Source organism: Stenella coeruleoalba (assembly GCF_951394435.1).
Source record: "Stenella coeruleoalba genome assembly, chromosome: 18".
In the NCBI taxonomy this organism is placed as follows: Eukaryota; Metazoa; Chordata; class Mammalia; order Artiodactyla; family Delphinidae; genus Stenella; species Stenella coeruleoalba.
In genome coordinates this window covers 71,617,875-72,194,590 of record NC_137164.1, presented here as the reverse complement: position 1 = coordinate 72,194,590, position 576,716 = coordinate 71,617,875, and the positions used below count along the sequence as shown (strand labels likewise).

The 576,716-nt window shown below is 38.0% G+C and overlaps 1 protein-coding gene and 1 long non-coding RNA gene across 4 annotated transcripts; both read left to right on the top strand.

Moving 5' to 3' along the window:
* The first annotated feature begins 29,599 nt into the window (after positions 1–29,599).
* On the top strand, positions 29,600–86,740 carry LOC307176808. The gene is made up of 6 exons (XR_013824897.1): positions 29,600–29,682; positions 65,043–65,115; positions 66,369–66,520; positions 66,805–67,090; positions 72,414–72,488; positions 86,496–86,740. It is a non-coding gene; the product is annotated as an uncharacterized lncRNA (long non-coding RNA).
* A 16,365-nt stretch (positions 86,741–103,105) lies between these two features.
* LOC307176648 (uncharacterized protein) lies at positions 103,106–555,775 on the top strand. 3 transcript variants are annotated; one of them, XM_079902988.1, is made up of 6 exons: positions 202,841–203,146; positions 204,738–204,832; positions 220,590–220,707; positions 226,241–226,324; positions 493,944–494,015; positions 555,371–555,775. In XM_079902988.1, the coding sequence occupies exons 1-6, from the start codon at positions 203,111–203,113 to the stop codon at positions 555,401–555,403; spliced, it is 438 nt and encodes a 145-aa protein (XP_079759114.1). In that variant the 5' UTR covers positions 202,841–203,110; the 3' UTR covers positions 555,404–555,775. The 3 variants fall into 3 exon arrangements, 2 of the variants coding, with proteins under 2 accessions (XP_079759114.1, XP_079759115.1); XM_079902989.1 differs by lacking the exons at positions 226,241–226,324; positions 493,944–494,015; positions 555,371–555,775 and adding an exon at positions 220,837–221,691; XR_013824856.1 differs by lacking the exons at positions 202,841–203,146; positions 204,738–204,832; positions 220,590–220,707; positions 493,944–494,015; positions 555,371–555,775 and adding exons at positions 103,106–104,143; positions 127,042–127,229 and having other exon boundaries at positions 226,241–226,734.
* The last annotated feature ends 20,941 nt before the right edge of the window (positions 555,776–576,716 follow it).

The window sequence follows — 576,716 nt, the reverse complement described above, 5'->3', positions numbered from 1 at the left end:
GATTAGCAGACAGAATTATTCTGCTGTTCTGGACACACGGAGGTTTTTGGTTGAGTTCCTGAGAAATGGCATTTCCTCTTTGGGCAATGTCCTTCTGCACGTTCCCTGTCACTAGCCTTCCTGTGTGGGCGGACATAATGATGGAATCTAGGGTCGGCTTAGTGGGGATTTACAACCTTTCTCCCCAGCTCACTGTCTATACACAAATAACTTCACCTCTCGAGACCTCGACCTTCTCATCTGTAAAATGGGAAGACTGAGGGAGCACGTGCATACCTGCTGGGTGCATAGTAGGACAACTGCACAGGGCAGCCAGCTTCTTCCTCCTCTGTGTTCCCACATATACTCTGTTCTCACCTCTCTTCCTGTTGTCATTTTTACCTGTGTGCGAGATTGTCCCTTCGCTCAGACAGAGAACCCTTTGAAAGCTGGAAACTCGTCTTATGCCTTCACCCCTCCCAGAACACAGCACACCACCTTCTACAAAGTGCATCCACAGTGCGTTTATTTTTTTATGACTATGTGGATTTGTTTTAATTAGTATACGTCTATAAAGTGTTAGACATTTTGCCCAGAGAATGTCAGCCCCATGCAAAAGGCTACAGATCTTATCTGACGTAGAATAAAACTGATGAATTCCTAATTCAACAGCCTAAAAATCTACTTTGAGATTGCGTAGAATACTTAAATAATTTCCGATTCAGCTGAAAAAGTCATCGTGTTCGGCGTGGCTGTGAAAATTTAAAAATGGATCTTTCTAGGCTTGAAAATTGGTCAACTGTTCTATAGCAGCACTGTCCAATAGAATCATAATATGAGCCATAATAACAAGCCACAAATATAATTTAAATTTTTCTGGTAGCCACATGAAAAACATACATACCGGTGAAATTAATTTGAATATATTTTGTGTAACCCAATCCATCCAGAGTAGAATTTTAGCATATGATTAATATAGAACTATTACTGCTATATTTTACATTCTTTGTTCATACTAACTCCCTAATTGCCTGAAGATTTATCCCCTGCGTCTTCCTGGTGGCACACGAGGAGGCTGTTCAGAGGACCCCTTGCTGGTGAAACTCACAGAGGCAGTGGCGTTACAGCCCCTGTGACGGCTGTTTCCTGGGAGCTGCTGATTCTGGCAGATTAGATGAAGTGATGCTTAGGCATGTGCCTGTTCTTGATGGATGCGTCCGGGTGCAAGTCCCAATTCGTGCTATTTGGCATCTGTGCAGACAGGCAGCAGATTTCTGGCTAAACTAAACCAAATCCTGTGGTCCCAGCTCAGTTTCATTGCCTGGGGTAGACATGACCCTAAGCTATGCTTTTCTACGTAGCTAAATTTATGTTCATACTTTTCAGTGCAAAGCAAAGTTAATTATCATACTAAGTGAAGCAAGCCTGACAGAGAAAGACAAATAGCATATGATATCACATTTATATGTGGAATCTGAAAAAAAAAAAAAGATACAAATGAACTTATTTACAAAAGAGAAATAGATCCACAGACATAGAAAACAAACTTATGGTTACCAAAGGGGAAGTGGAGGGAGGGATAAGTTAGGAGGGTGACATTAACATATATACACTACTAGATATAAAATAGATAAACAACAAGGACCTACTCCTACTGTGTAGCACAGGGAACTGTACTCAATATTTTGTAATAACGTATAAGGGTAAATAATCTGAAAAAATATATATATGTATGTATAGCTGAATCACTTTGCTGTACACCAGAAACTAACACAACATTGTAAATCAACTATACTTCAATAAAAAATAAATATATTAAACAATAAAAATAAACATTAAAAAAAAGAAAGGGAAAAAATAGCAAGACGTGGGTCATGGTTTTTGCTGAGAAAACCAGATACTGGTGATTTAATTTACCTGTTTATTCACAAACACCTTATCAGTTACCCATAATGGGATTATTTTCTTATTTGGCTGTTTTGTTTTCCTTTAAAAACCATATCCATGAAAGGTATGCAGCTGCTGTTTACAAATTTAAAAAATGAATAATGGAAGCTTTCATATATTCTATTCTGCAGACTTTGAAAACCCATTTTGCTCTTGGTAGCTGTTTGGAAGGTTTTTATGGGCTGACAGCCAAGCCTAGACCTGGATTTTCTGGGAAAGCAAAGGAGCGATGAAAAAGGCCCCTTGCAGTTCCCGCCGTCTGTGATTCTTTGACTCAGAGATAAACCTTTTGCGATATGATGACGTCCTAACGTGCGAAGTGCAAGTGGCTTTAGAACACCATAAAGAGAAAATATCCAGCTGCAATTTATTACTGTCAGGTCAATTAAATAGGATCCGAGTATCATCATCTTGTTTATATCTACCATGGATCATTGGAGATGAAAAAAATGTCTTTGTGGTCTCAGCTCCTGTTTCCTCCTTTCAGAGAAAGAGCTGTAGAGACCTATAAATAATTGTTGGAATACGTTTCAGCAGCAGCTTCTCCACATAGGCAAGCGATTACATTTAAATCGGTTAATACCCTATTGTTAATGGTCTGCCTTTTATATAGAAAGACATTCAGGAAGAGGATTGGATCACTACATAAATAGCATGACTTGGTCTTGGCTTTGTCCTGTGAAGTTCCTGCCAAAGACGATTGGAGTCTTCATGTTTGTTCAATAGGTAAAAAAAGCTTTTGCTTGTCACAAACGGTGTCTCATTTATTTATCGAGATCCTTTTCCTTCTGTTTCTCTGCATCCTGTTCTAAAAATATAAGCATATGGACGCTGACAGTCCTGGTTTCTGCCCTGTCAGGGTTCTGTTTATGCCACTTGTTTCCTTTAAAGAAAATTACCTGCCTTCAATCTGACATCTCTTGAGACTACTTTTACAATCAAAATATAGTGTTTAGATGGCCAAGTGATTAAACAGATAAACCAGAATAATAGCTGCAGTCTTTAGAACTTGACATATTTTTCTGGTACTTCAGGAGAAGTGTTTGGAGGCCGTAATTTGAAAACAAATCCAAATATGGATGAAGAATAATTTGAAAGAAATGTGGAGCACAGATTCCAAGTGTCTTTCAAAATTTTAACCCATTAGTTTTCAATTCTCAATTGCTACCTGTAAAAACAGGGCTTGTCATCATGAGGAAAAGTCCTTGAGATGGTGCCTGACACTGTGGTTTTATCTTTGTTCTATTAACTTTATAATTTCAGAGTTCTCTTGCCTCAAGATGAGTGTCAGAACTCTGAATCCCTATTGAGATGGCTGATTTTTTTTTTTTTTTTAGGACCAACGCCAACCCAGGGCAGTTGTCCTTAATACCACTTATGGACAATTTTGACAATTCTTCCGTTTCCACTTTGGCCCAAGTCCTTATTCCTACTCCATTTGCTTCCCCCATCTCCCAAACTTGTGTGCAACATTTCCGTTTAAGTCCTCATTATGGACCCTCTAATTCCCTTCAGTGGCTGAGTTAGAACTGAGTGGGAAGGCAAAATCCAAAACAAAACAAAACAAATAGAATTTGAAGATGGTAGACAGACCACGTGGTTCCAAGAAGCTCCTCCCAAACCAGACTGCAATGTGCTGCTGTTCCGATCGTTAGTGTGTCCTTTTGTGACAAAACTCCTGCCAAATGCCACCTTGAAAAGTCTCCGAGCTGCTACGTGTAGCCCGGGGTACCGCTGTAGGGGGAGGGGACGCTTACGAATGGACGTAGGGGTTGGTTCTGCTTGTACCTGTGTCCCTTGGACATGACATTTTAATTATCCATGCCACTGTCCGATTGGGACAACTATATTTCCTCTCCCTCTTTTCCAGAACTCTTAAGGGGTCAGGTGAGCAAGTGAATATGAGAATGCTGTGTAGACAGGAAAAAGTTACTGGGATGAAGGTGCTCACTCTGTGGACATTAGTTTGGGTATGTGTTTTGAGGCTGATGATTTCCTATTTTTGTTAGTGCCACCTTCCGTCCTTTCCTTCCAGAAACTTCTACTGCCCTTCTCTTGCTCAAAGGACACCCCCTGTGACAGGCTATAGTCAATCCTTTTCGTAAACCTTGTGGCAGGATAGAGTAGAAGCTTGGAAGGGGCACCAAGCTTCATCCACGGCAGCTTGAGGAATTCAGTGCAGAGACTTTCTTGCTCTTTCTACCACCAGTGTTTGAAATATGGCACATAATTAAAGTAAAGAAAATAAAATGTGACATGTGCTGAAAGTGACTCACTGTATACTATGTGTACATGTTAGTATTTTACATGTAGTTATCTCTTACTTCAAGGTAACAGAATTACTCTAGTAATAAGGACTCAAATTAATTTGATTTTGGAAATCTAAAGATTTGAAATAGAATATTGAAGATCGTACCTCTTGGGGAATTAAGATTTCATATTTCCAACTATTCTTGTCTCAAATCGTTTGTGTTTAATAGGTTCTAGCTACTTATATTCAAATCATACTATCAACCGTTTGAGCCCTGAAATTAATTACAGTCAACATTTTAATTTTTATATTTATTTCAGATGTGGAGAACACTTTTTTTTATTAGATCAACTGGATCATTTAAATTTTTTTTTAAAAGGTCTGTCCTTTAACCAGTATTTACTGTGAGTCTATTCAGTGCCAAGCAGCGTGCTAAGTTTTGAGAATAAAATAATAAGAAAGACGCAGCCCATACATGTCAACATTGTAAGTCTAGAAAGTAAACGAATACGAGATAAGTAATTATTATGTTACTGGTTGCATGAAAGAGTTCTTAATAAATGTTATAAGAGCCTCGACGAGACAACACCCTTTCTGCTATGAATGGAAGATGGCCAGCTTTGAAAGAGGAGGCAGCTTTGGGGTGACCCCGAAAGAAAGGCAAGAGTTCATCACTGGTGGAAGAGAGAGAGAGAGAAGTGTAGATGGAGGGAATGATATCGAAGATGGGATAACAGACATGTAGGCTTTGGGAAGATTATTTTGTTGTAGTAGGTAGGGAGTTTTGAAAGGGGAAAAAACTGGTAGAAAAAAAGACTGGTTAAGTAGGAGATAATTAGGAAAGTTTGGGTGAGTATTATGAGGTCAAACGTAGGACAGCGGCAAGGTACATAAAGAATAGGGCACAGATCCAGATTCCTTAGAAGCCGACTTCACAGAAGTAGGCTATAAATAGGATTTGTCATCAGGGTGTAAGGCAGGGAGGGCAATGTGTATGATAGTGAAGTAAAGGGAAGTGTGTAGTGGTGCTGATGGGTGAATGATAATGCTGTTATCTGAAAGATGGAGCATAGGATGAAAAGCAAGTTTGGGAAAAATACAATTTTCTATGATCCTGCTATGCAAAGAGGGACCCCTGACCCAGCAGCATCAGGGTTAGGGTTAGGAAGGCGGGCTCTCGGGCCCCACCCCAGACCTACTGAATCAGAATCTGTTTGATAACATCCCTAAATGAATTCCATGCACGTGGAAGTGTGGCCCAGGAGCATCCTCTACAAGACGGACTGAATTTCAGACATCTGCGTATTGTAAAACAGTGGCTACGAAACCAGCTTCTTACAAACAGTGGAATATGAGGCCCGAACACGATTGTTCCAGGAATTAAAGATGTCAAAATATTATTTTAAAATGAAATTGTCTGCAAAATTCAGGCAAAATTGGAGCCTAGCCTTAGAAGTTCTGGACTTTGAGGAATTTATAAACTCTGTTTTAAAAGGAGATGCCTGAATTAATCAGCCATCAGCCCAATTAATTATGGGCTTCTTGGCCTTCTCACTCACAGGTAAATTTCAGGTGCTCACATAGTAAATAGAAAGGGATAGGCTCTGCAGTGTTTTCTAAACACCGAGGGTTTCGTTTGGCACGGCTGTGTTGAAAGCACTTATATTCTGAGCTCTGTCTTTGGCTTGAAGAAACTCCATTTCAAAAGCATTGTTTAGAATCATGACTTTGACTTTTACGTTTGGACTCAAAATGGCTGCAGGAGAATTTTCTGGTTGTCATTTTTTGGGTTATTGTGTCTTTTCAGTCTTTCGTTACAATAACATGCAATGTAAAGCAGTGACAAACCACAAAAGATGTTTTACAATAACGTACAATGTAAAGCAATGACAGAGTCACAAAAGATGTTTTACATTAACAGTCGTACTTCACCTATTTGGCAAAGTTTGATTTTATCAAGCCATTCCCCCCACCCCCGTTCTATCCAATTCCATCAGCATTGCCAGCCCTGGAAATGAATCCCTTTATTAAACTAAACCAGGCAAAGCCAATCAGGGCCAGCCATATGCCAACTGGTTACAATAGCTGATTCTAATGATGAAATATAACCCAGTGTTAAAGTCAGACCCAAAACAAACAAACAAATTCCTCCAGATTGTATGCCACATGGGCTCACTGGATATTCAGGATGAATTTTCTAATGGATGGAATCAGATTAAGTATGAGCATTACTTTCAAGAACCATGTAATTTCTGTTCTCTGAAAATAATTCTGAAATATGCTCCAATATCTTTGGAGTCTCCCAGATTCCTGAGCTTGGCCTCTTTACAGTAGTTAATTATATTTATTGTAATGATGTGATGTTTGGAACTCTACTTGGTCTTGACACTTGTGGGTTTGATCCAGGCAAAAATCTATGACCACAGGAACCATATTAGCCTGGCTCAGAACCCCCATATTTTACAAAGTAATTCAGCACTCTCCCCTCTCCCTAAAAAGCCTTCAAGATAATAATCTATTTTTTAAATATGTAACATTTGAAAGCACTTTCCTGTCTCCCTAGATTAACAAAAATGGAAAATGTTTTCCATTCTGAAAATATGTGATGTAGACTAGGGATTGACTTTCAGTCTAGGCAATCATTTTTCTGCAAAAATAAACATACCATCACATAAATTTTAAAATATATACATATATTATATATATATATATCTATAATATATTATAGATATATATGTTAAGATATATTTTTCCTGAAAATTTTGTGGAACTTTAAATGTTATGATGCCATTCACATTCATTCATTTATACATAGCATTCATTTATAAATGAATGTACATTTTGGGGATTCTGTTCAAGGATATGGCTGGCTCAAAGCATTTTGCCTGCTTTGTCATGCTGTTAGGTTAAAATGGATATGTTTTGAAATATGAATCAAAATACGATTTGCCTGAACCAAGACTTGGTCTCTTGAGGCCTAACTGCTCCTCCTGTGGACGTCAGGGACTGGCAGAAAGCACAAAAAGATAAGCTGTTCAGATCCAGTTTACGGAACTGGAAAGCCATGTACCTCCCTCCTTCTCCATAGACAGCTCTTAGTAATCGGTCCCTTTAGCCTGGCCTCAGGAGAATTTGTGCACACGGTGAAAGCATGTTACCACCTGGTCTTGTCCTGAGCCACCGAGAAGGCTTGGCTTTGAGGTGTGGGTCCGTAACAGGCTGGTCTTGTAAAGAGTTCTAAAAAATCCACAAAAACCACCCCTGATGGTGTTTGGCCATCATACTTTTTACTTGCCTTAGTCATATTCTTAAGTGTAATGCCCTCTTTGCTTTAGACGTGTAAGCCATGTACCAATATTTGCAAGTACCAGAAACAATATCCTATCACCTTTTTGGTGTCACCAGGTTGTCTTCTGAGCCGTAATTCGTGAATTGGACTTAAATATTCTGGTTATGTTAGATTTAGCTAACATACGTATACACAACTTCATGCATCTAGAAATAATGGCACATCAAGAGGGTTAACAACAAAAATAGAATTCATTAATATTTTTCATATACTCTAAAAATCTTTCAGGTCCTTCAGTTTAAATCTCTCTCCTGATCCCAGACTCATCAGACTAGCCACTTTCTTGATATGTATTCTCAAATGTCTCATAAGCATTGGATCCATCGTGTCCAAACTAACTCCTGATTGTCCCCCAGACCTGCTTATACCCAGTCTTCCTGTTCTCACTGTAAGGCACTATAATCCATCCATTGGTCAAGCCAGAAATCTAGGAGTCATCTTTGAAGTCTGTGTCCCTCATCTGCACATCTGGTGCCCAATCCGCTCCAAGTTTTACTGTTTCTTTCTCCAAGATGTTTGTCAAGCCCATCAGATTGTCCATGGCGGCCACCTCTGCAGTCCTTTCCCCTGGACCCCTGCAGTGGCCTCTTTCCCCACTGCCACTCTTGCTTCCAACCAAATTAGTCCCTTCACAGCATCTAGAGATTATTTTAAAATGTCACCTGTGTCATGTTTCTCCTTTATATGAGGGCTCTTATTCACTTAGAATAAAATCCTAACCACTCGCCAGGAGCTGCAAGGCTGTGGCCAATACCTATCTCACCAGCATCAACTCAGACCACTCTCCAACTTGCTCAACAACTTCTGCCATGGTGGGTTGTGGGTTGAATTGTGCCCACTCCTCAAAAATAAGGCCTAACTCTTGGAACCAGTAAATGTGACCTTATATAAAAAGAGACACGTTGTGGACATCCAGTTAAGATGTCAGGGCTGGTCCAGTCTGACTGATGTCCTTATAAGAGGAGAGGCTGGTCATGAGAAGACACAGACTCACAGGGAGAACACCAAGTGATGACCAGAGCACAGATGGGCGAGATGCAGCTGCACATCAGGGAAGCCAAGGATGGAAGGGCACCATAGGAAGCCAGCAAGAGGCAAGGAGGATTCTACCCAGAGTCTCAGGGGGCGTGGCTTTGGTGATGCCTTGAATTCCGACTTCTAGTCTCCAGAACGGTGAGAGGATATATTTCTGTTGTTCTAAGCCCCCAAGTCAGTGGGACTTTATTCCGTCAGCCCTAAGAAACTAATCCACGTCCTTTCTCTTTTCCAGACACGCGAGGTCCTTTTCTATCACAGAGCTTCCATACGTGTGGTTCCCACTGCCCACAATATTCTTTCCCGAGACCCAAGGTTAACGGGGATCCTTCAGGAGCTGGCTCTGTACCTGCTGCACCTCCCGGACCTTGTCCCCGACCACTTCCTCGTACGACTCTCCCTGGTTTCCTCTTGCTCAACATTGAGCTTGGGCTCCAACATCACTTCCTTAAGAGCTTCCCAGACTGTCCCAATCCACTCACTCCCAGATTCCATCACATCGCCTTGTTTTATTTTTCCAAATAACCTCCACACTACAGTTACTTGGTTTTTATCAGTCATCTCCTCACTCCACATACACACATATGTAAGAGACTTAACTACGTATATAATTAAAAATAACTTTTCCAGTCCCTAGAATAGTGACGGGCAGTAGTAAGTATTCAATAAATCACTGATCAAGGGGTGGCTGAATGAGTGAATGAATACTGATTATATCCTCCTGGGTTTCTTTTAAGTCTTGCATACAATGGCCAGTGGGTTTTTTTTTTTTTAATCACTGGAAATGAATTATTAAAGCATTTTTCTTTTCTTAAAGGAACTTTGCAATTGAAAAAGCCATCTTAAAAAATCAGTTGTTTCCACAATGAGTTACTGTAACACAATACCCAGCAGAAAAGGATAAATCAGGGAATTTACATTCTGACATTATACTTCAACAACGGAAGCACCTTGTTTTGTTAATCAAGATTTCTCACACCTTTGATGAATGATAACTTTCTAGAGTGAATGGAGTACTTACCAGCACGTTCAGGGTCTCACTGAGTTTGCCTGGATAAGTGTTTCCTGGTTTTGTTTTTAGCCAGAAACAAGCGGTAAGAAAATGCCGTCTCCTGCTAATTATGGATCTCGCTTATTTTAGTACAAACTTAAAATCCCTGGATGTTTTTACAAGTGGGATTCCTGAATATTTCTAGGCTTCAAAGAGTTTAGTTTAGCTCAAATAGCAGGAAAAATATGAGGTCATGGGTCTTCTTAGCTAAATTGTCCCATGCATCAAACATGCTTATCGCATAGTAATACTGGGTTTTTTTGTTTGTTTGTTTTTTTGGTGAATCTTCGTATGGTAACACACTAGCACTGAGGGAGTAAAAAATTGATTAATAAAAGGAAACAAATTGAGTACAATATTTTTATACTTGGTTTGCAATATGTCAGTGTCGATGAGCGTATTATACCTAGGATTTTATTTTCTGCTCAAATGTGTTATGGGATATTTAGCAGTTGTATTTACAAATATTGGGAGAAAAACACTAAAATTCCATAAATATTCAGAAGTGTTAAGACAAAGATTACATATATATATATATATATGTATCTCCCCCCATAGGGCCTAGTTAAAGGCTAAAAGTCCACATAGCTGAGCTTAAGCTTTTGCTTGAGAATCTGTGGTCAGCTGAAGTCTAACTGTCCCAGTTATGAGCTGAGATTTTATTTGTCTATCAGTACCTTGCTGTTCTGGGTGGATCTCAAACGGGCTGCACAGATGCGGTTGAGAAAGAGTGAACGATGCTCGGCCAGGCTGAGTGTGTTTTACCATGTAGAGACCGTGGTGTGGTGAATAGAACGTGGCGTGTTTCAAGCCCAGCACTTCTTGGTGGTCGTGGGCATTCCTGGGAGAGGTGCTTTCTGCGGATTCTGTAATGAGCAGGTGGAATTTCCTGGGTGCGGGTCACTGCTTGACGCCCACTGGCAGGCACCTTGGACAGAGCTTTTCTAGGCTGGTTGAGCTCAAGAGCGATCACGTTGGCCAAGTGCATCTCCGAACGTTCATAGGGCCATTTCTGTTTGGGGATCAGGCTGTCTTAAGAAAGAGGGGAACTGTGTTTTGCATCTTTCTTTAGAAGACTGGTAACTCATCCCAAATGCGCAAGGCAGCTGCCAGGACCACTGAGGAAGCATTGCAGGGGCGGCACACTTTTCTCTGCAGCTCCCTGTGGTCCAAGGACCAGGAGTTGATGGGGAAACTTCAAAAGCAAGAGAAAACACAATACACCTGTGCATAGAAATCCAGGAAGGACACACGTGCTTCATTACTAGGTGCCTTAGGGCCAAATAGGATCCAGGCCTCCACCACCTGTTCGTACATCTCTCCTTCCTCCCCCTCCCCCTCCCCCATCAGCTATGTTTTTTCCTTGTGAAATTGGAACAAGGGGGAAAAATAGACCAAAGAGAAGAGTAAGTATGAGGCTTGTGGCTCCTAGGCTGTCATTCTCTCACAGACTTTCTTTTCCAAATCTTTTTTCCTTTGAAGTTATCAGCCCAGGTTTGCATGTTGCCTTCTTAAGTCTATTATCCTAAGAAGTATCATCGATAATCTATAACCTTTTATTCTTAGCGTGATTGTCCAAAGGGATGGTAGTTCTTCAGACATATTTAATGCTCTTATTTTTTCTGGAGTACTAGAAGAAAATAAGATCTGATTGATCTTACTAGTTCAAACAGTGCCACATCAAATTCATGATAATTTTGCCATTCAAAGGCGAAGCGATTTGGACAAAACTTTAGCCAATAGATTTCCAGGCAGAATTTCCCTAAGAAAATTCCTGGATCCAAGTAACATTGCAAACCTGGCCCCAGAACCTTGCCTACAATAAGTCTAGGGTCCTCTCTCCTGAAGATAATAATAACGGGCCTTTTTGAGGAATTGGGACACTTTGTGTATTTATGTGGAGATAAGCATTTTCAGTAGTTAATCTTATTCCTGACTTGGCTGGGGGAAATTTAACAAATTACATAGAAGAATTATCTCTATCTAGTAGTACTCCAATGTAGCACTCACAAAATTGTTGGAAATATTACAGAAGACTTGGCCACAATAGAAATCCACATTCTTATAATAATATATTTTTTTAATTGGATAATTACCCCACTTCTGGTCCCAATTCTATAACTCTGACTCCACTCTCTTTTCCCAGCATCGTGCAGCAGAAAACCTTCCTGTGGGGCTGCTAATTTATGAGGTGACCCAGCTCCTCTGGGGCAACACCTCCAAAAAGGGGCCACTGTGTAACCAGAGCCCATGCTTGCATCCTCAGACACATCCATCGCTTCTCCCAGACTTCTCTTTCCCTTCTGGAGTGTTCTCTTAACAAACTTTCATCAAACAGAAAACAGAAACAGGACCCGCTATATCCATCACAGAAATATGAGGTCTTCAGAGATGGTAGCAAGTTCTCATTTGCTAGAAATCGAAGTGAGTAACATTTTCTTTTAAATGATGTGAAAACTCTCTTTTTTCCCCCACTGCAGGGTTACATTTGTCACACATGTAAATTCTATTCTTAGTCCCCAGTGCAATCCATTCATTATTTTCGAGACCCCAAGTTTTCTAGTAAGTATTAGAAAACCACATCACAGAGGGTTTGTGAGGCCTGCGTTTTGCATATGGGTCTTTGATTTGTCTGACAGCTGTGGAGGAACCCACAGCCAGACGAAGCTCCGGGGAGCCCACATGTGTGGGGAGAAAGGCTGCATTCAAAGGTGAGGGTTAGCTTACATGCAATTTCCCCCCCCCCCCGATTTTCCCCCTTTCTACTGGAATAATACACCGTAACTGGGGAGGAAGCACTGTCCACCCGGCAGATCCTCTAGTGGGGGAGAGGAGACGCAGTTTGGGTCCCAGTTCTGCTGTTTCTCGTCACTGTCATCTGCGATGACAAAGTTCCCAAACTTCTCTGGGTCTCAGTTGCACCCTCTCCAGAGTCTAGAGGTTTCAGGCATGAGAATTCCTAACGTGTATTTGAACGCATCTGCAAGGTGATGTGGGAGGATAAGACATCCTTCCAGAGAATGAGGTTGTCTTTGGGGTCGTTTGGATGTATTTGGCTGCTTCAGACTTATGCACACGGTAGTTATTAGGTTGCCTCTTTACCAATAACATTCTAGCAGATTGAACATGGAGAGAGAAAAGAGTGAGAGCAAGGCTACCGAGCCCCTACTAAGGGCTGCCTGTTTCTTGACTCATTAGATTGTCAGGACAATTTTGAGAAATAGATGCTCATTGTTTTTAGAGATGAGAAAAGGGAGGCTCAAATAAGCTTGTTACCTTGCCCACACATCACAGATCTGGTATAGTCCATGGGTTTTGAACCCAGATTCCCCTCTTTTCCCAGCTCCATGCCAGGCTTTGCCAGCCATCAGGAAGCTGTCCTGGGGATGAGCTCCTTGCTCCTGGCCCTCCCTTCCCAAACTCCGTTCAGGTGACTACATCCTGCTGCTCCATGAACTTGGTGATGGAGTAATCCCCCATCGGCTCTCAGCCTCCCATGTGTGTGTTGGGGGCTCCCCTGACTCTGACCCCAGGGCCTGGTGTCCACAGCCAGCAGCCACAGCCTGGGGCCCGAGGTTAGCCGGGGGAGACGGGTTGAGGGGGGAGCCATCCACGTGAACCAAGCCGACAGTCTGAGACAGCAGTGCTCGTGACGACCCTGTCCCCTCATCCAGTCAGACCTCAACAGTGGATCTGAACCCAGATTTGCCCTCTTTTCCTGCTGCCATGGCTCCCAGCCCAGCTCTCTGCCCCTTAATTCAGGGTGCACCAAGCGGACAGTTTGCTTTAATCAAACAAGGTAAACGGGCATGAAAATACCAAGGTGTCCTGCCCAGGAGGCGGGTGGCCATGAATTTTTGGTCTGGCAGAGATCCCCTGGTTTCCCACTTTTTCCCTTTCCCTTCCTGAGAGGTCAGGTTTTTTTTCTATTTGTGGGAAGCATGTTTGATCATTTGAGAATGTGCTTTGCCTCACGCCTTGAAAGATGAAGCCGCTGTGGTGATATGGAAACAAAAGCCTCATTCCAGGGTCCAGCTTCCTCCAGGATGACCTTCATGGTGTCTCCTGTGAGCTGCCGCACCAAAATGACCCAGGAAAGAAGCAGCCCAGGGAGAGGGTAATGTTTTCCCTTAAACCATCTAACTGGGTCTAACCATCTTATTGGTTCATACTTTCTGAGAAACAACAATTCAAATTCACTGATGATTCTTCAACACAGTCCAATTCCAGCACACGTTAGTGAGAGGCTAATCTGGAATCAGGAATTTGCCCCAATAAATATCCATAACAGAGCAGTAAGTATTAAAGGTGACTCTTGGGGCTTCCCTGGTGGCGCAGTGGTTGAGAGTCCGCCTGCCGATGCAGGGGACGCAGCTTTGTGCCCCGGTCCGGGAAGATCCCACTGGGCCCATGAGCCATGGCCGCTGAGCCTGTGCGTCCGGAGCCTGTGCTCCGCAACGGGAGAGGCCACAACAGTGAGAGGCCCGCGTACCGCAAAAAAAAAAAAAAAAGGTGACTCTTAACTGAAGGAAGAAATGACTCAGAAAAACATCTTGAAAATGATTACTACTTGGATTTCATTAACAAGAATTCTGACTGTCCTCAGAGGCCAATCAGTGCCCTGCCTAGGCACCTGTGAAGTTTCCCAATTTTGACAACTTTTCCGCCATATAAAGATATTGAGACAAGAAGTAGGAGTGGCCTCCCTTCCTCATAACAGGATGTGAATTTACCTTACTCCTAGTTAAGCCAATAACAGCACCATGTAAAATTAGTAGCATTTTTAAAATTAACAAATTAACTATGCATGACTCCATGTTTTTAACTATGAACAATCCCATTGTAATTCAAAGGATCTCAGATAATTAGATTTAATAGAATCTGGTGAATACTCAGTCGCTTTCTAATTCATTGTATTTGGTAGCAATTTTGTGGGCAATTACATGTATTGCGGCTTGGGATGCCTGAAAAATCCAAGTATGTTTTTGGGATCGGAGCAGAATTAACATAAAGTAATTAAATGGCATGAATAAATATGCAAAGAGATGATCAGTCATTAGGGAAGAGAGCCATGGAAGAAAAGCAAAACAGGCAAATGAGAAGGATGGCCAGGTGGCTAAGGCAGGTAGAAGGGAGAGATCAAGGAGGTCAGGCTACGAGGTAACAATTCCAGTGAATCCTCCGAGGTCACCTCTTCGCAGTGTGGTGTCAAAGTAGTGAGAATAAGTTTAAATTCTGAACTGAAATAAATGGGAAGCATTCTCTTTTTTAATGGCAGCTTCCTAACTAGGCTGTTGACCTCCACAGGTTTTTTGAGGCTGTTCCATGCACCATCCACTGCATTCAGGTCACTAGTTTTCAAGTTTCTTTAGTCTAAAAGGGACATCCTGCCATTCGCCAAACAGGAAAACCCTCAGGAGGGACTAGAAGGGAGACATTAGCTTTGATGAGAAACTGATGATGGTGTAGCTCACAGGAGATGACTCATTCTTATTAGTTAAAAAAAAATAAGTAAAGATGCTGTGTGCCAAGCATCAGCACTGCCCATCATCAGCTTGCGGAACACAGATCTGAGACTGTAGTTTGAAAAATCACTCACGTAGAATCTGGTGTGAGTGGGTTTGTGCTTAGTTTATTCTTAAACAGTTCCAGCCCATTTTGTTCCTTGTACTCAGTTCCTCTCTCTATCCCGTGAGTGTTCATTTTTTAAGACACATTTCCCAGATTTCAGAGCATCACACTGTGACAAATTTCCCCCAATCTTCTTTAAACCTGTATTCTTTTCACTTAATATTTTTCTTCAATTCGATTTGCTTTTTAAAGTGCATGTCTTTTATAAGAAACTGCTATAAATGAAAACTCAGTATCATGCTTCATTAATGGGAGAAAACCTTAAGTGTTAGGGTAACGCAAGTGGTGTTATTAAACTTTAAAATAGGAGCAGTAAGCAAGACAACACGGGGAATAACTGGTCTAACTCATTTTCAGTAAGGTGTATTCTTGGGGAATTGGCTGGCTTGGAGAGTAGCAAGCGGCCTGTGGAAAATGAGGGTAACAGGCCAGGAAGGGTCTGGAAGAGAGTAGTTTAGGTGGAAAAATCTGGATCCTCTCACAACTCTGAATAGTTGAAGGGGCTTTACCACCAGCTGCCATATTAAACCCACTGCCCGGAATTTTTCTAGTACGACAGGACAGCCAATAGTGGAATAAAAAGCTATTTAAAGGGAAGAATGTGGGAAAACATCACATAGTTGAAATAGCCAAACCAAGACCAAAAATTCTTACCACCGAAGTCCGTTTCTAAAAAAGTACTAAAGTTTTCTTCCTGGAGATTTTACTCAAAAAGTTGTCAAAAAAATAGTTCATTGTTTGTTTTTTTAAATATATCTTTATTGGAGTATAACTGCTTCACAATACTGCGCTAGCCTCTGTCACACAACAAAGTGAATCAGCCGTATACATATATACAACCCCATATCCCCTCCCTCTTGCGTCTCCCTACCACCCTCCCTATCCCCCCACTCTAGGTCGTCGCAAAGCACGGAGCTGACCTCCCTGTGCTATGCTGCTGCTTCCCACTAGCTAACTATCTCACTAAGGTAAATAGCATTTCACAATAATATCTGTGAAATCATACTGGATTATGCTAGTTATAGATAAATGTGTGAAGATGAAAGTCATGTTAGAAAGTTTGTACCCCATCTCTTACAATGTGTAGTACCCTGTCCAGGAAGCCCCATATGGATGGACATTCGTATTCGGACCCGTTGCCTGTTTTTAATCACTCTTCTCCCTTCTGACACATTCTATGGCAATTCTTCCTCGTCCGGTGAACTCTCATCAAAGACCTGCCCCTCTGTCCTCTGAGGGTAGAGGATGGTATTTTACCAGCCTGTTTGAAACTGAGCTCTCTTCAGTGGTTGCATCCCTTGAGGAGTATAAGAATCCAGCAGAGACTCAAATCACTGGATTAACTACCTATGCAAGTCATCTGGGAAAAAACTATGTATGCACTGGGAATAAAAGTGTGCGTCCATCTTCCTTCCTTTTAGAGCAAACACTTGGATATCAAGTCTGGGGGAATTGGAGAGAAAATGGTTTCACAGTGAAATAAACCAGTCACAGAAAGACAAACACTGTATGATTCCATTTACAAGAGATATCTAAAATAGTCAAATTCATAGAAACAAAAAGTAAAATGATGGTTGCCAGGGCCTGGGGTGAGAGGGAAATGAAGTGATGTTTAATGGGGATAGAGTTCCAGTTTTGCAAGATGAGAAAGTTCTGTATTCTGATTACACAACAATGTGAATATACTTAACACTAACAAATTGTACATATAAAATTGGTTAAGGTGGTACATTGGATGCTGTGTGTGTTTTACCACAATTAAAAAAAAATCTTTACCATATAAGGACACCCGATCATTCCTGATTAGGATCAAAATGTGATTTTGTTTTTACCTATTGAAATAAAAATGTTACATCAATTAAAAATAAAAATAACAAGGACGACTATACCGATCACACAGGGTAAAGAAACAAATGGAATAACCGTGTCTGGGTTCTACTTAGCTAAATAAAAATGCTTGATCACTATTATGCTGATCTCTTTTTATTGTTTGTTTATTTCCCCCGTAGTACTTAGTTTAATTTTCCCATTTCTTGCATTTAAAAAACTTGAATCCTTGAAAGTATATGTTGCTTTTTGTTGTTGGTATTATTATTGCCCAAGGGAGGAACAGGCAATAAATAGCGCATTGGCTTCTACTTGTGGATGGTGGGACCCAGACCATCCCAGCTTGCTAAAAATAACACTGAGGGGAACACAAGATTTGTGCTTGTAAAAACACGCATGTGAAGTTCCCTCGCTGACTGGCATTAAGCTAAACCACGTATAACCTGTCAGATGAGACAGAGGGAAGGCAGCTGAACAAGAATATTTCAACAAACCATAAATCTTATCTTAATTGGAAATTTAAAGTACTTGAAGCAAGGGAGGAGTGACAGAAAAAGAAGTAAAACTAATATAATAAAGCTGAAGTCAACCCTGGTCACCGGCAAAGACACTAGCGTTTTCAAGGGAAACGCTTCTGGATAATATTTCCTGGAAGCCAGATGGGAAGTTAGATTAGCTCTTTTCTCTCCAAAATAACTTGTGTTTTTGTCATTATAATGTAACATTTACAGAAATGCAACAATATGCTGGCCTTCTGTTAGGCAGGGCCCTGTAAGAAATGGTTGTATTCAGTGTGAGACAAGGATGATCACAGGAGAAGCCCAAGTCCGGGACCACATAAAAGGTCAGGGACAGAAATTAGTACAGGAAGGGACAAGAGAGAAGAAAACTACAGATTAAAGCCAAGTGAGCAACAAAACTTATCTAAAACTACAGTCATAAATGATTTTTTTTAGTGATAGCAAAATTGGAGCGTGTTACAATAACACTTCATTAACATAAGAACTTCCTACGTGAATTTCCAGATAACTGAGGTTTATACCATTGCTAGGTCAGTTTTCAACCCAGCAATTTTTGCTGGATCTGACCAAGAATGCTTGGTATATTTCTCTTACCTTCCTAAAAGAGAGGATTGATCATATTTTGGTCCTTCATTGGCAATTCAGAGGAAACGCTATCAGCATGTGTTATCATTATCATGAGTGCCAAATGCATTATGAAATATGGGTACTTTCGAGAGTGAAAGGGGAACTTTCAGTAACTGAGCCAGAACTTGGGTGGAAACAGCTCTGTCCCAGGAAGATTGGGGGTGTGGTCACCGCACAATTCTAGGCTGACACAGTTTTCTGCATGCAGTTTTTTTTTTTTTTGGATTAATTTTTATTGGAGTATAGTTGACTTACAATGTTGTGTTAGTTTCTTCTATACAGCAAAGTGAATCGGTTATACATACACATGTCTTCACTCTTTTTTGATTCTTTTCTCATATAGGTCATTACAGAGCACTGAGTAGAGTTCCCTGTGCTATACAGTAGGTTCTTATTAGTCATGTATTTTATATATAGTAATGTGTATATGTCAATCCCAGTCTCCCAATTTATCACCCCCCTTCCCCTCGGTAACCGTAAGTTTTTTTTCTACATCTGTGACTTTGTTTCTGTTTTGTAAATAAGTTCATTTGTATCATTTTTTTTAGATTCCACACATAAGTGATGTCATAGAATATTTGTCTTTCTCTGTCTGACTTACTTCACTCAGGATAATCTCTAGGTCCATCCATGTTGCTGCAAATGGCATTATTTCATTCCTTGTTATGGCTGAGTAATATTCCATTGTATGTATGTACCAAATCTTCTTTACCCATTCCTCTGTTGATGGATATTTAGGTTGCTTCTGCACACAGTTTTGTTTTTCAGCATCTTCTGCCCCTGAGAAACGGGGTGGTCACTTGGCTACAATCTGACAGGACTCACATTCCCAGTTTCCTCTGTTTCACAGCTTCAAATTGTGGGCACTCAAATGGGAAATCAGATTGCCAAGCTAGTTTAGAAATGTGCGTTCAAGAAGGAGCACATGGGCTTCCCTGGTGGCACAGTGGTTGAGAGCCCACCTGCCAATGCAGGGGACACGGGTTCGTGCCCCAGTCCGGGAAGATCCCACATGCCGCGGAGCGGCTAGGCCCATGAACCATGGCCACTGAGCCTGCGCGTCTGGAGCCTGTGCTCCAGAACGGGAGAGGCCACAACAGTGAGAGGCCCACGTACCACAAAAAAAAAAAAAGAAGGAGCACATGTCTCAGAGTCAGAGAGGAAACATAGTATATATGACCCTATTATATGAATTGAATCAGGTATTTTCTCTCAGGACTAGAATCCAGGGGAGTGAATACAGGTCTGGGGTTAAGTAGGAGTGGGTGTTAAGTAAAACTCTGTTTCTGAAATCAGGTGAAAAATCAGGCATCTTTCTTTCTATAAAATACGTTTTGTTTTGTTAAAGTCTTTCTTGTTCTCTGTGATTTATCATAAAAATAAGGGAAGCTGTTGCTGGCCTCTCTCCTGGAGAATTTCAGTGGCCTCAGGGATGGGTACAAGCTGGCAGTAGCCTTTGGTCAACGTTTACACTGCCTCACTGCAGTGTCTGTCTGAATAAGTGGGAATAATGGCAGAGAGATAACTGCCAAGATATGCCCCATGCTTACGAGATGCCAGACGCTCTCCCAAGCACATGCATCAGCACGCATGATCCAATATTTTACATGGAATAGTGTCATTTTAAAACCCAGGTTATATCAATGAATTCTAATAATACTATAAATAATGCTGTAGTGAACATTGGTCCCAGGCAGGAGATAGAGGGGATCCCAGTGGAATCTCCAGGTAGCTGGAAAGCCTGGAACTGAAACATTCTGGAAGCAATAGTGCTTCTTGAAAAGCAAGTCTTCCTTTTCAAAAAGTGCCCGTCCCTGATGAGAATGTCAGGATTCAAACATCCTGAGTAAATCTTGTCTCTGTCATCAGTGTTTCAGGGACAAAGAACAAGAATTCAACCCCTTAAGATGTTTATCATCAATTATTTTGACTTTACTACCTCTATCTGTGGGTTATTAAGATAGGCACTTAATCATCCCTGTGATCATGTGTTAGGCAGGTGTTGGCAAGAGCCAGCTGGCCTCACACCTGCTCTTTAAAAGCAAGACAGGAGTAAATGAATTCGGCAGACTGTGTACTCATCTCTCCATTACTTTACATTACAGAAAGACATTTACTTTACGTTTATATGAGAAATGGTTCTGTGATTTCAATTCTCTTTCTTACAAAAATCTGACTTTAGGAACTCATGTCTCGGTTACCATAGAGAGAGAGAGCAGCAATTTTGCCATTCAGTAAACAATCACTTTTTAAGAAAATTGGGTGGATCAGTAGAAAATTCTTCCCAGAACCCAAGGCTAAAATGTCTTTAGGTCAATAACACATAGTATATCACATCACACAGTGCTCAACTCCTATTTCTCAGATAAACCCACCACAGCACAAGGGGATGTCAAAGGCACAGCAGAGCCCAGGCAATTCTGGCAGCTAATCAGTCAGCCGAGATAAGTGGTTACTTAATAAATATAATCCTTGCCCCCTTGGAGCTTTCAATCCAAACAGAAATGAAAGACTTAGCACAGACATAGAAAACAAACTTATGGGAGATTTTGAAGATGGCGGAGTAGAAGGACGTGTGCTCACTCCCACTTGTGAGAGCACCAGAATCACAACTAACTGCTGAACAATCATCGACAGAAACACACTACAATGGAACTCTCCAAAAAAGATACCCCACATCCAAAGACAATGGAGAATCTGCAATGAGATAGTAGGAGGGGTGCAATCACAATAAAATCAAATCCCATAACTGCTGGGTGGGTGACTCACAGACTGAAGAACACTTATGTCACAGAAGTCCACCCGCTGGAATGAAGGTTCTGAGCCCCACATCAGGCTTCCCAACCTGGGGGTCTGGCAATGGAGGAGGAATTCCTAGAGAATCAGACTTTGAAGACTACTGGGATTTGATTGCAGGACTTTGACAGGACTGGAGGAAACAGAGACTCCGCTCTTGGAGGAAACACACAAAGTAGTGTGAGCATTGGGACCCAGGGGAAGGAGCAGTGATGCCATAGGATCTGAACCAGACCTACCTGCTAGTGTTGGAGGGTCTCCTGAGGAGGCGGGGGTGGCTGTGGCTCTCCATGGGGATGAAGTCACGGGAAGCAGAAGCTCTAGTAAGTACTCCTTGGCGTGAGCCCTCCCAGAGTCCACCATTAGCCCCACCAAAGAGCCTGTAGGCTCAGTGCTGGATCACCTCAGGCCAAAAGACCAACCAGGAGGGAACCCAGCCCCACCTATCAGCAGACAAGAAGACTAAAGTTTTTCTGGGCTCTGCCCATGAGAGCAACACGCAGCTTTATGCACCACCAGTCCCTCCCATCAGGAAACTTGCACAGCCTCTTAGATAGCCTCATCCACCAGGGGGCAGAAGGCAGAAGCAAGAAGAACTACAATCCTGCAGCCTGTGGAACAAAAATCACATTCACAGAAAGATAGACAAGATGAAAAGGCAGAGGGCTATGTACCAGATGAAGGAACAAGATAAAACCCCAGAAAAACAATTAAATGAAGTGGAGGTAGGCAACCTTCCAGAAAAAGAATTCAGAATAATGATAGTGAAGATGATCCAGGACCTCGGAAAAAGAATGGAGGCAAAGATCGAGAAGATGCAAGAAATGTTTAACAAAGACCTAGAAGAATTTAAAGAGCAAAAACCTAGATGAATTAATGAACAAACAAGCAGAGATGAACAATACAATAACTGAAATGAAAAATACACTCGAAGGAATCAATAGCAGAATAACTGAGGCAGAAGAACAGATAAGTGACCTGGAAGACAGAATGGTAGAATTCACTGCTGTGGAACAGAATAAAAGAAAAAGAATGAAAAAAATGAAGACAGCCTAAGAGACCTCTGGGACATTAAACACAACAACATTCACATTATAAGGGTACCAGAAGGAGAAGAGAGAGAGAAAGGACCCAAGAAAATATTTGAAGAGATTATAGTCAAAAACTTCCCTAACATGAGAAAGGAAATAACCACCCAAGTCCACGAAGCACAGAGAGTCCAAGGCACGATAAACCCAAGGAGAAACACACTGAGACACATAGTAATCAAATTGATAAAAATTAGAGACAAAGAAAAATTATTGAAAACAACAAGAGAAAAATAACAAATAACATACAATGGAGCTCCCATAAGGTTAACAGCTGATTTCTCAGCAGAAACTCTACAAGCCAGAAGGGAGTAGCACGATACATTTAAAGTGATGACAGAGAAGAACATGCAACCAAGATTACTCTATCTGGCAAGGATCTCATTCCGATTTAATGGAGAAATCAAAAACTTTACAGACAAGCAAAAGGTAAGAGAATTCAGCACCACCAAAGCAGCTCTACAATAAATGCTAAAGGAAATACTCTAAGTGGGAAACACAAGAGAAGGAAGGACCTACAAAAACAAACCCACAATGGTAAAACCTACAAATGGTAATAGGAACATACATATCGATAATTACCTTACACGTGAATGGATTAAATGGTCCAACCAAAAGATACAGGCTCACTGAATGGATACAAAAACACATCAATATATATGCTGTCGACAAGACACCCACTTCAGACCTAGGGACACATACAGACTGAAAGTGAGGGGATGGAGAAAGATATTCTAGCAAATGGAAATCAAAAGAAAGCTGGAGTAGCAATACTCATATCAGATAAAATGAACTTTAAAATAAAGAATATTACAAGAGGGCTTCCCTGGTGGCGCAGTGGTTGGGAGTCCGCCTGCTGATGCAGGGGACATGGGTTCATGCCCCGGTCTGGGAAGATCCCACATGCCGCGGAGCGGCTGGACCCATGAGCCATGGCCGCTGGGCCTGCGCATCCAGAGCCTGTGCTCCGCAATGGGAGAGGCTACAACAGTGAGAGGCCCACATACCGCAAAAAAAAAAAAAAAAAAAAAAAAGAACATTACAAGAGACAAGGAAGAACACTACATAATGATCAAGAGATCAATCCAAGAAGAACATACAACAATTATAAATATATGTGCATCCAACATAAGAGCACCTCAATATATAGGGCAACCGCTAACAGCTATAAAGAGGAAATAGACAGTAACACAATAATAGTGGGGGACTTTAACACCTCACTTACACCAATGGACAGATCATCCAAACAGAAAATTAATAAGGAAACACAAGCTTTAAATGACACAATAGACCAGATAGATTTAATTGATATTTATAGGACATTCCATCTACAAAGAGCAGATTACACTTTCTTCTCAAGTGCACATAGAACATTCTCCAGGATAGATCGCATCTTGGATCACAAATCAAGCCTTGGTAAATTTAAGAAAATTGAAATCATATCAAGCATCTTTTCCAACCACAATGCTATGAGATTAGAAATTAATTAGAGGGAAAAAAACGTAAAAAACACGAACACATGGAGGCTAAACAATATGTTACTAAATAACCAAGAGATCACTGAAGAAATCAAAGAGGAAATCAAAAAATACCTAGAGACAAATTACACCAAAAACATGATGATCCAAAATCTATGGGATGCCGCAAAAGCAGTTCTAAGAGGGAAGTTTATAGCAATACAAGCCTACCTCAAGAAACAAGAAAAATCTCAAATAAGCAATCTAGCCTTACACCTAAAGGAACTAGAGAAAGAAGAACAAACAAAACCCAAAGTTAGTAGAAGGAAAGAAATCATAAAGATCAGAGCAGAAATAAATGAAATAGAAGCAAAGAAAACAATAGCAAAGATCAATAAAACTAAAAGCTGGTTCTTTGAGAAGATAAACAAAATTGATAAACCTTTAGCCAGATTCATCAAGAAAAAGAGGGAGAGGACTCAAATCAATAAAATTAGAAATGAAGAAGGAGAAGTTACATTGAACACTGCAGAAATGCAGAGCATCCTAAGAGACTACTACAAGCAACACTATGCCAATGAAATGGACAACCCGGAAGAAATGGACAAATTCTTAGAAAGGTATAACCTTCCAAGACTGAACCAGGAAGAAATGGAAAATATAAACATACCAATCACAAGTAATGAAATTGAAGTTGTGATTAAAAACCTTCCAACAAACAAAAGTCCAGGACCTGATGGCATCACAGGTGAATTCTATCAAACATTTAGAGAAGAGCTAACACCCATCCTTCTCAGACTCTTCCAAAACATTGCAGAGGAAGGAACCCTCCCAAATTCATTTTACGACGTCACCATCACCCTGACACCAAAACCAGACAAAGATAGTACAAAAAAAGAAAATTACAGACCAATATCACTGATGAATATAGATGTATAAATCCTCAACAAAATACCAGCAAACAGAATCCAACTACACATTAAAAGGATCATACACCATGATCAAGTGGGATTCATCCCAGGGATGCAAGGATTCTTCAATATATGCAAATCAATCAATTTGATACACCATATTAACAAATTGAAGAATAAAAACTATATGATCATCTCAATAGATGCAGAAAAAGGTTTGGACAAAATTCAACAACGATTTATGATAAAAACTCTCCAGAAAGTGGGCATAGAGTGATGCTACCTAAACATAATAAAGGCTATATACAACAAACCCACAGCAAACATCCTTCTCGATGGTGAAAAACTGAAAGCATTTCCTGTAAGATCAGGAACAAGACACGGACGTCCACTCTTGCCTCTGTTATTCAACATAGGTTTGGAAGTCCTAGCCATGGCAATCAGAGAAGAAAAAAAAAAAAAAGGAATACAAATTGGAAAAGAAGAAGTAAAGCTGTCACTGTTTGCAGATGACATGATACTATACATAGATAATCCTAAAGATGTCACCAGAAAACTACTAGAGCTAAATCAATCTGGTAAAGTTTCAGGATACAGAATTAATGCACAGAAATCTCTTGCATTCCAATACACTAACAATGAAAAATCAGAAAGGGAAATTAAAGAAACAATCCCATTCACCGTTGCAACTACAAGAATAAAATACCTAGGAATAAACCTACCTAAGGAGGTAAAAGACCTGTACTCAGAGAACTGTAAGACACTGATGAAAGAAATCAAAGATGACACAAACAGATGGAGAGATATACCATGTTCTTGGATTGGAAGAATCAATATTGTGAAAATGACTATACTACCCAAAGCAATCTACAGATTCAGTGCAATCCCTGTCAAATTACCAGCGGCATTTTATACAGAACCAGAACAAAAAATATTAAAATTTGTATGGAGACACAGAAGATATCAAATAGCCAAAGCAGTATTGAGGGAAAAAAACAGAGCTGAGGAATCAGACTCCCTGACTTCAGACTATACTACAAAGCTACAGTAATCAAGACAATATGGTACTGGCACAAAAGCAGAAATATAGATTAATGGAATAGGATAGAATGCTCAGAGATAAACCCACACACCTATGGTCAACTAATTTATGACAAAGGAGACAAGTGTACACAATGGAGAAAAGATAGTCTCTTCAGTAAGTGGTGCTGAGAAAACTGGACAGCTGCATGTAAAAGAATGAAATTAGAACACTCCCTAACACCATACACAAAAACTCAAAATGGATTACAGCCCTAAATGTAAGACCAGACACTATAAAACTCTTAGAGGGAAACATAGGAAGAACACTCTTTCACGTTAATCACAGCAAGATCTTTTTTGATCTACCTCCTAGAGTAGTGGAAATAAAAACAAAAATAAACAAATGGGACCTAGTGAAACTTAAAAAGCTTTTGCAAAGCAAAGGAAACTATTATCAATATGAAAAGACAACCTTCAGAATGGGGGAAAATATTTGCAAGTGAATCAACGGACAAAAGATTAATCTCCAAAATATATAAACAGCTCATGCAGGTCAATATTAAAAAAGCAAACAACACAATCAAAAAATGGGCAGAAGGACTTTCCTGGTGGCGCAGTGGTTAAGAATCCGCCTGCCAATGCAGGAGACACGGGTTCCAGCCCTCGTCCGGGAAGATCCCATATGCCGCGGAGCAACTAAGCCCGTGTGCCACAACTACTGAGCCTGCGTGCTGCAACTACTGAAGCCCGTGCGCCTAGAGCCCGTGCTATGCAACAAGAGAAGCAACCGCAATGAGAAGCCCACACACTGCAACGAAGAGTAGCCCCCGCTCGCCGCAACTAGAGAAAGCCCGTGCACAGCAATGAAGACCCAACACAGCCAAAAAATTAATTAATTAATAATAGATTTATTAAAAAAAACTGGGCAGAAGACCTAAATAGACATTTCTCCAGAGAAGACCTATAAATGGCCAAGAAGCACATGAAAAGCTGCTCAATACCTCTAATTATTAGAGAAATGCAAATCAAAACTCCAATGAGGTATCACCTCACACCAGTTGGAATGGGCATCATCAGAAAATCTACAAACAATAAATGCTGGAGAGGGTGTGGAGAAAAGGGAGCCCTCTTGCACTGTTGGTGGGAATGTAAATTGATACAGCCACTATGGAGAACTGTATGGAGGTTCCTTAAAAAACTAAAAATAGAACTACCATACGATGCAGCAATCCCACTAGTGGGCATATACCCAGAGAAAACCATAATTCAAAAAGACACATGCACCCCAATGTTCATTGCAGCACTATTTACAATAGCCAGGTCATGGAAGCAAGCTAAATGCCCATCGACAGATGACTGGATAAAGAAGAAGTGGTACATATATACAATGGAATATTACTCAGCCATAAAAAGGAACGAAATTGGGTCATTTGTAGAGACATGGATGGATCTAGAAACTGTCATACACAGTGAAGTAAGTCAGAAAGAGAAAAACAAATATCGTACACTAACGCATATATGCGGAACCTAGAAAAATGGTACAGATGAACTGGTTTGCAGGGCAGATATAGAGACACAGATGTAGAAAACAAACGTATGGACACAAAGGGGGAAAGTGGCAGGGGAGTGGTGGTGGTGGTGGGATGAATTGGGAAATCGGGATTGACATGTATACACCAATATGTATAAAATAGATCACTAATAAGAACCTGCTGTATGAAAAATAAATAAAATAAAATTCAAAAATTAAAAAAAAAAGAAAGTGAAAACAAACTTATGGTTACCAAAGGGGAAGCGAGGAAAGGGATAAATTAGGAGTTTGGGATTAACATATACACACTATTGTATATAAAATAAACAACAAGGACCTATTGTATAGCACAGGGAACTATACTCAGTATTTTTTAAATAACCTATAAGGGAAAAGAATCTGAAAAAGAATATATATATAACTGAATCACTGTGCTGTACACCTGAAACTAACACAACATTGTAAATCAACTATATTCCAAAAAAAAAAAGAAAATATATAAATAAATAAAAACAGAGTAAGCTGGTTGGGGAATGTAGACACTTTTAAGATGACTGTACATCCTGGAGTCGAGGCCACTGAATGAAGAAACAAATGATTATTTTAGACCAAAGAGAGTAGCTTTCATTTGGGGTTTTGTAGGAGTGAATTCTCCCACTCCCAAGCATGAGTCATTTCTTTGTGCAAAACGACCTGGGAGTTGCCATCTGAGCTCTCCATGGGAATGCGTTCCAGGGCAGAAGAAATGGACCTGCCCAAGTTCTTTGAAGCAGAAAGGAGTGCACTTTATGACCATGGGAAAGAGGGAGGGAGGGAGGGAGGGAGTAGGGAGGAAGGATAGGTAGAACATGAAGGGGGAGCAGCAGGTTTCAGGGATGCTTTTTGTCATTTAGTGATGTTTTTGCATCACAATAACAGCTTTACTCAGATTGCAATACCCGTTTTTTTTTGAAGCCATTTTTAAAACTTGAAATATAGTTAACTTACAATGTTGTGTTAGCTTCAGGTGTACAGTAAAGTGACTCAGATATATGTATATATGTATATAAATACATATATAAAAGTATATATTCTTTTTCAGATTCTTTTCTATTATAGGTTATTACAAGACACTGAATATAGTTCCCTGTGTTACACAGTAGGTCCTTGTTTTTTATCTCTTTTACACATAGTATTGTGTATCTATTAGTCCCAAACTCCTAACTTATCTTCCCCAGCGTCGCCACCACCCTGGCTGCCACTGTCTCCTCTGGTAGCCATAAGTTTGTCTTCTATGTCTGTGAATCTATTTCTGTTTTGTAAATAAGTTCATTTATATCATGTTTTTAGATTCCACATATAAGTGATGTCGTATGATTTGTCTTTCTCTCTCTGACCTGCTTCACTGAATATGATAATCTCTAGGTCCATTTATGTTGCTTCAAATGACATTATTTCATCCTCTTTAATATTACTCTTTAAGTAATATTCCATTGTATATATACACCACGTCTTCTTTATCCATTCATCTGTCGATGGACATTTAGGTTGCTTCCATGTCTTGGCTATGTAAATAGTGCTGCAATACACACACACACACACACACACACACACACACACACACACATGTTCTTATTATACAATCTTTCATGTATTTCAAAGAATAAGCTAAAAGGCCATCATCTCTGAAAAAAGCAAGCAGAGGCAAAAACTGGTGTGCAGGGGTAGAGAATAGAAAATGAAGAGAAAAACATCAAACTTCTAAGCAGCAGTCCACACAGCAGATCTAGGGAAGTCACTGAAATGAATGACACTTCCTTCTTTTATTTATCTCTTCATAATTCAGTTATCCATTCACTCACTTTAATAAACATTTATCTATTATCTATTCTATGCCAAGGGATCTGACAATTTCCAGTAAGACGAAGAAGGTTGAAATCCTTCCGGTAGGGGAGAAATACACCCAAATAAATAACTATAATGTAATATGGTAAATATAACAGGGGAAGGAACAAAATGTTTTGAAAACAGAAGACAGAATTAATCATTTCATCTGTAGACTAGATGAAAGCTTTCCAGAGCTGATGCCAGAGGGCATAGAAGGGTAATTAGGAGCTTTCCAGCCCTAGAAAAGGGGATAGTATAGGGTTAAAAGTGTCCATGTGCCAGATAGCCGGGGTTGGAAACTAAGCCCTGCTTCCTACTAGTACTGTGACCTTGTGGAATCTACTTAATTTTTCTGTCTCCGTGTTTCCATTTGTGAGAAAAGGAGATAATTCTAGTAGGTACTCCAGAGGGTTATTGTCTAAATTAAGAAAGACAGTAAGTCAAGGACTGAGCACAGTGTTTGATAAACAACATACAATAATATCATTAAAAAGGAACTCCAGGTACAGAACTTGGCTCATTGAAAAGCAAGTGCATGGAAGCTCATGATGTATTTGAGAGCCCCTGGAACTTAAGGGCATGGGGTGCTCAGGTAGAAGCAGGGGCTGGAGCTCTCTAATTCCCCCACCCCACCCCTACCCGCCCCTCCCCTCAGATGGGATATTCTGAGTCTTAGCTTTCCCCTGGGTCACAGTGTGTATTTACATCTAGATGTGCTGCTGTCAGATGCTTGGAGCAATGATGATCTGGTCCAGCACCGCCCTCAGCATCCTAAGGATCCTGGGTGAGGAGGTGAGTGAGGCAGAGGAAGCAGAGTACTTGCAACGGCAAGTTAGAGATGTGAGGAAAGAGCCACAGGTGAGGTATCCTGGAGGTCAAGATGGGCCAAGCAGAGCTTCGTTGTATGAATAAATATCAAAAAATGTATCTTTTATAAGACCCAGCTTGAAACTACAAACTTTGCATCTCTTGAGTACTACTTGGGATGAGAAAAAAGTAAGAGATTATTCACTTTTCTAGAAAGGCTATGCTTCAGAAACCAGCAGTCAAATCTCAGCTCCTCCTTCTAACAATGGGCTACCTTGTTACTTAATTTTAGGGCCCAAGTTTCCTCCTGAGTGAGATCAGGGTGACAAGAGCCATCCCACAGGACTGAGTGTTAAAGGAGGTCACTGGTGAGAACTAACACAGAGCCCAGAACACAGTCGGCACAGAGCACACATGTGTTTCCTTCCTTCCACGTTTCTCCATGACCTCCAACTACCTTTGACATAATACAGAATTTAAAGTTTACATCAATCTCCCACCTCAGTCTGAAGTACTCACTGACTCGAAAACATACGGTAAAGGCCATAGTATTGAGGATTTGCAAGATCCCATCTGTGGCACTGGGAGATGTATTAGGGAGGTCAGGGCAGAATTCGGGTCTCCTGAGGACTCTGGTGTCCCTATGACCAGATGTCCCCATGATACGGAGCTTCCAGGATGTGCTGATATCTTGGTTTGTGTAGTCATTTGTTGACTAGGGATGTTCAGATTTTTTAAACTCTCTTATTCTTATATTTGAGTTATAAAATATTAACAATACTGTGAGAACTACCAGTAAATGAGTATTTAATATGTTCTACATGTTACACTAAGCTCCTTACTCAAGTCATATTGCTTAGTCTTTGCAAAAAAATCACGAGATTAGTAATACCTTCCACCATCCACATTTACACAGGCGAAAGCTTAGATTTTGAGAGAGTGTCAAGTCAGTATTTCAAGGTCACACAGCTAAAAGGTGGCAGGAGAAAGAAGGAAGACCAGGCTCTCTGACTCCCAGACGGGGGCTCTTGTCTCTCCCTGTCTGCCTGTCCTAACACAAGATTCGGGAAGCATACAGTGCTCTGAGAAACTGCATGGATAAAACTAGATCCCTAATTTATTCCCATAATTTGGTTCCAGTGGCCTCCTTCATGGGTGAGCATGATTCTTCTATTACATGGTGGAGGCCATGACAGCGAGTTTCTCCAGCTTTTCATTTCCAAGTTGCTGCCGTTGATTTGCCGTTATGAGAGAGCTCCTTAATTTTCTAGGATGTTGTTTTTCCTATTTTCTCTAGCTTATGATACTCAGGGAAAGGACACTTAAGAGTCTCCCAAATTAGATTTGATATCTATCTACTCCGCAGAGTTTATGTGAAACTTAAATGAGCTTATGCGCGTAAGGTACCGTTTCAGTGTTAAGACATCACACAAATGGAAAAATAATATGATGTTGATTACAGAGAGTACATCGTATGTCAGCACTTCTTATGTTCCCCAAAGTAAATCAATAAGATAGTAATAATGATAGCTAACAGTTGTTGAGAGCTAACAAGGTACGCTATGGGCTAGGCTAAGCGCTTGACGTGGATTATTTCTAATATTTTCCAAACAGCCGTGTGAGATGAGTAGGATAAAAATCTCCATGTCACAGACGGAGAAACTGGGCTCTGAGGGCTTAGAAAATTGCCATGATCAGCTGGATGGGAACACTGGAGGTATGACACAGGATGGCTTTTTAGCCTCTATCCATCTATTCGTTCTACACCTGGTTTGTCAGGTGGTTTGTTTTGCTTAATAAACAGAAACCGAACTTTGCAAGTCAGATTTTTAGGATTGCATTTTCTAATGTGATATTCCATGTTTCCAGCTTCATTCTAGGAGGATAAGTTTTTTAGATTAGTTCACATATACATTTGTTCTAAGCCCTGGTGGACTTCTCTTCCTTTCTTCTTGTGAGCAGACATCCCTCAACCCAGCCCAGTGTGTTAGGGGCACAAACGTATGATTGGCAATAGTTGCTAACATCTCCTGACAGAGCGAGAGCTCTCAGACAGGTACTGTCCTGGAGTGGAATGTATGTCTGAAATATATCACTCTGAATGAGAAAGAAAAGTAACCGTTTGCTGAAATCTAGCTGCTCTCAACTCAGATCTGGACAGATTAAATGCAGTTAATACCATGTTCTTTGGACAACCATAGTCTTTGTATCAGAAATCTGCAGGAATATGATCCAGTGACTACTCTTTTGTGGCAGTTTTTGGTGGGCAAAGTCATATTTTATATGTAAATGTATACTCTGTTTTTGATATTTAATGGTAATGATTTCTTCATGTTTTAAACAGTCATCTTACAGCATGTTTAAAAACTACAAAGTAATATACATTTAAAAAATCTCTAGTGTCAGAAGGTGTGTTTCTGACCCATTCAAAGCTTTATAGCTAAGATTTGGGGACTTATGTCTAGAGATACAGTGAAAGCCAATTGTTGCATCCCAAGCTTCTGAAGCAGATGTTCTCTGGGCAAACTCATCAGAAGAGTACAGCTCCTGTGTCTTCTAGGCTTAAAATCCTTTGTAAATGCACTGTTAGCTACAAACCATCAGAGAGATTTTTCCCTGAAGGTAAAAGCCTGGTCCTTCACTTTACCAGTGAGGAAGAAAACACAGTGTCTGCACATGGACAATTTTTATAAAGAAGTCTATCTCAGATTATACTTCATGTTCAATTGTTGCTACACAAGCCAAAGAAGATCTACATTATCTTTTAAATCTCAACCTAACACTAATCGGCCTTCTGGAAATGTCCAGAGAGAAGGTCCTGGAAGGGTGCCCATATGCATGAGCATGTAGTGGAGGAGAGGGCTTTGTGGAAAGTGGCTGGCACAGATGTTAAAACAATATGTAAGGGCTTCCCTGGTGGCGCAGTGGTTGAGAGTCCGCCTGCCGATGCAGGGGACGCGGGTTCATGCCCCGGTCCGGGAAGATCCCACGTGCCGCGGAGCGGCTGGGCCCGTGAGCCATGGCCGCTGAGCCTGTGCGCCCGGATCCTGTGCCCCGCAATGGGAGAGGCCGCAACAGTGAGAGGCCCGCGTACTGCAAAAAAACCAAAAAACAATATGTAATATTATAGGTTCAGGACTGATGATGTCTGATGTCTAGGCATCTTCCACCAAAATTTCCAAGGTATCTCACAATTCCAATTGTCATGATGTCTTGGTGTTTAAAATGGCACCAAACTAAATTTTTCATCTTAGCAGTTCTTAGCTGTGATTTACATTTTGCATGAATCTACATTTTAGTCTTAAACCAGAAATTACCGGACTTTCGGAAGGAGGGGTATTTATGCTTAATAATGACGTTAATGAGTTACCTATGTAACTGTGAGAGCCCCAGGTGTCAGCCTGTTCCATCCCACTGACCCATCACAGGTCTTAGGCACTTTCATGCTCAGATATCAGTCCTACTTGAAACCAGAGATTGCAGCACAAGTGCGAGGAGGTGGGCTTAGGACAATGAACTGTTGTCCGTTAAGGACCTACTCTACATCAGGCATTATGCTGCACAGCACACTACCTCGATGAGTTCCCAGCAATTTGGATACCATCTGCTACATTATAAGAAGAAGCAATTGACTGAGAGAAGCAAGGTAATACACGAAGGAAACAGTGACTAGAAAGTAGCAGAGCTGGGGGGCAATTTTCTGTTAGCCTGAGCGTCCATGTGATGCCTTCTGCTTCTCTACCTTTATTCTTCTGCTGGTGTTCCTATTATCCAAGCCCTCCTCACTACGTGTTTAGATACTGCTTAGGAATCTCTCATCCCGTTTCTCCCAGAACTCTTGTTCTCCAGTGTCTGACTCTGCTTCCTGACCCTCCATTTATTGGTTGAGCCTCTGTCATGACTCGTTTCCTGGGCCTGGCCCTGCCTCTCCAGTCCTGGGGTGCCCACCCAACCTCCCCTGGACTTACTCAAATTCCTGTGATGCTGTGTCTGGCCTGCCGTGCGAAGGCTTGGCCCACCTAGTTTGAGATCGAATGGTATTCTACTAAGAACTTGTGTGCATGTGTGTCTGAAGGAGAAAGAGGAAGAAGAGTAAACATCACACAAGGACAGACTCTTTCTGAGCAAACTTTCCTGAGAACCTGAACATGGCCTCAATGGGCCTCCTGGGCATCCACGTGAACCTTGGGGTCTAATGCACACCCTTTGGGGCACACATATCTGATGGTCTCCTGCCCAAGTATTGTGGTTGCTCTCATGAACCAGATTGGGCCAACATTGCCTTCGGGGCTGGACAAGGCTGAACCTGCAGGTAGAAGGCAAGTCTTGCTGGCAATGGGAAGAGATGAGGCTGACAGAGCCTGGCCTAATGCTCAGGCCTCCAAACACGTCCCAGACCTGGACGCCTCCCAGCCTTCATTCTTCAACTGCTGCTCAAATCTCAGCAGGATAGGATAACCAAGAGCTCATCAGTTCTGTTAACCCTTCACTTTTGCTCCAATTACTGGCAATATTTATCAAATGATATGTCTGGATTAAGTTAGAATTTAAGAAGAATCTTCTATTGCTTTTTCCACGCTGATGTGTACTGGAGCATTTTGAACTGCTACAGGCATTCTTCAGCCATTAGTGCTAACAGTTGCTGTGTAATAGTTCTTGAAACTATTGCTTGAGGAGTGCTCCTTGGAATGATCTTATTCATAATGATGAAGGCCATAAATTCTGAGGAATGTGAGACAATCAAATTCCTCACCTGTCTGTGACTATGGAAACTAACTGCTATGTTCAGGTAGGGCCTGGAGTTCAAAGAAAATCAGCCCTGCAGCTTTTGTTGTTTTATTTGCATGACTTAATGCTGAACCAACCCCCTGTGCTTAGTGAGGTTCAAAATAAGGTCTAAATAATCATTTCCGTCTCAGGCTTCCTGCTTTCCCAGTGACACCCTGTTTATTCCAGTTTGGGTCAATACCAGAAGCAGAGTTGTCATAAAGCCTGAGGGAAGGTTTCTGGTTCTTAGGGATCAGAGAAGGTCATAGGGATGGGAGGGGATTGCAGAAGGGATTGTGATACAAGTCAATTTTCCGGAAAGATAAAGAGACTGATGAACAAAGGAGACCGAAGGAAAAAGAGACACAGAGAGAAGAAAACCCAGATTTATGCAATTTCTCGAGCCATCCTATGCTCATGCACGAACTTACTATCTCCCTGGAGCTTCATGTGTCTGGTACAAACACTGAATGTCAAGGGCATGCTCCTGCTTTCTCCTATTCGTCCTCCTCTAATCTCCAAATCAATTCCTCATTGCTTTATATTCAGGAACCATGGAAAATATATTCTCTCCCTGTGGTTCAAAATTCCTTAAGACTTAACCTATGCCGTTTATGTATAATAGCAATTATTCAGAAAAGTAATATTCTGTGTCAACACAAAAGGAAGGAAAATAAGTTAATTTCCTTAAATAATAAATATAAAATGCTTCAGGACATCCGTCAACCTTCCCTTTCTTCTCAGGCCATGTTAGATCCTGTTAACACTGGCAAATTACCTAAGGCCCTAAGTGAAATGAACGGATCTTTAGCTATATTTTTGCAAAATCTGTTATAGTTTTTAGACATTATATTTTGAAACCCTAGGGTCAGATACTGATAGTTTATAATGCAGCTATGCATAGTTTTGATGGCATTCTCCAAAGGTTTCCATTTTCACTGGAACAAAAGTCATTCTGAATTGTGGGGAGAAACTTACATTTAAATCCAATCCAACTGAATCATTTCACATGATTCTGCTGTTGAAAGCTGTGCTAAAAAGCCCATGATTCCATACAGCGGAAGTTTATTTAGCACATATTATGATAAGTCATTCATTGCAGTAGCCAATTCTGCAGGAATAGGAAAATGCTGAAGATGTAGTGTGGACCTCAGAGTCCAGAGTTCATCAAAGAACATGGTGAGGAAGGAGTTAATTATAGATCAAGGCAGGCATGACCAGGTACCCAAGGAAGGCTTCAAGTTCAGAGGAGGAAGCATCTTTGTGTCTCACCAACTGCAATCCACAGACTTTCTAATGTTGTCACTGTGTAGCTCATGTTTACTGAACACATGCCTGGACCAGGCTCTTTCCTGAATATCGTCTCATTTAGTCTCTATGCAATTTCTTTCCATTTCTATTCTCATCTCACAGATGAGAAAACTGAGGCTCAGAAAGGTTTCCTGACTTCCTGAAAGGTGGCCAGTGTAGCAACCAGCTGGTCCAGACCTCTGCCACCTGCCCTTAGAGGTGGTCATGTGACAAGATGACCTGGGTGATAAGCATTTGAAAAGTTACATATTTATCCTCTGGTTTTCATCATGTCTTTAAGCTGATTATATTTTTTGAATGGTATCTAGTTGCTCCAAATAACTTACCCAAAGAGATATTCAGTCAATGATTTGTTATAGTAACTCCACCGTATTTATCTGCGTCAGTAAAGGTCCTTTGAATGTCTAATCATCACATTTATTTCACTGTTTTCCTTTGCTGATTTTCATTTTTTGATTAATAAAGAATTTTGAGAATTTAGGTAGTTTTTCAATAACAATACAAACCAAAGAAATAGTATTATAATACTTATTTAGATAATTTAAATGTTATTCAAATCTCTACTAATTGAAATGTTATAAAAATATCTGGACAACTTAAATTTTATTAAAAATAAATAATCGAAAACATATTTCTATATACACTAAAGTCTCTGTATTTTTTTTTTACAAGTGAAGTCAGTGTTATCTGTGCACTGTTTTCTCAAACAGTCTGGAAAGTCTAGGGTATCTGAATCAGAAGATCAGGTACTAGTTTGAGCTCTGGTCCTGACTTACCTGAGGTTGATGTCAAAAACTTGGTCTCTGTATACGGGTGCTGAATTGAATCTCAGAGACAGAGTTTTGGGAGAAGTAGAAAAGAGTAGCTTTATTGCTTTCCCAGGTAAAAGGGGCCACAGTTGGCTCCTGCCCTCAAAAACTGTGTGTCCCAACCAGGGAGGATTTGGTGAGGAGTTTTTTATAAAGAGCTTAAAGATATTGTTATGTGTATCCCTTGACCCAGGACCCTGCCCCAAGGCTGCACTATTGTTTCTTAGCTGCTCCTCCCTTGTCTCTTCATCCCTTCCCTTCTCTGATTAGCAACTGTTCGAATCTGCCCTTTGGGACTCAGACAAAGTCATGGAGGCTTGAATCTGCTCCCTACAGGAAACAGGAGACAGAAAGGCTTCCGTGCCCAGGAGCACCACAGGGTCCTGCTCAGTTTCAAGGTCACTACACACATTTTGCTAATCCTGATGGAAGCACATGTGAGACTCATCCTGAGTATTGTGATGAAGGGAAGATAAGATGATGTGTAAGAAAGGGCTTGAGGACAGCCGAACTCTTTCTAAATATCAATGTCCATAATCCACCTTGCTGAACAGCCATCTCTTATGTGCTATCATTCTGTTCCCTCTTCCATCACAGCCACTGGGTGCCTGATGGATGCCTGTCAGACCTCCTGACCATGCTGATTGTCCTGGACGTCTAATGAACCAGATACTTGTGTCTGCCAGTCCTTTTGTGCACATTGTATTCAGCATCTGGATTGCTGGTACTGTGCCAATCGTAATGAAGTTGTCTTGTTGTTTTCTAAATACGTTTGGACACCTAAGGGCATCATGACTGAGCTGGGGTGTACGATAATGATAAAATGTGGCACGGGCTCCACGGGCTGTAGCTTGAGTCAGTTTGACGTGACCTGATGAGATTTCTTGACGTATAATCTCTTCCTTTTAGAAAAGAGCCTTTTGGCATTGACTCAAGAATTATACATCCACGAAACACCATTAATTTGTATGGCATGACTCACGTTGAATGAAAACAACTTTGTATTCAAGAATCATGCATTCCCAGTTGATTAATTGCCCTGGTAAATGTTGGGGTGGATTATTGGTTAGTCACACACTTTTTTTGTTCCCAGGATGAAGGCAGGTGTGCTACTCTGGTTCACTGTATAATTTTTCATGCCTGAATCTGCCTAGTCTGCTTCTGCCATTTTCATACACTCTTCATTAAGCTCTGTCTAAACACTTAACTGTCTAAGTGTGTTATTATAAAGCAAGACTATCCACAAATATTTCAAAACTGATTTAGTTAGTGTCTCTGCATATCATTGCTTGAAAAAACCACAATCCAATTCCCTTTAGTTTACAAAAATGGAAGGGGAGACACTGAGAGACTAAGAAAGTCACCCAAGGTCAGAGCCTGTGGTATCCAATGAAATTGGTCCCTTAGTGAGGGAAGATTGGGGCATTGGAGACCAAAAGAAAATAACAGATTTATGTCTCTTACCGACATATAATAAACCCAAATTTATAGGAAGAAAAGTTCCAATTCTTGAAGAAAGCTGTTTTTGTTATATTTTGTTGAACAATTAATATAAATAAAAATGGAAACCTTAAAATATTATTTGAATTCATGTCCAAAATGATTTTAAAACTTAACTCAAGATTTTAGAATTCATTCCAAAAATCCCTTCTGTTTCTCTTTAAAAATAATTAGTATGTTAAAATTACTTAAAAGTGTTTAAGACCACCTTTAGTAATAAAATAATTTATCATTATTCCATTTTGAACAGGTAATTCTGCTTTACAGACATTGCTAAAAGTGTCATAAAATAGAGGACCGAAGCAAAAGGAGGAATCAATTATAGAGTTTATCAGGAGAAAAATAGCAGATTTGGATCATTTAATTTTTAATATATATTCATATATTTATCCCTACAGAAAGATATTTTTGGTACCAATTATTCTGAGCTATGGTATCTCCAATTATTTCAAAGAAAAGGCATCATCAAAATAATTCATTAGCACAGGGAACTCTACCTAATGCACTGTGATAACCTAAATAGGAGGAAAGTCTGATATCTCTATGTGTATGATTCATTTTGTTGTGCAGTGGAGGCTAACACAAAATTGTAAAGTAACCATACTCCAATGAAAATTAAAAATAAATAAATAAATAAAATTAAAATATTACAATGCAAAAAAATTATTAAATGAAATTCATTTTAATTCTATATTAACCCTAAAATATACATAGTACATAGCACATGACCCTCCGAGTTGATGGAGGGAATGGCTAGCAGTGGCATAACCTCCAAACCAGCATAGCCCAGAGAGACTCTGAGTTCCAAATAGTCTAGAAGTTATTTCTTATTCTATAAAAAAGTTGTTTTTAAAATACATTTTGAAAATACCTGATCGATGCCAAAAACATCAATCAAAATGCCAAGTGATCAGCTTTCAAGCAATCCACGTTAATTTTTCTTTTTTTGGTTGTTTGTTTTTTTAATATTGAGCTGCATGAGCTGTTCATATATTTTGGAGATTAATCCTTTGTCTGTTGATTCACTTACAAATATTTTCTCCCATTCTGAGGGTTCTTATCGTCTTGTTTATAGTTTCCTTTGCTGTGCAAAAGTTTTTTAGTTTCATTTAGGTCTCATTTGTTTATTTTGTTTTTATTTTCATTACTCTAGGAGGTGCGTCAAAAAAGATCTTGCTGTGATTTCTGTCAAAGAGTGTTCTTCCTATGTTTTCCTCTAAGAGTTTGATAGTGTCTGGTCTTATGTTTAGGTCTTTAATCCATTTTGAGTTTATTTTTGTATATGGTATTAGGGAGTGTTCTAATTTCATTCTTTTATATGTAGCTGTCCAGTTTTCCCAGAACCACTTATTGAAGAGGCTGTCTTTTCTCCATTGTATATTCTTGCCTCCTTTGTTGTAGATTAGTTGACCATGGGTGAGTGGGTTTACCTCTGGGCTTTCTATCCTGTTCCATTGATCTATATTTCTGTTTTTGTGCCAGTACCATACTGTCTTGATTACTGTAGCTTTGTAGTGTAGCCTGAAGCTAGGGACTCTGATTCCTCCAGCTCCGTTTATTTTCCCTCAAGATTGCTTTGGCTATTCGGGGTCTTTTGTGTCTCCATACAAATTTTAAGAATTTTTGTTCTAGTTCTGTAAAAAATGCCATTGGTAATTTGATAGGAATTGCATTGAATCTGTAGATTGCTTTGGGTAGTATAGTCATTTTCACAATATTGATTCTTCCAATCCAAGAACATGGTATATCTCTCCATCTGTTTGTGTCATCTTTGATTTTTTTCATCAGTGTCTTACAGTTTTCTGAGTACAAGTCTTTTACCTCCTTAGGTAGGTTTATTCCAAGGTATTTTATTCTTGTAGTTGCAGTGGTGAATGGGATTGTTTCCTTAATTTCCCTTTCTGATTTTTCATTGTTAGTGTATAGGAATGCAAGAGATTTCTTTGCATTAATTCTGTATCCTGAGACTTTACCAGATTGATTTAGCTCTAGTAGTTTTCTGGTGACATCTTTAGGATTATCTATGTATAGTATCACGTCATCTGCAAACAGTGACAGTTTTACCTCTTCTTTTCCAATTTGTATTCCTTTTATTTTTTTCTTCTCTGATTGCCATGGCTAGGACTTCCAAACCTATGTTGAATAATAGAGGCAAGAGTGGACGTCCTTGTCTTGTTCCTGATCTTAGAGGAAATGCTTTCAGTTTTCACCATTGAGAAGAATGTTTGCTGTGGATTTGTTGTATATGACCTTTATTATGTTGATGTAGCATCACTCTATGCTGACTTTCTGGAGAGTTTTTATCATAAATGGGTGTTGAATTTTGTCAAAAGCTTCCATTGAGATGATCATATGGTTTTTATTCTCCAATTTGTTAGTATGGTGTATCAAATTGATTGATTTGTGTATATTGAAGAATCCTTGCATCACTGGGATAAATCCCACTTGATCCTGGTGTATGATCCTTTTAATGTATTGTTGGATTCTGTTTGCTAGTATTTTGTTGAGGATTTTTGCACCTATATTCATCAGTGATATTGGTCTGTAATTTTCTTTTTTGTAGTATTTTTGCCTGGTTTTGGTATCAGGGTGATGTGGCCTCGTAGAATGAGTTTGGGAGTGTTCCTTCCTCTGCAATTTTTTGGAAGAGTCTGAGAAGGATGGGTGTTAGTTCTTCTCTAAATGTTTGCTAGAATTCACCTGTGATGCCATCTTGTCCTGGACTTTTGTTTGTTCGAAGATTTTTAATCACAGTTTCAATTTCATTACTTGTGACTGGTGTGTTCATATTTTCCATTTCTTCCTGCTTCAGTCTTGGAAGTTTATACCTTTCTAAGAATTTGTCCATTTCTTCCAGGTTGTCCATTTCATTGGCATAGTGTTGCTTGTAGTAGTCTCTTAGGCTGCTTTGTATTTCTGCGGTGTCCATTGTAACTTCTCCTTTTTCATTTCTAATTTTATTGATTTGAGTCCTCTCCCTCTTTTTCTTTTTCTTTCTTTTTTTTTTTTTGCGGTACGCGGGCCTCTCACTGTTGTGGCTTCTCCCGTTGCGGAGCACAGGCTCTGGACACGCAGGCTCAGTGGCCATGGCTCATGGGCCTAGCCGCTCCACGGCATGTGGGATCTTCCCAGACCGGGGCACGAACCCATGTGTCCTGCATCGGCAGGCAGACTCTCAACCACTGCGCCACCAGGGAAGCCTTATTCTGTATCCTTTTTCTGGAAGGTTGCCTATCTCCACTTCATTTAGTTGTTTTTGTGGGGTTTTATCTTGTTCCTTCATCTGGTACATAGTCCTCTGCCTTTTCCTTTTGTCTATCTTTCTTTGAATGTGGTTTTTGCTCCACAGGCCTGAGGATTGTAGTTCTTCTTGCTTCTGCTGTCTGCCCTTTGGTGGATAAGGCTATTTAATCCATGTTAATTTTATATTACGTGGATAAAGGGGACAGCATGTATAAGCTACAACGCAGGCTGCTATGGGTTGAATTGTGTCCCCCAAAGGGATATGTAGATGCCCCAACCCCCAGTACCTGTGAATACGACCTTATTTGGAAATAGGGTGTTGGCAGGTATTATCAAGTTACGATTAGGGTGGACCCTAAGTCAACATGATTGGTGTCCTTATAAGAAGAGAAGAGACACAGACACACAGGGAAAAAGCCATGTGATGACAGAGGCAGAGGCTGGAGTGATGGATTTGCAAGTCAAGGGATGCTGAGGACTGAAGGCCACCACCAGAAGTTAGGAGGAGGCAAAGGGAGGGTCTACCCAGAGTTGCAGGGGGAGCATGGCACTTCTGACATCTTGATTTCAAATGTCTATCCTCCAGAATTATAAGAGAATATATTCCTGTTACTTTATGCCTCCCAATTTGTGGTAGTTTGTTACAGCAGCCCTAGGAAACCAATACAGATTTTGATTTTTTAAAAATATATATACAAAATATGGTAACCATCTCAGAATACATAGAAAAATGTTACATAAACTTCTGACAATAGCAACATAAGTGAGGATCCACTTGTATGATTAGTTCTTCTATCTCAGTAGAATTCTTAGTGCTATATTCAATTTAGTAAGTGTTTGTCTCTCTGTTGGAAATTGGCTTATTTCTCTAGCCTTCAGGTTAATTTAAACTTCAGTTCTTCAAAATTTCAGATTTGAAAGTTTTGCCTGTTGCCACAACACTCCTAACATGGGTCCTCCGTGTCTACTCAATAGTTTATGCATTAAACACCCTAAATTTTCCAGTTTCCAGGATGGCTGTTTCTCCTGAAGCTACTTGCTAATGTGGATATCCTATTTTCTCGATGAACCAATCTAAAGAGAACAATGACCTCAGCATTACATATTGTTCTGGATTGAACTTGTCCCCCAAAGAGGTATATTGAAGTAGTAACCCCCAGGACTTCAGAATGTGATTGTATTTGAAAATGGGATCTTTGTACCCATACTCAAGATAAAATGAGATCATTAAGGTGGACCCTAATGCAATATGACTTGTGTCCTTATAAGAAGAGACACAGGAAGGACACCATGTGACAGTGGAGGTGGAGAGAGATTGGAGTGATCCAGATGCAAGTCAAGGAACACCAAGGGTTGCTGGCAACCACCAGAAGCTAAGAGAGGAGGCATGGGACAGATTCTTCCCTAAAGCCTTCTTAGAGAACATGGCCCTGCCAACACTTCTGGCCTTTAGAACTGTGAGAAAATACACTTCTTTTGTCTTAAAACACCCAGTTTATGGTGCTTGGAATGGCAATCTTAGAAAACTAATACACATATGAAGTATAATAAGTCTTTGACTGTAACTCTTTTATAAGAAAATATGAGAAGTAAATTATGAAAGTCCTTGACCTTTCTATTTCCAAAAGCATTATCTTAAACATTAATTTTCTAAAAGATACAGAAAATGCCATTTTCAAGTGGTTAGTTCATAGAAAGTTGAACAATAATCATTGACCTATCTGGGCCATCAAAATGTGAGGAGTGTGAAGTTTTAGAATTTTATGGTCACAGGTGACAAGCAAGGATGTGTAAGTCATTGGTCCTTACCAATGTGCCTGCAAAAAAGGGACCAGATATTCACTGGTGCTCTGCTCATTGTCTCAACAAGATACTTTGAACAATATCATTTAGATGAAACAGTTATGAACGTGGAAAGCAAAATTATTTTTTTCAAAACAATTCAACATTATTCTTAGAAACGTTAAATTTAAGTGACTTGTGCCATTCACTATGTTTCCATATTGCTGAACTGTTTTCTACAGCCCAAGTCTGGCCAAAAGAGTCAACTTTTCCTCCTAGAGAGCTCTGTCCTATGGCATGTGGCTCACATCTCCTTGACGTGCCTTCTTACCCTCTAGAGTCTGCCTTTTTGGTTCAAGGCATAGATTACTTGTCATCTGAATAGTCTGTCTGAAGAGGCCCAAAGGATTCTGAATTTAGGATCTCTTCTGTGTAACTAGTCTTCCCATCCATTAAAAAATGGTGACTGTAGCTAGTGCTCCCTTTAGGTCATGAGTTCCATTAAGGAGAATGAATAGAGCATTTATTTTTTTATCTCCAGCACTCAGGACTGCATTGGGTACATATTTGACAGTGATATCAAAGTTAGGTCCAATGAATGCATCCATTCTAATAAGTACAGGTAAGTGAAGGGATGCTGAGAGATTTTAAAAAGGCTACTTGTTCTTCCTTTATTTCTGCTTCCCTTCTTTCCTTGCCTAATTCCCTACTTTCTTGATCAAACAGTTGCCACAATGCTTGCTGAATCCTAAGAATTAGCATTATTGATTGAGTTTTGATCTATTGACATATTAATCAATTGATCAATCAGTAAAACTTGGTTAAGGATACTTTCTTAATCCTGCACAGAAAATTTGATCATGAGGTATATATTCAAAAGTAGCAGAGACTTGTGTCAACAAGTTTGGATAGACTCATTAAGCATTTCCTAAATTTGTCATTTTCATGGATTATGGCAAAATGAAGACCACTATGTCTATTTTATAGAAGAAATCAAGAAGAGGCTCGTAATACAAAATAATAATGATAGTTTAACATTTTTTTCTCAACTAAAAAAATACTTTTTTACTGTTAACTTATTTTTACCGGCGTTTTTTGGTTTTGTTTTTTGTTTTTCCCTATGTGAATGGGTGTGTTATCAAAAATACTAAGCAAGTGAGAATGAAATTGAAATGAAATTTAGGACACAAAGTGTAGATGCAAATTGGCCGTTCTTTGTTAGAAGAGGGAATTTGATCTATTTCTAGTTTTTCAGAAGGCATTAATTTCTTGGTTTTGCTACATCAAGTGTAAAGAGATTACCTTAAGAAGCTCTCTTAACAAGGGCAGAATAATGTATCTTTGTGAAGAGTTAAGAGCATATATCCTAAATCATAAAAAGTAACCAGGGGATGATATTTGCTGAAGAATTAAATTATTCCATGAAGAAGATGGGGGTAGAAGAAAATTCTTTCTCTATTTTTCATACGTATTTGATTCTTTTTTAAGTGTTAGCACTTTAGATGGGTGATTCTCTTTCTCTCTCTCTCTTTTTCTCCCTTCCTTCCTTCCTCCCTCCCTTCCTCCCTTTCTCTTTCTCTCTCTCAGATTTTTTGTTTTCATTCTGTGACCCTTTCAGGGATGCTATCAACATCTGAGCCCCTGAGTGTGTCAAAAAAATCCCTAAAAGGGTATATGACTTGAGCTTAACCTTTGAGGGATCAAACGTTTAAAAACAAATTGGTTTTGTTTACATTTATGTAGTTGACCAATAGTTGAGGTCAGCCTGAAGACAAAGGCAAGCAAGAAAGGCATGGAAGGGGATTCAGAAGCAGTTTGGAAAACTAACAAATCAATAAGTTAAGGAGACGTTAGAAGTGAGTTGAAAAGAGTTTTTACCTGCTTGGAACTTCGGTTGATGATGATCACTCATCCAGAGGAGAACTGAGAGCTGGGTATGGGCTCAATGGGAGAAGATTCAGGGATGGACCAGGGATGTCTGCCATCGATGGACATGTAAAGGAGTTTGATATGCTTCCTCTACTTTTAGAGCCCTATATTAGTGTAAAGATGGATGAACATGGCACAGAATATGCCAAGAAATACAAAGGTGGAAGGCCCAGAGAGTTGGAACTCAGCTTGAGTGACTTACCCTGGGGAGGTCTTCTTCAAAGAAATTCAGTGTGAGTTTAGGCAATTGCACTTGTTTAGGTAAACTTGAAACCGGAATGAGAGTGTAGGATTCATATTTTAAGGAAAAGGAGAAGGCGAATGAAAGAAAGTCACCTTTATTAAATGAACTTTTGTGTGTGTAGCAGACACTAGGCTGGGTGCCCTAGATGCATAAGTTACTCACTTTTCAAAAAGCAGAGTTGGTATTTTTTCTCTGCAGATGAAGGCATTGAGTCTCCAAGAGGCTGAGGAGTTTCCTCCATAACATACAACCATCTGAGTTGATATAACTCTGAGCCATTTTTTCTCCCAAACTGTTCTTAGTTTTTCTGTTTTTGCTTCACTTCTCTTCTGCCCCTCTGAGTGTGACTCTCTCCTAGGAGAGAGGCTAAGATCTTACTTTTAATTCTACTTCCTTCTCATCCTCAAGAAAGCGTATTTGAACCCATGCAAATGAAATGATAACACCATTTTTTTTCTTTTTCTTTTTCTTTAACATCTTTATTGGAGTATAATTGTTTTACAGTGGTGTGTTAGTTTCTGCTTTATAACAAAGTGAATCAGCTATACATATACATATACATATAACCCCGTATCTCTTCCCTCTTGTGTCTCCCTCCCACCCTCCCTAGCCCACCCCTCTAGGTGGTCACAAAGCACCGAGCTGATCTCCCTGTGCTATGCGGCTGCTTCCCACTAGCTATCTATTTTACGTTTGGTAGTGTATATATGTCCATGCCACTCTCTCACTTCGCCCCAGCTTAACCTTCCCCTCCCCGTGTCCTCAAGTCCATTCTCTACATCTGCGTCTTTATTCCTGTCCTGCCCCTAGGTTCTTCGGATAACACCATTTTTAAAAGGTAATCTTGCCTCTATTCTAATAAAAATCTCAGCTATCATTTGCTGGGTTCTTACTCAACAAGGCCACGCAAAGAACTAAGTGTCTTAAAAGTGTTGCCTCTTTTAATCTTCTCACCAGGCCAATATGGTACCAAAGCTACCTTAGAAGTTAGGAAGACTGAAAAGCAATGTTTAAATCCAAATTTCTAATTTCCAAGTACTGGTCTTCACCACTGCTCAATACTACTGAACATAGGAAACACATATGTACTGAAATACAGGGTGACAGTGACCAGGCACTTCATAAGTATTAAGAAATATCTGCTGTATACATGAATAAATAAGTGAAAATATTTACCAAAAAATGTCACAGTCAACCTTTGATACTGTAATGTTCATGCTAATACAATATTTACAATAGTTCTGACAACTAATGCTCAACCCACAAATGTGTCCCAAAACTGTAGGTGAGAGCATGTCCTTTGGTCAGTTTGCTTTCTTTTCGTGGTACATGCCTGTACTTTACTCTCCGAGAAAAAGAAAGCTGGAACCAGAGAAAGCAGGAGAAATGGCCAAAAGATATCATGTACATTACGGGTCATGCTTGAAATTGTTTACGAACTGGTAGAATTCTGGCTGTGTTTCGGTGGAATGGCACAAAAAATAATGTGCTCTGTGCCTGAGAGAACTCATTTCCATATGAGAGGGAAGGACAACTAAGCAAAAAGTTCCATTCTGTTTTGTCAAATGTTCTAACAGAGGGTATTGCTGAGTACATTGGGGTGCCAGAATGGTCTAAAGCCATCTCATGAGAGGAGGCTCAGTGACACAAAACAGCAACCAGAACCGGATCAAGGTGAAAACTTGACTTCTGTAGAGGATTGCCAGGTTTAGCAAATAAAAATACAGGCTGCCCAGCTAAACTTGAATATCACATAAACAAAGAATCATTCTTTAGTATCAATGTAAGTATACTTCAACATCACATGAGACATACTTAACCTAAAAAAGAATCCATGGTTTATCTGAAACTTAAATTTAACTGCATTCTCTATTTTATCTATCGACACCACTTACAGGTAAACTAGAAGCCAGTTAAATTTTTATCTGGCTTTATCTGGCATTATCCGTTCTATAGAATTGATAATGATTTTCATATCTAATTTATACTCTGAGGGCCTCACCTTTAATCATCTTTTAATTTTTAAAAAATTACTGTGTGTGCTCTTATAGCAAGAGTCTGCTACAGGTTTGTGGAAATATAGAGGGAGAGTTGTATAAAATATATCCTCAATTGAGAAGCAAGGCTTCCTTAATATTTAAAAATACTAAAACTTATCCTCAGCTGAAAGCTAAAAGATCTGATTTACCAAGACATTATTGTATATCATCACTTCAGTGAAGCACCGGGGAGAGTTACAACTGAATGAATTCCAGGTTCTTTTCCATCCCAGAGACTGAGGCAGTGACAATTAAAAAGCAGTTGGAGGTACAATCTCTTACTCACTTTCAAGAATATTGCCTGCATCAGAAATAGAGACACAGATGTAGAGAACAAACATATGGACACCAAGGGGAGAAAGTGGTGGGGCAGGGTGGTGGTGGGATGAATTGGGAGATTGGGATTGACATGTATACACTGGTATGTATAAAATGGATAACTAATAAGAACCTGCTGTATAAAAAAATAAATAAAATAAAATTCAAATATTTTTTAAAAAAAAAAGAATATTGCCCACATGCCTCTTCGAAGAGGCCTGGGTTCATAATTTTCCCTCTGAAGTTTTATCTCGCCTCCTGTTTCACGAAGGCTTCTTCTACAGATGGAATAACTATATAGTTAATAATGGTTAGGTGATCTGCCTGAGATGACACCTTGAATCACACCTTGAAAGCTGTCACCAGAGTCCACAGGTTTCAGTGTTCAGTCCCTGCCTTGTTCAGAGGCCGACTTAACCCGCCTTTAAAACTCATGTCCCTGATGACTGAAGACAATAGCCATCATCAGTGACTGAAGAGACACAAAAGCCTAGACCTGGAGCCCTAAATCAGGATGTAGATGTAGCTGGGAGTGTTAACACGGTGCTGTGCCAGAATGTTCCCTGACAGCCTCCTGAAGACTCAGTTGCCCTAGAAAGATACAAATCCACCTCTTCCTGAGACAACACACCAATCCTAGTCTTTAGCAGCCAAATGAAAGAAAAAGGACCTGGCATTTTTAGAATCCTCTACTGGAAGATAAATGTTTACTTGGAAAATTGACTTTTTTAATACCCACTTGCCTATCGTCTCTACCTTCAAGAGAAATTTCAAGTTGGATGGGCTAATATGAATAAACTTTAAAAGTAAATACAGGCTTTTAGTAATTTTCAGGGGTTTTTTCTGGGTCAGTTTGTTTCTCTCACTGCAGAGCTGGTGGAGGAAAAAATCCTCATGCTTCTTTTTTATGTGTGTGCCCCTCATTTTCTTCCCCAGGAAATAAACTGCACAAGACTGTCAGTCCTTACTTTTAAATAATTTTAGAAGAACAATTTCTGGCATTTTATCCTATACAGGTACCTTCAGCATATAATCTAGGAGTCTTTTATTTTTTTTTCTCTGTAGTAAAAAGGTTACCATTGTTTTACCATGTACTTGTCTCTGTCATAGCTTCCAGAAAGAATCCATTCCAGGCCACAGGGACAGATCACCTGCCTATTTTCCTCACCTCTCAGTAGGATCACTTTTGTTGGCAGAATAAACAAATCACTATTTTAAAGGCCTCCCTCTGGCTTTGCCTTCTGAGATCACCCATGAGAATTTTATACCAGTCAGTCTGCAGTGCAAACGGTTATGTGTGCTAGTGTTAATTAGAAGAAGGAAAAGAAGTAAAAAACCAGTACAGTATATTCCTTTTCCATACGTTACATGGATTTTCCTCTGTATTTATTGTTTATGTCCTACAATTATCATTACTTGTGTTTAGTATTATAATACGTTGAGTAGCAATGGAATACTTGGGAATACATCATCTTCCAACTCAGATGGTATGTTTTCTGTCAATCTGGGACTCTGTCTTTCTGCTTTATCATAATAAAGAGGCTTATATATCAGAATTTTATAATTTCTACATTTTCAACTGCACTATGAGTATTTATGGAAAAAAATAAAGTTGGCTTTCTTTTTTAATGCAGTGAATTAGATACTTTATTTTTCTCAAAGGGAAACAAAAAATAATAAGAAAACATAACAAGAAAAAAATAATAGGAATATAATAATAATAAGAAGAAAGAATATGAAGAAAACAAAAATAATAGATGCCCAGTGAAATACTCTTATTTCTTTTTTCCCTTTTAAAAATGGGTTTCTCTCAGATTACATAACAGAATAAATTATATAACCAAGTACTTTTATTTCTCATATGTTAATAATTGAGGGCTCAATGAAACTAGGAAGAATACTCATAGAATCTGTAAGATCCAAAAGCACTTAATATTTAGAAATGTGATGCTAAATGTTCCGTTTGTTATGTTAATATTTAAATGAGTCAAGAGTTTCTGGCTTTTGAAAGTTTCATAGAGTATCTTTTGATCTTGATGAAGTCTGCCAAATAATTCTCCATGCTTCCTTAAGAACCAATTCATATATTGTGTTTTTATTCAAAAAGCCTTTATATTGCAGTTAGGACTTTGGATCGATTTTGCCAAGAGCTATGTGTCAAAGATCAACTCTTTTATTAGTCTGATGTGAATAAAGGTTATAATTATAATCAAATGTGACTGATTTATGTGTGTGACTTTTCATTAATTTAAAATAGTCTTTGGATTTCATGTAACATCTTCAGTGTGATTTTGAAATATAAGAGGAGTCTGTTGAAAGCTGACAGAGAAAATTACATTCTTTTCTCAACCACATTTATACCTATTGGAGTTCTGAAAAACAGTAAGTCAGTCTTAGAGAGTGAATAATGTTCAGAATGTCCAGAACCATAAAACTCCAGAATTCACTCACCCAAAGTAGTATACAAAAATTACCCACTAAAGTCTAGTTTGGTTGCTTCTTTGAAAGTCCGTATCTATTTCAAGGTGAGAAAGCGAAAATACATAAATAATAAAACTAAAAATGTTCACATTAAATCAATAGCATTTCATTAACTTATGCTGCATTAAAATGAAAATAACACAGAGTCAAGTAATAGTAAGAGAATGATCAGAACCAAAGACTTTAGCTTTGTAAAGCTACTACAATTAACTCCAATCAGAGCTTCCTAGTAGCCAGAGTAAATATAGAACATCAGAAGTTTTATGGCTCTCCTTTTCTAGTAAAAGAAAGCATATTAATCAGTCAGTAGAGGCAACTTTTTGTCAAATCTGAGTTTTCCCACATCTCATTTTTATGCAATATTGAATGCCATGGGGAAGGTCTTCAAAGGCAGTTTTACCAAAAAGAAAAAAAAATGCAGGGGTGTTCCACCTATGGCTATATCTTATAGTTATCTTTTATAAAAGCTGCTAGCAGATATTGTGTGGTTTCATGAAGGCGTGACTGGTATGTTATCTGCTAACCTGTCATCACCTGAAAGAGTGATTGACATCCTTAAGTACCTGTGAAGCGTAGCCTCTGTCTGTAACCACTGATGAGAACACAGGCTCTGAATCAGACCACCTGCATTTAATGCCAACTCTGCTCCTTAGTGGCTGTGTGACCCAGGGCAAGGGCAAGGTACTAACCAGTATCTCTGTACAGGGAATAAATTGTGTAGAGCATGTCTGATGCATATTAAGTGCATTAAGACAAGCGAGACATTATTAGTTTTATCTGTTAGTATATTATTATCAACATGTCCTTTCAAAACCAGAGATATTCTGTGTCTTCAAAAGTATTCTAGTAAAGAAGAACCTGTGACCAAGTAGACAGCCCTCTTTCTTCTTTCCCTCCCTCTTCCCTCCCAAAATCACAACGTTTTGAACACTCGTGTTCTATTGCTCAAAGATATTGCGAAAAAAGATTTTCACTGGGAAACCAGCATTTATAATGCTCATCACGTCTTAAGCTGCTCTTCCAATGGAATGCAGAATATACCTAAAAGGAGAAGAAACTGTATTTAAGTACACAGTGGTGTACTTTTTAAGTGCAAAATAGAATATTCACAGTGGTAGGCAGTGGTGAAGAATAAAGAGCTCTTTGTAGCAAGGTCCATTGTGTCACCAGCTAAGAGGCCAAATGACAGCCATAACAAAGTCTGGGATTATAACGTGTCACTTCTCTCATTCCTATTTGCCCAGAGGTGTCCTTGGGTTTGGCTCTTCACTTAGATCATGGAAATCCTGGGGCCAGAACCAAATCCCTCTGCCTGTTCTCACTCACATCACTAAAATCAGCTTACAGTCCATTTCTTACAATCCATTTGCCCAAGCTATAAAAAATTATTTTAGGCAAAATGCTCAACCTCTTTGGACATCAGTGAGCTCGCCTGCACTTGAGGTTAAAATACCTGGTCCCTCTGACTCACAGGTGTGCTATGTTGATCAAGTAAGACCCACAACACTGACAGTGGATTGACCTTATGATTGAACAATGGGATACAGTGGGGACATCTCTGCTCACCCACTCAGACTGGTTACTAGCTGGGTGAGATTGCTCACTTAAGTCCTCTGAGAATAAGCTTTATTCTTTGTGACATGTTGGCATCCGTATCCATCCCACAGAGTTATGCTGTTATATTCAGATTCTTTCAGCATACATTTATTGAACGCTTATTATGTGCAAGGTACGGATTTATATGCTTAAATAATGATCTACTGTATTAGAAATTGAAATTGAAGAATATATCAGCAGCAGCAGCATTGTAGCAGCTAATATTGCTCTGCAAGTATAGTGTATATATCACTGTACCTCCATTTTCACATGGATTGTCTCATTCTGTCCTCACAACAGTTCTACCTATATCACAGCACTGATATCACCATTTTACAGATGGAGAACTCCAGGCTCCAAGAACTTAAGGAATGTGCATATTTTCACACAGAAATGGTTTGCCTTAGTTGCTATGAAATTTTGCCGTGATTATTAACAAAACCGTTCCTCATATCCACAGTTTACTAGAAAGGGTTTGGGGCTTCCCAGAGGCCAATGAATGTAGACAGGGATATCTAGGCACGTGGATCTCACTCCTGTTTTATATAACTATGTGAAGAGATGGGAGAGGCTAATGACTTTTAGTCCCAGTTGTGTTATACAAGATTCAAGATGCCAGCAAGGGCTAGAGATCTGCGCTGAAGACTTCATATCTCATTACGCAGATCCTAAGTCATTCTGTCTCTTAGCGTTGCCATTATTCTTCTGGTCTGTACTGCAGACTGTGTGTGTTGTACGTGAAGGTGTGTGCGTTACTGTCTGGTTTGGCCAATGATGTCTCAGGGCCCTGATGCCTCCTTCCCAAAAGTTTCGGTTTTCTCTTTATGGAAGCCTGTACTGACTGCAGCATTTGGATTTGCAGCTTCATCGCTGTTTCAGGGCTTGCTACTTAGTTAACTGTTGGTGGACCATCTGGGCTGTTCAGAGTTTTGCATGGCATTTTCTCTAACTCACCTTGGAATCTTACGTTTGGACACATTGGTCTGGTTATGAACAAAGTTCTTTGGTAAACAGCAAGATCTATGCATGAACCGTTAGAGAATTGTAGGGAAAAGATAACCACGTTTGATTAGTTTTAGTTTAGGATCAGGAAAGCTAAAAATGTATACGTTAGTCTAACTTGGACTTACCTGTTTGTCATGTAAGCTTTTCACACGAATTTTGGAGAACAGTACCGTGTTCAGCACCCCTCACCTCGTATTGCTTTGTGATTCAGGCTTCCTGCTTTAATTGTGTTCAACTTCAAGTTCTGGCTATTGAACAAAATAAGATATGGGTGCATGTTGCAAATACCTTAACCACGTTTCCAATATTAGAACAGAGATGTTCACGGAAAACATATTGCTTCGTATATATTTTCCTTAAATTGGTTGAGTGATGTATTCCATTTACACACCGAGGGTTCTTTGTAACGTAAGTCATATCCAAGTCGGCCTGCTATTGACATCTCTGTGTGGAGGATATACGTAGTGCATTTCCTTATGAATAAGTCTTCAGTCTGTTAGTGCAGTGAGCTAGTAATTGTGATTTAACTGTTTCAAACAGACACACATATAACAAATTAAAAACAAATATATATGTGTGTACACACACACATACACGCACACACACATTATGTGTTCCAGATTACTTTAAGATACACTGGAGGGTCATGTCTGTTTGTATGAGTGGGCTTAGGAAATTCTAAGCAAGAAATAATATAAATCTTTATTTTTCCTCTGCAAACACTCTTGGATATACTACTGTATAAGCAATTTGTTTCTTAATTTCTTGGAGCCGGTAAGTTTAGGAAATTCTTTTTAATAAACATAGACCATGATATTTGCTTTTTTCTTTTGGAGAAAACTATAAACTCAATCTGTAAAATGTAAGTAGTTTAATTTAAAATGACTCAAACATATTTGATTAGGTGTTGAAACATTTTTAAAGACAAACAGTAACACAGAACATGATCATGTATGTAGAAAATTAATATTCAAAATTCTATATCATTTTTGTCACTGTTTTCAAAAAACAAGACTTCTGTTCTTTGTCTTACTTCCTCTAGTCTTATACTATGTAACTCTGAAAGTCATTGAGAATATAAATATTGTTACGGTAATAATCCAAACGGTAACATACGTGAACATACTTAACTGTAATGCATCACTCCGAACAAGTTCCCGGTCAGCTGAACAAAAGGACAATTGAAAAAAGAACAATAGGATGGCAAAGATGATAATGACGATAACAGTGATGTGATAAAACCAACAACAGAAATAATGAGGTATCATCCTAAAATAAATTTGGTCCTTAGGAAATTGCTATGTGACCCTAAAAAAGCTATTATCTGAAAGGTTTTCCTTTTTTAAAAAAAGATGAAAGCAGTATATTTTTTTTCTTTTCTAAGTCCATTTAGCATGCTTCACCTTTGACCTGACAGGACTTCTAGGTTTTAATAAGTACGTAGCCAATCAGCCTCAGTTCTGACTAGTTACAACAGAAGTTTTTGATCCGTGTGATAAAGGGCAGATTGCTTCCCTGGCTGCTTTGGAGAGCTTTTTGGTTCAAACTCCCTCCAACGTATACACATGTTTATAGTCCTAGTCCTTTTATTTATTTATTTATAATTTATTTTATTTTATTTTTGCGGTACGCGGGCCTCTCACTGCTGTGGCCCCTCCCGTTGCGGAGCACAGGCTCCGGACACGCAGCCTCAGCGGCCGTGGCTCACGGGCCCAGCCGCTCCGCGGCATGTGGGATCTTCCCGGACTGGGGCATGAACCCGCGTCCCCTGCATCGGCAGGTGGACTCTCAACCACTGCGCCACCAGGGAAGCCCTATTGTCAGTGGTTTTTCCAAACAAATTTTCATCAATTTTCCCTAAGCTGTCTCTAAGCTTCTTATAATTTTAAAAGTATAATTTAAAATAATCTTGGAATTCTAAACTTTATGTTACAGAAGAGACTTGTTATACTGAGGTTCTAAGGGAGAAATATACTGAAAAAACTATGCAATATCTTCTTATAGTGAACATGGGGGCATTTCTTTAAGTAGTATCACCAAAAGCCAACATTGTTTAGTCTTTTTTTTCTTATCAGATAGTTTTCAAAAGATAAATTTAAAATAATGGGAAATATTTAAACTGTTTGGAGTTTTACTTTTCTTGGTTTTCCTTTCCCTTATTAAACCATCCCTTAAAAAAAAAAAGTTTGGGGCTTCCCTGGTGGCGCAGTGGTTGAGAGTCTGCCTGCCGATGCAGGGAACAAGGGTTCGTGCCCCAGTCCGGGAAGATCCCACATGCCGCGGAGCGGCTGGGCCTGTGAGCCATGGCCACTGAGCCTGCGCGTCCGGAGCCTGTGCTCCGCAATGGGAGAAGCCACAACAGTGAGAGGCCCGCGTACCGCAAAAAAACAAAACAAACAAAACAAACAAACAAACAAAAAAAGTTTTTTTTTTAAATTTACTTAAATTGTTGGGGAAAGAAGAATTGAAAGAATGTTAGACATCTTAGAAAAGGAAATTTCAGAGTTTACATTCTCTGAGATGGACACTAAAGGAAAGGAAGACACAGGACAGTGGAGTCATCGAGGACTCTGCACTCAGGGTCACTCAGACCCGGATTTGAATTCTGGCTCTTCCGCTTATTCGTTGGATGCCCTTGGGTCATCGAATTAACTTCTGAGTTCCTTGATCCTTAAATGACAGAAAATATAGTTACTTATCCCACAGAGATGTCATGGGATTCTTTGTGTTACTGGGTTTGCATTGTTTTGATTATCTCTTATGCATCACGTAAACTCTCCATTGTTCTTGGTGGCTCAACATCATGACTCGAGGTGACAAATAAATAGAGGATGATTTCTTGATAGGATGAACAATAGAGCTTGTGGCGAAATTATTAAAGCAATGACCTGATCTCATTCAGTAACTTCTAGAGAGGTGCCCCAAAGGAGAGAATCAGACATTAAGCAGCTGTTATCCATTGGCCCCAAGTTGATTTGTGGAAGAAGTGGTAAGGATGGAGAATGAATCTCTTAATGTTCCAGGTAGGACTATTGTTATATTGTGTAAATTTCCTTATTATTGAAAACGATATCTATGGTCAATTGTAAAGCTCCCTGTGTTAACAGAAGAAAATTCCGGATGTAGGGGAATGATCGTGGTCAGCATCCAACCTCTAGGAGGAATGAGGGTCCAACGTAATGCCTAAGGAGAAGCATTTTAATGAGTCAAAGCTAAGAACACTGATGGCTGCAGAGCTAAAAAGTGAGAACTGAAAATGAGGAATGAAGAGAAATCAAAAGCTTTTTGCTCACATAGTAGGCCGACTCTTAGTTCTTCTTTCTGGATCTTTTCTTATCCTCTTGGTTCCTTATTTTGAATTGCATTGTTATGCTCTCGTGTCCCTTGGAAATCCATATGTATGGTGAACTGAAATGATGACAGTCTCCTCACTCTGAGAGTTGCTTCCTAATATTTTTCCCACTCCTCAGCAGAAGGATAAGTGGATCCCAAGGTAACAGTCAGAAGGATAGATCTCTGAGGCTTACTCTTTTTGTGCCGACTTTAGTTCGTCGGGGGTTGCTATTTTGACACTAGAAATGCTTCTCCAGCTGAGCTGTCAATATGTGACATAGTTGTCAATGTCCTCAAAGCCATGTCATCGACATGCTACATCTTCCTTGAACATTTGGAGGTGGGAAAAACCATTTATAGCAAAATTGAATATGGGCACATTAGAGTAGAATATTGGAAATTCACATACATTTTTAGGATGAAAACAAGGCTTCAAGAAAATGTTTTATGTTCAGTGTGATGCATTAGGACCTGACTCTGGCTAGTGGTGATGGTGATGGTATGGGGGTGGTCATGGAGGGGAGATGAAGGAAATGCTTGAAAGTCAATGTCACATATTAATAAATAGCACATATTTGTCTATAGTATGTATGGCTTTTAAACTATTTCTATTAGGCACCCAAGTCACTGTCATTGCCAATTCAGAAATATTCATCCTGGTCACCATCAACATGACTAGAAATCATGTATGCAGTGGCAGTGATGCTTTGCAAGTCATAGAAAAAATAGAAAGGTTTTTTATTTTAATGATTCTTTTGATGCTTAATTTTAAGATTTTAAAAAAGAAATTCGGGGTTGGTTGCTTTATCTTGGCTAGAGAACAAGTTTCAATCAAATATTTCTTTTAGAAGACCTGTAAAGGTACGTACAAAAGTATGTGTGTTTGTATAACTAGAAGTTTTTTCTAAGAAAATCAGTTTTTTCTCTTTTGTAGTGCATTCTGACATGGAGTTGTAGCACATTAATGGATGTCTAGGACTAATAACTAATGGAATTACAGTGTTTAGAACAATTAATTGTTCACATAGTAGACACACAGCTGTTTGGACTTTTGTGTTTGTTTTCATCTACTGATACTTCTCCAAGAAAATGTTCATGAAACTTGTGGAAATGGAAAGTTAGGAGAACGTCATTAGACAAACAGATGCCTGAATTGCATTGCTCTACTCTTGCAATTTTTATAAAGCCATAAATGTTTACACATGTGTAAGGTACAGGAAATTCCCCAAAGGTCAAGAATTTGTTTAGGCTGATCTAATTGGTTTACTGGCTTGGCTACAGAGCTTTGGAAAGGCACATGTGGAACATCTTAATGATAACTCTTTTTTGAAGTCTCAAGTAAAATGGAGGCAGTAGTAGTAAGTGAATCTGACTAGTGCCCCTCTAAAGCTAAACAACCACAAACATTGTTATTCTTTAAGAATACTGTGTAGGTGAAGAATTGATATGTGCCTCTTACAACTAAATATCTCCTTTTAGGCTTTTTTCACATCTTTTATCACATTAATTGCCACCTAAGGACGCCTGAGCCTCCTTTTCTCCTCTGCCTTCCACAAAGCACCATTTTCATCACGTCAAGCCTTAGCCCTAGAACCTCCAGGTATGGGATCTTCCCTAATAGATGTAAGATCTCTGAATTTACATAGAACTGTACAGTTCAATCATGAATTTCTTTTTTTAATTTATTTTTTTGAAATCTAGTTGATTTACAATGTTGTGTTACTTTCTGCTGTACAGCAAAGTGATTCAGTTATACATGCATTCTTTTTCATATTCTTTACCATTATAGTTTATCACAGGATACTGAATACAGTTCCCTGTGCTCTATAGTAGGACCTTGTTGTTTATCCATCCTATATATAATAGTTTGCATCTGCTAATGCCAAACTCCCAATTCATCCCCCCTACTCCCTTCTCCTCCTCTGCAACCACAAGTCTGTTCTCTGTGTCTGTGAGTCTGTTTCCATTTTGTAGTTAAGTTCATTTGTGTCATAGTTTAGATTCCACATATACATGATATCATATGGTATTTATCTTTCTCTTTCTGACTTACTTCACTTAGTATGATAATCTCTACGTCCATCCATGTTGTTGCAAGTGGCATCATTGTATTCTTTTTTATGGCTGAGTAGTATTCCGTTGTGTGTAAATGTACCACATTTTCTTTAAATCATGGATTTCTTGTAACTGACAAACCGTAATGAACTAAATGAGTATGACTTCAAACAAAGCAATGAGTATCACTACTAATGAAAGTATAACCTTGAGCCTGTTAAGTGGATTGGCTAAAAGTTCTTATTTGATAGTGAGTGTGGACTTTAGCTTTCTATATATTCATTATAATCCTTCATTGTATTGATATGTATGTACTGTGCCTATTACAAACAGTTGCTAAAATATCTGACTTCTTGGAGGCTATAGGATTTTTTAAGTTGTTAATATTTGCAATGTAAATTAGAGAAGCATAAAATTAAAACATGGCAATGCTTTTAGTTCTCTAAAATTTTAAAAAATAACTTTTGTTTTTTTAGCTTCGGAGGTTGGTTTCCTAAGATTTATACCATGTTTTACCTTTTATTCCAGTGAATATAAGAGATGGAATAAATGTAAAGGAGTTATTCAGATGAGTAGAAATGTTGACTTAAAATCATTTATTTCGCATTTATATAGTAGTAGTTTAGCCTGAATGTGATATACAAAGTTCTTTAGAATAACCCAAATACAGTAAAAATTAGAAAGTGCAAATTGGAGATGGGACTGTCATCTTCACAGCTCCTGTTTTTCAAGAAAAAAATGCATGTAAGTTGAAAACTAGTTATAGTTTGATGCATTCATTTATCACCATCATAACAGACATAGACATACATTCGGTCATTTGCAGCTGTGGGATGAAAGATTTATTCAGTAACTTTAAAAATACCTTACAAATCCATTAGTGACTCAGCTAAGATGTCTACAAATGCACATACTTAAACAGGTTTCAGCTTGTATCAGGTGCTGTGTTATTCAGCGTTTACAAATTCAGTGTTCATGCTCTGCTCTGTAGGTGTGAAAGGTTTAGTTGATATTTTTAGTTCAACTGGCCAGTGTGTATCCTCTTCACAGTTCTTCTACAGAGGAGTTTTTAAAAATGTAAACACATTTTAGTTGTTTACCATTTGAGGAGTGCATATATATATATAGGTATATATATATTCAAATATGCACACTAGAGAGTATACAGTGTGCTATATTTTTGTCAGTATTGGAAATATTTATAGACAGAGCAGAAAGCATAACAAATAAAATTAAATAACACCCACTGTTATAGAAACTTGATAAGAATCAGGTCTTTCCAATTTGGTTTACAACTGTATCCCCACGAACTAAAAAAAAGGCCTGTCACACAGTAGGTGCTTAAGAGTTATTTGTTGGATCAAGAAAAAAAAAAAGGCATACCATCCTCCTCCTTATAAAATGGTAAGGGCTGTTCTTAGTGCTGGCACCTGATTACCCCTTGCCCAGGGACCCCAATATGGCTGGGTTGAATTCTGGTACCAGTGCTTATACTAGCTCCATGATTATGGGCAGGATACTTACACTTTTTAAGCCCAAGTGATCTCATTTATAAAATCACCATGATGCACTTACTCTTAGGATGCTGAGTTAAATGAGTAACAGATGTATTGATAGATTATTTAGGATACTGCTTGAAATAAAATAGACACTCAATAAGTTATCACTCCTTTATTTCCGTGGGTACCACATGGCGATGCCATACCCAGGTCTGTTATCTTTGTTCCGGTTTAAGTATCTCCGATAGTTGGATACATTCTGCTTTGCTTTGATCTGGTCTGTGATGACTCTGGAAAGTGATCTAATAAACTAGCACCCAATTAAAGTATCAGTAACAGACAATAGATTAGTACTTAAAGACTGATGAGTTAGTTTTAAAGGGATTTCTTGAAGTTTTAAAAGTCTCAACTCAATAGAAGAAAGATATAATGATAAATTTTTAGATATAGTGTCAAGAAAATGAGCAAGGTCATTTTAGCTAGGAGTATGACTTTCCAAATGACCTAATCTCATTTGATATAACTACCTGTGCCCAATATCAAGCTGGTGATTAGAATGAGCATTCTCAGATTTTCTGGGATGAAAAGCTAATATTTTTTCTCACTTAAGTCTTGAAAATGAGCTTGAGGCATGTAAGTGTCTGATAGATAAGGCAGTAGATTCATAGTGCCGTACGGGCAGGCTTCTCTCTCTTTGGAATCTCAGCACATCATGGAGAAAGGGAACACGAGAAACAAATATATGACTATGATACCCAGTTGTGGACAATTCTAGTTATGACTTTGAGAGTTGCTGGTCGATTATAGTGACTAGTTGGGAAAACCTGGTAATATCAGAATGTGACTTTTCCCTGGATTCGCTCTCTGGTCCTTAAATACCAGATCCTCTGTGGAGCAGGTCAAGGATTTCCAAGGGATGTTGATAAGATGTGAGAATTCAGTTGGAAGAGATGCAACATTGCTTTTCAAAGATAACAATGACATCAATTCATAAGTTGTTCCCATGCAGAGAATTTCAGAATCTGTACATTGTACATCTTGGCTAATGACTGACCATGACTACATAAAACTTATGTTAATAATGATGAGATTTGAATAATAAGACCATCCATTTCACAGAGTTATTTTGCATATCAATTAAGCTAATTAAATTAAATCACACTGACCACAAAGTCTCCACCCCAGTCCGTCTCAATCTTAAAAGCATTACGTGATTCAGTTCCAAGTTCTATTGTGTAAGAAGGGATTTATGTCAAGATCTTAACTTGCTGCATGAAGCTGGAGGAAGCCTTTTCTGGCATCTGGGCACCTCAGTGAATCTCCTATTCATAAGGACTGAGATCTCAGAAGGGATGATAGAAGGAGGGTTATGTTAGTGGTGTAAAAATGATCAACAGCCCCCAGAAATCACCAACTGTGTGTTCCCACTCAGTACTTCAATGTATATTGACTGCCCACATTGTCTGAGATTCTCAGAAGGGCCTGAGAGCATAAAGATGAACAAGAAAAGCATCATTCTCTTCAAGACACTGTACAGTTTTGGGGAAAAATTCCTATTTAAAAAGTGTTGTAAGGGGCTTCCCTGGTGGCACAGTGGTTAAGAATCCACCTGCCAATGCAGGGGACACGGGTTCGAGTCCTGGTCCGGGAAGATCCCACATGCTGCGGAGCAACTAAGCCTGTGCACCACAACTACTGAGCTTTCGCTCTAGAGCTCGCAAGCCACAACTACTGAGCCCGTGTGCCACAACTACTGAAGCTCGCGTACCTAGAGCCCATGATCTTCAACAAGAGAAGCCACCGCAGTGAGAAGCCCGTGCACCGCAACAAAGAGTAGCCCCCACTCACTGCAACTAGAGAAAGCCCGTGCGCAGCAATGAAAACCCAATGCAGCCAAAAATAAATAAATAAATTTTAAAAACAGAAAAGCATTAAATAAATATATATACATTCTTTTATATATATATATATATATATATATATATATATATATATTCTTTTAAAAGTGTTGTAGAGCTATACAAAGGGAATACATAGAATACTTTTTGAGAACCCAGCAGAGAATATTGGCTTCTGCTCAGGAAAGGGGGTAGTGTCAAGAGATGCTTCAAGGTTTCAAAAAAGATGAGTAGGTATTTTTACAAAAAACTAAGAAATAATGAGTTTACAGGCATTTGATCTATTCAGGAAGATTCACGTAATGTGGTATTGTTATCATTTGGATCTGTTAGAGGACAGTGACAAAGAACGGGGCTGGAAAGACGGCCAAGGCTTAGACATTTGATCTTGCGTGCTAAGCTGAGGAGTTAGGCTTACAGTACTCTAAATCACAAAGAAAATTAAAGAATTTCAGGCAGAAGAAAATATGATCATATGGTTGGATTTGGATTTTATAAGGATCACCTTCAGTGATAGGAAAGCAAGCATGTAGGTCAGCAAGACAGGAGGCAGGAGAAATAGTTGAAGTGTGCTGCATCCATTTGGTCCAGAAGTGATGGGATTTGAATCAAAGCAGGAGGATGTAATATGGAAGAGGCCACTGGGAATTATAGTCTTTTGGGTAGGAATCAGTGTGTGCAGCTAAAATGCAGGGTTTTGTTAAAGGAGGAAGGAGAAAAGGAATATTGGGACAGGCAAGTAGAGTTCTCTGCCATTGTCAACAAGAAGCAGTCAATGACATCGAACAATTTTCCGTCACCTTCTCCCACAGCTCTGGCCTCTCCTAAGCTGATGGTCTGGCGCAATGTGACAACATTTACGTTGGAGCGCTACACGATGGTAATTCCAGTGTTTTTAAACTTGAGGTTTGAAAGTTTGTCTTGGCAGATTTCCCTGGGTTTCGGATTGGTTTGTTTGGCTAGAAAGTGGCATATTCAGACAGGCTTAAATCCCAATCATGGCAAACACAATCTTAGGCTTTTCAGATTCTATAGTTCAACATACCAGTGGTCCGAGGTAGACAGCCTTGGATTACACGTGCGACGTGCTGGCACGATGAGGGGTTAGGTCATGAATCCAGCTTCCTTGGCTGCCTGGGGAGAGGAATAGGAAGAAAACTGTGTCTGGATTCTGGAAACTCGGGGCAGCCTTGACTCTGACACTCACTCTTTTTTATCTCCTCAGGGAAAACACATCAAATGTCAGTTTTTGGATAAACTGGAAAACAGTCCCACTTTAGACAAACTTCGTATAAAACGTCACCTATCATTTCTTTCTCAGTTTTATCTTTCTTGCTAGAAAACGTTTATATGCAAAGCATATTTCTCTTTTGTGTCTTTAACCTCCGCTTATCTTCTTGTCTTGAGTAAAACAGCCTTGTTGATCATTTAAGATCTATTTTCTGGGTATTTATATGTGTATGGAATTACTGGCTTAAATAAAACGATTACTGGCATTTGATAGTTTAATGAACCTTTATTTTTCCTGGAACCGAGCACCTCAATGTTGCAAGGGAAATGATTATAAATGTTTCATTAAAAGAAAATCCGGTAAATCAAACACAATCGAGAATTAAGAGAAGTGCATATGGCTTAGTGCACTGGTGGTACGTCATGTCTTTCAGCAGAAAGAGATCTATTATAAAAGAAGTACCCAGCAGTTGTCACCTTGACAACTCTTTGGTCCAGGGATGTCTCCATCTGATATATGGACACCTATTCGCTAAGCTATGCTTGTTGCTGACCTTGTACAACTCGTTCAGAAGCTGGAAATAAGATTGGTCATCTCGTTTCACTGGGTGGTGAGGAGTAAATAAAACAATGTATATAAAAGCACACTGGATGTTTAAAGTAAAATACAAATGTTTATTCTTCTTCTTCTCATCACAGGAGACAGATTTTCCATTAGTTAGAAGGGCTCTAAAGAGGCTTCAGGAAGCTGTTTCTTGAGGCCTAGTTGGCCATATACACATAGAATTTGGGGGTTTGACTCTTAGATAATACAAATGGTTAACCTTGCTTCAATTGCTCAAGGAAAGACATCCATCTCCCTGAGGGGACTGGGTAATGACACTATACAACATCCTTGTAGACGGCTCTAGTGAGAAATATTAAACTTAGAACAAACATGGAAAATTACCTATTGCAGTATAAGATAGTTGCTTTAAAAATGGTCATGAAGGATGTTGATCCAACCAAGAATGGCAAGAAAAATACATGGGAGCTGCCTATATATTTATATATATAATATATATACACACACACATAATTTATAAATATTTATACTTAAATATAAATATATACTTATAAATACATGTATATGTATATATATAATCCTTTGTGGCAGAGAAAAAAAGAAAAAGAGTAGCATTTAACAAATAAAATAACCATAGACTACAGATGTGATCTATGCACAGAACAGTGTTTGTGTTGGGGCCATTTAATTATGCTTTCAATGCTAGAAGGTATGGTATTCATTGACAGATGATTTAATATCCACACACAAACTGTAACCGTTAGATTATTCTAATCAATCCTCTGAAAAGATACCAAGTTATTTTTTCCCCAAAAGTTTTTCACATACTCTGTAGGTGCAATTTGAGTATAAGTTGCATTTTTCTCCAGGAGTAATAGGGTTTTTTTTTTTGGGAAAATATCCCAGGAAATATGCTGATTTCTTCATAAATATTATCTCACTTTGTTCTCCAGAAGGAACACTTAAAGTAGGTATTATTCTCAGGGCCAGCTGAGTCCCAGACAGTTAACTATCTATCCTCAAGTCACATGGTCAGTAAATACAGCGCCAGAACTGACCAGTAGGTCCGTCTGATAGCAAAACTCCTTTTACTCTTAGGCAATTTACCAGACTGAGGCTAGTGGATCGTTATGGTCTCGGAGAAGGACTTTCAAACTATCTGTGGAGAAGTGCCAAGTATTGTTTTCATATTTTAAAATTTTCAGCCCATGGAGAACTAATATTTTTGTAAAATACAATATAATGTCACAGCAGTGTTCAACTGCTATAAAGTTCCTAAATACTTTCATTGCAGTTCTATCATAAAACTGTCCACAAACTGGTTTTAATCTCCTTTCAAGAGAGATTAAATTCCAGTTTGGGACTTCTTAGCTCTCACTTTCTAAAAGTTTCTGATGTTACTGAATTCAAGTTGCAGAAAGTTTCCTCCAGGAATTTGATTCTTTTCACCCTTTGCAACAACTGATACAGAATGTCTAAAATAATTTGGGAGCACCAGAAAGTTTTATTACCTGTGCTCCAAAAACAGCTCAGCCAAATAAATTCTCTCAGTTATATTAGCTTTTTAGATTGCAATTATAAAACAGGGTAGTTTATAAAAATATATCCCTTTTTACCTAGATATGTTTTTCATCATTATCCAAAATGTTATGGGCTGGTTTTAGGGTTTATGGTATTATTTACAATGGGAGTAAGAATTCAGTATATTATGCTGTGGTTCTGTTTCTTTCTTTATCCTTAGAATTCCCTTCTCCTTCAGATAATTTGATGAAAGTCTGAAGTTTGGTAAGATTCGCCTTCGTATGGTGTGGAAAGTAAGTACTGGACAGCTCCTTAGATACATCTACTAATATTTCTAGAAAGTCTCAATTTAAGTGAGTCCAGACCACACTCTCTGGGTTTCTATTTTGAGTCGGATCAGTATTTTTAAAAAACAGAAATTGTGCTGTGCTCTTTAACAAATATGTTGGCTAAGAGAAGGTTATCATTTATCTATCGGAATCAGAGATGGCAACCTTACACGACCACAGGAGGCACGTAGTAATTTAAATGAGTGCAGGCTTCTGGTTTAAAACAAAAGATCCTGGTGCGGCTTTGGCTGAGTGGAAAACACTTACTCCATACGAAGGCATTCGCGTTCAACATTGTAAAGCCCTCTATGAGGCCAAGAAAACAGGCATCTCGGCAGATTTGGTTAACGGCATTTCTATTCTCATCCTTTGTATATTATCAGCAGCATGAATTTTCAAAGCTTTAAAATAAATAAAAATGAATTCTAGACCATTCAGTTTCATCTAATATAAAAATGCTTTTAATTTCCTGATTTACAAGCTGCTTATAAGAGTTTCCCACACACTAGTAAAATCCTCCCAGTTTTGAGGATCATACTGATGAAAAGGGAGAAAATGCAAAAATAAGAAGCAGAATGGGAAAGGCATTTCGGACTAAGTCTCAGAGGCAGGACCGAGCAGCCCCTGGTCCAGCGAGGCAGAGATGTTGGTTTTGTGTCGGGTGGGGTAGGGTGTGATAGCTGGGCAGGGGTTGACGTGGGAGGGTGGAACCCAGTTGAAGAAGTGCTTCTACTCAGGGTTAAGATTTAATGAATTCTTACTCTGTGCCAAGCACGGTGCCCGACACTTTCCACGGAGTATATCATTTGTTACTTAGAACCACTTTATGAACTAGTGACTCTCAAGTTCTCATGAGATGAACTGTGTTCTCACTAGGGATGTTCAGGTATATTTAGATTCTTTTGTACATCTTTATTTACCATATTTACATGCATAATTCATAACTTCTTGTAGCAAATATTGAGGACGGAAGAGATTTTATACATTTTAAACATTCTTATTTACCCAGATAATGACTTACTTTGTGTTTGTCCCTCGAGTATCCTGCAGGTAAGGGTCATGTTTCCATTCTCTTTGGAGCCCATGAGAACGTAAGCTTCATGAGGGCAGGAGTTTTCCTGTCTAGGTCACTGATGTATCCTCATGTCTAGGGCAGCATCTGCCTCATGCTAGGATCTCAAGGGTTATGTGAGTGAATAAATTGTTCTCATTTACAGGTGAGGAATGGAAAGATTTAGTAACCCGATTAGTGTCACGTGGCCCAAACAATCTGAAGAAAAGCCACTGCTCTTAACAATAATCTTAATCTGTGTGCAGTGAGGACCCATGAATCAGAATAATTATTATACTTGTGCGAGTCTGGACTCAGGTAGGTGATCCTGGCAACAGTGAGAATAGATGGTCCTAAGGAGGATTCAAGGTGTGGGGGGCATGGAGGCCAGGATTCAGCATCTTTAATAAGAGAAGTTGGGGGATTAGAGAGATGCTCTCCAGGGCAAATGGGGAATGGGAGATAAGAGAAGGATAGTCACAGGCGACTTTAAATGTTCTAGGACTGGAGACTGAATCTCTTCACGGGAGTGTCCAGCAATTTCTTCCTCATCCCTGACCAAAGACCAGTTCCCTGTTTGACTGTATTACCCTCTGTAACAGGGATGCCAACTAAGAAAGGAGCAAAAGAAGGATACCATCACGTGGCCACCGCATCCAGCTGAGGCAAGCCTGGGAATTCCAGAACTTACCAGAGCCCAAACCTCCTCATGTTTAGTCTGAAGTCCTGGCAAGAAAAAAGAAGACGTGCAAAGGGTCCTTCTCAGGGCTGTGAAGAGCAGTGGCCCTGACTCACCATCCCAGTGCCGCTTGGATAGCACATCTAGGTCTGGCACTCGGAAGTTTATCCCAACTACACACATTCGCTCTGCCTGTGAAGGCTGTGAAGGTTAGTCTGTGTGATCTTAGTGTCTGCGTTTTCATCTTGTCTGTTCTAGAACATATCCTCTTTCATTTTCTTAGAAGCTGTTTTAGTGCTATTCTCTTATAATGCATGTTGGATATATGTTTGAATTTTGAGCAGATCATAAGCAATTAGAAAAGACCATATATTCTATTAATATATGTATACATGTATGTGTATATATGTATACATATATACATATAGGATCTTTTATAATTTGTGGTGCAGTCATCGTATGCTGTATGTGCTCAAATGTTGATACAGCAATAACAGCTTAATTGAATGAACCCCTTCCTTCAAGTCAGTGATGATAGATAGATAACTTACGATACATACATAGATGGACAGGTAGATGATACAGCCTGGCCTGACCTTTCCCAGGGAATGATTCATACCTGCTGGAAAATTACCTACCTTTGAGGAGGTGAATTGTCTATTTTTAAGGCAGAAAGGTATCATTGACCAAAGAAGGTTACTTTATTCTTTTTTCTTGAAAAAAAAAATGTGTCTTCTAAGTGTGGGCAGTTTATTTCCAAGGATTAGTTTTCTCAGTAGGAGTACTACACATGCAGTAAACATCTATTAGTGGGTAGAGGACGCTAGACAAGAGAGTTTCAACTTTCAGAGCCTACGTTCTGAAACATACTTTAACCTATTTGAAATTCACCAGAGAATCTCATACAGAATAATAAATATTCAGGAGTCAAACTAATAGTGTAACAGGACTCTAGAAAATCTTCCTGTCTCCCTCTGACAATTTTCTTTTGCTGAAGTACTGATTTAGTGTTAGAGTCAGAGCTCTGTGTTACATTGGAATACAATACATAATGAACCTTCATGCCAGTTGTAGCCTTTATCACAAACACTTTCTGGAGATTGAATTGCAGAAGAATTAATTTTAGAGATAATATAAGCTTGAAAGTGTGGTTGTTTGCTAAAAACAATATAATTCTAAGCTCAGTGATTCTTTATGCCCATTAACGATTTCAGAATTATTTACTAGGGCATCTCAAGTTCACAGAAAGTTTTCAAAGCACAGAAACTGTTTACCACACTGTTATCTCCGAAGCAATAGAAATGAAAGCAAAAAGGAAATGCTTCCACCACCTTCATTAAGAAGTTTATTGAACTGCTTATTTCAACAGCAGGATATAAACAGAGAAAACAGCCCTTAGAAATAAATATTAAAAGCTCATACTCATAGACCTATAGGAGAGAACAGAGAGCTAACAACCTTTGATATAGCTTGGGAGACTCTTCCTCAGCTGGAAATGCACCAAAGGAAATCTTCCCAAGAAAAAATTTTTTTTTCTGAGAAAGAAAGGGAAATTCCCTAAAAGCCTATTAAAATACCCAGTGTGAAGTAATAGAAAAAATTAAAGGGTGCATCATAAAATAATCCAGCCTACGAAATCAGCAGGTTATAACAGAAAAGGAAAAATACCACCTCAGTGATGCTAATAAAATGAGAAGGGAAATTAAACACTATAAATAAGATTTCTCACAGCCTTTAAAAAGAAAATGTTTCAAAGGCAATCATTTTCTGAGGCTTAACTGTTTAAAATAATTCCTCTTTCGATGAAATTCTATCATTCTGCAGCTCGGTCTGGCTTGGGGTCTTGACCCCTGGGTGCTGAACATGGTGGAAAGACCAGGACTTTGCAAGCAAATGAAATCAGATTCAGTCCTTGGTCCTGCTTCATGTTACAGGACCTTAGACTGTTTACTTACTCTCCACGGTCTCAGATTAATCATCTGTAAATTAAGTGATCCTGTTTTGGCTGTGGTAGAGAGCATGGGTTGTAGAACTGGACCAACCTGAGTTGTAATCTGCCATTACAACCTATGGGCAAGCAAGTCACCTCTTAGAGAAGTCTGTGTTTCCTAATCTGTGAGAAGGATACTAAGATGCATCTCTCACAATTGCCAAGGTTGAGTAAGCCGACAGGAAGTGTTTGGTTTAGCACCTGGGACACAGTAAGTGCTCAATAAATCAGGCCAACATGAGGTTGGTGCTGGGGGTAAAGAAGATTAAGTGATATGCCTTATACAAGGCTCTTGAAATCAGGCAAATGCTGAGGAAATAGGAATTCTCTTCTCCTGTCCTACTATTTTTGTCCAAGACATAAAGTCCTTAATGGCAAAGGCCAGTGGTTATTATAGTGCCTGTTACATATAAATAATTAGTTAATATCTGCTTAATTAATGACTGATTGAAACACACACACACACACACACACACACACACACGTATAGTGCCTAGGTGGGTATGATTCATTCTTGTGTAAAAATGAATCATTCTTGGGTCTGTCACCTCATGTGAATCACCAGTGCCGAAAGCACAGCCTTCCTGTGAGGTAGACACCACTAGCATAGTTTTCGTCATTTTTCAAAAATGGTTAGGATTCAGAAGAATTAACTTGCACTAGGTAACATGGCTGGTTAGTAGATCCAGGGCACCTGTCACTTAATTAGGCCTGCTTTCTGTGATCACACACACACACACTGGGGTGTTCTAGAATCTTGTACAGAGAAGTCGTTGCTCACATGTAAGAAGCAAGCCTCTGGTTAGGAACACACCAGGACTCCCTCAGAAAGATAGTTCTGGGAAAATCCACAACAACGTTGACAGTTTGGCAGCCCTCTTTTGAGGAGATCCCAGAGTTCCACTGGCCTCAGTCAGATTCGGAATATGTTCTCCAGAGACAGAACTAAGCATAATTCTGATCACTGTGCACAAAAGCTGAGTCTTTTGATACCAGAAGAGCACAAAACTTAGTGGGCTTGGGTGCACCTTTAATCAGAGTTCAGGACCAAGTTTTGCATCCAGCTTCTAAAAGACTGCAATGTTATGGGGCCAAAAAATGGACTGGAAAAGAGTAGACAGGACGTGAAACAGGAATGCGTCTATTTACTGAGAAGGTAATGCTTCTGTTTACTGAAACTGAACCCAGAAGACCAGAAGACTCTGGGACAAGAATGCCCTCCTGTCCCCCCACCTCTGCTTATGAAACTTGTTCTTTTTATGTGACGTCAGTTTGCAAAATTCCTGGCTCCTGACTTCCCCTTCCCTTCCTGTCTTAAGCTCTGTGGATTAACATAACTGACAGTCAGAGCTGGGCAACCAGGGACCACAGGTGTCTCTTGCTTGTAAACAGAAAGTTAAGGTGGTTTTATTGTTTATATGGAGTGACTGAGCAGATCACTGGGTGGATTAAGTAGAAACCTCTTCTTCCTGGGAAAGGTCGGACTCATGCAAATAGGAAGGGTTCTTTCAAGCCTGTTCCCACTGCCTGAAAAACACCACATCTGCCTGCCCTCCCTGTCCTAAGACACAGGTCATCTCCCCACTTTATTAACAATAATTAATTAATGGTGTTATGGTGGCTACCTTTCTGATGTTCTTAAAATGGAAACACTCAAGAGGGGGAACAGGGCAAAAAGATCTGGGATGTAGACACAGGTGAGAAAAAGCTTTAATTTGGAAACAGGCAATTATGGCCCCAAATAAATGGTACCATCTAAAGTCCTGGGAACGTTTTGCAGTTTCTTTGAGATACATTCCTTGAATCAGTAGTATAATTATTCTGAACCTGGAGATGACAGAAATCTGCTTAAGGAAACAGAAAAATTGAGAATACCTTTCCAGACTCAAGCAGTAATGCAGCTGCCTTTGGAGTGGTTTGTGGCATCATGGAAGGAAGGTGTGCTTGACTGAGATTCAGGTCTTGTTTAAAACAGGTTTTCATCTGATGATCAGCTCTGTGGCTTTGGAGAGTTTTTCAGCTTCTCTTGTTTCCCTGGTAGGGTTGTTTATTTTGCAACACGTATGCCGTAGCTCATGGTGAGCGTTCAGTAAATGGAAGCTCTCCTTCTACTAAGACATCCTCTCTGATGAGTCATTCCTCCTGACAGCATCATTATTTTGCACAGCAGAATGAGATGTATCCAGAATGTTTGTTTCATCTGACTTTTTATACCCAGTTGTGTAGTCAGCAAAGGGCACGGTTATGATAGAACCTTTTGTTACTCTGAGCAAATTAGTCATGAATTGTGACGGCCAGTCCTCAAGGAATCGTCTTGCTGTGCTTAGTTCTACTTCTGTCATATAGGATCTGCTCTTTCCTGATCAGTGTAGACAAAGATAATTTAGGAAACTTGCTTAATCATTTTGTCAGTGTGCCTTGATCCAATGAACTGGTGAACTGCCTGGTGTGAACATGAGATGGCCTGCAGACAGTGATGCCAGTTATTCTAATGAAAACCTGAAAAAGTGAATTAACAATAGCCATGTTAGTAATGCAAAGTGTAAACAGCTAAGCATTAGTGTGTGAAGGTGAGCACGGTGCCTAGAGCAATTGTTATAGAATAAAGCACGCTTTTATGCCAGTAGATTGATGAGGAAGAGAAAGAACAATTCTCTTGGAAATGAACGAATGCTATGGATGAAAAACAGAGGACGTGAAAGTAGGTGCTCAGAACTCTCAGCGTGACCTTGCACGTTGGTGGAAGGCAGAATTCCGCAGACTCTGTGGGGCTAACGCAGACTGCCTGTCCGAGAATAGCAAGACACTGGTGAAGCAAACACGCTGAGATCAAAGGACACCCGGTGATCAAATAAGGAGGACTTTTGTTCGTGTCTGCCTTCCTGGGGCTGGGGATTGTAAACAAAGACAGTGGCCTTCACAAAAGCAGTCCTGTGCACCAGGATTTTCAGGCCCTGAGTAAAAGAGTCCTCTGGAATCGAAACTTCTCAGGGGTATTACATCAAAAAACTATCACTAAAATCCCTTCTCACTGTCTTTCTGTCCTACCAGTCTACTCTGAAAAGGAAATTATGAATTCTGTGTGTGAAAGAGTTGTCTGGGTGAATGTAGAAGAAAATAAAAATCAGTAATTTTGATTCAGTGAGTCAGGACATGTCTCTGGAACCTGCATTTTCATAAACATTGCAAGTGGCAGTGATGCAGGCTGTGTGTGGACCACACGTATAAACACAACTATTCTGTGATACTTACTGTGTAGTTTGCTTCTCCAGCCTCAAAGTCTGGCCTCCCTGAACTGGCAATTCCAGCCTTGTGTTGTCTTCCGGAAGCTGTATTCTCAATTCTCTGCTTTCTGCCAGCCTTCTGCAACTCGATTATGCTTTTGGTTCTGATCACACCTGGGAAACAAAGCTGATACTCCAGAAAAAAGTTTGGTGTTTTCCTTCATGGTGTGTAGATAAGACAAGAATAGGAAATTTAGAAAGTAATCAGGGTTTTTTTGGTTGTTGTTGTTTACTTCCTGTCTTCCATTCTGTTTATAGAGGCAATGATATGAAAATGTCTATCAGAATATATGGAAGTAGTTCAGGAAGAAGAGAGACATCCAGAGGATACAGGTGAGCTGGGGAGGGCAGGGACAATGGGGAAATTATACATATTTGGAAATAGTGGATGGAGGCCAATTGGCCTGAATTGATTCTTTTATAAATTCACAGGTAGATCACTAAGCTGGATTCCAGATTTCCCCTCCTGTAGGCAACTTTAATGGACTTCTAACTATCCCTAAAGTTTCCATGGGTCGTTATCAAAGAGAGGAACATTCGTTTTACTTAGCTTTTTTTTTTTTTTTAACTTTTCTCTGTCCTTCTGCCTGCATGGGGAGGGGACTCCCATGTCCCACTGGTGGGGGTGGGAGGGCAGGCAGTCCCCCCTACCCCCTTGAACATCGTGAACCTGTTTGGGCCTTAATGTCTATGTTTTTCATAAGACGGGGACTGTTTAAATATTATCTCATGTTTCTTTGATTTATGTAGCCCAAATCGTTATCTTTTCTTGATTGTAAAGACTGATATATAATTGTGGGTAATAATTTTATCATAAAACTTTGCTATATTTTTTTAAATTTAGTAACCATGTTTTCAAGCATTTAGTGTTTAACTAATGTAAGGTAAATTTACTATACTGACTGATTTTAAACTACTTATCCTTTCCACCAATACTGGTAGAAATTAGGACATTTAGGCTGCAAAGACCCTTATTGTGAATTCTTCCCTTTGCCCAAGTTTCTGTAGCCCCGAAGTTCTTCCTAGTGGCTTCATGCTGCCTCTGGGCCTTAAAGTCTGACACTGGGTGAGATTACAAGGCATTATCCTTTATCTATATCCTTACCCTTCCCATACTCCAAATTAAGTCAGTTTTTCAGTATTCCTAATCCATTGCCCAACTATTAACTAACTGTGCCTGGATGTAGAACGTGATAATTCTGAACGCTACATGCTTATATAACCATAATAGAATGCCTGCTATTCCTCTTAGGTCTGTTTTCATTTTGACAGAGAGCTCATAAAGACTAAGAATGCTTAAAACCAACATAGCTTTCTCTCATACAATGAGATTTCAGAAATTATAAATAGCCAGGGTAGTGGTAAAGTTCATATCACACCATGAAGACATCCACGTTGCTTGCTGCTGTACAGAGTTCCATACACAACTGCAAATATATTAGCCTATGTGTGAATCAATGTACCAATGTCAATTAAATATGTACTTGGAGTAGTTTTTGGCTCAAGCATTCTCTTCATTTTTCTTTGAGATATTTCAAAAATAATATTTTCTGTTTCTATTTTACAATAACACTGACATTGATGACAGGGGTCTAGAATGATCTGTGTGGTATTTGATTTGAGTTGAAGACATCATCAATATGAACTCACATTAGGTTAATATAGATCACTCGGCTAAATACAGAAATACATGTTGATATATATATATATATACACAGATTAATACACACGTGTATTTTCTTGCTCTGTCAGCTGAGAGGGACCAGAAGCAATGACACCCCAGTACGGTGAGCACACCCAGAACCCAGATCTCGATCTCTAATTCCATTCTCTAATGAAAGCATCCAGGGCTCCTTGGAGCAATGGCTGCTTCCAGGACTTGGGCAGGAAAAAAAATGATCCTGGATCATCTTGAAATGTCAGAAGGCATGGAAATGCTCAGATGGAAAAAAAAAATCCACCTTGATGGGGGTATGGCAAAGGGACATAGGAGCCAACTGGAAGAACCAAATGGACAATGCTGGAATAATTTGAACAACAATATGGAATAATATTAGGTTATAACTCAAGGTATAAAATAAATATCTAGGTCCATCCATGTTGTTGCAAAAGGCATTGTTTCATTCTTTTTTTTGTTTTGTTTTGTTTTGCGGTACGCGGGCCTCTCACTGCTGTGGCCTCTCCCGTTGCGGAGCACAGGCTCCGGACGCGCAGGCTCAGCGGCCATGGCTCACGGGCCCAGCTGCTCCGCGGCATGTGGGATCTTCCCAGACCGGGGCACGGACCCATGTCCCCTGCATCGGCAGGCGGACTCTCAACCGCTGTGCCACCAGGGAAGCCCCCTATTTCATTCTTTTTAATGGCTGAATAATATTCCTGTTGTATATATGTCCCGCAACTTCTTTATCCATTCCTCTGTTGGACATTTAGGCTGCTTCCATGTCTTGGCTATTGTAAACAGTGCTGCAGTGACCATTGAGGCCCATGTATCCTTATAATACAAACGAACTTATTTACAAAACAGAAACAGACTCACAGACTTAGAGAATGAAATTATGGTTACTGGGGCTGGGGTGGGGGTGGTGGGAGTGGGGACAGTCGGGGGAGGGATAATTAGGGAGTTTGGGTTTGACATGTGCACACTGCTATACTTAAAATAAGTAACCAACAAGGAAAAATAAAATAAAATCAACATCTAGGAGTCCACACTGGTATAAATAAATGATTGAAAAAGTCAATACATGAGGAAGGAGAGACAGATTGCCAGTGCAGAATAATTCCACAGATTGTGTGTAGACACCCGTCAAGGTGGGGCAGAGCTCCCACTCCTCTGTATGGGCTGCTCATAGTGGCTTCCTTGCAGAGTGTACACAACGGAAAGGGGTTATAAAAGAGTAACTTTACAGTCAAGAAACCTGACAAACACAATCTCACCCAGGTGATCAAGGTCAACACCAACCGTGGCAAGTGGTACGTCACGTTAATAGGTCCTCTTGATACGATGTGATAAAAATCGCATACTAGCTCTGTCCTCTCCCACCTGAAAACACAGAACCCCAGTCTGGTTATGAAAAAAAAAATCAGACCAATCTTAACTGTGGAACATTCTACAAAATGTATGACTAGTACTCATCAAAACAGTTGGCACTAAAAAAAGAGAAAATCTGAGAGACTGCCACAGTCAAGAGAAGTCTAAGGAGATGTGTTGACTAAAGGCAAAGTGGTATCCCAGATAGGATCCCAGAATAGAAAAAGGACATTAAGTAAAAACTAAGGACATCAGAACAAAATATGGGCTTTAGTTTAAAGTGATGTGGCAGTATTTATTCATTAATTGTAATAAATGTATTAGATTAATAGAACATGTTAATAACAGGAGAAACTGGGTGTGGGGCATATGGGAATGCTGTCCTATCTTCTCAATCTCTCTGTAAATTTAAAAAATAAAGTTTATTTTAAAATGGAAAATATATTCTATAAAATTTTACAGTGGAAAGAAAGAATAGCATTTTAGCCCATTCCGCCTAAACCATGAATAGGAAATGTGAACTCCCATTCATCCATCATTTTTAACTTTTAAAAATTTCAAGAGAGCATTTTAAATGTGATATATTTTCTTTTCCCCTCTTTAGTATGGTGCTAGTGTTTCAATAGGGAGGCATTAAATTACCATCACATTAGACAATTTACTTTCACAGACTCTTTCCTCCAAATATATGTTTTGATTTTTTTTTCCTATCTGACACTTCCCTGTAGTTTTTCTCCCTCAATTCTTTTGTTATCAACTTTTAAAGCCAAAATTTGAGTCCCTCAGCAGTATACATAATAATTTAAGCTTCACCAGTTACGTGTGGATTGAAATGTTATCTTCTAGTTACACAGAGATAATTTAAGCAACACAAATTATGTTAGCTCATTTAGGAGAAAAAGCATGATCTCTCTATAAACCACGAGGTTTGAGATATATCAGTACAATGTAGAAGGTTAATCTTGCTATATTAGTCTAGTTTACTAAAACTCACTCTGTGTAGGTAGTGGAGATATTGCTTTTAAGGGAGACAATAAAAATGTTTTTAATAAACTAAACTTATTACACACATTTAATGATTCTACTCTCCAGTGTACATTTTTATATTATAAATGTTTTTCTATTAAAAAGCACAAGATTGAATTGTTTTTAACGTAGAATTAAGGAAACATAAGAATCTATTTTTAGAAAAATGTACATTTTATTTTGCTATAAAATGTACGTTATACATACAGAATTAAAGCACTGTGCGTCTTTTTTTCTTTTTAATGTACTAAGAGCTGGAGAGGACGTTATGATTATTTGCTGATTATTCCCAGATTCCAATATCTGGTCTTAAACTCTGACTCTAGTGCCTGAAGGCACTTCTCTTTAGGCATCTCACTATCACTGCTGACTCAGGGCTTTTGCACCCAATCCAACCTGCTTTCTCATTTCTATTAAGAGTACCGTTCCTCTCATCTCCTTATTCATGATTCCTTTCTCCCATTTGGAAGGCCGCACATTCATCACTGATACCTTGACACCTGAGCTTTGTGTTGCATGTTTGCCGAGACCTCGTTTATCCTTCTTGTGTTATTCTTTAAAGTCTCAGGCCTCAGTAACTTGGAATCAGAACTAATTTGGCGGGGGGTCTTTTAAAATGTATTTGAGATCTAGATAACTTACCACTACGGATCATCCATCTTTAACTTCTAAGATGCCACTGGTTGTTCTATCCAAATAGCTAATGAAGGAGGAACATGAGCGACAAGACTGGAAGGGATTTAGGTTTAGGGAGTCAGGCTTGATGTCACATTGCTTTTGCTGACAGTCCTTTGGCTGGAACTCAATCCCTTGGCCGCAGCTAACTACAAGGGACCCTGAAGCAGAAAGACTTGCTGTGTATCCGGTAGCAGAAAGAAACTTGGGTTTGAATGAGCAAAGAGTGGTCTCTGTCATAGTGAGCATGTCTCTACCCTCTAAAGTTCACTAAATTAAATAAAAATTCGGTGAACACACAGGGTTTTTTTCCCTGTCTCAACATTTTAAAGTATCCAGACGCTTAAGGGTTAATATCCGATGACTCAGAATTTTTCTGTCTTCGCCAGCATGAGGGTGCTGTACAGCCCTGTGCTGAATTCGCATGTCTGTTATTCTCCACGACTGGAAATTGGATTCTCAACTCCTTTTGACTAAAATTACTTCCTATAAAAAGATCTGGGAATTCCCACAAGTACAGCTCAGTCAGAATCTTTATTTAGTCTCTTTAAAATGGAAAACAATTTGGAAAATAAAAATTTTTAGGATGAAACACTATGCATAGAGATTGTAATTAAAATACACATATGAAAAACAAGCAAAAAAAAATAAAAAAGCATTAGTCTTCTTGGAAAATCCAGGAGGAGAAATATGCATAATTCAAATGTCCTTGTCATCACTGTTAATTGTTCTTACGACATTTGCAAGCTTCTATATTACCCATATACGTCTAAGAACCAACAGTGCTATTGTGAGTCACATTACTTCTTAACAATCATGAGAGACCATTTGCTAGGATTTCTCGGCATCTTCACATTCTGCTGACCCCCCACCTCTCTTTCCCATCTCTGCTTTTTCTTCTTTCTCTTCTTTCTCCCTACCCATAGGCAAATTTCTTTTCCTACATTCTTGCATTCAGCAATCCTATCTCATTCCTTATCTTCAACTGTTTCAGCTATTGATCCGTTTCTGACCCGCCATCTTAGATGTCCTTCCATGACCTAAAACTAAAAATGTTCAATATCACGCATGCTCTTAACCACCTCTCCTTTATTAACCCAACGCATGTACCCTAGCTTTTGAAATCTGAGTTGTTTTTGACAACTTTCTTTCCCTGTAATTAATCACCAGTCAAATGTAATGCTGTTAGTTCCATCTTTGCTATTCCTCATGGTTTACTTATACTGCCTTATTATCTCCTGCTTGGACAAGTGGTACAGCCTCTCATCACATTCTAATCTCTAAATCTCACTCACATCCATAGTTCACATTTTTTTTTGCAAAATTAACCTAAATCGTAGGTCTAATAGCGTCATTCCTATATTCAACAACCTACAGTAGCTTCTCATTATTCAAATGGCATAAAAATCCAATCATTTTTATATAACACACGAACTCCATTAAAATTTTGCCCCAAAGTTTACTCTTAAAGTAAGTCTTTACTTTTACTTAATTCTTTTACTTGTGCTTTTTTCTTGAACTGTTATTAAACTTTGACATCTATCCTTAAGGAACACGATTATGTGCTACCCTACACGACTGTTTGGATATATCTAGAACAGGTATACTATATTCAGGGCAAAAATTTGGGTGTGCAAATTTCCATAAGCTCATCTTTTCAAACTCACCTTTATTTTGATCTTATTTCCCTTATGGAAGAAATTTTATGTAGTTAATTAGGGACTGTCTAAATCTAATCCCATTTCCTCCCAGGGAATGATCTACAATTCTAGAGATTTTGGTTTTGGAGTTTTATTTGGTTTTGCTTTTGTTTTTCTTTCTTTTTTTTTTAATAATAACAGTATAAGGGTGTGAATGTCTGATCTTTGTTGTCTGGTCCACACTGGCATCCTCATCAATTGCGTGGTCCTGTCTGATCCTTTTGAGCACCCACTAAGATTATTTTGATCTCATAAGCAGTCTGACCCATGGCCCACACGGTCACTGGCAAGCACATTGCCTAAGTTTCGATATCCCTCCCCTTGACACAATTTCTCGTGATGCGGGAAAGGGGGTCAGGAAGAGGAGCAAAATTCAACTCAAAAACTCAAAGACATCATCACAGCCTCCCCTCAGCTCCCCAGCCCAGAGAAGGGAAACTGACCCCTATTCATTGGATCTTTTTTTTTTCCATCTGTATCCAATTGCATACACATTATGCTGGGAGTCCTTTCCTATCAACAGGCCATGATTTCAAAACTTTCTTTTACATGGTGCTTGACATTAACTCTTTTTCTTGCTGTATCATTCCTCTCCTGAGCTAGTTGCCTTATAAGCCTAAAGTATTAGGTAAAATGGGTTGGAGGAGCAGAGGAGAGGCCAAAAATATTGTAAGTATAAACACCCAGGTTAACAGTTCCAAATAATCTTCTTGGAAGGAAGGATGTAATAGATATAGGTCCAGATAATGTATATATAAACATAGAGTCTCTCTGATACTCAAAGACCCTGGTACTAGACCTTACAGGTTTCAGATGTGGGTTGAATTAATGAAAAATATAAAACATATCTTTCTACATATAATGGAACTTTTAACCAAGTTGGTTCAAGCAATCATAAAACTGAGTTAATTGAGTAGTTGCTTGGGTATTCTATTTTTATTTGATAAATAAAGTGGTCACTAAAATATTATGTTTCAAACATTGGTAGGAGTTTGTCATTTAATTTGTTTCATTCACTTGTAAATGTTCACAACCTATCAGTAAGTGATGAAATTTCTCTAGCATAGGTATAAAATGAAAGCTTTCAAAGTACTATTTTTCTCAGTGCCAGATATTAAAGGCTTAAATGGCCAATTCTAAGGATAGTTGAACATTGTGTATTGTTTTACAAATACTTTATGTAACATGTAAAAAATGGCATTTATTAGCTCTCTGGTTATTTTTCTTTGTGATTGTGAACAATGTAGTCCAGGAAGGGAAGAAAGGGATTGAATTTGAAAGCTGAAAAGGCTACAAATAATTAACTTGAAAAAAATGGCCACTGGGAAGAAGGAGAGAAACAAAAGAATGAAATTAAACATTGATAGAGTGAGAGGTATAAAGTACATTCAGAAAATAAAAGATTCGCATTTCCTCTTTTATAGGTTATTTAGTCTTAGAAGTCTAAAAACACCATTTTTAAATTAAGAAAAAAGTCAAGAGTTGTGACTGTAATCTCAGATGAGACTGAAATTTATGATAAGGATATTTGATTTCTTAGTGGTCAGCATTAGGAATTAATTAAAAGTTTTGTAAAAATAAGTGACATAAGTTACTTTTTAATCTATTGTATCCATTCACTGGGTAGATAATTACTGAGCGTCCAGTATGATCTTGATTCAGTGATAATTACTGAACCAACCTTAAAATTATACAGTAGAAAAAGCATAGCATTCAGGTCAAATTACTAAATCCTTTTCATCTGCTGTTTTATCATTTGTAAAAGGGGCTGATGATGAGAACGATAAAAAGCGTCTCACTCAGATAAACCACAATGGAAAAGACTATGAAAAAGAATATATATGTATAACTGAATCACTTTGCTGTACAGCAGAAATTAACACAACATTGTAAACCAACTATATTTCAATAACATTTTTTTAAAAGTCTCACTCATACACTTGATGCGTAAAACTTCAAGCTAACGCAGATAAAAGTGCTTTGTAAACTGCTAATAAAAATAAAATGTAATATACTTCACATTTCAGTCTAAGATTTTTTCCCCTTCCATTTCAAATTTTGCAAGGTTGAAAATACCTAGAGAAAGAGGGAAATGTGTAGGGTGTGTTCATGTGAATTCTTATTTGACTCAGGTCTTACCATTTCCACCCACCAGGTTCATTGAAGTCATTTTCATTTCCTTTATTTCTGAAGTCTCTGATGCTATTTGATACCCATCTGCATTGAGTTGAATTGCACTTAGAAAATTATTTCTCTATGCAACTCCAAGAGAGCCTGGTATCACATGAGTCAGGTATTACTGTAAGGCATTGTGACTCAAAAGAGAAAGCTGCCTATTATGTCAATTACATTTATGGGAAGCAAGGGAACCCAGTTTCCCATCCCTCTTGTGAATTCGTTCAGCAAATTAAATTATGGGCAGGCAGACTTGTTTAATTAATGGAGTGCATTGCAACTTGGAATTGTAGCGTCTCTCCACAGAGAAATCAGCGTATCACAGTCCCAGACATGTTTTCTACTTGGCCTTTCATCATGGATGGCTATTCATAGCCCTCAATTTTCGAGAGAAGAGAACCTCACTATTGTTGTGTTTATATAAAACACCAGCGACCTCTGAGTCTAGCATCGTACATTGTGCTTAGATGCCTAATAAATATGTTTGCTTAGAATAAAATACTCTATAAAGATTGTAGAGCATGCTCACTGTACAAATTCTTTTCCCAGTAATTGTGACCGACAAATAACTATGATGCTTTTATATGTCACTGACACTGGAAACGTTTGTAACTTCTTACTCTATGTTGTATGATCAAAGCTGAGCGGATTAACACAAATAATATGAACGACTCTGAAATATTTCTGTTGCTAAGTGTACAGAAGTTGAAATTAGTAAATGTTTACTGAGCTTGTGTTTTACGCAAAGCACTTTCTTGGGCATCTTGGTTTACAAAGTTGTAAAGACTTAACCTTGGCAACTAAGAGAGACTGAAATATAAACATAAATTCCCGCATATCTACTTGATTATTACCTTAACAGGGATGTTTTCAATATGCCACAGAAATACAGGTCCAAAAGCAATTATATCTGTCAGAGGAAGTGGTGGACTTGTAGAGATAAGGACCAGAAAACATCTACAGTACAAATGCTATCCCAGCTAAGAGAATAGCTTAAGCCATGGAAGTGTAAGAAATGAATCCCTGGCTTCCCTGGTGGCGCAGTGGTTGAGAGTCTGCCTGCCGATGCAGGGGACGCGGGTTCGCGCCCCAGTCCGGGAAGATCCCACGTGCCGCGGAGCAGCAGTGAGCCATGGCTGCTGAGCCTGCGCGTCTGGAGCCTGTGCTCCGCAACGGGAGAGGCCACAACAGTGAGAGGCCCGCGTACCGCAAAAAAAAAAAAAAAAAAAAATATCATTTCTGAGAAAACTAAGCAGTTTAGTTTGGACTGTGATTAGAAATGGAGCCTCAAAGGGAGACTGAAATAGCCCGAAGGCTATGCTTAGGAATTCGAATATTTGTGCCAAAAGTATCTATTAAGATGTTTTAAAGGAGAGTGACAAGATCATACCTGTTTGAAAAACTCTAATTTGAAAAGACACATGTACCCCAATGTTCATAGCATCACTATGCACAATAGCCAAGATATGGAAGCAACCTAAATGTCCGTTGACAGATGAACGGATAAAGAAGGTGTGGTGTATATATACAATGGAATACCTACTCAGCCACAAAAAAGAATGAAATAATACCATTTGTAGCAACATGGATAGACCTAGAGATTATCATACTAAGCGAAGTACATCATACAGAGAAAGGCAAATATCATATGATATCACTTACATGTGGAATCTAAAAAAAAGTGATACAAATTAACTTATTTACAAAAAAGAAATAGACTCACAGACATAGAAAACAAATTTATGGTTACCAAAGGGGAAAGGTAGGGGGAGGGATAAATTAAGAGTTCGGATTAACAGATACACACTACTATATATAAAATAGATAACTAGCAAGGTCCTACTGTATAGCACAGGGAACTATATTCAATATCTTGTAATAACCTATGATAGAAAAGAATATGAAAAAGTTATATATTTAACTGAATCACTTTGCTATTCACTTGAAACTAACACAATATTCTAAGTCAACTATATTTCAATACAAATTTGAAAAATTTTTTTTAAAAGATTATACCTGCTTTTATGAAATCAGTGATCTCACCTGGACGGAGAATATGGGAGGAAGAAGAAGAAGAAGAATCTCTGCAGGGCAGTAGATGAGCACAGGAGTTACGTGCAGTGTCCTGGGGAAGGATGTGGAAGCCTGGATGGTGGCCGTGTGTGTGGAGGGGACAGAGCAGCAGGGGACACCTGTTGGTTGTCACTGGCATCCATTGTCCATCCTTCTAGGTAACAGGACCTGTCTTTGGACAGACCACCTCTTCCTCCACGGTCACCCATATGGTTTGAGGAAGTTGACTCTGTCCTTTCTCCAACTGGAGGAGCAAGTGATGAAGAACAAGCCAATGTGCATGTTTTCCTTGTCAAGATACTAAGGGATCAGGAGTAGATACGTGCAATCAGAATGAATCCCAAGACATACTAAGAATTTACACACACAGTACATCTTAAACGTTTTTTACATCTTCACGTTTCTTCAGCATTATTTCCACTTACTCACATGAATTCCATTATAGTACTATACCACAATTCATTTAATCCATCCCCTGATTGTGGCCGTTCAGCGATTTCTCGTATTTTTTTTCTGTTATAAACAATGAACATCCTTATAGAAAGTGTATAATTATGTTCTTAGGATAAATTTTTAGACTGGGTTTATTACAGGATCAAAGTGGGGTATCTAATTGCCTTTTATAGGAAAGCAAAAGTTCCAGATTATCTAACTCTGACAGAGCTCACATCCTGTAGTTAACAGCAGCTGACTTATAATTGGATCCATGCAAGTAATGTTTTTATAAACCTTAAACTTATTTACAAGACTAGGGTCTGAAGTGGCTTCTCCTCTCTACACTGTTTGAGAAAGATAAGGCTCAACCAGATGTGAACCACTGATGGCCACTCAGGAGCTTTTAAGAACGGAGTCCAGTCATTAGGAAGCAAATTTAGGGCAGAAAAATTCTCTTTGTCTTCCCCATCCCCATCTGTTAATGTAAAAATCCTATTGATCTATCTTTCAAAAGACAACTAAGTCTGCCATTCACAAAAACTTCTTTATCTAGAAGTAACCTCAGTAATCTCTCCTTTTTTTCCACTTTCTTTGTTTTCACTTCCTTAACACTTTTTTTTTTTCTACAACCATCTCCTCACCCCCATCCTCAAACTTTTGCTTGGAAAATATGGTCACTTCACACACGAGTTCTCCATGCCCCCATCTCCCTCGTAGTCCTCGACCAAGACATTGTTTTTTCACCTATGACTCTCTCTCAACTGACCCTATTTTCTGTGAAATAGCAGCAGTTAAGAGATGACCTCTCCTTGCCACTGTGCTGGCACAATGGAGAAAGGGTATCATTCATGTGTTTAATGAACACTTCAGTCCTTGGATGCCCAGTTTCTGTGCTTTCTGAGTCTGCCTTACTACAAAAGAAAGAACAAAGAAAGAAAGAAAGAGAGAGAGAGAGAGGGAGGGAGGGAGGGAGGGAGGGAGGAAGGAAGGAAGGAAGGAAGGAAGGAAGGAAGGGAAGGGGGCAGTGGTGGCACAGTCTATAGTCCAGCGGTGGCAGTGGTCGGTGGGGTAGGGCTTACAACCTCCACGCACAACTTCAGTTGTTTCTGTGTGTGACCTTAATTTTTGTGATAGCTCACCGTCTTTCTGAACCTGGGTCCTCCAATCTGGTTGTCCAGCTTCCCTGTTGATTCTCTGAGTTGCCTGTAAGCCTATGATTCATTTCTTTCTGTTTCTGTTAGCCAAGTCCATTTCTTTTGTTCCAGACAGTAGCCTTGATTGACAAAGGGTTGGCCCTGTGTGACCAGAATGTCAGGCTTGTGTAATTTAGATTATTTGGGAATAACTAGACCTAAGTTCAAAGACTTGATAGACCAAGAAACTGCAGAGGAATTTTTATGACACATCTCATAGACTGAAAATGAATGATGGCTAGATTTCTGAAAAATTGGAGCTACAGAGTAACATATTTATTATCATTTTGAATCTAACTGTGCCTGATGAATCATCTGTTCTGACAAAATAATGTTACAATCTTAGACTAATCAAGTGTCTTATAAAACAAAGTACAGTTGTAGCATTTTTTTAACCCCATCTCATCAGAAATTATTCAATGTGCGTCTTTACATCATACAATTTTTAAGTACTATCCCTTGCTTGAATATATTTCCCATGAATTAGAACTTTGTTTGATTTAGTTCCCTTTTCATATTTCTTCAGAAACTTTACCATCTCAGAATCTCAATTACTTCCCATGGACATCTGGATCAGGCAAATTATTGTATCTTTCTCATCCAATACATGAGCAAGTGTCCATAAAAAATAACATCTGCTGTCTGGTTAATTGCACTAGTATCTGGGAAAATATGAAATAATTTTATGTTTTGTAAGTAGTGTAACGCAAATAGGAATCTGGAATCATCTTTCCCATCATCCTCTTCTGATTGTCTATTTATAGCCCAAAGTGATTGAAGAACAAACTTTGGTATGATTGTTACTGATAGAACTTTTTATGAAAATAATTATCTCACTATTTCACTTTCTGTTTACTTTCTTCTTCAAATGTCAACTATCAGCATTTGGCAGAGAGAATGATCTCACTCAGAAGATGGATTTTCTCAAAGTTCAACAGATTTTTCTGAGAAGAAAAAAACATAATGAGTTGGAATTTATGATAAAATTGTAACAAAACGTAAATATAAAGTGATTTTCTGAAGATAATGATTAAACTAGTTTCTCTCAGTTGCTTTAGCTTCAGCCATAGTTATGTGGGCTACAAACAAATACTTAAAAATTAAAGTAATTATTTTTTGATGAAAGGCTGTTTCCTGCAAGCAGGAAGGTAAATAGGAGGAATGGTTCTGAGTAGAGCTTAGCTTTTACTCTCTAAGTGGAAATTCTACATGAAACAATATCAATGCTGGTTTCAAATCACTAAACTAAATGCTCTGTTACCAGAAAGTGATGAAATCACCATTGCATTGCTCAGACATCTTGGATTCTGCAGAGCTATTCAGGGTTGCTAAAGGAGGTAAGACAGAGGTGAAAGGAAAAAGTTGCTTTTTAAACTGGCAGGTATACTGGAGTGTTATAAAGGATTTCATCTGTCTTCTCCTCTTCAAATAAAATTTGAAAATTACTGCCTTCAAAGTTGGCATACAATTCCTAAAAAGAAAACTACCTTTAATTAAATTTCATCTTAAAAGAGTGAAGTATTTGCTATGCCATATTTAGGGAGTTCTGTGACTTACAATCAACCCAGAGAGTGATAGGGTCTTAGGGCAATAAAGTCGATCCACAAAACAAGGTTTCTGAAGTATAGAGTTTCAGGCAAATAGAGCATTTAGCCTGTTCAATTCACTCTAAATTAGAGCTCATTACTCTTCATAATACATTTGATTGCTCTCAAATTCTCAGTAGATGTACCATGAGAGGAGCAGTGCTATTACTTTTGATCAGCAACCAAAGCTTCCTTGGGGTAAGTCAGAGACGTCCCTCATCTCTAGGCACTAGGAAGAGTCACAACAGGAGAGCTCTCAGAAGCTGCTGAGCTCAAAAGAACTCAGAAAAAGTGCAGGAGAAGCAAATGATCAGAAGCAAACAGACGACAAACACAATTTAATTCCTGGAGTCATCACTCTTTGAAAGATCAGTACTTAAGCTAAGAGGATCAATTACTCACATCTCTCTTTTTCTCAAAGGTTCCTTCTTTTGTGTTCACTAAAACAGGGCACAGACCTCCTCCATCCCAAGAATATGGAGAATCAACTGCAAAGACATTTAATTATTTTCCATATTTGGGCGGGCCCGGCCGGATAGCTCTGCTGGAGCCCACTTTCCCTTGCTACAGTCCAACAGAAGTTGAGGAGAAATATGGAAAGGAGTGTCAGGTATGAGTGCTGATATTAATCTATCTCCAATATATAGATATAAAATTAGTATACAAAATATCAATAGTATATATACACACATATATAATCAGTATATAAAATATCAATATTATATATATACACATAATCAGTATACAAAATATCAATAGTATATATATGTACACACATATATAATCAGTATATGAAATATCAATATTATATATACACATATAATCAGTATATAAAATATCAATATATATGTACACATATATAATCAGCATACAAAATATGAGTATTATATACACATATATAGTCAGTATATGAAATACCAATATTATATATACACATGCATAATCAGTATACAAAATATCGATAGTGTATATATACATATATAAGCAGTATATAAAATATCAGCATAATATATACACATACAATCGGTATACAATATATTAATAGTATATATATACACATATATAATCAGTATATAAAATATCAATATTATATACACACATATATAATCAGTATATAAAACATCAATATTATATATATATGTGTGTATACACACACACACACACACACACACACACACACACACACACACAGTGAAAATCCCTTGGGTCTTCCTTTAGCTTTTCCTCTTTAATGGCAGTACTTTGCATCTCCTCAGGCTACCTATGCTGAATTTCGTGCAGAAGATATGCAAAGGAATAACTAATGTTTGCTCCTGTGAGAAAGTTAGGTGGAATAATTATATATTTTGAAATATTTTTTATTTTTTTTACATCTTTATTGGAATATAATTGCTTTACAATGGTGTGTTAGTTTCTGCTGTATAACAAAGTGAATCAGTTATACATATACATATGTCCCCATATCTCTTCCCTGTTGCGTCTCCCTCCCTCCCCCCTCCCTATCCCACCCCTCTAGGTGGTCACAAAGCACCGAGCTGATCTCCCTGTGCTATGCAGCTGCTTCCCACTAGCTATCTATTTTACATTTGGGAGTGTATATATGTCCATGCCACTCTCTCACTTCGTCCCAGTTTACCCTTCCTCCTCCCCGTGTCCTCAAGTCCAGTCTCTACATCTGCGTCTTTATTCCTGTCCTGCCCCTAGGTGCTTCAGAACCATTTTTTTTTTAGTCTGGATATATATATGTTAGCATATGGTGTTTGCTTTCCTCTTTCTGACTGACTTCACTCTGTATGACTGACTCTTGGAAATATAATTCCTGTGTGCCGACTACAGCCATGAGACAGGTCCCTGTCCTTATGAAATTATAGACCCATTATGTTTCATGATAGACTGTGTTAAGCCTCAGACAGATGTTCTCTGCTTTTACGTATTTTTTCTTACTCATTCAACCAAAGTTACCCTCATCCTCAAGAGAAGTTTTCTAGAAACCACAGAGGTTCCTGCAGAAGTGGGTTATCTCCCACCTGGTTAGCTGCAGGGCAACACCCTACCTCACACACCATGTCAACTGCTGACCCAGCTGGTGGCCCCAGATCTTCCTCAGAGAAACCTTGGGCTTCACCTCTTATTGGACGCTAGACCCTCACTCATTTATTTCTTTGCCTGACAAACTAAAGTCTAACCGGTATATTCTGGGTTTCCTCCTATTGCTCTTGAACTCTGATCTTCCGTTGATCCCCACCACCAAATTTTGCCTCCAAGTTTTTAGGATATCTGTTTCCTTTCTGAATCTACACAATCACTCAATTTTTTAAAAAAATTTATTTTGTATTGGAGTATAGTTGATTTACAAAGTTGTGTTAGTTTCAGACGCACAGCAAAAGTGAGTCAGTTATACATATACATGTATCTTTCCTTTTCCAGATTCTTTTCCCATTTAGGTTATTAGAGAGTATTGAGCAGAGTTCCCTGTTCTATTCAGTAGGTCCTTGTTGATTACCTATTTTATTTTATTTTACATTTATTTATTTAGTTTTGGCTGCATTGGGTCTTCGTTGCTGCGCGCGAGCTTTCTCTAGTTGCGGCGAGTGGGGGCAACTCTTCATTGCGGTGTGTGGGCTTCTCATTGCAGTGGCTTCTCTTGTTGCGGAGCACGGGCTCTAGGAGCATGGGCTTCAGTAGTTGCGGCACGTGGGCTCAAGGTTGTGGCTCACGGGCTCTGTAGTTGTGGCTCGCGGGCTCTAGAGCGCAGACTCAGTAGTTGTGGCGCACGGGCTTAGTTGCTCCATGGCATTGTGTCTGCAATGTGTCTCCTGCATTGGCAGGTGGATTCTTAATCACTGGTGCCACCAGTGGTTACCTATTACCAATTACCTATTTTATATATAGAAATGTGTATATGTTAATCCCCAATTTTTTACAATTCTGCCATACAGTTATCAAACCTCATCTCCTCATCACTGATTGTACATCTTTACTCGGGACGCAAGTACCTTAAAAGAAGCTTTTCAACCTTCTTCTCCTAATTAAGGCTCATGATGCCTGGTTTGTTCTATGACTTTGGGGAAACGGTATTTTTACCACATTCTCCACTCAGGAAGACTTCCCTTTGTTCACGACAGTTTTGTTGCTGTTGATCCAGCTATTAACTTGGAGCTCAGGGCTGCTGGGAAATTCCTGCCTGAACCTGTTTGATTAATGAAACAAGAGGCCTCTACACTCAGTTTCCTCGGTTTCTTTGCTTAGCCAGTTTCCCCATATGCCTTGGAACTGCTCTTCCCCTTGAAATTGACACTTAGAGTCCCTGAGACCAGTGTACGTAATCAAAACGGAGACAGCAAAATAGATCAGCCATGGTCAAGACTCTTTTCATGCCTGTTTTTTTTTTTTTTTAAGATGTTGGGGGTAGGAGTTTATTAGTTAATTAATTTATTTTTGCTGTGTTGGGTCTTTGTTTCTGTGTGAGGGCTTTCTCTAGTTGTGGCAAGCGGGGGCCACTCTTCATCGCGGCGCACGGGCCTCTCACTATCGCGGCCTCTCTTGTTGCGGAGCACAGGCTCCAGACGCGCAGGCTCAGTAGTTGTGGCTCACAGGCCTAGTTGCTCTGCGGCATGTGGGATCCTCCAAGACCAGGGCTCGAACCCGTGTGCCCTGCATTAGCAGGCAGATTCTCAACCACTGCACCATCAGGGAAGCCCTTTTCATGCCTGTTGTCTTCACAAAGCCGCGAACAAGGCTACTTACAAAGTTGGTACATATGCTAGTCTCTGTTTGGCATCACCCATTAGTAAATCAAACGTGTCACATGTATTTATTAAAGCAGATCTAATTGTCCCCATTGGGTCCCACAGTGTACAGCCAAACACATTTTTGAGTTTATGCAATGGGAAGACAAGAATTAGCAAATATAAAAGAATATTATAGTGTGAAATACAATATAAATATTTATGAAAAAATTGGGAGGACTGAAAGATCCCAGAAGATTCTTATGGAAAAGTAGAAAATGAAGCTGAGGTTTTTAAAGAAATGTTCTTGATTTCTTATAATATGGTGGAGATATTGCTCTGATAGGTGCAGATCTTTGCTGTGTGCTTTTCCTAGAGCTGCATGGATCTGTTTGAACACCCTCACTAATGTTATCCCAAGGCAGATGTCCTTTGTGATTCGATGATAACCAACTTTACAAAAGCTCTGGGAAAGTAGGAATATCATGGGAAAGTGTGCCTGCGATTCTCTCCCTTGAGAAATTTCTATTGATCTTCCAGAGGCCTTGGTTCTTTACAAGTAGGGTATATGAGAATTCTTTGAAAACCTGGTAAAGTTCAGATGCACAACACCACTACATATACTCTGATTTAGTGTGTCTTGGGTGGGTGTGGAAGTCAATACTATTACCAAATATCTGAGGTGATTCTGGTACTGGGGGTCCGTGGGCTGCTTGGATAAACGCCATCCTAGTACAGCCAAAGTTCTAATCACTACGTTCATTCATTGTTTGTCATGTGCTTATTCTAGACATTCCCATCTGGCAAGTAATCTTGTCATATTATGGTTAACTGTGCATGTCCACCCTGCTTAGGTCAGTTCTCCCCATTCATGTAATAGAGGGATGGGGCAATATTCTCTAAGGAATGTCCCATACACCCTGGTGCCAGAGAGTTTGGGGAATGTTCTGAGAACAACAGGAGTTTCGCAAATAATGGGTTAGATAAAGCAAAACTGGCTCCTTGCTTTTAGATGGCCTCAGCATATGAATAAAAACACAGTTATAGATTATTAAGAACCTCCAGTAGGAAGTTATTATATGTAGTTCTTCCCAAATGTATTTGAGCACAGAAAGATACATTTTTTGAAAGTCATCCTACAGAGAACATAAGCTCGGACATGCTGCCAGAAAATGAAGACGCTGAGACCGGGAAGGCACTGTTGATGTCTCTCCTTTTACCCCATTCATGTTGCATCTGTTTATTATAAAGAGTCATCAGCTCTATCATAAAAAGGCTGCCATGGGCCCTGCAGGAGTACAGCTGGTGACAGAGGATGCATGTAAAGGACCAGAGAGGAAATAGTTTACTCTTTAAGGGAAGCCAAAGCCAGAGGTAAATGAGTGGGTGTGACTGTTTCCAATTAAATTTTATTTAGGATGCCAGACCACATATGGTCTGGGGGTCGTACTTTGCTGCCCCCTGGTCTAGAGCTGGACAGCCAACATCCAGAGAAAACTGCTTTCTTTTCACCTTCTTCATAGTGTTTGTTTCCCCTCTGGAAAAATGAAAATAGGGAATCAGCTTGCTTTATCTCAGATTTTTATTGCAGACATGTTAGCGAACAAATCATTTATTCATTCATCCCCACCAATTAGTTGAGCATCCGCTATGTGCCGGGCACACTGATGTTTTCTTCCCATTTGATGCTGGCTAATAATTCTTACTGAATTGTAGAAATTTTATGGCCTTTTACTTGATGCCTTGCTTCTCTGTTTGGGATAATGATAGATCCTTTAAAGTGAGATTTGTATTAGGGATTTTAGCAGCTGCTACACTAACTCCTTATCTTCTGTTTACAGCTAGTTCTCAGTTCTTTGTAACTTGAACATAGGAAAGAGACTATTCTTAAACTAAGTGGAGAGTTTACACTTGTCAATTGTTCCTTTCTTTTATTAATTTTGGGCCAATATTTTTGTGATTTTTTTCTCATAGTTACCTACATACACTACCTCACTCTGATTTTAAGAAGAAAATATCTGATACTTTCTAACATCCTTTATAACACCTTACATAGGGTTAGTCCATAGTAGATCTTCAGTAAGTATTTGTTGAATGGATTAGTGTTATATTATTTCAATTGATCTATAGGCTACTTTGATAAGCATAACATGTTCTCATTTCTAAAGTGGTGTATTTATTCCATATTTATTTTGATTTAGTTCATTTTGCAAAGGATATGGGGTGGAAGGAAGGCTGTGAAATGTTCTCTTGGAAGATCAAGAATAGACGTAAAGTAATATATTGATTTTTTTCATTGAATCTCTACTAATGTGGATAAAAGTCATTTACTATCATTAACTACTCAGAGGGAAATGAGAACTAAAGAAGTAAAAATTGGGTGTATTAAGGTAAGAAAAGTAATGATTTGGAAGATACAGAAAAGTGAATTCCATTTCAGTGTAAAGAATTTCTGTGCCTCTATCTGAAAATCCTTGCCATGGAGGTGTTCTTGGTATGATATGATGTCGGTTGAACTTGATATGATAAAGATTGAATTTGGTTTTCTGTTGACCTCTTGGGCAAGCATTTTGTTTTCTGAAAATAAAGTGAAATCTATTTACACCTTAATGAAGGTAAGGTTCAATCTCTATATTTCACTTGAGGGAAACAGTGCATACGTACAGTTTAAAATGAATTGTTAAGAGGGAAACATATAAAAGAACAGAAGTGATCTTTGTTGTTACAGAAAAGTACATACATAGGTTGATGGTCACATTCTATTGTAAGAACGCAGCCATCTACACTTTTGCACTCAGGTTCTCTCCTTAGTTTTCTCTTAGGAGATGAATGTCAAGTCCATCTTTCATAAATCTCACCTGAGGTTGGGTTTAAGCAGGATTTATTCTTTGTGAAGTGAACATTTTTCATGGGTTTAAGAATAAAGCCTTAATTTCCTTTTTAGATTTCCACCAGTCATTTGGCAGAAACAACATATTCTCATAATTATATTTATATCTCTGCATTTCCTAAGTGGTATTTATTACATTTCCTTCTCAGGATAGGATTTTTTTCCCTCAAAATTATTCAAACAATAGGTCAAAAGCTAGGAACAATGAAAAAGCCACGCTCAGCACAATTTCCTACAACAATGCTTTACTTCTCACGAGCTCCTTGTTGCAGTCACCAAGGAGGATCTAAGCATAGGGTAGCCGTTTCCTGTAGCTTTTTTGTAACTGTCTTGCTTTAGAATTAAGGGTGATTGTACCATAGTCCCCAACGACACCTTGAATAAAGTTCAATGTGGACATAGTGTTTTAAAATCAGTTTAAAAATAAAGTTTAGGATACTTCATTTCTTTCATTGTTCTAAAATGTGTACATTCCCCCAGATGGTCCCCAATTTGAGTGTCTACTCAATGTGGCTTACTCCACCTGAGAGCACCGGGGAGTAGATGAGCTCTCATGCACGTTTATACGTACAAACTTTAGAAGGCGATTTGGCGAATTCATCCAACGATAAGACATGCGTACCTTTTTGCTTTTTTGCGTACACCTCTAGGAATTTATCTTACTGAAACTTAAACACAAGTGGCAACCTATATGTATAAGGAGAGTCATTAAAACATTTCAATAACAAAAACTGGATATGGGCTGTCTTCATTAGTAGTAAGGGGGTTAAATAAATGATGGTGTATCAAGGGAAGATAAGGAAAAGTGGTCCCAATAGAACATTAAGTGGAAAAAGCAATTTAATAGAAAAAAGTATGGGTTGCAAACTCAAAATGCTCCCAGAGGCCAGACAAGTAACATTAGGCCAGGTGTGACCTAGGACAGCTGACCCTGGGCAGGTGGGAGAGTAGGAGGTAGTGTGAACAGAATGCAGCATCCTCCCAGTGTCTGCTCATTATTGCCATAATGGAGGAACCAATACTCCATTTATCAGGTATTTAGATTTTTTCAAGAGATGGTGGATTAGATTTAGGTGCTAATGTATACTTCTATGTGTGTTTAATGTTTCTGTTTCATTTAAATGCATTTAAAATACAGTGTTAGCCAAGCAGAGTGCATGTGTAGGCAAACCTTGGTGCGGCTACAACGTTACCCCTGTCGTCTAGACACTGACACGTTAAGTTGTACCTTGAATCCTGATAATGCTACCTTATTAAAGTCAGTTTGGAATGACTTGATTGAATGGCATTGTACTTTATACATTTCTATGTTGTTAAATCTCGTTTCACTATGTGTACACTACATACTTTCTTTTTTTTAATTTTTAAATTAATTTTTATTGGAGTATAGTTGCTTTACAATGTTGTGTTAGTTTCTTGCTGTACAGCAAAGTGAATCAGCTATACGCCTACGTGTATCCCTTCTTTTTTGGATTTCCTTCCCATTAAGGTCACCACAGAGTACTGAGTAGAGCTCCCTGTGTTATACAGTAGGTTCTCATTAGTTATCTGTTTTATACATAGTGGTGTATATATGTCAGTCCCTGTCTCCCAATTCATCCCACCCCCTCTTCCCCCCTTGGTAACCATAAGTTTTTTCTCTACATCTGTGACTCTATTTCTGCTTTGCAAATAAGTTCATCTCTACCATTTTTCTAGAACTATATATTTTCAGTGATCATGCCTGGGTGGGGATGGTGGAGGAGGGACATCCCTTTAGGTTCATGGTTTGAGGGGAAAACCCAATTGTGAGTACACACACCATCCCTATCTCTGTGATTGGGGCAATTTACTCTAAATTTCTGGAGCTCAATTTCTTCATCAGTAAAAAGCTTGCCTTACATGTTGGTTAGATTTATGTAAGATGATATTTACAAATGCCCTGTAAATAGCCCTTGTTTTTTCTTTTTAATTAATTTTGACTGGCATATAGTTGATTTACAATGTTGTATTAGTTTCTGCTGTACAGCAAAGTGAATTAGTTATACGTATACATATATCCACTCTTTTTTAGATTCTTTTCCCATTTAGGCCATTACAGAGTATTGAGTAGAGTTCCCTGTGCTATACATTAGGTTCTTATTAGTTAAGTATTTTATATATAATAGTATGTGTTATGTCAATCCCAATCTCCCAATTTATCCCTCTCCCTCTTTCCGCTTGGTAACCATAAATTGTTTTCTACATCTGTGGCTCTATTTCTGTTTTGTAACTAGGTTCATTTGTACCATTTTTTTTTTAGATTCCACATATAAGCAATATCATATGATATTTGTCTTTCTCTGTATGACTTACTTCACTAAGTATGACCGTTTCTAGGTCCATCCATGTCGCTGCAAATCATAACCCTTGTTTTGTCATTGTTCATTCCTTCCCTATGTCTATTGTACAACCGAACTAAAATGGAGCCACTTATGTCAGGACAGGTGGAGACAGTCAATGCAGGAGCATAAGGGAAACCTAACCTCACTGTACAGGAACGTCCAGCTCTTCTCAGAAACAGCAGAGGACACCAGCCAATCCCTAAATGCCAAATCTCTTCATGCCATCCCTGGAGTTCTTTATTCACCTGACTTAGCTACCCTGGCCAAAGTAAGAAAGAAAACCACCAGGCAACCATTCAGCTGCAAAAGCCAAATAACTTCCAAATTTATCCCATAAAAATCCCTCACTCTGTGAGCAAGACAGAATTCACTGCTCCTGTACCCTCGAGTTTCCCAGATTAGCAGGTCAAACTCTTGCCACAAACTCATCTCTGCCTTGTTTTATTTCGTGCTCAGAGTTTGGTTTTTGACATCATCAGCTCCACCATCCTTTGGGCATGCCAAGAAGCAAGTGAAGTTGAAGACTGTTCTAAATCTAGACTTTTGAAGTGTGCTTCTTATTCACCTGGCAATGAAGTACCAAGATGTGGCTACCTTTAAGAAGGATTTGTCTACATTAAGGATTAAGTAATTCCATAATTGTTTTCTTAGTAGAACTAGGGATTAAGAGGGTATCACTCTTCATCTGCTCTTTCAGTAATTCATTTCGGTGATCATTTGCTCTTTTCAGACTTTAAGAGTTAACCTTTAGTTTTAATAGTGGGTAAAAAGCAATGGAGTGCATATCATTCAAAATGTTTAAAATGTCAGTCATAGCCTTTGTCGTTTATTTTTCTTTCCTCATTAGAGAATCTGGTTCCATTAAACACTTCAACATTTAAGTGAGCTATCCAAATCAGAAAGAAAAAAGGGAAGATGGAAGTCTCCTGGTATAAGGGAGAAAAACTGACTTTGAATACAGACACTCAAATTAAGGACTGCATAGAGAACTTACTATTACCTTCCTACTACTGCTTTAACCCAGAAACATCTCCCTGTGGATGTTAATTCCTAAAACATCAGCAATATTCAATTCAAGGGAAAAGAATAGCATGAATATTGTTCTTTTCAAGAAACCCAGGACAAAGTTAGAGGAAGGAAGAAACACACACACACACACACACACACACACACACACACACACACACACTCAGCCTCAAAACCAAAAACAAACAAAAAGATTGAATACAATTATTAACCAGGTAGTCTAAAAAGAGCCAGTGAAATTCTAACAATGTGATGTTAAATTATTGCATATATTATATTACAGGATATATCTAGTGCTTGAACCAGACGATCTGTACTTCTCCACACGCAAAGTATCAGCTGTTCATTCACACTTAACCATGTTTTTGTGAAAGTTGCAAAATAGTGAAATTTTTCTCTGTCCCTTTAAAAGCACCTCAGCCCTCCAGGTAAGCCTCCTGCAAACAAACAAACAAACAAAAAAACAAAAACCACCACCAACAAAAATTGTGGTACGGTCCACCTGGGACCCTCCAGGTTTCTCTGCTCAGCCTCAGTGAGGCGCTTCAATACAGTAGCCACTAGGCACATGCGACTATTTCCATTTAATTTAATCAGGCCAGCCTTTTGGAATTAGTGCCACCACTTCTGGACCTCACTCCTACCTCCATTGTAGGAGTTTACTTATGCTGAGCTATGTTTCCTCAAAGCCCCATCGTCAGACATCATGCTTCAATCATAGTGAAAAGAGCAAGCCTTTGAAAGCAGAGCATCTTGGGATTAGATCCCAAACCCACCACGTGGTGGGTATGTGGTCCAAAGAGGCAAGACCCTTAATTGCTGTGACATCCAGTGTCCTGACCTGAAAAAGTGGTGTAATAATTCCTGGGTGGCTTGCAAGATAATTGTAAGTGTTAGAAAAAATACACATAAAAAGTGTCTGACACATAGTAGTTTCTCAGTATAGAGTGGGTATTATTATGATTGTTGTTTTAATATTATTTAATTAGCTTAAATCACATTCAAGTTCCCTCCTGGAAAAATATTGTCATTTAAAACACTATATAAATGTGTTTTAAAATGCCAGCTGCTAAGTATTTAGGGCCTGGTAAGCTATTAACTTATAAGCATGGCAGAGGTTCATTAGGTTCAGACAGTAGTTTGAGGTAGTCCGAAGAGATGGAAGTTTAAGAAAAGGAAAAAGTCAGAGGAAAGGGCTGTGAGCTCTTTACATCATCTTCAAAATGACAAAAACCGTAACAACTAACATGTAGTAGGCATTTTGCACCAGGCATCACTCTAACTGCTTTGTGACATTATTTAACCATCCTAGAAATCCTATATCATGGTTTCCATTATTGTACCCATTTCATGGATGAAAAAACTGAGGCAGAGTGAGGTTTATTTATTTATGTATGATGTTGAAAAAGAAGAGCTAAAGTCCTTAATCTCATGAAACTTACATTACATTTGGACATAATGACAACAAACACAAACAACAACAACAAAAATATGTATACATATAATGTTTGGAGAAGGTAAGTACAAGAAAGGAAAAGAAAGCAGAATAAAAACTCAGAGTGGAGATGATTCTACCAGAGGTAGGTTGGCTGGTGAATAGCAGCCCTTCTACTAAGGTGACAGTTGAGTGAAAAGACAGCTGGTTCTGTATGACACACAACGGCTCCATTATACATTTGGCCAAACCTGTAGATCGTACACAAAGAGTGAACCTAAATGTACACTGTGGACTTTAGGTACTTTAGGTGATAATGATGTGTCCGTGTAGGTTCATCTATTGTAACAAATGTACCATCTGGTGGGGATGTTGCTAGTGGAGGATGTTGTATGAAATGGGGCAGGGAACATATGTGAAATTTCTGTATTTTCCACTTAATTTGTTGTGAACCTAAAACTGCTCTAAAAAATAAAGTCTATTGTTTTTTTTTTTAAATGAAGATAACTGGCAGCCTTGTGGACTTTAAACCTTAGGTGAGAAAAGGCAGAAGCAGAAAGACGTGTTAGGAAATTATAGCAATTGTCTAGGTGAGAAATCATGGTGCCTTTTGTCAGACAGTAGGTGTGGAGGTTCTAAGAAGCATTAGATTATGGACCTATTTTGAAGATAGAGCTGATGGTATATTTTCTTAGTAGATGGAGCAAGTTGTATAAGAGGAAGTGAAGCATCTAAATTACTTTAAGGTTTTTGGCCTGAGCGCCCCGAAGAATTGAGATGCTGTATTTTAAGAGGGGGGACTTTGGGGGAGGATCAATTTTGGGAACGAAGATGAAGAGCTTAGTTTGGGGCGTAGGTTTGAGATATGGCACGTTTGAGAAGTTAAGCCCGCAAGCCCTGTGTCCCAGTCCGTCTCCTCTTTGCAGTGCTCAGTGTATGTTTTCAGGTCTAGTAGGCTCAATGTTTAGTGGTTGGAAGGAAAAGACTCCGTGACTGGGTCGATCTCATTTACTGCTCTTTCCCCAACACCTAACATAATGTCTGGCATGCATTCGAAGAAATAAAATGATATTGAAGATGATTCTTTAATTCATAGATTTTTTTCTTTTCAGTAATGGTTTATTACAGGATATTGAATATCCCTTGCTATACTTTAGGACCTTGTAGTTTCTCTATTTTATATATAGTAGTTTGTGTTTCTCTATTTTACATATAGTAGTTTGTGTCTGCTGATGCGACACTCCTAATTTACCCCTTCCCCCATTCCCTTTTCCCTTTGGTAACCATAAGTTTGTTTTATTTATTTATTTTTAAATTTTATTTATTTTATATTTTTATACAGCAGCTTCTAATTAGTTATCTATTTTACACATATTAGTGTATATATGTCAACCCCAATCTCCTAATTCATCCCACCACCACCCTCTCACCCACTGCTTTCCCCCCTTGGTGTCCATACGTTAGCATAAGTCTGTTTTCTATGTCTGTGAGTCAGTTTCTGTTTTGTAAATACATTCATTTGTGTCATGTTTTAGATTCTACATGTAAGTGATATCATATGGTATTTGTCTTTCTCTTTCTGACTTACTTCACTTAGTATGTGAGTCTCTAGGTCCATCCACGTTGCTGCAAATGGCATTATTTCATTCTTTTTTACGGTTGAGTACTATTCCATTGTATATATATATGTATATATACCACATCTTCTTTATCCATTCATCTGTCGATGGACATTTAGGTTGATTCCATGTCTTGGCTATAGTAAATAGTGCTTGATTCATAGATTTTCTTTTTAACCCTGCGCTGCAGATACATATAGGAAATTTCTGTTAATATTAGGGAATCAAGACAGGTAATGCATGCCTTTATTTTTAATTAATGCAGAAGTCTGAGAATATGATTCTTACTAAAGAGAATTAGAACTTTCTTCAAGGACAAAATGAATAAAAATTGTGTATATTTTGACACACAGTTAAGGTGGGGCATGGGAGAAATTATTTTAGTTTGTGTGGGTTTCTTAGTTTAAAAAGAGAAGTTAAATTAGAGATAAACTGGAAAGATTTAATCATTTGTTAGAGAAAAGTGTTTAAAAGAAAAAGAAGTCTAAGAAGTAAATCCATGCAGCAAATTATATGTTAAATAGTAGAGATTTTTCAACAAAGATAATGAAAAACTACTCTTATTATAAAGAGAGCAAACAGAAATAGGTAAACAAAACAAGTATTAGGTAAATCACAAAGCGCCAATCAGCAGGCTCAGCGCAAACAATTGTCTAATGCCCTGAACTGTGCAGGTGGGCCCAGCGAGAAGGGCTTTCACAGGTAAACCCAGCTGCCTCGAGTAGGCCAGGCCCTCTGTGGGCCCAGCCGCTGGCTTCCGACAGGCCAGCAAAAGTGATTCCAGTCTCTTTGGACAAAGTCAGAACACCCAAGATTTAACTGCTGGAACATGAGCCAGGAAATCCGAATCCAGAAAAAAAAAAGAATAAGAAACTTAATTCCACTGGGCATTAGATGAGGCTTCTGGGAGATAATGTGTATAAGACGTCACTGTCCATACCTGGGCTTTGACAACAAGGCATTTTGTTATGTGAATGGACCAGATTTGATCCACGGCTGAGAGCTGAAATAGGCATAACTCAAAAGAAGACAGTGTAATTGATAAATGATTATTTTAAAAGTTTAATATCACTATTAATCAAAGAAAAGCAAAATAAAATATCCATTCGCTCATTCATCCATTCATTCCTTAAATACATATTTTTGAAAGTCTTCTATTTGCAGGCACTGGGAATAAATAAAGAGACAAAAATCCCTGCCTTCATAAAGCCCATATTTTTGTGGGGGTAATGAAAATTATACAAAATAAATCATATGTCATTCGATGTTAGTGTGAAATGCAAGAGAAAAAAAGGAAGGGATCATCGTGGACGGAAGGGCGGCAGGAGTAGCAAGTGTAAGACACAAAGAGAAGGCAAAGGCGACGTAGGAGCAGAGCCCTGTGATCGTATTTGATTGTATAACGTTGGTGGAAAATGCAACAAACACTGGGCTTTGTGCCTGACTGTCTGTGTATGAGTTCATCCCCTACTCGGTACTGTGTTGTAGTTTCCTTATTTGCAAATTAGGGGTAGTGGTGATGCCAGCCCTTGGACTGTTGTGAGGATTAGGTGAAACAATAAAGAAAAACGATTCATGATGACTCATGCAGCAAGCACACAAGGTTAGCTTCCATCCTATCTGTTAGTCAGTTACTGCAGGAAGATCTTTTTGAAGGCAATGTTCAATGCTGATGAGGATAGGACAATATATCTTGGTAAGGATAGGGCACAGCTGATACAATTACGGGGAATGTGTTTTAGTTAGCATGCTTTCAGGTTCATGCAACTTAAACATACAGACCTTTATAAAAACACCCGACAGGGACTCTGGAGTTAGGGCAGGTGTGAGGGCTGGTTTAGTTGGAGGATCAGTGATGCGCCACAGTGTGGGTCTCTCCATTGCTCCTTTTTGCAATGGTGTTTTCTTCTCTGGAGGCTTGTAGCATGACAGTGACCCTGTATCCAGGTGTGACACTGTCTGAAATGAGGCTCTTCAATACAATAGCCACTAGGCACATGCGACTATTTCCATTTAATTTAATCAAATTAAATACAATTTAAACTTCATTGTGTATATTGCTGATAGAATTATAAAAGAATTATGATTATTTTTTAAAGTTTTCTCTGTCATCTGTCCCCCTACTTTTTTCTGTTTTATTAATTTTTTTCTGATTTATGCTATTTTTGCACAGAAATAATCATTAAGAAATACACACCCACACACATATGTACGTATGTATTACATACAGCTAGCTAGCTAGGTATATATACACACACACACACACACACACACACACACACACACACACACCCTATTGAAATATGTCTTCTTGGCTTATATAATATAGAAAAATTATTCTTAATATGCAGAGAAAAAATTGTGTATTTAATATGATTGCAACTGAAAAAAATAGAGGCATAGAATAAAATTGGAATGGAATATATAGAAATTTTGACAGACAGTGATATATTGTTAGGAAAATTATAGGTGAAAATTTTTTCCCTTTCTAGGTTTTATCAATTATATATAATTTGTATCCTGGAAGTTTAAAAAAAGTATTTTTTAAACAAATGAGGGAGAAACAAATGCATATTTCAGAAATACTGTGGTTTACAAATCTGGGCTCATATGCAACTATTTTACAATAGGCTCATGTCAGTTCTTTTAGCATGAAAAGAAAAGCAGGGAAGGGTATTACTCCCTTAAATGTTGAACATACCTTGTCAATTATTTTACATGTTATAAAAACATTGGATAGACCATTTTATAATTAAAGACTTAATATGTTATAAAACAATTATTCTTACTTGCAGTTTTGCATTTTAGCGAGGTACAGATTTAATCTGAGTTTTTCAAACTGATGTCAGTCGAAGTCTGTAGCTAGCTAGGAAGTGCCTTTGACCTGCAGGAGGGGCCAGTCAGGGCACTGGAGAGAGAAAGAGGGGTTTTGAGACTCTGACCACTCACTTTACTCAGAGAAGCTGCACTTTGATTTGCTGTCCTTTACACTGAATTGCTGTGTAAATTTTTATTTACAAGAAAATCATGTCTCAATAATGCAAGAAATCACTGCTTTAAATAGTGGAAATGTTGTCCAATGATCCCATTTCTGTCCTGCAGGAGAGCAGTTGAGAGAAATATTAGAAGGAACTCTCCGTTTCCCTACATTCAGAGCTGTACACAACTTTTTCTGTTTGCATACAACCTAAGCCTTCCACCTCTAGTTACTGGATGTACTAACTACTATCACAGGGCAATCTGCCCCTTAGAACCCAGTGCTGAAGATGCCAGGAAGGACTGCACCTGTTCTGGCTCTTTTCAATGACCACGTACAGTGTGGGTGTTCCCTATTGCAGGCATGTGGGATATACAAAGGAAGAATAAAGCATGACTCTTGCAATGAAATAGCTACCCTTGAATCAGAGTGAGGGTGGAAGATATAGGGTGATATAAAATTAGTTGGGATGTTTTAAATGCATGCAATAGAAATCAAAATCTAAACAATAAAGAACTTTATAAATATCTAACAAAGAATCACAATTAAGGTAGCTGTCAGGCTGGTTTATTTTGAGGATCAATGATGCACCAGGATGTGTTTTTTTTCCATTGCTGCTTTTTGCCATCCGTAGTGTTGTCTTTATTTGCAGGCTTGTAGTGTGTCAGTGACCTTATATCCAGGCATGACACTGTCCAGAGCTAAGTTCTTCAATATGGTAGCCACAAGCCACATGCAACTATTTAGTTGATCAAAATTAAATAAAATTCAAAGTTCAGTTCCTCAGTGGCCACATTTCAAAGCTCAAGAGCCACATGTGGCTAGTAGCCATCATGTTGGACAGATATGGAACGCCTGCATCTTTCCTGGGAGTTCTATTGGATAGCACGGAATTTAGCAAAAATGACAATGATCCTCCTGCGGTTCTTTCTTAAGAGGCAGGATACCTTCCTGTAAGCATGCAAGTAATCTTACCCACATGCTTCTTTGACCAGAATTGATTCCCATATTCATTTGGATCAAAACCCTGACAAGGCCATGGGATTACTACTGGACCCGTCAACGAACCGCAGACGGAGGATTGAGACAGCATCCCTCCATTCCTGAGTTCGTTTTTCCGGGAAAAGCCTCCAGAAATAGGCAGTGACGGTCTCCTGGGATAAATTCTAGACACCTTGCAGCTGATGGGAGGAAAAATTGGCCCAGAGGACGTGCAGTGGAAATCCGTGCCTGGGTCGCTGTGGCCTTGGACCTCAGCAGACGTTGCTCTCGAGCAGAGAGTCTCAGGGTATTCAGCCCCCGGAAAAGTAGAGCTTCGCCGCCTGCGCCTGCGCAGTTCACTCGCCCGTTCTGGCCGCGGCAGGCCTCGCCCCTCCCCGAGGCTCCCTAGCCACCTGGCCAGCCCCTGAGAAGCATCCCTGCACTGGGACCTGGAGTGCTGTGGTGGGGGCGGTGTCCACGAAGATTGGGGCTTGCAGGACTCCTTACGGACAAGTCTGCGATGAGGGGCGTCTGGCACCTGGGGCACCGGGACGTTCCTCATGCCAGGACGCCCCTAACTCCCGAGATCTCGCGAGATTCCACGAGGTTACTCCCCTAACTCCCGAGATCTCGCGAGATTCCACGACGTTTGGTTTTCTCTGGAGAGTCGGGGCTCCAGCGCCTGAGGCCTGGTTCAGTTAGCCCCAGGGCCTTCCCTGTCGGCCGGCGCGTCGCAGCGCATCCGCTCCTTTCCCTCTGCAGGACCCCCACTTGCTCGCTCCACACACGCCCAAAGCCGCGAAGCGAACCGCCGCTGCGGCGCCCTGTTTGCTTTCCTGAGAAACCCCACGCTCCACCCGTCCGGCCCGGGTCCTGGCCTCGGCCTTGAGCATCTCGCGCTGCTGGGAAGAATGGGCAGAGTGAACACGGATGCAGGGACAAGACGGGGCCCTGATCCCAATGGACTCTGTTAAGAAGTTGGGGCGCTGGGGGCCAAGCAGAAGCGGCTGGACAACGGTGCCCCTCGGTGCTGATTGAACTCCAGGGAAGGCAGATCCCAGCAGTCTAGGACTGTCAGGTGAGATTTTAATCAAGAAGTTTGATTTGAGCAGAATTTGAAGTTAGAAAATTAGGGCTTAGATCTCTCGAGAGTGAGTGGAAGGATATTTGAAGCACGCTTTCTACTTTTTAAGATCTATTCTATATTTAGTTCTTTGTCGTACATCTACTCCAGTTTTCTAATTAGAATGAAAAGTATGACTGAATTTGAAGACAAGGCATAAATGAATTCTTAACTGGGGACAGTGGCCTTTTAGAATGGATGTTCTGTTGAAGAGGAGCTGGGCGGGACCCTGGAGTGTCTGCGAGGAAGGTCATAGGGTTTTTTTTTTTTTTTTTTTGCGGTACGCGGGCCTCTCACTGTTGTGGCCTCTCCCGTTGCGGAGCACAGGCTCCGGACGCGCGGGCTCAGCGGCCATGGCTCACGGGCCCAGCCGCTCCGCGGCACGTGGGATCTTCCCGGACCAGGGCACGAACCCGTGTCCCCTGCATCGGCAGGCGGACTCTCAACCACTGCACCGCCTGGGAAGCCCCATAGACAGATTTTACATCTGAGTCTGTTTGAAAACACTGATGATAATGATAAACATTGGACTCGTCCTTTTGAGGTATGCTTTTCAATCGAAGCTTCCTTTCAGAATCTCACTATAGAGCCTTTTCTTTGTTTATTTTTATCTTTTTAATTATTTTTTAAACTTTTTATTTTATATTGGAGTGCAGTTGATTAACAGTGTTTTGATAGTTTCAGGTGTACAGCACAATGAATCAGTTATACCTATATCTGTTCTCTTTCAAATTCTTTTCCCATTTAGGTTGTTACATAATATACTGTCGCCCAGAGTAATGGAAATAAAAACAAAAATAAACAAATAGAGCTTTTTTAAAATAAACATTTTTAGATGACTAGAAAACAAGTCATGAATATTATTATCAGGTTTTACAAAGAGTTCTATTGCTATGTCACTATGTCCAAATAGGCCTGTTGCTTAAGAAAAAAAAAAAAATCTTCCTTCGCTTCCCATTGCTTTCAGAGTCAAGGTGATGTTCCTTGGAATTGCATCAAGGCCCTCCAGTATCCACCCCATCTGCCTCTTCAGTCTTGTTTCTAGCTCCTCCTTTTTCTGTTCTCTGCAGTGAAACTGTAACACATGCAGCTTCTGGAATGGAAGCGCCCCCATTCTTCTTTGCCTAACTCATTGCTGTACCTTTTTAAGACCTAACCCTGGCTTAGTGTCCTCTGGGAAGTTGTGGCATTGCTATCCTTGTTATTCAATATCTAGTTTTCCTGTAAGTTCTCTTTCTCAAAGAAGAACTTTCCTTTGTTATGTTGTTGAATTCAGGCACCACAAGATCATGTGACTTTGACCAAGAACTTGTGGGTGGGCGTGATGTATGTCACTTCCCAGCACGAGCTTAAAGAAGCAGTTTGTGTGTCTGAGATGCTGTTCCTCGTTTCCAGCGCCAGGGTTGCAGGCAGAGTTCCAGACAGCAGCTGCTCAATCAGCCTTTCCTATCTGATTACCACATGGAACAGAGCCCCCAGGCCCCATTGATGGACATTAGTATGAACAAGAAATGAACTCTATTAAATCACTGTCATTTGGGGCTGCTTTGTTACCTCAGTGTAACCTAGTCCATCTTGACCGGTAGAAAAGTATTCCCAGACTCCCCTGGTCTAGGTTTCGTTTCATAGAGTATCAAACTTTACCAGTGTCTTAAGCCAGGGCTCAGCAAACTTTTTCTGTAAAGGGCTAGATGGTAAACATTTTGGACTTTGTGCGCCATGCTGTCTCTGTTACAGCTACTTAACTCCATGTGGCACGAAAGCAGCCATAGATGAAATGTAAAGGGATGAGTGGGATTGTGCGCCAATAAAACTTTATTTATATGAACAGGCGCTGGGTTGGATTTGGTCCTCAGGCTGTAGTTTGTTGACTGCTGTTTGAATTCATGAGTCTGAAATCAGTAGCAGGAGTCCTTTGGTTTGTATTTTAAGGATCAATTAAATTTTTCTTCTCATGTCTCTATCTCGTTTTACATACTGATCTGAATTTGGGGCTATGATTTTTAGTAAGAAAGTCAGGATAGATTTGAACTCAAGAGTATAAGCGTTTGTGAAATCATACTTGGGGTTTGGAGAGAGCATTTGAAAAATTAATTCCTAATGAGTAATGAAAGAAATGGCATATATAAGCTTGATTTGAAAAGATAAACAGTCTATTAATTATTTTACCTGCCACTTCTAAATAACTGCTATTAGGAAGAGCCATATGAAATTGCTCTTCTATAGAGAAATATTGACAATATCAGATGATATAACCTACTACTAATAATTACACACTTGGATTTTTTAAATTATAGTTTCTCTATGCAAGAACCTAGAGCAACACCAGTTTCTGAGGCAATAGGTAACCTGGTTCATGACTAACCCACACTGGTGTATACATGATTTTCCTGCATCCGTGAACTTTAGTGCCAATGTCCTAAAATCTCTAAGAGAAATTAAGCTAGTTCTATTAAAAAAACAAAAACAAAAAAACAAGCACACTCTATGTGCTCAGCTCTCTCTTTCTGGTTTGTTTTCACAAGAATGTGTTTTTGTGAAGGAACTGTCCGTAGGTACCATGCAGGTGAAAGCTTTCATCCTTTAGTGAGAGTGATGAAAGAAGCGTCTCGAGAGGTTACCAGTGCTACGGCAGGAGGGGGAAACAGGGTGCATTCATACATTCTCTGCACATTTTTTCAGCCAAAGGGACTATTTCCTTTTTGGTGATTTCTAAAAATAAAAGTTAAAAAAAAATGGTGAGGCATCTCTGCCATCACAGAAAATTGCAACTCAGGACATAATAAAATACAATATAGCTCGTATTTTCTGTGGGGCGGAATGTTTATGCCATGTTGCTTTCCCAGGGTATTTATAGATATCCTGAGAATGACTAATTGTTCTCCAAAATTATATTTTTAGTTGCCTTCTCTCCATCCACAGCTCTAGGAAATGTTAGCCTGAAAAAATTGAGCCCTGTTGGTGGACTTCCATCTGTTGTTACTGGTTTCATTACAAAAAACCAGTGCATCTCTAGAAGAAATTTTTTTAGAAAGAAGTCATTTCAGCTCCATGTCAATTGATAGCTTTACAAGTTACCCGTCATAGTTTATTTTATGTGAGATATACCCTTTCAGAAAAAAAAAAATCTCTTGATCTTACAGAAACTGTGCTAGGATATTATATGTATGAGAAGACTCTAAGAAAACAAACCTATGGACTGAAGCTAATGAATTATCTATGGGTTCAAGTTCAGATTTCCTAGGTTTACTTAAGAAGATGAATATATTCAGAGAAATAAATGCCATTACTATTTCTTTGTCTGTTAACAAATGACATTAGCAATAGATTTTATTTTATAAGACATGCACATTGCTTTACCTGGGGTAGCTCAGGAAATATTAATAGTCAGAAATAATGTAAATTCCAGTAATATATTTATGAAATATATTGATGCTGTCAGTCTTTATTTATTATACTGTGCCATGAAGTCTAGACAGAATAATAGTGCATTCTTTGTAGAGGCAAGCGTTTCAAAAATCATTGAATTTGCTGTAATGCCAGGCCCTGGGTCTCATTCATGAATTTTTTACAGTTGGTTTTACATTCCATCTGTAGAGAAAAATAGTTAGCAGCACTTTTTTCCCAATTCAACTAGAACTTTGCCTTTGGTGTGAACAAGTAACCTTTAATTTGACCATATTGAGCTGCGTCTTCTTCCCTCTTGCCTATTCCACACAATCCAATTTCTCATGCAAATGTCAACAATTTCAGATATTTCCCTCCTAAGAAGAATTTCATAATGATACAGCTTGTGTCATTATACAAACATCCATTTTAAAAATTCTAATTCGTTACAGATCCTCTTTTAGCCCCTGAATAAAAGCAGTACCTCTAACCCTGAAGTTTTATTGTTCATTAGCTTAAATTTGACCTGCTTTTCTTTTTCAACCTAAAAGCCATAGCTAAATAACCTAAATGTAAGGAAGAACAGAGCTCACTCTTGACAAATCTAAAAGGACCAACTGACAGAGAATGAGGAATCTATTAAATCTTCAAAGATCTAGTTTTCTGCAGCCCGACCTCCTTTGCTCCAGGCGCCTCTGCATATTCAGCATCAAGCACGCATCGTTCCTCTTAGGGCTGCTTCCTCTCCCGTTCCTCCTGAAATGCAGCGTGACGTTTGCTATCGCCATCCCTGCAACTCATTCAATACACACTAGCCCGCAACAGAAGAATCTGTCTTTAAATTATGGACTCTCCAATAGTTTAAACATGTTTATTTTCCCTCCACCTTGCTCTTGGTCTTGTCCACAGGAAATTGATTTTTTACCTGACAGCCATCCATTTATTAAAAAAAGGGTGCTTTGTACAAACTTCTTTATCTTCTTTGCCGATGGTCTTGTTTTCTTTGTGCTCTGTTTCTGCCCTGATAGTTTTCTGCATGATAAGAAGCTTACCTGCCAAAAGGCGATAGACTAGAATAGACTGAGTTCCAAGTCCTGGCAGGTACTCTATTTCAGGTGATTTTCTTTATCATGCTAACTTTCCCAAAGAAAAGACACGGTAGATGTCCATTAAATGGAATTATTTTGAAGTGTGCTTGTTCTCCTATACAATGAGAACTTCAGCCCTCCGTCTCTGGGCAGAGGAAATAACTCTCCATAAAGAAAAGCCCTGTGTTTTGCTGGTAATGTGTGCTCTTGAGGCCGCCTGGCTGCTTTGAATCCTGTCTCCATAAGTTACTAGTTTTGGGCTTTGAGCAGGATATTTAATTTCTCTGTCCTCACTTCTCAGCCGCAAAACAGAGAGGTAAGTATTACCTTCTTGGTAGTATTGTTGTGAGGATTAAATAAGTTAATATGAGTGAAAGGCTTAGTTCGGTGCCTGTCATGTAGAAAACACTCCATTAATGACGGCCATTCTCATCTTTGCGTCAGCACTCCCAAGAATCATTTAACATTTATTCAGTCTTGGATGTTTTGCCCATGTGACTGATGCGATGGCATTTTCATTGTATTAACCATTATTTAAGATGACGCTGAGGGTACGCAACTGTCCAGTGATGTTATTATAGACGCTGAGCGACGCCCAAGAAAAGTCTGAGCGACGTTGTTCAATAATGTGGAAGAACCTTTGCAGTCAGTTGAAACACCGGGAACTAAACAACCCTGCTCCTTCTGGGGCTGTTTTCCTGGCAAGGCATGTGGTATAGTGCATCTGGTTCACCCACGTGTGGGGGTTCCGACCCTTATCTATAAAGTTAAATATAAATGTGAACAGGAGAATATAAAATAACATAAAGCTGTTTTAATTGTGTGTGCGTGTGTGTGTGTGTGATGACAGTATTATGACAAGAAATGAAAAGTTTCTTTTATTCCGTTAGGCCTTCACTTACAGAAATGGGAAAATAAACATTCATAGATTTCATTGAATGTTAGAGAGCATTTAATATTAGAAAGATTTACAGAAGCAAAGGATGTCGTCTTATAAAAAGTACGGGCATCATGTTTTGAGACATGAGACTCTAGAAAGGAACATACTTAAGTGCTGATGCTGGAGCAAGGGAGCTGTGGGTGATGGTCTCTGCCCCTCCCCTGCCTCACTCTGCCGCCTTCCCACCCACTTTCACGCAACCCTGTACCCTCTGCACACCGAGAACCTCTTAAATCCTTCCCCACGGATTCCTCTCTAGGATGCACCTCCACCATCTTGAGCGTGGATGACTGCTGCAGTCTCCCCGCTGGTGTGCAGTTGTATGCTTCTCGCCTGCGTCTGGACCAGAGACGTCTTTTAAAGGCTATAGTTGGAGCGTGACCCTCACAAGGTCTTAAGCCCATTGCACACCCAGCGAAGTCCTCAGTCCTCAGCTTGGCTGTGGGCCCCTCCCTGACCCAGCCCCGCCTCCTCGTCAGCCATCCCCCGGTCCCTCCTCCTCACTCCGCTCTCTAAGCCACATTGGCTTTCTTTAAGCGGGATATGGCCCACTCTCCACAACGCTGACTGGTTAACTCCTTCCTGCCTTAAATCTCGGCCTGTTCCCCGCTCACTGCTGCTGGCCTTTCCTCCATCCATTCGCCCTCCCTGCACACATGCCTGCTGCTGGGCGTCAGACCAAGCCGTGCTTCTTGAAATGTTCACCTCACATAGGACTGCTGGTTCCCATTCTCCCCGTTAGAATGTGAGCCCAGAGCTCAGAGCAGGCAGCACACCTGTCTTACTGCAAAGCCAGCCCCAGATTCAGCAGAGGATCGGACTCATAATTTTTAATGCTTATTGAATGAATAAACAAAGAAATTTAGAGAAAGCCTAGGTTATTTCCTAATACCCAATTACTATATTATGAAATGGCACGTGGAACTAGTTTCAGTTAGGGCCTGGATAACGCAAGACCTACTCAGTTAAGTGAAAGTTTGAAACATCTTCAATTTGGAGGAGAATAGAATGGAATTGTGGAAAACATTGTCACCACGGCTGGAATGCTGGGTTCAAATCCCATCTGCACCACTTGGATGTGTCCTTGGGTTAACTGTTGACTTCTCTGTATTGCCTCCGTTTCTTCATCTGTCAGATAGTTGCAGGAATAAAGTAGTAGAAGTGTGCAAACCACTTAGAACGGTGCTTCATAGTAAGCATAGTAAGCCTAATGCTCAGAGACACCATCATCTACCAGGAAACTGGCTCCTTTTGTCCTTTCTTAAACTGGCTGTTTCTCTAACTTGCCCTTTTACAAACTAAAATGTTAAGTTGTATAGAACTCTAAAGTTGTACAAGGTGGAAAAAAAAAAAGCCCCGTGTCCTTTCCTCTGCGTAAGTACAAGATTGGTCTGAACATTTTGGACGTTAGGGTCTGTGTCCACACAACTCAGATGCCCTCCAGCCAAGTCAGCTGGACCGAAGGAATTTATATTGGTTTCATGAGCCAGGGTGTCCACACACCATGGGTTTTTCCTTCTCCCTCCTCTCGACTCACTGAGCAGGGTAGAGACAGGCTCTCAGGCACTTCCCAACTGACACGGCAGATTTCCCATCAGGGCAGCAGTCGGTAACCAGTCGAAGAGAGAAACCAAACCTTCTGTTAGGATGCTTGATAAGCTGCCAGTAGCTGAGAAGTCTTTGCTTTTGCCCAAACAGGAATGTCTATGTACCCCTGTCTTCATACGTTTTGGTGACAAATTCCTATTCTACCATATTAAGAGCTCCAAATAATTTTTCTTGGGTAGTTGACAGGAGCTTGACAAAAAATCACACTGAGTTTCGGGTTCTGGGTTTTCTAAAGAACATGCCTTCATCAAGACCTTCAATATGTTTCAAAAATTAATCAAATGGAATTATTAATTTTTCCTCTTTTACCCACCACAGACTGCTTTACAGAGGAGTTAATCCATTGGTATGCTACCAAAGGGAAGACATATTTTCCCAGGTAAATTTGCTCTTAAGAAATAATCAGGCTGCTTTGGATGAATTTTGAAGTCTCTATATTTCAAAGAAATAGCATTTAAAGTACAAAATTATAATTGGCTATTTCTGTCAAACTGAAAAAGACCCTATCCCTTTCGGTAATTAATTTTAGATATATAGTGATTCTAAAATTTTTCATCTTTTAAATTAGCTCATATTAGCACATTTTGGTCAATGAGTTTATTTTTCTTTTTGTTCTCCAAGATGCATTAAGTAAGAGAAAAAAGCTTTTAAACAGACTTAATTAACAGCCAGAAATGACGTGATTTATTTTCATGAATTGTACATATGTCTGTAGTTCTTCCCGTGCCATATTTTGAATACATTAAAGATATTTTTTATATTATGATGTTCTATAAAATTATCCCCAACAGCTCTGGGGAAAATAGCTATTATATCCTTAGGAAGATAAAATGATTCTCATTCCTCTGGGAGTTTAACTTTGAAGAGCTTTATAAGCTATAGGGTATGGGGGCTAAAACCATTTTCCTTTATTTTCTTTTGTGTTTCTTATTAGGCACCATAAAAATGCAGAGAAGAGCAGACATGGGAAGTAATAAAAGTAAAAATGTTTCTCTTCCCTGTACTTCAAATGTATACTGACCCATTTTGTCTTAACTAATCTGGGGAAAACCATTTTTTATATACACATATATATAAAACCATTGTATATATTCAATATATATAGTATAGATATTTAACATACTTTTAATATTTATACATATAATATTTATATATTTAATTTACATATGTGATTTTTGTTAAGCTTCTGTCAACTTTCCAAGAAAAATTATTTTGAGCTCTTAATCTGGTGCTATGGAAATTTATCACAGAGGTGTATGAGAAAATAGGTGTGCATAGACATTTTTGTTAGGCAAAATGTATAAACATATATATACATATATATATATGCAAGCATATTAGATCTAGTAATATATATGTACTTTTAGGATTGCTATATTGGAGGCTAATAAAAGTCTTGCTATTTCCCTGGATTACTGCTACACACATTTTAAAACCAAACAAAGTAGATTTACTAGTGATGACATTTTAAAACAGGAACATTTAGGTGATTGGGAAAGTGAACTGATTCGGTGACTCAGCTATTACCATGGCAACTCCAGGGTTCACAAGGCATCTCTTGGAGTAATCATTGGGTGCTCTCAGGCAAAGCCTGGATGATTTAGTCCTCCTTTTCTCAGGGGATGTTAAATGGAACCTATTAATAAACTGAAAAATGGGGAGACTTAGATACAATGTTCTGATAAGGTTCAGTATCCCCAAGAGCAGATATCATTAATGGTGTATCCAGCCTTAATCTCCCATGAATAGATGGACTTGTTTCAGGTAGAGTGGAGGCTTGTTTCTCCCTCATTTCTGGAATGGTATAATGTTAGCCTTGCCAAAAGTGAAGGAGGATTATTGGTTCCTTTAACCAGTTTTCCAACTCATTTCTTGTTCATAACTTTACTAATAAAAGTAAGTATACTCCCCTACCCACCCACGCAAAATATTCCCATATTAGAAGGCGCAAGCGATAAGCACTAATGTCTCCTTTGGAAGAAGAGGGTAGAGACACACACACACACACACACACACACACACACACACACACACACACACACACACACACACACACAAAACCAAGATGCTTTGGTAATGCTTCTCTGTCATTTTAGTGAACAAGGGCCATAATGACAAATGTTTTCTTTATTTATAAATTTGGACACTTTGCTTAAGGAGAATAAAATAAGCTCTTAATCTTTCCCCCTATTTTTTTTATTGAAGTATAGTTGATTTACAATATTATATTAGTTTCAGGTGTACAGCATGGTGATTCAGTATTTTCGTAGATTATACTGCATTAAAAATTAAAACAAAATAATGGCTTTAATTTCCTGTTCTGTACAATATATCCTTGTTGCTTATCTATTGTAGACATACTAGTTTGTATTTCTTAATCACATAACCCTATCTTGCCCTTCCCCACCTTCTCTCACCCCACTGGTAACCACAAGTTGCTTTTCTATATCTGTGAGTCTGTTTCTATTTTGTATATACATTTGTTTATTTTATTTCTTAGATTCCACATGTAAGTGATCTCATACTGTGTTTGTATTTCTCTCTCTGATTTATTTCACTTAGCCTAGTGCTCTCTAGGTCCATCCGTGTTGTTGTAAATGGCAGAATTTCATCCTTTCGTATGGCAGAATGTACAGACTCGTACTTAGTAGGTCACGGGAGCCTGTAGGACTACCTTTTGACTGCTTCCATTTTCTAACTGAAATAAGAATCAGTGAAATCAATGCAGAGTGAAAATGGAGAAGGAGGTTTCAGAAGTTTGAGGAGAGAAGAAAAGGTATGAAATAGAAACGTGAGAGAGAAAGAGTGAAAGCACTAGAAGACAGTGCAGTTATGGTTTTCAGGCAGTATTTAGGACTCCTTTAGGGTTAGTGACGGTGAACTTAAGGAGAGACGTATCAGCATGAACGTTTGTTTCTCTCCAGTCGTGGTTAGTTCCATAAGTGGTTGTACGTGTATAATAATGGGGGAGGCAGAGAGTGAATAAAATGCAGTCCAAAATGTGGTTTGACAAGTACAGTGAGTCCCCTACATACGAATGAGTTCCATTCCGAGAGCGCGTTCATAAATCCAATTTGTTTGTAAGTCCGACAAAGTCAGCCCAGGTACCCGACTAACACAATCGGCCATATGGCACTGTACTGTAATAGGTTTGTAATACTTTTCACACTAATAATATAAAAAAAACACAAAAAATAAAGAAAACATCTTTAATCTTACAGTACAGTACCTTGAAAAGCACAGTGGTACCGTCCAACAGCTGGCATCCAGGGGCTGGCATCGAGGGAACAGGCAAGAGTTACTGACTGGAGGAGGGAGAGGAGGTGGGAGATGGTAGAGTTAGGGATCGTCAGCAACAGGAGACGGAGGGCGAGCTGCGATGTCGCTCACGCCTGACGCTGATGGCACAGGTTCTGGTTCCTTGTTGGAGTCAATTCCGTCTGCCCTCTTCAAAAAACGATCCAGTGATGTTAGGGTAGTAGCTCTTTTTTTCTCATCATAGAGGACACGGTAGCATGTATAAGGATGAGCGACATCTACCGTCTTTTCACATCACTCCACTCTCAATTATTTTCACTTTTGTTTCCATCGTTATCGCTTGGTTCTTCTTAGCAGTACCAGCTACATCACTGCTGCTTTTACGCTTGCTTCCGGACATCCTGGGCTTGAAATAAAGATACTGTACTACTGTACTCTATACAGTGCCGCACAGTAAAGTACACAAAAGCACAACCACTTGTGGAGGATGCACGCACGTGACAATGTACGCCAGACACACGAGCTAACTTCCGTGACTGGACATGCGAATGCACGTTTGCGTCTTCGAAAGTTCGCAACTTGAAGGTTCATATGTAAGGGACTTACTTGTAACTGCAGTGGAGTGAGAGGAGGATAGAGGTTGAGGACACATGGAAGGGAGTGATCATATCCACGGGCCATGGAAATTATTTGAAGGAAAGGAAGAGAGATGTAGAGAGTATAAATATAGAAAAATTAATGAGGTCAAAGGGAACCAGTAGGTGGTGTTTGAAGAGAAGGATCTCTGATCCTTGGTCATGACCAGGTCTGTGAAATGGCCATGGGAGGAATGATGAGTTGCATGAGGACAAACTCATTGGAGGAAAGGATTCTCAAGAACTGAGTGGCCAGGTTATTGGAAGGGTCATCTGTACAAGTATTAAGAGCACTAACAATAATGGCTGGAGGAGAGGGACCCGATAGTAAATGACAACAACAAGATGTAGGAGAAAGAGTCTAGCACCATATTCCAGGCTGGACTTGTAGGGGCGGAAATTGTCTGTCTGGGAGTGAGGGTGAGCAGCTAGCAGTCCTGTCCCTCCCCCAGGCTCAAGTGTGTGCCCACGGGAGGAGGACAGGGGACATGGAGAGGGCAGCAGAGAGCGCGGGCTCTGGGCTTCTCTTCTCACCAAGTGCTTCATTCCCTCTGCGATCCTTAGTTCAAGGTCATGGAGGATAAACAGTGAAAGGCATTGTGCATTTTTTTTTTTTTTAGGATAAAATACATCATATTACAATCCTGCAGTTTCTACCCAATTAGTATTTGGCCAATACGATACTGCCTGGCTCAAAAATAATTCTGTGAAAGGCTGTGTATGAAACAATGGTTCTGCCCCCTTTCCTCCTCCCTTTGTGCTCCTGGTGGGTCTTCTGTGCAGCATGTTTGCCTGGGCTAACCTTTGAACAGCAGCTAGGCCTAGGCAAGGCTGTGACCCCATTGCTTTCCAAAATGCTAAAACTGTTGAGCATGAAGAAATCACATTTAATTTGACTTCTTTCTTCAGTAGTGAACCACACTAAGCCAGAACCCAAATAAACGTTTAATTGGAATTGTTTTTCATAGAATTCTCTTAGCAGGAAGAGGTAATTATGACTTCACCCAACACACACACACACACACACACACACACACACACACACACACACACACACACACACACACACACACACACACACACACACTATACCGCACACACACACACATACACTCATATAAAATATTTAAATAATAAAAAGAAACAAAGAAAAATAGGGGCTTTAATTATATACCTTTGAGTCTACTGTGTGGTAGAATGAATCTTGAATTCTGGAATGCAAGTTCAGAAACTTAATCTTCAAAGAAAAATTAAAGTGTAATCACTAAATTTTAGTTCTTTTATCAGGAAAGTGTACGAATTGAAACAAGTAAGTAAAGAAGGAAACAAACAAAAAAGTTGAGCTTTATTAGACCATAGTCTCCCCCAACATTCTGTTTCTTTAGCATTACTGTGTTTTTTTTTCCTTTTTTAAAAATAATTTATTTTATTTATTTATTTTTGGCTGTGTTGGGTCTTCATTGCTGCTCTAGTTGCGGTGAGCGGGGGCTACTCTTCGTTGCGGTGCGTGGGCTTCTCATTGCGGTGGCTTCTCTTGTTGCGGAGCATGGGCTCTAGGCACATGGGCTTCAGTAGTTGTGGCACGTGGGCTCAGTAGTTGTGGCGCACGGGCTTAGTTGCTTCACGACATGTGGGATCTTCCCAGACCAGGGCTGGAACCTGTGTCCCCTGCATTGGCAGACGGATTCTTGACCACTGCGCCACCAGGGAAACCCCAGCATTACTGTGTTTTGATTCAGGGTGTTGCATAGAAAACACAGAAGTTAAACTATGACAAAATTTAATGAAGGCTATTGCACTGAAGGCTGTCTCCCTTTCTTCTCATATATTTGAAATTCTTTGCAGAATTACAGCTTGTATCAGGAAACAGAATACCTGTCCTGGTCTAGACATGTAGGAAAAATGTGAATATTTACTCAGTAGTCCTTGACTGACAAAAGAAGTATCTAAGTGGAAGGTCAAGCGTTTGTGTACGTGGTGAAGATGGAAACTTAGATCGTATGATATAGAAGTTAAGCAGTTTGCAGCTTGGACCCTAGCGTAGTATATTCTTCCCTACACGCAGGCTGCACTGAATGTGAACTAGGCACTCCTCCAGCAGGAAGTGATCAAGAAAATATGCCTGGTCACTATATGCTTATCTAGCATGTGTCCTTTGCTCCTCTTTTTTTTTTTTTTTTGCGGTACGCGGGCCTCTCACTGCTGTGGCCTCTCCCGTCGCGGAGCACAGGCTCTGGACGCACGGGCTCAGCGGCCATGGCTCACGGGCCCAGCTGCTCTGCGGCATGTGGGATCTTCCTGCACTGGGGCACGAACCCGTGTCCCCTGCATCGGCAGGCGGACTCAACCACTGTGCCACCAGGGAAGCCCCCCTTTGCTCCTCTTAATTGTAGCTCAGGTGAACAAACCTCAAACCCAGATAAGTCTTTTGTTGTTTCCCTGGTCTCACTTGCAAAGCAAATTAAATACACGTGCATACCTTTTGCATATGCTAGTAGGTTTTGAACATTTTGCTGGCGACTGTCTGATGACTGTTTCAGGTATCCTCAAAGAGTATGATGATGGTGATTCTCCCCTCATGGCTCTGAACAAAGACATTCTGTCTATGGAATGAGGTTGGAGAATAAATGTCAAGATGCTTTCTCTTTTATGGCAGACAGAAATTGGATTTTAGTTTTCTTCTTTACACCTTATTCTCTATCTAATAAAATTAGTGATATAAACACATTGAAACACTGGATGCAATTCATTTACATACTTTGTTATGACCCTACCTCACAGGATTTCATTAATACTCCCACGCAGTTGTCATTGGGCACTCGTCCTTGGCAGATCTGTAATAACAGGCTTTTACCATATTTGATTCGTAAACATGGAATTTTTGTCCTGTACTTATGCTGTTGACTTCTATGTTAGACCATAAGCAGTAATTGCTAGGACTGCTCCTTTCGGTTAGCTCTTATAATCACTCATTGGAACTATGGTGATAGTTATAAGTAATAAGGACCACATAGCATTTCCTGGTGTAAAACAACAGAGTCACTTAAGTGTTTTAACATAGATGTGAACCCTTTCAGCCTACTCAGTTTCATTGAAATGTTAATAATGGCCTTTTCTCATAATAGCTTTTCTTACATCATCCCTTTTGTCTTTCATGCAAACAAACCAAGGTCCAGACACCATGGTATTTTCAGACAGCTCTGAAAGAGTTTCCCAGCAAAACTGCATGCGGTAGAATTCTGCTTGTGACAGAAAGTATTTAAAGTCTCAGGGAAAATCTTACAGTGCTTAATTCTAGTATAAGCACAAAAAAATCTTGGTATTTTATTATCAGTTAAAACAATTCATATCAACAGAAAAGAATCTCATTTCCCACCTTTGTCGCTTAATTTATCATAAAGGAGCAAAAAGAAGTCAAACTACTGAAGCTAATCCCCTCCAGGAAGACATTGTTTTATTGGGTGATTTTCCAAGGAATCCTTGGAAATATGCGATCCTAAAAATCTATGACCTAAGTCTGTTAAACAGAATGGGCATTCCTGAAGTTAATTCCAAATTTGCTAATAAATAGATGCATATTTGTCAATAATTTCAAATTCCCAGATCATTAACTGTATTTAATATCCTTAAAGGAGAACAAATAAACAGTGTTTCTCCATTAGCTGCTTATATGTTTTTGCTTATGTGAATATTTTAGAGGACAAAAGAAAGATTGTGCAGAGAAAATTTTTTTTGATGAAATTTTCCCCCATCACTGCCAACAGACTGATCTCTTTTTTATGTTCATTTATTTGGCAAAACGCTGATTTAACCGTTGCCAATTTTTTTTCATGAAGAGCTACAAGATAAAGCTATTCTTTAGTTTTCTCATTTGCAGATGGCATCTCCTGGGTCCTTAGCAAGGCACTGCAATGAATTTCACAGGCACCTGCCATTATTAGTTTACTGTGGTCCTTAAAATGAAGCAGCCTTCAAAGTTGTAAATATTTTTATCCAAATGTGATGCAGATTCATTATCTAATTGAAACAGTGGTGAAATATTTAACTACAAAAGAAAATACCATGGTTTCAGACATGGTGTTATCTATATAATAGTCTATTTAATCAGTGATGGAAGAAAAATACAACCTGTATAAGAAAGAGCTTTTCAAAGGATAATGGTATAAGAAGGATTAACAGGAAGTGTATTTACTCTCTTGCTTCAAAAAACTAAGAGAGTGGACAAAATGCATAAAACAATGCTTTGCAAGACACTTTGCTTCAGGGAAAAAAGGACAGTGATCCCTAAGAGATCAGCAATAAATAATATGAGTGCTACAATCCAGGTCATGGCATATGCAGAGGGAACCCAGTCAGAATCCCGTGGAATTCTTGAGTTGGGGAGAAGAAGATCAAGGTATGTTGACTTTTCAGGACAATGTTCTAGAGAGATGAGAAAGTAGACTGTAATAAATTAACATTGTGTATTAAAAACACTAAGGTAACCCATTGAAGTCATATAAAGTGTCTTATCTATTAATAATTAATAAAAGAAATAGAAAGTCAGTGAGGACATAGAAGACCTGAACAATCAAATTAACCTAATTGACACACATAGAACATTCCTCTTAACACCTGCAGAATTCATATTATTCTCAAATTCACATGTAATGTTTACAAAGATAGACCATATTCAGGACAATAATACAAGTCTTAATACATTTAACATAATTCACTTCATGTAAGATATATTCGCTGATGAATATAAAACTAAACTAGAAATAAAAAACAGGAAAATCTCTGGAAATGTCCCAATTATTTGGAAAGTAAGTAACATACTTCTAAATAATCCATGTGTCAAATGAGAAACCAAAATGAAAATTAGAAAATATTTTGAACAAAATAAAAATGCAGCATATCAGAGTAAGTGGGATGCTACTAAAGCAGTACTTCAGGTGGAATATGTAGTACCTGACCTCCATATTGGGGAAAAAAAGGCTTCAAATCAGTGATTTGACTTTCCAACTTAAGAAACTAGAAAAAAGATACACAAATTAATCACAAAGTAAATAGAAGAAAGTAGTAATCAATACAATAGAAAGTAAAACACAATAGAGAAGACCAATGAGCTAAAGCTGGTTCTTTGAGAAGATCAATAAAATTGATAACTCTCGAGACAGAATGATCTGGAAAAATGTGGTAGAACCAAATTACCAAGTAACGGGAGAGGTGACATCACTATATATACCATAGATGTTAAGAGATAAAAAAGAAAGTTATGAACGACTGCATGCCAAGAAACTTAGCAAACAGTGGATAGATTCCTTGAAAAACACAAAGTACCAATACACTCAAAAAAAGTGCTTTATAGTGTAGTTAAAAACCATTCCACAAAGAAAAATTTCAGCCTCAGTGGCTTCACAAGTGATTTCTACCACATATTTAAAGAATAAATTCTGTTCAAACTTTTATGTTCATTCTGTCCAAACTTTTCCAGAAAGTTTAAAAGGTGGAAACACTCCCCGACATGTTCTATGAGAACAGCTTCATTGTGATATCATAACCAAAGATATTTCCAGAAAAGAAAACAAGAATCATATTACTTAAAGGGAAAGATGCAAACTTCTAAACAAAATTTTAGCAAATCAAACACAACAATATTCAAAACAAGTAATACACAGTGAAGAAGAGGCATTTATCCTAGAATTAAAGTTCAGTTCAGTTTAATATTTGAAAGTTAACAAATGCAGTTTTGCATATTAATAAATATGAATATATTCCTGATAAATACTCTTATCAAAGTTAGAATAGAATTGTCTTGATCTGATAAATGTCATCAAAAACAAGCAAACAAAAACAAACCTACAGTTAACATAAAGCTCTAGTCCGTGAAATCAGGAAAGAAAAAAAATCGAGATTAGAAAATTATAACTCTTTATTTATCAAAATTCCAGGCTATTTTTTGGTAGAAGTTGATAAATGTTCTAAAATAAATATGGAAATGCAAAGGATCTAAAATAGTCAAAATAACTTGGATAAAGAAGAACAAAGATGGAGAACTAACACTATCTGATTGTAAGACTTGTTACAAAGCTGTAGTAATGAAGGTACTGATGTATTGGCATAAAGACAAATAGATCAAGGGACCAGAATGAATGTTCCAGAAATAGACCCTTACACATACTGACAACTCATGTTTTACAAAGCTTCATAAACAATTGAGTGGAGAAAGGATTGTCTTTTAAACAAACAATGTTGAAATAATTGGGTATCCACATGTTAAAAAAAATGATCTCTGATCAATACCTTGCCCCATAAAAAATATGAACTCAAAAATCGTCATAAACTTCAAAGTGAAACCAAGAACTATAAAACTTCTAGAAAAAATGCTTTGTAATTTTGGGTTATATGCAGATGGCTTAGAAATTACACCAAAAGAATGCTCAAAAAAAATAAATTGGTAAATTGGAATTCATCAAAATGAAAACTTCTGCTCTTCAAAAGATATTAGGCAGAAGAAAAGAAACCAAAGTTTAGGAGAAAATATTTACCAATTAATTTATCTAATAAAGAACTTATATCCAAAATAAATAAAGAACTCTAAAAAATGAAAAAAAAACCCAATTAAAAATTGGCAAATGATTTGAACATACACTCTACTAAAGAATATATATGGGCAGCGATAAGCACATTAAAAGATACTCAAAATGGTAGTTGCAGTGGGATACAGCTGTACACCTATTTGAATAGGTAAATTTCAATACACTGGCCATGGAAGTTTTGATCCAGGATGTGGAGGAAAATAGAACTCTCATACACTGCTGGTATGAATATAAAGTCATGCAGTTATTTTAGAGACTAGGTTGCCAATTGCTTAAAATTCTAGGTATTTCCCTGTAGGAAAATATATGTACATACATACAAAGACTTGTACAGAATTGTTCACAGCAGTTCTTTTTGTAATAGCCCAAGTTTGGAATCATCACAAGTGTTCATCCACAGATGAATAGATACACAAACTATGGTATATCCATGCAACGAAGTATTACTAAGTAATAAAAATGAATAAATTGTTGATACAGGCAACAATGTGGATGAATCTCAAAATAATCATTCTGAATGAAAGAAGCCAGACCAAAAACGAATGTGCTCTTTGATTCTATTTCTATAAAGTCTTAGGAAATGCAAACTAATATTAGAGAAAGAAACATATCAATGGTCGTCTTGAGATAAAGGAGTCAGGGTCAAAAAGGTATAGGAAGGAAGGTTTAAATGGGGCATGAGGAAACTTTTAGGGGTTATGAAATGTTCATTATCTTGATGGGAATGATAATTTTAAGGGATATAAAATGTCAAAATTTATTAAATGGTGCACTTTAAACATGTGAAATTTATTGTATATCAGTTATTCCTTAATAAAACAGTTAACTAATTTTAAGTACTTTGATCACAATTTTTGGGCTTCATAAATATGGATTCATAAACAATTACCAGAATTATGGCTTAAACATCTCATTTTAGCATGTGATGTGATAAAAAGAGAAAATGCTAATTGCTGCAAAATGTGTGCCAGTGGAAAATTTGTAATTTTTTTTTACATAACCACACTTAAGGTTTACCCATAAAATATTTGGTCTAAGAGTAGTAACAAAATGCTCTTTTAAAGACCTTTAATCATTCATTCACTTACGCACACACCAAATTATGTACTTGCTGTCTAAAAGGATGTATGTGAAGACATTATATATCATGTTTGAAAAAAATATCACACAAAATTTTGCCTTCATGCCCTCATCTAGAAAAGGGGCCACAAGATAAGGACACTTAACTACATTATTTCAGTAATTAAGTTGAATGATTTTTGTAAAATACGTCAACACGGAGCTTGATACACAGCACGTACTCAGTAATAGTAGCACATCATTAATAAAGGAGAGAGAGTGATAAGTCATATGAAAAGGATGAATAAAATATCATGGGAATTTAAAGAGGTAAAAAGTAACAGATTTTTAACTCTCCCTTCACATATCTCCCTGTCTGTCTGTCTGTCTCTCCTTTCTGGACAGCCCCCTCCCTAGCCCCCATGTGTAGGAGGAGTGTGTTGGGGTGAATGTAGTGTCCCATCTGCTCCATGACTGGGGTAACTTTGAGAGCTGATGGAAGGCTGCCCTGCAGCATAAGGCTACAAGTCACATGAAGATGAAGCTGGATAAATGGATGAGAAGAGGAAAAAACTGTTTAGGTCTGAATTCCATATTTTTCCTTAAATATTATTGATTTCGCCCTCCTCTTCAACGTAACCTTTGTTAATAAAGGCAGAGAATGAATTGAAAATGAAGAAATTGGCAGTTTTATAGAATACACCAGAAAATGGATATTTGGAACTTAATTATAGATGATGAGAGAGCCACCTGCTCTTAAAAAAAAAAAGGAAAACAAAACAAAAAAACAAATGGGTCACTTAAAAAGTTCCCCAGACCAGGTTTTCTCCTGGCCTCCACACCTTTCTTTTCTCAGTGTACTCCCTCCTCTCACCTTGCCAACCCCGATTCATGATACAGGCCATCACCTGTAAACTAAGTTACAGGGAAAGATTCACATTACTCCGGGAGTTTGGCTCAGGAGTTTGGATAGGGTGTAAAGTTGTATTTTTTTGCTAGTAAGTGTTTCTAGGCCTGCTACTGTGTACAAAGCACTCTCTGGGCCCCAGATGGGAAGTGAAAAATACTGTAAAACAGTCCCCCGACAAAGGAGACTGCATTACCCCAGTATGGAGGAGGGAGACAACAGAACTACATTCTTGAAAGGAGTAACATGCAGGGGAGGACGAAGGAGGTGCTGAGTAGGGAAGGTGCTTAGCTCAAGGCTCGGCAGCTCATGACTGCGGAAATTCCTCTTGCGTCTCTCGAGATGCCCTTTCTAAATTTCATATGTTTAAAGTATACAGATAGAGGCACTGTGAGGTACTTGAGAGATGGTGTTTCATGCTTGTTACTTTTTTAGAACGCTCTTTGAAAAGGTTCAGTGTTTGAAAGTGTTAGCAAGTGTTAAACAATGATTGCATATATTTAATGAATCTCTCTGCATTGTTCAGTGATGTGAATAGGCCCTGCGTCCAGTGGATAGAAGATCCCATCCACGTTGTGGGACATGGATGTAGGTACCGAGAGGGGGCCTAGTTGAAGGGCCATCTGAACACGCTTCCTCCCACTTCCTTACTTTTGACTTCTGAGATGAAAACAAGGTGCCCAGATTGTATTTCCTCTCCCATTGGCTGATTCCATCACTGTCTTTTCAATTGAAGTTTCCTGCGTTTTTAAAATCGTATCATTGGTCTTCAATTTTATAATGCTCTCTTTGGCCAAATACACACAGCCAAATGTAAAGCAAAGGAGAGCACTGAGTGGTAAAGCAAAGGAGAGCACTGATACACTCCGTTCAAGTTCATCCACATGTTCACCAGAGTGATATTTCATAGACTTCAGTGCTGTCATGTCACTCTCCCATTTAAAGCGCCCTGTCACACCCCGTCACAAAGCCTAACTCCTTAGCACGGCTGGGTACATCTTTACCTCCCGACCTTTCTGGCCTTTCCCATAGCCTTCACTGTGGCACCAGTGGCACCCATACTGCATTCCTAACACTTCCAGAAACGCACCAGGCTCACCCCGCCTTTGCTCAGGCAGATGCCTCACTCGGCGCGCTTTTACCTCCTTCGTCCCTCTGGCTCACCCCGCATGCCTTCAGGACACGCCCCCTTCTAGTGTCAGCAAATCCTGAGCCCTCCTTCCCGCCACGATGAGCCCAGTGCTCCTCTGTGCTCCCTTTTCACAGTGTACTTACAAAGTAACACCTTATATTGGCATCTGTGCTGGCACACAGCACACACTCAGTGTTTATTGGATTGAAGTAAAGTACAGTTAGCCCTTGAACATTGCAGGGGCTAGGCGGGCTGACCTTCCGTGCAGTCAGAAATCCGCATATAACTTAGAGTAGGCCCTTTGTAAATGCAGTTCCTCCTTATCTGCAGTTCTGCATCTGCAGATTCAACCAACCTGGGATCCTGTAGTACTGTAGTATTTACTACTGAAAAAAATCTGCGTGTAAGTGGACCCAAGCAGTTCAAGTCTGTGTTGTTCAAGAATCAAGTGTAAATACTGTCTTAGATAATCAAGTACAAAGCATAGTTTTTAAAACCTAAATAATTCAGTACGATCATCTGTATCAGAAATTGTGGTTAAAAAAAAAAATCCTCTCTGAAAAGGCTGACAAAATTGGTAACCTCCAGTATGCAGTTTAAGTAGACACCATAAAATGAAAAGGCAATCTGTGTATGTTCAAAAATTCTTCCGGCTTATCAGAGAGGCATGATTTCTTTCAAAGACCCCAGTGGAAAAGGATGTATATCCAGATGCTCTGAGAATACCCTCGCAAGTCCAGGGCAATTCATCCTCTATAAAAAGGGATCGTACAACCATGATGTTGAGGGGAGTACCAGCATCACGTTGCCTCAGTGCTAACCTGTGCCCTTAGTCAATTTGTCTAGGCTTTCCCTCCAATTTTTAAAATTGTGATAAAATATACATAATGTAAAAGTTACTATCTTTTAATAATTTTTAAATGTACAGCTCAGTGGTTTTAAGTACATTCATTTTGTTGTTCAACCATCACTACCATCCATCTCCAGAACTCTTTTCATCTTGCAAAATACTCTGTACCCATTAAACAACGACCCCTCATTTCCCTTCCTCCTTGGCCCCTGGAGACCACCGTTCTACTCTTTGTCTCTATGACTTTGATGACTCTGAGTACCTCATGTAAATGGAGTCATACAGTGTTTGTCTTTTTTTTTTTTAATTCAAGTATAATTTACAATGTTGTGTTAGTTTCAAGTGTACAGCAAAGTGATTCCGTTATACATATATATTGCTCTTCAGATTCTTTTCCATGTAGGTTATTACAAGATACCGAGTATAGTTCCCTGTGCTATACAGTAGGTCCTTGTTTAGTATTTGTCTTGTTTTGACCAGCTTATTTTACTTAGCAAAATATCCTCAAGGTTCAGCCAAGTGGCAGCATATTTCAGAATTTCCTTCCTTTTTAAGGCTGAATAATATTCCACTGTATGCATATATCACATTTTGCTTATCCATTTATCCATCAGTGGACACTTGGGTGGCTTCCACATTTTAGCTGTTGTGAATAATGCTGCTGTGCACACGGATGTGCAAACAATCTAGCCTTTTCAAACCACAGATTCCACACTGTAAAGTGAGAGGAATAATAACACATAAAACATTAAATGATCTATGTAGAGAAATTAGCACAGCTCTGGCACATGATATGATGTTTAAGTAAAATGTTAACTCTTTATCAAAGTGTTGGCTCTGCACTATTTAGCAATGTATACCTTTCCTAGACCCCCAGGAACTGAATATTAAATATCAGATAGACAAATCCAGTATCAACAGTGTATAGTGAGAGCCAACTGTGAGGTCACACCTATGTGTTCGCTCAACTGAAATACGTTTTGTTTTTTTTTAACCTTAATTTTTAGAGTTGTGTCTTTGTATTTTATCCTGTGGAGCCATAATAGGCCAAGTGGTGAAGCGGTCTGGAGAATTATGACTTCCCACATCTGGCCCTTTACAGATCTGATCATTTGAGTGCTTGACATCATCTATCTTTCCACTTATCTGTCCTTACAATAATAAAATGTGGGATTAAAGTGGCTCTTATCTGTAGTGGGAGAGTGGATATATTTTATACATCAGTTCTTTAAAGGGGAAAGTCTTTCAGAGCTTCAGAAAATATCACTGAAGAGTTAGATGAGTGTTTGGGAAGAACATTTCTGAGTATTACCTGTTAAGATCACAGTTCTACTGCTTTAGAGGAATTATAATTTTCATTGCAGCATCTATTAAAACCACTTTCACCTGACAGTAATTTTTCTTGTAGTTACAGGTGATTATTAGAATGAAGGGAAGAAAGGAAGACATGAAGGGGACATGGGACTGTTTACCAAGAGTATCTTCACAGACAGAAGGAGACAAGAAGTGCTGAGAACCTTAGTGTCTACAGAGCATAAATCATTTCCGAGGTGTAAGAATCCGGCTGCGACCTCCCAGAAGCCTGCTTGTTCACGTGTGAGTACTCAACGTGATTTCACTTTATACCCGTATTTCTTTATTAGATAATTTTATTTCACATCTAACCTTAGATTTTATTCACACCCTGGGATATATAGCTGTTTTTTATATTATCATTTATGTCATCGAGGGTGGAGAGAGATTTCTTTTTATTTTTATATTATGTTTAAAAAACTGTAGCTACAATTATCGAGCACTTCTAAATGGCAGATAGCACAGGCCACTTAATTTTATATGTCACTGTTAAGTGTCCTCATGACAAACATTTGAATCTGTTTATATGTGGAAGAGAGATTTGAAATTATGCAAATTATGCAACTTTTCCAAAGTTCCTCTAATATCTATAAAAGAGGTAAAATTAATTGCAGATCTATCTTCAAAGCCTATGCTTTTCCCCACCACACAACACTGAACATTCATGGGCGTGGAAATTCCCTATACCTCTTAAATAAACATCTAAACTTCACTTTTAAAGAACTTACATTCTAGATCCGTCATAGACCAAATGACCAAACATAGTCAGAGGTGTTTGTATGTTTGTTTTGGTCTCAGAAGAATCTTGAAACTTTCCTAGAGCCTTGAGTGTCTAATGGTGAGATCTGGAGGCTGCATGAATGGCGGTATCGAGTGAGCAAGGAAGGAAGAGTAGGAACAAGATTGACACCAAATAACTTGTTTGTCTTCTGAGGCCTAAAGAGGAAGGGAGCTTCCTCCAGACATTCAGGTAGCTGGTCCTTCATAACTGCTTACGGAGTTTTGTGTCTTCATGTCATGAGCTAAGTTACATTTTGAAGAAATGCTGTATCGGCAGCAAGTATTTCTAATACTAGGAGATTGTCACAGTTTCTGAAATTTTGTCAAGTGTCATTTTAACCAACCAAATCATCCTCTTTCCATGCATTTGTCTAAAATGAAATTTATTGCACAAAATAAATACAGCACAGCTTCATTTGTAGTCATTAATGTTTGATAGGCAGTTACTGTAATCCATTAATAACCTAAAATCTCATTTAGCCACTTGTTTGAGCTCTCTCATTTGTGAATATTTTTAAAAAGCACTTCCAGAAACAATAAACTTAATACCTTTCCCCCGTCTTTGTGGAAGTACTGATACTGAAATAGGTAAAGCTAGATGGCAGCTTGTGGCTAGAAGCACCATGTAGGTACAGTGTGCAACCTGGATAAACAGCCTCTCAATTTCTAGAATTAGCTGTAAAAATCTATTGTTGGCTCCAGTTATGTTAGGCCAAAAATCCTTAATTTTCTTAGCAAGTCGTATGTGTTTGATGGACTGATTTTTGGCAGGGACCCTAGAATTTCGGTTGACAGTGTTTTCTGAGTAACTCAGTATGGACTAGAGAAACCATAGTAAACCGCAGCACGAAAACCTGGAAGGCAGCCTCTGATTTACATTGTCTGCATGTGACCTACTGTAATGAAGAGATGGAAATCATAAAATGAGCTTTTATCTAATGGTTTAAAACTTGGTTATGAAAAGTGTTGCCGATGACAAAGGAAATGTTACCTCGTGCTGGTGGCTGGGAGACTTACGGGCACCTGAGTGACCCACAGCTGAATGAACAGTTGGCAACTGAAACCCGTCTTGTCAGTGTCAGGCATAGTCCATCTTCCCGATTTGCCAGAGAAAATACAGCCACACTTTGCTTACAGTGTCTGGTGTCAGAAGGACCACGCTTTTGGCTCCCATCCCTTTAGGACCGTGGAGAGAAAGCCAAGGCGTACACTCAGTGTGCCCACCCCATCAGCTGTGGGACAGAAGGAGATGGAGAATGCTGTCCATTATGAATCATTGCTTTCAAGTGTTCAGAGGCCAAAATTGGACAAAGTGTTTTTTAAATATAATTATATAAAGCAGAAGAAGGAAAATAAGTCAAAATTATGCCTCCCCATACTTCATTTTTGAACGTGTGGAGATCGGAAGGAGAATCCATTTCCTTCATTTCTTAAGCTTAGGGTTGAGACATGTAAGAGATAATCTCTTTTAATAAATTATCCTCAAGACTCATTTACTCAAAAAAGGAAAGCAACTCAAGATACACTGTAAGCAAAACAGCTCGTAAGTACTGCTATAAATAAGATTAAATGAGGATAAAGATGAAAAGGGGTAGGGAATACCAAAGAAAAATAAAATAGAATTTTCCAGAGCTTACAAATACAAACAGTCACATCAAAAAGAGTTCACCGAAGACCTAGCATGTTGAATGTAAAGACTTATACTTAAAACCAACTCTTGAAATCACAGAAAATAACCTCAAAGAAAAATATGGTCAACTACAAAAAATAGGAGTCAGATTTCCATCAAAAATTCTTCCTAGAAGAGGAGGACACTTTCCCTCTCTGGCATTCTTCCCACAAATCCATAACCCAAGTCTAATCATGAGAAAACATCAGCCAAGGCAAAAATGAGGTATGTTTTACCAAATACCTGACCAGTACTCTTTGAAATGTGAAGGCCAAGGAAAAAGAAGGACTGAAGAACTGTCTCAGATTGGAGGAGTCTATGAAGACATGAAGACTAAATGCATGTGGTGCAGTGGGTAGACTCCTCGAACACAATAAAGGGCACCAGTGGGACAGCTAGCAAAATCCAGATAAAGTCTGTGTTCCAGTTAGTAGTATTGTACCAGCATTCTTAGTTGTGACAAATGAAACACTGTTATGTAAGATGATAACATTAGGGCACACTGAGGAAAGGTATAGAAGAGCATCAGGACCCTGACGAGGGCAGCACCACACGGGAGGGGCACCGAGCCTAGGCTGCAGGAATCAAGAAGAGCTTTCCACAGGAAGTCTTGTCCACGCTGAAACCTGGAGGCTGCCTAGTCTGGGAAAAGGACATGGCAGTAGAGAGGATTGCAGTCAAAAGAAACAAAAAGTTGAGAAGGCCCACAAGTAAAAGAAAACATTCTGTGTTCAAGGTCCTGAAAGTAATGAACATTAATAGGAGTAAAAACAGCTCTAGGCATGGGGAAGCGCTGGTGAGAAATGTGATTTGAGAAGAAAGGGCTGTGTCATGGGGTAACATATATTTCTTAAGTTTTGAATCTATTCTAAGACTGATAACAAAGTGGTTAAGCAGGAGATCCACAGTTATGATACCACTCTTATAAAGATGACTTTGAATGCAGTGTGGGGAATGGTTGGAATTGAGAAAGAATGAAGGCAGAGAGAAGAGGAGTTACTATAACAAGAAGTCGTTTGGCCTAGATTAGAATAGGGCCAGTAAGAAAGGGGAGAAGTGAATGGATACGAAGGGCCTTTAGAGGGAAGCATAGGTAAGACTTAGTGATTGTGTGAACTTGGGGAACCAGGAAGATGCAAGAGTAAAAAAGAGTATCCAGTTTCTGACTTGAGTCACTTCGTAGGTAGAGGTGCCAGTCTCTTCTCTCAGCACAGGTGGTGTTGGGAAGTGGAGGGCAGAAAAGCTGATGACTCCAGTGGTCCAGTTGTTGATATCTAAGAGATGCAGGGTGAGATATAGGGCAGGGAGTTGGGTATGTGATTTCAAGCTCAGAATGGAGACTTGGGCCAGAGACATTTTGGGGTAGCATCTGATAACAATTAGTGATTGAGGTCATGGCAGTCAGTGTTACCTCAGTGTTCTTTTGAGGGTCGGTCGTATCAATCCACAGCTATCTGATGTCTTTTTTTAATGGGATAAAACAAATAGTAATTCAGAAGTTTCTATAGAGAAAGGTCAGCTACTCATCCCTTCCCTTTCATTCACAAATCAAACAATAAATACCTACTAAGGTGTTTGGGAAAACATAGGTGAAAAAATTCAAGGTGGCTACATATACAAACTAGTTAAGAATTCTCCAAAATGGGAATGTAATGTGTTCTAGCAGAATGTGGAGAAACACAGATAAGGTAAACCTAGGCAAAAATACTCAATTTGGTTGTCATTTCATACTGAGACAGAATTTGCACAGTATAAACTATATTGTTACAAATTTAGATGCTTTTGGAGTGGGTCTTCTCTATAGCTACACCTATACTGAGGTTGTATTTAACCTACTGTTCTGCAGCATTTGGCTTACAAAAGTGTTCAGACTGCCAACAGGAAACACCATAAGCCTGAGGAGAATCTGGCTCAGTAATTGCTCTGCTGCCTGAAATGTGCTGGTTGGGGTCTGTGTGCAGTGATGTGAACCGGGGAGCCTGGGGTGGGGTCTGGGCAGGAGTGGTCTTCTGTGATGCACATTTGCTTATCCGTCTTTGGATGAAGAAAGCTTTGAGCAGTACTCTTTAAGTTTGAAAGTCTTATCTTTTGGGACCTAAGGATATATTTATTTGACATATCAAATCTAATCTTCTAGAATGTTATTAACCTGAGGTTATTTCCGGGATCATATGATATCCGTTGAATAAGAATATCTCTGATATTATATACTAAGTGAAATAGCCAGAAAACTGTCTTTGCTTTGACTCACTACCAATTAATTCCACCTTTATTCAAGGGGTTTAGGGATGAAAAGGGCCAGTAAAGCAATGAGCAGGATCAAAGTGTAAGAGCAAGTTAAGTCCACGTGGCTTTGAGAGTTAGGTAATGCCAAGTATTAACGCGATGAGAGCAGAATGAAGTCAGCCCAGGAGGCAGCATGTGAAGGAGAGCCTGACAGGAGAGGAAGGAGCTGCTTGAGTAGGCAGGTCGGAGGATTCAGGAAAGGTGTGTGGGAGGAGTTGAGGGAAATGGAGGGCTGGCGTCAGTGGACGCGGGAATGAGACTGGGAAGATGAAGACTGACTTGTGAATAGAGTGAATTTCAAGTTATACTGTGGTAGGAGAAAAAGTTAAAAGCATTAAAACATGTTGGTGGCTCCTGAATTACATTCATGCTTAGTAATCCGATGTAGGAAATAACGGGAGATGCTCTAGGTTTTGCGTCTGTTTCAGGGAAAGGGCTAGGGAGATAATGAAATGAAAATGCTAAACAATACAGATGAAGGGGCTGGTTTTCTTCTTCAAAGGAAGCAACAGTGAAACTGCTAAGAGAGATAAGGTTTGAGTTGTTATAACCTAAATTAAGTCTGTGGTGATAAACCATTTTCATACAGAAGGATACGAAATTATTTCCCAGCCAAGAAAAGTTTTTAATAAAATAACATGCATAAAAACATATAATAAAGTTACTACTGTGTTTATTTTCAATGTGACAGTTTTTAACTACACAGAGTCAGAACAACCTCAGCTGAGGGCAGGCTTGCTCAGGTAAGTAAGAGAGGATTTAATTTGGAGAGTAGGATCTAGGAGGCATTGCCAAGGTATTGAGGGAGACTGGTGAGCTTTGGAAGCCAGAGTGGTTTTGGCACAAGAATTGTGTGATAATGTAAATGCGGAATTGTGGAATGATGGTAATCAGTTATGAAGTGAAAGCCATAAGAGTGGAGAGAAATGCTTCAAAAAAATCATTTTTTAAGGAAAAAACATGAACAAGTTGCCATGAGATTATGGGGGAAAAAAAAGGTTGGTAAAGAATGATGACTCCAGAATGTACTGCAAGGACAGTGACACCATACCAGGGACAGAAATGAATTATTTTAAAGGGAAGCCAGTTTTTGAAGAAAAATGATGAGTTAAGAATTTGAACACATTGAGTTTAAGGTGACAGTCAATTAATCAAGGGGATTTTTATTTGGACAGGTAGACTGGTGGGGAAGGAATACCAGAAATAAAAGTAAAGTCATGGGTCCATTTACTGAGTGAATTAGCACATAGAGTAAAATATGGGGGTCTCATATTTGGGAGCAGAAAGACTAATGAAATCAGTAAGGAAAGTTAGAAAGAGTGAGACAAGGTGAACTGAGAAACTTGAGATCCACGGAAGCCAAGGTAGGTGAGATTTGTAGGAGGCAAACATCATTCAGCAATTGGAACTTTCGCAGAGGTCCAAAGATGATGCTGACCAAGAGGAGGTCCATGGCCTGGCGCTCAGGTGGACATCAGTCATCTAGGAGCAACTGAAGGAGATAATGAATTGGGACAACAGAAACCAAGATAGCTGGGGGCTAAAAAAACAAGCAGCAGCTAAGGCTTATACTTCTGAGAAGGAGTTTTTGGAAAAGCTTCCTCTACATTTCTATTTTAGGCCAGAAATCTTTGAGGACATGCTAGAAAGAAAAATGGATTTCTTTAGAAAGATGATTAAATGAGGTGGTTGACATTTTTGGCAAAGAAAGGTTTAGCTTTAGAAGACCAAAAAAAGTTAACAGCAATATTTAGACCCAAAATAGTGTGGCATGAAATGTTTGTCAAATTCCTGCTGAATTTGAAGAGAGACTCCAAATTAAAGTTTTGTTTTTTTGTTTGTGTTTGCAATAGGTTGTGTTCACAGTATTCTTAAAGCTAAAATGTATGTCACTGGAATAATATTGATTATTTTATTATTGAATATTTAACACAAAACTGATGAGATGATCATCACCAATGGCACCACTAGGAAAAGTGGTGCTAAAAAACAAAATTAAACTGGGCAGATTTGAAGATCTTCTTGCCTTTATTGAATGATTCATGAATTAGGCATCATCCCATTAGCAAACAAAGTAGCTCCAGAGATCTGTACAAAATGGAAGACTTTTATAGGCAGAAGGAGGTGAGGCAAGGAAGTTACTCTTGCAAAGAGTGGGTTATTTTAGGCAAGGTCACCTTCCTTTGGGGAAGGCAGGGGTCTATCAGGCAGATTATCTTGCTAGTGCTGACCAGGTAATTCCAGATTAACTGGTTGAAGGTTACATTCCTGGAAGAGGCTGAAACTGCAATCAGTTTAGGTACTAAGTCTTGGTTTGCTGACATGGGTCTTAGCACAAGTGACTCCATTTTGGACTTATTTTCTTTTTTTAACAATGGTATAGTTCCAGTTTAAACTCAAAACTTTTCAAAGTAGGATGAAGTGAGTACCTTCTATGAGGTAGACATAGAGTGGTGTTGCAGATATCAACAAATAAAATGAGAAAAAAGTTGGTTTTAGGTTACACAGTTTATTACTGACACAGTCATACCACTGAGGTATTGCAGATTTGGTTCCAGACCACCTCAATAAAGTGAATATTGCAATAAAGCCAGTCACACAAATGTTTTGATTTCCCAGGGCACATAAATGTTATGTTTGCGCTATACTGTACTCTGTTAAGTGTTCAATAGCATTATGTCTAATGTCTATTACATTCCTTAATTGAAAAATACTTTATTGCTAAAATATGCTAACGATCATCTGAGCCTTCAGCAAGTCATAGTAGTAATGTCGAAGATCACTTATCACAGATCACCATAAAAAATATAATGATATTGAAAATGTTTGAAATATTTCAGGAATCACCAAAATAGGACACAGGACTACAAAGTGAGCAAATGCCATTGGAAAAATGGCACCAATAGACTTGCTTGAAGCAGAGTAGCCACAAACCTTCAATTTTTTAAAAATGCTGTAATATCTGTGAAGTGAAATTAAGCAAGGTGCAATAAAACGAGGTATGCCTGTATTTCTTATGTACATTCAAGGAGGGCTAGAGAATTATATTCCCCACCATATCATAAAGTGATCCCAGTTCAAACCCTGTATATAGCAGAAGCTGCCCAAGAACCACTATCAAAAAGGTGCAGGGAGTATATCCAGTGTCCCACTGGACTGTCTGCCTTCCTTCTCCTGCCTCCCTCTACTTCCTTCTCTCTGCCCATCATCTTCTCCAACCTCCCCCAGTTCTGAGGGCTCACTCCCTTGAGGTTTGCCTCAGAGGCATCTGTTCATAAGATCACGCCCTGTTTCTCAGAGCAACAGAGGGAAGCCATTTGGAGAAAGGACAGTGAACCTCAGGCCTTTTCCTTGCTTGCTAATCCCCAGCCAACGGGCACGGTGGGGACACATAAGGAATCCCTCAGAACTCGGGAGCGCAGGTGTACTCGAGGCCAGAGAGAGAACTGTCACCATACCAGCCATTAGGCATGACACCGCTGTCCTAGGTTCTTCCAAACTCTTGTTTGAAGTTACAAATGGCTACTTGCAGCGCTCTAATCAGCTCTGTGGATTTTATTCATGTCCTAGACAGTTACCGAACTGTGTGAATGGCTATTTTGGAGAAAACAAAGAAAGACTTACTCAGAAAATCCAGAAAGGGAAATTCCATTGTACTTTGATTTTTCCTTTTTGGAAAAGACAGAGGAGTTACCTTTGCCCAGGCGGGGTGGCTCTTGGGAAGTCAGACTTTATCCATATAATAGCCCACTGTATTGATCACCAATATGCACAGGTTATCATGCTTTTACTCAAGAACTATGCTAATACGTGTTTTTCCATTGGAGTGACTTTTAAACCCCACAGCGTTCCTTATTATATATTTGTTAAGGAAACTCCAGTGTGATTTAAAGGGCCACCATGAATCACTGGGGAAAAGGAATTGCTTGTAAGACATGTGGATATCTTTTGAAATACCATTTCTTCCATAGAATTCAGTGCTTCTCTGCTGTCTTGAAAAGATGATTTCCCCTCAGATGGGTGAAGTAGTTATATATATATTGTATACAAAGTAAATAAATTCAACAAAATAGATGTAAGGAATCCAACAACTTAAAACATTACTTCTTTATTCTGTTTGCTCACAGAGAGAGTGTTCCCAGGATTATATGATAAGAAAACACTTTATTAAGTGTATTCTATGTACTGGATAATTTGTAGAACCCTGCAATTATTGTCCAGGTTTTATTAAACACAGTCTTTATCCTATTCAGTGCCAAATCCTAAGGTTTTTTTTAAGCCACTCTTGTGCTGTCTGAGGTCTGATCCCCATTAGTGTGTCATATATACAGATGTGTGTAAACATGTGTGCATACATACACTGACACACATCTTGCGCGTTTGTAATTTTTTTTTTTACCCAGTCGCTTCATAAAAGATTAAAATGGAAGATTAGACCCCATTCAGAATTTCACAATGCCACAATAATAAATCAGTCCTCATCATTTGAAGAACATTTCAGAACTATGAGGTGGGACAAAAGCTGATTTGAGATTCATACCGTTGTATACCTACTCTTAAAAAAAAAAACAAGCAATTTACACATCTGCAAATCTTAGGAAATGGCTGAGAGAATTTGCATTTGCATGATTTGGGCACATGAAGCCATTTTAGTGCACAAATTCCTTCCTTTCATCTCTAAAGGGTGTCGAAAGGATACAAACATATTTTTTGCAGATGATGGGGATTATTGACTGGCATAAATAGCAACTCACGCTAATGCTTCAGGAATTTTTTTTTTAATTGAGTGAAGATGGCATATGGAAAATATATGTAGGAAAAACCATATTTTATGAGAGCTGATGATATGGAGTGGGGTATACTATTTTTTTGTGTGTACTGTAAATGACATTAATGTTTTAGGTTGATCTTTGTTGCCCATGTAATGTGTATAGCCTTGGAGGAGACATTTATTCTCAAAGCTGATAAAATAAATAATAAGTAAGAAAACTTGGAAATTGTTCACTAGACCTTCACAGTCTACATTAAGTGGGATGAACTAAAAGGTAAATATGGGTTTTTACTTACTAAGGGAAACTGTTAGAAATTTGTTTGATTTTTACAGTGCTATGCAGTGTATTCTAAAATAATCCCAATCCGATTTTCTGTTAAAGGACTACATTAGTCAAGGCATTGTAAATAGTTTCCCTGAGAGTGAAACTTTTGCACCATAATTCAGACAATCCAAGAACTGTAAGCAATAAACTGAAGTGCAAAGTCCATGAGCTAAAAAGGTCTTGGTGTTCATTGGGTTCAGTCACTCTTTTACACGTGGAAAGTGAGCACCAGGGCGTCCCAGTGGGTAATGGAAGCTTATACATTATGATTGTGACAAAGCCGTGGCTAAATCAGGTAGTTGAAATTCTTTTGAGCCACCATTTACTGGTCTTTCCACCGCATATGATATACTGTCTCTTTAAGAAGATAAAGTAAAGCTTTGAACCATTGGCAATCTGTAATACAGGCATATCTCATTTTATTGCGCTTCACAGATATTGCATTTTTTTACAAATTAAAGGTTTGTGCAACCCTGCATCTAGGAAGTCTATCAGGGCTATTTTCCAGTAGCGTTTGCTCACTTTGTGGTTCTGTGTCACGTTTTGCTAATTCTTGCACTATTTCAGACATTATTATTATTATATTTGCTGTGGCGATATTTGATCAGTGATCTTTGATGTTATTACTACAACTTGCTGAAGGCTCAGATGACGGTTAGCATGTTTTAGCAATAAACTATTTTCGAATTAAGGTATGTTCTCTGCTTTTTTAGACATAATGCTATTGTACACTTAATATTTACAGTATAGTGTAAAAATAACTTTCATACGCGCTGGGAAGCCAAAAAATTCATGTGACTCGCTTTATTACCGTATTTGCTTTATTGTGATGGTCTGGAACCAAACCTGCAGTATCTCAGAGGTATGTCGTGCCCAGGTTCTTGGTCTTGAGGGCTATTTACCCCAGGGAGCATCTCAGACATAGAGACTAATCTTGGATGCAGCAAGTGGGATTGAATGGTAAATGGTATAAATATTGATAGTTCAGCTTATACAAATGCAAGAAAGTCTGTTGTGATCAAAAAAAGTTTGTCATTTTAACATGTTGAGTCTAGTTTAATTGGCTCTGTGAATGGCAGGAAATTCAGAAATGCTAAATCTGTTATATGTTTTTTGCCTATTGGTTAACTATAGTAAATCAAATTGTCAGACTGAAAAGTCTCATGAAGGTAAGGGACAGGTTCAGATGGTTTTAGTTTCCTGCCCCAGGACTTGCACATTGCCTAGTGCATAATGAACTTTATCATTCTCTCCCCGCTTCTCTCTTTCTCTCATACATATAGTTGGCTCTCCATATCTGCGGATATGGAGGGCCGACTGCACTATGCCATTATATAGGGTTTTATATAAAGGACTTGAGCATCCGTGGATCTTGATATTCACAGGGTTCCTGGAACCAGTCTCCCTTGGATACCAAGGGACTACTGTATACACACACACACATATATATGCACATATATATACATATACACATATATACACATGTACATACACATATACACAATGAATAAATAATTAAATGTATGTGTAAGTGACTAAATGGAAAACGTTTTTAGTTGTGCCTTAGGGCTATAGTGAAACCCAGGGAATTGCACAGATTTGTCTGAAAGCCCTGTAATTGAGTTAAATTCTTGAAGTAAAATTCCAGATCTCCTACAACCCAATCATTTCACTCTAAGGTATTTATACAGCAGAAATGTGTAAATATGTGCACCATAAGACACGCACAGAATGTTCATGCAGCATTACTTGGAATAGCCCAAAGTTGGTAACAGTCCAAATGTTCATTAACAAGAGAATGGATTAGTTGTAATATATCTATAGATGGGTATTCTATAAGGCAATAAAAATGAATGAATTATTGTTGTACCCAACAATATGGATGAAACTCAGAACTTCTTGAGGGGGTCAAACCAGAAACAAAAGATTGCACTTTATATAACAACATTTATTTAGACTCAACTACAAGCTTAACTATACTGTGATGGTAGAAGTCAGATAGGAATTTTCCTTTAGGGATTAGTGTCACCAGGAGAAGGTCTGGGGGAAATTTATAGGGTGATAGTGATACCTTGTTTCCTGATTTGGGTGTAGTTACACTGATGGGTTTACTTTGAAAAATTCATCAGGCTGATTGTATGCTTTCTGTATGTTCACATAAAAAATTCAGGGTCATCCATTTCGTGGTTGTGTGATACAAGCTACTTTTCTTCTCTGTTCCTCAATTTCCTCATCTGAAAAATGAGACAGTAATGCTGCCGTGACAAAATTTGTTGTCGTAATCATTTCTGAGTGTAGAGCTCAGTAATGTTAACTGTATTCACGTTGTATAACAGATGTCCAGAACTTTTTCAACTCTTAAAACTGAGACTCAACACCCATTCAACCACTGCTTCCCATTCCCCCTTCCCCTCAGATCCAGGAAAATACCATTATGCTTTCTGTTTCCTTGAGCTCACTTACTTCAGATTCCTCCTAGAAGTGAAATCAAGATTTTTGTTTTATTTTTTAACTAAGACCAAGATTCTGCCATTTCACATCAACCCATATTGTTAACTTCTGTGATATTTTTTAGCATTTTCAAGTATTGGTTTACAAAATGTTAGATAAATCTAAGGGTTCTTGTGCTGTGCTGGATTTCTGATGGAAATCTGGATAATTGGCTGACATCTCATGTCAAGGAGGACTCCATGTTCTTCCCCACCTGTCCTTTTGGTGTCTCTTTCAGAAACCCAGTGCTGGGTAGATATATCACAGGCTTGACTCGTTTCTGGTGTGGGGAGGATTAAACCAGAAGAAAGAATCCATTGGACACCCCTCTAGTGCCTTTACTCCCCCAGAGTCTCTTTACTGCTTTTCCTGATCTCTCAACTGAGAACAATGGCATTTAAACAATTTTAGCAGCAGAAGCTCCTTTTACCTGAAGCAGAAGTTGTACGCATAATCACATTATCACACAATTTAAAACATATCAAAACAATATCTTATTAGTATTTTTATAAATTCAAATTTATAAAATTTACTTATTTCAAAGTCAGTCAATATAAATAGCGATTAATTTCAGTGCATTTTAATGGGCTGGAATTTGGTTTATAACTCATTTTGGGATTACATGGTCTATTTAATTATACTTTTAAGAGTATGGCTTATACATAAAAAATGTTAAATAAAAATTTGAAGACACCTTAAGAGCAGTTGTGAAAAGAGTACTTGTGAACCTTTAGAAATAACAGACACATTTTAAAGGCAGAGGAGTTTATTTATGTTAAGAAAAGGGCGGTACAGCTAAAGAAGTAGGAAAGAGCTTAGTGGGTACAGGGAACTGTATGCAACTGTTGGGTCATTGGTGAATCTAGGTTTCTCAATTGAAAACCTGGCTGGATAGTCACATGTATATAGGTTGTGGTGGAAATCATAGGAATGGATAAATCATCCAGGGGGTATGTGTTACAGCTTCCTGTCCTCAGTTTGCCCCTCAGAGCTGCCCTTGTTACTGTGCTCTGGACCCCAGAACACGGACCCAAGTGGACTGTGTCAATGGGCTCTGTTGCCCTCTGATTTCTGCTGAATTGATCAGTGGGAGACATTGAGAGAAAATTGGGAGATAGAAAGACAGTGAAAACATATCTGTCCTGAGCTCCTTCCCTACCGGGTCAGTGAGGCACAGAAGGTTGAGTATGATTCTCTGTCAGAGACCACAGCTCCAGCAGGTGGGCCTCTTCGTACAGCTCCCTCTGGGGAGCCTCGTGACTTCTCACTCCTTGATTTCCTTCAGGCCTCGGGATGATGAAGTCTCCCAACTGTTACCAGCCCTACAGTTCTGAACTACCCTCTGTTGATTTCCCAAAACCTACCTATCCCTTTGTGGATAGTACCTTTACTAAACTCTCCTTAGTAATTAAAAAGCCATGGCAGTGTGCCGTCTGTTTATGCCATGCCCCTGGTTGATGTGGTAGCATAAGGAAAGCTGTGGCCTGAGGATGGAACGAAGGGGAAGGATGACCTTCAAAGGATGAGTGAAAGAACAGCTCAGGAAAGAGGTGGAGAGGGAGGCAAGAGTAGGGAGGGAGACCAGGGACGCTAATGGGGGGAGTCAGAGGGGCCAGAGGGTTTAAATGTAAGGAAAGGAAAACGTCCGTTATATTGAAAGGTCATGAAATGTTTCTTCCTCAGAAGTTTTGTGCTCTGCTGACAGCAAAAAAACAGATGACAGGGGACCAGGGCATGAATGCAGCTGAAGAAGTGAAGACTAGTTATTTGACAAATTGATGACAGGAGGAAGAAAGTGTATGGAATTTATTAAAGAGAAGACTTAGAGTTAATCAATTTGTTGATATTGTTGAATACTTTCAGTGAAGACTAGCTATGCTCCATCTCCCATTTTCATGACAGAATACTACAATAACATCATTAAGAGTCTCTGTAGGTGTGTGTGCAATGTACATAATTTGTGCTCTCAAGGTTTAGATTTTTGTTAGTCATTCAAGGAAGAACACCAAAGTGTTAAATCTTGATTTAGAAAGTGAGCAAAGACATAAAAAGATAAAACACGGAAGATGTACAAATAAAATCCAGTCTATCCTACCTATTTGGAAGTGATTCCTGGATTAAGTCAGAGTGTCAGAGAGCTGAATATCTAGACATCGTTTCGTGCCCTTCCTCTCCCCTTTCCCAGAAAATGTTTCGCCAAGTTGGACTTTGCAGTGATATTGCTTTATCTGGAAGGGTATTTAAGAAATCAACACAAGATATTGTTAAAGACGATAGTCATTATATCACAGAGTGTCTTTAGTGGAGTGAATCTGAAAATTGTTTCCTTTAGTACTTATAGCAGCCTCTTACATTTCACATCAGCAGGCTTGCTTTTTACCCAGAGACTGTGCTCTTGGTAACTGCTTGTATTTTCCAGTTCCCCTCTGCTGCCAGAAGTTGAGAGTTGACCTTGAAACTTCTTGTTAGGAAAAGCAATGACTTCACAGGCAAATTTCATGGATTAACGTTGCTACTGGTTTCTTACTTTTTAAACTTTATTTCACTTGCCTCTTTTGTCTGATTTTTTAAGACGTATTTTATTTTACTTCTTTATCCGTAAAGCAAACTAAGTTTTTTTCTACTTATAGGAAAAGACTGAATTTAAAGGCATAAACAAATAAAAATAAGAATAATGAAAAGGCAAGAAGACTGTAAAGTAGTAGATGCTCCTCGTTTGGCTTTGTGTTTTGATACGTGTGCCGTTGCTACCGCACCTGTTTCCCTGTGATTACTTTGCAATCAGTCACAACTTCAGTCACACCTCAGGCCGCATTTGGGTATCACCAAGTGAAGCAGAGAACTGACAATTTCCTTGATTTAACTGCATCAGTTGAAACAGTCAAACTTGATAATTCAGCCTGCTAGTTTAATTTTGTCTGTGTTGATGAAATTAACTGACCTGTTGCCAAATTCCTCTCCCTTCTTTCTTTCTTTGCTTTAGAGAATTCCAAAAGAAAGAAAGAAGGAAAGAAAAAAGGAGGAAAGGAGGGAGAGGAAATATGGCTCTTCTGTTCAGCTTACAGATACCATTTAAGATCTGGGCAAAAAAGGAGTATAGAGTCATTTGAAGCTTTATAGATTTTTTATTACAAACTATGGGCATAGGCTACTTAACTGAATGGCCACCATGATATGGCACAAGTGGATAAGACTATAGACTCTGGGAACTTGTGTGTGTGTGTGTGTGTGTGTGTGTGTGTGTGTGATCCATTGGTTTTTCATACATATTTGCTTTAACTAAAGAACATATATAAAGTCATATAACATGGATACAATTAATCCAGTTTGAAGGGAGATAACACTAATGTTAAGGTAGGCATGAGAGGGTTTCTGAGTTGGACAGGGACCCAGCAGCCTGGCAGAGTCATAGAATGTAGTCATCAGCTATAGGCATATATTCCACTGACAGGAAAGACACTGCCAGTGAAAGATTTTGAAATGGGAAAAACAAAACAAAAAAAGTCCAAAAGAGCTTCCTATCTATTTCAGGGTAACCGTTCAGGTTATCTGTTTTAACTGTTTTTGAACTAGGTAGAAATTCATAAAGTGTGAATAACCAACAGTTGTTAAAGTGACACCTGTCCATGGAAACGCAAATGAATTATCATTCCTGGATGTCTCCACTCCCTGCACCCCACACACACCTCCACGGAAAAGCCAGTTTTGCATCTATTTGTAAATTTATCTCAGCATTTCTGACTTCCCTGTGTAGGGGAGGAAAAATAATTTTTCCTCTTCTCTTTTAGGTTTTTGACTGAGATACCCCTGAAATAAAGGCAGATTAACAAGAGAAAAACAAATAGACATTTAGCAACATATATACCTCCTATATACATGCAAGAGACCCCGGAAAACTACGATCTCCAGCTAAAGGCAAGGGAAGAATGCTGGGGGTTGGGGGGCATTTTTGGGGGGTTACCAGGGAGGGCACAGTAAACAGGGTATGGTTTCTTTGCAGAGCTAAGTCATTGCCTTCTACATTGAGAAGAGGTTTTATCCATTTAGTCATCCTTCTCTTCCTGGTACAGAGAGGGAGACACTCTTAAAAATGGAGAGTTCCCTTATACATGAAAATGTCTCTTACAAAAGGGCAACTTCTACTCCATTTTCAGAGTTTCTCCTGTCTCTACAGCCTCTTGAATATGATCAATATGCCAAAGAGACGTATGTTAGGGCGGCAAATTCTGCTTCCTTTCGTGTGTGTGTGTGTGTGTGTGTGTGTGTGTGTGTGTATGTGTATGTTATGTTGAATTCCACTTTGAACCGATTGTACCATCATACTAGTTCCCTAATTAAATGGAAGGTTAAATAAAATATAAAATATTTGGTGGGTTCTTTTGATATGTGTATAAGTTTCATGATATTATCTTTTTTTAAAAATTATTTTTTAACACCTATACACTTTCTTTTCAATAATGGCCCTCTTTGTACTTCTTAAATATTATGTTTAAGGGGATTTAATAACATTACAGCAGAGAGTTATTTTAACTGTTATTTTATATGTATCTATGTTTTTTAGTTAAGAGCAACTTATTGTGAATAATCAATGGCCCCAATTATATGTACAGTAGTATCTCCTTAACCAGTGGGGGTTATGTTCCAAGACTTCACATGGATACCTGAAACCACAGATAGTACCTGTCGACTTAAAGAAAAACACACAACATAAGAGTAGTGAGTTTAGGTTTTATTCAAGGTCTTGATGAAGACTATAGCCCGGGAGTAGTTTCCTCAGAGCTGAGTGGCTGCTCCTGGTCTGTCGTCCTCAGCAAGACTCACAACTCACAACCCTTGTGTTGTGTGTTGTCAGTATACCGAACCCTATAAGTACTATATTTTTTCCTATACTAATGGGCAGGTAGCGTATACAGTGTGGATACACCGAAAAAAGGGATAATTCATGTCCTGGGCAAAATGGAGAGGAGCAGAAAGCATGGTGCGAGATTTCATCACACTACTCAGAAGGGTGCACAATTTAAAACTTATGAATTGTTTATTTCTGGAATTCTCCGTTTAAAATATTTGGACTGCAGTTGATATCAGGTAACTGAAACTGCAGAAAGAGAAACTGTGAATAAGGAGGGGGGGTACTTTGTGTGTGTGTGTGTGTGTGTGTGTGTGTGTGTGTGTGTGTGTGTTTGTGTGTGTGTATCTGTATGTAACAGATACATATATATACACATATATGTATCTGCTATGAAATAATGCCTTAAAAATTCAGCATTCGATGGCAATAGATGGCCTTTTCATCACTCATATTCTATGAACCAGTGGCATTAAGGAAACTTTAAAAACTGAAGATAAGTGGTGACTTACAGTGCTGAAGAGAGCTTCCTTAAGGCAGAAAAAACCTGGACAGGAGAGTGTGGCTAGATGAAAACAGAACTTCAGTGAAACAATTAATTTTTCCTTTACTAGTGTCAGTATGCAAATACTAAGCTTTCTTGGGTAATTGTTGGAAATTTCCTTGAGGAATGGCTGTCTTAGTTTAATCAAATGATATACAGTACATTTTAAACTAAAATATATTTATATTTATGCTTGAGATTATTAGAACATAATTGTATAAGAATTTATGTACTGCATCCCCAGAATCGATATTCAACCATACTAAAAAGGATGCAGAAACATGTGTTATTTATTCCATTGTTTGAGTGCCTGACTAAGGAATACCCATCAGCAAGTCAGATAAGTGTTTAACAACAGTCCTATTGTTGGTGTCTAGTTTTTATTTGTTCTTATATTAACAGATAATTTCTATAATGTTGATCCAGTCAGTTTCAGGGTCTACATGACAAGGCTTTGTGTGGCCTGCAAAGTAAAGTTACTGTTGTTTTAACTGAATTAGTTGCTTTCCATGAATTAAAAATGACAGATGATTTTACATAAAAACCTGGATTTCCAGCCTCTCTTTAAAGATTGTAAAATTTCCCAACACTAGTCCACATCCTCCCATGGTGATGCTGTGTACAGAGGCTATCTTTCTAAGACTGGGCATGTCCCTCTGCTTCCCTGCTCCCTGTGGCCTCCTGGACTCTGAGATGGACCATATAGCATTTCCAGTTATCACCTACTTACGCTTTTATTTTTCCTAAAGTTAGGAAAAAGAGTGAGATATTTCTTTATCCATGTCACTGTTAAAAGTGAAAAAAATGAAAAATAAAAAAAGACTCCTGGGCATAGAAAAGATGCACTATGCAAAGTTTCATGAACTAATAAAGAAATTTCAATAGAATTGTTCTTGAATCTAGTAAAATTAGTGATGCTACAGTGAAACGCTTTAAGACATGTTGGCAATGATGAATCTATGACTCTCCTCCTTTGTTGATATGGACCCTGCCTGTCCCCTGAGGCCGCTGAGTTTGCAATTCCTAGTGGAGGACAATACTCCTGGTCTCTGTGCTGAGACTTCTTCTATTAGTTTAATTTCATTTGAATTTTTAATGAATCATTAGTTTATTTTCATCAGGTTAAAATCTGATTTTTAAAAATTAAAAATATGTTTTATTATTAGTCTTCTTGGGCTGTCAGAACACAATATCACAGACAGGGTGACTTAACATAAGTTGATTTTCTCACAGTTATGGAAGTTAGAAGTCCTACATCAAGGTGCCCCAGATTCAGTTCCTGGGAGGATTTCTTTCCTGCCTTGTGGACAGCCACCTTCTTCTCTGTGCACCTTGACCTTTACTTATTTATTTTTTGTGTGTGCTCAAGGGAGAGAGAGAGCAAGTGCTCAGTGTCTTTTCTTACAAGGGCACTAACCCCCTCATGGAGGCCCCACCCTCATGACTCCATCTCACCTTAATTACCCCCCAAATGCTTCATCTCCAAACACCACCACATTGTGCAGTAATGTTGGGGCTAGGCTTCAGCATATGAACTGTGGGCGGACACAGACGTTCAGTCCATATACATTAAAATTTAATGCATTCAGAATGTGTGAATAAAGTCTTGTTTTTCTTATCTAGAGTGGATTATTATTTCCTTATATTTTAGTATATTTATTTAAATTAAATAGGCTTGGATTGCTTCTGTCTTGCTTGCCTCACCACAGATATTCCAGCTTCTATACAGAACCAGGGCAGAATATGTAAATACCAAACTACCACAAGATTTTTATCTAGCATAATAAACGGTAAGTGGTTAGAACCTGCTCCACTTTGTTCTTTTCTTTAGCATCAAGTTAATTAAACGTATTTCAGTAAATTCTGCTGCTGTTCTCCAAGAAATGGAAATAGTTTAAACTGTGCTGTACCTTCAAAAAGTATTTTTTCTTGATTTGATTTATTGAATTCAAAGTTGAATGATTAACCAGACTTTTTTTACATGCTTAAAGTTCCAGATAACTTTTCATAGAATCAGAGTACAAATACAGGGATGATTTTAATATAAATGCCCAAGAAATTTCTAAGTAGCCACTATGACATTTTTCACGCTCTTTCAACCAAAGTCACCTTGAATACCTCCCAGAACAGGACCTCAGTAACTCTCAGACAGTTCATTTCATTAATGCATATTTGTGGTTGTTAGAAAATTATTTTTATATCCATTTGAATCAGTTGATCCAAGTTCTGCCCACTAAAACAACCCAAATCCAGTATATTCCATCTCTACGTAATAGCCCTTTACATCTTTAAAAGCAATTATTATGGTTCCTTGAGTTCCTGTTTCTCCCTGTTTTCCCCTCAGGCTGTCTGCCTTTCCAGACTCTCTCCTGGGGCTTCCCCTGACTTTGGTCCACCACCTTTTACAGAAGCCTGTGCACTGTTGTGTAGATTCTTCCCATTGAGGTCTGTTCAGGCCAGCCTACACTGGAGCTAAGGCTTCTTCTGATGTGGACTTTGCCATTGTCTCCTGTCATAAAAAGGAGATTCCATTATTGGTCTTTCAAGGTATATTTCTAGGTGCTGAGCCAGAGCTCCCTGATTCTGTATTTTAAATTGGTTTTCGAAGTTAAATTGAGAACTTTCAAATTTTATACTTTTTAGAGTCAAAAAGAACCTTGAAATCATCTGGAGATTAGAATTAATATTCCAGTTTCACTGCAAAATACTTATGTGACTTTGGACAGGTTACTTAACTTCCCGGAGCCTCTCTTTTCTCTTCTGTAATCTGGGAATAGTAATATTATCTCCCCCTACCTTACACCACTTTTGTGGGAATCAAGTAAAGAATACCTATTGTTGAAAAGGATACAAAACACAAGATCTCCCCGGTTTATGCATGTATTCCTTGATCCTATATTTCCATTCCACTACTGCGGTATCCTCGTCTCCATGAAAACCAGACTTCCCAAAAAAGCTGTTGGGTGGTTTCTTCTAACATCAACCAATTCTCTGACACCAACTGGGTGTCTAAGAATTCAGTTCAATTCTGACACGAACAATCCAGAGTTAGAGAAGACCTCACAGTACAAGGGCTCAGGCCCACAAGACTGCCCCCACTTTAGATGCTGGGTGCAAAAGCGGTGCCCAGGCTACCCACACTTCTGCCCGGCCAACTACAAATTTGGGGTTTTCATGGTTTCCCTTCAGGTTTTATTTTGCTAGAGCGACGCATAGAACTCAGGAAAACACTATACTTAGCAATTTTCAGTTTATTTTAAAGGATGCAAGTCAGGAACAGCCAAATGGAAGAGATGCAAAGGAGAGTGTATTGGAGGGAGGAGTGACTAAGAGCTTCCATGCCTTCTAGGACTGAGGCAGGAGATAGCTGGGCCCCCCAGGGTGAGCAGCTGGAGTTCATTCCCTGTGGACCAATCCTCCAGGATGAAAATAGCAGGACAATTGAGAGAAGAGGCTGGGCCCTGCCCAGAGAAGAGATAAAAGACCACATATTTCTCATTCTCGAAGTCAAGGAGAACTTCCCCACTAAAAAGCTCCTTGGAGGTCACAAGGAGAGTGATACTAAGCTACCCATAGGCCTCTTCACTGGAATCCATCTTGGCTGAGAGATGCACACATGGGAGGACCATGGGAGGACCCTGAGCTATACCAAATACGGATTCAGAACCAGGCAAAGCAAAATGATTGGCCAGAGAAAACCCGGAAGAAATGCCCCATAAAAGTAATTCAAACTACCACGAGTGCACGACTCTCTCTGAGCCACACGTACTGTACTCTTTTTCCTCCTACGAAACTCTTTACTTGTTTCACTACTCTCCGTCTCTGTGGGGATTCTTTTCTGCAAAGCTGTAGGGCCAGGGCCTTGTCACTGACCACTGGTCTAGTGACTAGGATTCGGCACTCTTACTGCCACAACCGGACCTCAGTCTCTGGCGGGAACTAAAACCCTGCTTCAAGCAGCTGCAGGCCGAGGCCACCTGAGATCAGGAGGAATGTGCCACCTTCCTGACACATCAGTGTGTTCACTGACCCAGAAGCTCTCTGAATCTTTTTGTTCAAGAGAGTCTTTAGAACTCAGTATTCCTTTATAATCCAATAACATCCAGGGAGGGGAGAGAGGCTTGAAATTGGGTTATAGAAACTCTTGAATAAAGAGTTCTATTCCCCCCGCCCCCATCACCTCATTAGCATAAACCCAGGTGTGGTAGAAAGGGGCTTATAATAAATAACAAAAGGCACTCCTATCTTTCAGGAAATCACAAGAATTTTAGGAGCTCTGAGCAAGGAACTGGGGACAAAGACCGAATATAGTTTTTATTATACCACAGCTGTCAGTACCTGTTTCCAGCATTTTCTTTTACTCACTCAGCTGACATAATCTCCCTCTGTCCCTTCACTCCACTAAAACAGCTCTGTATTTTTCTCTTCTCATCCTACATAACCTCTCAGGAGCATTAAGAGCAGTTAAGCCTTCATCTTTCTTGAAAGCACTCCCTCTCTTTGGAGACATTAATATCACAATTGCCTTGTTTTCCTGCTACAGTTCTGACTATTCCTGATTTGTCTCCTTGGAGACGTATTAATGAGGGAAGAAATAAGATGTTACAACTGGTTCCAATGAGAATTTGACGTCCAGAGATATATATCCCCCAGGGGACACGATGCTGTTGTACTACCGTGAACAGTAATTATTTGCACGCCCATGGAAGGAAACATTTGCATTACTATTAATTTTTTACAACTTGAGTTCTTTCTATACAGAATTGTAAAACAACCGAAGATGTGCACTCTTAAAGAATCAGACAGTCACCCAGAGGTTCTGCTGGACCAACTCTCACTGAAAGGACACCCAGCAATCCTGCTGCCCATTTCCTGACAATTGCCCTATCTGTGATGAAATTAATCTCCAAAGATAATTCTTGATCACAGAAAGACAAGTCTCATTATATTTGACCTGATTATTTACATAGGAGCAACAGAATTTAAATTTGCCATATGGGCATCCTTGAGTTTGCTTTGTAGATATAAATCAGTGAATTACTAAGCTACTGCTGAGGCCAGGAAATAAAGTTATATCTGGGAGTTTTCACTAAGAATCTTGGATTGGGCTTTTAAAAGCCTCTGTTTGTGGGCTTCCCTGGTGGCACAGTGGTTGAGAGTCCACCTGCCGATGCGGGGGACCTGGGTTCGTGCCCCGGTCTGGGAGGATCCCACATGCCATGGAGCGGCTAGGCCCGTGAGCCATGGCCGCTGAGCCTGCGCGTCCGGAGCCTGTGCTCCGCAACGGGAGACACAGCAGTGAGAGGCCCGCGTACCGCAAAAAAAAAAAAAAAAAGCCTCTATTTGCTATTCCAAAGCCAGAAAACCAGCCTTAAGATACCCTTTTTACCAGACTTCACTTGTACAGTATTTTCTATACATTTGGGTAAATACCTCAAATTGGCTAAGGTTTGTGATGGGCCAGCAAGTGATCCTTGTTACCACCTGAGGCATGGACACTGTAAGCTAGGTACCTGGATGGATTTTTCAGGGAAGGCTTTGGGCTTGGGCTCCGCACATAATGTCGGCCTTGTTACTTAATAGCGGGCTTGTCAGGCCTGATTAAATGAGAATCATTTTCAAATATGGCTCTCCAAGTCAAGTCTTCGTTGCACAATGTGTCCATTTATATCCTATAAAGAGGAAGCCGCATTCTTAGAGAGTCTATGCAAATATCTATACAGCACTTCCATAAATCATTAGGAGACTTAATAAAGTTTCTGACTTCTGGGGAGTCAGTGAGAATCAGACCTCTGAAAAATGTTTCACCTTCAGAAGCAGAGTTATGAAATTAAGGGTTAAATTTCCTTCAAAAGAGTCGTTATATATCTTTTAGAACATTAAAAAATATTAACAATTTCCCCAAATCTTCCATTTCTCTTACCAGTTCACACCCATGTAATTAATTCATGTTCTGCAGGATCTTGCTTTCATGAAGGAAGTTTACTTCCAGATTATCAAGTGGCCTGCAAAGCCTGACTGTGTTTATGGATACTCTCTCAGAATTGTTAGGTAATGTCATTTCAGAAGTCTGTATACAAGAGGCCATTCTGGAGGTTATCAGTAGTTAAAAATCCTTGCTGCAGACATTTCCACCAGGCTTTCGGACTGTTTTTCTTTATAAAGAAAACTCTGGTGTAAGGCTTATATCAATCTTATAATAAGCATCAGTGTAAAAAGAAGGTACCTATAGCTGGTAAAGAGTGAATGGCTGTGGGTATTTTATTGCAATAGCCGATCATCTCAGAATGGAGCACAGAGGAATTCTCTATTGGGGTATACTACGCAACCGTTTCATCAGGGTTTGGTAATGTAGCCTCTGAGCTAAGAATATATCCTGGATAGCCAGAACTTTGACAGATCTCCAGGGCCTTCCCATAAGTTGTATAATTTCTGAAATATTTATATTAATAATTACTGTGAGCTGAATTATGTCCCTCCCCCATTCATACGTTGAAGGCCTAATCCTCAATGTGACTGTATTTGGCGGTGAGAGAGGGAATTGCCAAGAGGGAATTCATGAATTTTCTTTCCAAACATCTTTCACTCCTCTTCTAGTATTTCCTGCTTCTGGTAATGGTTCCACCTTCTGTAGAATTATTTATGTCAGAAATCGAAGACTAATACTGAATGCCTTCTCTCCCTACACATTCGCCTGTCATCATAATCACTTTATTACCAAGCTCTGTTGGTTTCACTTTCTAAATATCCCTCACCTCTGTCTCCTTCACCTTAATCACCTTCACCAATATTCTTGTACCACCATCACCATTTCCCTAGACCAGATCCCACAGATGGTGGCATTGGCCTTGCTTCTGCCCATTGCTTCCACTACCTTAGGCATCCTCTTAGCCACCAAATTATTTCACATATATCAGTCAGAGTGATATTTGCCAAATGCAAATCTGGTCATTTATTGCACTACTGAAAGCCTATAATGATTTCCCATTGTTCTTAGTATAAAGATCCAAGCTCTGTGCCTGGCCTGCATGGCTCTGTTATTCTACTGCTGTTCACCCTTCTCTCCTCTTCAGTGTTATTGTGAACCAGGTCCCCCTTCACTTTCTGGTGCAGGCTACACTAATTACACGTCTTTCAGCTTCTTCCCACCGTGGTATCTTAGATGTGCTACTTTCTTTCCCTCCGTGTTTTTTTCTAACTCTCCCATCTTTCTTGGTTCATACCTGTAGTCATCAAAGTTCATCTCATTTACTACTTTTTCAGGGCTCTTTTTCTTGACTTAAAAACCAGTGTAATCTTACACTGATGTTTGTGATTATTTGAGTGTTTTCCCTCCCATTGCACTGTAAGTTTCAGGAGGGCAGGGCCATGTTTATTTCTGTTTATCATTATGTTTCCTAGAGCATAGTGTGTAGTTGGCACACACTTTGGGGTGGTGAATATATATTTACTAAGGGAATGAATGAATACATTGCTATTATGTAATCTATTTCAAAGACAGATTCTATCTCCTACTCTACTAAATAAATTTATTACTTCCAAATTTGATGTACACCTGTTACGTTGTTCTGATTCCAATAAAAATGTATTAAACGATATGAAGCTTCCTGTTGCACATCACAAGAAGGCCAGAGGTAGAGAAGATGCAGCTGTTCAGCCTCTGAATCAGAGTAGATGGGGGTCACAAATGAAAGTCCATCTCTCAGTCACTCACCAGCTGTGTGAGCATAGTTCTATATTTACAGATTACTGTGACTATCTTTTCAACTCAGTCTTAGTAAGAACATAGGGATGATAATATCACCTTTCACACGGAGCTTCTTTGAGAATTACTGAATGAATTCATTCAAGTAATTATTTGAGTACTGTTCAAGCACTTCAGTAGTACCTATTGTTCCAAGTTCCTTTAGTATCTTGGATTTTATTCATTTAGAGTGTTAACCATTTAAAAGACATCACTGACTTTTCCTATTGCCTTACTTATCTCATCAGTTAGGACTAGGTTCACCTGCTGGAAACACGAGATACTACTGCTGTTTATCTTGTGCTGCAAGAAGTTCAGGGATAGGCAGTCAGAGTCAATGACAGCGAGAAACCAGACCCTCATGACTTCCTGCCGTAGCTGTGGCATCCTAAGCAGGAAAACCAAGACAGACAGGAAGTAGCCGCGGTAGACTTTGGCTTACACAAAGGGGAGGGGAAATCAAGTTTTTAGCTTTCACAGACTCTCCAGTAGAGGCAGACAAGGCAGCAGGAAAGGAAAGAGGAGTTGGGTCCATCAGGTCAGAGTGCTTGCCACATATATCCGGGTGCAGGAATTTTCTTTTTCCTGGAGGTGAGGGCCATGCTGGCCATTCAGTGGTGTGTATCACCAGCTCATCTCTGGGAGGTGTGGGAACTTCACTTTGCCTCAGTTGTTATTCATATACCATTGCAAATGGCCATCTTGAAGATTTTGTGAAATGCGCATCACTCCCTTTCTGTACAGGGTCAGACCTTCCGAGTGATTGAGCCACACACTTAAGGACAGACAGCGACCAGTTCAGAGCTGATATGAAGTAAGCATTTTCAAGAAAGAGAAACACTTCTCGTTCTTGGGCTCAGGCAACTCTTTACTTATTTTTTGAATTCCGAAACAGCGATTTGAAAAGAGAAAAATATTTTCTTTTCTGAAGGCTGCCAAGAATAAAAGCTATTCTTATTTGTTAAAATAAGGAGAGGTAATAAGTTAAAATAAGAATACTCTGATCTTATCCTCAAGCCCAGCTGCCTTTAGGAAAACATTTCAAGTGAAGGGAAGTTCAGTTATTTTTGCCGTCATTGCCTTTTTGTAGGTTCTAGTTGTCTTTCAAGTTTTATCGCTAACAGAATTTACTGTTGCAAGGGAACTTTTGAAATCTATTACTGAACACTTAGGAGACTCTTAGGTCATTTGGCATTCTTACAAGGGAATTGCTTTGTGGATTTAAACCATTCTGGGGTGCAGGTTCTTTCATTCTATCAGTTATACACATAAGGTTGCATGAAGATCACCATATACTATTTTCAGAGGAAAATGCAGACCATGGTAATTTAGTAACTACAATGTTGTATGGACTGACAGCTTTCACTTTCCTCACTTTTCCTACCTCAACACTTTGCTTTCTGAAGCTGTGATACTCCATTCAAAAAAATCACTATTGGGCTTCCCTGGTGGCGCAGTGGTTGGGAGTCCGCCTGCCGATGCAGGGGACACGGGTTCATGCTCCGGTCCGGGAGAATCCCACGTGCCACAGAGCGGCTGGGCCCGTGAGCCATGGCCGCTGAGCCTGCGCATCCGGAGCCTGTGCTGTACAACGGGAGAGGCCACGACGGTGAGAGGCCCGCATACCACACACACACAAAAAAATCACTATTTTTAGGTAATAAGCCAATATTATTGAAGGCTTATTGAAGGACAGACTCTATATAAACATCTGAATAACTGGGACAACAAAATCCAAAATATTTATTATGAAGCAGAATTGTTGTGTTTGACTCCATACGCTGCTGCTAATAACCCAGAATCGTTTGGTCAATGCAGATACTCCTTTAGGGCTCAATATTTCTTATAAACTCAGATTAAATGTCTTTGACTAACCCCATAAGAGTAGAAGAATGAGAAGAGATTACTAAAAATAATCCCATTCTTTGGTCTCTTTTCTGAATAATTTTCCCCTTTCACAGTTATACCACTTCTGAATTTTTATCTATATTCTGATTTTAATAAAAAGAAATGCTTAAGTTTGGAGTAGACAGTAGGGCATCATTATCACAGATGCATGCTATCAACAAGGCTTCCCACCACCTGTGTTAACAGTGGTTGCCTGGTTGATGTACTGTTTGTCACGTGTCCCCACCATTACTGTTTTCCTTGTTTCCATTCTGTATGCTTTTGGAAGGAAATCACTAAAGCTTAAGGAGTGGAGAGTTTTGCTTCCTATCCTTGGGAACAAAATATCAACGTAAGTATTCGGATTTCATCTGAATGAGATATGTAGCTATTCTCCGCAGTTTGTTTACTTACTTAATCATTTACTTATATTAATATGGTTCATGAATATTTATTTTAATCTTTGGGTTAAAAGTCCAGTCCTACTTTATTTTTGCTCAGATTGTTCTGGCTTTGACCTTTGGTACTATTTGGCCCTTTCATTTGGCCACTGTGACTCTTTGACATTGGCATGGATTTGGGGGATGCACTTACTGCCTGACATTTTAAGGTGTTCCATGCTCACGTTGTATATTACCTAAGCCAGCCTTGGGGTTAGCCATTTCTCCAAGGTTGTGACAAATGCATAGTGTCATAAACCTGCCATTACAGTAGCATACAGTGTCATACAAAGTAGTCTCACTGCCCCCTCCCCCAAATAACTGTGTACTTCACCTGTTCAACTCTCCTCTTCCTAGACCCCCTGGCAACCGCTGACCTGTTACTATCTCTATAGTGTTGTTCTTCCCATAATGCCATAAAAATAGAATCGCATAGTATGTAGCCTTTTCAGACTGACTTCTTTCACTCAGTATATTAATTTCAGATTCACCCATATCTTTGTGTGTGTTAATAGCTCATTCCTTTTATTTTCTTTTTTTTTTGTCACTGACAGTATCCATTGCATGGATGTACCACTGTTTATTTTTCCATTTACCTATTGAAAGACATCTCAATTCTTTCACATTTTGAGTGATTGTGAATAAAGCTGTATATGCATTTGTTTGCTGGTTTTCGTGGGGACATGATTTTTCAAATAAGTTGGTTAAATACCTCATAGCACGATTGCTGTAGTGTATGCTAAGACTATCTTTTGCTTTGTAAGAAACAGCCAACCTGTTTTCCAAAGCAGGTGTACCATTTTGAATTCTCATTAGCAACACATGAGAGTTCTTACTCCATATTCTTGTCAGAGATTAATATTTTCAGGTTTTGTGGGGCTTTTTGTTTTAGACATTTAATAGATATGTAGTAGTATCTCTTTTAGTTTGCATTTCCTAATGACAAATGATATTGGATATTTTTTGTATGCTTATGTTAAGTCTGTATGTCTTCTGTGGTGAGATGTCTGTCCAGATCTTATGCCCATGTTTTAGTTGTGTTGTTTGTTTTCTTTTTGGTTAAGTTTGAATTGCTTATCTCTATGTAATGTAAAATTCACAGAGGAAGAGAATTAGCAAATATAAATAATAATTATTACAGTTCTAATGACAGTTGTGAATGTGCCCAACAAAAAGTGATGTCAGTAATTCGGAGGCAAGTTTTTATCTAGACAGCATGGACATTCCCATTTTACTTTTTTTTCCCAATGAAGCCCAGTATGAAGTCTTTGGAAACCAGGAAAAACACTTCCTGTCAACCCCTGAGCTATTCTTATTCTTGCTTTTAGAGTGGAATCTAAAAGCAGCTGGGACCAGTGGAGGAGATATTTGAGAAAAACAGGAGTCAGTTGTTGGCCACATTGGACAGAGGACACAGGCACACACATACACATACTGAAGTGATTAGCACCTTAGCTGAGCTCACATAAGGGGGCAAGGAACAGCATGGAGACAGTGGGGCAGGGGCAAACCACTACTTACTCTGCCATGGGTATTTCTCTTCCATTTGGCCCGAAATGTCAATGCAAGAAGCATTGCTAAAACACATATATTTCCACATAGAATCTGTCCTCAGTCACACATGCTATGGTACAGTAAGGATGACTGACGTTAAGATGAGAACACATGGAGCCAGTCTTTAAAGCCTGCATGCCATGGGAACATATGTATATGTATAACTGATTCACTTTGTTATAAAGCAGAAACTAACACACCATTGTAAAGCAATTATACTCCAATAAAGATGTTAAAAAAAAGAAAAAGCCTGCATGCCATGTACTGTTCTCCCCTTGAAGTTTCATGAAGGCTGTCCTGGGCATTTTTCTGCCTTTGCGTCCATTTTAGCAGTTGGAAAGAAGGAGCATCAAAACATGTACTCATGGGGCAAGAATGACTGTGGGGGGGGGGAATGGGGGACCATGTTAAAATAAAGCAATATAATTTAATGATTTAATAACCATAATGAAATTTGCTTTACATCTCGTAATTTTCATGTGTATATGATTTACCATATTATATTCATAGCTATGCCATTCAATCCTAATCATTTTGTTTTTAGACCAACATAGAAACCATAAAGACAAACGCAAATAATGTAAAATCTAATAATTCTATAGCAATAGAGTTACTAACTAGAGCTACTCTAACTTAGTTACCCTTTTAAAGTGATCAGACTATTGCCATTATAAATCCGTTATAAATTATATATTGACAAAGTTTTTCTTCTTTATACACTGTATATAAAGTATATTTGAAGACACTGCCAAGACTTAACTCCATGAATATTTCATGGATTCTGTTGCATAAGAGAATTCTTTCCCTCTTCTCCCTGTTAACCATGAAATGTTGTGTCAAGCTGGCGGCTTGTGCTCTGAAGCAGTGGTAGAGAACATCTGCAAAATGGCAAATGCCTCCTGTTACTGAGAGCAGTGATTACAAAGTTACTTTTATATCTGGGTTATTTGTGTTCAGAGCAAAATAAAGGACTGGTGTATAGTTTGTCAAAAGAAGGTGTGATCAGAGGAGCTAGTAGTAAGTTTAAATCCAGCTTTTGCTTTTAGTGGCTGTATTAGTTATCTGTTGCTGCATTACAAATAATCTTGAACGTTCGAGTTTCTTAAAACAGCCAGTATTTGTCATCTCTTACCGATTCAGTGGGTCAGGAGTTTGGGGATGGCTTAGTTCGGTGATTCTGGCCTGGAGTCCTTCAGGTTGCAGTCGAGCTGTGAGCCAGGGCTGCAGGCATCTGAAGCCTTGACTGGATGAGACCATTGGCTTCCCCAGTACCCCATTTGCAAGGTTTCTGGTAGGAGGAATCTGTTCCTCACTGGCAGCTTGAATATCTGCATACCTGACAGCTGGCTTCTCCCAGAGTGAGTGATCCAAGTGAGAGAGATCAAGAAAGAAACCACACATCATCACTTCTACATATTCCATTCATTGGAAGCCGGTCACCAAGGTGAGCTGACGCTCCAGGGCAGGAGAATTAAGCTCCATCATTTGACATGAGGAGAGACAAAGAATGTGCGGGCATATTTGAAACCACTGCAGGAGCTATATGATCTTGAGCAATATCACCTCTCTGAATATCAGTTTCCTTCACAAATGAAAATAATGCCATCCCCCTAGGAGAAGTTTTGAGGTTGTTAAATAAGATGGTGCATGTGGTGTGTCTGTAAGATGCTGACTGCTGTATGAATGTGACATGTGAGCAGATAACAGTATCAGTGCCGGTCAGCGCTGTTCGTCACGGACCTGACATGTGCTGAGCACACCAGGGTAATGACCTCCACGGTGCGCAGAGAGTAGCACTGTGTGTAGAGAGCAGTCATTTTATAAGGGAAACTTAATTTCCAAGGAATGGGGCACAGTAAAGGAAATTAGACTTGTTTCCCATTTCGTCAGTGGCTTGATCAAGTATACGTTGTTGTTGGCCTTCCCACTTGACCCGGTGCTGGAGACAGGCAGGCAGGGCTAGGCGGGAGCAACGCAGGCAAGACCAAGGGCCTTTGGGGACCCGCCCTGTCTCTCCCTGCAGTCGTCCTTGTCGGGTCCTTGTGACCTTGCCTCTGCTCCTCTTGCGGCAGTGGGCCTGCATTCCAAGCGGACAGAGGAGGCCCTCTGCTTTTTTTTCTAACTTTTATTTTGAAAGAACTTTAGACTTACAGAAAAGTTGTAAAAATAGTAGATACTTCCCATATACCCCCTTCCCAGCTACACTTGTTGTTAACATCATCCTTAACAGTGGTAAATTTATTGAAATCAGGAAATTAGTGTTTATTGTAAACCAGTTGCTACTAGTTACATTGGAACTAATTAACAGCTATTACCATTAACTCAAAGTACTGTTATTTATTCGTAATATGGTAATACTAGTAATATAAAGTAATGTAACAAAGAATATAAAATATAGTAATATAGGATCTTAATTGTAATACTCTTTGTGTTTTTAGTTAATAACTACTAAGTTACAGACCTTTTTAAAATTTTACCCGTTTTACCACTAATGTCCTTTGCCTGGCTCTGCTTTCCACAGTGCATTTATTCATCACGTTTTCTCTGTTTTCTCCAGTCTATGCCAGTCCCTAATTTTTTCCTTGTTTTTTGTGACCTGGAAAATTGAAGAGTACAGTTTTGGAGTCTACAATTATTTGCTAGAATGCCCCTCAGTTTGGGTTTGCCTGATGTTTTCACATGATTAGATTGAAGTTATGTATTTTTGAAAAAATACTGCAGAGGTGACATTGTGTTTTTGTTGTCACGTGGCATCAGGGGTACATGAGATGTAAACCTGGATTATTTGGTTTTGATGGTGTCTGCCAGCTTCACATAATATGTAACCCCTGATACCATGTGATGAGAAAAGCACAATTATTTTTGACTTAGTAATTTATAAGTGTCTTCTGGAAAGATATTTTAAGGCCATGGAAACATCTGTTTTTCATCATACATTTTGCCCACTACTTTTAGCATCAATAGATAGCTTTTGCCTGCAACAAGTATTTCTGTAGTATTGGTTTAATTTGATGACTTCTCTAGGTACAGATAAATGAATGAATGAGAAACCCCAGAAATTACAGAAATGAAATTCATAGCTTAATACTGAAATGTGAATGCCTACATGGCAAAAAAAAAAAAAAAAAAAAAAAAAAGTTGGGGGAATTTGGTTTCACCAAGGGAAGCAAAGGAAGAGTGAATAGTTTGAATTTCTGATCCTAGGACAGTATTCTTGAACCTTCTTCTAAGTATGAAAACAATGAAATATATTTACAACAGGAAGAAGTAGATAGACTTGCAAAATCCGAAGATACCAAAACAATGTAGCTAAATTCTCAGGTCCAGGTCCAGGTCCAGCAGACCTACCAAAAATGAAAGAGTTGCTAAAGGCATGTAGTTTTCAACCTGGGCAGAAAGGTGGAGAAGAGGAGTGGGTATTTGTGGTGGCTAGGCTACAACAGGGAGCAGAGGAGGCTGTGATTCTTTATCCCTTCTGAATCACCCTCACATTGTTTAAAAAAGTCAGATGATTGGGGCTTTGCTTTCTTTTTGGCCAGTGAATTGAAGTGGAGAAAAGGGGTGTGCAAATGAAGACTGTGTGACGGCTGTCAGAGTTGGTAAATCCACTCTGGACACCAAGGTGGAGTTTTTAGATTGGCTGTCTGTGCAGAAATGGGTCAGCATTTGAGAAACAACCCGGCAGCGTCAACAAAGAGTGGTTAAACACACTGATCTGGAAGTCAGAAGGGTGTGTGTTGCGGAGGGCCGGTGGTATTAATTCTACATGGATTAACCACGGTTATTTCCTGAAACAGAAAAGATGTGACACAGTGTGTGACCCAGAGTCCTTTCTTGAATAAACTCTAGAGCAGGCATTTATCATTTTCTTTGAGCTCTCTCACCAGTGAGCCTAAATAAATAGCTTCTGAATGGATCACAGAATCCAGTTCTGCCCTTAGGTCTCAGGAGAGGGGGATGTACCCTGGACCCCATGTTGCAGAGGGCCCGCTCTGACCCTCCCGTCGACAATCATTTCATCCTCTGCCACAGAGCAAGGAGGCCATGCCCACAGGCCCCCAGGGGGCCATGCCCACAATCAGCCTGTGCCCACTTCAACATGTGCTCCCAGAGTTTTCTGCTCACAGAGTCTAGAGCTCATTTGCAAGAGCAAGGAGCCCTCTTGTGTGGATTTCTCATCTTGAGGTCAGACCACACGGTCACCAGTCAGTGCCTCCGAGGGGATAACGGTGGGACCGAGTTGCATACATGTGATCATAGAGCCCCCAAGGTGAGGGAGAAGCCAGGGTAGGAAGAGCAGAGAATCGGCTTCATGTGCACGGAGGTGGGTAGCACAGGGAAGGAGGCTGCCCTGTCTATACCACCACATTCCAGATGGGAGAGAGAAATCGACCACACCTAAACCCAAATTATACCAAAAGTTCCATTTATCAAGATAAAAGATGAGGGTATAACTCACTTACTTAACATATTGTTTCCTTGTTTTTCTAATACTCTATTTTTTGAACAGTAAGATATACATTAAATATATATGAAATGTACATAAAATTGAACATTTCATAATTTTTAAGTGTACTATTCAGTAGCATTAGGTGATTTCACAGTCACCACTATCTATTTCCAGAACTTTTCCATCTTCCTGAAGAAGTATTCTTATAGCATTGAACACTTACTCCCAGCTCTCTGCTACCCCCTGGTAAACTATTTTTTATGACCTTAGGAATTTTCCTATTCGAGGTACCTCACATAAGTGGAATCATACAATATTTTTCCCTTTGTGTCTGGCTCCTTTCACCTTTCACAGTGTGTCCCAGGTTCATCCATGTTGCAGCATGTATCAGAGCTCCATTCTTTTTCGGCTGAGTGACGTTCCACTGTACAGATCTACCACATTGTCGCCTATCCGTTCATCTGTTGATGGACACTTGGGTTGTTTCTCCATTTTGGCTATTGTGATTAATGCTGCTATGAACATTGTTGTACAAGTATCTTTCTGAGTCTTTGTTTTTAATTCTTTTGGGGTATATACTTAGGAGTGGAATTGCTGGATCATATGGCAGTGGTATGTTGAACATTTTGAGGAACTGCCAAACTTGTTTCCTTGGTTTTAACTTATGTTCTTTGCACATATGGTGTGTGGACCTCCATGGTAGCCCTGGGCCCTACAGATATTAAGAGTAGGGCCTTATGGGTCTATAGATACAGTCTGTCCATCCTTATAAACATTGTTCTCTTACCTCTTTCTCCTATGCTTCTTACATCACAAAAATGAGAAATCTGGGTTTCCGTCAGTGTTCAAGCTTGGAAACTTTTGTGTCATATGAAAAAAAAGAATCCAAGTCAAGCTGTTTTGTGATATTTTAGATCTGGCTTAAACCAGGAAGTAATAGGAATATAAAAAGAAAACTTGATCTTCCGAGATTTTCTGCACTACAGTACCTTGGATAAAAGTTAAGCCTTTAAAAATCTTGAGGTTCATCTATCAATGCCACTGATTTAAAAAATAATATTCTACTGCTAGCTTCTTTCAAAAGTAAAGAACTCATTTCCCTTCCAAGGCTTTGTAGAAATTCTTTGTCTTAAATAATATAGCTTAAAAAATGTGTCTTTTAACACTGAAGGATATCAGAAAGAAACGTGAAGAACGAAGAAAAGCAGAAATTAAAGGAAAAATGAGCGCTATGCTCGCAGGGAGACCCAACTCATACCGTTTGGGTCCAGCCAGAGCTTTTCAAATCTTTTGAAGCTCGTACAGTATTCTGATCCCTAACAACCCATATTCTTGAAAAATTAACCAGGAAACTAGCATGAGAGAAAAGTCTTTCTGTTTGACTTTGGGAACAGAGACCAGGCTTGCTGCCCTCAGGGAAGGCTTTTAATCAGACTATCTCTTCATCCTAGCTTTTGACCTTTCCTAACATTCAATTGTTTTTTCACACTGGTCCTGAAAGAGCCTTGGCTCTAAGAAAAGAAGGATGGGTGTCTTCATCTTGCTTAGCATGGTTTATGTCAAGATTTTGCCCTTGCAAAAGCCCCCATGTGTGCTGGTGACAGACAGCAATGGTGATTTGAAAGTAGTTTCTGCTCTTGTTAAACTTTTATTTCAGGCTAACTGGAGACACATCCTATCACTGCCATGAAGATGTCTACTCACGTTTTTCTCTAACAAGTTTCCTTCCTCATTTCTAGTAACGACACCATGCATTTTCCACCCCCCACGTAATCTTTCTGTCCTCCTCATATGTCTGAGAATATCAAGTGGTATTTTCCTAGGACTGTACTGACTTAGCAGCAAATTAGCCTGTTTTTCACATACTGAAAGCCACAGTGATGAGCCTTAAAAAATTCTGCATAGTATCCACAGGTAAGCATTAGAACCCGGAAGCCTTCCCACCCCTCTTACTCCTGGGAGCCTCACCTTGCTCTTTTCCTGTGGTCACGTAGCAGCATTGATATGTACGTGTGATCAATCCATTAGTAAATCTTTTATTCTCACCTGACTTTAAGGATCTTGAATGTAGGGCAGTAATCAATTTAAACGTTTTAAGCCATCTTGCTTCTGATGTTATTCTACCCCTTGGCATTCAATGTATTTTGTTGGTGACTCCATAAGAGAAGTTGTGGGCAGTGGAAAGAAGGCGGGTTACAGAGGTTCAAATTATAGCCACTGACGAACTCTGAGAACTAGGGCAGTTGTGTATTAGATCTGTCTTTCCAGTGCATCTATTTTAGAAATAACCAATGAAACAAAAACAAATATCAATAATTGTTCCAAGATATGGAATGTAAAGTGTGATGCCTAAGAAACTGACAGAACTGAGAAATGAAGAAATTTCAGGGCTTCCCTGGTGGCGCAGTGGTTGAGAGTCCGCCTGCCGATGCAGGGGACACGGGTTCGGGCCCCGGTCCGGAAAGATCCCACGTGCCGTGGAGCGGCTGGGTCCGTGAGCCATGGCCGCTGAGCCTGCACGTCCGGAGCCTGTGCTCCGCAGTGGGAGAGGCCACAACAGTGAGAGTCCCGCGTACCGCAAAAAAAAAAAAAAAAAAAAAGAAATTTCAGAGAATCACATGCCTAAAAGCAGAAATTATATGTTATAGAGCAGACACGACATCAGTTAGTTTGAAAAACTCTGCAACCGAAGGGAACAAAGGGACCATTTATTGTTTTCTAATATAGCACACATTTTAGGAAATGGTTCTGTTCTCAAACTTAAACTTTGTTTCCCATACATTTTTATGTATCAATTTTATCAATTCAGTGATATTTGTATAAACATTTATTGATCTCCTACTGTGTTCCAGGAACTTGTTATTGATGTAGCTCGTATTCATATAAAACAAGTTAACAAGGAGATCTAATGCACACACACACACATCCTCCTCTGTTACTCATTGTATAGAACTAAGTAGAATCTTCAAGTCTGATATGGCTAACAAATAATCTAAATTTCTAACACAAAACGACCTTTCAGAGAAAGCATCATTGAGATGTAGAATAATTTACAGATCATTTGGGACATTCTGAAAATTGCGACTTCATTCTAATAGAAGAAGCTGTTGGCCTTGGGTAATTTTCAAACAGGTTGTCTCCTTTTCCCCATTGTGAGCTCCCATGTTTTATGCAACAAATGCATTATGAATTGCAGCCCTGCTCCTTGCAGAAAAGCGAATTTATAAAAGGCATACATTTTATATCCTATTCACCTTTCTCACCTAGATCACACCGCTGCTGTTTTCTCTCACCTTTTCTGGACCCACACCTGGTCTTCCACCACTTTTTTCTTCATCTCATAAAACTTTCCACCTCCTAACCTGCCACTGAAGCTTAGAGTCTGGCTTTGCACCTGAATGACCTTTTCTTCCTATTTTGAAGACATTGCTTAACAATTTTAAAAGTCAACTCTCTTTGCCTTACACTCTATTTCTTCAGTCTCTTTTTAAAAATACTCTTTAATAAAATAGTTATAGTCAACATTGTGAGTATTCATTATACTGATCTTTTTCTTACTTAGTCCTTGAACTAAATCATGGGTGGTTAGCTTTGAAAATGACGTATAATACGACATTTTTGACACTATTCCTGGCACTATGCCAGATATAAGTATAATCCATGAACAGAGTGCAAGTTCTAGATCATGCGATTTTATGAATTTGACTGTCATCATGGTATTTATACTTAATAAATGTTATAATAAATGTTTATACTTAATAAATAAATAAATAAATGTTACTCCTCTTTCTGAAATACACATGTGTGCACACACATTCTATACATGGCAGCATAGGATGAAGATAAAGCAAATAGAGAAGTTACAGGTATTGCAGTGACTAAATATACAAAATATATTATTGACCTGATTTGTTAATCAACTCGTGGTTAATAAGATGGTTGAAAAGACCAATTACGAGGGCCACAGCCAATTCAGCGGAAGTATGTGGTCATGCTTAAACCCTCATCAGGGGAAAATGGTTAGCCAAGAACTGCAGATGTGTTAGAACCCAAGCTTGTTCAATTGTTTAAGTCACTGAGGCAAAGTCGATGTGGCGTCTGAGATGTCTGCTGATGGTCTTACTTCTCTTTCCCTTGGGAAGGTTGGTCTGGCCTCACAGTAGAGGAAATCAAGTAGGTTTTCTGAGATTTACTTTTGGACAAGATAGAGTTTTCTAGGAAGATGCAAATTAATCTTTAGAATTCGAGTTAAAGGAATCTAAAAATGCTTATATATACTGTGATTTTACCACTTTGCCACTGTGGGGTGCATGCCATGGGATTTTGTAAGTAGTTCTAAAAATCGTGTCTTGTTGGACAGTACCCAGAGCAACCACATGCACAGTGAATCACGCTCACATGGTAGCTTTTCTATATAGAAACATGGATATAAAAATGGTTTTATATCCATGTTTATATCTCTATCTTTAGCTAAAAGAGAAGATCCACACATTGATAAAGATGTATAAAAGCACTAATGTTTGGTGGTTTCTGTTACGATACTGTGAGTTAAACAAAACACATGCAAAACAAAATATTTTTGTTAAGGTACTAAGCATGCATGGGGAGAACATTGTGGTGCCTAGGAGGATCTCTGAGAATAGAAACAATTATTTTTTTGTTAGGGACCATGTATTTAGGTACAGATCATTACCATTGTTTTGTTTAATATTTATTCAGTGAATGGTACATGCTAACTCTGTGGGCAATTAAAATTCATAATTATAATATGAGATACTCCTGCTTCACTTAGATTTTTATTATAAACGTGGTAAGCATTGGATATATTTCATGTAACTTGCAGGCTCAGGGAACATCTGTTATAAAAAGTTTTTCCTGCAGAAAACATTTATCAACGTCCTACCTTATCTCTAGTTATCCTTGGTTATTAAGTGTTGTAGTAATCATAAAATTTAAACCGTTTTAATTTACATTTTTGCTGTTCTAAGTTTGAGGAAATTATATTTTAGAATGCTTATAATTATTTCACTATATACTTTACAGAAATAGTAAATAGCATGGTGTGTGATTTCAGAATGAGACATTAGAATTTCTTCAATACCTGGAAGGTAATAGACTCTGCTACTTTGGGTGTATTGTTTCATATGTGGGTTAATTAACAAGTAGCATGGACGTGCCTATCATTTGATAATCCGGTTATTGTAGACCGCATGCCTCCGTGATGCCACCTCCTTTATTAGTCAGGATGTGCTGTTATACTGGAGTCACGTGACCTCACATCTTAACAACTTATAATGGAGGTTTATTTCTCACTTAGTTTACGTCTTCATCACCAGTTGGATTAAGCTCTGCCTGACATCACCTTCACTCCAGGACGCAAGCCAGCTGAAGGTCTTCTCTTTAGAAAACTACTGATGATCAAAGAGAAAAGGAGCATGGTGGATACATTTGTGCTGTCTCTCGAAAGCCCTCCTTGGAGGGGACACATCACTTCTGCTCACATTCCATGGACAAAATGAGTGACGTGCTAAGCCTGATGATAATGGTGTCAGAGCAGGGAGAACAGTAATAGTGTGAACAATACTACCATCTACCAACACATCATAGAATGATATTAGAGTCATTGATTCTCATTATTCCTTATATTTGTTTTGTTTATATATATTTTTCAGAATCTAATATAAACTAAAAAACAGAAAACAAAGAACAAACATTCCAGACAAATTGTTTTCTCATGTCCAAAATCAATGTCCTAAATTACACTCACTTTAATCAGAGTATTAAAAAAATCAGAGAGCTGAGGTTTTAATGGACTAGTAATTTTTGCCTAATTATTTGCTATAATTGTTTTATTTATTTATTTTATTATAACTTTTAAAAACATTTATTTATTTTATTTATTTATTTTTGGCTGCGTTGGGTCTTCTTTGCTGCGCGCAGGCTTTCTCTAGTTGCGGTGAGTGGGGGCTACTCTTCGTTGTGGTGCGCGGGCTTCTCATTGCGGTGGCTTCTCTTTTTGGGGAGTATGGGCTTCAGGAGTTGTGGCTCACGGGCTCTGGAGCACAGGCTCAGTAGTTGTGGCGCACTGGCTTAGTTGCTCCACGGCATGTGGGATCTTCCTGGACCGGGGCTCGAACCCGTGTCTCCTGCATTGGCAGGCGGATTCTTAACCACTGTGCCACCAGGGAAGCCCTATAATTGTTTTATATTGATCATATTATCTAGAAGGAGAAAGCCTCCTCAGACCTTGTAAAATACACACACACGCACACACACAGGCACACACACATGCACACACAGCAGCAACATTAGAGAAGTTGCCGTGACTTATACATTTTTCTTAGCGAGTTATGTTCCGATATGCAGGTAGGGGAAAACCAGTGAACTGCCATAATTATGCTGGTAGCTTCTCTGACAGTTTCTTATTATATTCTGGCCATAGCCTTTGCAGAGCAATTATCTCATCAAATATCTGTGTAGTGGTGCCTCTCCTAGAAGAGAAAAATAATCTATCCTACTGATTATAGTTCACTAAAATGTCCTTAAAAATGAGTGATTTTGGACTTTTCTGGGAGAAAGACTTTGTTGGAAGTGGTTGAACTCCCTAATACTCTTTAAGATGTTAGAAAACAGTTTTAACCTCCCAAGATAACAGAATTTAGCTGAGAGTCATCCTACTGTTGAAAGCCCAAGATATTTTTGTGGTATAGTTATGAATATTGGAGTTATTAAGTAATATTAGTTCAAGTATTTTTCCTCTAGCAGTCTCATTTTAGTAGGCCTAACATTTTTTTGTGGAATCATATGTAAATATACAGTTTTAATCAGAGGATTTAACGTGATATATATTTAATGGTTCTAGTTTTACAGGTATAACAGAAGAGGTTTATTCCATCATTTCCAGAGTCATCAGTTTCTTTATCAGGCTTTGAGAATTTATTTTTCCTTTTTTTAGGCTTTCTAAAATATCTGATAACCAAAACACAAAGGGTTATCATTATATGTGTGATGTGGTTTACTCTATGTAATGTATCACATACAATATCTTCTTCCAGCTGAAGGTAATTATTTTTTTTAAAGCAACTAAGGAAAAAGAAATAGGGTTGCATTGACATAAATAGACAGTAGTGAATTCAGAATGCATAGTAGATGTTCAAATTAAAGCACATGTTTCCATGCTCAATTACCTAATTTGTAATTGCAACTATTCATTGCACTTGATTCTTCTCTTCAACTTCTTTCTTTCCCTCCCCCAACTTCTCCCTCTCAGTTTTTGTGTGACAGCTTAATAATAAACTCAGAATGCTTAGCTGTTTCCTCCCCAAGTCACCCCACCTTTCAAGGCCCAGGTTCAAGAATACATGCTATAAAGATACTTTCAATAGGAAATTAAAATCTTTGTAACCTCATATTTCTCCTTGAAGGTTTTAGATGTGAATGACTGTGTCAGCCTTAAGCAGAACATAATTTTTGTGCTCAGAGACAGGTGAGAGATGAATAATGTGTGTGTTTGTGCATGTGTGTGAGACAGAGATGGAGAGAGAGAGAGAGACAGAGACAGACAGAGACAGAGGGACAGAGAGAGAGACAGAGACAGACAGAGACAGAGAGACAGACAGAGACAGAGAGAGAGAGAGACAGACAGAGAGACAGGTAGAGAGAGGGAGAGAGGGAGAGATTTACAGAGACAGAGAGAGAGCACCCTACTGCTAGCATTGATGAGATGTTGTGCAGAGAGGAGGTATAAAGAATAAGAAAAATATAGGGAGAGTGGTCCTGGAGAAATAATAAATCCTTGCTCAGAAATGATTATTGAAAGCTAATACCATTTAGTACTTAAAATCACAATGATCACATTAAAGATATATTCAAACACTTTTCAAAAAGTATATTGACTGCTGTGGAGCATGGGAGTGTTAAATATTACTACTATTTTCAGCATTCAAGCTGGTGACTGAACTCAAGCACATGTTGGTCCACTTAATAGTGTCCCGCAGGTCCCTGAGGCTCTGTTCACTCTTGCTTAATCTTTTTATTTCTGTTTCTCAGACACACTAATTTCCATTGTTTTATCCTCGAGTTCACTGATTCCTTCTTCTGCCTGCTCACATCTTCCTTTGACTCCCTCTACTGAATGTTTCACTTCAGTTATCGTACTTTTCAGTTCCAGAACTTATTTTTGGTTTCTTTTTAGATTTTCCTTTTACTGATGTTTTCATTTTGTTCATTCATCATTTTCTTGACTTTCTCCACATCTTCCTTTAGTTTTTAAAGCATCTTTAAGACAGTTTTAAAAGATTTTGTCTAGTAGATCCACCATCAGAGCTTTTTCAGGGACAGTTTATGTTGGTTTATTTTTTTCCTTGGAATTGGCCATACTTTCCCGTTTCTTTGTATGCCTTGTGATTTTTGTTGTTTTTGTTGAAAACTGGACATTTGAATCTAATAATGTCATAACTCTGCAAATCATATTCTCCCCCTTCCCTGGGGTTTGCTGTTTTTATTTTTTTGTTTTTTGTTTTTGTTTTCTGATTGTTGTAGGCTGTCTCTGTGCTGAGTATCATCCTGAGGTGTAAACTTAGGTTCTTCTGAGGCCTTTCCTGGGCCTGTGCCTTCTCCTGAACATGCATAGCGATGTTCTAATTTCCCTGTTCAGATCTCCCTCACCTTACAGTGGGGTCACATCCTGGTAAACCCATCCTAAGTTGAAAATATCTTAAGTCAAAAATGCATTCAAGGCTTCCCTGGTGGCGCAGTGGTTGAGAGTCCGCCTGCTGATGCAGGGGACGTGGGTTCGTGCCCCGGTCCGGGAGGGTCCCGCATGCCGCAGAGCGGCTGGGCCTGTGGGCCATGCCCGCTGGGCCTGCGTGTCTGGAGCCTGTGCTCCACGGCGGAAAAGGCCACAGCAGTGAGGGGCCCGTGTACCGCAAAAAAAAAAAAAAAAAAAAAAAAAGCATTCAACACACCTAACTTACTGAACATCATAGCTTAGTCCATCCAGCCTACCTTACATGTCTCAGAATGCTTTCATTAGCCTACAGGTGGGCAAAATTATCTAACACATTTGTAGTAAAGTATTGAGTATCTCATGTAATTTATTGAATACTGTACTGAAAGTGAAAAATAGAATGGTTGTCTCTGTACAGCATGCTTGAAAGTGTATCAGTTGTTCACCTTGTGATCGCGTGGCAGACTGGGAGTTGTGGCTCACTGCTGCTGCCCAGCATCGTGAGAGAGGATCAGACTGAATATCTTTAGCTCAGGAAAGGTCAAAATTCAAAATTCAAAGTACAGTTTTGGATGCGTATTGCTTTCCCACCATCATGGAGTTGAAAAATCATAGGTTGAACCATCCTAAGTCAGGGACCGGCTGTATGTACAGTTGCTTTTGAATGCCCTGGTCTTCAATGACCTGTTTCCAAAAGGGAACAAGGAAAGAACTGAAGGAGGGTGAGGGGGAAGTATGTTGACTCCAGCCAGAGGGAAGGTGGGGGAGGTGTGACAACCGTGACTGCTGCCTCTTGGACTTCAATTCTGTGATCAGAAGGAGCAATCATCATCAGAGCACAGGTCCTCAATATTGGGTGGACAGGGTCCTTTTTTGCCCCCTCCCCCCCACCTTTTGCAGGCTGTGTGCAAGCTGCTCTAGGAAGATACGCACAACTGTGTGCCATGAGCTGAGGGGTGGAGGATGGGATGTTTTTGTTGTGCTAAGAACCTATAGTGACTGAAGTTAACCACAATTCACTGTCCAAGCCTCCCCCTGGTTGCAAGCCTTCAGTAGATTGCAGAGCTCCAAAACAGTTACAGCAGGCAGAGTCTACCAGTGCAACTGTTGTCTGTGCAGGGTGACAGATTTCTAGTACTTCCTACTGCATACCTTCCCCAAATCCTTTCTCCTCAAATGTTTTATATCATGATATCTAAGACTGTTGCCCAATAATCTATATTTAAACAATTTCCGTAGGTGATTCTTTGCTGCTCTGTTTGCCAGCCAGAGATCGTATTTAAGTATTCTCTATCCTCCATGTAGAATGAGGCACCGTGAACATGTTTGCCTCTGAGTGCAGGTACCACATAATTCATTTTCTGAACCAGAGCAAAACTGAGAGTAAAAGGAGATGGTATTAATAGTTTTTCTGCAATAAAAGAGGTACAGTGGGACTGTTTAAGGCAATTGTTTGAGGAGCATTTAGATAAAAGTGTGCTCTGGGAAATTTCTTTAAGGGATGTCCCTAATATTCTTTGATGAGTTTTTGCATCAAAATCTTGACTTTCACAGTGAGGTGACATCCACAAAGTCAAGTTATTCATATGTAACAATCCGAAGGCATTTCTTTGTTAAGGATTTTATGTAGATCACAGAAGAATAACTTTACACGTATTGAATCCATACTATGTCATATGAGTTGCAAACGGTTTACTACTTTGTTTTTATATATACAATGTATGTGGTATATAATGGGTTTCTGATGCCACCTTCCAGTTCCTGCTTCTCACTGGACTGGAGAAGTCTCTCACCAGGGCGTAGTGTCTTCTCACCTCATCCAAGTTCTGTTGTTTCTCTTCTGTGAGCTACTTACTATTCTTGTTCCATGTCATCCTGCAGGGGACTGATCTCTTCCTTGTGTTAGAATCAGTATTATTATTTTCAGACAATCTTGGTTTTTCCATTGGCAAATGCTCAAATAAAACTTTAAAACCAAGTCTTTATAATTCTATTGCCACCTTTGCTTCTTCTGGTAAAATACAGTTACTACAGGGCAGTTGTGCAGTGGGATGGGTGTGTGTGTGTGTGTGTGTGTGTGTGTGTGTGTGTGTGTGTGTGTGTGAAAAAATGGCATTTTAAATACTTTTTGGAGAAAAGCAACCAGTCTGGATTGAACTGAAAACTAAAGTGGCTTTCCACTTGGAAAATATTTAGATGTTATTGCAATTCTTATATAAGAGCATTAACCCCTTACCCTAAGTGAAGCACCTCAGGGGATGTCGTGATCTATATAATGTTTATGGAGGAAATATTCGGTCTCGGAAAACGGGTACAGCAGGAACTTGGGAAAGGAAGGACCACAAATGTCCAGCTGGGTGTCAGCAGGGGAAGTAGTTAGGTTCCTGGGTCCCTGGACTCTTGTCATGGATTTCATTGTCCAAACAATATAAATAGCCATAAATAAGTGTAGTCAGAGCTCTGTGAAGTGTGACTGTTCTGTTTGAATTCGTCTTGTAAACAGTACACCCCAAGTAGATTTGCTAACAAATCAATGTTGTAACTATCAGCCTACAAATTATCTAAACTTTGGTATTCTACTTTTCCCTCAGTTAGTAGAAACTAGGCATTAGTGCATTCTTGCCCCAAATCTAGTTTTGTCTGCTGTGTCTGCTATAGCCTTTCTTGTTTTTAGGCTATTCCTGGTACACCTTCTCTATTTCATTTTAGTAGAAGGGCTGAGAACCCCTTTGTGGTCCTAAAGTTGCAGCAGACTGGCTGCTGTCCAGTGCCTCCCGTGGGTGCTCAGCATCACGGAGGGGCTGTTTGCTGAGGCCCAGGTGGATATCTGTGGTCCTTCCTTTCCCAAGTCCTTGCAGCACCAAGTTTTCTGAGAGTGAATGTTTCCTCCATAAATTTGATAGTGATCCTGGTGTCCCCTGGGGGTGCTTCATTTAAGGTAAGATGCTTAATGCTCTACGACTTGCAATAACATCAAAATATTTTCCAAACGGAAAGCCTCTTTAGCTTTCAGTTCAATCCAGACTGGTTGCTCTTCTCCACAAAGCATGGTCCTGAGTAAGTGTCATCTGTCACCTCAGCAAAAGTTAATGAGCCCTTGTCTTCCATGGAAGAGGAAGTGACTTCAGTATTGCAACTGGTCTCACTGTCAGATGCCTCAGATGTGAGTTCTTCAACTGTCAGATGCCTCAGATGTGAGTTCTTCATTACTGTGACATTTTAAAATCACCTTTCTCGCTTTATAAACATCTATTAATAGCTGTAAAGCTTTTGTATTTTGGCTGATTAAATGCCAAAACTCCATGTGCTTGCTTCTGCTTTGATGAGCTACTATATGTTGTGTTTAACAGTGGAAAAGAGATTGCACTGGACAAATATAGAAAGACATACTTGCACTAACGTGAAAGAAAAAGAAAAAGATGTGTCTAACAACAGACAGCACCTGCGTGAACACACCAAAATTCTGGCTGCCATCCAGAACATGTACTTTAGCAATATGACGTCAAAGATGTGGATGTTTCACCTGCTTTCCATTTTATTATGTTGGTTTTGTTTAGATGTAGCTTTTGACCATTTCTACATAATTTTAACAAAACAGATCTAACTGCAAAAAAAAAAAAAATCCTAAAATCAATTTGCCATGATGTATTTTAAAGCTTATGTCACCCCTGATGACAGCGTACTTTTGTAGTTCTGTCTTGAGAGAGACAGCAAGGAGATCTGGGATCTACCGCCAAGTGTGTGCTGTGTGCTCTCCGGCTGGTCATTTAGCCTCTGAGTTCTAATTTTCCCCTTAGCTCTAATACCTGCTGTTTTCCAAAGCTATCACCAAGCAGAACGTGGAGCTTGGCATCTTCTGTTCTGATAGAAGAGCTTATTTCCATGTAATCTTGCCTGCGAAAATGAATTAGCACAGCTTCAAACAACTCTTTTACAGAAACTCAGCCTTTGGGTTTAGGGCTATGTATAAAGAAATGGAATTCAGATAATAAATGTAAAATTAAACTTACAAAAATTATCCTCAAGTAATTCAAAGGTACCAAAGGTTCAAGTATATAAAATATCTCTTTAATCTTCATGACGAAGACAAGCAAAATGGCCCTGAGTGGTGATGTCACATCCAAGCCTGGATTTCCATGAAGCTAAACATTGTGGTGAAAACTCGGAAAGGCTTATTTCTTGATATCATTCTTCTGTATTCCATATAATTAAATGCATATTTTATTCCAATGATTATCCATGTACAACTATAACTTTAGAACGGCTGGCTCTTGTGTTTTCTTTTTTTCTCAATTGAATCAATTTTCCTTTTCCTTGGTGGAGAAAGTTTTTAAATATAATGGAAGCAAGTGGTATTCATTTAGAGGGTTTAATGAAAAGTGGGGAAATATAGATAATACGATCTCATAACATCAAGGTAATTCTTTTCTGTATTGTATTAGACCTTTTAGGCCAAGTGAGGCTGAGCATTCATTAGTGTAAAGGACCTAAAGGAATAAGCAAAGACACTAAGGTCAAGACATAGCAATGCATCAGTTTGGTTTTTTTTGTTTTTAATAGTGGAACCACTGTGGAGGGTTTACTGCACAGGGTTGCATTTCCTTTTCGTTTGATATGCATACAATCTCACTAGGAATAGAAAGAAAGACAAAAGTAGAAGGAAAAAGAAGGGAAAGAGTGAAGGAAGGAAGGAAGGAAGGGAGGAAGGAGAAAGAAAGAGAGAAAGAATCTTTCATCAAAGAGAGATCGTTTGATGGTTAAAGATCACGCTGAAGTCGTTTTATATTGAGCTTGGTCCTGATCTATAGCTCTTGCCAGTTACCTGTTGAAAATATGTCTGTTTTCTTGGCTGTTACTCTCAAGTGTAGAAACCCAACTTCTGCTGTACAGACATGCAGACATATAGGTGGACATACTATGCTTATTTCCATAAAGTTAGTAGGTGACAAAGCTCTTTTCTGTGTGCATCATTGCTTAGATGTTTTATTTGAAATTCTGTTCACAGTCATATGTGTGCATTAAACGGGTACAGCAATGTATGCATTAAATTAGCTCCAGTGATGTCCACATTCATCAGTGTGTGACTGTAACTCTTTTTTACCCCTGAGGTACATGATGTTGGAGACAAGGAGAGCCAACACTGTAAAGCTATGAGGAAGTTTTTATCAGGACCCAGAAAATTTTTTTAAATCCACATCCCTTTCACCTTCTCAGTTTCAGTAATCCTGGAAGAGAACAGAATCAAACCTTGTGTTTTAATTCGAAGTTTTCAGTGCTATGGCCTTGAGGAGCAAAAATGAGAAAGAAATTCTGTGGGTGTGTGTGAAAGAAAAGAGGACCAAGGTTGCTTCCTTTGTGAACAGAATTTATATTGTCTAAGAGTAAATAACAAACTTGAGATTAGATTTGTAATATGGAACCAAATGAATTAAAAGGGAAGTATAGTATTTTAAATTAGAGATATTAAATCAATGCCTCATGTAATATGACCTGGTGAATAGTAAAACAGAATATGTAAGAGAATAAAAAGCACTAGAAATGATAATTCTTAACTAATTGAAACATTTGCACTCAGACTTGTCATGTGCCATCATTTAAATATTATTCAAGACTAAGGTATAAGCAAGTACTTTTCATTTCTAAGGGTCTCGGCAAAGCAGGGCAGCTTGCTAATAAATGAATTGGCTGGCCTTCTAAATGTCTTTACGTATAACTACAATTATAATTGTCCCATCACCATGCTGTGAATTATTAAAAAAATATTGGCGTTTTGCTATATATTTTAATTATCTTTAAATCATTTCTCATAGTGGGAATAATATTATAGTAATTAAACTTTTGTTAAGCAAATTTTCAATCTGGGCTAAGTTTTAAAATCAATGCTCGTTTCAGTTAACATATAACTTTAATTTTTTTTTCTTCTTTGAAATCAATGTTCACATGATTCCTTATAGATAAAAGTGATCTATTCCTGAAATAAGAATGAACAGTCTGTAATTTTAATATCAACTAAGTTATTTTAATGCCTTTATGGATATGTATTTTAACTTGAACTACGTAGACAGAGATATATAGACATATCTACATATAGAGCCATGCACTTTGAAAAAAAAAGAATCCATCCCCAAAGACCCATAGAAATATATATCCCATATGTGTAAAGTACATTAAAACTGCCTGATCGAAAAGATATACTGTATTTGTAGATCTACTTATATTTCTGTGTCTGCCAAATTTTCACATCTTGTTGTTGCTATTTGTTTAACAAGACTAAAAGGAAATTTAAAATATTTAGAACATCATCTTTAGGATTCGTTTGGAACGCTATAAAAGGCATGAAAATATTGATCTTGGACTTCTGCATAGGTCTGAGGGGCTTTAAATTTACGTACTTGAAGTTTACTGCCTTGTAGGAGACAATACATTAACTCTTTTTTAAAAAACATTATGAAGCTATTTTATTTTACTATTTTTTTAGTTTTTGGCCACACTCCATAGCATGTGGGATCTTTGTTCCCTGACCAGGGATCGAACCTGCACCTCCTGCCTTGGAAGGCAGAGTCTTAACCACTGGACCGCCGGGGAAGTCCCAGTACATTGACTCTTACACCAGCACCATTTCTATGAGGTTTTGCTGACAAAGTGACAACATGCCTCTTTGCCGCACTACTGACGGGGTGCTGGGGAGGTGGCCTACCCTGACTCATCCAAAAATGTTTCCCCAGTTGCCATTGGACTTATGAGTTTCTAGTATCTTTGTAAAAAATTCCCTTCTAGAATTAATTTGTTCAGGGTTGATTATGTTGCATGAAACTAAGTAACTCTGAGTGCTGCAACAGGGTGCTGTCTGCATCATGGCAAACGCACTATGTGAGCGAGGGGCGCGTCCTCCCACCCTGCACCAGCACCCTCATTAACTAAGGATGGCACACTTTTCCAGTGAGAGCAGGCGTAAGCTCGGGATCCGTCTCAGCCCAGGGCTCCAGGAAGCATTACACATTAAACTGCATTCGCTCAGGAAAGAAAACTATTTTGCCTGACTGCCAGATAGAGCTCATTTTCTTTTGTCTCTCACCAAAGGTTCTTTTTAAAATGAAATTGTTGTCAACTAATGGATATAAAGGTAACTATTGTGGTGATAGCTTTAAGATTCGTATTTTGTGACACCCCCCCCCCCCCATAGAAAAAGACAATAAGATAAAGAGAAAACTTAAATGGTCAAAAGCAAAATGAGCATGTCAACGAGTGAGACCAGGAAGAAAGGGCCAAGGTAGGCAGAGCTGAAGGGTGTGGAAGGAGACAAAAGCAGTGGTGCGGCTGTCTCCTCTGGGTACTGGAACAGAAGTACCACGTCCAAGGTGAGTGGCCAGGGACAGTTTCACTGCTTAAAATAGTAAACTGGGTTTGGGCTACCCAGTTTGAGAAAGGATGCTGGAAAAATGATGTGCTGTCGGCTGTTGCCTGGGACTAAGGCTTAGGTAGTGAGGTTTATGTTGGGAAGAGGAGGGAGCCAGGAAGGGACCAAGTTGTCTGTTGGATGTGCTGCAGGACCTGAGATCCCAACATCCCGGTGAAAAGGGGGCACGGTTCTAAGACACAGTTCTGGAATAGGGACCTCAGGATGGGCAGAATGGAGGCAAAAGCAAAACTGTGAGACCCGTATCTCTAATGAGACAGAGTAGGATTTTGGGAAAAGGAGAAAGAGTGAAGATGAACCTACTCCAAATAGAATAAAGATAATAGAACAAGTAGATAAAAGGATTTTAAATATGTTAAACATCCTTAAAACAAAAACGAAAGACGTAACAGAATTAGTTTCCGTTCCTGCTGTCGCAAAGTATCACAAACGTAGTGTCTTGAAACAACACAGATGTATTATCTTACAGTAGGTTAGAAGTCCAGCATGGGTCTCTCTGGGCCAGAATCAAGGTGTCAGCAGAGCTGCTTTCCTCCTGGAGGCTCTAGGCAGGGGCGGGGGCGGTGTGTGTGTGTGTGTGTGTGTGTGTGGATTTGTTATCTTTCCTTCTCCAGCTGCTAGAGGACGCCTGATTTCTGTGGCTCAGGGCTCTTCTCTCCATTTAAAAGAGCATCACTCCAGCCTCTGCTTCTGTCATTAGATTAGTAATTAGTAATGTCATCATTACTCTTTGTCTCCCATATTTCCGCCTCCTTTATAAGGATTCTTGAAATTACTTTTGATCCACCTACGTAATCCAGGACAGTCTTCCCGTCTCAAGATCCTTAACTTAATCACATCCACAAAGTTCCTTTGGCCATACAAGGTAACATATTTACGGGGTCCTGGGAGTAGGGCATGCACATCTTTGGGTAGTGTGTCGGGGGATATTGATTTGTTTACCACAGCATCCATATAGAGGAAAAAAGATTAGGAAATAAGCAGATACAGAGATAAATTTGTGGCTACAGGAAAAAATAGACATAGTAGAAATGAAAGGTGTATCATTGTCATACAAATACTTGATAGATATTTTCTAGACTGGACACAGGTGTGAAAGAATTCACCCCAAATGACAATTACTTGCACGTGTGCACACACACAGACTGTGTATAAAAGAGCAATTCAGAGACAAAGAGGGTAGATTGAGAGACTCAAACATATGGCCAAAATAGGAGGAGAAAGAGAATAAAGGCGCGATTTGAAAAAAAAGTGGGGAATGTGCCACAATTGAAGAAAAACATGAACCTTCAGATTGAATATGCAGGCCTAGTACTGAGAAAAGGAAATGAAAATAAATCCACACAAAGGCCCAGGATAATGAAATTGCAGAACATCAAAATATATATTCTGAAAAACTGCAAGAGAGAAAAACCCTGTGCAGAATAAAATAACAATTAGACTTCTCTTCTGCACCCCAATTTGAAGAAATAGAGAGAAACACCTGTGACTCCAGAATTCTATACTCAGATAAAACATCACTTAAGGCTAAGGTGGGGGACAAGATAAATATAGTGTGTCCTGCAGCCTGATTTTTTTCATCTGGGTTCACTTTTCTTTTGCAAAGGTATACTGTTTAGTATTTCTTCCAGTAATATTCAACTCTTTGTACATCTGAATATTTCTGTTTCTCTGGTAACTAATCTGAGGTACAGCAGGAGTGAAGACATTAAGAACAGAAATGAGGATGGGGTCTGGCCATGAGACAAGAGGAGTCCCCAGCCCTCTTTGCCGTGGAGTACTTTTTTTTTTTTTTACCATATGAACACTTGATAATTTATTTAACCATTCGCCTATTTTGTTTGCTTTTAAAACATCTTTATTGGAGTACAATTGCTTTACAATGGTATGTTAGTTTCTCCTTTATAACAAAATGAATCAGTTATACATATGTCCCCATATCTCCTCCCTCTTGCGTCTCCCTCACACCCTCCCTATCCCACCCCTCTAGGTGGTCACAAAGCACCGAGCTGATCTCCCTGTGCTGTGCGGCTGCTTCCCACTAGCTATCTGTTTTACATTTGGTAGTGTATACATGTCCATGCCACTCTCTCACTTCGTCCCAGCTTACCCTTCCCCTTCCCCGTGTCCTCAAGTCCATTCTCTACGTCTTCGTCTTTATTCCTGTCCTGCCCCTAGGTTCTTCAGAACCACTTTTTTTTTTTTATATTCCATACATATGTGTTAGCATACGGTATTTGTTTTTCTCTTTATGACTGACTTCACTGTGTATGACAGATTCTGGGTCCATCCACCTCACTACAAATAACTCAATTTCATTGCTTTTTATGGCTGAGTAATATTCCACTGTATATATGTGCCACATCTTCTTTATCCATTCGTCCATCCATGGACACTTAGGTTGCTTCCATGTCCTGGTTATTGTAAATAGAGCTGCAATGAACATTGTGGCACATGACTCTTTTTGAATTATGGTTTTCTCACGGTATATGCCCAGTAGTGGGATTGCTGAGTTGAATGGTAGTTCTATTTTTAGTTTTTTGAGGAACCTCCTTACTGTTCTCCATAGTGGCTGTATCAATTTACGTTCCCACCAACAGTGCAAGAGAGTTCCCTTTTCTCCACACCTTCTCCAGCATTTATTGTTTGTAGATTTTTTGATGATGGCCATTCTGACTGGTGTGAGGTGATACCTCATTGTAGTTTTGATTTGCATTTCTCTAATGATTAGTGATATTGAGCATCCTTACATGTGTTTATTGGCAATCTGTATATCTTCTTTGGAGAAATGTCTGTTTAGGTCTTTGAGCATTTTATTGGCTTGTTTGTTTTTTTGATATTGACCTGCATGAGCTGCTTGTAAATTTTGGAGATTAATCCTTTATCAGTTGCTTCGTTTGCAAATATTTTCTCCCATTCTGAGGGCTGTCTTTTCATCTTGTGTATGGTTTCCTTTGCTGTGCAAAAGGTTTGAAGTTTCATTAGGTCCCATTTGTTTACTTTTGTTTTTATTTCCATTTCTCTAGGAGGTGGGTCAAAAAGGATCTTGCTGTGATTTATGTCATAGAGTGTTCTGCCTATGTTTTCCTCTAAGAGTTTGATAGTGTCTGGCCTTACATTTAGGTCTTTAATCCATTTTGAGTTTATTTTTGTGTATGGTATTAGGGAGTGTTCTAATTTCATTCTTTTACATGTAGCTGTCCACTCTTCCCAGCACCAGTTATTGAAGAGGCTGTCTTTTCTCCATTGTATATTCTTGCTTCCTTTATCAAAAATAAGGTGACCATATGTGCATGGGTTTATCTCTGGGCTTTCTATCCTGTTCAATTGATCTATATGTCTGTTTTTGTGCCGGTAGCATACTATCTTGATTACTGTAGCTTTGTAGTATAGTCTGAAGCCAGGGAGTCTGATTCCTCCAGCTCTGTTTTTCTTTCTCCAGATTGCTTTGGCTATTCAGGGTCTTTTGTGTTTCCATACAAACTGTGAAATTTTTTGTTCTAGTTCTGTGAAAAATGCCATTGGTAGTTTGATAAGGATTGCATTGAATCTGTAGATTGCTTTGGGTACTATAGTCATTTTCATAATGTTAATTCTTCCAATCCAAGAACATGGTATATCTCTCCATCTGTTTGTATCATCTTTAATTTCTTTCATCAGTGTGTTATAGTTTTCTGCATACAGGTCTTTTGTCTACTTAGGTAGGTTTATTCCTAGATATTTTATTCTTTTTGTTGCAGTGGTAAATGGGAGTGTTTCCTTAATTGCTCTTTCAGAGTTTTCATCATTAGTGAATAGGAATGCCAGAGATTTCTGTGCATTCATTTTGTATCCTGCTACTTTACCAAATTCATTGATTAGGTCTAGTAGTTTTCTGGTAGCATCTTTAGGATTCTCTATGTATAGTATCATGTCATCTGCAAACAGTGACAACTTTACTTCTTCTTTTCCAATTTGGATTCCTTTTATTTCTTTTTCTTCTCTGATTGCTGTGGCTGAAACTTCCGAAACTATGTTGAATAATAGTGGTGAGAGTGGGCAACCTTGTCTTGCTCCTGATCTTAGTGAAAATGGTTTCAGTTTTTCACCATTAAGAACAATGTTGGCTGTGGGTTTGTCATACATGGCCTTTATTATGTTGAGGTAAGTTCCCTCTATGCCTACTTTCTGGAGGGTTGTTATCATAAATTGGTGTTGAATTTTGTCAAAAGCTTCTCCTGCATCTATTGAGAGTATCATATGGTTTTTATCCTTCAATTTGTTAATATGGTGTAACACATTGATTGATTTGCATATATTGCAGAATCCTTGCATTCCTGGGATAAATCCCACTCGATCGTGGTGTATGATCCTTTTAATGTGTTGTTGGATTCTGTTTGCTAGTATTTTCTTGAGGATTTTTGCATCTATGTTCATCAGTGATATTGGTCTGTAGTTTTCTTTCTTTGTGACATCTTTGTCTGGTTTTGGTATCAGGATGATGGTGGCCTCGTAGAATGAGTTTGGGAGTTTTCCTCCCTCTGCTATATTTTGGAAGAGTTTGAGAAGGATGGCTGTTAGCTCTTCACTAAATGTTTGGTAAAATTCGCCTGTGAAGCCATCTGGTCTTGGGCTTTTGTTTGTTAGAATATTTTTAATCACAGTTTCCATTTCATTGTGATTGGTCTGTTTATGTTTTCTGTTTCTTTGTGGTTCAGTCTCGGAAAGTTGTGCTTTTCTAAGAATGTGTCCATTTCTTCCAGGTTGCCCATTTTATTGGCATAGAGTTGCTTGTAGTAATCTCTCATGATCCTTTGTATTTCTGCAGTGTCAGTTGTTACTTCTCCTTTTTCATTTCTAATTCTATTGATTTGAGTCTTCTCCCTTTTTTTCCTGATGAGTCTGGCTAATGGTTTATCAATTTTGTTTATCTTCTCAAAGAACCAGCTTTTAGTTTTATTGATCTTTGCTATCGTTCCCTTAATTTCTTTTTCATTTATTTCTGATCTGATCTTTGAGATTTCTTTCCTTCTGCTAACTTTGGGTGTTTTTTGTTCTTCTTTCTCTAATTGCTTTAGGTGTAAGGTTAGGTTGTTTATTTGAGATGTTTGTTGTTTCTTGAGGTAAGATTGTATTGCTATACACTTCCCTCTTCAAACTGATTTTGCTGCATCTCATAGGTTTTGGGTTGTCGTGTTTTCTATGTCATTTGTTTCTAGGTATTTTTTGATTTCCTCTTTGATTTCTTCAGTGATCTCTTGGTGTTTTCGTAGTGTATTGTTTAGCCTTCATGTGTCTGTATTTTTTACATTTTTTTCCCCTGTAATTGATATCTAGTCTCATAGCATTGTGTTCGGAAGAGATAGTTGATAGGATTTCATTTTTCTTAAATTTACCAAGGCTTGATTTGTGACCCAAGATATGATCTATCCTGGAGAATGTTCCATGAGCACTTGAGAAGAAAGTGTATTCTGTTGTTTTTGGATGGAATGTCCTATAAATATCAATTAAGTCCATCTTGTTTAATGTGTCATTTAAAGCTTGTGTTTCCTTATTTATTTTCATTTTGGAATATCTGTCCATTGGTGAAAGTCGGGTGTGAACGTCCCCTACTATGATTGTGTTTCTGTCCATTTCTCCTTTTATGGCTGCTAGCATTTGCCTTATGCATTGAGGTGCTCCTTTGTTGGGTGCATAAATATTTACAATTGTTATACCTTCTTTTGGATTGATCCCTTGATCATTATGTAGTGTCCTCTTTGTCTCTTGTAATAATCTTTATTTTGAAGTCTATTTTGTCTGGTATGAGAATTGCTACTCCAGCTTTCTTTTGATTTCCATTTGCGTGGAATGTCTTTTTCTATCCCCTCACTTTCAGTCTGTATGTGTCCCTAGGTCTGAAGTGGGTCTCTTGTTGACAGCATATATATGGGTCTTGTTTTTGTATCCATTCAGCCAGTTGATGTCTTTTGGTTGGAGCATTTAATCCATTTACATTTAAGGTAATTATTGATATGTATATTCCTATTACCATTTTCTTAATTGTTTTGGGTTTGTTTATTGTAGGTCTTTTCTTTCTCTTGTGTTTCCTACCTAGGGAAGTTCCTTTAGCATTTGTTGTAAAGCTGGTTTGGTGGTGCTGAATTCTCTTAGTTTTTGCTTGTCTGTAAAGGTTTTAGTTTCTCCATCGAATTTGAATGAGATCCTTGCTGGGTAGAGTAATCTTGGTTGTAGGATTTTCCCTTACATCACTTTAAATATGTCCTGCCGCTCCCTTCTGGCTTGCAGAGTTTCTGCTGAAAGATCAGCAGTTAACCTTATGGGGATTCCCTTGTATGTTATTTGTTGTTTTTCCCTTTCTGCTTTTAATATTTTTTCTTTGTATTTAATTTTTGATAGTTTGATTAATGTGTCTTGGCATGTTTCTCCTTGGATTTATCTTGTATGGGACTCTCTCTGCTTCCTGGACTTGATTAACTATTTCCTTTCCCATATTAGGGAAGGTTTCAACTATAATCTCTTCAAATATTTTCTCCATCCCTTTCTTTATCTCTTCTTCTTCTGGGACCCCTGTAATTCTGGTGTGTTTAATGTTGTCGTAGAGGTCTCTGAGACTGTCCTCAATTCTTTTCATTCTTTTTTTCTTTATTCTGCTCTGTGGTAGTTATTTCCAATATTTTATCTTCCAGGTCACTTATCTGTTCTTCTGCCTTAGTTATTGTGTTATTGTTTCCTTCCAGAGAATTTTTAATTTCATTTATTGTGTTGTTCATCATTGTTTGTTTGCTCTTTAGTTCTTCTAGTTCCTTGTTAAACATTTCTTGTATTTTCTTCATTCTACTTCCAAGATTTTGGATCATCTTTACTGTAAGTTCTCTGAATTCCTTTTTAGGTAGACTGCCTATTTCCTTTTCATTAGTTTGGTTTGGTGGATTTTTACCTTGCTCCTTCTTCTGCTGTGTATTTCTCTGTCTTCTTATTTTGCTTAACTTACTGTGTTTGGGGTCTCCTTTTCACAGGCTGCAGGTTCGTAGTTCCCATTGTTTTTGGTGTCTGCCCCCAGTGACTAAGGTTGGTTCAGTGGGTTGTGTAGGCTTCCTGGTGGAGGGGACTGGTGCCTGTGTTTTGGAGGATCAGGCTGGATCTTGTCTTTCTGGTGGGCAGGACCGCATCTGATGCTGGGTTTTGGGGTGTCTGTGACCTTATTATGATTTTAGGCAGCCTCTCTGCTAATGGGTGGGGTTGTTTTCCTGTCTAGCTGGTTGTTTGGCATAGGGTGTCCAGCACTGGAGCTTGCTGGTCATTGAGTGGAGTTGGGTCTTGGAGTTGAGATGGAGACCTCTGGGAGAGCTTTCACTGTTAATATTACATGGAGCTGGGATGTCTCTGTTGGACCAATGTCCTGAACTCGGTCTCCCATGTCAGAGCCACAGGCCTGACACCCGGCTGGAGCACCAGGACCCTGTCAGCCACATGGCTACAAGGCTTGTCTTGGGTGAGTGCAAGACGAGCAGATCTCGGCATCTGCTGTGGAGTTCTTGACTTGACCAGAGGATTTGAGACCCTGTGAGCTCTCTTGACCAATGAGACTAGATTTACATGAACCAAAGGAAGTGTGTTGTGTTAAATAACAAGGTCATAGTCTCAGGAACTTCCATTTTACAGGAATGAGTTTATTATGGAGTGTTTTGTTAAAGGAAGGTCATTGTCAGACAGGCTAAAAAAAATAATTGGTAAACAACCTGATTTCTTTAGCTTGAAAGTACTTTTGAAGCCCCTGTTGTTCTTCGTTGAAGTAAAACACTTTCCATGTTATTAGGGAGATAACAATAGAGAAGTTTCCTTTGGATCAGAATCAGGGACTTTCACGTATTCTGCTGTCTATCTGGATGTTCATTATTTATCCAAGTTAGTGTCTTTTATAAATTATGTACACATATTAAACTGCCAAGTAGTTTTACACTTAGGAGCCAACTCTAATCATTGTGGAGCCTTGGTTTTGGAAAGATATTTTGCATAATCAGAAGGCAAGGTCTAATGGAGTCTGGGGTCAAGTACAGGTATCTGTTGTCAATGAACTGGAATGCAAAGGATGGTCACAGGGCTCTTGTGCATTTGTGGCCCATACAGTAGATCGCTGATAAGTGTTTAACAATAGGCTGTCATTGCTTTTGGGCAGGGCCTGATTACAGCATTTGCTAATTCCTCTTGTGTAAATATTCCTACTGTGGCTGATTTACAGTTACTCTCATGACATCATTCAGTTCTGAGAACAAATGGTTGTTGCTAATGGGTGTGAACTGGCTCTAACACATCACTGAGCTGGTGACTTAGTTCTTAAACTACGAATCTGCAGTAGTAACCTGTTGGTCACCCACAGGTTAATCCTAGGTAAGCAAAGTATGGAGATAGGAATCTGAATTTAGGTAACATTTTTTATATATTATGAAGAGGGTTTGAAGAAGTCTGTGCTTTTATCTTGGAGGGGAGGCACCTGAAGGATGAAATGGTCCAAGTGTTCATGCATGGGTTTTTTTTTTCTTTTTTTTTTGACAGCATATAATTTCCAGTTGCTTTCCATCCCTAAGGATCAAACCCAGATAAGCACAGTCTGAAGCATTCCCCTTTCTCAGTGTGCATTGCTTTGAAAAAGATTTCAGAAAAAAAAATTTTTTAGAAAAAAACCTTTTTTATTGGTTGTCAGTTGACCCAGTTTTTACACTTTAAATCCTGCTTAACCCTTTATAGTATATGAAGGATTAGGCAGTAAGTAGCGAAGGTCCAAGGAGAAAATTTTTGAGGCCAAATAATTCAACAGAGTTTGGAAATATAGAAAGGCTAGGGTTATTTTACTCAGTCACTCGAGCTAGGTACTTCATTTCTTTCCTGCTCCCTGACATGGAATTCATCACGCTGCTGTATGAATTCTAACTCTAGAAGTCCTCGTGAATTTTCCCTAGCCCTTCCTCTGAAATCACTGGCCAGTTCAAGCTAGTCTCTTGTGGTATTGTATTCTGTTTTTATTTCAATTGAATAAGCAGGATAGAGAATTGCTGGCCATATGTATTAAATTTATTCACCAATCTGACAATTTTCCCCCAAATAACATTCTATCTTAAACTATACCTCTTGGGGGAGGGGGATACTTTTTAAGTCAATCCATGATGTTAGCAAAACGTATGATTGAATAACTTCTGCACATGTTTCTATTGGTCAAATCTGAAAGATTATACAATTTTTAAGAGGTTACCAAATACCATTGCCATGGAAATTCTTGTGTTGCAATATTCATCAGTTTAATTGTCCTAAATCCTTTACATAGAATGCAGATATTATTTTCTATGAAAAAAAGCATGAGATTTTACATAAAACTTCTCAATTTTTCTATAAATTTTTTCTTCTCTAAATCTTGAAAATAACTTAGACTCATCAAACCTTTAGGGAAATCCCTAGTGAGAAAAATGAAATTTGTAGTTCATGGACAAGGTTGAAGAGGAAAACATCTGTTCAACTTAAAACATTTTATCTCAAATAATAAATTAGTTCACAAATGATGATGGATTAAGTAACTGCATTAATTTTTTATTGATTCATTTATTAACCCAACTATTTCAGGACATTACTTTGTGTGAAGTGTATGTGTGAGAGGTGTAGTGAGAAAGAAAACTAACATTTGATAATCTCCTAATATGTGCTGCTGTGTTTCATATTATATTTAAACAAATATTTCAAACAGATACTACCCCCCTTTTTAGAATGAGGAAACTGAAGCTCAAATAATTTGGTTATAGGATTTAAGTGTGTCACAGAACTCAAGTGTGGAGTAACAACAATCTATATCCAATTCTTACTAGCTTCAGAAATCTTTATTCTTTCTCTGGTTCCATGTAGCTTCCTGCAGGGAAGTGTAATATGAAGATACAGCACATAGTTCCTGCTTTCAAAATTTTAGTCTAGATAAAGAAAAAAGACATGCCCAATTACCAATATTGCTTAAAAGCAATGTTTTATTTAAAATATGGTTAAAAATAAGTAAGCAGAAATGAAAGTAAATGTGCCTTTAGAGCTCAAAAATAAACTGTAAGCTAGAGAGTTTCAGAGATTCAGTTTTATTTACTTATTGAATATAATGAAATAGCCAGTATCCCATCTGTCCATCTATCCATCCATCCATCCGTCCATCAATCCATCCATCCATCCGTTGATCCACCTTTCCACGCATCCTACCATCCATTCTTTCAACCAGCATTCACACATCAGTAACTATTTTTTAAGGAAGAAGATGAATTTATTCAGATTTGTATATGAATAGAGGTATTCTGAGATTAAATGTGGATAGTTGTAATTTTGTTATTACTTCTTTCCAAATGTATGCAAATCATATATTCATAAAAATTGGACTAATAAAGATAATAAAATCTATGAAAAGAGGCATATTTTAAGGCGGATTTAGATCTACTACTACTACTAAGCACACACAACTAGAAGAAAAAAGTTTGCTTTAAAATATTAACTTAAAATAAGGGAGGGATTGGATCAGCTGGACAAGAAAATTATCAGTTTTGCTGCAATAACATACAATGCCAAAACCTCAAAGACTTGAAAGCACAAAAATAATTCCGTTTCACACATTATCCACTTGGGTTCCGGAGATGTACCAAGGGAACCAGGTGTCTTCTGCATGTTGGCTCAGATGATCAGGATGTTGTACTCTGTGGCGCCTCCGTCTGAACACAGTACTTTAGGGTCCAAGGAGAGGAAACCTGAGTGATCAAAATTTGGCTCTGAAATGCCTCCTCTTAGAGATGGCACACACCACTGACGTTTCATTGGCCAAAAAACATTACTATACATGGTCATGCCTCATGTGAGTTAGAGAAGGCAAAGAAGTCAATTTTATCATCTGTCCAGGAGATATTGATGAGCATTAGTAATGTCCACTATGACAAGAAAATGTGGCATAAATGTTAATATTTATTTTACCCAAAGAGATATTCACCAAGATAAAAAAATATTTAAGACATAAAAATATTTACCAGGAGAAAAACGTAAACCTGGGAGTGAAATTCTGAGTAGCATTAATTTTTCATCTTTTCTTAAGCTAACATTACTGTATTTCCCAAGACAAACACTCCATTTCATTCAATGTCTTGGAGAACAGGAAAGGAAGCACTATATTACACATGTGTGTACATGTATGTATGTAGGTACACATATACATGTATGTGGATTGTCTATATACTAATGCATGTACTATTGCTATGCCAGTGCATATTTATTATAGTTGTTTTTTTTTTTTTTTTTTTGCGGTACATGGGCCTCTCACTGTCGTGGCCTCTCCCATTGCGGAGCACAGGCTCCGGACGCGCAGGCTCAGCGGCCATGGCTCACGGGCCCAGCCGCTCCGCGGCATGTGGGATCTTCCCGGACCGGGGCACGAACCCGTGTCTCCTGCATCGGCAGGCGGACTCTCAACCACTGCGCCACCAGGGAAGCCCTATTATAGTTTTGTCTCTAACTCATAGTGAGAGTTTTTGTAATCAGTTGTTAATATCATGTATTTTTTTAAAGCACTAAATTCTCTTGGTTTTTTCTTTGAAATAAAAATAGAATAGGAAGATTTTTACTGTTGACAATTGTGCCCTCAAGTGTTAACGTTATTCACAAGTGTTTAAAGGACTAATTAGCTTCATTTCATTCCATCCTACCTGTACTATAATTATAACATGACCTTTGTTCTATTTATACATACAAGTAGTATATTCTAATAGGATTTTTTGTGAAGAAGAAACACTTGGTAATAGCCTAATTTCCCAACAGTATTATACAATAGATCATAAATGACCTTACATTGGAGAAAAAATTAAATGAAAGACACCTGCATTAGAGATCAGTTTCCTAATGTTCAGTTTAAATTCATCACGCTGAGCTATCCAAGGACACCTTTCTTGTCCTATCATTTGATGGAAATGATTTCCATGTGTTTTGCGATTCAACTCCATTCTGCCTTAGATAATGCAGTGACATCAAACATTTCAACTGGCTGACTATGCCTTGGAAAACTGGCTTTTTATTGTCAGAGTACTGGAAGTTGTAAATAAGAAGAGGAATACATTTGGGGCAAGAATAGTAGCACTCACATTTCAGAGTGATTTGCATTTCAGTGTTTACAAATATGACATCAAATATTAGTAGTTTTATTTCATTTAATATCAGAGAGATTCTAAAAATGTGATATTGACAACCTTAATTCTGAATTTCTCTGTTTTTGTCAGTTTAATCCAGATCTTTGCTATGCAGTTCTGAACACTGCCATGCTTCTCACTTGTAAACAAGAAACACTTGGTTAAATACTTACATAAAGCTCTGACAACTTGACCGTAGCTTTGTATGTACTCTTTGGGTAAACCTTAAATATCATGCTTGTAATTGTCAAGAGGCAACTTATTGTCCCTTTATCAGTTCCATTAAATAGCATATTAATAGGAAGTTAATTAAGATGAATATTAATAAAATTTCAATTTTCTAATCAGTGTCTTAAAAGATAATATTTTCAGTTTTGTTTTTCATTTGGTGTCAGTCACACCTGGGTTCCATGAGCAGCTGTTTGGAGGATATTTTGAGATTCATCTTTCTTTGACACACCTCAATTTGTACTGGAATCATGAATGCATGATCTGAAATTGTGACCCTTGAAGTGAAGTCCTGGGGAAACTTGGAGGTATTTCTCACTGTTTTATTGCCCCAACTCCAGTTTTTGGCAGCACACTTACACTGGGTGAAGTCTCAGCGTTGCTCAGAGAGATTTCTCGGGGTTCTCCCAAACTTTGGCTTCAAGTGGGCTCTGTGAGCCTCAGTGGGGATTTTTTTCAGATCTCATACCTTGCCTCCAAACCTGGGTATGTTCTTTGCATGCACTCAGTGAGAGCCCCATTTGGAAAGAAAGTGGAGGTGGATACAGATTCTTCTTTGTCTGGGCTTCTTCAGGAATTTGAACCACCACACCAAACCTCATGGACCTTTAAAACTTTGTGGATAATTTGGCCTGTTTCCTCACACCCCCTCCCCTGGTGAGTCCATCCTTCTCCCTTCACTCCACTTAGGATGCAGGCAGCAGTCAGTCCTTCTCTTACAGGGAAGACTCACCACTTTCTGGATTTTAGTTCACTTAGTGTTTTTTTTGGCATCCTCAGTTCTTTAAGAGTTTTTTGTTCATTTGTTTTGTGTTTCTCTTTGTTTTTAAGTTATCTATCTTGTTCACAATTGTAGGTCTTTTACAGATTTCTAATTCCTAACCAGAAGTGAAATCTAGTCATTTTTTATCGATATTTACAACGTGGTCCACTTGCTATTTGTAGCACTTATGTATGAATCCAGTGTGAAAAGAGCCAGAAAAAAAAATGTTAATGATAAGTATTATTCTATGTTAAGAACTGTCTTGCCTTTACCACCTATGCTGTGCGGTTCATCGAATCTTCTCATGCCTGGTGCCTTCTCATCACATGAGGGCTTTGTCTTCCAGGAATGCCATCTATATAAATAAGCTTTTTGAAAAGCTTGATCTGCTGTCTCAAGACATGTGTAAATGCTAGTTTAAGATACAACTGAGAGTCTCCTTGCCTTATTCTTTCCACAATTCCTCACCCACACAGCAGATTTCAGAAACTGTCTTGACAAATTTGTACCTCAATCTATCTAATTATCAGGGAGTTTATATTGGGATGAATTTCCAAATCTTGTTTGATTTTGCCCAGGAGAGTAGATTTGGCTAGTCTGTGTGTTTCATGGAGAGGACAGGCAGATGCATGGCCAATGAAACAAGGAAAGGCCCAAAGAAAGGAGTAATATATATATTACTATATATATATAATATATATATTCTATATGTATGTATAGATATATACATATGTAGATATATACATATATATCTATATAGATATATACATATACATCTATATCTATATATATACATATATAGATATATACATATACATCTATATCTATATATATACATATACATATATATCTATATGTATATATTTCCCCTTTTTATATATATATATATATATATATATATATTTCCCTTTATATATATATAAAGGGAAAATTCAGAATGAGGAGATGTAAAAATAATGAATAGTGTTCATGTAGAATGGGGATGACCAAGAGTAACTGTTTGAGCCAATCTGTGCAGTGACAGAAAAACCCAGACTGGAAACCACTGAGCAAAATTAGTGGTAGAAGTAGACAAATATAGAAAAATGTGAACAAATACGTGTATTTCCAAACTAGAAATCTCTTAGTATTTCCAACCAGCTCTAGTAACCTTTCCTTTTCATGTTAAAGCAGAGATATAAGAAAACTGTCTCTGTCCTACCGCCATGCACTGCAGGAAGCCAGAGTCTCTGCCCAAATCTGCGCTGCCTCACCTCCCACCAGGATGCCTGCCACTGGCCCAGATGGCCACTTCCTGTTCCTGCTACTTAGATATGGGCCTCATCCCTCGGAATTCTTTTCTTCATTGTATTGTCTGGGCTCACCTCAGCCTCAGAAAATATCTCACTAGCTGTCTATTTCTGAGCATCCCTCCCTCTTTCCTTCTTTCTCTCTGTAGCCAGCACCATTTCTCTAGCAAATCCATTGACTTTATCCAGGCTTTACCAGACTGTATCTCTACCATAAACAAGTATGACTGTAAGTCCCTTTTGTCTAACAAAAAGAGGAGCTCTGTTTCTAAAAGGATTCCAATCTTCCTTTTAAATTGATCAGTTCAAGCTACTTCCAGCTTTTTAAAATAGCTGTCTTTTTTCAATTTCACTAAATTACTAATACAATAAAATGTTTTAAATGATATACATTTATTGACATATTTAACCCCCCCAAACACCATTTAAAATAGGTACATTTACTTTTATTTCATGCTTAGAGATAAGCAAAGAGATCCAAAAAGGCAAATTACTGGCCCAAAGTCATGTGTGTAATAAAAGTCTGACTCCTGAGCCTACACTCTTGACCACTTTCCTCTAAATCGTGAATGAATCATGAAGCAGGCAGTGGGGTGCCATTCTCCTCAAGAAATGGCAGAACATACAGTTCATTCAGTGCTTAACAGTAGCTTATGTTTTTCCCTAAACATTGACTATTGCAAATGCTGGAGACAGTATGCGAGACTAAAAGAAATTTGTAAATTTGTGTTTTACACAATGTGAAAAAGTTTCAATTTCTTAAAATTTGATCAACTGTAAAAATGCCTCTCTCTTCAAAATGCACGTTCTTGTAATGAAACTCCCACCACGCTCCCTGTTTTGGGAAAACAATCAAAATGATACAATAACAGCCAAATATAAAATTATTATTTTACCAAAGAATTTGGTGATGAAATGATATCCACTAATTTTTAAGTAATTAGCTTTTCTGTGTTTTGTGAGGCAATCTTAAACAGTCAGTGTGCATGTAGGTATATTTAAAACAAATATCAATTCTGATTTGATCTGTGATGACTAGATCGTGGAACTGTCTGCATTTTTTCAAATAGCTAGATGAAGGCACGATACTTCTTATATTTTTATAGCTTTATTGTTAAAACTATCTGTATCAGTGAAGAAAGCTTTCAGTTACAGGGAAAAGGAAACCTGATTCACAGTGTTTTTAAAAAATGAGGATCTGTGTTTTCCTGGATGTAGGCAGATTTTGGCATTTTATTAGTGACAAGGATGTCAAAACCATTGTATCTTATTTTCTTGTCCTTGCCCATGGAACTGAAATGCAAAGGCTGCTGATGCTTTAAACTTCATGTCCACATTCAGAACAAGGAAAAGAGGGCAGGAGAAAAGGTCATAGGTTCTGCTTCATCTGGAAAGCAAACAACCTTCCTAGAAACCCTCTTGACTATCATCCATTTGTATGTCATTTGCATCTTTTTTGGCAGAAACTGGGTCATTTGCCCACATCCAAGTGAAAGAGGCTTGGAAAGTGGGAACATTAGAAGCGTCTTTGGCTGGGTCAGTGCTCTCCATCTGCTGAGTGGGCGGGGGGATTGATACTGGGTGGAGAATAAGCAGTTGTTGCCATTCTGAATTGCATTACCTGATTCTGGAACTTTACTGTGAAAAGGTATTTGATATTCAGTAGTTTTACTGGTAATTCAACCATATATATAAAATTTAAAGAATCATATACTTAAATGATAAATATCAACTTAATATCTATAGTAATTAAAAAAAAATTTGATGGTAATATTGACTATCCTTTTAAGTCTTCTGTTAATGTTGTTGTATCTTTATCAATTTAAGAAAAAGTACTGGTCTCATTTATTTTCCAACCGCAAATAGAAGTATCATGTTACAGTGAAATCATCAACGTTCTTTTCTGGAGACACCCCCCATCCACCCATGCATATTCAGGAATGGGAATAGTGTTGACATCCATGGAACTTAGAACAAATACCAATGCCAATCACATCTCAAATATAAACACGTTTCAAATTTATGTGGATTTTAAACAATCTGTTTTTTTTGGCTTGTAGAAAAATTACCAAATAGCATATTGCATTAAGAACAAAATGTTCTTTAATCAGGATCAAATTACACTCTTATAGTAGTAGCACATAATTATATAGATAGAATATTAAAAATTTTAAGCATATTCTTTAGACAAAATATCCAAAGACGCCAATGTTTTCTTTATTAAAAAGTTATTTTCCAGTTCACTGAATCAATGTAAATATTAAGATTTTGGTTTTATTAAGATTAGCTCTAAATTTTTTACTTCTGTATGCAAAGCATAGAAGAAATTGTAACTACATCTTGGTTTGATGTTTGAAAAGTCTGGCATAATTTTTAAGCAACTTTCCATCTGGCTGGTACAGTAAGCAAATGGAATTAGAAAAGATTTGGTCTCTGTTTCTTGACATGAATGTTTATGATTGGTATGATTTCTTTGGTTTGCTTTTATTTATTACCGCTTTTACTGTTTTTGGTATAGCCGTGTGGATATGCATAAAGGGTGGCGTTTCTATCATACTATGGCTTAGCAAATAAAATAGAAAAACGTGTATTTTGGACCTACTGTCGTTGCCTAATCAACAGCGGCCCTTTTCCTTCCTGGGACTCTCCTCCACGTAACCACATGTTTATGGAAGATGACGTTATCCCCAGACCATGGGCAAATCCCTGCTACCCGAAGCTGGTCAGGATCATCGCAGTGGACTAGATAGTGCACACCTAGTTCTGACCAGTGAGAGGTGCAGGCACCTTGCTGGAGGACTCCCTAGAAAAGGTTTCTTTTGGCAAATAGAAGAACAGGGCAGGAAACAGTCCCTTTTCTTCTGCCTGCCAGAGTCACGTGTGCACAGAATGGCTGCAGCTTCTGGAGCCCATTGAGGGCAGGGGGAGAGCCAACCACTGCAGATGGAGAGTGAAGACAGGCAGCCCCTGGACTCTGCGACCCAGGGAGTCTTAGTGACAAGACAGGACATGTTTGCCTCGTTTCTAAATTGTTTTCTATTATTTATAGCTCAGTGCATCCCGCCCAATATAATTGGCCATACTTACATATTCTGAAATCAATATGTCCATTTAAATGAAATTTAGGGTTTTTTATACAGTGGTTACAATAGAGTGTCTCAAGCAGTATTGTGTGTGTATGTCTGTATTATATTCTTAAGTACTACTTGGAAGAATTTTTTTAAGTCTGGCTTTTAATGGTTACCTTACATCCTGACTATTTGATATTTTTTAGGATCAAATAATGTCACCATAAATATACATATAACATATTATATATATATATATTTTTTGTCCATGTGGATATATGGACCTTACTTTGTCCATAAGATGTAAATGTTAAATTATATATTTCTTTTGATATTTTGTAATAGATGTTTTTTGAGTTGTTAAACATAAAAAATAATATTATAAATAATCAACTTCCTACAGGCTTCATAGATATTCTTAGTTATTTGGTTGTTGTCATGTTGTTTCATACCTCATAATAACCACTATTATATGATTATTAATGGTTTTTACCAATTATTCTCTTTTTTCTAGATGTTGGTGAAGCATCTCTACCAACATATTAGTACAATTTCTAGATAATTGACTCTTATTTTCACATATTTCTAAAATAAAATTTCTGAAAACCTCAAGCACAAAGACTTTAAAAAATATGAATTGATATAATTTTACCTAATGTGGAAGATTGGGAGAGGAGTGACTTTAATATCATATTTTAATGTCTAAGTTAATACCTCTGAAATTAATAAAATTAGTACAATTCATAACACATGGTCAGTCTTACGCTACATAGTCATAGTAATATGAGAGCACATTAAAGTCATTTCTGGTGGATCCCAGCTGCAACCATAGACTCTTGGGTACCTTTTTTTTTTTTTTTGCGGTACGCGAGTCTCTCACCGCTGTGGCCTCTCCCATTGCGGAGCACAGGCTCTGGACGTGCAGCCTCAGCAGCCATGGCTCACGGGCCCAGCCGCTCCGCGGCATGTGGGATCTTCCCGGACCGAGACACGAGCCCGTGTCCCCTGCATCGGCAGGCGGACTCTCAACCACTGCGCCACCAGGGAAGCCCCTTGGGTACCTTTTAACAAAAGAAATAATGAGCGTCAACCCAGGGATTTGTGGTTCTAGCTAAATCACCATGTTCCCTGGGGATTCTTTTGAAGAATTCATCGAGCTGTAACTTGTCTTAAAGAAAGACTAGACTAACGCAGAGAAAGACAGAAACAGAAAAGAAATACAGGTGCCCTCTTCCCTGATGGAGTAAAGGATTCTCCTCGTCCTGGAGTAGAGGCTGCTCAGGAAAGTAAGCGAACTGCATTTTCTGGCTGCTTTTGTGCTTGGTTTTGACATACCCTTGGTGTCAGGAAATTTTCCCCTCAAAGCTTTAATCCCTCATGTTCAAATTTAAGCACATTTCCTCATCTGTAATCAGTGCGGAGACACAGCAGATGGTCACCATCTTCTATACACTAAACCTTCAAGCTTTTTGTTCAGAATAAATGATCCTACTTCAGACTCATAAAATTAGATGGGACCTTGAAGTCATCCCGTCCTTCCTCTGCCTTTAGACAAGACTACCCTTTAGCCATCCCAAACAGATGAGCAAATTCATCCTATTTTTAAAAGAGATCAAGAGAATCTAATCAAAAGCTTCCAACAGTCACACATTCCTCTGATGAAAACCCCTTACTTTCAGGAAATCAGTATCATTATCATCAAATAGCATTTTCTAAACACCCACATGTGCAAAATATGTTTGTATAATCAGACCCTAAAGAGGGCCCAAGAGGCCTAGAAGAAGGGTTGAAGAAGACTGCAAAGGTGCGGAATCCCTGTTAGGCTCTTTTCAAGGTGGTGGGGGAATCTAGCTATGGCCATAAACAGACCTACAGCAAACCCATCAAAGCACATTATTTTTAAGGGACATTCCAGAAACCCCAGAGGATTTTTATGTTTTTATTTAGGAAAATTGCCTTATAATTAAAGAATACATCCATTTGAAACAAATCTGTATTAATTTAAAGTCATAGCATTTGCAACACACGTAATATTGAATCAATTGCCTCTCTTACAAAGGAGGTGGGGAGGGAACTGTCTCTAAAATCTTTGAGTCCTTTTCTCCCATTTTTGGCTTTTCTTTCATGCCCCTGAAGAGCCAGAGCTCAAAAAGGCTGCCCTCGGACTTCCCTAGTGGAGCAATAGTTAAGAATCCGCCTGCTAATGCAGGGGACATGGGTTCGAGCCCTGGTCCCAGAAGATCCCACATGCCGCGGAGCAACTAAGCCCGTGCGCCACAACTACTGAGCCTGTGCGCTAGAGCCCGCGAGTCACAACTACTGAAGCCCATGCGCCTAGAGCCCGTGCTCCACAGCAAGAGAAGCCACCGCAATGAGAAGCCCGTGCACCGCAGGGAGGAGTAGCCCCCAATCGCCACAACTAGAGAAAGCCCGCATGCAGCAACGAAGACCCAACACAGCCAAAAATAAAAATAAATAAGTGAATAAATTTATTAAAGAAAAAGAAGGCTGCCCTCAGAATTTTAATACTCCCCACCCAAGGCTGGAACGTCTCTATGTCCTTCAACTTCCCTTCCAGTTGAGGAATTCCCATTCTCTGAGAGTTACTGATGGCTACTACATTTTAACTGAACCAAGCAACTTACTTGGCGGTTGCCTTCTCTTACTATAAACTCATTTGATTAATGGACAAATGGCTGACTCATATCCGCCGGTCAGATGGGCTGGCTGCTGAGGCGGGGTGGTTCTTAACCAGCGTGGCCGTCCATGCCCACCCCGCCCTCAGTCATTCTGCCAGGGAGTGAGGCACGTGGCCTGGAACCAGACAGCAGCCCTCTTTTCCTCCCTCACCTTTGTAGGTTTCTCAGCTACACCCACCGCTCACCTTTGTGAGAAGCTCCGTTTCAGTGTGTAAGGAGTCACAGTACTCCGAGTTCAGGAACTGGCCAAGTGCCTCCAGGTCCTTGAACGGGGCCCTGATAGGATGTGCGCTGCACTGCAACAGGCTTCAGAACATTTGCTGTACTAGCGCAGGGGTTATCTCGATCACTGTTGCTGCTTGGTTTGGATTTATGCCCCTTTACCGTTCAGCAGCCAATTCAGTACCTCGTTGTAAAGTCTCCAGACTGTGGGTAGCAGGTACTGTGTTGTAAGCCTTTACCATAAACATAAAATATACTTACAGAATATACAACACTATTGATAGATCATTCTTTTTATTTTATTTTATAATAGATATGTCTATGCTGTTCCCTAAACGTATTCAAGGCTTAACATTTTCACTACCAATGAATAAAATGCCTAAATCTTTTAGGGAAATGGCATACTTCCTTATTAACATTATTGAATGTCTCTTATGTTTGAAAGAAAAGGAAATAACACTGGGTGCTTTCATAAGTTATCACATTTATGTCTTCTAATTGCATTTCAGGGTAAGAATATTTTTTCTCTTTCTCTCTCTTTTTATTTTTAAACAGAAACTAAGCCTAAGAGAGGATTTCATTATAAAAAAAACTGATTCCAAATACAGACACCTCTAGTCCTAAAGTGTGTGTATGTGCAATCATGTAATTAATTTGATCTAAGAATCAACTAACCTAAATAAATGCTAGGTTTCTAGAATTTATCAAAAAAAAAAAAAAACCTTGAAGATTGACTCTTGCTTATTTCCCAATTGCAATATGCAGGATAGATATTTTCATTTCAGGATAAATGAAATCAGTGCATTCTCTGTATTTGATCTTGTATTTACTACACAAAGGATATCCTTTCATATAATATAATTCTATAAGAACAGTATAGTATATATTCTAGATATTTTCATTAATCAATATTACTGATTATTATGAATCACTCTTCAGATTAGGCTTTGGTCCCACAAACCTGAAGTACATTGGGAAACGCAGAATTAATTCCTTTCAACTCAGTTCAGGCTCTACAACTTCATGATTAAGCAATTTGGAAAAGATGATAGGAAATAGAAATCTTTCCCTTCTAAAGGAACTGGTGATTTCATGGGTATAGTTGCCCCAGTGAATTGTGTAATCTGTGAAAATACAGGGAGTTCTCATCTTTGAGAATAAATGGATTGAGTGAATTCAGTTATCTCTATTATCATTCAGTTTGCATATCAATTTTATTATGTGCAAAAAAGTAATGGATGTGCCCCTTAAAACAGCTTCACGAATTAAAAACCAACCACACTTGTGTCTTCTTTTTGTGGAAATTTATCTAAGTATGTTAGGTGATTTTACTCCTCATCCATTTTTTGATATTTTGTCCCATCCTGTTAATGATCTTAAATGGCTCCTGAAGTATAAATATAAGGAGAAGATTAGGTCATTGTAAATTCAGGTGACTTCCACAGTTGACGGTAGAATGAAACTTGCCTCACTCACTGTCAGTCCTGTTCATCAGCGTGCTACCTTTCCAGGTCTGCAGAGGCTAGAGAGGTGATCACTCCTGTTTCATTTTTATGTGCATTTATTTTGGTTCTCAGTTTAATCAGCAGCTGGGGCTGAAACCATCCTTGGAACAGATTGGATGATTGGATTCTTTTATAAGTAAAATAATTCTGAAAATAGAGCCCTATGGATTTCTTAGATGCTTCTTAAATATTTGTGGTCAGCCAGTGTAAGTAACACAGAGAATTTGTGGTCAGCCAGCATAATCTTCCTTTGCAAGCAGTGTGTGCTATTCTTGTACTTACACCAACAAAACTGTCTCTGGATCACTGACATTTTTACTTAGGAAGAGTCTCAGGCATTTCAGAGTCTTAGTCCACTTAGCTTGTTTCAGCTGTGGTCTTAAAAGCCTCCTTTGCTCCCTTTACCATCACCTCTTTCTTGTAAAAGCTGGATTTGAGCAAGATACCTTTAATTAATCAAATCCACAAGGCAGTCAGAACATTGCTTCTCTTGCACTGAAAAGGAAAAGACTGATCTCACAAGCAGATGAAAATGACATATGTGACTCTGTTTCTCTGAGTGGGCTCCGGCACGCGCTTAATCTTGAGTTTTCCCATTTTGAGAGACTTTTTGCCAAGTCAGCTCTCAGGCAATTCATGGAAGATGTTGTTATGAAACTACATCAAACACTATTCTAATTCTTGACAGGTTATTCTATACAGTTGCACATACCTGGCCTTCAAGATAGGGTAAACTAAAACTCACTGAAGAAGAATAGAAAGACTATTATTACAATCCTTGAGGAGTTCAAAAATCAATAATTCTGCAGAAGGAGAATAGGCCATTTATCATTGCTCTGTCTTTTTGATGTCAAGGGAAAAAATTGCTCTTAAAATCTCAGCTGATATTAGTAGCTTTAGAATTTACAAAGCACTTGTTTATTCCATATTCCAGTGAATTCTCACAGTGTCTTTGCAGTCAGTATTAATATTGCACATTGTAATTGACCCATTTGAAAGCTGAGACATTGGGGGTCAGAGAATGTATGTCATTTTCCCAAGGTCATGCAGCTGATAAGTGATGATTCTAGGATTCCATTTCTAAAAGATTGAGACTCAAATCTATTTTTCCATCCCATTGCAATGTATGTTTTATTAACAGGATGTCTAATTATGAATTTGAGAATAATCTTTATTTAAATTACTATACTCAGAATATATTTTGCATATTTCTAAAAGTGATTTGTAAATACTATTTTATTTGAGAAAAATGAAGAGTAAAATGAATATTTTTATTTGCTCACTAGAAACAAATACAGACCCTCTGGGTGCACACTTTTCCAAAGATCCTGTCATTTAAACTATAATATCATTCCAGATTATTTGAGATTAGGTAAATTTACTGAGATGAGGCCAGTATACATTAGGGTTCTCAATCTTGGCACTATTAACTTCTCTGCTGAATAAGTCTTTGTTGCAGGAGGCTGTCCTGTGCATTGTAGGATTTGGCCATCCCTGCCTTCTACTTGCTAGATGCTAAGAGCACTCCCAGTTGTGATAATTCCAAATATCTCGAGACATTGCCAACTCACCCCCACTTTAGAATCACTGGTCAGCCTTAATTTAACTGCTAGGACACTTGCTCTGTTTTCCTGTTACATTGGATAATGGGAAAGAGTTGTAAACTAGCTGAGGCGTGAATCTTTTCGTATTAGTGTTACAGTGGGTACATTAGCATGCTGCATAATTCCCTAACCTAATTCTATCTGTGAGGTCAGCCAAAACTAACAAAATCTCAGGCATGTCTTTGGATCTTCCTTTGACTCCTCTTTTCTGAAGTGAAGATCTTTAGCTTATTTTGTTTTTTCCCCAGAATATCCCTATTGGGAGACAATTGGACCCTCACACTTTCATACATCTTGCAAGTCAGGCACTGACTGCCCTTTTGTTCCGGACTATATTTTCGTGGATGTTTGCAGAGCAAACAGTTTTAGAAAAGAGAGATTATGTCTCTTTGTGGAGCAAAAGGTAGACATGTTTACTTCTCATTGTAAACATCCAGATTCCCTGAGCTCAGGATCCTCTCTGTCCTGTGAGTGCTGCTTTCATCTGATCCTCTTTGTGTTGTCCTGTGAGAATTGGCACTGGGGGACCAGCACAGTGTTGATACTGTGGCTACTGCTGTTGCTGGGAGTGATAACTGTCCTTCATCTCAGAGCCAGGAGACTGAATCTCCTACCAGCATCCATAGAACTATGGCAGCCTAAATTTTAATACTGCAAATAAGACAGTTCTTCAACCCTTCACATTCTTGGGAATCTATCCTTTGACATGGATGGGCAGTTAAAGGCTGGTTATTTCTCAGAATGTTTTTGCATATATCACTTTGGTGGACTCATTGATGATACCACATGAAATGTCTTTTTTGCATCTATTGAATGGGCATTCTTAAAAATATTGTCCACTGTATCACATACATTTTCCTTTCTATATAAGCATATTGTCGTTACAAAGGAGAAGCTGTTCTTTGCCTAAACAACAGTTGTAATTCATCTATGGACGTCACAAAGGTATGATTTACTGCATTTTCATCCTTGCTACATCTTTTAGAAAATGAACGCCTCCTTTCTCTGTCGAACTCTAGTAGCTGCATAGTATCATTTGGTAGTAATGTTCGGTGTTAATCTTACCAGTGACTTATTTTTCTACTTTTAAATAATTGGACACCTGGGGAAATAAAATTTAAAAAAATAAGCCAACCTCTTAAAAAGTTCACATAACAAGTCACCTTGGAACAGATTTTTATTATTAATTGGGAAAAAAAGAATCACTTGAGTGGTCCTCCTTGTATGGCTGTCCCCCAACAAGGGGATCACAAGATCTTTTGTCTTTTTCCTTGGGCTTCTGAGTTAGGAGGTAACTTATTTGCACAAAGATCCTAGGGATCCTCTGGGAGAAAAATGATTGTGATTCGATCACAAAGTTTGAGAAAGTTATGGAATGGACTGACGTAGGACTTGGCAAAGTATTCCAAGAGTATGACCCAGGAGCTTCAGGAAAACTCACCAGGAGCGTAAGAAGAGCCTGGCTGGACACTTGTTTTCAGCATCTGACGTTCCTTAGGAGAGGCTAATTCTGGTCCACGGTGTTGCAGAATCTAGCAAGTCTGAGCACCAGTCACTCTGGCGTGATAATCTTCTTGGAGGGATGACAGATAAGCATTTGAATGTAAATTTTATTTTATTTTATGTTTTTTTACAAAAAAATATTTATTTATTTGGCTGCACCGGGTCTTAGTTGCCGTACGTGGGATCTTTAGTTGTGGCACGCGGGATCTAGTTCCCTGACCAGGGATCAAACCTGGGCTTCCTGCATTGGGAGCTCGCAGTCTTAACCACTGGACCGCCAGGAAAGTCCCCTTGAATATAAATTTTAAACGTTTTAATCATGAAACCTGAGTATGTGACAACTCTTAGCCTGTGGGACCAGAAAGGCTGAGTGACTTTCACACTGTGTCTGGCAGCCTCAGAAGGCACAGTTCTAGCAGCTGAAGATGAAAAATTCTACTCCTTCTCTCTCTCTCACTTTAGGATGTATGATTACCATAGAATGAGTTGACCCTGGGGTTCTTGGACATCGTGGGCCTTTGTTCATTTGATTTTTTGATTGATTGAGGGGAAGTGGTAATAATATCAAGTAGGGAAAATAAGTGGATTAAGGTTTGCTATTAATAATATAAAAGGGATGTGATTATCAAGAGTGCTACACTGTTTTAAAAATTTCTACCCTATTCTCTTAGCTCTTTATCTCATTCTTGCATGTGAGATAGCTACTTTAGGCTTTTCTAGATCAGGTTAGTTTATTAAGTTAATGCATCTACTTTAGGCTTTTGTAGATCAGGTTAGTTTATTAAGTTAATCATCTACTCTGTATTGATCCATATTAATGGATCAATTTATTTTTTAATCTTTGGAATGGCATTAAGGATTTTGGTTGGCAGATCTGGCCAGTGCAGGAATATATATTATCTCTAGTCTAAAGATAGACTGTTATCTTTCATGACTACATTGTTACCTGATTGTGGTATCTGGAAAAAATCATAATCGTAGTAACTGATATCTTTTCAGAATGGATTCTTCTGTAGAAGCACATCCGTAGACCTTGATCTCAGAGTTGGATAATACTTCTAAAACACAGTGCAGAAATATTGTCAGTATTGGCAGTTGTTAATGATCCCTACTGTTATGAAACAACTAAATAAAATAAAGAATGAAAAATGACTCCATTTAATTGGTACTTCTGGGAAATTCAGGTAGGTGTTGAAGTCATTTTAGGTCCTGGGCAAGTTACCAGATGGTATAATCTATATCTTTTTTCATTTCTGTAAGCCTGAAATATATGGTATTTTAACTGCTTTCTCTATGTATTGCATTCAATCAGGAAATAGTCTCTTGGCTTGGTGTTTGAGAAGGCAGTACAAAAAGCATTCTGGTTTGAGTGCTGTGATGTTGTTGATCACCATCTATCTGTGACACTAAGCTAAAAGATTCTGAGGAATATACAGATAAATGGTCATTTCAATGAATGTAACATTTTCTGAGAAACTTTTAAGTTTTCTTTGATTTTCACTAATTGCTTTTCTGTGTCACATAACTATTTTATCAGCGCTAAGCTGATGAATACTTATATTTATAGTGAATTTTTGGTAATAGACAACTTAAACTAGTTTTAAATGACCTTTGTAAATCTACTTCTATAAATGACAGCACTAACAGTAAAAATAAAACAAAACAAAACAAAGCAGAACTAAAAAGAGTTCTTAGTGTTTGGATCTGACCCAAAATGACTATTAAAGTTGTAAATTTTCCCATTAAACTGATAATAATGTAAGCAGTTCTATCGGTGGAAATGCTGACATACTTCTGAGTAATCACATCCTTTCCAAGTGGCCTTTGATATGTTGATTCTACCTTTTACAAGCCTGAGTATATTTTTGATTTTGAGGAATGTGTTGATAGATGGTGCTGAATTGGAGGCCTACCCAAATCTAACGGGATTCTTTGCTGCTTCTAGCTATTACAGTATTTTTCTATTGAATAGATTTTGCTTGCCTAAAATAAACTTTCTCAGTAGAGGTACAACCTGAGTGAATTCTCTTTTTCCAGACACAGTGATGGTCATAGGGCTGTACCCTCCGTTTCGTTTGATGTCCTTTATGACCATTCAGACTTGGCATTCAGTACGTAATGGAGGACAGTAGGGCCAGAGCAGTTTGCCTTGGTACACATTGGAGCTGGTGGCTGAGCCCCACTCTCTGTAAGAGCAGGAGCCTCCTGTTAAAGTAATAACTCCTGCCCTCCCAGTTGTACTTCTGTTCGTGAGACTCATCTAAGTTTGATGATATGGTTATAATGACGGCTGCCTGGTGTCTCCATTGTAAAGATACATTTTTGGGGCAAATAATAGGTGATATAAGTTGTGGCTTTGTGAATGTCCTTTAATCCCAAGAACTTTCATCCAGTGGTTTTTAGCACCTAATGGTTTGTCCTTGCCAAAACAAGACATTATTGTGGCTTGCAAAATGGTATTATTTCTAATTTTGTCATATCCTTCATATTTATTAGCTGGCATCCTTCTGTAAAAATTTCCTTTCTATTTAAAAAATATATTTTTTATGTTTTTAAGTTATATACTTAAAGCATTTAAATATTTTAAAAATCTGGAAAATTTTAAAGAAATATACTAATTTCTATGAATATAATGTTTTGATAAATATAGACAAAATGCATATTACATGAACTCATAAAAGTCTTTTCAATTTATAAAAATATATATGTATATTTGTTTCCTTTCAAGTAGGTTTTGTTAAAAGTAGAAAGAAGTAAAATCTCCTGTGCCTTGAGTTTCAGCTTTCTGTTCATGCTAAGAAATGCACGGCTACAGAAATGAATTCTTCATTCATTCAGCCAACGTTTCTTGAGGAGCTGCTATCATCAAGGTGTGATGTTAGCTATAAATTATGTTTTTACCTCCACTTATGAAATAGGAATTTCTTAAATGCATTTTTTTACTTTCTGCATATAATGATACAAATGAACTTACTTACAAAACAGAAACAGACTCACAGATTTAGAGAACGAACTTATGGTTCCAGTGGGGAAGGGTGAGGGGAGGGATAGATTGGAAGTTTGGGATTGACATGTACACACTGCTATATTTAAAATAGATAACCAAGAAGGACCTACTGTATAGCACAGGGAACTCTGCTCAGTATTCTGTAATAACCTAAATGGGAAAAGAATTTGGAAAAGGATAGATCCTTGTATATGTATAACTGAATCACATTGCTGTACACCTGAAACTGACACAACATTATTAATCAACAATACTCCAATGTAAGATAAAAATTTTTTAAAGTACATTTATAATATTATATGTACATACATATATGTATACACATATATGATTTAGATATATGATTATATATACATATTATATAATATGTATATATGATTTCCTCAATAATTCATATGGGCCGATGGTCAATAAACACACAATTCTCCTGGTCACAACTGACCATGTCAAGTTTATTTATTACAATACATATTTTATTAATAGAATTTAAATGAAGTCTTAACATCAAAAACTCAGAAACTCTCATGGAGATCCAGATGATTAAATACAATACATAATATGCCTAAAAGGCTGCTTTTGTTCTTGCTGTTGTTGAGGACTGACCATTTCCGTGGAAAACTTTCTTATCATAAAAGCTCAAAATGTAATTTTAACTAACAAAATGTAAAGGTAGTTGTCCCCATTCTGCAGTCTAGTACCTTCTTTCCATTAGACTCACATGGCAGAAGCTTCTTGAAAGACCACTCTAAATATAGAAAAGTACATCATCTGCTATTCAGTTATCTTGTTAACTTGCTTGTGCTTAGCATTTGAGTAGCTCTTGAATGAATTACAATAATTTACATAGCCTAATCTAATAAAGGGTATTTATAGCGTGTGTAACAATGAAGATATATTCTTTGAGGACTTTTACAGATATATAAACACTTGTTTAGTAAAATTCGCATTAAATGTAGCAGATGGAGAAAGCCCAGATTCTGGAGTGAGAGACACATGGCCTTAATTTTCACTCCACAATTTATTAACTCTATGATTTGGTCATGTTGCTGAATTTCTCTGAACATTGGTTTTCTCATCCATAAAGAGGAGGTGGTAATGCATAACAAATATTTTGACAGGCTGCTAAAATCTGGAGATGATGTGTGTAAAGAGCCTGACACATAGTAGGTGTATGAGTCAGGTTTCTCCAGAGAAGTAGAATCAGTAGGGTGTGTGGGGCTGGCAGGTCTGAATGCTGTAGGGCAGGCAACAGGCTGGAGAGCCAGGAAGACTTGGTGTCACAGCTGAAGTCTGAAGGCATATGGAGGCAGAATTCCCTCTTCCTTGGGGGATGTCAGTCTTTTTCTCTTGGTCCTCAGATGGTGGGATGAGGCCCATCTATGTTGTGGAAGGTAATCTGCTTTATCAGAGTCTACTGATTTAGATGTCATCTCATCTTAAAAAAACACCTTCATAGCAGTATCTGGACTGGTATGTTCGATCGGCTTTCTGGGGATGGTGCTTTAGCCAAAATGACACCTAAAATAAACCGTCACAATAGGTGTTCATTGAAAGGTACCTACACTTGTTAAAACACCATAGAATTCTATATATAAGACCTGAGGTCTCTCTCTGGAGAACCTCAGCCCCCTGGCCACTCTCCACTTCTTCCTGGCCGTTGCTTGGATAGTGGCTCCTACTGGCTCCTCTTACTTTCTGTCTCGCTCTTGTTTCCTTGATGTTTCCATGTGAATAGCACGGTTTAGGCCAAGGGTGCTGCTGGCTCTCAGTGTCCCAATGCCACTGCACCAATAAGGCAAGTGATACCTGATCCCATACACAAGATGGGAAGACACCTCTTCTCCATTCTTTGTGTTCTACTTTACCACCTGTGCCCTAAAATAGCACTTTTCATCTGCCAGAGACCCATAAAAACCTATCACAAAAATAGCCACTTCAACTCCTAATTTGGCCTTGCTCTCAGTTGGTGCCCAAAACAGTCCCTGAAAGAAAGGACAGTGATTGCTGGCCCAATCACGTCCATTACTGCTGTATCTCCCAGGTGCATCAAACTCCTTTCTCTGTTTTCAAACAATCCTCCCCTCTTCCAACAAAGACCAAGTCAACACAGGGCATCATTCTTCCTCTGAATCCATCAGGACATGCAAATTGCTTTAGAGATGAACGGTCCCAGTTTCCCCCAACCAAATTCAAGTTGAGCTCAGTTGATGCACTCTTAAAAATAATTATTTTATTTTACAAATGCCCTGTAAACTGAGAGTTAAGTACTGGCATTATAATTCACTTGAAAGATGATTTTGAGGTGCAAAGCAAATAGGCCTGAATATCTATACCCTTTAATTACAGAATACACATTTTCTCCAAACATTATCTCCTCCCACTCAGGAAAACAGCTGAGTATCTTTGTTTTCCCCCCATCAGATGTTTTTATTATCATGTTCAAGGCTTTTGATTAAGTTGGCATTGTAGGAAACCCTTTTCTATTTTCTTTCATGTTTTTCTTGACAAGTCTGAATCAGTAATTCTGGCTGGTATTACAGGCTCATGTTTTTGGGTACATTCGTTTATCGTGGAATGAGTCACTTTGCTGTTTTTGTTTCCATATTATTCTGAAAGGCACCCACAGAAACATTACAAGAATGCAGAGTCGCAGCAGATACATTCTTATGCTGGGTCTGCACTTTGTCTCCACAGTTAATCTAGCCGACACAGCATCATCTTTGAACAATAGAAGGTAATGGCCAGGGATAAAATCATGGGCTTGGAGAAAACCACATTTGCCACCCTGAATGTTCACCCCACGTTTAATCTGAAGACAGATATTCTAAAGAAGTTATTTTTTATGGCGTCTGTCCTGGGCTCCCAATAGTGAAATTTTTTTACCTGGTATTTCTTTGTTTTTTATTTGCTTTTACTATTTCCTTAATTTTAAATTCTAAGCCCCTGGGTGTTTTGTTTATAAAAAGAAGTCTCAATTTTCCACTTTCTTTATGCTTTCTTAACCATTTTCACTTTTGCTAAGAGGAAAGGAGAATATATACAATATTTTTGCATGAAAGGAGACTCTTTTATGGCATTATATCAAAAATATAAAACGAAAATTAATTATCAGTATACCAAATGTAAATTGATGAATGAGATTTATTCACCTGAATATATTTGTATAAGTAAACTCATGGGAAGCAGAAATTAGATGTCATTTCTGACTCAGGTTCCTTGATTTAAATGGTAACAGAGGATCTGTTATCTGGAAAGGCTACAGGTTTTCATAGGGAAATGCAGGAGCCATTCCAAATGCTTAAGGCAGCAGCACAATTCTTTTAAATCACATTTTTCTTGGAAACCTACATATAAACAAAAGCATAAAAAGGGAGTTCTCTTATTCAAAGAGTGGGAAGAGGGTAGTGTGTGTCAGATCTCACCTCATTAGCCTCCTTCCAAATTCTGAGATACCACAGGCCCCCGGCACTGGCTCCCACCCAGGAGTTCAGATTGAAAACCCTGCACTAGAAGCATCCTGGCATTTAAATCATGAATGCAAACGTGTAGAGAAAATGATACAGCCATTTATCTCTCCCCTGTTACCTACGCCAAGTCCTGGAGGGTGGTCTCTAAATCAATTCCTTCAGGTCTTTGGAAGGGTCTCTGTACAGATTCTCCTGTGAGTGCCTTCTAGCCAGTGCCTGGAGGTGAGCTGGCTATGGTAAAATACTGACTTGAGCTTGCTAGTACCATGTGCTCATATTCCCAAGATAGTCTCCATGCTGGGAGGGAGGACAGATTTTCCTCTCTTTGTCTGCATTTAAAAAAAAAGTGTCAATGATCAAGTCTAGATTCATTCCAACTTCAGTTATTTCCTGACACTTCGTGGATACTCAAACACTTAATAACAGCATTGAGGACCCTTCCCTCAAAATTGTTGACGTTTGCCTTATAAGGGTGGTAGAAGTGAGAGTGTATATTTTTAATTCTGAAGGAAGTCTTTATGTATCCATAGGAAATACCGTGCTTTATCCTATTTTCTCACTCTGTATGTATTTGAGTAAAGACCACTTAAAAGTTTCCTCACATCAATAGAGATCACTGAGCTAGAGATTGCTTGTTGAAAAATTTATGGGCATAATGTATCTTCAAAAGAGTGATATGTTTTTTATTTTTGTGGCATAACATAAATGGATTCATAGAAATAGATCTGTCTGCTAATGAACCACAATGATTAAAAATTTAAGAAATGTTGAGTTTCTCCTCGCTGGAAGTCTGTAATGACCTAATGGGCCATGGGTCACTGATATCAATGAGGAGATTGCCATTCAAGGTCCCTGCCAAATTAATGATTGTATGGAAAACCTGGCTTACTTATCAGAAAGGGTACAAAGCAATAGACTTACTTACTGGGAGTCAAAATTTTGATAATTTTTTGTATAGTATTTTGTTGTAAATTTGGTACATTAACCCTTATTATTGGAGCTGACAAATTAAATTGAAGTCTGTATTATGGAATGTCATGAACTAAAAACTTGCATCTGTATCAAACAATTGCAAAAAAGTAGAGTGCCAAAATTTGATGATCTCATGTAAAATTGAAATGCTACAGATGAATCCTCATGGTGATTTAAGTTTTGTCACACACACACAGACATATACACAGAACAAAACTTTCTTCCACGATATTAAAAAAAAAACTTGGTTTGGAAAAATCTAAGTATTTGGCACTGATTTAAATGTACAGATTTCCCAGTGTACTTTATGTTTAGTACCTTAGCATAATATTGATTTTAATAGATGCTCCATTTCTTACTGATGTAAATATATTTAAGCGATAATACATCTATTTAGAATCAATTTTCATTAATGAGGCTGAGGCACCCTCTGTCTAGATTCTCCCAATTTTGGGTAAGTCACTTTGGTAGCTGCATTAGCTCTTCTAGGCCACTTGAGGACCTACTTAGTGAATTAAGTGGTACCCCTAATAAAAGAAATCATGTGACTTCCAATGAAACTAATTTATAACTGAGAACTGTGAAACCATTTAAGCCAGAATTAGTGTTTTTGAACGGATTAGCATAGAACTCATAGTTTAAAATCTTCCAATAGCATGCAACTTTTGTATTTTCTAATTTTGTTACATTTTAATTTGAATATTTATCCCAAAATATTTTTGAACCTAGTCATTTGATTCTTTAAAAAAGATTAGACTAAAATATGCAGAAGTCGCTTTAGCCATACATTTTTAAACTGGAATCATAATTAGTCAGAAGGGGAAAATCATTTTAGTGGAAAATAAAATTAAAAAAAGCTAAACATTAACTGCTGAAGTTTCTTTTTGCCCTTTGCAAATTCTTTCTACATGATATCATTTGCTATGTATTTTTGAGTGCATATTTCCAAAGAAATTACTTTTTGGCTTAATGTAAAATTCTAGGCAATTAGATGCAAAAGTGTAGTAAAGCAACATGAAAATTGCCAATTTAAACACAGGGAAGCAAAACAGTCCAGGAGTTAAAGTTCTGACAGTTATGTTAACTACACACTTGGCACTGCCCACCAGGTAGGCAGACACACAGGGCTATTTTCACGGTCACGGAGGAACTCTAAGTGAAACAGTGTTGAACTTACCTTTGGTAGAAAAACAACATAATTTCCAGGTAATTTTCAGACTGTCCACACCTGAAATATTTTGCGAAAATGATGAAAAAATGTAAATGTCCCCAGGATAAATAGATCTAAGATAAATAGTCCATGAGGCTGCATTTAGGCGTTCTTAGGCAGGCAGACATGGAAGTGACATTTGATGATAGCCATTTCAAGGCTAGAGAAGGTTACTTCTTTACAAAAGAAATATGTAAATTATTAACAAAAGAACTTTAACATATATACAAGTTGATACATTACTTAACAAACCAAACTGTCCACATAGGTTACTTCTTGCAGCAAAGTACTGTAACCGCCCAGCAAAGCCTAGAAGAAGCTGAAATATGGGTACACCTGACAATGTGATATTTTCCTAATCAAATATCCTAATGTTTGTTTTTGACTTTCAAACACTGAGTTGCAGTATAGGCACAAATAACCAGACAGACCCGAGTTCCAATTCTGGCCTGCAGTTGGATACTGTAAGGCAAGTCGTTTCTGATCCTCAGTTTCCTCATCTATAAATTTAAAATAATCCTACATTATCATGTTCTAGTGAAGAGTAAAGAGGGTAACGTAGAAAGAATTATGCACGCAAAGGGCCTGACAGGAAATACAACAAACTGCAAAGTGAAATGGTGATTATCATCATGATTTTTATTATAGCCAATAGGTTGCCGGAGATTTTTAGAAGATGATGTTCTGAGATTTCTACTTAAGAATATGCATACGGTTACCAAGAGATAGACATTCGAGATTGTGTAACATGCTCTGGAAATAAAGTCCATGGAAAACTTTCCTACTCCACTGTTATTATTTAGTTTTCTCTTCTTGCATAGATATTAACTGTCCTGTTCCCAGCTTTCTCTCTCAAGTTTATTTAAAAAAAAAAAAACTATTACGAGTATTTACTGTGTACGTGACACTCAGTGGAGGATAAAGTAGTGAAGAAGTAAACATAATCCCTGACCAGTGGGGTTTATAATATAATGGATGTAATGGTGGCCATTCTTGGCTTTTGTGTTTGTTTGTTTCCTCCACCTAAGGGAGGGTAAAGGGCATGTGTGAAATATAAAAAAATATATTCTTTCTTTTTCTGCTAATTATAATAAAATGTTAGAAGTATGGGAGTGGTAGAACAGAAAATAGAGGAATTATAAGAAAACTCAGAAAGATATCCAAGTCCAAACCAAACTATCCAAATTTATAACACAGACCAAGAAAATAATCAGAAGAATAGAATTCATGCTCATTTCTATTGCCCTATCAAATCAACCACTTTTATTCTCCATGCTCCTTCTGTCTTTAACATGCCTAACTGGGTATCTTGGGCTGGCTTGGTTGGAGCACAGATGTTATTAGTGCAGATCATTTCTATCCCTCTTTCCTCCACACACCACCTGTAAATCTACTTCTATTTATTTGTATATTTGTAAGTTTTTGTGTTGTGACAGGAAAAGAATGGGAAGGGTTTAGGGTAGAAAAATTTGAAGGGATTACTAGGCAGAAACTGAAGGGAAGTTGATATTATATGGTGGTAGTTCCCAAGTCATAAAAATTCAAATTTTTGCCTTGAGTGACTTATTGGACCACAGGACAGAAGTTAAGGCCAAAAGCCCTGAAAAGCTGGAGACTCTAGTAGAAGACCTTACCCAAATTAAGCAGAAAACTTAGGGATTTCCCCTCTGGTAAGTCTGAATCAGAAGTGAAAGTCAAGTCTGGAATAAGAATCGAAGGCTTCACATTTTTCAAATCAGTTTCTAAGCATGATGTGCAGCACACAGTATAAGTTGGCCAAGTACAGGTAGAAAATTCTCTGTGAATGGGAACCAACAAGAACAGCCCACAAAGTCTATGAATATTGGGAAGTATCAGACGCAGCCTAGAAAACAACACTATTTACTATATTTAAAGGGGAAAAGATAAGTGCATGCAAGGAAACAGGTAACCATATAGGTGATCTGAAATATTTGAAAGAAATCAAAGGGAAATTCTATAAATGAAATATAGATAACTGAGACAAAAAGTCAATAAATAAAATCAACACTACATTAGAAATAGATGAAGGTAGAATTAAGTGAGTGAGAAGAGGTCAGAAGAAGTTATGTAGAATAAAGCAGAGAAATAAGGAGTCATGGAAGACAGTGCGACATTATGACATAAGTTAGATCAAAGTCCTTGAAGGAGGAGAGAATGAGTTGAGATAATATTTGAAGAAATAATGATTGGGAATTTCCAGAACTGTTGAAAGACACCAATACTCAAGTTCAAGAATTTCAACAAATTTCAGATCTATAAATGTGAAGAAATTTAGATATGGACATATCAGGGTGAAAATGCAGACTATCAAAACCAAGTGAAAAAATTTTAATGTAACCAGAAAAAAAAAGATTGAAAGAAATTAATCTGAAAGGAGAAACATTTCGTCAGTAATTGATTTCTCAACAACAGCAATATAAGCTAAAAGTGGAATGGTATCTTCATGGGCTGGATAAAATAACTGCAAACCTTAGAATTTTATACTAAGTGGAAATTTCTTTCAAGCATCAGAACAAACACTAGACACTATCAACAGAAAAATACTAAAATAATGTGCTATCAGCAGACCCCATTAAAAGTAATTTTATATTATGAACTTTAACCAAAAGGAAAGTTAACCCTAATGGAAGGTCAAGATGGAAGAAAAAGAACAAAAAGTTAAGGTAAATATGCAGATTAATCTAAATAAGCTTTCCTTGTAAAATCACATGTATTCCCTTATGGAGTAAGTAAATATGAACAAAATGTAGAGTTAAAATATTCTCCACCACAGCATATTTTTCAAGTAAGGGATAGAAATAAGAGAAAAGGGTTGTATCGCCATTATATAATTCAGGAGGTGTATAAAGATACCACTTCACTGTGTACTTAGATAAATTAGGTATATGTGATAACATTTCTAAACAAAGAATAGAAATATAGCATGTAATTCCTGAAAAGGTTGTGAACCTATTCTTGAGTGAGACAATATTATTCAACCAGAGAAGCAGGACCGGTGGAAGAAGGTCATATCAGGGGCCGCTGGAATCCCAGGGGCATGAGCTTGAAATCCACGTTTGGGAAAAGGAGGAGGGGGAGAGAAAAGGGGCAGAGAGAGTAATTGCAGGCCCAGCTGTTAACTGGAGTCTCTGATCTTCAGGGAGGACTTGTTCTTTCTTCTTAAAGAGAAGACCAAATCAGGCCAGGAAGGATAATATTCCATTTGATCAACACAAGATCAACTGATTTGGGATTTCAGTCCTATGTGTACATCCCTTCACAGCAGCACCTAGAGTAGCATTTGGTGGCGAGGCTTGGGCCTGCTACAGAATAACTGCCTTGCTTCTTCCCCTGATCCTCCCCAAGACAGTCTCCCTGGGAGAATCTCCACCCTGGCTAAAACGCACAAGAAGCAGAACCCTGGAAACCGTGGTTCAGCTGAATGAATTTGGCATATAACAAATGCATCATAACATCCATTTTAAGAAATTATAAATTAAGAACAAAATAAACCAAAAGACGAAGAAAGAAGAAATAATAGATATAAAAGCAAAATTTAATGAAATCGAAAAAAGAAAATAAGGTCAATAGAACCAAAAATTGGTTCTTCGAAAAGACAGAGAAAATTGGCCAAAGAAGGGTGAGTTAGAATAAAGAGAGAGGAGTGAGAGACACACAAATATTTGTAAAGAATTGAATCCTAAATGTTACACACTCTAAAAAGAGAATAGGGAATTTTATAAAACTTCTATGCCAAAAAACTTGAAAATTTAGATTAACCTGATGAATTCCTAAATATATCTTACTTGAATCATGTTGGAAAATGGTGTAGTGGTGTCAACTCAAAAAATTGAATCAGTAGTCAAATATCTTCTGTGGAAAATAAGAATCTCCTTATGGTTTCTAGGAATGCTTACACCAAATATTATATATATATATGTATATATATATATTTTTTTTCAGTTTCACACACTAATAAATACAGAATTTACAGAACTCATCTCACTCATGAGGCTATCGTAACCTGATTCCAACTTTTACAAAACATTAGAAGAAAGGAAAACTATACACCAATACTGGTTACAACCATGTACACAAAATTATAAAGCAAAATTAGTAAATCAAATCAGGCATGCATCATAAAAAGGACTGTACATCTAATCAACTTTGGTTTATCCCAGGAAGGCAATGTAGGTTTAAATTATAAATTTGGTCTTGTATTTCATTCATGTTAATATATTAATGATGAAAATTATACATACAGAAATATGATAAACTTCACTATCCACTTATGATTTTTTAGAAGTCATTTAGCAAAGAAGAAATAGATCATTTCTATTCTGTAGATAAAGAATATCTACCAAAAATCTACCACAAGCATCATAACTGTAAAATAGTGAAAGCTTTCTTTGAGTTCAAAAAAAGGATGTCTGCTTTTCTCATTCATATTCAGTATGATAATGTGCTAGCTAGTAGTCCAAGGTAGGAAAAAGAAAATATAAAATGTATGAAGTATGGGAAGTAACAAAGTGCATAATTGTGCCGGTAGAAAATGCAAATGGATCTATATCTTTTTTTAAAAAATAAAGATTTCACAAAGCAGTTATGAGAACAAAAGGGAAATAAGTCAAAAAAGATGGTGGAAAATACAGAGAGTAGTAAGAATGAAGTAGCCTTACTAGCTATTACTGCATTTTATAAGGCTACCAACAGTAAAACAACGAACTTCAAGAGCATGCATACATGAAAAATGAAGCGCTCCATATATAAAGTCCAGATATGTACTTAAATGCACAGAGCAATTTGTTAAAAGCTAAATGTGGCCTTTCATAAAGTAGGAAAATGATTAACAAATGGTAAGAGACATACTGTTTAGCCTCTGAAAAATAAAATGAACTTTAATTTCTACTTTCTACCTTATATCTAATATGTCCCCCAAACATCAAAGTATCGATGAAAACAAAAGTACTAGAGGAAAGCATGGGAGTTACTGGTTTTGTTTGTTTGTTTTGTTTTTAATGATCACATAGTAAGGAAGACCATTTTGGGTATAAGACACAAAAATCATAAAAGACTGATATATACTTGACTACTGAAAATTTTTAAAAGCTATAGTGAAAAAAATTAAAAATCTAAAAACAAAATGACAAACTGGGAAAGATTGAGACATGAATTAAAACACATGGCTTATTTCCTTAATACTTTAATATATTAAAGAGATTCTAAAAATTTAGTGAAAACAAACAAACAACACAGTTCACTAGAATCATAGGCAACGGTTATGAACAAAAAGTTTCCAGAGAGAAGTCTTTCAGATAAGTAAAAGGGTGCTCAAGCTTTCTCATGTCAAGAGAAGTGAGAAAATCAAGGCAACAGTAGTTCACTGATGGGCAAAAACTGAAGCCTTTAGTGAGTGGTACACCCTGTCCCAAGGCTGTGAGAGAATAGACCCTTTCCCATGGGTGTAAGTATCCATAATCTCTCTGCAGGACTATTGTATAATATCCATCAAAACTTGATAGGAATAACTTTTCTACCTCCTGATTCTATTTAGTATGAAGTCTACTGATACACCCCCTATGGATAAAATTAGACATGAGCAAGAATAATTACTGTGGCTTTATTTGTAATACTAAGAGAATAGAAATAACTTCATGTAAATATAGATGATTGGATAATAATTATGGGATACCGGTTTAATGAAATATTAGGCATTCCTGAAAAAGGATAATGCGGTTCTTACATATCCATATGGAGTTACCTTTCAGATAATTTTCTGCATACATTGCCATTTGTGTGGGAAAATGTATGTGTACACATGCACACACAGACATATGTGTAGAATCTTCTGATTATCTCTGGAGAGATGTTCAGGAAAAGGATTGTCCATATGGAGGGAAACCAGGTGCTTGGGAATAGCCAGGGCAGGGAAAATTGATATTTTTTCTATCCCTTGCACCTTTTAAATCTTACCTCATATGTATTAATATTCACAAAATAAATATATCTTTTAAAAGTTGATGTGATACTGTTTTTTTAGTCAAAAAACATAGTTAAAATAAAAATACCTCCATAGTTATAAACTGCACACAGTAGAGAATATTGCTAGGAAGTATACCCATTTTATAGGTGATTATATTAAAGTTCTAGAGCTTAATTACCTTCTCCTGGCCATCCAAATATTGACAAAGTTTAAATTTAAATTCATATCGCTCTACGAAATCCAGGCTCTTCTGTTATTTCGTACCCCCATATTCTACTTTTTAAAAATTCTGTACATTTGCAGCTTTATGAAATGTGGCAATAGCAAAATTCAACAGAAAAGAATTGGAGTTAATTGTTTTAATAAAATTTGACATGAATCCCCCAATCTAAATACAGTGTCTGGTATGTGGCATAGGCTCAGTATATATTTGTTAAACGAATAAGTAAATGAATAAAAGAATGAATGAGTTAGAGAATGAATGGTGCGTGTTGCCTTTGAAGGTTCTTGGTGTGGTGTGTGATATGGAATACTCTTGAGAACTGTTTTTATCTAGTTGAACTGAGGCATTCTATGACACAAGTATTTTTTCAGATTAACTGAAATTTGATACTGTATTTATTTTATGTAAATTCCTCAAATGAAAGGAAATCTTTTTCTCTCCCTGTCCATGTAAATTAGTAGGATACATCTATCTCAAATTATAGAGTAATATTTAAATGTATTTGTCGGTCTATTTATAGATACAGACACCAAGGTACAAGATAAATTATTTGAGCTTTTTATCCAGATCTTCTTATTGAAATTGTCAATGATTTTTACTGTGAAGGTGTGGCAATATGACATTACCTCCAGAGAGCTCCAGAGCAGCAAAAGCATTCACAGATCCGAATGCATCTCCAAGTGCCAAGAATATAGCTGATACATATGGGAATTGTTCCAAAAGACCCATATGGCAATGTGAGTTGAACATCTTTTACAGCAGCAATTCCATTCTAGCCCAAGTTCTTTCCCTTAAATAGCACCTCTTTTATTTCCTGTAGTCAAAACTGGCTGTACAATCTCCACTCTTGCCAAAGTCTGTGTCTGGGATGTGCATCTCCAGGAACCAAAGCACTAAACCTTTCTTTTCACTAGCCTGCTCTGCCAAAATCCATCTTGACACACCTTAAATTTCATTAGATCAAAGGCTGAAAATTATGTGCCATCAGAAGTAGAAAGATAAAATGTTTATCTACCGCATTAGGGGTGTGCTATGTTTTTAAAGCACTTGAAGTTTGAGTGAAATATTATTACATGTCTCTCCAGTGCAGCAGGGCTTACTTCCGTGGCGTAGTTGATGGGTGTATTGTAATAGGCTGGTGGCAAATTCGAAGTGGCATATTCAGTGTGTGTTTAGGATGTTTATACGTTCCCTGATTCTTGTGGTCCTCAGTCTAATTGGAAATAAGGTTTACGTGGTGAGAACAGTGGGGCAGTGACACGCAATACTATATGAGCGAGTCCTGCCTCTGGCACACCATTGCTTTTAATGGATTGCTACATATTTGGAAAGTTTTATAATTTCTCCTTAAAAAATAACCCCATAAAAGTCAGGAAGAATATTTTTCCTCCTAATGGAGTTTGCATGCCAGGTTGACTTGGCTGCTGTGTCTGTAGGTGGGCTGGGGTAAAGGCCAGGGGGATTGAAAGAATTTTCTGAAATATGTTTCTTTTTTTAGGACTATTACCTTAAGTAAGGCACTGTGTTTCAAATCGGTAAACAGGTTTCAAATTGGTAAACAGTTAACACTGTCATCAAACATGTTTTGTTAAAAGGTCTGATGGAATTCTCTAAAATCCATAAATCTGAATAATCCACTACCCACTCAATGTGCATTGAGATAACAAAATTAACAATTTGTCCTGTTGCCAAAATTGCATTTTTCTCGTGAAGCTTAACTATTATATGCACTTGGTGTTTTTGCAACCTTAATTTTTTTTTGGATTATTATGTAGATTTAAAAACTTGTTAACCTTTGGGAATATTTTATATGTGTGTGTGCTACTTAGAAAATACATTTTAAACACAATAATCATATAATATTTTATATTGCATGGTTTCATAGTAGGTAACTAAAAACCATTTTTCTTTAAATAATTAGACTAAGTTTCAGGAGGTACGAAGTTATCCTGGCATGAAATTCTCTGCAAAATTCACTTGAAAATAATTTTCATTATCTTACACTCTGAGTAGAGAAAATTGAAATTAGTTTGTTTTATCATTGGTTTCTAAGAACATACATGACTTTACCTAGAATTTCTTAGGAGGATAAACGTATTCTCAAAGTTGTTTTTGGAAGCACATATTTAATGGAATAATCCATTTTTCATTCAATCATTTATAAATTCAATATCTAACTTGGAAGATAATAATAAAAAACTTATCTGTTCATTTATTAAAAAAATACAGTTAATCTCCAATATACGTTGTCTTGTATTATGCATAGAGGATTAAAACAATATTGATGGCTCAGATTCATTTAATACAGATAGTGTTGAGATCCTATTCCATGAAGTTTGTTAGGTTGTTTAAAAGAAGTAAGGCCCATACATAATAGAATATGTCAAACTCAAAAAAAAGAAGACACCACCGCCATATAGTTATTGAGCCCCTTTAGTATGATGCTTTATATGTTACACTGTGAAGAATGCTAACTATTTTTAAGATGCTTGCAGTCATGTGATGACAAGAGACGTCCAATGACATAATCTCCACACCACATGGTGGTGAGTGCTCTGGGGCATGTGGCTAAACTGTTTCAGGGACATGAGAGACACCTACACAGAGAAGCTAGAAAAAGCATCAAGGAAGATAGAACTTTCAAATGTAGGTCTTGAGATTCTTTCTAAGCAAAGAACTAGCTTGAGCCAAGGCACAGAAGTCTATTAGAGTTCGACATATTTTGATAAATGGGGAAGGGAGGAAATTTGGTGTGGTTGGAGTCTTAAGTTTTATGGGAGAGAATGGCCAAGGATGAGCCCAGAGGTGATGGTTGGTGGCAGACCTTGAAGGTTTTCCATCCATATGCCGAGAAATCTAGGCTTTACTTTTGGGCCTGAGGGGGGGTGGGGACAGCCAAAGTTATTGAAGTGACAGATTCCATTTTGGTTTAGAAAGATCTTCTGCTGATTGAGAAAGAGTAGATTGCAATGGGGAGAGGCAGGAAGACTTCCAATTTCAGTGGTCCTTGTGGAAGGTGACTTGTGATTGTGGAATTGGGGAAAAGAGGCAAGAGAGCTTGGGCAGGATTTGCTGGCCAGCTGGACATCAGTGATGATACATGGAAAAGAACCAAGGAGTAACAACCTGGGCAGTGATATCATTAGCCAAAATTGGGGGTGTCATTTTTATAGAATGGATTCAAATAATATTGACCAGGTGAAACTTGAGTGAAAGAGCTGTGATTTCAGAAAACTAAGATTTTTAAATTCCAAGTATAAAAGTTGAAAGTCATTTTAACTGTGGTTTTTCCCACAGAAACTGGTTTAAACAGTTAAAAAAACAAAACTAAACTAAAACAACCACAACACTGCATTTTGAAACTCTTTATCTCACTATTGGCTCAATTTAAATGATTTATCCAGCATATATTCATACTGCCTTTGATAAATCCCCAGTTAATTTTTTTGGGACAGCACAGCAAGGGGTTGTCATGGCTGAAGGGACAAGGGGTTGTCATGCCTGAAGGGACAAAGGGTTGGACAGAGATGAAAACTGGGGACAATGAGAGTGTAGGTCAGAAACTGCTGAGTGGGCAGGGGCTCTGCCTGAGATCAGAGGGGTGGGAGGGTGGGGAGGGCCGCCAAGGCTGTTGCCAGGCTGCCACTGGGTGTGAAGAGCCAAAGGCATAGTCCAGAGGGGCCATTTGAGTGGCCTAGGGAAATACCAGCAAGCTAACTGGGAGCTAATAACTGTATCCTTGTAAATCTGTGTCTGCTATCATAGGAACAGCTTTAAACACTCCCAGCTGATGCTGGGTGGGAGCTGGTGTCTTCCTGTGAAATGTGCTCCACCTGAAACTGTCTTACTGCAGGATACTGTGCTAGTTCGCTCCCATTGCCTGGTAAGTTTTGGACTTATCTTGCCAAGGGTGTGATCCCAAAATAGGGTGGAATGATATGAAGTGGTGGGTGGTGCTTCTGGCACCTACAGAGTTGGCCTCCTGAAAATCTCCCTGTTATTTGGACTGCAGAAATGTGAAGGGGCCATTCATCTGGTGAAGTACAGCTGCAGGGCAGACGTGGACCCTCACCCAGGGCCTTCAGGGAAGCGAGTTCTGGCTTTTATCCTGGGCACAGAAGAAACTGTACAGCAGTGCAGAACTATGGGTAGCTTTTTCTTTAAGCCTATCTGTACTTCTAATTTCTTTGCGTATTAAGAGTGAGAGCTACTTTTCCTACTAAGCTAGGTCTTACTTTACCATTTTTATTTTTATTTATTTATTTATTTATTTTTTATTTTATTTTTTTTTTGCGGTACGTGGGCCTCTCAGGCTCCGGAGCACAGGCTCCGGACACACAGGCTCAGCGGCCATGGCTCACGGGCCCAGCCGCTCCGTGGCACGTGGGATCCTCCTGGACCAGGGCATGAACCCGTGTCCCCTGCATCGACAGGCGGACTCTCAACCACTGCACCACCAGGGAAGCCCACTTTACCATTTTTAAATGTGTTAAACTATTTGTGGGTCTCCCCTGAACGATCACCAGGTTTTCCATGTGCCCCTGACGTTATGGAGATGGTCTTTTAGAAACATTCCGTCTGTGATATCAACCCAATTAAAAAGCAAAAACAAACAACTAGACCAGACTTTTCAAACCCTGAAACATCAAAAGTTCTCCTTGATCTTTTAGTGAATATGAGTTATTTAAGTTAAAAAGTATTTATTTGCTGTTAAATAAATTTTTTGCCAAATAATCTGACTCCATGATGCAGTGTAGTTATAATCCTGTGTAGTTAACCTTGTTTTTCTCTGGAGTCCCGTTCTTTGATTTTATGAGTTCTAAGATGTTAATTTCATTTATTTTTTTGATATCTTCCAGTTTGCCTGAGTCCAGGCAAAATGATCCACAAAAATCATAGTCAAGGGATTCTGAAGAGCCGTTTAGGAGACCCCAATTCCCGGTATGGGCTGGCCTAGAGCTGCTAGTGAAGTGAATGGTCTTTAAAGGCTTTTACAGAAAGTTCAGTCTATGACTCACACTAGTATTGAGAAACTTCCTTGAAAGTCACTCCCTGAGACTGAAGTGTATCTTCCACTGTCACTGCTGTGGAAACTCACACCTTTTTTTCTCTCCAATTGGCCATTCTTCGGCATGGTACTTCAGTTTCTGAGTCTACAAGGACTTAGCATACAATACTATATTGTTATTTACACGTTCTTATTTCATTATGTCTTTCTACTAGGATTATTTTCTTGATTTGTGATTAACTCATCCAAAGCGATTCACGAGTCTTTTTAACCACATTGTTACATGTTTTAATTTGAATGTGGTGTTTCTGTATCAGAAGCGGGGAAAGGGCTGACATTTAAAGAACAGAGTTTGAGTCCATTTCTCACCTGGCAAGCCAGTTATCTATGTTTAACAAACTAACCCCCGAACACAGTGGTTTTAAAACAACCACCATCTTACCATATTTCTTAATTTTGTGGGTCAGGAATCGGGCAGAACTCAGCTGGGTGCCTCTTCTGTTTTATGTGTCTTCGTGGAGGCCACTTAAGAGACATACAGGTGGTGGATAGGCTTGTCTGGAGTGTGTACAAGATGGTTTTGCTCATGTATCTGGCCCTTGGCAGGGATGCTAGAAGGCTGAGCTCATCTGGAACTGGTACCCACCGCACCTACCTGTGGCCTCCCTAGCATGGCAGTCTCAGGCTGATGGTACTTCTGCAGGACACCCAGTGAGGGTTTTCTAAGACAACAGGTGCAAAAGTGCTGCTTATGACTAGTCCTGCCAGGGCCAGAGAGTTACTTCTGGTGGATCCCATTGGATAAACATGTCACGAAGGTCAGTTAGATTCACTTCTCACTGGGAGGACTAGCAAAGAATCTGTGCTAGCTCTAGTTTAACATACCTGGGTAATTTTTGCCTGGTATGATTTTTTTTTTCATAATCTCATTTTCATGATTTTTCTTCAATGAGAGTAAAATAGTGCCAGCCTCATTGAGTTCTTATGAGGATTGAATAAGCTTCATGAAATTACTTCTTGAATTGTTATTTGCATTCCTTATTAATTTGTTCTTATTGGAATCAATTTTGTTTCTGGTCCCATTTTTAATTATTCATTATTCTGAATTTGGATCTCATCCTCAAGTTGGCACCATTTTACCTCTTGTGGATACTTGTATTATGTCCCCAATTTAATAGCATCCTTTTTGATGCTGTCTTCACTGAGTGTGATTTATATGATCCCCTGGTGGGTCTTAGAGTTCTAATTATGTCTGCCCACAAGTTAGATTTCTTTCTCCACCTATCCTTAAAAATATGTCATCTCTATTACACAGGGAGTGGTTGATGGCTTTGAACATACTCTTTTCTCTGGAAGAAGCTCTCTTTCAGATATCAAGTGTCTCTCGCTGTTTACTCAGATCTTTTCTCAAAAATCATCTTAGCTGAGAGGTCTTTCTTGAGCACCTTGTCCTGAACAGCACTGGCCCTCATGCCCTATTGGGTTACTGTTTATACTTTTATCCTGTATTATCCTTTTTTTTTTTCAAATCACTTTCACCACCTGACATAATGTGAATGTGTTTACTTACTGTATGTCTTCACCAACTGAATGGAAATTTCATGACAGCAAAAATGTGTTTCTTCAGCTCTGAATCCCCAGGACACAAAACAGAGTCTGGCACAAAGTAAGTGTTCAATAACCAAAATAGATAAATGATTGAAAAAGCTTTGGGGGAGGAAGATCACACACAAGAAGCTAACACAATTACTAAAAAATCCTTTTATGTAGGCCAATAGGTATCAAATTACTGCTTGTGAAATTTTATTTCATTGGCTATGATGCATTTCCGAAATAAATTTAGATGTGTCTATATAAATAGAACTGAACTGCAGATTGTAATCAAGATGCTTTTCTTGCTCATTTTCTCTTATTTTGACTCTTTATCATATTAGGCAGCCCTACTCCCACCCCAGAGGTTAAATGCTTGGTTTGGGATGTGACCTCACCCATACCCACAGAACAGTTGGTTCAGTGGTCAGTTGCACATCTGGCCCGTGATGTCCGTGGTCGAGTGAATGTTGTGGGAAAATCCCATGTTTGGATAATGATACCACAGAAGGCAGCGTCTTCAGAGTGGTCTGGCTGGCAAGACCCAACTCTGGAGTGACCCCAGTTGGATTGGCCGGACTGACTGCCAGGTGGAGCTGTCAGTCCCCTCTGAGCAGGGAACTGGGGTGGAGAAACGTTTGTCTGACCAGTTTTACCACCTTAATGTGGGTTTGAGTCTTCTGTTTGCATGTAAACTAAAGAAAACGGGAAAATACCATGTAGAACCAGTGCATCTCATCAAGACATGTTAGTGGTTGGTTGTCTTTAGTCATCACATCAACACTTCACCTTCTGCATTTTCACATTTTTGTTGTCTCGTAGACAGAGGCCCCTCAGCCATAATGAAAAGTCATGATAATTAACCACATGTTCTTCATTATGCCCGGGGCTTTGAACGTGTCTCCCCACAGCCAGTAGACATTTCAGCCACATGTAGGATAAGAAACTACAGGATTTCAGAATCTTTTCTTTTAAGGAAAATGAGCAGCAGAATTTTAAAGCAGAAGCATGAAATGCAAGTGATTGCAAGTCTCACTGAAGTGGCAAATAACACGCTTCATGTTGAGTATCTGATATTTGCTTTCTGGTGCGCTTTTGATCTCAGAACACCTAGCAGGGCTGGGGTGGATGGAGTTTTGCTGACTTGTTGCATCAGTGCTAAAGATGAAAGAAAACAGTCTCCGCATTCACCCTGGTGTTGATTGTCCTATAAATAGGAAACTAGTCAGTTAACCTTGCCTGTTGTCATACCGAGAGCTTTATTAAAAATAAGCAGTGCGTGCCAGGGTAGCTGAATGTGGGATTTCTGCTTAGATGCCCACAACTCTTTCAAATACTTCATTAAAATGTGCACGAGGACTCCTTCAGTGCTGTGAGCAAAAATATTGTTATGGAAACTGAGGTCTGTTATCATAGCTTCGGTGATTTGCAGTGATTATTTAATAAATGAGTTTATGTTTGAAAATATCCAATGTGATAATACGAATTTACACCCTGCATCCTATTTCTTTTATTTTGACACATATGGAGGATGCTGTTTTGTTTTGACACCCAGAAGAGATGCTCTTTTTGTTAAAAATCGCTGAACAGTAATGAGCTTCTAGTTAACGATCTTACCAGATTTCCCTAACATAAGGAAATCTGATACTGATGAATCTATAGCATTCTACAATAAGTAATCTTAGATGTGTGCATCATTTCCAAGGGGGTTTTTAATTGGCCTTACCAGGACTTGTCAGAAGATTTGCTGTGTAGGTCTTGTCTGGATACAAAGTACATCCTGCAAGCCAGAGCAGGATGCAGACCATAGTGTGAGGAGGGAATGATACTCTGTCACCTACATGACACCCTCTTCAGCTTGAGAGCAGAGCCCTTAGCAGTGGTAGCTTGTGCATGGGAACAAGCTACCGTTCCTCTCTCAGCGTGAGTAGAACTAGTCTTCCTCCTAAGAGGGCACAAGGGTGAACAAGAAATTTGAAGAGCAAGTGGTGTCCTGAAAAGGGCGCTGGGCTGGAATCTGGAAGTCAGGCCAGCTTGCAAATGGGTGCTGCTGGGAGTGTCCGTTCAGGTCTCCAGGAGCCCCTTTTCCAGGAGCAAAATCAAAGGGCTGTTCAGAAATGCTGGAAAGACCCTTCCCGCGTCAAAGTGCGTGTGACTCTATGGATACGGTTTTATAATTTCATTTTACTGCTGTAAAGGAAACACCTGTGTCTATGCTGCTGGGTAGAGAGGGCACATCCTTTCCCTTCCTCATCATAATCCGTTATCTGTGAAACAGCAAATAAACCCATTCAAAGCTCTGCAATGGAAAGTTGTTACCCAGGGTTGCCTAATCATTCCTTCTCTTTAACAGGACAGAAACATCATATCCTGTTAGAAAAACAGAGAAGTGTATCTCCTATAGTCAGACTACTAGGATTTAAAATTTAGCTCCAGTATTTATGTGCTGCAAAACCTCATGCAAGTTAATAACTTTTTCCGTGCTTCAGTTTTCTCACCTGTAAAGGGGATAATGATAGTATTTACCTTTTAGGATTATGGGCATTGAGGAAAGAATCCCCTATGAGGAATATAGGAAGGAATCAATAAAATATCCGTTATTCTTTTGATTTTCTTGAACAAATTAGAAACTGAAACTAAATTAATAAGAATGAACATTCTGAGGTGCCTGGGGGTTTATCACAATGGTTAGTCAATCTTACCAGATAGGAGATAAAACAGTTTATTAGTGACTGTGTTAGTCAGCTCAGGCTGCCATAACAGAACACCACAGACAGGATGGCTTAAACAACAGAAATTTATTTTCTCACAATTCTAGATGCTGGAAATTTCAAGATCAAAGTGTCTTCAGGGCTGGTTGCTGTTGTGGCCTCTCTCCTCGGCTTGTAGAGTCACCTTCTCAGTAAGTCCTCACATGGCCTTTCCTCTCGTTACTGAACTCAGGTCTGGCTGCTCGCTGCTTGAAAGCCAATACTCAAGAGACAAGTGTTGGTAGAAAGGAAAGTTTGCTTTATTCCAGAGGCTGGCTATCGGGGAGAAGGCAGACTCGTGTCCGAAGGCCAACTCCCCACCGCTTATCTGTCAGTGGTCAAGAGCTTTTAAAGCGGAGTTTCAGGGGTGTATAGGCAGAGGAAAGGGGCTCCATGCAGAAACAGCACAGTCAGCTGTGACTCTCATCTTGACATTGGTCATCAGTGGTCTGATCAGCATCACCTTGCTTGTTTTAAGTACAGTTAATCTTCAGTTCCAGGGTCAGTTTGTTCCCATTTCCTTGAGGCCAGTTCTCAGAATTGTGGCAGTTTATGTCATGGCTACAGCCTGGTCATTGTATAGTTAACATCTTCCACCTGGTGTGGGTTTCAGTGTCTGTAGACAGCTCACAGGATATGGCTCAGAATATTATCTGCAGCCCTTGAGGAGGAGCTAAAGATCATTAACTTTGTTTAATGACTAAAGTATTAATATTTGGTCTTGTTTGACTGCTTTCCTCTGCATTTTCTCACTTCTCTGATTAAATTTATTCTTTGACTAAAGTTTTTCTATGGACAAAAAAGAGGTGGAAGACATGGGGGTGGCGTCTCCTGGGAGGGCCCATAGGGTCCTGCTCTGTTTCACTCTGTGCATGTGGGTAGGAAGGAGGGATCTCCAGTGTCTCTTCCTCTTCTTATAAGGACATCAGTCTTATAAGATTAAGGCCCCATTCTTGAAATCTAAGTCAACTTTAATTACCTTTCTAAAGACTATTTCCAAATACAGTCACACTGGGGGTTAGGGCTTCAGTATATGAATTTGGGGGAGGGGGGAGCACAATTTAGTCCATAACAGTAACATTTCAATAGATACAACATTCAGAAAAGACTGCTGCCTTGTCTTTACCTCTACATGGTTTCACAGCATGTGATAAATGGTGTTAGCTTCTTCATTTTCATTGAAATCAAAATTATATTGGAATAAGGGAAGACCAATATGGGCTTAACATATTTCCACTTAGACTGATAATGTCTTAGCAAAAGACAAGGCTTTGATATTCCTTAGAAATTTGTCTAGAGGTTGACTAATATTTTTATTTTAGCTTTCTCAGATATGTTTTAATAAACTGTTTTTGTTATTATCTGATAATATTCAGTGAAGATAAATTGGAAAACACAGATCCATAGATAAACGTGTAGTAGAACCAAAACCTGTCCTTGTCACAGTACTCAGAGGTAACTCGGGGTTATTGTAACATTGTCCTTTATAGTGAATCGCAGCCGTTATGGCCTGTTAACTGAGGTGAATATCCTAAGAGTATAAGCTGTTGGGTCAATGCATGTGGTTTTTTGTGTGTGTGTGTGTGTGTGTGTGTGTTTTGCGGGATGCGGGCCTCTCACTGTTGTGGCCTCTCCCGTTGCGGAGCACAGGCTCTGGACACGCAGGCTCAGCGGCCATGACTCACGGGCCCAGCCGCTCCGTGGCATGTGGGATCCTCCCGAACCGGGGCACCAACCCGCGTCCCCTGCATCGGCAGGCAGACTCTCAACCACTGAGCCACCAGGAAAGCCCCATGTGTTTGTTTTTGAGGTGCATTGAGTTTGATACACCATGGAGACACTTAAGAGATGTCCACAGGGTACTGGGCTTCTGAATAGGGAGATCAGCAGCTTGGAAGAGAAGGTTGACTTGCAGACAGATGTTTGTGCGCATCTGTATATGGGTAGTGACTGATGTGGATTCCTGCGTGTGGGTGAAGTTGCTAGAGGATACACATCCAAGAGGAGGGGTCTGCTGACCAACAGCAGCACTTTGGGCACAGTGCCTCAGGCCCACAGTACTTTTAGGGGCCCATGAAAATATTTCAATTTATTTTAAAATCAAATGGAAAAAGAAAAAAAAAATTAGGGTCAAAGAAAGTGTCCTAATTTTATTTCCATGTCAGAATAAAATGGCATGTTCAGGGGCCATAGGAATCTATTAAATTTTGCCTAAAACAGAAAAAAAATAAATGTTTAAGTGTTTAAAAAGTATTTTTTAATATTGATAGTATTATGGTAGTAAGGTTCAATGAAGGCAAAAATTCTTAGGGCCCACGAAGTTATATTGTGGCCCTGGTTTGATAGAAACCCGGAAAGAGCAGTCTTAAAAAGATTTTGGAAGAAAAAATACCTACACAAATGTCCCAGGGGGCTACCACAATTCACTTTCTCATATGCCCCAGGCCCCGAGGACAAGCAATGACATTTTTCTACAGATCTCTCTGGTCCCAGAAGGCAACATGGAGATGGTCCCTCTGCTCTGAGATTGTTATTTTCCTGTTATACCTCAGTTACATTTATAAAGCTCTTTTTTTCATGCCAGCCTAAGTGGTTTTCAGAGTTATTAATTTTAATGTTTAATAAACCAGTTGCCATAGCAACAATCATATCACAGATGTTCTGTTAAAGCCTCTCCAAAGCATACACCTTTGTCAATATGTTATTTTGAACATCTCAAAGGATAAATACTTGAAAAAGCCAACGCATCTCTCAGGTTTCAAGCTCACAATTTGCATCACTAATTATATACTCTCTTCAAAGAATCAAAGAATATATAGTACTTAAGAGAAGGTTGATGAGCTAATTTATAGAATATAATACAGGAAGAGGTCAAAATAACACTTCTCACTGTTGGAAATGAAGTGTAAGATCAAGAAATCAAAAGTTATAATCATGGAATATATATATACATATATGTTTTTTAAAATGTTAATTATAAACCACAAGTGCCACGAATGATTCACAAGTTTTAACTCCATAGGTATTTTTCTCCAGTGAGTGGTACTGATTGTTATTTTGCTTGTAGAGTGTGGACTCCCGGCATGCATGGGTCACTGCCTGGGAAATTATGCAATGTTGGTTTACTTTCTTTATCCCTATCTCTTATCTGATCTTGACGTGAAGGCATTGAAACTATCTCAAAACCTTGATGAATTTTTCCAAAATTCAAATGATAATATTTAATAACAACATATTTTAATGACTAATTAAATGCTTTTGACTCTGGTTTCCTTTTCTGTTTTTTTTTTATTAAGGCTTTTTAAAATTGCTTTTTTATTAACAGAAGGTAATAACAAATAACATTGGCTAAACGTCACTCTGAAACTTAGAAAAACAACAATTTTTCCCCTAATTTTCATCTGCTTCTTTGGAAAAACCAGAAGGAGAAACTCAGGGGTGACAGAATTCATTCTGATCTTGACCCGTCATGGGAGCTGGTCACTGAACCATCTCTTGCCCTCACTTCCTTGTTTGCAGAGCGGCGAGAACTCCTGGTTTATATCACGAGGTCCAAGTTAGGACAAATGACCATGAATTGTTTTCTGAAGGAGCCCCAGGCCTTCCCCTTCTGAGATGTGGCTTGGACATGGACTACAGTCAGAGTTGGTTTAGACGGTCAGTGTGGGAAGTGAGTTTTTAGTGAATTCATGTGCAGAGGGTAGAGGAAGAAGTCGATGTTTCTCGTGAGAGTTTATGCACAGTTGTGTGAGCTAAACGTTGTTTTTCCTCTTCCCCATCACTGGAGAGGCAGGACAAGCCTTGTCTTATGTCTCCCAAGGGTTGGAACCTTTGGCTCCTTCTGAATACCAGCCTGCCCTGTACTAACACCGGATGTTTCCACGACAGAAACTCCACATCCATCTGTGTAAGGATGCATGACAAATTTCATTTAGAGCAGCGGTATAAGAGTCATATTCAAATGTGAGGCAAGAGTGAGCACAAGGCTTTTATTTGTTCTTTAAGAAAAAATTATGTCTTTGTGAGTTTAAATCATCAGCCATGCTGCAGGAAGAAAAATGGGTTGTAGGCTGGCTTGGTTTCTTCATGACTGTGTGAAAGTGGGCCATTAAGATCTCCCTGAAAGATTACAGACCTGCTCATTAATTTTAAATCTCAGACCTTTGAATTAGGATAACACGAACAATTGAATTTAAAATAAATTTTTTTTTTTAAAAATGGGTCCTCTATCATCTCTGAGAACCCTCAGGCTATGTAAAGATATGGTACACAAGGCCTTGCTTTATTTACCTGGGAGAATGTTATGGTCTATTAAGTTGGTCCTTTTAGTTTAACAGTGAGTTCATGGAATGCTTTCCAGTCAATATTTGTAGAAAAGTAAAAAACAAAATGGGCATTTTTTTAAATCTTCTTTTTAGATTTTATGTTTTGTGGTTGGGTTGGTGTCTTGGGTGACCAACTGTTTCATAGGTCAAGATGCGGATTCGCTTCTTCATTGGGGCCCACGTGACACCACTGACATCTGCACGATCTGCATCCTTTTCTGGCTCCTCTTTGGGATTAAAGATGCATGTTTGCAAGATGAGAAGCAGAGATAACAGCGATGGTTTGCCCTGGGGAGCATAGTGATGCTGATTGGACCATTCCTGGATTATGGCCTTCTAGCATGATGCTCTTTCATGTTATTTCCTCATAGTTTCTCTATGAGATATATAAACCCCACCCAAAATATTTTTTTCCTAGCTCAAAAAAAACACAAAAAACCAGTTTAAAAGATACCCTTCAAAGTGACAGTACTCTCAGTTGAAATATTTTTGGAAGAAAAATTAAGTCTTATTTTAGGTTCACTTTAGAAAATTTGTTTTACTGTTTCAAAAATAGACAGAAAATAGCGTAGATTCTTTTATTTTGGAAATCTGAGCTCTTTGCCTCAGAAAATGAGGAAACATTCTTCTGCTTTTCATCACTTACAGTGATACTATTGATATTATTGTACACATTTTTTTTTCTTCTTTATCAGATACACCATACGCTTCCTGAGTATATATTCCAAACTACTAAGAACATGTTTTTCCAGTTTGCTTAATTGTCAGTATAATTATAATTAAATAATTTTCTCCCCCAAAATGTTTGTTTAGGCAACAGATTTCTGCATATTTGAAAACCTAATAAAATGTTTTATTTTAAAGCTCTTCACTCCAAATAGACAATTCTGCACTGTTGAGTAGTTGTTTAAAACCAAATAAACGGTTTGGCTATTATGTCGAGAGAGAAAAAAAAAAGCATGGCTTGTGATGGATATTGTCAATGTAGCCACCAAGTTGAAGATGATGAGGGAGTTGTTAGCTCTTATGTAGGAAACTTTCAGGAAGGTCTAGAGCTGCTGGAAAACAGGATTGTCCACGTTGACTCTTGGGAGTAAGCTGTCTTTCAGACCACCTGGGGTCCAAATTTGGGGAACATATTCTGTATGTCAGAACATGGTCGACTGCCATTTTAGATTGATTATTGCTTATTTCAAGTTTATGATGCCATTTCTGTTTTCCCTGCATTTCCACACTTCCCGGAAGACTTCCTGAAATCATTCAAGTTTATCCTCATTTTTTATGCCTACTGACCAGGCAGTCCTTAAATAACCACTTTCAATCTAGAGTTTACCTTATCCTTTTGCAGTAACTTTTCCTAAGTCATCAAGAATAATCTTACAACAAGGTTCGGTGGCTTTTTTTCATGTTATGACTCACACCCTCTCTGAAGTGTTCCGCTTCATTTGTTGAACATCTTAGGTTCTCCTGGTTTTCAATCTGTGTCTTTGAGCACTCATTCATTCTCCCTTTTTTCTTCCACTGCATTTCCCATCAGTGTCTCTTTTGGAATGAGTAGTTTGATCTCTCTCTCTCTGTCTCTGTCTCTGTCTCTCTCTAAATATATGCAGAAGAAATATATAAGAAGAAATGGAGTGCAGTTAGTTATAAATGTTTAACTATAAGCCAGTTATTTAATCTCCTTACACTAGCTGGTATGCTTGTTATAAAATCCAGCTCGTTCCCTATGTCTTTATTTGCCATGTGAACTATTAATAGAGGTAATCTAAAACCACAGAACCTGAATCCCTCGCTCCCACACAGAGGTGGCCTGTGGCTTTTGGCATCCCTTTAACTTGTCTCTAGAGTTCAAGTCTACAGCCAATAGAAGAAGCCCTCTGGCTAGAGCCTGCATCCCTGTTCTGTACAGTGTGTTGAAGAATACACATTGCACCTCTGCCTCTGGTATGTTGGAGCACATTAAATGTCATCTAGCCATAAGGCAGGGGAACACTGCAGGAGAGGATGTGCTTTCTCTGAGTCATGCTGCTTTCAAATGAAATGGCACTGATTTAAATCTGCATGGCAAACTTGCCTGAGCTAGAATTTGACCGGAACCCTAGGGTTAATAGCTTTGCTCTTTGAGAGAGCTCCAAGCTATTTTCATTCCAGGCCACTTTTACATTTACATAGTCCATATCACTGAAGCCCCAAGGTACTTTGCCAACAAGAAGCAGATATTTACTTAGTAAAGTTAATGTACCTCCCCAATGCTTTTTAGCCTTCGGGCACATTTTCAGGTAATAACAAAAAAAATGTGTATATATATATATATATATATATATATTCCTTTTAGTTTCTAAAATAGAAAGAATAAGGGGATATAACCCAAAGCTGGATATGCTTAAAAAAGATAATTACAATGGTAGTTCCATTTAAAATCTCATGACAACCCTTCCATATTTATTATTCCAGTATTTTAATTCACTCTTAGGCCACTTAAAAGAAAAAATAAACATTAAAATCAGGAGAAATCAGCCAGTGGGCCGTAGCAAATGTGTACTAGGGTATGCAACCCACCTCGGGACCACAAGCACATGATAAATTAGATAAGGCCAAGAGATCTGAGCTCAGATCTGAGCTCCTAACTTTTAAGCAGACGTTCTGATCAATAACAGTTTTGGAGTGTGTCAGTGGCCATGAGTCAGGATGCTTCTTGTTACAAGTGAGAGAAAACCCAACTTAGCTCTGCTTAAGCAAAATACAATACTTTATTGGCTTGTATAACTAGCAGTTCAGGAAGAGCTGATGTAAGAGCTCAGAGATCACCACCAGAATATGGTCGATCTCATTTTACATCTATTTGTTAAGCTTCATCTGTGTGAACTTTATTTTTAGATACCAGCACCTACGGAAAGAGAGGAACACTTTCCCAGTGTCCCCAACTAAAACCCCAGACTGGAGTATTAGAGGACCCCAAATAGCCCAATTTGTGAAAGTGCCCACTTCAGAACCAAGCATGGTGGCCAGAGACATGGAAGGTGCTGATTCTCAAAAGTGATATCAGACATCATGTCTCCAAGTCAATGAGAATGATGTCCTCTGGCCTCCACCTCCTGGGGCTGGGGGTGTAGTTAGCCTGACCCTACCAGAGAAGATGGTGGTCACCCCAAGCAGAGTGCGGGTTTTCTGTTGCCACAAGAAGCTTACTGCTGGGGCCAGAAAACATCAAAATTCATTATAGACAATAATTAATGAAATCCACTGACACTTCTAGCTCAGCTGGGCCCCAGCTGGTTGCCATTGCTACTTCATAAAAATTAAGACATTAGCCCAGTTTTTGAGCACTTACTGTAAACTGGATCCTATGTTAAATAATTTAGTGAGATTTTTCTAATTTATTTCTCACAGCAATCCTGTGAGGTAATTATAATTATTATTCCTTTTTAGAGCTAAGGAAACTGAAATGCAAAAAAAAATGTATAAGTAATATGCACAAGGTCACGTAGCTAGTGAAAGGAAAACTGAGTTTGGACACAGGTCTGATTACAAAGCCTGCATCTGTGCTCATAAAGAAGATAGATAGAATACTGGTTGAAAATGGAGATTCAAATCTAGTTTCCACCACTTAGTAGCTATAATTCTTTAAATCTTTCCCCTAGGCTTTGGATATTTCCTCCTGTAGCTAATGTCTGAACACTTAAAATTATTGTTCCTGTTAAGCCAGGTACCTGCAGTGACTTGTGATTAAAAATCATCCTTAGAACTCCAATGTCTATCAGCGTCATTTTGCAAGGTGGGAATGTTAATTACTCCAGGGAATTTTACTTAACTCCACCAACCTTCACTTCCAATGTTCTTCCGTGGGATCCTTTTTTTCTTTTCTCTGGTTTAGCTTGACTCAGAGTCTGTGCAATCCTCTATAAAGTGGCTTCTTCAGTGCTGTATGTTCCTTGCCTACATACCGCCTGGTACTCAGTACCACTTTGTGCTGACTCTGTTCCACATCTACCTTGATCATCAGGCCCAACTCTCCCAGCGGTAGTAGCACAGTCAGAGAGAGATCCCAGCAGACCCAGTTTCTCTAGACCTGGTCCTCTTAAAGGCACCAGGAGAATGAGAGTCTACTTTTTCCTAGTCCCTGGTTCCTTCCAGGTAGTGATTTTAATATGTGGGACCAGAGAGACAATATACAAATGCAACCACATGATTAAATATTACCCATGATGACTCGGTTAGATTCAGAGGGAGGAACAAAGCTCAGCACTCTCCAAACACACTTGTTCATCAGCTTCTCCCAGACTTCCTTGCTGGTCTTGCCTGAAGGTGGGGTTAATTAACCCTCTGTAGATCGGTCTCAAATCACTCGTTACCTCATTTGCACAGAGTTACGATATCATTAAGAGGTGAAAGGATCCAGTTTAGCCTCAGTTGGATGCTCTGTTCTAGCAGATCAAGATCTAGCTGGATTCTTGGTTCACCTCACTTTTGTGGTTGAAGACACTCTATTTATATGATCTATCCTCGACCAAGTACACTCTTCCAATATAATAAACTTCCTCCCAGGTTGATCAGTAGTGCCCCCTCAGATTTATGTGATTGTTGACAGATAGAATGACAAAGTAAAGGATGAATATATGCAGGAGTCAGCAAAACAAATAAACAGTGCTAGGACAATGGATCGCAGCTCCATTTGTTAAGCAAGTAATTCTTGAGTATTTTGTATGTGATGTTAGACTAATAGACCCTTAAACATAGTAGTAGACAAGATAGACGTGGATCTTCCTTCATGTCTTTGGTTGAATGATATGATATTGCTGATATTCCATACATAAATGTCATTTTCATTTGTTTCAACTAATTGAAAGGGATGCTAATATTTAAATAGAGGACCGCAAAATGGGGTGACAGGAAGAGCAAATCACATTGAGTGAATCATAAATAATATTTTATGGTCCCTCACTGGCTCCTTAGCTTTAAATAATTTAATTAAATTGGACTCAGTTTCACAAGGAATCAGGAACTAAGATAAGAATCATAGCAGGGAGTGGTATCAAAACTATAAAGTCTGTGTATAAAAATGCATTTGCAGGTATATTGTTCAACTCAAGAATTTGACATAGAACTTAGTGAAAGTCTATAACACTCTCCTGTCAGTTTTAAGAAAATAAATAATTTATTTATTAAATATAGAGCAAGAGGTCCCTAAGCAATTTACCACACAGGTAATTGAAAGTAAACATATCGCAGATTAGTATTTCCAGTGTTTGACTTTTTGTTCAATCTAAATTTGGCCATGCAATGCTGAGATGTAACACAATAAGACAGAGTTGCTTTTTTTGTTTTGTTTTCATAAACAAGTTTCTGTATGGGCCTGAATATTTATAATGTGAAGGCTATTTGGTCAAAAGCAGAGAGTATGTTTGAACTGAAGCAAACCAAGTTTTCAAATGTACACCTTTTAAGATTACTGCCCAACTGTTTAATAAAACGACTTTTGCCTGGCCAAGCCTTATCACCTTTTCTAAAAGGTGAGAATATTCTTCTTGAATTGGAGACATGCAGATTAAAAAATTATCCTTCTAGACTAAAAAGAGAAGACAATATATTATCAACTGGGTTTTCTCATAAATGAAAATATATTCCTATCTCATTTATTAATTATAGTCAGAAGATTATCCTTCATCTTTCCTTATCTCTGTAAATGATAATAATTCCAGAACTATTGCCACTCGATTGTTCTGTGAAAGCAAATTTATAAAGCCAACAATTATTCAGAAATAAGTTTTCTTATATGCAGATTTTTTTCATACCCTTTGTTCCCAATTTATATTTGGATCCGAAAATCGATAAAGTTACTAGTTTAGAAATAGTTAACTGTGACTTTTTATTTTAGGAAACACAAATGAGGATGCACTTCTCCATAGGGCCTTTTTCACATTCTTTTAACAACCAAATAATTCCCAATTTTCTGGTGTGTAAATTTCGTGTGATCAGTACAAATAAACAAAGGGACAAGATTTGGGCAGTTGAAACCCATTGTTTTACAATGTCTTTGTTTATAATCTTTCATAATTCATCCTTAGAAATGGCCTTCCTGGTAATTACTTACCTTTAATGTCTTCATTTTCATTTAAATGTTCAGTGATCAGGATAATTAGAATTAATTTGGCCTTGTCATTTTATGGAAATGGAGCTTCTGCCACTTATCAGGAGCTTCCTGCAGGCACTGTTACCAGAGAAATATGTGACTCCACCACTTCACACACTGGGTTATAGTCTTTGGTTAAAGTGGTAACAGTAGGACCTGGCCTGATTCCAGTTTAAATTTATGCCATTTTTGATAGAGGCTTGTGGGCAGTCAAGCTGGGAGCCTTGCTTGTTGTGAATGGCATTGTGTGTCATGACTTGGTTCTCTGCAAACAATGCAAGGAACTTCTGCCTCCATTCATCTGGGTATTTTACAGGCCCAGATTGACCCTGCAGTTAGAACAAAAGGAAATCTTCCTTTGTATTAAGATGGAAATATACCAATCCTAACTTTTTTCAGGATTTTAGGTGGAATACAGGAAAGAAATGTTTAAGAAGTTTAATACCGGAAAGCTTCTAAGAAGAGAGTGTGCCAGTGAATTTTCAAACTGGAAGGGACTTTTTGCATTACCTAGTCTAGAGTTTTCCAGTCACAGAAAAAAGTAAATTTTCACTGTCATCCCCAGTCACCCCCTGTCATACCTTTGCCTCAGCAATAGCATTGGCTTTCCCATCATTTTTATCCTTTCCTGGGAAACATTTAGATAAGGTAAACAATTTAATTGACTACCAATCTGGGGAGAAATAGCACATATCTAGATTTGTCAAATGCTTTATTATTTAAGGCTACCCTGTGAACCTGTCGCATTTTCAAAATTTGAACCTTGTTCTTCTGTGAAGCCTACTTTTAACTCTACCGCACTTTAAACTTGATCTTTATTCTTTGTCTTCTCGGGAAGGAAGATTATGTGACCCATATCTTTATTACTCTGAATTATCATCAGTAATAAAATACTTTACAGTTAGATATGAGGAGAAATGCTTGCTCTGGATAACTCCAATTACTATGAGTTTGAATACATTAGAAAGAAGGCCGAGATTAAGTAGTTTCAAGCAATTTATTTTGCTTATGATTTTGTGGGTCAGGAAGTAAGGAAGGGTTTGGGCAAAGCTGGAGTCTCTCCTGTGGGTAGAGTCCAATGTTGTTGGCTGGGGTTGCAGTCATGTGTGGTCTGGACATCTAAGATGGCTTGTTCTCATGGCTGGGGGAGGGGTAAAAATCTCGTCTATCCGTGGGAGGTGGAGTAAAGAATTTTCAAACATGTTTTAAAACTGTCATAGAGTGTGAGAAAGCTGAGAGGCTCTGTATTCAAGAGGAAAGATACTTTAAAATGCCCAAGGGATGTGGCTGATAGCGATGATTCAGTGAAATGCAAGTGAAGTAAAACAATGGGACCTGCACTGGAGAATCCCAGTGAGAAAAGCCTTTGACAGTGAGCTGGAGCCAGCCCACATGACTTGCAAGAGCCAGTTATCCACGTTTTCTCAATCCCAACCCTGATTTGGTGGTGTTGCATTGATAGCTTGAAAACGGCCACAGTGGGATATTTACACCACAGAAATTGGCAGACACTACAAATAAGGGCTTTCCTTCCACCAGAGACCCAGTTGCTAGACATTTACTGACACACTGCTGGTAATGGGCTAACCTAGAAGCTGCTTTTGGGAGACATGTATTGTCTTAAAGCCATTCTACTCTGTTCACTATAAGGTAGAAAACACTCCTGTTCTGTGAAATCCTCAGGGAAGTTTGCAAGATTCACTATTGCTTTTGGATGAGTTTTTGGGGTGTCCCAAAGTTGTCCACAATTTGAGTCAGCACTGGCTGTTGCAGGATTAGCACATATTGAAGGAAAAGAAATCCTGAGAAGAAGTCCTGATAATTAGCAGAAATAACAGGGAGGCTCTGGATATAAAACTGAGAGTTTGAATTAAGTTTATTTAAGTCTCCAGAGAAGGAGGAAAGCCCTACTCAACCAACACTTTGGCTACACAACTGTGTGTTAATTTATTGTTCACTGTACAATTTAACCTTTATTATTGTGCTTTAACTGGGTTATTAATAGATGAAAATATTTAAATATTTTGTATGGAATTGGACAGGTCACTTAATTTCTCTCATCTTCAGATTCCTTATCTCTAGAAATTATCTAAAAGTATCTTTCCATAGTGTTGTTTCAGTGGGTGCTGCAAGATTAAAACAGAAGTAAAGAGATTAACATTAGTTATGACTTAGGTAAATATTGCCTGGCTGTGGAAGGTGGTCTGTGAGATGGGGTAAGATATCATTTTAGCATTTATACATAATATTAAGGGGTTTTTACCTGAGTGAAGATGTGAGTAGAAAGGGGGGATTTCTATACTATGCCACAAAATAGTCCATTTTTGAATATTTTAGGATATTAACAAAATTCTCTTGGAACTAAACGGATTACATTTTATTTCATGTGTGGGCTGGAATAAAAGTGTAAGTTCAGAATTGACATTTTATATGAAACACGTTTATTCCTAGTCCATCCGTTAGCAGGTCTTCATTGGAGTTCATTTGCAGTCAGGCTTTGGTAGATACATGTCATTGATATTTAATTTTAATATTTGTTTAAGTATTCCAAGGTCTTATTTATTGTTTTTTGTTGTTGTAACAATGCCCCTTTTCCCACATTCTTTAAGTTTGAAGTAAAGAAGCTTTATGACAGTTTTCAGAGGGGAAACCAGAGCTTGTTTATCACTGGCAACAGCTTATTTTTCAATTTTTTTTTACTATCATAAAATAATCAATACAGTTTTTGAAAATACAAACATGAATGAAAAAAGAAAAAAAAATCACACATCATTCACCAGCAAACACAGCAGCAAATATTTTACCATGTTGCTTCTATTTTCCATACATCCTAGATGGAGTTAGACCAATGAGTGGATGAATGGGTAGAAAAATTGATAGATTAATAGGTATATAAAATATAATTATATAGAAAGATGATAGACTCAGATTGTCCTGATAATTCTGTGTATATGATTTTGTATCCTTGTCAACTCAAAATTAGATACATATTCATGTTATAAAAATCTTATAATTATTAATTTTAATGAATAATAGTCCCATTGAAATTTTGACTATTTGTTCCTCCATTATTGTACATTTAGCTTTAATTTCAAAACTGATGTGACATAATTATGTTGCAATAAAAAATTGGGGGCATTTAGGATTGTTTTACAAGATAGATTACCAACTGTGAAATTTCTCAGTGAAAAGGCATTTAAAAATTTTAAAGAAATTTAATATAATACTGCTTTACTCTTAACTATGCATTCATGGGCATACTCTTAACTATGCATTCATTCATTTTACTTTTCTAAGCCTGCATATCACCATAAGTATAAGAAGAATCATAGTGTCTGTATTGAAGCTTGACTGAAGTGATATCAATGAATATATCAATATATAAATAATGTCAAAATAATTGATTACCACTATTATCTTTATTATTGTTATCATATTATTGTGAATCTTGAAATGCATCACCAAAACATTTTAAAAATGAATATATAAGTTTACATTTGTGGCAGTGATGTGTGAAAATGCCTTCTCAAACCCTGGCAAGAGACTGCTTTTTAGATCACAACTAGAAAGAACTAGATGTTTCCTTTTCAGAATCCTTGCTATAAAATTTCATTTTGTGGGAGAGTTCTAGATGAGATTTTCATTTTTTTATAGTATTTCTGGAGTTCATAACTATGAAAATTCAGTAAAAACAATCATTCCTTCTTCTTTAGGACATTTAGTATCTGCTGAGCTCTAAATAGTAAAAATATAGAACCAAATTGATTTAAAAAGTAAGAAAAATTTCTCACATACTTGGTCATCATAGATAGATAAGGCTAACTTCAGTGTTGGTCGATCTTCCAGTTCAGTAGTATCTCCAAGACCCTGTAATTTTTTTTCATTGTTGGTGTTGACTGCATCTTCAGGCTGGTAAAAAGATGACCACAGCCATCTAAGGCATCACATCCAGGAACACTCATCGAAGGAGGGGGCAGGGCTGTGACAGATGGAAGATGGCAGCAAGTTCCCATCACCTCTGGGGTCTGGCTTGATCAAGGACCAGGATTTCTCCTTCAACTTAGCTTCTCGCAACCCACTTGTTTCTGTCCTTCAGAGGTGTTTTCTGCAGTGGAATCCCGTTACAGATAGATGAGCACAGTTCTCCCTGGGTGCTGGATCTACCTTCACGTGCCCTCCTGTCCTGTCCTTCCTACCCTTTAGACAATTGGCTAAAGAATTCTCTAGGGGCTTCCCTGGTGGTGCAGTGGTTGACAGCCCGCCTGCCGATGCAGGGGACACGGGTTCATGCCCCGGTTCGGGAAGATCCCACATGCCGCAGAGCGGCTGGGCCCGTGAGCCATGGCCGCTGAGCCTGCGCGTCCGGAGCCTGTGCTCCGCAACGGGAGAGGCCACAACAGTGAGAGGGCCGCGTACCGCAAAAAAAAAAAAAAAAGAATTCTCTAGACTTGCTTTTTCTGCTTCTTCACTATTTATCCCATGCTCATCCCCTAGAGAATTCACTTACCTCCCAATAATCTCATTAAAAGAGCACTAATGTGCTTACCTCTTTCTTTTTAGCTACTCATTCTCTAAACATCTTGTAAATCTTAGATTTTCCTGAAATCTCAACACAGCCCTCCATTCTTTTCTCTCCTTCCTGAAGAGCTCTCATTTGCTCCGATGTTGGTGTTTTAAACTGCTATTTATATAACAGAAACAGCCATATGTCTATGCCCAGTGAGTCCTCTTTCCCTTCCGGAAGGAATCCTATGTAAAACTGCTTGCTATGATATCTCTGCCTACACGTCATCACACTGGCATTTCAAATTCAGCATCCCCAAATCAAACTCATACTTTTCCCCTTAATCCTACGTAACCTTCTGCACTCACTGTCTCAGGATGCTGATATTGCCCTTAACTAATGTTCTTCCTTTGGCTTGAAATGACCTCTGCTCTCTGAAACACACAAGGCCCTACCTGGTTGTAGGGGGGGTCGTGGCTTGAAATGTAGCTCAGGTGTGACTTCCTCCATATTCTGATGTCACGGGCATGGGGTGGGGATGGTTGACATGAATGTTGGCAAAGGACTTTCCAGATTATTTCGTAACCTGTCTGTCATCTTACCAACACATACCTTCCAACAGCCAACTGTCCTGTTGGGAATCACTGATTTGGGCATTTTTTCTTTACCCAATAAGTTGTATTGAATGAATGAATGCATAAGTAAAGAAATAAAGGAATGAGTAAGTGAACTACATGACCTTTAAAATATTTTCTATGAACCTTGATTTATTATTGATAGTGGTCTTATGTAGTTAGGGAATCAAAAAAAGTAAAAGTCTGCTCATTACTACAAATAGCAAGCACGAAGTCATTGTATTTATACACTCAGTAAATGTGTCTGAGTTATTTTAAACGGAATTTCTTTTGTTAGAAAATTATGAAAGTCCCAATTTTCATTAAAAGGGAATGAACAACTCAGAGTAATAAACCTTTGTTCTACTTTTCACAGTTGGGGAAGGAGTTTTAAAAGTTGGAATTAGAGAACTACATACTGGAAAAATATCTTTCAGGTATCCTACAAAAACTATAGCCTGTAGGGTAAACAAGGTCTAAGGATCAATGACTCCATTTTCCTACCCACAAAAATGGAGACCTAAGATGAATTGCCTTAGGTTCTTATTCTGAAACTGCCATTGTGTAACTTGTGTGAGAGCAGATTTTTTTCCACAAGTAAAATATTTGAGTGATTGCCCTAATGGGGAAATAATTGCTTACAGTAATTGAAATAAGTCATTTTTCTTTCGTAAAGTATCTCCACACCTCTAAAATTTCTACAGGATAAAATGAAAGTTAAGCTAAATAAGCACTAAGGTTACTTTCAAGTTATAAAAGTCTGTGAATTTCAAAATATTGATCAAGTACGTATGCACTCTGTCCAAAGCACTAATCTTTTAGTATAATGTGCTGTTTTTGACTTCTAGCATTCTGAGCTAATATGTAAACTTCCTGAGATATTTGCACTATCATTAACAAAGACGTAATGAAACCTACCTCATATAGTATCACACTGTTCTTTCACATTAGCTCAAATTTCTTAAAATCTATTATGCAGCTTTTACCAAGATATAAATTTAAGTTGCTTCACTTTATTAACAAAGATGAATTCTATTTTAAATTATGATTGAAGTATATATATATATATATATATATATATATATATATATATGCAGCCTTTAAAAAATTATGTTAAATGTTCCATGCACTACTATGTTTAATATATAAAGGTGTTCAGTAAATGTTAACATCAGATGAAAAATGAATGCATATATTTTTTTCTTACCTACATAACCAAGCTTAGCTAGTCAGTGAGTCTGTGAATACTTACTTCATACTAAGCTTATTTAATTGAGCTGTATGAATTTTTTATATACTATTGTATATATGTATAAATTTTGTATATAAATTTTATACAAATTAATAGCAAATTATATTGAAATAATTCTTCATCTCAAAACAGCATCCATTTATACTGTAAAAAATACAAATTTTTATTGCTGTCTTTTTAAATAAAGACTCAAGAATAAATTGGACAAGTTCTTTCTCTGATCAGGATATACAGACAAACTGCTTCCATAAATGGCAGAAGGAGATTAACAGACACCAAGGGTGGGTGACCCAAGCTGTTTCAGGTATCAATGAAACAGTCAACAGAAATGTGGAGCATAAGGTTTGGTAAAAATAGAAACATTTAAATCCATACTTTAGTCATTTCCTCTCCCTGATTTAGGTTTCCTTGGTTGTTTACAGGCACAGCCAACAGGAAAAGTGGGAGAGATAGCATGTGTGTGGCTGAGGTTGATTGTACACAATCAGAGTGATTATGTGGAAATCAACCAGAATTTTCTCCTTAGAATATGCTTGTTCTGTCATAATGAGTGACATTCGAGCTAATTTTATTCATTGCTGTCTCCTTTTACAAAGATCTTCATTTCCCTCAGTGTTATTTCATGTCCTTCATATTTTTCTGCATGTCCTGAAAAAGGGAGGAATAATTCCACATATTTTATTATTATTCTTAAAGTTATTTACTAATGTATTCACAAACAATGCAATATATTAGGATTTTTTTAAAAAATAATAAATCTGAGAAAAACATCAGCTGGGCACCACAAATTGTTTTAAACAGCTGTCTGGTTGGTAAAATGAGGTGAAGTAAGGAGGCATTCTAGAATTCACATGTGAAAGAAACTGTCAGTGAACTATAGTTATCCTAAAGTTATTTTTTAGTGTGGGGGACATTTTAAACTTCTGTTTCAAATGTTGAGACTTGTAGTAGGAAGAATTCTAAGAGGACATCAATGACCGAGACCTTGTTAATTATGCCCTCCTTTTAAGTGTGGGTGGGCTTGTAATTTGCTTCTAGCAAGTAGAATATGGCAAAGGTGATGGAATATGTTGAGTTATATGCAAAGGTAAAGAAATTTTGCAGAAGTGGTTAAAACTCTCCAATCCGTTGACTTTGTGTGGAACAGAAAGGAGATCTTTCTGGGTGAATCTGATTTAATCAGGTGAGACTTTAAAAGAGATCAGAGACGATTAAAGTGTGGGAGACAGGAAGCAGCAGAGGCTCTCTGTTCTGCTGGTCCTGGAGAAGAGGACACCGTGCACTCTAAAGCTGGAAGGAATTAACTGTGCCAAGAGCCAAGTGCAACAGTCATCTGCACAGTCCTGGCCAGCCAGTATCTTGATTTTGGCCTGTGAGGTGATAGCTGAGTAGAGGACCCAGCCAAGGTGTACCTGGACTTGTGACTCATGGAAACATAGATAACAAATGTGTGTTATTTCAAGTGGCTAAGATTGTGACAGTTTGTTTAAAAAATAGAGAATTAATACGTTATTTTTAAAACTTTCTTATTTCTAGAGATGAATTACTTCATTTATTCATTCACACATTCATATGCAAATTACTTTACAAATTGAATATGAAGCAAAAAATCAGTCCCTCCTCAAGGAGCTCTGTGTGTGCATGTGTGTAAGAGAGAGAGGAAAAGAAAGAGGGAGAAAGATGGGAAAGGAGAGGAGAGAAAGAAAATCATAGTACAAAGAAATCCTCATGGTTCAAGGTCAAAATGAATGAGTATAGATGAGTGTATTGGGTGTATACTTTTTTATTACAAAGGATTTGTATTAAAAGTTCTATTTAGTAATTCGCCAGTGTCATGCAATGTGCATTTCTAGGAATGAGCATGTGGGAATGGTTGGGAAGGATGAAGATGCCTAAAAGAGAGATTGGGATTATGATAGGTTGTTTTCGCTGAGATCACTACCATGATGTCTTCTGTACCGCATACTTTTTTAGAACCTTGATGTTATGATCCCGTCTAGAGGTAGAGCCTAAATCCCATCATCTTTAATATGCGTGAGTTTGTGACTCACTTGCAGACAGTGTTGACTCTGAGTTTAGATCATGAAAGGTGATGCAGCTTCTGCCGTGGTCACTGGAATACTTGCTTTGAAGCCGCTAGCCACTGTATAAGCACTCTGAGTACCTAGAGGACATCGCATAGTGAGGAAACCCAAGCTTGCTTAGGTAGAGAGGCCCTGAGACTACATCAAGAGATAGAGCGGCTTCCTCCTGCTTTACCATCACTCCCTTTTGCACTGCCCACCTGTTCCAACCACCATTCAAACACCATCACAAGAAAGACTCTAAGCTGGAACAACCAAGCCAAGATCCTTCCCAGTTCTGAATCTCTAAAAGCCCTGAGATATAATAAAATTATTGATATTGTTTTGAAACATTAAGTTTTGCAAGTGATGAGTTATGTAGCGATAGATAACCTGAAAAGAGCTGCTCCTGCTGGCGATGAAAATTATGAACAGTGATTAACAATATAAGCATGTTACTTGCTCTGCCTACAGTGGGGTCTGTGTCACAACTGCAGGGGTTATTTAAGAGCCATTGCTGCTTGCAGCCAATTGCTTTCTGTGATAACTAACTGGACTATGTTAGCTTTGAGTCAATGCTAGCTGCATTTTGGACCACTGATAAAGATATATTCCTTTCTATCCTTAGCTTGTCTTAAAGCACCATTTTATCCTTTCCTTGATTAACTTGTACATAAACAGAGAAGAGAAAAACATCACAGGGCATATTTGAAGGCATAAAAATCCTTAGATGCAAAGATCAAGTTACTGTAAAGGATGCTGTCATTTCCTCCACATGACACTAGCTATATTTTATATCTGAAAATTTCCAGATTTGAACAAAGAAGAACTTCTTACTAGAATATCTTAACTTCTAGGGAAAGGAAATTAAAATCTGCCATTTTTGAGAGCTATAATCTCTTTAGACATTATTTTAATTTTGATTGATTTATAATAAAAATAAGAGAAAGTATAGTCTCACATATCTGTTGTTTATATAACTTTAACTTCCATAATCAAAGATGCTGAGTATACTACAAAATGTCAACATTTTGTGAAACTTTATATTTGGAAGGAATTTAGATTTCATATACTCCTAACTCAGTGAGTGCTTCACATGTTAATGAGAAAATTGAAGTCCAAGACAACGACTGAACAAAAGCCTCACATCTAGTCTGTGGTAAAACCTCAAATTTCCATGGCACGTGTCCTTCTCCATTACGGTTATCTGTGTAATTCGACTTTCTGTGTAGATAGCTACACACTCCCTCTACTTCTTTCACTAATGAGTTTTTGAACTCTTTCTACTAACCTGCTCTTGATTTGTCTGTTGCACGATTTGTGACCAAAATGTGTTATTCCTAAATTCATGTGCTGCCTGGCTGAGTAATCTAGTTTGATTAGCTTGAGGATACCCTTTTAAGGCCAAGGTAAAATTATTTTGTATTTCTCTCATGGTTTTTCAGAGGCAAGAAATAGAGACTAAGAAAGAGAAGAAGCCAATTTTGAATCAATTAGGATTCCATTGGACAAAGAAGATCTTTACAATCAAAACCCACCAGCTAAGGAACAAGGAACCTTATGCAGTAGAAAATATCAATTACCTTTTTTTTTAACTGAGGGAAAATTAACATAAAACATTATATTAGTAGTTTCAGGTATACACCGTAATGATTTGATATTTGTATATATTGCAAAATGATCATGACAGTAGTCTAGTCAACATCCATGAGCATACATAGTTACAATTTTTTTTTCTGAGGAGAATTTTTAAGGTGTCTCAGCAATTTTCAAATACACAATAGAGTATTCATAACTATAGTCACCATGCTGTACTAATATATCAATTATCTTGTCACAAAAGGTGTAAATGAAAATAATATAGGGAGGGAGCATGAAATATCTAACTTACAGTAAAGATTTTTTAAGTAATATTTGGAAATCCAAATTTTTAAAATATGTTATGGAATTCTAATAAATGTTATAAATATGAATTATTTTGTCAATATTCCAATAGATGTGATAACACTATATTTAAATTCAATGAGTTGCCCATCTTTGCCTAGCATTCTGATGGTGTGTTATATGTCAAGCACAGCCAAGCTGCAGATGGAAATGCAAAGAACACACAACTCTTGCCCTGAAAGAAGAGTTCACAGTTTAGCAGTGGAGGTGTGAAAGCGTCTCTTCCTCAGGCCGCTCTCATCTTCAAGAATAACCACCCCACCTAGTCCTAGCTTTGGTGCACTATTTGTGATTCTTTCCTCAGATACTTCCCACAAATATTTTAGATACTAAGGACTGTCTGGAAATTTTTTTTTTTTTTTTTTCTTTCTTTTTTTTTTTTTTTTTTCTTCCCCCCACCCCCCGTACGCGGGCCTCTCACTGTTGTGGCCTCTCCTGTTGCGGAGCACAGGCTCCGGACGCGCAGGCTCAGCGGCCATGGCTCACGGGCCCAGCCGCTCCACGGCATGTGGGATCTTCCCGGACCGGGGCACGAACCTGTGTCCCCTGCATCGGCAGGTGGACTCTCAACCGTTGCGCCACCAGGGAAGCCCCTGTCTGGAAATTTAATCTAAGAAACATGGTATTGGAGACACCAATTTTCTCCCTAGATCTATCAGTTTGGTATCAGCTTTGGCTCTTTACTGAACTTCTTTGAGACATGAAGTACTAGAAAAATTATAAGACACTATTTGTGAAAAGCATTTTATAAACTGTTAAGGGCTACCTGGATATCTGCTATTTTTATGCAGCTGCTCTTTCCTTGGAGCTGGTGAATTTAAATGTTACAAATAGAATTTTTAACTATTTTTTATTGAATATAACATGGAAAATTATACTTCAAAAAAGATCAAAGTAATTTAGTTTTTCTGTCTTTCACAAAAGCCACATGATATACACTGAATAATCTTTATGCAAAGATTTTGGGATATTAGTCATAAGGCACAAATTTAATGATACATCTTAGCGTTTAAATTTTGATTTTCCCTTCAATGTGGTGGGAGAATGAATTATTTAAGTAAAAATGAACATCGAGATGTTTTCATCAAACAGTACAGAAAATCCAAACTCTTCTAGAGTTCACAGGAACAAAATAACCGTTGGGTAGAGGTTTTGGTGAACACCCAGTCATTTTTATCAGTAATGAATGTAAGCACATATAACATTGTTTCTCAAAAAACAAACAAAAACAAAAAAATTTTCTTACATTTTTTTGATGAAGATAAAGCTTTCTTCTTTTTGTTTTTGTTTTAATAATTTTTGCAACCCAAATCATACTAAAATGGAAAACGCTTCACCATACATTTGTGTACCCAAAGTATGTTACTGTGGATTTCTCTTCTAAGACTGGGTGCTCTGGCCTTGTACTTTCCATTTCTGTCCCACTGAGGTTAGCCAAAGTTCACTTGCCTTGTCAGTTAAGTTTTTAAACCAGATGAGTTATATTTTCTATAATTGAGCTAACCACAGTTAATTGCCTAATAGACTATGCCCTCACACTAACTGAAAAAAGAATTAATTGCTTGGAAAAGAATGCATTATGTATATATTTCGGTCATATCTACACAGTCATACTAGAACAAAGTGGCAAAGGAATTTCAATGGTGACCAGAGCCAATGGTGACACCAGAGCCAGTGCTTAAATTAGGTGTGTACTAAAATCTTTTACCTTTTTTGGGCATTTTCAAAGGTTATAAAGTGAACTTCTTGTTAAAGCTGACTAAATTATGTATTATTATTTTTTCCTTTCATTACACAAGAAAATAATTTTAGGTGACCTTTGGCAAAGGTTTAGGTACAATTTAAGAAAATATTATTTGTAAAAGAAGGCTAGATTTTTTTTAATTGCAGGTTTTTGCTATTAATGATTTAGTCTTGTGTTTAAAAAAAATTATTTCCTAGTTAAGGTATAATACCAGGTTTAAGATTTTTCTAAATTCTCTCTGAAGACCTGAAATACACATAAAAATAATTTGGCATTTACTACAGCCATTTTTACTAGACTTTTTTCCCTATACATGAAGGGGTACCAATATTTTATTTTACCAAGCTATGATAATAATGCCAATGAATTTCAAATTTCACTACCTAAATATAAGTGGTATATTAAGGGAAAACACCAAAATCATTCAGTATAGCATCTGTCCCTGCTATACTCTATCAAATTTGCTACAATAAATGGCAAGTTAAAAAATAAAACAAAAGCTTGGGTAATCTATTTAAATGTAATTCATAATCAGGTCAATCTCAAAAAATCTAGTGTTGGCAATACTCTAAAATAAATATGAGTTTTCTAATGCCCTAAAGCCATTTCAACTATTAAATTATTTAGTCAAATATTTATTAGTTTACAACCTTAAATGAAGAATTCAAAACCCAATGCTTTAGAAAAGGCCAGAGAAACTCAAATATATTAAATATATTTGCTATTCAAAAGAACTTCCAAGATATTTGATAAACCCGTAAAGCACAATAAGCATGTTCATGGATAGAATCCTATTCATAATTCTAGTGTGAAAGAGTCTGCTTATAAGACAGAATAATACCAAGAAAAAAACTGTGAAGAAAATAAATCTTGTTTGTTACCTCCAAGTCTCTCCTTTGCCCCATTTTCCTACCTCTATAGCCTCCTCTTCCTTCTTCCCCAACAATCCTAGGTCAACTTAAATTGATGCTGGCTATTTCAGTAATTCTTACATGTATTAAGTGTTCAACAAGAAAAAAACCTTGATATTATTGGTCAAAAGGAGGCTTAAAGTTTACCTGTGGAGTCTAATGACTCATGTTCCTCACTCTGTTTCTTTAGGATCAATAGTTAGGAGTTTTCTGAGTGTTTCTAAAATAATTTTTTCTCTGTGCTAACCATGCCTGTAGATACAGTTTATTTAGGCAAAATGAACTACAGTTTATTTAGGCAAAAACAGTTTATTTAGGCAAAATGAACTACAACTACAAAGTCCCTGAAAGGAATCAAGAATGACTCCAAGTCTTTTAACAAGAGTAACTAAAAAGATGGACGTGTCTTTGTACCTTTCCATTCTTTATCTTGCCCATAACACTCTAACTGTGCTCCCCTAGGTCCTGGCACTTTGCTCATCCCTCCACCTGGAATGTGGTTGCCCAAAGTATCCTCATCAATTCTCTCTCATGTCCTTCAAGTCTTTATTCAAATGTCACTCTCTCAGTAAAACTTGCTTTGCCACCCTATTTTAAATTGCACCTCCACAAATACACATCCTGTCCACCTTCCCTGGTTTGTTTTTGTGCATAGCACTTACCCCAATCTAACAGACATATTTTGCTCGATTATTTTGAATATTGCCTGTCTTCCCCAGTAGAATGGCAACTCTGTGAGAACAGGGATTTCTGCTTATTTTGTTTACAACTTCAACGAGAGAGCCTAAAAAGGTACTTGGCATACAGTAGATGCTCAAGAAATATTGGTAGATGCATGAATTAATTCAGGGAATCAGGCAAGCTGTTTACATACTCTGGTCTCTGAGAAGATTTGCAAGCCAGAAGAAAGATTCCTTGAGGGAAAATTTTATGAGACAAAATAAAAAACTGTCATGGTGTATCAAGATGAAGAGTTCTTTATCAACTTGGGTTATGATAAAGGCTTAATCATAATCATAATCATAACTAGGGATTGGTTGGCCCAACTTTTACAAGGCCTGTACACTGAGGGGCACTCCTCAAAGGCAAAGATTAGAAGGATGAAAGCAAGACAACAATGGCACCTTACAGGCGTACCTTGTTTTGTTGCACTTTGCTTTATTGCCCGTGGCACATATCGTTTTTCTTACAAATTGAAGGTTTGCGACAACCCTGTGAGAAGCAAGTGTATCGGCGCCGTTTTTCCGACAGCATTTGTTAATTTCCTGTCTCTGTGTCACATTTTGGTAATTCTAACAATATCTCAAACGATTTCATTATTATTATATTTGTAATGGTGATCTGTGATCAGTGATCTTTGATGTTACTATTGCTAAAAGATTATGACTCCTTGAAGGCTCAGATGATGGTTAGCACTTTTTAGCAATAAACTATTTTTAATTAAAGTATATACATTGTGTTTTTTTAGACATATACTATTGTATACTTGACAGATGACCGTATAGTGTAAACATATATTTATGTGCACTGGGAAACCAAAAATTTGTGTGACTCGCTTTGTTGCCATATTTGCTTTATTGCAGTGGTTCTGGAACGGAACCCACAATGTCTCCACCTCTATTTTCCTCCCCCACTATTGAAATTTCTCTCCCATCCTTCATTCTCTTTCCATAACCTTCTGTGCTGCCTACCGCTCACCAGATAACGTACAACCACATGAAAGGGTGTGCAAGATGGTCACTGTCTGGTTCCAACTTCTACCATTTTTCTTCATGCTCCCCCCAAATCTCCAGCGATTCTGAACTGCTAGAGTTCTCTAAACCAAGGATGCTTCCTTCTCCCCACCCCCAACTAGATGCTTTTACGTTTTTATTCTGCCTAGAAAAGGCTTCTGCCTCATTCCCTTGTGCATTCCAGTTCAACATTTAATGAGCAATTGAGTATTTCTTCTTTGGTGAAATCCCCGGTACATTCCCCACTCTCTAAAGAATGAATTACTCTCTCGTTGGTTCCCCACTGATTCTTTTTATTTATTTATTTATTTTTACATCTTTATTGGAGTATAATTGCTTTACAATGGTGTGTTAGTTTCTGCTTTATAACAAAGTGAATCAGTTATATATATACATATGTTCCCATATTTCTTCCCTCTTGCGTCTCCCTCCCTCCCGCCTCCCTGTCTCCAGGCGGTCACAAAGCACCGAGCTGATCTCCCTGTGCTACTATTCAATATTTTATAATTATTACTGGTTCACGTGTCTGATTCTTGATTTTGGCTGTGATATGTCTGAAAGCAAGGAGTATGTTCTTCTTTCTCTGTACAAGCAGAACCTATCAACTAATAATAACCCATAAAGTTTGATGAATAATTAGTACAAATGAATCAAAGTTCAAAACTGATAGCACTTCTTTTAAAGAGACAGCTAACGGTAAATTTTCTGGAAAACTTAGCCCTTTCTGATGCTTGAAAGCGCATTAAGAAAGTGATCTTTTCTACTTGTGTTTGCTAGGATAAATAAAGGCTAACTGGGGAGATTTCCCAGAGGAAAGATGGTAACCAGTGTTTTGGAGAAGGGAGAAAATGTTAAGTAGAATAAGAAGAAGTGGCAAGCAGGGACAAGAAATGTGATGTGTGATAAAGTAGAATAAGTGTTTGTGAAATACATAAGATGAACTGTGATGCGGGCTTCACGAGAGTAGAAGATGCAACTGGTGGGGAGAGGCCAGTTGATGAAGTATTTAAAACTCATAGTCACAGCGCTTCTAGTGTGATGCAATGCTAGTGATTACCAATTGAGGCTACATTTGCTCAAGGTGATTGTATAATTACACCAAATTCAAATTCCTTATTCAGTTTTGTCGTCATGCCCTTGCCGACAATGTGGAAAGATAAAGGAGGGGGTTGCGCTGCAGAGCATCTTACAGACTGTGGATGCAGCTAGCATAGCTTTTCACTTGATTCGGGCTCTAAGCGTTAGCCTGATTACTCAATAATGAAGGCATTTATTTAAAAAAAGTTTTTTTTGGTTCCCTCTCATCTGGGTTAGAGTTTACCCTCCAGACAGCTAGTCAGTGGGACGGTGTTATCTGTTGTGTATCTGTTGGCTAATAAGCATCAAGTTCAGAGAAAAAGGAAACACATTTAGGGCTGATTAATGTAAAGATACTCATTGATGAGCAGTATAATGCAAAGTAACTCCAGATTTTCAAATTCAATGTATTGATTCTTCCCAATATCATGTTATTCATATTTGCTGAAGGATTCTTTTCTGAGTTTATACTTTGGAACATGCAGCTCAGTGGAAAGATATGTTTTTATCCAAATAAGCTGGCTCTAACCCCAAATGATATTTGTGCAAATCTGCTCTCACACTGGTATTAATTTATTAGACAATTAGAACATGGCAAATGAAACGAAGGTTGAAACTTGCCTCACACAGTTTTTTTAATTGTCTCTATTCACACCTCCTCCCTCCATATACAAAATTCTGAAAGTCTATGGGGATATCTTAGTACATATTTATGCCGATCACTTTTTTATTTATGGAAGGAGATCGCTTGTTCCCCCAGGTGGTTGTAAAACTGCAATTTCACTTTGACATGATACAAATTGGTTTAGAGAAAACAAATTATTCTAAAGTCTTTAGAAACTGAAATGATGCTGTTGGAGCATAGTAAAAAGATAAATCTAGAAGATGGCCAGTTTTATCTTTCCAACACTAGATGGGCTTGTCCTGGAACATGCCTCTGAATTTAGGTCACTGATTTTTATCCAGAGGTGATTTTTGACTTGTAAAAAGAAATGGAAACCAAGAACTACCATAAAACAAGAATTGGTTTACACTCTTTTGAAATGTGTATTTATACAGACCATGAGATAAAAATACTTTGTTCAAGAAAAAGTTAAGTCTTTTTAATGCTGATCTGAACGGCCTACCCAAAATAAAAATTTTAGGAGTGAATAAATAGTTCTTGTGATTTAGTCTACTTCCTTGCCTGTGCCATAAACAGGGAATATTGGAGCATGGGAAAATACCCAGGGTTTAGGAACTTTATTGTTTTAAGTAAAATTTTATTGAAGGTTTACATATATACAGAAAAGGACACAAATAGTAAACCACAAGCTCTATGGATTTTAAGTGAACATAGCCATGTAACCAGCATGCCAATAAAATAAGACATTAATAGAATATTCCGAAATCCCAGAAGGTCCTCTCATGCCCCGTGCCAAAGATAATTACTATTCTGCCTTCTAGCCTCATAGATTAGTTTTGCCTAGTTCTCTGGAAGACAACTCTTCCAGGCAAATAGTGTCAGTTCTATTTTTAGAAGATTTGTGCATGTGAGTTTACATTCTCCCACTTATCAATCATTAGCCAAGATGTATCAACATGGAATCAGAGAAAAATCAAATGCTTCAAATGAGTTCCAGCATAACATGAGGTCTTCGTGATTTTTGAAAGTCCCCTGGAAGTTAAGAATGTCACTCAGGTTGTGTTTTGATGGCAGCCAAATCACTGATTCCACAACTTTTCCCTATACTATTCTGGCCCACCATTATAATTAACAGAGTAAAAGCTTAAATCACACCATGGTCCCCTAACATGTAACAGAGAAAGTGGAATACAGAGACAGGCAACAAGCTTTAAAGATCAGAAAAGAAGGAAACAATATTTAAGAATTACATGTAATTAGAGAGCATTACATAACAACATATTACGAGAGATTAATTCAGTCAGTTCAGACATGACGTTTATTTTTAACAATCAGTATGCTGTTCTCTATAATCATGTCCCACAGTTTAAAGTGCTTAATGAACTCTTACCGGAAAGTGACTATTTCAGGAGAGTATAATGACCTTTAATCACTTCACCCAAGCTATTAGTAAGAAAGATTGTCAGGAAATGTTTTTACTTTTGTTATAAAAATAATTGGATTTCCAGTTGAAACAAGAAGTTTGTCAATATATAACGTCCAATGTCTTAACCTCTCCTCTTTATGCTGTTTCTCCCTCTTCTTCACAGTGTATTATTGATGAATTTGAACAATTTCTGATTTTTTACCTGGTTCGAATAAGCTGAGAAGGAAAATAACTTCTAACTAAGCAGCTACTGAGTTCTTAGGGTAGATACTATACTCATAGTATCTCAATTAATCCACTCAAAGACTCGATGAGGCAAATATTATGCGCATTTTACAGTTGAGGAAATTGGGGTTAAGGAAAAGTACCCAATTTACCCAGTATCATACTAGCATAACTGTCAGAGAAATAATTGAAACACAAAGCTATTTGACTCTAAATCCCTACTGAAAGATACTTTATATAGTATTTAAGGCTAAGTCTTAGTATTACATAGAATATTGTTGGTTGGCGAACTTTCATCTCTTCCAAAATGAAACATATTTAGTATTGTCAGGGTATAACTAGTAAACAATGTAGGGGTTGATGTCTTGGTCTTTGATTATCATTGCAAGAGAGTCAGCGTAGGGTAGGTTAGTGGTTCTTAAAGTGTGGTACTTGGACCAGTAACATCAGCATCATCTGTGAGCTTGTTAGACACACAAATTTATGAGCCCCACATTGACTCTCTGAATTTCTGGGCTTTAGACCCAGAAAACCATGTTTTCACAAGCTCTTGAGATTATTCTTACACATGTTAAAGTTTGAGAACCAATGACATATTTAAAGAGTTAGACTCTGTACCTTTGTATCCTGGTTCTACAGAATACTAGTTATGTGACACCGATCAATTTAGTTAACCTTTCTGAGTTTTGGTTTCTTCATTTATGAAATATGAATAATAATAGTACCTGTATGTATAAGGTTGCCAAGCTTTGTAAGTGGTTAGAAATAAATATATATTTTTTTGATAATGCAAGTAAGTAATTGGTATCAAAAGCATTCACTAAATAGCTCAATATTTTGGAATAATTTATTTTAATAACGAAGTCTAATAAATATTGAGGTTTTGAATAGGAATGAACAGTCTTTCTTAGAATTTGTTTCACATTTTAATATGTAAAACAGAAGAGGAAAGGTGATGGAAAGCTCATATAAATATGATACGGTAAATTACACTGTTTTATGAGTATGATTTCATACGGAATTCAAAGTAGATGCAATTAGTGCTGCAAATTAGAAATCGCAAATGATGATTTAACAAACACATGATTTAACAAACAAATCAGAGAAAAAATTTCAGATGAATTTAAATTGCTCTATGTAGATTTAATCTTGTGATAAGTAATTCTCCAGAGAAAGCATAAGATGTTATTCTTCGTTCCAAAAAGTGGGACAGCTTGGAAGTTGAGAAAAATTATTGTAGAAACTAGAATTATCAATGAAGACAATTAATAAACTCCATAACATGCATTTAAATGTATGAGACTAGCATCTAATGTAATTTGCTATATACAATGCCAGTTTAAATAAGGGTCCTGCTGTATGGCTGCACCTGTGGATGAGTAATCATAATATTTGTGATGGCAAGTTGGCCTGGGGACTGATGCAAAGCCTCTCAGCAAAAGAGCAGCAGATGGTGTGTAAACGCCAAAGCCAGAACTATACACTTTTGGGGGGTGTATTTAAGTAGCTTCCTGTTCCAGGCATGAAGTGAGGGTATCAGCTGAAAAAAATCTTTTCCTTCTTCTAGTCCATATGCACCAATTAAACATACATCATTAATGAGCAAGTGTGTATGTCAAAGCCTGATATGTAGAGAAATGAAGGGGAAAATTCCGCAGACACCAATTTGTATTTCTTTTTATCAGTTCTAAAGGAAATAACAACATACAATGGCAGTCCAACTTTTAACAGCATTCCACAGGATAAAAGGTGCTTTCCCACGTACTCTTAAATGAGTCTTATGGTAGTGCCAGGAATTAGATATTGCTGTTTTTCTCCCATTTTACTGCTCAGAAAACGAAGTATTTGAGAATTTAAATGCCATGACCAGGGTCACATAGCTATTAAGCGGCCTAGATGGAGAAGAGATACCACCTTGGGCTTTGCACCAAAATCTTTGTTCTTACTATGCCACACCCTCTTTTAATCATTTAATTCACTTTCCATTAGAATTTAAATTGTAATGAAGAAAAACTGAAGGGTGTCCACAATTAAGAAATACCAATTTTGCAATTGTATCAGTAAATACAAAGGGTTTAAATCCACACCATAGAGAGAAGTGATCTTATCCTTATACTAACTTTTTTTGTCTGGTTAAAAAACTACATATTTCTAGGTAGGTTCACTTTTTGAAGAGGGATGATCATCTCTTTTACTGGACTTAAGGGGTTAAAGGCTCCTGCCGTGAGCAGAGAGGGCACCTGTGGGACTCAGTACCTGGGCAGGATGAGCCCTGCGCTGTGGCTTGTCAGGTCTCCCCAGGAAGCCACCCACTACAAGATCTGGATTCCCAACCAGGCACACCTCCCTGAAACCTGACATTAGAAAATCCTACCCGGCCTTCCAAAGCCCGGGCTCCACAGGCTCTAAACCTTTCTTCAGTCTGAAGGCCAACACCCCATCTCTGGGTATCTGGATGTTTGTTTGCCCCTAAAGCCCACATGTTTATTTCCTATGTGCCTGTGGTCTTGATTTAGTCACTCCAGCATCATGCAGGGTAGATGGATGCTGTCTCTGACCTCTTGGTGCAATTTGGTTTTCTCTTAGTTACGTTCCCTGGGAGGGACTGTTGTGGGCCGTGGGGAATGCTATGGACCAAATGTTTGAGACCCCTCGAGAGGTATATGTTGTAGCCCTGATTCACAATACGCTGGTAGTAGGATGAGGGGTCTTTGGGAGATGATTAGGTTTAGATGAGGTTCAGATGAGAGATACCATCTTTCTTTTTGTCCTGTGAAGAAACAGCAAAAGGCATCCATCTGAAAACCAGGAAGAGGGCTCTCCCACCAGGAACCAAGTGAGCTGGCACCTTGATCTGGGACTTCCCAGCCTCTAGAATCATAAGAAAAAGTTTCTGTTGTTTAAATCACTCAGTCTGTGGCATTTTTGTTATAGTAGATTACCCTGACTAAGACAGGGAGGTAAAACATGAGAGTAGCATCCAGGACATTCTTTTGTTAGTGACTCCACTACTGATTGACCTTTCTTTCCCGTTATTGGACGAGCGGGTGAGCACAGTTGGATGGGTGGAAGGAGGCTGTGGTAGGTAAGGAGGAAAGAGCAATAGAGACGAGGTGCAAGAAAAACTAGATATTCTAAATTAAACAATAATAATATCCATTTATGTGAATGTATTTTTGTTTCACTCAACTCAAGCTGAATTACTGAGCTTCTCTGAAGAACTGAATCCTTCTTTAAGACAAACCCTGCAGGCAGATTGGAGGGGAGACGTTCCTAATTGAAACACATGGGGATTTCAGGGAAGGATGCTACCACCTTCACTGCTACTCATTCACATTGATACCAAAACCGACATGTCAATAATTATCTGTCTTCCACCATTTCAAATCAGAGAATTCAGACATTCTACTGTAAGAATCTTTTCAGGTGGAATGTTATGCTTTCTGATGTTTATAAAATTTTTCTTCATTGCTTTTTAGCTTCATGTGGTCTCAATATTTACAGTAACGGCTTTTGAATTAGTACCATTATTGCCAAAGAGCAAATTAACCTAGTTTCATCACAAAGTTTAGTTATTTCTAATTCTAATGCTGAGGGAATCCAATGCTTCTCTCTCATTAGTAATCATTAATCCTATTGATTGTGCAGAAGAGTCTAGAAGAAATTTAAAGAAACTTTAATCAGATTTTGCTTTGTCTGCAACTTATTTGGCATTATTAGCTGTATATTAAATTCAAGGTGCACCCTGGAGTGTTGTAATGTTAACATTGCAATATTAAAGAATAGAAGATGATTTAAAGCATGTTCAGTATCCAGTTTGTACAGATTAAGATATTACAATCTCAGTAACCTAAATATCTCTTTTTGGTGCAATTACAGCACTAGTCATGTAGAAAGATTTTGTATAGAAGAATATTGATCCTGGAAAATCAATAGTGTAGAACTTAAAAAATAACATGCTTAATGTATTAGTAGCTACTAACAGCTAATATGGATTAAGCTTGGCAATGGCGAATTTACATGCATTATCTCATTGTCACTGTCCTTTAAGGTCTGCGTTTTATTGGGCATAGTTTACAAATGAGGAAACTAAGACTTAAAGAAGTGTAGTGATTTCCCCAGAATTACACAACAAAGAAATGGCAGAGTTTAAAGTTAAACCCAGGTCTTTGCAACTCTAAAGCCCATGTTCTAAGCTACTGCCTTCCCGCAATTATTTGGCAACCTGAACTCCGGGAATGCCGCAAAGAGTTGTAGCTTGTTAAATCGTTTTGAAACATTCACATTATGAGTCTCCAGAATTCCGTGTTCTTTTGTGAATGGCAGAGAGATTAAGTCATGGAGTTTAGAGTGCAACATGTTCATTTTTAATTCCGATTTGTGCTGCTTACAGCACAAATGTCAACCTGGAGTACGACTCAGTGACCCCAACTGTGAAGGGTGTGTAAATAAGCTCATCGCTTAGAGATGCTGCAAAATTAAATGACAGAAAGTGCCAGAAACTTTTAGCCCAATGCCTGCACCAAGACCTGACAAAATCTGGGGTTTCCATTTTTTCTTATTATGCTTATACTTCCGGGAAAATACAAAGACTGATTCCCAGTTATTTCCACTGAAAACAAAACAAAACATAGGATAAAAATGCACGCTTGTTGCTTTTGCTTTACTTTGGTCCAACTCAGGTTGTACTGATGTTATCCATTTGTGTGTAACCACAAACACAAGTGGTCTAAGTGGAGTTAGTAATGTCCCCTTGATTCCAGACTTTCTTCTCTGCTGTTGAATTTCTTGAGGTGGCACCGCAGTTCTTCCAGTAGGTTGTAATAAGAACTTTGGAATGATATTTTGCTGTTTTTCTTTTCTTTTGTATCTTTGTTTTCCATTCTGTTGCCAAGATTTTATTTTCTGCAGAGCGTCTCATAATCTCACCCCTCCCAAATCTTTCCACTGACTTCTCTCCTCTCAGTACACCCAGTTGAAATAACACTTCTTTCACCATTCTTATATTTAACAAGTAATTTTTTTAGCATCAGGACTGTGTCAGTCTCCTGTTGACAGCTGGTAATATGCAGACCTTACCCCCAAGGGATTCACACTGTAGTGTGACTCTTCTCCTTGTGTCCCAACGCTTGCTTGTCCTCCTAAATTCTCTTTCTCCCAACCTTCAACCCTTCAATTTCACGCCCATCTGCTGCCCACTCTCCTGGCCACACCTGGGACCTTGTTAACACCTGTAAATTCTCCATCTCTGAACTGCAAAAGATCAGTATCTGCAACTAGCAAATCCCACCATCTCTCTCTCCTTTTTTAAATTCCCTATTGCCTTCTATGCAACTTCAAACTTTGTTTTTTTCTTCCTGCTGCTGCTTCTTTCCTACTCGCCCAGCTCCATAATTTGATCCATCCCTCACGGCATTCTTAAGAACATTCCTCCCCCTCCCCCATATCCACCCCTTGTTTCTTTAGCCACTCTTTTGTAAATCTTTGATAAATTACACAAGGTACTCTCAGTGTTCCTGGACGCACGCTGTCAGAGGGAGCTGGGTAGTAGAAAGTGGCCATGCAGACTGGGGGGCCGTGAGATGCGCAGCGTTTCCAGCTGCAGCGGGCCCCCTCATGGTTCTGCCTCAGATATGCAATAAGCACCAACCCCCTCAGGGTTGTTCTAATTCATGCTCATTTCTCTAGTCTCTTCAGCTACAATTTTTCCCCACACGTGTTGTTTTCTAGCCACATTAAAAGGCTTCTCATTTCCCAGACAAGCCATTTTGTCTCTGTATCCTCTGCCTGCAATTCCTTCTTTGCTTTGTTCACCTGCCAGACTTTTTCTCATCCTTCAACACCCAATCCAACATCCTCCTCTGTGTAATCTTTTTCTCTTGGACGGAGGTAGGGAGACTCTCTCTGCGCTCTCATAATTTCAAGTGCATATTTAAAACTTAGAGCATGCCTGCATTGTATGGGAAGACCTAGATTTCAGAGTACTAAGCATTAGAGATAAGGCATACACTGGAGCACTCAGAGTAAGTGTTCAGTAAATTGATAGATATTGGGGTGAGCAGTTGTGATTGATAGAGGCCGAATGTCTCTGATGTTTTGAAATGCAAGTCTTGTGGAACTAAATAGACTTGTTAAATGCAAATTTGAATTCAAGATGGTAGACCGACAGTGCACATTTGTTTACTTACCTTCCCAAATCTTTGCTGCACTTTATTATTTTTTTTACAACTCTTCCTTTTCCTTTACTGACAAATGTAATTGTCAATACATTTGACAAATGTTGCAATTTCATATGATACTGCAAATGAATTTCAATCCCAATAGTACATTTTTATATCAGGATTTCCACATTGAGACTCTAGCTTTCGGAACATGTAGACATTGTCAGCAGCTAGCCTGGGCACCATTAAAAGAGTGCACTGCTGCAGAGGGCTAGAGATGGCCAGTATATATTTAGAGAGGTATTAAAGACATTGCCTGGAGCTGAGCCAACTAGAAAACCACACTCTGCCAAGGCTCCTCTCACGTCCCCTGACAGATTAGCCCTGAGGCTGTGTGCTGTGCCCCATGGGCCTCCTGCATTGGCTCCAGGATCTTTAGTCCATGACAGGCAGTGGGGTGCTTTGCAGGTAGATGCCAGATGTGGCAGGCATCTCCTTGGCCACATGCAGATAGCAGAACTGTAAGTGCTGGTTGCTTCTTTGGCATACACCTCAGACTGCTCTGCACAGGTGCCTGGGGAGACCTAAACAAGGCTGCTCACGGCCAGAGGTAGTAGCCCAAAGGGCTCTGGCTGCCCCTGACCCCTCTCCACTGCCCCACTGCAGGAGGGGTCAATTTCTCACTTACATTCAGGACGCCAGCGCACCAGAGTCCACCGGTTGGGAAGCTCTGTCTGTATGGTGTGCCTCATTTTATAAATGAGGAAGCTAGTTTACAGATCAAGGAGTTGATTTTTTTTTTCCAAAATTAGGAGCAAATATGACAGAGTCAGAACTGAAAGAAAGAAAAGAGAAATTGAATGAAAATATTTTGGACAAGAGGAAGGTAATTCTTAGAAGGGAGGAATTGTAATATATTATAAGATTTGTTATCTGCCAGTATATTCAGAATATGCTAATAGCTTTATTTTTCTAAATTCTTAGTTTTGTGTGAAAACACAAAACAAAACAAAAATCTCTCCCCCCAAATCCTGTACTCCAGTAAAGATGTTAAAAAAAAAAAAAGAAATCAAGAAAGAAATAGAAAGCAAAAAAAAAATTTAAAAAAAGAACATAAGGTGCTTACAACTGTGCAAGGTACATGGTAAGTGTTCAATCACGTGAGTGGCTATGATGAAGTTCCAGCAGCCAGCATCGCCTGGCACAGAGTAAGAGCTCAGTAAATGACTGGCTTGGTAAGTGGGTGGTAAAAAGGAAATTTTAGGTCAGTCTGGATAATTTTACACGTTCCTTGCTGCACTTTAAGTGAATACATAGAAAGTGTAGGATAGCACGCATACAGGAGGTGCAGTGGAAACACCAAGTCACATCTGAAGTGTGTGTGAGAGGCTGAGGCAGAGAGAGCAAGCCCTGATCTTCTAAGCGGGGACCCAGAGGGCCTTGGGTGTGCACACAGAGAATGAAAACTGGGTTCAGAAAAGGTGAATAATCGATGGTGAACAGCTCAACCGTCGTGCAGGGCAGTCTGCCTCCATACGTTCATCTCCAAAGAGGAGAGAAACTTAGAACTGACAGCCAGTCAAATGCGGAGAGTTGTTCACGCTGGTAACTAAGTGCACAGTGTGAAGAGAGTTGAGGCCGCTGGTGCAGCTGGTGGAGGCCCCAAAGAGAAATTCTCCCCACTTTTGATCAGTTGATAGAGAAAAGGGGCAGATGGTCAGGCCGCTCTACACGTGACCTGACTTAAGTTGGTGGTGGTGTTTATAAATATTAGTAATACTGTTAGCCTTATGTATGGAGTGGTAGGTGAGAATTAGACATCCCCTTCCTTAAAGTCTCAGACAGGATTCTGCTGTACGTGTATGCAGACGTATATCATCATCAGGCAGGGGCAAAGGCAATTACACTAAACTTAATGAAGTCATCACTCTCTGCTTTTTTACATCCGCTAATTGCACACAGTGTAAAATGTTCACTCAAGCCAGAAAACAAAAGATGCTAAGGACAAGATTCCTCCTAACGTAGGGTCAGAAAATTGTACCAGAATCGTTGAATCAGCTGCTGGATACAAAGCCATTTCAGAATCATGCCTTGGGTCCTGTTACCAATTGTTCAGGCTCTTGAACCTGCTGGAGACTCACGACCTGTTCCTGAAATGGGAGGGTGGATATGCAGTATTCACAGGCAATCCATGTACCTTGAACATTAGTATCTAACCCATTGAAATACATCCTATTTGATCAATTGTGTTATTTAACCAAGCCTCATCAGAGATAAAAATAGATGGCATGCTTCTGCCACTTGTGGTTCCAGGCTTCTGATTTGAAGAATCCCTGGATATGAGTTCCTGATTAGATCAGTGATCATCCCAGAGTACAGGGCAAAATTCATACTTGGTTGAAACTTATGAAATTTACTTTTTTAGGTCAAAGAATGTCAAATAGTGTCAGGTCAAATGGTGTATTTATATATCACATTGACTATAATGAAGTTTTTGAAAAAATTTGACACAACATAAGAGACTCAATCGGCCCTATTGTTACAGTTATCTCTTGCAGAATAACAAATTCTTCCAAAACTTACAGCTTAAAACTACAATTGTTGTACCATACCTCACAATCTTGTGGGTCCAAATTTTGGGAAGGGCTCCAGTGAGCTTCCTTCCTTTATGTGATAACTATGGCGTGTTCAGCTGGCAAGCAGACTCCTTTGTAAGGTCCAGTTGGACTGCTTGCACACATCTGGCACCGAGTAAGGGTGGCTAGAAGTGGTTCTCAGTGGTACTGTTGGCCAGAGTCCACAGGTGCTTGTCCACTATGGAGACCGTAGGGACAGTCACACTTGACCCCTTGTGTGGCTGCCGGGGATGCCGAGAGACAGTTCTTCAAGAGAGAAGGTAGAAGTTGCCGGTTTCTCAAGGCCTGGAAGTAGAACCTGGCACAGCTTCACATCTACCGTATTCTGTCCATCAAACCCTGTCACCAAGCTGGCTCATGTTCAGTGAAAGGGGACAATGGTGACCCCATCTTCTGCTCACATGCTCTGCTACAAATTCATCAGTCTTCATGTTTCGTCTCTCTTTTGAAAGCCAGTCTTTGCTTAGGTTTTAGGCTGTTTGGTTTCCATGAAATCTCAACTCTCTGATAGACTCAAGAATAAACACGATTTCACAGTAGGTCCAGCTTTTTCTTATTATTAGGGTGCTAGTCACATGCTTTCAAACTCTACATCCTAGGTGGAAGTGGAATTCCTTGGCTTTAGAATTTGTATAAGTAATTCTAGATCCTAGACAGCTGAGGAAGTCTAGATGTCTGCAACATGCTTAGGGAAAACGATTGTGAACCTAAATCTCTAAGAATACCTTATTTAGCCAAATTATCATTCTAATATAAGAACAAGAAGTGACAGTTTTTGACTTAGAAGAACTAAGTAAATTACCTTTATATAATTTCTGAAGAAATAGCTTAAGAGTGTGTTTCAGCAAAACAAGGGGAATAAAACAAACAGGAACATGTGGGGACCCAAGAAATGGTAGCTCTGTCCTGGGAGATAAATGATAGGAAATTCCAGAATAATTTTCAGCAAGAAGTCAGTGGGTTCAGATGGGAACAAGGTCATATATTAAGAAGAAGGTGTGAAGTATGGCAAAGCAAATGCAGCGTGACTTAGAGGGCGGTCAGAGGGATTCTTGATCTGAGTTTTTAACGATGCAAATAATTCAGCAAATGAGTGGCACATTAACTGTCCCCTATTATTATTACATACCTCTTTTCACCCTACCCTACACTCCATGGACTTGTTTTATCTTCCCAAGCAGACAGTGAGCTACCTATTCATCTTCTTCTTAATGATAACTTAGTATGAAGTCTTTTTTGATAGTAAAGAAGTATAGTCAATGTCATGATAAGTGTATGATTTCACTGACATGATCTCTTAGGAAGTAAGATACACAAATTAAACTGGTAAAAGTTCATAAAGCAAATACAAATTATTTTCTTCCCAACCTTAAAACCGTGGATTTTCAAGGATGTATTTTAATTTTATAATCAGTTAAAAAATGTTGGAAATGGCGTTGAGTTGGATGTGAATTAGGCTGATATTAGGATGTGTGGGTTTGCCAAGAGAAATGTTATTTCTATCAACAGTAGAAATATATCCAATTTGACCCACATATGGGATATACAACATGGCTCATCTGAATATAGAATATGTTTTAAAGTCATTCTGATCATTAGCTAAAATATACCGGCTTTAAAATTATTCTGTAGATCTGAACAGCGAATAAAGTAGACAGAATTAATCACAACTGGCCTTATCAGTGAGGGCAGGTGGGTGATTGTGAGCCTCCAACAGTGATACTCTGAGAAGGACACAGCATCACAAAAGTAGTGTTATGATGAGGATGCATAACCTGAGCACATCATCGGGAAGCATCAGGGTTAGGGAAGATGCTCACAGTGCTCTTTTAGGATAATCCTTATTTCCTCAGCTTCCTTTATTTGTTGAAATCTGTCCAAGCAACCTGGCATCAAACTCAGAACTTAAACTCTCTGCCTTAATTTTGTACTTAGTAGGTGTAAGTGTGGACACCCAGTTTAAGTGATCTCGAGAAGTGTAAAACCTAGGTACTGCACGGTTGTCTTTTAAAATGTTACGTTTCATCAAATCACACTGATAGCTTTGAACGGTTCTTTTAGAAAATTTAAAATAAAACCCTCCTTTGAATTCATACCTAAACTAAGGAATATTTATGTCTTATGGAGTTTATTTTTTTCACACAGGTCACTGGATTTGAGAAAATAATGATATGATTGAGAGAAATGATCATTATAAATTACATATTTACCATTAGTTTTAGATGCAATGTTTGTACAAAGGGTTTGGAACAATAAAATGTTATTGTCTTGGAATTTGTGTAGAGTTTTCTCCTAATATGCAGACTCTCTTCTCAACACCTGAACAGAAGGCATTCAAATTAACCAAATGGTACTTTCTTGGCCAGCCTAGAAATTTCTTCCTCTCCTTTCCCCTCCTCCCTCTTCCTTACTCCTGAGGCCTTGATACCAACAGAAGACTAAAATTCATCTGCACTCCACTTAATATGTGTAACCAGCTGTGATTTAATTTTTGATGCTGCCACATGAAAAAAGCTTTTTTTTTTTCCTGAGCTATAGGTGTTAATTGGTATCTTCGTATCTTGCTAATTAAGTTCCAGCAACACCTTTTGCCTCTTCCTCGTTTGCATTTAATGAGCTCCCTTGTTGTAATAATTTATTAGATAATTAGATAAAACAAAAAAAAGTTCAGTTTCTTTAGGAATAGCTTTGGAAAAGTACACCTTAAATATTCAAAGACTGATAAAAATGTGTACATTGCAAGAAAAAAAAATCAGCTCAGGAAGAAATACACTTAATGTTAGCCTACACACTCATACTGACATTTTAAATGACGTGATCATTAGGGCATTTATTAAAAAAAGAAAAGATTGGTTCTAAAGCTCGGGCAACAACAGCTATTTTGGTGTAAGCAAAACAGAATCACATATGGTACAAAATAAGGAGCATACCTGAAACCTTTGCGATATTTAAGCACAACAAACAAATTATCAGTTAAGCAATGTGCCCTCTGGACTCTAATTATCATTTTTATTTGCATGTTCATTTTCTTTCAAAAACTCCTTTTAAGCCGTTGGCCAGGGATTATTAAGTTTTTGCTATTTATTATGGTGCCAGAATTGACTTGACAAAAGAAGAATGGAAAAATCATTGGTGTGCATTGAAACTGATCACTGTTTAATATTATAATACTTTCAGTTCGTCAGCAGTTAGGGAACTTTGGAAGTCATTTTGAGTGAGAACATTCAGATGCTATTGATTCCATTCTTCTGCTCCAACTCAAACTGGTTCAGACTGAGAGCTTTCTAACTTGTCCCATATCTGCAGAAAAGTCAATGCCATCTCTCATTGCTCTGTTTTTGTCTTTGGTTGAGCAAATGGATTCTGCTGGAATCCATTCTTTATCTCTTTGATGCCTATTATTCACATCTCTTTAAGCATCTATTAATCCTTAAGGTGAAGCAAACATCCAAAAATCAAGATATCAAGCTATACGTATTCATAGGTAGTCATCAATTCAGTCAACATTGAAATTATATTTCTTGAACCACAAAAGATGCATTAAACCTGAAAGTCATAATAATGTGCAATCCTTCAAGTATCTCTGATAGACATGATGACAGAAATGACTACCTTTTTTGCCCAATTTGGGAACATTGAGCTTCCCAGCTGGGATTAGCACATTTTAATCAGAAGCCTTAAAAAGTGCAGTAACTAATCCCCCAGGAGATGATGCTGTCAATACCTCCTAAAGGAATAGAACTAATACTTCTAGGCTGCACACATCGTATCGATTCTTTGCTTTAGGGTAGAAACAGGTTTTAGAGATGTTGTGAGCTGGAAAGCAAGATCAGTTTGCCTCTGCTTGACCTTTAGGTGAAATGCATTGGAGTAAAAACTCTTTCCACTGTCATTTGTCACTCAGGAATTAGAAAAGAGAGCTTTTCTCCCCCATATTCAAGAAGAACCAAAATCAAGTAATTGACACAGCGATCTAAAACTTCCACTCCTTTTGGTTTTGTTCCACCCCAAATGCTAACTTAAATCCTTCGTGACTGTTACAAGTATAAAGGGAAAAGAAGACCCAGAGAGGCACCTGGAGACAGAGATAGCAGAGCTGTGAGGAGATCGTTTGCAGAAAATATTCTTCCCATGTGTGGACTTGGCCTTTGAAGCAAAGAATTACAACAGGAAATTAGGACTAGGCTGGCGCAGCCTCATAAACAAGTACAAAATTGTGTCAGCACACCAAAGTATTTCACTAGACTGCCCTTCCCCCGGGAGGTTCACAGGTGCTATAATAAATGAAATCAGCAATTCTTCCTACATGTCTAGCATGTATGATTATTTTGGCTCAGTGGACCATTAGTTATTTGTAAGCTGGGGCATAAATACAGATGCTAGTTGAATATTTATGTACAGCTCCAGGATCCACGTTCCGTAATTTGTCTATGTAGGGGAAATGTGGTTGTGGGGGGAATGGAAAATATTTACTCTGGAAGCCCTTAATGTAATGCATTAAATATGAATATGCTTTTGGTGTTGGGATCCTGGAGCTCTAGGTAGGTGTTGGGTCCCTACTGGCCCTTTATCATTTTTCTCTTCCAACAACTGAATCTAAAACTGAAAAGCTGCCTTTAACATTCTTAAACGGTGATCCTGCCAGACTCATCCTATAAGAAATTCCCAAAGTTTTTATCCAGACACAATATCTTTTATTAGCTAACTTGTAGCAAGTCTCTCCTCTGAGCCCAACTAAACACGATACTAAACGTTCTTTTGCCTTTGTGCAAGTGTAACAATCTGGGCCTCCTTTGTTTTTCACTGAACAATAAAATTAACCAGTTATTGAATTTATGCTCCCATTAGAGAGCCATTGTTACTGTTTTAACAAGAGAAAACGCTCAAAGAAAAAACAAACAAAAATTAGCACAGAAAAGAATATGATTTATGTGTGATTTTTTTCTGGATATTCGATTTGGAATGTATTATGGAAAATGGTCTCAGTGTCAAAGATTCAATGCTGTAAGAAAAAGCTATCCCCCAAAGAATTCTAATTTTCAACTTTCTTCGCACTTAGTGGATAAAGCCTACAGACCTCATTCTCCTTTTGTGTAAAGAATAATTATAGTGATTTGCCAAAGTAAAGTACTTGAAAAAGGATTTCCTAAAATTTGGTAGAGGATCTTAAAATTTTATTCCACTATGAATCTTTCCAGATATCTATCAAATCTGAACTGTTTCTCCCAGGCTTAGATTAATTTTCTAAATCACTCAGCTTTCTCCCATCTACAGTGATGTAGCAGCTGAGTTATATGATGAATTTTGCCCTCTCCTGAGTCTGTCAAGAAGGGATACTAAAATTTGGTAATATTTAGGGATGGAGAAGTGAAGGGGTGTCTCAAACTACCTTCCTTTTTTTTTTTTTTTTTTGTGGTACGTGGGCCTCTCACTGTTGTGGCCTCTCCCGTTGCGGAGCACAGGCTCCGGACGTGCAGGCTCAGTGGCCATGGCTCACGGGCCCAGCCGCTCTGCGGCATGTGGGATCCTCCCGGACCGGGGCACGAACCCGTGTCCCCTGCATCGGCAGCCAGACTCTCAACCACTGCACCACCAGGGAAGCCCTACCTTCCTTTTTAAGAGGTAAGTACTGAATCATCAAATAACACATCTGACCAAGACCTCAGATGTGATTAAGTCCAAGAGATTTGCCAACAGAGTTGTATTCTAGAATTACCTGGGGATTTGTATAAAAGATTCCCGGGGGCTTCCCTGGTGGCGCAGTGGTTGAGAATCTGCCTGCTAATGCAGGGGACACGGGTTCGAGCCCTGGTGTGGGAAGATGCCACATGCCGCGGAGCAACTAGGCCCGTTGAGCCACAACTACTGAGCCTGCGCGTCTGGAGCCTGTGCTCCGCGACAATGGAGGCCGCAATAGTGAGAGGCCCGCGCACTGCGATGAAGAGTGGCCCCCGCTTGCCACAACTAGAGAAAGCCCTCGCACTGAAATGAAGACCCAACACAGCCAAAAATAAGTAAATTAAAAAGCCAAGCATTTGAAGCCCTGTAAAAAAAACAAAAAAAAGATTCCTGGGATCCACCTTTGAACTTCTAGATGGGATAAACACCAGTGATTTGCAGAGTAACTCCCTGTAATTCTATTGAATGTCCACCAATCTTTGATCTCTTCGTTTTAAGACGTTGAATTTTTTTCAGTTTAAGTCATTTATGCAACAGTAAATGTGCTTTAATGGCTGAGAAGGATCTGCTTTTTGAACTCCTAATCCAGTATTTTGTAAAATGTGTTAAGAAGGACTGATGGGAATTATGTTTCCTGCTGCTTCCAGTATAAGGCTAGTCGAATAGGATATTTCGGATTTGACTCAATAGGATATTTTCTAAAGTTATGGACTATTTAAATACCCTTATAAAATATTCACAAAATTATTCATTGCATTTCTGTCTTTTTTGGTAATGTTCTGAGGTAGTATATTCGTGCTTGCTGTAACGACCTAGAAATCCTAGGCCTTTGGGCTATCCATCTCACATTTGTTAGAAGAAATGTTAATAATTTTTAGATCATATTTCCATTTATAAGATAAAAATTTAGCTTTGGATGATTTCATGAGGCTGAATTGAGGGACAGTAGAGACAAACGAACAGTTTGAAAACATTTATTTGCAATATATGGGAATGCTTAAAAAAAACCAACTTTCAGTTGTGTATGTGAGAGCCAGAAAGACAGATAGACAGACTTTGTTGAAATGCAAAATGGCCTTTGAAAATTTCATGGGATAAAAATAAAGTGGTAGCACATTACTTTTCCAGACAGAGAGGTATCAGTCGCCTATTGCCGTGGCTCAGATCCTGAGGGTTGACATTAAACCCTTCCAAAAGAAAACATAGTGATAATCCAGTCACAGTTTATTTCAGAATAAGGGATTAAACATGCATATTGTGATTAGTCTCTTGAAAGAGATGTTGGGGATAACAGTCAGGGTGTGATTTGATTACAATATTCCAGATGTGACTATTCTGAAATCAATATGAGGCTTACATGGGTTGTAGCAACCATGCAGTATGGTAGATATCCACATCCGTTAGGAATATTTTTGGCTACAAGTAGCATATATGCCAACAGACTGTGGCTTAAACAAGTAATACATTGATTTTTCTCACGGAAGGTGGAATCTGAAGTTAGGAAGTCCAGGGCTGGTTTCTCAATCCCTTTCCTGTACCTTTCTTTTCATGTTCCTCTATTATAGCAGCTTGAGAGTAATACAATAAAATGTCCTATCCTCCCACCCCTTAGAACTAGGATGTCATCACATAATTCCAGCTTTAGGATGATTGGATTCATAGTAATATGTAATATGGCTGGAAGAAAAAAGAAAGAGTTAAAGAAAGGAGATGACCTTCAGAATTATCGATAATGTAGTTTAAGGTAACGAGAGACAAAGCTAGATGATGGCAAACAGAATGAAAAGGGCCCCTTAAACCAGATAGACAATTTGAAAGAGCTAAATACTTCTGTACTTTTTTCTAATTATTCAGGTTTTTATAGGGGGATAAAGACTCAGTGTAAGAAATGTAACCCAGAGCTTACAGCTCTAAGTCTTTCTTTGTCACATATTGCCGCTATCACGCTGCATAACCATCTGTCCCCAAATCACGGCTTCAGACAGCAAACCTTTACTGTCAAGCTCTCCATTCTGCGTTTGGCTGACTTCTGGCTGCTCTTGACTTGGTTCAGCTGGGAGGGCGGATCAGCTTCATGCTGCCAAATGGCTGAGCCTGTCCCATTTCATCTCATTTCGAGGCACAGATCTAAGGGAGGGGAGCAACCCAACCCACAGTATGTCCTAGCGCAATGGCAGACACTCAGGGCAAGCCCACTCCATGAGCACGCTTGCCGAAGTCAAAAACGGAGGTTTGGAGATGTGCACGCCACCCATCATGAGGCCACTGCAAGGCTGTCGGTGTGTGCTTCTGCTGTAGGCCAGCGGGGTACTGGAAACTTCGTGTCACGCATATAAAATGGTCATACAAAGACCTGCTGAAACCTCAGCTGTGTGTCTCAAATGTATTGTTATTACTTTTTAACCATGAGGCTTGTCACTGTACACAATGGTTAAAAATAAAGTTGCTTTGTTGTTTGGGAAAGTGTTTTCCAAGTTGAAGAGGATGGAGAAACAGCCATTCCAAAGCTGGACCAGTGTCTCCTAGGATAGGCTAAAGAGAGAAGGTTCTTCTAACGGAGAAGAAAGAGCCGTGGGGATTGAGACGGGATCACGAGCCTGGCTCCTCCTGGTTGAGGACTTTGCTGATTCCCAGTGGTGGCACCATCATTAATTATCACGAATTCCACATATGCTTCATTAATTGTGATTTGCTATATAATTGGTTCTTAACTTTTCTGCGTTTATCCAGTACTTTTTCTGGTTTTCCCACTTATTTGCATGTATTAAAAGGTCTCTCATGACAAGTTCTCTCATTAATTTAGAAGAAGTAGGGTTTGTTGTTGTTCTCATGTGCAGTAAATATTTGGTATTTATTTGATGATAAAATCATATTTAGTTCCCCTTAGTATCTTCAGCGGTACTAAGCTAAGAGTCCCTTTATGTTTTGCCAGGATGTCTGAATTGACACAAAGGTATTTCCTAGCATTTGTTTGTCCTCTGAATGGCTGACAGAGAGCTCCACTCACTGATGGCATTGGACCACAAGAAAGTTAGAAAACTATTTACTTTCAGAAAAATGGGCTAACAACTTATAAGAACCATCTACTCTTATAAAAGTGACATGAGTTTTAAGGTACAGTTTTCTATATTGTAAATTAGAGAATTTAAATTACATAAAATTATATAAAATTACAATTTTTTCATAATATTGTTATTTTTGTAACATTAGGATATTTTTCCCACTCTTAAGACTCTTGAATTCTATTTTAAGTATATTATTTTCAACTCATGAGCTACCTTTTAAATACTAGATTCTTATACCCATTTCCTTGTCAGGGAAACTGAGCCTTATTTATAGAATGTGGACGTCCTGGCAGCTGGTTTAAAAGAAAGATGCAGTAATAATAATCAGGTTTGTTATAGGGTTGAAATGTGAGCCCGGAACTACTAAAGAGCCAGGTCACTTAATTTGTCCAATCTAGCGCCGCAAGTTATTATCAGTGTTGGGTTTAGAAGGGACAACCTAGGATTAACACTGGGACGCTTCTTTATTCTTAGGAAACATACACTGAAGTATTTAGAACTAAAAGGAATCATGTCTACCACGTATTCTCAAATTGTTCAGGACAATAGAGAGAGAGGAAAAAAACTGAAGAAATCGATAAAGCAGATGTGGTAAATGTTAACACTTAGGGAATCTGGGTGACGGGTGTTCAGGAATTCTTTCTTTGTACTATTCTTGCAACTCTTCTGTAAGCCTGAAATTACTTCGGCATAAAAAGTTACCAAAAAAAAACAAAAACAAAAATACCTGGGACGCCCCTCACCAGTATTGTTGAACGAGCTGAAGGATAAAGCCCTAGCAACATTTTCGTTAGGTATGTAGATTAGGGGAAAAAAAACAAACAAAAAAACCCTTTGAATGACATTTGTCTGGAGCAATGTTAAATGTGAAAAAAAAAGGATGTGACTCATGATAGGAAAAGAAAGTCATGCAAGTTGAAAGTGCAAAAGCTTTATAGAGAAATCTACCAGAGCAAAAGTAGCTAGTGAAATGAAGAGTAAAGGAAATGTAATTGTCTAGAACACACCACAGAATAAAACAAATAAACCCGAAGAGAATGGGTGATGCTATGAATGGCAGGAGGAGAATTAAGCCCAGACTATTTCTATTAATTACTTGGAAAATCTGATAATAATCATTCATCATCTGAGCAGGACGGTCAGGTAAATTATTCTACTTTAAAATAGTCAGTGACTTACACAGAAAGAGATGTAGGGCATTCATGAAAGACACATGCAACTTCTGTTATCAAGGTGATGTTACTATAAGTAATTAAAATTGCCAGGAAGGATTTATTCAATTAATTATAGAAAGTGTAGATATAGCCCAGGTACTTGACTTCTTTGACTTCTGATTTCTTTTTATTTTTACTATCTCTTAAATTAAGGGAAAATTATTTATTATTCACTAATGTTTTCTTTTTCCCTGAAATATCGATACAAAACTGTTATTAAACAATACGTAAATTTTGTTCTGATTTTTGCAACTACAATGCTTGATAAAGAGAAAGGGACCTTAACAATGGAATTAGGTTTTGTTGACATGGTCTGGTTATCTTACTAAGATATTTGCCTTTTTCTGCATTCATAATAACCACTATTACTCTGATTATTTTCATATTGCCCTTTTGTTCCCATCAGTAGGACACACAAATAATGAGAAACAAAGGATTCAGGGGAAATGTAATATTGTACAGTTTCCTTGTGCAGATTTCCTCTTTGGTCAGTGCAGCCTCTGCTGGAAGAAATAATTTGTCAGATGTTCTTCCCCACCAAACAGTGGGGGGTATTCCTTCAAAGAATGTTCACACTAAAAGCATCTGTAAGTCTGGTGCTGACAGCACAGGTCAATCCCAGTGTCATTGGGCCCTGAATTACTCTAGGGAGTACATGCAGAAGGAACAAGACACATTTATTTTTTCAATGTCATCCATCAGTCTAATGGCAAAGCAGACATATCTGTCTCAATGCAGAGAGTTTCTTTCCAGCTACCTGCTGTCCTCTCTTTGGTGTTGGTTTTGTAGTAAGGCTGGCTGTCCTCATGCTTCTACAGTGGTTGCCAGCACCTTCTAAGGGAATGTGCATCTTCATTGGCATCCATTGTGAGAGAACAAATACATTTTTCCAATCTCTTTGACTCAGAAAATTTCTGATTGGACAGTACTAATAAGAACCTGCTGTATAAAAAATAAATAAATAAAATAACAAAAAATACAAAGATCTCAAGTGGAGGAGGATTGGTTCCCCGAGCAAAATTCACCTAATGCTGCTACAAGACTGGGAGATACGTGGCGAGAGGCAAACGATAAAACATGGCTATAAACCAGACCTGACAGCCCCAGATACTCTACTGTTTTGTTTCACCATATCAGAAGATCTGCTGTGATTCAGAGCTCACCCAGTAAACCCAGATCCTTTTGATGGAAGTTACTGGCAACATAGCTAACACAATAGCTGTGCCCATGTTATCCTCCTTTGAAGTTTCCCATATGCATTTCCAGTGCTACAGAGTTACCATTATGTCCATTTCTTTGCAGTCCCTGTAGGACTCAAAGACTGTATCAAATTGTTAAGTATATCCCATGAGGAGGAATTAGGACATTGTTTTGTTGCTCACCTGTTGCTGCTTGACTGCTTTTCCTTTGTTCCTGCATTCCCTCACTTGCCTTAAGATCATTATGACTGAGACCTGTTCAAGGGCAAGCACTGTGGCCAGGCTTAGATCACAAAGTGATTTTGGCCAGAAATGGCTTCTCTGATGTCAAGAAAGCCATGCCTGGTTCTCTTTCTCCGGGAACCCCCTACTCTATCTGCTTACACTTCTCCTTCTTCTCCTCCTCCTTTTTCTTTTTCTCCTCCTCCTTTTCCTTCCTCTTTTTCCCCCTTTCTCCCTCGAATGGCCACACATTCTGAAAGAACTCTGTTCTCATTGTCTCAAGTTTCTCATGTCCAAGTCACTCCTCTATCCATGAAAATCTACTACAAATGACTTCCACTTTCATTGTTAAGTCCAAGTTGACATAAATCCACAAATTCTGACTTGGCAATGCAGTTTTGATCTGTGGGTATCAGATAATACTTTGACGCAGTGAAATCAGTCAAAATCAGTACTTTTAAACTCTGCACATCAAAATTATCTGGAGAGTTAAAAATATTTACTGACGCTCAGGTCCCGTGAGGCCAATGAGATGATCATCTACTTTGGGTAGAATCTAAGCATTAGGGTTTTTAGAAATGTCTCCATTCCATTCCAGTGTTCAGTAAAGTTGGAGATATTATGATCTAAATATTGACATGGAGTAAAGTGAGGAGAAAAAAATGATAACCATTCCTAAGCAAAGGATTACATGAAATTCAATAAATTTTCCAAAGAGTAAAGGGGAGATAGAACTTGAAAGGATTATGTATGGAAATATGCTGGTAATTGGGTTTGGAAGTAAGAATGGGAAGAAAAGACCACGTAATATTTTCTTCTGGCTCAAAAATCTACAGGAAGAAAAATGTTCTTAGGGAAGAACAAAATTTCAGTCAGTGTAGAGTGGTACACTTTTATAGAGTTCTAACATGCAAAACAGTTCCTTCACAGTGGAAGAGATTCTAGAAGTCAGAAATCAAAATAGTGAATGGGAGCTAGTCTATAATGGAAAGATAATCACAAAAATGAAAACCTAGGCAAATGGAGTGATCAAAGTAGCAGAGAACAAACAGGTGATGGGTAGGGGTGGTAGGGTTTGGACATTTACATTTCTGTTCTGTGAGACTCACTGTTGCTTAGGTTCTAATCCAGATGTTACCCTATCGTAGAAGTTTAAAGACATTTAAATTCCCTCTTTCATCATGGAAAAGGACAGATCCCCAGAGGGGAAGTGGGGATTGCATGGACACCTCAAGTGAAAGTGGAATGGAGAGCCATGAAGGCCCTGGGTGTGGAAATCTTACAGTCTGCCGCCAGGAGCCAACCTCCTCTAATTATAAAAATAATTTTGGCAAACACCTGCTATAAGAAATAGCATTTAGGCAAATAAATAAGTATAGAATAAGAATTTCCAACATAACGTCGCTGACACTTTCAATCTGTGTGTATGTGCACGTGTTGACTAATGTATGGCAAGAATGGGAGATTCAAATGTAAAGTAGCAGAACTTGGAGACTGGTTTCAGAATACACCTGGATAGGACTTTTCTTCCCCATACCTGCCAAAGTGTTTCCCAGAGTTCTTGGTAAGATAGCCCTGGAGGCTTTGATTGTAACTACATCATGCACTGTTCACCATGAAATTCTGTAGATGAGCCATAAATAATCATAGGAGTTTGTATTTACAGAGTCCCTATAGCAGGTACTGCGCTAAGGGATTTATGAGGAATTCTTAAATTAGTATTATGATAATATACTTAAAGCTTTCATTTCATAGTGGGATAATTCACTCATTTAATGTCTTTATGCTTTTTGTATAATCCTGTTTTAAAGAACCTTTCAAGACGTAATTAATGATACTTATTTTGACTGAGTATCATTACTTCCTGAGGCCCTTGGTCAAAAGGCTTACGATCAAAATTGGCTAAAACCTATTAGTAACATGGTTTTCTGACTGTTGCATTAACAACATATATTTTGGGGTGAGATGTCCTATATTTTACAGCTGTGTTTTGGGAAGTAACTGAGGGTGACATTAATTAATTGACAAGTTCCCAAATAGAATTTTTATGTTGGAGGTTAAGAAATCCAAATTCCTGAAACACAACAGTATGTAATAATGCCATATGAATGGTGAAGTATCACTTTGTGCTGAAATTTTCCAGGGGGCTTCATGATAGAGAGAGGTTTTTGAGCTATATCTTAAGAGATCAGTAACTTTCAATGGGAGTGGTATGGGGAAAGATCTCTTAGGTGAAGTCTAAGAATTAACAATGTTTAGAGTAGATCCGTAGGCTGGATTTGTTGGAATGGAGCTGTCATAGAGGGGAGAGTGAACGTTGAGGTCAGAAAGTGGTTAAATAATGAATTGCAGTGTCTCTAAAATAAGATCTTTGTAGGCAATGGCAAACCTCTGAAAGATAATAAGAAGTGATGCAACAGAAGCAAAGTAGTATTTCAGTCCCGGTAGCCTGGGATGCATGAGGGTGGGAGGCAAGGCACTAGTTAGCTGGTTGTTGCAGGTGTCTAAGCCTTGTACTAGTTTAGTATGGGAGGCACAGGGTGGATGTGAGGAAGGTCAAGAAGCTTAAATGAACAGATCTTAGCTATTCCATGAAGGCATGGAGGAGCTAAAAGAAAGTCAAAGGCAACTTCAAGACTTTCATTCTGAATAAGTGACTGACACCTGACTCCAAATAAATAAAAAGGAGGGGAAAGGTGACACTTAACATAACTGAATTCTCCTGTGAAGTAGTTTTAGTCATTTATCAAGTACTCAACATATAAAGAGACTTCTCTGGATTTTCTGGAGTCTCATACTCGTGTTCTTACTGGTTTTACCATTTGGGAAGATTACATGAACCAGTATTGGCTGGATTAGATAGGTGATAGGTTCTGTTTTCAAATGGCTGATACAAAACTTTCATACATGGCTTTTCGTATTGAAAGGACTTTACATCCAGCTTTTAATATTTAAAGACATGCACTAGTATAGCTTCTCAGCTCATTTGAATATTTTGTGACATTTTCTCACACTCATTATATCACATCTGCATTCCTGCTATTTCACATAACTCAACGCTAGTTTTGAATATCATGATTTAAATACTCATAAAATATCGTTAAAGAAACCTCGCCGCTCTGAGGAATGCAATGAGCAGTGTCCTCCGACTGCAGATCATATGTGAATAGTTTCTACCCACTTAATTCCTGCTAGGATTTTGAAGTTAAGTTCAACATTTTAACTTGAAGTAAAATAGAGCTGCTACTCGATCTAGACTGGTTACTAGAGACCTGTAGTGAAAATGCCGATAAATTGTAAATTGCACCTGTGAAGTATATTTAACTGGTATTTTAAATGCTTTGAGGATCTCACGTACACTCTGGCCATTTGGTCAGACAGCTTTGGATGTTTTTAGATTGCCTTCTTATCTGCACTTCTGCTTACAAATGATTCCCTGTAATCATTCATTTTTTCCTTAAACACACAAAAACTCTATACAATGGTTTCTTTATCTATTACTTGAAATGTTAATACATAAAAAACATTAAGAAGAGTTTGTATTATTCCTATATTAAAATTTTACTTGTCTTTTATCTATTATGGAAATCGCTATAGTCTTATAATGACCCATCTTAATTTGGGGGGGGATTCTTTAATATCCTCTAATCAGTAAATATTTTCGTCTCTCAGTCCCACATGGTTTCCATCACCCTAGTCAGCTGTGCTGTCCTGGAGATGATACATAAATGCATAAATGAATGGGTATTTCCAGGAAGACTTCATTCACAGAAACAGGTGGCCCCCGTGAACCTACTTTGTTGACCTCTCCTCTGCCCTCTTCCAGTTTCTCTATTAAACCACTTCTTTTTACTTCTTTCAGTCAACCTTCTTAGAAAAAGATTGTAATGTTCATGGTTTCTAGGCTCTCCCCTCTGTTTATGCTTCAGTCCAATTTCTACATCCTGTTTCCTGAAAGTTTCCTGGCAAGAGTGACTTTCTGAGTAATCGTGGGAGAGCTCCCAGTTTGGTCCTTGCCAGTTTTGACTTCTCCTTTTTGGATTCTGTGAAAGGGCATACCCTTGTTTTTCCCCACTTTGTGATATTTCCTCTCAGTATCTTTGTTGTAAAAAAAATGGCTTTAACTGTAGGTCTTAAAAAAAATGTGACTAAAACAAGCAAGATTGTTTTTCCACCGATCTTGAAATGATGAAGGAGCTCAGGGCTGGTGCAGCTCTTTGATGCTGTGGTCAGAGATTCAGGTACTTTCCATCTTCCCGCTCCATGTTCTTTATCTTGTAGGCTTTTGTTGTCACGTTTGCTGCCTTGCAGCCACTCTGCAGGGTTGATATGTTATGGACAGACCTTGTGTCTAACTCCAAGACAGAGAGGAAGAGATACAAACTAGTCAAAGTCCCCTCTGTTCCCTTTTATCAGGAAAGGGGAAGCTAAGACCCTTGCAGTAGATTCTCCTTAGCTATCCTTGGCCCGAATTATGACAGGCTTTGATGCTGTGAGGTGAAAGAGAAGCTGGGAAAGTTAGTATTCTCAGCCAGGCCTATTACCTTCTTTTAAAAAAACTTTTTTCCATCCAAAAGAAGGAGTTGAATGGATATTGGTTAAACAATTAACATTATGTACCACAGTGACCTCGCAGGATATTTTTTCTTCAGTGGCAGTGTATTTTCTCTCCAATAGCTCTGTAAGTGTTGGTGTTCCAGGACTGAGTCCTTTGACCTGTCATGATGTTCATCTACTCCTGGGTGGGTCATATACTATCATGTACTATCGTAACTTAAAGCATAACAAACACGCTGCTGATGGTCAGATATTTCTGGCTAAGATTCTAGCATCCTATGTCCATCTTCCATGAGGCTTCTTCTGGTTCTCTCACATGGTTTTCAGACAGAAGATATCCTAAGTGTAATGCCTTCTCATTCCTCATGTATCCCCACCTTGGTTGTAATGTTATAAAACCAATCAACCAAGAAACTCAGCTTTCACCCCCTTCAACCCCTACACGTCCAAGTCCCATTTATGAAGTCTCTTCACCTCCCTTGAGGCTATTAACTCCTTTTCACACCCACTGTCCTTCTCATGACCACTTTCTGGTTAAGACACATCATTTCTCACTCTGTCAATTGAGGAATAAGTTCTTCCCTGGTTGTCTTGCTTCCTATGAGTGCTGCCATCAGAAAAACCCTTCTAAGATACAGATCACGTCCCAGCTTAAGGTGCTGTGATGCTTGTCATAATTAACAGCAGGCAACCCAGACCATCCCCAAATCATCTTATCTGTTCCTCTGTATTGCTGACGACTTCCAAATCCCTCCCTCCTTCCAGAGCCATTCTTAAAACTCTATTTGGTCTGCTGGACATATTTACCTGATGTCTACCAGCCGTTCACACGCTCATTTCTCTAGTCATACCCCATCCTGGCACCTTACTCACTGGTGTCTTCTCATCCCTGAAAAAGCTATTCACTTTGGGCTTTCAGGTTTTTGTATATTGGGCTCTCTTTGCCCGTAAACGTCTGCTTTTCTGGATTACTTGGAGAATTGTCTCCTTTCAAAGCAGAAGGCACCTGCCATGTCTCAGTAAGGGCTTTAATGGCTACGATATGGTTTTGCTGTCCCACGTTTCCCTTTTGCACTGAGAACCACGTGTTTCTAATAGAGGCTGCACTTTCAGTCTAGGTTTTAGAGTGGAAAGGCATGAGGAGCAAAACCATAGACAACCCACAGCAGAAATGCAAAATGAATGAGAAATAAATGATTGTTGTAAGCCTTTGAGATTTGGGGTTGTTTAATAGTATACCCCAACCTAGGGAAAACTGACAAAAAAGGTAATATTTAAATTCGACTTCCATCCAGCCTCCTAGCTTTCTGTTGAGGCATGCAAGCAGGAAATGTGAACATATTTCCACAGGAAGTAAAAAAAAAAAAAAAGTATTGCTACTTTTCCTTAGATGTTGAGCAAATTATGAGCCTTGATTTCCTTTCTGTATGATTCCTATTAGCTTCTATAATGCAGAAGGCTCTTCAATTAAAATAAAAACTGAGAGCCTCACTAAATCCTGCTCAGCACTCCGTTTACCATGTGACTATTGCTTACCAACTGTTTATAATGAGTTTTACAAAAATAGTTTTCTTCTCTCCGTTTCCATTTCATCAGCTCCCATGGACTCCCCAGGCTTCTTCACTGTATTTCTATCCTGGCTATGCACTTAAACAGTTTGTAATGTGCTAAGTGATGTACATGCCTCTAAAGGCAAGAGACGCGTTTTCAGTGTGCAGTTTCCTAGAGGACCCATTGACATTTAACTTTTCGGACCATTCTAGCCTTCATAAAATATTTACATCTTTGGCTTTGATGACCACCATTTCAGCCCCAAGGAGCCCATGGGTCACTAGTTACTTATAAAAATTAAGTTCTAATTCTGACTTGAGTTGTAGTTGTTTTATAAAATGTAAGATATGTTGAGACAATAGTTATTTACTAAACAATTTTAATTGTACAGATTTTTCAATTCTGTCATAAAAAAAACCATAAGTCTCAACCACAAAAAATTTACCATCACCTATTTTTTTTCTATATTAGAAAAAGGCTGTAATTTGACTACGGAATAAACTATTGACTGTTGAGTACAAAAAAAGAATGCTATTCTATTTTAAAGACTTACACAATCCATTATACTACAGGCACAATTTTATTATAAAAAAAAAAGGTAAGAAAATAAAAAGCATGAGGCGAGGAGGTATAATAAAGCCAAACACTGAATAGAAGTTTTCCTACAAAGAACCTTGTCAAAATGGCCTCATTTGGAAATGCACACTCATTTGACTGTACTTGACAGATCATAGTTGTTGGGTTTTTTTTCCCCTAAGAATAATATGGAATGTAGAAATGCTTTCCTAGGCAGGAAGTTTTTTTGATTCATTTTGCTGAGCTTTAGGAAATGCAGCTAGCAGCTACCTTGCATAGAAACCCCAAGCCACAGCATCCACAAATTCAGCAGTCTGCGATGGACAGCAGTTTTGATACTGCTACGTACAATTGGCATTTACAGCATTCCTCCAATTACACCCCTGTCATCAATGTACAGCGCTTAGAGCAGCTTGGCAGTTCACACAAGTGTGATGGACAACACATGGTCTGCACGTCGATCCATCTGGCTCCTGATATGCTTTAAGAAAGGATTGGCCGGGCTTCCCTGGTGGCGCAGTGGTTGAGAGTCCGCCTGCCGATGCAGGGGACGCGGGTTCGTGCCCCGGTCTGGGAAGATCCCACATGCCGCGGAGCGGCTGGACCCTTGAGCCATGACCGCCGAGCCTGCACGTCTGGAGCCTGTGCTCTGCAACGGGAGAGGCCACGGCAGTGAGAGGCCCGCGTACCGCAAAAAAAAAAAAAAAAAAAGAAAAGAAAGGATTGGCCCTTCAGACTCACCTGGGATACAAAGGGGCAGGGCAGATGGGGGTCCCATGACCTTGCTTCCCATTCCTCTCTTATAGCCCCACTGCAGTTCTTGCCAATGACTATCTAATGCACACAGTTCCATGGCTCTCCCGGGGAGAGGGAAGGAGAAGCTGATGGATAGGTTCACACACCTCACCCGTACTTCAGTGGGTGGTGAAATGACTCTGATTTTCTCCGAGAACTGAGGCACCCAAAGCTTCAGGAACACAGAGTCACCAAGTGTGGGAGCCACGTCTCCAACCCCACTTTAATGGGTCTCGTAGACACTCAGTCCTCTGGTCTCCACCTCAGGTCATGACGCACAGAGTGGGTGGGTCCAGACTCACATTTAAGTCAGCTGTCTGACTGGAGGCCTTCTTTTAGGGCTTTCCGCCAAATATACTCCTAGGAGCCTCAGCTTGTTGCCTGTTCACACGTTTGTTTTTACTATGGAATCACTGAAAGGACCCGGAAGCTCTCTCTGATTCTTTTAGGATGTGGCGATATCAATATAGATAAAGTGCAGTGTATAGGGCTGAGGAGCTTACTGCCTAGGAAGGGAAGACAGGAATTAAAAAAAAAAAAAGTTTTGGTTGTTATCACAGTGCTATAGAAAATACAGTGATGGGAAAAAGGAAGGAATAAAAAATCATCAGGAGAGGGAATGAAGAAGTTTTCACATAAGAGGTTAGCTGAATCTAAGAAATAAGAAAATTCCAGACAACGAAGAGGAGGGCGTTCTGAGGCCTGGAAGGAACAGAAACTGTTAACAAAGGCAAGGATTACAAAATGGGCTTTTGATTTCTGGAAACTAGGAAATCGGGCACAATGTGCAGGACGTGGGGTATAGGCAAGTGACTGTGTTCATCCTCTCGTACTGCCATTACAAAAGGCCATAGACTGTGTGACTTCAACACAGAAATTTATTTATTTATTTATATTTTAAAATTTAAATTTAATTATTTTTTATACAGCAGGTTCTTATTAGTTATCTATTTTATCCATTTAGTTCATATATGTCAATCCCAATCTCCCAATTCATCCCCCCACCACCCCTCCTCCCCCCACTTTACCCCCTTGGTGTCCATACGTTTGTTCTCTACATCTGTGTCTCTATTTCTGCTTTGCAAATCGGTTCATCTGTACCATTTTCCTAGATTCCACATATATGCATTAATATATGATATTTGTTTTTCTCTTTCTGACTTACTTCACTCTGTGTGACAATCTCTAGGTCCATCCACATCTCTACAAATGACCCAATTTCGTTTCTTTTTATGGCTGAGTAATATTCCATTGTAAATATGTACCACATCTTCTTTATCCATTTGTCTGTCAATGGGCATTTAGGTTGCTTCCATGACCTGGCTATTGTAAATAGTGCTGCAGTGAACATTGCGGTGCATGTGTCTCTTTGAATGATGGTTTTCTCTGGGTATATGCCCCGTAGTGGGATTGCTGGGTCATATGATAATTCTGTTTTTAGTTTTTTAAAACAGAGAAATTTATTGTCTTGCTGTTCTGGAGGCTGGAAGTTCCAGATCAAGTCCAGCAGAATTTGACTCCTGATGAGGGCTTTTCCTTGGCTTGCAGATGGCCACCTTTTCTCTGTGTCCTCACATGGCCTTTCCTGGGTATGTGTGCCCAGAAAGAGAGAGTGAGCCCTCTGGTGTCTCCTCTTAGAAGGATGCTAGTACTATTGGATGAGGGCCCCACCCTTATGACTTCATTTAACCCTAACTACTTTCTTAGAGGTCTCATCTCCAAATACAGCCACACTGGGGTCAGGGCTTCAACATGCAAATTTTGTAGGAACACATTTAGTCCATAACCATGGCCATTTAATATTTTTGTCCAAACTGGGAAGCATTAGAATATTAAAGAACTGCTATTAATTCTTATCCTAGTATAACATGCATAAACAAGAACTGTCCCAGGGAAACTGAGATATATGGTCTTCCTAGACATAGGGTGGGCAGTAAACCCGGAAGGTTAACAAAGTGGGAAATGGATTGAAATCACTGCTTTTATGTGCCATGCTAAGTGGTTTGAAACGTATCCAGTGTTCTAGGCATAATATTGTTTCTTATGACCTTCACCCTCTTGTGTCACACTCATGGTTATGTTATGTGCATGGCAAATGGGATTTTTGCCATGTAATTAATATTACATGTAATTTATATTAATAGTAATGTAATTAATACTAATTACATTACTATTAATACATGTACATAAGTGTAATTAATGTTAATAACCAACTGACCTTAAAATAGAGAGATGATCCTGGATACTCCAGGCCAGCTTGGTGTTATCACATGAGCCTTTAAAAGCAGACAAAGGACACAGAGAGCTAAGGTAGAAGGAGCTCAGAGATATTTGAAGTGTGAGCGGGTTCATCATGTCATTGATGGCTTTGAAGATGGAGGAGACCACAGGTCAAGGAAAGCAGGTGGCCTCTAAAAGCTGATAATAACCCTTGGCCAATAGCCAGAGAGGATACAGGGACAATCACAGCCCTACATTCTGCCAGCAACCTCAATGAGCTTGAAAACAGATTTTTCCCAAAGTTTCCCAGTAAAAGCCCAGCCTGTTGACGCTTTGATTTCAGACTCATGAGACCGTGAGCAGAGGGCCCAGTCAAGCCCGGCCAGAATCTGAATTATAGAATTGTGAGACTGTAAACGGTACTTTAGCAATTTAGTGTGTTATTTATTTTGTTTTGTAGCAATAGAAAACTAATATACCCAGTGTATTTATGGATGTAGATTTATGGAAGATTCTATAGAAGGGATGTTATGTGCAGTTTTCCATTCTCAAAGATTGCCTTTTTTGTCAATGTGGAAGTCACTTTGGACCAGGCAAGGTGATGTCATAGTACAGACAGAGCACGACTGCAGTGTGAGGGGGTGAAGGTCCCAGAGATATCAAGGAAACAGCCTGACACGAGGTCACACTGATTCACCATGAAGGATGGTAAGGGCAGGGGGTACATCAGGTTTGCCAAAGTGGGCAAATAGGAGGATGGGTGACATTCAGAGAGGAGTAGACACTTACTTCTCGGTTAAGGTGATGACTTCAGGGTAGTCATGTTGAGTTTGAAGTGTCTGCCAGATAACAAGATGGGTGTGTTCAATGGTCAGTCCAATACATGGGGCTTGAACTTGTAGAATGATGAAGGCCGGAGGTACATATTAGGCTGTAATCCTGGGAAGAGTGATTGTTAAAGTTATTGAGTGATCATAAAGTAGCAGATCATGTAAAACTTTTAAAGTACAAATAGATGAGAATTACAGGAAACACCTTGGGAAACATCAACAGTTGAAGGGTGGAAAGAGGAGGAGAGGCTGTGAAACCCACCAGAATAAGCCAAAAGGCGAAGGAGGGACTGCAGCGTCACGGAGACAAAGAAAGGAATTGTCTGCAATGTGTGATTCTGGAGAGTTGTAAAGCAAAATGTAGACTACAAAGAGCGGATGGAATTTGACCGCAAGACCGTTGATAATGATTTCTCAGATACTGTCAGTAGAGACAGCGGGTAAAAGCTTGCAACGATACTTAAAAGAACACCCTGGAGGAGGGTGGTTGATACGGTGAGTGTGGGTGATGATGATGATTACTATTATTACTGTTACTTAGAAGAGATGAACTGAAAGGGGGGGGAATTATTTTTAATAAAATTATGATTTTGTTTACCTGCTGAGGGGAAGCCAGGCACAAAGAAGTGATTGTCTGTGAAGCAGATGAAATGAGCAAAGTTTGGAGGTGGAGGGGGTGGGATGGGCTCGGAGCATAGGGAGGGAGAGTTGGCAGGGCAGCCATCAATTCACTTCCATTCTCCGTCCCCCAGCCAGACCCTTCTCACATGTCCGTCCAGTCAGGTACGGCCACGTGACTCTGTTCTAGCCATGAAGATGCCATGTGGCATTGTAGGGCAGCTCTTATGAAGTGGGTGTGCCCTATGTTCTCTCCCCTTCTGCCAACTGAATGCAGAAGCCTGGCCACGGGAGAAGGGGAGCCATATACCAGCAGGAAGCTGGGTCTCTTCATGCCGTTGGGGTGCTGTTTGAGCGGAAACACACTTGAATTCCTTTGCAGCCTTTATTGATGTTTTAGTCTGTGTACTGCTGCCATGTAGGTTACTGTAACCATCACAAGCATGGGGGGTGGTTAGAGAAAAGGAGCAGGGGAACTGTAAATATTTGTAAATTTGTTAGTAGGGAACAGGAAGGTGAGATGGATTTCATCGTTCTCAGTGAAGTAGATGAAAATACTATCTTCTGATTCCCCAGGGGTGGAAGACTGGAGGGGGAGTGTGGGGCGCGCTGAAATCAGAGGGCTTCTGTGGAACAGGAATTGTGAGGAATGGCAGAGAAGCAGGCTAGGGGTAGGATTGTGTAATTGAGCTCAAACTTCCAGTTGGATGCTGAGTGTTTAGCAGAACCTGGACACCAGAATTGTGTACTGATTTCATGTCTTAATATCATTTGAATGGAGAACGCGTGCTATGAAAGTGGGAAGCTAGAATAAACACATTTTCTTAAGGAGTTTCGATTAAGGCATTGGGAAATAGCTTCAGCTTCCAAGCCTGTGTTCCTCTTTCTAATGTAAAGATATCCCAAGGGTTTCTACCCCAAGGAAGCTTATCCTGAGTTACCCTCTTAACAGTTACCGTGAATGTGTGTTGGTTTATTTATGATGTCATGGTGATACTTGACATCTCCAAAGACAATCTTGTGTGAGCTACACATACACTCATAAACAATACCTGATCCAGACAAAGATCTTCCCCCTTGTCCGATTGCATTCATCAACCAAAAATTGAGATTAATTACAGAGTTTATTCAGTCTGTAAACACATCAATGGTCTGAATGACCATGTTGAGGGAACTTGCTAAGTTTAATATAAGAATATCACTGTTCTTTGAATGTGGAAAGGCAGTATTTTTAAAAAATGGGTTCTGTATAGTGGAATCCATACAGAATTTAGTCAGTGTGCCCATAACAAAAGCAATTAGAGTATTTAAATTTACAATCAATCACATCAACCCACTAACAGAACCTCAAGCATCCCACCATTAAAATCTCTGTTAAATCGATAAAATAGAAATCTGGTAGATATTTGTTAAGAATTATGCAGTGTGCTTCATTATTAAACACCAGATTATCCTTGCTGTAGGACTGTTTCTGTTAAAAGCTGCGTATGTCACTTATCCAGGATACTTACAGAACAGTTTTAAAGCAGTACATAAATACATAAATTTGTTCCAAATATGTGTTAAATTGCAAGTCCACAGTTTAATTAAATAGATTGGGGATAGAAATGATTTATTGTTTTATTTTAATAACAAACTTAAAGCAGGTGAGGAGGCATTGGGCAGAAAAAGGCTAAATTTTATGAAACATTTGTTCCTTTGCAAGATTTCATTAAATTTCTCTGAATTTAAATTCACAATTTTCCATTTAAGGCAATATGGGAGTCTAGGTATTCCGACTGATTGTTCCACTTAAAAAAAGCCTAAAGGTCATGGAATATATGTGTTTCATAAATGAATCACTATACAAGGAAGAAAGGAAGAATTCTCACTTGAAAACTAAGGAGAAAAAGAAGCCTAGAGAGGGAAATAAAACTCTAAAACACGTTTAATCCTGAGGAAATTTGCCAAAAATGTTGTTTAAAATTTGTTTGCAGAAACTCTCAGAATTCAAGAAATAGGACAGAACCAAAAAATGTGGGAGAAATAGGAGAGAACCAAAAAATGTGAGAGTTTTATTTAGAAAGGTGCCTTCCATAAGGTAGAACCATCAAAAGGCTAAATCTGTGGTGAAATTGTGAACTGAAACTAAAATGAACCTATTTGTCCCGATGATGGAAAATAAACATCCTGTTCTTACACCTGATACTGCATGGGAGGTGAACACATGTGCACACACACAGATGTACACACATACACACACATACTTCCCATCAATCCCTGTGAAAAATATAAAGCTGGACCTCATGTATACACTCTATGCACGATAAAAAATAAAACTATAACACAAACCCCGCAGTTTATTTTAAAGTTAACTTAATATGGCAAAAGCAGTACAAATCCTCTTTGGAGGATTTCACCTTCATTCCTAAACTTAAAGAATTTCTCCAGAGAATATTTGCACTCACAGTCAAATTTCAGTAAGGAAACAAAAAAGAAATAACCATGAGCGAGAACCGCAAAAACAAGAGGCATTGAAAATAAAGCCATTAAGAAAATCAGGTATTACTGCAATCAAACAGAGAATGAATATATAAAATATATTTCATATGTTTTATAAAAGCACTCGTTTGAATATATAATCGTGGGAAAAGAAAACATGAAGAATAAACAAGCAGATTTTTTAAAAGAACGAAGTGGAACTTTTAACTGTGAGAAAAATGAATGGAGTTGAGTGTGACAGCAGGTAAGGCATGGCTGGGAGCCTTAGTGAACTGATAGAGCTGAAGAAACGTTCTAGAATTCAGCACAAACAAGGAAATGGGAAATATGACGGAGAACACAGCCTACAAAGAAGATAGGTTGTAAAGGATGAAACTACTTCTCCCTGAAGTCCTAAAAGCAGAGGCGAGAGAACTATTATGGAGGTTATATCTGAGAACTGATGAATAACAATGACCAATATATTTGAGAGAACCTATAAATCTTGAGCAGGAGAATTAAAGGAAAACATTGACACCTTGACACATTATAGTAAAATTGCAGAACCCCAAAGTAAAAGGAATATCTTAAAAATAACCAGTGAAAAAAGATAGATTTCAAGAGAATGACAGTTACACTGATTGTTGACTTGCAGAGAAATGTCCAAAACAATTGTCTTGACCTTGCATTCATATCAACAAGGAAAGTATAAAGGAAGAGTTGCACACCATTATATACAAAATAGATAAACGACAAGGGCCTACTACTGTATGGCACAGGGAGCTGTATTCAGTATCTTGTAATAACCTATAATGGAAAAGAATCTGAAAAAGAATATCTATATATATCTATATATCTCTATCTATATATATAGGTAGATTATATAAAACTGAATCATTTTTCTGTACACATGAACCTGACACAATATTGTGAATCAACTGTGCTTCAATTAAAAAAATGTTTTTAAAAAAGAGTTGTAGCCTCTCCTTAGAGATTGTAGATGTGCCATGAGTCTCTACCCCCTTCCCCTCCAGTCACCAGAGAACTCGAGGTGTGTCCAGAGATCTAAGGGGACACAGAAGTGTGGGATTTCCTGTAGAAAGCATTAAGGGTGGGAGGCTGGTACACTCATAGCAGAGAGAAGAAGGCTGCGGCTTGGAAGTCACTGCATTCCCACTAACAGCAGACGAAATTGCACTTTTCTTATAAATCGCGGGAAAACCCTTGTCCAAAAGTCCCTGGCGAATCAGCAGACCTCTGCCGACTGAGGCTGGAAGGACGTCAGCAGATGGTCAAGGTTTTGGGGAGGAATCTCAGGACAGCAGCCAGAGTCTGTGCATCCAGCCTACCTGGGAGAACTACACATGCAGGACCACCAGCCATGGAGAGGGGTCTCAAAGAGTCCCCAGGTGTGTCCTGGAGAATTCAGCATGAAACTTCCCATTACTTTCAGAGGAATCAACCGGAAGCTTGCACATGGCACGTCAATTAAACCATGAGTGCCCTGGCTTTTCTTCTCCCCATAACACGTCTCACTTCAGTCCTAGTGGGGAGGGAGAAGGGGGCTGACACTTAAACAAAGAGGAGAAAGAAGTGCACTGCTCGCTCCCTGGATCGGCCAAACTTGTGAAGAGAATTTAAGCAAATACTGATGTTTCGATTCTTGCAGAGGACAGGGAATTGTAATTAACAAAATGAGCTGATTCTTGGGAATGAAAGTGTCTGGAGGACTCCTTGTTACCTGGGAGGGAGCTCCTAAATGGCATCGACTCTGTGCTTCGTTCAGTTCTAGGAGTTTTGTAAGCAGTGGGGGGAAGGGGATGAGTTGATTTCTGATTGTATCTTTGCTCGTTTTCCAGGTTAAACAAATATTAAGAAAACTGTCGATTTGATATTGAGGAGTTAAATCAATGTTCGAGGAGTTTATTAGATGATAGCTTGGGAACTATAGTTTTAAATATCCATTTATTCCTTTGAATGCCTTCTAGCTGTACTATAAAAAGAATGCCTTGGAAATAATGAAAACTAAATAAAAATAACTGCATTTCAACCACTTAACTGGCTAAATACACTCTATAGCTTGGGAGTGGGGAGGGTAGGAAATGGAGAAATTACGGGCAAGGGCATCTCACTGAGGTATGTCAAATCCTATTAGTCCAGGTAATTTCCGTGGCTGGAAACAAGACAGGGCTCCTATTGTCTTGTTTGCTTGGGCTGAAATTTTTTTATTTATCCGCCATGTCTGTTTCATTTGCAGGTAATTCTATTCCTGTTTCCACATATGCCCTGCTGGGTCATTTTTGTCCCATGACAAAGTTCCTATGATGTTCGTAGTAAATATTTAAAATTCTTATAATCATGTTCTATGCTGAATGGTGCTAGTTATTGCTGAGAGTATATCACGAAGCTTTCAAAAATGTATTCCTCCACTCTAGAGGAGTGTGTGCCTTTGACATTTGATTGCCTACAAAGCTTGATATGAGGTTTATTCTCCTTGTGAAATAAGCCATTTAATCTGGAATGCATACACATCCAGCTGAAACTTGAAAGAAATACATCATCTTTGGCTTATGTTTAAATATTACACATTTCTATTCTAACACTGGTAGGTTAGATTTAAGGGTTAATTATCAAACATTTATTATTCATGATACTCTGCACATAGAGTGCACTTATAGTTCACAAGAGGAAGTAAAAAACTCATCTTTTGGATTTGTAACACATATCCTGGGAGATTGGCTTCACAGATCCTAGCTTTCCAGCATCAGAGCTGGGAAGAGAGATCCATGTTGGTTAAGGGATTTGGCCCGAATCTTCAGCCTATGACAACACCAGCTCTAAAATTTTGTACTTAGAGAATATTCAGAATAGTCATGGTGCAAGGAGAGGCCATTTAAACCATCTTCACAAGGGATACAGGATGCTCTCTAACCACGTTCCATCAAGTGGTTAGAGGGTCTCTGTGTTCACCCCGTTTAAGGCTCTAGGAACTTGATTCCTGTAGAAGTACTATAACCTGACATCTAGCCCAGGGCTTTTCCTACTACATCACAAAGTGTCTCTTATTTGTGTTTGTTTTCTTCCTTGTTATTTTTTTGTTTTTTAAAAATAGCCCAGGTCACAACATAACCATTAGAATTTTTGTTGTTGTATACTTAAAGAGCCCCCAGAAAATGGTTAATAACATGGTTGGTGGGAAAATGTGCCAACGAAATCCTAAAGGTTAATAACGGAGAGAAGAAGGCACACAAAACAGAAGATCATGCCTGGCTGTAAGTTCTGGAGTAGTAGAACAAGTAGGTGTGTATATGTTCTGAATCGATCAGAAATATAAAAGGACATTTAGGCTAGCTTCCTTGAAATAAAAGAAAAAGTAGAAGTACTGCCTTGTAAGTTAGAGTTGGGGAGATCTATTATAAACTTACCAGGCCATGGGCGAGCACTGAAGTGGTAGTATAAAAAATCACAGGCGTGATGGTTCTGTGTTGTTCTCATGGGTCTGTTGAGTCAAATATTTGGCCCAAAGCTTTGTTTCTTTCAGTCATCAAAAATGGTGGAGCCTTTGGATGAGATCAGAGAGGCCTCTGCCTTCTAGTGAAAAGGTCAAAGGCAGATAATCGTAGATCAGGGACGGTTCAAAGGCTACATTAATTAAACAACTAATTGGATATTGGAAAAATTGTTCCTCCCCTTAAACCTTCTACTAATTTTGTTTTCCTTCTGTGTTTCTGGAAGTCTTATGCAGCCACATTTTAATCTGTGATTAGCCTGAAAGAGTCAGGCACAGGTTATGGGGTTGGATAATACACACTTTAAGTTTGCTTCAGCCATGAAATTCTATGAGATTTTGCAAGCATCTTTATTTTAAAAAGAACTGCTATTGAAATCCGATTTTAAAACACTTATTTTTGCTTTCTCAAATAAGAGGATTACATACTCTACTTTAAAATTTGTAATATCATTATTGTGAAAACAAAAAATATAAGCCTTTCCCATTAACTCCTTTCCCATTAACTCCTTTCCCATTAACTCCTTTTCCTTTAAAGGATCTTAATTTTGAATTTAAGGTTATGCTTACTTTATATATTATCTTTATTGTTTTATGTTCTGTGAAGAAAATAATCCACTTGATCTATTAGTACATCTACTTTTTATCTTAAAAATCTGTGGATTATTAGGAAAGGAGGACTTTTAATTTTACATGGGATAATAATAAATGTTTGACAAGTCTAAAATCTTAAATCATATATTGTTGTATTACCAGGGAAAAAGATAAAGGTAGAAAAAAAACTTTCCATGCTTTTAACAAAAACAATTGTAGGTAATTTTCATCATGCTACTATTATTCTTCTGTCCTGAAAAGTTCCCTCAGAGACATAGTGGCCACAACTATTTCATCTTCCAACTTATTAAGCAGTCTGAGGGTGAATTGAGAGTTTCAATTCCAGGTTATGGTTATAATTACTAACTCAAAAATCCCTGTTGCCTTTCATTAAGTAGTTATAATATTTAATTGAGACTACAGGGTGTCTACGCTCAGTATCATACCATGCATAATTATCTGTACACATAAAGGAACACAGAGGGTACTTTCAACAGTGAAACAGATTATCCAAAAATTACATTTTTAATTTAAGTTTTGACTTGAATCTTCTCAGTGATTAAATACCCATCTCTGCATTTTTCTGCAAATGAGTACATGAAGCTAAACAAATGAACCATAAAGTGGGGAAGAAAAAAAAAAAACTTTGCACTGTAACATACGTGGATAAATCTAGGATGCACTCACGAATCACACGCTGTGTTTTCTAAGAGCTGTTTGAGAAAGGGGAGCAGATGACCCAGGCAGTCAGATACTCCTTCCAGCTTGGCTGGCAAGCATCCTCTCCTAGGCGAGCTCTGGGAGTGCCAAGATCATGGGACAAAATATCTGGGTGGCCTTTGCTCCGGCCTTTTGCCTCTGCAACTTGGCTTCTGGCAGAGTACTTATCTCTTTAACCACTGACTGGGAAACTACTAAAAAGAGAGGGACTTGAAAGGAACTGGAACTTTCTGTGTGAAGCTCTTTGAAAGTTCTCTTTTAAAGGAAGTCCAAGATATGAGGAACTTGCAAATAAAAGAAAGCTTGCACGATGAAACATCACCTGCTAATAATTCCTTCCTGGGAAATAGAAATCTAGAATTCTAGAAAAAAAATGACATTATGGTGTCAGGAGTTAATCAAATGATTTCGATAAATGCTAATATGAATAGTGGAAGGGGAGCTGCAGGAAACTCCTGAAATGATTGATAAAGAAATAAAATGATGCCCCCCTGGTGTCTAAGGCAAATGAAATTATAGTTACAATTTAAATTTTTTCTTCCAGTTTATATTTGGAAAGTGCTTTATAATAACTTCTTACATTTCCAGCCTACCTGAGAGATAGAAAGCAAACATTTTTTTATTGTTTTAGTTATTATTTATCTTTATGAGCAGCATTCTCGCTTTGTTGTAATTACAAACATTTATTTCCACAGGGATGGAAAGATTATGCTCTGCTACCTCTGCCAGCTGCCAATTGTCAATAAAAAACAGCCTGGTAGAACCACTTTAGCCCTTGAATTAAGACATCCAGTTTTAAGGGAAAAAATGATATTTGAGATATTTATCAAATACTCAAGGATTGTCATTGTGGGAACTTAGTTTCAGAAAAAAGAAAAAGGATTTGCTTACCTCCCTGGGAGCTACTGTTACAGGTGTAACTGCAAAATTGTAAAAACCATCTCTGGCCATTTTTTGTGAGAATGAATTTAATTGAAAGGATATTGGGGATTTCACAAATCTCCAGGAAGGCCAGAGAGACAGATTCTGCACATGACAGAGAGACCAGAAGACCAGGGGCAAGAACCCACCAAAATTCAAACTTCAGGGCAGTGATGGTGCCAGTTCAGCCTCTGAGGGACCACAGCCGGTACTCCCAGCCGGAAACTACCGTCTCCAAGGTGTCTTGGTCGTTTTGCTTCCCTGCTTTGCTGGTTGGTGGGGCAACTGATTGAGAGACCCTAGGATGCATCCGTGGCCCTAACTGGGGCATCTATAGTGGGAGGGAGGGGTTCCAATGCAGGGTTGCACAGTTTAGATTTTCTCCTCATCAGGGAAGATGGTGAGAGAAGGGTGAGAGACGGGTCCTGGGTTTTCTGTTAGTTTCTGTGCCAAATATATGCACAGGCTCAGGTGAAAGAAAACGGTGTCCCAGCTGTGAGCTGAAGAAGCCCTGTACTCAGCCACACCAAAGGAAATGGTTTCTCAAGAAGTTTGGTCTATAGATATATCCTGCTGACATTTCCATATTTCTAGAAATTCGAGTCCTTATTTCTGATGTGTCTGGCTTCACAGGCGAGTCCTTATACTGTATTTTATGATGTATGGCTGTCTGATGCATCATTCAGATGTTTTCCAGCCGTGTTAACTGTCTCCAGAGTGGGGGTTCTCCGGAGAATTGTCAACAGAGTTTATTCTCCAAAGTAGTCAACTTTCAAAGAGGCATTACTGAAATGAAAAAGTTCCAAGAGACACTTTTTTTTATTGTGGTAAGAACACTTAACATGAGATTCAACCTCTAAACAAATCATCAAGTGCGCAGTACAGTGTTGTTATTTATAGAGCCATCGTTGTACAGTAAATCCCCAGAACTTACCTTGTGGAGCAGTAACTTGTACCAAACGACAGATAACTCCCAATTTCTTTCTCCTCCTCCAGCCCCTGCAGCAAAATGGACGAACCTGGAGGACATTTTGCTAAGTGAGATAAAACAGACACGCAAGGACAAATACTGAGTGATCCCACTTACATGAGGAATCTAAAATAATCAAGCTCATAGAAACAGATGGTGGGATTTTTATTTGTAAAGAATCCTCCAGCTTTAAAAAAAAGTTTTGAGGGAGATTTGCTTTAGTTGATCAAAATTGTAAGCCACTGACAGCTCTCCAATATAGCATATCACTGGAGTTGTACTGGTTGCATACGCATTGGATTGATGCTACAGAAATATGAGCAGTTAGATGTCATGTGTAAAAGAGGAAATGTGATAATGAAGTAATGGTAACATTTTTAAAAAAATGCTTTCCCCTGGGTGAGATCCTTGGAAGAACCTGTTGGGTTGGCCAAAAAGTTCATTTGTTTTTTTTCTGTGAGATGGCTCTGGTAGCACTTAGTTTTCTTTTACTTAATTCAAAACAATTTTGTTAGATTGTATTGTGACAGCTGTCTTATCAGCGTGCATTAAAAAAAAAAACTTATCAAAATCGGTGAATTTTTGTGTAGCCATTTAAAATTTTTTTTTAGTTTTATTTATTTATTTTTGGCTGCGTTGGGTATTCGTTGCTGCACGCGGGCTTTCTCTAGTTGTGGTGAGCGGGGGTTACTCTTCGTTGCAGTGCGTGGGCTTCTCATTGCGGTGGCTTCTCTGGTTGCAGAGCATGGACTCTAGGCGCTCCGGCTTCAGTAGTTGTGGCACGCAGGCTCAGTAGTTGTGGCTCGTGGGCTCTAGAGTACAGGCTCAGTAGTTGTGGTGCATGGGCTTAGTTCCTCCGCGGCATGTGGGATCTTCCCCGACCAGGGCTCGAACCCATGTCCCCTGCAATGGCATGCAGATTCTTATTCACTGCACCTATGTAGCCATTTTAATATTGAATATGGAAGAAAAAAGCAACATTTTTGACATATTATGCTTTATTATTTCAAGAAAGGTAAAAATGCAACTGAAACACAAAAAAAGATTTGTGCAGTGTATAGAGAAGGTGCTGTGACTGATTGAATGTGTCAGAGGCGGTTTGCGAAGTTTCATGCTGGAGATTTCTCACTGAACGATGCTCCGCAGTTGGGAAGACCAATTGAAGTTGATAGTGATCAAATCGAGACATTAATTGAGAACAATCAGTGTTACACCACGTGGGAGATAGCCGACATACTCAAAATATCCAAATCAAGAGTTGAAAATCATTTGCACCAGCATGGTTATGTTAATCGATTTGATGTTTGGGTTCCACATAAGTTAAGCTAAAAAAACCTTCTTGACCGTATTTCCACATGTGATTCTCTACTTAAACGTAGCAAGTGTGATGTATTGGGAGATTGGGATTGACATATATACACTAATATGTAAAAAATAGATAACTAATAAGAACCTGCTGTATAAAAAAATAAATAAAATAAAATTTTTTTAAAAAGTAACAAAAACGTTTTGTTTTTAAAACAAATTGTGTTGGGCAATGAAAAGTGGATTATTGTACAATTACGTGGAATGGAAGAGATCATGGGGCAAGTGAAATGTACCACCACCAACCACACCAAAGGCCTGGTCTTCATCCAAGAAGGTGATGTTGTGTATATGGTGGGATTGGAAGGGAGTCCTCTATGATGAGCTCCTTCCCGAAAACCAAACGATTAATTCCAACAAGTACTGCTCCCAATTAGACCAACTGAAAGCAGCACTCGATGAGAAGTGTACGGAACAAGTCAACAGTAAACGCATGATCTTCCATCAGGATAACGCAAGACTGCATGTTTCTTTGATGACCAGGCAAAAACTGTTACAGCTTGTCTGGGAAGTTCTGATTCATCCGCCATATTCACCAGACATTGCACCTTTGGATTTCCATATATTCTCTTAATGGAAAAAATGTCAATTCCCTGGAAGACTGTAAAAGGCACCTGGAACAGTTCTTTGCTCTAAAAGGTAAAAAGTTTTGGTAAGATGGAATTATGAAGTTGCCTGAAAAATGGCAGAATGTAGTGGAACAAAACAGTGAATATGTTGTTCAATAAAGTTCTTGGTGAAAATGAAAAATGTGTCTTTTCTTTTTACTTAAAAACTGAAGGAACTTTTTGGCCAACCCAATATTTCAACTTTGAAAGATGTATTAATTTGTGAAAAACTTTAAGGAAAAAAAAAGGCATTGCATCTGTGCTACTCCCTACAAGCTTAGGAATTTAGTTGGTCTAGTTAATTATTATAAAATTAATTCTTACCATCTACATCTAAACTTAAAATTATTTTAGGAATTTTCTGGAAATGTGACTTGTGTATCCTCTAATAATTTAATGTCAATTTATCTCTATTTTAAACAGGAATGATTGCTGGTAACTTGGCAGTTTTAATAGGAGGCATTCAAATGCTTTGGAATTATCAAGTGAAAGTTTATGCTAAAATAATAGCAATCTGCTTAATCTCTCAACAAATGTTATTTATGAAAAACAAAAGTTAATCACAGAAACCTAGACTGAAAGATATTTTTCCACAATCATGGGTGAGAAATAACCTAAAATGCAACCTTTATTTATTTTGGAACAGTAGTTTTGATACAGAGTAAACTTAGGAATATATTTAGCAACGAGAAATAAAACCAATTTAAATAGCATGCTGATTCCATTCTGTTTGAGTATAAATAATATATATAATAACAGTGACAGTGTATTATTTATGTAGCATGCCTTCATTTTCAGACCTAGGATATCTGTTTTTTCCTCTATATTATTCCTATGAATTATTCAGGGAATATATTACTTTCACCTTACAAATGGGATCATTGAGAACTCAACAAATTGTGCAGTTTATCTCAGGACACAGAGCTGATTAGTGGTAGAGTGATTGCCAGAAACCTCAGGATTCCTTGGGATGTTCCTTTTCAATTCTGACATCCCCTGGGAAGTTTTAGGATTTACACCCCTCACTGGAAGCTACTATTGCAGATGTAACTCTCAGGCTTTATTGGGGAGTTTCTCCTGATTATAGCGATCTCTTGTTAAGAGAGGTTTTGATAAGAGTGTAATTTTAAGGTATTTCCAGATCGCCCCTACATCCTCTGGGCTCCCAGAATCATATGTGTTATGAAAACACGAAACGAAAGAAGAGTCCTTGCCCTCCTCCTCCGTGTCACTTTTCCTTAGGAAACCTCATTCCTCACTAAGTGTGTATCACTGGAGTAGGGGTACACCGGCTGGGGTAGGATCAGGTCCGGGGTTACAAAGAATTGGGAGAGTATTACAGTTCCATTTTGAAGGCAAACGTTTTCAGTTTATGCCAATGAGCATTTATTGAACAGCTACTATGTGCTAGTAACCTTTAGACATTTTGTACATATCCTTAAACATCGAAACCAGACCTTCCCAGACTTTTTGGCATCAAGGTACAGATAGAAGGTGGTAATGTTGTCACAGTGTACACATATGAGTATGTGAATGGAGGTGGGTGCCTAGTCAAGATGAGGGATCGTATTTCTGCGTGCCTGCAACCAGCTGGTGGGGGGGGGGGGTGTGTTCTAACTCTACATCCTTGTTACTCACAAGTGTGATCTGGGAACTGGTAGCAGCAGCATCACCATCACCTGGGAGACTGTCTGAAGTACACAACCTCAGGCCCACTCCAGACCTGATAAGTCAAAATCTGTATTTTAACAAAAACCTGCATGATCCTTAATGGACATTGCACTTGTAGAAACACTGGTCTAATCAGCGTTCTTCAGCTGTGCTCCTGGAATGCAGGCTTTAGTAAATTATCAGGAGATTCCAGTATGCACCAAAGTTTGAAAAGCAGTGAGGAAATTAAAAACAAACAAACAAAAAAAACTAACATCTTGGTCCCATTCAAAGAGATTCTGTTTTGATTGGTTTGTGGTATTTTTAAATCACCCCAGGGTGTCTTATGAGTGGCAATGTTTGGGAAAAAATGCTCTAAGTAAAGCTATGAGCCAGATGTTATTCCCACTTTACAGATGTAGAAACTGAGAGGCAAACACACAGAAAGGGCTAGGAGAACTCAATTGGTGAACGGTAGAGTTGGACTTAAAATTTAGACCCTAAACTCATTGATTCTATCTGAAAAGTGGTCTGTGCTATTATTTTACACAGCTTCCTGAGGATTTTTATAAAATTAGTATTAATTGTATTTTTTTCTAGGAGATGTCTAAATTGAAGAAGAAAATGTTTTCCTGGCTAGTACTGGGTTGGCCAAAAATTTTGCTCCTTCAGGGTTTTCCGTCACACCTTACAGAAGAACCCCAACGAACTTTTTGGCCAACCCAATGTTATAGAGCCACAGATCCTCAAGAAAAATGTAAAAATAAAAACACTTTCTAGAGCAATTCTTTTTGTGGCTTTTGTTCTAAAGACATGAAAATAATTACATCCTTTGCTTATATCACATTCAATTTTAAGATGACTACAATCAAAAGTGTACTCTGGGGCTTCCCTGGTGGCGCAGTGGTTGAGAGTCCGCCTGCCGATGCAGGGGACGTGGGTTCGTGCCCCGGTCCGGGAAGATCCCACATGCCACCGAGCGGCTGGGCCCGTGAGCCATGGCCGCTGAGCCTGCGCGTCTGGAGCCTGTGCTCCGCAGTGGGAGAGGCCACAACAGTGAGAGGTCCGCGTACCGCAAAGAAAAAAAAAAAGTGTACTCTGTTCACCCATGCACATATATTTAATGTTATATTAGCTTTTGCCTCTCTCATAAATGATCTGTATAAATTATGTAAAAATCAATCCTAAAGATTTGAAGCCACCCTTTGAAAGGTCATTTAGATTTTAAACACAGTTTTAAAAACCAGTCACTAGAAGACCAATTTCACATGTGAAACAAATTAGAGAGGTTAATTAAGAGAGGAACTCTGAGCTATAGTCACCATCCCAACTTGGGTATTATTTCAAATTCATCCCTCTTTTTAATCTTAGCAGCTGAACCAATTTCACAGGTCACACCTGTCCGCTGGACAGTCAGTGAATGGATACTGACAGGATGGACCCAGGGACAGGTTAAAGGATGGACCTATGTCTTTGAGGCACAGGAAAATAATATTTGAAATTAGAAAGACATGGATTTAAATCTCATCCTACTAGGAAATCTTGGGCACATTCACTAATCTTACTGAATATTTGCTCCTCATTTAATAACTAAGAGAAGCAACATGTACTGAATTAAGTAGTTAGCTAGATAGGGAGCATGGTGTGTCAAAGCTTCAGCATATTTTTCCTGACCCTCAGTGTTCTGAGGGCTAATATTATGCCAGTAGGAAGAGCTGGTGTCAAGAATTAAGATTTGTGCACCAGCTATAGTGCTCTAGGCACTCATCCTGATGTTCCTTTACCCCAACTCACTGAGGCTCCGTGAAGCCAGGGTGCATCGGGATTCAAATCCAGGTCTACGTGCTTATAAGAACTTTTCCCAGCTTCAGGATTTCCAAGTTTCTCTCAAGTGCTTCATTCAAGGCCAAGTCTTGCATGAGTTACAGAAACTCATAGGAAAAATAATTGACTGATGGCTTGGGTTCTAGGAGCTGTGCTGGGCACCGGGGCACAGAATTGACTAAATGAGAACTGGTCACCATCCAGAAGGAGTTTTGAGCTTTTGGAGTCTATCAGTCAGGGTCCATCCAAAGGAACAGAATCAATTAGAGAGAAAGAGAGTGGGAGATATATTTAAGGAATTGGCTCCCATGATGGGTGGGGACCAGTTAGCCCAGAATCCATAAGACAGACCAGCAAACTGGAAGCTCAGGCAGGATTTCTAGGGCACTGTCTGGAGGCAGCCTTTCTTCTCTCCTGGGAAACCTCAGTTCTTGCTTGTAATATCTTCCGCTGATCGGATGAGGCCCACCCATGCGACAGAAGGACGTGTCCTTTACATAAAGTCAGCTGACTGTAACTATTCATCACATCTGCAAAATACCTTCAGCCACATCTATGATGGCGTTTGACAGACAGCTGGGCACCACAGCCTAGTCGTGTTGGCATACAATTAACCATTACAGAGGAGGAAGTGTGAGTGCTGTCACACACTTTCATTTACGAAGGCTGAAATCCAGGTCTGTGCATCTTTATCTTTCCTTCCCAGTGCACACTCATCTCTAAAGTTCCAGGGCATTTGGAGTCACTTGGGCAAATCCAGCGCCTGGTAAACACTCGGCATATTTTCCACTTGTTTTAGATGTGTCATATTTTGTTGGGAAAGCTATCTCAATGGATATTTAAAAAAAATTGTCAGTTGACAAATATCCTGGAGTATGTGGTTAATCCAGAATGAAAAACCTCAGAAAATACATTGCAGTTTCAAAATTATCTTTTCGATGCTTGTTATTTATTTTGTTATCTGTGTTCTCTGAAGAGGCAGCTTCTTTTCTTTCTAACTCACCATGTCCCTACAAAGCAGTTATTATTACTAATTCAGTGGGGTAAGAATTAATCTAACTGGCAAATAGGCCTAGCCTGCTTGGCATTTCTCTTAATGAAAGATCGGTTTCTATTGGTTGCGTGAACACTTATATAATAACCAGTTTCCTCACGTGGCACTGGGTGGCAGTGGAATCTAGGGTAGTTCTTTCAATGAAAAGGTGCATCAGGATCACTTGGAGGGTTTCTAGGCTTCCCTCCTGGAGTTCCTAATTGGTAGATTTGGGGGGAGGTCCCAGAATTTCCATTTCCAGCAAGTCCTCAGATGCTGCCGATGCTGCTGGTCTGGGGACCACACTTTGAAAACCGCTATTTTAATGCTTAAATGTAGTAGCAAGAACTTTAAAATTCACGTTCTACCACTTCATAGCTGATTTCACTGAACAAGATACGAGACTTCTCTTTGGCTTGGTATCTTTACCTATACAATGGGGAAAATAATTATAAGATTATTTTAAGAATAATAAAATCTTATAAGATTAGGGTGAGAAATTAAAAAATCATTTATCATAACGCCTGGCACATGGTCCAGTCACTCAGTAAGTTATGGCTATTGTTAATACAAATGTCTCAGTGGTTCTATAGGTGAGAGAAACACTGTAAATTCTATATCATTTTGACGGCACACGCTCCGCGCTTGTTGTAAACCAGCTTCCACAAACACCCGATTACCCTGTGCTCTCCTGTCCCGCGCGAACGCAGCCACACTGATGGCCTAAAGCACTTTTCTGGCACTTCTCACATAGAAGTGAAGGGGATAAAAATCAGGAACTTACGCAACTCAAATCTCTTTTTAAAATTTTTTAAATTGGAGCATTTGTTTATATCCCAGAGGAGCCTATGGGTGAACATGGTGCTTTTTTTTCCCCCCTCAGTTAATGTTATTTATTTTAATCTTTGCTTTTTTATTTTTTACTAGAGCCTTGCTGTTTTTCTTTCAGATATCCCTGAGAGTGCTTCTGTGGAATTGTCCAAATACTAATTGCTCCTAAATATTTTTTCTTAGATTGATTTTTTTTCTTTAAAGCAGCAAATGTAAAAACGCTCTTAGTTATCCTTACTACTTAGAGTTATTTTCATCAGACACAATTTAAACACATTCTTATTTTCATCATACACTTAATTTAAAATCATTCTGAGGTCATAAATTAAACGTCCAAAAAAACCCTTTTTTGTGCTTTTTCTGTCCTCCATTTGCCTTAACCTTCTTTAAATGAAACAAAACCCGAGGCAAAATTTCCGCCTGGAAAACTTGAGACGTTCGATTTGTTCTACCAGTTTCATGCAATTTAATTTGGGTTCCTTATTCGAGATAGTCTAGAATAGAAATTTTTCTTTTAAAGAAATCACTTTGGAAAATCCACCAAAACAAGTCGAAATCAATGGTTTCCTTACAGAAAGAACCCTGGGGAAAGAATTAGCGGGAATTACTCCATGGGTACCTCTGCTATAATTTTTTGTGCTGGATTGCTTGTCAGTTGACAGAAATCAATGGTTCTCTTTACACCACAGAGGAGCGGCAGAATGGGGGCAGACTACAGGTTATCAGCGCTCTGAAAGTGGATTAAACATTTCATGGCTGTCTCTCCAACATGTGCCCTGAAAGTACCACTTGGCTCAGAATTCCAAAGGACTGTGTTTAGCAAAGCGTTAATTTAAAAGAGACACAGGTGACAGCTCTATTATTTTTGCATGTTCAGATGCATCCACAGCTGTTTTTATTTATCTCAGCTGTATATGCCCGTATTTGTTGTAATTATTAGTGTTGGATGTAGTTGAAGGTAAATATCTCAAATGCCTATCACGGCTAAATTAAATTAAGAAAATCATACTTTTCACCCGCACCCCCTTTGGCCCTGCTTTGCTGCGGGTAGTAGTGACAGTTTAAAAGTTTGTGCCTCATTTCACCTCTCCCATCAGAAGTGCTTTCCAGAGTAGTCCTAGGTTTCCTGTCTCTTCCAACTCAGTACTCTCCCTACTGGCATTTTTTCCTCTGCATTCAACACAGCAAAAACAATTTGTTTCATAGTTTCTTAGATGCGCACAAAATAGTCTTAAATTACTTCTGATGGCCGGAAATATGAAAAGGCATTGTGTGCAAAAGAATTGTGGCCTGACCCATTTTAAGTCTTCTGGTTTTTCCCTGGCAGTATTGGATTGCAGACCTAACTCTGGTGTTTGCTTGTTTATAGTTCACCTGGGGCACATTCACTGTGTTCAGCATGTAAAACAATGGGGCAGGGGGCTTTCCTGGTGGCGCAGTGGTTGAGAGTCCGCCTGCCGATGCAGGGGACACGGATTCGTGCCCGGTCCGGGAGGATCCCACGTGCCGCGAAGCGGCTGGGCCCATGAGCCATGGCCGCTGAGCCTGCGCGTCTGGAGCCTGTGCTCCGCAACGGGAGAGGCCGCAACAGTGAGGGGCCCGCGTACTGCAAAAGGGAAAATAAGTGAGAGTCTGGGAAATTTGGAAAAGAGGAAAGAGGAATAATAAAATGAGGCAGATTAAGAAGATGGAATAGCAGGATTTTTAAAAGGGAATTTGATTGACAAGGTACACAGAAGTTTGCCCATGAAAATGTAAGCAAGATATGATATTTGTCTCCCAAATGCATATAAATGTTCCTTTTGGAAAAAAAAACAAACAAATCTGTTTGCATTAGTGGTGCTGCGTTGCCTTGTTTTCAGATGGGAAGACAGAGTTTTATTTACTTATTTAAACCTCGAAACAAGACCTGATTTGCAACTCTGTAGGAGAGTTGGCTGGCTTATGAATCAGAATAGTGGCCTTTAGTGGCCTTTGCAACCATGGTGACAACATTAACTTTCACTCCTCTCAGAGGGCTGAATAAAGTTCATTAATGACGAGGCTGCCTGGAAAGAGAAATTGCATAGCAATTCCTCCAACAGCATTTGGGAGAATTAGACAGCGTCTCAAGAATGAATGAGAGAAAATGTCAGTCAGCATACTTAAAAAATGAAGAAATATTGAATAGGTAAGTGGGTGACACATGGTGGAAATGCACGTTTCTGTCTGTTAGGACCACAGAAAGAGAAATATGTTAGTTTTAGCAAAAGAGTTATACTGGATTTCTTTTTTATTGATTGTCTTGTTTATTTAAAAAGTACTCTCTGTTACTTTGATTTATCACTTTAAATCAAAGGGATACTCTCCAGATGTATTTCTGAAGTGGATATCCAATAATGACCATTGAAGAACTCAGAGTAGATGGAAGCGCTGACAGCCAAGTCCTTCTCGAGAAAGATCCTTAGATTGATTTTGTCTGGGTTATGGTCCTGGTTACTGTGGACTGCCTTGCTTTTTTTCTAACTCAAATCTTTTTGGTCTTTTTTTCATTCATTTTAAGGGACTCTCTTCAGAAGCACTTATCATTTTCCTGATTTTCCTTAGCACAATAGATTCTGCCTGATATTCACTCTCCTCTAATAAATGATATGAAACCTTAGTCCTGATACATGTACTTAACTCAGCAAACCAGCCTTTTTGATAAACACCTGGAGGTGAGATATATTTCTGAGTTTGGATCTGATGGCAGTGGGATCCTCAGCTTAGTCACTGATTCACTGCCACCTCATTAGTTAAGAGTAGTGTTTTAATTCTTCATTTGTAAATTTGGGGGGGTGGGTACATGACAGGTGATAATAGAGGTTCTTAGAGGCAACGCTTATTGAAATATTTGAAGCTATGCTTTAACACATTTTAATAATTATTGAGGGTCCCCCTAAATAACACTAAATCTTTTCAATGAGAGCTTTTGAAATTACAGGAGAGTCAAAACAAGGTATTATTTTCCATCCATTTTATTTTAAAAGCTGCCCAGTGTGTTCAAACATATACTAACTTCTGATTTTAATTCAAGATAAATATTTTAAGCCATAATAAACTGACTAAATCTAAATGTTGAATACTGTCCCTTTATGAATGATTAAGGGAATGAACTAAAGTCTCTTTTGTCCTATAAGCCTTTACTTTTCCTTCTCCGAAATTTCTGTCTAGAAATACTTGATCTTGACTCAGGAAGAGAAACATAACCTTCTTTATTTCTTTTGCCACTCTTCCCACTTTTCACCAACAGATATGTCTCAGCATAAATTATGAAGCCCATGCATTTTCTTAATCTTGTGGCTACTGCAAATCTTCTCACTACTGAAATAGCCTACACCGTTGCAACATTGATGCTCTTTCAAATGATGTCTAGTAAATCATAGTCTCTTCCTTTTAATATCTCCCTTAAATTGATACAGTTCATAAAAAATTAGTTTTCAGTCTCATTTGTGGGCATTGTTTTGGAACATCTTTATTGGAGTATAATTGCTTTACAATGGTGTGTTAGTTTCTGCTGTATAACAAAGTGAAGCACCTTTACGTATACTTATATCCCCATATACCCTCCATCTTGCGTCTCCCTCCCACCCTTGCTATCTGACCCTTCTAGGTGGTCACAAAGCACCGAGCTGATCTCCCTGTGCTATGCAGCTGCTTCCCACTAGCTATCTATTTTACATTTGGTAATGTATATATGGCCATGACACTCTCTCACTTCGTCCCAGCTTACCCTTCCCCCTCCCTGTGTCCTTAAGTCCACTCTGTACGTCTGCATCTTTATTCCTGTCCTGCCCCTAGGTTCTTCAGAACCACTTTTTTTTTTTTTAGATTCCATATATATGTGTTATCATATGGTATTTATTTTTCTCTTTCTGACTTACTTTGTATGACAGACTCTAAGTCCATCCCCCTCACTACAAATAACTCAATTTTGTTCCTTTTTATGGCTGAGTAATATTACATTGTATGTATGTGCCTCATCTTCTTTATCTATTCATTTGTCGATGGACACTTAGGTTGCTTCCATGTCCTGGCTATTGTAAATAGTGCTGCAATGAACACTGTGGTACATGACTCTTTTTGAGTTATGGTTTTCTCAGGGCATATGCCCAGTAGCAGGATTGCTGGGTCATATAGTAGTTCTATTTTTAGTTTTTTAAGGAACCTCCATACTGTTCTCCCTAGTAGCTGTATCAATTTACATTCCCACCAACAGTGTAGGAAGGTTCCCTTTTCTCCACACCCCCTCCAGCATTTATTGTTTGTAGAGTTTTTGATGATGGTCATTCTGACTGGTGTGAGGTGATATCTCATTGTAGTTTTCATTTGCATTTCTCTAATGATTAGTGATATTGAGCATCCTTACATGTGTTTGTTGGCAATCTGTATATCTTCTTTGGAGAAATGTCTATTTAGGTCTTCTGCCCATGTTTGGATTGGGTTGTTTGTTTTTTTGATATTGAGCTGCATGAGCTACTTCTATATTTTGGAGATTAATCCTTTGTCAGTTGCTTCATTTGCAAATATTTTCTCCCATTCTGAGGGTTGTCCTTTCGTCTTGTTTATCGTTTCCTTTGCTGTGCAAAAGCTTTGAAGTTTCATTAAGTCCCATTTGTTTATTTTTGTTTTTATTTCCATTTCTCTAGGAGGTGGGTCAAAAAGGATCTTGCTGTGGTTTATGTCATAGAGTGTTCTGCCTATGTTTTCCTCTAAGAGTTTGATAGTGTCTGCCCTTACATTTAGGTCTTTAATCCATTTTGAGTTTATTTTTGTGTATGGTGTTAGGGAGTGTTCTAATTTCATTCTTTTACATATAGCTGTCCAGTTTCCCCAGCACCACTTATTGAAGAGGCTGTCTTTTCTCCATTGTATATTGTTGCGTCCTTTATCAAAGATAAGGTGACCATATATGTGTGGGTTTATCTCTGGGCTTTCTATCCTGTTCCGTTGATCTATATTTCTGCTTCTGTGCCAGTGCCATAGTGTCTTGATTACTGTGGCTTTGTAGTATGGTCTGAAGTCAGGGAGCCTGATTCCTCCAGTTCCTTCTTTCGTTCTCAAGACTGCTTTGGCTCTTCGGGGTCTTTTGTGTTTTCATACAAATTGAGAAGTTTTTGGCTCTAGTTCTATGAAAAATGCTATTGGTAGTTTGATAGGGATTTCATTGAATCTGTAGATTGCTTTGGGTAATATAGTCATTTTCACAATGTTGATTCTTCTAATCCAAGAACATAGTATATCTCTCCATCTGTTTGTATCATCTTTAATTTCTTTCATCAGTGTCTTATAGTTTTCTGCATACAGGTCTTTTGTCTCCTTAGGTAGGTTTATTCCTAGGTATTTTATTCTTTTTGTTGCAATGGTAAATGGGAGTGTTTCCTTAATTTCTCTTTCAGATTTTTCATCATTAGTGTATAGGAATGCAAGAGATTTCTGTGCATTCATTTTGTATCCTGCTACTTTACCAAATTCATTGAGTAGCCCTAGTAGTTTTCTGGTGTCACATTTAGGATTCTCTCTGTATAATATCATGTCATCTCTAAACAGTGACAGTTTTACTTCTTCTTTTCCAATTTGAATTCCTTTTATTTTTTTTATTCTTTGATTACTGTGGCTGAAACTTCCAAAACTATGTTGAATAACAGTGGTGAGAGTAGGCAACCTTGTCTTGTTCCTGATCTTAGTGGAAATGGTTTCAGCTTTTCACCATTGAGAACAATGTTGGCTGTGGGTTTGTCATATATGGCCTTTATTATGTTGTGGAAGTTTCCCTCTATGCCTACTTTCTGGACAGTTTTTATCATAAACCAGTGTTGAATTTTGGGGAAAGCTTTTTCTGCATCTATTGGATGATCATATGGTTTTTATCCTTCAATTTGTTAATATGGTGTATCACATTGATTGATTTGCGTATATTGAAGAATTTGTCCATTTCTTCCAGGTTGCCCATTTTATTGGCATATAGTTGCTTATAGTAATCTCTCATGATCCTTTGTGTTTCTGCAGTGTCAGTTGTTACTTCTCCTATTTCATTTCTAATTCGATTGATTTGAGTCTTTTCCCTTTTTTTCTTGATGAGTCTGGCTAATGGTTTATCAATTTTGTTTATCTTCTCAATGAACCAGCTTTTAGTTTTATTGATCTTTGCTATCCTTTCCTTCATTTCTTTTTCATTTATTTCTGATCTGATATTTGTGATTTCTTTCCTTCTGCTAACTTTGGGGTTTTTTTGTGTTCTTTCTCTAATTGCTTTAGGTGTAAGGTTAGGTTGTTTATGTGAGATTTTTCTTGTCTCTTGAGGTAGTTTATTGCTATAAACTACCCTCTTCGAACTGCCTTTGCTGCATCCCATAGGTTTTGGGTCGTCATGTTTTCATTGTCATTTGTTTCTAGGTATTTTTTGATTTCCTCTTTGATTTCTTCAGTGTTCTCTTGGTGTTTTAGTAGTGTATTGTTTAGCCTTCATGTGTTTGTATTTTTTTCCCCTGTAATTGATATCTAATCTCATAGCATTGTGTTCGGAAGAGATACTTGATAGGATTTCATTTTTCTTAAATTTACCAAGGCTTGATTTGTGACCCAAGATATGATCTATCCAGGAGAACGTTCCATGAGCACTTGAGAAGAAAGTGTATTCTGTTGTTTTTGGATGGAATGTCCTAAAAATATAAATTAAATCCATCTTGTTTAATGTGTCATTTAAAGCTTGTGTTTCCTTTTTTATTTTCATTTTGGATGATCTGTCCATTGGTGAAAGTGTGGTGTTAAAGTCCCCTACTATGATTGTGTTATTGTCAATTTCCCCTTTTATGGCTGCTAGCATTTGCCTTATGAATTGAGGTGCTCCTATATTGGGAGCATAAATATTTACAATTGTTATACCTCTTTTTGGATTGATCCCTTGATCATTATGTAGTGTCCTTCTTTGTCTCTTGTAATAGTATTTATTTGAAGGTCTATTTTGTCTGGTATGAGAATTGCTACTCAAGCTTTCTTTTGATTTCCATTTGCATGGAATGTCTTTTTCCATCCCCTCATTATCAGTCTGTATGTGTCCCTAGGTCTGAAGTGGGTCTCTTGTAGACAGCATATATATGGGTCTTGTTTTTATATCCATTCAGCCAGTCGATATCTTTTGGTTGGAGCATTTAATCCATTTACATTTAAGGTAATTATCGATATATATGTTCCTATTACTATTTTCTTAATTGTTTTGGGTTTGTTATTGTAGGTCTTTTCCTTCTCTTGTGTTTCCTACCTAGAGAAGTTCCTTTAGCATTTGTTGTAAAGCTGGTTTGGTGGTGCTGAATTCTCTTAGCTTTTGCTTGTCTAAATGTTTTAATTTCTCCGTCGAATGTGAATGAGATCCTTTCCGGGTAGAGTAATCTTGGTTGTAGGTTTTTCCCTTTCATCACTTTAAATATGTCCTGCCACTCCCTTCTGGCTTGCAGAGTTTCTGCTGAAAGATCAGCTGTTAACCTTACGGAATTCCCTTGTATGTTATTTGTTGCTTTTCCCTTGCTGCTTTCAATACTTTTTCTTTAATTTTTGATAGTTTGATTAATATGTGTCTTGGCATATTTCTCCTTGGATTTATCCTGTGTGGGACTCTGTGTGCTTCCTAGACTTGATTGACTATTTCCTTTCCCATATTAGGGAAGGTTTCAACTATAATCTCTTCAGATATTTTCTCTGTCCCTTTCTTTTTATCTTCTTCTTCTGGGACCCCTATAATTCAAATGTTGTTGCATTTAATGTTGTCCCAGAGGTCTCTGAGACTGTCCTCAATTCTTGTCATTATTTTTTCTTTATTCTGCTCTGTGGTAGTTATTTCCACTATTTTATCTTCCAGGTCACTTTTCCATTCTTCTGCCTCAGTTATTCGGCTATTGATTCCTTCTAGAGAATTTTTAATTTAATTTATTGTGTTGTTCATCATTGTTTGTTTGCTCTTTAGCTCTTCTAGGTTCCTATTAAATGTTTCTTGTATTTTCTCCATTTTATTTCCAAGATTTTGGATCATCTTTACTATCATTACTCTGAATTCTTTTTCAGGTAGACCGCCTATTTCCTCTTCATTTGTTTGGTCTGGTGGGTTTTTACTTCGCTCCTTCATCTGCTGTGTATTTCTCTGTCTTCTCATTTTGCTTAACTTACTGTGTTTGGGGTCTCCTTTTCACAGGCTGCAGGTTCGTAGTTCCCGTTGTTTTTGGTGTCTGCTCCCAGTGGCTAAGGATGTTTCAGTGGGTTGTGTAGGCTTCCTGGTGGAGGGGACTGGTGCCTGTGTTCTGGTGGATGAGGCAGGATCTTGTCTTTCTGGTGGGCAGGACTGCATCTGGTGGTGTGTTTTGGGGTGTTTGTGACCTTATTATGATTTTAGGCAGTCTCTCTGCTAATGGGTGGGGTTGTGTTCCTGTCTTGCTAGTTGTTTGGCATGGGGTGTCCAGCACTGGAGCTTGCTGGTCATTGAGTGGAGCTGGGTCTTAGCGTTGAGATGGAGATCTCTGGGAAAGCTCTCACCATTTGATATTACGTGGGGCTGGGAGGTCTCTGGTGGTCCAATGTCCTGAACTCAGCTCTCCCACCTCAAGAGGCTCAAGCTTGACAGCCAGCCGGAGCACCAAGACCCTGTCAGCCACACGGCTTTTGGGAAGTCTGAGGTCTTCTGCCAGCGTTCAGTAGGTGTTCTGTAAGGAGTTGTTCCACATGTAGATGTATTTTTGATGTATTTGTGGGGAGGAAGGTGATCTCCACGTCTTACTCCTCCACCATCTTTAAGGTCCTCTCTCCTCACACCTCCTGTTGCTAGAGGATCCACATTTCATCTGGAGAGGACACAAATCTGGCAATCCCACCTCAGGCCTAGCCCTTCCACCTTTTTTCCTTTTGTGCTTAGTCTGTTTCACTTGCTCATAGTGGGCCCCGTGCAGAGGCCTTGCCCCCAGGCCTGCAGACCAGAGTTCCTCGTGAAAAGCTGAGCTGACATGTTTCAGCTCGGGACATGCACTTAAGCTCCTCACAGGACACTCAACTCAAGATGCTGTAGACGTTATTGATAGTAAGTCTATGTTATACCTTGTGCAGACCTATCTTCTGCCAGAATGAGGCGTTAAAAAAATTTTTTTTTGATCAAATCCTTTATGGTAAAGATCACAGTCTTACAGAGAAGTATCTCCTTTGAAAGGATTAGAGCTTCTAGATAGATACAAATGAGATAAGAGAAAGTAGAGACGTTAAATCATGGAACAGCAAAGGGGATACTTTATGGAAATGAACTCACGAGATAATAATTTGAATTTGACAAGGTGATAATTAAAATCCCCAGATAGATTTCTTCCACATCTGTATGCCTTTCAGTAAGGTTGGTTAGCATATTAACTACTGCTGGAGAATACTAAAAAATATTCATGGGATGTAAAACTGCAAATTATTATTCATTTCAATTTGTATAATAAGTGTAACAAAATGCAATGCATACAATATTACACAAGAGGTACTAAACTCTATTATAGACATTTTTAGAGCATAGGCTTAGATGACAACTTTTGTCTTGATATACTCAAGACATTTAAGTATAAATTACCACTTTTTACAGTTTGAAAGAACTTTTGTATATCTTCAGTGTTCTTTAGGGCTAGTAAATTCTTATTTTGAAGGAGTAGACTAATTTTTAAATATAAAGTATTTGGATATGTGGGTATAAACATATAACAAATATATATATATATGCCTATAAATAGACATTAGTGTAACCTATATATTTGATTTTGTTATGTTTTTCCTCTAGAGGAAAATTGGGATTCCTCTAGAAGAGGAGGGCACAGATGTCTGATTGAAAGAAGTCAATAACCACTATAAGTTCTAATTTCAAATAACAATCCAACATATTCTCTTTTTCATAATAGCATTCGATTGTACATCCATTTTAATTTAGACATTTGTATGAGAAACCATTTTAATATGATGATATTGAAACACTATATGAAATTTGGGGGAAGAACTGTTAAGTGTGCCCACACACTACGGGTAATAGATGTCACACTTGAGTATTTCTTTGGACCTGGTGATCTATACAAAGAATATTTTCTGTCATATGGAACTTAAATACAAGAAATGAATCACTATGCAGAGATGTGTTACCATTTTCCACCTATGAAAAAGCATACAAAGAACCAGGAAGAAAGACATTTTGAAATATGTCATCAGTTACATTGGTGACATTTTATACATATGGACATGGATGCAGGAACTCTTCAGTCCATAGTCAAGGGGCCAATCAACTGTGGAACCAATGATCTCCATCTGGGATGTCAGCCAGACTAAGAGAGAAAAGAAACATGACTGCAAAAAGGACGATCACTTGGGAGACCAACTTTAATGTGAAATTCTGTTAGAATGGGGAAAAATGATTTCTGAAAATAATCTTTGCAAGTCCCCTCAAGGAAGTGTAAGTTCCACTTGAAGAAACTAAATAAAAGAGAAAGAGAGAACAATCGGAAACAAGAGGTATGGGGAAAGAAATGCCAAGCATGGACTTTTTGGAAAAAAAGGAAGAATAGGAATTTAAAGTAGAATGTCATAATTTAGAAGAGTCTTCTCTTGCAGATTAAGTGAAATCTTTAGGCCCCCTAAATAACACAAGTTACATGTGCGTTTATGTAGAGCTAGCTGTCAGATCACACGTAGCTGGTGCTGCTTCTGGAAAGGGAGGAATGTCGCACATTCTCTGCAGGTGGCTGTTAAAGTCTCATCAGCTTCCTGGACTCTGGGTTGTGTTTAGGATTCTGGCATATGGAAATGCACTTTGCTTATCCCCTTGGTGAATTAATGGGAAAACAGCCTCTTTGCTTCTGTGTTTTGCAATTCCTAATTCATGTCTTTTCATTTTTCTACGCAATTTTATTTTTTCACTACACCAGGCATGACTAATTGTTGATTTTCACCGAATTACCACCATCATCCACTGGCCAGCTCCTCAGAGCGCATTAAAGTTTCCCCAGCAGACAGGAAGGAAAAATCAAAACTCACTCATTCTAAGAAACCATGCATCTCTCCTTATCGTGGGGCATGGCTGTCAGATACCTATCTCTCTTAGAGCCGTGGGTGTTCCACTGGTATTGCCAAAGGAGGGCATCTGGTCTATTGTATGAAGGAGTCTTAGTTTTGAAGAAGATACGGTTTTGGAGAAAACAAAACAAAACAGGGGTCTTTTTTTCCTACTTAGTAACTCTTCATTTTCCTCACCTCCATTCTCATTTTTTTTCTATTTAAGATACCATTTTCCCTCAAATGTACTTTTCTCTAACTCCAGTCTGTGCTACTTTTGTAAAATATGATCTGAGGTTACTTCTTTTTGCTTTAATCCTTTCAGTGTCTCCCTCCTTCCTACCAGGTAGGGACCCTTCAGAGACCAGCCTTGCCTTTTTTGCTGAACCTCTCACAGCTCTCACCTTCCAGCCCTGTTCCTGCAAAGCAAAGTTTTCAGTAGATCTCAGCCACATGTGGAGAAGATTGTAAGAACAAGTTTCGTAAAACTTCCTGTGTTTGTTTTGGAGCCAAAAACTATTTACTTATTTTCCAAGAAGTATATCAGATTATATCTAGGGAAACCACCGGTGAGTTTACCAATACTGAACAGTCTCAGAATTAACCGTTTTTCTGCTTTTACAAAAGCAGAAATGATTGCAGACAGGAAGATAAAATATAAATACAACCACATGGGTAGTGTAAATATTTTTCTAAAAATAATCTAAATTTTGCTAAAAGTAATTTTTAATAATTTCAGTTGCATGAAATATTTACCTTTTTTACCTATTTCTTACATTTAGTCTATTTTAAAATCTTAAATGTTGCTATTATTCACCCCTGACTTTGTGTTCACAAACACATCCAGTGTTCACAAACACAGATCTTTTCACCTCTATCTATTTAACAAAATGAAAATAAAATTCTTTTATTTTGTTCCAAAGTTTATGTGTTTTACATTTTTCTATTGTTTTATTCTATTTGTCTGATTCTGGTGTCTTTAAGTATATGATACAAACCATTGTGTTTTATTGTCAATTTGACCATGACTCAATGTGGTACAGCTCAAGGCTACACAATGTTTACCCAAGGTATTCGGGTAGAGTTGCAAGTATATGGAAGGACCAACACATGGCTAACATGAATTGGCTAATCTGAGAACCCATAAACTGCCAAGATCATAACTGGGTACCTTTGCACGTGTTCTCGGGAAATAAACTCATCTTAGGCTTTCTATATCTTACTGAAAGTACCTATTACTCGCAATGCAACCCTTCTTTGATCTGTCACCTGTGTCTCTGTTTATATGTCTTTTGTGCAGGCAACCTGTCCAGAAAAGTGACTTGACTGTGGATGGGCTCATTTCCCAAGGAATCTGGAGAAGTGAAAGTCCTCCCAGTCCCTGGAGGAAAGTCTTTAGTTGTCACTCCTGTAGCATTTGGTTGTCACCTACCTTTTACCTATTTGATTCTTGACGTTTCTTAAATTAACCTACTCCTTTTGCAGATCTATTACTTGAAACAGTTTGCAGTGGAAAATCATGGCCGAGACTAGATCTCCCAATATTTCTTGGCCCTGTCGAAGACTAGAATTAAAAAAAAGACGTCCGGGCTTCCCTGGTGGTGCAGTGGTTGAGAGTCCGCCTGCCGATGCAGGGAATGCGGGTTCGTGCCCCAGTCCGGGAAGATCCCACATGCTGCCGAGCGGCTGGGCCCGTGAGCCATGGCCGCTGAGCCTGCGCGTCCGGAGCCTGTGCTCTGCCACAGGAGAGGCCACAACAGTGAGAGGCCCGCGTACCGCAAAAAAAAAAAAAAAACAGCCAATGCAGCCAGCCAATAAGGTGCCTCTTCCCATAGAAGTATCTTGAATGCAATACTGTGAGGTCACTCTCCCTTTGTTTTGGAGAGAGAGAGGAAAAAATAGAATGATTTTTTTGGTTACACAAAACAAACATTTTTTTCAGGAACATGTCAGTTTGGAAAAATCAGGAATGAAACATGCACCATGAACATTGTAAAAGATTTTCTTCATTGCTAGTACAATCCCATCAAAAACTATTGTTTTTAGGAAACCATTTACCCTTTGGAGTGTCTCTGGACACTAAAAATAGCTTTCTAGTAATAAATCTGTCAAAGACACTTTCACTGGTAATTTGGGTCTTACAATTTGCCAAAAAAAAACAATGGGGATAAGGGAGAAAATGACCATTACTGAAACCCCTTTGGAGGGGGTTTAGCCTAATAAGTCTTAGAGTGGTCATAGGTGATATCCGTTTTACTGTTCTCAACTCTGCCCTCCCAGCAGTGATAGGATGACACTTCTGTCCCTTTGCCCTGTGACTTCATAGACCCTCCAGGAGGGTATGTTAATTGCACATCCCTTGGCCTGGAGGTTGCCTCTGGTCTTGTTGATTGACTTGCTTCAGCTAATGGAAGTTTAGCAAACATAATGTGACAAAGGTTTTAAGTGAACTTCTGTGATATGTCTTGGCCTCCTGTGCTTCTGCCATTTGTCAAGAGAGGAACATGCTCCATGTCACCAGGGGTCCCAGAATGAGGAGATGCATGCATGCAGGTGAGCTAGGTCTAAGTCACGGCCTAGAGCCACGGCCTGCCAATCCCAGCAGCCTCTGGCTGAGCCACCGTGGACCAGCAGGGTCATGAGCAAGGACTGACTGTTGGCTTGTTGCCAGCTTCTGAGCTTCCTGGTTGTTTATCAAGCAGCATTATGCAGTAGAAAGTTGACTAGTGTGATTCTTTCTGCGTGGTCATGTACTCTGTGTCTTGCAAACTTCAGTGAAACTTATGCCTAGTGAAAGCCTGATTTTAGCTGTGTTGCTGAGGACCAAGGGACAGATCCAAACCTGAAGTGATGCTGCATGGCATTGGTGCCACATCTGCCCGAGGAAGCCAAACAAAGAAAACAGGGATGAGTGTGGAAAAGTGCTGAAGCTTCTAGAATCAGATGCTTTGCTGAAGGGCAGTAGGCAGCTATGACATACAAAGTTGTGGGATATGTAAGCATTTTCTAGAGATTCCCAGAAAGACTTGGGGAGAGAAACCCCATAAAAGAGTAGATTTTCTGCCATAATACACAAAGGGACATGGGCTATTGCTATTTAGGCATTAAAGGGAAGCATGACCCACCCCTGAAGGCTGAGTAAGTGTGAGACACCTGGTTTACATTTATATAAATCTTTGCCCAGGACAATCCAACCTTCTAAGCACAATGCAAAGGAGCATATCCAATCTATTAAGCATAGCGTCTCTTAACTCATAATATATAGCATATAGCAAGCCCGCCACAGTCGCTAACATTTACTGAGCTCTTTCTGTGTATTAGGCTAGACCCAAAGATTTTTCAGGTTTTAACTCTTTTACAGACTTATGAGATAAATCATTTTACTATGTCTATTTCATAGCTGAGTAAATTGTGGCTTAGGAAAGTTTAGTAGCTAGATTAAACCCAGCAGCAAAAAAAGTGACTATATAGTTTATTTCTTGCATAACAAGCCTTTGCTAGTTTTTCTTTTATATTTGCTCCCTACATCTGTGACTCCTAAAACATTGTAGAGCCCAGTGTTTGTAAAATCTTTAGATATCTATATCTATCTGTCTATATATATGATCACATTACATGTATAAAAATTATATATGTACATGAATTTCAATAAAAATTGGTATATGTTTAGAAATTGCAGACAGTAGGTCATCCCATCCTTGGAGTGAGATCTACAATTGATAAATTTTGTCTAAGGACCAAGTACAGTATCTACAAAGATATGATCCCATGAGATGAGGACAGAAGATTTCCTTCATAGCTATCTACTAGACACATCATCCTTTTCTTTCTATTTTTTTTTCTTAGGAGAAGTATTTACTAAAAATCCACCCTAGCTGAAGCAGCTTTGCCAAGGTGAGATATGCAAATCATCTGTGCTGTGCACAGACACAGGAGGATTAATCACATCATCAACAAAAGTCAGTTGTTAACCCTGAGGTGCATTAAAAAAACATGAAAATCCACAGGCCAGTGGGTGCATAGAAATGGCATTTTATCACTCACTGACCAGATAGTTGCAACTACAATCCTATCACATTAAAAAAAAAACAAAAACCCTTAAAAAAAAATAATAGGTCAGCTTTGCATCTGAACAGGTATGCACAAATGAATTCTTTCCTCTTTCTTGCTTTACCTCATCAGATGCTTTTGGAGGAAAGTGAATCATAACTCAGCAGTAATTTCTCTTTTTATTAATAGTCTTAGAAACAACATAAGAAACAAATATTTCCAGAGTAATTTACAAAAATTAATGAGTAACATTTTAGTCATTAGCCACCTCCCTAAAACAATAGCTTGAATTAGTAAAAGTAGCGAAGGGTCAGTCAGCAGTATCAATTGAAAATACAGTGTTCAATGTACCATATTGTAGATCCGTAACAATGGTGACAGGAGATGTTCATTACTATTTGAGATAAATTAATCTCCGAATATCTCTCTACACAAGTTCACTAACAATTCAAAACACTCCACAGGACTCTTGACTTTGTATTATTTGTTTGTTTTACTGATGAAAATAGCTCTCAAAGTAGTATGCATGTGACCATATAACTTTCAATAATAGAGATGAAGTAATATCAAGCCAAAGGCAGCATTCTGATTAGTTATTGTGTTAATATTTATTGCTGTGTAACAAATCACCAGGAAACTTAATGACTTAAAAGAACACGTGTTCATTAGCTCACAACACTGATGGGTCAGGAGTCTTGGGCGTGGCTTAGCTGGTAGCTGGATCCTGTGCTCAGGGTCTAATAGGCTGCGGTCAAGATGCTGGCTGGACTCAGTTCTCACTGGTAAGTTTGGTTGGGGAAGAATCTTTTTAAAATTTTTTTGGTTTTTTTTTAGCGGGATCTTAGTTCCCTGACCAGGGATTGAACCCAGGGCTATGGCAATGAGAGCCTAACCACTGCACCAACAGGGAAGTCCCAGAAGTATCTGCTTCCAAACTCTTTTGGCTTTGGTAGAATTCCCTTCCTTGTGGCTATATGGTTGGCTTTTTTTAACAGCTGGGGCTGGGGGTCCCCATTAGGTAAAGAGCCTGCCTGCAGTCCCTAGAGGCCACCTACAGTTCTCTGCCATGAGGACTTTTCCAACGTGGTCATTTACTTCGTCAAGCCTCAGAGGAGGTCTGGCCTCAGTTGGCCAGGACATACTCTTGTGTGATGTAACCTTGTCACTGGGGTGACATCCTGTGACCTCTCTCCCATATTCTATTAGAAGTAAGTCACAGCTTCTGCTCACCTTCAGGGGGGAGGGGTTACAGAAAGGTATGGACACAAGTAAGTGAGGGTTACACAAAGAGGTGGACACCAGGAGGTGGGAATGTGGGGTTCCCCTTCGGTCTGTCTGCCGCACGTTTACATTTGAATGTAGCTTCTCAGAAAGATGGTAGAATAGCATGAGCATACTTTACATCTACTCTAAAGTCTAATTCTGAGTGAAGGTAAATCAGGGGCTCACTATGACAAATGGATGTTAGCAGTTTACGTGTAACCTGGACTGGAATATTCTGCTGTTATTCTACTTGAACATTGGCTAGTATGTATGTTCATGTCAGTTGATTACATATTAAAATACCTGCATATTCAAGAAAAGATGGATAAGACCTCTGTTTTCACAGAATTGGCTTTCCCATGGTAATAACCCTTACACTTAGGGGATGCTCTCATGTTCCAGGCAAAGTACTAATCACTGCAAACTTATGGGATGGAACTCTGATCTCCCAAGCCTCACTCATGACAAGGAAACTCTAGCTAAACTTGGCCTAGGCAAATCTGAGCTAGATCTGCTAGTTAGGGACAAAGCTTTATAAGAGTCATGGGGATTGCCTTAAAATTGTGGATACTTAGTTGTGCCTGTGAGGTTTATATCAGACAAGTCTAGCCTACTTGAAAGTTAAAAAAAAAAAAAAAAAAGCTGATCTGTTCATATGATTTTACTCAGTACAAAAACCTATCTGACTTGTCTTTGGGGGGAATTTTTTTTTTTAAAACAGTACAGATAATAAAGATTATTTCTCCAAAACAATTGTTGCAATATTACCCAAAAGAAAAAGCCTGGCAGACTTGATTCAAACCCAATGCAAACACTGGGTACTCTGAAAGAATTAAAATCAATTATTAAACCTCATTTTTCAGATGAGAAAACTGAGGTATTGGGGTTAAGTATCTTTCCCAGGGTCACACAATTAGAAAATGTTGGAGCACAGATTCACATTCAGGCAGCTGACTTTAAAGCTTATGCTATTAAATTTGATATTAAATTTTATCCATCTATGTGCAAATGTTTCTCTATCTGGAAAAAAATCAAATTTTCAGAAAATATTCCTTTCCATCAAAAAAGTCCTAGACCCACCCAGTAGACAGTTAATCACATGGTCCTGTGGGTACTACCCATGATACCTGGGCCCTGTCATATTCTAATGCAATGAGTGTGTTTATTCTGTTTGTCTCTCCTGGTGAAGTTAATTCATTGGAGTGTGGCTGCCTCTTAAGTGTTGCATTATCCCTTGCAGATGACATCATGCAACCTGCATAGGAGGAAATTAACCCTGATGCCTTTTAAGTTCTACCCCAAATAGTCAAGCTATGTTAATGGAAAAGTGGCCTCTCAGTTTGAGAGAGGACCATCATAGCACTTGAAACAGGCTTGTAGCCTTGGGCTTCCATATTGAGGGCATTTACTTCATCATAGTCTAAGGCCCGATGGCTTGGCCTGATCTTAATCCTTTAGAGAATAAAATTAAATGTTTTCCACTTTTCCGGTGGAGTAAGCAGAGTTTTCTTGTGCTTCCTTAATCATTGTCACACTAGTAATCCATTCTAAAATGAATTTGTTCTGGAAAAGAATGGGTCAGAGGTCTCTGTGGAGGAATACAATAGTAGAATATTTTGAAATGATGGTAAAGCAAAACAGATAATCCCATTTCCAAGCTCTTTGAAATATATATGTAGAATGTTATGTGCCTGAGGTTGAGTAAAAAGATAAATAGGTATAGTCGTTACCGAGTAATGTACTAATTGTAGACAGCATTGTGTGTACACGCTATTATGCAATCAAAAAAGGAAGAAAAAGGATTATAACCATTTTAATAATTTGATTTGCTCCATTCATCTTTAGAGTTATCTCTTCATAAAATCAGATGCTGTGTTATTCCTTTCTGGAAAGAGTAAAAGAGAACATTTCCGTGGTAATCAATGCTGACAAGAATATTATAGTGATTTAGAGGAGAAAGGAGGGGGGTTTGGGGTGGGGGGAGAGACAAATGAAGAAGACCTGGTTGAAGTTATTAGTTGCCAGAAAAATATCTATTGACTTTTTGTGTTTTTAGAAGTACCTCTACTAGCTTCCAAAAATACAGCTGTTTACCATGATTGATAAGTTCCCTTGCTTTTAAGCTTATTCACATCCATTAGTTCTGCCTTTTTCCCCTGTTAAAAATCTGAAGCTGTCAGATTGAAGTAGCATGATCAGCTAATGTTCTTGCCAGATTCAAAGCATGTCCCCGGGGGTGGCAAAGTATTCTAAATCGCAAAGAAATGGCTTTTTAAATGTTGCCTGTTGACACTGGTCACTCCATTAACTCCATCGGAAAAGGTGAAATAGATAGCAGGCAATTATAGGAACTGTGTTTAACAGGACTTTGATGATCAATTTTCTCTAAATATTTCATTTTAGACCAAACAAAAGCAGATATTTGAAATTCACTATATTTTACATAGGCTTTTATTCAAAAATAGTACATAGCCACATTTTCAAAATTGGTTAAATCATTTTCTAGTTTTCACTTCAAGTTTACTGATGATTATGTATTTTGTTCCCTCTAGTATTCAGTTATCATCTTGCAGACTGATTTTTTTTTTATTTCCCCTGTAATAGTTTCAGTTTCCACCTTATCACGCCGAGATATATTTTGTACAAGTAAAGGGGGGAGGTGTCAGGGGGAGTAAACGATTTCTAAAATGTAAATTCCAAAAACACTGAGTAATTGGAAGTGATTGCCAGTATGGCTCTTACTGGGTACAGAACTCAGAAGCTCTTGTTATAAAAATAATAGAACAAATTACCTTATTCCCTGGATCCGTCAGAATATTATGGTATAAATTAAATCAGGTTTAAAGAACAACAAAAAGACCCCCGAAGATGGCCATAATAAAAACAATAACAACAAAAGCCCCAGGAGAGAAGAGGGGATGTCCAGCAAGGACTACAAATATAAATATACATAAGAAGAACCCATCCATTTATTGATTTGTTAAATGTGGGAAATGATTGATGAATAATTGAATAAATGTAAGACTAGCATTTCAAAGCCAGCTGGCAAATGGTGTCATTCCCTGTACACCACTGTCTGTCATGGTTTTCCTGCTTCTCTATTCCTCCCCCATTGTCTTCTCGTCCTGATTCCTCCCCCAGTTCTCTGAGTCCTTACAGGTTTTTGAGCTTGAGTGATTAATTTTACCTTGGAATAGATTGGAACTGTAGAGCTGGGGTGGAGAAGGGAAAGAGTGAGGAAAAGAACGTGTGAGAAAATCGTTGATACTGAGGTTTCTGAGGCTGAGAACACAGTCACATACATGGATAGTGACTCGCAAGGATACTTTGCACTTACACTGTATTCACTATATGAATTGAATAAACGAGCACGTCATATTGTAAACGTATGTCCCTATATTAGTCCATGGAGAAAGAGAGTGGAAGAGAAGTAAATACATGATTTTGTTATCAGTTACCTTGAAGTGTTTCTCTGAGGAAGTGGCACCTCAGTAGGTTCCTAAGGAATTTATTGAAGTCAACCAGGGGACAACGGTGTTCTAAGCAGAGGGAATAGCAATGTGTAAAATCTCAGAAGCAAGATGAGCATGGCTTGCCTGAAGGAGAGAAAAAACTGAAGGTAGAGAAAGCATTTCAGAAAGGAGGCTGGAGAGGTGATGATTGGGGTACATTTAGAGCACATTAAAAATCCCCGACTGCATCCTTAAATAATGAGTCACTAAACGTTTTTAATAAGAGCAACAATGTGATCAGATCTGCCTTTTAAGCCCACTCTGACCTCTGCGTGGAGAGTAGCATATAAAGAGGCTAAGACTGATGCCAGGTGACACAGAAGGAGATTGTTTGAGAGGCCCTTGTTGAAAAGAGGTAATAGGGAATTTATTGGTTTCCTACGACTGCCGTAACAGGGTACCACAAACTGGGTGGCTTGAAACAACATAATGTTCAGGAGACTAGCAGTCTGAGGTCAAGGTGTCAGAAGGGCACCTCTGAAGGTGCCAGAGGAGAATCTGTTCCATACCTTTCTCTTAGCTTCTTTGCTGGTAATCCTTTGCATCCCTTGGCTTGTAGATACCTTACTCAAATCTCTGTCTCCTAAATCACATAGTATTTTACTTGTGTGTCTTTACATTATCTTCTTCATGTGTGTCTGCCTCTGTGTCTCTCCTCCTTTTCTTATAAGGACAGAAGTCATGTTGGATTGGGGCTGACCCAAATTACCTCATCTTAACTAGTTACATCTGCAAAGATTCTACTTCAAACAAGGTCACATTCACAAGTATTGGGGTTAAGACTTTAACACATCTTTGGGGGAGACATAACTTAACCTAAGAGTGGGCTTTGAAAGGAAATGACATGATGGGTAGTTGAAAGGAACCATGAAAAAGTTTTTAAGTATATTTATGGTGGTAGACGCAACAGGACTTGGTGATTGAGTGGGATATGAGGGATGGGGTAGAGTTACGGTTGACTTCCAAGTTTCTGACACAAATAATAGATGATGATGCCATTTGTTGAGACAGGAAATTCTATAGATCAAATAAGTGATGGGGTGAGCATGGGTTCATTTTTGACATGCCACGTCTAACTGGTCTGTGAATTTTCATGTGAAACTGTATGTTGACTTGGTGACTGAAAAATGCCCTTGGAATTCAAAATGAGAGATCTGGGCTGGAGATATAAATGTAAGAGTAATTTGTGTATAAATGATAATCAGAACTCTGAAAGTAGATAACATTCCCCAGCAAGATAATATTTAGAAGAGAAGAAATTCTAATATCAACATTAAACATTTAAAAGGCCAAAATGGACTTACATTTCTGGCCAAGATGGGCAAATAGGAACCAGATTTACCCTGACATATGACAAACAAACAAAAAACAGACAGAACATTTGAAACAATGGTTTGCAAGACATGGGATGTCAGGCAACCAAGGAGAGAAATCTTTGAAAGCCCAGAAAAAAGCAGGCAAATTGAGCCCTATAATTGCTTACTTAAAATCAGGAACACGACAAAGATAACTGCACTCACAGCTTCTATTTAACATAGTACTGGAGAGTCCAGCCATAGCAGCAAGGTAAGAAAAATAAAGAAAAGCCATGCAGATTGGAAAGGAAGAAGTAAATTGATTTTAGCTGCAGGCAATATAATGAGCTACATAAACAACTTAATGGAATCTGTAGAAAGCTACTAGAACAAATATGTAATTTTAGCAAGGTTGCAGGATATAAGCTCAATATACAAAAATCAATTATATTTTTAAATAACAGTAATGAACAGTCTGAAGTTTAAAGTAAAAATGCTACTTATAATAGCATGAAATAAAAAATACTTAATAAATCTGACAAAATATGTGAAAGGCTTATACAGTAACAAATTTAAAACATTACAGAGAAAAATAAGATTATCTTAAAAATTGCAGAAAAATACATTTTCATGGGTCAGAAAACTCAATATTTTTAAGATGTCACTTTTCCCCAAATTGAGCTATAAATTCCATGTAACTCCAGTAAGCTATATGTAGAAATTGACAAGCTGAATTTAAAATTCTATGGAAATACAAAGGAAGTAGTATAGTCATAATAATTTTTTTAAAAGAAAAACAAAACTGGGAATAAGAATAATTTTAATACAGATAGCAATAAGATAGACAAATAGATCAATGGAACAATATAGAGAGTCCCAAAATAGACTTATGTATATATGGACAATTGACTTTGGACAAAGAGGTAAAGGGAATTTGGAGGGAAAGTGTGTCATCTTTTCAACAAATGGTGCCGGGACAATTGGGTATTTATTACAAAATAATTGAACATTGATGATATCCATCACTGTATATAAAAAGTAATTCAAGGTGAATCATTGACCAAAATATAAAACCTTAAGCTATAAATCTACCAGGAGAAATAATAGGAGACTATATTTATGAATTTGAGTTAAATAAAGATTTCTCAACTGCAACACTAAAAGCATGATTCATGCAAGAATAGACTAACAAATTGGATGTAATCAAAATTTAAAAATGAAATGAAACAAAATTTTTGACTCTTCAAAAGTCCTTGTGAGAGAATTAAAAGACAAACCATAGCCTCCAAGAAAATATTTGCAAATGATATACCTAATGTAGGCTCTGTATCTAGAATGTATAAAGAAATCTCAGAACTCAATAATAAGAAAGCAACCAATCTAATAAAAAAATGATCCAAACTTTGACACTTCACCAAAGACACATGCATGGTCAATATGCATTGAAAAATGCTCAGTAGTTACTAGCCATTAGTGAAATGCAAACCAAAGCACAATGGTAGCACTACATATCTATTAAATGGCTAAAATTAAAACTACTGACCATACCAAGTATTGGTGAGAATAGGGAGGAACTGGAACTACCATCTCCTGCTGGTAAGAAGGCAAAATAGTTCAGTCACTTTAGAAAACAGTTGGGCAATTTCTTTAAAATCTAAGCATAAACCTACCATATGATTACACATTCTAAAAACATTACATCAAAGTAAAAGTGAAGGTGCTGGCGAAGGAGACTAAGGAAAAGAGCAGAGTGATAAAGCACAAGGAGTGTGAGTTATAATAGAAGCCACGAGTAGGGACCAGGCAACTTCTTCTAATGCTAGGTAGAAGTAAAGGACATTTAGTACTTAAAACCATTCATTGGAGTCAAAGTTTACATCATGGATTAAGGCAAAAGAATTTAGTTGAATGATTAGGCATGGGACACATGAGAATAAGTTGATTGAGAAATGATAAAATAGAGATAGCAAAGACAGACCTTTTAGAGGTTTGTCTTTTAAAAGAAGGAGAGACACCAATGATTCCTTTTTCATTCAGCAAATATTTCACTTACTCTTTTGTCTACTTTATATATTGATCATTACTTTTTTATGTAAATGAATATTTCTATGTCCTAATCCTTCTTTTATTGCCTCGTTCTTGAGTGATTAGACGTGATTGGTGCTTGATTCAAATCATGTTTCCATCCATGAAAAAAAAGGGAGAGAGAGAGAATGGGAGAGAGCACAAGAGTGAGAGTTAGAGCAAGAGTTAGAGCAAGACAGAGAGAGAGAAAAGGGGTTGTTAGCTGAAGAGTAAATGATTCTGGTTATGAAGTTGGTTCAAGTCCTAGCACATGATGATGACAGCCAATGAAGAGAGAATAATTGAATCAATAGTTTGTTTCCACTACCACAGAGGAGGGTGGGACACAGAGGCTTGGTGGGAGGTATATGTTTTCCTCAGGGGAGGGATGGAGCAGATAGGTCTGAATACTGGGTCCTAATGGTGGGATATTAAGGTGATCTTTTTCTGGTTTTTATTTTCTCTTTGATTTAGGAGGAATGCACATCTGCTGAGATTTAAGGGGTTGAATGAAGGGTCAGAATTCTAATGAGTACAAAATATTTGAAATAGTCCCTTCAGAAAGTGGGACAGGCAGTATGTATAGTGGGTTTAGACCTGGGTCACTGGAGTTACAGGGATTTGGATTCTAATCCTGCAACACTGAGCTAGTAATAGAGCCAAGCTCAGCCTCCATGTCTTCCTCTCCACGTCTGGTTGGTAACAGCACATGCTTCATAGGATTCTTGGGAGGATTAAATGAAGTGCTTCAATTTATTTCTGTCTTCGTAGGGCCTGACTCTTAGAGAGTCTTGAACAAATTGTGCCCATGATCATTACTATTTCTGAAGGAGACAAGAGAAGGACAGTGGTCATATTAATATCTCCCATTACTCCCTGCAAAGAAAAATCCCCAAAGAATTCAATACCAAGAAGAAGTTCTCCCATCAGAGTTTTGTTGGAAATGAAGGTCTACCTCACCTGATTAACATGTGAAGTTCCCCCTTCAAAAAGGAAGCTGGTTTAGATGCTAACAAGCGAAAACCAAATGACAAATGCCTACCATTGACATACCTTCCTTCTTTCCTAATGACGTGCTACAACTGAGATTAAGTGTAAAATTCTATGTAATACCCAAGCCAGAAATAACAAGCAATATTATATCTGTCAGTTCACATAGCACAATCTGCTATTATTCAAGCACTGACTAAAAAAAAAACAAAAAAATGAAAGCCTCCCAAAAGGCTAAACTCATTAATTTTCCTTCGGATAAAAAAGATAAAATTTTAGTGACAGGCAATTTTAATTTTACTATTTTAATTTGTAAAATGTCGCCTGCTGAGAATTCTCATTTACTACAATGATAAATAATACAATACATGTTATGTAATAATTTTTATAATTGCAAGACTATTATCCCAACCTACTTTATTTTCACAAATACTTCTGGAAGAATGAGTTCATAAAGACTTCTGCTAAATGAGACATTGGAAAAGTAGGGAGATTAGAGGAACAGTTTTTATGGATTGTTTAAAGTTCAGGAAAGTAGTCTGTACTGGGTTGAATAGTGTCCTCTTAAAATTCCTGTCCATTCCAGAACCTCAGAATGTGATTTGTTTGGAAATAGGGTCTTGCATATGCAATCAATTAAGATCAGGTCATACTGGAGTAGGGTGGGTCCTAGATCCGATATGAATGTTGTCCTTAAAGAAAGAGGAGAAGAGACACAGAGACACAGAGGGAAGAAAGTCATGTGATGACAGAGGCAGAGCTTGGAGTGATGCAACTACAAGCCAAGGATTGCCGTCCCCACTAGAGACCCGTAGACAGATATGGGACAGATTCTCCTTCAGAGCTTCCAGTGGGAGCTAAGCTGCTGACATCCTTTTTTTTTTTTAAATTTTTATTGGAGTATAGTTGATTTACAATGTTGTGTTAGTTTCAGGTGTACAGTTATACATATACATATATCCACTCTTTTTCTTTTAGATTCTTTTCCCATCTAGGTCATTACAGAGTATTGAGTAGAGTTCCCTGTGCTATGTAGCAGGCTCTTATTAGTTATCTATAGTAGTGTGTATATGTCGATCCCAGTCTCCCAATTTATCCCTCCACTGCCTTCCCCCGCCCCCCAGGTAACCATAACTTACTGATACCTTAATTTTGAACATCTAGCCTCCAAAACTCTGAGACAATAAATCGCTGTTGTTTAAGCCACCCAATGTGTGATAACATGCTATGGCGCCCCTAGCAAACTAATACAAAATTCTAAAAGTTTTCAATAAATGTGAAGGAATTATAGACCACAGACAAGACCCCATTACACTTCCCTAATGTTTGTTGCTCTTTTGGTCTTTCCTCTCTCTCCATTGTGATTGGCTGAAAACTCAAAAAATAACAAAATAAATAAATACGTGCAAAAGCAAAACGATATTTGTTTCAGGACAGCACAGAAGGGACAGGTAGGGAGACTTGTTCTACAAGGGCAAAGAAGCTCATAGCAATGATAGAGAGAAAGACCCCTCAACAGATTATTCACATCTGAATTCTGAAAACACTACACAAAGCCTAAAACGTATTTTAGTGTTCAATAAATGGTTATTCAACACGTGAATAAATCAATGAATGATAATATGGTCAATCTGTGTCACAATAAGCAACGCATAAAGGAGGAGGCAACGGTAGACAAAATTTGACCGAATATTGAGGATCACTCATTTTTGTCATTGAACGCATATTTGTTTGTGTTTCTGGCGTCTACTACACACCAGACATGGTTCCTTGTGCTTGGGATAAAGAAAGAGCAAAGTAAAGTCTTGCCCTCATGGAGTATACAATCTCATGATTTAGTAGGAGGGGCGTGGGGGAAAATCAGAGTTTGTGCCGTGCAGTATTTATAAGGATACAGTTGGGCTGGAGTGGCCAGGAATAAACAGGAGAATCAATTGGTTTAAAATATCTTTCATGCTCCCTTCCATGGAAAGAGCAAAGAAGGTCTAGTCTCTGAATGAAGACAACTAGAAAGTCCCTTTTTGCTTGCTTACGCCTGAAGAAAAATGTGTGATCTGTCCCTTCCTGAGCAGAAAGGAGTGACCTTTCTCTCGGGGGTTTTGTACATGTTTGTAAAGGCACAAGTGGTATGGACACAAGCCTGCTTTGTTCAGTGGGGACAGCCACACAGGATACGGCTTTCCTCAACGCCAGGTGATTGTTGAACATGTACCTAAGGGATGCAGCTACACAACAGGGAAACCCCATAGAAATTCTGTAATGAAATTTACACACTGTGACCTCCCACTGAATCTGAAGAAAAGGTCTATTTGAAAAAATGCGTTTGTATATGATACATTTGTGTAAAAAGCGATAGTCCTTTCAAATAGAAGTGCAGCTGTATCGTTAAGATGGTGTTCAGCCTAAGATCAACTTAGAGTTGAGTTTCTAATCAGCTGCTTTGGGCGTATTATCATTGCCTAACTAGTTCGTCAGAGGTGACCAGGAAACCAATTATGTTGCATGGTATGAACTACCATTACAGACTATTAAGTAATACTGAACAGTAGAGATCTTGTGAAAATTATTTTGAATGATAGATTCTATTTCAGTTTGGGGCAAAGCCTGAAATATAAGAAGTTAAATCAATTTTAATGAATTTTGACAGGCAAAGGAATTAACGTCCAAGGCACAGAATTAATTCTGGAAATGATTCTCAAAGCTCTCTATTATTTTAAAATCCACGTGCCTATTTTAGGAATTAAAACTGTTCTGATGTTGCCAGGTATCGATCTCAAAATATGTTTTTCTGTCATATTTAATTTGTTATTAAAATATTTATTAATTAACCTTTTTTAAGAACGATATTTTCTCTTAAAACACTTCATGAATACATTTTAAAGATGTTTATAGTTTGATTTTTATATTTACACATTATTTTTATATGAAATTTAAAAAATTATTTTTATATTCATATGAGTAAAATTATTTTTATAACCACAATATTTTAAGTATGTAACTCGGAAGTAAATCACTTATCTATCTGGACTGGAGGAAGTATAACTTAGGAAAACAGGAGAAATTATAGCTGGTGAGACTACACTCAAACTAGGGTCTCTCAGTTTTGATGCATGACTATGTCTTTGGAGGAATAAGCAGCACAAAGACTGACCCTCCGGATCCCAGGTCTGGGAGGAGTGTGGTTTTAGGTCCCATCGGTTGGAGGTCAGAGCTTTTGATGTAAATGTCTGCTTTATACCAAGTGGGCCTGACTTCCTAGAGTGAAGGCCTGAGATTAGGAGGAGAATTGGAGAAGGGAGATGACAGAAAGGAAGGTCTGCATAGTTCTTCAGCTGAACCTGGGAATATGGACACATTTCATCCAAATGTTGCTGCTGGCTTCTCAGAAGAATTTATAGAGAACATCCTAAGCAGCTTCGGATGTACTGCCATGAGCCGCTGGCAGTCTGGGGATGTCGGAGCCATGCAGGGAGATAGGGCATCGGGCACCAATTGATCTGCAGGCACCTGGCGATTCTGAGATGGTGATGACTAAAGTGGTGTCAAGGCTCAAAGGGCTTTGGTCCCCCCCAGATAGTGTAGCCGAATAAAGTGAGTTGAGAAGAAGGAAATTGGGACTGTATCTGGCCAAAGAGTTCATTCTCCGTCGATAGCCATTCGCCAGACTTAGAGAAAAAGAAAGGCCTCTTTTTATATACCCACTTCCTTTTTCACACCCACATCATAAATCACCCAGAGAGAATTGGGCCTGTTGACCTCCCCCTGGTTTTTTTCTTGATACCTTATATGTAACTTAAAACTTTCAAAAAGACCTGTGTGATTCAGGACAGGTGAATGTTTCAGTGTGAGAAGGCATCATTTTCACTTTCTGTAAAAATACCACTGGATGGAAAAAAATAGATGTATATGTATGTATAACTGAATCAGTTTGCTGTACACCTGAAACTAACACAACATTGTAAATCAGCTATACTTCAGTAAGAAGAAAACACTGCATGAAAATGATTATGAATATTAAAAAGATATTACTTACTATGGGAATCATGAAGCAAGCTGATTATTGTATTTTCAGAGCTCTAACTGTGATCTATTTGAAAATTCAGAACGTAGACATTTGGAAATGTCTTTATCCTTTCAGTATTTAAAGTTGAGAAAGAAAATAAAAAGTGAGAAATTCCAGTGCCTGGATATTCCCAGGCTAATTTCTAGACAAGTGAGTTTTGATAAGTTCAAGTTTCAGATAAGAACATTTTTTTTTTCTTCTCTTTTTTTCTCTAAATGGTGAGTAAAAATGTCCCTGGGAGGGCTGGAAACAATTAGTAGTAGATTGTATTAATGTGGAGAATTATTGAGATAAAGTTTTAGTAAATTGGCATAAGGATGAGAACCTCCAAATAAAGAAAAGTGTATGTATATATGTTTGTGTGTTTCCCAAAGATTAGTGCAGAGTTGTTAGTTTTTCTTTATGGGAGATACATAAAATAAATGTGAATAATTGAAGACATTATACAGACACTTTTCCACAAAGACTCTGTAAGTGGATATTCCAATAAAAACAAAACGGATATCCTGTCTTCTGCCTTAAACATAATACACAGTATCTACAGATTTAACCTTTTTTAAAAATGAAAAATGTTTGCATTTCAGAATGTCTTAAAGGTTCATGAAATAATATTTTTCAGCTTAAATTACCCAGATAATTTCTAAATCAATTCTTCCCTTTACTTTGCTTTTATAAATACTGCTTTTTGATTAGTATAATTTAGCCGTTGATAAATCTGAAACACTTTAACCTCCCTGCATTAGAGCGTGCCATGGAACGAAAATTTACATTTTAGTTCTCAAATGTACCAAACACAGTTTCTGTCTCTTTTCTAACTTGGTTGGGAGGACCACATAGGACATAAGTCTTTGACAAGGGGACCATTTTAGCACCAACATTACAAAAGCTCTTCTGTTCATAAGGGAAATATCTTCCCCTGAATTAAATTTAACCTCTTTAGTACCTCCATTTAGCCACCTGATAAATCCACTTGAGCTATCTTTGGGGGAGAGAGAGGTACATGGGAACAATAACACTTCCTTTTTGAACAGTTTAATAAAGCTTTGTGTGATTTCAAGATGAAAGATAATGTGTAATGCTGATAGCGCCCTCCAAAGCTCTGCATTCATGGATCCGATTACTTTTTTTGTCATGGTAAAAGCCGCAGTGGATATATTAAATGGGAGTGTGGCTTAAGAAATAAGGCCCAGGAGTCTGGGTATCTGGTTTCTGAGGTTGACTTAACTTCTGCTTTCTTATCTAACGGTGGGTAGGCAGCTTAACTTTTTTGACTCAGTGTCTCCTTCCATAAAATGCCTAGCAAATATCTAAGAAATGCTTTTAAAATGACAGTGCAAATTGCCATTTAGACTCACACTGGAATTGTCCAGAAAAAAATGAGGTGAGTGTTAGCAAAGGGAAATACTATCTTCTGCTTAATTGTAGATTTATCATAACTTTTAAAAGTCACGAGATTTCTAGAAGAGGAATGACATTTTCAAAGCCTTAAAGACACTTGTAAAAGAATGCTCTTTCAACTCTTCTTTATTTCTCATGAAAGGTTTGACTCTGGCATTTCTCCAACTTCCTCTCCTCCCCACCTCCCCATTGCAAGTTGAAGAGAGTCATTACAATGTTAACTTTTCCAATTCGGCAATATTTTCTTGGAGCTGATTCTTTCGTATAATTTTTTTAAATGGATGCATGTCAGATTTCATGACATTATATTTGTATATGCGGTTACCGACTTTAGATATTCAATTCTAAGACCCTCAAATTGATTCATGTAACTACGAAATAATTGATTATAAATTTGTAGAAGAAGTATCTAATTGTATTTTATAAAATCTGAGTGGATAGAACATTGTCACGTATTGATTAATGTCTCACCCATTGTCCTGAGAGCATCTTGAGAGATGAAAGGTGGTCTGTAAGACAACATTTCTGAACTGTTAAAAGATAAACTGAGACATATTACACATTTTCAGTGTTTATTTGGGCAAATTAATTCCAATCGGGGAGCACCAAACAGGAAGTGGTTAGGAGCATTCCACCAATGGGAGCTGGGGTAGAGACTTTTAGAGAGAACAGGTGGAAGCAAAGCAAGGAAATTATTTAAATTGGCTGTAGCATAAGGAGTTGCCTTATTTAGGAAAACCTAGCTGGCTGTTTGTGATTGATTGTCCTTAGGTTTTTATTTCTTAACTTGGAGTCATTTACAGGTTTAGGTTTGGTTTTCTTTATGGAACTACTAAGATATTAAATCCACCTTTGTCTAGTGGACTCATTGTTTAATTAATTTAACAGTAAAAGTGACCATGCCCTTAAAAATATGCATGCTGAATATATGTTTTACTAGCAGTAAGCAGTGTTCTGAGTATACATTTTTTACAAGATGTCTAGACAACTAAAACAAGTTCTTTCCATGTGATGCCTGTGAGTGTGTGGTTTAAGTATTTTTGGAAAGACTATTGTGAATCATCTTGTGGACTGTTGTCTCAATGAATCAAAGGTACAGATGTTAAGTATTTTGCAACAACAAATTTATTCAGTATTTCTAAATTCTTTTCATTATTTCTAGTGAATTAAATAAGTTACCATGAAATATTTAATACAGGCAAATTAAATATCAATATTTTAAAATTAGACCCTCTGTTCTAGAATTGAGAATTGTGACTTGGACTCTTCTTGTCAAGTAAATTTCTAGCATATGAATGATTTTCACAGGATTGTATCTACAATGTGTTCTTGCCTAATTCCTTGTTCCAGAGGAAATTCTGATAAGAAAGTTGGAGAAATTAGCTTCATTTTGGAGACATGAGAATTTATTTAATTCATTTTCCTGTAGTACAAAGATTAGGTAGCTCTGATTAGAACTCTAGACTGAGAATGAGGAAAAATAATCTCTTACAGAACTCATCTTAATTTAACTTTGCTTCAGACCAATAAACTATAGCCTCACTCCTTTGTAGACAGATTATAGCTCATCAGTATGACTAAAAAATCACTGTGGAATTGCTCTGTAATAGTTCTGTCACTGTCCCTATAAATATAATTTCACTGAGTGACTCTTCCATTTTCTAGCTGCTCAGCTATACTTTACTGTGGCAAACTAAAGGGCCTCAGGAATATTGTAAATGACAAATTAAAATAGCCACAGATAAAACATGAAATGTCAACACTATATTATCAGTAGTTAAAAGAAGAAAAACAAAAGTGGATCACTGAATTTCTGAACTATTTTTAAAAATCTTATTTTGCCATTGATTCTAGCTTACTCTCTTTTTTATACAAGTCTAGAAAGATAAAATGAAATTATTTAAACTTTGCTTATAATCTACTATGACTAACTTATAGAAAATTAAAAAAAAATGTAGGCAAAAAACAACCCCTATTGCCCAAATAAGAAATTATTAAAAAGCAGCCACAAGGGAGAAGGGAAAGATAGAATCAGATATTGCAGCTGGGCAGAGTTTGATTATAAGGTAGTCAAATTGTTGAAAAGAATCTGAAAAAAATGTTTTAAGTATTTTCTACTAAAACAAACAAAAAAAGGACTAGAGTAGGCAGTCTGAAATTCATACTTTTCCCTTTTCATATTACCATTATGATACTTGTTTTCTACTTATTTTCCTCTTTCTCTATCGCTTTGTTGCTCTCAGAGTGTAACCCAGCATTAAAATCACCCAGGGTGCTTGATAAAGATGATTATTTTATAGACCATCCAAATTTACTGCTGGTGTAGGGCCTGGCAATCTGCAAATTTAACAAAGTTTCCAAGTAGTTCTTCAAAGGAATAAAATTTAATAACAACGATTAGAAAGAGTCTGTGTGATGAGAAACTATGAAGAAATCAATGAATACCTTCTTTTTAAAATTAAGACTCTTTTTTTGTTTGTTTTGTTTTGTTTTTTTAAGAGCAGTTTTAGGCTCTCAGCAAAATCAAAGGGAAGGTAGAGAGATTTCCCATGTATCTTCTGCTACCAGAAGATACATGGTAGCAGAATATATGTCTGAATATATGTCTTCTGGTACATTATTTTTACCAAGGATGAACCTACATAGACACATCAAAATCACACTAAGTCCATAGTTTAATTTAAAGTTCAGTCTTGGTGATTTACATTTTATGGGTTTGGACAAGGGTATAATGCCGTGTATCCATCATTATACTAGCATGCTAGCATACATTATACTAGCATAGGAGAATATCTTCAGTCTCCTGAAACTGCTCTGTGCTCTACCTGTTTGTCTCTCCTTGTTCCCAACCTCTGACAACCACTAATCTTTTTATTACCTACATAGTTTTGCCTTCTCCAGAATGTCACCTAGTTGGAATCGTACAGCGTGTAAGTCTTTTCAGATTGGCTTCTTTTACTTAGTAATGTACATTGAAGATGCATCCATACCTTTTCATGGTTTGATAGTCTTCTTTTTTTAAGCGCTGAATAATATTCCATTTTCTGGATATATCGATTTATTTATTCTTTCACCTATTGATGGACATCTTGGTTGCTTCCAAGTTTTTGCAATTATGAATAAAGCTGCTATAAAGACCCACGTGCAGGTTTTTGTGTGGACATAAGTTTTCACCTCCTTTGGGTAAATACCAAGAAGCATGGTTGGTAGATCGTATGGTAAGAGTGTGTTTAATTTCGTGAGAAACTGACAAATTGTCCTTCAAGGTGGCTGCCTTGCTTTGTAATCCCACTAGGAACGAATAAGAGTTCCTGTTGCTCTACGTCTTCACCGGCATTTGTTGTCAGTGCTCCAGATATTTGCCATCCTGATGGGTGTGTAGTGGTAGCTCATAGTTTCCATTTGCATTTCCCTGATGTGGAGCACCTTTCATATGCTCATTTGACATCTGTATCTCTTCTTTGTTGAGGTGTCTGGGTCTCTGGCCTCCTTTTTTAATTAGGTCTTTGCTTTCTTACTGTTGAGTTTTAGAACTTCTGGGTAATAGTCCTTTAACAGACAGGTAGGTCTTTTAGAAATATTCTCTCCTAACCTGTACCTTGTTTTCTCATTTTCTTGACATTTTCTTTTGGAGAGCAGACATTTTTAATTTTAATTAAATCCAGCTTATCAATTCTTTCTTTCATGGATTGTGTCTTTGGTGGTGTATCTAAAAAAAAAAAAAAAAAAAATCACCATACTCAAGGCCATATGGGTTTTCCCCTGTGTTATCTTCTAGTAGTTTTAAAATGTTGTGTTTTACATTTAGGTGTGTGATCTCTTTTTAGTTAATTTTTGTAAAGGATGTAAGGTTTGCATCTAGATTCATTTTCTTGCATATAGATGTCCAGTTATTCCAACACCATTTAGACTCTCTTCTCCATTGTGTTGCCTTTGCTCCTTTGTCAGCTATCAGCTGACTACATACATGGGTATATTCCTGGGCTCTGTAGTCTGTTCCATTCCTTATTTGTCTATTCTTTCATCAGTAACACCCCATCTTGATTATTGTAGCTTTATAATGTCTTGATGTAGGGTGTTATCAGTCCTCCAACTTTGTTCTCCTCCTTCAGTATTTTGTTGGCTCTTCTGGGTCTTTTTCCTCTCCATATAAACTATAGAATCAATTTTTCAATATCTGTAAAATAACTTACTGGGGTTTTGATTGGGATTGCATTGAATCTATAGACCAAGGTGGGAGAACTGACATCTCAACAATATTGAGTCTTCCTACCCATGATTATGGGCTACCTCTCCATTTATTTTGTTTTTCTTTGATTTTATTCATCATAGTTTTGTAAATACTTACTTTAAACAGAGTTTTTTAAAAAATAGAGAAATAAAGAACTTTTGAGCTAGAAGGTAATTAAAAATTGAGTTTATTCTGATTTTAAAAATATCCGGAGAGGTTGTTTTCATGAAGTCCACCATAAGCAGTTAGTTTTCTTATGCTTCAAAGTTTAAAATGAAGTAGATTTATTCTCTGCACAGGGCTGGTGTGAAGAGTAAGTGACTCAAGTACATAATCATCTCTATAAATATTTCCATGGCATTTGAAAATAAATGTCTGGATGACCTTCCTTCCTTCCTTCCCCCCTCCCTCCCTCCCACCCTCCCTTCCTCCTTCCCTTCCTTCCTTCCGTCCGTCCTTCTTCATTAATACTCCTTTCCTGCAACACTACTTAAAATGACAAATATGGATATTAGCTATATGGTCTTTTAACATACATGCCATTTTAGTGATTATGCAGAGATTATAGGAATTCTCTAGTTTACCTAATTTTGCAGAAGTTTTTGGTTAGAATAAAATTTCTACAAATAAAGACCTTAATCAATGCAGTGTGTTGCTTGAAATCCCCTTTTTGGAGGGGATCTTTGGTAATTTGGGTATAAATAATTCCTTTAATTTTGACGCATAAAGGAAATGAGGTGTGATGTTGTATGTAGGTATGAGTAAAAAAAAATTTGAAATGGACTGAAAAGCTTAGTTAATGACCTGTGCAGCACAGTCCTCCAAGATGTCTCTGCCTTTCACAGTTTCTGAGCTACCTTATAACTTTGCAAATCATAAGAACATAATATTAATGCAAATAAGTTTCTTTAAAAATTGCCAAGTTATTGCGTCCAGTGAAATGCTATTGATTACTGCCCTGTGAATAGACCTGTTTTACCTAAAATGTAACTTTAAATTTCCCTTTGAAATGGTTGTAACATCTTATCATTTGTCCGGTTAATTAATGATTTAAGCAAATTGTTTGCTATGTGTTCATTTTACATCTGTATGAACTTACGATTAAACGTTTTTAATACATTATCGTTTATCATTAATGTACCTTCTAGACAAGAAGCACTCCCTTCTTTACTTTCTAGTAAGTGGCAAAAACTTATTTGAAATTCTGCCCCATTGGGCTGTCTTTCATAATAAAGCATGAACACTTCCTAGAAGTCTGCTTGAAAATACCCTATCAAATCTGTTCTGATATCCTTGTTGCCCTAGGACTGGCACCTACTTCCAACTCTATACCATGTTTTCCAGACTAATATCCTTCACCTCGGTAAATACGAAGTCCACTTGCCACACATCTGATAGGGCCACTCTTCCTCTCGACGCATTTGCTCTAATTCACTTATCAAACAGTAATTTTATAGTAGGAGGGGTTCTGGTTGGTTTTGCATGTTTGTACTGCTTTCTTATCTTCATATAGGTAGTATTTCTTAACGAATTCTGCTTTAACAAGTCTAGCCTTTATAATTCACAAACATCTAATAAATCATATAGTCAATATTAATGAATGTGCCATTTGGTATTTTGTTGGTTGATTTAGAAATGAGAACAATAAGAAGGCATGAAATTAAAAGCATCTTTTATTTATTAGTCATGGTGATTTAAAAAAAAGGAAGGAAACTGAGATGAATTACCAGAATTCCAGGATTTCCAACGGTTGGAATTTATTATAAAAGCAAATAATAAGAGATCATCCAAGAAATAGAAAACTTAAAAAATAATTTTCGATCTGAGATAAAAGGGACATGGAGAGATTTTCTTTGCATTCATCAGAAACTGGGAAAACACAACTGTCAGAAGATTAAATGTTAACTCCTGAGTGTTTAGAAGTAGGATGAAAATAAATTAGGTAGTGACAGAAAATTTTCCTCAACTGGTTCCCCTGTACATCACAAAAAACAGCTTGATCTTTCTTTTTTTTTTTTTTACAAATTTAGGGCTTTCTTTTTTGAAAGCTATCACAGAGAAAGAAGGAATGTTACCTCAAAGTCAATTTGAATCTACTTTATTTTTGAGTAGTGAAACCATAATTGGAAAGTAATTCATAACCTTGAGTTTGTAAAATCTGTTACTTTTCGCTCACTGTCAGCATTAGAACATAAGGCCCTAATAAAATAGTCAAAGAATGAGTTTTGCTGCAGGGAGTTTGTAAGATAAAGTAGAGAATCAGGGCCAGGGCACACAGCAGGGTGCACCTAGGAAGTTAAGACTGGGTGAGTGATAAGAGAACTTCAGAGACAACTCTGCCCTTCAGGATTTTGGCTTCAGGATTCTGTCTAGCACTAACATTATTGAACTATACGGCATAGTTCTTAAATATGTAACAAAGGATGATAAATCTCTCCTACCTGTAGAGAATTGAGATGCTTTACCTACTTCTTTCTATAGGTACTGAAGTGTATTGACTTTGGTGAATTCCCTAATTTTACACTTGTTTTTTAAAGTGAGGCTTGATCGGATGAAAATATACATTTGGAAAAGAATTCCTTCGTTATCCCAACATTCTTTATTCATGAATTGGTGTAGTGATGGAGATTAGCATGAAAGAGGTATTTATTCCAAGATCTCGCTTCCTTTCATGTCTGGCTTCACTCTGTTTATTCACAATTATTTTCATAATATTTTATTGTGATGCCATAAACTAGGGACAAGCCTCTGGAGGGAATAGTGTTCCAAGGCATGGCCGTCATTAGAAGACAATAAGCTTGTTTTCGTTCCAACACTCCTAGCTTTGCTAAAGGCTAAGTGGAAGAAATTAACATACTGCATGCCTTACAAAGGAAATTGTGTCTAATTATTTTGCTCCTCAAATTATCCCGTGAGGCATTGATTGGACTATAAATATGTTTTATTTCAGTTACCCTCAGCTAACATTTATAATTTTTTATGATTGTTAAAGATAGTCTATTAATTGAAATAAGATTATTCTACTAAATAAAAGTAAATAAAATCACTTGGGGAGCCAGGATATTTGAGTAACCATTCATTTCTGGTCAGAAATTAAAAGTAGGATGAGCAGGGGCTTCCCCGGTGGCGCAGTGGTTGGGGGTCCGCCTGCCGATGCAGGGGACGTGGGTTCGTGCCCTGGTCCGGGAGGATCCCACATGCCGCAGAGCGGCTGGGCCCGTGGGCCATGGCCGCTGGGCCTGTGCGTCCGGAGCCTGTGCGCCGCAACGGGAGAGGCCACAACAGTGAGTAGGCCCGCGTACCGCAAAAAACAAACAACAACAAAAAAAACCCAATGATGCACGGGGGCTTCCCTGGAGGTGCAGTGGTTGAGAGCCCGCCTGCCAATGCAGGGGACGCGGGTTCGTGCCCCCGTCCGGGAGGATCCCACATGCCACCGAGCGGCTGGGCCCGTGGGCCATGGCCGCTGGGCCTGCGCGTCCGGAGCCTGTGCTCCGGAACGGGAGAGGCCACGGCGGTGAGAGGCCCGCGTACCGCAAAAAAAAAAAAAAAAAAAAAAAAAAGTAGGATGAGCCAACTATCAAAGCAACATTGAAAACGTAGCCATCTAATATTGATTGTCTGCACCTTTCAGAAAAATAAAATTCAATTTAGAAAAATCTTAAGGAAATCTGTGTGCTGATTCTGCTATCACAGGCTGTGGTAGGGCAGAGTAATAGCCCCCAAAGATGGCAGGTCTGAGTCTCTGTAACCTGTGGGTATATTACCTCCTACAACATAAGGGGTTTTGCCCGTGTGATTAATGCTAAGGGCCTTGAGGCGGGAAGAGTAGGCCGGTTTACCCAGGTGAGGCCAATCTAATCACAGGCGTCTTTACAAGCAGAGAACTCTTCTCACCTGTGGTAAGAGAGGCAAGATGGCGGGAGGGTGGTGAGAGATTCAACGTGGTTGACGTTCAGGTTGGAGGAAGGGGCTGAGAGACAAGGGGAGCAGGCAGCCCTAAGAAGCTGAGAAAGTAAGTGAACAAATTCTCTCCAAGAGCCTCCAGGAGGAACAAGCCCTGCCGACACCTTCATTTTAGTCGGTAAGCCCTATGTCGAAATTCTGATGTGTAGCACTGTTACATAATGAATATGTGGGGGTTTTTAACCGTTAAATTTATGATAGTTTGCCCTGGCAGTGATAGAAAATTAACACAAGGCCTTATCTTGGCATATAATGTTTTAAGTTAACTGTGAGAGTTTAGAAAAGCTCTATGAAGCAGCTATAGTTAACTCGTATCTTTTGAAAAAATTATAACTAACTTTCCAGGGAGTTAACCAAATTAAACTTTGACAGATAATTAAATGAGGAACTATAGACCTAGGATTGGGTTTGTGCATGAAGGTATTTACCAGGTCCTCTTTTCGAGATTTTCGTGTGAAAGCAAAATCGCTATCTTAAGTTGCTTAAAGTCTCTGCTTTTAAGGACTCGGGTGATTAGTTTGGCCCTGCCTGGATAATCCAGGTTACTCTCCCCACCTCAAGGTTCTTAACAACAGTCACACCTGCAAAATCCCTTTTGCTACGTAAGGTAATATTTCACAAATGGAGCGTGAGACTGAGTGAAAGGATTTAATTTTTGGCTTTTCATGGAGAGATATTTGTTTATAAACTTTGAAAAAGCGTCTATATCTTTCACAAGGTGCATTTCCTGAATTATAAGTGTTGAATGGTTATTAACACTCCAGCAACCAAAAGTTATATTATAATTAGAAAAATTGGAGTCTATATCTTGCAAATTAATTGAAGTCGCTCTACTCTTGTAAATGTCAGAAGTATTATACAGTTTTACCACAGTTTAATTTCTTCAAGAATCTAAATATAAAGATTAAAAGTAACACAGCAAGGGAGTTTAAAGAGGTTTTAGATTTTCCCAGAAGACTATGGCTTTGGAAATCTATGAAATACTTTACCCAATTTACATTTGAATTAAAAGTTAAAGAAAATACTTGTAATGTGCAGATTACTTGATGTCCTGCGAAAGGGAATAAAAATAGAAAACATTAATCGCATGAGTAATATGTATCAGGTATGTCCCATGTAATATTTCTAAACTTCTTAACAAATCCAGCCAGGTAAGTATTACATTTCCTACTTTTACAGATGAGAAAATTGAGGTTCACATTTAGTTATAACTGGTGCAATCATATGGAGTTGGTAAATGACAGGAGAATTCGCTGCAGGTTCTACTGACTCCCAGACTTTCACTTTTAAAAAATCTCTAACCTAGTGCCTCTCCCTTTTAACTGAAAAATAAGCACAAAGATAACCCCCATGTCTACACGGTTCCTAACAAATCCCTGTGAACAATTAGTACAGGCAGGCAGAGTGGGAGTTTATACACTGGAACTCTGACTGCCTGCTGTGGATTAAAGAGGGTCACATACTCTTTGATGCTCCTCCCAGGGAGAGTTGAGGGGCTAGGTTTCCTCCCCTTGATCATGGGTGATCCTTGGGCAGGTTCTGTTTTGATTAATGGAATATGGCAGAAGTGAGGCTACGTCAGATACTGGGCCTAGGCTACCAGCTCTGACAGCTTCTACACCTTGTCTCCTGGGACACTGGCTCTGGAGCCCTGAGCTCCAGTGGGAGATGTCTGATTACACTGCGCCGCCATGCTGGGAGGAACCCCAAGCTAACTTCATAAAGATGTGCAAGGGAGAGAGGAGGGAAGAAGCCCAGCAGCCATGCAGTTTTCCAGGCATTTGTGTCCTCCTTGCTAAGTCGCAGACTGTGAACAGAAACGAACCTTCCCTGTTACACCTCGTCCAGATTCCTGACCCTCTGAATCATGAAATATAATAATTACCATTAACTTTAAGCCACCTGATTTGGGCACAGTTTGTTATGCAGCAAAAGGTAATCAGAATACTGACTACGTAATAGTTGATAATTTTGCCCAATGTCAATATGTAATAATCACACACACATTACGTAATTCACTCTACTTTCTGGTTTTCTAGTAAATTTTAAGAAAAGGAAATGTTGTCCATGGCTTCATCTTCTACTCTTCATTCAAACTGATACTCATTCAAATGTCAATGTTCTTATTACTTGGAATCTATTGAGCCAAACATTGGTCACTAAGGAATCGTCAGGCAATTAATTGTTTTCATTTTCATCCCAATGACTTGGCAGTTGCAGACACACATTTTAGGATGAATTTAGGCATACCAGCTGTCAGCTTGGTGAAAATAATGTAGTGTTTGATATATCCAAAATCCTTCCTGCATTGGGAAACTGACTCGAGATTGGTATTGCTGTGGTTAATCCCTTTGTAAATGGTAAAATATTAAATGAGTATTAGCCATTTTCAATTAAAGCTTTTTGGTTATTTTATTGAGTCCCTACATGTAGACATTCAAGACTGCAGTGATGTGTCTGGTCCAGGTTTCTAGATTTTTAAAGTGGTAGCTTGCCATACCTGATGCCAATTTTTAGGATATAAATCTGTGAGAAATAAGGAAAACTCAGGAATGATTAAGCCTACAGAATTTGTAAGCAGGGGAGGTTGTTTGCAGAGTGGACAAGTTTATATTGTTCACAACTTAGAATTCAGTAGGAACTTCCGACATAGCAGGGACACATTTATGCAGGGTTCCAGAAAAGTCTTTGTTGAGAAGGAGCTAGTCACACAAAGCAGCAGTGATTCATTTGCTCCATAAATATATATATTTAGCCCCTGTTATTAGCCAGCTATTGTATTGATACTAGATTACCAGAGGGGTGTTTTTTAACACCACTAAAACACCATAAATTGTGTTAGAAATTCAGGACATAGGTCCATTCCCAGTATACTGAATTGAAATCTCATGCATGTGGTCCAGAGATTAGCTTAAAAATCACCAGAAGTAATTTTTGGGCGTAGCCAGAATGACAGAAAAGACGCCTGAATGCTCTCTTGAACTTGACTTACTAGAAAATGAGAGACAATTAAAAGGAAGTAAGTATTATAAGGTTGTATTGGCTTTGAAATGAATAAGGGATTGGAGAGAACAGAAAGTGAATTACAAAAGACAATTAAGAAACTCATTAATTTATACGAAAAGTTATAGAGGACCAAACTCGAGAAATCAGAAAAAAATAGTGGAATTTTTTCCACTGTGAAATTAGAAAAAATAAACAAAAAGACTTAAGAGCCAGGAATAAAAGAGTCAACAGTAACCCTGAGATTTTCGATTTCATGTCTGATATGAAGATGATGATGTTTTGAAATATAACCAAACCATAAATATTAGGAGAAGGAGGTTGGATTTGTTTTCAGACATTGTAAATTTGTAATTCTTGTTGTAGTTGCATACTTTTCCTTTTTCCAAAGTTCTGAGGCAAGCAAAAATAATAAAGAAAACATGATTTCATGACAGAGACTAAGCTAGAAAAAACTTCTCATGCCCAACATTATTTTAAGCCTCCCATTTTATTCAAAATACATATGCTATAAATTGGAATTTCCAAATTAGATCCACCTTCTTATTACAGATAAAGATGAAAAGGAAACCAGGCTTTGTCTTTTTCAGAATCATTTTTAGAACTTGCATGATGAGGAATATTCTTCCAAAACAAAGTCATTTAACATCAAATTCCAATTAAAAAGTAAACTGGACTAAATGTATTCGTGTATTAGCTTGACCTAAGTCTGGGAACTGGGCCAGACTTTTCAAATCATAGTATCGTTATTTACCAAAAAAAAAAAAAAAAAGGAAATGTTAACTAACATTATTAAATAAAAGCACATATACACACACATAACAGGAACCAAAATAAATGCTAATGTTAATGAATGTTGAATATGTGTGTATATATACACAGTGAAGATAAAATAGACTCTTGAACAGTGCTGGAAATAGTAGCAATGCCAGGGGAAAATTTATACAGGCTCCTTGGCTGTAGGGTACACATTTATAGTGTTATACAAATATACAAAAGAGTCACTTCCACAGTTGCCTAAAACAAAATTGAAATCTAACATTTTGCATTTAAAGTTCTTTCCATGTCTCCATTTCTTGATGAATGGCAGTTCATGAAACTTAGGTGTCTGCAAAAATAAATCTAGTATAAATGATACCTTGGTCTGTGAAATACAAACTTCTTGTGTTTATTTAAAGAAAAAAATTACATCTGTTCATAAAGTTGTTTTTTTCCCATAATCCCACTTTTATATTTTAATGGATATTAAATAAATGAAATTCCTCCTTTCCTTCTCTTCTGCCTCTTTAGCCCCCAGCTCTGTAGACATCATCAAGAGATCATTTTATATCCTTTTAGACTTTATTCTTTTTAAAAGTTTTTAATTGAAATATAGTTGATTTACAATGTGTTAGTTTCAGGGGTATAGCACAGTGATTCAGGTATATATATATATTTTTTTTTTTTCTTCAGATTCTTTTCCCTTATAGGTTATTACAAAATTTTGAGTATAGTTCCCTGTGCTGTACAGTAGGTCCTTGTTCTTTATCTGTTTTATATATAGTAGTGTGTATGTGTTAATCCCAAACGCTATGCTTATTAGGAATATACATTTTTGTTGTTTTTCCCCAAATAAAAATGATTTTGCAATGTGCTTTTTTGTTTTACTTACAATGAATATTTTTCCAGGTCAGTGCATATGAATCTATAACTTTCTTTTTAATTGCTCTATGAATTTCCTTTAAGATATATTCTATAATTGATTTAACCACTTTTATATTAATTGAGAGTTCTCCCCCAATTTTTGGCTAGTAAACTACACTTCAATGAGTATCCCTGGACATATTTTTTTGTTTGTAAATAAGCTAGTATTTCTGTAGGACAGACCCCTTGAAGTAAAATTTCTAGTGAAATTCCTGGGTCAAAGGTCATGCATATTTTAATTATGGTAGGTAATGTCAATTTGACTTTAAAAAAAGCTATATTCACTGCCATCAATACCATTGTGAGAGTGCCCATTTTCCCTCACAAAAGGTGCATGTTATCAGTCTCCTGAAATGTTGCCAAGCAAGTGGGTGAATAAGATACCTTGTTACTGTTTAACAGAAAGTTGATATTTTGTGTTCATCATGGACCCTGTTTTAAGTCCTGTTTTATTTGCTACATTCCATTTGGTCCAGGGCAGATATTTTCATTTTGCTTGGATTCAATAGTAAGGCAAATTATTTTTCCTAATCAGACTAGACCTTCCGGCCACCTATCTAGACAAATATCCTACTTTTCTATCTGAAATATTTGATCTCTCTTGCCCTGTCATAGGGTTTTGTGTGTGTGTGAGATGATCACCTCTGTGTGGGCTCCTGATTTTCCTAGTGACTTTGAAGCGTAGTAACTTGGCTGAAATGTTGATGAGCCCAGACATGAAGGAGAAGATGATGACAGAAAAGGATAATTGAGAAGTACTGCCCTGGGGAAGAAATAGTTTGTGTCTGGGAGAGAAGAAGGGCTTGACCACTCTGTCTCAAATGACATTTCTTTTTGAAAGACAGTGTTAAGAGTGTGCAATTCCAGAGACAACGAGGTTGTTGCAGAAATATCTACTACAGCATGCTTCAACTTGTTTTCTTTAAAGGTTAAAAAAATAGAAAAATGTGCATCTCTTGAAGAGATTTCCAAACCATCATTGTGAACAGTAATCCAATAGTTCAGTTTAAAAATTAAGAGGATTTTAAATAAGAAGGAATTATGTCAGGCAGAAAGCAAACATAAATGCCAGCAGTCAAAAAACCCTGTGAAAAAATATGATTAAAACTGAAAATTTTAAAATGTTTAACTGTAGTTCTTGACTTTTAAAGTCCACAGACATTTTCCCTTGAGAAAAGAATAAGAAACATTAAAATGTTGAAGAAGGGCATAAGAACACTTCAGAAAGAAACAAATTAAGAAAATATTAATATTGTGTTGCCAACTCCAAAGCCAAACAGAAAACACTTCTCAACATGATTGGAAGTTAGTTTGAGGGAGAAGAAAACAACAATAATAACAATATAATAATAATAATAATTTTTATAATTTGTATTTTGGGGCCACTGTTATTTGTCAATCAACTAATACGTGATAGTAGATTCACTCTTATTTATTATAAAAGAAAGTTTGTATCCTTTCATTTTAGGGAAAGGTTTTAACAAAATTGTCTTATTGTACATTGTAAATGCTTCAAGAGCAATTCAAGCCATGCTTCATTGAAAAAACTCAGGACCCTTTAAGTTCTACCTGTCCATTTCTTAGAGGCCCTGTCAGCTTGGTCTCTGCTCAGAAGCTGTGCTTATCCTAAAGTTGAGAAATATTTTAAAAAACGAATTCAATATTACTAATTCAAATATTATCTGTCTCTGAAAGTAATGAATGGTATATATTGTGTTAAATGCTTGTCTATTCTTAGGGGAAGTCTCTCGCTGTGCAGATGAGGTATTTACTTTGTAGTGATGTATATATGTATATATATATAGACTTACTCTTTCCTTTCAATGACTGTATAGTATTTCCATGTGTAAATTACTCTCAGTGGTTATTTAATGTTTACATTTTTCCCCCAAGACAAGGAATGCCTTAATGAGCATTAGCCATATTTCTATTTATTGGTCCATGTATCAATCTACCATATTCTCTACCCACAGATATATTACATACTCCTGCAAGATGAGTCTTTAAAATTAGGTTGCTGAGTCATACTCCATATTAAAAACATAGGATAGCATTTCCAAATGCTATGCAAATACTATGAAAATCATTTGCATCAATTTATATTCTCATTACTGCTTTATACAACTATTGCCTCATAAACTCAATGGCACTCAACAAAATAATTTTTATTTTTTAACTTAATTTTTGTCAAAAATAGCACCTTAGCGTCTTTTTTAATGTTGGCATTCCTAGTATGTTTTGTGGTATATAGTTAGTACTTAAACAATATTCGTTGCATGAAAAAATAGACATTGGCTATTTTGGAGGGTTTTTTTAACAAGAAAAAACATACTGATAAAAGAAACATTTGAACATTTTGTGCAGTATGAACAGACATATTAATGGAGTTTTTTTTGATATTTGTAAAATTTTTATAAATTTCATTATTAATGAAATGATTACATAATAATCATTTAAAAGGGTCATGTTGAAATGGGCAAATAGATTCCTCTCAATCATATTATTCAAATTTTTTTCAGTGTAATAATAGATGTTATTTATTGTAAAGTGATTTAGACTGAACTGTAAAAGTTCCAGAGAGATTAGATAGTAATTGCTGCACTAAAAAAAATGTATCACATGTTAAACTAATATACATGGTTCAAGGTTATATCAACAAACAGTTCATTAAATTTGCTGTTTACTGTCAATTTTTTTCTTTTTAATAATGAAGGCTCCCTAAATTTAATTGGCTCTTCCCATGTACTAATTTGTATATCTATATTAATATTTTGTCATTTGATTTAAAGTGTCAAATATTCTCTGGCTAATTTTAAATAAACTAAAAATTCGTTCTTAGTTCTCTGTGTGAACAGCCAGGTTGACGGGGGAAACAGTGTCTGGAGTTACAAGCCAATATGGTTGTTTAATACCCTTTTCTTCATGAGCACATAAAGGAAAATTTTATAAATAGCCTTTTTAATGCTATGTTTCTCATAAACTCACACCAGTAGTAATTCTGCACAGAAATATGACAGCCAAATGTGTGGAAATAAATTCCATTTGTGTATAAAATATCTAAGATAGGAAAAATTATACTTGTAAAATTTAAAGCTAGCTAAGGATTCATTGAAAAATTTTCATATACCAACTCTCCAAATCTGGTTTTAAAGAGACTGTAACATAATTCCAGGAATAAAGACCTTCTGGAATTGGGATTTATGGAAAAGAGATTATGGTCCCGTAAGGTTCGAGAAATGCAGAGGGCCTGAAAGATCGTCTAGGAGAAGGTACTTTTCTTTCCTTGCTAAAGATTAAATGGGTGTTCTGAAAACACTGCTTTCTGGGAACATACATTTCTTCTCTTGGTGTTGGATTTTGTATTGATTAATAGCTACCATATTTTCCCCCTTTTGTAAAGAAAACTTTTAGGGATAAAAAAATCTCTGTTCTGCTCACATTAAAATCCCCTACTGGGGCTTCCCTGGTGGCGCAGTGGTTGAGTCCGCCTGCCGATGCAGAGGACGCGGGTTCGTGCCCTGGTTAGGGAGGATCCCACATGCAGTGGAGCGGCTGGGCCCGTGAGCCATGGCCGCTGAGCCTGCGCATCCGGAGCCTGTGCTCCGGAACGGGAGAGGCCACGGCGGTGAGAGGCCCGCGTACCGCAAAAAAAAAAAAAGTAAAATCCCCTACTGACTTTGAGAGGTAAACATTGATTTTTAATGGGAGGGTGCAACTTATTGAAGAAAGGATTTGAACCCCTGGTGAGATGATGCTTCTGGGATATACTTAGTTATCTAAACAGAATAAGTCTAATGTCAGTCTAACGAATCATATGCCTTTAGATTTTTACATTGATAATGTCAGTAGGACATTTTGAGATAAAAAATTTCTTTCAACTTTGAAAAGGATATTTTTTAAAAAACATGACTCTTTATGTTTGTTCATTCTTTTGAAATATATCTGAGTACAGGAAGAGAAACTGAACAGTGTGCTGGGCATAGGGTTTTTGACCAGATAGTGTCTCAAAAATGCTCTGGAAAGTCTATCAAGGTTTTAGAAAGTAATCGAGTAATGGCTGAGGATGCATAAGTCTGAATCATCTTATGTGCCATTCTGTGTCATTTGTAGGGGGAAAGTCGTAGCTGAATGTGATGGAGACTTGATGGTGCAGGCTTTTAATGCTCTCAACATTTTGCAACTCGTATGTCAGGACAAAATTGTAATAACAAAGCTCACGGCAGCTGCCTGTGCTGTGTTTGGTTGTAACTCAGATGAGAACATTCATCATGTCTCTGCCCTTCATGAATGCACATGCACGCACGTTTTCAAATATAATGTCGAAAGACATTTCAAGATTTGAATGGAATCCTTCAGACTTAAAATTAATCCAAAAGAGCAATACTTTGAAACTTTACCAAGGATTAAACAAATGGCAAGATCTTGTATGTCTTCAGGTCTGTCAGATCTTACAGAACTGTATTTTTGATATAAAAACAGCAGGCTAAATTTAACCTATACAAGGTCACACAGACCCCTGACTAATCTCTTTTACTGGTTTGTCCTAAAATCTAAAGTAAAAAATAATTTTGCAATTTTATTTATTGCATAGTATTTGAATAATAAAAACCCAATGTTTCTTTAATATATTACATTCTTCTGCAGACCTTCATGTATACCCAATAGCTAATGTGACATTTATAGTTAAGTAAGTTAATTTTGTAGTTTTATTTAAGTGACTTATTTAGGACTCCATTGAGAATTTAGAGGGAGTAAAACCATATTCTTTCATAATGTTATTACTCTGCTGTTCCAATAACATTTAATAGACGGTTAACATTCTCTAACATTAAGCTTGTAGTATGGGAGCTTAGAAAATATCACATATATTTGGATTTCTCTTTAGCCCTTTAGAAGGATCATAATGATAATTTAAAATTAAATTTGAAAAACTGTTTTCTAAAAAGCCTGATATATGTATTTTTCTTGGGTGGGGGCCAGGGAGGGATACTGCTTTGGTATACCCGGTTAATCTTTATGACTCGTTGATTATTTATCAATCCAATCACTGTATTTCTGAATTCCAGAATTAATATGCTTAATGGAAGAAATCAACCGTAGTGTGACAAGTTAAAATTTGTTTGCAAAGATAAATGTCAGTTCCTATATAAAAATATAATTAGTTAACATGCTATAAAACCCTGCTTCCTCATCAGGACAAACACTTGTTCTTTGATAGCACATATATCGATTGAATATCCATCCATTCCGTGTAATAACTTCCCCAGGCTCTGTGTTTACAGGGATGATCAACATGAATAGGTTCCATGTAAAATGTATAGTCCTATCTGGGAAAACAATATCAATAAAATGATCACATTAATAGATGTATACTTGATTCAAGTTTAGATGAGGATTCTGAAGGAAAGAGACTTAAGTCAATGAAACTGGCTTAAAGTAGAAATGAGGGAAATTTTCCCTCCTCCTGAAGAATTATTGATTGCGCTGAAGGAAATCTGTAGGATACGGGGCCGCCTGGGCAGGGTGTAGGGGGCATTCCAGGAGAGGTCATAGTGGAAAAGACAAGGAGTGGGACCCACTCAAGGAATGGAAAGGAACTCACACTTGAGGAGAAAGGAGGGGGTGAAGGACAGCAGTTTGAGATGATGCTCAAGAAGCCAGGGGCTGGATTAGGCAAGAAGTCTGGAATTTATCCACAAAGAACTGGGAAGCCATTAGCACATTAGGCACTTTCAAAAGTCTAGGAGAGGGCTTCCCTGGTGGCGCAGTGGTTGAAAGTCCGCCTGCGATGCAGGGGACACGGGTTCGTGCCCCGGTCCGGGAGGATCCCACGCGCCGCGGAGCGGCTGGGCCCGTGAGCCATGGCCGCTGGGCCTGTGCGTCCGGAGCCTGTGCTCCGCAACGGGAGAGGCCACAGCAGTGAGAGGCCCGCGTACCGCAAAAAAAAAAAAAAAAAAAAAAAAAAAAAGTCTAGGAGATATTATACATCATAGGGAACTATATTCAGTATCCTGTGATAAACCACAAAGGAAAAGAATATGAAAAAAGATATATATATGCATGTGTGTGTATATATATATATATATATATATGCATGTATGTATATACATATATATAACTGAGTCACTTTGCTGTACAGAAGAAATTAAATACAACATTGTAAATCAACTGTAGTTCAATTAAAAAAAAAAAGAGTCCAGGAGAGAGAGGACAGCAGCAGGCATTGGGGAGAGGGCTTGACAGTCACTTCTTGATTGTGTTTTTAGAGGGTAGACAAGTATTTCAAAGCATTTACCTGGTACAAGGAGGGGCAGTAACCAAAGAGCATGGGAGACTACCCAATCAGAACCTGCTCCAGTGCCTGCAGGCTGAACAACAGCTCTGCATGGTAATGTGACTCTAAGACACTCTCTCAAATGTATACACAGTGAAAAAACTGAAAGATCATTTTATGCTGTTGGCTGCCAGAGAGTTAGACTTTTGTTTTTGTTTTGCGGTACGCCGGCCTGTCACTGTTGTGGCCTCTCCCGTTGCGGAGCACAGGCTCCGGACACGCAGGCTCAGCGACCATGGCTCACAGGCTCAACCGCTCTGCGGCATGTGGGATCTTCCTGGACCGGGGCACGAACCCGTGTCGCCTGCATCGGCAAGCGGACTCTCAACCACTGCACCACCAGGGAAGCCCTGCCAGAGAGTTAGACTTTTAGTAGCCTCCATGACACTGCAGTTTGAGGAGATCTGCTTTTAACTGCAACTTTTATTTCTCTCTGCATACAAAATGACAAATGATACTTGTCCTTCTTAATAAACAAGACTGGGTTAGGATTACCAGAAGGTCAATACTTATACCAAAGAGAATGTTGCCACCAAACCCAGAAAATACTGTCTGTCTTGCTGAGTGAAAAGCATCTCCCTGAATATCTGGAAACCTCATTGTCTTCCCACTCTGGCTCTTTTATGAGTTAGCATAACTCAGCTGTAGCTGTAATGTAACTGACTAGCACTGATGATGAAATCAATAACCACTAAAACAAAAATAAATGGTGTTTGGGGTGCAAGAAACAGCCATTTTTATCTTAGGGAAAATACATCTGACTTAAATGTACTCTAACTCCTAATATTTCACATATATTTTTTTAATAAACTCCAATTTTGCTAAAATTTCTGCAGTGTCTAATCAATATGCATAATGGTGGGCTCTCTCTTTGTGCTCAAATAGAACCAGTGCATCATTTAGATAGGAAATGCTATGTCATTTAATTCCATTAAAAATCATTTCCTGGTGGGAATTTATTTTAAGCTCTCCCTATTATTCACCTCAAAAGCTTTTGCACAAGTAAGCTTTGGGAGAATACAATCGAGAACTTAGTTTCAAGTCTCGAAATTTAGGAGATAAATGGTAAAGGGATGCCTCTTCATCCTCCACGTAAAATTAGCTTTAAAAGCTGGGACGAAGTGAGAGAGTGGCCTGGACACATATACACTACCAAATGTAAAATAGATGGCTAGTGGGAAGCAGCTGCATAGCACAGGGAGATCAGCTCGGTGCTCTGTGACCACCTAGAGGGGTGGGATAGGGAGGGTGGGAGGGAGCTGCAAGAGGGAGGGGATATGGGGATATACGTATATGTATAGCTGATTCACTTTGTTATACAGCAGAAACTAGCACACCCTTGTAAAGCAATGATACCCCAATAAAGATGTTTTAAAATATGTAAATATTTTAAGGCAACATTTCAGTAGAAGAATGTGAGATAACACCACTTTTAAAGGCTCAGGGTTGTCAATTCATTTTTTCCAAGGGTGGCTGATTCTTAAGTTTCTATGTGTTGACTGATTTACTTGTTATAATGAGGGAACCATTTGGGGACACTGGGGCTGTCATGATATGTACAAGTCGGTCCTTTTGGAGGAGTATGTTGATCCCTGCTATTTCTAGTTTTCTATTTCTTAAACACAGCTGACCATGTAAACTGCAGTGAGCTTTGTGTCTGATCTAGGAAAGCTGTTGGAATAGGTTGAGACTCAAGGAGGAGGAATGATGGAATCACCAGTAACAGACAACACAGTGCAGCAAGAAGTTTCAGAGGAGGGGGCCGGGTGCACAAGGTGGTATAACTTGGGGCCTCGATAAAGGCCAACGTAAGCCTCTGGAAGTGAATAAAAAGAAAAAAAAAAGAGATAAGCTCTAGAAAACATATGCGGGTATCTATAATTCACATTAGTATTTATAAACATATACCCAAATTGAGCTATCAATATCTATATCTACTATCTTTATTTTTTTTAATTTAGTTTATTGAAGTGTAGTTGATTTACAATGTTGTGTTAATTTCTACTTTTCTGTACAGCAAAGTGATTCAGTTATACATATGTATACATTCTTTTTTAAATCCTTTTCCATTATGGTTTATCACAGAATATTGAATATAGTTTCCTGTGCTGTACGGTAGGACCTTGTTTATCCATTCTATATATAATAGTTAGCATCTGCTAATCCCAAAATCCCAGTCTATGATATCTATATATTATTTGCTTAAAATATGTAGGGTTGACAAGGGAGGTTACATTTCACATTGTCTATTCTGGTTAAAATGTGAAAGTGAGATTGTGATTAGAAGCATTTATGATTCAATCAAGTAGTAAGTACTGTCAAGATGATATATCCAATCAGGTATTATGAGGGGCATGTGATTGCAGAAGATTATTCTGCTATCTTAAGAGACAGGCTGTGTATATTTTAGGTTATGATTTTAGAGTTTAAGAGCACGAAGCTAATTGCCTGCTGAACTCATAGTCATAGTTGGAAGAGCCCAACAGGCAAAGGCAAACAGAATGATCCTCTACAGCTGCCTTGACTGGATGAGATGAAATCACAGGAAAGCCTTGTGACTGTCACACCTGGAACTAGGTTTGCTGACTCACTGGGCACACACATTTTGAGGGACACACTTGTGAATTTGGAAAGTAGATAAATGTGTAAAGTCATATGAATATTTATAACACTCCAGTCCTTTTCACAGCATATTTATTAACACCAAAACAATTTTAGATGGGCTGTCAACAAAAAATACTTAAAAATAAACCACAGTCTATTTATTTCACACACATTGGTTATGATCTGCCACGTAATGTACTGTGCTACAATAACAAGTTAAACAGCCACCCAAGAATGTTTAATCAGTTTTACTGCACCGATTTTTAACAAAATCGCTTTAAATGCTTTATCAACAGCTTTAAATACAAACACACAGTGGCCAAGCTCTAACGTAAATGAATGAATTTGACTTTCTGGAAGATGGTAGACAGACAAACAGGATGCTGAAGGGGCAACAGTGAACTGAGAGTAGTTGGAGAGGCTCAGATTCACTTGACCTCTGTCAATCTGTTAACAGATTTTTGGAATTTGCTTGCTAAAATTTCCAACAAGATCAGCAGCTGATCTTGATATGTGTATAACACTGAACTACCAGACAAAATAAGTATGCAACTGGAAATGGCCTGTCCACCCCTCTACCCCTGCAGGATGTGACCTTGTCTGTTCCAGTACTGAGAAAATTACTCCAGTGCAGAAAATCCATGTAAATCTCACTAGCTCTATATATTGGGAGGGGAGTGGTCACTAGAGCACTGTTCCAGAATCTCTTGTTACAGAATGGCCCAAAGCAAATTCTCAGAAGCTTGAATTTTAACCATAAACACACACAGTAATTTATACTCTCTACACTGATGATATTGCCTTGTCAAATGACAGATTGTTCATTTGAAGTTTTTGCCTCCCCTTGTAAGTAAAAGAATCATTTCAGTTGCTTTCTTTCCCTCTTTTTTTTTTTTTCTTAGTTCACTGGACAATTCCACCTCTTCTGGCCCATGTGAGGCTTGCCTATTTCATTACGCAGAGCCTGTTACAATAAGAGAACTCACAGAAGCATTTCCTGTGTTAGAAATTCATCCCTCTTTCCTTCAGAATATTCTTAAAGTTGATTAAATCACCTGTATTTCAGCTTCTTGCACTTTGACTTCCTCTGATTTATGGCCGAAGTTGTAGAATGGTGCGTCTGCGTCAATAGGGTCCCTTTTGTTCTCTCATCTTTTTAATGCAAAATAAGTCCATTGATTATAATAGAGAAGGAATAAGAGAAGAGAAGGGTCTTTTTTTTTTTTTAACCAAAAGAGCTCAATACACGTTCTTGGCTGCTCGGTTTGCTGCTTACTTAAATTTGGGAATGCTATTCAAACACTGCAGCTTACAGTCCAAAGGACTGGGCCTATTCTGTAACAGTTTATTTGAAGGCAGGTGTCTCCTTTGTTGGATTCTTTATTTATCCATTTTGCCAGATTATCTGCGAGTAAGAATATTGAAATAAGATCTTTAGCAACTTAACTTTGGATGTCGGTTTTCTTTTGAAGGACAGTTATTAAAAAACTCCTAGGACTGCTCACTTGCTTTTTTTCTTTTTTGTACAAAGCAATGTCATCACTTTTTTTGAGTATTATATTTCTCCTCAATAATTGACATTACATTAAAGGAACACAAAATTGTCTTAATTATGCAATAATGATCAAGGCTAAGAGTGTTTCCTAGGAACTAATGGTTGCCCGAGAGGACACGATGGCTTGAGGTCCAGCCGGTTAATAAGCCACAGGAAATGCCGCGGGCCAAGATTTGTATTATTTCACTGAGATGAAAATGAACCAAAAAAAAAAAGGGCAAAATGGATTTATTTTCCACTAATGGGTAAAATGGCCTCATTCTGGATGCAGAAGACTTTTCAGTAGAAGGTGTGTGTTTCATAACAGCTAAATCAAAATTTTCAGTGATCTCTACTTTTTGTTTTTAATACAGTACAGGACAGATAATACTGTACGCTTGATTAGAAATTTTAATACAACTGAAAACACTATGCAACACTGGAGTTTTTGTCTACTCTTGTACGTGCCATAGAACGTTATGGCCAACATTTGCTGTGTTAGTTTTTTTTGTGAGATAGAAATATATTTTATACATTTTCAGTATTAAAAATAGTTACTTTTGAAAACATTCAAAAAATAGTTATCTAATGACAATCAAAGAAAATACAGGCTTTATTTTCTTTTGTTTTTAGGATTCCTTCAAATGTTAGGGAACGATAGCTGACCAAAAAGATGGCTTTAAGAGCTTAAGTAGTTTTACTTAAACTATAATACAAGGTAGACAATAACAAATGTGAACGCTGCCTTTCCATATTTCTAAGTGAAATTAATCAATTCTGGCTCAGTTCATCTATGGGGATTTTGTCAGAGGAGTTGGCACTTGAACATCTTAAAAGACAATCTCCATCTCAACAGCTGAAGGGGACATTCAAGTGGTCAGAATCAGTACGTACAGAAATGCAGACTTCCTTAAAAAGGATTTCTAAGTGCTTTATGTTTTTCAAAAGAATGAAACAGTTTGAACAAATATAACAAGTTTAGAGTGAGCATTTATACCCATTTCACCATCTGCTGAATGGATTAGGGCCCAGCTGCAAGGTCAGATTTACACCTGACCAGGTGTTCCCTTGCCCAGGGCAGAGTAGAAACAATCCAGAAGTCTCCACTGCAGCAAGATAGCTTTGCCTCCCTCAGGAAGTTCTTCCAGGTAGAGATTTACTGGAGTCTACCAATGTCCCCTTTAAAACGCATGGGACCCCTTGGTATATTATAAGCACCATAGAAAAGTCACCTTCATTTTAACATGAAATGGCTGAAAAATCAAATTACTCTTCTCCACACATCTGATATAATTTCCATTAAGGAAATAGAAATGTTGATAGCGGTTGCAGAGAGAGAAGTTATTTTGGCATAAAAGGAAAAGTGTGCCTGGGAGGAATACCAGAGCAGAGAGCTATGAGTAATAAGAAGGGTTTTAGGGGAGCAGAAGGGAGAGGACCTCAAAAGACGGGAGAGGAATGCAAGAATGGGGGGGATGAAGCAAGAGTACATTTTAACCATTTTGAATGTTACCACTGTTTGGCCCTAAAGAATTATTCTGATAAGATGAATCTTACGAAATAATAGTTTTTGACCAAGTTTGAGTCGTCAGTGTGTCTTAGGTTTTTGTCTTCTCAATCGCATGGCTACGTACGTAGATCAAGAGCAGTGTCTATCAAGTCAAACACTCCTATTCAAGCAGGCTGTAAAAATGTCACTAAAGATTGTTGGAGCCTGTGTCTGCCTGTGATACTGACCTCATTGTATTTGAGGTGTATTTGAGAGCTTGTGTTTTCTGTATGCATATACATAAAAATATTATGGGCAAAGTGATAATTAACAAGCTTTCTGGAATGAATACAGAGTATATTCTGGTGTGACAGATTTTTTTCCTTCACAGCATTAATTTTCCATATATCCTCCATGTGTCAGGTACTCTTTAGTTTCTGAGATAGATACAAAAGCCTTACCCAACATTTTTCCACAAAGAAATTATATTAGTAGTGAGAGGATAAGCCAAACAAACACATGTAAAAGATTTCTAGAGAAGTGAAAGCAAACAGTAAAGTGTTGAATTGAATGAAACAAGAAAAACAGTGCTTTCCACCTTTTTTTTTTTTAACATCTTTATTGGAGTATAATTGCTTTACAATGGTGTGTTAGTTTCTGCTTTATAACAAAGTGAATCAGTTATACATATACATATGTTCCCATATCTCTTCCCTCTTGCGTCTCCCTCCCTCCCACCCTTCCTATCCCACCCCTCCAGGCTGTCACAAAGCACCGAGCCAATATCCCTGTGCCATGCGGCTGCTTCCCACTAGCTATCTACCTTACTACGTTTGTTAGTGTGTATATGTCCATGACTCTCTCTCGCCCTGTCACATCTCACCCTTCCCCCTCCCCATATCCTCAAGTCCGTTCTCCAGTAGGTCTGCATCTTTATTCCTGTCTTACCCCTAGGTTCTTCATGACATTTTTTTTTCTTAAATTCCATATATATGTGTTAGCATACGGTATTTGTCTTTTTCTTTCTGACTTACTGCACTCTGTATGACAGACTCTAGGTCTATCCACCTCATTACAAATAGCTCAATTTCGTTTCTTTTTATGGCTGAGTAATATTCCATTGTATATATGTGCCACATCTTCTTTATCCATTCATCTGATGATGGGCACTTAGGTGCTTTCCACCTTTAAAGAAATTAGAGGAAATGATTATGGAAGGCAACATGGGACTTTGAAAGAAACTCCATGAATCCATAACTTGTATACACAAAAGGAGGGGCAAAGTTTCAACACACAAAAGGATACTTTGGTTTAATTTGATATTGTTTCTTTGTCTAGTTTTACTAAAGATGACCTGAAGCTTTCTGTCCAAGAACAAGCCTGACAAGTTTCACTTCTTATGGTTGTTAAATCCCTTCTCTTATTAATTATGTTAATTGGAGCCATTAGCGAGTAGAACCCAGTCTGGGTATTTGTCCTACCTAATTCATGCTAAGGTGCTCTCAGCTAAAGATGCAGTATTCCTTAAATGAATCTGTAAGCTTCATTTATGCCAGAACTTCTATAAAAGTATAGTCAAGAGTGTTGATGGAAAATTAGGATGATATAAATATGTAAGAACTGGGAAATATATAATCTTAAATGTTCCATGTTATTTTTATTATCTCTCTTTCCCACAGCTTTATGAGGCCTTGGATACTAATATAAAATCCAAAATTAGAAACTTCTCTGTGGATGTTTATTGCTCAGTCTATAGTGCATGCAGTCTTGGTTCTAAAGCTCTAACTCAAACAGTGACATTGCCTGACCCTCTGACGTGTCAAAACCAGAACAGAGACAGACTCACTTACATAGAAAGCAAACTTATGGTTACCAAAGGGAAAAGGGGTGGGGGGAGGATAAATTAGGAGTGTGGCATTAGCAGATGCAAACTACTGTATATAAAAGAGATAAACAACAAGGATTTACTGTATAGTACAGGGAACTCTGCTTAATATCTTTTAACAGCCTATAATGGAAAAGAATCTAAAAAAGATAGATATCTGAATTGCTTTGCTGTACACCTGAAACTAACACGATATTGTAAACCAACTATACTTCACTTAAAAAAAATAAAAACAAGAAACAAAACCCAGAGCCTAATTGTTGCTGTGGCTGTGAATTATAAACAAACATATTTTCTAAGATGATGTATTTTTCTTTTAATTTTCATTCCTAGCTTCACAACATATATATACATAGAGGTCACCTCTGGTTTTAATATACTCACACCTTCACACATATGCACATGCTTTCAAACATAAACACACAAACATGTAAACATATATATATATATATACTTGAAGATTTGTTACAGTGCAATTCGCTCTCAAATCTCTTTCCTGTTATGCTTATAATTAAGGTCTACAACTTGCCAGGGTTGATTTAATTCTTTTCACAAGATTGAGTTGAGCTAAACAGCCAGAATATTCTGGTGTTTCTAAAATAAGAAGCTTCTCAAAAGATTTGAGGTTTTGCCGTACTGTCCTTAAAATGTTCCTTGTTGAGGGATTCCCTGGTGGCGCAGTCGTTGAGAGTCCGCCTGCCGATGCAGGGGACACAGGTTCGTGCCCCAGTCCGGGAAGATCCCACATGCCGCGGAGTGGCTGGGCCCGTGAGCCATGGCCGCTGAGCCTGTGCGTCCGGAGCCTGTGCTCCGCAACGGGAGAGGCCACAGCAGTGAGAGGCCCGCGTACCAAAAAAAAAAAAAAAAAAAAAAGGTTCCTTGTTGAAATGTAAGCATGAGGAAACATTATTGCATAAAAATAGAAATATTTGTAACTTTCAAAACGAATTCTCATTGAATACACGTTGAGGGCCTGGTTATTTACAGGATGGATCCGTGAATGGGGGAATTACCCGCATACTGAGGAGGATGAAACCGTCACGGAGAGAAAGTGGTTTGGAGCAGATTGCCCAGAGAGTGGACAGGGAGGACGCAGTTCTCAATCACTTGTATTCCAAAGCCACAACATCATCCGTAAAAGCAGAAATATCCCCACTCTTTTTACATACTAACTCCTTCTCCTATACTCATTCAACCTTATACATGTTTATGCTTGACGTAAAAGTCACACAATTTTAGTGCCAGAATGGACTTATTTTAGTAATTGGGCGCTGAGGTGCATCCCTTTATTTGTGAGTTCCCTTTTCTCTGAGAAATCTATAAAAATCGATAGAACCATCAGTTGACTTTCAGGTGGGTTTTAATTTTCATAAGCCTTTAACCTCCAGTCTTATCCATAACCCATCTGGCTTAAGAAACAGCTACATTCCGAAGGCATAGGTAAGGTCAGACCCATGGGAAAGTGGGTTTTGCTTCAATCACAATGAGCCTTTCCCCTGACCACATGAACAGAATACTCAGGCCTTCCCAGATTATCTCCCATGAAGAAGCAGGTTTTGTTTGGTTTTGTTTTGTGTGGTTTTTTTTTTGTTTTTTTTTTTTCTGTACGCGGGCCTCTCACTGCTGCGGCCTCTCCCGTTGCGGAGCACAGGCTCCGGACGCGCAGGCTCAGCAGCCACGGCTCACAGGCCCAGCCGCTCCGCGGCATGTGGGATCTTCCCGGACCGGGGCACGAACCCGTGTCGCCTGCATCGGCAGGCGGACTCTCAACCACTGCACCGCCAGGGAAGCCCTGTAATCTGTTTTTAACAGAACAGTTTTGAGTCAAGATGGGATGGTACACATGTCCAGTTCATTTTAGTGAAGGTTTACTGAGATCCTACTTTGCGCCCTGCACTAAGCAAGGCACCACGTCCTTTGCTAACAGGGATCATCCAGTCCAAACTTCACAAGTGAAGCAACAAGGCACAAAGGGCTTATGCCAGAAAATTATACCCTAGCTCTCCTGTGACCAGCTCAGTGGACTCTCCCGTCCACAGTGCTCTCACCAGGGGTCTCTGTTCTCCGTCAGGGCAGCGCCATTGCCTCTTGGCTGTCCCCTGCCCTCCCCAGCTCTCCTGAGGCATTTGGATGGATGTATGCCTGTGTCGAGTATAACAAGTTCTGAGATGCTGTTAGAATTTAGAAGGTAGGGCCAAGTGGACTAAACCTCTCTCGCGACTCACGTTAGGTCTGCAAAGTGAAAATGAGGTCTTGATCGGCACAAAATGTCAATGTCTCCTCTCCTGGGAAACACTGCTACCAGATGTATCCTTCCTAAGCTCATAGTTTCTTCAGACAAACCTGAAGTATCGTACACATTATCACTATTTCTAACTCCTAGGAAGGCCAGTAGCATTTAAATACAAGGTTAGGCTAGTTTCAACTCAGTGGACACATTCCATCATGCATGCATAGAGAATTCATGCACGTGCCTTTGTACTTAGAGTAGTGAGTCGGTCTACATCTGAGCTTGTGGCAAGGTTTTTAGTTGTTTTGCTTTTAGGTTTCTGGCTAAACAACCCCGAGCACAGGAAGCATCAGAATCACCTGAAGTTCTTAATAAAAAAATGTTCTGGGGCTCCGCCCCCAGAGTTGCACACTCAGTGGGTCTAGGGTGGGCTTGAATCTGTGTTTCAAACAGCTTCCCAGGTGACACTGGTTTTATTTTCGGCTTAAAATGATTGACTACAAATGAGTGAAACTCTCCACTATGAACAAAATAAAGTCAAAAGCTCCGTCGCAGGACACAACAGGGGCCTGAGGATGTGGCCGTGGCTTTTGCAGTCTCAGGACCTAACATGGCTCTTGTTCAGCAATGAACTGCAGCCTTGGCTGCTCTCTGAATACATTTTTTCTCTTCAAAGCTTCCATGCTTGACCTGTCTGCACCTTCTGCTCAGGGTGTCCATCCACTCTTATAGCCTGGAAAGTGACCACGTACCCTTCAAGGCCAAGTTTGAAGGATATTTCTTCTAAGTAGAATGCTGCCCATTACCAAACTTAAATGAATGAAAATGAGCACCTCTCAAAATGTGATTACAGTGAGTTGTTTCACGATGTTTCACAATCTAAGAACATCCTGATAATACCCTCATGGGCTTCCTTCCGTAGGCTCCATCAGGGGTACAAGATTCAGATTAAATTTTGGATCAGAAAACTGTTTTCAGTGTTCACCTGATACCTTTTTATTTTATACCATGATTTTCAAGTAATAAAGTGTTTGTGTCTCTCAACATTTTTGACACGGATCTTAATCTGCCGAACCACAAAAATATGTTGACCATAACACTTCAGAACATCATTAATTTATAGACACTTAAAATGCAAATAGCTTAGGTATGAGGCAAAGTCACTATAAAAGATTTTTTTTTTTTTTAAAGCTTGACTTTTGGAGATTTAACTTCTCTTATGTCCTGGAGTAAATCTTTCTTATTAAGACATATCAATTTAACACAACATTGTAAATCAACTATATTTCAATTTAAAAAAATTGGAAAAAAGATATATTAATTTAAGCTAACATAATTTTATCAAACGCTGATTTTGTGTGTGTGTGAGATATAAACTTACATATATACCTAAATTTACAAGCGTTCAAACCTTCTCATAGATAAATAGTTAGTACTCCAGAGTCTGACATTATTGTAGAGAGTCTTACTAAATCTTGAGACCTAAGGTTGCCAAAACGGTACCTGGTTAATCTGCGTCAAATAGTGGTGCACACTTTATCATTACCCAAGTGGGAAAGGCCTGGCTGCCAGCAGTCTTCCTTAAAGGTTAAGGAGTGATACATGGATGCTAAATAAAGGCTTATCAGGTTACTGTACATCAGAACACTGATAAAACTGCCTCAGGAAAGCACCAAATGGAACAAGGACCTATTCAGAAAATGTTGGTTTGTAGATAGGCCATCACAATGGAACCCATCTAAGTGACAGCATGGCTTAAGTGTGGAATTTTTCCTCCCGAGTCAGGAAATTCTAGGGCAGGAACCAAAGCCTGGCTCAGCTCCTGAGATGTGGCCGGCATCCAGGTGGTTTTTCTGCGGCCTGCTGGTTTTCTGAGACATGTGAATTCTGGAAGATAAGAACAGGATAGCCTGTTAGCTCCAACATGCGGCCCTTGTCAGATTAACAAAAGGAGCGGGAGGCCTTGTGCAGGGTTCCATTTTCCTGCATGTCCTTATGAGTGGAGCACAATATAATGTTCAAACTTTAAATCCTGATGTAAAAATGGGAGAGAGAATAAAAGATATGTGAGCTGCAGAAACAGAATCTGACTCCTCCTTTTCAGTTTTTATAGGCTCACTTCAAGATCACAAGAATGTGCTTCTATATTTTGTTGTTTTCCATTTCATCTTGTGCTTTTTTTAAATTGAAGTGTGGTTTATTTACAATGTTGTGTTAGTTTCAGGTGTACAGCAAAGTGATTCAGTTATGCATATATATACACATTCTTTTTTTATATTCTTTTCCCTTATGGTTTATTACAGGATATCGAATATAGCTCTCTGTGCTATACGGTAGGACCTTGTTGTTTATTTTATATAGTAGTGTGTATATGTTACTCCCAATCTTGTGCTTTTTAAAACTATATTATGTGTCATCATTTAATGACAGGGCTCCTTTAAAATGTAGCTGGGCCTTAGGACAGAAGTAGAAAATGTAAGGCACACGGTTTTGTTTAAATCAGCCCAGAGAATGGAACCTTCTTAAGTTAATTGTGTCTTTCTCACTAATTCCCATCAGGGGCATGAAAGCCCCTACTTCAGTGACCTTTGGGATGATGGGTATAAGCATCCAGGAAGTCCTTTCCATTATCTAATCTAAGTCACTCTAGCTATAATTCCCCTGTTTTGTTTTTGATAGAGAAAATGAGCCTATTTCCACATTACAGACAGCGGCAGTAAAGTTATAGTATGTTTTGAAAAACGCTGAAGGCAAACGGGGAGGGCAACTGACTAATGTTTTCAATCATTATTTTGATACTAGTGTTATATACAGTGTGTACTAGGGAAACAATTTCTTGTAACGTAGTTGGTAGATTGTAATTTGTAGAGACAGGTAAATTGTGGATTTGGGATTCAAACTCAGGCCTGACTAGTTCTAAAGTCTATATCCATTTTTTCTTTCTGTATTGTTCTCAGAAAGCATGAAGGAAGAAAAGCATGTTTCATATAACCCAGACAGGTATTACAGTGTTTATATAATACTTGGGGACACAATATTTAAAACAGGCTTCGTGAATTTACTCATAGTTGTACTGAGAAACAACGTCTGAAAGGGTCAAGGAATTGGAGGGTTAAACAAATCCGCAAGTTCAATAAAGTGTATCATTGTGATCTCCTTTGTGCATACACACACTAATTAAATACGATACATATAAAACTATGATACTCAAATCTATCACAGAGTTACTAGAATGCTTAGTAAACAGTTATGATTTGCATTAAGAAATCCACATTTAACCATAAAAGTGGTTATTTTTCCAGATGAAATATCCACTATAGCCACGTAAAGTGATAGGAAATAACTCAGTCCGACCTTAGCCACGCTTGTGAAGTAACCACAGTAGCCTAGGGCAGCACTGCAGCATCACTTACTCTCCTAAGTACATGATCAAAATTTATAGGCACCTGGGCTCAGCTGTCTACTATGCAGAGGGAGGGCTATGCAAAGGCATGTTGGACCCAGTTGAGATGGGAAACGGCAGCAAAGTCAACATTGACTTTGTCTCGCAGATCATCGCTATTTGACCCCTCTGTAGAGAACAGCTCCATCCTTTGTCTCTGATTGAATGTCCATGCTTCAATTGGAGGCAAAATCCTAAGAATCCTTCAGCTTTTCAGAGTTTTTAAAAGTTTTTCATAGCAACTTGCCTTTGGTATTGTCATCATGTGGACTTAAAAGAAGTACAGAGCATGGTTTTGTCTTTGAGGAGTTTCGAATACCATTGACAAGACAAGATAAATGGAAAAACCAATTATAAGCAGGATTGGAGTCCTTTCTCTATCATTAACTTTCTGTATTAGACAAGCCTGTTCTTGTGTCTGGACCAGTGTAAAGTGAAAGGGTTGGACTACACTGTGTCCAAATTCCATTTGAATTTATGAATTCTGTCATTCTTCTAAATGATGTCGAGTGAATATGGTACAGAAAAAATGGTCAAGGGATTTCAAGGAAGGAGGGAGGAAGAGGGTCAGAAGGGTCAGAGAAATTTTAGATTGGACAAGCTTTGGACTGATATTAAAAGCAAAGGTAAGAAGCAGCTGAACTGAGAAGTCAGAGGGAGGAGGGCTATTATAGGAAAAATGGAAAGAATAAGGAAAACAGAGGTGAAAAAAACATGAGGCAGTCTCATCTGGTATTGAGAAGTTCAGCTTGACTGCTGGGGATGGAAGATGATTTTGTATCAGAGGGTGTCAGAAAGCCATGGAGCCCGGGCTAGCAGGGCTGGATTTGATCTCAAGGATAATGAGAAGCCTTTCCAAGCATCAATCAGGCATCCTTTTCTATCAGACACAGAGAAGAGGGGAATGTCCCTCTGAGGCAGTTGGAGCTAGAGATCAAGCTGGTAGCCATCGTTCCCAGAGATGAACCGGCCCATAAAATGTTTGACCCCAAAAAAGTAATGAAATGACACCACCAACAAAAAAGTTTGCACTCTTTTGAAATTGCAAAGACCTGGTAAAGCAGACTGTACAATTGCACGTGGTAATGATTAGCAGGAGGTGGGTGTTTACTGCCACCTTCACAGGGCCTGTAAGCTCCGCGCTGTTACAACTAAGGCTGGGCCCACTGCTCCTCAGCTCCCAGAAACAGGAGGCTGATGGAGTTTAAGATCATTAGTGTAGGGGGACTTCCCTGGCGGTCCAGCGGTTAAGACTCCATGCTCCCAGTGCAGGGGCCCAGGTTCGATCCCTGGTCAGGGAACTAGATCCCACATGCCGCAACTGGGAGCCTGCGTGCCACAACTAAAGATCCCGCCTGCTGCAACTAAGACCCAGTGCAGCCAAATCAATAAATATTCTTTAAGAATTTTGTTTTTACATCATTAGTGCAGGGATCTAGATGGAAGGATGCTTCAGAGAACTCCTGTAGAGATTTCTCCCTCAGAGGAGAAGGGTTATCCATGAGTTTTGTTGTGAAAGCACAGTAAATATAATTTTGATGGTTGAATTGATATAGAAGATCGAGGGGAAGACTAGCTCAGGTGATGATGAAGCTGAAAAATATTTAGTGTGTATATGAATAACTGATGATACTTTTGAAAGTCTTCAGAGAATGGACATGTAATTGCATCGTTTTCGCATTATATGATGCGGCACATTGAAAACGTTATGTTTATTCAAATGCTCATGTGTTACTTCCTCAAATGTTGGCATACCTTGATTGACCCAGAATAGGTATGAACGCTAAAGCAAAGTACATTATCTTACTTCATGCTTACATTAGTTTTGAGTACACAGATTTCTTGTCTAGCTCATTGCAAGGAATTTTCAAAATATGATGGATGTTCCTAATCTATATTGAACATCTGGCTGGAGTGAGATTTTATAAATGAAACAGCATGTCTTATGGCCAAATACCAAAGATGGTTCCGGAACATCATATTTGAGCATGAAGAGGCCACTAAATAGAACTAAACTGAGGCTAGGAAAGCAACTATGTCACAATGATCCAACTAGGCACTGGTTAAAGTATGTAGTATTCGACCCAGGTGTTTACTAAGGACAGGGAACAGATGCTTAGCTGAAGGACGAATCACACTCTATTTACTGTATTTACATTTTGTGTTCAGTTTGATTCAGGTGAATTCTGAGGCCCTGAAATCAGCAAATTGTTTATTAATTTTTGTTTGTATCAGTGTACTTAATTCAAAACTGGCTGTTCAGTGCGTCTTGAAGTCAATTCAGTTAATATATGATTGGTAGTTTTAAAAAACGTATTTTTGCCTTTTTTCTTAGTTTTCAACTCTAATCCCCAAATCCAAAGATAGCTTTTGGAAACATAGAACAAATTTGCAAAACTTGAGTAATTTGGCTTCAGCTGGCTATTGAAAGTACTGAAGTAAAATAAGACAATTGAAACAATCAAAAAATTGGAATAGGTAAAGGGGGGGCTCAAAATCACATTGCTTCTTAGTTTCCAGTAAATTTTGTATTTGCAGTAAGTTTATGGAGACAGAGCAAACACACAATAGTTTCACCAGACATTCACAGCATGTGATTCCAAGATCGTTGCGGGATTTGTTTCAAGTTTATTTTCTAAGTTGTCCTGGAAGCTCTCCTTCCCAGGTATATCTTCTCTTCTGTCTCATGTATCATGTCTTATTTCAGCTCCTCCGACAGCACGTCAGGCATTAGCAGCAGAATAATCTGTATGCACAGTGGGGGGAGAGAGGCAAACCAAATACACATTGAATAGGGAACAAGAAGTTTTCAGCAGTGGATACATTATTCTCCCCAGTAAAGGAGCAAATCTGCTAAGCATATGGAGACATGCTCAGGGATCAATGGAAGAACTTCTAAGTATATGGTCATCCTGTGAAAATTTATATCTGGACTGGAGGATGTATTTGGATAGTATAAGTAATATTCTCATAAAATTTTTGGAGTGACACATGAAGAATGAGGGAAACTGTAATATAAAAAGCACATGTGAGATCCTTGCCAATGATTAAGCCATCCTTTTGCCTCATAAAGACACTGATTTTCATCCCATCCTGATCTTTTAGAGTAGCTCAGTTTTATGTATCTTGAGAATTTTTATAACAAAGCACAACTGAAATTAGTGTAATGAGCTTAGGTTAGGGGAAAGTAAGAGTCCTTGGATCTTGGATAAATATACTTAGTTTAACAAATTTGTCAAAATGTACCCACCGAGGATATCATTTTCCTTACAAAAATATGATGTATACCTTTATTTATTTGATATTTTTTCTTAACCTCAGAGCCTATAGGATAAACTTGACAAAGAAATTCTGCTAGACTTATGTTTTTAATATACTGTCTTAAATTCTAGCATTTCTTTCAGATATTTACCCCCAAGACTCATTCTAGATCTATTTGTTATGGGAGAAGAATGAGAAAGAGACCGTATAATAAAGTTTCCTCTTCTCTTCCTGATTGTCTTAAAAAAATTGGAGAAATGGTTTCTAAATGATCAAATATTCTACTGAGAACTCAGCAGGTGTCTCCAAATTAAATTCACAAAAACGTCCAGAATGATGTTTTCCTTAGAAAATCCCAGGATATGATTTTACCAACGTGATGGGATTCAAACCCAGGCCTCTTTGCTAAGAGATAAAAATAAACCACTGAACTCTAAAATCAAGAATAATACTTGCAGTTAAAATGTAAGTGGTTAAAAATGAGGAAATAAAGTGCCAATATGCATTGGCATAGAGTAAGATTAAAAGTTGTATACAACTGAGGAAAATATTTTACCGTTCCAAGTTCTGTGCTATTGGAAGTTCAATCTTGCTAAAACCTTTTGATAAATCTCATTAATAAATAGTTATTATATTTGATTGTTCATACTTTCATATTTCTTTTGGATTCTTCCTCTTCACTCATAACTATCTTTAGAATCAGTGCACCCAGTTAAAATACACACAATACATAATAGAAAATATACAGAATTTTCTAGTTAGCATATTATGTTGATTCAAAACTTAACTTCCTCCCATGAATTTTCATTTTGATCAATTCACAAAAGCCACTTTAAAAACAACCATGATGATTAAATTTTCACCAAACATTTAATGAAATTAGTTTCTCACAGATATATTGACTAAACCAAATTCTGTTGTGAAAACCATAATTTTATCCTTAATCTAAAAATAAAATAAATTTAATCTCATAATTTATTTACTTTAGCACGTTTATTATATAGGCATGTGTTGAATGCTGTGTAATGATCATTTATTATATTAAAAGCATAAAGATACAATGAACACACAGAGGATGGAATGAACGTCCCATTCCGACTAATTATATTTTGTGAATAACTGGCACTTATGTTTCCTTAATTTTGAACTTAGCCTTGCTATAAGCAATTGAATAGTTTGTTTTATTATAGTTGCAGAATATTTGAAATAATCTGATGGTCTCTAGATCACACAGTAAAAATTACAGAACGTCACATTATTAAAATTATGTTAATATTACCAAACCTTACCAACAATTTTAATAGTACCATACTATTTTGGCATTTGCCTCTCGTATATAAAAATCAAGAGAAAAACTCCAACCATGAAAGCTTCTAATAGGAGTGGACTAAACATGGGCTAAACCTGTAACTTCATAGAATTTTCTTCTGGGAAGTCAGAATGCCAGTACTAAAATTTCTAAATATCCTAAAATTTCTGATTCTTGCACAGTCCTCTTGTCCCACTAAAGATACAGGGCAAACCCTGCCATTCAAAAAGACTATAAATTCTTCCTTTCATTTCCATTGTAGGGTTCAATATCAGTGAATTGAAGAAGGATAGGAAACACATCACTCAAAATGACTACTATATTAAGAGCCGGTAGTCTTCATTTCCATTCCCAGTTCTACTCCTAAGACTTGTCAGCTGTTTGGAATTTTTTTATACCTGATTTAGAAAATACAAAGGTCATATTCCTTCCAGTTGTAATATTCCATGTTTCTATGGGATAGTATTTTGTACTCTACCTACCACGACTTTTATTCAGCACCAACTGCATGTCAGTCACTGGCCTAAGAGTTTTTCACATTATAATAACATTCAATTTTTAAAATACTCGTTTAAGGTAGCTAGGCGTGAAAAAGAATGACAGAGAAATAAAGACTTTCTCCAAGATCACAGAGCTCAGTAAGCAAGGAAAGCGATCACTTAGTTTATGGCCCTGAAAACCCTCCTTTTAGTACCAGGTCAGAAGGTCTCTGAGGAATCACTTAATTCAAACCTCACTTTTCACAGAAAGTTTACAGAATTGCCTCAGGTAATTCAAACGTCTCACAGTCTTTCTGGGGCAAACTTGTTCTGAAACGGCCAGATGTAAATAGTATCAGTTTTGTGGACCATAAGGTCTCATGAAAGAATCCACGGGCAATAGCGAACCAATGAAGGGCGCTGTGTTTCAATAAATTATTTGTGGACACTGTTTATTTATATATTATATATATTTATTTATGGATACATATTTATAGACATATAAAATTAGAATTTCATATGATGTTCACCTGTCATGAAATTCTATTCTTTTGTTTGTTTTTTCCCCAACTATTTAAAAATTTAAAATCGATCTTATCTCACAGGCCTGATAAGGACAGATGGTGCCCACGGGCCATAGTTTGCAGGCCCCTGTTCTAGAGGAGGATCCTTTTAAATCTAGATGTCTTGTACCCCATGGAAGTTCTCTAATAACTGCAAGTGAGGAGCGGACACTCTAACCAGAACAATTTTATAATAATGATAGCACTCAATTTGCCAGACATTGCCCAAAATGTTTCATACATGTTATTGATATTTCGGTCAATCTTACAGCAGCCCCATGAAGTAGATATGATTTACCTTACATAGAGAAGGAAATGGGGACTTTGTCTATTGCAGTGACGCCTCTGGCCCCACGCGTGAATGCGGCAGAATTCAGATGTTTATCTCTAAACTCCAAAAAGTTATAATTCTTATATATCTAACGAGTAAGGGAAAAAGCAAGTAATTTTCCCATTTCAGGAGGAAGAGGTAACGTAGAGAAACCCACCCAATGCTAATATCAGGGAGCACTGGTGTTCTAGGGATATTTGGAAGGCATTCTGATGTCTTAGTCATGAGAAAAACAAATAACTGGGCAAGTGCTATGCCCATGTTCTAATTGCTTGATGCCTTGCTCTGCCTTCAAAATTGTGTTTAATGGCTTCATATGTCAAGCACAAACAATAGCATAGGAGCGAAATATACAGCCACTATGTTTTTGAATAGTGCAGTCATTTTTTTTAAATTTCGAACTCTCATATACATCTTTAACTGATAGCTTCTTGGCTTATTTTGTGAGGGGACTGAAGACAGGTGGTGAGTGAGCCCCATGTACACATGCTATATATTTAACTGCATTGTGCTAAACAGATACTCTTTGGGGTGAAAATTGTCTGACCTTCCTTGATAGAACAGTTAGGTTTTTACAAGAAAATGAGCTATGCTTCTTGTTTTTACAACTTTTCCTTTAGGACTAAATGATGAAATTATAGCTTATCCACCACTGACTGGACAAAACTCCAACTGTGTTTATTGCTTTACATTTGTTTTATTTAACACTTGACCCTAGAAAACCTTGTAAAGTGTCTTCAGTTTCTACAGAATCTAGAAACTTTATGCAAATATATCACTCTTTTCCCATACTTCAGGGCAAAGGCCATTTTTCCCTGTCAACATTTTCAAACTGTGAGGCTTCAAATAATTGAAGTGAATGAGTATTTGTATTTTAATATTTATCTCACTGCTTTTCTAAATTCAGTTTACTAAATGCTTACATCTGCCGATGTCATTAAAACATGAAGTGTATATACTACATGTTATTATAGATTTAATAGCAGAGGGGAAAAGTCATGAAAAATATTATAAATAAACTTAATTGACAACTCTTTCAACATTTTGCATGTCTTTCAAAAAAGATATACACACACGCCCACTCAATATATGAGGTGATGAAAATACATAGTTTGCTTTGTTAAGTAACTTACTCATAAAGTCAATGCATTGTGTAAAGTGCCAAAACTCTGTAAGAATATGCATTACAAATGAATTTAAAATATATGTACATTACATTGTAGGAATTACTGATTATATGGTACATAATTTGTGTTCTAAGTCCAGAGAGTCCCTAACTTAAGATGGTTCAACTTATCTTTTGACTTTATGATGGTGCAAAAGCGATATGAATTCAGTGGAAACTGTACTTCAAATTTTGAATTTCGATCTTTTCCTGGGCTAGTGATATGTGGTCCCATCCTCTCTTGTGATGCTGGGCAATGGCAGTGAACCACAGCTCCCCGTCTGCCCCATGATCACGAGGGTCAACAACCAATACGCTGATAACCGCTCTGCACCCAGCCAGCCATTCTGTTTTTCACTTTCAGTACGCTAGTCGATAAATTACATGAGATGTTCAACACTTTATATAAAATAGACTTTGCATTAGATGATTTTGCCCAACTGTAGGCTAATGTAAATGTTCTGAACACGTTTAAGGTAGGCTGGGATCAACCATGAAGTTAGATAGGTTACGTGTATTAAGTGCATTTTCAACTTAAACTCTTTTTAACTTAGGACAGATTTATTGGGATGTAACCCAATAAATAAATAACTTGAGGAATATCTGTATTGTATCATATAAAGGCTATAAGTATCAGAAGTATCTTACTGAGAAGACTAGCTCTGCTATCTCCATGAAGGAATAAGTGATTGTAATACAGCATGACACAAAAGTGTTTGAATTAGTTTGGCAAAGATAGATACATATACTGAAATAAAAGGTTAACGCCTGGCACTATCGTTCCCCTAGCACTTATCACATTGTCCTGAAATAATCCTCATCCAAGTGTTCTACCATTAGAAGTGCCACTCCCATCAGGGGTTCCTTGCATTTTGTGTCTTTGTACATTTAAACCTTAGACAAGTAATGATAAATTATTGGTGCTCAGTAAACATAATATTTGTTTCAACTAACAAAAGAAAGCAGTCTTTGCAATTAATAATAGAAATATAAAATTTGCAGGGTCTTCCAAATAATGAGAATCACACACAAAACATACAGAGAGAAGGAAGGAGGGAGGGAGGGAGGGGTCTCCCCCAGGAACATCAAAATTATGGATAGATTGAGGGTTATATAAATACATTAACTTGTCCTAAGTTGTTTAGTTCTGCTAATTCTCTGGGGAGGAGAAAAAGATCTGACGTTTGTTTAGTGTCTCTTATGCAAAACACATAGTGCAAGGGCATTTTCATTCTTTATCCCTTTTTGTACCAACATGTTTGGGAAAGCACTTCACAGCAAGCTACATGTAATGATTGATCTATTTTTATACTAATACTTATCACAGCATTTTGAAACATGTTACTGTATGACAGTGGTAAATCATAGTGTTTTGACATATTTTACCATAGGACAGCGGCAAAAATTGTTTCCTGTTTTTAAGCTTTCCATAATATTTTTTCAGATTCATCATCTCATATAAATTGTCATTAATTTTGGTGACAAAGTACACTATTGAATTTAATTGATGACTATGAAATTACAATCTGATACTTACAAGACTTAGTAATCTAGTATCAACATTTTTAGGAGGAATTTCAATATGAGCTGACTGTCAGGGATGAAAAAGTCCATCCTGTTTTCATTGTTAAAGTGGCAATCTTACAAGTAGCAGAAACATTTCTGGAAAAAACAAAACACCGAAGAAAATGAGAAACTGTTGACTGGTACCCTGGATTGTTTCATGCCTGATTTCAATTCCTCTTACATTTCTTTAAAATTACCCTTGAAAATTTCAGAAGAGCTTTCAAACTTATTTTTCATAGTTATTTTCAAAGTTTCTTCCAAAAAATGGTCTAATATGGTGCTTTTTTGTGTGGCGTGATTCTCTATCTGTAGAGACAGTGCTTTCACTCCCAAAATATAATAAGGATACATATTGTTTTGTCATGTGAACACGTCTTTCAAAAATCACTTGATCTATTTCTACTCACATAGAACTTTAATAACACATTTATGTTTCCTTATTATCCAATTCTATCCTATGTTCCAGTAGTATTTAAATAAAACAGTATAATATACTACTTAGAGCTAGCCTCACCATCTCTCAAATGGCATTAAAAGCAAGCTCCTCTTCTGAAGTTCTGTAGTCACCAAAAAAGTCATTAAAATTTAAAACATTAAAAACAGAAATATGACTTTGCCGTTTAAGCTGATGGCTCTTCTATTTTATTTTTTAACTCCTGAGTGTCAGTTATAATTTACAATCATATTTTTTACAAGTCCTTAATAGAAGAATTTATTTTAAAGAAAATAAAAATGAGTAATTGTTGCATTACTGTTTATCAGAAGTGGAAAGGCCTTAATTCAACAATGCCTACCAAGTTGTGAGTTTCAAGTTCTACTTAAAGAAATATTGCTTACTTATGCAATATCCACTGTGCCTTAACTAAAATACATATACTGATGGTTTTATTTTCGAGCACTTATAGATTCCTGCCATATGATTGCATTTTATAGTATGATATGAGTGTGTCCATAATGATTTCATTTGTTCATAGTTTATATAAATGTTCAATGAACACGCTACAATTTTAATTTCAAATCATCACTGATTATTCTGGTCAGCTGCTGAGAGATATTCCTCGCTCTTGACAGCAATTTCTACATTCTGTCCATAATAATAACAGCAGATATTTAGATAGCAGTTTGCCATATTATTACACATATTACCTCATTTAAGCCAGACCACAAACCTGTGGTGTAGTTATTACTATCCCTACTTTATAAATGAGAGATGTGGGATTCAGAAAGCTTAGGCCATTTATTTGAGATTTCTTAATAAGTGACCAAGACAGGAATTCAATTCTGTGTACAAACTCCAATATAATTTATGTTTATATTTAATATCAGCCAAAATGAACAAGTTTTTATGTATAGGTGGGATATATGTAAAATTTGACTTTAAGGAACCTGATCTATTGTTGTTTATTTTAATTCCTGAGTTACTAATTAACCCTAGAATTATTTAAATTCAGAGGGGAAAATTATTTTCTTATGTTATTCCACAAATGATATGAACTTTTTACTTAGGAATATTATAACAAGAAGATACAGGCTTTGGCTAAAGCACAAGGGCTTTGGAATACATATAAAAATTTATTTTGACCGTGACTGTTTTGTCTGAGGGATCTTCTTCTTAAAGAGTCCCTTCTTTAGGGACTTCCCTGGCGGTCCAGTGATTAATACTTCACCTTCCAGTGCAGGGAGTGCAGGTTCAATCCCTGGTGGGGGAACTAAGATCCCACATGCCACGTGGCCAAAAAGCCAAAACATAAAACAGAAGCACTATTGTAACAAATTCAATAAAGACTTAAAAAAATACATTTAAGGGCTTCCCTGGTGGCTCAGTGGTTGAGAGTCTGCCTGCCGATACAGGGGACACGGGTTCGTGCCCCGGTCCGGGAAGGTCCCTCATGCCTCAGAGCGGCTGGGCCCGTGAGCCATGGCCGCTGAGCCTGCACGTCTGGAGCCTGTGCTCTGCAACGGGAGAGGCCACAACAGTGAGAGGCCCATGTACCACAAAAAAAAACAACCACATTTAAAAAAAATTCCCTTCTTTAAAGTCTTTAAATATAGGGTGATCCCCTGATGATTATGGAAGATTTATGTTTTGTACTTGATAAGGGAAAAATACTAAATTATTTTCAATATTATGGCCATAAGCTTCTCTAGGGAACTAAAAAATGAGTGTGCAAACACACAATTTGATTGACTCCAAGGAATAATTTTTGATGGTCTCATAATCAATTTATAAATATAGAAATATATTCATAAACATCATTTCCTTCTTATGTAGGATGAAAGAGAGGCAGGGCAGATGGAAAGTAGTCTGATAAACCATCTGTGGGATCCCAGTCATTCTATCCACTCCCAAGAATCAACTGAGTGGGTGCTTGGAAATTCCCTACCCTGACCTAGGTAATCTTTTTATTAAAATCATATGGTTATTAGTTTTTATTTTCCAGATGGAAAACATGAAGACCAACAGAATATTTATGTGGAAACTGGGTTTCTGGATCCCTGTGCAGTGGTCTTTCACTTCTGAAATCTGAGGTCCACTCCTGTTATAGACTAACACATTCTTTATTCGATCACCTAATCCACCTACTTTTATTCCTTTGAGGGTTTTTAATATTTTATTTAAAAGCATACCAGAACAAACAGAAGCATTAAAGGAGAGAAAAAAAGGAATGTTTTTTTTTTGTTTTTTATTTTGTGGTACGCGGGCCTCTCCCATTGCAGAGCACAGGCTCCGGACGCTCAGGCTCAGCGGCCATGGCCCACGGGCGCAGCTGCTTCGCGGCATGGGGGATCTTCCCGGACCGGGGCACGAACCCGCGTCCCCTGCATCGGCAGGCGGACTCTCAATCACTGTGCCACCAGGGAAGCCCAGGAATGTGTTCTTTTACAGATAACTTCTTTCTCTACTCATCAGTGAAGGGCAGTTGGTCAATAAATGAATTTCTCACAAACCCTCCCTCTTTCTCTACACAACCTAAATGGGCACATGTGAAGCATGGCTTAAAGGGGCTATATTCCATGTCAGCACATCCCAAGAACACTGGCAAAGCCATTATAATCACTCCCTTACTCAATGTAGTTTGAATAAAGAACATAACTAGACTCATGCTAATGATCAGATAACAAGTCATATATTAGGCAAGTAAAGAGTGTCAACTTTTATGAAACTAAGTTTCAGAAAAGCTTGGTGAATTGTCTAGCATTCCACACAAAAATTGTGTAAAGACTTCCTAGAACTCAGTTATCTATGAGTTGGTTGACAGAAAACTGTGTGAGTGTGTTTTCCCCAAGACGCCCTGGTACTTAGCCAACTGAGACATAGTCTATAAAATTAGTTACAACGTGGTCTATGTTGTCATATTTAATTATGTAAATACAACAACAGAAACCAAAATTCTTGGTACATTAACTATTGCATCAGTTTGTGTTTTTTAGCTACTAATAAAAGAAATCAACTGTGCCTGCCTGATTTAAGCAAAGAAGTTAGGGATGAGGGGTAGCTTAGAGAATCAAAGACACAGCTACAGAGCCAGACTCAGAAAGGACAGGAGAAAGAGTAGCCCTGGGCATCCTTGTACAGAACCTCATCTCGTCTCGTTTAGGTCCCTCCCCAAGGATAAAGCAGCTGCATGTGTGTTTTCCTCCCATGTGTCCTTCCAGTTAAGGGTCAGGTGCTGAGAAAGAGACCCTGGTGACCCTATGTGTCCAGGTGAGGACAACCATCTGGCTTGGCAGCTTCCACAAGCGAGCCCAGGATACAAGAGTAATTTCCCCTCAAGGAAACTCAGAGTTCTTGCCAGAAAAGAAGAAAGTGGTTACTGGTCATCAAAGCAAGGCCTTAACTTTTGTCAAAGCTCAATGTAAACGTTGCTGCCTCCAAGAAGCCATTTTCTAATCCTGCAAACCTTCCTCAGTACATCCGCTTTCACTAGACAAGCACATGATGCATATTCCATAGAATGGGATGTATTGGAGAGCAAGACAGACCAGGCTTTTTCCTCAGGGAGCGTAAATTCTAGCAGAAAAAAGTACTTCTGGACTACCATATTTGTGCTTCTCTTAGGATCTCGATGCGTTCTGTGTTAGTTACAAGTCTTTGTCTATCGAGAGATCTTTAAGCTCTTTAGTGAAGACAAAAAACATAGTTGATGTTTGCATCTTCCATAACACTTAGCACATTGTGTCACAGAGTGCCCACTAATAAACACTTCAACATCGGTCTTAAGTGCACTGTCTCCTAACTTGGTCTCCTGCTTATCCTGTCTTTGATGGCTCTGCTACATGTGTAATAAAATCCAAATTCTCAAAATGGTTCTTAAAGTATTTCATAACCTTCCCTTAAGGTACACCCAGTTTTACTAGCACTATATCATTTATGTGGTCTACGTTGTAATTGTACCCTCCAGTCAGATTTAAACTCATCTTCCACTTTGGTGTTCTTACATTTATTTGTTATTTATACCTCTATGACTGCAGACAAACTCTGTGCCTTATATTGGAGTTGTTTGGGTGCGTTTCTTTAACTGTCTATAGGTTGTGAGATCCTGGGGAAGGGAACTAGTTAGTTACAGCTTTCTTTAACGTCTAGTAGGATGCTATGCACAAAGTAAGAGTTCAATTACTCTTGTTAACTAAGTTGTTTAAAAAAACATGTTCTTGTTAATTAAAATGTATTTGTATGCATTATATGCCAACATTATGCTAGCCCTATAGAAAGAGAGTTATATGTGATACGTTTTTTACCCTTAAGGATATTAGAACATAAAATAATTGGAATAAGCTGTTAGGACAGAAACACAGAGGTACGATAGAGACACTAAGAAGGAAATGGTCAATTATACTTAGGTGGACAAAAAATGACTTCATAGAACAGATGAAATGAATCTCAAAGGATAAATGAAGGTATAATCCTTGCAGACAAGAAGGTGAGTGTTTTCCAGAACAGAGAGGCAACAGCAGGATGAACAAATATGTAAAGCATGAAGGAGGTAGAACATCCAATTCAAGAAACAAACCTATAAGATATTAGAGAAGTGATCTGGGAGGAAGATCATCTGTATATCTAAGGAGAGAGAATTTAATTTCTTTAATGTAATGGAGACCTATTGGAAGGTTTTAAGGTAAAGAATTAGGTGATTGGCTATACATTCGAGAAAGTTCATTTTGACTTCCTATGGGGAATGGATCGAATGTGGAAGCAGGTGAGTCAAAGAGCCTGAACCAATTTTGGCAGCAACAGTAAATTTTTAAAAAGTGAGTGAGTACAAGAGATGGTAACGTGTTGATTAAACTGAATCCACAGCAGGTGGTAACTGCTAACAAGGGGGTGTGTGAGCGGGGTCACCCCAGCTGACTCCAAGATTTCATAGGGGAGAGGAGAAATGAATAGTTCGTCCTTGCCTGAGACTAAGGATGGCGGGGAAAGAAGCAAATCTGAGAGAATATGAAGGGGAAAAAAGGAGAGAGGAGAGAAGAAAGGAGGGCGCTAGACAGAAGACAAGAGGAGGGTGAGGGGAAGGTCGGCAGGGAGAAGTGGACCTCTGCATTTTTCAAAATGAGGTGTGGACAAAAGAAAGGAATGTGTGAAAAGAGAGGAGACATGGTCAGAAGGAAAGAGGAGGTAGGGGATTTTGTTGTTTGGCATCAGGATATCTAATATCACTGAGAAGATCAAGTGTGATGAGCAGAACTAGAAACATTAAGCAAACATTCAAGTGAAGTTTAAGAACAGGAAAAACTATGCAATGGTGACAGGACTCGTAGGCGTGGTTACAGGGTATTGACAGGGCAGGGGCGTAAGGAATCCTGGGGTGTTGGACACTGTTTCTCAGTCTATGTAGTGATTGCATGACTGCATTCTATGTGCTTTGCTATACGTTATGTTATGCTTCAATTCAAAAAATGTCACCAAAAAAACCCCCAAAAGAAGTGAAATAAAGATAGCACCTATAAAGACAAAGAAAGAAAGATAAAGAGAAAGAAAATATGAAGTGACTTTCCCAGGTCACCTGGTACAAAGTCAGATTCAAGATTCAAACCCAGGTCTGTTTGTCTCCCATGTATTTTCTATTAACCACTATGCTCCTCTGCCCCCGGAAAATAACCTTTTCCATTGGTTTCCGCTGGATAGCAAAGTGGGTTTACTCCCCTCTCAGTCTTATCTTGAAAGCACCTACTTAGTCTACTAATCAATAGATTGAATTATTTTTACTTACGAATTTTGCCTGAAGAATACTGTAAGTTTGGTCAAATATTGTTCTGAGTTATCCGTCAAAGGATTCTGTAGGTAGTACATATAGATTTGCTAAACTCTAAAATGATTCATAGATCTGAATTTTTTAATCTGTTGTCAGTAATGATATATGATAATGAAAATACTAGTTCATCTTAATAATATCTTGAACTAAAAAACTTAAGATAAAAAACTTGAATATCACAGAATAGAAGGAAATACTCAAAGTAAATTTCATATAGGGACAGGTAAGTCTCTTTCTCTTCATAAAACATCTTTAATTTACAATATAGAACCCTTCTTTTCCTGTTTAGTTTAATATCTTTTTTCAAAGAGTATGCATATTTTAACGACATCTTTTTTTTTTTTACCTTTACAAAGTATTGTGAATTAGGCAAGGTAGATATCTGACATCTATTTAACATATGAATTAATTGTGGATTGCCAAATAATAAATATTTTACCACAGTGTAGATCTAAGTGGCTCAAATAGATATTTAAATGCAGAAAAGCTGAAATGACCGTATGATGTAATGAGTTTGTCTTCTTGGCATACTGACTTCTCATTGTAAGCAAACGTACTTTCATTATGGCGTAGACATCTTTCTCCTGTGAGCTTTTTTGGAGTGTCCACCAAGAAACTGACATATGGGTTATCCACAACATGTAGAATTTTTAACCTGAAAAGCTGAAAGCCATCCCTCGGAAAAAAGCTACCACATTAAGATGTTTCCCAGGAGGCCCCTCCCAAATGATGACGTATAGCTGCAATGTGCCTCTGGCCATTTCTTAATATTAGGAATGGTACCATTTCTCCCATTGATCATAACTTAAAATGTTGTTGTCAGTTTAAGGTGAGGTCACAGTTCACGTGGATTTAAATACACGCATTTCAAATAGTGTGATAAAAATTAATAGATTTTCAGGCTATTTCCAATATACACAGTAATGCAATTCTCTCAAGTTAAAAATGTGTTGAGATTTGCATAATTCTTTAGCTTGTGGACCAAGTGAACTACAAAATGGGCCTATTGATGCTGGATGACATCATTTTAGCAGATAAATGGTGATATTGGCCATCCTTGGTCAGAATTTGTCTTGGATTCTGAATTTAGAATAATTCCAGGTCTTGATGCAGACTTCATATAAAATGTGAACTTCCTATATACTGTCCTAGTATTAATTTTAGAAAGATATTCTGCAGACCTGAAAATGTAATTTAATATCACTCTAAGTTCTAAGCTCTGTTGCCTCTTTAAGCAAAATTATATAAACTATATTTTAAAGCTTTTTGACTGGGTTTTATTTCATTAGCAATAGAAAGTAATGCCATGAGTAAAAACAAAGTCTGTTTTATTATGCATTATCCTTAAAGTATTATTTTAAATAATATTTTTATTAACCATAGGTCAGTTACTGATCCAATAAATCTATTCAATTTGTATGTCATATACATATCTTGTACCCATAGCAATCTACAATACCCTCAATGATTTTTGCTTGGCTTTACTAAACTGAATGCCTGTTTTACTCTGTAAAACATTGTAAAAATATAAATATTCTCAGATATTGAGCACTTCATAAATATCTTTTGAATTAATAATTATGATCAAACTGCTTTTGTAAAAACCATGGAGTTTGGGTATAGACGTTGGATTCCATTCCCTTTAGTTTTTCAAAATATTACACGATACAAAAAAATCATATGCACAATTTACTCATAGCCATTTTTAGAAACTATAATTTTTGATTCAAAAGAAATCTGCAATCTTGCAAAACGAGACTCAGTTTAACAGTGTGTTTCCAAAAAAATTGTAGCTGCTTTTCTTGCCTTTCTTCTTAGGCAAGAGACTTGCGATAAGGAGGGGGGAAAAAAGGCAGAAAAATCGACTGGGCCTGTAACTATAGGAGGTGGTCATGCAGTTGAAAGCATATTATCTGGAAATGAGAACAAAACAGGTTCTTATTCTAGCTCTCCATCTAAACTTACTATTGACCTGTCAATGCAAGTCACCAGTCATGTGCTCTTGGATAAGTCACATTGTTCCTCTGGGTTTTATGCTCTTCATCTGGACTAGATGAGCTCAAAGGCTCCTTCACTAGCTTAGAACATGACTTTCTCTTTCCAGATTAAAATTTAATAAGCAGATGTGGTATCAGATCTGGGTTATTTTCTTTTTCCTTCGGAGAAAATGGTGAAAAGGTCTGTTATCAACCAGATTAATAATATCCACTTTTCCTATCAAGTGTTCCTAACGCAGCACTGGATTTTTATATATGCCTCTAGCATAAAGTGAAAGGCAAGCCAGTACTTTGGTAGGCCACATCTGTTTCTTTACTATGACACTTGTACTTCTTAAAAATCTATTTTATAAGAGAAACCATTTTTATGAGGTCTGTGTCTGAATTTAGGATTTGGTTCTTCAAGTTTTTACAAGTTCTATGAATACCCTACAGTTTCTTTGGGCATCATCATTGGTGTAGTTGGTTACAGAGGCTAAGAAGCAGAATTGCTACAGCTAAAGGCTGGGCCAGATGGAGATCCTTCTGATTGCCTAAAAGCTGGACCATGTTCAGGTCACCCTATAAATGGCTCATAGCCAGATACTCTAAAAAATACTACGCCAGGTTTTTGTTTGGTTGGTTGGTTTTGGGTTTTTTTGCGGTACGCGGGCCTCTCACTGTTGTGGCCTCTCCTGTTGCGGAGCACAGGCTCCGGACGCGCAGGCTCAGCGGCCATGGCTCACGGGCCCAACCGCTCTGCGGCATGTGGGATCTTCCCGAACCGGGGCATGAACCCGTGTCCCCTGCATCGGCAGGCGGGCTGTCAACCACTGTGCCACCAGGGAAGCCCTACGCCTCATTTTTAATGACAGAGGATGTAAGCTTAAGCAACCTGTCATTTCTTTTGTACAGGTTATCTCAATAGGACCACAACCATGGGAACCCTAAAATGTTCCCTAGGTGGCAGACTGAGAGAAAAGGACAGAATCTATCAGAGAAAAATAAAGAAAAGGAGAAATGTGCTTAGCAGACAAAAATAGGCACCACGGACAGCTTTTCTGGCATCATTCATCCCATGACAAGGGAACAATAATGAGTAAACATTAAAATTAAAACACTTGATGTATATCCACCTACGAAATAATAAAAATAGAACCCTATCTCACTTCATACCATACACAAAAGTTAACCCAAGGACCTCCGTGGTGGCGCAGTGGTTGAGAGTCCGCCTCCCGATGCAGGGAACACGGGTTCGTGCCCCGGTCTGGGAAGATCTGCGGCTGGGCCCGTGAGCCATGGCCGCTGAGCCTGCGCGTCCGAAGCCTGTGCTCCACAACGGGAGAGGCCACAACAGTGAGAGGCCTGAGTACCGCAAAAAAAAAAAAAGTTAACCCAAAATGTATCAAAGACCTAAATGTAGGAACTCAAGGCGTAAAGCTCTTAGAAGAAGACATAGGTGAAAATCTGTGTGTCTTTGAATTAGGTAGTGGGTTCTTAGATATGACACCAAGAGCACAAGCAACAAAAGAAAAATAGGTGTCTCCATTAAAACTAAAAACTTTTGTGCATCGAAGGACACTATAAGCAAGTGAAAGACAACCAACAGAATGGGAGATAATATTTGCAAACTTATATTTGATGAGCATCCAACATCCAGAATATATGGAGAACTCCTACAACTCAGCAATCCAGAAAGACAACCCAGTTAAAAACTGGGCCGAGTATTTGAATAGATTACTCTCCAGAGAAGATATACAAATGGCCACAAGCACGTGAAAAGATGCACAACGTCATTAATCCTGAGGGAATGCAAATTAAAACCACAATGAGAAACCACTTCACAGCTACTAGGATGGTTATAATAAAAAACAGTAGCAAAGACTGGTGAAGACATGGAGGAACTGGAATCCTCATACACTGCTAGTGAGAATGTAATATGGTGCAGCCACTGTGCAAATCATTTTGTTAGTTCTTCAAAAAGTTAAAGATAGTATTACCATATGACCCAGCAATTCCACTCTTACATAAATGCCTGAGAGAAGAGAAAACATACGTTCAAACAAAAAAATGTATATGAATATTCATAGCAGCATACTCATAATAGCAAGTAGGAAAAAATGTCCACTACCTGATGAGTGGATAAACAAATATGATATCTCCATACAATGGAACATTATTCAGTATAAAAAGGAATGAAGTACCGTTCCATGTTACCACATGGATGCAACTAGAAAGTATGCTAAGTGAAAGAAATCAGATGCAAAAGACCATGTATTGTAAAATGTCTGCAATAAGGCAAATCCACAGAAACAGGAAGTAGATTAGTGGTTGCCAGGGACTAGAGGAAGAGGAGAATTGGGCTTAACTGCTCATAGATACAGGGTTTCTTTTCTGGGGTGATGAAAATATTCTAGATTTAGATAGTAGTGATGGTTGGACGACGCAGCGACTATACTAAAATAACATTAGAGTGTACTTGAAAATGGTGAATTTTACGTTGTGTGAAATACATCTCAATAAAAAAGTGTTGGAAAGACTCATTGAATTAACTGAACAGCCAACTAAATATAGGTATATATAAGTGTGCAAATAGTTATTAAAAATCTGTTCTTGTTAAAAGATACTAACAGTTGTCTATTAGAGAAAACTGAACCTATGTTTAATTACTTCATTTATTAAATATTTCTTGAGTGCCTACTGTGCTGGACACTGTCCTGAGTTCAAAGAAAGAGATAAGATTTTTCTAGAAGACACTTGTCCTCAACATTTTTATTTCAGGATCCTTTATACTCCTAAAAATTATTGAGGATCCTAAAGAGCTTTGGCTTTTAAAAGACACATCTATTAATATTAACTATACTAGAAATAAAGCTGAGAAAAGTTTTAAAAATATTCATTAATCTAAGTATAATAATAAGAAGAAACCCATTATAGTTTAATATAAATCAGATGTTTACTAAAATATTTTCCTAAAACACATTAGTGTTTTATTTTACATTTTTGAAAATATTTTAATATCTGGCTTAATTGGCTTCTGCAGTTAACCTCCTGTAATCTTTTGTTTTGGTTGAAGAATATGGAGAAAAATCTTGCCTTCCAGAGATATGTAAAATGGCAGAGTATTTAAATTACCTTTTCTGATAATAGTGAATATTCTTTTTTGGTACTGAATCAAAACTCAACAAGTGCTAACTTGTCTAATGTTGCAAAGTGGAACCTGAAACCATATCAACTAACTTTTTATAAAGTTACATTACAGTTGATGGGTCGTTCTTACTTTGAATAGATCTTTTACCGATGAATGGTTTTGTAGCGTCCTACATCGGTCATTTGGAAAATGTCTGTTCACTGAATTTTATAGATTTCCACATGTTGACTCATTTCATCATAGAATCACAAGAAGATCACTACTGATCTCAAACGGACCTTTAAGTATCGAGAGGCTGCCAAGCTGGTGGCGGCAGACACGTTTTCCAAAATTCTGCTTTTCACGTGGAGGCTCACATTTCATCATGGGCAATACATACTGTCAGATGTTTTCTTTACTGTAAGACTCAACTTTTCGTTTGTTCTTGAGAAGATGTCTACCCAATACCCTTTTCCAGATAACCACAGTTTATCACTTGTTCTTTCAAGCAAGAAATGAAATTTCACAAAAGGAGCAGCCAGTTAACTTTGCAACTGAAACAACTGCATGAGTTCTCTTCCTGGGAGTCAAACACTCCCCTTGGCTATGCAGCCAGAGTGCTTGATTTGTCACATAGGCTATGGAAAAGACGTGTACTCAAGGGTTGAAACTTAATACAGTTAACCTTTTCACTGCTTTGTTTACGACCTTCTTGGGAGCATTGTTTTTTGTGCATTCATCTGCAAAGGATGCACAGTGTTGAAGACTTCAGTGTCAACTATTCCAGTAGCTCCTGCACCTAGATCTGTGCTCCTGGGCAGTTGTGCCCACTATTACTTTTGCTCCAGTCATGCAAATGTCAACACAGCAGGGAGAAAGGCAAATAAATGTCTTCATATTATTATGATGAAATAGATTTGACCTTGCAGACCCCCTAAACGTGTCTCAGCGGCATCCACGGATCAGTGCACTATACTTCCACAACTGCTGCTCTAAATTCTAGTACTCCATCTGAGTTGCTTTCAGTGGTCCTTCTAAAATTTTCTCTACATGGTAGAGTCTTTCTCATTGTCTCTTGGATTTTTCCCCATCATTTTCTATTAGGGCTTCAATAGAAATGCTCATCTGTAGATACGTATCTTCTCTCTAGAATCTTCTCTAGTATGCCCTGTACTCTATATACATCATGACAGTCTTCCCCACACATGTTCTTCTGGACTCTTGATCTGGTTGATCTGGCCAGGCTTGTCTCTTGGGGATACAGGAGCTCTTGTGAGGCTGAGAGTCTAGGCAGTGCTGCTGGAGCAACCCAGCTTTGAGCTCACATCTGCCTTCATTTTCTTGATGAAATATCTTAGTTTTGCACGGTCATTTCCTCTAAGAGCTATTCCCTGCTCTGTCGAGGAGGTTTGGTGGCCTCTTAGGTTGTCTTCTTAAGTACCTGAATGGTGGGAGGGATAATTTATTGGCTCATAAGCACACATTACCTCTTAAGCAGAAAGGAGTTGGCTTCCTGACAAAGTGCCATTAGAAGGGTCCTCCCCATCTTCCGCCCAGTTTATAATACTTACCAGTGTCTCACCTTTTACAGTCCTTAGTGCATCCTGCCAACATGGGGGCCCAATCCCAGGAGCCACCTGTCCTGGGAAGCAGAAATTTTAACAGAAATCATGTTTGAAAGTAAAAGACTACAGTTTCACTGCAGAATATGAGCTTCTGTTGCCGATTGGGACTGTCAGCTTGTCTGCTCTTCTTTGTTGGCAGTTATTATCATAAAAGATGGAGAAGTAAATATATCTTGTCTATTACCTAAGTTTCAGTGGATCCAAATGGAACCGTAACTGTGTTGCGTCTCTCATAATTAAGGTTGTCATTCGTAACCTGCTGTTCCTAGTGGCCTCACAGGTAAAGGTTCTCCCTGACAATGGATGCAAGACCTCCTGAGGGTTTTTTTCCCAACTACTTGTGATTTTGGGGGGCAAAGATTTCATAACATCTTTAAGCCAGAGGTGGTCCAAAATCTGGTAAGGATCACTTAGTATTGATAAATTTCCAGATAGTTAGATAGATAGTCAGAAACGTATAACAATTTAATATGTTCCACATTAACTTTGGTGCAATGTAGAACTTGTGATGAACCTATGTATTTTCCTCTTTTCGTTTTTTTCTTCCAAAATTACATGAAAGCAATGACTGAAGCCTAGTATTTCCTCAATAGATGCTTATTGATTAATGATTTATTTTGAAGCCCCAAAATGAAAGTAATTGGTTAACATACATTTTGTGGGTCAAAATTCACCCTGATAACTAATTTTTAGAGCTACTCTCCTATGTTATTCTGCTTTGTAAACTTACTATTGGTCATGATTTTTTTTAAAACATTGTGATTAGAAGAATTTGAGGACCTAAAGATAAAAATAAATAAAATAGAAATACACTCACTATTGTATTTTAAACATATGCTTTCCTGTCATAAGGGATCCTAAAATATCACAGATATTAGGGGGAAAATAAGCCGTTGCTGCCTTTGTTGAGTTCACACTGCTAACCCTTTAGGGTATTGACAGCCTATTATTTTTCATATGTGCCATCTTTATCCGGGAAACTGAAAGAACAGCTAATTATATCTTTTGCAAATGAGTGCAGCAGAATGGCTTTTGTTCAACACCATTTTAAGTCTGTTCAACAGGACTGTGGAATGACTTAAGCATTTACTGTGGAATGTGTGTGCGCGCGCCGCTCTCCTGGCGTCGTGATGTGATTGTGCACTATGCTTTGTCAGAAATTCAGCCAGTTTCTTTGGATCACTTTTGGAGGGTGTGTGCCTCCATGCCTTTCATTTGTTGTGTATTTTTGGCATGACAGACATGGTAATTACTGCTGTTAAAGTTGGTGCAAATGTTCCTGGGAAAGGGCAGAGGAGTGAACAATTAAAGTGAAGGTCGTGAAAGTAAGCCTATTAACAAAAGCATAATGATTTCTGGAATAATCCCTTCATCTCTTCCCTATATCACCATACTTTCTCATAAGTAGTTGTATAAGCAAGTCCAGACATACCTTAGTTTTGTAGAATTGTACTGCAAAACGCACTTAGCTGCTTTACATACCAAGAGAAGTCTTGAGTTCCAAAAGCTTCTTAAGGTGAAATTCCCAGTTGCTTTCAGAGGAGAAGCAAGGTAATAATGTACATATTAACTATTAGCAACAGGTCTTTTTAGAAGACTGTGCAATAAGGTGGTGGTGATTGTGGGGAGGGAGGTGTCAGAGTTAGAGTAGAATAGTGGACCATACACATACTGGCGGCAGTTTCTCTCCACATGTAATTCTCGTCTTCACACGTCCCCAAACCTACTTCCTCTCTCTCTGCCTCCTTTTCCTTTTAGCACCAAATCACTGGATTGTGTGTACAGATAGCAGGGAAACAGCCAAACTTGGTGTCAACAAGCGTCTTTCCCCTGCATCGTTGTAATACATGAGATCTTCCAAAATTGGTGCCGTCACCCACAAAACCTCTCAGATGACTCGAGCCACCAGATCACTTTGACCTCCGGGGAAGCATTCATTCTGTGTGTCATAGCCAAGAACGTGGGACTTCTGAGGACAACTGACGAGGCGAGGGCATTCTTAACTTTGGTCCTCTGACATCACGCAAGGTGTAAAATGAAGATTGCAATTCATTATAATACCACTGCACTAAAGAAAAAGTTTGATGGTCTAGTTAATATTTGTTCGTTTTACCTTAAGGGGATTTTATTGCTCTTGACACTACTGAATATAACTAATCCCCCAAGGCCAAGGTATGCCTCAGTGTTTTAACAACAATAATGTTTAAACTGTTTGAGGGTTTTCTAGTTCCCTAGAATGCCGGTAATTTAGACCTCTTGATTCTATTATTATACTTGCAGTAATATTTTAGATCTGTTTCAATAATGAGCCATAGTTCTATATTTAATTAGGAATAGCCTTCCCACAGTGAGAAAAGGGGACTGTTTGGGTGCTGATGTCATTCTTACTGGTCAGACGGCATTTCAGTGGTTATACTGATTGAGGAACAGCGCATATGCTAAATTACCTTTTTCCACCTCAAACCCCTTGAAGACAGGGGCCAGACTTTTGTTGTTGTTGTTGTTGTGTTTTGTTTTTTTTCTTTTTCGGTACGCGGGCCTCTCACTGTTGTGGCCTCTCCCGTTGCGGAGCACAGGCTCCGGACGCGCAGGCTCAGCGGCCATGGCTCACGTGCCCAGCCGCTCCGCGGCATGTGGGTTCTTCCCGGACCGGGACACGAACCCGCGTCCCCTGCATCGGCAGGCGGACTCTCAACCACTGCGCCACCAGGGAAGCCCAAGGGCCAAACTTTTTTTAATGTATCTGTATCATAGCCTCAATTTATTTTCTACCTATATTGCAGTAGTCAATCAAAAACTATTTGTTGAATGAACACATAATGTTTGATACTAAGGCAGTTCTGGCTTCAGGTATGAATGATTATATTCTTAATGAGAAAATGAACCCCAGGATTCTAAAATTCTCAAGACATGACCTTGTGTAAAACAAAAGGGAAAAAGTATGTGGTCACTTTGGGGATCCCCTCTCTCTGTCTTCCATATCTATAACTGTATTTGTAGTTATACATCTGTATCTATATCCATCCACAGCCATACCTATGTATATACCTGTACCTGTATCTATAGCTACGTGCTGGTCCTAGCCTCCGTGTGGAGCATGTGGCTGGTTTATGTATAGCTGCTGTCAGTTCACAAATCTTAACACACAGCTCTGCTCTGTCCTCATGATTAGGGGAGTAATGTGTGCTCACATCTTTGAGAATTGTGCCCAGTGGAGACAGCTGTGTTTCTAAGTCCATGGACTGTGATAGCGATGGCACCATCCTGATTGCCAAACTCCTTTGGTAGCCACAGATGTGGCTTAATGGATTATTAGCTCTGGAGCTACACGCTCAAAGGCCAAGAGAAACTTGTGGAAGGGAACAGAGAGAATTTACTGTTGTGATTGCACTTACTCAAACTTTTTTAAGCTTGAAATGTGACTGAAATTTACTTACCATACCCTACTGACCAATATACATATTATACTATATAATGTTAACACATTACAAAATAGGTACATTGTTATGCATGTATATTCTCTCTATATATGTATACAAGATACATGTAAATATAAATGTATATATGTATATTTTTTATGATGTGTAAAATGTCTCCACCTAAAATCTGTAGATAATAGATTACTGATTAAATATGATGCTGTATGGGAAAGCTTCACAAATGCCATTCATCCTCAGCAGAAACCCCACTGGTTTCCATCTAACCTGAATTCTCTTCCTTCTTCCGCAAGGCATTGTTATCCTCATCTTTCCAGCTTCCCTTCCCACAGCCTTCAGGACTGAAGGCTGTTCATTGTGGCCTATATCTGCTCTTTACCCTGTAAATAAAGTCTTAAGCCAGTGGTCCCCGTTGTTGTGCAAGGAGCTGAGTCGGTTGCCTTTAATCACTGAACTGGGAGGGATGGTAGAGTTTATTGATTTAAAAATAGAATTTGTTAATTATGCATCATGGGCCAAGTTGCTGTACTTTAATTTTTTTTTCCCTCCAGAAAAAAAAAAAAAACAAAAAAAAAAACGGTGCACAAAATCCCTCGGATTAGACCCCAGAAGCTTGGGCCAGTGGTAAGCCACTTGTAGTTCAGTGGCTAAAGTGGGCTTCAAGTGCCTGAGGATTACCTATTCATTTGAATGTTTTTCTGGCTAGAAAGTTAACAGCTGAGTGCATTTTGAGTAAAATACTAAAGGAAATGGCTGATAAAAATATCAATGTCATATATCTGCTTAACAGAGATGCATATCTGTCCTTTCTCAAAGCACTGTTAAGCTGTCATCCGTATGCTTATCATAGAAAGAATTATCTCACAGTAGTTTTATCTCCAGACATTTTCCTGACCAGACAGAAAGAATCTGTGGAAGTAGTCATTCCCCTAGTTTGTTTAAAGAGGGACTGTGTTGGTTCTCATATGAGGAATCCACTTACACATGATGTTAATATCTACAAACTCAGTCCCTGAATGTACTTCCTATATAGAGCCCCACTCACAGAGAGAGAGAGAGAGGGAGAGAGAGTTTTAAGTTACTGAAGCCAAATAACGAAAAAGGCAAGGAAGTGATGCTAAACTTTCCTTTGAATAGCGACTCACCCTTTTGTTTATAAAACTGTCAACTGATAAACTTCTAGCAAAGAGATATTCGTTACATCTTTTAATTACTCAGAGTTCCCTTACGAAATGTCATAGCCCCGTGCTGGGAAGGGATGCATTTGGTTGGAGATCAGGGAAATACGTGTTAAATGAGGAGGGTGCTGAAAACGTCTGGCTTGGATTGGGTGCCCAAAACCAGTTGTGAGATAAGAGAGCAAATGTGATATAAACAGGAAAACAAAATGGAATTCTGATATAAAGTCAAAAGTGTAATTTGTGTTGGGGCTTCCCTGGTGGTGCAGTGGTTGAGAGTCCGCCTGCCGATGCAAGGGACGCGGGTTCGTGCCCCGGTCCGGGAAGATCCCACATGCCGCGGATGCGGCTGGGCCCATGAGCCATGGCCGCTGAGCCTGCGCGTCCGGAGCCTGTGCTCCACAACGGGAGAGGCCACAGCAGTGAGAGGCCCGCGTACCGCAAAAAAAAAAAAAAAAAAAAAAAAAAAAAGTGTAATTTGTGGATTGTCTCCTGTGAACTGCAGTTTGCATATGGAGCTTTCCAGGCATACTGAGTGAGGCCAATCTCTTCTTTTCTGCACATCGCCTGGCTACCAAATTTTAAAGACTTTTTATGGAAATCAAAGGAATATTTAAGACCACAGAGAGGCCTAGGAAGTTTTAATATCCCGCTGACTTCTTTCCTGTTCCATTATGCCTTATATCATTATTCAATTGATTTTCCTTTTAGTTAACAGAAAAGACTTTAGAAGAATTATAATTACAAATAAAGTAATGCACTTGCACTTTTATAAAGAATCTGTACAGAAGATCCTGGATATTTATAAAATGTATATGTACTTTGTAAATCACCGAATTTGTGAATAACATTATTGCATTTAATTTACTTCATAAATGCAATAAAATGTAATTAAAGATTCAAAGTGATCCCTTTAGACACTGGATGATTTCATAAATACAAGGTATGATGCTCCTTTATTAAATCTAAATGTCTGTTTTGGGCCACCAAAGCAATACTTTCATAGAATATTTTACCTTTCCTTAACTTTCATCACCAAAATTAACAACTTATAATATTTTCACACAGAAAAATAATTATTGATATGTGTGTCGTTATCAAGAAAACCAACTTAATATCTATGGGATGAGCCTATAATGGAAAACAATCTGAAAAAGAATATATATGTCTATATTCATATATATACATAACTGCATCTCTTCACTGTGCTGTACACTTGAAACGAACACAACATTATAAATTAACTACACTTCAGTTTAAGAAAAAGATCTATGGGATGGACAGCCTCCCTGCTTACTAGTGAGGTGACTGACTTCCACACATCATCTCATAGTATAAGAAATTCATGCTCATCTATCAACAGAGTGACACATCATTACACATAACGAACCTTTGAAGTGGAGCGAATGAAACAGTGAATGCTTCATCCGGCAGTGTCAGCTTTCTATTCCTCCTGTACTTAAACCAGTTAAGGTAGAGCCGTGCCCTTTGATGTGAGGCTGAGTCCTTCACCTTCTCCCGTCTCTCCCAACTAGAATTCCAAACGGGTATATGTCTGTCTTACCCAATACTGCCCGTGGAACGAGGTCTTTATTAGCTCGAGAGTTTCAGTTTGTGAAGACTGAACTTGAGCTTGCTGCAGGATACCGAAGGTATGGACAAGCCAGCCCTGAGGCCCTGAATAGTTGTCAAGAGAAAATGAAGTGATTTTTTTTTTTTTTTTTTTTGCTATTCCATTCACTCACTAGAATAATAGCTCTGTCCAGAATCAAGGGCTGTTGACTTTCTTCCAACCCTCAGGGCAGTTCTCACCAAATATTTTCGGAGGGGTGGTGGCTTGAGGAAGCATGCCCACATGAAGAGGTGTTAATGTCCCAAGCAACCCACACTCCCATGATTTGTCTACTGCGAGCCTCATTGGCTCCCACTGTCTTCCAAGGCTTACAGAGGCCATCTCTAGAGACATTATCTCTGGAGAGCTCGTGCCATGGTCTAGCAGGATTCTTCATACAAATGGTGTGGCTAATCGCTTGTATCAGTATTACCTGGGATATATATTTTTTTAATTCATAGAAAAAAGCTATAGTAGGATGTCCCAACTCGTGTGGAATTCCTAGCCATACGTTGTATATTCCATTAGGATAGAGGCCATGTCTGCTTTTTGCTTACCATTGTCACCCCAGAACTGAACACAGTGCCTGACAATATGTATTTGTTGAATAAACGAATAAAATGAACTGTTGTACTAATTCCCACCACATTACCCTGAGTATCTTCAGACCCCAAAGACAATTTTCCAGACAAAGACTCAAGGAGAGAAAGTTACCTAATAAGGGTATCAAAGCATCTCAGTAATTCTTTTTCAGAGAAAAAGAATGGCTTATGTTTTCATTCATTGATTATTTACTAAATTCTCTTTTATTCTTCTAGTGTTTCTAGAAATTCTATTACTGAGGCATTTGTATACAACATTCGTTGAAAAATCTTTAGAGCAGAGATGAATCTGATAATAATCTATAACAGCAATATTATGCCAACTATCTTGATGTTCTAGGTATATTTGGCAAGAACATCACTTTGAGTATATAAAATTGAGGCCACAAAACATGTCACAGATGCAAAAACGTATTTTTGATATATTCTCTTAAAAAAGGGTATAGATTTTGAAAACTCTGCAATAAAATTCTGAAAAATCGTCCTATTTAGAAATATCTGTCAATCTCAGGATTTAAAATTGATTATTTAAAATAACTTTAAACTTAAACTTTAAACTTAAAAAATTAGTTATTTAAAATAACTTTAAACTTAAACTTTAAACTTAAAAAATTAGTTATTTAAAATAACTTTAAACTTAAACTTTAAACTTAAAAAATTAGTTATTTAAAATAACTCATGGTTATAGTATCTTGGTATTATCCATTCATGAAATTTATTTTAAACTGTTAGTGCTACCAGCTTAACGTTTTTTCCCTGCGAACCGCAAAGAAATAGTCTTTTTGAAAACTATAGTAATGTACAGATTAATTAAAAACTTTAGGAATGGGCTTACAGATTTTACATTACCACGTGTTTTGAGTTTCGCTAACTTCATCCACGAAGAGAAGTACATTTCAGTTAAGATTGCCCGGCTACAACCTTGACATTTCACTAAGTCTTCGCTGCAGGGAACTCAGGAGAATGCGTGAGACTGTTCTATTTAATTTGGCTTTAAAATCTCATTGTGTCTGGCCATTTAAGGCATGGAATAGTAACTCTTCCTCAGTTAAAAGAAACTTTCCGTGTTTGGCTAGCAGGATAATGAATACCCAGACTGGCAGTGTGTTATCCCGGAAGTGCAGGAGCTTTGGAATTAACAGATGCTGGCTTGATTTCACATCTTCCAGTTATTAGCTATGTCAGCTCCGGCAAATGACCTGAATTCCCTAAGCTCAATGTATTGATCTGGAAAACGGGGGCAATAAATTCTATCCCTCATGGTTGTAATGAGCAGTAAAGTATGTAATACATGTGAAAATGACTAGGCTAGTGCCTGACTACACGATACACCCTTTGCTTTCTTGTACACTTTGTGCCAGGGAGTATAACAGTCATTTTCTAGGTTAGCACATTGCAAGTGTGAATATGAACACAAATATGCATACGTATTTCCCATTTATAGAGTACCTATCCATACACCATATCCACACCCAAAGCAACCTAGTGAATGCTTAGGCAGGTCATAATCTTGACAGACATCCATATTCCAAAGTTTCTGTATCCTCCCTACCTTAAATCCAGTGGATTTTTGACATCATATTCTCATAGGTTTCCACTGAGCCTGATCCCAATTTTTTAGCCAACATGCTTATTAAACAAGTAGAAACATGTCCAACTGCTCAAAATAACCTATTCTTTCCAGAATCTTTGGGTAAGCGTCCACTTGGAAATATTCACCCACCCTGAGTAATATTTCCTGGTTATTTGAGCACCCTCAGAATTCATTTCTATGAAAAGTCTCACAAATATCGCTGATATAAATGTTTAACAATTCTATCCCTATGTCATTTTTTTCTGAGTATAGTTGACTCCTATTTTAGGCTTGGCTCTAAGTTCCAGGTCTAGAGACAATGAAAACTGGGTAAGTAGAAAATGAGATGAGAATTGTCTTCTCTGTTTTAGGTAATGCCCTTATATGCTAAGGCTGCTAAAACAGTTCTGGAAAAGGACACATTTATAAGTTTCCTATTGTTATCCTGACTTACTTTTCTGCTTATGTTAATAAAAATGCTTTAACTGTGCTTCCACTCAAGGACCCCAAGTGAAAAAGAAAAGTTTAGAGCTTAAACTTTTAAAGCTTAAACCATTGAAAAGAAAAAATTGAAAACTGATCCATGAAATGGAGGTATATGAAAAGATTTCGAGAATTCAGAGAAAACCACCCCTGGATTCAGCCTTCCTAGTACGTCATTTACTGGACTATTAAAACCTTAGATGCAAATATTAAACTTTTATCTTTACACCATCCACTCAAGTTTCAAAGTTCTTGGTGGTATTATATTGTTGGTAATATTCAAAATTCTTGGTGGTGACTTTGGGACATGATTTCATTTTGAATGCCAAAGGGCTTAAGGAAAGAAGGGACTGCACACTTCGATTTTTGTGAAGGAAAATGTAGAGAGATACTGCACATAGCAAAAAGTCTTGTGCAAAAGCGGGAAGCAGCCTGGGAGGATTGGCCGACAAAAAGAGGAAAAGTGACAAATATCTAGGTACAGCCAGATAATTTTATCACAAGTCAGTACTATGTATCCTTTTCTTCATCTTCAATCTCCAAGGCAATCTGAATAATAATAACTGTACTATGAAATTATCTTTAAAAATATAGATGGATTATTATTTGAAGTTCAAGTATTTAGTATACGTTCATTTATTCCTTGCTCCTTAAACTTTTCCTTTATCTTAAGTTTTTAAAATATTTCTGCATTCATAACATTTTGTCAATATGTAAATAAAAATATCTCTCAATATTAATCATCTTACTTTTTGTAAATTTAAACATAATGCTTTAGGGTTGAACTTTTGAAAACAACAACAATAATTATACTGTTCCAATACCTTGGTGTATTTTGTAGATTTATCCACTCTACTTATTTGAAGGTAAACCATTGTTTAATAGATGCAATTGGTTATAGAATCTTGTCGAGAAAGATCTTAAAGGCAATTTTCAAATTTTCTCCTCTTTCTTGCAGGAGATACATTTTGGTGACAGCTATTTTCTGTGATTCTTTAAGGTGATTTTCTTTTGACTATTTTTTTCATAACTAATCATTTTTCTATGTCATCTGTGTGTGCTGGGAATTGTATATGCTGGTGGTTTCAACTCTGGCTGAAATTTGTTTCACTTGAGGACCTTTAACAGCGTCCTGATTAACTACTACCATTCCCAGACCAATTGAACCAGATTCTCCTGGCATTAGTATTTAAAATGCAGATCATCCCAAGTTATTTTAATGTATAGTCACTGCTATGGATAATACCGAATTCAAGAAGACTTAGACTGTGACTCCTACCCTTCTGTGAGAGAGCAGTGTTTATGACTTCTAAGAAAAAAAATAAAAACAAAGTCTAATAATATTGTTAACTCAGAGGGATCAGACCAGGTGGAAATCACAAATATACACTGTAAATAGTGGGGCTTACTCCCAGTATAAATATCTACAACAAGAAGAAACACGTACTCGGTGTTGCTTCCATTCTAATGCTTGGCTAGCAGTCTAGTAGAAACTCTGCCCAGAAGTAAGTTTTATTCCAGGAAGCCATGGTTTTGAGTAGGACAGAAGACAATGCATGCAAATATCAATGGGCCAGGTATGTCCTATGACTTACTTTTTAGATTAATTTCATTTAATAGTTTCCCATATAAATTCCTATTAATCTAAATCCCGGAATAACTGTAAGGTCAACAGTATATTTGTTACCATTCTACTTTGCACCTAGATGGATCAAGTACTTTACAGGAAGATGTTTTATGAAATTAAAATTCATCTTTGGTATAATGTACTTACTGCAATAATTATAAGACTCATAACTTTCTGCTTTCCTTCATAAGATAATCAGTGGCAAAAGAAAATATTCATGTCTAAATTATATCATATTGACTTAAGTTTTTAATTGTATTCACCAGGTTTCTGGTGCCATAAACAATGCCCTAGAGATTTTAACTCGACTTATGTAAGATTTATTTATTTTATGATACTTTTGGCTAAACCTAAAAATACTTAATGTATTTCTATGCATATGGGTGTGATCAGTGCTGAATTAGAATATTTATTTTTTAATAAGTATTTACAGATTTATATTTGAAGGCTAACTAAATATACAGATTTCGTGATATTGAATAGAGTGATTTTCTTTTTTCTGTTCATTTAAGTTATAGATTTATAGATATGGTCTGAGTCCTAAAATACACAAGCGTTTCCTTTATACTAGAAGTTTTCTAAGTAGATGTAAAATACAGTACATGTTAGAATAAAATTTGTTTTTAAAGTAGACATTTTTGTGTTTTTTTTCCTCAAACCAGTATTTACAGTAGTCAATCTCGTATTTTATTTCAAACCTATGCCTGGAAATCGGTGCACTGATTTGTCAGACTAGAAAAATTATAGAATTGATATTTTAACATAGAAATAGCTTAAATGAATATTCTAGAATATAAATGAACTTTATGTTTGCTCAAAGATATTTCAAATATTTTTAAACAATACTGTAAACTAAATATTTGTTACCAATGTGTTAATGTTACTTTCCCCCTCTCTTAGTTTACAAGTACTCCTCAATGTTTAATCTTTAACAGTCTTTTTAGAAATAAACTGTGTTGGGGAAAAAAATCTTTGGGAAAAAAATTTATCATGATGATTCTTCATATAGATATTTGTACAGCATTTCTAACTGAATTACAGAAATCTATGAAAGGACAATAATTTAAAAATTGTCAAGTTTAACATAAAACAAAAGATACTTTTTGATTTTTAGCAATGTTTTAAGATAATGTCTAATCTCACATTTTAATCAATTTTGATTAAACATTGTCAGACTTAAAATAGATATTGAATCATAAAATAACTTTACATATTACATTATTTCCATGTACCCACTTTAAAGAAAATATGAAAATCCTGCTTGGTTCAATCAAGCTCCTGTAACATTAACACTTTGATTTTGGTAAGTTGCACAAGTGATGCAATCAATATACTTCTAACACACGTTTGTAATACTTTTGAATTGAACCTAAAGATCATTTTGTAGGAAAATAATACATGAAGGATAAAGCTCTTGCTAACAAGGCAAAAACACATTTCAGGAAAAGAGAAAAATTGAAAAGAGAGAGAGAGAACTTGTCACTGAAGAGATGGAATGTTAGGTACATTAGACCATTAAGGTCTCGCTGTTGTCTCGGCCTTACTCATTTACCAGGATGTTGTTCTTGTTGATGTGTTGCCATCTATTATTCATGCAGCTTATTCATGCTGTTGTAAAGAATGTCAGTGGAATGCATGTCTATGTGACTCTGATATTTCAGATGACATAAATAAACAATAAGACGCTCATATCACATATAATCTCACTACTTTCCCTTTGTCCTATTCATTTAGGTTGATTCCTCGCTTGTTGCAAACTTTCCTATTTCCATCTCTTTTCTATTCTGTAATATTTAATTCATGTTACCTCGGGTCCATTAGGTAAATAAATGTCCTGAGGCCTTGTTCTGATTACCTGAAATTCTCAAGGGGGCATTGAGATTAAGTATTAGTATTTTTCCCATATTACTAATTTGGTACAAGTGAATCACATATGTAAACACCAATATTGAAGTTCATGAATTTATAACTTACACACATAGATATATAAGCAATATAAGAAACTGACTACACTGAGTGACATGCCAGAAGACATCATACTGTAATTTAAGTAAATCTGGACATAGGCTTTATCTGCGCTTTCATACAATATGGAAATAGCCAAATGGAATTTAATGGTCCTCAGTTCTGCTTTCCATCTTCCTGGTTCGTGGAAACGGTTCTGATAGGGATGCAGTGATTGATCCGGCTTAGAGCCAGTGAAAGATGGCCTCATGCATCATGCAATGTCATGACTCAAATTAAGTTCAAAGAGGGAATCAGATACCCAAGATGCAGGTTGATTTGCTTCTGCTTCTTAAAAATCCGGGAAACACATAGTGCTGTTGTCCTGTTGGGACTGCACGTCTTTCGTCATTTACCTTCCTGGTCGTTATTTTGCCCCTGGAACACTCATGCTACAACATGACTTTCTCTCTCTCTTTTGTTCCCATTTCAAATTTCAAAGAAGGATTCAAGATAAGAACTCAATCGTTTCTAAAATGATTTACAAAATAGAAGAGCATTCCTTTGACTTCTTCATAAACATCGATTTCTGATAGATTTGGTGTATGAGAAACTGTAAGATGAAAGAAGCACTGATTTAACTCAATATAACTAATAATCAGGCAGCAGCTTGTGTTAGTTGATATTGATGTTAAAAATGCGTATGAAACAAACAATTTTCATGAATCTTATAGTTTGGGGGTTGAGATATAAGATGAAAGGAAAAAAACAAAGCATAGAAATCCACTCTACAGTAAGTTCCTTTTGCATGAAGGAAATAAAATGTGATGAGATTTTAGTGAAGGAGGACACAGGAGGGATTTCACAGAGGTGGATAATTCAAGATCAAAGGTATTTCAACAATTTGAAGTGTGATTAAAAAAAAAAAACCTTTAAATACAGTGATAATTAATAGCGTATATCCCAAAACATGAAGGCTGAAAAACATTTTACAGGAAGTAGATCACTTTGCCTGGGAAAACAGTTACCTTATTCCTTAAAGCTCAAATTTTGTCAATGAGCTTTCACAAACGCTACCTCCTTTGCCTAGTACCAATTCAGGAGCTGTCTTGGTAGATAATGTCGTCCCTGATTCACTACAGAAAACGTGTGACTTAGATTGTTTTCTCTTTTGTGGGGGGCTGGGTGGGTATCCCTGGCCACACAGGTGCAACTTCTGATCAGGAAATGAGACTGGAAAGTCCAGTGAGGGACTGGTAGGAGGGAATTAAATCCTAGGCTAGGAATAGTTCACCTTAATTGGGTGGATTTCTAGGTATTTTTTGAAGTTTTTTGAACAGAGTCATGAAATGATCAGACTCCCACTAAAACATTTCAGAAACTGAGATGCTCTTGAAAAGGTTAAAAGAAAGCCTGAGGATGTGGAGTATAATGGAATTATAAAGCCCACACTAAGTCCAAAAGATAAGCGCCCGTGATAGATGGGTTTTAGAGGGTGCAGAGCAGCCTTTACAAGAAAGATCTGCAGTATTAATTGGCTGAAGGCTCAGTATGAGAGCAGAGAGAACAACGGAGGCCAAGAAGGCAAATGTGAGTGATGCCAACCTTGGGAGGAACAGGGAGTCGAATTGACACATCACACCTACAACTCATGTCCGCTCTTTAAGAGGAACATGGACAAAAAAAGACACCTCCAGAGGAGAAGGGTAAAGATGGGTGAGAAGAGCGTGGGCTGTGAGGATCCTCTGAAAGAACGGAGGTTTATCTTGAGCAGGAGACAAATTGCTTGAGACTAGGGTGGAGACAGATTGGCAGGTGTGGAGGGAACTATTTTCTCAGCCTTTCAGGGCTGTTATATGAAAGAACATTTAGGCTTTTCTGTGGCCCTTGAGGGCAGAGCAGGAACCACCAGGTGCAGACGTCAGTGCAGCACAGTGAGTACCTCTCCAGGAATTTTGTTATCCATCTTGCAGCTGAAAGCGCTGCTTTTTGATGTGTTGCAAAATAGGACTTTCATCTGGATTACCTTGAAATTCCATTCCAACCGAGGTTCTATTATTGCAGTAAATATATATATTATATCCCTGCGCCATAAAATAAACAAGGTGCTTTGGCTTGATTAGCTCATACAAAAGAAATTAAGGCTTTGTTTGTTGTTCTAAAATATATACAATAGCAGAATATACAGTTTAAGTGTTTAAAGAACTGATACATGAAACCTGAAATAGAATGGAATAAATACACACTTCCTTCACCCTAGATGCGCTACACAAATACAAAACAGGTATTTGAAGGTGTTTAGGGGAAGACAAGTTGTTTGAACAAACAACGAAACATAATATTAGCATCAGAAGCAGGATACGCAGCTTAGTATAACAATTTGATTACATTTTCTCAATAGGTATTTGCTCCACGGATGGATGTTTGAATGAATTATAAAGCAGGCAGCTTGTGTTCAACACAGATTTCTAAACGGACAGCTCAGTGTAGTATAAGAAAAGGTTTAGTGATACTGGAAAACATGGCCCTAGGTCTCACTTTCTTCTTGACATGGTCCCAAATCATTTTGTTAATGCTTTTACCCGGGTCCCGCACTACTGTGAAACGTCCCAGAACCCACATAGAAGGAGCAGAGACTTTTGATCTTAAGCTAACTCAGGCTCACTATGGGAGGCAGCTGGTCTATAATAGAGAAGAAAAGTCTGGCTCTTTCGGGTGTGGGCCTTGTGTTTATAATCGCAGCAATGTGCTGGCCTGGCACACCATCAAATATTCTTTTTGAACCTGTCTGATCACTTCCAGAGAGGGGAGGTTCTATTCTGTTATGGTTCATTGGCCGTCATTCAGAAAAATGCATTCATTTTAATGGAATAGCTTCTAGTGCTGGGTGTTTTTAGTCATGTCTAGAAGGAGCCACTAAACAGGAACAATGCTGAAAGCTAAATACTCTAGCAATGTTTAAAATAAAAAAAGAGAGAAAAAACAAATGGAGATTTTTGAAACAGGGGTTACATTTGAAATGACCCAGGGCTAAGAATCATATATAGAAGCAGATTAAGTTTTGAGAAAGGTCAAAAGCTTAAATCTTCCGAAACCTATTTGCTTGAATCTCTCAGTTATTCTAGGGATGAGTCATGTTCAGTGGGCAAAATTGTCTTTCCTCGTGATACTACTTTATCTAGCCCTCTACCTTTAAATCTTAAAATTCTAATACATAAAATTTTAATAGAAATGATAATGTATAATGTTGCTTTTTAAAGTCAGTTGGCATAAAATCTCCTACTACATGAAAATCCCTATTTTCAGTTTTTAGTGTTGAAAAATAAATATATCCAATCGCATAACATTTGACAGTCAGCTGTTAAGGGAGACTAAGGTAGTATTTATCCCCCAAGGTTCTGAAGTTGAGATTGAAAAGAACACTAGTGCATGTCCACCAGGTGTTTCTTGGTAAGCAAAATATTGAGCTACGGTGAAGATGCTGAACAAACATCTCCAGTCTGGAGATCTCTCATGATCCTTTCATCTTTTTTTCATCCCTTGATTCAAATGTCTACTGGACTTAAGGATGTTCTCCTGTCATCATATGCAACTCAGAGTAGAACACCAATTAATGTTTTTCTTCTTGTGCTTTGTGTCAGTTAGGATTACTTTGGGTTGCATATAAAAGCGAGTGCTTCGCATAAGTAGAGAGCTATTTTTTTCCTCATGTAAAAAGGAACACAAATGTAGGTCCTACAGGGCTCGTGCGACAGCTTGATGAAGTTATCAAGGGCCAATTGCAGCCAGTCGAGAGACTGACACAGGAGATCAGAAATCTGGATAACTGAGCTATTTCTAATACAAGTTATCCTGGAGAAGAAGGCTTTGGCTCTGTGGCCATATCAGCCTCCTGCTGTGTGTGCCTCCAGCCATTCAGATTTCTCCACTACATGCCTGACAGTTCTGGACAGCACTGAATTCATCACATTTTTTTAAAAAAACTTGACTGTACCTTCATGGAGCCATGGTGGAGAGTCCAATAAAGGCTGATCCTGCATGTCTGGTCCTGTCCCCCAAGCTCTCCAGTGAGGGCCGGGAGTGAGGCCAGCCTGCATCTAGTGCCAGTCCCTGTAGGTGAATGTGGACACAGGAGTCCAGGAATCCAGTGTTCTCCCAGCATCCACCACGATCCCGATCACTGCATGACCTTGGCCAAGCATTTTGACTTCCTTTAGATTTTGTTGTCTCAGGTTAAGCTGAAAATAATACTATTCACCATACAATATGTTTCTAAGGACTTAATAATGCAACATACAAAGTGGATCCTAAAACTCCTTTCTGAGTTTTGATCCAACGTCATTTTTAAAAATATTTAATACAGAATTGAAGATTAAGGAACCAACATCAGCACAAACAACATTTGGGTACTTTTCTTGGATGTACAATGAAAAATAAGCATTGTTATGTGTAAAGTATCGATAACAATTTTAAGATGATAAAATTTGATACAGAGAAAAATCATTTGACAAACACTGTTTTGCATTTTCTTTGCAGTTTAACACATTTCTCAGTTTGTAGTCCAGTGAGTGTCCTTTTGGGGAACACATTTTTATCTGTTAGTTTTCAAGAAAAATATATAATTTTGACATGTCTCCTATTCAATTACCTTTCCTCTCTTTTTGAAGATTGAAAGTAGACGCATCTTAACAACATTCTATGTCATCAGTGTGTGTGTGTTTGTGTGTGTGGGGGTGTTGTTTCCTGATCAGTGCAAAGGCCTTCATACTCTTGTCAAATTTATATAAAATGTTTATTATTGCCCATTTGTTTTGGTATTTGGTTTTACTGTAATTTAGATGATAGTGATTGAATTATTCCCTCTGTAATTTTGTTAGATTCCTAGGAGGAAAGTAGAAGTTACAGGAGGGAATTCCACAGTGTTTTCTGGGCCTCAAGAGAGAAAACATTTGGGCCAGAACACCTGGAGCCCCCTTCATGTTCAGCAGAGGTGCCCCAAAACTCCTGGGGCAGAACTGCATACCTCAGCTTCACTAAAGACCATGAAGAACAGAGCTGTCTTCAGCAAAAGACCACACATATGAATATTTAACACGTTCTCATGCAGTCGTATAATAAGTTGAAAGATTTAAGTTCAGAAAACCAAGGTCAGGAAGAGAAAATGGCAAGGAGCTTTATACGCCCAGCATAGCTGGTGAAAGATAGTGTGTGATGCAAGCTGACCTTGTGACCAAGGGCCAGGGCCTGGAGTCTGGGGTCTAAGATGCAAGTATTAAAAACCCCTAAGACATAAAAATGCTAATCTGAATGGTAAAAAATTAAAAGGGAGGGCTACAAAATTCATAAGCTAAATACAATTTTGAAATGCCTTAGAATTATTAGCCTAAACGCTAAAACCAGCTCTTAGAAATGACTTACATACTAAGTACTATTTATCCAGGCAGGCAATATGCTACAGATACAGCTTGTAGAATGCAGAGTTAACTTTCAAATTAAAAGTCAGTATCTCAATCCTTCAGCATTGTGAACAGATTTGGTAAAATCCTTTTTGTCTTTTTATCTCTTTCCTCTTGGAAATTAAGTTGATCATAATCACAGCAAGTCAAATAATAGCTTTCTGCCACAGTAATAGAAATAAGGTCAAATTTCATTCATCTTACTTTTTGTATCATCTCCACAAGGGAGGCGTGCGGGCAAATGATTTGAATGAGCCGCTATGGCTTTTATTTATTATTAAAATTTATTGCACTTTTCCCCAAATGCAAATGGGTTTAAATTTGATGCTTCTTATCTGTTACGGCCATTCCAAGTTCTGTTTTGTGAAATTACCCTTTTCTTTCCTTTCTTATCCATAAAGTCCTCGTCTAGACCCTGGCTAGCTAATATATTTAGATTAATGAAATGTCTTTCTGCTTCCAGCCTTTCTGACTTTCAGCTAATCCGGCTCTTATGCATGATACAATCCAGAAGGGATGAATGGCCACAAAAGACTCAGTTTTATTTCTCAGTACTTAGCGTGACTCGATTCCAAGTACATCCATGCCCTTGCCTTATTTCTGACTGAGATATCCCATTTTTAAAAAATCTCATTCATTCATTCATTCCTCATTCTTTCTTCACGATCCCATTTGATTTGATCTCCATGCATAGAACTGTTCTCCTTAACCTATCCTATATTTTGTGCCCCCTCACACGTATCACGTACCATCAGATACTTACAGAATAATTCCCTCATTGAGGAGAGTTTAATGAGTTCTTGTGGCATCATTCCCAGTGACTTTGCTGCACTGGCCTCTTCTTGCAGATTCTATCTGTATAGCTTCACACTTCCTGTGGAGCCTCATTTACATATTCTGTTAAACCTACAAGGTCACTCTATTTCCTCTTTGGGTTTCTTAACCCCCCATACTAACTTCTCACTTTACTAGGATCTTTGACCATGTGAATCTAGAAGGTAAACTTCCTAGCGCCTACAAACACCATGTGCTCAGCAGTCAGTCAAGTACAGTTGACACATCTCCTCCACTTCAAGAATTATTAGAGGCATTTTCCATGAAGGCCCACGAAGAATGTTTAAAACAGTTTAAAGTAATTCTCCAAAGATCGTGACTAAGTACATAGAATCCCAGTACTGGTATTAGCTTTATAATCTTGAGAAGTTTCTTATCTGTAAGGTGCCACAAATAAACTTGTATCTTGTGTTGCTGTTTTGAATATTAATTAAAATAACGAACATAAGCTGCACAGCTCTGCCTGGTACATTGTGAAATCCCATGGATGGATTTTAAGACTAATTTAGACTGGAATTATTATTTACAGCTTAAAATAAAGGTACAGATAGGTAGCGTGATATCGTGGAATTTGTGAGCTGAAGATGTGGGTCTGACTCTTGTTTTTGGTAATTTCTAGAAGCAGGAGTTTGGGTAAGTCATTTAACCTCAGTTGTAAAAAAAAAATAAAAAGGTATTAATGAATTTATCACAGGGTTCTTATGATAATGAAGTGATTTCTTTTTTTAAAAAAAATTTTTAAAAATTTTAATTTTATTCATTTAACTGTAATTGATTTAAAATATTGTGTTAGTTTCAGGTGTACAGCTTCAGATTCTTTTCCATTATACATTATGACAAGGCAATGAAGTGATTTCTTGAGTATGGAAATGCTTCAGAAGCTGGTAGGTGTTATGAAAATGTTAGTCATTGAAATATGGAGTCATTACTGATCTTACAAGATAACAGGTATATGCCTTTTATGCATAATTTTTGCTAAATTATATTTTAAGTTTAGTCAGAGACACGGAATTTGCCACTAGTAATAAAAGTAAAAAAAGAAAAACATACTGAAAAGAGGTTAGAAGGCCTCTGAATTTTATAAGAAAGGCTTTTAATATCTTTTCTTTGTTGTTGTTCTTTTGAAATTTCACTGCATTTAGACTGCATGATACCGGTAACTGTGTTAATTACTACCCTTCAGTGAAGTTCTGACTGTTTAACGTGCTTTACAATCTTATGAGTCATTATAAAATGCTTTATCATTTATGAACTTGCTATAAAATAGCTTAGATGGTGTTTCTTTTCTATTCTGATGACACCAAAAACATCTATGTAGTGTCTTTGTCATATTTTGTCAAACTTAAAAAAATAATCAAAATTAACCAGATCCTCTTAATATCTTTAAACTAATTTTTTTTTTGACATTTGTGAGTGTTTTTCTTTTGTTTTGGGGTTTTTTTGTTTGTTTGTTTTAGTCTGGCAACAGTTACAAAGTTGCTAAAAGTCATCTAAGTTCATGTTGTTTATGGCTTTATAGGTAAAAAGCAACAATGTAGAAATTATTTACCTGGTAATTTAAATACTGAAAGCATACGTCAACTAATTTTTCAGATGGATATTTTATAGTCTTTGATTTAAGAATGTATAGCTTTGAAGAGATTGAAAATTGCTTGCTAGAGTGGATGATACGAGTTGTGGGGTGATTAGTGATGTCACCCTGTTTCTCCAGCACACTCTCCAGGGGCAAGTTGTTTCGGGTCATAATGGGTGATCACAGTGAAATCACCTCTGACTTGCCGTTCATGTACAGTATGTGGCCATTTGTAGTAACTGATACGTATTGGTGATTAATATCTATTTTATTAAGTTTGAAAAGGAATTCTGTCTGTGTGTACTAAACATCTTACTCAACTCATGGGAATTTATATATATATCTAGATATAAACATTATCATTAATTAAAAAGTGGGAAAAATTCTTCTATGATCTTTGCTAGTACTGGATTTAGGCCCAGAGATGACATCTTCAGGGCTCTTTTTACTCTTCTTTGATAATCACAATAATGATTAGACCATTAATGATAACTGACATTTGCTGAGAACATTTTTAATCAGAACTCTTCTAAGTGATGTCTACCCCACAATCTTAACTTTCACAATTACCCAAATAGGTAGATGCTGATGTTTTTGCTATTCAATGGGTGAGGATATTGAGGCAGAGAGGTTAAATAAGCAATTTATAAAGGGTTTGCCCTGAAATCACTTTGAACAAAATATCACCATTGTCATGGTGTCAAGTATTTTAAATTCTACTCTCAGTTTTCTTGTTTACCTTGAGTTACTTTTGCTTTATTGAATATTCTTTTAAATAAAAACAGGTTTGGAAGGGCTGATGGACTGTCACTAATTTAGTGCTCATTAATGAACTGATTATAAGAGATAGTCTCTTGAGAAGCTCAGAACTCTGGGTGCCCAGGAGAGGCAGAGAGAATTTTAAGAGACGAAATGGGTTGGAATGAGCAAATTGGCCCCAGTGCTGTATTCAGTTATTTCATACATGTGTTATATTTATGATCTTTCTAGATTACGTCAAAAAAGAAAAAGGGGAAAATCAAATTAGTACAGATTAAAAAATCATCCACACAGAGAGGTACTGTATGCAAAGCAGTGCATGGGCCCAAGGCTGTCTGGATACAACATGCTATCGCCAAGTACAGCCATGTTAGAAAATGTTACATTTTCTCCACTATGGAAGTTATAAACTAGCCTTTAACTTCTAATATTTAGTTAGGATTCTGCTAATAATTTTTTTCTAGACAAAAATAATAAGAGGAAAGGGATGCACATATAAGTGCATCCAGTTCCAAAAGAATTGAAAAATTGGAATTGTGTGTGCATGTGTTTATGCTTTAGTGGAATATGTACATAGAGAGAAAAATTTTGGTTTTAAATTTGAATCTTTCATTCCAACTTTTGAGCTTGTTTCTCAAAGGACTAGTCACGTTCAAAACTTTAAATTATAAAAGTCAGCTCCTCATGGGTTATTTTGGGGGGTAATAATTCTTGTGGACATATGGAAAATGATTTTCTGAGTCATAGAAGTCAATATCTGATAAAATGGATTTAGCAGAAACTTTCTAAATATTCACCTTTTGGCTAAAGCTAAGCCTGGAGTGTTTAAAGCCCAAAAGGAGAATTTTTTGAGAAAGTTATGAATGAATGGATACTAGTTTATTATGGAAATACAATTGTAACCAAGCACTGTAATGTGTCTAGACATACAGAGCTTGGTTGCCAAAAATGAAGTGTTCTAGCTTAAAAGATATCCTCATGGAAAGTGCACAAGATGTTACACAGTGAGGATTCCACCAAAGGCCCATATGTGTTCCTGGCATCGTTAGGAACTTATTCCCCCTTCAGGATGGGGTTGGATGGGCAGAAAACTGAAATACTATTCATCGGACGTAAGCATGGGTCTGGGAGAGAAAAATAATGTGCAAAGAAAAATGATTTTAAGAAGTTTAAAGATTGTTGCCATTTTCTATTTTTATTAGTATTTCCTTGAAGGGTATTTGACAAAGCTATTGCTATGTGACGATTTGGGGAGAATTTAGTCAGTGATCAATGTAGCAGTTCATTTTCTTTCCCTGACACATTTTTTTTTGGAAAAATTCTATTGCATTTCTTTAGATTCTTAGAGACTTGAGGGTAAAACCAAAGTGAAATCTCTTCTAAGGCCACAAACATGGCAAAGGCCATAAAGGAATTCCTTACGATTTAGAATAGAAATTGAATATTTTAAAGGATATTGTCTCTAATGGAAAAAGAAAACCACAGATTAATGTGCACCTGAAAAAAATTCTCTTGCCAGTAATCAAGTTCTGATTAATTTCAAGAACATCAACAAGGTGTATTTTGGAGGGTTTCATTTGCTGGCAGTCTGTTCTCTGAGGCTGCAGGTCTCAAGTGTGTGTGTGTGTGTGTGTGTGAAGATATCCAACAATCTAATTCACTTCCAAGCACTTATTTTTACAATTGACTTTATAAGGACTGAAAGAAGAATTATCCTCCAGCATTCTTCGAACCACTTCCAGCCCTATGTCTCCAGAGTCAAATGGAGCTGTCTTCATCATGTTTACATATAGACTCCTCAAACACTAAAAAGAATGATAATCGCCTAATTATAAATTCAGTGTTAATATAGCCTTAGAGCTGAGAACATTTCACTCCAGTAGTTAATTTAGTCTGCGGTAAATTCTCACTGTTATTTAATGTCATTTATCACCTGCTGTTTTGTCTTACTGAGAACATCCTGCCTGCCCCACACTGTCTACAGTACATGGACCTTCTGTGACTTTAATGGGCTCAGAACAAAGGCTCCAAAGTGCTTCTATCGGGAGGATTTTGGCAACTTGCCTTCGATATATTCAAGCCATTTTGCTGCCTGTCACTCAGTGCTGTACAAATTGAACTCAGAGGAGAGGTAAAAAGGGACTAGGAGGCATTTTTTTTCTGGGAAGAATATGCTAATAAAGCGTCATCAGCAGGAAGCAGGCTGTGTCTGAAAGAGTTTTGTCAACTCTGAATTAATTTTGTGTGTTAAGAAACACGGGGGTGCTTCTAGAGCCGGTCTGTGGTAATTAATCCTTCCTGTTTCTGGAAGAACAGAACTGTAATAGACGCAGCCCAGATTAACAGATGTGTGCACACAATGTCTGCTTTATGAGAAGTAAAACAAAGTGATGGGTACAGAACAAAAAAATACTGATTTAAAAAACTAAAACAGTATGGAAAGCACAAAGCTTGGAATTCCCAGAGTTTATGCAAATACAGTATTCCTTTAAATGTTCACAGACAACGTGTTTTTGAAAACATCTGTCCATGGAGTTGGATGCTGTGAAGAGACTGAAAAAGACAGATGTTTCTTGTTCCTTAGAAAACTGAGTAAAAAAAGATTGCATGCGAACGTAAGGTATGGGACGGTTGGCTATACCTAGGTGTGGTTGGATTTGGACCCTAGTAATCAAATGATGACCTCATTCTGGGATAAAACTCTCATTATCTTCTTCCTTATTTTTTTCCACGATGTGTTATAGAGGAAAAAATTCAGATTACCTTATCTATAACTATGAACACAGCGGTTGTGTGGCAATTTGAATGTTGTCACGAACAGAAGAGTTTGCCTTTCAAAACTGGGCATGCAAATTGCACTGCCAATGCTGATACTTGATATATTCAAATGTAAGATTCACATAAAGATGAATAAGGGCAGGTTGACGTGGTGTTCATTAAAACAAATCTATATTGAAAATAGCATTTTCAGTTCAGGTCTACCAAAGCAAAGTAATCTAACCCATTAGCTCTTTCTGTCTCTTTCTTGTTTCTTTCTTTTTTTTTTTTTAATCTCATTAGGCTACCCCTGCCAAATGGCTAGGAGGCAGGAGTTTGACATGGTTAATTTAAAATGGAATAATGGAGAAAATACCCAGCCAGTAGCAATCATTCTGATAGAGCATGCATTCAACAGATTTTTACATGCCTTTTTCTTCTATCATGAAGATATCTTAAGTGTACATTTAAAGAGTCAAAATCAAAATTTTAAGGTCTAATGTGAGGAGCATATAATAAAACCCAGCCCTGTCTGCATTGCCTATAGCTTGTCATGTAGTGCAAATACTGAAAACACTTTAACTCACTTTCAATGAAACGTACTACTTACTTCATGCAAGCTAGAAGTTCCTTCAGGTTTTGGCAATATTATCCATTTAAAAGTGGTTTTAAAAAGTCAGTTCTGGTTGACTCTCTACATCTCACATCAATTTCATGTAGGAGCCTTCTACTCCAAAGAATTGCAGCTTTACCATGGTGGTTTTTTGCCAGATTATTTAGTATGCTATGTGAAAGGTCTTTGATTAGGTGTCTTTACACTATTTAGGGTGCATATCAAAGTCGCTCACTTAATTCTTGTTCAAAGTTGTTGGAGTATTTAGTGAACGAAAGACTAGTGATCTTCATGGAAAGAGCAATTCAACGGAGCAAACCTGCTCATTTTCCGTGTGTGTTCTTTCAGGCTCTAGTTGATGAAGGCGTTCATGGAGAACACACATTTTGTACCATGAGTTATCTATAGCTTACCAGAGTCAACTCATGGACCATTTCTTTTTTCAAATTAGATATTAGATCACTCAAATATAATGAAGTTCCATATGCTGTATTTAAAAAAGTAGACTTTGATAGCTGCAAAAATTTTGCAATACAAAAAATACACACACAAAAAATACACACAATACAAAAAATCGAAGCTATCGCCTGCGATTTCCCTAGAATTCATATGTGAGGATGGGGAAAGGATGACTCCCAGAAGTCATGGCTGAAGACAGTGATTACTGCTGTTTGATTATTAAATATAAAGATGTTACAGCCTCTTCAAGCCATTCCCAAGATTCTAAGGCAAACCCAGTGGAATTACACTTCTCCAGATTTTCCTAACGTTTTCAAGTTTCAGCATTCTTTAAGGTTAATGATTATGTTCATTTTATCCTTGCTTCACCTATGATATGATATTTGGGAGTTGAAGACAGCGTGGGAAGGTGAAAAAATCTAGGGCTAAACATTCAGAACTGGGCAGAAGTTTAAAATTTGACACTACACGCACCATATTTTAACCCATACCTACTCGATTTTGATTCTGTTCACACAGCTTCAGAGATTATCCTCCGCTTGTAACATCTCCCTCTCTCAGTGTTGTCTGTGACATTTAAAGCGATATTGCCTGGAACATAAAACTGAAATTGCTCTATGTTTTCCAAATGGCTGGTAAAAATCAGTTTCTAAAGTCCCGCTAATTCTTTCATCATCTTCAGCTAGTGATCCGCAGTGTCATGTGAAACCTCCAAAGTGTTTAAAGATGGAGACAGAAGATGTCCTCTCCAAATTGTTATCAGTAAAAGCAATAACAATATTGTTATTAAATCTCACAGTACATTGGGGAGGAAGAGTAAAAGAGTCAGTAAATCTGTCAAACGTTCATTACTCTGGTCTCCTGCTTAGGAATGTTCTCAGGTCCCCATGTGGCACTGCTGGAATATCCCCGGGCGACTGCATAAAATAACAGTGGTAATGAGGTGTTTAGAAACGTGCTTATCTCTTTTCACCCATAATACTGGAGCTGGGGTAACATGGACTGCATGAAAAAGGAATCTTTAGGAGGTTAACGTTCCCCAGATACAAAGTTAGTGAGGGCTCTGGAAGGGTTTGTTTGGAGAATTAGACAAAACGTGATCCCATGTAGAAATGACCTTGCCGTTCTACTAATCTGCCTTCGCAATCCCCAAACATCAACTCCAGCCCACTCTGCTCAGGATAAATCAATTTGTCAGGGCAGTTGGGTACCTATGTGGTGGGATGTTCTTGGGAATTAAGGTTTATAACTGCAGCTATTTTTGTATCTTGGCTTTTAACCTTATGCTGGTGGGCGTAGCCATCCTTAAAACATCTGGGTGCCTAGCTGAAACAATAGCATAGCTTCTGCAGTAATCTTGTGTAATTTCTGGTGAATAGTAGGGTACATTTAAACAGTTCTAATGGAGTGAACAATACTGTTTTAAAGGGCTTTGATCATTACTTATCTTTCAGCTGATTATAGGAATCTTGTTGGAAGCGTTCAAAGGATTTTTAATTTTGAATCTCTTTATGTCTTCAACCTAGTGATGACACTAATTTCCCCTATTGCCTGTGAAAGGAAGCCTAGATTTGTCCTCAGACGTTTTTTGTTCCCTGTGTCATGTCTTTTGTGTATGCAGATGGGGTTGATTAATTCCAAGGCCTTTGCCACATTAAAAATAATTTAAATAACCAGACATGGTAAAGACAACTGAAGTGTTTCTGTTTAAGGAGAAAACTACTGACAATACAAATATATATTCAATTTTTATTTCTTCTAAACAAATGTGATGCTACTGTTTGCTGTGCGTGTACAAATGGTATCTCTGTATTATAGAGATTGTAGGATTTTCTGACTTAACTGCCTTTTTCTTTTTCTTTTCTTTGATATTCACTAAAAAGAGAAAAAGAAATGTTCATTTAACAGATTTGAAGTAGAAAGTGCTATTAAAGAAGAGACCGTGCACCCACATCCCAGCATCAGTAGAATAATTGTTTCTTCCGAGACCACATCTCAGAAGAAAATGTAGCATTTGTGTCCTGTAATTGTTGCAAAATAAAAGCAGCTAATTAAAGGTCTTACATAAGTTGGTTTCCTTTAACCATGAAAACATGCCTCCTATAAAATTTAAGCAGGTGTCTACAGTTTTTTGACATTGTGTGTTTTCTGAGGTATTTGTTTAATGACAATTGTATGACCACGTGGCACACTTTAATAGAGCACTTGATTACCTGCGCATAGCAGCATTTGTCGCTTTTTCTACCTCTGAGTGTCTAAACTTACACCCTTCACCTGGCAGCCCTGCTCCCTTGATAGAGGAACCCCTGTATTCTGTTCTCACCTGGAAATCAGCTTCCTGGGTCTGTTCCCCACTGTGACCTTTCATGTTGGGGCCAAGTTTCATCTGATCTCGGTTGGGGAGGAGGGAGTAAGCACTTGACCTAAACCCTGCCATTCAGAAGCTTGGTACCAGGATTCTGAGTCTTGAGCTACAACAACAAAGATTAAGGGACACAGTAGAATTCAGAGACACTGCCCTGATAGAAGCTGCCAGCCAAGGGCCAGCCTGAGCCCTCACCTGGGCTTCCTCCCATCTGGCCCCAAATCACACCAATTCTTTGATTACCCTACGTCTTTCCAGTAGATTGATTCATTTTGTTGAGATAGCAAGAGTCAACTTTTGGTGTTTACGATGTCAAAAATGACAACTCTACAACTGCTCTTCTTTGGTAAGAATAGGCAACTGGGCTATTTTGATAGGATTTCTATCAGATAGTAGTTTTATAATTGCATTTTTGAAAGTATGACTTGTGATACAAATTAGTAAAGTGGAGCATAATGAAAATACAGAAAATTTGTTAAAAAAACACCCTCCAAATGTTCTATTAACTCCAGGCCAATTTGGACAACAGCATTGTCATCGATCTTATTGGTGTAATATGGCAATTAGAGAGAAGCTGAGACGGAGCCAGACTGGAGAGCTGATTTCAGGTCTAAGAGGTGGAAATGAACGGAGGCTTGATATGGGTTTTTGCTTCTAGAAGTGTGGTCTGTGGACCAACATCATCAGATCTCTGGCCTTCTTAGAGATTCAGACTCTTGGGTGCTACTCCGGATGTACAGAATCCATAGCTCCGGTTGACAAGATGCATGATTATCTGTGTCCATTAAAGTTTGAAATGATGATGTGATGTGGATCTAGTAGTACCATGAGCTGTGGTCTATATCACCTGATAATGCCCAGCTGAAGCTGTAGCCCCCAAACCAGCATGAAATTGTGTATTCGAATCTTAACTCTAAAGTTAAACATTGAATCTATAGTTTATAGGGTTTTCTCTTTTTTTTCCGGCTGCGTATAAGTGTTTCAAATTCTTTAATATCCAAATTCTATATCATTGGCTAATTAAGAGTTATAAACCCAGAAAGAATAAGAAAAAAGGTATTATGTGGCTTCAGATGAAGACGTTGAGGCACTTCCTTCACATCTGATCAGATATTTCTTTCAAAGCATCGGCCTTATGCTCTCTGCACTGGCTAGAGCCTCAAGCAGAAAGACTTTTAGAGGAAACATGGAGGATGACTCAAGAATAATTTCCACCATTTGTGGTGCTCTCAGAGGTCAGATATCTATTGATCAAGACTGACCCCAGGAAATTGGTGGCTATTTTTACCTTACAGCAAAGACAAAAAAAAAAATCACTTTAAAGTTTCCAAAATACAAATCATATTCTTCTTTTCAGGGTGCTTGGATAGGCTGGGGAAAAAGTAATTTGAAGAGTTTGTTGGGATCCGCGTTGAATAATATATAATGCTCTCCTGGGTTTACATTAAAATAACAATGTCATTATCTAAGAAACTAAATACACAGCACTGAACATTTAAGAAATCATATGCTAGAGATTTCAGAATCTCCCTTTACAAAGGCAAAAGTTCTGCTTTAAGATGGGTCTCTTTTCCAATTCTCCATTCCTAGACAATATTGACTCTGACTTTGAAAGGAGTGATACACGTTTATTACAGCTCCATTTTTCAATTACTTATATTTTTCCAGCGGATCATATTTTACAAAACACATTCTCACATAATAACGTCTTCTTTGGTTCTAGTACAGCCCCAGGAATTGCACCAGCCAGGCATGATTCAATTCTATTTTCCATCACAGAGAAATAGGTAGGGTAGCTATTTTCACTTTAGATTGGTTGGGAACTGACTTGGGTTTGAATATTGGCTCTGGAATTTACCGCTCATTAAGAACTGGTGCAAATAACTTGTCCATTGAACCATATCTCCCAAGCGCTACCATGTGGTTGGCACCTTCCTGAGCACCGAGCCACCTCAGATATGGTCCTTGAGTTCCTGGTACCTAGATATGCAAGTATATGGAAATCAGTTTGCCTTTTAAAGCAGAGTCCACCAGCCTAAAAAAGGGTGTGTTTTCTCTTACATCACGCCACCTGTAACACCTCGAATATTGTTAATATAGAGCATTTTTAAAAGTATTTTTTTTTCTGAATGTTTACTAGACTTACTGTGGTGATCATTTTGCAATAGATACAAGTACTGAATCATTATGTTGGACACCTGAAACTAGTATCATGTTATTTGTCAATTACATCTCAATAAAAGTATTTTTCAGAGGTTTATATTTTATTTTAATTTAATTGGATTTTTAAAATATTTCTACTTCAGATTAAGTTATTTTTAATGGAAATAACAATGCTGCAAACAACTCGTCTACACTTAGTGTTCTGTGGTGCCCACGGCCTGTCAGGAGAGCAGTATTGAACGTTGCTCGCCTGTGTTTTGCAGCGATGCTACCAGGAGCTTTTCCTAGGATATAGAGAAAATGCTTTAAGCCTTTTATATTGGTGCCTGCTCTTGCTACCTTCTTTATTCTCGTGGGTTCCTGAGCTTTGCTCTCTGCTGTGCTTACGTGCATAGCCCTCATCCCTGCTCGATGGTGGCTTCTGGATTGAACTCTACCTACGTCTCTCCCTTTCGCCAGATTCACGGTGCTACATGATGGTTGCTTCTCACAACGGTTCTTAAAGCACCACACACTTCTCCACTGCATCACTTAGCAGTTGTAACTTCAGACTTACTAGGTGAGGTAGACAATACCAGCCTTCCCTCTCAGAGCTTATTCTTCATGAGAACAACAACAACGAAAAATAGCTTTAACTCAATCTTGACTCCATGGACCCAGGGCATACAAAGCGGTACATATTTGCTGATGGGATTTAAGAGTGATTCATGACACATTCATGACTTTCTCTCCATCCCGTTTAGACAGAACGTTGTAAGATTTATGTGTTGGTTCAATTGTAAACATGTGACAGTGCACATTATTTTAGAGATGCATTAAGAAACATTCAACTGACACTCCATAGGCCAATAGTTTTGTTAGAGGGTTAAACTTTTACTTGGTAATCTGCTTTGAGACTAGAAGTGTACAAAAGAGAGATTCACTAGCTGTGTAAATATTCTTAATTATATAGTATATAGGAGGACATTGACCAAAGTTTAGTTTTTTGAATAGCATTTAAGCATATATATTAGAATGACTATAGTTTAATAAGGGTTGGCAAATGTATTATGTAAAGGGCCAAATAGTAAAAACTTTAGGCTCTGTGGGCCATGCTGTTCCTGTGGCAATTACTCAACTTGTCTGTTATTCAAAAGAAGCCACAAATAATACATAAACAAGTGGGCATAGCTGTGTTGCAATGAAACATTAATTACAAATGAACTCCAGGATCACTTATGTTTTTTATAACCCTCAGGGATCAGGGGACACATGAAGAGTTGCCTCAATGGTGATTTCACGGAGCTACTCATTTCCTATTAGCTGTTATTGGTTGTCTACTAGAAACTCAGTTGTGAGCCTTATATAATCTTTGATTTTATAGTGATTCTTGACCATTTTTGTTCCTCCAGAGCATAAACATGTGTACTTCTGTCACATCAGTGTCACCTCTCAGCGGTGAGGCACCAAGAATATCAGATAATTAAACTAAAACAATCTTAACAAAATGGTTACTTGTTGATTTTTAATAATCCCATAGCCCACACGTTTTTATTCCTCTTACACTATTTTTCATTGCATTTATATTTATCTGACAGTTAAAAATAGCTTGGACACTTTTTTCAATATTTTTCATTCAATTAACATTTAATAGAAAAGAGATATCTCAATGCTATTTGCTTAGGACCAACCCATGCTACACACTTTTTTATTGTTTATTTTTGTTAGACCAGGGGGCAGACATGGACATTTGAATGCGCATTGGTTCAGGGTCTGGAATTGCCTTGGTTTTCTTGATAATTTCTTTCTTCCCTTAAAGACTCTGGGACACCTGGCAGGCTCTGCTCCACTGGGCTCTGTCCATCTCTTTGGATCAGTGCACTAGCCTGGTCGTCCTCTTCTCGTGGTGACGAGTGGAAGCACAAAAGAGCATAACACCCATTATAGATGAAAGTATGCCACTCCTCTGTCAACAGAAAGAACAGTTATAAAAGAAATGAGAAAGGAAAACCAGAATGGGACCAATACTTCAAGAGTCCTCAGAGTAGTTTTAAGAATAGCAGATATGAGAGGTACAAACTTGGGATGATCTCTTAACTATACCATGCTTGTGTACCCCTAGAAAGCCTTTGCATACCCCCCTGGGCTTCTCAAAACTGATCTAAGCAGTTAGATATTACAAATGTTACCTTAATAATTAATAATAACCTAAAACCTTAAAATATTTTGTGGCAGTGGTAATATAGACAGCAGGGTCCTAGTGACTTTGAACAAATGCATTAATTTCTTTCTATAGATTGATAGGTTCATTTTACAGATTAGAGTTCCTCTGCTTGCTTCTAGTGAAATATGCCAGAAGCACGTTTATTCACTGAAAACTAGAGAGAAAAATTATCTGAAGCAACGTATCAGATGCATTTTCATGAATTGTTAGAACTACTCTATCAATATACCATGCTCATTAAAATTTTGAATAGAACAGAAAGTTATGCATTTTCTAATAAGACAACTTATGGAATATACCTTGTAAAGTAATATAATATTAATGACCACTTATCAAGTTAATCTACTTTTGTTTACAGACTTGGTGGTCATCTTGCATAATTTTAAATAGGGGATTTTGTCAATCAATATAAACTGTGTTAATATTTCAAGAAGTTACAGAGTACGCTCTTGGATGAGCACGACCAAACGATCAAACAGAAATATTAAACAGTAAGAGACCTAGAAATACTAAGCTATGGCTCATAATATTTTCAGATACTCATGTTAGGAAGGACAATTTATCTTCGAACTTAATCATTTTATTAATATATAAATTATTAATACAAATATAATTGACATATATATCTACATGTAATATCTTCCTTTTGTTATTTATTTATTTATTACTTATTTATTTTGGCCTTTGCTGCACAACATGTGGGATCTTAGTTCCCCTACCAGGGACTGAACCCCTGCCCCCTGCAGTGGAAGCGTGGAGTCTTAACCACTGGACTACCAGGGAAGTCCCTTGTCTTGATTTTTTAAATGATATTTGAAAATTCCATTTTTTTAGGCATAGACTGAATATCTTCTTATAATTTAAATATTTGGATCTTGTTCTTAAATATGTAGATTTTCATAATATTATTATGCGGACAAGGCTGGTACAGAAATCAAGATACCAAAAGGTTTTAGTTTTTGGGTAATATGACTACTACGTGATTAGTAATTCATTCTCTTTTGCATTCATCGTTATTCTTTTTTATGTTCTTGAGAGCTCTCATTGGTTTTTCCTCTTATTTGGGGGGTATTCCTTCTTAAATTTGATTGTGTGTGTAGTGTTAAAATATAGGTAAAAAGTTATAAGTGGCATATATAAAATAAAATTTTGTAGGAAAATCAATGTTTTTTTAATTTTTGAAATTCACTTGAAATGCTCTAACATAAATGTCTTTTATTTGTTTTAAAGTATTTATTGACTCTGAGAAAAAGAATTCTTGCTGCAAAAATTATTTGCCATATACTGTATCTTAAATAGAAAAGGTGCTAATCAGAATTCTAAAATATACATAGTTCTTTCTTATGACAACCAGTTGCTGTATCTTTTCTAGTAAAATCATTCCACTTACTAATATATCTGGAATATTTAATTCTAGCTCAGAACCTTGTTCCTAGCCTAGACTTTTATTTACAACTGACTGGAGATTTGTGTGGGAAGTCTCAGAGAAATCTCCAATCTTAATAGAACAAAAACAAAGCCCTTCACTTTCTACTCCCACACATATTTTTCCCTCTTCTAGGACTCCCTGACCCTATACTTGGCACCTGTATTTGTGTGTGTGTGTGTGTGTGTGTGTGTGTGTGTGTGTGTGTGTTTTGTTTGTTTGTTTTTGCCAGAAAGCTAGGAGTCATTCTTGGCCTCCTTTCTTCCTCACACCCACTCTTATAATGTCCTCCTACTGTTCTCCTGACCCTATTCAACCCAGGCTCCAGTAACAACCTGATTAATCTACAATAAGAACAATATACATTTGGTCACATTCCTTGTTCATGTCAAACGCTTTAATGACATCCGTGATACTTAGGATCAAACCTAAATACCTTACCATTCTGATAGATACTCTAAAGTCTTCCTCCATCTAACTCTACGGCTGTATGTCTCACACATTTTCCCACTCAGGCCAGATGCTAAACCCATGCTGCGCTTGCCTCAGTTCTTCGGGTACTGAGCCCTTTTCAGAATTATCTTCTTCATAAACACCTGCAGTGGTTGGTTTTCCCACCTCCTTGGCTGGCTAACTTCTCTTTGTTCTTGAAATTAAAGGTTAAATTTCACATCCTGGAAAGGCTTCCTTTAGACCCTTTATTTTTTCCTTCACTGCACGTCTTACAAGCTCTATGTTCACTCTCGCACAATGCGTTGGCTTTCTCCTCCGTTAGACTATATGATCAATGAGGACAAGAGACCCAGTCTTGGCTGACCATCGTAGCCCTAGTACCTAAGAGAATCAGATATGCATTTTAATAAAAACATTGTTAGTGAACTTGTGAATTGGCTTTACTCAAAGGGCTACATCTTTGGTTGGCTTTTGGGTAACTATCCAGGGTTTTACTGGATAGTTATTTTTCAGTTAGCTCCTAGAATTTGGATCACACTAGAATTTGGATCACAGTGTCCTGTCACTTCTACAATCTTTCTTTGTTTGTAGATGGACATGGTCTTTGTTTGTAGATGGACATGGTACACATGGTCCACACAGCTGGAACTGAGAATTATCTTTGGTTACATACTCTTGCGTTTGGACTCATCCACGTACGTGCTGAGCACTCTGGACTCTTATTCTTCCTGATTCAAGACAAGTAAAAAATAATCCTTTGACATCATTTCAGATTCCCAATATATTGATAGATAAGGACATTGTAATATTGTGGAGCAGTGACAGACCAAAGGCAGGACCGTGGAAGCAGCACTTCCTGGGAACTGTGAAGAGCTGAGACCCTGTCATTGTCTGTAGAGAGTTAGGAAGCAATAATAATACCCACCAAAAGTCAGTCTGCTTTTTGTTAACACCCTTGTCAGGCAATTCTAAACGGTGTCAGTGACTTAAAAAAATCAAATAGCTTCTGTTGGTCTAAGTTCTAAACAATGCCATGACTAGGGTTGAGTTTTTCTTCTGAACATGTATCCTTTAAATTAGCAGAATTATTAGCTATCCTTTAATAAACACAGTTGTCTACTTGAAAATCACATTAAACGATTCACCATCCCCTGGTCAATTGCTGCCACCCCAGGACTCAGCTCTGTGCTTGTGTTTCAAGAGTTCAGTTTGAAATGGTTTGAAATCCTCTGGGCCCAGGTTGGGCACAGCTCCTGTCCCCAAACAGTACTGCCTGTTTCTACGTTTAAGCAATAGATTTGAAATAAATGATGTTATCATAGTGACTATAAAGACTGAAAAGCAGGACTTGGGCTGCTTCATTTCGTTTCTGTCACCACTCAAGAGTTTTTATCTCTGCTTACAAAAAAGCGGTGAAACAGCTGTTCATAGCATGGTGTGTATTTTTGTTTGGGAAGTTCAACTTTTAGTGCGTGCATGAAAAGTTTTCATGAAATTATCTTGAAAATTTAAATGTATCTTTCCTATTTATTGTGATACTAAAGGAGCAATTAAGAAAATGAAAGGCTTCATCAGTAGTGTTATTTAGTAGCTGCCTAAATTGTACCTTTTGCAAACATCTTAGTTTTATTAAAATCCATTTATTAGCTACTGGATAATTATTTGCCCAACATTATTATATCATTATTATATCCAAAGGATCCAACCTTAAATCTGTTGGGGAGATATAGAAACCATTACGGAAATAGTTGTGCCTCTTTCCCTTTTTTGGTGCTATGATTAAATAAATACCTTTATTATGTTTACGGGCATAATTATAACATCTATATGAAATACTATAAGAGACAAAAATCACTCTCTGCATTTCCTTTCTGGCCATTATATCAAATATCAATAATTTCTTGATTATAATTAAAAATAATTCATAATAATCCATGTGATATCAAGGAGGAGATATTAGGAAGTGCCCTGCTCTGGTGTCACATACACTAGGGATGTCCCCAGTGTGAGTTTTTTAAGTGTGTACTCAGTGTGGCAGACACAGTGTTGTGTGTTCACATCCAGATTCCTCCTTTGTGTACAGGAACACTGCGCTTCTCAGTCCCTGGACATCTCTGGAGGCTCTGTGGTTGTCACAGTCATAGAACGTGTGTAGAAGTCGTGTGTGTCACCACAAGTCCTGTCGCTTCCACAATCTTTCTTTGTTTGTAGATGGGCAACGCAGAGGGTCCACTGGGGAATGTCACAGAGTGGAGCCGGTAAAGATTCTGCGTGGCTGGTCTCCCAAGATAGCCTGGCAGCCTAAGCAAGAAGTGAATCTTTGTTGCGCGAAGCCAAAGGGAGTTCAGGTTGGTGTTACTGCCGTTCAACCTGCCTAACCTGATGAGTACCACTAACCTCCAAATAAACGTAAAGCTTGGGCGTTGTAGGAAGGATGACAGGGAGTGGGTGTGGATGGAGGTGAAGCTTTGTGACAAAGCGGGGTTTGCCGTGGCGTTTGAGGTGGAGCTGCAGTGAAACAGCTCTTGGACGCTCTCAGTACCTGCTCCACATTTTCATATCTTAAAGCATGGCCCAGAATTTTCCTGAAGCCAGGTATGCCTTTTCCTACATTTAAATATCCAAGCCCAGAAATAAAATGTCTCCTTCTCAAGAAGCCTTTCCCTGAACTCCCAGCAGTACTCTTTGTGAAATTTCAGGCTAGCTTCATGTATCACCTTCATGATGATAAAACTTATTTCATGCGTTTTTAATCGTTAGTGGTTTACATTATTGTCTCATTGTCTAGCTTGTGAGTTCCTCAAGGTTAAAGATCATATCCTTTGTCTCCTTCTATGTCATGGGGCACTTAAGAAAACATTGGTACGTGGTCGTCTCATCATTTATTTACAAGCACAGATGTGTATTACCTATGGGCCATGCACCATGATGGGCTTGAGGATAAATACATGTGTGTCTGATTGAACTGAAACTTGCTAGTGAGATACAGAAAGGCATCATAGGCCGATGAAAGCCTTCTGAGTTAGGACTGGGATTGTGTGTATACCTAGAAGTTCAAGCACATTTGGGATTGTAGTGAGAGGTGAGCATAGAGAGGGCGGAGCAGTTTGGAAGAGAGTTTTGAATGCCGAATGGAATAGACTTTCCTTAGTAAGAGGAGACAACTAAGTTCAGTAGTGTAGCATTTGGCCATCAGAGAACCCACAGAAATAAAATACGTAAAACAACTTTTGACCTGACATTATTACAGAATATATGAGAAATGTATGGTGTCTCGTCTCAAATTGTTAATCTATGTCAGGGCAATAAGTACGGTTCAACAAGCCTAGAGTCAGCTGGTACTTTGCTAGGTTTTTCTTTTCTTTAAAGACTTCCTAGGTTTCCAGATTAGGCAGAATGGTATCTGCAGAGGTTAAAGAATATTAAAATTAAAAGCACATTATCTTTCAATGCACTAGGATGAGGTGTCCTCTGTAGGTGGACTACAGGGAAATCCCTGGCTTGATACCTGATTGCCTTGCGTTGCTGGGGATTCCACTTAACACCCTGCCATGACCCTCTGCAGGTATGCATGGCGGCCTTGGTCTGGGTGTGTTTCCCATTGAATGGCAGTGGCAGTCCAAGTGGCTCTGTAAGGGAACATAATACCTGCATCGTAGAGAGCTATATGATTTACACTGACTGGCTTCAGATTCAAACCTTAGCTGTTGTTTTTACAACAGACAACTGTGATTTTAACTTTACATGCCAATATCATGAGCATTGTGAAACAATGGTCCAAAGCAAACATTTTGAAGGAAAGCATTCCTTATGGTAACGTGAGTAGTTTCAATGTTTAAAGTATATTGAATATAATTTTTATGCAAACATGTAAGAGATTTTTCATCTAGAGCAGGTATCTACAAAATATAAAATGTTTAAGAGGATCATTTAATACTGTAGTATTGTCTACATTAATAGATTATTCTTCGAGCGCCAGTTAGCCTAATTGCCCCTACAAGCTTAGGGAAGTCAAAGACTCTTCCCACCAGCCATGTCAGGACCCGGTTCAGAATGCACTTCGGGGGTACACTATGTTATGTTGATGAAATAAAGCTGTGGACACTTGGCGACTTTTCCACGTAGGCAGTTGCTTTGTGTTGAGGGCATGTGATACAGGTGCTGAGTTGATACTGCTCTACGACTTATGTCATTAACCCACATTCTTCCCATTGAGCAGATAAGCCTAAAGCTACCTACTTTTCTTTTAGGGGAAGAAAAAAAACCCAAAACACATTTGATTTTACCCAACTATGTTTTTTTTGGGGGGAGTGGTTTTTACTATGAGATGGGGGTGGGATGATGGAGCATGGTTTTACGTAGGTCCAGCATCCTCTAGGGAAAAATTTTATCAGATGGTCCCTTTTGCTAAGTGGTGGTAGCTTATTTTTACTGTGGTCGAATCATGTAGTCATACATAAGCAGGAACTGGGTAACATCACAAGTTGGCTATGGGCACCTCAGGTTTACAACCAGGAATGCTTCACCGACCAACGCAGTTCTGCCTTCTTGGTGAAGAAGAAACATGAATGTCATAAGACCATGACACCGGAATTCCTTAGCTCCAGTCTCAGTCCCACTGTGATCCCAGCTACTCTGTTCTCTCCTTCCAATCTGGACCCTAGTTCTGCCTTTCACGTTAGCTCACTCGTATTTCTGTTTCTCCTCTCTGAGGAGCTGGCCCCTTGCCATACCTCTCCATATTAGTTCCCAGTTTGGTTTTAGTATTCTACTCTTGGCTACCCACCTTCATTCCTAACCAGTCACATTTGATCTGTTTTTCTTGGCACCAGCTTCAGTGAGAGAGGAAAAAAAAAAAGAGCGAGGCATTTCCCCATTAAGTAAAAGAGATTTACAAAGGATTGCTTAGCAGTTTGTGTGAGGCAGTATATGTTATCATCTACAATATAGTTATGATGAGGGTTGAGAGTAAACATTTCAAAAATGTTGCCCGTGGTGTCAAATATTTCTATCTTTGGGGGAACTAAAGACTGAATTTCGGATTTTCCCATTCCAGAGCCTCGCCCATTAATCAGCAATGCACCTAATCATATATAGTTAATTCCTTCTTTTTAGAAACATTTTTGAGCACCTGTTATATGCAAGGTCTTGGGGATGAAAATCCAAGCATAATGATCTCACTCTTGGATTGGATTTCTTATTCTGCTTCGTGAAAGATCTTAAAATGTAAGGAAAAGACAATGTTTATTCTGGAATCTTGAGGCATTATTCATGAGCTCTTCAGGAACAAAGAACCAAGTCACTAGGGACTCTGTCACAGTCCAGAGAGTCACAGGTGCCCAGGATGAACAAGAAAGGACAGACCCTGCAGTGTGGGGAGATTTGCAGGGACCCCAGCACATGGCAGTGGACTAGCTGAATGCAGCGCACACTGACCACTCATAGAGGAATCTCAAAATGCCTTCTGGGAAAATCAAATATCTGAGCATCCTTACACGTGGGGTTGGCGCCAAGGCAACCGGTTGCCCATCGGGAAACTTTGATTTAGAGCCGGACAGCACAGTGAGTTAATCTACGTTATTGGTGCTAAAGATAGCATGAATGTGTATGGACCACAAAGAAAGCCCAAGAATGAAGTTACATAAAGTGCCGATCATAAACTATATGGAAACACAGGAGCGGAACTATAGTTATATCACTTGTGTTTCCCAAACCAAGCCAGCCTAGGGGGCAAACATGGTACAAATAGTATTTTGCGGGAGGTTCTTCTTTATGCTGCCGGCATTCTGGGTTCCTGCAAGATCCTTTCAAATAATTTTGGAACTTCCTCCTTAGAATAGGTGTCTTCGAAAGGTCTCTGGTACTCCTCAAGCTAGTTCTCCCGTTTTCTGTTTCGCATCTGCTATTTTTCCTCACTCCCTTTGAATTGCTGTCATAATGACTGCTCTTGATTCAGATGTTTGAATTGGAAGCTATGCCACCAATATCTACCAATTATGCCTTTGTCATTGTACTGTCCCGCAAACGAGGAACCATCGCCAATGCCTGGTCTAATTATGCCTGCTGCCATCCGTATGAGAGGTGCCCACGCCAGCTGATGGCTGTTTTGAGGCTTCTCGTGTTTGGTGTGTGGATCTGAAATCTCTTCTGTTGTTGCCAAAACCGTTGCTGCCAGAAGCACAGGCATTGTCTCCTATGTTACAAAATCTGGCAGCAATAAAATCAGGGCTTTCCACGTCCCAGAGAGGTTTTTGTAAATCTCCTCTCTTACTTCTCACTCTCTTTCTTTACACCTCTGTAGTAGGCTGAATAATGTTCCCCAAAGATATCAGGCCCTAACCCCTTGGACCTGTCAGTGTTGGGTTATTTGGAAAAGGGGTCTTTGCAGATGTGATTAAGGAACTTGAGATGTAGAGATGATCCTGGATTATCCAGGTAGGTCCTTAATGCTACCACGTAAGAGAGAGGCAGAAGGAGACAGTGCTGTGAACATGGAAGCAGAGATTGCCCACAGCTGCCAGAAGCTAGAAGCAGCAAGGAAGAGAGTCTCCCTAGAGCCTCTGGAAGGGTTATAACCTTGTGACACTGTGACCTCAGCTCCGAAATACTGATTTTGGACTCCTGGCCTCCAGTCGGTGATATGATAGAGTACATTTCTGTTCTTCTAAGCCATCAAGTTTGTGATAATTATTGCAGCAGCCTCAGGAAACTAACACAACCACCATCTACTGTGACACATGCATGGGTTCATGGGGGTAGGTTAGGGAGAATGCATATTTGGTTGAAGCTGGGATATTTGATAAACTCAGGTACCAGGCTATAAAGGAGAAAACACCTTTCTTGTTTCTATTGTGAACAGAAAGTTATTCTAGCATTAAATTTGAGCCTAATGATTACAAGTAGATGCAAAGTCAGCAAATTTTCAGAGTATCACCAAATATAAATGATAGGCATCAAATTTAAATGCAAACACTCTTACTTTTCACTGCCTCTCGCAAATTATCTCTGGCAATTCACATGTAAACGATGAGAAAAGTACATAAGCATTGTACACGCAGAAATGTTTGAAAATCACCCAGGAAAGTTATGATTGTCCCTGTTGACCTGGTAATGTTGATTCTGAAACTTAAAAATGATCTGGTTTCGGGAGAAAAATGCTTCTACGCAACAAACTGGGGCAACCACATGAGCTGCGTGTCATTGTCATCAATCACGAGGCTCATTGCCAGCAGAGCACTGACCACCACAGGAGGTGCCTGGAGGACAAGGCCTGTCTCTTCAAGGACTTTGTCTGAATGAATATTATATAGAAATATAGAAAAATATTTTGAAAGGGAAGGAAAACTTTTAAAAGATGAGCGTGAAAAAAAATGAGATCAGAGTTACTCTTCTGCAGAAATAATTGGTCCTCTGCAGGAGAAAGACCTGCACAGGCTTAGACACGAAGAAATTTGCAAATGTACGTGGCTTGGCTGTGGGCTTATCCTCACTGGGCTTCTGCTCTTAAGGAATGCCTCTCTAGGAGTAGTTTGGGCAAATTTCCCTGGGAATGAGTGGTGGCCAGGAGACATCGCTACTTTGAGAATAGCTTCTAGAGTGTCTGGGGAGTAAATGGAAGCTGTCTGGGTGTGGTACCAAACTCCGGATAAAGGCATGGCTTACCTGCATCTAGACTGCTGACCCCCGTCACCCAGTACAGAGGCTGAGCTCTGAACAAGACGGTCCTCACAGCTCGGGGTCACGGAAGTGGGCAGAAACGGACCAAAACTGATAGCCTCTAAGTGTGCAGGGACGGGATAGATGAGGAAGAGAGATGTCTGCTCTGAGGATTTTGTTTCAACGCTAATGCTACCCTATATAGAAGTCAGATCCATCAACCAGTGCAGGAGAAAATCTTTGAGATTTGTCAACGGACATAAAAATAACGAGAACTGTGGGTGCCGTGAATCAGAGAAAGAGAAGATGACTGGGGAAAAAAACCTTTGCAACAGCATATTTTATGCCAAGTCCACAGAGCAACCAGGGGGGTGCTCAGGAGAGAAGGATGCATCCTGAGAAGATATCATTCATTCTGCACTGCCGGGGGCACTAGAAAAGTATCATGGAGAGACCATGGGGAATCGCGAGACTTTAATTACCAGTATTTGTCTCTTTTACATGTATTCTACATGCCATATTTTAGATGCAGAATTGGGTAATAGAGTTGATCAGCCTTTAACAGGACGCTCTTCTGATAGATGCTGGCAGATGGGAAATTGACCCTATAGGATATTCAAAGGAGAAACTTAGTGACGTTTCCACACTGGTCCTTGAGTTGAGGAAAGTCACAGATCACAGTGGTGTCTGGGTTCCTTGAGCCCAGGCCACCCCTGACAGAAAGGAGACTTAGCCAGATTGGTAAGGGCCCCAGGGAAATGGGTAAAAGTACCCAGATAAGAAGTGAAATACCTGACTTTCTGTGATCAGTCAATTTCATGCTGACTGCGGTCAAGGGAAGTGTCCCTGGGGAGTTCATGGAGAAACTTGCAATTTCCCCCTCTGGTCTCCAGGGAACCCATTACTTTTCAGCATTTGGAATGTAATTCATTTAAGAATATGAGCAACTTTGGCACCAAACGGTGGTTCTGAGAAACTCAAAGGTGGTGGATGTCTCGTTTAATTTCCTACTATGCACATGAAAAGCCGATCTTTGTCAAGACAACTAGCATCAAAAACTCGAACATCTTGTGATGAAAAGCAAGTAACGCTTCTCTTAAAAAATTTCATTAAGTCCATGCAACCTATGTCAATGCTGGAGGGGGAGCTGAGGAGCCTCAGAGGGCTCACAGCATGGTGGGGCTCCAAGTCATTTATCGCTACATCGAGCTACATGCAGGAGAAAGGTTTGGCATCTTCTCTACTTAAAAGACGCTAAGTGACCCCCAAACGCTATTCATTCAATATGTACAGAATTCTCATTAATCATGCAATGTATGGACAGAATCTATGTGAGTCTGGATACCTGAGAGATGTTATTCAAGCAGAAGTTCCAACATGGTCAGCCAGAGAGTAGATTTTAAAAACAAAACTAATACTTCATTGCCTACATTTACTTCCCGCTTAATGAGTCAGAGTAGAAGGAAAAGCCAAAGGCCATTTTCACTTTTGAGAATGACTGGGAGTGAGCTTCCTAGAGCACAGATGACATAGTTCATGTCTGAAATGCGGCTTTACTCTGGGAAGATCATTAGGTATAAATGTTTTCGTACGTGAGTCTTACCTAAGAAGTTTGGAGGTGTCTTAGCTTATGGCTTGATCATTCACTGTTATGTTAAATATTTACTGAGCTTTTACTCTATCCCATGTGCAAAACAGATGCTATATTTGGCACAGGGGATATTCAGGTGAGTAAGAAAGGCCTGCCTTCCAGGGAGTCACTCTCTAACTTAGAGAAGAGACAAGGGTGACATGAAATTAGTGAGTGTTCCACAAGGTAGGTACTATCGATGCAGGTAGAAATGATTAAGAAAGCACAGCTCTGTGACTGAGTGTGCAGGGGAGACCATGGCTTCAGAGAGGAAGAAAACTTTCTGACAAAAAGTCTACAAACAATAAATGCTGGAGAGGATGTGGAGAAAAGGGAACCCTCCTGCACTGTTTGTGGGAATGTAAATTGGTACAGTCACTATAGAGAACAGTATGGAGGTTCCTCAAAAAATTAAAAATAGAACTACCATACGACCCAGCAATCCCACTCCTAGGCATATACCCTGAGAAAACCATGCTTCAAAAAGATACATGCGGGCTTCCCTGATGGCGCAGTGGTTGAGAGGCCGCCTGCCGATGCAGGGGACGCGGGTTCGTGCCCCGGTCAGGGAAGATCCCACGTGCTGCAGAGTGGCTGGGCCCGTGAGCCATGGCCACTGAGCCTGTGCGTCCGGAGCCTGTGCTCCGCAACGGGAGAGGCCCGCGTACCACAAAAAAAAAAAAAAAAAAAAAAAAAAGATACATGCACAGCAATGTTCACTGCAGCACAATTTACAATAGCCAGGACATGGAAGAAACCTGAATGTCCATCAACAGATGAATGGATAAAGATGTGGCATTTTGTATTGGAATATTATATGGAATATTACTCAGCCATAAAAAAAGAATGAAATAATGCCTTTTGCAGCAACATGGATGGACCTAGAGATTATCATACTAAGTGAAGTAAGTTGGACAAAGACAAATATCATATGATATCACTTATATGTGGAATCTAAAAAATGATAAAAATTAAATTATTTACAAAACAGGAACAGACTCACAGACTTAGAAAACAAATTTATGGTTACCAAAGGGGAAAGATGTGGGGTAGGGATAAATTAGGAGTATGGGATTAACATGTACAAACTACTGTATATAAAATAGATAATCTACAAAGACCTACTGTATAGCTCAGGGAACTCTACTCAATACTCTATAATAACCTATATGGGAAAAGAATCTGAAAAAGAATAGATACATGTATAACTGAATCACTTTCCTGTATACCTGAAACTAACACTGCATTGTAAATCAACTATACAAATATAAAGTAAAAATTTTTTGAAAAGGCAATGAGGGACATTCAGGGCAGCAGGAATCACGCATGTAGAGGTTCTGAAGAGAAGATGAGCACACTTATGACTATCTGTAGTTAGGTGTGTTTCAATGAGAAAATGGGTTAAGTAAAACATGCTGCTGTTTATAGATATATTAAGGCAAATAGGGCTTACATTTTATTATGAGAATTCAACATCATATAGGTAAAAATTTCCTTAAAAAAATCTCAGAAAATAAAACTGCTTTACCCAGGAAGCATTGTTGTATGAGTTCATAAGGCTTTGTTGGATATCTGTTACCTGAAATTTCCTTCCCTCTGTACATTTTTTACTATTTCCCCTCCCACAAAAGAGAAGCCAGGACTAAAGTACGCCTGGTAATCCTTTTGGGAGTCGGGTATCAACCACTTCACTCTACCCAAGTGTGTATTGATCATGTTATGCCGAGGGTAAAATGTGAAATTTATTAACAGCAAACATTTATTCCACTTGATTTAATGGAATTCTCATACAATTTTTTAAAGTGCAATCTGTACATTTTAAGATGATATAAATGCTAAATTTAATTCATCCCTGTATATCTTCATTTGAGCAAAATATTACTTTTTTAAAAACAGAAACAGATGAGCGTTCTAAAAAGCTGTGCTGTTTTTGGAACAACTTTTTGTTGTAACATTTTGGCAAAAATAAAAAACAGCCCCTAAACTCTTTAAATGTTTGTCTCCACGTTTGTGAAAGAATTCTAAACATGGCAAAAGACATCTCCCCAATCGAGGGACTGTACAAGTCCGTTGGTGTTATTGGACTCACATAGCGAATCCCGGCCTCATACCTTAGGTGTCTTTTCTTATTCATGATGCACACAGTTGTTTACTTCTTTTCGTTTTTACCGTTTTGGCGAGAGGCTGTGTGAATCTAGTAGTATCATCTGAGCTTCTTAGCTTTGATAGCACATAACAACCTCCTATGAAAACTTATCAGGCAAGGAAGAAGTATTTCCCAGCACTCAGATGAACAGGAGCTATACTCCCAATGGACAACAGTGGGCCTACGTCATTCAAGGGTTTGTTGGCTTCTGGAGTTTGAGTTGATTTTTTTTTTTGTAGCCCAGTGCCAGGTGCCCCAATCCTGATTCTCCTCCATGGTTACTCTTCCAGGCAATGTGACTCCAGGTACAGCAAGGGGTTTGAGAAAGGGCTTCTCACCAATTCAACAAGGAACCTTTTTAATCAGAGGGAGGGGTGATAGGAGAGTCATCAGGGCTCCAACGGTACACACTTTCACACCAACTATTTGGAAGAAAAAGGAAGGAAAGAGGAAGGAAAGCAACTCGTCCAGTTCTTGGTGAAGCATGTCAGAGCCTCTTAGGTGAAAGGCATGCACCTCTGACTCTGATCTTAAAGGAGCATAACATACAATTAAACGTTCCTATTCTCAGGGCAAAGGGGAGGGCGTTTGATTAGGAAAGGATTTCTCGTCCCACAACTAGAGAAATTAGAATGCTATTTTTCATTAACTCCCTCCTCCAAATCATAATGTCCAAAAGGACATTATTTTTCAGTGGTAGCTCCACAGCTGGGTTGGGTGGAAACAGCCATGGTTGACACACACACATAGAACCTGCAATTCTACCACAGAACAATGGGGCCATTCTCCCTTCTAAGGACTTAATTGCTGCCCAGGCCACCAGGGCAGGCTGAGGATGGCTTCTGCTTAGTGACACCTCCTTTTTTTAATTTATAGAAAGGCTCTGTAATACCCATTTTTCTGCAGACTGTTCTTAGGCTGCCTAGGCTGTCAGTCAACTTTCACACAGACCTTACTGTTCGAAGCACAGTACTTGTATTATTAGCTCATTTAACTGTACACTTAGGAGGTAGTTTCTCTTCCTAACCTTTAAAAAATGAGAAAACCGATGCACAAAGAGATTAAATAACATCAAAGTAAGTGAGTGTTGGAGACGGTCTGAACAAGTACTACTTTATAGAGTTTTGGTCACTCTATAAAAAGTTTCAAGTCATTTAAGCCATTCTTTTATATCCCATACAATAAATAAATGCAACATTCTTTTAATAAGATAATGCTGTTAATCTATTGGCCATTGTTCTGTAGAATGTATTTTAGTTATTTTGCTGGCAATGATGATTTTTCTTTCGCTGATCTGTTCATATACTAGCAGGTATCCTTGTGATCAAATTTAGGATTCTCCCATCTATCCAGATTTTGAGGCAAACTTCTTCTTTGTAGAAAATTAGTACATGATCTTGGGATAAATCACATAATACTTTAAACAATTATATTACACTTTGGTCATAGAGATTGCTATATTTTGATTCACATGGTAGACATTTACCTTTCATCTGGACACTTACTGTAATGTTCAGATTTGGTTAAAATCATTGAAGTTGTGTGCTAAACCGAATGAAGACAGTTGGAGAAGTAAAAATGGCTTAAAAAGTAATTTAGGAAATAAGTAGTTTTTATTTTAGTTTAAAAATACAAAGGAATAGATGGCATTTTTTGTGATGCTTTGACTGAATTTCATCTCTGACCTGTCTAATATATCAGTAATAGAAAAAAAAAAGGATTGGAGGACATTTTTTTGTTTTGCTATTTTCCTCTTAATTTCTGGAACTATTCTTCCCCATACTTTTTGTTCTGGTCATTGGAAATATGCTGATCTAGGGTACACATGAAAGTGCAGAGCAGCACACATCATGACAGAAGCAAGAGCTCAGACTAGAAAGGTAAATGTCCAATTTTCACTTTAATTTAATTTTTCATTTAACATCTTTTCTTTCTCCATACGTAAGGTGTGCTAAGCCTATAGGTGAACTTAAAGTATTTGAAGAGATAGAAAAGAAAAACAGTTTTCTGGGAAAAGCAGGTTGACTTGGGATAAAAAGATTGGAGAGAGAGGAATTCCTCGGGCAGGGGGAAAAGAAAAAAAGAGGGCTGAGCATTGCGAACCCTGGTGTGGCTTATTCTTGACGGCTAAGGAGGGCCGTGAATAGGTAATCAAAGCAGACAGGACCTAACAAAAATTTTTGGTCTCCAGTATGGCACAGAAAAAAAAAAAAAAAAAGATGCAAGCCATAAAGGAACCATAAAGCAAGGAGCAGTAAGTGTTACCGTGATGTTATTATGAATAGAACACCAATGACCACAGCCCACCCCGCCTATGGTCCAAAGCACGCATGCACACATGCACACACACACACACACACACCCATATTTTGCACTTTATAAGACTCTTTAAATTGAGAACAAGACCTGATTAAGCTCAAAATTAAATTGATACCATTGAAAACAGAAAAACAGAAGATTCTTGTACATCTCTGATTTGGGACTGAGATTCACAGCCTTAACAGGCTATTTTAATATATCAGGTCTTTAGAGGTGATGAATGAGGGCAATTTAGCTATCATTTACCAGGCTTTGGATTAGCAGAAGCAAACCTTTAATTTTAGAGTAGTTGTATAACCTACCACTGAATTCTGAACTCTCTAAAAGGTCTTGGACATTTTAGTATTAAAATAAAGCAAATGTAATTCAGCAGTTGAGAGTACTACAGTTTGATTCCAAATATAAGCACCGATGCATCTGCATTAATTGCTTCCCTTCTCATTAATGTGCGTCTGTTGTAGATTCTTGGGTTTGATGAAGTGAGTCTTTTTTTTTTTTTTTTTTTTTTTTTTTGCGGTACGCGGGTCTCTCACTGTCGTGGCCTCTCCCGTTGCGGAGCACAGGCTCCGGACGCGCAGGCTCAGCGGCCATGGCTCACGGACTCAGCCGCTCCGCGGCATGTGGGATCCTCCCGGACCAGGGCACGAACCCGTGTCCCCTGCATCGGCAGGCGGACTCTCAACCACTGCGCCACCAGGGGAGCCCGAAGTGAGTCTTTTTGAGAAAATACTTTTCCAATCTCTCAGGAGGGCATCTCTGAGAGGATCATAATGATAATATGAATCTGGAAAATTAGCTGGTAGAGGAATTATTTTCCTCTCTGGTCTCTGTTATAGCCACTTTGGAATCAGTATTAAAATAAAAAGTAAGAAGTGGTAAAACTACTCATCCCCAAATAAAAATAAATAAATGTAACAAGTTTCATTGGACAATCACATCATCAGTCTTAAAATTCCCAACTCTCAAGAACCTGGAGAAGAGGGAAGAGGCGTCTGAATCTTATCTGGAAAGAAAGAAACCATTGCTAGAAGCTGCACAGGGGTGCTGGCCACACAGTCTGTAGTAGCTCATTCTGCAAATATTTCCTGAGTACTTCATAGTGTCTTTGCTCAATTCTAGATCTTGGAGATACCGACATTGAAAGACATGCTCTCAAACCGGAGGTCTTAAAACAATGCCTGGTATATTATAGGCAACTGATAAATAAACAATGTAAGTATATTTAGCAATACCATTTGCTTGAGTAAAATAATTATATATAACATATCCAACTAGAGTGAGTATATTTAGCAGTAGTATATGTAGGAAAACTTCGATTCAATATGAAACGAGAAAAAGAAAGAGAATGTAAACCGTAACTGAAACACTTAGTTTTCTCACTTCCAAGAAGAGGAGATTTAAAAATGAGTAAGTAATTTCCAGGTGTTTATTCAAAGAAGGAAAAATGAAAGGGAGAGAGAAAGCATGGCGAGAATCGGGAAGCACAGAGTATTGAGTTATGCTGGATAAAGAATGGGCAAGTATATGGGGTTCCCTGGGGATGCTTGTGGACTGTGTCCTGCTCTGCTTGCTAAGTGAGTCTCAGTAGATGCACAGGCATTCTTACGGGGATTGGTGAGAACTGATATAGCAGCATCAACAATGTCAACTAATAATACCCAGCCTCCATCAAACCTACCAAGAAAAGAGGGAAGTCACAGCAATAACAAGGGTCATGGAGGAAGTACAAGACATTAGGACAGAAAGCAAGAACTTTGGGGGATGCTCTATACTCTTTCTCAATCTAACAAGACTCTTCTTCATAGAAAATGATGCCTGAGGCTCAGAAATCCTTGATGGGAACTCTGGAAGCCTCTACTCGGCTTCAGGAGAGAGGAGGGTGACCAGAAGTCCCTCTCCCTTCCCTTTGCTTTTCTGTTGGTTTTAGTCTGACTAGTGTAATGTAAGCCGTCAAAATTTAAAAGAAACAAACCTTTAGACCTCACACCGTTATGTGGCTCCATTTACAGGAAATGGCAACATCCCAAGCTTTAAAAGGTATTTTCTGTGCCTACCTAGGCATTCAGGGAAGAAGCACTTAAGAACGAGCTGAAAATAGCAAAATTATTCTATCAGTAAATTCCCGAAGTAATCAACTACAGTACAACAACAACAAAAGCTTCCTTTTTGGCTTAAAAAAAGTTTCTTAGTGTCTTTAAAAGCAGAGTCATATTAATGCATTACCTATACTCTGGTTTTGTCCTCCAGCAGTTATGGAATTAATTAGACTGTGTTGTCTGATCTCCCTTAGAGAGGTAAGGCCCTCGCAGCTATGATTCATGGAAAAACTGAATATTCTTTCTTACACTCATTATAAAAATAATAATTTTAAGGATAAGGCTATTTGTTCACTGGTTAGACTGTTCCTGTATTTTTTTTTCAAGTTTTCCCTTTAGCTTGATCTTATCATTGAAATTTGTAATCTGATTAGCACTTAATGCAAATTTTGGGAAAATAAAGTGAAACTATTCTTGCTAACACTCTACAGTTGTTCAAGGGGGGGAAAATGATATTCCGCTCATTACTATTTAAAGGAAATTCCTCTATGCAAGAGTTTCCAGTTAGGTTATAGTCGACTTTTTAGATGCTGGGGGAGACGCATCATTACATCTACTTTCAAAACAGTGTGGAAACCCTCACAATCTTTCATTTAGAAAACCTGGCAATTGGATAGGAAACAGGTATGAATTAGGAACGCAAAGTAATATTCCTTAAGATCAGAAGTTTGATCCATAAGAGAAGATCTATCAGTTAGGTGAGAGATTTAACCCATTAAAACACACTTTCCTGTCCTCCTTTAAAAAATGCTGTCTCCTTGATTTTTCTCCATGGAGAAGGGTGTGTTTTTGTGACTACCATAGCAGTTATTTGCAAAGCTATAAATACAGTTTAGGTGTTCATCTTAAACATTTATGACTTACCTTTTAAAATTAAGTCGAGATCATAAAATTTAAAGTACTACTTATAGAGATTAAATACAATATTAATGAATTTGGACAAAATATCTCAATAAACTGCATGCTACCACACTTTCTGGTATGTATTTTAAATAGCCAGAAAACAGAGAGTCAGGCATGATCAGCTTTTTAATTTTTTTTTCTCCGCTTCTTCTTTTACCTCCTTCTTCTCTTTCTCCTCATTCTCTTAATGAGAAAATACAGAAAAAAAAAAAAATCAGGATGGGGATGGATGGTTTCATTTTAAAATAGTGAGGTCAAGGAAGGACTCTTAACAATGGTATTTGAACTAATGAGGCAAAAATACTATTAAAAGGCAAAATATGTGTATGCGTATTTATTTCATGTATATATGAGAAACTTAATAAATATGTATGCAGTTTTTACTTGATGTACAGAATATGAATATATAATATATGTATGCATATGTATGTTTCTACTTGATATAGAAAGCAAGAATACAAAGTTCTCTACTGTGGGCTTCCAGAAATTGTAAACGTCACAGAAATCCACATTATAAATTAAACTCTTCAGTAAAGTAGGTAGTCTGGTGTGGTCAGAATGCAGTTTTAGTGTAGATTTTTAGTTGGCGTTGACACAATACGGAGGAAATTAACAGCACTGAGTAATACACTTTCTTCGTATGCTTCATCTTACGTTCTTTTAACTTTCCTCTTCTCCAGGAGCTCAGCCTTAGAACTGAATCAGCTTTCTCTCACCTCATTGTTCTCTGTACTTACCTTATCACTTAGATGTTGCTGATTTTGATGATGATTTTTTAATTCTTATAATGTTGGACCTAAGAATGTGCCAATAGGTAAGCTGGCTTTGAAAAGGGCTCTGATTCAGGAAGATCAGCTCTGTGCTTCTTTCTCCAACCTTCCTAGTTCCAAACCCCATTCTTTTTCCCCGTGATCTCCACCTCGAATGTTAGGCTGGTTCATTTTTTAGAAGATTATGGCGCAATAGAGAATTCATTTTATGGGACTATTTCTTCCCAGCTCTTTCTTTGGCCTTCTTGATTTTCAATTGCTCCTACACAGTGTGAACAATGACACATAAGCACCTTGTTTATTTAAAAGGGACCACGTGGTTCAGTACATGATCTCTGCCAGAGAACTAAGAATTTCTTTCTAGAATTGACTGGAGCCGGGCCCTGTGAGAGAAATCAGGCAGCACTCTAAGAATTAGGTGCCGCAGATACCTGTGTTTACACTGCTCGTCAGTCCATTTAAGGGCATTATTAATAGTTTATGTGACTCTTTGATGTTTGGTATTAGTGTTTTCATACAATGAAAGATGATAAAGTGATGCCATTTTTATTGTGCCCTTTAATTGCTAATTGTTGAACATTGTATATTGTTCCCTTCAGTTTCAATTCCTTTGTGACTTAATATTGTATGGTCATCTTTCAAGGAGGTCAGATTACTCTCAGACTGTTTTATCTTTTTCCCTTGTATTTTTGCCTTTTTTTAAAAAAAATTATATTGGAGTATAGTTGATTTATAATATTGTGTTTTATCTTTTCGTTTCCCAGAAAAGGAGATATATTCTTGTTCATTGATAATTTGCCCTTTACTGTCACGCCTTTTTCTATGGCATTGAGTCTTTTTGTTATTAAGACTTTATTTTTTAGAGCAGTTCTAGGTTTACAACATAAATGAGAGGAAGCTACAGAGAGTTCCTGTCTCTGCCCTGTCCCCGCACATGTACAGCCTCCCCGTTACCCTCATCACCCATCAGAGTGGCACCTTTTTTGCCAAATTTGAACCTACATTGACGTCATAATTATCTAAAGCTCATAGGTTACTTAGGATTCACCCTTGGTGTTGTACATTCTGTGGGTTTGGACAAACGTATAATGACATATATCCATCACTGTGGTATCACAGAGATTATTTTCACAGCCCTAAATATCCTCTGTGCTTTGCCTATTCACCTCCCTGTTCCCCCCAAACCACTGATCTTTTTATTGTCTCCCTTGTTCTGCCTTTTCCAGGATATCAGATAATCAAGTAATGTGAAAAGTTCGAGGCAGAGTCTTGATTTTTATTTTGAGGAATTAACGAGATTTTAAGTTTAATTGCAAACTATGTATATACTAGTTCCCTTGTATAATTCCCTAGAAAACGTATCACAATAGTTCTTTGATACGGATTTTACACCAAATATTTTATGCTTCTCTGGTATAGTCAGCAGCTCAGCATTGTTAACAGCGTGTTTTGCTGTCGATGCTGTTAATTTAAAAGACCCCTCAACAGCTAAATAGCTTCAGTCTAAATGGATGGCAACCTCCAGTCAATTCTGAAGATTCTATCCTTCATGGAGATTTTAAAATCCTGAAGAACAGGAAGTTAAACCGTTCTGGTCTTGTCTTAGAAGGGTAGAGGGCTGAGTAGAGGGCCAGTGGAAATGCCCTTGTCAAAATTAAGGAGACATAGCCAGGGCACATGGCTGACTTTTAACCTTCTAGATTTTACTGATGATATAGAAGCCCTGGGGAAACTCTTGGATGTCTTCCCCTACAAACAGACTGTAGGACTGACTCCTACAATATTTTTATTTTTGAAAAGTACTTGATCAGTTAATTTTTAGTCTATAGAGTCTTACACTTTGGTAACACCTAAACTGGATTTAACTGTCTTGAAATGAACTTAAAGTTATTCCTACAATAACAAGAAATCATTTTCAGACGGACGCAGCTTTGGAACTTTACTAAACTCTTTTTCATGATCTCATGAAGCTAATGGTTACTTCTGTTTTGAGGTGCAGTTTCTGAGTTTATTGCACTTCACATCTCTTAGATTTTTTTAAAGACAATAAAGGTCTACAGAAAGTATATATTTCAATAACTTTGGAATTAAAAATACAATTCTGATTTTTCTCTAAGAAATTTTCCAAGATATTCAAATGGAAAATTTCCAGTTTTGACTAATTTTTATCTAAGGAAACACTTGGTGTGAAACTGAAACAAAATCTCATTTTCTGCATAGGTAAAATCTTGACATATTCTTTCTTTTACCTACCATTCAGGAACATGATAAATGCTCCCCAAAATGTGAGAGGCAACATTTAAGAAAATGTCACTACCTTAACCATGGCCAATATTTTGAAATAATTCTTGACCTTATCTGCCTATTGTGCTTTTCCTTCTGTTCAGTTGCTCCCCAGACTCTACACCTGTGATAGTTGCCAGTGTTGACGCCAGCTGTGCCTCTGCTTTAAATATTTTTGGCAAACATTTAAGTCTTTTCTTTTTTGGTTTTGATTGTATAAGATGGGAAGGATCTTGATTTCCACATGCAAGTAGTCACTACTGGTAACTGTTTTTTTATATATAAATTTATTTTTATTTTTTTGTTTATTTATTTTTGGCTGTTGGGCCTTCATTGCTGCATGCGGGCTTTCTCTAGTTGTAGTGAGCGGGGGCTACTCTTTGTTGCGCTGCGCGGGCTTCTCATTGCAGTGGCTTCTCTTGTTGCGGAGCACGGGCTCTAGGCGCACGGGCTTCAGTAGTTGTGGCACGTGGGCTCAGTAGTTCTGGCTCTCAGGCTCTAGAGCGCAGGCTCAGTAGTTGTGGCACATGGGCTTAGTTGCTCCACAGCATGTGAGATCTTCCTGGACCAGGGCTCGAACCTGTGTCCCCTGAATTGGCAGGCGGATTCTTAACCACTATGCCACCAGGGAAGTCCGGTAACTAAGGAGTTACAAATTTTCTAATGAATGACACATTTACTAACAGTTCAGATATTTGCAGAGATGATAGAAGAAACTATATTCAGAGTGCACGTAAAAACTAATTAACCTGACAGGATAGAGTATGACCATGTTGGTGGTCTTAAACATTTAAATGTAGGTGCTATCCTATAATTTCAGTTTGAAAGCAGATAAAATACAATCTAATTATCATTTTTAAATACAATATTTGGAAAACTTGTAAAACACTCTTATAACCACCACCTAAACTGTGGTCTTTCCAGTAACTTAAAAATGCTTACCGATGCCAATTTAGTTTTATTTATGTGAAAAAAGGGAAACTCTACAGAAATAAAATGCATAATGCAAAAAAAGGGCATAACTAGAATGGATATGCCAACTCAAATTATGTCTTTTTTTTTTTCCGAAGACCATCAAACCAAAAATGTCTTTTTCCCCCTTAACATCAGCAAGATTTTGCTACCACAAGACAGCTCCCAGAGATTCATTGCTATTTATAATAAATGAAAGAATGTTTTGGACATAGTAGGTATGCTCATTGTGAACCATTTTTTGCTGGACTCAATCTGAAAATATAGAAGAAAGACTCTGCGCAGACTGTAAAACATCTGAAGTGTCTGTCAGCCAGGCAGTGATTCCTGGTACTTGCCAAGTATTTAAATTAAATTTGGGTATCTGTCTCCATGTGTGCTTAGCACATACATATTTTCTTAGGCCACAAATTTCTAGTTGCTGATAAGTAGAAACAGACTCCTTTGTTTCCAGATAAGATATAATATGCATTCCTTAGCTATTTTCTCTTTATTATTAGACTCTAAAATATAAAGTAACTCAATAGTAATCTACCAAAAAAAGGTGGGAGGATTCAAACGATTGGTGTTTTGTGCAGAGTATGGCTATATAATTAGATAATTAAAACTAAATTTATAAATCAACTGCCTATTTTTCATTACTGTATAGAGACCATTTCAGGTTTAACTACCATTGGTGTTTGTCACCTTTGTAATACTTATAAAAATTTCTTTATTAGGATGGTGGGAAAAACTAGGAGACTAAACCATCCTAGTTTTTTCTTGTTCTCTGGCAACTTAATCTTCAGGGTCTAAAGAAGAATTCGAATCCTGAAGCTAGTTAGGGTATGAAGAAATGGAAGTGAATGGTTCCAGTGAGTAGCAACAGACTCTTCCAAAGCCAGTGTACAGAGTGAGAGAAGTATGTGTTACAGGGAGTTTCGCCACCCTGTTTGGTGAGTGTTGAAACAGTGGCGTGTTGAGACATCCACATGAGAGAGGCTTAAAGGAGTATGCAACTTACTGTGGAACCCATGGCACTGACACTCAAATGCTTTTTTGAAAAAATAACCCTGAAAAATGGTGCCCAGAATGGGAAATTTAATGAAAAAATGTTGGGGGGAGGGTTCCCTTTCCCAAGCAATTCATATAAGATCCACCATTTTGGCCATGTGCTACTGAATGTATTAGAGCAGAAATGGAAAACTAATGACAAGTAGAAAACCATGAATTTCAAAAATGATGAGATAGTCCATATTTTACATGTCTTATACTTGACTCTATAGGGTGGTATATGATTTGCTATCCTAACCCATTTTTATGTTAACTGATTAATTTATTCATTAAGCAAGAGTAAGAGATTTTTCATTTAAAATGTGAATGACCAGTGCACCTGTTCTTTGAATCAAACAGATTGGGAGGTAATAGTTCCTCAAAAAGCACCTCATGGATTCCTTGGCTTCTTAATTTCATCAGTTACTGAAAGTTTATGTCAAATTTCTCAAGTTTTCCAATCAGGTCATATCCATATATGCAGTTAAATTCACCATCGAGAACAAAAAATACATATTAAACATCCGCTTTGTGGGAATTTGAATCTTGAGCCAAAGTAGATAAAAAAGACAAATGAGCTGTGGTTTTAGCCTATGATTTCCGACGCTTTAAAATATTGACTGATTTTCACCAGCGATGCCAAGAAAAAGAGGTAGACTTCTTTAGTCACCATAACTTAATGGTGACAGTAGAGATATTGCTAGTGTGACTCAATTCCAAGAACACCTAGTCCTAACTAGGAAATAGAGAAACTAGGTTATGAGTATTATAGATTCTAAGTTTCCATTCGTGTCACAGGACTGACAAGTAAGTAACCCAGTGGTTCTCAACTGTAGGCAGCTTTGGGAGGAACGCCGTCTGGCAGGTAGCAGCTAGGGACGCTACCCAACACCCTACAATGCACAGAACAGCCCTGACAACAAAAAATTATCTGGCCCCAAATGTCAATAATGCAGGATTATTCTACATGTGATCTGATAAGCAGTATATGATGTAATGTTTATTAATCAATAGTCCAGACATTAATTAAATTACAAACAACTCATCTGATTTGTCTGTTCCAAAAACGGAATTAGACAAAATGGCTGTATGGGGTTGGGGGTCTTAATAAAGAAATTGTATTGAGCCATTTGTCTGCTTACCTAGAGATCATCTAATAACTAACCATTAAAAATGATGGAAAGAAAGAGACGTTTTCTCTGAATGCTGTGAAAACAGTTTAGTTGACGATGCTATGAAATCATTTCTTTGCCTGGTTGTGCTACAATGGTAGAAACATGAGCTTTAGACTCAAAGTCACATCGTGAATTTGACCATTTGGCCTTGCCTGTCTGAGTCTGTTATCATCTTCTGCAAAATAGATATGACAGTCTTGCAAGGCTGCTGTGATTATTGGAAATGCAAGTATGCAAGACAGGGTACATGTTAGGGAGTTAAGAAGAGAGAGCTATTATTAGAGCTAGTACTGTAAATGTTACACATTTTATTTGTATTACAAATACATTGATATTGACATGACATCCTCCCTTGCTGTGGTTTACGTGGGATTCTATATGAAGCGTAGAAGAAAGTGTCTGTAATTAGACCCCCTTGAGTCCTATCTCCATCATTTTTTAGCTTTTAGACCTTAGGTTATTTTCTTACTCTCTCTTGAAATCTTAGTTTCCTCATCTGTAAAACTCACATTAATAAATGTCACTTCACAAGCTGCATCCGGTGTTCAGGAGTGTGTTTTGTGTACAGAAGCAAGAAGAGCCACTCATATTTTGCACCCTTATAATGGTAGAAAAAAATGAAATGAAATAAAATGTACATAAGGCATGTTAAGAAGGAATATTGGAAAATTATGACAGAATCTTCTCTGTTCCTAGCCTGTTCCATTCTATAAAAAAAAAAAACAACTTATGTCTTATGAAAATTAATCCATTCTTAGGGATAGTTAATTATCCCTGGCTCAAACTGATATATTTTATTACCAAGACCGCTTTATCAAAGGGTGGCCCCAGTTAAGAATTTATTTACATTACAATTATATATAAATTGAATAGGACATTGCTCACTAACACAGACTTGTCTAAATTCATTAAGTCAAACGTATGTTGCCAGAGGGCTGGGTGTTTGAAAAATATGTCTGAATTTATCAACAGCCTAAATTCCAGTTTCCCTGAAATGACCACTAACATTTCAAGTGCTCCCTGTGTCGAATAAATGCATAGTTTTTATTTTTCTCCATTTTCAAATTCAGTTTAGATTCTCTGTTAAAATTTATTCCTGAATTATTTTTTCTGGACTACACTTTATCTTTCTAGCATTAAGGGAAGTTAAATTAAAAATCTTTACTGCTTTATCAAAAAACAGAATCGACTGTTGTTGTTGCCTTATGTTAACTAAAGCAAGGGTTTCATACTTTTAGAAACATGTGTCCTCATTACAAGCATTATGGGAATACTTAGGAATAAAAGGCAATGGCTGCAAATTATTATTTTCCTTATCACAAGTTATCAAATTATTTTGATAAATGCTGCTGATTGAATTTCATGCATTATTAAAACTGAGTCATGAGAATTTTCCCTCTGAAGGTAACAACTTATCATGACATAGAATTTCTTCCCAGGTATTCCCTTGTAAATAATTCCGGCACTTTAGTGGGCTACCATTTATGGCATATATCAGAACAACTTTCACTTGATAAATGTAGTTAGTACTATAAGAACATAACTTGACCCTGTCCAGGACAATTCAGTGAGTTTCTTAACATTAGTTTTCATGAACTTAAAAAAGTATGTTTCTTCATTTTTGAGACTATACCACACTCTTTACGAGTGATGTACTATCTTGTAAAATACTTTTTCAGTTGAGCTGACAACTTAGGTACAGTGAAAGTAGATTCCATTTGTAACTTAAAATGACTGGAAAGACAAATCAACGGCAGGAAATTTGGTGTATAACAAAAATATGTATAAACCCTGAGCAGTAGCTGTGTTTTCCTAGTACCAGCAGGAGAAGTAATGAAGTCTTGTTGATATAAAGCTAGAGCAATGCTTTAAAGTGAGTGGTTGCCTAATCCTCAGATAGAATAATCCCTAGCTCAGCTCTCCAGGGGCAGCCTGTGTATTTCTATATTCAGCAGTAATAAAAGATGTCATTCGGATGACCTGAGGTCTACAATTTCATGCTATGGAAAGAAAAGTTATCTCCTTCCCTCCACGTGGGCCTCCTCATGGCTAATTAGATGATGCCTTGTCTCTTCATAACAGTTAACTGCTTGCATGGGCGTCACTGTAACATTATCAGATCTTGAATAACATGAATCTTGAGGCTGATAGAAAACTTTAAAGTTGATTTCTTTTATTCTATTTTTTTTTTCCTAAATAGTCTTGGAAGTGACTTGTGTAAGTATTTATTTGAAGATCCCATTCCCTGGAGCCTACTCGAATTTCCCATAGGATGTTCTATGTTTATTTAGTACCAAGTAGAAGGTAGATTCATGACTTTTTCAACATAAATTTCATTATTAATGGATCTGTTTAGTTTTTTAAATTCATGTGCAATTAATCTTATATTCTTATTTCCTAAATTAACTAAGATTAAAGTTTTAAATTCTTTCTTTCCGTTCAAAATAAACTTTTTTTCCTAATGCATTATTTAAAATTCTGAGTACATTTAAAAGATAGTGTTTCCTTTCACAGCGATTTACAAGTTAACAGATTAGATGCATGGGAAATAATGTAGGTTTTAGAAAAATTGATATTTTTAATACCTCCATTAAAAATTTTTTAAAAGCAGAATGAATGACAAACCAGGTCAAAATACTACTTCAGTTAATCCAGTGGTTCGAGGACCATTCTGAGGGAATATTCCATCAAGGTGAAATGCTTGAGTTTATACGATTTCAAGAGAGGCTCTGAAGTGCATATATGAATAGATCTAAACTCTACTTGGGCGTAATTCATAAAGTTACATCTTGTTGGACATCTCATAATAACAATTACTACCCGTTGGGAAAATTAGTTTTATGTTACCTTAATGATGGATCATTCAAATCATAAAAGTAACCTCTTTATTATTACAGTCAGCACACTAATACCTGATGAATAAGTCTATCTTTTATCACCCCAGGTAGGCATAGACAATTTTCAGAATCCGCTTGAAGCCTGTTGCAGACTGATGGTTTAAGAATTTTTGTACATCTTTTTCTACCAAATCCATCCAATTACAGTATTTCACCAAACAATATAAACCTCACACTACTATATATAAAATAGATAAACAACAAGGACCCACTGTCCAAGACAGAGAACTATATTCAATATCTTGTAATAACCTGTAATGGAAAAGAATCTGAATCACTTTGCTGTACACCTGAAACTAGCACAACATTGTAAATTAACTATACTTCAATTTTAAAACATGGTTTAAAAAAAACAGTATGAGCATTAGGAATGATATTTGCATTGTCCAGGTTTATTCTTAAAAATTATACATTAAAACATGTTAATTCTTTCGTTAATTGGTAATATTCTTAAAATAATTATTGTAAGGCATTTGAAGGCTGGGGTCCTGAGGCATTGCATTATACTTTATTCATTTAATATGAATTATGAGTTTAGTACATCTATCCATTCAACAATTTATTTTTTCACTAACTTTACAAATATTTATTGATTGTTTACCCTCTGTTAGGCATTGTTCTAATTTCTGGGGAGGCGGCTATGAAAAAGACAAAGCTCCCTTACTTCATACAACTTACATACATGTGGAGGAAAAATAAACACGCAAATAAAATAACTGCTTACCGTGACAAGCCATAAAGCAAAACGGCCAAAGGCGAAAAGTAGAAATTCACTCTCCCAGTTTGTAATGCAAAATACAAGGTACGGTGTTTGTTATCTCAGAACTAGGGCACAGGGGATGGATAATTTTCAAGAAGTAAGTGACTGCAATAAATAATATAAATGTCATGGAACACAAATTATCAAGGTGGGATTAGGGCAGAACTGCCTGCTTCTTAGTCTGGTTTGAGAAATGTAGTAGAGACTGAAAGGTATTTCTTATATTTATTTATAAAGTCAAAAGTGGTAAGAAAAAAAAGTCCAGATGTGTATAGATTTGGGTGTCTTTTACACTAAAGTTGCTTGCAATTTCAAAGAAGAATACCAACAGAGAAAAGTTATATTCACCAAGCCCTGAACAGTTTTTCTTGTACTTTTGTGAAAGAAAAGTGGTTGTTAGGCAGCTCTTCTACACACAAAGATGGACATAATGGAGTTGGAAACACCATTCTTGAATTGGAATAATAACCCACCTCCGAGTTCTGCTCCTAAGACCCCCTCCCTTCCCTTGTATGTCTATCAAAAAGGGGCAGTTGAAAGCCATTTGCATAGTCTTTAGTCCTTGAAAAGACAAATTGTTTCCTTTTCTTCTCTTATTTTGATAACATATTCTCATATTCATAGCGTACTCTGATTGGCAAGCTCAGCTCATCTTGGTTTTGGTCTAGAGAGCAGGATAAAGTGCAATCCAATTTTGAGACCTATCTACAATTTTGCTTAATATCCCCACTGCAAAAAGTCAGAAGATTTAGGAGAGAACTATAATTGCCCCGTAGTTAAGATATTATTGAGAATGCAATGGACTGAATTTTAAATGCACTTTGAGAGTCAGCCTACTCACTTAAGAAAAAAATATTTTTTCCAAGTTCCTTTGCAAGGTTTCCATGAATTATTTTTCTAGGTTTTATTTAGTTATGTTGAAGAAAAAGTTGATAAAAAGGCTTCTGGGAGAAGAGATTATCAGTGGTATTTGCTATTATCCCTTTTAGCCGTAACTACACTTTACAGCATATTTATTAGTATAACGTATAATAAACCTGGTAAAAATAAAAGAATTAAAGAAACTTGAGATATTATTGTAATGCTAAGATTTGGCAAAACTTAATGGAGAAAGTTAGAAATTAACTATTCATCTCATCTGATGGTACATCTTTGTCTCTAATCTAACCTGGAATCATCTTGTATTGTTCACATGAAATTCATTTTACAATTTCAGATTCATATGAGGTCAGAACAGCACAAGCTGGTAAACAGACAATGAATTCTGAAATGCCCACCTCCTTTTCTGCTCCAAAGGTTTTATACACATTTTATCTTTTTTTACTCATAAAGTATTTTTTTCTAAAACATTTATTGGTCAGTATATTTTGTCAGCATATCTGATAGAAAGACTTTAGTTCTTTTGTGTGTTTGTTTGCTTAATGGCAAAGAAATTGTGACTACTCACTCTGGTATAATTCCAATCCCATTAGATTCTCTGACTTTTATCAATTGTTTTGTGTTGTTGATGCTGATGTTATCATATTATTATTATTATTGGCTTTTTCATGATAAGCATTTAAACATTTTAGCACTTTATTTTTTCAGTAAATAACTTCCCATGCGAGATGTATCAGAAACGAGGCCCGGGATATGGTAAAAAGATTAATATAATTGAGCCTTGCCATGTCAAGGACATTAGTCCCAGGTTTCTGATCACTTTTTCAATCTGATTACAATTAATAGCTGTCTGGAGGACAGGATGTGTTTTGGTTACAACAAAGAAGAGAAACATTGCCAGAATCATAGTGTCACTATAATGGGGAAAAAAATAAGTCAAAGAAGAAAAAAAGAAAAGCCTTCCTGTATGATAAACCCCAAGGGAAGAAAAATTAGAGAAATGACACTAGAATCTATGTGTGTGACATGCTCTATAGCGAGTCTTTTAATTGTCTTTTTCACTTGATAGGAAAAGATGTAGACACTTAATAGAAATTAAAAACCCATTTTTCTTAACTTTTCTCTGTGCCAGGCCTGGTGGATGAAATCATACTGCCAAGGACCTTGGTCTGAAGCCATTATTTGTGTAGCTACTTCTTGTTCAGAAATCAGAAAGTCATTTAAGCTTGGGGTAGACAGCTGTGTGAAGTGTTATCAAGTAAGTGATGTCTGCAAATTAGTAAGGCGGAAAAGTATGCAGCTGGCAGTATGATCTGAAATTCAACAATTTTTGGAAATGCTTGGTAGCTGAAAGAATGGATGAAGAGAAAGAAAAAAAAGAAACAAAATTTGATGTCCAGAATAAGAGCATGAAATATATTCGTATGAGATAATGTTATATTATTATACGTTACATTATACATATGTCCTATATATTATATACAATTACATATTTTAGAGTAGATTGCACTACTTACACTTTGGGTTGCTACCATGTATTTTTAAATATATGTTTTGACATTAATTCTCTCAGGACAAAACGATGTAAACCAAACCATGAAAAAAGTCTTCCAGTCTAGATTTATTTACTGAAGTTAAGATTATATACATGAAAAAGAAAAGTCTTATCTATAGCTCAAGGGTTTCCAAATGACGTTCCTAATATGATTCTATAATAACACTGTAACACTATTCTATAATAACACAGTTTAGTTCATTAAAATACACTAGATAATACTATCAATAAGAATTAAGAAATTCCAGTTCAATGGGAGGATGTAAGGAAGCATCTGTGTTAAAATCAACAGTTTATTTGTGTTAGCTGATATTCCCTGTTCTATTTATCTACTATTGCATAATGGGACATCACAAGCCTCAAGAGTGTGAACGCAACGGTGATTATTTTGTCTGCAGTTGTGCGGTATGATCAGGGCTCCAAGTGGATAGCTCACATCTGCCCCACGTGTATCAGCTAGGCCAGCCCGAAAGTGGGTGTTATTTGACAGCTGGGACTAGAATCCTTGAATGGATATGTGGCCTAATAGTGGAGGCTGGATGTCAACTGGGACTTCATCTGGGGCTGCCTGTAGGAGCACCTGCACGTGTTCTCGTCACGTGACTACTTGGCTTCCTGACAGTATGTTTGCTGGGTTCCCAAATGAGTATCGCAAGGAGATAATGTGGATGAGCATGGCTTTCTTATGACCTAGCCTTGGAAGTCACATAGCATCCCTTCTACTCTACTCACAAAGCTCCGCCCAGATTTAATGGGAAGGGACATAGTACCCACCACTTGATGGGAGAAATTTAACAGTTTTTAAAAAAAATTTTATTCACTTATTTATTTATTTTTGGCCGTGTTGGGTCTTCATTGCTGCGCGTGAGCTTTCTCTGCTTGTGGAGAGCGGGGGCTACTCTCCATTGCGGTGTGCGGGCTTCTCATTGCAGTGGGTTCTCTTGTTGTGGAGCACGGTGTCTAGGCACGCGGGCTTCAGTAGTTGTGGCACACAGGCTTAGTTGCTCTGCGTCATGTGGGATCTTCCCGGACCAGGGCTTGAACCTGTGTCCCCTGCATTGGCGGGTGGACTGTCAACCACTGCGCCACCAGGGAAGTCCCAAGAAACTTAACATGTTAAGAGAAGCATGTGAGATGAGAGATCTTGTGGATCTTCGTTTTTATTTTTGATTGTCTTTACCCCAGTTTCTCAATGAAAATGACCATTTTCATCTTCATAGATGAACTTCTGAATATCTAATCAAAGTATTTTGATTAAAAAAATTTATTGTCACCAAAGAAAGGGACATATCCAAGAATGGAGTGTGCCAGCGTTGCATTTTTGACATTCACTGGCTTCTGAAAGTATATTTTAAAAGGACCGAAGGACTAGAGACATGATGGAATAAGTCATTTTAGTTTTCATTATTTTTTTTTAGCAAAAGTAGAACATTCACGGCAAAATACTCTCCAACTTTGCTGAGATAATCTACTTTTTCCCCTTATATTCTTTGACTTTCTACAAGCTTTGACATTGTTGGCCATTTAATACATAAACTTCTCTTGTTTTTCAAGCTTTCCTGTCATCACATTTGCTTATATTTGTCTTCTTGCAGGACTGTCCTTCTAACTTTTCCTTTTGACTTCCTGTGTCCAACCGTTAAGGGCCAGTATATAATTTGACATAATTTTCCTGAGCAACTTTACCATCTTGCGTGCCTTTATTACCACCGATGTTCCATATTGCTGTCGCTAATAATTCAGAATTCTTGAAGCACATATCCAATTGCTCCCTAGGTGTCTCCATGGAATTATCTTAAAGTTACCTGAACTCACTAGGTCTAATACTGAAATCATCATCTTCCAAATCAATTTCTTTTTTAAAATTTCCTTTTCTCCATACTGGCGCCATTATTTATATGGTAATCCAAACCAGAAACTCTTAAGATTGATACTAGATATCACTGTTGCCCCAGTTTCATGCATAGACTTCTTTACTAGGTACTGCTGATTCCACTTCATAGGCCTTTGTGTTCCGTGGGTCTCCTCCACCCCAGTCACTACTGCCCTGGTGGAAGCTCTCATTTTTCTTATCTGGTCACCAGAATCATCAGTCTGAGTAACCACCGATTCATCTTCCAAAGAGCTGTCACAGAAATCTTCTAAGAGGTGAATGTGAGCATAACACAGCCGTGCTTAGAATTTTTAAACAGCTCCCCATAAAGTTCAAGCAACGTTGCTGTGATTACAACTGCCCTCTATTTTTCCAGCAGCAAACTTAGGGCTGCATTTCCTAGCCATACTGAGTTTCTTGCACTGCCCCTAAACCATCATACTGGGAGGTTTTCATAGTAGCTGTGCTGTGTCTGTAGGTGCCCCATCCTCAAAGTACCCTAGTGGCCTTGTTTGTCTGCCCTGTTGACTTTGGGCTTCCCCAAGTCCACCCAGTCAGAGAGCCTTTTCCTCCTGCTGTCCTCTGAGCTGTGATCCACTCTGGGTGTGGCGGGAAAGTGTGGGAGAGGAAAACATTCTTTGGACTCATTCTTGAACATCAGTCTGTTCACGAACGTGTGTTCCTGAAAGGTGACCTTCAAAGAGCAGTTTTTTTGATTTAATGTTTTATTTTATATTGGAGTATAGTTGATTTACAATGTTAGTTAGTACACGTTGATTTACACGGTAAATGTTGATTTACAGTGTTAGTCTCAGGTGCAAAGTGTAGTTTTTAACATCATCCCTCCTTCCCTAGGTCAGAAAGGCAGGCTGGAGGGGCCTGGGGTCAGATAACTGACCTCCCCTGTCCCCAGGTATATCAGGCTCTGGGAAAGTCTTTTTCCATGCAGGTGTACGTTGGTTTTGGTAATCTCCCTGAGCAGATATCACGTGGTTACTTTCCCCTTCCTCCTGTCAGAGCTAAAAGAGGATTTTTTCCTGGTTCTTCACTGTAAGAGCCTTTCTTCCAGCAAAACCGGTGAAAGTATGCAGGAAATCTCCCAACAACTTCTTAAGAGATTCTCATTCTCATCCTGGTCCAGACTCAGCTTTCAGCAGTTCATCAAAATTACCTATCAGGTTATGGCTGCAGCAGGTTATGTCCAGATAAGCTGCCCTCACCTGTCACTCCAGATTTCAGGGTGGTGGTTTGCCCGGGGCTTCAATTCTCTAAGGGGTCCACGTAAAGATGTCTATCTTCAGTTTGTTCAGCTCCTTCTTACTGCACATATCAGAGTGATGATTCCAAGCTCTTTACCTGTCAGCCTATTTTATTAAATGTGACTATTTATTTATAAGGGTAGACATGATATTAATATGAAAAAGGTTATATACCTACTTCTATTATTATTAATATTAATGCAATATACCTACTTCTATATTGGGCTTATAAATTAAGTATTTATTTCTACCCACTTACCTGGTTTCCAAAACACTTTGAATTGTGACTGACCACAGGTGTCCCTCTCCATGACACTGTCTCAACTAAACAGTCATTGGGCACCTGTTATGGCTGTGGGTGTTTCACGCGTTATTCCACTTAATTTAATCTTCACTCTCTGGAGATGGAAGTACTAACTCACTTTGTAGAGAATACTGAGGCTGAGAGAAATTGATTATCCAAACTCACAGGTTAGAAAGAAGCAGAAGCTGTATTCCTACTTTGCATTTCTGGCTTCAATTCCACAAAGAACTTCAAATTGAGGAAGCAATACTTAATCACTTGAAATAGCCATGAAAAACGCGAGACAGCATAAATTCAGGTGTGAGATCCTGTGGTACTTGTACTCCAATGATTTTTCCCTTTCTTTTCAGTCACACAGTAATAGAGGCAGGGCTCAGCTTCGTTTCTCTATTGTCTTAGATAGCCCAGAAATAGCCTCCTCTCTGCATTTTAAGTTCCTTAAAGGCAAGCGATTGGGATGGATTTTTTATATATATTTATAATATATATATATTATATATATAATATATATATGTTTATACCACTGCTCCTGTTAAGATGTTGAAATGTTGCAGGCATTTTAAGCAATTTCCCCCATTTGCAAATGATGACTCAGGTAAGAGTTGACAACAATTTTATGAGACTGACAGAAAGAGTCACGCTCAATTAAGGTAAATCATGGTTTTATTTATAAGACTTTTATTTTCAAAACTGCCAAAGTTTATATTGCTTCTCTCTAGAAACAGGATTGAAAGATAATTTTGCTCCTGGTAGACTTACCAACACACAATGTACTGTGGACTACAGAGGCAATTATATCATTACAAGTACTGAATTTGGGGATCTTTATTTATTAATTCCCTTAGATTCATAGTATGTTTTGTAATAACGATAAATTGTTTCTTAAAGTGCCAATTATTTTTCTTCATGAACATAGTTTACCAGTTTAAGTATTTAGAGTATTTGTCTTCTTTATAGACCTTCTAAGGCATGTCTGTTTTTGACATTATGGAACATTCTAGAATAAGCCTGCCCTTGCCCTAGGTGAGTCAGCGTATCAGGTTCATTGGTCTTGTATTATATTCTTAGTATTGGGTTATACTATATGTCTATGTCTTCCAATTTATGGTTAAGAAATAAAAATTTATGAAGTGAAAGTATATTGAAGTGAATTTAAATTTCACCATTTATTAGACCAATTGCTGACATTCACTGTGGGCAATTGGGCTTAGGTAGGTCTTTCAGATTATTCTGAGTTCATGTGTGAGGAGCAGATTTGAGATTCTGCATCCTAGAGGTTGTTATAAACATTAATTAACTCGCATAACAACCCTGGGAAACATGGGTTCTATTATGTCTATTTTGTAGATAAAGAACTTGCAACTTGTAATCAAACTATGCTGAGCCAGACACAGAAGAGTTTCCCATAAACAATGAGATAGAGTCACAGGTTTGTACTGACCAAAAAAAAGCAGTCATGTTTGGCAATCATTTTTATTTGTAATTTTTTTGATGCAGTAAATATTAATTTAGCTTGTACTGTATGCAGGGCTTTAAGCCCGTCTGCATTCTGCCTTGTCTCTCATAAAATTTGTTCTAAGCACATTCTTTTCTAAGAATTACTTTCTTGTTCTAAGCACTTGCATTCACAGTAACTTGTCACCATAGATCAGTCTGTGTTCTTGCTTCTATCTTTTTGTTATGAATTTAAACACAGCTGGTGTTGGGTTTACCAAACTGCCCCCCACCTTTTCCTTGCACGTAATCTGTTTCCACACCCATTTGCTTATTTCTGCAAGAGTTCTGAAGGAGAGCTACCTCTTCTTATCTTTAAAGTAATGCCATCCCTTTTTGCTTCTTGAAGCTTATTGTTCCTATACTATGCATTCTTTTTCCAATCCTTCTGTGTCAATCTTATGCATTCTTCCTTCTAACGTTTCTTTTTAAAAGTCTATTGATACTCTGCGTTTCACGTTACTATCCTCTTTTCTCATGTCTTTAATAGTCAAACCCTTTAACTTGTGTCCTCATATCTGTTGTGATCCTTCCCTTAGCACGTTTCATTCTGTAACAGCTTGCGAACTCTTTTGAATTTAGCACACCACTAGCTCAGATACCTCAGTGCTCTAGGCTTAATATCTGTGTCCCTCCAAAATGCATAAGTTGAAATCTTAATGCCCAGTGTGATGGGTTAGGAGGTAGAGACTTTGGGGTGATTTGGTTATAAGAGCAGAGAGAACCCTCGTGAATGAGATTGATGCCCTTATGAAAGACACCCCACAGAGCTCTCTAGCCCCTTCCACCACCTGAGGACACCAGAAGTCGGCAGTCTGCAACCCAGAAGAGGGCCCTAATGGACCATGCTGTCCTTACCTTGGACTTCCAGCCTCCAGAACTATGAGGAATAAATTTCTGTTTGTTATAAGCTACCCAGTTTGTGATATTTTGTTATAGCTGCCCAAACAGACTAAGACATTAAGTAACCAGATAACCAATACTTCATTCCATATCTTATAGCTTTTTGATATTTTTATTCAATTTTTAAAACACCTTTTCCCTATTTAACATTGTTGGGCAAGTGCGTTTCCGCAAATTCTAATCTTTTTAAGCTTCTAACCTTACATGGTTTTCTTGACACCATATTTTCCTGAGATATGTATAAATAAATATATATATATATTCTGTATACACACGCACACACACACACACACACACACACATATATATATATATAATTTTTTTTTTCTCTCTGATTGCTTCTTCTTTGTTGTATTTGCAACTCTTCTGTTACATCACTAAATGCCTCGGAAAATAATCCAGCCCTCTGCTCTGATAGGCTGAACTTACACCATCTGTTCAATTACTCGCTACCTTGTAAAGTGGAGCAGATAACTGCACGCTGGACGTGGCAGATAAGGAACGATGTCTATAACTAAAGTATTCAAGAGATATAGAAATAACACTCCCACGTTTCCATTTAAATCAATTCTATTTGCATGTTGAGAACCCCTTCACCCATTCCTGTAAGGAGGGTCTGCCGTCTGGTCTTGAGTCTCTGCCTAAGAAGACAGGTGTTGAAGAATTCCTCTGTTGTCAGACTCTCCCACGTAACTTCAGGCTGGACTCTGTTGACCTGTAACTGCTTTCAGTTTGCTTGTAGATAGCAGAGGTTTTTGTATCATATTTGGGAGTATGTGACCACTCACCTGTTTTATGATCACAGTAATAATCTGAGGAGGTCTAAGACACATTTTCCATGGATTTCCTATGAACCTATTTCCACGTAGGAGCCTTTCTTCCCCCATCTCACCTAACTCTTACCCCAGCCCCTTCACCTCATGCTCTGCCTGGTCAGGGAATGGGGTCATCCATTTGAGGCAGTGAACTTCAGTAGTCTCTTCATCTCCATCTATCTCTATCCTCTGTTCAGCCCAGGGGATCTTCTCTTAAACCACTGTGGGAGGCTCAAATCCCCAGCTCTCACTCACAGATAATTCTTTCATGTACCAAAGCCTCTCCAACAACTAAGGGCTTAGCTCTCTGGAGACCAAAGTCAAGATACTCCTTAATATTTGTTTTTCTTATTGCCACGATTGAACCCAAGATAGAATAGTCTGGCTCCTAGGATGGGGATCATGTTGGCGTGGCATAGGTCATCAGGAGAAAAAGAGCAAACTTCCAGTTACAAACCAAATAATGAGACCTAGTAGCATTTTGGATCATTTTGTACTTTCACATGGTCACAGTTCTGACAGAGGTAGAGCAGAACCACGGCTCTGCCCAGCAGACCTGTCATCATCAGAGGAGAGATGAATTGGAGTCCCATTATAGTCTCCCAATACTAACTCTTTTGGTCTCTGTAAGCAATTTCCAGAATTATTGGTGGGGTCAGAATAAACCTCCTTTTCATGCCCAGGTCAACCTTCTGTGATTCCGGCAGGTTAAAGGACTTCATTACCTATGCTTCTGCACTGATCCAGAGCTGAGATGTCCCCCGGCCCCAAGCACATGGCATTGGTCAGAAGTACCGCAATATGGTGGTTAAGACTGAAGGCTCTGCCGTTGTCCCAGTCCCAACTCTGACAACCCAGATGTGTGAGCTAGAGTGAGTTACTTCACATTTCTGTTTCTCTTTTTACCGAGGGATATTTACCATCCTTGAAATAGGAAGTTGTAAGAATTCACTGAGTAAAATACTTAATGCAGAGGCTGGCGCCAGTAAACACTCAATAAATGTTAGTCATAAATATCATGGCAACACTGGGTCTTCATAGAGTATTTGACACGTGTTGGAAAATCATTGACGTTTCATCAATTCAGTAATTTAAATGGCAAAGCTAAGGCTCTGTTGAAAACTCTTTTTAGTAAATCGAGTTCCATGCCTTTTAAAAACTTTCTTTTTGTGATAGTGATACAGTTAATATTTATTTTTTATCAGCAATGGAATTGTTCATCTCAGTTTGGGGATTGATTCCGTGTCTATTACTTTACAACAAACTACAAAAATTAGTTGCTTGTGAAAGGGCTTTTTTCTCCTGATTTTGTTGGCTGGCTGGGTGGTTCTCCTGTTGGTCATGCCAGGACTCACATGTGTGGTTATGTTCATTTGGTGGGTTTTCTCGAAGATGCGCTCAGCGGGGACTCTGTGATGACTGGATGTCTTTCTCTATGGACTGTAGTCCTTTCTTTCTACATGATTCCTGACCCTCACGGAGGATATCCTGGGCTTCTTACCTGGCAGCTGGGTTCCAAGAGTACATGTTCCAGGGAGTGAACGCTCATCGAGCCTCTGCTCCCATCATGCTTTGCTCATGGTCTGTTATCTAAGGAAAATCATGGGAGCATGCTGGATCAACATGGGGTCAGGAGGAGCAACAGCTATAAAACAAGAAGGTGTGATTTGCTAACAGATTTAGCAGATATCAATGTACCTTGGACCATGGTGGTTTATACAGTATGAATTTAGAATTTAGTTAAGCTAGGAATGACACTTCCCGGAATCACCTTCCCTGCATGGTTTCAGGTAAAAGTTGGTCAAGAAAGGAGTGGCGTCAGATTGGAAGGTGGCAGTCAAGTAACCATCAATACCTCTATAAAGTATTGATGTCGTCAGATGTAGTGTCAGGGGATTCAGAAATGCTGATGAGCTCCAGCTGCAGCCTGCTGTTCTCTGGTCCATGTCCCACTCTTCTTCCTATCTATGAACCCTGTTAAACAATATTTGTTCCAACTCCATGATCAGATGCTTGGCTCTAGAGGCAGAATCTTGATACACAGAAGACTCAACATCTCAGGCATGCCCCTAAGTTTCCCGTCTTGGCCCCAGTTTTTTTTTTTTTTTTGCGATACGCGGGCCTCTCACTGTTGTGGACTCTCCCGTTGCGGAGCACAGGCTCCGAACGCGCAGGCTCAGCGGCCATGGCTCACGGGCCCAGCCGCTCCGCGGCATGTGGGATCTTCCCGGACCGGGGCACGAACCCGTGTCCCCTGCATCGGCAGGCGGACTCTCAACCACTGCGCCACCAGGGAAGCCCTTGGCCCCAGTTTGATGCATGACTGGATCCTCTGAAGACTGCAGAGGACTTTTACTCTGACCTTACCTGTGTTCATGTCCTGACTGTCCCAGGTCTCCCCATGACTGCGTACAGTCTAATTCCTATTATACTTTTCCCATAACACTTCTCAGTGCTCTGATGCCCTTAACGACCCCTAACTGATGCAGTGATGAACTCAATACTCATTCTGTTGGGTTCCCATATTTCCTGCATAAGCCATAAGGAAGGAGAAACGATTGGGTTATAGATGCAGAAGTTCAATATATAAAGGAAACTTTGTCCCAAAAACTAAATAGAAAAATATCAATACGAGCTTGCTATTATATTCAACCAGATACTCCATATTTCCAATATTTTAATTCTCTTTAGAACAATATGTCAAGTCTCATTTTAGGATTTCTAAATATGCTGGAGTTCTATGTCACATAATGCCTTTTGTGGTATACGGTAATAAAGTGTATGGAATCTTTTTGTATGTATGCAAACAAAAGTGAATCTCCTTAAGTCTTTATACAATTCTCTTGATTTTATTTTTCTTCTGATTTTATTAGTTTTGTATGTATTACCCAATACTTTCTTAGTACTGTGCATTTCATCTTTGTTCTGTTGAATATTATTTACCTAAAAACAGCAACAAAAGTTTTCCCACAGTTACCAAACCACCTAGTGCTTTAGAAAAAAAGATTTGGAAAAATGTGGAAAAAGAAAAAAACCTATCTTGAATTTTATTAGCCTTGATATGAATTTCTCTCTGCCATGAATACCTCTATTAATACCTATACAAAATGATGAAGGTTATTTCTATACCTTATAGTTTTCTATTGGTAAAACATGTATATAATTATTTATTGTATAGGTTTTTTTTCTCTAGTTAGAGAAATAATGTACTCTTATCCCAAAATGCTAAATATTATAGAAATTACCAAAGTATATGACATAAACTTAACCAGAAGAAATAATAACTATTAAATATTTAGTCTTCCAGATACTTTTCTTCACATGTTATATCTACAAACATGCACAGGCACACACACACACAATTGGGTTGTACTACTTGACAAGTTGTTGTTTTCATTTAACAACTTATGAATTTGTGTGTGTGTGTTTGTATTGAATTTTATTAAAACATTTTAATGCAATTTTTTTAGTGAGAGCATCACCTTGACAACCAATTTGATTAAAAAGAATATTCTGGGCTTCCCTGGTGGCGCAGTGGTTGAGAGTCCGCCTGCTGATGCGGGGGGCACGGGTTCGTGCCCCGGTCCGGGAAGATCCCACATGCCGCGGAGCGGCTGGGCCCGTGAGCCATGGCTGCTGAGCCTGCGCGTCCGGAGCCTGTGCTCCACAATGGGAGAGGCCACAACAGTGGCAGACCTGCATACCGCAAAAAAAAAAAAAAAAAAAGTATATTCTGCTTTTTTTACCAATTAATACCAATTAATATTACAGAGATCACCCTAAAAATCGAACTTTTAAGAGATCACCCTAAAAATCGAACTTTTAAGAAGCCTTTTCAGAACTTCCCTGGTGGCTCAGTGGTTAAGAATCCGCCTGCCAATGCAGGGAACACGGATTCGAGCCCTGGTCTGGGAAGATCCCACATGCCATGGAGCAACTAAGCCCGTGCACCACAACCACTGAGCCTGCGCTCTAGAGCCCGCAAGCCACAACTACTGAGTCCACGTGCCACAACTACTGAAGCCCACACGCCTAGAGCGGGTGCTCTGCAACAAGAGAAGCCACTGCAATGAGAAGCCTGTGCACCACAACAAAGAGTAGCCCCTGCTCACCACAACTAGAGAAAGCCCATGCGCAGCAACGAAGACCCACCACAGCCAAAATAATAATAATAATAAATAAATAAATAAAAGAAGAAAGAAGCCTTCTCACATGATCCACATATTTTTACTCATAATACAATTATTAAATCATTTAGTGGGCTGATATGCCAATGTCTTGTTCTTAATGTATATTTCTGGATTTTATTTGTATTTTTTTGCTTTAAAAACCTATTACTAATAAAGGACCATAGTGCATACCTGTATTTAAAGATGTCTTAAGGAATGCTCTTCTGATAGTGAAGATAATCATATAGTAGTCATAGTGTATGTATGGCTTCTCAAACTCACAAGCATTAACTGCAATACAGTGCTATGGGAAAAGCAATACTGAATTCAGAAAAACTCTGTACTTTGATTCTATAATAAGTAAGTTATTACTTAAGCTCTCTCAGTCTCTTTTATTTCACTATTCAAAAGGGGGAAATGACATGGAACTTACCTGTTACCATGAATATCACAATATTCAAGTGAATATAATGTGAATATCACAATGAGGCAGCAGTGCCCAGAAAAAGTCAGCCATTGAATAAGTCTTAAAACATGACTTTGGGTATCAAACTGCATAGGTTCAAGTTCCAGCCCTACTACCCATTAGCTGGATGACTTTCGTCAAATTAGTGAGCCTTTTGGTACCGTGGTTTTCTCATTTATGAAATGAGTATGATCATGGTGATCAAAATAGTATTCGTTTTAGGATTACTATGAAGATGAATTGAGTTATTAATTGGAAATTAGTTGATAACATTGACTAGCAAATCAAAAAAGTAGGAAGTACTAAGAGTTTTTAAATGAAATACAAGGAGAATTGTTTTCATATTTCAGGAATTAAATGCAGAACTAATCATTCCCATGTTTGTTCTTCCCAAAAGTTATACAGAAAAAAAGAAAAGAAAAGAAAGAAAAAGAAATGCAATGTTCCATTTGGTGGAAGGAAGCTATGTCCCTGGCCCTGCCTTAGTAATTGAAATTTGTCTTTAGAATAGCAAAATAAAAGTAAACATCCAGAAACTTTTACTGCAAAGACCAGTAGTGGTATCCCTTAATGCTTCTCTTTAAAAAGTACATGGAGTGTTTTTTTCCCCTCTTTCATATTTAATATATTTTAATATAAATATGCCTGTATAAATTCTTACAATTTGAAGATAGTTATAAATTAATATTATACAGAATACCTAATAATTCTATCAAGAACCATTGGAAACTATACAGGAATGTAATCATTTTTGATGATCATAATTCCAGGAAAGAAAAGAATATGAGGCACATAAGTGTAGAATCCACTTATCTGCCATCCCATCATCATTCATTTCATAGTAAAGCTATCTAAATGAATCTTATTTTCTAATTAAGAATTTCTTTTATGGCCAGTAAATTACTTTCATGATTTGCCCTATAGCTCTGCCGAATGCCGCCATCACACTCTGTCTCGGATATAATAGAAGAAATTTCTGTGTTCATAAAATGAATGTTTTCTGTCCAGAATTGCTTTTGGTTAGTATGAGCTACGTTACTGACACCGCCTTTTTCTGGGAAAGAACCCCGAGTGTATTTTAGCAAAGTGCAGTAATTTTACTGGAAATGCAATGGCATTTGTCAGCTTTGATTCTAATGGCTGAAAAGCTACAGGAAAGTAGGACTTTGTGCTACCTTTGCATAAAATAATGACTGTCCGTTGCGTGCCAGCTTTCATGAACTTAATTTGTGTAAGGACGATAATGTTGGGTGTATACGTAGTGTTTTTACTTTCAGAAGTTCCACTTTTCATTTCTCAACGTGCCTGTCAATGTCGCCGGTAGAATCAGTGAAAATGACCTTGGCCTTCAGCATGAGCAGTCTAAATTGGAAGAAGCATATTTGGAGGGCTGAGACCCAGTCATAAACTCAATGACAGGCAGCTGGATAATAAAGCAGAGGCAATGTCAGCCCAGCTGTGCAGCACAGTTGGGGAGAAGGAGAGCTTCCAGACCCCTTTGCCTTACATTAGCACACCCGGAGAGCTGCTTCCACTGGGGCCTGTGAATTTCACTTCTCTTCTAAACTACCCAAGGATACCTGCTCAGTCTAAATTGTGCGATTTTTTAAAAAATTCTGCATTATCTATATAAGACTTTTTAAAAAAATCTAGGCTGGTCAAAACAAAGCAAAACTGCCTTTGTCTGAATTATCCAAAATTATCTTGGAGAAATCAGCCGACAGCTGTGAATTGTTTCACTTGATCTCATATGAAGTTAGACAGCATCATGCCATTTTAAAATTTTGTACCTAGAGAGGGGTTGGTAGGGGGGAAAATGCACAGCGGCATTAGGGAAGGTGGGAAGAATATGGAGTTGTCTGGAATTTGAATGCCTGGAGGGCTTTTCTGCCCCGCACCCCATCATCCCCCAGGGTTGGCAAGGTGAGATCGTGGCTTGCGGACGAGCACGTAAAGAGACAGGAAGATGGAAGGAGGTTTCTCGGTAGATGCCGCAGAAGACCTGGGGCTGGTCTCAGGTGGATCCCAATCTTTGAAAGAACAGTTTTTCATTTCAGATTACTTTCTTGCTCAGATATAAATGTCAATATTTGGATTTTTTATCAAGATAATAAGTAGGATCTTTTCACTGAATCATCTTAAAGCTCTCAAAGAGTAAAGCGATATAAACCCAAATTATACACCATCATGTGACTTTAGAAGGTTTCAACTACCAAATGCCCCAGTCTGTTTGCCAGGATTACCTTCATTCATTACCAGGATTATCTCAGAACCTACAGTTATTTTACATGTACTTTCACTGAAATAGATTTGTAGAAATATTTCCGATGGATTCAGTATCTGAGAAAGGAAGCCTTCAGTGCTACATTTTTATGTTGTCAGAAGTTGCCATCTAATTTTTCTTTTGTAGGAAACTCTTAAAGGGAGGTGAAGTCTGCTAATAAGAATATCACTATGTAATCCAGAATGTTTTCCTTTGAAATGGAAAAACCTAAATGAATGGACAGCCATGGTCAGCACCTGGAAACATTGATGGAATATACCCCTGCCTCCACCTTTTTAAGTCTTAAAAGCCAAATTCAGGACTAAAATTAGACCAAATTCATTAAGCAGTTCTTATTCCCCTGTGAATACTGACATCTGGCTTGGAGGCACCTAAATCTCAGCCTGAGAGGTTCCACTATTTGAAGGATGTACAGTGAGCAAAGCTAAATTAACAGGACTCATAGGCGGTGGCCAAGTGGAAACCCTGAAGGGCATTGAGCTCCTTCTATGGGGAGAGGGAGAGAATGGTGACAGGTTTCCTGATTATAAATTCCTGCCATATCTTAAACAAGCCAACCTACCCTGCTTTTTAAGTCATCACTTTTCTTTCTGGTCTTTCCTGAACTGAGTAAAAATAAGTTTGGGCATCATCTCAAATATTCCAAAACATGGCTACATTAATTATATGTATAGCATGGTGTCTTTTTTAATAATTTTATATCTGAATGAAACAATCTATCTTCTCTTTAACATAATAGTAGTAACTACCATTTATTTACTGCCGACTTTGAACTGTGGCCCTTGCATTCATGATCTTTAATCCAGTCATGGGTGATCTGAGATCGGTATTATCCCTCTTTGACAGATGGGAACACTGAGGCCTGGAGACCGTAGGTAACTTGGCCAATGGTAGAAATGCATAAAGAAGGACTTGAATTCAGCCCTTTAGACCTTGATGCCCTTAATAATGCAGCACCCTTCTTTTCTCAGTGTTCATAGTGACACAACTTTAGTTAATGCAGCATTTCTGAAAGATCCATTGCACATATATTCCAGTATTAAAAAGCAGAATACTAAATATCTTTAAATGGGTCTTTTAAGGAGATTTTGGTTTTTGCTGTGGAATCTCTACAGGAGATTCCACACTACTGGATACGTAATTGTGAGTGTTCTATAAACTGTCACCAGGTAATGAGAGTAGTCAAAATGTATTGTGCCCCTACTATGTGAAAGAATTATAATAGGCTGTCTTCAAGAATTTACTTGTTTAATTAGCATGAAGATTCTGCTAGTTAGGTGATTATTGTACCTCTAACAGACCAATGTTTTCTTACAAAAACAGAGAGGTAAAACGATGTGTTTAAAGTTACATAGCTAGCTAGTGGAAGACCTAGGATCAAATTGTCATTTTGACTCAGTCTAAAATCTTAGCCACTATGCCAAACTGTCTCTTTACATGTTTTCCTTAGTGTAGTTAACCTGATTAAAGAAAATTTAATAGCATATTTTCACATACTACACAATAAAAAACAAAATTACTTTGAAACTCAAGGATAGAGATATTTATTAAAACCACTTAGTTCTAAGATGTGATTTGAAAACTCATTGAAAAATGAGTTTTTCAAAAAACTAACAATTACAGTTAGTGGTATTTTATGCTTTGTAAATAGAGAGTCGTGAATGAGTTACTGGGCAATGGGAAGCTACCATTATTTTGTCACCATTATTTTTGTTCATATTTTTTTAAGTGGGCAAGTGACCATTTTTTATAGCGAAGCTGTCTCCATTAAGCAAGTTTAAGTAAATATTAATGAGAGCAAACCATGAAGAAGATAAGATATTTAGAATTTAATTGCAGTAATCCTGGAGAGATGACCAGATACTGAAAGTTAAGTTGAAGAGAAAAGATGGCCATGAGAGCAATTGGGAGCTGGCTGGGATGGAGTGGGTGTCTGTGGAGGTTTTGGTATTTACTGCCTGGTTTTGGTATTTACTGCCTGGTTGGATGAAGAAGTCCTTCATCCAGGTAGGAGGGTTTGGGGTTTGGAAATAATAATGTCCGATTGGGACCTTTTGAGTTTTAAGTGCTATGTGCCCAGTAGGGTCTGGTGAAATTGTGTCTTTTGGCTACAGACGTTTTTTAGGCACGACGTCTTACTTAGGTTTACTAAGAAATACAACCATGGGTGACAAATAGCAAGAACTCAGTAATACCAGGCAGAGAGTGGAACAAAGGAGGGTCGCCTCAGGATGATGAGATTACGGGTCACTTGTTCAGGGGCAAGACCCAGAGCACAGGCATGTGACAATCGTGGTGGTGGGGTGAAGACAAGAGGTAGGGTGTCAGCCTCTATGTGAGCAAAATCACTTAGGAAAAAGATCGGCTGGAAGGAACCATCAGTGGACAACCGCCAACTTTAAGGAGGGGACATAGAAAGAGTGAGAAGAAAACAACTAGATATTGTTCGAGGGATCAAGGGACGACTCTCGTGATGTGATGATGGGAGCAGCACTAAAATCTAAGTGAAGGATGAAGAGTATCCTATAGGAAAGAGAGGACTCGCCAGTTTCTGTGGATTGGGGAAGACATCCAGCATGACTCTGGAGAGTGAATGACAGTGCAGAGACAGAAGCCAAGTGTGTCTTGCAGAAGACCAACTATGAGGGAGAAAAGCACTCACAACCCCCCAAAATGTTGGCAAAGGTGTGTATGATCTTATAAAGCAAATGATCAGGATACAAAATTTGACACACAGGATACAAACTTTGAAAATACACACACGTTATATTTCATGCATAAATAACTCTAAGGAAATCTATAATGTGAAGGGGGGGTCACCTCTGGACAATGAGATAATAGGTCACTCATTGCTGGTTTGAAAAGGAATTTTCTGTAATTTACTGGTATTCTATGAGCTGGTGCAGATTCGGATTCATACAGAAAGCAAGGGGAAAAAAGAAATATTTGGCCCTGCCTCCCTTAACTACCAAATCCCAAGGACGTTTCACTCCCTAAATGAGCCTGTTGTCACTCATGAAGGTGCCCTAGGAGGCATTCCCCCAAAACAGTGGCTTCTGAGAGGTAACAACCACAGACGTGGCCTACAGCACTTTGGTGGAAGGCTGTTCTTTCTGTTAAAGTTCTATTAAGCCCATGGGGTAAAGCCCCTGACCTATGGTGTCAACGTAGCATCTTGACCACAGTTACTAATGAAAGGGCCATCTACACCTGTGCTTAAGGTAGAACACGTAATATGCCATGCATCATTTATTAAAGTTCACATGTCAAAACAAGCAGTATTACAGCTCTCAGTATCATCTTTCAGCTGTGACCAGAAAGACAAAAGCAGAATTATGAGGCTGGAATAGACCTTGCAAGATTATTTAGTCCATTGCTTGATCTTAAGGAGAACCACAGAAGTATTGTATACACTAGTCAACCCGTCAACCAAGATTTATTGTATATTCACAGGTGCAGAGCCTCGTATAGTACCTGACTCTCCACACCATCAGAGTTCTGTTTTCCCAAGGACTTGAGTCATCTTCAAGAGGAGCCAGCAAAGGTTCAGAAGCAACACTCTGTTTATTTTAGTACAAAAAATAGGATCCCTACCATTCACCGTTCATTGTGTGCAGTGGCAGGAATAAATGATGAAGCTAGCGCAGCCCGGTCTTCGGGAAGTTCACAACCACGAGCAACCCGGTTCCCCTCACCCCACTTCATACATACACTTATCAGCACCATCGCACCACACCAGCCACAACCGCTGCCCAGTCTCTGTGAAGGTTCTGAAGCATCTGAAACTTATCATATGTTCCTTGGAAAGTTAGCAAGTTCTGTGGCCACTGATATGCATGCAGGCACCCACAGTACATTTGGCAACAGCTTATAAAAGTTTGATAGGAGATTGACTATGTTGTTTTTATTCCAAAACACCCAAATATGTCTTTGTGGGAAAGCAAGATGCAAAATGATGAATGCAGTTAATTCAAACTATACTCTATATCCAAAGGGGGGTCCCAGGCACTGTGATTCTCAGACTTGTTCCCCGTGTCTCCAGGTCTCACTCAACCTCAAAACCTCATCTGCTGGGGAGTCTTAGTTTCAGCACCTCTGCAACCAGGATCTAGCCAGCTGCTGTGTTTAAAATGGTCTGTGCTCCAGGGTTTCTGGTTCAGAGACCATTTGGAATGCATGCCCTTCCTCTTTACAACTGTAGAAGAGAAAAGCTAAAGAATTCAGCTTTGCAAATAGGTTTCTGGATGGTGTATTTATTGTACGGTTGGCTAAGCGTAGATTAAAGGTGCCGGTCACACCAGGGTTGAGCGCAAGTGAAATGTGCAAGTGGTTTATGGAGTAATCTGACCTGGACTCCAAACTTTGCAAATATGAAGCATGACCTTCCGACGTCATGTATGAGTATTATATCAACATGCAGTACTAGTGACATATTAATGAGGCAGACTATAGAATCACAGGTCAAAAAGAGAGTTCACGTTAGCCATAGAGGTTTGATCTACTTAGGAAGAGAGTGTGTGAAGGTCAGCATTTACCAGGCGGTGACCACCTTTATGAGAGCATCCTGGTTATCATGCTGTCGTGTGTTAAACTTCACACTCTGACAGTTTATCTTCTGTGGGGTAATAGCTCCCCCTTACACTTTGCCTTTCTGAGGTGGTTTATACAGATATGAAGTAGACACGGTGTGGTTCCACCCAGTTCCCCACTTCAGGACCAACACGCTCCTCTCCCTCATGCCATGGATGCTGGATTCAGAGGGGGTAGGGGTCGATGCCCTGGGAATTGCCCTCAGTTGCGGGCAACTGCCTTACCCAAGGTTACGTCTTTTCCAAGGGGGCAGCCCATGGCCAGGACTGGTGCATATGAGCATTTAAGTTTCCAGCCTCCTAACTCAAGTTTGAGATACTTCTTAAACATCATCTCAGTTCCAAAGTTTCTCGCGGCCTCAGTTGCAACCACGTTGCATGTCAGCTGCACCCTTTGTCCATCCCAGCCTTCTTCACTTTCTTATAAATGTATCTCCTGAGCGCACTGCAGCCCAGCTGACCTTCTGCTTCCAACTCCTCCTAGAGTCTGTATCCACAGAAATTTGCCAAGCTGCAACTTCCTTCATCATGTGAAGAAATTCTAGCCAATTCCATGCCAATAGTTTTCATCTTACTTAAAAAAAGGACCCAAAATGCATTAATAAAGTGATTTCCATGCATTGGGCTCCTGTGAACTCAAATTCAAGCCATTTCTTTCTTCAAATGCAGCATTTCGTGCAGTCCTCTTCGTTGGTCTAAGCCATCACTGCTATTGAAGCCGTTTTGTTGTCTGGCAATAGGTTTTAATCAGGACTTGTTAAGTATTTGTTTGTCTATAACGTTATATTGAATGAATTGTACCTTATCACCGTGGCTCATGGCAAAATAGAACAATTAAGCTGCCCAGTGGCAGGCTGACATTTATCAGGCTATTTTCACTGCAAGTTTAAATGACAGCTATGGCGTAATCCAATTTCTGTTCTCAGCGGCTTAGGGAAGCCTCATGGTGCCTGCAGTGTTTCTGAATGGGCTGCCAGTGTGGTGCACTGATTCTAAAATATATTCATCCCAGATATCAATTTTGTACATTTTTTCCCAGATCAAATCAAGCTATTAAGGAATGCACTTTCCCTGGAATTAGCCCTAGGAGACATTTCTGTTGTAGCCGCCTCTAATATCCCTTGCGGAGAAACGAGTTGACTAAATGATCATTGTTTAAAAACTCTGGTTCTACTTGGGCACGTGTGTGTCATCTGTATTACAAAACTCACTGCAGCATCCTGTTGGAAGAACTAAGGTACAGAGATGATGAAAGTGGAAACAAAGGAAACAACCCATCCCAAGATACCCATCATGCAGACTGGAAATATTAAAAGGACTTCTCTGTTTCACCTTGACCCCTCTGCAACCTCAACTTACCAGAAACCCCTGAATATGCCTTTAAACACTGTATTTAAATTAGGAGTTTGGGATTAACAGATACACACTATTATATGTAAAATAGATAACCAAGATAACCAAAAAAGACCCACTGTATAACACCGGGAACTATAATATTTCGTAATAATCTATAAGGGAAAATAATCTGAAAAAGAACATATATATCTGAATCACTGTGCTATAAACCTGAAACTAACACAACATTGTAAATCAACTATACTTCAGTTAAAAAGTTATGGATATTAAAAACAAGAAAATTGGTACAGAAACTATATAGAGAAAGCAGACTGCGAATGTCTGGCCCTTTCTCACTCCCCTTAAGTTACAGATAAAATTAAATTAGAAGATCTGTTATCATTTCTGTTTAAAATTCGAATATTAATCCAGTAATTGAGCTTTTGAGACTGGTTTCTAGACTGTGTTTCTGAGTGAGGACAGGCAAGTCATTCTACTTCATCCTAGGATGAGTTTGTCCCATGTTTTAGATTGGGATAGTAATGTAAAAAATATATATTGTACCTCATTTACCTAATGATCATATGGAAACAGAAACTCTAGTAAATGCAAAGCTGGATTTAAAAGTATTAGTTAGAAATGAAGTTGGTATAAAATAACATGAGCTTTTCATATTAATATCATGTTTTTCCGTATAAGTAAATAGTCATATTTAATGTTATAGAAGTAAATAGTTCAGGTTTAATAAAATTCCTTAGCTTGCAGGCGGCGGGGTAGGGTGAAGAGATGAATGTGCTCAGGCCGTTCCCCTGAACAGGGCACTCAGACGTGGGTATTCATCATTCCAGCCCTGTGTGGAATGGGGCTATCTCTATACCCTTGCAGTTCCCAGGGAATCAAAACTTGGGTCCTTTATCTTCTGGGATTTCCCCAAAAGTTATCTGAAGTTTCCATCTTTTTATTATACCTTCCCCAATGTTTTCCCCCTGCTAGAGGCCAAGGAAAATGCCCCTTCCTCTGTGCTGTCTATCAACTTCTCACTCTCTTGCTCTTCTCTGGTAATTATGACTCCTTTGCTCTCCAAACAACGATGATCATTTCATTCTTAGCGGGATTGTGATGGGTAGTGGTGGGGAGAGACTGTGGGGTGGAGGTGAAACTAAATCTGGCCTCTCATATAACTTCTTTCCAATCTCTGTTTATAGATACAGTCTATGCCCCGTTTCATCATGTGTTTATTGATAATTTTTGAAACATATATCTTCTGAAAGTAAAAGATAGTTTCTCTTAAGTGCATGTCTCTAGAATTTGAAATGCTTGTCTCAAAGAAAAAAAAAGGTATTTATTCTGTAACTGTAACATTTATTCAGATGCCGTCTTTATTCTAGGTTATATATGCACTCCTCCTAAAGGAAAGAACAGTGGGGAGTTATGGGTATTATGAGAAATGTGGTTTAAAAAAAATCTATCTAAAATATTGCCCTACCATATCCATTTAACCTACCTCAATCCCCATTAAAAACATTTTGCATTCAATCCTACTTATAGACCCAAAGTAATTTCGATCAGGTACTCAAACAAATACATGTACACACAAGTTCATAGCATCACTGTTCACAACAGCCAACACATGGAAACAACCCAAATGCCATCAGCAGATGAATGGATAAACAAACTGTTGTATATTCATACAATGGAATATAATTCAGCCACAAGAAGTAGTGAAATACTGACACATGCTATAACGTGGCTGAACTTTGATAACACTGTTAACTGAGAGAAGACAATCACAAAAGGACAGATATTGTATGATTCCATTTATACGAAATACCCAGAATAAGCAAGCCCATATAGACAGAGAGCAGACTGGGGCTTGTCAGAGGCTGTGGGTAGAGTGAATGAAGAGTGACTGTTGAATAGATATGAGGTTTCTATTTGGAGTGATGAAAATAATCCTGGAACTAGAAGAGGTAATGATTGCAAACTATTGTGAAGGTACTTGATGCCGCTGAATGAATTGTACACTCTAGAATGGTTAAATGGTAAACTTGGTGTTAGCTGTAGTTTACCACAATAAAAGATAAGTACAAAAGTAAGATATACTTTTTAGTAAACAATTTTAAGTGAGTCTTAAATGCGTTCTTTGAAACGGGAGGGTAATACCTCCTCTCCCATAATCTTACTTTACAGAGACTACTGTCATTCCCATTTCCTTCTTTGCTAAATATTTAAAATAAAAGTACAACAAAATATTAAGTAAAATGATTTGTTATTAGGATATGTATATAATGTAGAATGAGAGAGTTTATAAAATTAATGACGATGAGGATGGATGAGTTCTGAATTTTGTTACGTGACAGGCACTGTTCTAAGACTTTTTCCTACTTTAACGCATCTCATCCTCTCTAAAATGTGATCAGGTTGGTGCTGAAATCCTTCCCATTTTACAGAAATGGAATTGCAGCCAGTTATTGGTTCAATGTCACATTGACAGCATAAGGAACCGAGAGATGTGAATTCAGAAGTTCCAAACAGAGGGTCTGAGCTTTCGACCAACTGCATCTCAGATGCATGTGAATATTGTAGAATGCTGAGTTCAGCCCCTTTCTTTTCCTCTTTTGTAATGAGGGCTCTAGGGGATGACCCTTACTTATACAGTAAGTATAATAAGAAGCTATTTCTACCTCTGGGCAGAAACTGGATCTGAGCTGTTGTAGGATACCTAGGCCAAAACACCCGGAGGAGATTGGCCAGAGGAGGGTGCATGGGCATTAAGATGTAGGGGAAGCAAGGGCAGTAAGTACACTTTCTGCTGGAGCTTCTGACACATTCTTGGAAAGAGGCAGTAGATGATTCCTTGTATATCTCCAGACACCCACACTCGCCATCCTTGCTAGGAACAGCCACTTTGCTCTTTTATCCCTGAAATGGGAAATTCAGAAGAAGAAGAAAACCTTGAAGATATTTTCTTTCATCAACAACTTGTAACAAGTCATATTAAAATGCCATCTTCTCTCTTCCCTCCCAATGTGTTTCCTTATTTTTTTACATCTAAAACATGTTAAGTTTAGTGTTTAGAGGATTTAAGGGCAGTGCATAAAATAATTATTCTGTTACTTTTAATAATAAAACACTTTTAGGGTTCTCACAAGGAAGGAGACATGGGCGTTCCTTCCATTCAAATAGCCACTCTGTGACTTTTCTCTCCTAGTAAATAAATTATGTTCATGATGAACATTTCAGAGGTCACAAAGTTAAGAGAACTCCTATTCCCTACAGAATTTAAATCATTGAGGCTTTTGGTCACATGTATCACTTGTAAAAAGAATTTTACTGGCCAGAAATACGTTTACAAAGTATATAAGTACTGTCTGAGTGTAACTTTCATTTACATGACAATCATCCTTTCCACTGTGTTCTTACAACTTTCCTGTCCACTGTTTATTGGTTCATTATTTGTAAAATAGTAAAACATCATCTGAAAAAAAAAAAAAGCGTGCTGTGGCTTTAATTTCAAAACTGCCTCGGGGCCCTATGGGGTATATTAAATCTGTCTCTTTGCCGTATATCTCGCTGTCCCTTTTACTTGAAACCAGGTGTTTTGTATATTGAACTTTTTAACACCGCAGGGAAGTAAGTATTCACAGCTGGAGTTTTATGCTTCACACATTTTCATGTTTGAGAACAGGAGCGGCCCCTAGGAGAAACTCCTCCGGCGTGACGAGGGGCCGCGCAAAGCGCTTGTGTCTGGTGGCAGGACGCAGAGATGCTGGAGTCGCAGATATGGGACCCGCATGCAAAGTAGATGCCAGTGACACCAAGACAAAACGTTGCAAGGGATCCAGGTGCACAGGTTCTCAGATCAATCACGAGCGATGAGGTTGTCACTGCACACAAGGGCTGTGAAGCGGCATCAAAGCCGGGAAGCGGGGAGAAGCTTTTGTCTGCCTGGCGTTTGTCTTCATACCCAGCACTGCGAGCCAGCTTACATCCCCTGTGAAAGGCCCGGTTAATCTATTTCTAGTGAACATTGTTCGGCTCTATGTATTTAGCTCACGATCATTAAAGAAAAATAACTAGGTTGGCATGACCGGAAAAGCATTGATTTTCCTGTGGGGTGTGTACGTAGGAGTTGAATTTTTCACATATGTCATTGTCTGCCCAACAGGGAAAGGTGACCGACCTCCCAAAACAAACTCACAGGGGCTCGGTGCTTCTCATCCTTAACAATGAACTGTGTAGATCCAGACAGAAGAGGGTTTATGAAAATTAAAAACGCGACGTTTCGAATACATTCTCGTCTGGATTCAGTTTACCCTCTGAAGTCCTCTTAAAAAATTTAGTCCTCAAAAAATTTAGCATTTTCCCACACTTTGGTCAGCCTTCTCAGAGGAATTTGTCATGGTATCGCAGGGGGATTTTTGTGCTTTGTGACAGGGGGAAGAGATGCAGGGGAGAGTTACCAGGGAAGGGCTGGGTTAGGGAAAATGTCTTTAGCATTTCTTAGTAGGTGGCTTTGATGTCAGGAAAGTTTCATTTTGGCCCAGCAGGTTATAGATAGACCTCTCTTCTATGCCAATAAGGCTATCCTACTACATTTAGTCAAATGCTGATTAAGATTTTCATCATTTAAGGGCAGACCATTTTAGTGGTCATCATCTTTGCCTCAAGCTGAAGGAAGTCCCCCTCTCTGCGGGTATAATGTTGCTCTAAGACCTCAAAGATTCACTCTCCTGGAGATCGAGGTTGGTGTGGTGATGCATGCAGTGGCTGACTGTTCAGTTCTGTGCAACTCCAACAGTTGGCGCCATGAGTTTTCATGCCAAGAAAGAACATGAATAAAAACCCTTAAAAGTTTTTAAAAAGGGACACCAGGAATACCGAGTAAAGAGAGATTCGGGCTGCACAGCCCCGTTGCATAAGAACAGAGCAGTCACGCATATATGACTGGAGGAAGGAAAAAACTAAAGGGAAGTTTGGCGTTTTTAAACTCCTTTTGGCCAATGATGTTTGAAGTGGTTCAAAACATTTTTCTTCGCTCTTAGACCGAGATCCGTCATGTTGTGCTAATAATTCCCTAAATACACTGTTTTCTTTAGGGTGTGAGCAGTGTAAATTGCTTCAGTGGGTCACACCTTCACACCGGAAAACCGAGTGGGGTTTCACCTGGCCTTGCAGAACAGGAAATCCGCTCCTGCCTGGATCATTCTCAGGGCACAGAATTGCTTTATGGATGCGACGGGATGTCATTTTCTGTTTAGGGGGATGCAGCTTAAGGAGTCGATGGAAGGAAAAGGAGTCAGAGAGTCCAGGGAAGATTCCAGATGGAAAAACATGATCCATCTTGGAGGACGGGCTTGGCTGGTGTGTAAATATCACAATTCTCTGAGCTCAAGGGTGACAAGACACAATGACACAAAGCACTACCTTTCCCTGCAGGACACTGGGAAGTCCTTTTTGAATCCTCATTTTTTCCCCCATCCTGTGCACATAATACATATCTTTTCACTTAAATCTGTGGCAGTTATTTAAGAATCCGTTGCTGCTGCCATCTGCATAGAGGCCAAATTACTTAAATAAAGGTCAGCAATTCTTTTCCTGGCTACAGCAGACCTTTCCAGGTTACACGATAACTTCTGCTGGTTCCAAGTGAAACAAAATGAACAGTTCTAAGATTTTACAAAATCTTGGAAAATTCAAGACTCTTTCAATTTCTAACCTTCTACTCTAATTGAAGATACATTAAATCTAGACCTAGAAACTGAAAACTCATGTGCATAGGCCTAAATGAGAACACAGAATCATTCCTTTAATTAGTTATAAATAAATATTTTAAAGATATTAGTAACTATTCCAGACAAACTAATGAGGTAGCTACAATGGGACCCTGGACGAGGTCCCAAAGATACAGGAATAAATAAGATGTGATCCCTATCTTTAAGGAGCATGTAGACTAAGTCTCATTAGAATATAATTTTCATAGCCCCGTTCTATTTTATCTTACATTTTCCTTTTATTTTATGGATTTCTGCCTTAAAGAATTTAGAAATTTAGTTATAGGTCATCATACATATTTTAGACCATTTGAAAAGGCAACTTCTACTAACTGGACTAGAGCAGACTATAGCCAGTGACTCCATATGAATTGAAGAAATGAAATTAAAGTAAGGCAGTGTGGGGCTTCCCTGGTGGCACAGTGGTTGAGAGTCCACCTGCCGATGCAGGGGACGTGGGTTCGTGCCCCTGTCCGGCAAGATCCCACGTGCCGCGGAGCGGCTGGGCCCGTGAGCCATGGCCGCTGAGCCTGCGCGTCCGGAGCCTGTGCTCCGCAACGGGAGAGGCTACAACAGTGAGAGGCCCGCGTACCACAAAAAAAATAAAAAATAAAATAAGACAATGTTTCCACATACAGAGATCTAACAAATCAGTGGTAACTTTAGGGGAAACTGCATGCCAATAGAGGCATGTGACTGCCATTGCCATGAAGGGAGAGCTAGCAATGAAGTGTGTTATGCTAAGATTTTGTAGGAGTTGTTTTATACTTGTATTAAGAGTTATTTTCACACTAGTGTCTGAAAAAAACAACTTGAAAGTAGATTTTTTAGTCTGTTCTTTAGGATGTCAGCCTAGATTACCCACCTGATAGTTGTCATAAGGGCTTCAATTTGATTAGAATTTCTTCACGCCTCTGTCATCTGATTGATTGATTCATTCATTTATACCAAACCACTTTTTGAATAGTTACTATCTGCTGGCATTTTGCCAAGTATTATATTTAAGAAGAGACTTTAGATTCTTTTCTAAAAGACAGACATGCTTTCTCCTTGCTTTTAGACCATGAGGCTTCTTGAAAGGCAGGAGTGACAGCACAGATAGCCTTTGTGAAGAGTACTTTGGAATAAGTAACAGATTTTTTTTAGAAACATAAGTGAGAGTCAGAAGACATTTAGGGAAAGTTGTGTGAACTGTTAATCAACCAATGAGACTCTTTAAGTAACAGCTTTTTCTGCTCCCTGGGCTGCTTCTGTGCTCCCTCCCTTGCCTTATTAATTTTTTTCAGGATACAGTCAAGTAAGCTTAATTGACTTTTCCATGCCCACTTAATATCTGAAAACCCAGTTTAAGCATCACTGGCAACGTCTGACCCTTCCTATCGCTGAAGTCCTTGGAAGTTAAGATTTCTATTTTTGAACAAGGCTTATATCACCTCTGGTGAAATTGTTATGACTGAATGTCAATAATTTTCAAGAAGACAGAACTTTAATCCAACCCTAATGGCATCCCTTGGGGGAAAAAAAAAAAGGCTTATCAAGGACTCAAATGTACATGTGTTTACAGTGACGATTACCCAGCATGGGGATCTTAGAACAAGGGAAGTTGTTTGCAGTGCATGTAATGAGCTTTCTGTACTGGAGCTCAACTCCTTTTAAAACCCCAAACAAAGAAAATGTCTATGAGAAGAGCTCTTCAGCTCCTGCTGTAAAGTGGACTCTCTCCAAATACCAGGAGGAGTCTTAGGCCTTGACTGGGGTAAGTGGTTCAAGGCAGAGTTCATGACAAAATACTGGAAACCAGGGCGGGTGTTTTACAAAGAGCATGTGTTTTGCAATGAGTTTCTTTTAGACTTGCAGGAGGTCAGCATTTCATTTTTAGCAATGTATGCAAACATCCTTAACGACTAGAGAAAATGCAACACGTTTTATAGAGATATTTGCCTATTAAAAAGAATCAATATCATCAGATAAATGCACTTAAAGCTGTCAGATGAAAAATAGCCTGAAATGGTATCTAAGAGTGGGAGCAAACACCATTCATGGAAATTTTCTAGAGATAAATATAAACATGTTCTGGCTTCCTCATTTTAAGTTGTTTTCTAAATGCAAATATGAGATCAAAGCATCACTGGAAGTGCATATATTTACGGAAAGAAATATTTTATATGTTGAATGAATGGTATAAAATAAAGGTTAGGTGTAAATTATAATCCAGGTAATTGAGAGAGCAAAGTTTATTCTTATTTGAAAATGTCCAGTGTCCTCAACCAATAGGTAATGCATAGCCATTGACTTCTGTCAAGTTTCATCTCCTCTGTAATATTACCACGGACTGCACTGAATTTTTGTAGCCTATGTGTGAATTATACGCGTGCACGCGCACACACACACAAACACACACGCACACAGCATAATTTGTTTTTTATATGTCAATTGTTCCTGCAGACTAATGATCAGAATAATAATTGTAATTTCTCAAAAACAAAGGAAGCAAGGGAAGAAAGGAAGGAAGGAAGGGAGGGAGGGAGGAAGGGAGGGAGGGAGGAAAGAAGGTTGGAAAAAAGGAGGGAAAAAATGGAGGGAAGTCAGAGAGAGAAAGAAGAAGAAAGGGAGATGTGAATATATATCTCAGTGGTGAATAAATGCATAAGATTGTATAAACAGGCAGGTGGTACATTGCTTCTTTAAGAGAAACAAGTCAACACTTTCAAAGTACAAAGAGCTTGACCTTTACAAGTCAACTGAAATTGACAGTCATTTTGTGTCATTAGGTGAAGTTGCTTAAGTTTCTGACCCTCAGCTGTCTATTTCCAGAACACTGGTCATGCTACTTAATCCAAACATGATGCAGAGTGATTGGCACATGGGTGCAGTTTAATAAATGGTGTTATTTTCCTTGAGGGGCAGAAGGCTGATGCTACAGAATTGGAAGAAGAGGTAACATGGCAGCTGGAGAGTGGATGGCAAAAAGCCTTGAAGGAGAAGTTAAGAAATCTGGATAATATTGGATGATTAATGGAGACTCATTAGAAAGTTAGAAGCCAGGGAGCTTTCTGATAAAAACCAAAAGCAAACCTTAAAAATATATTAGAATGTTCTGAACACAAGATACCAAATATTTTAAGTACAATAACTTCATTTATATATTCATAAATTAAGTTTTGTTAAGCATTGCCATTCTTCAATGCATTTGAAATCTAGGAAATGTCTATAGTGATACAAATCAAAGGGATAGGAATTCACATTATGAGAACGTCTAATATGAGGGGAAATTGTGCCTGGCCCTGAATTTAGTGTATCAAGATCAATTCATTTTTGCTGATTCCCCCCATCGCCAAGGGACACATGTAGAGAGCATGCACTCTGTTCCTGTGTTTGTTTTCATTGTTTAATTTGCGGAATATGTAACTTTGGTTGTAAAACTGAAGTTATAAGTTTCTGTGACCGCTTCCCTTGGGGTGGCTGAGTGATGCATCAGTAAAATGAAACAGGAGAACGGAACGGACAGACTGGAGAGAAAAGCTCCTGGTGACCAGTCACGTGCATCCTTCCAAAGCGCTCTGAGCAGGGACAGGCATTTGGGTGGCTTCCACCTTTTGGCTCGTGTGAATAATGTTGCTATGAACATGACTATATAAATATATTTTTCAAGTTCCCATTTTCAATTCTTTTGCGTATATACCCAGAAGTGGAGCTGCTGGATCATTTGATAATCCTTTTTAATTTTTTGAGGAACCACCATACTGCTTTTTATACTGGCTACACCATTTTACATTCCCAGTAGCGATACACAAGGTTTCTTTTTGTTTGTTTGTCTTCTTTTTTGAGTAATAGCCATCCTGATGTGTGTGAAATGGTATCTCATTGTGGTTTTAATTTGTGTTCTCCTAATGATTATTGATGTAGAGTATCTTTTTGTAATATTTCAAAAATCATGCATATACCGTAGGCAGGGACCTCAACTAACATATCTGCCTAAGGGCCTGTAGACCCAAAGGGGGGGGTTCTCATGGATCCCAGTCCTGGTTCTGTGTAGTGCTGGATACATTCTAAACCTGTTTGTGTCCTGGAATTATTAGATCGGCTACATTTTCATTGTTGATAATTATTCTGGAGTGCTGACACTGTACAATTCTTATTTTCTTGAAAAGTAGAGCCATGTTTTACTGTACATAGGACCCACGTGTAATATCGACACATCTGTTTTACACCCCCCCCCCCGCTATTCCGCATCTTATATTACAGTGTCTGTGAGTTTCCTATAGCACTGCAACTTGATATTAATTTTAAGAAAGATTTAAAATTAGCGTATTACCATGTTGATTTTCTGTATTAAGGAAAATAAAAATGAGAAAAGGTAAACACTTTAGTGGAGGAGGTTTTCTTTTGTAAATCCAGGATTGAAAGGAAAAGCATTTGGCACTTTAAAGTGTCCACACTAAATTATAATTATTTAGCAAATGCATTATGATTTGAAGCTTTCTTCCCAATAAAAACAAAGTTCTTAAAGGAGCATAACTATTCTAGTGATGGAAAAATAGTATCTCATTCCGGCAAGAAGAGAGCTGTTCTAAGACAAAGAAGTTTAGAAGTTAAGGGATACTTAGTCTTGCAGGTCCCCTTGCCTCTACGTTGGCCGCTGAGTACTATGTAGAGGGCATACATGTTTGTTGCTTTTATTATATAGTTTCTTTGGTTCAATTTTATGTCACCTAAGATAAGTGTGGAAATGTAGAAAATAAAGAAATATCAAAGAAAAAATATAATTTATGCTCATACTTTCTTTTATATTCTCCTAATCTATATGCTCTGTTTTGAGGGGCTCTTTTGTTTGTTTGTTTAGTACATCAATGACTTATGACAATGCTATGCAGATTAGTGGAGTTTTTTCTCTGCATAACTCCCTCCTTTTCAGTACTCTGTCCTGCAAGTCCCAGCTGCTTTGGCCTATGTGAGCGCCTATGTTTCTCCATTCCCTTGCTACCCCCAGCTCAGAGTGTCTTCCTTCCCTTCAGCACAGTTCAGATATTGCCTCCAAGCAAAAACCGAAGAATATAGCTCCCTCATTTTTTTTCTTTCTTTTAAGGTTCACAGTCCTGTGCTGCTTGTGTCCAGTTGCTAAAAATATCATTTTTTGTATTTGTCCAATATTTTAGTTGTTCAAAGCAGGAAAATAATTCTCATGCCAGTTACTCCTTTTTGGGCAGCAATGAATATCCAGAGGTTCCTTTTGATTTTTATTCATTTGGATATTTCTTCGTTCATTTATTTATTAATGATTATTTTTTAACAAGAATTTAATTTAAAGTTGCTTCTGTAACACATTTTATTTTCTTAAGGAATCTCCATAGTTCTTCATTTCCTGCCCTCTGGATCTCTCTCTTTTTTTCCTCCAATTTTGTTTTTATTTTGTGTTCTCTGTAAAACTACTTGTTACTTGCTCATAAGGCTTGCTTGCTTTTAAACTGTAACTCTGGATCCTGTAATGCATAACTCCTTTTCAGACATTTCTTCTTTCTTGAGTTTTCAGCATGTTCTCTTCTTCCCTTTATTTTTTTTTCTAGTTTTTATTATAGGTTTTTTTTTTCTTTATTCTTTTGGAAAAATGAATGTACTGTATATTCAGATCCTTTGTTTGCCAACCTAGCATATGGATTTTCCTTGGGACAATTCTCGTGAGCTGTTTTTTTGGAGTTCTAGAATGAGACCACAGTTCAACACGCTTAGTTTCTCAGTCCATTACCAGTGTCTACGCCCATCACCTAGAGCTGCATGAGATGGGAGACTTTTCTAGTTTCTAGGCAATCTGATACTTGAAACAAAGATCAAGTCCTATATTTACCGCCTCAAAGGTTTTTTTTTCTCTCTAAATCTGCTTATAGGTTTACTGGTGGAAATTTCCCAGCCCGGGGATGACCCCTTATTCCTTATCCTCTTCAAAGCTCTAACAGTTGCAGTTTATTCCTAGGGGTGACACACTGAAACTGGGGGTCTGGTAGGATGGAATGTAGAAAGGCAACCGTAATCTGTGGCAATAAGTTAGGATATAGCTGCTCCAATTTCTAGCTTTATAATTGTTGCTTTTTGGACCCTGGAGGATGAAACACAAGGTTTTCAGTCTTAGGTTCACTGGCAATGAATGTTATTGGTGATCTGCAAATTGTGTTTTTTAAATCTCATTTCATGACCTTAGTAGTCAATGGAAACTCATAGTCAGCATGTTACCCAGAGACTTTCTGGGCTGGTCGACATCTCATCGTGATGTGTATCCGACATGACATACTCATTGCAGATCTGAAGTAATCACTGAGTATCTGCAAATCCAGTGTCTATAATTCAAACTGAAAAAGCTTCATTAACTGGTTATTTTTATTCTCACTAGCTACCACCACACAGATCAAAACGTTGGAACTTGGAGTGTTCAATGTGCAAATCCCTCCTGCACTTTCTTATGAATACCTGGAAATAAGTTTTCTGTTTCAGCTGCTGTGGTGTTTTGGCTATTGTATAATTTCCTGTTAAATGTTACTCAACGAATGTCTGCCACTCTTTAGACACCGTCATTTAATTTCACTTTCTGTTTGCACCATCATACTTTCCCCTTGGATACACTTTCTGTTTGCACCATCATACTTTCCCCTTGGATACACTGAATGCTTGTTTGGTTATTTAACTCTTTTATGCCCACTTCTGTATGAGCTTCCCTTCATTAGTAAAAATGACTAATTTTGAAAATTGCTAGTACACTCACGTTTCATGCATGATAAATAATCATGATATAGAGGTACTATTTTCAAATCCAGAAACTTCAAAAATGTTAAGTTACCTTTCGTTCATGGGGAAATCATATTTCTGCATATGAGTTAGGAAGCAGATAAACATACTATAAAGAATAACTTACTAGTTTATTCTTTAAATTGTATTCTGAAGGATGTCTTTAAGGAATCCAACTAAATAAATGCCTTTAAGGTATCCAACTAAATAACTTCTAATGTCATTCTATCTTAAATTTGAAAATCAAGTGTAAAACATTGGATTTAATTTATCTCTATGTCCATTTTTTTTTTTTTTTTTTTTTTTGCTGCACCGTGCATCATGTGGGATCTTAGTTCCCTGACCATGGATCAAACCTGGGCCCCCTGCAGTGGAAGTGCAGAGTCTTAATCACTGGACAGCCAGGGAAGCCCCTATACGTCCAAAATTAATGAAGAGTTAGATTTGATTTTTTACTCAACTGAAGAAATGTCAGATTAAATCACATATCCCTTTTTTATGCTAATGATATCCGGCATTCGGTATGATAACACATCGCAGTAACATGATATATTTGACTTCTTAAAGAATTTTACTATGGAATTTCTTTTTATTCAATTTTCTAGAAAATCAACCTAAAAGAATAAGATAATTTCCATAAATTTATAAATACTATTATATTCAACTGGTTTATGATAAGCAAGGGATTCCATTGCAGCTATAACACAATCCTGTAAAAAGGTTCTCTGTTTACAGTGAGACATGCCAGACTGCATAAAGCTGCTGTGAGGTTCTGCAAAGCTCCCTGTGTGGTGACAGACGTAACCCATCTCTGAGTGAATCCACAGGGCTGGGATCAGACTTATCATTATCCTGGTGGTTTAGCCTGATCAGTCAAAGAATTTGCAGTGCTGTCCTGTGATTTGAGGTGGAAACACTTCACAAAGAGAAAGTCATAATTCCAGCATCCACGGCCTTTGCCCTTCCATGTAGCAGTGTCTTTCCAGCTGGGTGAGCAAACAACAGCGATTAGATGGCAGGAATCATCTTACTACTGGGCTAAGGAGGCCATGACATGACCATGGGTTCCACTCCTGCATGGACTGGTTAGCTTGTGTTGGTCCATGGATTTAAACTTCTCCCCAACACCAACCAGCTACAGGCCAAATGCCATTGATCATAAGGATGACAGAGCAAGAAGGTATGGTCTGATGAGAGGAAATCCATCCCATTTACCAGGAAAAAAAATTAAACATATATCTCTCTGACATGGGCTCAGCAATGTTTTCTATGCATCAAGAATAGCGTTACATTGGAATCAAACTCAGTAAGATCTGTTCTATTCCTTCATAGAATACTATTTGGTTAAATCGGTTACACGACTCTAAAATCTATCCTCTCCAGGTATCATAAATACAGAGCATGTGGCTTTAATTAACAGGGTAAAACCACCAAATACCAGGTAGCTGAAGTGACTTCAAGTAGTAACTCTTTAAGAAGTTTGAACCAGTAACCAGGGGCTGCAGTAACCTGAACATAAATTGTGTCTTTGACTAAGAGAGCTACCGAAAATAAATCGTAATTTTTAAAGAAATAAGTTAGTACATCTTATGTTGGTTTAATAATTTTAATACCATTAAATTGTCCCATGGAAAAATAAATATGATGAGAATTCAGGTATAACACATAGCGTTTGAGGTTCTCTTCAGTGGGGACCTTTTGATAACTTGCGTTAATTAATTTGAAGTCATTGAAATTCTATACAACAGATGTGTTTATCATTATTCATCAAAATACAAATGGACTTATGTTGGAGAAAGTAAGATTTTCTAACCTTCTATTAAGATATTTTAGCCTTTTTAATCATTTTTAGAAAGACTACTTATTATTGAAAAAGAGGCTTGATAACTGGAAAATTGGTGACAAGTGAAAAAGTAGACAATTAGCAAGGCTTGGGATGAAAATGGGCAACATCTGAATACTGTTTGGTGATGGTGCCCTATCTCATTTTCACCTCTTAGAACGTGTCTTTGTTTGTGGACTGCTCCTCAAGATGTATTTTGAGAAGAATGTTAAAGCATGGTGAAAATTTTCCACCTCACGTAGGACAAAACATTTGCTACAAAGAACATTTAATGTACTTCTTCAAAGTTTTGAACAAAAATAGTCAAATTGAATAAAAAAAAAAGAAAACAATTTAAAGGCATTATGCCAACTCTACATGATCATCTCTGGTCACTTGCAGTCAAATCCTGGAAATAGTTATTAGATCAGTTAAAAATTCAGGAATGCCAATCACATGATACATTTAAGTTGCCTCTATATATAATATTTCAAAAATACATAATTGGTGAAAATAATCAAATGTGACTGTCATTCAGTTCACAAAACATTAGCTACTGCCTGCTGTACGTACCTGGTACCACCCAAAGTACCATATACGCTTTTGCATCTAAGATGCCACGTGTTGTAGCATAAGTTATTTAACACCAAGGAGAAACAAAGTTGCCAAATAGATAAGCCACCGGTTATAAGATACATCCCAGCTTTAGAGGCATTATAATATGAAAAATGGTATGCTGTAAAATTAATAAACTGTTCAAAATGTGCTCATTTATCTTCATCTCTATGCAAATGACCATAGTACAAACTATCAGATTGTCACATGAACTATGTTTTTTAATAGAGCTCCTTCAAATTGAGCCTTATCACCTCTGACTCATTTCACCACAATTTATTCTTCTTCCAGGAACCTTGGTGATCTTTTCAAATTGTAAATTTGAACGTGGTAAAAACAATTCTGTAAGTTCTCATGATAAAATCTTAAAAAGGCAGAATTATGGAGATGAGAATGTCTCATATTTCTTTCTTGTCTTTCATGAATTTCTTGAAGCAGAAGTTTTTATACCATTAAACAAAATAAACTATGTAAAAATATATTTGATTTTTGGTTAACTTTTTTGAATTTAAGAGAGTTACTTGAGAAAAGGTTCCACGGTAGATTGGATTTCCAAAACTGACGACAGCAGTACTTCCCATTTTTTTTCTGTTTTTTTTTTTTGGCCACAGGGCTTGCGGGGTCTTAGTTCCCTGACCAGGGATTGAACCCAGGCCCTCATGCAGTGAAAGTACAGAGTCCTAACCACTGGACTGCCAGGGAATTCCCAGTACTTCCCATCTTAAAGGCTTTTTTGCATGGTTACCTTGAATCTCTTTATCAAGCGGGCTGTATATTTCTTCTCTTGGCTGCATCTGTCACTTCCTTTGAACTTTGCACAATAATGTGTGGGCAAAAGAAAAGGGTTTTTTCCCCTTCATATTGGTTATTTATTTATTTATGAAGTATAGTTGACTTACAATATTATATTAGTTTCAGTTGTACAACATAGTGATTCAAATTTTTATAGATCATACTCCATTTGAAGTTATTATAAAACATTGGCTATATTCCCTGTGCTGTACAATATATCCTTGTAGCTTATTTATTTTATACCTGGTAATTTGTACCTCTTACAATGGAATATTACTCAGCCATAAAAATAATGAAATTCTGCCATTTGCTGCAACATGGATGGACCTGGAGGGCATTATGTTGAGTGAAATAAGTCAGACAGAGAATGACAAATACTGTATGTTATCACTTATATGTGGAATAAAAAAATAAAACAAATGAATATAACCAAACAGAAGAAAAGTTATGTTACTTCCAAGGCTGGCTTTAGGAGATGTGCAGTTTCTGCTTTCGGGTACTGGGGATTCTCCTTCTTCGCAAGGCAGCTTCCATGCTGTGAGGAAGCCCAGGCAGCCAGTGGAGGGTAGGTCATGCCGCCTCACCTGCTGGCGGTCCCAGCTGAACTCCCAGCAGACGGCCACCAGCAGCTGCCAGCCAAGGTGCTGGGCCATTTTAGAACCTGCAGGCATGGTCAGCCACAGCTCATTGCTGCTCAGGGAAGAGCCCAGGGGAGCAGACACTGAGCAGCAGAACGGCTCAGCTGAGCCTTGCAGAGTTCCAGGTCTCAGAATCGGTAGCAAAGAAAATGGTGTCCTCCTTTCCCAGATTTATGGAGATATGATTGTCATAGAACGTCGTTGATTTGATATATATATTTCATATGATTACCACTGTTTCAGTAAATTTTGGGACAGTTTCTTATGTAGCAACAGATAAGTGAAAGCTAATTTTAACTTGGAAAGTTTTCATACCTTGTGAAGAAGAATTAAAAGCTCAAGGTTGGATTTGTCACTACAAATTTCTAGAGAAAGAATCATTAAAACAATATGATAAAAATATGAAACTACTAGAGGAAAAAATGGTACTTACTTTTTTAAACTAATCAAGCATTATGGCAACACGTTTTTCAATGTTTCAAGAGAAAATAACTCTGTATATTTGACTTAATCATGCATATATATTTATTATATATTATATTATATATCATATATCATATATTATATTATATATGTAAGAGTTCTCCCAGTAGTGGCTAGGAAATAATAAACTATCAACCACTTTCAGTGGGTGAAAATACAGCATTTTGAGATTTGCCTAAACTGTGACATTTTGGTATGAAGTTGTTTGTAGAAAACACATAACTGAAAACATTTCCAAGAATTATATTTTGCTGTCATTAAAGTCTAACACTTCTATACCAGACATGTGGACATGTGGGGAAAGGAAAGATTTTTTGTTTATTTGATTTCATTTTTATTTAATTTGGTAGCAAGCTGGATTGACAATGGATTACATTATGAATCTGCTGTCTTGGCTTTCTTTTTCACTTAAAAAAGCTTAGGATTTCGATTAAAGAGATAGTTTTAGAATGGAGAACTAGCAAAGAAAAGTGTCCTCTGATTGTCATCGGCGAAGTAACAAACATAGTAAATATCAGAAGTAATTTAGGGTTAAGAGCCTAAAATGACTTATACATACTCTTCATTTGTATGTTCACAAAGTAATTATAACAAACAGAGTGTGACAGATTTCTTTTCCCCTTAGACCTCTTAGTTGTGTCTCAATGAATGGATCATCAAAAGTCAATATCCCTGTGGCTAAGGGGAAAAGGATTGGCTAGTGTCCGGAAGCATAACAGAACGTGGGAGAGAAGGGGTGTATATGGCTCTCCCCTTTTCCAATTTACCTGCTTGACGTCCGGTTGCCCATGCAAAAGTGAAAATGCTAAGAAAACTAACCATGGTTATTCTTGCAAAATTAGATGCCAAGTTCTCAGGTCTTGGGGATCACAAGATGATTTGAGGTGATTTAATTGATGATTTTCAGTTCTAGCAATTTTCATTTTAACATCTGACTTTGAGCTTAATCTCAATGTAAAATGCAATTTTGCTCTGAACCAATGGGTGCCCGGTATGAGCAGCAAGGGACTGGAGTCAGATAGTCTGGGATTTGATTCAGAGCTCTTCAAATGCCAGGCTTGTGCTCCATAATACGCTCCTCATTTTATAAATGCAGGTCAGGCTATTGTAAGGATTAAATAGAATTCATGTATCTATGTGTGCAACTTCTGGCATGTTATCCAACACTTACTAAAGTGTAGAAATGGCAAAAATATTGGTACGTCAACTAGATCTGTTGAGAGGACTGGGTTAATGCCTGTTCAGAGCATTGTGAAACTATATCTTCTTTGCATGTCTATCTCCTTAGCATCTCTAATCTCGTTCCTTTTATTGGTATGTCCTGCAGTTCTGAGCTCAAAAGCTGTGATTTAGCAAGAATGGAAAACAAAACAGTACCCTTTCCCCCAAGCAAGGAACCCTTAGGATTTCTGCTCTAAGAGGCTCTGAAGGTCATTATCGAGTACAGAGAGAGAGAGAAAACAGGGGAATCATGCTGAATATCTTCTAATGTGTTTAAATTGTGTTAAATTAGATATCTTCTAATCTAATATCTTCTAATGTGTTTAAATTGTGATGAGGAAATTTTAGTTTTCAGGAAATATGAAGTATGTTATGGAAAGGAAAGACAAACATTTAAATTAAAGCATGTTTATTTTTAGAAATTGTACTATTGAGTCTTAAATCTTCATTGAAGGAACCAGGTCAGCAATGTAATAACACATTTTTAAAATATTGATATTAACTAATTTTCGAGGTGCTGCTGGAAACATATTAAAGATGGAATTGCCAATTATATAACTCATCAGTGGTCTTGGAAGGTTAGAATGCCCTTGGAACTTGCTGAGATTAATACTGATTGGTAATTGGAGAGAAATTCCATACAGTCAGATTAATAGTTCACATTACATCTGTCATATGAGTATAACCACAAGTATTATGGTTCAGAAATTCATCTGATGTAACTTTCATGTCATTTATCTCAGAAAAACACCCAGTTATGTGTAATGACAGTTTTCCTTACCTTAAAAACTGTTCAAATTGCTACCATATTTGTTAATACTTTAGGTGTCTAAACCATTATAAGTGGAAATATATAATAAATGTATTGAGTGAACAAAACAAACTGGTATTTAATATATTTTAAATTGTTCAATTGCTAGCAATGCTTATGAGGAAAAATACTTTAACACAGAAGAACATTGTTCGTGGGATATATTATTTTATACTTTATCTGTCAAATTTGAGAAATTATAGAAATTCTAATTTGAGAACACCTAAAATATTATGTCACATTTGAAACAAAGAAAGATGGAAAAAGTCTACCAGATAGTTTAGTTTCTAATATTGATGCCATAGCAAAATTTTGGAAAACTCTATAGTGCCCTCGTATATTGACTGAATCACAAAAATTATGTAACTAGCGTAAATACCTGTATCATCTCTTTAATAACTGTTTTAGCTTCTCTAGATCTGTACATATACCTTCAGCTACTTTATATCACTGACCCCCATTTATGTGTTTACAACTTTTGTTGTAAAAAATCCTTTGCTTTTATATCTCTTCCTAAGATAACATGTGTCACATTTTTAAGTGAATGCATTCACTTTGGGATTTGTGGACTAAATTTTACTTTGTGTGCTGTATTCACTCATCCAATAAATATCTGCAGTGGTTGATACGCACAGGTTATTTTCCTCCCAAGGAAGAGGAGTCTGGCTTAGTAAAGGTGGGACCCTTATAGTCTTCTCATAAGTTAGTAGTAGTTTGTTGGGTAGATGTGCATGACATTATCCCAAGCAGAAGGGTTGGTATGCACAAAGGCCAGAAACATGAGACATCATGGTACTTTCACAGGTCAACGAATGGCTTCATTTGGCCGGGATTTGATCCATTCTCCAAGACTGATGAGACCTATAATGCCTTTCCCTGTTTTATACTATGTGGGGAGTTTGATCATGGCTCCCCTTAGATATTCAGACTGGAGCGAGTTCAGCCTTCCTGTCTTCACCGCTTATAAAGTGTCTTGATCTTTTTGGTTGCCTTATCAGTATGTACAGTTGACTCATGATTAAAATAATGAGCCCATTTTAGGGTGTGACAATTCATTAAAAAATATGTATATATATTTTTATCCTATATTATGTTTTTGTGTGGTTTCATTATGGAGGACATCATGCCTGAACAGAGTATCTCTCATCATCTCCATTCCTTATTCAATCTAATTTTCTGACTTCTGCTAGAAGTTTTACAAATGAATAGTTGCACAGCATTTGAAGGGAGGTGAAAGAGTCTCATGTTTTCTTCTTTTAAGTGCTGCACCTGAGAACAATCTCTCAACATAAAGAAACTATCTTGGATATTCACCAGTCACTTGAACTTCTTAATTATCCAGCAAAGGAAATCAATTAGGAGAGACCTCATGAGTAGAAAAGGATGAATTATTACAGGTTTATCAATAGTAATAAGTCAAATTCAATACGGAGACCTATGTATTTTTCTGAATAAAGCAGAAACAGGGTGAAACTTCAACTTCCATAATGAATACCTCCGGTATGAGTCTAATAAAGGATTGTTAAATTAAAAAATAAAGCACAAGAGTTACAACCAGAATATCTTTTACCACAAAGTGAGTGGGAGAGGATGAATTCGCACATGGCCCGAGAGGTGAGAAGGCTGAGAAACAAAGTAGACGAAGACCTAGTTTTGCTCAAAAGAAATATTGCATCCTCTGTGGTTACCAAACCAAACAAACAAAACAAACAAAAAAACCCAACACAAAACAAAAAAACCAATACAAAACCAAGCAGCATAGCCATTTCCCAAAGACAGCCATATCAAAAGAGAAACTAAAATGAGTAAATCACAAAAAAAGGATCAGTGTGAGGAGGTAATGCATCCCAACCAGGACCGAATCACCAGCCGCTGGTGGTCAGTTCTGGTCCCCTGGGGCTGGCACCAGCGAGTACCTGGTGTCTATCGATATATGTATTGATATGACCAAGGGGACATTAAGTAGTTTCTGATGTTGAAAATTTGTATGTTGCATCAATTTATGTTGCCTTCATACTTCCTCCTTTAAATCTTGAATTACAGAAGACAGTCTTTGCTTTTGTGTTCCGATTGTATTTGGTTTTTGGTGTATTTTCTATAGCAAACTTCAAGCATCTTAATGGAGGGGGGAGAAATATTATCCAGAATGTTGCAATGTTCAGTTTACAGAACATTGTGTGGAAGTAAATTTCATACATCCGTCGAAAAGTGTCATATTATAGCAAAGATGGATTCTTCAGGTCATTTGGCCTCTGGCCCTCTCTTAGTCCTCAGCGGGCTTCTGTGTTGATTAAGAAGTCTCAGAAGAATTGTGGACTCATGCTGGTATTAAATAAAATCTTTCAGACACCTTTTATTATTCCCTCTGATGGAAGTCTTACTACCATGCTGAATCATTCAAACATTTATTCTCCCTCTTCCTTGCTTTTTATTTTGTCCATGATACTAGTAAACATTTAAGGGTCCAGCCTACCTCTCACGTAAGCTGAGATACTGCTGCGCTTACATCTGGAGATACAGTTTAGTCCCAGTTGCTCTGGGGTCTACTCAGGATTACCCTCTCAGCCATCCATAAGTGTCGTATACATAATCGAGTTATGTTTTTTAACATCACAACAGTTTACTATAAAAGTTAAATATCCAAAATATGTATCTAGGTAGACAAACTTAATTAACCAAGGGTCAAGGCTGGGGTTCTCAGTCCATCTCTTATTAGTTGATGTGGGCCAAAAGAGTCCTTAATATTTGTTGAGCAGTTAAGATGTTCTGGGCACTGCTGTAATCATGTTACATTAAATCATTCATTAATAATAAATTAATAGCAATGGCAACCCTTTGTGATAGGTAGTTATCATCCCTATTTTAAACATGGTAGAGCTGCGAAGTAATTTGCTAGAGATCTGATCACCAGCAAGCAGGGACTATTGGTTTCAAACCTGAAGTCCTTGTTCTTAACCATTCTTGTGCTGATTCCTTTGAGCTTCAGTAGTTTCAATTATAAAATAGAGAAAATTCTTTCTTCACAGGGCGGTTGCAAAGATCATATCTCCTAATCTCTAAACCCATTTCAAAAGAAGCCTCCCCTTTGCCCAGAGATTACAAAAAGGTGCTTTCCCACAGGCTGAAGGGCCCCCAGATGGAGGGCACAGATTGCTCAGCAGAATGAGGACTGGCTTTCAGCAACCACTTATCCATTGCCTGGCAAACTCATCTCTGTGCCCAAAGGTCGGGACTCATAGTGGCTGTAGACACATCATTCCTGTTGTAACGCTTACCAACAATTCCCTATTCCTCAGAAGCTAAAACAAGACTCATTTTCATGACAGAGAATCATCTTCATTATATGGCCCCTGGCTACTTCCCTCCTTTGCTGATTTTTCTTGATTGTTTTTCACTCAATTCATACTGGATCACTTGTGATTGTTGGATTTGCCCTACCTTCCTTTCTGTGATGTTTGGGAGGTCTGCCTCTTCTGTCTAGGAAGACCACCCCCAACTATTTTGCCTAACCAACTTCAGCTGCTTCACCAAGTGTTAGATCATCATTTCCAAAGCCTTCTTTGACATCCTGCTGCCACCCAAAGCAGTCTTCTTTCATATTTCCCTAACACATTAGTCTTGTCTTTGTTAGAACACATTTCATGCTACTTTGTATATATTTTTGTATCTGTTTCCTCTTTCAATTTCTGAATTTTTTAGAAGGAGATCTTTTGGTTCATCCCCATATCCTCAGCAGAGCTTGCTGCCCTTAGCAGGTGCTTGGTAAATGCTTGTTTGGTTGATTTAAATAAAATCCTGAAGCTAACTATAAAAATTTCATAATTCCTTCTCAAAATGAAAATAATAATGGAAAAAGCAATTGATAACTAAAAGTAAGAAGGTTAAGTACTATTAGGTTTTACGTACTCTGCTTTATTCAATACAGTGAGTTATACTTAGTTCTATGCATCATTGATGGGAATATTGCATTTTTTTCTAGCCATCCTGCTTCACTCTACTTATCTGAGGGATATTTTCTCAGTAATTGGGGCTGTAATAATTTAACTTTCTGTCATTTATAGGATGCTTAGAATTTTGATTCACAATAGGAACAGCTCCATACAATGGAACAAACTGACAGAATTGAATTGGAGCTTTCAATTCTGACTTGATTGGATTGTCCAGGGTAGAGAAAGAAAGGGAATACAGGACACAGAAAAGTATATCATGACAATGACACTTAATAACTTGCGCAAAGATTGAGGTCTCTTTGGAGGTTATCTACATTTTTCATGGAGCAGGATGAATAAAAATCCTCCAGAGTACAATTATCTGAGACAAATGTAATATTCCCCTCTTTTTCCAATAAAGAAAGAACGTTTGGCACTTATTGTATGCTTCTTTGTAGAGTAGTTATATCTTAGTTTTATTCATAGATTTTTCTTCTACTACACAGCCCTTGTGTAAAAAAAGGGCTGTCTACCGTTCATTTTCACTTATTATTTGCACCTAAGGTTGTATTTTCTTCTAAAAGAAATCTGCTCAATATAATAACAAAAAAACAATGCATAAGTCGAGTCATGTGTATTACATAATATCCATGAAAATACAATAACCAATTTGCAAAACTTTACAGGGACAATATTCCTAATGACCTAATAATGATTTAAACATAGGAGAGTAGTCATCAAAATTATTAAATTCATCTTCAGTCTTCAGTTCTGCACCTTTTCGTCTTCAAAGATGGAGGTTTGAAAATTCAGCCTCTCATTATACTATGCTTATGTTAATAGGATTTCTTTAGTTTGGAAAGTTTCTCCAACCTGCTTGGTGCTTTGGACAATGAATGTGTTGAAGGCAAATTTACCTCATAATATCAAAGGAAAAGACAGGGCAACCAATTTAAGGAGAATCTTACCAGAAACTTGTCTTTCTACAAAGCTGAATATAAAGTTTCTAGAATGTAGTTAATGTTTCATAGGAGAATGTGCTCGATTTGTATTATATATTTTATTTAACTACCTCATGTAACTTGAACTTTAGTTAATTTTTAATGGTTCTATGCTCAGCAGAACAATGCCATAATAATTTTAGCTGCAATTGTCAGTAGAAATCATTAGCATTGACTAGTCAACATAGTAAGGTAATTGCAATTATATTAATATTCTGTGAATACAAGAAAGTAGACACAAATAATATGACTTTTTTGAATAAGACACTGAATAACTTTGAAAGTTTTTGTAAATATCATCTTGGTAGTACCAAATATGAAAATAATCAATTAAAAAGAGGAAATATGGCTGAAGTTTTCATTTCAGTTAAAAAATTTTTATAGTTTATCAGTGACAAGATGAACAATGTGATGTGACCAACCTATATTTTAAAAGTGCATTCATGCTCAGAGGTTAAATCTCATAATATATATATAAAAAATCAAAACCAGCCGTTTAACAGTGACAAGTTTTTATCTCACTACATGTGAATATTGTGTCAGATTTGGTTAATTTGTCTTACATCTATTCTAATCTTACCATCTCTGTACTTTAACTGGCCTGGTTAGACCAATAATATTTAATGTGATTATTGATGTGGTTAAATTTTATTATACCTCTTTGCTAGCTGTTTTCTAATTTTTTCATTTGTTCTCTATTTCTTTTTTAACTCCTTTATTTTGCCTTCCTTTGTCTGAATTGAGTTTTTTTTTAAACAATTCTGGGCTAATCTTCTCGATTGACTAATTTTAATACTTCTTTTTAAAAGTCTACTTTAGTTGTTGCCCACAGTTTACAATATACATTTTAAATAATCTGATTCTAAATTCAAATGATATTATACACCTTCACATGTAGTGTGTAGTGTTAAGAGTCTTATAGTGGTAAATTCCTAATTCCTCTCTCTCCCCCGTGCCACTTTTGTCATATATTTCAGTTGTACATATACTATGAGAACAAAATACTTTGATACAAATTTGCTTTAAAGATCACTTATTTTTTTAGAGCGATAAAAATAAGAAAATATACTTCACATTTATTTATTTGCTTTTGGTGCTCTATTTCTTTGAATAGGTCAAATTTTCTGAAGATGTCACTTCTGCTGCTTGAAGAATATACTTTAACATTTCTCATAGAGTAGATCTCCTGACAATTAATTATCTCAGTTTTGTTTGTCTGTGAGATTCTTTATTTGTCCTTCACTTTTTTTTTAACATCTTTATTAGAGTATAATTGCTTTACAATGGTGTGTTAGTTTCTGCTTTATAACAAAGTGAATCAGCTATACATATACATATCTCCCCATATCTCCTCCTTCTTGCATCTCCCTCCCACCCTCCCTATCCCACCCCTCTAGGTGGTCACAAAACACCAAGCTGATCTCTCTGTGCTATGCGGCTGCTTCCCACTAGCTATCTATTTTACATTTGGTAGTATATGTAAGTCCACGCCACTCTCTCATTTTTTCCCGGGGGAAGGGTAAGCTGTCCTTCACTTTTGAAGTATATTTTCAAGGTGTATGTAAAATTCTAGGTTGACTATTTATTTGTTTGTTTTTAGCACTTTAAAAGACATATTCCTTAGACTTCTTGTTTGTATGGTTGCTGACAAGAAATCTTCTCTAATTATTATCTTTACTCCTCTGTAGGTAAAGTGGTATTTTCCTCTGGCTACATTCAAGATTTTCTCGTCTTCGGGTTTCAGCAGGTTGAACACCCAGGTAAGTTTAACATTTTTGTTTTGATTTGTTCTGTTTGGTATTTATCAAGTTTGGTGTTCTCTTGGGTCCCTGATATGGTGTGTATCAATAATTTGTAAAATTCCCAGTTATTATTTTGTCCAGTGTGTGTTTTATGTTGTGCACATTTTCTTCTCCTTCCGAGACTCCAATTACAAATATGTTAGACTGTTTGCTATTGTTCCACAGCACTTGAATTCTCCAAAGTTTTTATTGCTTACTGTGATGTTGTCTCACAACTCTTGAATTCTCTGTACTTTTTATTTCTTTCTGTTTTTCTTTCTAAATTTCCACTGGGGTCATTCCTATTTACCTATCCTCCAGCTCACTGATTATTTCCTGGTCTGTGTTAAGTTTAATCAGCTGCAAGTTGAAAGAATTCTTCATGTCTGTTTATTTGTTTCCTATTATGATACTTTTCTTTGATTCTGTCTTACAGTTTCCATTTCTTTACTGAAATTACCTGACTGACCTTGTACATTTTCTACCTTTCCCATTAGAGCTTTTAACCTATTATTTTCTTTCTTTTAAATTATTTGTTTGATGGTTTCAATTATCTGTGTCATACCTGGGTGTGGATGATTGCTTTGTACCTTCAGACTGTGCTTTTTCTTACCTTGTTTATTATGTCCCAAATATTGTTGTTGAAAGCTGGATATGCGTTCTATGATTGCAGATAATAAGTTTTCTTTTTGCTTTTGCCTTTTTGATGAGTGAATTGGAGCATACAGTTCTTTGTCTAGGGCTTTAGTGTCCATTGTGTGTAACTTTAGCCATAATGGCGGCAGTTTTGAGGGTGGTCCCTACTTGGTCTCTCTGATCAGCTTTCCATCTTCCTTTTGCTTTACTCTCCACAGAATTTGTCTCTTGCAGCATTCTTAAATCTATTCCAATTTACTTTTAACCAGTGCTTGCTAGTGTGGTGACAGAGGGCAAGGTGTGGTATGCATTTTCCAATGTTCTGATCAAGTGTCAGTCTTAAACAAGTGTTGCAAACCTGTGTCACGGGAGTATGCCTCTTTTAATAAGTGTTCCTACTTCCTTGGGGAAGTGACCGAACTAGCTCTAGGTTCAGCCTTCCATGTGAAACAAGATCAGAAATGTATTAAGTTCCTCATGGAATGTCCAACCTAGCAGATACTTCTGCCCCTCCCTAGGGCTGGAGGTTTTTTTGCTCATTTGTTCACTTCTCCCAGTCAGTTTCTACCATCAGGCTACAGGGATCTGTTGTTGTTGTTGTTGTTTTCATCGTCGTTCTTCTTCTTCTTCCCTTTCTTCTCCTTCTTCTTCTTCCCCTTCTTCTTCTTCTTCTTCTTCTTCTCCTTCTTCTCCTTCTTCTTCTTCTCCTTCTTCTTCTCCTTCTCCTTCTCCTCCTCTTCCTCCTCCTTCTCCTTCTCCTTCTTCTCCTTCTTCTCCTTCTTCTTCTTCTCCTTCTTCTTCTCCTCGTCCTCCCCCTCCTCCCCCTCCTCCCCCTCCTCCCCCTCTTCCCCCTCCTCCCCCTCCTCCCCCTCTTCCCCCTCCTCCTCCTCCTTCTTCTTCTCCTTCTTCTCCTTCTTCTTCTTCTTCTTATTCCCGCTGAAGATTAAGGCATTTTTCTCATAGGGGAGTTAGAAGGATGGGTTTGTGTGGATTTCAGCTTTAGCTGCAGCTTTCTCAGGGTTGTCTTCAGCTATGCATACCTGCTGGGGTTCTTGGAAGAAAAACTTGCAGAAAGGTGTAAGACTCCCATGTTATGACCCCAGGTGCTTTAATTTTCCTACTCCACAGTTGTTTTTAGTAATTTGTCAAAAGTGTCTAGCTGAATCCTCTTACCAGCTTATATGACATTAAGGACATCTTAAGGGCATCTGTCCCTCAGTAAGCAAAGTCTCTAGCCCTCTTTTTGTCCTGCGTTGTCTGCTCTCTCTTCAGATACCAAACTGGATGTTCACTCTGCAACCTCAGTTCTGTGACCTCCCTAGGGAAGTCTCAAATTTGCGGTTTGTCCACATTTTTTCATATTTTAAGGTTGAGAGTGAGCTCTGCTCTACTTTTCCAAGCTAAAACCAGAAGTCTTTCCTAATGTCTTCTTCCTTTTGCTGTGAGATCAGTTAAAATTGATGGTTCATATTTAATAAGCAGGCATTTGTATGTATGTTTTCAAAAATAGAATTTATTATATGACATAATGTTTTCTTTAGGAAGAGCTCCAGTAATCTTATTAGCTAGAACATTTATAATTTCCCATAACAACTGTGATGTCCCATTAATTTATACACAAATATTTTTATAAATAAGAAATTGATTCACTGACATGTCTTCTCTGTTCACATTACTTTATACACAGCTAATAGTCAAATTTGTGTTCCAACTTCTGTTCCCATGTAGGTCACTATTGTTTGTATTCTTAGTATTATTCCTGGCATTACTTTGTCTCCATCTAAATCTTTATTTCTTTTGTTGCCTTATTTTTGTCTCATTCTATTTTCTTATCCTACATAATTTCTCATGAGCCATCTGAAACTGTTTCTAAATTATCACTGGGATTAAATATAAAAAAGACAAATTTTATAAAAGAAGTAATAAATGGAAGAAAGAAGGGAAGAAGAAAGGAGCAGGCATAAAAAAGGCAGCATATAAGTATGTTGTGGGAAATAAAATGATTGATTTCAGTAAAGGATGTCAACATAAATTGCACATTCTGGCAAAAACTTGAAAAAGTCTAAAACACTTAGACGGGGCAAAAAAATCATAAAAATGATAAAAAGAATGTGCACTTTTATTGGTGACTTAAATGTAAAAATCATTATTTGTTATCTTTAATAAATTAGTTTTAAATCCCAGTCTTCTGTCCATAATGAAATAGCAAAGCATGAAAATGTCATATTTAAAAGACTTTGAGACCAAGACTAATGCAATACTGGGTTTAATAGAAAATAGTGTTAGGAATTTGTGGGAAAACAAGACTGGGAGTCAGAGGATCTTTGTTCCTATTGTTTACCTGTCAGTAGAAGTATGACCTTGGTCAAGTTACTTAATCTGCCTGAGCTTTGTTTTCTTCCTCTACAAAATGGCAGATTTATATCTGATTATCTCTGAGATTTAAAAATCTATACCTATGACTTTAAAGGTAGGTTAGGGCAAGCTGTGATGGGCATTCAATGCCAAAGATAAGGACTTTGGACTTGATCTTCTAGTAAATGGAAACTCTTTGAAGGTGTCTGAGCAAGAGGTTATCCATAACATTGGAAGAAGACATTAGCTTGGAAGGAGAGTGGTTAGCATATGGGTGAAGTGGAGAGTGTTGGCTTGGACTAGTGGGTGATACAGCGGTGTGGTGTGTTTGTGGTATGGTGATGCAGAGGGCACATAATGGAGCACCAATGCAGGACTCAAGTCTTTGTACTACATTAGAGCTAATACAAGATGAAATGAGAAGAGTAATGATTTAGGAGAAGGCTTAGCATAGCCCACACTCCATGTGTCCTAGGGATTCAAGAATTTGTCTCAATACACCCTTTCCCTTTCAATATGCACTTTTCCTTTGTTCCTGCTCATAGCTTTACAATGTTTCTATAATTAAATACCAGAAGTGTTCTATTCAATTAATACAATGAAACACTTAATTTTAGGTTTCTAGAGTGATCTTAGTCTTGAGTTGTCTACCTTCCAGTGTCAATGAGACATCACCTGGGAATTCTGGCATTTGGGAGGAATAGTCAAGACTGTTTTCCAAACTGTCCCTCATCCCCACAACTGTATTGTATCTCCCCATAGCAACATTCACATGTGACAGATCGTACCATCCATAACTACCCCTTATTGATGGATGAGATAGCCTGGACTTTACGAGGCTTATAAACATAACCCCTGATTTACTAAAGACAAACAAATCTGGTTGATACCAGCTGTTAATAGCACCCACCTTTAACTTTCATAAGTGGTCATAATTTAATGATAAATTCTATGCACACCTTATTTTGGAGCTATTCAGTACTAGCTAGACATAACTGTATATTTTTCTCTTCTTCAGATTCACAGATTCGTGACACTCCATTGTAAGTACTCTATGATTGAGAACTGCTAGTCTAGGGTTATGCAAACTCTCTTTAGGATACTCTAAGGCATATAAGAAAATAATACATGTCACACATCAAACTCCCACTTCATTCCTGTCTCCCCGGTACACACAAAGAATTAGAAAACTTGAGTTTTCCCAGATAGCTAATATCAGATACAGGGTGTGATTGGCAGAACAATGCCCTCTCAAAGAAATCCATGTTTGTCCCCAGAAATTGTGAATACATTATGTTACAGGGAAATTAAGGTTGCTAAGAGATTGACCTTGAGAGGAGGAGATGACCTTGATATGGGGATTATCCATGTCGACCCAATATATTCACAAAGGTCTTTATAAATGAAAGAGGTAGGAGAGACAGGTCAGAGTGATGCAACATAAGAATTTGATGTGATGTTGACAGCTGTGAAGATGGACGAAGAGGGCTATAGCCAAGGAATGTGGGTGGCTCTAGAAATTGGAAAAGTGTAAGGCAATCGGATTCCTCCCTACAGACTGCAGATGGGACTACAGTCCTGCTGACACCTTGATTGAATCCTAGTGAAATCCATTTCAGACATCTGACCTCCAGAATTATGAAATAATACATTTCTGTTGTTTTAAGCCACTAAGTTTGTGGCAATTTGTTACAACAGCAATAGAAAACAAATACATAGGGGTATGTAAAATCCATCAGAACTTTAAATAGTGCAAATGATATTATCACTTATGTTGTTCAGTACATTTTATATAAAAAAAGATTCAAGCAAGCTACTCCTTAAGTTCAAGATCAGGCAGAAGCTTCCTCCTTTAATGAGTTAGTTTGCTTTCCATTGGTAAAGAATAAGATATATATATATGTGTTTGTTTTCTCCTATTTTCCTTGCAATCTAGGAGAATAAGGGTTAAGTTTTATGGTTAACTATTATGACATTCTGTAAATTTCTTCCTATGGACTTTCTTTTCCCAAGTTTTACATTAAGGATTAATCTTTTACTCTGAGTAATAGTTTTGATAATATCATCTTTGAAGACATTTGTAAAGAGAAAGGATAAGAATAAATTAAAAATAATAGTACTAAATAAAATATAGCTTTATTCTAACTGATTAGGTATAAATAATCAATTTCTACATAATCGAGAACCAGAAATGTGAGTCTTGCCCAATACACAAATTTAGAGTTGGTCATATATTTACATTAACATAACAAAAAATTGATGAAAATTTAAAAAATGAATGAGGTAATAAATATTTTCTAATTCTATTATTCTTTGTCTATTCTTATTGATGGGGTCATTATGTTAAATTAGGGGTCAGATAAAACTAGTTCAACCATAACTGCTGGTTAAATTAATCAGTCATAGTTTATTATTTTACCTCTGAAGTTTAATTAGAATTGTACTCTGATAGAAAGAAAATATAAGCAACTGCTCTGAATCTCTTCTAAGAAATGTTACATGTAGTATGTGACTGGTTACTAAAATGTATAAATATTTAGAATTTTTTTCTTAAAATCTCATGGAATTACTTTCATTTTAAAAATAATAGCTATATATCATTTTACATTACATATAATTTAGCTCCAAAGAATTATATTTCCTTTTAATCACATGCGGGTGCTTGATCAAGTTGCTATCATACAGACAGCAAGTGCAATAGAATCCAGGGAATAGAAAGGTCAAGTTGGCCTGGGGTCTTGGTAAGTGCTTTCTAGAAGAGTAGATGTGTGAATTACATTCTTTTCTTGGATAAGTACGGTATTAAGAAGTGTGACTTCTCCATGTAAGCAAGTGGGTCATTTGCGGGACCAGACTGGAACTTTGATTTTACATTGGAGAATATTAGTGGATAAGAACAAACAGATAAAGACCCAAAGTTTGTACTGAAATAATCCTCAAAAAGTTCATACTCTTTGTGAATGAAATTATTTAACTGCTATCTTCTCAGGCGTTGGTCATTATTTGTGTTTCTTTACTAAAAACTGAAAATAAAGAACTACTGGAAAAACCTGTTACTACCTTGAGCCATTCAGGGAAATACACATGAATGTGTGTGTGTGTGTGCGTGCGTGTGTGTGTGTATTTAAACTTGTAACTTCTAAGAGAAGAAAGAGTATAAGCATAGTAATAACCCCATGGACTAAGCTACTACTGAATCCAGCTTCATTCTACCTGTTAGGTGTGTTGAAATAAATCTTGGTAATTACAACATAAAGAGTAAATTACATTAGGCATATTTTAAAAAATATTGCTGAGTACCTGTTGTGTTAATTAATTGAGTTTGATACCAGAAGAAAAAATATGCTTGTTCGTTTGTAAAGAAGCAGTATTACATTGGGTATTAAATATTTTCAAGTATAAATCATTGCATGCATTTATTCATTCATTCTTTATATTTATACATATATATAATCACCTATTTCTTAATAAACAAAAGAATATTGTGCATATTTGCATGTCTTAATTGTATATGTGTCAAATCATAGAGAGTACATTATTTATTTAGTTCCAGAGCACAGCAAAATCACTTGGCATATCATAGGTGCTTAATAAATATTTTGTGTACAGATCTGGATTACTGTAATCCACTATCTCATAATACTATTGCTTTAACTATTTATAGCAGCTAGTATGTCCAACCTCCACTTACAGGATAATCATCCCAGTTCTTTCCACTTGTCATATGGGAAGGTTTTTATCAATCTCCTACCTGTTTCATTCTAATCTTCAAACTCTCAAAGACTTTTAAGAAACTGGATTCCTTGCTATGGAAGGACACTGAAAAAAAAAAATTAGAAATCCTCCTAGGCTATTTCTAATAGGATGCCTATTAGCTAAAATAACTAAGACTTGGGATCTTAGAATGGACTGAACAATCATAAGGTCACATTAAGTAGCATGGAAAATTGTCAGCGTTTCAAATATGTTTTAGATCCTCATATATAATGTATCCTCAGTTCATTGATTATTCTACTATGTCAGCCAGATTCATCTATTTCACTGGTTTTCGACTGGGTGATGCTTTGCATCCCAGCGGGCATTTGGCAAGGTTTGGAGAATTTCTGATTGTCCCAACCAAGGGTGAAGGATGCTACTGTCATTTAGTGGGTAGAAGCCAGGGATGCTGCTAAATATCTCAGGCCATTTTTGTAAATGTCAGATTTAAGTACATTTCATTTAGTAAATGAAAGATTTAGGAGAAACTCTTTAAATAAATGTATTATACCACTCAATTTCCACAGTAATACTAAACGTGAAACTGAGTGCTGGAACTCACCCCATATTGCAACTTTCTTAACTTCTGTAATTCCATTAATACTCTTGAGATGTCAAATGTAAAAATCAGTGTCACTAGCATATCAGAATGGCTAGCTTTCTGTATTTTTAAGCAGATGCTCCTTGAATATTGGCAAGTGTGGGGTATGGTCTCACCTTTTAATTACAGGGGAGTCATTTGAGATTCCAACAGACTATATAGTTCTCCATGGGCCAGCTAGTGAGCTTCCCAAAACATTGAAAAGGAAGTTATTTAGGCATCCATAAAATTGGGTTCATTTCATGTTTTCTGATTGTATGTTCTTCCTAATGTATAGATGAAATTCAGTTACATAACATCATAATGTATTGTTTATATTAGCTCTTTGTTATAATGTTTTTGCACATCAGAAGGGCCTAATAATAATAATAACAATGATAATAGCTCTATTAAAACCAGAGCATTATTCATTTATCAGTCTGTAAGGCAATTTTTGGCTTTCTTTTGTTTTTCTTTGTAATATGTCCTTGTTATTTTCCTGATCACCTCTACCATCTGAAAGCATTTCATGGCATTTTTCATGTATGTAATACAATACAGTTTGAAGGGAACTGAAATATTATATGCTTCTACACTTAGGAAGATGAGAGGTAGGATGAAGAACTCGATTTCTTTGTCTAGATCATTTTGTTGTAGGTGTTAATTTGCCACAGTATTTCTCAATTACTGTTCAGACCCCAAGTGTGGTACTCTCTTATTGGGTAAGTATTTAGGAAGAGGTTTAAAGAAAATGCATCACTGGTAAACGTTTACTCAGTGTTTCGTGTTTGATCTTTTTGGTACAATCTTTCTACTAAAGCTGGAATCTATTTTCAGTGACTGCATATGAATGCGACACACGTTCTGCGGCCTAACATATGCCATCTGTAAAAGCATTTACTTTAAATTAGTGGAAAAAGTAATCAAAAGGGCTTTGTACTTAATGCAAAACTTTTGGTGACTATTAAATGCTCATTAGAGGGTGTTTTTGCTGTATGACTGTCAAAATCAGCAGGACGTTTATGTTAGATTTCCTGAGTGGGTCAAGATTGAATATGATTTTACAACCTAAATAACATAAATGAATGCAGGTTATTTCAGCATCTCCAGATGTTTTTTAAACTCTTTGCCCCTAAACCCAAAACTTAGTGCCATTTTGAATTCTGCAATGGTATTTTATTGACGATTTTAAAAATTAAATATCTGACATCTTTAGATAAGTAGGCTACTTTTTCATACTTCCACCATTTATAAATGAGAACACAGTACTATCTCTAATGCGAAATATTACTCCAGCCCATCCTTTATGGAAATATATCCTCAGGGAATCAGATAATATTAAATCAGTTTAACTATGAACTTATTACAATAGCTAATTATTTAAAATTTTAATTATGTTATGATGGCTTATTTGGTAGATTGTGTATGTGTCACAACTTGATTGAATCTCTGGAAATATGTCCTTATTATCACTTTTCTTTTAATTAAACATTCAATAGCTGTCTTGTTTAATCTAGAGAGATGTAGCTATTATTCTCACTATTATTATTTAGGTAGTACCATGCATAAGAATGGTACTGTATAATGAGAATTAATGATTAAACCAAATCACAGTACTCACACTGAGAAAATTAAATCTCAGATCCATTAACTAAAGTCTGTAGGTGCTCTGATTGTGAAAGATGATTTTGAAGACCCCACCTACTTCATAGAGATGGAAGGAAGAAACCCAGGAGTTCAGGAGGTCATACTCAACTTGGCTGCAGGCAGAATTGTGCTTGGAGTAGTTAGACCAGCACTGATGGTCAAGTACAGAAAAGCAGAGTAATAATAATAATAAAAAAAACTGGAGCAATAAAAGCCTGCCAATCTATAAAAAATAGTATAAGATCTGCATAATGTCATTTTCTTTGGGAAATGTTTGAAAATTGACAAATTAATCTGCTTCTTTACTCTACTTTTGAAAATCTTTACCGTGGGGGTTAATTGTATCACTCTCTATATTGTCCGGAATCAAAGCTATTTTTCTGTTTCATAAAACTCTAATTACTCGTCAACTTTGTCTCTGGAAGCTTTATATATCATATAGTCTAAGAGGAAGAGGGGAAAATCATCCTGATTTTGTTCCCACTGCAAAAATCTCTTTTCTCTTGGTCAGTCTAAAAAGGCTCTCACTCCAACTGGCCATCTACCTTTCTAACATAGATTTACAACAGAAAAATAAATAATAATCCTCATTTGAACTGGAGTCTTTTATAAATAGCTTATGAAGGTCAAAATATTTTTGCGGGGGAGTGGCTATAGGAACAGCAGTTGGAAAGCATACTGAAGTTTTTGTGTCAGTATTGGCTGGAGGGTTTGATTCTTTCCATGTAATTAACCCGAAGAATGAGAGCATGCAGCTAAATCCTATTTACAATGGGATGAAAAGTATCCTGGCCCTATTAATAATGATCATCTGTTGGAAATGGAATTAGATTTCTCATCAGTCAATTATGTATTAATTATAGATGCTTTTTTCAAATGTCTGTTCAATAAAAGCTTCATTGTTTGGGTACAACAGCTCAAAAAAAAAAAAAAAAGAGTATTCTTCATCCTAATCCCCTCACAGTCTATTGGGAAAGATATTTAAGTACGTAAGGTGATAATGAAGTGATAGATTTGATCGAGTACTCTGATATAGGTGGGAGCAATGCTAAAGAAAAGGTGCTTAAGGAGGGTGGGAGGGAGGCTGAAGAGGGAGGGGATATGGGGATATATGTATGCGTATGGCTGATTCACTTTGTTGTGCAGCAGAAACTAACACACCATTGTGAAGCAATTATACTCCAATAAAGATGTATTAAAAAATATATAAGAAATACTGTAGGAAAAGGCAACAGGTGAACTGATTCTTGAAGGAAGAGAGCAGTAAAGCAAGTCATAAGCCTGGAGATAAAAGGATGAGACGCTTTCTTCCTGGAAAAAGGGGAAGTACAGATAAAGTCACGCAGGTGAGATTTTCTGCTTATAATAGGGCCTCTATATTCAAATGAAATCAATCAATTTCTGTGCATGTTTTTCTGCGTGATAAACAAATTGATCCTAAATCAGCCAATGTGATAAGTTTCTGCCGTATTAATCCCTGAGGCGGTGAGTGTGGCAGAAATAAAATCAAATGAGCTCAAACTCACTCTGTGGAACTTGTGTATCTGAGCAAAACTTTCTCAGTTGACTCATATTTAGCAAAGAGGACAACTTTATTAAACGGAGAGAGAAAATAGGCCCATGTGTACCTTTGTTTCTGACACTACAAACAACTTTTACAAACTTGGGAGATAAGCAGAAGGGAGAAAACAAAAATATTTTCAAATTAACATACGATTTACAAATACTTCCCTCAAGATGGAATTGTGTTTTAGGGATCCTTGATCTTAGGAGATAACTACTATGAAATGGTAATAAAAATGAGTTAGAAACCATCTTCAGTAAGGTGATTTCTTTCAGTGGAAAATAACAAGGCTTAGGATTTCCCATAACTGTATTTTTAATAGCTCATGGGTAACTTAGCATTTTAAGATTCATACTTTCTTAGTTCTCTCTCCCCGTGGAAAAAAGAAAATGTTAAAAACTTTAGTCACTATACATCAAACCCTGGTGGAAACATAGATTTCCATTTCTTCGTCTTCACAGGTAACTCTGTCATTTGATAAAACTTGGGGGTCAAGGCTTTATGGCTATGACATCATGTATATCTCTTTTGAGTTAGAGGCCAATAAAGCATCTCATTGCATCTCTTGAATCATTTATAGAAAATGCAAAGATTTTAATGCCACAAGAGGATGAACTGGAGCTGTGTTAGCAAATATTCCCCAGATTTTTCTCACTGGAAGAAAATAAGCTGAATTGGGTTCTTTCAGCAGCATAGCAAAGAAACTGCACTATAGAATCTCACAACATGGAACAATCAAGGTTCTAAGGTGGTAGGGCAGTGTCCTCTAGAGTATGAGATGACTCCGCTGTCCTCTGTTAGCTCGACATTGCAATAAACTCTGGGGGCAAGGATGCGCCCTTTGACTTCATGTCCTGGGCTAGTAGTCACGCTTCTGGACCACTGGCCAGTCTGATGCTCCTTAAGTCAGCCCAAGGCCTTGTGCTCCATCATATCCACACTATCCTGAAGGCAACTCAGAGACCACAGTCCCTGCCTGGTAGTGAAAAGACAACGTAACAAATGTGCTTCTATTCAATTTCAATCCCATGAAAATTTACCTGCACTGACCTCTTTATTTCTTCCTACTCTGTCCTATTTTTTCCTACTCTGTCAGTAAGGAAGTGTGGTCCTTACTGTTCAAGACTTATCCTTTCCTCTATGATTTACACCCTATATTTTCCTGAGAACTTTGACTTTTTGCTCCAACATCACATCACATCTGAATATTCAAGAATATTGTTTAAAAGTGTCTCCTATGTGTGTACCAGCCACCTTCCATCCAAGAGGGAAACATACAAAGTTGGTCTTATATCTGGGCAAATTCAGGCGCATGTAGGTGAATCATGGTCTGATGTCAACTGCCTAGACATTAACCTTGACCTAGAACCCTTGTGAAGTTAACAGCCCTCAGGACTGGAGGCAGCACCTCTGTCAAAGGAGGTATGTGATGAAGGACTCAATTTTTCTTTTCCTGCCCATCAAATCCCAGGCGCCATGCTCGGTGCCTTATAAATAGTCAACTTTAAGACTTTTAACGAAGCTACAGGATTTTTAAAAAATTTAATTAGGAAAGAAGCTAAAACCCACAGAATTTTTTAAAAATCTCAGCTCACACAGCTAGCAAATGGTTGAGAAAGATTTTTGTCCAGTTGTTAGGCATCTCCTGAACTAGAAACAGATCGTAGATCACTTATACTTCCTCATATACTGTGTTCTTCCTGTTTTCTTCTCGTTATCTCAGAAGGCATAAAATATATTAATGTTATTATATTTTGGCACTTGAATGGACATTTTAAAATATTCTCTGTAAGGGAAGTCCACAAAAAGCACTTCTGTTTCATATTAAATTACAGTGGTTGATTTGGGGAATGGTGTGTGTTTGGGGTACCAGCTGAACTACCAGCTTTTGTTGTAGAATATGGTGTTTACTTGAAAGAATGCCTGACACACACTTCATCCAGACTTGAGTGTGTGATAAACATGTTCTCAAACTGGATGAAAGGACTACCTCACTTCAACGATAACCACTAAGAGTATTAACTGCAAATTATATAATTGAAGATTCCAATCCAAATTACAATTTTGGAAAATAATTATATTGGCCGTAATGAGCTTGACATTTTCTCAATCCTTAAAGAATTTTTAGTTGAGATTATTCACATCAGAGGGTGTGATTTCTTTTATATTGTATAACAGAATTTGCCAACGTTTGGAAGATCCACAGAAGTGACTGGACCAATATTTTTCAAGGGATCATGATGCTACCAAACTTCGTACATGTAAAGGATTCATTCAAAGTGCAAAAGGTAGATCAATGGAATCAATAGAACAAAATGCAAAAAAAAATGATAAAACTAACTTTTATAAAAAATTATAAAAGTTAGTTATTGCAACTAACTTTTTTTTAAAAGATTTTTTTGATGTGGACCATTTTTAAAGTCTTCATCGAGTTTGTTCAATATTGCTTCTGTTTTATGTTTTGGTTTTTTGGCTGCGAGGCATGTGGGATCTTAGCCCCCTGACCAGGCATTGAACCCACACCCCCTGCATTGGAAGGCGAAGTCCAAACCACTGGATCACCAGAGAAGTCCCGCAACTAACTTTAAGACACTAACACTCAATGAATTTGAGTGTAGCATCAAAGAAGAATATCTACAAATACCTGGAAAAACTCTTACGTAAACATTCCTCTCTTCCAACTATAGATCTGTGTAAGGCCGTGTTTCCTTAATATAGTTCACCCAGAACAACATATTGAAGCAGATTGAAAGCAGAAGCCGATATGAGAACCCAGCTGTCTTCTCTTAAGCCAGACATTAAAAAGATGTGCAAAAATGTAAAACAATGCCACTCTTTGAACTGAACTCTTCTGTCTTTTAAAAAGTATAGTTATTTTAAAATATATTATTTAACTACAATGGGTATATTATTAATTTAAATGAACTAGTTACTATTTTTTAAATGTATTAGATTTAATTTTTTAGACAGTAAATATTGATAGAGGAAGATCATAAAAACAAAAGTTCTTTGGAGTCTCCAACCGTTTTTGAGAATATAAAGAGTAATGACATCAAAATACAGAGAACCCCTGTGTATTAGTTTCCTCAGGCTGCCGTAGCGAAATACCACAAACTGGGTGGCCTGAACTAAATACATGTATTCTCTCGTAGTTCTGGAAGATAGAAGTCCAAACTCGAGGTCGGTAAGGTCATGTTCTCTGTGAAGGCTCTAGAGGAGAATCTGTTCCATGCCATTCTCCTAGCCTTTGGCACTGCCAGCAATGGCATTCCTTGGTTTGCAACTGTTTAACTTCAAATTCTGGTGTCTTCTCTCTGTGTATCTGTATCTGACCTTCTTCTGTGGGTGTGTGTGTATATGTGTGTGTGTTTCTTCGTTTCTTCTTATAAGGACCCCAATCATATTGGATATGGGCCCACCCTACTCCAGTATAACCGTATCCTGACTTACATCTTAATTATATCACGAGGACCATTTCCAATAAGGTCACATTCACAGGTACCAGGAACTACGACTTGATATCTTTTGGGGGGATGCGATTCAATCCACAACAGCCTGTTTTATGGAAACCCAGTGTGGCATGAAGAGGCGTGGTTCTATAGCCCCAGTTTTGGTAGCTATCAGGTTGTAAACACCTTGAGCTTATTTTGATTTTCATCTGCTCTGTGCTGTGCCTGGCCCCTAGCTGGCACTCAGTAAACTGTGACTGCAGACTGACCGAATTGATTAGTATCACCTTGTGAGGGATCCTGGAGATTCCTCGATCATGGCCTCTTTGGATCACCCAAGACCTCATTTCAGGATGCTTTATTTTTAGGTCATGGTCTGCCATGGCTCCCTACTTGATTTCCTTCTGGAGACATAGCGTGATACATGTGATGAATGTTGGATTTAGATACAGACTTACCTGGCTTATCCTATGAAGCCTACCATCCTGTTAGGTGTACAATTTGGAAGCTGTTACTGTATATCTCTGAGCCTGATGCTTTTCCTGTAGAAATATGAGTGAAAATGCTGCCTATAGACATTTTGCAAGAATCTACTTAGATTCTATATGTGAAATTCTAATGTAGGTTTTCAAATTTGGTTGCTCAGAAGAACCCATCATGAATTCTGAAAGTCTGGGGAGGAGCCCGGGGACGTGCATTTTGCAGTGATCCTCAGGTGATGATGGCAGGTGCACAGCCTTGAGAGCTACTGGTGGTGTGACGTATTAGCAACAGAACAAAAATAAGGCTGGTTTTGTACAGCGTTGGAACGGACGCCACTTCATTCAACCTCCCTGGATACCAGAACCTTTAGTGTCAATCTCTAGTAGGGTAGACCCAGTTCAGGCATCAAGTCATATGTAAGAGTACATTAAGGATTTCTTGATAAGAGACACTGTAACTGTTTTTATTTGTTTGTTTTGAAGAGAAAGCTTATTGAGAATGACCAAACCGATGCCCTGCTTTTTCCAGGGGAGGGCTGCTTCTTGATCAGAAAAGGAACAGAAAATATATTTTACCTTCTATAGAACCATATCAATTTCCTGTATGGAAAGTCACCAAATGCCTCCTTGATAGGGATAACGCTCTTCCCAAAGTTGAACGTTGGAGGATTGGGTAGGCCATAAAACTACCTGGATCAGTGCTCGGCATGCAGTAGGCGCTCAACAATTGTTAGATTCTCCTCATCTCAATTGTTCTATAGTATGGAAAAGTTAATTTTGGAAATGGAAAATTTCAACAAACATTTCCAACCATGGGCATGCTAATACATCCAGTAAGGCATTTTCTTTCATTTTTTTTCCCTGGAGCTACTGGGTATGCAATGGAGACCAACGTGTCAGTAGTTGTTTGTAGTTTTCTAAAGCAGTTAAGAGTATACTGACACTATATACTTAAAGCCAATCATTGGTAACTTAAATGGCGTTCCAAGACAGCAGAGAATCTGCCTTCTATGCTCATGTTTTAGAAACGATGAAGCAAGACGAACGCTGGCACACTCTGCAGTACTTTGTTGTCTGTTTGTCTACACATTTCAGGAAAATGTTTCTGGCTTCAGTGATGAAAATAAGCTATAGCTTCAAAGGCAACACCCAGGCTCTTTATGCTTTTGTTTTAACCATAGTGTCACGACACAGAAATCTGAGCTCATGTTGTCTAATGACATTCTCTGGCTCTTTCTAAGGGGAATTTTTGTCCAGTGGTCTTAAATCAAACAAAATCTTGGTATGTTTTTCCTCTCTGACAGGACAAGTTCAGGATCTTTCTGTGAGATGTCATCAGTTTTTAAAGGAGGTAGGAGCCGGAAAGGAAGAAGAAGCCCTCATATTTTCCAATCACAACTACTCGAGGCATGACAGTTTGATTACATGGGAATGCCTGCTTAGTTTTAATGCTTTAGGACTCGTCTGGAACTAGCTGTCATGTGATGGCTCAGTTGCCTGGTCTTTTTAAGGCTGCCTGAAAAGAGCTGTGCTATAAACTTTCTTATTTACCCTGTTTATTGGATGCACCCATCACATCATAGTGTCTGGCTACGTTTACAAGGGTAATAAAAACGACTACACAATTCTTTCTTGGCAATTTGGTAGACTACCTAGGGTTCAAAGGAAATGCATGTGTGTGCAATTCAGTTATTGCAGTTTTCTTTAAAAAAATCTTAACATTGTTTACTTAGTATTTTAAGGATTATTATGTAATAAAATCATAAAGGAAGACTATGTACTTTTAGCTGACACATTAAAGAAAATAAAATTATGGAAAGCCTTTCACGTTCTTCTTCAAGGCGGGCTGTGATAAGGGGAGATTTCTTTAGAATGGACGCTATGCTAGAGGCCTTGTTCTCGCAGCCAAAATAGTACATCCCACGTGAAGAAAAGTTTTAGATTATACATTCTTCTTGGATTTCCCGTCAGATTAAAGAGCATGTCATAGCACTGAGCAGATCTGCTGTGGCTGAAACGTGAGGCTATGAGACTTTTGCATAGGATTTTAAGTGAGGAGCGAGTTGGGTGGTTACTTTGAGCCAGGAAAGCGTGGAATGATAAATAAGTGTGTGTGGGTATGTGGATGTGTAGGCAGCTGACACGCCTGTTCACAAGGGTTTAATGTGCATCCCAAGAGCTGGACAAGTGAAGGATGCAATATCCAAGTTAAGGAACTTAGCATGTGTTCAACACACAGTTGTTAACTATTTCCTACATAAATACATGAGGTTAACAGATATAATTAAGCATGAGACATGGTAATTCACTCACTTGAGCTCAGGATTTCTCAAATAATTCTTTGTTATTTTCATTTCATTGCAGTGGAGAGCCATAGCATATACCAAACTAGGTCAAATGAGGAAGAAAAGAACAACAGTAATTGATCAAGGCAAAGGAAAGATACATACTTTAAAATCATTTCCAACATAATAAAGCACTCGTGCTTTAAATATCACAGAAACTTAAAAAGGCACAGAAGTTCCTACCAGAATTTGTATAATGAATCTTCTTTATACCCTTCTAATTGATTCCACTGTTCCTATTGCAAACCAATAGTAAAAAAAATTTAATTTTTCCTATGCCTTACTTAAATATTAATAATGCTATATTACTGTCTACTACACTTAAAAAAATGTGCATAGCTTAACATGTCATCAACAATGATGAACTAGATTTTGTGCCTAACTCCATAAACCAATAACTATATAAATACATTTCCCTTGGAAAAATCCCAAAGATATTTCCTTTAAAATTTTGTTTGAGTTTATATTGCTCGATGAAATGATTTATTCTGGATCTTTGGGAATAAGAAAATTAATCTTACCAACTAAGACTTTATATTCTAGCTGGAGAGATAAGACTGGTGCATAAATAAATATAATGTAAGGAAAAATATTAAATAATAACAATAAAAGTACACTTATATTTTACAGTAAGTTCAGAAGAAGACATTATTTGAGATGATTTAATTCTTTAAAAAAAAAATTGTTCTTGACCGACTAGGATACATGTGAAATTTTGCTAGGTACTGGGACTTTAAAGATGAACTTGGAATGGTCTTGGGCCTCAAGGTGGAAAAGACACTGTGGAAAAGATAACTGTTAAATAGAGAATTGAAGACAAAGAGGGAGATGCAGAAATGTGGTGATGGAGAAAAACATATTCTGTTCTTACTTGAGAATATTATGAAAATGAGCCCCCATGGTCCAGGAAGGAGCACTTCAAACAGGAGTGTTTGATTTTGCAGAGGGTGCTGAAAAGGGGGAAATAGGAAATAAGATTGAAAAGCACCTGAACTTGAGGTATATATCACTGGACTTGAGAAAGGGATTCAAGGGAAAGTTATGAGGAGCTGATAGGTAGCATTGTTAGTGGGATTTTAAAAAGTGGATTCAGTGAGAGAGTGGCATGGACATATATACACTCCCAAATGTAAAATAGATAGCTAGTGGGAAGCAGCTGCATAGCACAGGGAGATCAGCTCGGTGCTTTGTGTCCACCTAAGGGGGTGGGATAGGGAGGGTGGGAGGGAGATGCAAGAGGAAGGAGATATGGGGATATATGTATAGTTGATTCACTTTGTTATACAGCAGAAGCTAACACACCATTGTAAAGCAATTATACTCCAATAAAGATGTTAAAAAAATGAAAAAAAATAGTGGATGCTAAAGATGCTACCAAAGCAAGATTAATGCTCAGATAATAAATGGATGTGGGAGCAAAAGGAAGGAAGTAGAGTCAAGGTTAATGCTGAGTATTTAAACATGGTTGACGCGAGCCTGGCGCAATTCATGCATAAATAAAAGAACTAGAAGAAATAATTTAGAAGGACTGGCAATGAGTTCAGTATTGACCCGACTGAGTTTGAAGAGCTGGGGAGGACCTATGGTGTATGTGCAGCCCGCAATTATAAACCTGGGACTGGATCTCAAGACATGGATTGGGGTGGAGTAAAGATTTGCAAATCATCTGAAGAGAACTGTGTTCTGAAGTCACAAGGTTTAGTAAGAGTGTCAAGAGAGAGATAAGAAAAAATGGGATAACCAAGGGGAGACCTCAGGACAGCCGCGGGGGGTTAGGGAGGTGGTACCTGAAAGGAGAGCAACAAAGCAAGCAACAGAGAGTCAAGGTTATAAATGGAATTTATACAAGGCAGCATGGGGTCAGCTAACAGGCCATAAAACAATGCCTCTTTTGGAGCACAACTCATGTTTTATTTGGAAGAAGCCAATATTTATGCTTTTCTCTTGTCTTTTTAACAGGTACACAAGAAATGATCCCTTATTCTCAGATATTCCTATTTTGAAACTATGTTTTGTTTTCTTTGAGCTAAAAGGATGGTGCCAAGAACTATGTTTGCAGAGAGTATGCATTCAACAGTTTTGTGTTACTGTATGGACAGTGATACTAATTCCAGCAAATTGCTGTCTTAAGTTTTCATTTTAGGAGGTTGATCTTAGATAGAGGTAATTAAGTTTGACAAGAGCTGTGCATTCAAGGAGCTTCAACAGCTATAGTGCCATACATTTCAGCAACACAAGACACCTAGAAACCAAACGTTACAGGAGTAGGAAGAAAGAGATTTTGTTCTGGGCTCAGAGAATCACTGACGCCTCAGTGAAAAAGGGAGTATCTGAGATGATAGCTCAACGATGTGGACCAGTCTCCCTGGATTTCTTCTCTCTCCTGTATGGCCTCCTAAGTCTCAATTCAGTCTAAGTAAAGGAAACTCACACTTACATAATAAACTGACTCACTTTGAGTAAGTATCATTTTATACTCAACATATTATTTTTCTCACCACGGCACCTACGAACACAACACAAATAGAGAAACATACTCAGGATAGGGTTTCTGTAGATGGCAGTTTCTATTTCCATCTCAAATATCTTCCATTCCTTCTATCCACCTCTTTGTTTTTTCAGATTTAGATTTAGGAAAATGATAACATTTTAGTATTGACTTAAGCCTGTAAATACATTTGTGGGCTGCATTCATACTTGTCCAAATTCCATTTTGTATTTATGTATATACTTATTCGTTGGTTTTATACAACATGGATGCATTTATTTTATATAACACAAAATTATTTTCTGAACTATTGGAAATAGGAATATTATTTCACTTTCAGAAAAAAATGCAAGGACGTAATGTTTTCGTCTTTAAGATATAACATCTGTTTGTGTTCTTATAATTTGAATTTTAGTATAGCTGAGCTTCCTAGAAATATTACCTGTTTTTGAAAAAATAAAGCAGCAGAATGCTAGCTACCATCTAACTGTGTGGCCACTGTTTTCAGTATCTCAGACTATTTTTCAAGTCCTTTTTTGTCATTCTCATGACCTTTCCTGTGAAAATAGGTTACCTTGTTATTCTGAGTATCAATTACACCGTCCTTGACTCTCTCTTGATAGTATGGAATTGAATTCCTCCTCCATTGAATGTCAACAATAAAGGATTTATTCAGCAGCCTGAAGATGGTGTCATTTGAAATGGAGAAAGGAAGCCTTCTTTTTTATTCCAATTAGCAATAAAGGGAGAGAGCTGCTCTCTTTCCCCTACTTCTCATAGCCTTGTAAAGGAACAACACCGAAATTGGACCCCATCTCCTGCCTAGACCAGTGGAACTCAACGGTAGCTAGCAGGTAAAATGCAGTTTATAAATATGGAAACCTAAATTTCAAGATGTCTTTGTTTGGTTACTAACCTATTCCCCAGGGGGAAACACAGTGCAATTACCTTTCATGTAATAGTAAGATTTTTCCGTGAAGACAAGTTAAAAGTGGAATACAAGATGAGTTAGGTTGTGCTGTGTAAACAAAAGTCCCATGTTGCGTGAGAGCTGCTCTTTACCTTTTAGGACAAACAGAAACCAAAAAGATACTAATATTCGGAAATAAAGTCATTGCTTTCTTGCCCCAATATGTGAAAGTGATTTTGTTGTAATCATGTGATCTCACTTTAATCTCCTCTTGTCCTTGCTGATGATACATAGATATGTTGTGAAATTTTATATTTTGTTTAGTTGCAAAGGATTAATTAAAATAAAGCTTATTTTAAGCGGTTAAAAATATCATTTTTACTCATTTAAAATGTATCACGTGCTCCAAAAAAGTAGTTTTAGAGTCATATTAAATTCACTAGAATAGAAAAAACAATTTATAAAATATTTGAGATTCAAATAAGAGTAATGTATACAATCTGAATTTTGTCTACTCCCTTTTTCTTTATGTTTGTTTGAATAAACCATAAGACTTCATACTTTCATTTCTTTGGTTCAAGGTGAGTTAGAGAAAGGCCAAGTTTAAGAAGTTGGAAAAAAGAAAGAAATAACGTGAGGATAGATTTTGGAAGTTAAAGATGAGATCAAATGATAAGGCCAGATAGAAAATGGCATTGGAGGCTTAGAGACATTTTTGAAGAACAGTTACAAAGAAACATTTAGCCACATAACAAGCATTACATTGTATAAATATAAAGAAAGCAGGATTGATTGCTTTCTGGGAGGAGGGACAGCAAAACTATCAGCTAGACAAATAATAAATAGAGTGTATCTTCAATGATTAAGAAATGTTCTAATCCAGAAGAAATTATAACTGAGAATTTGTTATTCCGGATAAATGTTCTTTTGTGTTGCATACAAGAAAATTATGAGAAGGATTTAATATGAGTGTTAATAATGTTACTTTGACACGGTGTCTCAATACAAATAATTAAACATGATTTTTGGTGGCTATGATGAGCAAACCATGCCTATAGTAGTGTATAAAGAGGTAATACATATATACACTACTACATATAAAATAGATAACCAACAAGGACCTACTGTACAACACAGGGAACGATACTCAGTACTCTGAAATAACCTATAAGGGAAAAGAATCTGTATGTTGCGGTACAACTGAAGCTAACAGAACATTGTAAATCAATTATACTTCAAAAATAAAAAGAAGATAATACCCACCAATTTCCCATTGCACATCGACTCCACTCAGTGAACTGAGGACCAATGGAGTTGTGAGTACAAATTATCTGCAGGGTGTATACTGGTCAACTGCCAGGAGGTGAGGGACCTCAGGAAGTGAACCCAGATGAGTCAAATCAAAATCTGATAAAGAGATCTTGCCAACTGTTCCTCTCTCTTTCCCCCCGACTGGTAACCCTGACTGGATATAATGATGTGGTCTAGTCCAAATGCACAGGAAGTACAGAACTTGAGTTTTCAATGACTTCATTCTGGATGAGGCCTCTAGGACCAACCCCACAGGGTGAAGGAGTTTCCTTTAAGCAAGAGTTGTGCTCATGGCAGAGTTTTCCTCTTTTGTTCCATAGACAGAAAGAATTATGTTTTCTCAATATGGTTTTATTATAACTGAAATGTTCAAATTATAACATGAAGATCTGTTGTCTATTCATTCTTTGGTTTCTTCATTTACTCAACCAGAATTGATTCTGGTTGACCAGATACTATGCTGGATGCTGGAGTGAAGCAAGAAATAAGGCCTCAGGGTGCTGACCTTCATGCTTGCAGTATTCTAGAAAACGAACAAACACAACAGCCAAATCACAGTAAGGATTATATCGATAATTCCAATGACAGGTTCTGGTAAGTACCCTGAAGAGGAGGTGGGACCAGCTTCATCACTGTACAACCTGCATAGTTGTAAGGTGCCCCATGCTTAGAGGGTCAGCTCTTGCTTTAGGGCTCTGTAAATCATTTAGCTGGTCCTGAGAAGTTGCTACCATAGTGAAAAATAAGAGAATACTTAGATTAGCTATGGTAATGAGGGAGCATTACCTCAGAGAAGGTCATTTCAATTAAGTTTTTTCTAAGTCATAAGTATAGGGTAAAAACACCTCCAGACCCAGCCCTTTCCCTGCTCCTGAACTAATTGCATCTCTAGTAAAATCAGTGGGAGAAGGGGAGATTTACAAGAATTAACTGAGTAACTGGTAGAAGAGGCCACGTAGGTATACATTTACAAACCCTTTTTTGAAAACGATGAAGAAACCCTTTACACAAGTGGATAAAGTTAAAAAAGAAATAAATAAATGTTGCTCACAAAACAATAAGTAAAATAAAAAATAAAATAAAATAGATATATGAAGATGGTCTGTCTCAATAATCAGTAAAATAAAAATTAATCCAATGTCAGATAATGGACTTTACCCATCATGTTGGCAAAACAAATGATAACGTCCACAGTTGACGTATTAATCGATGTTGTCATTGCAGGAAAGATAAAGGGTTATCTGAATTATATAAGGATAGAATTTATAAGGAAAAAATCAGATAAGTAACAGAGATGGGGAGGGGATATTGGAGACCAAGCCCCAAATCCAAGCTTGTAGAATAGTGCCCCAAACCATTCTTAAGAACTGCTCTGAATGGAAAACCACCACAAAGCAATGGACCCATGGAGCAAAAGAAAACATCATTGTCTCTTCCTCTGCACTATGGCCACTTCCGGATGAGGAAACTAACAAGCATGTCCCCTAGCATCCTGACACTTGTTCCATTATCACTTACAGCACAATGGATGTTGTTAAGGGCTCTCTTCCTCAAGTCACCTTTCACACAGATAGAATTAATTAACCATATATAAAAAAAAAGAAAAATTGAACTTTTTTCAAACTCAAAATTTTTAATTTGTCCAAAGATGTAGTTAAGCCACAGACACGAAAATATATTTGCAGCTTATTTTACAAAGGCTTGTATCCAAATATTTAAAAAAATAACCCCTATAAATCAACAACTGAAGGGAAACAACATACTTTTAAAAAAAAAGTAAACATAAAATTACATTATAACACAGCAAGTCCTCCTAGATACATACCCAAAAGGATTGAAGACAGGTACGCAAAGAAGTACACATGCACAAATAAGTACTTGTAAACACAAGTTCATAGCAGCACTATTAACAAAAGCCAAAAGGTGAAAACAACCCAAATGTCCAAAAATGAATGAACAGATTAAAAAAACTGTTGTATCGACACACAATTGAATTTTTTTTTTTTTTTTTTGCGGTACGCGGGCCTCTCACTGTCGTGGCCTCTCCCGTTGCGGAGCACAGGCTCCGGACGCACAGGCGCAGCGGCCATGGCTCACGGGCCCAGCCGCTCCGCGGCATGTGGGATCTTCCCGGACCGGGGCACGAACCCGTGTCCCCTGCATCGGCAGGCGGACTCTCAACCACTGCGCCACCACGGAAGCCCCCAACTGAATATTATTGAGCCATAAAAGTACATGAAGTAGTGACAAATGCTACTATGTGTAAGGACCTCCACAGCATTATGTTAAGTGGAATAAGTCAGGCACAGAAGATCATATGGGATGTAATTTCATTTATATGAAATACCCAGAATAGATAAATCCGTACAGACAAAACACAGATTGGTGTCTGCAAGGGGCTGGGGGAGTGAAGAATGGGAAAAATTGCTTAATGGGTAAGGGATTTTGATTTGGAGTGATAGAAATATTTGGGAATTAGAGAGAGGTGGCGATTTTACATTGTGAATGTATTAAAAACCACTGAATTCTTCACTTTAGAATGGTTAGTTTTATGTTATATGAATTTTACCTCAAAATTTATTTTAAAAATATTTGGTCGAAAGACATACACATCACCAAAAAAGATATGTGATATGGTCGTCAAGGCACACATAAAAAGGTCATCAACATTGTTAGTTATCAGGAAATATAAAGTAAAATTTCAGTGAGGTATCATTTTACACCCACTGTAATATCTGATATTAAAAAAAAATACTGTAAACATTAACTATTAGAGAAATGTGAAGGAACTGAAACTTTCATATTTTGCTGTGGGGAGTGTCTGACGGTTCAACCACTTTCAAGAACAGGTTGGCACTTAGTTTAGCGTCTGGCAATGTCTGACCTTTTCATCTCACTTCTAATCATGTATCCAAGATAAATGCAAACATCAGTCCATAAAAATGACTCGTTCAGAAAAACTCATAGCAGCCTAATTCATAAGAGCCCCAAACCAGAAGTAATCCACGTGTCCACCAATAGAAGAGTGAAACTAGAAACACCACCCCTGAGGTAGACCTGCAGTAAATTACTACTCAGCAATTAAACAGACCACTGATCCACGGAACATCACGGATGAATCTCCAAAAGGGCATTTTAAGTAAGAGAAACTGGGCACAAAGAAGAATCTACTGATTTATTCCGTTTATATTATGTCCACAGACTCACACAACTATAGTAGCAGAAATCAAATAGTTTCCGTGGAGTGGGTTGTAAAGGGCAGGAGAGAATTATCTGATTTGATAGACTGTTCAACATCTTCCTTTGAGTTTAGTTGCATAAATATAAATAATTTCCAAAATTCATAGGACTGAGCGCTTATGATTTGTGCATTTCACTTACGTTCATGGATGTGGCTACGTTTCCTTTGTTAATGACTGTGACTTTTTCCACACGTTGCAACATTACTTATTTCGCAATATTTAATTGCTACAGACCATGAAGTCCTAGCTATTCCCCGTTTGTAACAGGATTCTATATATCCAGTTTGAATATACATTTAGCAGTCTTTCTTTCAGAAATTAGCAACATACCTGTGTCCCACCTCGTTTGGCACACTGATAGTCTCCTGCTGATTTTCCATCACCTGACATAACTTCCCAGAGTGCCACCTGGGATAGAACATATTGTACAGCGTCAACTTAAAAACTTTATGAATATTAAAAGCCAACGCTACTGTTTCCTCGAATGTACTTGGCTTCATATTCCACTCGCCATGCCTAAGCCAGGTGTTGATTTAAAATTCAGTGGCACAAAATGACTATCTATCATTCTAAATCATCTCATATTCTTTTAATTCTTGATATATCGAAGGCAGAAGCCTGGGAAACACTTCCTTTCCCTTTGACCATATAGCACATTTTGTCATTAAAGACTCCCACTTCATCATTTGGAATTTCATTCTAAACAAAGATTCATAAGTGAGCCTTCCAGCAGCTGCCTTGTCAGGTTCGTGAAAGGGAAAAATTAAATCTACTATATTTATTCCGAGCTTTCTCTGTAATGGATCTCATATGAGAGCTTAATTTTATTTTCTGTTTATCAGAAATAAGGCCTCTCAAAGACACGGTATGCAAGTAATTATGTAAAGCCCTCACACAGATGGTACATAATAATAATAAATTGTTAATTGGAATCTGTCCCTTTAATGAGTGAAGAGAAATGGCATTTGACTCTTTCTTATAAATGATACTACCTACCGCTTGTTAAATTTGGTGACACCTCCACTTTACCAGAAAGAGATCTGGCATTGATAAGAAACATGTTTGAATGGGGTGGAGCATCTCATTTTATTTTATCAGTGTAGTTGGGGAGAGGTGTTAGAGAGATTGCTAGGTGATAGATGGCAGGTAGATAGAGCAATAGATAGAGGATAGATACATAGACGAATAGACAGATGAAAGATAAATGATAGATACATAAAACTATCAAAAAAATGAAGGCACACTCACCCTTTTTTTTTCCCCACTCTCCTTCACCCAAGATAACTACAGATAACACACCCTTCTTGGTTTTATTTTGTTATCTGGGTTTTTTACAAAGACCCAATGAAGCCAGACATAGTTTAGTAGTCTTTTGCAGCATCATTTTACTCAATTTTTTTTTTTTTTGGCTGTGCCATACAGCATGTGGGACCTTATTTCCCAGACCAGGGATCGAACCTGTGTCCCCTGCAGTGGAAGCACAGGGTCTTAACCACTGGACCACCAGAGAAGTCCCTAACACTCATCCTTAATCAATTTTTTAAAGTTAACCTCATGGGAGCAGATTGCGGCATTGTCTAATGCTTTAATTTTTAGTCTTATTTATACTGTTACTGTTAAAATGGTAAGGGGTGAAAAACATTGGTTTGAATATTCATTAATTTGTTCATTTAGAAGTAATTTTTAAGGAACTGACATGTTCCAGACACTATGTTAGGAGAATAAGTAGTGAATGAAACCGCCTGGACTTTACATTCTACCTAGTGAGTGGCACATCCACAAATGATTATTTGGTGTACTGTAAATCTCTGAAATGAAATGAAATTCATCAAGCATGTATTCACCCAATCAGGACTTATTGAATATTACTATCTTCCAGCCTAGTGAGGAAGTGAGACTAAAATGAAAAAAGTCATGAGAAGCTTCATCCAGGAAGGCTCACACTGACATTTTCAGCCTCCCCAAATGTAAAAGTGTTAATACAAGTAAGTTAATCATCACTATGCTGGATATTTACCAGGTGTAAAATTAATGTCAGTTTCAGTGGTAGTAGTATAAGTTGTCATCATCATCATCATCATTGTATTAAGACTTTTTTCCAAGCTTACATCTACACTTCCATCATTCTGCATTTTGGAATAAAACCAAATGGTTGAAAAACCATGAAATGAATAAGAATTTCTACTACGATTTCTTGTGACATATTTTGGGATAATGTTATTAATTATCCAGTGGAAAAAAGTGGTGAAAATAATGATCAGAAGAGCAGCTGGCATCAACACAGTGCAACATGAGAATGAAAACTGTTAAAGATATATATATATATATATATATATATATATATATTTTTTTTTTTTTTTTAATTTATTTATTTTTGGCTGCATTGAGTCTTCGTTGCTGCATGTGGGCTTTCTCTAGTTGTAGTGAGCGGGGGCTACTCTTCATTGCAGTGCACAGGCTTCTCATTGTGGTGGCTTCTCTTGTTGCGGAGCACAGGCTCTAGGAGCACGGGCTTCAGTAGTTGTGGCACATGGGCTCAGTAGTTGTGGCTCACGGGCTCTAGAGCACAGGCTCAATAGTTGTGGCGCACGGGCTTAGTTGCTCTGCGGCAGGCACGTGGGATCTTCCTGGACCAGGGCTCAAACCTGTGTCCCCTGCATTGGCAGGCGGATTCTTAACCACTGCGCCATCAGGGAAGTCCTTAAAGATATATTTTTAATGTTGTCCTTAGAATAACAGACAAATGTATGCAACTTTTTATTTTCATTTACTTATTTTTTTTTAATTTTTATTTTATATTGGAGTATAGTTGATTAACAATGTTGTGTTAGTTTCAGGTGTACAGCAAACTGATTCAATTATACATATACATATACATGTACCTATTCTTTTACAAATTTATGTACTCACTGCTATATTTAAAATAGATAACCAACAAGGACCTGCTGTATAGCACACGGGACTTTGATCAATATTCTGTGAAAACCTAAATGGGAAAATAATTTGAAACAATCTTTTTAGAGCATTCTTTCTTTTGGATTTTTGAGAGACTCCCTATAAAATGCCAATTTGAATCAATCACCGTAGGAATATAACAGACATCAAGGTAGGAACCAGGAACCATTAAAGCAATGCAAACCTATTATAATCATTTATAATTGCATTTTGGAATGACTTGGAATAGATGTTTTCAGTCTCAACATTTGTTGACATTTGGGGTGATGTAATGCTTTATTGCGGGGGGGGCTGTCCTGTGCACTGTAGGATGTTTAGCCGCCTCCCTGACCTGTACCCACTAGATGACAGTAGTATGCCCTTCCTCTCCCAGTTGTGACAACCAAAAATGTCTCCAGACATTGCTGAAATGGCCCTGAGGGGTAATACTGCCACGTGTGGAGAACCACTGACTAGGAGGAAGTGATTGAGAAGAAGAAAGTTATAGGCCTCCATAACTTAGAAAAACAAACGTCTCTGAGAAATGGCTTATGCATAAGAAACTGACCAACCTGACAGAAGCTATGGCTAACTATGACTAAGGAAAAAAGAAAAGTGCTCATTTAGAATTAATATTCTGAAACTGTTTGAGTACAACCTGAAATATACACACAGGCTAAAACAAACAAAAGCAGTCAGACAAATCTCAGGAAAAGGTAGAACAGTGAATATATTTTTTTAAAAAATGAGTGATTCTATATTTTAGTGAAAATAGAGTCTTAATTATACACTTTATTTCAACACGTGTTTAAATGTTACGCTTCTTGGATTACAAATATAAGGTGAAGTTATCAGATACAGATTTTGTCTATCTATGTAATCATATTTTGACTTTCTTTTTAAGAGATTAAACCCATATGTATACTAAATAGGTTATTATCACTTTTCTCAATTATCCAAACAGTAATTATCTCTAAAAACTAACCTTAATGAAACACCTGGTGTCTTTAAGAGATCGAAACAATTTACCTGGGATTTTTAAGTAATTTCAACTCATTTCAAGTATAGAAATTTCCCAATTGGTGAGATTTATTTATGTTAAATATGATTAAATGTGACTTTCATTTAAAGTATTATAAAGATAGGCAGAGGGGCAGTGTGAATTTCCTATCTAATCTTTAGTTTGGAAAAATAAGCTAAAATGACAGCCACATCATTACTATCAATACGAAGATGTTGAAAGAAATACCAAGAATCCAAATTATTTTCTTTGGCTATATTTTTTAATTTAATTTAATTTTTTTGTTAAATGGGAAAATCCTTTCTAAAAATTTAGTCCCATTTGGGTTAGTGGTAGAGCATTGGCCAGCACCAGCTCATTTTGATAGTATGTTTATGTGCATAGGGTAGAATTGTGTGGGATTGAGACTTCCACCTGTGTGACACAGAGCCATTCCCTGGCTGATGCTGCCCTGTCCTTCTGTGTAGACTTTGACTCAATTTTGTGTATCCATTAACACGGTCTTAATCGACTTAGAACCTTGACCGTGGACTACCTCACGACTACTTCAACCAGATAATCCCAAGTGTACTCTTAGGAGTATTAGTAACAAAAGATTCTTATTGGCATTAAAGGGGGGAAAGTTTTCCTTGCTTGCATTACTTTGGGACATATCAGAATACATAAGGAAAAGGAATTTCTTTCAAGGAAGAAAAAAAGTGAGTTCTTTTTCAATGAGTATAAAACTGACAATTCATGGTACAAAAACATTGATGATTCAAAATATGTAAAATATTCAGACATAACATTTTCCAACATTGTGTAATAAGCATATGGAATACATTGACCACAATCAACGTCAAAGAAAACACACAAATGAGCTTAAGAAGCAGACGTTTTTACATCAGGAAAAGTATTACGGCATACAACACGAGTCAGTAAACAGAATTCTGATAAAAGTGGACAGACTCTCTGAGACACGTGGTACTTTCAGTCCATCCATCTAAAATATAAATTGGTACTTTTAATTAAAATATGCCTCCAAAAGCCAGTACACATGGCTTAGCCTGCTTAGAATTAAGCTGGCCTTGGCCTGAGTCATAATTTACATAGGTGGTTCAAGTTCTTGCTTCATTAATGAAAAACATACTCAGGACATTGGAAGAAAAATTGGGAACAATTTCTATCACGCCAGTTAAGCCCAGAATTAATTTTACTGTAAAACTTAGTGCCATGTTAGCAAAAAGAAGTTTGTAGGTGAATAGATTAGAGGCAACACATGCACGCCTCTAATAATAGTACATGTATTGAGTATTTTAACCATCCCATTTTATACTTTTTTTTTTTTTTGCGGTATGCGGGCCTCTCACTGTTGTGGCCTCTCCTGTTGCGGAGCACAGGCTCCGGAGGCGCAGGCTCAGCGGCCATGGCTCACGGGCCCAGCCGCTCCGCGGCAGGTGGGATCTTCCCGGACCGGGGCACGAACCCGTGTCCCCTGCATCGGCAGGCGGACTCCCAACCACTGCGCCACCAGGGAAGCCCCCATTTTATACTTTTTGATCTGATTTCTGCTTAGACCTGGACACAAGGATTCTCCCTGCTTCCTGTGTGGTGCTGGACTAGCTCTGTCCCACAGGGCTGCTGCAGGTCGGGATCTTCATCAACTCTTTCTTGCCTCTTAGAACCTATTCCTTCTCCTTTTCCCCACTTGTCACTGGCTGATGTGCCTATACTATAAAAAAAGATCTGTTTTACTTTTGCTTCTCATTTTACACTATCACACCTACCATTTCTAGAACACTAATATACACCAGACACTAATAAGTGTTTTATAACACATCTATACATTAAATCTTAATGAAAACACTAAGAAGTCAGTTTCTGTGAGCCCATTTTACAGATAAATATTCAGGCAGTAGCCCACATTGAGTGACCTTTAATAGTGTTGCCGAGGCCATGCCAAGTGCTTTGTGTGTGTCACCTGATTTCATCCTCACAAAATTCTGAGAGATATGACTGTTATGGGTTGGATCATTCTCCACCAAATTCACATGTTGAAGTCCTAACCATGGCCCTTCAAAACGTGACCTTATTTGGAAATAGGTCACTGCAGATGTAACTAGTTAACATGAGTTCATACTGGAGGAGGTTGGGTCCCTCATCAAATATGATGGCTGTCTTTATCAAAAGGGGACATCTGGTCACAGAAACACACACAGGGAGAACACTACCTAAAGACGAAGGCAGAGATGTGGGTCACAGATTTGCAAGCCAAGGGATACATGAGATTGCCAGAAAATAACTAGAAGCGTGGAACCGTGGGGGAGAGGCATGGAACAGATTTGCCCTCAGAAGGAACTAACCCTGACAACATCTTGACCTCTGACTTCTAGCGTACAGAACTGTGAGACAATAAATGTTTGTTGGTTTGTGTTTTTGTTTTGTTTTGTTTCTGTTTTTTTAAATTTTTGCTTTATGCCTTTATTTGTTTTTAATTTTTTAAATTAAAAATATGTTCTTCTACATTTTTATTGGAGTATAGTTGATTTACAGTGTATATCAACTTAATGTTTGTTGTTTTAAATCATCTATTTTATGGTACTCTGTTACAGAAGCCACAAGAAACTAACACAATTACCATTTTATAACTGAGGAGATGAAGACCCTTTAAGGTCACAATGACAAAATTCAGGTATAAAAAATGGGACTGTCCAGTCCAGAAGTCCAGTCATTTTAGCAGGAGTTCTTAGTTCTCCTCCACAATGACTCTCTCTATAGGTTTCTTTCTACCTGCCTCTGCCCACTCTCCTTATCCTGGGAATCATGGATCGGGGATCATGAATCTTTCCTCCCAAGCCTGGAGCTAAGGTGCATTGATTAGTTGGCAGAAGCTGGAGAGAGAACATTTGGGTCAGTGGTGTTCTTCTCTGGGAAGTCTTCTGCTAAGTGCCACGTAAAAACTTGCTCTTAGCAAAATATCTCTTACCCCACAGAAACTAAGATGAGGATTCACCCTCCCATGGTCTTGCACCTGTCTGCATCCCCACGCACCCCTCTGGGCTGGTACAGACCCATCTTTCACTAAGTCATGCTCCTTTGCTTACTCTGAACAGCCTGGGAAATTTAACGCTGTGTCCTGCAAAGCTTCTGCTTCGCAAGGGACACTGGGAGGGGCAGTGGATAGATAATGAGCAGTATTAGGCTTTTTCCATTTTTTCTACATGTAGGAGAGGGTGATGAATATGGTTGACCCAAATCTCTTTGATATGCTTTATCCACATAATCACTCTACAAAGACCAGGATATAGATAGCAAACAGCTCACCACTGGTAACAAGTCTTGATGATCCGGTGTTTTTGCTAACTCTGCTTGTCAAGCTAAGGTAGCTTCTTCTATCCAGCTATTCCCAGAGACCTGCAAAAACCAGCAGTCAGTTCTATCCTCTGCACTTATTTCCTTGTGGTGGGCTTTGCTTCTCCCTTCATTCTTTTTCTCACTATACTCCTGTTACCGAAAGTGGGGTCTGGCTGCCCGCTGCTCTAAAGCCAATACTCGAGAGGCAAGGTTGGTGGAAAGGAAAGTTTGCTTTATTCTGGAGGAGGCTGGCAATGGGGGTGGGATGGGAGTGTGGGAGATTCAGGCGGAGGGCAGACTCGTGTCCAAAGGCCCACTCCACTGCCAGTTGGTCAGTGGGCAAGAACTTTTAAAAGGGAGTTTCACGGGTGTAGGGAGGGGCTACACGTGGGAACAGCACAGTCAGCTCTGACAGTCTTCTTGGAATTAGTCATCAGAATCATCTTGATTGTGTTCAGTATAGATAGTCTTCAGTTTCAGGGTTGGTTTGTTCCCGTTTCTCTGGCCCCAGTTCTCAGATTTATGGCAGCTAATGTCATGGTTAGAGTCTGGTCATCATGTAGATAACTTCTTCCACCTGGTGTGGGTTTCAGTGTCTATAGACAGCTCACAGGACATGGCTCAGAATATTATCTATAGCCCTTGAGGAGGAAGTAAAGGTCCTTGACTTTGCTTAATGACTAAACTATTATTAATTTACCCTGTTTGACTTCTTTCTTTTGCTTCTACATTTTCCCACTTCTCTGATTAAACTTACTCTTTGGCAGGACCATAGGGGCCTGCTCCATTTTACTCCTATTATCTCTTTGTATCCTCTTTCTCTGCTGTCCGTCCAATTCCTACTTGAATGAACTGTCGTTGGAGTACTTTTCCCACACCAGCAACAGTTTTGTCACTTTTTTGTTGTTGTTGTTGTTATTGTTCGAGGTTATATTTTTCTTTAATACTAACCTTCTAGTTAATCATCTGCTCCCCAATTTTTTTCCTGTTTGAGTAGAGGGGTGCTGTTCTTGAATCCCCTGCCCTTCTGATAACTGCTTCTCTGTGATGCTCCCTTTCTCCTTTACTTACTGCTAAGACTAGCTTATACTATGCGAAAAATGACGATACTGACATTCTGAATCTGTCTTCAGTGGCAAACAGATCTTTGGAGCAAAAGATATTGTCACGGTTAGGCATCTGATTGGGTGGCCTCATCCACTTAGGATTTGACGTTATAGGGCAAACTGTGAATGAATAAGCTATAGCACATAGCAAGGTTATTGTGATAATGGAGCTGCTGCACTACTTCCACGGCAGGTCATGCTATAACCATCAAGTCCATTCCATTATTTGAGGAAGGACATGGCCTTGAACTAAAGTGAAGCCAGAGCATAGGTGACACAGGAGCATCCCCAGAGAAGGGGCGTGATGAAAAGCCCTCTGCATGGGGAGCTGGGGTCATGCAGAACAACTGGCCAGAAACACAACTCTGTCACTGATTAGTCATGTGATCTCCTAGACTCTAGTCTTCGCATCTGGAAAATAAAAGAGCTTGGCCTAGACAGTTTCTAAAGTCCCTCTACATGGCTGGAAAAAATCAATTTTAAATTGTCAAAACCTGTTTTTCACATGGTTTTTAAAAACCCGCCAAGAAATAATAGAATAAATATGATAAAGAAGAAAAGCTCCCAACAGATGGGAGGTAGTACAGAATCACTGAGACATGTTAGATATTTCCATTTAGCAAAAGTAGGTAAAAAGTCACATACCAGGAAAAGAAAGAATCTACAGGGACATCTCAGCTCAGCTGTCAGTGATGAGGAAAAAAAGCATCATGAAATCAGTAGGTGCAAGTTGGCTGAAAGTTTGTGCAATAATGGGGTTGCATTTCATGAAGAGGAAAAACAGTTAAAAAAGAAAGAGGTTTCACAAGTTGTGAAACGAAAAACTATAGAAAAATTACCAAAGAGAAGGACTTTGAATGTGGAAGTTATCAGATGACGAAGCATTTGTCTGTTGGATTAATTTGATCAGTATGGGATGCTAAGAGAATCTTTTCTCTCTCTTAGAAATCCTGCCTGTCCATCCCAAGGCTGTTTGCCCAGGTCACAAAGTCACCATTAGTGCCAGAGGGAGGACCTGCTCCGATGAATGTGGAGACAACTAAATTCCCTCTGTTATGAACTTCAGAACATTTGTTCTCTCACTTTTGGTCTCAGAACTCTCTGACACTATATAAATAAATCATTGAGAACCGACCCCTAAAATAGTGACCTTATTAGAATTAAAACTGAGAACATTTAATTGTTTATAAATTAATTAACATAAAATAACAATAAACCCATATGATGTTATTAACAATATAATATTTTCACAAAAAGAACTAAAAAAAATGAGAAGGATGGAATTCCATTCAATATTTGCAAGTCTCTTTAATGTCAAGCTTAATTAAAGTTAGCTGGATTCTCACATTTGTTTCACATTCTATCTGTAGCAATGTGTTTTGATTGAGTTATATGATGAAAATCCAGCTTCAAACAGATGTGTAGTATTTTAGTGGTCATTTCAAATAGTTGGGGAAATTTTTCTTTGATACTACATCAAAATGTGATGAATGGTGGTTTTTTAAATGTTAGTTGCAACTAAAACCATATTAATAGATGCTTCATACAACGATGCCTTAAAACCCATTGATCTATCTGGCACTTCGGATGGATCTTTCAACCATGCATGTTTTTGTAATTATGCAGGGGCCATTTGGAAAGTATTAGTTCACTCAATTATTTACGTCTTCCAAATGTTGACACATTTCGTTACACAATTCAAAAAAATTCACATTTGTGAATATCACCACTGAGCAGAAGAGTCTTCAAGTATGAGGAAGCCGTCAAATTCACGATAGTGAAGACAAATTTTCCAAATTCTGATTTTTCTTTCTTAGTTCAAATTTTATCCTTGGTCAACCAGACTGTAAGTTATTTTTGTTGACGTAAAATCTCACTTTGTTCATTTTTGAGAAAAAGTTTGCAAAATTACCCAAGTATAAATAAGCATAGTCTGTCTATAAGTGGGCTGGGGTGTGAAAGCATTGGTTTAAATATTTGCTAATCAGTAAGCTTAATAAGCTAGCAGGTGAGAGATTCTTGGGTGGGTTGATGGCCTCAAAGGTCCAAGAGTAGTTTTGTTTTTTTTCCCAGGATGCTTTTCTGTAATTCCCCAGACTGAAAATCCCCTGGTTTTACAGCTAGAACATGCTAAGGTGTTGATTCAGCTTTGATCCAAAGCCCAGTGTGTCGCCTACTGGGGACCGTCCAAGCTCAGCCAGGCAAGTGCCTCCTCTGTCCTGCACTCAGGCTCCCCACTGGGAGATGTCAAGGTGGGTTGTGGGTCGTGGGAAGGAAGGAGGGAAAGAAGGTAGGAAGGAAGGGGTGCACACTAGGTTGAATCTCTGTGTACAGATGGGTTGGGAGGTGGTGATTCAGATTCTGGAGTTAGACCTTTTCCCCTCACATCCTGACTGCAACATTTGCTTGAGTGCCTAAGAGGAAAGACTCTTGGGCTCCTGTGTCTCAGTTCTCTTGATTGTTAAATGGGGTGCATAGTGGCATCTACCTCCTAAGATTATTGTCAGAATTAATTGAAATAGCCCATAGAAAGGAGTTCACTTAGTGCCTGGCAGTGTGTAATGCTTAATAAATTTTAGCTGGTTTTATTATTGATGTCCTCCAAAGTGTTAAAGAACGATCTCTGAGTTTCTAATCAAAGAAGAAAGATGGCTGTTTCTCTCCTTCCCACAAACATACTTGGCATTGTTTCCACTTATTCTAAGCACATAAGGACACCGTCGCTATGTGTCTGGTCCCTCAGAGTAGTTTCTTAAAGTTTCAAGTGGGGTCCTGTTGACTAGCTGTTCCCATGACCATACTTGGTGATTTGACATTTTATTTAGATAATAGCGTTAGGCCAAGAGAATATTTGTTTGTGATTCTGTGGGACACAATGGACGTGTCCATTTTTAGAAATGATAAAATAGCAAAGACCACTCTGAAGGGGGGTAGTGTCTTAAAGAGGGAAAATCTGGCAGTGAGAATTCCAGTTAGGAGGCCACAACCTTAGGTCAGGTCAAAGAAGATGAGAGTCTACACCAAGTTAGTGGCAGAAGAGATGGAGAAAAGGGCACACTCAGGAGACAGCGGAGGGTCACTTTAGTTTGGTTTATTCCTCTATTCCCCAAACATATTTGACCACATTATCCTCTAATTCTTGAATCACTGATTAAGCATCATGTGTCAAGAGGTTCTGAGCGTGGGAAGCGCTGGCTAAACTTTTTAACGTCAGTTAATATAGTATCACTTCTCGTATTGTTTTTTTTTTTTTTCTTCTGGTACGCGGGCCTCTCACTGTCGCGGCATCTCGCGTTGCGGAGCACAGGCTCCGGACGCGCAGGCCCAGCGGCCATGGCTCACGGGCCCAGCCGCTCCGCGGCATGTGGGATCCTCCCAGACCAGGGCACGAACCCGTGTCCCCTGCATCGGCAGGCGGACTCCCAACCACTGCGCCACCAGGGAAGCCCCATTTCTCGTATTCTTGTACCTCCTTCACTAGCCCTTCTAACTGTCCATTTCAATTGTCTATGTTCTGCTGATTAAAATGCCAGACAGTCTCCCAGCATTATGCTCACACGGTGTATTTATTCATTTTACTGGGAATCACCCCCAGGCTCTTGTGTCTCCTCCTAAACCTCTGATTCAATTGCTCAAAATTCACTGATTTCTAATTAGCCCAGTTAATATCATTGGTATTTTCTCATTTTATTTTTCTTAAGATACTATGTTTGAAAACATTGATCTTTCATATTTTCAGCATTCAAAAACCTATTTAAAATCACTTTACTCCCAGAAACCTTTCTGTAGCTAGAAAAGAAGATTCTACCCAACAGAGAATCTAACCTAAATCAAGATACTCCTTTTGATGTTAAGAATAAATATGCATGACACTTACACGGTCATATTCATATAATATATAACATAAATTTTTAGAGCAAGCTTGTCAACTTCTTAAAATGAGTCAGCATCCTTAATGTGCACTGAAGCCCTAAATATGTTATGTCTAATTCCTGTAGACCAGTAATGAATACAAGCTATGTAACTTGAAGAAAATTAATTGCCAAGATTTCTTCTTTCTATTGCATGATTAATACTTCAAAATGTTTAAACTTTTTCACTAAGAATATCGAATCATGAAAGGTTGATATTTATTAAATGTTTTCATGTTCAGAAAGTTTATACAATATGGTTTTTATCATAGGACATAGAAACCACTGAATTTCTTATTCAGCAAAGTCCACAAATGGAAATAAATAGTTGTAATAAAGTCCATACACTCAAGTTCAGAATTTGTCTCCTAAAAAGAGTTTTGGAGAAAATGTTTATATTTTATTTATTAAAATTAGGGCTTCCCTGGTGGCGCAGTGGTTGAGAGTCTGCCTGCCGATGCAGGGGACGTGGGTTCGTGCCCTGGTCCAGGAAGATCCCACATGCCGTGGAGCGGCTGGGCCTGTGAGCCATGGCCGCTGAGCCTGCGCGTCTGGAGCCTGTGCTCCGCAATGGGAGAGACCACAACAGTGAGAGGCCCGCATAACGCAAAAAAAAAAAAAAAAAAAAATTAAATGTTATAACTGTCATTTCCCCAGTAATGTAGTAAATATTATATCAATAGAAGGGAACAATTATCTGTCCCCTCTGTGAGCAATAATATTCAGAAATCTGAGTGATTTCAACTTGCTCTTTTCCATCTGTAGCCTCTGGCTTCTTATTTATATTTTTCATATTTTCTCTGACTCAGACTGCAGAATTTAAATAATGAATTGCATTTGTAGAAATATTTCAGGATATTCATGAACCTGGTCAATATACTTTTCAAAAAAATTGAACTTATTTATCCTTACTTAAGTTGTGTACAAGAAAACTCATCTCAGCATAGACCTTTCAGCATTTGTGCATGGTTTATTTTGGTTATAATTAAGAATTTTGATTTTTTTAAGTTATCAGAAAATAGATGAAGATGGTAGATTTCTTCATTTTGTTCTCTCCTAGGACTGACCATCCTTTTGGAAGCCTAAGACTGTAGTTTAGGCAGCTAATGTAAATGACAAAACCAATAGGCAATTTCAAAAGTAGAAGAAATCACTTTTTAAAAAAATTAATTAATTTTTAAATTTAAGTATAGTTGATTTACAGTGTTGGGTTAGTTTTAGGTATACAGCAAAGTGATTCAGTTGTATATATATATATATATATATATATATTCTTTTTCACATTTTTCCAATTATAGGTTGTTACAAGATATTGAATATAGTTCCCTGTGCTATACAGTAGGTCCTTGTTGTTTATCTTCTGTAACAGAAAAACCCAAACAAACGTTTTGGCCAACCCAATATTCTATATATAGTAGTGGGTATCTATTAATCCCAAACTCCTAATTTATCCCTTCCCCCTTTCCCCTTTAGTAACCATAAATTTGTTTTCTATGTCTAAGAGTCTATTTCTATTTTATAAATACATTAATTTGTATCATTTTTTTAAAGTCCGCATATAAGTGATATCACATCTGACTTACTTCACTTAGATTGATAATCTCTGGGTCCATCCATGTCATCCATGTTGCTGCAAATGGCATTATTTCATTCCTTTTTATGGCTGAGTAGTATCCCACTGTATATATATCTCACGTCTTCTTTATCCATTCAGCTCTCAATGGACATTTACGTTGCTTCCGTGTCTTGGCTACTGTAAATAGTGCTGCTGTGAACATTGGGGTGCATGGAGCTTTTCAAATTAGAATTTTCATCTTTTCTGGATATATGCCCAGTAGTGGAATTGCTGGATCATAGGGTAGCTCTATTTTTAGTTTTTTAAGGAACCTCCATACTATTCTCCATAGTGGCTGCGCCAATTTACATTCCTACCAGCAATGTAGGACGGTCCATGACATTGCTTTTAAGATGTTTGCTCACTATGTGTCCAACTGAATATCTATTGCTTCAATGTCAATAACTTTTGAAGTGTACTGTGATTTGTTTGCTTTGAGTTCTAAAATCAAGACCACTATTATGGGTAATAAATGAGATGATCATTTGTGTATAAAGGAACCACTTTCCATCTTTACCAGGGTATGCTATTCTACCACAGATATTTTTTTCTTTTGATTCAACGTCTTCTCCTTAAAGTAAAGATATTTGTCTCTGTATGTTCTTCTTATTTTCTAATTAGTAGGATTTTGAAAAACATTTGGATTAACTTCTTTCTCTTTTGAAATAATTTATATTAATATGACTAAAATATGGCTTAATGTATGTAGAGTAAAAGAGAGATTGAGGAGAGAGGTGAGGCACATGTCTACATAATTATAGTGCACTATAGGAGAAAACAGATTGTGGGAATCAGGTACAAGTATTTCATCCTACTCATGTAGAAAATGATGCTCAGAGAAATGATTGAAACAATATCAAATTCTGTTAAATAGCCCTAAAAAATGTTAGTCTATGTGCCAAATATCATTTCCAATAAAACATAACCTTTATACTGGCTTATATATTTGATTTCAACACTTATTACATGCATCACCAGTATTGGTACTATATAGAAAAAAGTCAAATCTTTTTTTAATATGTCAATAAAATATATCAGACATGTATTATCCTATAGTTAAAATTAAATAGGCTCTAAAAACATGCTGCTTCTTTATTATCACATATTCATTATGATTACTGGACTTTAGAATTAAAGTATAAATGTAAGTACACTCCTAAATGAAGAATCAACACTGTCCACTTAGCTACCCAAAGTCAGTGAAATCAAAGTATATTCCATGCGTATTCAATGTACATTCCATCGACAGTCTCTCTCAATCTCTCTCTCTCTCTGAGCAGTTTTTGTCTTCCTTTACTCTAAAATGGAATCGACCGTCACTATTGGGACTAAGAGTGGAAACAATCATTCACTGACTTTCATGAAGAAAAATAACAACATGATGTGTCCTGTTTGTAACTTATTTCCAAAGACAGGAATCCTGAACTCTTCATTGACGTAGAACAGTATTAACTGATGGCGCATTGTTAGGAAAACATGACCACATGAAATCAAGATGAAATAAAGCAGCACGAGAGCTACAAGCACACCTCACTGTCGAGGAATTCCAATGCTGATAACTTTGGTGCATCCGTCGCCTTTGTGTCCCGTCCAGTAGACGCAGAGCCCTGGCACTGACAACTATTGTAAAGGAGCCCAAGGCTCAGTGGCTGCCCTGTCCTGAGCAGTTGGGTGATGGATTTTTGGAAGTAGATTTGTGGGTTTCCAGCTGCTGGCCTAGGTCTCTTTCAAAAGAGTATGATGCTTTTAGTCATATATCTTTGTAGAGAACTAATCTTGTGATGTGTTATCCAAACAATTAGTAAGAATTAAATATATGGTTACCAAAGGGAAAAGGGTGGGGGGAGGGATACATTTGGAATTTGGGATGAACATATACACACTACTATATATAAAATAGAAAAACAAGGACCTACTGGATAGCACAGGGAACTATACTCAGTATCTTGTTAATAACCTGTAATGGAAAAGAACCTCAGAAAGAAGACATATACACACATGTATAACTTTGCTGTAAACCTGAAACATGGTAAATCAACTATACTTCAATAAAAAATAAAAATTAAAAAAAAATTCTATCAAACTAACTAAATACATACATGAAAGCATGGATGGGTTACAAGTTACAGTAATATACAATGAGCATGCATTTGATATATACAATGATATATACATTGAGAATAGAGGTGATTGTTTTAGTCCATCTGTGTGTAAAGTCTTCAGGGGGAATGTCAGCAAACATCACTTTGTGCAGGAACTCAGGGGCGGAATGTTGACTGATGCAGCGGTGGGAACCTTCATCTCTTGGCCTCTCATGGAAAGATCCTGGCACACCACAGGTCTGGTCAGCAGGCATGGCCAGCTTCTGTTTCATGAAGCCTCCCACTCGCCTTCTTTCTCCCTCTCCTCTCTCCTCCCCCTTTGCTTCTGTCTCTTTTATTCTTGTGGCAAAGACTCAGAGGCCTGGGTTCAGGGCGCTCCATTCCTGACACTGTTTACATCACTTGCAGTTTACATAGAACCGAGACTCTGTGACACGTTTCTGAGTAGCTTCAGTAAAGGGGTTCTATGCGGCGTTTAGGGTCTCATCCAGTTGTCAGGGAGCTTCTCAAAAGGCTGGAATGAATCTGAAGCCACCAGCAACTGCTCCTGACCACTGAATTCAGATAATTACGCTGGCAATCGGGGTTTTAAATGAATTCCTTTCTCCAACTCCCAGATTTTACTCAACCTCAGGATTGTGTCCACTTGATTCAGAGATTCCCTTCCACTCGGGTTTTCCCGTGGGAGGCAGCCCACAGCTGTTCGCAAGGAGTACAGATAGACTGTCTTTACCTTTCCATCCTCCTTCTTGAGGCTTAGAATGATACCAGCCGGGGTTCTTGGCCTCCTTAGTCAATAGAAATTGACTAGCGGCCAGACAAGAAATTCAGGCAAGGCTTTACTGGGGCCCCTGCTGCAGCAGTGGGGAGTGAGAACAAGTAACAGGTTCCTTTGCTTGTCCCCGAGCGGGGGTGAGCTGATTCCTTATATGGGTGAGGGCAGGGGTGGGTCCAGGGGGTCAGGCTGGAAGGGTGGCTTAGGTGATTTGCCCACCCCTTTGGTGGTATTTTGTGCAGCGGGCCTGTGGAGTACCCTGCTTTTGCTCCCAGTTCTTCAGAAGTGGCAGTTGGAGTTGTTCTTTTTTGGTCTTTTTGTATCTTGTCCAGAATTTGCCACAACTGTGCAGGCGTGCAGTTATTTTTAGCCCCTTATAGTTTCTTTGTATTCTGTAGCTCGAGGAGACGATTGTCCAGGTACAAGCATGGGAGCAAAGGGTCCCAGGTCCCAGGTCCCGGCCTGTCTCAAGAAGGGCTTCCTCATTTGTGCTGAGAAGCCGTGTGGTAGAACTGTTGGCAGCCTTCTCACTCCAGGTGTCCCTTGAACTGCAGGATTTCTGAGTGATCTACCCACTCCGGAGTGTGGTGAATAATGCAAACACCCCATCACCTCCTTTCATGGAACCTGATTTATCACAGGCTTTACTGCCTTATGGATCCTGTGAACACCTGAGAATAGGGGACTCACCCTCTGAGCCATCTAGAACTCACAGTGACTCACCATCGCCTCTGGGGGATGTTTCCTCCCATTAACTCAAGGGCAGTGTGGCCCACAGATGACCCTGTGGCCCCTTGATTATTGTCCATCCTTATAAGTTACTCTCACCCCTAGGGGATGTGTCCAGCCCTTGGGATGACCCAGCCTAAGCCCCCAGCCATGGACCAAGACAGCAGTATCCCTACCAGTCTGCCTGCTGACTTTCAGCAAGCAGCACGTGGCTCAGGACCCCGAGAGCAAGGTTTAAGTAGGTGTACGGTTGCCGTCTTCTGGCATCCTGTAGAGAGTCCTAAAGGCACTGAGACTGGAGGCTTCAGGAGGGGAGCTGCATCACCCTGCTGCCGTCTGAGAGAACAGTTGTTAAGTAGGGAGCAAACACTGATCTCAGGCTGTCTATTTAGGAGAGTGCTAGCAACACCCGTTTCCCCACATCTGAAGCTCCCAGCTGAGAATTGAACTTGAACAGGACACCAAGTCTGTTGGAAAGAGGCCCAGAACTCAGATTTGTAGGGACACCTAGAGATGCCTCCTGGGGTCATACACAGGAAAATCCTACTTTTCTCTGTGGAGTCATTTAGGTAGGAAAGACTGTTTATTTAAAGCACCTGTTAAAATAGGCTCATCACCTGATCACCAAAATTGCCAGCCTATCTGCTTCTGAAGTTATATTTTTTATACTTGGTTTTATTACTTGTACCAGAGACCAATTACTTCTCTTACTCTAGAGATCCTATCCCATATTGCCTTCTCATAGAATTTTCTTTGCACCGATGCAATTTCTCTTCTGCATCTCTCATTCCTTCCTCTCTATCAGATTCTTTTCATCATCCCACAAGCAAGACCCATTGTCCCCCATCCTTAAAAAGTTAAATAAAATAAAGGACACCTCCACCTCATTCTTTTATGATTCCCAATCCAACTCTGTATGCCTTTCCTCAACACAGCATCCTAAGATTGCTCTCTATAGTTATTCCTCCAGTTTCTCTACCACTGAACACAGACTTGGGTCCCATCACTTTACCGACACTGCTCTTACCAAGGTCTCCAGACGTGTCCACATTCACTGGCCTTTGAGTGTTTCTTCAGTAATATCTCAGCAACATACTCAAAAAATCACTGCACTTTCCTTTCCCCTCTTGGCCTCCAGAGCACTGCATTCTCTTGCCTTTCATTCTACCTCTCACACAGTTTTCTCTCATTCTTCTTTGCTGATACCTCTTACACCGTCACCTGTAAACGATGGCATTCCCCAAGGTTCTATTCTGAGTTCTCTGCCATCCATTAAATATTTTCTGATGTTAGGTGTTTCCATTCATTCCCGTGACTTTAAATGCCAATTATATCTGACCCCAACTTTTCTCTTAACTAGATTCTCTATCCAACTCAATATTCTCAAATACATCTCTGAGTAATATTTCTAAACCCAAACTCTAGAAACACATCCAATCACCCACTTCTAGGTTCATGCAAATATCTAACAGGCATCTCAATCTTAACAGTGACAGCAACTCATTTCTCACATTTCCAAAATTGTTTCCTTCCTTGAATTTCCACATTTCCATAAGTAGGACAAGTTGCTCAAGCTAAAAATCAAGACTTTATCGTTGCTCCTGGTCTTTTATTTACTTTTTCATGTTCTACACCACCAGGTCAGGAATGTTGGGATGCCAAGAAGTGTCAGCTATCTCACTAACATATATCCCATCACATCATTTCCATTTTTATTATTACTACCTCATCCAAGGCATTTCCATGTCTTGCCTGAACTGTTAACATAGCCTGTTATCTGGCTTCTGTTCAGCTCTTACCCCTTCTCTGTGCTCTCAGTCTAGCAGCCAAGCGCACTTTGAAAACCACACGGAATGTATCACGACCCTCCCAAGCTGAAAACTTTTAGCTGGCTTGTCATCAGTCTTGGAAAATAAATAAATAAAATCCCTTTCTCTTGCTTCCTAAGTGCTACAAGTTCTGACCCTGTCTCATACCATCCTCTGATTTGCCTTCTGAGCATGACAGTGACATAAATTTATTAAGCAAAATTAGTGTATAACTGGATTTTCTAAAGTTGATCAGCCTGATCTGTTAATTCTCTGGGGGTTTTTACTATCGCTGGATACAGAGACCATTATGTACTCATTTGTCTTTTGGCTAAGGAGTCTAAAATAGGCTGTGAACTGTTGTGTTACCCACCCTTCATCCCTCTAAGTGTTCAGATTATGTTACATACTTTTGGAGGTGGCTACAACCTTTCAGAATTAAGGATTTATCCTCATTCTTCAAAGCACCCAATCACTCCAGACAGAACCTCATGTCCAGCAACCTCCCCAGATGAAAGACTTCTAGCTCTGTTTCATCTCCGTCCACTGATACAGGGCTCTCCAACCCCCGGGCCGCAGACCGCTTCCAGTCCGCGGCCCGTTAGGAACCGGACCGCACGGCAGGAGGTGAGCGGCTGGGCGAGTGAGTGGAGCTCCATCTGCCGCTGCCCATCTATATCCCCATCGCCCACATCACCGCCCGAACCGTCCTCCCCCAACCCGGGTCATAGAAAAATTGTCTTCCACGAAAGCGGTTCCCGGTGCAAAAAAGGTTGGGGACCACTGCACTGATAGAATCTGCCAGACTCTTTAGGAAGTGGTTAGGAAAGTAAAGTCTACCATGGAACAACTCATCACTGGGAAGTGGGTATCCCTCCAGCTCAGATACAGATTTATGCAACGTTAAAGGAAATAAAACAAATGTTAATGGTTGTTCTTGAACGTCTGCTAATACGTCAGGCACTGTTCTAAGTAAGTACTTTATGTACAGTTCTTGGGAATGTACCTAAGGCCATGAGCACAGTGCCTGACTCATAATGTTCTATCAATATGAGATATTACTGTAAAAATAACATGACTATGTCAACCCTGTGAGGTCAGTACTTTATCTCCCGCAATTTGCAGAGAGGAAATGGAGGGAATTTATTTTTGCTCATAAGTTTGGTAATTAGCAATCTGACACTTGAACTAAGGTGTACTGATTCTAGAGTTCTAGCTGACGTCATACCAGGATGGTCTTAATTTAAACTCTCCACATCCCTTCACCTTGCAAAGATGATTGCCTAACACACTTTACCACCATTTATCTCCCTGTGTATGTGAGATTCCCCGCCCCCCTTTCCTACCAGCTCCTGAAGCTTAGAGAATGCTGGCTGACTCAGACTTCGTCCTTGTCACTACCCCAGAGCCAGATGCATGGTGTATTCAATAAGCCTTTGATCAAGAAAGGAATGGAAATGTTGGCATGTGGCCTGCAGCTCACTGAAGACCATAGGGGAAGGAAATGTGTTAGCTGCTACACAGTATTGATACTTTCCCAGAAAACAGAGGCAACTGCTGGCCTTTCATTTTAAATAGTGCTTATAATAATTTTTAAATTAACCATAGTGTACTCACTATGTGTCAGAAATTGTTCTAAATGGTTCTATATTAACTCATTGTCTATATAATCCTCTAGGGATAGCAACTATTGTTATCCTCATTTTACATCTGCAGAAGCTGAGACAGAGACCCATGAAACAACTTGTCAAGACCCATGAATGAAAAATGGGAGAGACTAGCCTTGAACCCAGGTAGCCAGGCTCTGGGTAGATTCTTGCCCATCTGGCTGGGCTGGAGAGACTAGCCTTGAACCCAGGTAGCCAGGCTCTGGGTAGATTCTTGCCCAGTTGGCTGGGCTGGCTGTGGAGCTGGAAGTTTCCTGTAAATGGAGGTAAAACCATATTCCCAGAAGTTAGGCCATAACTGGAATCCAGTTGGTTAGAAATTATGATAGTTAATATCACAAGAAGTTGCCATAGTTATTAAAACAGAGAAAGGGGTATATATTTCCCTAAAGGGTGTGTGAGCACAGTGGATTTCCCACCCGGCAGAAACCAAGTCTCTGTGAACTCATAACAGATTCTATTAGTCTCCTTGGCTTGATGCTCACCATTTCCAATAAACACACTAAGGCTGCTGCTGAAATCTAACACATGTAGCCACATATATATAACATGTTGCTTTCTTACATAGGTATCAAGAAAGACAGACTCAGTTTAAAACATATTGAGGAATGAAATTTTTGCTGGGGATGCATTTTACATGGTGTCCAGCAAAGAAGGAACACACAACACATGGACATTTTCTTATCATTCTTCCCCCCAATGATCTTTAGATTCAGAAACCAGCTATGTCAGAACTGAAAATAGATGCTCTACAGAGATTTCTGATTGAAACGTGAATGCTTACCATATAATAACATTATTAAAAATAATTTATTGGCTATAAAAGCTCTCAAATTGTGTTTTTATTCACAGTTAAATATATATGAATTTAATAAGCACTTCACAACATCTTTTGTTACCCAAAGGTAAGCATAAAGATTAAGAAGAAAGGGAGAAATATGTTCAACATAAAGAATCTCTCTGCAAATATGATGTATTCATAGTTTTGGCAATTATAGATACAACCTCTGGAATACACCTACACAGCAGATGTTATACAATGTTTTGTTTGTTACAGGCATAAGTGAGGACACCACAAGAAGTACATCGTTAGCTAGAAAATGGAAAACTGAAATTGAAATAACAGTATGTTTATAATTTTTTATATATTCACTTTTTTTTTTTTTTTTTTTTTTTGCGGTGCGCGGGCCTCTCACTGTCGCGGCGTCTCCCCTTGCGGAGCACAGGCTCCGGACGCGCAGGCTCAGCAGCCATGGCTCACGGGCCCAGCTGCTCCGCGGCATGTGGGATCTTCCCGGACCGGGGCACGAACCCGTGTCCCCTGCATCGGCAGGCGGACTCTCAACCACTGCACCACCAGGGAAGCCCTATATATTCACTTTTATAGATCTAAATTTCTGTGACTGTCAGAGGCTATGTTCTCTTTTCTGTTTTAATTTTTTTTTCCTTTCATTTTTGGGTCTATCAGCCTGGGACCTGAATCACTAAAATAAAGGAAGGTACAAGGAGACATTTTAGTGATGTGATTCAATAAACCATACGACAAACTTAATCTGACACTAATGTTATTCTGGCAAAATTACTGCTGTTCAGAAAAGGATTCTTGTTCACGTAGACATAAATATAATTTGCAATACTTTTATATCCCGAGTTTAGTGTTTCAAAGTTCAGATGGAGGGAAGAGAAAGAAAAGATAAAGAGAGAGAGGGAGAGAGGTGTAGAAAGAGCACATTGCGTCTTTATTCCTGTCCTACACGGTGCTTTGTGACCAGCTAGGAGGGTGGGATAGGGAGGGTGGGAGGGAGATGCAAGAGGGAGGAGATATGGGGATATATGTATATGTATAGCTGATTCACTTTGTTATAAAACAGAAACTAACACACCATTGTAAAGCAATTATACTCCAATAAAGATGTTTAAGGAAAAAAAAAAAGAAGAGCACATTGGCCCTTTTTTCCATGTGAACAAGTATTTCAGGCTTCTTTCCTTCTTATCTCTTACCTCTGTACCCACACCCAGGAGCGCAACGCTGGGACTTGATGCAAACTTCATTTCAGTCAACATGTCTTCTGAGTGGTTAAGATTAAGCTACCTAACTCTGCTGAGGGTGGGAGGAAGAGGGAGGAGAACGATAAGTTGCATATTTTGGTAAACATCAGGTGAATGTGATTATAAAAATACTCAATGATTTTCCAAAAAAATCACAAAAGATCCAAAAACTATTTGGGCCAACGGGAATGTATAAGCATCATATACATGTAACTTTACACTCACATATGCACACGTATATAAAATACATATAGCATTTATGTATAAAATGTCTGTAGTGATCATTATATATGTATATTATATATAATCATAGGACAGATCATTTGTTATAAATTATATTCTGATTATATACGGTGGATTATCGACCATTATATTGATATATTTGTATAACTGTCTTTTTAATCATTTGATTATATGTGTATAAAGCCAAGTTATACCTCTGTATCTTGAGTTATCGATGTAGAGCTATTGACTTTTCACACCATCCTTTACATTAAAGAAATTAATGTAGACTCTGCAGTTACATCCCATGTATCAGTGAGTTGTCATCCATGCATCCTTTCTGTGAGTCACCCACCCTCTGCCTTCCATAGCACATCTTAACTTTCATCAAAGTTGTATGAGATGCAGTACCTTTGGGAATCCATATATGATGCTATTACGGATGATTTTATCTCAAGCCACAAATACAGATTTATGTAACATTAAGACTACCGTCATTTCCTTTTGTTCTATAAGTGTAAATCCATATGCTCCATAATGTGAGTCAAAATTTACTGTATGACTTTTCAACATACATTAAAGTTCTTGTTTATAATGACATCCAACATTTGCAACTATGAGCTCATTCCCAAGGGGAAAAAAATCATAAATGTGTATTCAATTTCTTTGTCTCTTTTTTCCCTGTAACTTTGGGTGACCTCTATAAACATTCCGAGCCAGCATTGATTGAGGTTCTTTCAGGCCATATGTCTCCCCGAAACAGCATTTTGTGGCTCAAAATAAAATCATTGAAAAAGTAACATGAGATACTTGGTTAGGGTCCAAATACGAGGTGACGTTCTTTACTGAGGGATAATTTTGAGAAATGTCACTTTGGGTTTAGTCATGTACGATAAGGTTTTCTACACCATTCTACATAAAATTCAACCAACATGAGGATCATTTGCAGTTCCATACCTTTAGCAGTTGGCATTCTTCTTGCTGTGAGTTAGTTTAGTTAGCTGTCCTCCTAATAGCCTGTGTATGAGCATTTACGGGTACCTCCTCTGTGCGGGGCTGTGACAGGATGTGGGATGCAGTGGAAACCAAATAGATGCCTTCCGTGCCCTGACAGACCCTGGAGCCTGGCAGAAAAAAGCAAGCACTGGATACATCATTCACATCATTATTTGAATAAACACCCATGGAAAGGAAAGTGCGGAGGAAATGTATAGGGCCCTGTGTGATCATTTATCAGAGATCTAACCTAGCCTAAGGGATTCAGGACAGCCATCTGCATCCTGACTCAGAGCTGGCCAAGCTTCAAAACCCAGCTCTACCTCCTTGCTGTCTGGCCAGGAACAAGCTACTAAACACTTCAGCTCCTTAATTTCCTCTTCTGTAAAATGATAATTATAAAAATAACCATGTAAATTTGGAGTGAGGATTAGTGATTGTATGTTAAATAAATATATACGTATACATTTAAATGTATATTCATTTAATATTAAATGCTTATTTAATGCTAAATGTTTATATATACACACATAGGTATGCATAAAACATATGTATATATAAAGACAAAATATAAATATATATTTAATATCTATTTTATAGAACAGACCCTGATACATTGTAAGTTCCTTTGGTGTAACATATCATTATTAACCCCAAGGAAGAAATATTCAAGGTAAAATATAAATGATGAGTAAAATATAAATGATGAGTAAAATTTACTCTTGTAGGGTGTGAGGGCAAAGGAAAGAGAATTGAATTCATCAAAAGTAGAGATGGAAGCCCATGTCCAGGCCCTGAGTTAGGGAATAATTAGATTGGAAACAGCAAAGAGGACCAGTGAGCCCAAGCTGAGGGACCAAAGCAGAGGTTGTTTGATGAGTCTTCTCGAGGCAGATAGATTTGTGTTTGCAGAAAAAGGAGCACAAAACTGACAAATAAGAAGAGCTAAAAGTGAGACCTTAAGGAAGGCAGGAGGAAAATGGCGAAAGACCAGGTCACCACACAGAAGAGAAAGGGGTTCAGAGCCCGCTGACGTTCTCTGAAAGCAGGAAGGCATCAGCGTTCTTTGCCGTTTCTCGGCAGGTGAACACACTTAATAATTCATTTTGGCTTGGCCATACTTCAGTCATCTTGTTCAGTTCTCAGTTCTCTGCTTTTATTGAATAAGGCATGACCGCTGGTCCTTCATGGAGCCACTAGGGGGGATTCCTTTCCCTGACAGGCTTACTACCCCTGGGGAGGATGCATAAACTTGAGTGAGGCCACTCCCTTCCTTAGGAAGAACTAGGCTGGCTGCTAACATCAAGCTGTGCCCTTGGTGCCGGGGGAGTGAGTACTTAGGTCCCAAAGGAGAAGCTGGTTGGCTCAACGCAATGTCCACAGCAGTGTACACAGTTGCCTCCACGAGGAGATGATGTTTGAGCAGAAATCTGAATGAAGGAAGAAAACGAAAATCTGGGAAAAGGATTTTCCAGGCAGAGAAACGTACAACCTTAAAAGCCCTGAGGAAGGAAGAAAGCTGTTGAGATCGATCGATGTGTTAGAAGGAGTGCTCGTGGCTGAAGGGCAGTGAGCAATACCCAGTGTGGTAGAATTATCTAATAGGGAGGGGAGACTTAGATCATAAAGAAACTTAGGTTATGATATGGAACTAGGGTTATATTTTAAATGTAATGGAGGGCCACTGAGTGATTTTTTTATGATTTAGATACTCTAAATGATGACTTTGTCTGTTTTGTAGAAAATAGTGTCAGGAGATCAAGGGGGAAATCAGAGTAACGAGTTAGTGGTCTGGTTGGAGGTGCAAGTCATCTGCTCTAGGATCAGAGCAAAGAAGTGGAAAGAAGAGGTCATGGAAATGTTCATAGCAAATGTCCCTTTTCATGACTTGTATACAAACTATGAGGGAAGCAAAAGGTGACTTCTAAGATTTTGGTTTGGGCAATTGTATAAATGATGGTCATATTTTGATCTGGGCAAGATGGTTAGGGACACATTAATGAAGAGATGTTTAGACAGTAAAATGTGAAGTTGATATTAGATTTTTTACTGGAGATTTTGAGTAGGTAGTTGCATGTGCAAGTTTTGGCCTTGGGGAGAAGCTGGAGCCAAAACTATAAATTTGAAAGTCATCTGCATATAGAAGGAATGTATAGCCTTGGAACTAGAGGGGATCATCTCAAAATTTTATATAAAAGAAGAAAAGAGAGTCTAAGATTGAGTTCTGAGGGGCACTTGAGAAGAGGTTGATCAACAGCTATGATGGTGTGTGTGTGTGTGTGTGTGTGTGTGTGTGTGTGTGTGTGCATGTGTGTGTGTGTGTGTGTGTGTGAGAGAGAGAGAGAGCAGTTGAGAGAATAAAAATGTACAGTACTTTAAAGAACTACAAAATGTTTAATAAGGCTCTAAGGAGAATGTGCAAAGCATAGTAAATGATGCATTTCAACAATTATCTGGTGATGTACAAATGATAACTGAACAGTTATATCATGCCAGGTAGTCCATATTTTCCTCTGAAGGCAATGGATGGAGTGATTCCTTTAGGATACACTTATACATAATGGAATTGGGGAGGAGAGGAGTGGAGAGATTTTTAGGTAGGTTTAGAATTTCAAAAGGAAAGATTTTGTACTCATGAGACATTCGTGGAATGAGTGATTCTCAGATCTCTGACTATAAGTACCGGGTGAGAGATGGACTCTATTCATTTATCAATTTCTTCACAAAACAAATGTTCACTGAGCCCTTATTATACATCAGGTTCTCTTCTAGGTGCTGAGGCTGTTAACAGTGAACAAATAGACAAAAATCCTGCTGTTCTGGTTATGTTCTCATATAGAAATCAGACAATCAACAAGACATTAGTAAATATATAGATTAGAAGAAAGTATAGAAGATGTCAATTGTCCATCTATTTTCTTTTATTAACCACCTGTAATGAATTGTGGAAGGAACAGAGGTGGAAAAGGAAATTTAACATAAAGAAGAAATAGATGAAGTAGAAGATGAAAGCTACAAGGTTCAGGAGAAATGTGTTTTGCTATGATGATAAAAAGAGATGTCTTCAGTTTCATCTGCTGGTGAGAAGCAGGATGTAAGGAGGAAAGGAGCATTTTGAAATGGAGCACTTTGAGAGATGTGATTGATTTACTTAAAATTGTACAGAGGGAAGGATTATTTGGATGTAGGCCTGTCATAAGAAAGAGAATTTCCAAACTGTCTCTTTATTTCATAGGTATATATACACCATATTCAAAACAGAATTTGAAAAATATGGAATTCCACAAATGATATTTAATTATAAAATATTTTGAACATATAGAAAAGTAGATTAAGTACTTTTTTTAATGTATTGCAGCTGGTATTATACTATTTTACTGGAAGTGGTGTTATTGTTATGTATGTCTATTTTATTTCTTAACCAACTCAAGTTGGATGGACGAAAGTTAAGTGTGAGAAAACTTCATGTATGCAACATAAGAGCAAGTTGAAACACACATGGAAGCTAGGATTGTGTTTTTACCAAGGTAGCCCTTATACCTCTTGAAGTTACATTTGTAATTTAAGCCCTTCAAAATCAATATTTGTAATCAAAAATATGTCTGATAGTAAAAAGAATATTCTTTTACAACCTGACGATTTTCTTAAAATTTGTTAATAAAAAGTCATGAGGGTATTTAAGCAAGGAAAATTGATTAAAGCATCCAACAACAGCTACAGAGAATTAAGGAGATTAGTGGATTTTGGTCATGAGAAGTCAATTTCAGATCCTATTTTTTGCTAATATTTTGCTAATTTCCTATCTAATATTTTTGCTACATCTTATTTCAAACCTGTTCTATGAATTACCAAATTAAAGCAAAAATGATTTTCACATAGCTGGTACACAATAAATGCTCAATAAAACGTTAGTGAAACTCTTAAAATAGATTATTCCGTTAATCTGTCGACTAACAGTGCCACTGCATGATACTGACAAAACAACAAAGTTTTATAACTTCAATTACAGATTGAAAATGAGACATAGCAAAGATGTATGAGCAGGTTCCTTGTGTTCAGGGATTTGAAAGTAACAAGGGATCCACATATGTGTAAATACAAATTACTAGGTAGTAAATGTTACGTTAGATGCATGACAGTGGGTGTATATTTTCATCTGAGGAAACTGAGATGAACTTGTAACATAGATGCAGTAAGACTTTATTAAAACTCTAAGCTGATTAGATAAATCTGACCTAGGAGAGCTATAATTTTATACTCAAGAAACTAGAGAATTCAGCAGAGATGATCTATGCCATTTGTAGACCATAGGAAAGGATGAGTGAGTGACATTGACAACTACACCATTGGGAGATTGTGGGTAAGTTGTTCAGTAAGACCAGTGATTCAGTACCAACACAGTCCAGGACTAAATGATTTTAAAAAAGAAAAAGAGGAAATAAAATAACTCAGGTTGTCATAAGTTTTTTTCTGTGATGGAAAGAGCCACACTATAAAACCATATGCAAAAGTATTAAAACAGAAGCTTGCCTGTAACGGGTTTTATTCAGAGCTTCATTTCTTGAAATGTTGCTGTAATTCAGGGTATCTTGATGCAAGAGACAGCTGGAATTGATAACAGCATTTCTCAAGGCTGTCATTAGTTCTGCAATATTAGCTTAAAATTAGTATGGAGGAGTATATAAAGTTCATACAGATTTTTGGTTCAGTTCCTTCAGCACATAAAAGATTAAATGACATATTTTAATAAGTTATTGGAACTTGTTTTCTTCATAGTAGCCTCGATTTTACAAAATATATTATTAGAAATTTTTCTTTACTAAGAGTATGGAAATTATTTTAGTCATGCTGTAATCTAATTACAAAAGAAATTACCTCCAAAAATATAAAACGTTATTACTTAGAACAATTATATTTCCATTGACTTATTTATGTAAAAGCCTTTAAAGGGAGATTTATATATGTTAGTAAAATATTTATTAGTAAAATGCATGTTATGTGCAGTAAATAAGATAAATTTTGTTGACTAGGATACATATAGCAGCCTCTTTCTCAAGATAATCAATTCTGTGTCCCCCGTTGGATCCAGTATGGTTACTGTTTACTGCAGGTCAAGTCTTTATTAAGAGGTAACCCCATTCCTTCAAGGCCAGCTGTGCAGACTCAATACACCAAAGGCATATCATCAGGCCAAATTATCTACAGATACTAAAAAAGCTAAACAAAGGATATTTGCCTCAATGATATACTTATATCTAACTTTTGGTGGGCAAGAAGCATTCTATTGCTTACAAAAATACTATTTATTCATTACTGTTTGTAAATGTCCAATTAATGAAATCTCTTTGCCTTTATGTATATCGATAAAATGTTTAATTGTGGTTTTAAAATAGCATTTCATGATTGATTATAAATTGTTTCCAAAGTTTTTTCTTTATGTGAAAGTGTGGACTACAACCTTGATATTTTACTATATTCAGGCTCCACTAGCCAAGCACAATGAAGAACTGAAGGTAGATCGGGCCCAAATAAATTATATAATTAGTTCAATATCCTGTGATGGAAATTGGGAGATTTGAATCATCAGAGGCATAGAGCAAGTGAGTCTGGGAGTTGGGGACAGAGTTGAATCCTCCTGGGATGCAGAGCTTGACAAGTTAGGGGTGGTGGCATCCCATGAGCATTGACTGAACCAAATCTTTTCTGGAGTAGAACGTCCCAATTTGGGCCCATAAAACTCCTATCTATTAAGGTCAAACACCGAATTCTCAACCAAGGAACACAAACACATGAAAGGTTGAGCCACTGTAATTGAGAATCAGCAAACACAAGTGCATAAATATAGGTAAATAAAAGTTTAACATCTCCCAAGACTGAAAATACTGGAATTGTCAAATAAAAAATATAGAAGAGTTAGTTGCAAATATTTACTCAAAAATGATGCAGTTTCAATGACTGATCAGCAGTAAGTCATCATCAGAAATAAAAAAAAAGAAATTTGAAAGCACATGAACTTCTAGACAATATATATATATGTATATATGTATATATAGAGAGATCATAAATATATATACACTTTACATGTGTATAATACATGATGTATATTATATTGCATTTATTATATATATTTCAAATTGTTTAAAATGAAAGTCAATAGAAAGTTTTAGTAAAATATTAGAGAGATTTGAAAAGAAGCTGAAACCTGGAAAATATAATAAAATCAATAATGTAACAAAATGAAGCACTGAGAGGTAAGGAGAGGAAAATATGAAAGAATCATGAAGATATATTAAGGGAAAACAAAACGTTGTAATATACATAACAGTCGGAGACTAGAGAAAATAAAGAAGATGAAATACTTGAAGATATAATGGATGAAAATATACCAGACCTCATTAAAAACATGAATCTACATATATGAAAGTACAACGCATCTCAAACAAAGAAAAAAAATGATACCTTCTTTAATGGGGCTACATTGGAAACTATTAACTTTAAAACCAAACTTAGACAAGGACACCCACTCTCTTAGCTGCTCTTCAACCAAGTACTAGAATTTCAAAGCAGTGCAGGAAAAGAACAAAAGAAGGAGAAGAAGGATTGGGAAGGGACAAATATAGAAAATTTAATTAACTCTCTTACAATACAAAAATGCTATAGGCAAGTTACAAACAATAATAAAATAGTTGCATAGTATACAGATATAAGATCAATACAAAAATCTATTTTCTGCATATCTGTGTACTAAAACAAAATGTTTTAAAACTTAATTTAAAAAATCCATTACCTCAATTATATCTCAGTGAAGCTGTTTGAAAACAGAAACAAATACACACAAATTTTTCACCCTTTCAATATAAACAACAAGCCACTTGAGAATGTCTTGTGAAAGATCTACAAAGCATATGTAGGAAAATGATAAAACTCAACATAAAAAAGAACATAAGTATAAGGAAAAAATACCCTCTTCTAGGATGGAAAGAATTAATGTCCCCAAAATGTTAATTCTTTTAAAACTGTTGTAGAGTCTATGAGAGTCCAACACAATATGAGTAGGATTTTTCACGGATCTTGCCAAGCTAATTCTAAAATGTATACAACAGTGAAAATAGCCAAGAAACTGAAGAAGAAGAAAGTGGAATATTGGACATGTCTGACAAAATTATCAAAATTTAAAATAAAACTACAGGAATTAAGGAAGGTAAATAAGTCAATAAATATAAAAGAATAGAGGCCCCAGAACCATACATGGGCCCTTAATATGCAACAGGGATAGGCATGGCAGACCCCAATGAATAAGTAAGGATAATTTGTATATATTTTGTAAGCCACATAAATAAAACCTAAAGTTGGAATCATACCTCACAATACACACACACACACACACACACACACACGCACGCACATGTACACAAAGGTATTTTAGTAAACACAACAATATCTTTCTGACTTTAGGGAGGAATTCCTTAACAGACAAAACATGTGCTAATTAAAAGAATGGGTTGAAATTCTAGACTACCTTTAAATCAGAACTTCTGTTCAATAAAGTACCTTTTAAAAACTGAAAAGATGAATCAAAATCTAGAAGAAGATATTTGCAACATATACAACTTATAAGCATTAGAATCCAAAATGTATGCATTAAGACAAATACATTTACTCAGCACATATTTTGTCAAAAAAAATGAGCAGACACTTCACAGAAAACATATATGTCCAACTTCATTACTAGTTACAGAAATGCACATTATAACCAAAATGAGATACAGTTTTATATTTTAAAATACGGAAAAAAATAAGAGTCTAACACTATGAAGTGTTGGATAGCATATGGATAATGGGAACTCTTATGCATTTCTCTGGGAAGGTAAATTTTTAAATTTATCTTGGAAACAATTTAGCATTTACATCAAACAACTCAGCAATTCCATGCAGAGTTATATCCAAGAAAAATTTCTGTATATTTGCTTCAGGAGTCAGATATAAGATATTTCAGAGAACATTACTTCATTAGAGAACGGATAAATCATTTGCTATATATTAATAAACTGGAATATTTTACAACAGTAAAAATGAATGAACAATAGCCACATGTATATCACAGAAAAACATTAGAAACCTGAAGTTTAGAAAAAGGAATTCCCAAAGTCTGAATACAGTATAAGACCACATTTATATAGCTTTAAATCAAACTAAAAAAAATGTATTTCTTAACCATGCATACATATATGATAAAATTATTTACCAAGACAAGACAAAATTAGCACAAAGCTCAAGATGGTGATTATTTATGAGTGGAAGGCAGGGGATAGGAGAAGTAGAAAAATTTGTGCAAGATATTAGTATGTTCAATTTCTTAGGTGAAGTGATAGGTTTACATGTATTCTAGACATTATTTTTCTTTACAACTTAAAGTATGCAACATATTACCTTTTGTGTTTGTCAGATATCATATATCAACATCTAATAAACAAAAACATAAAAGCTCTACATATAAACACTTGCAAATAATTTACCATAAACACACAAGCACCCATTTGCAAATGTTTTGATGAGAGTCGTAACAGTCCACAAATTTTCTCCCATGAAATTATATAACATCTGTTATGAAATTTCAACTTTATTTTTATTTGATTTGTCAACTGCTTTTACATTGAGAAGCTGTCAGGTATTTTCAGGGGACCATGGGTATATGATTTGTGTTAGTGGAAATTAGACTGGACTGCAAATTGGGAAAAGTAGATTCAAGTGAGAGCTGTAAGATTAACTCTCAGTAACTTTGGGCAAGTCACTTTAATTTTTCTCAACCTCTTCATTCGTGAAATAAGCAATTTAATTAAGTGTTCTCTGAAGTCCCTTCTAACTCTAAAATTTTACACAATTGTGACCTTAATTTTTTGTAAACACAAATATTTTGAAATAATGTATAGCAAATTAGATTGCTTCAGTGTTAAGCTAAACTGCGTATGCATTATTACTAGAAATTATGGAGAAAATGCTTCTTGAAAATTTCCTTGGATCTTTTTCACTAAATTACTTATAAAAATGTCTGTTGCATAATCTAATAAAATGTTGATACTTGTTATATACATGCCAGATATTAAGGCAAAAACCTAAATGTCCCGTTTAGTTTCATTACTTTGCAGAGTGCATCAGGGCATGAATTAACTAATGCACTAAGTTGAAATATTTAAAAGTTAATGTACTGGGCTTCCCTGGTGGCGCAGTGGTTGAGAGTCCGCCTGCTGATGCAGGGGACACGGGTTCGTGCCCCAGTCCGGGAAGATCCCACATGCCACGGAGCGGCTGGGCCCGTGAGCCATGGCCGCTGAGCCTGCACGTCCGGAGCCTGTGCTCCGCAACGGAAGAGGCCACAACAGTGAGAAGCCCGCGTACCGCCAAAAAAAAAAAAAAAGTTAATGTACTTACCTGATGTGAGTAATTTTCAATTTGCATATGAATTGGATTCAGACCCATTTTTTTCCCATTTGCAGGAAGTAAGTATAAACAACTGAAAATTGATGTTTTCCTACAATTCGAAAACTACTTCTGCAGATTTTTTTAAAGGAAGCTGAATAACAACAACAAAAAGATTTTGAAAGAATAAGCTTAAAATGAATGATAGGTGGTAAAACATCAGATTTCCTCATATTTCTGTCTCCAAGTCAAATAAAATAAGTGATTATGGTTGATTTAATTTTTGAGATTCAATGTGGTAATTTATCTCCATTAAAATATTGAGAAAGCCTTGAGTGTGATATGCAAGATATCTTAGAAATCACTAAGCAATATGAAAATATAAGCAGATGAAGTACCCATTAAATCTACAATTTCCCCTGGAAACAGATTTTGACAGAGTTCTGACTTTTAGGAGAACCATATTATTACTTTGCCTAGTGTAACTGTCAAATGTGTATAAAATCATAAGATAATTCACAATTTTCTTTCAAATGCAGCTTTCTCATCAGTTGGCATTTTTTACTTGCATAATTTGTTTCATTTTTTTTCTGTAAAAAACATCAAAATATTTCTCATGGGAAATCTTTGTGTTATTTTATTTTAATGGTTATATTTCTATTATAATATTTTCTGATGAAAAGACATTTTCATTGATAAACCAAATTTACAGAGAAATATGTATAATAATAAGCACATTTTAGGATAGAATTTAATATACTTAAATCAAAATGACATTCTCAACATGTAGACATTTCCCCATCCTCTTCTATGTCTATGGCATCTTCATTTTGAATTCTTGTGTTTAAAATACCTCATTCATTATCTAGATTAGTCTTGGGACTAATCTTGGGCCTTCCCTGGTGGTCCAGGGGTTAAGACGTCGTCTTCTGGTGCAAGGGGTGCAGATCTGATGTCTGGTTGGGGAGCTGAGATCCCACATGCCTCACGGCCAAAAAACCAAAACATAAAACAGAAGCAATATTGTAACAAATTCAATAAAGACTTTAAAAATGGTCCACATTAAAAAATATATCTTAAAAAAAAAAGATTAGTCTGTCTAAAAAGAAATAGAATCATTTAATTACTTAGCTATAAAAATAGATCAACCAGTCACTTTAACAGTGCATATATTCAATCTATATTTCCCAGGTCATCGTACCCATAAAATAAGCAGACAGATCTCCTGCCTCAGCCCACCAAGAATGGTCCATTATTCCATGCCTTCAGGCAATGATTCCCAGAGGATGCATATCTATTTCTAGATAATCAATTTTTAAGGTATTTTTGCAGAAAATTTCCCTTTTGCTTTGTAATAAATATATAATGCCAAAGATACAGGCATCTATTGCTATATAATAAACCAGACACATTTAATGGCTTAAAATAATAATTATTTACTTTGCCTCCAAATTTGCACTTTGTGTAGGTCTTGGCAGGGATGGTTCATCTCTGTTCCACCAGGTATCACCTGGGATAGCTTGACAGGGGCTGGAAATTCCACTTCCAAGATGGCTCCCTGGAGTGACTGTTTGCCACAGTCAGTCTTCTGGAACATTAGCTGGGGCTGCTGACCAGGGGCGATCTTTCTTTTCTATATCGGCCTCCCCATGTGGATTTTTAGGTTTAAATATATTTTCTCCTATATCAACTCAATTCTCTTTTCCAAGGACATTGGCATGTAAGTAGGATTTTACTTTTTCATCTTCTGCAACAATCAAGATTTCACCGTTCCTTCTAATTCTTTGGTTCCATTTATTTTGCTTCTTTTCTCAGTTTCTTTTTCTTTTTTTTTCTCTAATTACTTTTGTAATTAAGGTGCTTTTAGTGTCGCTATCATACTCTTGAAGACGTTATTTCTTCCTTGGTCTTCTATGCTGTCTGTAAGTTCATGTTTTACCTCCATCTTCTTATTTCTTCCCTGAATCTCTTTGAACTCTTGTTTCCAAGCTGATTTGCTTAGGATGTTTACTTTGTCACTTTCAGATATTATTTCCATTCTTTTATGCATCAAACACAAATAAAAAATACTTTATCATGATGACGTGTACCAGTGCTTTCCAGACCAGCGTCCTCCTGATTGTTGTGTATCTGAAGGTTAAGAGGAACTCATTTGGAAAATAAATTGGTACAAAGTTGTAGCCCAGCTTTACTATGCATTTAGTAGGTACTTAGCAAGTTGTTTGGTAGACATTACTAGTATTTACCAATGCCTATTTCTTTCTTTGTTTCCCTTTTAAGGTCTGCACTTATCCTTGTGACTAGGGTAGAAATTAGTACTACTAAATTTCGGTCAACGACATGAAAATGTGTCAATTATCGCTTGTGACAGTGAAAAACCCATGGAGTGTTCTCTAGTTTCTCTCTCTTCCACTGTTGCAAAGATCTTGGAAATAGACTTGTGATTCATTTGTTCGGGCAAATGAAATAAGAGCTACCTGGATGGTTGAGTCACTGTATGGAGGACAGCTGCCCTGGAGAGTGGTCCAGGACCCACAGCAGCCCTGTGTAAGTGGGAAATAAACTTTTAGTCTATGATGTCAATGAGAATTGGGGCTTGTTGCTTCTGCATTCTGATTAATAGAACTAGGCTCATAATCATGGTACCATTTTCTGTTCCTGTGACCAAGAAGAATTTCATGTGACTTTGGGAATTTGAAATAATCTGTTATTTTACTTTGTTTTTATCAATCTACAGAAACATGACAACCCATAATCTTTAGAATTACTATACCCAGAATTTTCTTCCCTCTGCTCTTACCTAGTTAAATGGTATTCTAGGTTTCCATGAGTCCTTGTCATTCATCTTTTCCATCTCTGTTATTTATTTTACTTCAAATTACAGTACTTACTAAATATAGAAGACATGCCTGGATAAGGATGGAGGAGAGGAAGAGGGATGATTCTATCTGTCTCAGAAAGCCCTTCTCATGCTGTTCCAGGTCATGGTAACAAGGGTGCACATCCCTCCAGTGTTCGTTTGCATTGAGATTGAGAGCAAGTTGTTGTTTCTATATTGTTTTGTTTTTTGTTTTTTTGCCTTCTTCCTGCAAAGTGATATCTCTTCAGAGACTGCTGATCACTTAATGTATTTCTGCTATAGTTAAATTAATTCCTCCTTAATCTTACCTTATGTATTGATTTTCTGAAATTTCTGTAGTGTTATTATTTTAAATCTGTGTGAGCTTTTTTAGGGGGGTGGGTTCTTTATCAATGAAAATATATGGAAGTTAAATTAAAATTAGTTGAATAACTTCCATCATAAACTTAGTCTTAAAATAAGTGATTAAACGGAGGCCACAAATATCTACTCAGGCTTCTCCTATATAAGAAGGACATATGAATATATCTGTAGAAGGATGGATATTGATATATAAGTGTATAGGTATCAACCTGATATACTCTCTAAGCAACACTGAAGCTACATTAAGAGTTTTTGTAAATGTTACTCAAATGCTTTCACATTACCTGTTCAATAAAAAAATGAAATGTTTCCTGTAGTGTTACAAGCGCCCACCTTACACAGACTGTAGGAGTTCTGATTTTCTGACAATTACATACCTTACTTTAGTCTGTGACTTTGTGACATGTTTTCTTACTCTAGAATGTTAAGAGTCTTCACCATAAATATGTTAAAATATAGATGGCTTGTTTTCGTAACCACTGTGTGAATCTTAATTTCGAGAAGCCTTCTTTCAAATGCATGCATTTACTTATATTGGAGGATGGGAACATTTGGTAAAAGACTAAGAATAGTCTTTTACCAAATCAAAAGTAAGAATAAATTGGGGATAATTTATCAGCACTACTGGAAATACAATTATTTTCACATGTTCCTCTCTATAATGCTTCCCATTATGACATTCATAGAATTTAATGAACGAGGATTGATGAGCATCTTCTGTGATGGGATGCTTTTGGAAGAATTGGAGAATTGAGTAAAAGGAAAAGGGTAAAATCTGTTTCTGATGGTGCTCCATGTTGGAATGCTTTCAGTTTAATGATGTTACCAATGAATGGATCTTCAAGAGCTAATTGTGAAGATACCCAATGGTGTTGCCCAGATTGGCCATGGTCTTCTGTCACGATGCCCTTTGGATCAATGGCAATAATCAGTCAGCTTTTCTGCAACATACAGAACATCCCCTATGGACTCTTGGGCTTCTTTACTCTTTAGACAGCTGAGATGGTCCCTCAAAAGCAGATCAAATCCCTTTGTTCATATTGGTTCATATTTGACTTCTACCCCCAAATATTCTCATCCAAGAAATTTCTGCATTATAACTAAAATCAGTTAAAAATTGAGCTAAAAATTACCTTAAAGCTGTTTGTGAATATGAGATCCATGATTCGTTTGCCACTTTTTACTGATTTTCTTGAATATGAGCAGCATATTAGTATGGCTAAAATGTGCTAAAACTGGAACATTACAATCTGTAATAAGGTAGCATTCTTTACTTGATAAAACTAAATGCTAATTGTTTTTCAACTGAGCATTAGATACTTCAATGACCACTTCCCACAAGACACTTGAGAACATCTGTATAGCTATCACTATAGAAGAGTTTTCTGAAAACAAATAATCTCCAATCAGGCAATTTTCCTATATTTACAGGCAATTTTATATTGACACGGTATAGAAAAATGATATGATTGATGTCCATCAAAGGGGCAAATACAATGGTTGTATACTTGCTAAACTTTATACAGATATGTTAGTATATTTTAGGTGTATTATCCACTGTATGTGTGTGTGTGTGTGTATCTTGCAAAGTTCTCAGAATTCTGATTCTGGTCTCCATTTTGAAATGTATAATTTTCCGAAACATTTGAGATGCTGAATTTTTGCTATGAAAATGTCATTGTCATAGTTAATTGATAGCTATAACCTACTGTGGAGAAGCATATAATTTTTAATGGGAACATCTTAGCTAGAGACCAATTAGTACTAAGGCAAATGTGAAGCAATTTCACAATCAAAATGTCATCAAGGGTTTCCTTATGTCTTTGTCCTTTTTTTATGGGGCTTTTAATGTCACACACACTATTATTTAGATATATGTACATCATTAAAAATAGGTTAAATCATTCAGGTTTATTCATATTTACCTATCTGTAAGAAATACTCATTTTCAGAACAATGTTTATTATGAAAATAGTGATAAGAAAATTATCAAATTTTATGAAAATTTTATTTAAGCTTTGTGCAAAACATATTTAAGATAAATGTCTGTATACCCAAACTCATTGATCATTAAGAAGACAGAAAATATAGAGAAAATAGAGTATAGACATAGCAACAGATGCAAGAAAAAGAACTGATAATGTGTTTTTTTAATGTTTTTCCTGATCCATCTAAACAAAATTATCTCTATTGGTTAGAAACCTTGTCTTTGTTAATTTTTCATTTTATTTAGGTGCTTGAAGTTAGCATTTGCACTGAATAAGGTAGTTAATTAGATTCAATGTTTTATATATATTAAAAAAACTTGCTGAGAAATGTAAAAACTAAAATGAATTGGAGAATGACATTTAATCCAACGTAAAAAAATTTACAGGAGCAAAATGGTTAGCTTTATCTTAATATTTCCATAAATTGGTAATGGTTAATTTTTCACAAATAGGCACCTAATTGACATTTAATCAAGCATACACAAGTGTATGTTAAATATAAATTAATTACTGTATGTCAAAAATACTGTAATTTTATGGTGTGTAAACAAGTAAGTACATTTTAGTTACCATTTAATCACTGATTTCACAGACTATAAATGTATAATTACCTAACTAACAATTCACTACCTTTCTAAGGAAAACGTTTTTCAGGTTAACTATGATGTAAAATTAATTTGATGTTATTTCTACAATAATACTTAAAAAGTTGTAAGTGATTTGGCCCATCTATTTTACTCCTGAATTAACTCATCCTCACCGTAATATATGTGGAAATTATAACGTGCAGAAAGACTACTTATAAACGCACAGTTATATAATTGTGATTTGATTACCCAGCCCAATGCAGCAGTATGTTCATGGAAAATACCAAGGAATATGTCTTGGGGTTTTAAAATAAAATATTATCTATTTCTAAAGTTAAGTTAAAAAAATAAAGGTGATTAAACAGCATACAAAAACACCTTTTAAAATGTATATTTCTGTAAGTAACGCAGCAATATAAATCATCTCATTGCATTTTGCATTACCTTTTTCTTTATTTTACCCTCTTACTGCTCAGTGTTTTTCTAAATACTGGTTTTCCACTATCATTTACCTTTTCCATTTTCTTTTATGTCTTCAAATAAACAACCTTGAATTCAATGTGGAAGGAAATGTTGCAAACTGACCTCAATCAGTTTGGTCATGGATAACAATTCTGTTCTTTTTGCCAGACATCAGTAACCTTATGTAGGTTCTGGGTCTTCTGCCACACAAACTCTAGAGCTGGCAGTAAGTTATAGAGAAAGCTAATTCCAGACAAAATTCTACCATGCATACAAGTGTTTACCAGCACGCAGGCAGGAAATCCCTCACTCTACATTTATTGTAAGCTAGCAGAATCCTAGCACTGGCTCTTCATATGCTATGGAAACACCTTGGCTGACAAGTTCACAAGAGACAACTCTAGCAGTATCTCAGCAACGGTGTTCATCTAACTTTCTCATTGGAGTCAGATTCTCTGTTGAGTGGTTTAATGGGAGACTGTTTCAGAATCCTAAAGCCACGTTTCCACTTGAAGTGGTGCAAGACTTTGGGCTCAGTAGAGAACACAGATCACGAAATAGTCATGATGCTCGGACAATATTTCTAGTCAAGGTAAGAACCTTAGACACCACTTAATTCCCTTTAGCATCCATACTGCTAATCATGAAGCCAGCTAGTGTGGATCAAGATAAAGACAGCTGAACACTTACAGTAACAGGTTACTGGGATATAATCTTCTGACTATAGTCTACCAACTGGGTACATCAAATATTAACAAACGTTCTTAGGTTGCAGATGGCTGCAAATGACCACCTATGAGTATATGGAACTGCACAATCTGAAGTATTTGAAATTAAATTACAGACAATATAGCAGATATATGATATATTTTGTCACAATAACTATTGTATACCAATAATCATTTTTAAGTTGCCCAAGTAGTTTATAAGCATGGGAACAACCATTTTAAGCAAAAGGAGGAACTATTTGGGGGAATACAAAGCATATTTAAAGGTTGATTAGGTCTACATTTACAAAAACTTGGGACGAAAGTATTATCCTGTTATTAATAATCAAAGATGAGATGTGGATCCGTGCCTTATCTAAACCAAACGTTATGAAAGGTACAGAGAGGCATCCAAAGAAGGCTAAACTACAACCTCATCCCTAAATAAGTTTATTATAATCTGATTTTGGAAACAAGATTCAAAACATAATTAGAGGCAGAGAAAATTAAAGTTACCTAGTGAGCAATGGAAATCCACATTTGATTGAAGCGGTAAGTTGCTTGATATAAACATAAGCCCAGAGAGAGTTCGAAAAAGGAGAAATCACTATTATTTAGGAAGTCTTCATGGAATAAATATTATGGGAATTATAAAAGCACTCATAGCCACTTGTAAATTTTAAGAGCTAAAAAGCTTTTGGCTTTTTATTCAGGAGGTGCTTGAAGGAAGTCTGGCTTCTAGAAAGTTTCCTGGAAGTAGGCACTACAATGGGAGCAAGGGAGTAAATATATCTTAACATTTGTTTATTCATCTCCCCCTAACGTCTTATAAATGACATTTTAAAACAACGTCATATATTTTCAGTATACGAATATGAAAAAGCACATTTTTGTCTTCTGTTTTGTAGGGTTGCCATGGGGCTGCAGTTTTTAAGCTATTTGGTCTTTACATCCTAAGAAAATATTGAGGACTTCAAAGAGCTTTCGCTTTCCTGAATTATATCTACCAGTATTTACCACATTAAGTCAAAAAAAAGTTGAAAAATATTTTCATTTCATTAAAATGACATTGCAAAATGTGCTAAATGATAAAGTAATACACACTCTTTAAAAATGATGATGTTTCCCAAAAACAAAAAGATGAGTAAGGAGAATGGCATAGTTTTACATTTTTGTAAATCTCTTTAATGACTGGCCTAATATAAAAAAATCTATATTCTCCTATCAGCTTCTGCATTTAATATGTGGCAATTCAGTGTTTTAAAGTATAGGGAAAAAACAATCTGGTCTCACGCAGATATGTACCTGGAAACTCTTGGAGATAATTGCAGATATTCTTCTTTTGATATCACACCAAAGCTTGACAAATGGAATTAAAAAAAATATTTGTTACAATGTGTAATCTAAAAGCGTATTAATACATTTTTAAATGGCTTTACATGAAGAGACAACGTTCTGTCTTGCACTTTGAATAAATCTTTTACCCAACAGTGATTTTATACCGTCATCCGTTGGTCATTTGGAAAATTGGTTCACTGACTTACGCAGATTTTCCAAACTTGGATACAATTTACTTTTTAATCTAAAACAAAAATCACATTCACTTTCTCATCAGAAAAGCCCATAAGTATTGGAATGCTGTAAAGCTTGTGTTGATAAACAGAAGTTTTCTAAGATTTTGATTATTCCTTGAAAATTTGAATTTTACCATTGGCAACACCTACTGTGAGTTGCTCTCCTGGAAGTGACAGACTGATTTCATTCATTTTTTTAGTAAGTCTGCCAAATACCCAAATGTGAACAACCTTGGTTTGCTCTCAGTGGTTCTTTCAAGTAAAAGTGGTGTTCTCAAAAAGTGAAAGGGCAGCTCAGCTCACAGACCCAACAGATACATTAGGGATTTTCCCCAAGAAGAACACCACGCACCTACATGCAGCCCACATGCTTTCAGATAGGTTCCATTTTCCCACATATTCCTAAGTAACATAAAAAACATGTACGTAAGCCTCAAGGTTAATTACGTTAGGAGCTTGTACTGCTTCGTCAGGACATTCTTATGGGAACTTGTTTTTTCCTGGGAGCAGGATGGATGACAAAGAGAACCTGCTAGAACAGTCGGGCACCGCTTTCCTGACTGCTGCTAAGGCACCCTCACTAAACACGTCGCATGGTGAACAAGGCAAATGGTGTCTTACCTTTACTATGAAAATAGGTTTGTTTTGTTCTCTCTTTTTTTTGCGGTACGCGGGCCTCTCACTGTTGTGGCCTCTCCCGTTGCGGAGCACAGGCTCTGAACATGCAGGCTCAGCGGCCATGGCTCACGGGCCCAGCTGCTCCGCGGCATGTGGGATCCTCCCGGACCGGGGCACGAACCCGTGTACCCTGCATCGGCAGGCGGACTCTCAACCACTGCGCCACCAGGGAAGCCCTATGAAAATAGTTTTAAACATCAGACCCCTTTGGGAATTTCCCAGGGGTCCCAAACCACACTTTGAGAATCACAGCTGGGGAGAAACAGGAAAATGGAAAAACAACTTTTTTACTGAAGTATAGTTGATTTACAATGTTTACTTTCAGGTATACAGCAAAGTGATTCAGTTTTGTATATATATATGTAATCTTTTTCATATTCTTTTCCCTTATACGTTATTATAGGATATTGAATATAGTTCCCTGTGCTATACAATAGGTCCTTGTTGTTTATCTATTTTATATACAGTAGTGTGTATATGTTAATACCAAACTCCCAATTTATCCCTCCCCCCCTACCTTTCCCCTTTGGTAACCATCAGTTTGTTTTCTGTGTCTTGTGAGTTTATTTCTGTTTTGTTAATAAGTTCATTTGTATCATGTTGTTAAATTCTACATATAAGTGATATCATATGATATTTGTCTTTCTCTGTCTTAATAATAATAATCTCTATGGGCATATATTTTAAGACCCCTTCTGTTTCCCCTTCTCACCAAGACTTGTCTGTTTTTAACCATCTCTGCTACAGTAGGATGGTGAGTGGAATGACTGTGAATAATATTGATTCTTTTCTCCGTCTAAGTTCTAATCATGGGGCTGAAAACAAATTTTTTCCGACTATTTTTTTTACTTATTTGTCTTTTTTCTCAGAGCAAGCTCATTCAGACAGACATGTTTATGTAGTTGCTTTTTTTTTTTTTTTTTGCGGTACGCGGGCCTCTCACTGTTGTGGCCTCTCCCGCTGCGGAGCACAGGCTCCGGACACGCAGGCTCAGCGGTCATGGCTCACAGGCCCAGCCGCTCCGCGGCATGTGGGATCCTCCTGGACTGGGGCACGAACCCACGTCCCCTGCATCGGCAGGCAGACTCTCAACCACTGCGCTACCAGGGAAGCCCTAGTTGCTATTTTTGTAAAGTTACAGACTCTACCCCAATCACCACTTCTGCTAGAGTCTCTAAAAACCCAAATTTACTAAAAATACATGTCCCTGGGATTGCCACGTTATCTTCCTCAGAGAGTTGTGACTATCTCATGAAGCGATGCATGAAAAGCTCTTAAGCTGCGACTGCAACATACCAAGCAGGTCCTCCCCCTCCCCCCTCCCCCGCCTCTCTCTCTTCTTCCTCTTCATTTTTCTTTCTTGAACTTCCTCTGAGCTTAGCACAGTGACTGGCACATGGCAGCTAATATGGGTGTGATAACTGTTTGTCCAGTAGATGACTTCTGAATGCAGCTGGATCTCAACTTTTCCACATCTTATTCCCACATCTTCTTTGTTATACAAAGGTGGGGTCTTCTTGGATTTTGGCAATGTGGCTTTTTTTCCTTATTTTTGCTACTGAAATAATGACCCATTATTTCCAGAGTTCATGACCTGGAGTTTATTTTTGGTATCAACTATACTTAGGCATCATTAGACACAAATAGAACAAAGGATCATAAATATATTTACAAAAACTAAGCTGAAAAGCAAAATAATGATTTCTACACAGGATGCCACAAGTTTAGGACCTTGGGCTAAGCATTGGACTTAGCCTGAGCTAACAGATTTTATATGCACTTTTAGTGACCTTGTCTTTGAAAGGTTTTATATGAAAGCCACTCTGACATTTTTCAATGCTTCAGAAGCCAGAAAGAATTGTGTTTGTGTGTGTGTGTGTGTGTGTGTGCTTTTCACTTGACTGGTGAGGAATTTTAAATGTATCTTTGTGCCTGTGAATATATGCATTCTTATAATGCAGGAACATGAGTGATGCCAATGGAAAACAAAATTAGTTCATTGACATAAGATTAATTCTGGAACTAACTTATTCTCTTCAGGCCTCTTATAAATACAGTTTCCAATGCATCATACCCAAAGAAAGAAAGCATTTTGGAGGATGAATAACGTATGTGAAATTTGTTCTTACATAACTGCTTTTGGAAGAGTGAAGAAACAAAGTATTCAAGTGGAAGAAGTAGTACTTTAAAACAATTTTAAGCATCTATTTTCAGAAAAGGTATAACTGAGGTAAAAAAAGGAAATTATTTGAATACTGTGATACAAGTATATGTGTATATTGCCAATAGCAGTGATCTGAACTTCCATTTCAATATGTATGTTGTTTGTTTTCTTATAATAAAATACCAATTCATCTGATTTCAGTTATATTTTTGTAGACATTTTTATATTACCTCTGGATTGGACTCCAAAGTCATAAGGAAAATGAATATTCAAAGGCAGTCAATTTTATAGAGATTGGAATAAGTGTGTTGTAGCATCATCAGCCTCCTAGAAGACAAGTAGGTCACACAGAGAAAAGAGCATCTTGCAAGACAGGAGTGAACTCCCTGTTGTAGTACAGAGAACATGTGCTTTGGAATCAAGGAGATTAAATTTAAAAAGTAGCCCTGATGTCTGGTAGTTCTTAGTCCCTGACTATTTACCCTCCTGGACCAACTCTGAAGATTAAATAGTCAGAAAAAAGCTTCTAGCACTTAGTAAATATTCAGTAATATTTTGCTCCTTTTAATTCCCTCCCAGTATCACACAGATTTGCAATCTTAATTTCTGAGTGACCTATTTTAAGCTCTATTCAGTTTGTCGTTATTCTTTCAGAAAATTTCTTCACCTTTGACAACCTAATATCATTTTAAATTGCCACTGTCTGAATATACCATTCTTTAACCTGTTTCATGTCAATGGATTTCTAGGCTGTTTATAGTTTCCCAGTACTTTGAACACCATTACAGTGAACACCCTTTGACGTGTATACTTCCACACTTGTGTCATTATCTCAACAAGATAAACTCTTGAAAGTAGAACTTGGTTGGCCATTGCTTTACTCAATTAAAGTTTGATTTATATGGCAAAAGTGCTCTCCAAATCTTTGATTAGTTACTCCTATTCTTAAATAATGTATGATTTATTTATTTAAACCTTGGAAGATTTCAGACTCATTTCTTCAAATGCTTACTAATATGATGATTTCTAGGATATTTAAATATTTGCTAATCTAAGAGGCAAAGAGATTTTTAATTTTTTAAAAATATATTTGCTTTCCTTATTTCTTTGATTACTAATAAGGTTAAATATCTTTTTATATGACATTAATTTTACTTTTCTTTGGGGTAATGATGTTCATAGTCTTTGCTCTCTTTTATATTGGTAATCCATCCTTTTTAAAAATATCTCTGTAAGAATTTTTTCATATTAGAGATATAATGGTTTGTCATAGTTATTTTATACATTCAATTTTAAAAAATTAGTCTTTTAACCTTATGATTTTTTGATAGAAACCACTTTTTTTTATCATGTTAGAATTGTAAAGTAAAATTTTTCTATGCCTCCTAATACTTTTATTATGCATTTATTCATTCAATATTCCATCCATTTGGAATTCTTTTGATGTTAGATAATGAAATTTATACATTTTTCAGATATTCTAGAGTTCTAACACCATTTTTTGATCAATTTATTTTTTTCTCCTCAAAATAAATATGATTTTTGAAGGATATTGAAGCTAGTATACTTTTTGGAACTGCCATTTAGATCTCTTACAAGAATTCTATTAGCAGACTGCTTTATCAAAAAATTAAGAGCAGGGGCTTCCCTGGTGGTGCAGTGGTTGAGAGTCCGCCTGCCGATGCAGGGGACGCGGGTTCATGCCCCGGTCCGGGAGGATCCCACATGCCGCGGAGCGGCTGGGCCCGTGGGCCGTGGCCACTGAGCCTGCGCGTCCGGAGCCTGTGCTCTGTAATGGGAGAGGTTGCAGCGGTGAGATGCCCGCGTACCACACACATACACACACACACACACACACACACACACACACACAAATTAAGAGCATTTTCTACATTTACACTTCAGTGTTTATTCATTATTTTTTCCTACATCTACTTGGAGCATTGGCCATAATCAGGATACTATGCTAGGTACTACTGATGGAGAAAAGACAGAGAGGAATAGAGAGATAAATATAATGTGGTCCCTATTCTCCAAGGCAAATGCCCATTTGGTAGATACCAAACACAGGATCATAAACACTTCAAAGGAAATACAAATATATCCCATTGGGAATCAAGAGAAGAAGATGATACTTTTTTTTTTTTTTTTTTTTTTTTGCGGTACGCGGGCCTCTCACTGCTGTGGCCTCTCCCGTTCCGGAGCACAGGCTCCGGACGCGCGGGCTCAGCAGCCATGGCTCAGCCGCTCCACGGCATGTGGGATCCTCCTGGACGAGGGCACGAGGCGGACTCTCAACCACTGCACCACCAGGGAAGCCCTGAAGATGATACTTTTGATGATAAGAAGAAAACATTTAATGTGAATCCTAAACTCTTAGTATAAAAATGACAACTGAGGAAAGAAAAGAAACACTAGTTGGAGGAAATGGTGTAAAAGACTAAGAGGAAAATGTCAGATATGTTCTTGAAAACCAAACCAAACCTAGATTAGCGTCTACACTCAGAGGAATTACTGGAGGAGAAGGCTTAAAAGAAAAGTCTGTGGTAGAGATTGGAGGGCTTTATTATGAGTGCCAGATTGAGGTCAAGTTTAATTAATTAGTGAATGAGAAATCATGGAAGTTTTAATGACAAGAATTTTGATATGATCAGATTAACAATTAAGACCAGTGTCAGTTATGAAGCGGTTTGCAAAACCTGCATAGACTCTTAGCAAACAAATCAAAGAGGCATAAATCCTTGACATATGACATTTTGAATGCCCTGGTGACATCTATCATCCTTTTCTTTCTAAACAGAAAGATATACCTGATTTTAAGACAATCTGATGTGAAGAAAATTCATTGCTAAATGTTACAGAAGATTTGTCAGTGTTTCTTAAAATTTTGACATCAATTGCCCTTTAGTGAATTATACATATGTAGTATCAATATTGGAATAAATAATTTGAAAAAAATAAAATAAAACAACTAAAATATATTTTAAGTTAAAGAAAATATAGGTGTTATATCAATATAAGAGATGTCATCATTTATAAAGAGAATCTTTGTCAGTGGTGTTAGACAATTTGCTAAGTCATAACTCACGTTAAGACTGATAACAAAACACAGATTTTTATACCAAGAAATTTTAGTGCAAAAAGTTGTTGAGTATTTCCTCCTTAAAAATGTTCTGCACAGGGGCTTCCCTGGTGGCACAGTGGTTGAGAGTCCTCCTGTCGATGCAGGGGACGCTGGTTCGTGCCCCGGTCCGGGGATCCCACATGCCGCGGAGCGGCTAGGCCTGTGAGCCATGGCCGCTGAGCGTGCGCGTCCGGAGCCTGTGCTCCGCAACAGGAGAGGCCACAACAGTGAGAGGCCCGTGTATCGCAAAAAAAAAAAAAAAAAATGTTCTGCACATATCAAGACTTGATTAATATTCTTAGTATATATTATTTTATTTGACTTTAAAATAAAATGTATGCTAACATGAAAGAGGATAGTAGTTCATTTCTCATATTGTGCATAATTAATTTTGTTATGCCTAACGTTGTAATTTGATTAAAAAATTTTGCTAGGAGCCTTTTGTTCTGATTTCAAATACTATATATTTATCATTAACTTCTCAGAAATATTGTGACTTGTGCCTGTTTTCATTATTAGAACCGTGATTGTCAATAATGCCTTCGTAGCTATGTTCTCTTCTCTACCTTAAACAATAAAATTAATTTTGTATGAGAAATTTTATTTTTTAACTTATTCTTGGAAAATTTAATTGATTGATTAGTTTTAATGAAAATGAATGCTTCCGTGGATTCTTGTTTCTGTTCGACAAAGTTTTGTAACACACGATGTACGGGGGATCACCTGGCCTATAATACCCAGTTTTCACTTATGTTATCATCATGCTTTTGATCTGAGCTTTGATTTTCCAGATGTTTACATAGAATCATCACACTCAAGTACTGAATTTATCTCACTCTATTCAGATTCACATTCCTCATTTGCACTGAAGTTACCATATTACTTTTATTGTACTTTATAGTGAGGAGTAGTTTTAAATTACTATTCTTCTCAGTACTTTATGTTTTAATGAACCACTTTCGAAGGATATAATCATTTTGGTAGACATAATGAATATTAATAAGGAGAATATAAATTTAAGAAAACTAAACAATGCCATCCAAATTATATTAAAAAAATATTTACAAACATACTCTTTATTATCAGTCATGATAAGCTGAGCAATGTCGCTCTTGTAACTTATGTATAACCTCACAGAGCATAACAGTTTTTAAATCTAATTAATTACTTTGTGAAAAACATAACTAGATAACAATAATTATTATTTTAATAATAATTTAATTTAATTCCACAATATTAAATGAAAACAGGGACATGTTTTCATCTATTTTTTTTCTTCAGAAACCAACAGTTTCCTTCTGAACATAATTTGAGAAACCCTTATTCTTCCCTCAATTTTGTTATCTACCTGCTGCTGTTACTTCCTTTATGATATCAGGTGTGGCAGCCAATCCACTCTTTCTATGCCACCAATAGATGTCTTAAGGCTTACCTTCCTTCTCCTTTATGCGTTTGTATCATTCTCTTGGAATGACGGACACAGACATGGTGATACCTACAAGGAGTACAGAAACTTAAGAATGAACATGTTGCCAGAGCTAAGACATATTCTAGACCTATGAGTCACAGCTCTCCCAAGAAGTAAAAAACATTAGCTTCTACTTTCCCTTTATTGACTGGATGTATGATGGATTATAGAAAATAGTGAACAATGGCAAGGAAATACAAGTGTCCCATGAAATACTGACATTCCGCTATATCCACTTAAAGCTGAAATGTGTCCTTTGCTGATAGCGCCTTCCCTTAAATTTACAATAATATGTTTCCTTTTACTTATGAGTTCTGTGTTTAAGTAATTTAGTTACTATTTTATTCTATTTTTAGGCAACTCATTAATAGAAAATAAATTCAAGTGTTGAAGGAATATGTCAGTTACTAAAAATCAGGACTTGATATCTTAGCATATGGGTCATGACATAATGATCAAGGTACAATCAGAAATGAGTCAGCAGAATAAGCTTTCTGCCCCTTCTGGGAATCCCAGTTGCGCCATACTAAGGCAGATGTTAACAAGGGGAGAAACTGGGTACGAGGTATATGGGAACAATCTGTATTATCTTCAAAACTTTTCTGTAAATCTGAAGCTATTCTAAAATAAAAAGTTTATTTAAAGAAACAGAGTTGAGTCAGCAGATAGTCAGGAATTGTTCCTGCCATAGGTTGAAAGAGAAACCCCTGGAAACAAATTTTGCTGTAGCAAATGAAACTCAAAATTTAAAGTGGACGGTAGAAAACGCCCCTAAAAACTTGGAGACACAGCAGAGAGGGCAGTGGAATTCAAAGACCAAGTAGTAAGCAGTGCTGAGCACTGCAGGTGCATGCCAAGTTTAGGTGTGAGTTCCAGAAGTGAAAATGGGTAGAAAAATTCAGACAAGGAAGAGCCAGAGAGATACAGGAATGACGATGTGGGAGAAAAGCTTCTCCAATAGCCAAATGGATTGGGATAAGTGAATGTTTCCAGATGGTGTTGGACTAGATTTAGTCAGTTACGTTTGTTCTTTGCTTCTCCGGTTGTAAAGAGTTTCTATCCTGGTCTCCAAGGGGTGGTTGATTCCACTTGTAACAGTTGAACTCGTAGGTTGGGGAAGAAAAGACTAGGAAAGCTTGTTAGTGATGAGATGAAGATTTGAAAAAGGCTGAGCATGAACAATCAACAGTGGGACAAACAAAGAAGAAACAGACACAAGAAATGTTTATAAGGCAGAGTTAGGACACCTTGGTGACTAACTGCACACAGAGGACAAGGGGAGAGCAAAGAATCCTGCAAGATTCTGAGCTTAAATGATGTGGACATAAAGGTGAGAAGGAAGAGAGTACATTTACATTCAGACATGCTTCAGTTAAAGTTGCAAGGCTACACCCAGGTGGGGACATCTGCAAAGCATTTGAGTGTATTGGTTGAGAAAACTGGAACAAATCAGGGTTGAAGTTAATCATATATACAGAAGTAAACGTCCACCATTAGGAGTGGATGAGATTATTAAAGCAGAGTTTTATGGCATGAACATGATCTAGGGCAGAGTTTTGAAAAATGTTTAAGGGCTAGGTTTATCAAGAGAAGCCAGTTGATGAGATGAAAGACATGGTGGTCAAAGAAGTAGGAGACTCCGGAATATGCAATAACGTGTGAGTTTAAGGAGATGTTTGCACGGCTTTTCTTTCTCAAGGGCTGGAATAATTTTCAGGTGAGGTGCCTGTGGCTTCGCATGAAGTCTTTCACTGTGTGTGTTGGAATGAAAGAGAGGCAGTTACACATAATCACTGTATAGATCAACATTATTATTACTATTATTCCAAGGATAAGGCATGTAAGCACAAAAACATTAGACACACATCATTTGATACAGTTTGCAAACATGGTGAATTCCTAATTGTCCCACTGATGTAGTGGATTTTCAACGTATCTCATGCCAAACTGATAAATGTGTTTCGTCTCTCCTCCTCTAGGGTAAGAATAGGTTTATGCTGTCTTCACTAACTCACACGCAAACCAGAGTCTCCTGGGTCTGAGCAGGGGATGAATGGTGTATCTAATTCCTGGCATTACATTTACCGATACTTCCCAGTTGCAAATATCAAATTCTGAAACTAAACTTAAATATTTAGCGAGAGGCAAAGGTGCCCCTGAAGATGCACTTCTCTCTGAACAGGATTCATGCTAGACAGAGGAGGAGAGGAGATGGCTACAAAAAAAGCAGAGGAGGGCAGTGCCTGCAGAGGTCTCAAAAAGAAGGAAGGGGTCGAGGAGGTGGAAGTGTTGAGGATTGGAGCCCAGACACTGAGGACCAGCGACAGAGCCTTGAGGAAAGTTTCTGATAAAAGCTAAAATGTCCTAGCACCCTTCATTTTAAAGGTCTGGGATGGTAAAGTGCAAAATGAAACTAGACGAAGGCCCTCTTTTCATCAATTCTACATCAATTCACAGTCCAATAAAAAGAAGGCAAATACAATGCTTGCTGGGTTTTTTTTCCTTTATTAAATACAAGGAAAGCTTTGGAACCAAGAAGGCCATGTCCAACTCCAAGAAAACACTTGTGCATACTGCTTTGTGCCTTATTATTCAGGCAGTTGGTAATTTGGCAAATTAAAATTCAGAAAAGAAACTATTTCTGGAGAAACCAAGATATTTTGTATTTTCCTGCTTCTCCCATCACCATCTCATGATTTCTTTCATCATAAAGGCATGTCCAATAGTTTTGATTCACACATACCAAATCTATTAACTTTTACCAAGTTACCAATTCCAAATTTAAGAAACATTTGTAAAACCACCTGCAGTCATTCAATTTCATGTAAATAATAAGTTTCTATAGTCATGTTGAATATAAAGGCTCAAATATATTTGGATACAATAACGGTAATCCCAATCCACGATTCTTCTCTAATTTTTTCTGACAATATTATTCCCTTAGCATACGCTTCATCCTGCCTCTCACAGAAAGCTTTTTTGCCTACGTTCCTACTTAACAGCAGTCATTAATTTACTGATACCCTGTCTATCAGGCCCACATCATCTTGATTAGGGCTGTTATCCTAATCAAAAGGCTGGTAATTAAGGCTATCCATCTGTAGAGTTCTAAGTGCTAAGATGAGTTGAAGATCCTAATTAAGATTATTTAGGTATTACTTAAATGCCATCATTTGATTCAGCTAATCATACCAGTAGCTACATTAGATTTGCATTAATGTTCTTCTGAAGCCAGCAGTCTATTTAGGTAAGTCAGAAGTGTATATTGCAGACACGATTTCAAACATCTTTATTTGAAAGTGATATTGAGACAATATGGTAAGATAAGCAGGATGTTAGAACAACTAGGTTATTTCAATGTTTCTTAATTTACTCTATGGTAATGAGTGGAGTATTTAAAATAAACAGCCTTTTATTGAATTTGCTGTGTATCTTTCATCATCTTGCGCCCTCGCTCTCTCATACACGCACACACAGACCAAAAGTGATGCATTTTTACCAGCATTTCCCATTTTGTCACAGAAACTTACTGTAATATGTTAAAAGTCTCTGCAGACTAAGTTTCCTAAATAGCAATGCTTATGTTCAATAAAAGGTATTTGTCCCAATCAATGCCTGAAGCTGCCTTGCAAAAAATTAATAACAGAATACTTTGTTGTTGAAAGTCACATGAATATCTAATTATCCTCCAATAAAAACAATCATGAAGATTAGTACAGTAAAGTATAATTCATTAGTATCTTCTTTTCTCTTACTTTATCCTTGGTTAATAGAAAATACAAAATACATTACTCTGTTTAAAATTTTATAGGTATAATGGACTAAAGTGTGTTCTTAGTAACCTATGCTAAGTGTTGCTTTCAATGTACTTTTACCCAATTTTGATGATGAATAATGTTACTACTTGTAGAGAAGAAGGGGTTGCATTTATTTGAAAGAATTATTCTTACAAACTATGTGATCTATATTTGGAGTTCTCTTGTTCTGGTGTGAAAAGGAAAGAAAACATATACTTGAGTTTTCTGTTAATGTGTAACTTCTGACATCGTATTAAGAGATGTATTTCAGGTGGGACAAGCAGAGCAGATAAAAAGGGATATCGTATAAGGAAAGGGAAGTGAACTAAAGTTTATAAAGTTTCTGCTTTGTGCTCTATATGGTTTGTAACATATATTGTAGATATTACAACTTTTTGTTTCAGGGGTGTAAGTGTGTGAATGCCTGTTAAATATCTATATTATTTATACATCAAATCAGTTCTAAATTCCTTAAGGGTATAGATATTTTAATGTTTTTTTAACTACTGAATATTGGACTTTTAAGGATATGCATGATTTCTAGAAATGACTACTCATTCTTCATGATTTATATCATATACTAATCCTTGTGTTTGAGATATGGCATACTTTATAATTCATCTGATGTTCAGAGACACTGCTTTATGTTTCAAATCATAATTTTAAAATATAGCTGGCTTTATCTTTCATAATTTCCACAGTAAACTTTAAAAATCTTAGGGCATTTGCAAGTATCAACCTATTGCCTATACACACATTAATAAAACAATTACAATTATCCAGATGCTCCAGTGTCATTTTCTCTGCCCTCAGCTATTAAGGGGTTAGGTGGTAAACTTAGAGATAGTGCTTAAACACCCCAAAGAATAACATGGAGAACAGAGTAGCCTAGGTAACCAGAACATTGCCTAATCAAGCACTAGATAATTTAGAGATGAATATATTTGGGCCTATTAGAACATTGAGGCTACTAATGACAACACTTAGTCTCAGTTTTCTTGAAAAGTGACAAAAATTCCTTATTTAAGGCTCCTTTTTTTTAATGTGACAAATGTATATTTTGCCTTAATGGTTTACTAAAATTAATTTGCTTTTACTACAAAGAATACACTTTTTGTTTGTTTGTTTGTTTGTTTTGTGGTACGAGGGCCTCTCACCGTTGTGGCCTCTCCCGTTGCGGGGCAGAGGCTCCGGACGCGCAGGCTCAGCGGCCATGGCTCACGGGCCCAGCCGCTCCGCGGCATGTGGGATCTTCCCGGACCGGGGCACAAACCCGTGTCCCCTGTATAGGCAGGCGGACTCTCAACCACTGCACCACCAGGGAAGCCCACTTGTAGCCTTCTTGATAGATGTCTATTTCATTTTGTTGAATGGTATATTTGTTTTGAGAAACTTAATATTAAAAATTGTGAATAAGAATGAACATAAGTTCTAAATACAAATTCAAGCATAAAATATTGCAAATGTGCTAAGAGTAAGGTTACCATTATTTATTGGGCACGTACTATTGTGTACTAGGCACTTAATGTATATTTTACTCTTCACCACCCTGTAAATGGACATGATTGCCCTCCTTTGACAGCACTAATATAATTAAGATCACCCAGTTAACTCTCAGCATTTCTGAGAACATCTTTCTCATCTACAAAGTGGGAATAACAGTATCTACTTTTTAGAGATATTTAAGACTCAAGATTCTTGTTTTCACATTTTTTTTCTTAAAAAAAAAGCTCATCTTGCAATCTTTCTCCTCTCAGTAAATGACAACTTTATTCTTCCATTTCCTGGATTAAAAACCCTTGGAGACATCTTTGATAGTTCTCTTTTCTCTTCATTCCATAATTATTTCATAAAGAAATCCCATTAGCTTCCTTTCATCATGCATCTGTATTCCCACTTCTCACCATCATTACTGCATTAATTCAAGCCCATGCTTCGCTGGTAGGATGACAGCAGTAGTCCCCAAAATAGCTCTGTTTCCGCTCTCACCACCATGTCCTGCCCACCTAGAGTTTTCAACCAGTAGCCAGAGGAAGCTGCAAAAATGCAATTCAGCTCATGCCACTTGCTGTGGTTTCAATGTTTGTATTGCCCCCAAAATCATACTTTGAAATCCTAAATCCCAATGCCATAGCAGTAGGAGGAGGGACCTTTGGGAGCAGCTTAAGTCATGAGGGTGGGGCCCTTATAAGTGGGATTAGCACTCTTATAAGCAAGACTCCCGAGAGCTGCCTCACCCCTTCCAGCACGTGAGCATTCAAAAAGAAGTCTGGGACAGAAGAGGGTCCTCACCAGACCATGTTGACTCCCTGATCTCAAACTTCAGCCTCCAGAACTATGAGGAATACGTTTCTATTTTTTATAAGTCATCCAGTTTGTGGTACTTTGTTACAGCAGCCTGAATGGGCTGAGACACCACTCCTGTGCTCAGAATCCCCCAATAGCTAAATCAAGATGTTATCACTGCCTCCTTCCTATATTACCCACCCACCCACCATGACCCTCAGCACTCTGTTCCTGGACATGAAGACCACTCCTGATTGCAAGCACCTGTGGCTCTTCTCCTAGGAATTACACTGGCTGTACAGTTGGTGATGGCTGCGACAGAGCAGCCTGGAGGCACAGAGAGTTGATACCCCTGGGAGCAGCCCTCAGCCAATGACAGAAGGAAGTGGTGGATTATACTCCAGCATTCTGAGCCCTCAGGTGAGACGGATCTGAAGTCTGCCATGTTATCTCCCAGAGGTCCCAACAGAATGCAATTCCAGTTGCCCTGAGCAGTAACCAGCTGCTGAATGATCTCTATATTTGCTCCCTTCCCCACTTCAGTACTGGTATTTCCTAGACTCTCCTCCCAAATGAACACCTCAGCCTCAAATCCTTGTCTCAGGGGTTGATTCTGCGTGAGCCCTTCTTGCCCAGAGACGGCATCCTACAAAATCTCCTCTGAAAGTAATAAACAGTAATTAAGTACAAAAAAGGATGTAAACAAAGAAAATATAAAACAAAGTTATTTGGTTAAAATGAAATTAAGTTGGAAAATTAAATAAAGATTAGAATTGTGTGTGCTTTTTTACAGACTCCACACTAATTCAATTTCATTTACATAGACTAGAAATGTATATGATTTTGATTACAACGATCATTCTCACAACTGCAAAGGCTTTTGGGGTGATTTCAGGGTATTTGCTTAGCACAGGAATGTTTACTTAGAAAGGACATTTACAATTTTTTTCACATTGGCTAAAATATACAATCCAACATTTCCTGCACTTGACCTTAGACGCTCATCTTTCTGGAATATTTCTTTAGCCTTTGCCAAAGTGTTGACTTACCTAATTACCTCTTGTTACATTGGTTAAGTTCCCTCATGCTGGCCCGAGAGTTCTTCTAGCCCACCGGTATTTGCAGTTGGAATTTAAATATTTGCTAGAGTACTAGCCCTGTTCTTTAGTCATCAGTTAGCAAAGTCAAACATCATTTAGTCTCATGCTCCACAACCAGCATGGAGGAAATGCTAGTTCATCTTTCCTTTTTTGTTTATCTGTCCTGGAACAGCATACGTTTTCAATGGCAGGGTCACTGATTATTCATTCATTCACCATCCACTGAACATCTATATGACAGGCACAAAATTTGACCTGTGAATTTAAGGAGCTTTACCCTAATGGGCAGAGACAGATGTGAGCAAATAACTACAAGGTTATTGGACATGTTCTGGTGTGCACAACATGAAATGAACACACAGAGGATGAAGAAGCAGCCTCCGACTGGGAAAACGGGGGATGATGCACTGGAGGTAAGAAATAAAAGTTCTGCAGAAAGAAGTCTAATACCTAGTTTCTACCTTTGTTTGACAGATTGAGATATAATAAACTGTGCGTGTTTAAAATATATACTTTGATATATTGTATGTATGTGTTTAGACGTATGAATTCATGAAACTCCACCATAATTAAAGTAATGAACATAGTCATCACTCCCAAAATATTCCTGATGGTTTTTTGTAATTCCTCCCTACTACCAACTCTATGGATCTTCTCTCCCCCATCCTTTTTTTCTGCGGGGGAGAGGGTTGGGAATGGGGAGTGGAATTATGACTTCTTTCATTCAGAATAATTATCCTGAGATTGATTCTCCTCGTAGCATGTATCCCCGGTTTATTCTTTTTATTACTGAATAGTTATCATAGTTTGTTAATTCATTCATGTGATGATGAAGAGTGAGGATATTTCAAGTCGGGCTATTTCAAATAAAATTGCTATGAAGAATTTTACACACAGAAAGTATAAGTATTTGTAAGAATATATGCATTTATTTCATTTATTTCTCTCAGAAAAGTATTGAGGAATGAAATGACTGAATCGTATGGTAGTTTAAACCTTTAAGAAACTACTAACCTGTTTTCCAAAGTATTTCTATGATTCTTTACTTCCACTACCAGGATATGAGAGTTCC

What these genes read in the sequence shown, in the direction of transcription:
- LOC307176648 (XM_079902988.1), top strand. Translation starts at nt 203,111, where the DNA reads ATGACTCCATTTAATTGGTACTTCTGGGAAATTCAG. An exon ending in GAGGAGCTGCTATCATCAAG is followed by an intron (nt 204,833 to 220,589) that starts GTGTGATGTTAG and finishes CTGCTATCATAG; the next exon opens with GAACAGCTTTAAACACTCCC. An exon ending in CTTGTAGAGTCACCTTCTCA is followed by an intron (nt 226,325 to 493,943) that starts GTAAGTCCTCAC and finishes ACTCCTCTGTAG; the next exon opens with GTAAAGTGGTATTTTCCTCT.